Source organism: Megascapheus bottae, chromosome 16 (genome assembly GCF_031878675.1).
Source record: "Megascapheus bottae isolate mThoBot1 chromosome 16, mThoBot2.hap1, whole genome shotgun sequence".
Lineage (NCBI taxonomy): Eukaryota > Metazoa > Chordata > Mammalia > Rodentia > Geomyidae > Megascapheus > Megascapheus bottae.
The window spans coordinates 27,248,364-27,825,079 of NC_143524.1; the positions used below are offsets into that span (position 1 = coordinate 27,248,364).

Genomic DNA, 576,716 nt, shown 5'->3' on the forward strand with positions numbered 1-576,716 from the left:
CTGTCGCTCTCTCAGTTTTTGCCTCAAACTAACTCAAGTTGTATAGTTAATTTTCAAAATAGTGTCTAGTGAGCACCACTTCTGCATTTGTTCGGTCTTTGTCCTTCCACTTCTTTGCTTCTCCCTTACTCTTCCAAAGACAAGTAAATGAACAAACAAGACAAAAGAAAATTTTTTAAAAAGCAACATAGAACTAAATTCTAAGCTTGGCACCGGTGGGTGATACCTGCAATCCTTAATACTGGGAGGGATGAATTCTGAAAATTGCAATTCAAAGCCAGTCCAGGCAGAAAATTGGAAGTGGTGCTGTGGATCAAAGTAGTAGAGTGCTACCCTTAAACCAAAAAGCTCAGGAGCAGCACCCAGGCTCTGAGTTCAAGCCCGATGACTGACCAAAACAAAATGAAAGAAAACAAAAACATTTATCTGCTACCTCAAGGAGACATCCAATCCGCTTAATTGCATTTATTTACTGTTTTAAGATTTATTTATTTTTATTTATTTATTTATTTGCTGGATCATATTGGGTACTCACCTCTTGAGCCATGCCACCAGCTCTGATTTTTACTGTTTAATTGGAGATGGAATCTCCAGGAACTTTTTCTGCTCAGACTGAACCATAGTCCACCAGAATTATCTCCTGAATAGTTAGAATTACAAGCCATGGACATTTTAACAATAGGTTTCCAATACATTTGAAAAATTATTCAAATGTTTTATATTTGACTTGTAGCAAAATGTTAGGTAAGCTACTCAGATTCATTTATTAAATAAAGTTTCCTTTATTACACTCTCCTCTCAGTGTATTATAAACATCACTTTCTTGTTTGTTCATGGTTTTGCCAAGTACCATAAAAAATATTGCTGCTGGATGAGAGGAATGAAACATGCATTGAGGACAATTATTCTAACTCTCCATAGTGTTACATTTCTTTAAGAATAAGAAACATAAATTTATTTCCAACATCCCACAGTATATATGTCGGATCTATTGTTCAGTTTCATAAAAGTTAAGTGTAGCAATTTTTCATCTTGCATTCTGTTACCTAAAATAATTCTTTTGTGCCTTTCTATAGGTTTTTTCCTTTGGTATAATTACTAGGGCAACATTCTGAAAGCAGAATCTTTTGCTTATACCAATTGTGACTACTGGATTGAGTATTGCTTTGTATTTTATTACATTTTCTAATTCCTTTACTATTTTCCTTGGATGACTTGCCATTTAATCTTTGAGTAATATGCTAAAATCTATCAATGGAATAGGAACTATTCTGAGAATACATGAAAGTGATATTTGAAAAACTAAGAGCCTAGGAAATCATTGAAGTTCTAATATGACACACAGACTCACTGCACTAAAGAGTCTAAGTACAGCAACCTGAGTTTCAGAAAAGGACCAAGTACTCTAACATTATCATGATTTCATTCCCTGTCAGTGTTTTGTGCAATTACTCTCTTTTCTATGAAAAATATTTAAGGGAGGAGTCTTGCGTGTCCAAAGTTCAAGAGCATTCTTAAAAGGATAGTTGGATTTTATTATTTAAAGGAAAAATAATTATGTAAATTGAAATCACAGTCCACCCAAGTATCACATATGAAACTAGGAGCCCATGTGCTTTTTTTTTTTTTTTTTTTTTTTTTTTTTGCCAGTCCTGGGCTTGAGCTCAGGGCCTGAGCACTGTCCTTGGACTTTCTCAAGGCTAGAGCTCTACCACTTGAGCCTCAGCACCAGTTCCGGCTTTTTTCTATGTATGTGGTACCGAGGAATCGAACCCGGATCTTCGTGCATGCTAGGCAAGCACTTTAACCACTAGGCCAAACTCCCGGCCCCCCCATGTGCTTTTTAAAAATAGTTATTGAAGGCAAGATCTGCATCCATTTTTATGAAAATTCAAAGTAAGAACAATTAGTTCTGAACTTAGTTGTGGAAAGTTTTTGTTCTATTTCAAATGTCTTACATCTAAAAAAACTTAAAACTACAACCATATTTTACACAGGTAATTTTTTTTTCATTTGGTTTGTTGATTTTTAGTAGTAATAATTGAAGTTTGTTGGATATTTGTTATTAAGTATATATTCATAAAAGACATATGTAAGAATATGTGGAGGTGTATGTGCCATATAAATTAAGTAGGAAATAAAGAGTTCCTATGCTCTGTAACCAACTCAACAATAACCTCCCCCCCAAATCAGCATCTGCATTACAGTGTCTGAGCCTCTGTTCCCACATTACTCCAAATCTGTAGCAGATGTTAAGGTTCAGTCTTGAAGGTTGGGTTTCAGGAGATTTTGACAAATGCAACCTGGCATAGAATCCTACTAAATCCATAGAATCCACTGTTACAGAATCCTACTGAATATTTTTATCAGCCTGTAATTCACAGCATGCCATCTATTTTTTAATACTTTTTGCTCATCATTCACTACCACTAAAATTTGTCTATGGCTTTGTTTCAGAAAAAAATCCCGTGTAGAACACTTGAGACTATTTTAGGAATTATCTATTCACGGCATAGTCTTAGCTATACAATTTTTATTATTTTCTCTTTATTTTAATGTCTAAAATAATGTTCTCATTCTAGGGAAACAAAATCCACAGTCTATGTTTCTAGCCAATTACTAATTCTTATCTACAGAAATAGAAGTTGGATGAGCTCAAGTCTTCCTTTAACATTATAAAAATCACAATATGAGGCGGAAAAGTCTTCAGGACTATCTTCATTCCTTGTAAAATTTCTTTTCTGAAAGTTCAGGATGAAGGACAAAGAGGCCTCAGAATTTTATACTGGAAATCCTGGCCCCTTTCAAATCACTAAAATTTCCCTTTTTTGTGTGTCATATTGATTTGGTGTTTCAGATTCTAATTGAAAATAGATGCTATGACAAGGAAAAATTATTGAAGAGAAAAGTAATATTATATTTTCCTTTTAGGACACATTGTTAATTATTATTATTATTATTATTATTATTATTAATTATTGGGTTATGGAGCTCAAACTCAGTGTGGGTGCTTTCCCTGAGCTTTACAGCTCAAGGCTACTGACCTACCCTCGAACCAAGCCCCACTTCCAGTTTTCTAGAGGTTAATTGGAGATAAGAGTCTCAGGTCCTTTTGTTCCTGGGCTGGCTTTGAACCTTGATCCTCAGATCTCAGCCTCCTGAGTAGCTAAGATTATAGGTGTGAGAAACTTGGCCTGGCTAATAGATTATTATTGAAAGACAAGAGACAAACAACTAGTCATTGAGTATGCAACTCCTGCCCTCTAGTTCAGAGTGCAATCTCTAGCATTTCTACTATTATTTTACCATTGTTTCTCCTTTTTTTTTTGTTCTACCTTTACATCATTTATTGAAAGTTCATATTGCTTTATCACTTAAAAACTTAAACATTTATGGTGAATTTTACCATTTTTTTCCATATGACTATTAAATAGTATTTTTCTATTCTAGACAGTGGACAGAGTTCAGAAGGTTTTAATGTGTTCAAACAATATACAAGTAATTATCAATAACAAAAGTTAGGAAAAGCAGCAATGAAATATCTATATCCAATATTAATGCAAACATAAAGCTATTTTTTTTCTTGGTTTTGGGCTTGAACTAAGGGTTTGAACACTGTTTCTGAGCTCTTCTGTTCAAAGTAGTACTCTATTAGTTTGAACTATAACTCTGCATTTGATTTTCTGGGACTTAATTTGGGATAAGAGTCTTGTGGACTTTTCTGCCCAGGATGGGCTTTGAACTGTAATCCTTAACTCTCAGCCTCTTGAGTAGCTAGAACTACAGGAATGAGCTACCAGCACCCAATTGAGTTTTTGGTTTTGACCTAGACAAAAGAGGTATCCATATTATCTTGGAGACTATGGCTTTTGATATTTTCCTAAAAACAAGGCTCTAGCAAGTTATTCAAATCACAAAAAGGAGCAGATATACCAAATGCTCCAAAAGCTAAAGTACATTTACAGAAAAGGAATAAAGTTAAGGAATAAACAACAAAGCAGGCAGACAAAAGTGTTTTTACAGACTAAAAATGCAAAGCAAGCCACTCTTAAGATTTGTCAGCTGACATTTTGCAAGGCTTGTCAGAAATAACACTTCTGAGCATGAAAACTATTAGATGTAGAAAAAGTAACACCTTTTAGAAACTGTACTCTAAAGTGGTTAGAAAAACAGTGCTTGGTAGGTTGCAGCTAAAGTCAGTTTAATAAACATAAATATATATGTATATATATACTATAAATTATTAGTATTTCTAAGTCTAGGTGAAAGTTGACCTGAGTGTTTTCTGTTGGATTATTTAACTCCTCTGTGTGTGTTTTCTGTGTACCAAACTGGGATCAAAACAATCAACCCAATGCCTTCAGAAGTTTCACAGAAGTTCTGAAATGGATTTCAGAAGTCTTATTTCCAGTTCAGCTTCTGGTACTGCTTAGTTATTCATGAATTGGAGGCAGTAAATATTATGTAAAAGGCATATTATTGAACCCCTGTTCCCTGAACAGAGTCATGATAAAAATGCAATTTGTTTTTTATATTATTTAGGAAACATTTTCAGTTATATGTTGTTCATATAAAAATACCTTCAATTATTATGGTGGTGTTTCTAATACCTGACTGTAACAAGAAATTATTCAGCTGAAATTATTATTTTTTCTGTGTTTCAATAAAACTATATTTTTTGAATAAAGCCAGATTTTTCCATGGGCTGGAGTTTTCTGATTTTTTTTGCATCTTTCATGTTTGTTTTTATTTGCATACTAATAAATGTAATTATATTGCCAAATATATACTTTTATAATACAAGAAACTTTCCCAAACATGTATACAATGTACTCCAATACCTCCCTCTTTTTTGTGTACCTGTACAGGGTATATGCTCTCAGTTAACTTTCTTGCTTGTAGCTAGGGCTCTACCCTTGAGCTATTTTGCTGTTTTCTTAGAGAGGAAGCCTCACAAACCTTTCTGCCCAGGCTGGATTGCACCATGATCCTCCAGATCTCAGCCTCCTGATTATCAGCTGAAATTATTTAAAAACATGAATGTGTGGAAATACCATAATAATTCTATCTATACTATGAATTAATATACAATAACAAAACTGTTAAAAAAACAAAAAGAAATAAAATATTAAGAATTTTTCCCTGACATTTACACCCTTATAGGTTCTGAAATAAGAACAAATACTACGAAAGAAAATAGATTGTAATTTGATAATCAATGTTATGTAACATGATTATAGTTGTGTATACAAGGGGAAATAATTGATTGCTTTCTAAACAAAGTATGCCATACGTTTAATATGATGGGTCATTTTTAATTTTTATCTTCAAGGCAAAGTCAAATTTGGCTTACCAAACTGGAGTTAACATTTATTTGAGAAAAAACAAAATCTTTCACTCAGAATAATTATTTTAAGCTCAAATATTTTAATAATTTTGAAGACATAAATAATAAGGACTAATTTTATATCAGGAAGCCTGAAGACTGTGGCAGGAACAATTGGTTTTGTAACCAAAAATTATACATATAAGTACAAAAACAAGATAAAGAAGGAAAATTATTAATTAATACAAAATTTTACCAAAACATAATGGACACCAGGAACCTTCTTATGATTAGTTTATATAAATTAAACTCTAAAATCTCATCTGTACTAGAATCATATTGATGTGCTACAGAGTGAACAATCAGAACATGGCAATAAGCTGTATGGAGAGAAGTTGTAATTACTGAAGCTGAGACAAGATACTCAAAGGACTAATGAAGAGAATAACAATAAATGATTCAGGGCAAAAAGAGAATATAAAGCAAAAAACTGTTTAGGCCTTAGCATGGGAGACAACCTTACTGGCTCCAAATTACAAGAATAATTGTTACATTTTTCTGAGGGAAGAAAATTGAAAGTTTTCTGTTTCCATTCTGTGGGCAAGAGCAGTTAAATCCCAAGGAGAATATGTGTGTATGCAATTTCACTCTCTATATAGATAGGCTGTAAGCATACAGATCTATACTTTGTACCCTTTGTATACATATATAGCTATGATTTTTACACCTCTACTATAATACTTCTCTTTAACTGCAGAGTTCTATTGGCTTGTTTTTTAATTAAAGAATTTATTAACATTGATTTTTACATCATATTTCAAATGACACGTTAAACAAATAAGTGTTCAAAAAGGGAATCTCTATATACAATCACTGGCACTTAGTTTTTAGAACTTAATCAAAATTAGGCCAAGGGTTTGTATATCATAGATACATATTAATTTATGAAATAAAACATTATGTCTATAGAGTCATAGGTTTTTTTCTATATAGTTATGTTTATATTTCGATTACCATGTCCATAGCATTGGGTATGCAAATATTGAGTCCTTGCTCTTGTACTGTTTGGATCTAAGAGCCACATATTAAAGATACCATGCGCCTTTTGTTCCTTTGATCTTGACTTGTCTCACTTAACATGATTCCCTCTAGATTCATCCACTTCCCTGCAAATGCCATTATTTTATCTTGTCTGTTGGCTACGTAGAATTCCATTGTGTAATATATATATATATATATATCTCACATTTTCTGTATCGATTCATCTGCAGTAGGGCATCTGGATTGTTTCTATCACATGGCTATTGTGAATAGTGCAGAGATGAACATAGCTGAGCAGGTGTCCTTATCATATCTTGGGTTATGATGTTCAGGGTAGATGCCCAGAAGTGGTATGGCAGGATCCTAGGGAAGGTCAATTTTCAGTTCTTTAAGAAATATCCACACTGCTTTCCAGAGTGACTGAACTAGTTTACAAACCCACCAGCAGTGTAGTAGGTTTCCTTTTTCTCCACAACCTTGTCAGCAACTGTCATGGTCTGAGTTCAAAATCCTGGCCATTCTTACTGGGGTAAGGTGGTAAGGGGTTGTTTTTATTTGCATTTCCTTTATGACCATAGATGATGAACATTTTCTCATATGCTTTTCTGCCATTTTAATCTCTTCTTCTGATAATTCTCTCTTTAGTTCCATTTCCCATTTAGTGAATGGTTTGTTGCGTTTGTCGGGGGGACTAGTTTCTTGAGTTCCCTGTAGATACTGGATATTAAGAATTAGTCAGATGAATTATTGGTAAATATCCTTTCCCAGTTGGTTGGCTGTCTCTCTACTTTTGTGACTATGCATTTATCCATACAGACACTTTTTTATTAGGTAGTCCCATTTATCGAGTCCCTCTCCAATCTGTTGTGACCCTGGGATTCTGTTCAGGAAACTTCTGCCTGTGCCTCTGAGTTCCAGTGTCTCTCCTACTTTATCATGTAGCAGTTTCACGGTTTCAGGTCTGACATTGAGGTCTTTGATCCACTTTGAGTTAATGCTTGTGCATGGGGAAAGGCTAGGGTCAATTTGTAGTTTTCTGCATGTGGCTGTTCAGTTTTGCCAGCACCAATAATTAAATAGACTGTGTTTGTTCCACTGTATATCTTTGGCTCCTTTGTCAAATACAAGTTAACTATAGGTATGTGGTTCTATTTCTGGGTATTCTGTTCTGTTCCACCAATCGTTTTTTTTATTTTTTATTTATTTATTTATTTTTTTTGGGGGGGCTCTATAGTAGAGTTTGAAGTCTGGTATTGTAATACCACTTGCATTGCTCTTTTTGCCTCAGATTGTTTTGGCTATTCTACGTCTTTTCTTGTTCCATATGAACCTTTGGATTATATCTTCTATTTTAGTAAAGAATGTCTTTGGGATTTTGATGGGGATTGCATTGAATTTGCATATCAATTTTGGCATTATAGACATTTTCACTATGTTGGTTCTCCCTAGACATGAGCATGGGATGCCTTTTCATTTCCTAGTGTCTTCTTTAATTACTTTCATTAGGCTTTTATTTTTTTTCATTAAAAATTCCTTTATATCTTTAGTTAAGTTAATTCCTAAGTATTTTATTCTTTTGGGGGCTATTTGCGAATGCGATCATTTTCTTGATTTGGCCTTCTGTTTGTGTATTGTTGGTGTACAAGAAGGCTACTGACTTCTGAAAGTTCATTTTGTATCCTGCCACTTTGCTAAAGTAGTTTATTAATTCTAGGATTTTGGGAGTGGAGTTTGTTGGGTCCACTCAAGTAGAGGATCATGTTATCTGTGAATAGGGATAGTTTAATTTCTTCTTTCCCAATGTGGATCCATCTGATGTCCTTTTCTTGCCTTATTGCTCTGGCTAAGGGTTCCAGCAGTGTACTGAAGAGAAGTGGAGAGAGTGGGCATCCCTGTCTAGTTCCTGATTTTAAGGTGAATGGTTCCAGTCTTTCACCATTTAGTAGAATACTGGTTGTAGTTTTTCATATATGGCTTTAACTATTTTGAGGAATGTACCTCTTATTCCTATTTTGTCTAGTGCTTTCAACATGAATGGAAGTTGTATTTTGTCAAATGCCTTCTCCACATCCAGAGAAATTATCATATGATTCTTATCCTTCGTTCTATTGATATGATGTATTAAATTGATTGATTTGCGAATGTTAAACTAGACTTGCATCTGTGGGATGGATGAAGCCTACTTGATTGTAGTGTATAATTTTTTAAATTTGTTTCTGGATTCTGTTGGCTCATATTATATTGAGGAGTTTTGCATCTGTGTTCATGAGGGAGATAGGTCCGTAGTTTTCTTTTTTTGTTGGGTTTTTCCCTGGTTTGGGGATGAGAGTATTATTTGCTTCATAAAATGAGTTTGGTATTGCTCCTTCTGTTTCTATTTCTCGGAAGAGTTTCAAGATTATAGGTGGTACTTCATGTTTAAACTTCTTATAGAATTCCACAATGAAACCATCTGGACCTGGGCTCTTTTTGGTTGGCATTTTCCTGACTGCCTCCACAATTTCATTGTAAGAGATTGGTTTGTTCGATTTGTTTACATCTTCATTGTTCAGTGTGGGTAGCCTATATTTATCCATTTCTACTAGATTTTCTTATTTCTTTGTAGATAGGCCCTGGTAGTACTTATTCATTATGGACTGAATTTCTTGGATATCAGTTGTGATTGTCCCCGTGGAGTCCCTAATCTTGTTTATTTGAGTTTCCCCTCTCCTTCTTTTGATTAATCTTGTCCGGGTTCTGTCTATTTTGGTGACTCTTTCAAAGAACCAACTTTTTGTTTTATTAATTTTGTGTATAGTAGATCTTATTTCAGTCTCTGATGTTTCTGATTTTATTTTTGTTCTTTCTGTCGTTCTAGTTGTTTTAGAATTAACTTTTTCTTGCTCCTCTAGGTGTTTCATTTTTTTTTAGGTTATTTACATGCTCTTCTTTTGTCTTTCCATTGTTCTCTCCTAGTTCGATAAATTTGCCTCTTAAAACTGCCTTTGCTGTGTTCCATAAGTTCCTTTGCGATGTCTCTTGATTGTCATTACATTCAAGGAAGCTTTTAGTTTCTTTTTTGATTTGATCTGTAACCGAGAAGTTATTCAGAAGTGTGTTGTTCAGCTTCCAAGTGTTTGAATATTTTTTGACTTTGACTGCATTGTTCAGAATTAGTCTGACTCCACTGTCGTCAGATAGAATGCATGGGATTGTATCAGTCCTCTTGTATCTGCTTAATTTTTCTGTATGAACTATTATATGATAAATTTTGGAGTATGTTCCATGTGCTGCTGAGAAAAATGTAAAAAGTGTCACCTTTAGGGGAACACTCTGTTTATATCGGTTAAGCCCAGCTGAACTATGGTGTTGTTTAAGTCAATGGTGTCTTTACTTAACTGTTGAGTTGCCATTTGTTGAGAGTGGTGTATTGAGGTCTCCCACTATGATTTTGTTTAAGTCTTTCTTGTTCTGTAATTCTAAGAGAGTTTTTTGACGAATTTGGGTGCTCCTGTGTTGGGGCAGTAAATGTAACTGTCATATAGTGGGTATGGATTGTACCATTTACAAATATGTAATGACTGTCTCTATCTGTATATACTGGCTTTACTGAGAAGTTAATTTTGTTGAAGATTAGGATTGCTACTCCTGCTTTTTTGCATGGTGCATTGGAATGGAAAATTTGTTTTCTTCCTTTCACTTGGAATTTTTTCTGTCTTTGGCAGTGAGGTTTTATTGGCTATTTTGCTATAAGCTGATACACCTCTTGATTCTTTTAGAATATTTCTTTTTTATTTTCCCTAAAAATACACGTACTCTACATTTCTTCTCAATACATAATTAAAACTTATTCTAGTTTTATTGTGGATTGTGCTCTGTAATATCTGAGACTATGTTTAAAATTGTAAACCAAAAGTCCTAAATTTATGTGTACTATACAAACCTTGAGACAATTAATTAGAATGACCCAGATAAAGAGTTTAAGTGATGTATAATAAGAATGTGTCTGAAAACAATCCCTTAGCAAATATCTTGGTAACTGGGCTTCCTTCTTAAAATAAAAAATAAAAATAAAGCCACGCACCAGTGGCTCATGCCTATGGTGCTAGCTACTCAGAAGGATGAGATCTGGGCATCAGAGTTCAAAGCCAGCCTAGTCAGAAAAGTCCTTGAGACTCTTATTTCCAATTAAATATCAGAAAATTGGAAGTGGCCTTGTGGTTCAAAGTAGTAGAGCACTTAGATGAAGAGCTCAGGGACATCACCTAGGTCCAGAGTTCAAGTCTCATGACGGAGTAAATAAATAAAGTTAAATAAATAAACTATTGGGATACATGTGTTTTAGAAACATGTTGCAAAATTTTTCAGAAATACATATCCTTGAATATAAGTAAGAAATGTATCAGTAGTTTATGTGCAACTGTTAATAGAGGAAATATTGAAAACATTTAATGGAATATTAAAGTACGCATTGCAGAACAATATTGTAGACTCCAAAATAAATTGCTGATACTAGACTTCAATCATTACAAATACTAGTAAAGTACTTTCAGGAACTATGTTATGTAACATTTTTTTCAGGTGACACATTGAGGTGATTTGCAAATTTCATAGCTTTCTCAGCTGTGCTTTAGAATAGTCTATTTTTCATCTGTGCTGACATGGCATGATGAATGGACATATTTAAGCCCTGGCATTTTAACATAGGCTCAGTGATTCTGTTTATTGAATCCTATTGATAATTTTATTTTCATGAATTGGTAACATCTTTTACATTGCTATCACATAATATGTATTCACAAATACAATTGACAGTATTAATTCAGGCACTATAACAAAATATTTTTCTTAACAAATTTGGATTAAAGAAGAGAAAGAACACTGACAAACCAGGTATGCCTTTATCGTACCCTCCAAAGGCTAAGGCAGGAGAATGACTTCTGCTCAGGAATTCTGACTCGTCTTTATAACATAGAGAGATAGTTCACCAGAAATGAAGGAGGAGGAGGACAAGGAAGAGGAAAAAAGAAGTACATTATTTAGAGATTTTTTTCTGACTTTTCATGCCTTTATGGATAGAGTACCACAGACCAAATGTATTCTGCTACAAAATACATAGCAAGACAACTAGATGGCTTGTGGGGAGGGAAAACGGGGAGAAAACATGGGAAGGGGTAACTAACACAATACCTGGTGAATATAGCTGAAACCTCTCTGTACATCACCCCAACAACACAATAAAAAAGAAAGAAAAGGAAAGAAAAGAAAACTAGGTGGTTTCTAGATAGTATGGTTGTCAGTGGGCACATGTTCCAAAGTTTCAATATTCTTACCTGTATGCAATTTCCTTTCTTCTTTTTTCTCTTTTCCTTGGCAGCAAAAAGAGTCTTAATGATGAACCATGTCAAATATCTTTAGCCCAGATTGTAATGCTGGGGTGGATGAAGATATAATCAGAGCATCAAATATACCACACTGGTTATATCTGTAAAAAAATCTGGAAATGTAATTATTTAAATTACTTTTAAAACATAAAAAATGAAAGAACAAGGAAGATTCCTAAAATTAAACAAATCTTTTTATTTATTTTCATAGACAGAAAACTTAAGCTCAGGGATTTTATGCAAATTTATCAAGAATGTGTATTAAATGATTAAAAAATCAGAAATTTTAGAACTTGGAATTCAGTCATTGAGGAACTAAATTATATACATGTTCATATAATCACTAACCCAAATGTATGTGTTCTTTTTATGTTTAGTATGATATAGTCCCAAGAATTCATTCTCTGTAACATTTTAGAAATTTTGAACACATCTTCTATAAAAAGAATTGCCTCTGCTTTAGGGATGACTATTTATGTCTGAAAGAAATCTCCAAGATGTGAAATCTATGCAACTTAACTTTTCTGATGATGAGTAAATCTCAAGTATTTTTTAAAGCAAAGGAGAGAATTATGGAATATGTTCTTCTAACTCTTGTTTTATACCAGTCAGACTATAAGATGCAGTTAAGCTCTATTGCAAATCTCTGCTAAGAGAGCCCAAGGTTTCAACTGATTATGACAAATGAGGGAAACCATTGAGCCTATGTTCGCTGAGTCTGGCTTACTTCACTTAATATAATTTTATCTAAGTCTTTCCATTTCCTAAAAATTGGGCGATGTTATTCTTTCTGACAGCCGCATAGAATTCCATTGTGTACAAATACCACATCTTGTTGATCCACTCATCTACTGAGGGACACCTGGGTTGGTTCTTTGCTATGGTAAATAGTGCTGCAATGAACATCATTGTGCTAGTGGCTATGGTATGTCCTCGTTTCTGGATAATTGGGTAAAGGTCAAGTAGTGGAATTGCTGGGTCATAGGGGAGTTCTATGTTTAGTCTTTTGAGGAACTGCCATACTGCTTTCCATAGAGGTTGAAGGAGTTTACACTCCCACCAACGTTGTAGTAGTGATTCCTCCTGGCCATATCCCCTCCAGCATCTGTTGTTACTAGTTTTCTTGATCCTGGCCATTCTAATAGGAGTGAGGTGGAATCTTAAAGTTGTTTTGATTTATATTTCTTTTATGGCCAGAGCAAAACCTAGGTACATAAGGCCATACTGTATGACACCAAATGAAAGGACCTTTAGGATATAGAAACAAAAGCCATATGAGTGATTGTTGTCCTTAATGTACTATGTCATCTCTCATCTCTTTTGCTATCCCTTGGTTATCTTATATTGTTACAGTATCTCACTTTGTTATCTGATATATTGGTTATATTTGTATTTGGTTATTTGAAATTGGATAGGGAAGGGGGGAAATCAAGATGAGGGGTGGGTGGAGGGGGGAGGGAAATGGGGACCAAGACATGAGAAAGGGTATCAATGTATGTGAATTAATGCACCTTCTATCTGGTGAATATAATGTAATCCTTCTATTAATTACAATAAAAATATATAAAAAAAGATGCAGTTAAGCATATTTTGGCCTTTTTAGAAGTCAGTTGTTAAAAAAGAAAAACTCAGCATTATGTAAGACAATTTTTTTCTCTTTCTTAAAAATACTGCAAGATTGTTATTCAGAATGTTGACTGCAGTGACCCCCCCCTTTATGAAATATCCTTGCCTCAGCCGAAGATTCCATTCTTTAAGGATGCCAATGCAGCTATGCACAGCTATTTTGGGAAGTAGCCTGCTAATAGACACAATGAAACTCTGCTCTCCACCAAACAATTTTATGAAGAATGCATTAGACAGAGCTGAACACTTTTATTTATTAAAAAGATGTTTAGAAAAAGCCATATAATGAGTGATTATTGTCCTTAATGTACTATATTATCTCTCATTTCTTTTGCTGTCTCTTGGTTATCTCATATTGTTACAGTATTTCACCTGGTTATCTGATACATTGTATACATGCATATTTGCTTATTTGAAGTCAGATAGCAAAGAGAGGAAAACAAAATGAGTGTTGGGAGTGGGGGGAGGGAAATGGGGCCCAAGACATGAGAAAGGGTATCAATGTGTGTGAAGTAATGCACCTTCTATCCGGTGAATACAATGTAACCCTTCTATTAACTACAATTAAAAATACATGAAAAAATAAAATAAATGAAAAATAAAGAATTAAAAAATAAAAAGAGGTTTAGAATTGATATGTACATAACTTTATTAACAGTGGTACCTGCATTTATTGAAAATAAAAAAAATGTACCCAGTCTTATGGAAATGTAAAATTTGGAAAAAACATAGCAATTGAAGTAAACCAGACCCAAAGAAATGGATTCCATGGTTTCCCTCATTCGTAGTAAATAGTATATATCTAGGAATATCCTAGCAGAGGATCACAATAGCTCAATAGCTATGTACATATTACCAGATGAAATGACGCTAATCAAAATATTTACTGTAGCAAATACATGGAACCAACCCAGATTCACTCCACTGATGATAGGATCAACAAGAAGTAGTATTTATACACAATGAAATTCTGTGGTGCCATCAGAAAGAACCATATTGCCCCATTTGTTAGAAAATGGAAAGACTTGGAAAAAATCATATTGAGTGAAGTAAGCCAGATTCTAAGGAACACAGGTTCAATGGTTTCCCTCATTTGTATTAATTACTACAAACCTTGGACTCTCCTAGCTAGAATTATAATAGCTCAAAACAAAGATACAAAAAACCATATAGGATGAGACTAAATGAAAGAACCTCCAGGTTATGGAAACAAGAGCTATATAAGGTGTGATTGTTTTTCTTAATGTACAGTGTTATTTCTAATCTATTTGTTGTCCCTTAGTTATTCTCATATTGTTACAGTATCTTAACTTTTTATCTGGTATTTTTATATAGGTTTGTTTGTTTATTTCAAATAGGAAAGGGAAGGGGGAAACCAAGATGAATGGGAGGGGTGGGGGAGGAAAATGGGGACAAAAACATAAGAAGGGCATCAATTATGTGAAGTAATGCACCTTCTATCTGGTGAATATAACTGTAACCCTTCTATTAATTACAATAAAAATGACTAACCGAAATGAACTCCAAGACATGAAAAAAGAGTTTTTCTTTGTAGTTGTTATTTTTAATGTACTATGTGAAATTACTTCTTTTTTCTTTTGGTTTCCCGCATATATTTTATTCCCATTGTCACTGCATTTGATTTTGGTACCCTATGTATTTCATATACATTTATCTGAATTAGGGAAGGGAAGAAGAACACAAAATGGTGAGACAAGGGAAAAAGAGCAAAACTTACTCACCAGACAGTATATTTGAAATGAACTCTACAACTTTGTCGGGGAAGGGATTGGATGAGAGAGAAAGTGAGAAAAACAAAGGAGAGGGTAATAATATAAGACAAGAAATGTACTCACTACCTTATGTATGTAACCATAATGTATTTGTACACCACCTTGACAATGAGAGTTAGAAAATACTGATCACACTGTAGAAAATGAATATGGTGAGCAGTGATATAAATTCTGCCTTGTGTGGATTACAGTACTTTTAATCCTTAGGCAAATTACTAAACATAACAAGCCTCCGTTTTCTCTGTATAAAGTATGAATAGGTCACTTACAATGTTTTGTCTACTTGTTTTACAACAATTGAAATTCAAATTGACTTAAAATGAAAATGTTGCACTCCATAAAACTATAAAGTAATATGCTAATTTTTACAAGGGTAGGTAACTGAATGAACTCAAATAATATGCTTAAAATATTATCTCTGTTTCTTGTCTCTGCACCCATTCTTGTGGGCTTTATTCTGATAAATCCATATGTCAAAGTAATTATGTTTGACCCTGTTATCACTAAGTTTTACATTGAGCAAAAGAAATGAATTTAATCTGGACAACATTAAGTCTAATATTTTTGCTAAAATATGAGGATGAAAGCTTAGCGATTAGGAATACACTAAAATAATATAATAGATTTTAACTTATCTTGAAATATTAGTTACCAGAAAGTAATGATGTCTGTTTTCTTTTCTCTAAATTATTCCTCTGGAATAATAGAAATCAACCACGGGATAACTAAAAGAGGATAAAATTGATAATTGTGTTTCAATAACTAAAAACAATTCAGACAAATTACTGTTTCTGCCTTCTGGGTTGATTGATATTAATGGGCTTTGAGATTAGTAAGTACAACTCAATATTTCTATGAGCCAAATAGTTTAAGGAAAGAAGTCTCATATTGTTGATGGAACCCACATAACCCAGAAGAATGTAGAATGTCAAATGAAGACAACCCAAATGCAAATACATGTTCCTTACAAATTATGAATAAAATATCCCTCATTCTCAACTATAATGACTTATTTAATTTCAGTAAATTATTGTAAAATAATCACCATAACTGCATTGTAAGAAAGCTTATCATTATCTATTATTGTGTTGGTAAAGTAAATTCTGACATTTTTTCTTCATTTAACATTTACCTAGGAAAATATTTATTTGTAATTATTAAGGGCACTACAAACGACTCACAGTCAGTTTGGAGAACACACACTCAAAAAAACCCACACAAATTGTGTTCTTAACTATTTACTATGTTCAGAACAAGTATTATGATTTAATTTTATCAAATCTCAATTGCATATTCTATAAAATTATGGTAATCCCTATACAATTTCAGAATTGTTTTAAATGTGAAACAGAAAGAGTATATTTGTTTTTTTTAATATTTTTATTGTAATTTAAAGAGTATATTTGTAAGTAGTGAACACTGAAGAGCTAGAGAATCATTTAATTTGATGCTAAAAACAAAGTCTACATACTTTCTAATATTAACAAAAGCATACATCTCAACTTTTCTTTATGAAGACTGGTGTTTGGATTAAGATGTCTGCTGACTTCAAAGCCAGCTGCCTAACATCAAGTCTGTTAGCATCATTCATAAGCTGTGATGGAACACAGGCTTCAGTGCCATACATGAAGGTGATGAATCATAACACAGCACGTCAGTGTGTAGCATACATCCAATGAAATACATGTGCACACTATTTTAAAAAAATGACTGATACACAATAAGGCTGGGAAAAGATGATACTTTTAAGCTTGTTTTTATTCTAAATTCTGTGATAATCGTACTTTGGTAGTTTTAAAATATGCTCACTAATGGTTGTATATCTATATCAATGCACAAAAAATGCTTAGAACTTCCTTCCTTCCTTCCTTCTCTTTTTCTTTCTGTCTTTCTTTCTTTCTCTCATTCTTTCTTTCCAATCCTGGACCTCGAACTCAGGGCCTGAGCACTGTCCTTGGGCATTTTCAAGGCTAGAGCTCTGCCACTTGAACCATAGCACCACTTCCAGGTCTTTCCGATGTATGTGGTACTGAGGAACTAAACCCAGATCTTATAGTTGGCTAGGCAAGCACTCTACCACTAGGCCAAAATCGCGGTCTAGAACTCTGCTAACTTTAACGTTTGCATCCTACTATCACCATCAGAGTATACAAACTAGTCTCTTTTACGTAACTATAAAGGCAAACCACAACCTTTTAATTATAATTAAAATTCAGTACATTCTGTATGTTAATGTGCAATATGCCATTACTAAACTGATGGATTATGTATTTGTCAAATGCCTGTCTCATCTTTGTTTCATAAACCCTATGCAGTAGATATAGGAAGTACTATTAAAATTATACCCTTATAACTCATATTGTTACAGTATCTCATTTTGTTATCTGATATTTTGAATTTATTTGTATTTGGTTATTTGAAATTTGATAGGGAAGGGGGGAAAACCAAGACGGGAGGGGGGGGTAATGGGTACCAAGACATGTGAAAGGGTATCAATGTATGTGAATTAATGCACCTTCTATCTGGCAAATATCATGTAACCCTTTTATTAATTACAATAAAAAATTAAAAAAAATTATACCCTTAATATATTTTTTGAATATCTAAACCGTATTTATCATCCTTACTTCTTCTACTGAGAATGCCCTGGAATATTTTCTTCAGGAGGTAAAAAAAAAAAAGATTGACAGGCAGTTGATTTTTGAGGGTTAATTTTTATATGCTGCTACTTTGCCAAAGTTTTCAATCAGATCAAGCAGCGTGGCAGTGGAGTCTATAGGGTTCTATAAATACATAATCATGTCATCTGCAAAGAGGGAAAGTTTCACTTCCTCTTTCCCTATTTGGATCCCCTTTATGCTTGCTTCTTGCATTTTTGCTCTGGCTAGGAATTCTAATACTATGTAAAAGAGAAGTGGAGAGAATGGACATCTTGTCTCATTCCTGATTTTAGAGAAAATGGCTTTAGATTTTCACCTTTAAGAGTAATGCTAGCTGTGGGTTTGTCATATACAGTCTTTATTATACTGAGGAATGTTCCATGGATTTCTAGTTTCTCCAGAGCTTTTAACATAAAGGGGTGTTGGATCTTGTCAAATGCCTTTTCTGCATCTATTGAGACAATCATGTAATTTTTGTCCTTGCTCCTGTTGATGTGTTGAATTATATTAATTGATTTGCACAGGTTGAACCACATCCCTGAATGCCTCCCTGTGATGAATCCTGTTTGATCATAGTGTACATTTTTTTGATGTGTTGCTGAAGACTGTTGGCCAGTATTTTGTTGAGGAATTTTGCATCAATATTCATCAAAGAAATGGGTATATAGTTCTCTTTCTTTGATGAATCTCTGTCTGGTTTTGGGATGAGGGTTATAGTGGCTTCGTAGAATGAGTTTAGCAAAGAGCCTTCATTTTCAATTTTGTTGAAGAGGTTGAAGAATATTGCTGTGAGCTTTGCTTTTAAGACTTTATAGAATTCAGCTGTGAATTCATCTGGCCCTGGGCTTTTCTTGGATGGAAGGTTCCTTATAGCCATTTCTATTTCAGTGCTTGAAATAGGTCTGTTTATTTGGATTAGGTCTTCTCTGTTCAGTGGGGGTATGTTAATATAGGCTAGAAATGTATCCCTTTCTTCTACATTATCAAATTTGTTGGCATAAAGATTTGAAAGGTATCTCCCATGATGCTCTGGATCTTCATAATTTCTGTCATGATATTACCATTCTCATTTGTGATTTTATTTATTTGGGTACTCTCCCTTCTTTTTTGGTAAGATTTCCTAAGGGTCTGTCAAATTAGTTAATTTTTTAAAGAATCAACTCTGTGTTTTGCTGATTTTTCTATAGTTTTTTGGGCACTCCAATTCATTTAATTCTGCTTTGGTTTTAATAATTTGCTTCCTTCTACCAGGTTTAGGATTGGTTTTTGCTCTTTTTTCCAAGAGCTTAAGGTAGGACATTAAATTGTTGGTTTGCAATTTTTCCAATTTTTTAATGTAAGCACTCAGAGATATAAATTTTCCTCTGAGTACTGTCCTTGCTATGAAGGAGCTGGTATTTTGTGTGCTCCTTTTTGTTAAATTTCATAAACTGTTGAATTTCTGTTCTAATCTCCTCGATGGCCCATTGGTGATTCAATAATGTGTTATTCAATCTCCTTGAGTTACAGGGTTTTCATTGGTGGACACTGATGTTCAGTTCCAATTTGATGCCCTTGTGGTCTGAGAGAATTAAGGGAATAATTTCAGTGTTTCTGAATCTGTACAGGTTGGTTTTATGCCCTAATATATGGTCTATTTTGGAAAATGGTCCATGTGCTGCTGAAAAAATTGTATATTGTGATGTTGCTGGGTGGAATAATTGGCAGATGTCTGTTAGATTTAGTTGGTCTATACAGTTGTTCAATTCTGAGGTTTCTCTGTTGAGTTATTACCTGGTTGAGAGTGATATGTTAAAGTCACCAATAATCACTGTGCTTCAATCTATGTGTGGTGAAAGTAAAGTTTGCTTGATGAAGTTTGGGGCTCCGGGATTAGGTGTGTAGATATTTAGGATGGCTATGTCCTCCTGGAGGAGGGATCCCTGTATTAGTATGTAATAACCTTCTTTGTCTTTTCTCACTAATTTTAGTTTGAAGTCTATTTTAACTGATATGAGAGGAATGAGGCAACAATCAGGAAAGCAACTCCTTTTGAAATAACCTCAACGAAAATAAAGTACCTAGAAATTAACTTAACTAAAAATGTAGATGACAGTTTTGGTGAAAACTTTAAAACTCTGAAAAAGGAAATCAAAGTAGAAAAGAGGAAATGGAAAATCCTCCTATGTTCCTGGATTGGAAGTATTAACATCGTGAAAATGGCAGTCTTGCCAAGGGCTATCTACACATTCAACGCAATACCCATCAATACCCCAATGTCATTCTTTAAAGAAATATCAGAGGCAATTTAAAGTTACATATATAATAATAAAAAGACACCGTATAGCAAAAACAATTCTTAGCAGAAAAAACAGCACAGGAGGAATTTAATACCAAACTTCAGACGCTATTACAGAGCTATTCTACCAAAACAGCTTGGTACTTGAATAAGAACAGGCCAGAAGACCAATGGAATAGAACTGAGGACCCAGATATAAACCCACAGACCTATGGCCACCTAATCTTTGATAAGCAAGCCAAAAAAATAGAATGGAAGAAAGACAACTAAAGTTGGATCCTTCTTTGTTACCCTGCACCATGATTAACACCAAATGGATCAAAGACCTCGGGATAAAAGCTGATACACTGAAAACGTTACAAGAAAGAATAAGAGACACACTATTCTCCTTGGCACAGGTCAAAACTTTCTTAATAAGGACCAAGAAACACAACAAATCATAGAAAGGCTGGATAAGTGGGGCTGCATTAAACTACAGAGCTTCTGTATGGCAAAGGGTATAGTTAGCAAATTAACAAGAAAGCCTACAGAGTGGGAGAAGTTCTTCACTAACCATACAATGGACAAAGGCCTCATATCTAAAATGTATCAACAGCTCAAAAAATCAAATCACTCCCAAAGTAATCTCCAAAGAAACAACCATCCCATTAAAAGATGGGCCAAAGACTTAAAGAGAGTCTTCTCTGAAGAAGAAATAAAAATGGCCTATAGACCCATGAAGAAATGTTCGGTATCTCTGGTCATAAAATAAATGCAAAAAAAACCAACTGAAACATTCCACCTCACTCCAATTAGAATGGCCATGATCAAGAAATCTAATAACAACAGATGCTGGAGGGGATATGGCCAGGAGGAATTACTACTACAATGTTGGTGAAAGTGTAAACTCCTTCAACTACTATGGAAAGCAGTATGGCTGTTCCTCAAAAGACTAAACATAGAACTCCCCTATGACCCAGCAATTCCACTACTTGGCCTTTACCCAATCATCCAGAAACAAGGAAATACCATATCCACTAGCACAATGATGTTCATTGCAGCAATTTTTAACATGGCAAAGATACGGAACCAACCCAGATGTCCCTCATTTGATGAGTGGATCAACAAGATGTGGTATTTATATACAATGGAATTCTATGCTGCTATCAGGAAGAATGACATAGTACCATTTGTAAGGTAATGGAAAGACTTAGAAAAAATCATATTAATTGAAGTAATCCAGAGTCAAAGGAACATAGGCTCAATGGTTTCCCTCATTTTCATAATCAGTAGAAACCTTGGGCTCTCCTATTAGAGATTTACAATAGATCAAAACGTAGATACATAAGGTTGAATAGTATGACTCAAAAATAAAAGACCTCTAGGATATAGAAACAAAAGCCATATATCGAGTGATTGTCCTTAATGTACTGTGTTATCTCTCATCTTTTTTGCTGTCCCTTGGTTATCTCATGTTGTTGCAGTATTTCACCGGGTTACCTGATACATTGTATATATTCATATTTGCTTATTTTTAATCGGATAGGAAAGGGGGGAAAACAAGAAGGGGGTGGAGTTGGGGGGAGGGAAATGGGGACCAAGACATGATAAAGGTTATCAATGTACGTGAAGTAATGCACCCTCTATCTGGTGAATAAAATATAACCCTTCTATTAATTATGATAAAAATATATGGAAGAAAAAAAGAAAAATATATTGAAAATAATGAATAGAACCTCAGGTATTTAGAAGAGTGTCAATACTTCTAGTACTTGTACCTGGAATGCAAAATAAATAAGATTGAAAATGAGAATACTATGCAATAAATCATTTTAATTCCTATTTTCTCCAATCTGTAAAAGATCATATATTTAAATATTTCTACTTTAGAAGAGATGAAGAAAGTTGTGTTTAGCTATGTCATATTCATACTGTGGAAAGTAAAGTGTAATTGAGTAATTTGAAATCAAGACAATAAAATATTTTTTTTCTGGAAAAAATATTGCAAGACAACACATAGAACTCACTCTAGTAATTCTGTCCACACAGGGTACTGTGATCTAAGGATTACAGTTGGAAGCCACCTTAAGGAGAAAAGGCAAGAAGATTCTTATCTCCAACTACCCAGAAAAAGTTGGAAGTGACAATGTGGCTCAAGCTAGTCTTGAGAAGAAAACAGGTCAAGACAAAGTGTCCAGGGCCTAAATTGAAGCCCCAGGGAGTTGGTAGTGGAGAGGAGAATCTAAATGTACTTTTCATTAGGAAATACAGACATTAAGATTCTTGATGGATAACAGTTAAACAAACTAAGAAGCAAACTAATCTAAGAATTTTCTACCACGTGAAAATACTTGGTTATCAGTGATAGATTTTTTTTACATTTTTTACATGTAGAAGGGTTACATTATATTCAGAAGATAGATGTTGCATAACTTCACAAACATTAATACCCTTTTTTATGACATGGTGCACATTTCCCTCCCACACTTCCCCCGCTTATCTTGATTTTCCCCTTCCCTATCCAATTTCAAATAACCAATTAAGCACATATAAAATATATCAGATAACAATGTGAAATATTGTAACAATATGAGATAACCAAAGGATGGCAAAAGAGGTGAGAGATAACATAGTACATTAAGAACAATAGTCATTCATTACATGGCTTTTCTTTCCTTATCCTGGAGGTCCTTACATTTAGTTTCATACTATTTGGCCTTATGTCTTTAGATTTTGTTCTATTGTAAATTTCTGCTAGGAGAGCACAAGGTTTCTCCTGATTATGACAAATGAGGGAAACCATCGAGCCTATGTTCCTTCGAGTCTGGATTACTTCACTTAATATGATTTGTTCTAAGTCTTTCCATTACCTTACAAATGGGGTGATGTCGTTCTCCCTGACAGCAGCATAGAATTCCATTGTGTATAAATACCACATCTTGTTGATCAACTGAGGGGCATCTGGGTTGGTTCCATATCTTTCCTATGGTAAATAGTGCTGCAATGAACATCACTGTGCTAGTGGATTTAGTATGCCCTTGTTTCTGAATGTATGGGTAAATGCCAACTAGCTGAATTGCTGGGTCATAGGGGAGCTCTATGTTTAGTCTTTTGAGGAATTGCCATACTGCTTTCCAGAGGTTGAACTAGTTTGCACTCCCACCAACAGTGTAGTAGTGATCCCTCCTGGCCACATCCCCTCCAGCATGTTACAATAACCGACCTGAAGACCAATGGAATAGAACTGAGGACCCAGATATTAAACCACAGACCTATGGCCACCTAATCTTTAATAAGGGATCCAAAAAAATAGAATGGAAGAAAGACATCCTCTTCAACAAGTGGTGCTGGCAGAACTGGTTAAGCACCTGAAGAAAACTAAAGTTGGATCCTTCTTTGTCACCCTGCACTAGAATTAACTCCAAATGGATAAAAGATCTCGAGGTTAAAGCTGACACACTCAAAACTTTACAAGAAGCAATAGGAAATACACTAGGCCTCCTTGGCACAGATCGAAACTTTCTCAGTAAGGACCAAGAAACCGAACAAATCAGAGAAAGGCTGGATAAGTGGGACTGCATTAAATTGCAGAGCTTCTGTAAGGCAAAGGACATAGCTAGTAAATTAATTAGGAAGCCTACAGAGTGGGAGAAGTTCTTCACTAACCATACAATGGACAAAGGCCACATATCTAAAATATATCAACAGCTCAAAAAATTGAATCACTCCAAAACTAATCTCCAAAGTAACAGCCATCCCATGAAAATATGGGCCAAACACTTAAAGAGAGTCTTCTCTGAAGAAGAAATAGAAATGGCCTATAGACGTGCTCAACATCTCTGGTCATAAAAGAAATGCAAATCAAAACAACTCTAAGATTCCACCTCACTCCAGTTAGAATGGCCAGGATCAAGAAAACTAATAACAACAGTGATAGATTTAATAGGTGCAATTTCTACTATTTGCAATGTATGTGTATATATATATATGTAAATATTTACTATAGAAATTCATATGTATTTTCTTCTTTCTTTCTTTCTTTCTTTCTTTCTTTCTTTCTTTCTTTCTTTCTTTCTTTCTTTCTTTCTTTTCTTATCCTGGGTATTGAACTCTGGACATGGGACTGTCCCTGAGCTTCTTTGCTTAATTTGAGCACTCTACCACTTCCGCCATGTCTCTACTTCTAGCTCTTCTTGGGTAGTTTGTTGAAGATATGAAACACAGTTTCCTGTCTCACTGGATTGAATCATGATCCTCAGATTTCAGCCTCCTGAGTAGTTTAGGATTACAGGTGTGAGTTACCTGTGTCCAGCTTAGGATATAAAAATTTATATATGTCAATTCTATACTCCTAAGAGAAGTGTATGATTTTTTTTTGTCTGTTGTGGGGCTTGAACTGTGGGCCTGGGTGCTGTCTCTGAGGTTTTCCGCTCAAGGCTACTGGCCTACTCAAGGGCCTGTGCTTTTTCCTAGTCATCCTTTGAGCCATCCTTTGAGCCTGGGTTTCTGGTGGCAAATTGGAGATGAGTCTCAAGGTCTTTAGTGCCTGCGCTGGTTTTGAAATGAGATCATTTGATCAGCCATGTGAGTAGCTAGGCATACAGGCTTGGGCAGCCACTCATGGCAAAACATATTTTTTGTAGGACCGTCTTTCTACTTTAATTCAGATACCATTCAATTGCCTGATGCAAATTAAAGATGGTATAAATTTTAATAGAAAGACATTATATTTGTTTCTGGTAAATTTTTCACATGAGTTCCTGACAAAGAATTGATAATAATAAAGCAGAAGTCTAGGGCTTCCTCAGCGATAAAGTGGAAGAAAGTAGTCCTGGGTTTCATATCTGGTTTCTAGTTAATCTTTTTGTTATCGTGTTTTAATTGTATATAATTTTATTTATGGCAGAACTTCTCTGATGTCGTTCCCTAACAAACTAGTAGAAATATCTAAGGAAATGATCTGATTTATCATTTTGATATTTATAAACTTAAATTAAAATTTTGTTTTCCAAGTTTTACAAAATCTATGGTCCAAGTACAGTTACCACAAAGATTTCTATTGAATATATACTGTATATTCTTTGTCAGTTTCTTAGTGAGGATTTTAGTAATTAGCTCTCTCTTGAAAATCTTAAAAGTTTCATAGTTTGCCCTCCTGGGCCAAAGGAAGAGGGCAGTTACCCACAAAACAGATATTAATTTGTTTACTAAACAAAAATTGCACATTTGCTTGATTTGAAATTACAAATACCATATTTTTCATTATTCTTTGCCTTTGTTTCTTTTTGTGTGTGTCTCTGTCTCTATGTATCTCTCTCTCTCTCTCTCTCTCTCTCTCTCTCTCTCATACACACACACACATATACACCCCACACAATATTTAATATGGTTTCAGTATCTTTTGTATAATATCAAGGTATTAAGGCTTCCTTATTATAAATTACTTGCACATTATCACAGGAAGGCAAATATTTTTATTACTAACTATAAATTGTTATTCTGGGGATTAAAATAGTTTTGCAGTTAAAAATAATAGGAATCCATTTTTTATAATTGACATTAGCTGTGAATTTTCATTTACTGAGAACCGCAATAATTCCTGACTGAATTTAGATTGCTTCAATTTACAGAGGAAAGCATGAAGTCCCTTAGGCATCAGGAATCAGAACATAGTAGTTTAGCTAAAAAGTTTATTAGAGGAAAGTGGTTTTATTATTCATTATTTTAAAGTTACATTATCAATACTTAACTGCACATTTACTCTGTGGAAAGACTATACATGGTCCCCACTTAAGGGAAACAGAGGAGAAATTCATCCTAACTTTGGTGAGATGACATTGATTTTCTACTTACTGAAATTAATTTTTGCAGCATAGGCAACAACATCAGAAAATGTACAAGGAACAAAACAACTGTGAGAGACAATATATAATTGATGTTCTGTGTACATAAGATGATTATAGCATGTTAGAATTGAAAGGAAAGCCTTAGCTACATGACCATTAAAATCATCCATGAAGTAGAGTAACTTGGTAGGCAATTCATGTCCCATGTACATGCGCACCTGCGGGGTACTTGGCTTGTCACTTGTTTCATTTTTCTCATTTTGTACCAATCGGTAAGGCTTTAGTATCTGTTTATATGGGTGATACATTGAATTTCATGTGTTTGGTTGCTGAGGAATGAAAAATCTAAATCTAATAGAGCCCAATGCTTCCTGACTATCTCATTACCATTGTAGAACTGGTATTTCTATCCATGTCTGCTATAATAAAACAGTATTAACCATAAGCAATGCAGCACAGTCATTTTATCCAAGGGGGAAAACATGAAATTTAATTTATATTTGAGGCAACATAGTCAATCTTATCTATATGAAGTTCTGGATACAGTCCTTTCCATTCATTCTCATTATTCAAAACTATAGAATTTAAGAAGAGAATCCTGTAACTCATTACTTAAACAAGACAGCTTTTCAGCCAAGTGCTAGTGGCTCAAAACTGTAACCCAAGCTTATTTAGGAGGCTGAGATCTGAAGACTGTAGTTCAAAGCCAGGCCAGGTAGGGAAATCCATTTGAATCTTAGCTAGGAAAAAAAAAAGGTGAAAGTAGGACTGTGACTATCCTTGAGAAAAGAAGAGGAAGAGGAGGAGGAGGAGGGGAGGGGGGGAGGAGGAGAGGAAGAGGAGGAAGAGAAGGAAGAGGAGGAGGAAGAGAAGGAAGACTTTGCATTATACAGGATAAGGTAACTTGCTTTCACATAAAACCTTGATATATTACTTAGGTTTCAATGTTCAACTCTGATCTTTGGAGAATGTCAGTAAAATGGAAAACTGAGACCAAAAGGAAAACAACATAAAAATCCCCATTAATATGGGTGTTATGACAGAACTGTCCCTACTCCAGTATCATATTAAACAATAAATAGTATTAAGCTTTTTATTTAGATAAGGGGTTTTACATTAAAGAAACATAAAATAATATGGGCAGGCTCCTATGTGAAGATTGATGGCTATATAAAAACTAGTCTTATATATCCTCCAAAAACATACTTAGTAAGGAAATGCCTGGGCATACAGAGTGAAAATGGTCGGCAGTTGATGCTCAATCACAGAGCACTTAGCAAGAATCCTCCATGGCAGACATGGTATAAGATATGTAGCACCCAAACTTAGAGAAAAATCTGCAGTTTGAACCACCAAAAATCTTACTTTATCGTGGCAGCCTGAGCTGACCAATACAATGGAACAGTGTTTTGTGAGAATTAAATAAGGTTGTCTAATTCTTAGGATATGGACATTTTAGTATCTACTAAATTCCTAAAAGCTAAGTTATCAACTATACCTACATGACATGCTTAGTTCATTATTTCTTTCCAGAGGGAAGCCAGATTTAAAGACCATTTTTTCATACAGTGGAACAGTTGTTTAAATATACAACATACTTTTCTCATGATCGATAAATGCTTTGTCAATATTTAATATGCTATTTTTCAGTTATGCAGATATTATTTTTATTGTAATGTATAGAAGCATTACAGTTATATTTGCATTACAGTTATCACACATTGATACTCCCTTCTCATGTTTTTGTCCCCATTTCCTTTCACCACCCCCTCCCAATCATCTTGTTTTCCCCACTTCTTTTTCCTATTTCAAATAAACGTATATACAATATACCAGATAACAAAGTCAGATACTGAAACAATATGAGGTTAACCAAAGGGCAACCAAAAAGAGAAATAACATAATACACTAAGAACAACAATCACATGAGAAAAAGCTATTGTTTCCATATCCTGGAGGTCCTTTCATTTAGCCGCATCCTATATGGCCTATATATCTAGGTTTTGCGTTATTGTAATCCTCTGCTAGCAGAGTCCTAGGTGTGTACTAATTATTAAAAATGAGAGAAACCATTGAGCCTATGTTCCTTTGGGTCTGGCTTATTTCACTTAATATGTTTTTTTTCAAAGTCTTTCCATTTCCTCACTAATGAGACAATGTCTTTCTCTCTGATGGCAGCATAGAATTTCAATGTGTATAAATACCATATCTTGTTGATCCACTCATCAACTGAGGGGCATCTAGGTTGGTTTCATATCTTTGCTATGGAAGTACTGCAATGACCATTGTTATGCTAGTGGCAAACAAGAAGAAATACGAATGGCCTATAGACACATGAGAAATGCTCGACATCTCTGGCCATAAAAGAAATGTAAATCAAAACAATTTTGAGATTCCACCTCACTCCAGTTAGAATGACCATGATCAAGAAATCCAATAGCAGATGCTGGAGGGGTTGTGGCCAGGAGGGATCATTACTATACTGTTGTTGGAAGTGCAAACTCGTTCAACCACTATGGAAAGCAGTAGGCTGGTCTTTCAAATGACTAAACATAGAGCTCCCCTAGGAACCAGCATTTCCACTCCTTGGCATTTACCTAAATGTCCAGAAACAACATCCTATTTTTTGATAAAGTGAGAGATAAATACTACAATACTAATAGTTTTTAAAATAAAGAATATGGCATGTAATCTTTGAAAATTATTTTTGCCCGTAGATTTGTCCAGCATCATTATGTAATTCAGATTAATGCTCTGGATTTCAGCTGAAAATATAATGCTACATTTCAATGGCCAACAGTCATTTGATACATGAAAAACAATGCATTTATGACTGTGAGGGAATTAAATTTGTCATTTAACATAGCAGATAACACAGTCAAGCATTAGACAAGATATTATAAATCTCTGTGGAGAAGATGTTGTTTATAGCAACTTCAATAGAAATTTAATGAATATTGGAACAAATACTTAAAAATCTAGCAGAAAATCTTGTACTGAAAAAATATATTCAGAGAAGTAAAAATGTGACAAAAGGCATAAGTAAAAGTATAGATCCAACTGAAGAAAGAACAAGTAAGCTCAATGTTCAGATTTTTAAAATACACTATTGATGGGGGAAAAGACAAATAGAAATATGTTTGTGGTAACATTGGAATCAATTTTACAAAGGAAACATTTCGGATATTGGGATCAAAGAGTTTGGGACATTCTTCAACTTTCAATATATTCTACTAAAAGAAACTCTTTTTTTCTTTTTTAACTTTTTCATATATTTTTACTGTAATTAATAGAAGGGTTACATGATATTTGCCAGATAGATGGTGCATTAATTCCCATACTTTGATACCCTTTCACATGTCTTGGTCAGATCATATAAATCTTTTGCCTTTTACTAAAAGAAAATCTTGATATACCTTTTATGGTAAAATATTTAAATATACATTAAATATAATTGCAAGTGCTTTCATAACATGAATGTATTCTTTTTCTTAACATATTTCCTTCAACATTGTACAAATGATTCATCTCTATTTATGACTTGAAAAGTTTTATAAAATTATAAAATTGCTGGCATTCTTGTTCAATTCTTTTTCTGGCCAGAAAATGTATTCATTCAAATACGAAGAAGATTCTCAAAATACTGTACTGCTCTCCTGTGTCTAAACACTTTAAATTCTGATAATGGATTTTCAAATATGAATCACACATACTACTACTGCTCTTTAAAATTTAATCTTTCCAGCTCCTTCTTTGATATATAAAAGATTACATTTCAAAAAACAGGCTTCTAAGATTGTTCAATGTTTGAAAGTTACTACATGTTCACAGAGAAGGTTTTGGATATTGAAAGTATTTTATATTTGGTAAAAAATCACTGTTATTGAACACTATGCAACTAAATTAAAATGCCTTTCTTGAAAAATGATATGAATAGTATTTTTAGGAATGCACTTGTCAGAAAGAATTTTATAAAGTTTAAGGTTTTCTTACTAAGAACAGAATCTAAAACAAATAGTATTTTGGTTTGATATTAATGACTTGAAGATAAATTTTTGACAAACTGTGTTTACATATCTTGATACAGGGTCATGATATAAATTAATGGCTTGCCACAAAAATAAAAATATTATTAATCTGAATTACAGTTAATAAATTTTAGAAAGGTAGTGAAGAATGATGGAAGTGAACATTACAGAATGACTAACATTTGGATTTATGTTAGTAATTGCAGAAAAGTACTAGGTCCCTCCCTGGAATTGTTTTGCTGTTTATAAGTCTGTGTTTTAATAAGCAAATTGGGAAGAATAATACCTCCTTTTGGGAACAATTTGAAGGGCAAATGAGATTATATATTTAAAATACCAGTCTTAATGTCTCTCTATGACCAACCATACATGATTTATATGTAATGTGTAATAGTATTTGTATATCAGTTGATAGAACCAAACTCAAAAAATATTCAAAAGAAAAGTTAGACATTTAGACATTTTCTTGGCATCAATGATTTTTTCTTGTCACAATTCCTTAAGCAATACAATACCACCATATTTAGAATAGTATTTATATTGTAATGAGAACCAGGAAATAATTTAAAACAAACACATGGTGGCAAGATGTGCATAGATTATATGCAAATAATCTCCCAATTGTATTCTAGCTTGAACCACTTTAGAGTTTGATATCTGCCTAGACTTGTGCACATAAATCCTGGAAGCTATCGGGCTTGACTATGGTATATATGTGTGTGTGTGTGTGTGTGTGTGTGTGTGTGTGTGTGTGTGTGTGTGTGTGTATATATATATATATATATATATATATAGAGAGAGAGAGAGAGAGAGAGAGAGAGAGAGAGAGAGAGAGAGGAGAGTCTAAAAAGCAAACTTTTTTTTTTTAGTTTTGGCCAATCTTTGGGTTTGAATTCTGGACATGGGCGCTATCGCTGAACTATTTTTGCTCAAGCTAATCACGCTACCACTCTACCACTTGAGATACAATTCCACTAACAGTGTTTTCTATGATTAATTGGAGGTAAGTCTCATGGACTTTTCCTGCCCTGACTAGCTTCAACCTATGATCCTCAGATCTCAGAGTTTTGTATATTTAGAATTAGAAGTGTGAGCCTTTGATGCCTGGTTCCAAAGCTAACTTTCTAGCTCAAAAGGGTATGTTTCTTGGTAGTGAAAATAAACAACAGTAATGGTTAACCCTTTTAAATAAGAATAAAGTGGCAAAAATGTCATTGAAAAGGCAAAGAAAGACAACACATTGGACTTCCTGAGTAACAACTAATTAGTAATGAAGATGTAAGAACTATGTGTGGGAAAATTCTAACAAAAATCTGTACAGAAAGATTGTTTTGGAAATAATTGAGGTTCAGAGACTCTGGAAAGGAATCAGAGGACTAATATTGATCTATTCCACATGAATATTCTAGAGTTTTGCATAGATTCCTTATGAAGGGAATCAATTTGAGTAGGAAAATAACATGACAGGACTTACGTATTGAGCTGCCATGGTGACTGTTGTGCGGAAAATAGGCTTGTCAGAGCAGTAGCTGGGAGATTAATTGGACACCTAATTCAATGGTCCAGTTGAGAAATAACCATGGTTGTCATATGGTGTTTATATTAAATATGATGAGATCTGTCCATTGTGAGAGGTATTTGAAACTGTAGTTCACAAAGGTGCTAATGGGATTTTAATGTGCTGTGAAAAAATGAAAAGTGTCAAGGGTGACTTTAGAATAACAGCAGATATCACATTTGAATCTTTGCTAGATGCTAATATCTTATTCTAAGTGGTAGATGTAATTATTGTTGCTGCATGTGTTGCAAAGTTAAATTGCATGAACTCATAAACTTTAATACTTGGGTTGAGTTCCTTCAAACAAAACCAGCAATATTAGTTAGAAATCATTACTGTAAAATGTAAGATTAAAAATGATGAAACATTCTGATATGATCTGACATTTAAATGTGACAACTTCAAAGTTTAGGAATGCCATAATTATTTTTAAAGTTTTTATTATCAGATATTATAAGATACTGAGTACATAATTTCTTGAACATTTGCTACCCTTTCTCATTTTTTTCCAAATTCCCCACATCCAATGCCCTCTCAAGTTGTAAATTTCATTTTCAACTTGTGAATTTTGCTGTTACACTGGTTCATCTTTTGGCCTTTGTCTCATCATCTTTTTTCTTTCCCATTCCCTGATTTGAACAAACAAATAAATGTATATACAATGTTCCAGTTCCATCCAGGTAAATTCAGGTACAGTTTTATAATGATCAATTGGTTCTCTGCTGACAATCACAGCTGCACCTCAGTTTATAGAATTTATTCACTATGAATATAATTATAACCATTTTTTCTCATTAAAAAGTTCAGGCTTAGTTTAAGTTGAATACTTTCAATGACTACTGTTCATTTCATAGTGCAGAAGTAAATGCAAGTTATTAATTTATTTAGTTTTAGTAGTTATTTTATTGTTTAGTAGCACATGACTTCAAAGTAGTGATTAGATATATACTTTTTGTGTTTTCATTTTGATAGTTCTTTTTTTCTTTTTTTCATATATTTTTATTGTAATTAATAGAAGGGTTACATTATATTCACCAGATAGAGGGTGCATTAAGATATATACTTTTGTAAATACTATGTGATGAACTTACCAAAAGTATTAAGTAGACATACATAAAATTATACTTTACCACGTATTTTGCTTTGCTTTCAATAATTCAATTAATTGTTTGTGAAAGTGTACTGTTTTTTTAACTTTTTCAAGCATTTACCAATTCAATAAAATTAATACGTAGTAAATACTTTCAAGAAATGTTTCTATAGTGCTTTAACTTAAATCTTTGCCCTAGGTTATGCTGAGATTTATTCATAAGTTGATCTCTTAGTATTGCTTTTGAAAGATCACCCTAAAATTTTTTGATTAAGTAAAATTTATTTATTTCTCTCTTCTTTTTATATTTCCTCTCCAAAATGTGGGGTGAGTTACAAATGAGGGTGAAATAAATACACTGAAGAAAATTCTTACCTATTATTATAATAGGAAAGATGTTCCAGGTAAAAGCTTAATATACTTAAATAAACTAAATATTAGCCGTTCAATATATCAGTATCACCGAAGCATTAGAGCCCATGTTAAATCAGCTATGTGATTCACAGGCTATATTTAAGTCAAATCTTGAGTGGTATTTTGCTTTTGGTCAAGAAAGCTTGCCTTAATTACAAACAGCATGCTATTAATAAACAACCCATCATTGATTATAACATTGTTTTGGACAGAAACAAAAGTATAATTGGAGTATATTACATCTGCCTAAATAATGTTTGACTTAGAAAATTTCAGATAACTTGAATATTAAATATAATTAAGAAATAAATTATTTTGGTTAACAATAACCAAAAGATAACTTTTTATTGGCATGTATTCAGGGATTCTTTGTGAAATGGCACTATTGTTATTGTTATTAAAATTGATTTTTGAAATTCCTGATTGATAGGCAAGGTCTACCATTTATATCATGCTTCAATCTTTATCTGCTCCACAAGCAGTGTTACTATAGTCAGATATAATATCCAGCTAACATTTTCATACTATATATATATATGTATATATAGAGAGAATATAATAGGATCATATCACAAAGGTGATATACTGAGACTTTAGAGTTGTATAATAAAGAGAATGAGTACAAGTTCTTAAACAGTATTACCCCCCTCCTTCATTTTCACCCAAATTTCCCTCCCCTAATCCTTTCCACCCAAGTCATAAACTTCATTTCCTACACAGTGTTTAGTGAGAGTCACTGTTGTATCGGTCCATTCTTTGTCTCATCATTTCTATGAACCCCCTTTCCTTTTCCAAATCAGATAAATTTATATATAAGACAAAGGGCACAGAAATAAAAAACCGTGACAACACAAACAAGACCACACTAAAGCTACCAGCACAGCCATGTTCATTAAAGAACTAACCTAGATGTCCCGCAGGAGATGAATAAATCAAGAAGATGTGGCATATATATTCAATGGAAAGAAATATAGGCTCCATGGTTTCCCTCATTTGTAATAATTAGCATATGTCTAGGATATATCTAGTCCTAGCAGGGATCACAATAACACAATAGCCATGTACATATGACCTCATAGCGTGACACCAATCAAAATGTACTCCATGATATAGAAACAGCATTTGTTGTGGCTGCTGTTTCTTTTTGTTTTTGTTTTAATGTGTGAAATTATTTCTTTTTTCCTTCATTTTCCCCATTTGGTTTATCCCCTGTTGTGAGTGTTTTTGATTTTTATCTGATGTGGCGAAGGGAAGGGGAATAACAAAATGGAGAGACAAAGGAAAAAGGGTAGACCAATCTTTCATGTTCACAATACACTGTGTTTGAACTGAACTTCATAACTTGGAGGAGGAAAGGAATAGGGGGTGGGTGGGAATTTGGGAGAAAAAGAGGAATGGGTAACAATGTTCAACAAATGTACTCATTACCTTATTTATGCAACTGTACATAAACTACATTACCCTTAAAATAAAAAAAACAAAAATCACATACACAACAAACAGTGACCACAGGGAATAAACCGAAGGAGAAAAATAAAGAAGAATGAACTTAAAAAAAACCTACCTTGTTTTTATGCATTTCTTTTTCTTTCTTTTTTTTAGGCATCCTTAATGGCTAAAAAGTAGAGTCATTTCAATCAAAGCTTTGTTTCTCACTTCATCATTGATGAGGATAGAGAGAAGAGCTGTAAGGCAACCAAAGAGCATAATTAGACTTGATTTTGTTTTCTTTTTTACTCAATGAATTTCTTTCTTTTATCCTCTTCTCCTTCTCTCTGATCTGCTTCCATTTTTGAAAACAATTACCCTTTTTGTCTTTTCATTTTTAATCAAAAGTACAGAATATTATTTTTTTATAAAACAGAATCTATGTACTAATTATAAATGTGAATCATGGCACATAGATTTGATAGAGGAATATAGAGGAGCTATTCATATGCTGTCACAATAATCATAGAGCTAGGGTGGCATTTTTGTTTCTCATGAATTTATGTGATAAATAATATTCCTAACAAAAAGAGAATATAAACTGATTAAATTTTTTCATGCCTCAAATGTCAGAATCCTTTTTTCTTTATTTTTTTGTCATCCCTGGGAGCTAGCATATTATAATGTACTACCTAGGATAGTAATATGTACTACCTATTGAAAATTTAATGAAGATCAGAAGTTATTTGTAAAGAGTATTTGTGGCACTTTATAATCCAAGCAACTTGCTTTCATAGATGTGAATTTATTTTCCCCTGCTTCCTCTTAAGGGATAGAAATGTGGATAAGTGGTAGAGTGCTTGCCTACTATCCATAAGGCCCTGTGTTTAATTCCTTGGTACCACATAAACAAAATACATAAATAAAATTAATTTAAAAAAGAGAAAGAATAAGTGAAGTTTGAGTTTTACCACTGAGGTTCTCTGCTGATATGAGCAATATAGTAAATCACACAGAAACTTACCATAGACAGCATATTCCTGAGGAATTATAAAAATGTCATTACTTAATCATACCAGGATAATTCTAAGCATCACATTTTTTTTCCTTTCTAGAAAGCTGAACTCTATTCATTATCTGCTCCTACACTATGACCTCCACTTTAACACCTGTGTAATTGAAAGATCAAAACAACTTATTAAAATGTTAAGTTTTAATATTTACAATGACACACTTGAAATCCATAGAGAATTTGTAACTTTAATGATCAACCAACCTACTGTTTACAGAAATACAATTACACCACTCTGACACAGATCAACACCCATCTCTTGCAACTTACTATTTCTTCTTAAAAAGGGTCACATTTTTGTTTCACGTGAATTTGTATAATAAATAATATTCCTAACAAAAAAAGAATAAAACTGATTAAAAATTTTCCATGCCTCCTAAGTCAGAATCCTTTTTAATTTTTTTGCTAGTCCTGGGGTTTGAACTCAGGGCCAGAGAGTATCCTTGAGCTTTCTCAAGGCTAGAGCTCTACCACTTGAGCCATAGCACCATTTCCAGCTTTTTTCCATGTATGCGGTATCCAGGAATTGAACCTGGGACTTCATGCACTCTATAAATAGGCCAAACTCCCAGCCCAGAATCCTTTATTTTTGCAGCTTCTGTTCAAAGCTGCATAAACAAACAACCTAGATATAATTCACAGCCATTATTATATCCTAGGAATGAAGATGCAACATATTCCTTTAATAGTCTATCAAAATTAATGTTCACAGGAAGGAGTCATCTTGTGAAACTGCCATTTTATAGCCAAAGCTCTCTGCACTATAGGTTCTGATAAATGATTGTGTTCCTTTCTCCCACACAGTATTGTAAGTCACAGGTAACTGGCAGAGAATCAAAACAATGTGTCTGCATTTGGCTGTTTATAATATATAAATAAAACATTGGCGATTTACTTGAAATTGTTACTTAAATATGTAATTTTACACCATTACCTTGATAGCTTCAAATTCCTTAACATTTAGCAACATCTCAATAGTGATTATTGTTCATCTACATATCACAGACATACACACAGACTGTATAGAAAATCCAATTCTGTACAATTTGGAAAAGATGGACGTATCACAATTGTTCCTAGGATCTAAATGAATTGATTCCTGAAGCTAGATCCATAAAACTATAAAAAGTTCATTTCTCAGAAAGAACTGAATAAACTGAATTCTCATTTATACTGATGTTTTATGACTTCTGAAAGTATATGCATAACTGTCAGCATTTTATAAATTTGTTGTTAATGTATCCTTCGAGGGAAAGCAGCTGACTGGATAATTCTCATATGTCTTTATTTCAGCTAGTAAATTCTAGCAGCAAAAGTTGCATCCTAGAATAAATGTCTTTCACTTGCCTTTTCAGATGAACTTCCTATCATTTTCTGTATTGCCTGGTGGCTAGGATAGAATCACTAATAAATCACAGACTTTGGCACTATTTTCTTTGACTAATGGAAAGAAATCACCTTAGATGAAATGAAAAGAAAAAATGAAGTTTTTTTTCAATTCCCATACCTTCTTTCCCCTGCAGGATTTTCCTAGAAAGATATGTATTTACAAAATAGCTGAATGTCCATGCAATTAACTCCTTTCCTTACCCATTCTTTATGGTTTATTTGTACCCTTTACAAACTGTAGATCTTGTTGGAGGGAGCAATCATGACTTTGAAAACTGGCAGATTTCACTATGACAATGTTTTCTGCCATGATTATGAAGGTTGTAGCCCATTTCCATCCAGTTATTATTTATTTGCACCAATATTCACTATATTGTCTTTTCTTTCTAGTCTTAGATCACTGCACAACCTTTACTTTCTGTACAGTGGTGATCACTTGTTCTTTCATACATATTTTACCATTCAGAATCTTATTGTTAGCTGTCTATATGATGTATGTGGGCCAGCATGACTCCTCTTGCAAATATAATTCCCTAATTATGTTGACAAATCTTACATCAGATTAAACTGCAAATTGTCCTGAAAATACTCCCAAAAGTCAAATAACCACTGTACTTCCTTAGACCTGTATTCTTCTTGTCTATTTTACTTTAATTACCTTGTGTTGTACTTTATGTAGCATTTTTTCAAATCAGTTAGACAGCTACTTACAGACAGGGTATTGTTTTATTCAGTTTTCTATGCCACAAAATTTGAGCAGGACTTCATCTAGATAAAATGCTAAATACATGTTTGTTAATCTGATTATTATATCCTATTGACAAATTAGTGTTCAGTGTTTGCACATATCGAAAGCAATCTAGATATATTGATTAATTTTCCTGTGAGGTGTACTTTCATGTTTTTCTAATTCTCACCCATACCCAGCCAGGAAGAGGAATAGTTACTAGAAGTCAAATGGTAATCAAGAATATAAAATTATACATGTATTAAAATATGTACATATTATTACTTATTTTTAAGAGGAAAATCTTTTGTATATAAAAATGACCTTCAATTTTTAAAATTATGTTTAGGTAGTTGTACAAGGAAATTTCGGTTCCACATGGCAGTTTGGGTACAATGCATTTGAACTAATGTCATCCCTTTCATAGTTATCCCCAATCAACCTTTACCTGAACAATTCTCTCAATTTCCTTAGTCCATTTTCACATATGTACCTTAAATACGATGATTGTTTGCTGTCTTTCTTTCCTTCATTTATCTATACAACATCCTTTGACTTTACTTCTCCCTTTCCACACACACCACACATGATCCAGTACTCATTTTACTAAACTGAAAGTCAAAGGAGTTAGACCATTGGAATCCACCCCTTGATATTATATACTTTCATTAATATACTCTATATTACTTTGCAGAAAGGATCTGCCTTCTATTCCAACATGGCACAATGAGCTTTATTCAGCAATTGACTGCTTTTGTTGTGGTTTCAACATCTAATCAATTCATTTATCATTTTTAATACTCAAATCTAATTTAAACTGATAGATTTACTGAGAACATTTTATGTATTATTTCATTTATATCCACTAATCTGAGATCAACATAGCCTTATAAATATGTCTAATAAGCAATTAAAGGGGACAAATTCTGCTGTGTACCTGAAACTATTTGAAAGGTATTCAGCAAGGTATCCAATGCATAGTATATGAAGTAACTGAGATAACTGATTCATGAGACATATTTTCAGAAGCTCCAACAATTTGTTACATCTCTGCAGACTTTTAACAGTAATATAATGAGGAAATAGTGAGTTAGTGGAGAAAATAATAGAGGTTGAGAGAATAGCATAGGATTGGAACAAAATTGCCAGATAAGAGAGTATGTTGTGAAAATATATTTGCAAAATGCCAATTAAGACTAAATCATACATATGTATGATGAAGTATTTGCCATCACAATTTGACTTACTTTTCAGTTTAATTGCTCAGCGGTGGAAAACTCAGTAAATAAAAGTAGATGCGGGAGTTTAGCCTAGTGGTAGAGTGCTTGCCTAGCATGCACGAAGACCTGGGTTTGATTCCTCAGTACAAGATACATAGAAAAAAGCCAGAATTGGTGCTTTGGCTCAAGTGGTAGAGTTCTAGCCTTGAGAAAGTCCAAGGACAGTGCTCAGGCCTTGAGTTCTAGGCCCAGGAGTGGCAAAACAAATGTAATCTGTATTATATATTTGGGGCATTTGAAACAGATTGACCACTACATAAATAGTTAACTAAACCAATTTAGGTCATAACAGAAAATCTTAGCATATCATCTTGTATAGGAAGTAGTCTGAAATAGATAACACTGAGACAAACAGTAAGGAAAGAACTCAACTTTCATATTAGATGAAGAATCCAACATATTCCTGATGGTGTTTCCGTTGTCTCTGATACACACCAGAAGATAGACTATATTTTTATATTGACTGTATTATTATGAAATATAACCCTTGATTATTGTAAGTATATTCTTAATTTAATAAATGCTAGGCAATTATTTTCCTTAGAATCAACACTTTTGAGAATGCACTTGTAAGGAAAACCATGATGTAACTTACATGGCTGTGAATATAGAATTCAGAGAAAAGACAAAACTAAATAGTATTTCCAAGTAAAATACTGTTCTATAATTCTGGTATATTTTTAGGTAAAAATTGGACAAATTTATCTACATGACACAAAATTTCTATTAAGGTTGTTTTATAGTTAAAAGTAGAAATGATAGTTAGAGCCAGGGCTTACAGCTATAATCTTAGCGCTCAGGATGCTGAGATCTGAGAATTACAGTTCAAAGCCAGCCCTGAAAGTCCATGAAGTCTTATTTTCCAAATACCAAAAAGCCAGAAGTGGCTCAATTGGTAATGCAATATTCTCGAGAAAAAAATACTTAGGGACAGAGCCCAGGCCCTGAGTTCAAGGCCCAGCACACGCACACACACACACACACACACACACACACACACACACACACACACGCACACACACACACACACACACACACACACACACTCCAAGCTCATGATATGGTTCTCTAAGTTTAGAGAAAACAAAAGGCACCGAGAAATAATTTTCACAAGGTTGTAGCTATTTGTAGTACAAGCTTTTTCAACATATATATATATATATTTTAATTTTTGTACTTTAGTATTTTTTGATGGCACGAATTACCACAATTTGGCTCATCATCTAGAGTTTAAAAAATGAAGTACTAAAAAATGTAGTACTATAGTTTGGTGTTAATGTTTGTTAAAGGGCTCTAACCAACGAAAGAAACACCTCCAGCATTATTTTTTACTGGTCATTTTTGGGATAAGGTCTTCTTTTCTGCACGTGCTGGAGTGTGATTCTTCAATCTTAGAGCTATCTGTAGCCAGACCATGAGATCCTTCTCTTCTTTACCTAAGGGCCTAATGAACCATTATGCTTGGGCTGGCCTGGGTTCCAGACTTTAGCAATCTCAGCCTTCCAAATATTTAGGATTATAAACATGAAATACTGTTGTTCTAATTCTTGTTCACTTTCCTACTTTCATTGCCTCAATTTGTCATATAGTCATTAATTTACATATAACTATGAAGTGAATGAATCTTTGGAGAGTTGTTTACCAAGCATTATCTGAGGAACTTTAGAATTATAGTAAGTGCTCAATAGACTGAGAGAGGGAACTAAGTGTGATAAATTTTTATCTCTATAGCTCATGTCTCATCTATATGGCACACACACACAGACATATATGTATCCACATATATACATATATATACATATATATGTATATTGTGCATGCAAGTATAACTACACATTATATATATGTGTGTGTGTATATATATATATATGTCTAAATATTTTCCCCTGTACATTCCAGTTATCCATAGAGTAAATTTTTGACCTAAACAAATCTAGACATTATTCCTCAAACTGCAGAATTTAGTGTCTTTCTAGAAATATTCACAAAAATATCATGTTCCGTTCTTCTGATTTTCAAGTAATTTGGCTTTATATTTCTCAAGTAGAACTCAGCACACTGCATTTTAGGACATTCAAGTTTGGCTTGTTTCAGGTTTAATTTGGGGAAAGTGTTGATATTTTAAATTTAAGATGGTATTTCCTCCCCCTTCTGTTTCCTGTATTTCAAATCTATTATTGAGGTATGTTCTCAGCATCAGAAAGGCAACCAAATCTAGTGTTATGTGACTTAGAGTTGCTTTATTTTTATTTTTTTTACAGACATGCCCCCTGAATTCAGAGTTTAAAACAGTGCCAATTTTTGAAGTAACCTTAAATTTCTTGGTTATTCAAAAGAATTGATTACTGATCAAAGTGAGTGTTTGGAAATAATGAACATTGCAAATATCAATCACTACCTCAGTCTGTCAAAATATGTATTTTTTTTTTTGCCAGTCCTGGGCTTGAGCTCAGGGCTTGAGCACTGTCCTTGGACTTTCTCAAGGCTAGAGCTCTACCACTTGAGCCTCAGCACCACTTCCGGCTTTTTGCTATGTATGTGGTACCAAGGAATCGAACCCGGGTCTTCATGCATGCTAGGCAAGCACTTTAACCACTAGGCCAAACTCCCGGCCCAAAATATGTATTTTTGTAATATTCTTCCAACACACCTTCAAGCCTTTATTTATGGAGATCAGCCAAGAAAACACAGCCATTCTAAGATTCTTAATATCCAGAGAGACTGAAGTACATTTGCATCCCATTTTATTAACATTAAATATATCTGCATTATGCATCCTAGGGATGCCATCTGTCAGAGTGAGGAGAAATGTGTGTAGGGCAAGAAAAGTAAGTCATCAAATGATAGTTAAAATAGTACTCAAAAATGTATAATTAGTTTTTCCTATATTCCACCTATTCTCACATTGATTGAACAAATGAGAAAGGCTGTTAGAAGTTATTCCCTTGGTACACTAATTTACCCAACCACAACTCTGAGCTCATTGGAGATTATGGCTTATGGGTCTCCTTTCACTTATTCTTCATCAAGATTTCCTTCTCTAATTTTACTCAACAGCAATAAAAAGTTACTATTTTAACCATGGATTAAAAAGAATCTCACCTATATATTACTGTAATATTTTAATTAAATACTTCTGTTCCTTCTCATCATTTTTTCTGTCATTTAACAAATTTAGTGAGTTAAGTTATATTATTTTGTACTTACAGCAATGATTCTAATATTATTTGAACTATAATATATGCATGTATATTCAATAATATATTAATTTAAATTGACAATATATTAATATCTAAACTTTATGACAATTTAATAATTTATTAAATGTTATTTGAAACTCATATGAATAATAAATATACATATATGTACATACATTCATGTGCATGTATATATACATATGTGTATACATTTATCTATATACACATATCCTTAATATATGTGCATGTATTTATGCATATTTTCATCTTTTATATCTAGACTTTTCATATGAGAGACAAAAATATGACCTTTGTCTTTCTGAATCTGACAATGGACTTCACATGGTAATCTTTGTGAGGGATAGGTGAGAATTCGAAAGGGATGATACTGATAGAGATACATTGCATTTTTAAGCTGCTATTTTGAATGTCAACTCCTTAAATATAATAAAATTTATGTTTTAATAATGATTTTGAGTTCCAAACATTTTCCTTTTAAATAGCATTATTCTTCCCTGTGGCTAATTAGTGAATTTATTTCACTATATATACATATATTTATAAATTTCTTAGTCATAGAAAAAGATATGGTAAAACTCTTGGTACAATTAGTATAAACTAGAAAGAGATAACAAGAATGTAAATCAAATTTTGTCAAGCATTATCAGAATCAAGGAGAACAGCTTTGAAAGAGAGTACATTCTGTGCTATCAGTAACATGAATATAAAATTTGTTTTTTGAGTCAGAAAAGTTATGGCAAGTAGTGACAGAGGGTATGAGTTTGATCAGAGTATGTTTTATTTTATGCATGCATGGAAATATAATGAAGCACTCTTTTGAACTAATATGTCTATTAAAACAAATCTTTTTGAGATAAACCACTGTATTTTCCCTTTTGCTTTTTAACATACTTCTCCAGGATATATCTGTGTTGATCTATCTACCTATTTGTCTATGTCTCTTTCTTATCTATCTATACCATCTGCCATCAGCATCTATCATCTATTATCTACTATTATCCAACTATTTATTAACAATTTATCTATCATCTATGTAGAATTTTTCTATTACCTACGCATTATTCATTACCACAACTCAAGAAACAAACGTGCCAGACAATGAATTCTACATATTCCAATTCAATTTGTTTCTATAGCCTCTTTCCTGAGAATTGCCTTCCCTTTATACATTCTGTGCTTTTGTTTTTGTTTTTGCTTTTACTTTTCTGCTTCTGAAAGCTCTCTTTTTTACTTATTACCAAAATATATCGAGATTATGACTGTTGAGATTCCATGACCTCCACTTCTTTTACCCTGTTCAAGCTGTGATATTATTTGTCCCTGTAGTTCTCACTGTGCCTTCAATGACTTTTTATAACTACCCTTGACACAACAGGGCAAGTTAGCCAGATAATGAATAAATAGAACAATGTCAGTCTTGATTAAGGAAGATGGTCCTGTATCCAAAATTGTCCATAGTTTACCGATTTATTCAACATAAAACACAATGTATGTACTTCAATACATATATATGTACTTTAATGAGAAAAGTTTCTGTAAGAGGAATGATTGATATTGAGAAAGAACTGATTGTATAAAATCTATCAAGTCATTAATAGATATATCGTCCTCTTACTATTTGTAAATTTTCTGTTTCACAGATTGAACACTGAAAGTAAACTTTAAAAGTGAAGTTTTTTAAACCAGCCTCATACATTTTCACAGTCAATCTGATATTATTCCTCTGTGAACCATATGAAATTGCAAAACTTATGAAACCTGAGCTGTGAACATTATTGAAATGTGCATTACAAGATAAATTAACAAATTTGTATGAAAACATGTAAGCTCAAAATCACTGAACCTGAAGAAAATAATGTTTAGTTTGAGCCCAGGGAGGTACTTACTGCTTTGCATGTTTCAAGTTAAACCTAATTATCTCATAAATAACTAAGCATAACACAATCAATGATCATCTTAGGCCAAAATTAGAATCGTTGAAACTAATTAAATGGGAATAGAATGCCATAAGCATGGGCTTGCTTGGCAAAGTTGTAACTTTCTATTATTATTTTAATAAGTAAGTTTTTCATTCTGTGCAAAATTTATTACACCCATCAATGCTGCTGAATACTTTATATGTATCTTTGGGACATTTTAGAAAAAGTGGTGTTGAGAAGACTACTGTAGAGATTGCTTCTTTTAACCTAAGAAAATAAATACTCTTTTCTTCCAGATTGGGATTTACTTGGGTTACAGTAGGTAGTAGAAACTAGCACAAACAGTATCACCCTGTTAACATTGGTAATTCTTTTTGGTAGTATTTGGGACTGGACTCAAGGTCTTGCCCATGTTTTTTGAGTACATTATGAATTCAGCTATATCAAATTTGCTTGTTTTATGCTTAATTTAAGATTTAGTTCTTTCAACTTTATAAAATTCAGATTCACACTCTCATCCTCCCAAGAAGTTGTAAAAATAGGTATATGTCTCCACTTCCAGTAAGTGCTAAGATTTCAGAAATAAAATAAGTGTTATCATGTTAACAAATGCTTATTTATATATTTTGAAATTTAATTGTGCTGTGGGCAAATATATGAAGAAGGCTTCACAAGTGGTCAATTTTTTCAGTAAGTTAATTGAAACATTGAAGAATCATATTTTTTTAGTTATATCAAGATAAGAAATAAAATTGTCTTGAAAAGAAAGAAAAGAGTATCAGGAAGCTTCCTATTCATGCGGGCTTTAAAAAAATGTTCAGGAATTTGACAAAAATGGAACTCATGATAAAAGTAAAATTATTTCAGAAACAAATGAGAGAGATTCTTTAAAGAAATAACTCAACTTCTTGTGCCACCTGCTTTTCCAGGTCAAGATGTGATAAATTAAAAGTGTGGTTTATACTCCAGCCTTTATCATTTAAATTTCCCAAGTAACTCTCAGCCATAGTATATCCAAAGAAAAAAAAATGAAGAATTTGATTTTTGCCACGAAACTCCTAATCCAAAATGAAAGAAAAATGAAATATATAATTCTCCTCTGCGTGGTTTTTTTTATATCATTTTCATACTGTTGACTTGCACTGGGACTGGTGTGAATCATTGTAAATAATCTTGTAAGTGACATTTATGTAGTTCTTTACTCATTGCTATGATATAGTTAACAATGAAGAAAGAGAAAACATGATATTGCCTCTCTTTTGTTATCCAGATTACAAAATTCTGATCACATTTTTACAGTGTTTGCCTAGAACTGGCCCAACAAAATGATATGAGAAACAAACTAGTTAATTTTGCAACAAGTAGATCGGGACTTGAGTAGTACAAGCAATGTTTTTGTTCATTATTTGTGTGTTTTTGTTGAAAGCATTTATGTAAGTCTGGATTTACATTGGTAAATTTGTTAATAAAGACTGTCCTGCCTAATGTAAAGAGCATAATCAGATAAAAAAAATAGGACTCTCTATACTATAAAATAGAATTATTTCTGCCTTACTACCTGCAAAAAAAATGTTTTCCCTTGTTTATGAATTCAGATATACATACTGATTCTTCAAATATTTATTGAATGCTGACTATAGCTCTGGTTCAATTATTAGAGTATTAGAATTGAACTGTGTGTTACAGTATGGTTTATCAGCAAGTGTAAGAGCTCTGGGTAGAGGCTGGGGGAGGGTGGAGGGTTGCTGGAGAAGAACTCTATAAAATGGATGGTGTGCCCAGCATACAAGAAGCAAGGAGGAAAGTGGAAGTGAGAAAGGAGTCCTTAAAATCATTTTTACTTCTCTATAATTCTTCTTGTTTCCTGACTACGGTGTTTAAGTAAACATTTAAGAGTCTCATATATATGTGTATATATATATATCATATGTTCCTATTTACAACAAATAAAATCATTCTTAAAAAGTTAAATGTAAACATTGGTGAGTGGTTGATTCCAGAATGAATGAAGATAGTTTTATTACATAGATTAATATGTATCTATGCAATACAAACCCTCAGCCTAATTTTAATTATGTTCTAAAACCTAAGTGCCAGTGATTGTATATAGAAACTCCCTTCTTGAATACTTGTTTGTTAAACATGTCAGTTGAAACATGACATAAAAATCAATGTTAATCTTTAAAAAAAAGAAACATGAAAGTGGGAAGAATTTTAATACAGTTTTTTAAATGCAGAAGTCCACTTTGCTGAGACATGTAGTTATCTGAGCAAACAGATGGGAAATAGCAAAAAAAATACATAGTGGCCACAGCCTCTTAGATAAAATGGTACAGTAATTATACATAACCTATACATATCTTCCCAGGTACTTTGAATACTTTCTTGATTACAATCAAGTCCTAATGCAGCATATTTTGACAATAATTGTACTACTAAAATATTAACAAGCAATGAAAAGAAGCTTATACATGTTCAGTAAATATTCTTTTTAAATAAAATAAGAACATAACTTTTTATTTGAGGCAAGGCGAATATAGGGTTGTGTACTCTCTGGATTTGGTGAGATGAACATGATCATAGTAGCATTTCTAAATTCTGTTTATAAAGCTTATCTGTGTTTTCCAGAAAGCAAACTCCAACCAATATAATTTTGAGTTTTAGTCTTCTTTTTTTTTTTGCCAGTCCTGGGCTTGGGCTCAGGGCCTGCGCACTGTCCCTGGACTTTCTCAAGGCTTAGCACTCTACCACTTGAGCCTCAGCACCACTTCCAGCTTTTTTCAATGTATGTGGTTCCGAGGAATCGAACCCGGGTCTTTGTGCATGCTAGGCAAGCACTCTACCACTAGGCCAAACTCCCAGTTTTGTTTCCATTTTGACTTATTTTGTCTATTGGGTCACTATTTTCCTGACCTCCTACAGTTCCAGTTAAGAAATTGTAAATTGGGTCAAATCCCTTGATCCTATATGTTCTCAGACTGACTATAAAGGAAGCCACACCATTGATGTTCTACTCATTTTTGGAGACAGTTAACACTGGACATCCCTTTCACTTCTGAAATACATATAATTTTCTTGCTTTTATAAATAACTGAAAGATGCCTGAGTTTATGAAAACCAACTAAAACATCTCTGTTTCTACAAGTCCTGCCATAATAGAATAGTTGGAGCCAGTATTTTCTAAATAATTTTCTGCACAGTATGGTGCTTATCTCCCATGACTTTGGTGCATTCTAATGTTTGATGTTGTAGAATATTTTCTCTTATGATTTTACACTTATTTTTCCTTATGGTTTTGGTTTGAGAATTTATCACTTTCCCCCACACACATAAGTTCAGTGAGGCTTTTTGTTCTTTCATCATTAATTAGTTGCATTCTCTTTTTGCCATATCCAGCAGAATATTTGGAGTTTATGGAACATTTAAAATAGTCAGTAACAAATGTCTACAGGAAGAAATATTTGAATTTGAAACAACTCATAAGATTGTTAATTTTAAACAGTTTTTGTTAATTCCTAGATTTATTTTAAACGTTATGCTTACTAGCTACATATTTTACTTGTTTCTAATGCTTCTAGATAATTCATATTCAACTAGCTAATGAATATAATTAGATGGCACAATAGACAAAGCTACATTCTAATATATAATGTTTATGAAGTCAAACTTCCTGCTCTTTCAAAAATATCACTAATGGAATAGTTGTTCCTTGAGATAATCACAAAGATTTTATACTCCGTTTTATTTTCTGCCCCCAACTTAAGGTGTTTTGAATAGCTAGGTCTAAAGGCAACACACACGAAGCTTACAGTAAAATTTAAAACACAAATTTGTATGTACCATACAATATACCTTGCTCTTTCTTCCCCATTGTGCTTTATATGGTGCCTTTGTGTCCTAGTTTCTTAAAGGAATCTATAAAATCTGTATAAAGAAGAGTGACCGAATGTATGCTTATCTCTAATTGGAATAAGCATTGCATCATTTTCTGTCAGAAAACCTATTATTACCTGTAGTATAGTTTAGAAACATACCACTGGATTTATGTTTGGGATACATAAAGCACTGCCATCACTGGGGAACTAGTATACAAGCACTTTACATGTTTCACTGCAGTTCTAATGTATCACTATCTGCATTATACTGAGTTCTGAATTATTTCACTGAGTTAAATAATCAATTTATTGTCCAGCTTCCTAAATACCAGTGATCTTTGACCACTGTTTATGTTAATCTTGTTTCTCCTTGCCAAGACTCACAATATGTTATAAGATATTCTGTAATATCTTTTATAAATGGTTGCAACCTTTTAATTGTATCACTTTAGGAACTTGCTTAACAAAGGTAGAAATTTATACTCAGAACTTGTGTATTTTGCATTTATAAAGGGGAAAGGAAATATTGGTTCTAAGGTGCTTGTGTTCCCAAAATTTCTTTACACATCTAAATAACATTCTCATCGGTCTGAATATTTTCCATTAATTGATATTAAATTAAATTCTTAATTAATATTAAATTTCACATTCCTCCATCTCTTATTTATCTTTCTTAATGGAAAAACAGAAGAAAAAATTATAATTTATGTTTTTGATGCTGAATGAATTGAAGGTACTGATTTTTATGACCAGAGTGTCATGTGGTTTTAAGTATGTTTAACCTTAAGGAACCAAAGGTGACCTTTGATGTCACTTTTATTAGACATTTCTAGAATGTAAACAATGTATTTAAAACTCTTCCAGAAAGCATTAATTTACTTTCTATACACTAAAAGCTTCTTTGTTGTACTACTGTGAGCAATTTCCTTTGCAAGCAAGATACCCAAGAGATTCAGAAACCAACATTTTTCCCCTTAGATTTTGAAAGGTACTTTTGGTTTTTAAGTGAGTTGTATAATAGTTTCTATGTATTAAAACTTTATTAGATCGTTTTAGTCAAACAGTAGTAACTGATTAACAAATACTGGATTGGATGGTATCATTATTGCCAGATTAGGAACTGTCTGGCACAGTTTCTTTTTAACTACTGTCTGTCAACCGCAGTACTGTGGTGTGGAACGTCTTACTCTCTTTATCTCCTTTGAACACACTTGAAAAGGGAAAATGCTTTTTGGAAAACATAAGTTAACTGAAAGAAAGGCTATTTCACTTGGCTATCTTGAAATCATATTCTGTGTAGGTCAGCAGGAAGAATTGTATCTTTCTCTTTGTATGTAGTATATTTTTCCAAGGCAGCTTTCATTGCATCCAAAAAATATGTAAGAGATGATCCATACATGGCAAACTACAATTTGGTTTGGAGGTTCCCAGAGAACCAGATTCAGTATTGTCATTCTTAGAGCAATGAATGAACAGAACATCTTAAATGCCTTGTCAAAAACAATGAAGGAGAAGCTTGAATAGTTAGCCAACAAGGTCCTTCTCCTGAATCAGTAGTCACTAGACAGAGAAAATAACAGTTTCTTACCTCAGACATTCAAGAGCTCAACCTTTCTGATGACAACTAAAAGGATATGATTCTATGTCAGATAGCTAATGAATCCTGGTATTATCAAACCACTGATGGGTTAATAGATTGGAGGCTTGGATTAATATTTGTGTAGACACCCTTCCATGACTAGCATCGAGTGAGCAGATGTACAACTCATGTGAGGGAATAAAAACAGATGTTCATTTTGAAAGGAATCATGGTATAACCAGAATGACAAAATAAAAGTGGCTGTCTAAAGGGCATATTATGGTAGATTTGAACTGCTGAATGTGAAAAAAATAAATAAAATCCTGAAAGGAACTGTCAGTTACATTATACACAGAAAAACTTCTCTGTAAAAAATGTGAATGACTGTTGTTCTTAATGTGCTATGTTATCTCTCATCTCTTTTGCCATCCCTTGTTTATCTCATATTGTTACAATATTTCACATTGTTATCTGATATATTTTATATGTTCTTAATTGGTTATTTGAAATTGGATAGGGAAGGGGGAAATCAAGATAAGCAGGGAGGATGGGAGGGAAATGGGGACCATGTCATAAGAAAGGGTATCAATGTTTGTGAAGTTATGCACCTTCTATCTGGTGAATATAGTGTAACCCTTATATTAATCACAATAAAAATGTGAATGTAAGTTTTTTTCAAACTAATGTTACTAGAAATAACTGCACATCCATGCAGACAAATACAAGTTGAAAGGCATTACTTTGAGCCCAATGTAATAACTTACAGATATTATATGCAAACACACACCCACTCATACACAAACATTTACACAAAAGGCAAGGGAAGACAGGTTATAACCATGAGGTTTTTAGCCAGTTGCTTGAGATTTAGTGTGTTGTTTTAGCATTTTGAGTGAAATTAACATGTTACCTCACTGAGAAGAAACCTACTAGATAGAAAGCTGGAATGATTTTGAACTTTCTATAGTATACATTGGGAGAAAACACCATGCAACATTATACATAGTTTATATATGTGGACAAGATAGTGTATGGTCTATCACAGTGTTATATGATATACATGTAAAGAAATAAAGATATAGAAAAGGTCACTGTCACTATTTACCTAATGACTTATTTATGACATTTTGCTTTTTGTTCTAACCAGTATGAGCAATATGATCCTGGAAGACCTAATATCATACTATATATCATAATATATACTTCCACCAGAAAAGATTAAAGAAAACAGTGAGGTATTACTCTACATTTATACCACTAATCCAGGATTCAAAAGGAGCAATAATTCAACTCTCCTGTGTAATTTGTCTGACCTGCAAAACAGAAAATAAAATCCTATAAGCCTAAAGGGACATATTTTTCTTTTTAATAGCAGATTTGCAGCAAGCTTTTTTCATAGCTGCTTCCTAGAATTTATGGCTTACTATCATCCTAAATTCCAAAGAATATGATGCTTTTGTGTTTCAGAAAAAAGTGCACAAATGATTCTGCAATGCACTTCACAAGTGATTAAATCTAGACATAGTTACTTAAAATCTCTGAACTTTGTGACAATATTTCTTTAAAAAAAGAACATGTACAACATAACCAGAAAAATGACATAAAAATACACATCTTTCCTGTACCTCTTGCAGCAATAACTCATACTGATGAATCTAAACATATAATGTTCTTTATTGTCTCCTCTCTTGCACTTTTTTGCACTAGTGTGGTTTGAATTTGGGGCTCTGCACTTACAAAGATGAACATTGTACCTCAAGCAAGGCCTCCAGTGTTCCACAGATTCAGAAGTTCTGATGCGCCCACTTTTATGATATAGTCAAATCTAGTCATTTCTTTTGTCTAGTTTTCCAGTCTTTCCACCCACTGCTAGCTGCGTCTGTTCTTCCGAGTAGATAGAGAAGAGTTCTACAACAGCTATCAACCTATCTTGGCAAATACTTACCAATTTTATCTGAGATTCCCACCAGACCAGATGTGATCAGTGACCTCCCTAAGGGATAGGTATGACTTGTTTCTTCATAGCAGTCAGGTAGTGTTCAAACTTTACTCGGCTACATGTGACTACACTATGTAATCAGGACGTTTTTTGTTATATACCTTTCCTGGTTTGTTGCTTTCATTATTACATAGATCCCTTATTCTCAGATTTTATTTATTTTATTTGTTTTCTTCTTTATCAGCTTCCCAACTATATTTTAATTACTATAAAACTAATAAATTTATCTGATTTACCTCTCCATTTCCAGTAGCCACACTTATTTTATCCTATTGTTTTCTTTTCTTTCAGTACTGAGATTTGAACTTAGGTCCACATGAACTTAGTTTAGCTTTTTCAAATTGTTTGGCAATCTGGCCAGGTGTGTGGCGCAAAGATAGAGTGGTTTGCCTGGCAGGAATGAATCCCTGGTGCTGTGGCTCAAGTGATGAAGCATTAGCCTTAAAAAACTCAAAGACCGGCCGGGAGTTTGGCCTAGTGGTTAAAGTGCTTGCCTAGCATGCATGAAGACTCGGGTTCGATTCCTCGGTACCACATACATAGAAAAAAGCCGGAAGTGGTGCTGAGGCTCAAGTGGTAGAGCTCTAGCCTTGAGAAAGTCCAAGGACAGTGCTCAGGCCCTGAGCTCAAGCCCACGACTGGCAAAAAACAAAACAAAAAAAACCCTCAAAGACCGTGCCCAGGCCCTGATTTCAAACCCCAGGACCGACAAAAAAAAGTTTAGCCATCTACCACATGATCCATACCTCTGTTCACAGTTCTAGCTATTCTATGTAGGAAATATTGCTATCTTAGAAGACCTAATGTGTTTGTTTCCTAGGAATTTAGATACAGAAGGCTTTTCTTAATCATATATTCCTTCAATCAAAACAGCAAAGCAGGGACCGGGAGTTTGGCTTAGTGGTTAAAGTGCTTGCCTAGGATGCATGAAGACGCTGGTTCGATTCCTCGGTACCACATACATAGAAAAAAGCCGGAAGTGGTGCTGAGGCTCAAGTGGTAGAGCTCTAGCCTAGAGAAAGTCCAAGGACAGTGCTCAGGCCCTGAGCTCAAGCCCAGGACTGACAAAAAAAAAAAAAAAAAAAAAAAAAAAAACAGCAAAGCATTCCTGAATTCTACCCTCTTGTGAAAATGGAGAAAATGTAATTATTTATCACCACTTGTATAAATAACGTCTTCACTGCCTATTTTTAAGGTCCATAATGCTGCCTGTATGTAACAAGTAATGCATGATTTGTACAGCTATAAATAATTTATCTATTTAACTTATGAAGCACAATGATTTTTAATATATTTTATTGTAATAGAAGGGTTAGTTTATATTCGCCAGATAGAAGGTGCATTACTTCACAAACTTTGCAACCCTTTCTCATGTTTTTGCTGCCATTTCCCTCCCTCTGCCCTTCCCCTCATCCTGTTTTCCCCACTTCCCTATTCTATTTCAGATAAACAAATAAACATATATACAATATATCACATAACAAGGTAAGATACAGTAACAATATGAAATAACCAAGGGACAACAAATAGATGAAAAATAATATAGCACATTAGGAACAACAATCACACATTATATGGCTCTTGTTTTCATATCCTCGAGGTCCTTTCATTTAGCCACATCCTATATGGGTTATGTATCTAGGTTTTTACCTATTATAAACCTCTGCTAGGAGAGTTCAAGGTTTATACTAATTATTACAAATAAGGGAAACCATAAGCACAGTGATTTTTTTTTACCATAGCACCAAACAACTATGTTATTAAGTGCTACTGTAATACAAACTAAATCACTGTAATAATTTGAGATAATGTTGTTGAAAATAGAATTACATTTCTTGGGCATCTCAAAGGAAAACATGTATTCTTTACTTAATCTCTTGAAATATATGAGGAAACATATTTTGCATAGTGAATACTTGATATTTCATTGTTATTGGATGATTTGATGAATCAGAAATTACTGGTGAGTGCCAGGGCTAGGATACCTGCAGGTTTAATCACTGCAAAGGATAATTTATTATTGATTTTGGTAACTTACTTGACAACTGAATATCTAGTAATTGGAATTAGCAAGGGCATGCTTAAGCATTAATATTTTTTATGATATATTCAATTTATCATCACTGAAAAATAAAATGATAACCAATTACAACTAAGACATCTTGCATGAAGTAAAAACAAACTCTGGTTAAGATTGTAGAGCTAGCTTTCTTATGCATCATGATTTTATTGTGTAGCTGGAGATGATCATATCAGACAATTTACCAAGGGGCCCTAGAATGGAATTTGTCAAAGTATATAGTAATTGCCATTTTTATTATTGAAATTGAATCTAGTAAGAAATGTGACTTTCCTTAAGTGGAAAGATATTTCTTAGATAATTTGTCATGTCTGATGATCCGTATTCCAAGAATCTGTATATTATATGCTGTTTCTATCCTCATATTCATTATAGAAATTCTTTATATTCCTCTTGATATCAGGAAAAGACAAATGCATGAAAGTAAAAAGGCAAATAGAATATTTTATATTAGCCTTCTTTTTCCACTCATGGGATTTGAACCAGCTATATACATAATTGTGCATCCTTAGGTATAATATTTTATTTTTAATTAAAAATTGTTTACAGAATAATTTGTGATTTTTATTAACTACATGAACTATTACCTATATATTCCTTATGATCCTAAAGAAAATTATTAAAATCACTGTGATTGTTACTAACATTTCAACTTGAGTGAGTCAAGCAGTACTTCAATATTTTGCTAAGGGTTATTCTGGGAATATTTGTGTGTAATATTAAAATGTAAATACATTGATTGAACAGAACTACTTGGCTTGCCTAGTTTGGGCTGCAGCCAATCATTTGAAAGCCAATTTAAATCATAAATATAAGAGTCCTCTACAAGTCAAAGAGTCTTTGAATGAGGAAATCTTTTTATTCTTGCCTTTAGATAGCAGGCGATTCATTAACTCTTTCTGGTTCTTCACCTACAATTCTTTATATTGGAAGGACACAATCAGCTCTCATTTCTCAGATATTCAGATTCAGGTTGAAATGAAACGTTCAAATCTTGAATCATGACAGCCTCTGTAATTATATCATTTTCATAAACTAAATAATTTTGCATATTCTGTACACATATCCTAGACTGATAAGTAATTTCTACATTTACCATTTAGACTAAATTGTATTAAGAATAAATCTAAAACAGTTGCATTTACCTATTTTGTGTTTTGTATAGGGACTGATTTATAAGCCCATGATAAAAATTTTTGCATAGATGAATACATGAATGAATGCATGCACTCATTTTTCTTTAATAGTTTTGGATCCCACTTTTTCAGAATACTACTGTAAATTCATTGCTAGCATTGGTTTTGTGCAGCTTCTTTTAGTAATTCACAGCATTTTGTTTTTTTTATTGTAATTAGTAAAAGGGTTACATGATATTTGCCAGATAGAAGGTGCATTAATTCACATACATTGATACACTTTCACATGTCTTGGTACCCGTTTCCCTCCCCCCCACACTCCCCCCACCCGTCTTGGTTTTCCCCCCTTCCCTATCAAATTTCAAATATCCAAATACAAATAAGTTCAATATATCAGATAACAAAGTGAGATACTATACCAATATGAGATAACCAAGGGACAGCGAAGGAGATGAGAGACAACATAGTACATTAAGGACAACAATCATTCATTATATGGCTTTTGTTTCACTATCCTGGAGGTCCTTTCAATTAGCTTCACATTATATGTCCTTATGTATCAAGATTTTGCTCTATTGCAAATCTCTGCTAGTAGAGCCCAAGGTTTCTACTGATTATGACGAATGAGGGAAACCATTGAGCCTAAGTTCCTTTGAGTCTGGCTTACTTCACTTAATATGATTTTTTCTAAGTCTTTCCATTTCCTAACAAATGGGGCGATGTCATTCTTTCTGACAGCAGCATAGAATTCCATTGTGTACAAATACCACAACTTGTTGATCCACTCATCAACTGAGGGACATCTAGGTTGGTTCCATATCTTTGCTATGGTGAATAGTGCTGCAATGAACATTGTTGTGCTAGTGGGTTTAGTATGTCCTTGTTTCTGGGTGGTTGGGTAAATGCCAAGTAGTGGAATTGCTGGGTCATAGGGGAGTTCTATGTTTAGCCTTTTGAGGCACTGCCATACTGCTTTCCATAGTGGTTGAAGGAGTTCGCACTCCCACCAACAGTGTAGTAGTGATCCCTACTGGCCACATCCCCTCCAGCATCTGTTGTTATTAGTTTTCTTGATCCTGGCCATTCTAACTGGAGTGAGGTGGAATCTTAGAGTTGCATTTCTTTTATGACCAGAGATGTTGAGCATTTCTTCATGTGTCTATAGGCCATTTTTGTTTCTTCTTCAGAGAAGACTCTCTTTAAGTCTTTGGCCCATTTTTTAATGGGATGGTTGTTACTTTGGAGGTTAGTTTTGGAGTGATTCAATTTTTTGAGTTGTTGATATATTTTAGATATGAGGCCTTTGTCCGTTGTTTGGTTGGTGAAGATCTTCTCCCACTCTGTAGGCTTCCTGATTAGTTTACTAGCTATGTCCTTTGCCATACAAAAGCTCTGCAGTTTAATGCAGTCCCACTTATCCAGCCTTTCTCTGATTTGTTGTGATTCTTGGTCTTTATTAAGAAAGTTTCGACCTGTGCCAAGGAGGCCTAGTGTATCTCCTATTCCTTCCTGTAGAGTTTTCAGTGTGTCAGCTTTTACCTCCAGGTCTTTGATCCATTTGGAGTTAATTCTAGAATTCACAGCATTTTGAAAAACCGTTTACATAGCACCCTGACATTCACTTCTGCTTCCCTTGTATTAAATTTTTATTTTTGTGATATCTTGGATCATCTTTTATTTATTCTCAAATATTCCTAAACAATGTGGAAGGAATGTAAATTAAATACTGGGAACACAGAATAATCTAGAATGCATTATATGCACACAATATTTCAGGAAAGGCTTATGTGTTTTCTTTAGGGAAGTATGTTATTATCAGGGAAATTTCCTTTTTTTCCTTTTTTTTAAACATTTTTTTATTGTTGGGATAATGTATAGAAGGGTTGCAGTTACATTCATCAGGTGGTAGGTGCGTTGCTTGTCACACAATGATACCCCTTCTCATATTTTTGTCCCTGATTCCCTCTCCTCACCCCGCCAAATAATTTTTCTATATGATAAATGTTGATGAAGGTGAAAGCTCAATAAATGAACTTTGAATCCCAATCATTCTTATCCACTACTACAATTACATTCAATTAAAGTCAGAAGTATTAAGCACTGTTATAAGTACAGTGTATATCTGATTCTGTCATTGAGAGGAAAGGTAAAATGAATAGCTAGTCTCTGTGTTGAACCCAAATGAATTCTTCATTGTCAGTTGAAAACAAAGGGCACAGATGTTTTAACTGCACAGACAGAATGAGATTCCAGAGCATAAAAGCCAGAGGGACTGGTGTAATCATTCAAAAGAACAATGGTCCCAGATAAAATCTAAGTTTTAGAGCAGGTTTGCTGACTAGAGCGAGTGAGAGTAACCGTTTCCTTCTCAGGTTTTCTTTTTTGTACTAAAAACTTAGTCTTCAAGACCTGGTAAATTATTACCTCTCCAGTGAATGTTGTCACAAGTATCCATGTTATGGAATCCACATTGCATACTGAATAATTTGTTAACTTGATGTAATACACATATCAGTTACTGAATACTATAGCAATGTAATCCATATTGCCTATACTGTATAATGTCATAATATGATGTAACCCACATTCTACATAGAAGGATCTGAAGTGTATTGTCTCAATCATTTCTGACCTGGATTATAAGAAAAATATGGTTAGATCCATGCATAATTTTAAAAACATTCTGGCTTTAAATCTAAAAAATACAACAACTAAGGGAACTGTAAGTAAATAACTTTCAATTATTTTAGTGATTAAATAAAATGATTAAAATGATAAATGCAGTACTACTTTTCAGGGCAATTTAATCTTTCTTTACCTATTATTCTTACTTCTGCTCAAAAGAGAACAAAAGATAAACTTAATATATATATATATGTATATGTTTTAGAAATCAAATTAGTAACTGACTGAAAGCAAATGCTTGCTGAAATGCAAATGCACTTGTAAATATATGTTTATATCTTAAAACATATAATATAACATTGGCTGTCCTGGGAAATGACCACTCTTTAATATTGCCATACCAGAATATCATAACACATTGAATTATTCTTGGATATAAAAGCCATCTACTTATATGCTGCTCTTCTAGTTGTTTCCATTGTATACAGTAAGTCTTCAGATTTGTAAGCTACTTTATATGCACAAATGTGCTAATAGACCTTTTATATAAAACAGGAAAGAGCACATCAAATAAATTTATCAGCTAGAAGAAATACTCACTTATAGTAATGACATTGTATGAAAAATATGTTTTATAAAATAATTCCATTTAAGTAGAAGCTTAGTATTGAGAATTCCAATTTCTAATATGGGAATCTAACTTCTGTACCAATAAGTGACTTTCCCGCATGATACTGGGAGGCTAAAGTGAACGTTTAACCTATTGTGTCCAGTTGAAAAGCATTACACTGATCTAACATATATTATGTATTTAACATAGCAAGTGTATTTGCACTTACTATTAACCAAAAATGCTATTCTAGGCCTGGAAGTACAGAAATGAATGAAGCTGGTCAAGATCTTCTGTGTTGAATCTCTATGGTAATTGTGCGATAAATGGCAACCTAATGACTAATGCTCAGAAATAACATCAGAATAATAAAGAAATATTTGCAAATATACTGTGTGAAACATATGTGAGCGTTCATGAAGGGTCTGTGAATTCAAAATTTTAAAAAATATAGACTATTTTGAAGAGAAAAAGTTCTGAGTGCAAAGAGTAATCATTCCTGTTGAAATCAAAGTGAGGAGATTTTTCAGGGAACATTTTGTATTTTGATCTAATACCTATTTCTCCTACCACACTACTCATATATATGCCCCTGCAAGATAGGGAGAGGTTTATCTGCTGGAATTAGGTCTTGCTATCTGTTATTAGGCATGCTATTTAAACCACAGTTATCCTAATCACTCCCTGGCAACTAACTGGGATAACAGAAATGAACCTGCTATGTTTTATTCATGTATAACACTCACTATCTATATGTGCACATGAAGAGAATGTTTACTATGACAATTTAGTAATTTTTAACAATTTAATAATTTTCTTACTACCTTAAAGTTCATCACATTTTCAAATGATAATATAGACTTTGTTCTTCTGCTCAAGGCTAGTGCTCTATCCCTTGAGTCACAATGTCACTTCCAGCTTTTTCTGAGTTGTTTGTTGGAAATAAGAGTCTCATAGACTTTTTTGCCTTGGGTGGGTTTGAACTTGAATCCTCAGAACTCAACCACCTGAGTAGCTAGGATTACAGGCAAGAGCTACTGGCACCTGGCTAGATTTCATTTTTAATGTATTCAGTGGAAAATCCAATCTAATAGAAACAGGCACTAAACTAACATGATTAAGAGGCAAAGAATAAAACCATAAGTAAGGGGTAAAGCATAAAGGACTAAAGAAAACTAAATTATTATACATTTACTGATTTATTTTATATTTATTTGCCTAGTTTACAAAAATTCCAAAGTTGATTTCATGATTTTTGAAATAAAGCTAAAATTTTTTCATATTGTGGGTAAGAACATTCAAAATTCACTTTTAGTAATTTTGATATGTACAGTTGGTTAATAACTACAGTCACCCTGTCTGAGTATAGAATTCCAGAATTCATCCTTCCTGGGACTTTGTATCTATTGATGAAGCTTTCCTCCAACCCCTCCATCTTTTTGTCCTGTTTCTAGAGAAAATGAGATCATATATTACAAATTACATGTATATGTAAAATTACTGAAAATTTGAAATCATAAAATTACCTAAAACATCTGCATAAAAGTAAAAAGTTTTCCTAATTTAATGCATTTTTTAAAAATTTTATTGTCAGGATGATGTATAGAGGGGTAACAGATATATTCATGAGGTAGTGAGTATGTTACTTTTTGAACATTGTTACCTCTTCCCATGTTTTTCTCCCACTTTCCCTGCTTCCACCCCTCCCAAGTTGTAAAGTTCATTTCCAACATATTGTCCTGTGAATACAGCGGTTGCACCAGTTCAACTTTTCCTTTGTCACCTCATCTTGTTTTCCCCCTTCTCTTCTCAGATTTGAATAATCAAATAGATGTATATATGGTATACCAGACACCCAAGTCAGATACAACAACAACAGAGGATAACCCATAAGGAAAAGAAAACAAAAACAAAAACAAGTAAGGAAATAACTTCACATAGTACGTTGAAAACAACTACAAAGATAAATCTTTTGTTTCTTTATCCTAGAATTCATTTCATATGGGCTTATCCCATATGGCCATATGCACATAGGTTTTGAGCTATTTAAAGGAAAGGGAGAACATATTTTAGTCATACAGATAACTTCTAATTTGTAAATAATATCAATATTACAACATGATAACTAGTAAGAACACACAGAGTCTTAGGTCCTTTTGTGCCTGGGCTGGCTTTGAACCTTGATCCTCTGATCTCAGCCTCCTGAGTAGCTAGAATTACAGGCATGTGCCACTGCTCCTGGCTCAGACTGTACTTTTAATGTTCCCAATTTAGGCCTAAATTCTCATTCCCATATTTATAGAATTTACCTTTCTGTGTGAGATCTATAAAAGAAAAGAATACCATGGATTCAATAAAGAGCAGGTAGGAAATGTCACCCATGGAGAGAATAGCAGAATGCCATTATACAAGTCATAAATCGATACCTAAAGGGAAAAAAATCAAGATAAGAATGTCACGTTGGTGCAAAATAAGCACAATAGCCTTGAAGAAGAAAATGCCTTGATATTTTGAGAAATCAAATATGGATTAAGATCTCTGGAGAAGAATAGCGTGTGATTTAGAATAAGTTTAGAAGTAGAAATAAGACAGCTCTTCATGGATCTTGTTTTAATTAATCCATTGTATTTGCAAAGTAATTACAAAGAACTCAGATATTCAAACAGAAATTTAAAATATTATATGCCTTGCATAAATATCTACTGCATTTTAAGTATGATTCCTTGTTTTCACAAGTTTATCATAAAGAACAATTTTTCATTGAACAGATTGGATCTTCACCTATATTTGTAATATAAAAGCAAGTTAAATTCAGGTTATTAAATATATAATTCATATATAATATTATTTTACTTATATGTATTTTAGTGTGCCATGTAACAGAAGAGAGGCCTGCTGCTAAGATTATTTCTAAAATTTGCTAGCATCATTAACTAGCTTGCCAAATGTAGTTGCATATTCATAGTCAAAATATAGTGGACATTTATGAAACTATCCAGAAAACATGGACAAATAACAAGTACCAATGTAATACACTAGTCAGTAAGTATTTCCAGCTAAGCAATCTTGGTAAGCAGCAGTTTTGAACTTATGGAAAAATATGACATTTTAACATGCAAACATTAGAAATTGAGAATGGTGAACTTGATATCACTGTAATGTTATATTTATTTTATCTTGGTGATGCTTTTCCTCTGCCTGTCCTGCAATTCCTTTACCTAAATGGTGAGAGGATATATCTGTCTTTTTCCTGACTTAAAACACAATGGACTTCACCTTAAGGAGATTCCTTTTGGACCCTTGAGACAAGTAGTATTAAATACAAGGAGCTACTTTTCTCACAGATTTCAGAATTCATTTTTTGTCAAGTCTTTCAAGGAAAACTCATGTATATGCTTGGAGTAACATTATATAATACTGTATCTGAATTTCACATTTGAGAAAAATTAGACCCAGAAATATTAAGTCAGTGGTTAAGTATTCATATTCACTGAAGTGGTAGAGTTGAAATTTGAACTTGGTTCCACGTGATTGTGGCACAACTCATGTGTAGCTCTTCTGGAAAGTACAGTCAGTTCTCATACAATGCCATTTCTGTTCCACCTCATAAGTCCTCTATTAAAACATTGCAGGAAACACATAGAAGTGAATTTTCCCAGCCTGATAAAGAATTCACTACAGGCAAAAACTTCTCAGGCATGGTGACAGGAAAGTACAATTACCTATATCAAATAGATGGCAAGAACACCTTGTGCAGGTAAAAATGGTCTCAAAGAATTACGTACTTGGAGCCAGCTTCAATGCAGGAATGACATTTTTAGAGGGAACACTTTATGAGCTAAAGTGAGAAGAAAATATGCAAACAGCACTATTCCTATTATGAAGTATTCCTACAGCATTTACTCATTGCCAAGAGAAAGCGGCTGTTTAATTACAGATGAATACAAATTAAACTGTAGACGAGTCAGCCCAGGATTGTTTCCAGTGCAAGTTTACCATTCATCACTTCCCAAACTAGTGTTAATCACTACTCTATCATTATCTAGAAGTACAACTGAAAATGGAAATGAATGCTGCGTAACTCCCTTAAACACACAGGTTCCCTCCATCATTCTTAGCCATAATTCCATATTCTGTCATTTTCTATATGTCCCATCCTTGTTTTGTCTCCTGATTTATCTTTCCCTGTAAACAGTGCAATCAATTATACTTTAAAACTAAATTCTGTGTTGTTTATACGGTCTTGTTTGGGAGAATTATAGCCTTTGTAAAAGTAGGGTTTTGAGGGAAGTGTTGCCCCTATATATCCTTGACATTTTCTTCTAAGTACTCATGTATCATCCTGATTTGTTTTTGTTTTTGTTTTGTTGTTTGCTTTCATTTTATCTTGCCTGCTAGCCATTTCAGATTTAGTCAATAAAGCAGCTTTAGAAAAAAGAGATTCTGGCATCATTAGGATGCTAAACATTATTTAAAGAGCTTTGTTCTCTTAACTGTCCCAGTCATCTATCAAGTCTCAGTCTTTATGACATGATGTGTCCATCATACTGATAGATGAGACATTGTAGCAGGAGGAAATGTCAAATGAATTTTACCTTCTCTTTCAGGCTTGTATAAAATGCATGCTTGTCTAAATGCAGCTTCCTGTGTGTGGTTCTTTTAGAACTATGATAAATACAATGAGATAACATATACACAGAGAAGAATAGACATACATGTGGAGAATTGTTTATCATGAGAACAATGAAGTACATGTTCACTAAAACAAACTTGAGGTATGATTTTGAAACTGTCAATATTTTAGGGAAAAAATGTCAAACTAACATTGAACATCATTTCAGTAAAACTGAATTCTACAAATTCAACCACATTACAAATTGGCATAAACTTTTAAAAAGGCAGCAGAATAAAAACACTGTCTATACAAAGGAATATATATATGTATTCATGTGGATATATGCATACATACACATATATATAAATATATGTCTTATAAATGTGTTTATACACAAACATGTATTTAACGATATATAGATTATGTCTCTGCTTAACTTAGTCTGCAACATTACAATGCAGGCTGAAAATGAAGGAGAACAATGTGCTCACAGGAACCATACTGCATCTCATTCACAGTTCTAATATCTCCTTTTTCATTTTATATAGAAATACATTATGTCACCAGTATTACCAGATGGTTGTATTATAAATGTCCACCAAGTTGGACTATCTGGTATATTATATATATATGTTTATTTGTTTATTTGAAATAGGAAGGGAAGGGGGGAAAGCAAGATGATTGGGAAGAGGTGAGGGGAGGGCAATGTGAAGTAATGCACCTACTATCTGACCAATATACCTGTAACCCTCTATTAATTACAATAAAATATATGAAAAAACTGAAAATATATAAATTGTTTTAATAATGCAGAGAAGAGAAACATTATACCTGACTGCATAATATATGAGTGAAGACCATTGTATTACTTACCTACTTATGTACAATTTGATATGCTAACCTACATTATATTTGTATTGGGTGGTTATAGTAGGATTTGGTACTTGCAGGTAAGATTGAAAGAGGCAATTGTTTAGCTGTAGTGAATGCTCAGAATTGCCAATAAATTCCCACTTGGTCAGTTATAATTATTGTTTTACTGGAAAAATAGCACATTTTGAAAAATACGCAATTACATCTATTTGACAAATTGAGAAGAAAACACAGACAACACACAAAAAATCACCGTGCTCAACCTGCACACACTCTCACATAATGGACAGGAAGGATACGGAAGATATGCAGAACTGAGAAACATGGGGATTATTTACAAATCTGACTGTGATGATTATCCAAAGCAATGACTGCTACTAATTTTTTCTCAGTACATCAATGATTGCGTTTTTTTTTCTTTTCAGGTCTTAATCTGGAAAACAAAGCAGCACTCTAAATAAGGTCAACAAACTCAGTCATTTTTTTGTTTGATTACTTTTATTGTGAATTCACTTCGGAAATGGTGTTCCTGTAAGGAATATCTTATTTGTGTAACAGCTGAGGAAACTGGAAAGGGAAATCTTTTTGAGAGGAATGTGTGAATAATTACACTCTGAATTCCAATATGCCAAGGGAGCTGTTTCCAAGAGCTCTTTTTCAAACATGATAAGGCACAGTTTTATTTCCCAGGAAGAACTTGCAAGGAAGTGACAGAAATCCTTAAGAAGATTGTCTTTAAGTGTTTCTAACATTTTAAATGAAATGCAACTCAAAATTTTCAGACGTCCTGGTAATATTCGCAAGTGCCTCTCAACTTTTTTGCTCACTTCAGTCTATATCCCATCAGGCACAGTGGTTTTATCAAACTAAGTCTTGAAATTTTAGGTTTAGCTTTTTATGTTCTTTTTTCCATTTAATTATAATTTTAATATGATTGTTTTGAGTTTAAAGAATTGCTATTATAGAGATGATGTAGATGTTGCAGTTACATAAGTAAGGTAAAGAATATTTTCCTTTCTGGAAAATGTCACTGGTTCCTTGCTCTCTTCCAAATTTCCCCTCCCATTCCTACCCACAAGTTGTATAGTTCATTTTCAACATAGTGTCTAATGAGTATCATTGCATTTCAAGGAAGCAAAAAAACAAGAAACAAATCTTGTATCCATTTTTACTTTTTCTTTTCCATGCATTCCCTCACAATGCTACATCACTAAAAATGGATCTAGTAATCTTCACATGATAATTAAGTCATGCATGTTCGAAAATTATGAATGTTTCCATGGAGAAAATAATACATAGGATAGGTATCCTAATGCTTCTAATAATTCAAATTCTTATATAAAATATATTGATGGTAATTTTATTTTACATGAAAACTTGGAACGAATTTGCTTAAAACTGAAATGCAAATAATTAATTTAGCTATGTGATTGTGACCCAGGAAAAGCTGGAATATGGAGAGCTGACTAAGTACTGAGTCCAGGGGCCTACAGGCCACTCACATGACTCTCAGACTCTCCAATATTCAACAATATGATGTTTAAAATTTACATATTATTTATGTAAATAATACATAATATTACTCTTTTTTATTTTCAGCATGTGGGCCAAATTGAATTATGGCATGATAAGCAATAAGGGTTTCAAAACTATCTTTATGGTTATAGCAAGAAAGGATCATTTTCTTTATGTTTTAAGAAAAGAGTTTATACAACATACCAGGTAACAAGGTCAGATTCAATAACAATATGAGATTAACCATACGGGCCAAAAAGAGAAGAGAAATAACATAGTACATTGTCAATAACAATCATACAAGATAAAACTCTTGTTTCAATATTCTAGAGTTCTTTTCATCTCATCCTATATGATCTTATGTATCTAGATTTTGAACTATGGTATATTATAAGAATAATTTTTTTTGTTTTTTTGGTTGTTTTCATTTATCACAGAGCAATATAATTAAAGGAGAAAATCACTGATTTTGAAAGGAAAGCATGAGCAAATATTATATCTGAAGTTGTAGATCTTAAGTCTGTAGACTTTTTCTAGATGTACTAATCCTCTAAGGCAGAGCTGACTGACCTCTTTCTTTCCTCTTCTAATCAGTAAATGAAGAACAAAAAGAAGATATTAAAGGATGAATTTCAATAAAAATAAGAAAATAACATAAACACAACAAGTATTTTTTCATAAATGTATATAAAACTATAAATATTTTGTAAGTACTTTCCATCACACATAAAAATGAGCAAAAAGAAAACAGGTTTTGTTATGAACTTCAGTGAAATCATCTGACACAAAGTTGATGGAAAAAAGTAGAAAATACCAAACTCAAAGGAACATAGGCTCATGCAAGTGAAGATTAAAAATTATCACATGTATTGTGATAAATTATGTAGCTGCTGATTTCCTTAAATGTTTCTTACACTAATGTATTTTACTGCTTTTAATTATATAATCCATTTTTAATAAATACAAAGACTCTTCAATTATATAGCTAATTGATAATAGCTGATTTAAAAATTATCTGAAGAAACATGAATGAAGATTTTATTTTCATTAAACATGGAAAGTTTTGAATATTAATTGTTTTGGCCAAAATTAAGTTACTCAGTTTTCTAAAGAAAGTTAGGGTTTGTTTTTCATCTACATGATGGATATCAGTTGTTTATTTTAATTTATATAATCAATATAAAAGAATAATAATTTAGTCTTTTGAAATAGGTTTGAATAGGTACTTTAGATTAGCAATAGTCCTTAGTTATTGGAAGCTTTGGGTTGTACAAAGGAACATTTATTGATTTTAAAGTCAGTTGTAACAGATTTTATTAACTTGAAAGAGATCAAATTTGTACAATTATATCTAGGAACCTAAATGATAAAATTGAATACTGTAAGGAAAATTGAAAATAGGACAGAAGCTTCCATGATCTCTTCATTAATAAGAATAAAAGTTGAAATGCCATTGTTTCCCATTGATTATATATAAATCCTCATCAACTGATGCAAAGAACTAAGTTTCAGGCATTATCCTCTGGTTTATAAAAACCTTTTGGATTTGGCTTTGGAAAATGTGTGTGATGCACTTGCTTCATCCTGTTGGAGAAAAAAAATAAACATAATTTCTGGCTTAAGATTTTTGTGTGTGTGTGTGGGTCATGGGAATTTAACGTGGCCTGGGCACTGTCCTTGAGATCTTCAGCTCAAGGCTATCACCCTACCCTTGAGCCAAACGCCACTTCCTGTTTTCTAGAGGTTAATTGGAGATAGGGTCTCAGGTCCTTTTGTGCTCCAGCTGGCTTTGAACCTTGATCCTCAGCTCTCAGCCCCTGGGGAGGTAAGATTACAGGCGTGAGCCATCTCTGCTTGGCTTCTGGCTTAAAATTTTAATGAATGAAATCTCTTCAAAGAAATCCTATTGGTTTAAAGATATTTTTAAAACATAAACTGTTTAGCTACCTGCCTGTAGATGCAGCTACAAATGCATACCAGAGGACACTAAGGCCTATCAGGATTATCTACCGTGCTCAATGTTAGCAATCAGAAATCCTTCTATGGCACAGTTCTTGTGAGCATCTATTTATATGTTGTTTGTAATGATACTGGCCCCAATTATACGTTGAAGACATATATAAAAAGGTATTTGGAAGGTTTCATATTTTTATAAAATACAGAATGATAATGATTTTATATCAGTATTTCCTATTAGATAATTATTCTTCTCTTCAAAGTTATGCAGCTGATTTTTTTTGCAGCTCCACATGTAAGGATTTTGGAAATTGCCAACCCATCCTTGTAGTAAGTGAAAAAGGAACAAAATGAAAAATCAATATATCTTGTTAGATCCACATGGGAATGAAGTCTGAGGGCAAACTTCTGACTCCTTGACTGCAGAAACTGACAGGTAGATACAGAGAATTACAACATACCAGAAATGATACCTGCAAAGAAATCAGTGCAAAAAGCAATATCTAACCTGGACTCTAACTTACCAATTACTGAAGGCTAGGTGTCAACGGGTCACAGAGTTCAAAACCATAGGAGGTTTCTGTTAAATCTTCTCCACATGCTTCTGGGAGTGTTACCTCCAGGAGCTTGATAGGCATCTCAAAATAAATGCGAAAGAAAAATCTGCTCCTGCTTTTGGAGATGAAGGGGGAAGGGAAAACTTTTAGATGCAGCAAAACACTTATTTTTCATAACGGAGAAATTAGTTACCCAGAGTTTAACTGGCTATGCATTATCACACACTGACAGATATGGAAGAGGTCAATACTGAATTCCAGCCAGGTAGAGACATCTTGTTCCATCTAAATTGAGATGAAATAACTTGTATTTTTTCAAGTTTGCAATTCAGTGGCATAGATGTTCTGTAATACTAAAATCTTGCCATGGAACTAAGTTTGATCTTCCCTTCTGTACATCTGCAAATATCAGTTTTAATAACCTGTTTACAGCAGTTATATTTCTCAAGTTCAGAATGTAAAGTGATCAAGAAGATAATATGATAATCTAGGAAAAAGGTATAAATATTATGAATGATTATGTTGGGAATAAATAACGTTATATACCTTTCTAGCAGGATCTCCTAATCATCTCATTACAGGAGCTAGAGACACTCACCTTCTCAGATGTCCAGGAAAAGTCTAACTTTTCCATCTAAAATGTAATTAAGGAAGGAAAGTGGTAACTTTTCTTAAGATTATCCCAGTATTATTCCAAGCAGAGCTCTTTTCACAATTCTTTCTTTTAAAAAATTCATTATCACAGATCACTTAATAATTGTAAGGATCCCGCTTTCCCTGAGATCCAATATCTTGAACTGTGGTTCAGGAGCAACAGAACTTCAGTGACAGAAAAAATATTTTTAAATCAAGAATACAAAAGGCATTTTGTAAGCTTTCTTTGTAGACTTTCTCCAGTGAGATTTATTATGTATCAGAAGGATTTTGAGACAGAAAAGGAAAATTAACCAGAATTATCTAAAGTGCTGAGCATGAACTTTAAAACTAAGCAGTGTTTGCTAAAGCATCAACTTTGAACTAACAGCAATTCTTGAAAGTAAATGCAGTATTGTGGCCCAACAGCTGGTGTGCAATGTTAGAAGTTACTTGAATGACTGTGTAGATTTAATCCTGGTGCACAATCGAGGTTAATGAGATCTCAAATCAAGTCAATATTTACTGTGAGAATTATTACATGTCTATTTGGAATAAAAATAGGAAGAACTCAGCCACTTGTTACCTCACTGGCAAAGTGGTTATGATGGTATAAAAGTACATACAGAAGCTTCCCTTATTATCTTTATCAAAAGAATGAAGAAAAACTAGTGATGTCTTCTGAGAAAGGCTAAGAGACTAGGTCTACCAAGAAATTGTATTATTTAGAGTTATTGACTACATTCATGTTCCATTTCCACATAATTATTTTCCTGTATGGAAACCCAGTGGATCTTGAAGACAGTGATTTAGTATTTGATATAATTTCATTTGTTGCTCTAGGTATTATTATTTTGTGCTTTCTTTCAAGTGTTGAACTCATGAGTGTTATTTTTCCTTCTGCCTGCTACCAATGAAAAAATAATGCACACCAGTAACTGCATCCAACCAGTCGATTTGTTAATGAGCTTAATCTTTTACCTTAGGCCTGTTCTGATAAGATATGGGTCCCATCTCCCTTTTTCACATTATATATGCTCATTAAATGTCTGACCTTATGGAAATTATTGCTGATAAGCTTACATTAATAATTAGGTTACATATCTTCATAGGTTTTAGGTGTGCTGATTGTTGGGAAAGTACTCAAGAGTAATTGACAGACATTATACAATGGTAAAATTTCTAAAGCAATATAAGGTGTAAAGCATACACATCAAGTCATACCCCTTAAATTGAAGGAGAGCACAATACTTTGACTGTTTTGGTTGTGAAGTAACATTTTTGCACATATTGTGCTAAATTATTTACTAAGTTTCCCAGAAGGTGTACCATCTGAGTGAGGATCAAAGCAAAAGTATCCCAGTAATGGGTACTAGCTGTTGCTAGGGCAGTTCTGGTATGGGACTTCCCAGATGAAGGAGACAATGATGAATACTAAGATATATTTGATCCATGTGCTTGTGGAAGTGTATCTGATGAATTATGACTTATGTAAAGCTATACAGAATTCTTGGCAATCTCAAAACAACAAGATAGAATGTTGGAATTACTGTGTATAGTTGCCTCTCATTCTGTATAGTTATTTGGTCTATGATTTAGCAGTCTCTAATTTGTTTAACCTTTAGGAAAGTGCAAATTTTTAGGTGGTCCATCAAGTTATCATGTGCCTTGAGCTGTCAAACAAAATAACATCTATCCTACCAAAGACATCATTGGGTATAGCCTACAGATCATCTTTTGGTAGGATTGGCATGCATGAGATTATATTAAACATATCCAACATGAATTAGAAACTTGTTTATTTGCCTTCTATATCTCTTCCTCGTTTTCATATGTGGCTACCTAGTTGTCCTAAATGGTCAACTCCATCTGATAAAGGCTGTAAAAGATACTTGAACAAAGTCTGTAATAGAAGCAATAGAATTACAAATAAAGCACAAGGAATATAACTCATATTCAGAGGTAAAACTGTCTAATTGGGCCTACATATACTTATAGAGGACAAATGTTTCTAAAACTTCCACAGACTGAACTACCATATTTCTCTATCTCTATCTCTATATCTATAAATATATGTATATATCTACATATATATAGATATATAGTTGATAATAGCTATGACTAATGTTTTATACCAAGTTGGTTTTCATTTGTACATGTGGTAGAGTCACATATATCTTGTTTTGATACTTTGATACAGTTCTCTGTTTGATTTTTCAAAAGAGAAACGTTAAAATACAACATAAACCTTCCACCTCTTAAAATCACTTCTCATTTATATCATGGAGAGAGAACATTTACTTTATCACAGTATAGATACAGTGTTTGGAAAATTCAATTACTTTCAAGAGCAAATCCTTTTCTACTTTCTATGGCTGTTTTAAATGTGGCCATTACATAAACAAATTTTAATAAGTAGTCTCAAAGTGAACTCATCTTTCTATTAATATTCAAAATAATGTTTATACAGATATCAAGAGAAAAGTAAGCAAAGCTTTATCAAGTCTTTGCAATTTCCCACATTTCAAAACACAAATATATGTAATATATACGTATATATATATATATGTATATGAAACTTTTAAACTTAGAGAACAAAGTGTGTAATAGCAGACTCAGACAATCATAAGAATATCATTGCTTGTACTATATTCACAGATAAGGACACTGAAGCAAAGAAATGTTGAATGCATTACCCAAGGTCTCACTGATAGTTTATAAGAGGCAAAATGTGAATAGCAATCTCTAAAATAAATGTAACACACTATTTCCTTTCTAAAAACTTAGAAACTATGAAAGAAATCCTCTTTGACATAAAGAAATATAACAATAGAAAAAGAGCTGCCATGAAATACACTCAACACAGTTGCTAAGCATACAGTGAGTGTTCATCACAACTTAAAAACATTTCTAGTGGGCAAGTATCCCTGCAGTGTCCATGAAGGCTGCAGCATAGCACATTTTAATTTAAATAAACATCACATGGTCATGCTCTGTATCAATATCAAAAAACAATGATAATGTAGTTATTTCTTACAATTAAAGCAATTCCTCTCATACTCAAAGATGCTTTTTTTTTTTTTCCAGTCCTGGGCTTGAAGCTCAGGGCCTGAGCACTGTCCTTGGACTTTCTCAAGGCTAGAGCTCTTTTGCTTGAGCCTCAGCACCACTTCTGGCTGTTTTCTATGTATGTGGTACCAAAGAATCAAACCAGCGTTTTCATGCATGCTAGGCAAGCACTTTAACCACTAGGCCAAACTCCCAGCCCCTCAAAGATGCTTTCTAACTAAAGAGTTGAAGAGGGAGGGAGGGATAGAAAGAAAGAGACAGTGTGGGGAGGAGAGGGAGATAGACTGGGAGGAAGATGGGGGGAGAAAGACAGGAGAGGCGGAGAAAGACAGATTATAATTTTTTCTTACTCTAAATCCCAACGAAATCAAGTGTGGTGGCTCACGCCTGTAATCCTTGCTATTCAGAAGGCTGAGATCTGAGGATTAAGGTTGAAAGCCAGCCCGGGCACAAAAGGACTGAGACTCATATCCAATTAACCTCTAGAAAACGGGAAGTGGGGCTTGGCTCAATGGTATGGTGGTAGCCTTGGGATGAAGAGCTCAGGGATAGCAACCAGGCCAAATGCAAAGGAAATGGGGTGTAAAAACTGAGAAGGGGTATAAATTTGTGAGAAGTAATGCATCTCCTATCTGGCGAATATAACTGCAACCCCTCTATACATTACAATAAAATTTATAAAAAATATCCAAAGAAACATTTTTCAGGCTTTACTAGATTCCTTGATGCCTTCACTTTCCATTGTTATTTGCCATTTTAAGAAATGAGATGTTTTTTTGTTTTTGTTTCTGTACAACAGAGACTTAAAAGAGTTACATCTTCTGTGGTGAACTCTTCTCATTTCCAACACCAGATAGTTCTTGAGGGCTGAGTCCATATCATTCTAGTCTCTCTACAGTTTCTCAATTAGCAAAATGACTACAATTTAATAACCACAAATATCCTTTTTAACTGAAAATTATTTTATATAGGCATACTACATGCTGTCAATAGGTCATTTTCTACTAAAAGTCAAAGGATTTTCATTCTTACTTTAGTATTTGGTGATATCATTGGTAACTTCTTTGACATTTTATGTTTTATAATAGTTGTTCCTGAATAGCATCTCTAGTAACAGCTAATCAAGATGCAGGGTAGAAGCTTACTTTTTTTTTGTCAGCTTAGATAATCTAGTCCAAATTTCTAACTTAAGGATATTATTCTTGATGGGAGCTGGTGGTTCGTGTCTGCCTTAACTATCCAAGATCTCAAGATCCCAGTTCAAAGCCAGCCAGGGCAGGCAAGTATGTGAGATGTAACAGCAATTAAGTAAAAGAAAGCCAAAGTGAAGCTGTGGCTCAACTTGTAGAGTGCCAGATTCCAAGATGTAATTACATTCAAGACACACACACACACACACACACACACACACACACACACACACACACACGAAGTAAATTATCATTCATTCTAGAAAACAAACAAAAACACTGTAAAATTAAATTAAAGTAATAGATGTGTATCTAGATATATTAGTATATGATTATATACATGGGAATGTAGATTTACAAATGTGTAATACATAATTTATACTTACATAAAATGACAAATATGTCAAGAACAAATATACATATTTCTTTAACAGCAAAAATGTCTATGGATATATACATTATCTAAAATAGAGATCAAAAACCACAGGAAAGAAATCATATTCTCAAGAGCTAAAGTTAATTTTAGATAGATATACTTTATAGAAGAGTTCATTAATACTTTTTCTTACAATTTATTTATTTATTTTGCCAGTGGTGGGGCTTGAACTTAGGCTCATTGTAGGGCCTGAGCATTGTCCTTGGACTTTTCTCAAGGCTAGAGCTCTACCACTTGAGCCAGAGCACCACTTCCAGCTTTTTTCTATGCATGTGGTACCAAGAAATGGAACTGGGTCTTCCTGGTGCCAGGTAAGCACTCAACCATTAGGCCAAACTCCTGGCACCTCATTAATACTTTTAGGCAAACCATTTTGGTCTGATTTTAGAAATAATTATAAATCATACAACAATTTATCTGCTGTTCCTATAAGATTAGAATCAATGCTATTATGAACAGGAAAAGTGGAAAGCTGCTAAAGATAAACATAAGTCAATGCAAATAAGGAATGAAGAGCAACTAGAAGGAAGAAGAGGAAGAAACATAAAGAAAAAAATATGTCACATATTTGCTGTAGCCAATTAGAATAAACATTAAAGCACTTGTGGCCATGGAGAAAATGACTACTCGTGATGCACAGCTCTCTGGTTCCTATGACACTGGATATTTCTTGTGAAAATTATATTTAAATTATGACAGTACACTGGGAGTAACCACAAAAAAATGATTCCAGTAATGTGAATTATAGTTCAGGAATACTTCGTTACAACCGAAGAATAATTTTGCACAATCAAGGTAGTACAATAGTTGAGCAATGAAAAGAGGCATGATGAAAATCTTGTCTAGTTTTATTTCAATTGTTATATACAAAATCAATAGCCTGCAATTTATTTAGTTTTAAGTGTTCATTTCATATCATCATTAAGTTGTAATATACTGTATGGAATATCAAAAATACAACTATAAAAGTGGAATTTGATATATTACATTATGAGTTCTTATAATAACAAGATAGTATATAAAATTAAAATATCATAAACATATTTATAATTCTGATTTACTTGCAACCTCTGTAAGCCATCTGAAATTACTACTATGGATTTTTGTAAGAATATAGTCTCTCTTAACCCAAGAAATAAATTCAAAATCACATTATTGCAAATTTCTATTTATTTATTTATTTATTTTTAAAATATATTTTATTGTAATAAATAGAAGGTTACATTGTATTTGCCAGATAGAAGGTGCATTACTTAACAGACATTGCTACCCCTTCTCATGTTTCTATCCCCATTTCCCTCCCACACCCCCACCCCTCATCTTATTTTTCCCCTTTCCCTATCCCATTTCAAATAAATAAATAAAGATATATACAATATATCAGATAACAAGGTAAGATACTGTAACAATGAGAAACCAAGGACAACAAAAGAGATGAGAAATAACAAAGTACCTTAAGAACAGCAATCACACATTATATGGCTCTTGTTTCTATATCCTGGAGGTTCTTTCATTTAGCAACATTCTATATGGCCTTAAGTATCTAGGTTTTGTTCTATTGTAAATCTCTGCTAGAATCAACAAGATGTGGTATTTGTACACAGTGGAATTCTATGCTGCTGTCAGAAAGAAGACATTGCCCCATTTGTTAGGAAATGGAAAGACTTAGAAAAGTTCATATTAAGTGAAGTAAGCCAGACTCAAAGGAACTTAGGCTCAATGGTTTCCCTCATTTGTCATAATCAGTAGAAACCTTGGGCTCTCCTAGCAGAGATTTGCAATTTCTATTTATTTTTATTGAAATACATTATTCACATCGATATGATTGTCTGAATTTTTTTTAATTTTCTTTTTGTCAGTTATGGGACTTGAGGTGAGTGCCTGAGCTTTTTTACTCAAGGCTAGAGGTCTAACACTTAAAGCCATAGCTCCATTTTCAAAGGCTTTTGTTGGAGAGAAGAGTCTAATATGTAATTGCTTTCTGCCTGACTTTAAACCATGATCCTCAGATTTCAGCATCTGGAGCAGCTAGGATTATAGGCTTGAATCACCAGTGACCAGTACCTGATAATTTCCCTTGAGATTTTATATGTCCTGTTCGTACCTAGGTTCTAGAGTTCCTAATGATGATTATATCACTCATATCATTGCCTCCCACAAAACTTCATTCAACCATATTATTCTTAGTAAAGACAGCAACCGTGAAGAAATGTTCCAAGATGGATACTCTTCTCTTTATAGAATAGATGCCCATCAAACAAATTTCTTCTCTTTCTCTATCTTGTCCCTCCATCTCTTTCTCTCCCTCTCCTCTCCCTATTATCTTTCTCTGTCTCCCCTCCTTCCTTCTCTTTTCCTTTTAGACGTGTTTACGGGATAAGCATGACTCTCTGAACTGCAGTAGGGTTACATCAGAGATATTCCATTATTTAAACATCTTTGAACTCATCCACTCTTGCTTATTCAGTAGCTGGACCTAGTTTTACATTATTCTTATAGCCTGTGGTTCTGATCTTGAAAATGTGAAGATGTTAGTATTTCTCTAGTTAATTATGCTTTTAATCTCTCTGAAGTATAATTAAGATAGTAAATTAAATAGCCATAACTGATGCTAGAAATTGCTGTTTTTCAGCAAGAACCAAACACATCAGGAAAAAACTAGTGAGAAAAAAGAACTACTACATGCTGCCTTAGCATCACAAGAACCATAAAGTGGCACAAGTTCTTCAGTGAAATGATTCTTTACTTCATAATCAGGGGTATTCCCTGCATTGTTGAAAAAGGCCAGCGGCTTCCTCTACTAAAACGATTCTCCATTTTTTTTAAGTCTCATGCTCAATTCTCTACTTGGTCACAAGGTTTATAATTCTTTGTGAATGAAATTTACTCGGAACCATTGGTTTCAAAATCTGTTTTTCAATCTCAAACTCAAAATGAAGCAGAGTGAATTACAATGACATACCTGACAAGGATAGAGGAAGAATTACCATGGATGATAAAGCAATTACAGAAACTCTGGTTTCTCAGCATGTATGACTTTAAGATAGAAGCCTGTAGAGCGAATCTAATCCAGAGAAAGAATTCACACATAAGCAGTGGTACTGAAAAGCAGGCAACAAAAATCTTCCAAGAACAGTAACAATTTTCTTAATAGTGCTTGAATTATTTCACAAAGGATAATTACATTTTTTGAGTGATGTTGCTGTTTAAATTGCTTGCTGTTCATTGTCATAATTTCTTCTTCTCCCTGTACTCAGAGTTCCTATGTCTAATAAGTAAATAATTAAAATACCCAAATGTAAAGCATTTTTATTTAAAAAAATAAAGATTTCATCCATGTAATGATTATTAATAATTATCTTGTGGAATTGGTGAGTTTTGCAAGGTGTATTTGCCTTTCTTCATACTTTTCATGTTTCTGTATTAAGATTTATGCAAATGTGATTGAGTAATTGGAAATTTTAATACCCTATAGCATAGACTTTTCTAAAAAAAGTTTTTAAATTGTTATTATAAAGGTAATGTACAGAATAGTTACAGTTACATAAGTCAGGTAATGAGCATATTTTTTTTTTGCCAGTCCTGGGCTTGAGCTCAGGGCCTGAGCACTGTCCTTGGACTTTCTCAAGGCTAGAGCTCTACCACTTGAGCCTCAGCACCACTTCTGGCTTTTTTCTATGTATGTGGTACCAAGGAATTGAACCCGGGTCTTCATGCATGCTAGGCAAGCACTTTAACCACTAGGCCAAACTCCCAGCCCCTGAGCATATTTCTTTTATGGACACTGTCATACCTTTCCCTTGCTCTCTTCCAGTTGTTGCCCTCCTATCCCCACTCACTAATTGTATAGTTCCCTTTCAACAGTGTCTAGTGAACACCACTGCTGCATTTGTTCACCCTTTGTCCCTCCATCTCCTCTGTTCCTCTACCTTCTTCTGTGTTTTCAATAGTCTTTATGTGATTGGAATGTCTATCTTCATTTCAACAGGTTTCCATCAGAACCCTCAAATGTACTTCATCACTGAAATTAAGGAACTGATTGATCTCTAAGAGGCCTTCTCTACTATATTTAGCTGTGGAGTTAATTATGTTTGAAAAAAATCACAGTTGTTGGAGGGTCTGGGAACACTCTGATTTATTTAGAAAATTGTTCGTACAATGACTGATAATTAGTAGTGCTTCCTCATGTTTCACAAAGATCTAATATCTGGAACGTCTCTGGTGTAAAAATTTGTGTGTCTATTTGAAATAGGAAAGCAAAAGTGGGGGGGTAAACAAGATGATTGGGAGGGGTTGGGGTAGGGCAGTGGAGACAAAAACATGAGAAGGGATATCAGTATATGAGAAGTTATGTACCAACTACCTGACGAATGGAAGTGTAACCCCTCTATATATGACCCCAACAATAAAAAATAAATAAATAAGTAAATTTGTGCTCCATCACATTTAAATAATGAGATCATCTGAAAACCTTAAATGATACATAAGAAAATAGAAAAAATGCAAATATATGTTCATGTGTTTGACATTGGAAGAAGGCTAGTGGCCCATGATAGGCTGTTTCCTAAAGAATTTTATAGTAGGGAGTAGGGATTTTTTTTTTTTTTTTGCCAGTCCTGGGCTTGGGCTCAGGGCCTGATCACTATCCTTGGACTTTCTCATGGCTAGAGCAATACTGCTTGATCCACAACACCACTCCTGGCTTTTTTCTGTGTATGTGATACTGAGGAATCGAGCCTGGGTCTTTGTGCATGCTAGGCAAGCACTCTACCACTAGGCCAAACACCTGGTCTATATTAAGAATTTTTAATAATTGTCATTATGATCAGTGAGTTTTTTACCATTATTGATAGAGATTTTTTTCTTGACTTTTACATTGAATATGCATTGTTCATGCTTGTTCTTTTTTTTGTTGTTGTTGCCAATCCTGGGACTTGAACTCGGCCTGGGCACTGTCCTTGAGCTTTCTCAAGGCTAGCATTTCTGGCCTTTTCTGTGTATGTGGCTTCATGTTCAAGGCCATACTCCCTGCACTATTTGTTCTTATGTTTACAGAATCATATATTCTAAAAGATACAGCTTCTATGATGCTCAGGATTCTGGCTGCAACTGATATGTAAAGTATTAGATATAATATCTTCTTGTGTTACTCAGAACTCATATTATGAAGTAAAATGTATAGATACAATATATGTCTATAAATTTTTTTAGCTTGTTGTTTGAGGTTTTCAGTCCATGTTTTTTAGTTTCAATGTGCCTTAGTCTATAGTGAGACAGAATGCTATGTAATTATGAATTTGTGGCTAAAGCTACTCACATCTCCACAGTCAAATAGATGAGCTAGGAAGTGACTTGGAAGCAGGTAAAATCTTGAAGGAATATACCTATTAACCTATTTCCTTCAGCTATTTCCTAAATCTTTCTGTCTCCCCAAATATACCATGACTTGATAACCAAGCATTGAGCACATGTTCTTGTAGAAGCAGTATTTCATCTTTAAACCAATATACAAAGATTTTTAGAGATCAGAGGATGGGTAAAGCTTTGGATCTCATGACAGTAAGTTGTAAAGCTACCCTGATATCCATCAATGATGAGAACCATGAACAAATCCTATATGTTGGAAAATTTTTCCAATAGTTTATAAAGTATGTGTGTGCATGCATGCACATGTGCGCATGCACTCATGTGTGCTATGAAATAGCTTACTAACCCAGGGTGGAAAATGAAAGCAATGAAATAAACAACTATAACCGCTGATTTTATAATGGAACCCTTTATTGTGATGTTCTTGGATATACCCTGTTTGCTTCAGGTTGTTCAATTTAGGATGCACTGTTACTTTTTAATAGCTTAACAAGTGAAGTTTGAAATTACTTGGAAGGATGTTCTTTTAAAGGTATAATTCTTTGGAATAGTATTCATTTGAAAACTTTCATTTAAAAATTGATATGCTATTGTAAAATGTATAGCCATTTCTCAGCTGAATTTCCAAGAGAAAAGGTTCCAGAAAACTACTTACAGAATCCTTAATTTATAACAAAAATTTGAGTCACTACATGTCTTTTCATTAAATCATATATAGAATGAAACTTAAACCATTTCTCACCAATTAGGGCTTCAGTTTCTGGGTCAATTTTTGGTCATCATTGTGATTAAATACTGTTTTCCTGAAATGATGCTGAATCACAACATAGCCCCAATACAAATAAATTTTCAAGCAGAATTTATTATTGTATAAAATATTGGAGATAATATTATCACATACCTTCCTGCCTGGGCTGGCTTGTCTTTAAATCTCAGCCACCTGAGTGGCTACCATTAGAGGTGTGAGCCACTGGGCAACAAGCTGAAATGGCTATAACTATCTAAACATTGTACTCATTAAAGGCAATCCTTGTCAATATTCAATGACATTCTTAACAGAAATAGAAAAGAAATCAATCCTAAAATTCACATGGAAGTTCAAAAGTTCCTAAAGAGCCAAAGCAATCCCGAGCAAAAAAAAAAAAAAACAATCTATGTTAGAGCTATCCCAATACCAGACTTCAAATTATACTTTTAGAAACAGACTCTATTCTAGAAATAACTAGTGATAAACAGGGCTAGAAGCATGAATGCAGTGGGAGAATAACAGCTTAGCCAGCATGAAACCATTAAATTGAACCTCAAGATGTTTTTTCCTTGCAAAATATAGAATAGTTTATATTCCTGTGATGTAAATGTACTTTCCACTTTTGCAGAATTATTTAATATCTTAACTACATTTGGTCAAATATGCATGTATGAATATATATATAATATTCTCTGAACAATTTTTTCAGATCATCTTCTTTTAAATGCCTTGGGAATTAGCCTGATTATTGGCTACTAATCAGTGGTATCTGTTCTATTTGTCTTTTTCTGTAAATTAAATAAGACATATGTAAATTAAACAGAGGCAATGATTAATATTTTTCAGTAGGAGGTTTTTTGTTCATTCGATTAGTTTTCAACAATATCTCAAAAGTGACTTTTAATGTCAGCTTTAGATCATGGAAGCATCAATTCTCTCTTCAACAGCCAGTTGATCTTAGGATATTACTCTTGAAGGGATACAATAAAATGCACATGTGGCAGGAGCAGGGGCAACTCTCTCAGGCAAATTACTTGAACCTTCTGAGCCCATTCAAGTAGTGTTCCTTCATAAATACCAATACAAGTCATAAATATATACATAGAGTGGTGCCAGGTATGCACAACTTTTGGGCTTACTTTGTTGAAGGTATATTGGTGGCCTACAGTTAATTGTTCAGTCCTTGACAATTCAGAGGAGACAAAACCAGTCTTCAAAAGTGATCTAATTATTCACAAAAGAAAAAAATGCCTATACATTTCTACAAACTTTCAAAGATGAATTTTGATTTTATGTATAGGGTTCTGCCAAAGGCATCAAACATCACCTCAATATTCTGTTGGCACTCCAAGTCCCTTTTACATCAGCAACTCATGTGAGTGATAAAATACTGAAGAACCCTCTTTACTTCTGATATTCAATCAAAATTAGTAGCTTCACGGTTCTTCTAATTAATGTGACATAATTAACACATTTAAGTGATAAAAGATATTCATAAAATCCGAATAAATTGATAAAGAGTGATGATTGTTGGTGACTTTAAGGGAGCCATTGTAACAAGTTACTCTTTACTTTAGAAAGGGTATGATAACATGCCTTAAAAATTCCTTCAGGATGCCGTTATTTGATCTTATCTGTTGGCTATGTAGAAATCCATTGTGTATACACATATATCTCACACTTTTTGTATCCATTCATCTCTTGGGTATTGTGAATAGTGCAGAGATGAACATTGCTGAGCAGGTGTCCTTATCATAATGATGTTTAGGATAGATGCCTAGGAGTGGTATGGTGGGATTGTAGGGAAAGTCTATTTTCAGTTTTTTAAAAAACCTCCAAACTGCCTTACAGAGTGGCTGATCTAGTTTACAAAGTCAACAGACTATGTGGGTGAAGTTAGAGCGAATCATGTTGAGTGAGACAAGTCAAAAGGAACCAAAAGGCTCATGGTATACTTAATATGTGGATATTAGATACAAACAGTACAACAGAGATGACTAAATATTTGGGTACCCAAGGTTATGAACATGGTCTTGGAGATATAAACCTAAATACATAAAAATCTATGATGAGGTATATACTTTATAGACATAATATTTCATTACATATATTAATATATGTCTATGATATACAAACCCTCAGCTTAATTTTAATTATGTTCTAACATCTATGTGCAGGTGATTGCATATAGAGATTCCTTTTTGAATACTTGTTTGTTTAAGCATGACATTTGATATATGATGTAAAAAAACTCCTAAAGGACTGGGAATGTATCTTAGTGTTAGAATGTTTGACTGGTATGCATGAAGCCCTAGGTTCGATTCCTTACTACCACATAAACTGAAAAAGCCAGAGGTGGTGCTGTGTCTCAACTGGTAGAGTACTAGCAGGGATTTCAAGCCCTATGACTGGCAAAAAGAAAAATAAATCATACTAATTTTATTGAAGTGAAAAGCCCCAGAATATTTGTTGGATTTGTCTTATTTTATGCATGTGGTTTTCTTATTAGAGTATCTGGAATAATTAGTTTTCTTGTTGTCTAGGAACAATAAACAATATTAACTGTGTAATATAGTAGTGTGACGTGCTGTGGAAAGAAAGGTAATAAAATTCCATATGCACTAAATTATGAATCAGGAAGGGAATTTTATGCTTCTGAGGTACAGTAATAAATGATGTCAGTCTTATCACATGAAAACTATTTCTAGCAAGGTTTACCAGAAATTATTGACAAAAGAATGTGCTAGTTCAATTATTACCTTGCACCTAAAAGAGAATGAGTCATATTATTTGTGTATTTGGATCTGTTTGTGTCTCAGACAATATACATTAGGATTATGATATATTTACCCATTTTGCTAATTATGGCTTTTGATGTATTTAACCATTTACTTTTATGGGATTTATTTATGAAATAAGATTTATGATTATACATTTCTAATTGTTGAGAGATGTCCCTTTATAAACCTTTTCTTGAGAGTTATTGACAATATTCAAATTATTTCTCCAGTCTCTTCTGTTATGATCTTGAAGGAACATTTCTAAACAAAGTCATTTCTCTGTGATCCCCACTTTCCTGAACATTGCTAAAGTTTTGTTCCTATATAAAACATAGTCAGAGTTTTCCCCAGCATGTAATATCCATTGCTGAGCCCCAAAGGTCTTTTTTTGTGTGTGAAAGGGGAAATAAAATCCTTTCTTCAAAGTAATTTACAATGACATAGGCATAATGAAACCAGTAGCTTCCTAAAGGGACTGTTGCTATGGAGATCTTATTACAGTCATCTTGCATGGAAGACAATTAGATAATTGCTATTAGAAAAAAAATAGGGAATTTATCAGCCATTAGTTACCATGCTCAGTTCTTTAATACATCCAAGGGATAAAGATGAGGCTATTTCCTTTTCAACTCGTAGATGTAGCATACCATTTGACTTGCTACATGGTAACCAGGAAGGGGAAAATTTTTATTTCACTATTGACTGAAAAAATGCAGTAGAAAAATCTTGAGGAAGCTGCTATTGTACTATGAGGAAACAATTCTCAGCTAGCAACATTTATATAACTAGATAGATGTCATGAAAATTGTGGGAATTGAACGAGAGTAATTATACATATAGTATGTCCTTGTTTGAGAGTGGAAGTGAAGTATATTCCACAGGTTCATATGTTGAATGCTTGGCTTCAGATAGTGGAGGGATTTTTAGAAATGGTAGATATTTGGGGAGTTGAGACAAAACTGAAAGGTGCAGGTCACTAAGAGTGTGCTTGTAGAGGTTACAATGACTTCTGTTCTCTTTATTTTTCTCTGTCTCTTCTTGACTGCCTGTTACATCTGCAGACACCCAGATCTAATTTTGTCTCACAATATACCCAGAAACAATACACTCAATAAAGTTTGGACTAATCACTCTGAAATTGTGAACTAAATAATCTCTCCTACCTTCGACCCATTGACTGGTTTATGTCAGGAATTTTGCCACAGTATCAGTAGACCTAACTAGTAGCTAGTTGGTAATGATTTTTAACTCGGCTTATAATGATTTATAATTCAGCTTTATAATTCACTCAGGTGAATCATAATTCACCTTAATGCAAAATACAAAACAACCCTGTGCAATCCAGTTCAAGAAAACTCATTCCAATGATTGTTGAATGTGGTCTAGGGGTTTGTTGTGTCATGATCCCTCCAAATTTCTGATTCTGAGGGTACATTAAGCATTAGGTCAAATAAGACAAGGCTGGCTTCCAAATTTGTATTAAAATTCTGGTTTATGTGCCTGTAGAAAACTGCTTAAAGAACTTGTATTCTGGTAAATTGATTTAGTATTTAAAACAACCTTTTAGTGTGCCTTAAGCTTCATTTTTCTATTTTTTCATCATTATGATTATGAAAGGTAGTATCAGCTTTTCCATATTAGACCAAGAAAAAAACTATGTTTATTTTATCTAGTCTTTTAGTAATTTCATAGAAATGATGAAGTGGCCAGAACTCATAATTTCATAACACATGAATGCCCAAGCATCCATCTCCTTTTGAATAACTTACTCCAAGTCACTAGATTAATTTTCCCTAAGCAGAGAAGAGGAACCTGGCTTCAAGATGCTCTCCAGAGTGTTTCCTGCTTGACTGCCATGATAATCATTAAAGTCATTTTTAAAAAGGGGTTATTCTTTATGGGGGTATTTTTTTATATAATTTTATTGTAATTAATAGAAGGGTTACATTATATGCACCAGACAGAAGGTGCATTACTTCACAAACATTGATACCTTTTCTCATGTTTTGGTCCCCATTTAAAGGGTTATTCATTTAAATATTCATCTAATGTCTATAGCTATATTTATCACCCATCCAATTATTCCAGACACTTAAAAATACAAGCCCCTCAAAAAAAATACAAGGCCGAACTCTACAGATGACTTTTCAAAACAAAGATATATATATGTATATATATGCACATATATACACACATATATGTAAATCTTATACACATATATATATGTGTAAATTATACAATATATGTATAAGTATGATATCAATACTGTATTTTATACGTAGAAAACAGAAAAGAATAGAGCGTGATAGAAGCAGGGTCATAGGGGACATTAGTACCATTTTATGTAGAATGGTAAACAACAGTATTTTTATTTTCAGTGGATAATAGAAAAGAACACCCTGATAGTGAATAAATGTATAGGAGACCAGCAAGTAGGTACACCATCGATAGGAGCTTCTCAGTAAATTAATATCAGGGAGGCCAATAATAGATGAAGCTGAAGATTCATACACAGAACAGCAGGAAATTTGGCCAAGACAAGTTGTCCCAGATCAGTAGAGCATTGTAAACAATGATGATGACTTTATTCTCTAAAACAGAGTAGAAGAAAATTGCTGGATAATTTTTAAAGAGAAAATAGTATTGATATATTTTTATGTGTTTAAAGATTCATTTTAAGAATTAGATTGGACATTGGTGAATGGACTGCGATGATAAAGGTGGTTAGATTGACAATTAAAGAACCAGAAGAATATTTCAAAGTATATACTTTGTGTTTAAAGAGTATGTCGGTAATGTGAAGTCTAAGCTTTTCAAGGGCTTTCAATTCCAGAGACTATATCGCTTACTCTTTGAGATTAAATCTCAGCATAAGTCAGGATGGAATCTATTCACATTCTTTCCTGTAATAGGATGCTGTGGAAAAGAGAGAGTATATAAAGAAGGTTTGAGGCTTTGAATTGGGGTTGAAAAAGACTGAAAAGGAAAGTTAATGTTCCTTTTCCTGAACCATTTTTTAAAATGTAATTTCCAAAACCAATGAATATTTATAGAATATGCATGGTGATCTTTTTCACCAGTACTTAGTGATGTTTATAGGTTACTGTGGAGCTAGTACTTGGGTCAATAATATTTTAATTCAAATTAAAAAATTTAAAAAGTCAAAAATAAGGACAAAGAAACACACAAATCAGAGAAAGTCTGGATAAGTGGGACTGCATTAAACTGCAGAGCTTCTGTATGGCAAAGGGCATAACTAGCAAATTAAGTTGAAAGCCTACAGAGTGGGAGAAGATCTTAACTAACCATACAACAGACAAAGGCCTCATATCTAAAATATATCAACAGCTCAAAAAACTGAATCATTCCAAAACTAATCTCCAAAGAAACAACCATCCCATTAAAAGATGGGCCAGATACTAAGAGTCTTCTCTGAAGAAGAAATAAGAATGACCTATAGACACTCAAAGAAATGCTTGACATCTCTGGCCATAAAAGAAAACAAAACAACTCTAAGATTCCACCTCACTCCAGTTAGAATGGCCAGGATCAAGAAATCTAATAACAACAGATGCTGGTGGGGATATGGCCAGGAGGGATCACTACTACACTGTTGGTGGGAGTGCAAACTTGTTCAACCACTATGGAAAACTGTGTGGCAGTTCCTCAAAAGACTAAACATAGAATTCCCCTATGACCCAGCAATTCCACTACTAGGCATTTACCCAATCATCCAGAAACAAGGACATAAAATCCATTAGCACAATGATGTTCATTGCAGCACTATTTACCATAGCAAAGATATGGAACCAACCTAGATGTCCCGCAGTTGATGAGTGGTTCAACAAAATGTGGTATTTATACACAATGGAATTCTATGTTGCTATCAGAAAGAATGACATCACCCCATTTGGAAGGAAATGGAAAGACACAGAAAAAAATCATATTAAGTGAAGTAAGCCAGACTCAAAGGAACATAGGTTCAATGGTTTCCCTCACTTGCCGTAATCAGTAGAAACCTTGGGCTCTCCTAGCAGAGATTTACAATAGAACAAAACCTAGATACATAAGGCCATAGTGTATGACGCTAAATGTAAGGACATCCAGGATATAGAAACAGAAGCCATATAATGAGTGATTGTTTTCCTTAATGTACTGTTACCTCTCATGTCTTTTGCTGTCCTTTGGTTATCTCATATTTTTACAATATTTCACCTGTTTATCTGATACACTATGTATATGCATATTTGGTTATTTGAAGTTAGATAGGGAAGGGAGGAGAAAAAGATGAGTGGTGGTTCGGGGGGAGGGAAAAGAGGACCAAGATATGAGAAAGGGTATCAATGTATTTATCTGGTGAATATAATGTAACCCTTCTATTAATTACAGTAAAAAATATGAAAAAAAACCAAGGTCAGGAGTTTGGCCTAGTGGTAAGACTGCTTGCCTAGCATGCATGAAGACCCAGGTTTGATTCCTTGGTCCAGTATACATAGAAAAAGCAGGAAGTGGTGCTGGTTGTTCAAGTGCTAGAGCTCTAGCCATGAGAAGGCCCAAGGGCAGTCAGTACTCAGGCTCTGTGTTCAAGCCCTAGAACTGGCACAAAGGAAAAAAAATGTAAGCAAAGACAACCTGGAAACATATACGACTTCTATAAAGCATTATGATATATCTACATATCTATATATTTATTGAAATTTAGAAAACCACAGTTTCAGTTGATTTCTATGACTGACAACATCGGATAGAAATTAGATTTTTTTTGTAAAACATATTCTCTGATAATGCTGAGTGAATGAATGCAGAGCTGCTTGATGCCACTCTTTAAGGCTTTGAGTATGAGATCATTTTTTATCTTTGTATTTTCTTTAAATAATAAAAATTGAATAGTTTATTTGGAAATAAGTTAAATGTATCTGCTGATTATAAAATATAGATATAAGCCCCTCTTATTCACACACAGGAATGGAAAGAGAAGTGAGGGGAGAGAAAGGGAAAAGATATAGAAGAGAGAATGTGTCTAATTACAATCAATGGTAATTTTCTTATTAGACATTTCAATGCAATTATAAGTCTATTACATATAGGTACTTTTAAAATAGACATCATAGCCTTTTCTTATTGGAAATTTCTGATGCATGGAAAGACTTATAGTTGCCTTTAAAACAATTTACTTTCATTAAGGCTTTATATGCCTTGTTACATCACTTAGTATTTAAATGAAGTAGCCAAAATTTACTCAATATATATTATTTTATTAACTCTAAGCAATTGACAAAATCATTAGAAGACATAGAGATAATCATCTCTCAGGTGTCACTCAGACACCTCCAAAATTATACCGAATCTATTCCTTCAAAGTCAAATATTAATGGTAATTTAAGGTGAGAATTTGGGAAGATTGGTATGATTAAAAGAATTTATGGCTTCCTCACAATTACCCAATGAATTAATAAATATGTAAGCTTTTTTTAAATCTGTCACATAGTCCCTTTTTGTCAGCAGAAAGTATTTACCAGATAAGAATTCTCAAAGTAGATTTCATAGAATCCAGAAACTTTAAGTGTATAAAGTCTCCCAATCAGTAGTGTTAAGTTGTAGCAACAAGAAATGGGCTGGATGCAGTTTAAATAGATGGACAAATAAACCAGAGGAAACCGGGAAAACCAGAGGTTTTCCTGCAAAGTATTTCCTTATAGATATATGTTAGCAATTCTGGTTCACTTGTATGCATATTGTGTGTATAATCATTTTAGATGTGTAGATGTGTGTGTGTGTGTGTGTGTGTGTGTAAGAAAGAGAGAGAGAGATTCAGAAGATGGAGCCGAGACAATAGGGATGCTGCCTAGCTCTCTCTCACAAAAAGAGAGAACCAGGGAGTCCCACGAGCCAGTTATCTTAAGAAATCCACAACAACAAACTCAAGAAGCAACGGAGAAGGACTCGAACCGGAAAAGAAATCCAGATAAAGCTCACATCCAACTTTCTCAAAGAATTCGAATGCGAAGACCCCTCCCCCACCTCTCTCCAAGCCCCAAAGCCTCCAAAAGCCAAGACAAGCGGCGGCGGGCGGAGAGCACCCGGCCCGACAGCCAGGCTGCTGCAGAAACCAGTGCCAGCGAGCACTGGAAGCAGTGGAACCCAGACATGGAACCAGAACAGCAAGCAGCAGAACCCAGACGCAGAACACAGGCAGCCGTGGAGACCCGAGGGGAGTGAAAGACTCCCCACCACCATGGATCACCCGCAGATGGAACACAGAGGCATGAGTAATACAGCGCATCCCCAAACACATAGGGAAAGCAGAGTGGTGCCAAGCAACAGAACTTAACACAGAACCCAACACCCTGTCTGAGAAAGACTGGCGGGAGCAGGGGGGCAAGGAATTTAGAATCCTGTCCCTTCCCTCAACAGCTCCCCCCCTCAGGCCATTGACTGGAGATTGACAGGCGGACTACCTAAGACCCAGCACCCCACCAAGGGAGGCAGAGCTATCCCAACTCCCACCCAACCAACAGGCTCAACTCCCAGCCCTCTGACTGGAGACTGACAAGCGGGCGGACCCTAAGATTTGGCACGCCACCAGAGGAGGCGGAGCTGTCACAGCTCCCACCCGCCTACCAGGCTCCTCTCCCAGGCCACTGGACCTGGAGAGAGGAGGGCGCTGGGACGCTGCCTTACAATAGCAGGTAGGGTGTGCGGGGAAAATAGGAGCTAGCATGTGCCCCCCCTCAATTATTGAGCAGGGGCATCCTCCAGCTGGGAATCCTGAGCAAGACAGCACCGAGGGGCCCCCCACAGTCACAGACTCTCTGACAAAGCAGTGGAAACACAGCAGGGTTCTGAAGGGCCTACCAGCAGCCAAGCTTGCCTTCTGAGAATCAAAAAGGCGAGGCTCTGCACTTGGAGCCCACATCCTTAGCTGGGCCCCGCCCCTGGGAACAGAGCTGTCTCCTGCTAGTCCTGCTGAGAGCCCCTGGAAACTCTCAATCCCCAGACCCTTGGCTGGGGGCTGCCCCTGGAAGCAGCACAGGAAAACATCTGCCCAGCGCTCTCAGACTGAAGCTCGCAAATCCATCCCATTGTCCACTGTGAGGCCACTGGTTGGGCTAAGAGCTAGTCATGCAGCAACACATAAGTTTTATTCTAATACTTTCCAAACTTTGTACTCAAATACGCTACCTACTTACCAACTTAGGTCAGATATTCTTACACTATACATTTTCTTCATTACTACAATATTCTTACACTCCTCCGTTAATCCTCTTGTCCCTCCCCTGACCTCTCTCATTCTATTTTTCTATCTCTGGACTTCTGTTTGTCTTTCAACCCTTATACTGCATGGATCTACACTTGATGGCTGTTGAGCAATACTGTATATCTAGGTGTTTAATTATTCTTTAAGCTCAGAGGGACTTAAAGACAATAGAAATTGGATTGAGAGGCTTTTTGTTTTGGGTATAAATTGCTTATCATTGGTTGTATTAGACTGGTTTATAAGTGCACAAAAAGAAAGAGGGATAACACCAATCAAAACTGTGAACATCTAGTATCTGCCAGCTACAGAGGTCTAGGTTGGTTATATCTGAAAAACTATTATTGTGTTTAGTATTAATCTTGCTCCCATTTTCAAATGGGCAGAACAAGAAACTCAAGAAAAATGTCAAATCAAGAAACAACATCCCCCACCCAATGTAAACAGACAATGGAACAGTCACTGGCAAATCTAGAGGAGAGTCTTCCAAGTGCTACACAAATGCAATTGATAAACATCATTAATGAAAAATGTGAAAATATAAAGAAAGAGATAATGGAGGAAGCCATAGCTAAACAAGAGGAAACCATTAACAAAGTGATAAGTGAAAAAGAAGAAGCCATAAAGGAGGCCATAATAAAGGTTTTTCAAAGAAAGATGGATGAATTCATAGAATCCACAAACAAAAAAGTGACCGAACTCCAGCAAATGTGCAAAGAAAATAAAGCTACTGAGCTAACCACTGAAATGGAAATCAAGGAGATAAAGAAATCCATACATGATCTAAAACCAGAGATGCAAGGCATCAAAAATGAGCAATTAGAAGCAAGGGAGATGAAAAATAAAGTAGATAGCTTTGATAGCAGGTTAGACAATGCAGAGGAGAGAATGTCTGGGGCTGAAGATAATTTAGTTATTACAGAGAAAGAACAGAAAATGAGTCAATCCAAATCTAGGAAATATGAGAGAGCGCTTCAGGAGGTCCAAGATACAATTAGGAAGCCTAATTTAAGGATAATTGGTATTGAGGAGGGCGTGGAGAAAGAGGTCAATGGTATTGGAAATATACTTCAGGGAATCATATCAGAGAATTTCCCAAATATCCAGAGGGCAGGCCCACCCAGATACAAGAAGCTTTTAGAACCCCAAACAGACCTGACCAGAAAAGAACATCCCACCGCCACATCGTAATCCGAACTGGATCAATAGAAAGCAAAGAAAAGATCCTAAAGGCAGACAGGGAAAAGGGATCAGTAACCTATAAAGGCAAACCAATCAGAATAACCCCAGATTTCTCAGCAGAGACCATGCAAGCAAGAAGTGACTGGAAGCATATATGTCATGCCCTTAAGTCAAATAACTACCAACCAAGAATACTGTACCCAGCTAAGCTCTCATTCATAACTGTGGGAACAATAAAAACATTCCATTCCACGGAAAATCTGCAACAATATGTCGCAACAAAACCAATACTACAGAGAATTCTCAAAGATGTTCTATGCATGGAAAACCAAAATAAATGCAATATAGGGAAAGAAATGGCACCTAAACAGCATACCATCTAAGGACCACAAGAACTGTCAAGACACAGGCCCTAATAAAAGCTTTTAAAAATGGTAGGAACTAATAAATATCTCTCAATCCTAACTCTCAATATCAATGGACTTAACTCTCCAAGTAAACGGCATAGGCTGTCTAGTTGGATCAAAAAGCTAGAGCCATAGTTCTGCTGTCTTCAAGAGACACATCTTACCCCCAAAAAACAAACGTTTTTTGAAAGTGGGAGGTGGAAATAAACTCTATCAAGCTAATGGTCCCATAAACAGGCTGGAATTGCCATCCTCATATCAGGTAAAATAGAATTCAAACTAAAATTAGTAAGAAAATACAAAGAAGGTTACTACATACTACTAAAGGGATCTTTCCTCCAGGAAGACATAACGATCCTAAATATTTACACACTCAATCCCGGAGCTCCGAACTTCATCAAGCAAACTTTACTTACACTGAAACCATACATAGATCGAAATACAATGATTGTCGATAACTTTAACACACCACTCTCAACTATGGACAGATCAACAAGGCAAAAACTCAACAGAGAAACCTTAGAACTGAACAACTATATAGACCAACAGATGTAACAGGCATCTGCAGAATATTCCACCCAGCAACAACACAATATACGTTTTTCTCAGCAGCACATGGAACATTTTCCAAAATGGACCACATCTTAGGCCATAAAACAAACCTGGACAGATTCAGAAACACTGAAATTATTACATGCACACACTCTGACCACAAAGGCATCAAATTGGAACTGAACACACATCTCCACCAGCGAAAACCCTGTAATTCATGGAGACTGAACAACACATTGTTGAATCACCAATGGGTCATCGAAGAGATAAGAACAGAAATCCAACAGTTTATGAAATTTAACAATAAGGAGCACACAAAATTGCAACTCCTTTGGGACACGGCAAAGGCAGTACTCAGAGGAAAATTTATAGCTCTGAGTGCCTACAAAAACAAATTGGAAAAATCGCAAAGCAACAATTTAATGTCTCACCTTAAGCTCCTGGAAAAAGAGCAACAAACCAACCCTAATCCCAGTAGAAGAAAGCAAATTATTAAAATCAAAGCAGAATTAAATGATTTGGAATCCAAAAAAACTATAGGAAGAATCAACAAAACTAGGAGTTGGTTCTTTGAAAGAATTAACAAAATTGACAAACCCTTAGCAAATCTTACCAAAAAAAGAAGAGAGCGTATCAAAATACACAAAATCACAGACGAAAATGGTAATATCATGACAGAAATTACCAAGATCCAGAATATCATGAGGGAATACTTCTCAAACCTTTATGCCAATAAATTTGAGAATCTAGAAGAAATGGATGAATTCCTAGCCAATATTAACATACCCACACTGAACCAAGAAGAGCTAACCCAACTCAACAGGCCTATTTCAAGCTCTGAAATAGAAATGGCAATTAGAGAACTTCCACCTAAAAAAAGCCCAGGGCCAGATGGATTCACAGCTGAATTCTATAAGGTCTTTAAAGCAGAGCTCACACCAATACTCCTCAAGCTCTTCAACAAAATTGAAAATGATGGTTCTTTACCAAACTCATTCCATGAAGCCAGTATAACCCTCATCCCCAAACCAGACAGAGATTCATAAAAGAAAGAGAACTACAGACCTATTTCTGTGATGAACATCGATGCAAAACTTCTCAACAAAATACTGGCCAACCGTCTACAACAACTCATCAAAAAAATTATACACTATGATCAAACTGGTTTCATCACAGGGAGGCAAAGCTGGTTCAACATACGCAAATCAATTAATATAATTCAACACATCAACAGGAGCAAGGACAAAAATCCCATGATTGTCTCAATAGATGCGGAAAAGGCATTTGACAAGATCCAACACCCCTTTATGTTAAAAGCTCTGGAGAAACTAGGAATCCATGGAACATTCCTCAATGTAATAAAGGCTGTGTATGAGAAACCCACCGCTAGTATTACACTTAATGGTGAAAATCTAAAGCCATTCCCTCTAAAATCAGGAACGAGACAAGGATGCCCACTCTCTCCACTCCTCTTTAACATAGTACTAGAATTCCTAGCCAGTGCAATAAGACAAGAAGCAAGCATAAAGGGGATCCTAGTACGGAAAGAGGAAATAAAACTTTCCCTCTTTGCAGATGACATGATTCTGTATTTAAAGAATCCTATAGACTCTACTCCCAAGGTCCTTGAGCTGATTAAAAACTTTGGAAGGGTAGCAGGCTATAAAATTAACCCTCAAAAATCAACTGCCTTCCTTTACGCCAACAGTGAGAGGAACGAGGCAATAATCAGGAAAGCAACTCCTTTCACAATAGCCTCAAAGAAAATAAAGTACCTAGGAATTAGCTTAACTAAGAATGTAAAGGACCTTTTTGATGAAAACTTTAAAACCCTAAAAAAGGAAATTAAAGCAGAACTAAGGAAATGGAAAATCCTCCCATGCTCCTGGGTTGGAAGAATCAACATTGTGAAAATGACAATCATGCCAAGAGCTATCTACAAATTCAATGCAATACCCATCAATATCCTAATGTCATTCTTTAAAGAAATAGAAGAGGCAATCCAAAATTTCATATGGAATAATAAAAGACCCCGTATAGCACAAACACTTCTTAGCAGAAAGAACAGCGCTGGAGGAATTTCAATTCCAAACTTTAGACTCTATTACAGAGCTATAATTCTCAAAACAGCTTGGTACTGGCACAGGAACAGGCCTGAAGACCAATGGAATAGAACTGAGGACCCAGATATTAAACCACAGACCTATGGCCACCTAATCTTTGACAAGGGAGCCAAAAAAATAGAATGGAAGAAAGACAGCCTCTTCAACAAGTTGTGCTGGCAGAACTGGTTAAGCACCTGCAGAAAACTAAAGTTGGATCCTTCTTTGTCACCCTGCACTAGAATTAACTCCAAGTGGATCAAAGTCCAGGAGGTAAAAGCTGACACACTGAAAACTTTACAAGAAGGAATAGGAGATATACTAGGTCTCCTTGGCACAGGTCGAAACTTCCTTAATAAGAACCAAGAATCACAACAAATCAGAGAAAGGCTGGATAAGTGGGACTGCATTAAACTGCAGAGCTTTTGTATGGCAAAGGACATAGCTAGTAAATTAATTAGGAAGCTACAGAGTGGGAGAAGATCTTCACCAACCAAACAACAGACAAAGGCCTCATATCTAAAACATATCAACAACTCAAAAAATTGAATCACTCCAAAACTAATCTTCAAAGTAACAACCATCCCATTAAAAAATGGGCCAAAGACTTAAAGAGAGTCTTCTCTGAAGAAGAAACAAAAATGGCCTATAGACACATGAAGAAATGCTCAACATCTCTGGTCATAAAAGAAATGCAAATCAAAACAACTCTAAGATTCTACCTCACTCCAGTTAGAATGGCCAGGATCAGGAAAATGAATAATAGCAGATGCTGGAGGGGATATGGCCAGGAGGGATCACTACTACACTATTGGTGGGAGTGCAAACTCATTCAACCACTATGGAAAGCAGTATGGCAGTGCCTCAAAAGGCTAAACATAGAACTCCCCTACGACCCAGCAGTTCCACTACTTGGCATTTACCCAACCATCCAGAATCTAGGGCATATTAAATCCACTAGCACAACAATGTTCATTGCAGCACTATTCACCATAGCAAAGATATGGAACCAACCTAGATGTCCCTCAGTTGATGAGTGGATCAACAAGTTGTGGTATTTGTACACAATGGAATTCTATGCTGCTGTCAGAAAGAATGACATTGCCCCATTTGTTAGGAAATGGAAAGACTTAGAAAAAATCATATTAAGTGAAGTAAGCTAGACTCAAAGGAACTTAGGCTCAATGGTTTCCCTCATTCGTCATAATCAGTAGAAACCTTGGGCTCTACTAGCAGAGATCTGCAATAGAGCAAAACCTTGATACATAAGGCCATATAGAATGAAGCTAGTTGAAAGGACCTCCAGGATATTGAAACAAAAGCCATATAACGAATGATTGTTGTCCTTAATATGTAATATGTTATCCCTCATCTCCTTTGCTGTCCCTTGGGTATCTCATATTGTTACAGTATCTCACTTTGTTATCTGATATATTGAATTCTTTGTATTTGGTTATCTGAAACTTGATAGGGAAGGGGGGAAAACCATTATGGGGAGTGGGTGGTGGGTGGACGGAGGGTAATGGGTACCAAGACATGTGAAAGGGTATCAATGTATGAGAATTAATGCACCTTCTATCTGGCAAATATTATGTAACCCTTTTACTAATTACAATAAAATATATTTTAAAAAAAGAAAAGAAAGAGAGAGAGAGAATGTATATAGTAGAAAGTGTCTTTTGGAGAACCAGACCTGGAAATAGAGTATTTAACAATTCTTTGTTGACACATAGCTCAAGGTGTTTGAGAATCTCTTCCCCCCCAAAAAAAAATATGCTGTGATCACAATTCTCCATCTACTCTTTTTTTCTAAACAAGGTACATAAGTCACATATCAGATAAGATAATCAATATCCTTTCATTGTTTAATCTCATGCCAAGGAATATTAGGAGTTATACTTATATTATGTATTAAAGAGTAATAATTACCCATCAGCTTGCCTGTGAAGAGGAAATTCATAACACCTGTGAATTATGTCTATCAGACAAATGTATCTTCAGATTATCTGGGAAAAGATACTATATTCATAGTGGATCTTCAGTAAAAAGCCCATTAACAATCTATGGCAATATGGAATGCTTTCCATTTCATTCCGTATATATCTGGATACATTTGATGTTATTTATTCTAAATTCTGAATTAAGTGGACTGGGTAGAACATAACGGTTCATTGTGTTGAAAGGGGGATATAACAGCACAATATTGGCTTACACAGAGAAAATATTTTTATAAATATATTAATATCAGGATAGTTCTTCCCTGGTAATGTCTGAACAAATTATGATCATGAAACAATGTACTATTTCATTGTGAAGCATGAATTTCCTGCTCATATTTTCCAGGACAGTCACCATGGATATAAACAAGAGTCCTTACCTCATTTCCCCCAAATAACATATATTTTAGTTATGACTCAGATAATTTATGAAATCCCTCTGAGGCTTCATGCAAGCACAATCAAGTGCAAGACATTCTCTGCTTGAGAAAATCTAGGAGAGAGCTGCAAATGTGACTCTTAAAGCCACAGCTATCTTTGGAAAGGGATATGGTTATTTCTAGGATATGGCTTATTTGGGATGCAAATTTCATGTGTCTAAAACCTGAATTAGCATAGTGTGCTGCAGTTTGAGCAAATGGAACATTTACATAGTCTTCCACAGCAATCTTAAACATTATGAAAAATGGAAAGAAAATGGTAATGGCCTGAGAAGCGATTTCAAATAGCATATATGTATTTTACTGAAGTGATATCCATAAACACATGCATAATCTAGCACTTCCAGGCACGGACCAGTAAATTTATAAGGCATAATTGTGGCACAATCTGGCACAAGGTGCCATTATTCTCAACAATATTTCCTATGATAGCCATACAGACACAAGTACAAATGCACACAGGACATGCACATGTGTGTATTCTTGGAATCTCATTAAGTACTTCCAAATACATGTAGTACTTGGAAATTCATTAAATTTCACTAATAGATGTTACATCAATAGATAATGAATGCTTCAGACAAACATAGTAAAATGAAATTTAGTTGGTTTACCCAATTTCAAAGACAACTTTGTGTTTTTGCCATTTATGTTTTGCTTTGTTTTCATTTGGGATTTATGAATTTTTGTTGTTATTGTTGTTTTTGTTTTAAGGACAGAGCTTTACAAAAAGCATCCCAATTGCTTGGCTGAAATTGTATAATAGGAATTCCACCTGCTGATATTTTTTTTAAAAATGTCAGTAAAAAAGCCATATCTTTAAATATGATATATACAGGGGTTGAGAGATTACGTTCATGAAGTAGTGAGTATACTACTTGTTGAACACTGTTATCCCTTCCATGTTTATCTCCCACTTTTCCTACCCACTCCTCCCAAACTGTAAAGTTGATTTCCAACATACTGTCCTATGAATATTGCTGTTACACTCGTTCACCCTCTGTCCTTTGCCACATCATATTGATTTCTCCTTCCCTTCCCTGATTCTAATCAACAGATAGATGTATATAGAGTACACCAGGAACCAATGTCAGATACAACAACAACAGGGAATAAACCATTAGGGGAAAACAGCCACAACAACAGAAAAACAAAACGAAAAACAAAACAAGTAAGGAAATAGCAACACATAATACATTGAAAACAACAATCATAGGATTGAACATAGAATCTCAGGGAATTTTTGCCATGGCTAGCTTCAAACTGTGATATACCAGAACTAATTGAGTTTACTGGTCTAAATGTCTATGTCAAATGTAGTAAATATGTTAGAAGAAATGACAGGCAACTGAGATTACCCAAGTTTACTACAGCACTGAAAAACTGTTTCATCAATTGTCATTAAGATATCAGTCTATGTTGGGTGCAGTGGCTCATGCCTGCAATTCTAGTTACTCAGGAGGCTGAGATATGGGGATCTCAGTTCAAAGCCAGCCCAGATACTAAAGTCTGTGGCACTCTTATCTCCAATTAATCACTAGAAAGCTGGAAGCCGTGCTGTGGCTCAAGGGGTAGGGCAGTAACCTTGAGCTGAAGAGCTCAGGGACAACGCCCAGGCCTAGAATTCAGGTGACCAACTGGAAAAAAAAATCTATGTTTTATATTATGGGAAGAATGAATATATAACTCTAATAATTAATACTTTCTCACATAACATCCACATTTGTGTCCCCTTATCCATGTTAACCGAAAACACACAAGAAAACGGTTTTGTGTGTGTCCAGGAGAATAAATGTAGATTTTTTTTGTTGCTACTACTAGAGTTAATTCAAGTTAATGACAACCTACTTCACTTCTTTTGACCATTCCGAGCTCTTCCTCAGCTCTGCTTATGTGGAGAATATTCATTAGGTCTTTCTAAATTCCTTAGGTCTTTTAAGCTTGAACAAATTCCTTGGCTTAATAAGCAAAACAATCTATATAATTCATGTGTAACAAATAGCTAGATAAGCATCTTATCCAAAGAATTAATTCATATTTAGGTGACATCTCTTTCAGTAGTATTTGTTTAAGGAATTAAAGTAGTGAATTAAAAATATTTTCTATGTTACCTGTTCCTCAAAATAACCTGGAATAAACCATTCAACAACTATTTGCATTTTTTGGGCTTTTTGATGATAGTTAGGATTGAACTAAGGGCCCAGTGATTCCCACTGTGCTATTACAGCAGCTACATGCCAGTATTTAAAAAACATTCCAGTGACTTGAGAGATAGGGCCATCCCCTGGATTAGTAGTTAATATGAGATCCCCAATATGTTCACGAGCAGATGAAGTCATTGCACACTCTATACCTCTATTATAAACATATTGTACAATTCAATAATCATATAACTTACTTTTTCAAATAGGAGTTATAATTAAAGTTTAATAATAGACAAGGTCATTACTGTCATGTATGTTATTTACTTATTTACTTTTTTGTCAGTTGAGAGGCTTGAACTCTATGGGGTGCTGTTCCTAAGCCTCTTTTGCTCAAGGCTAGTGCACTACCACCTGAATAGCAGATCCATTTCTGGTGTTTGAGTGGTTAATTGGAGATAAAAGTTTCATGAGGAGTCTTTTGTGTCTTGTTTGGCTTCAGTCCACAATTTTCAGATCTCAGCCTTCTGCATACTAGGATTGCAGGTGGGAACCACTAGCATCCAACTATGCATGATATTTTAAAATAAATTAATGAGCATTAAATAAAATGTAAATTTTCTTTTTTGCTACCAGAAAATTTCTAAAATAACATTTAAATAAAACTGTCTCTGGTTCACAGAAACACACACTAATTTTACTGCTCACATATTTGTTTCTTGTGACCACTTTGCATGGATAACAAACGATACAGCATTGCTAACAGACTTTTATTGAACAATTTTTTTATTCATCACACTTGACCATCAACAGTATACAACACAATCCTGATGGGTACAGTAGCTGGGAAAGATAAGATGTTGTACACACAAGTTAGAAAATATCCCCTATGTAAACGATATACCTTTCCATTATTATCCAGGTCTGACTAGCTCACCTTAATGTATAGTATCAATATTTATTTCAGCCTCTGCTTCAGTTAATGCTAATTACAGTACCTGAGCTATAAAAATAAAAGATTTCATTATAGCAAAGTTCACAAATTTTTTCAGTCAGTCCAACTACACACATTATCCACCTAAAAGAGCAAATAAGTCCTCCAAATACATTTATGAAACAGAATTGTGACTGAAATAGCATTGTGAGGCTAAGAAGAAACGAAAAGAAGAGTGAGCAACCTAGTATTTTTCAATATGCAAATATTTGACTGGGTGTAGAAAGCTATACATCCCTACCACAAACTGAAAACAATCACTTTTTTATCTGAGCATTTTGGTACTAAGGAGATTACAGTCAGCGTTCATTAGGCCACATACATTTTAGATAGTAACATATTTAATGAACTTTGAAGGAAACAAATTTCCAAATTTCTAACTTAGGAGTGAATACATAATATATGATTAGCATTCTGAACTTCAATTAAGCAATTTTTAAAAACCTAGTGATAATAGTAAGCCTCTTAGTTCTGGTAGTACTTATATTAAGCAAGTTACATAATCGAGAAGTGTGGGAATTTCTACTCAATTGGAATCAGTTGTACTCAGAAACAGGTTAAACAGTCTTGCATTCTTATCATAGTGATCAAAATAGAACCACACCACCTATTGTCAGCATTTGAGTTTATGAGTTTCTTTTCTTTTGTATAGAAAGATAGCTAAGGCTTGAATATTAATTCCTCAAAAGTGGCATCTATTTATAAAACTGATTATTTAGGAAATAATTAGTCTGTGCACTGAGTGGCTAATAACTGTAATTTTAGCTTCTCAAGAGATTGAGATCTGAGGATCAGAGTTCCAAGTCAGCACAAGCAGGTAAATCTAGGGGACTCTTATCTACAATTAATCACACACACACACACACACACACACACACACACACACACACACACACACACATCATCATCATCATCATCATCATAGCCAAAATAGAGCTATACCTCAAATGGTAGAGAGCTAGCCACCAGTAAAACAACTTGGGAACAGTGTCCAGACACTGAATTCAATCTCCAGAATCTACACACACATACACACACACACACACACACACACACACACACTCGCTAAAATAACTAAAGAATCAGAAATGGTACTTGTCTTGTATAAAAACATTTAACTTTTAATTTCTTGGGCAGAGAGCATGACCTAGTGATAGATGGTTTGCCTAGCATTCACAAAGCCCTGGGTTTGATTCCTCAGTAACAGATACACAGAAAAGGCCAGAAGTGGTGCTGTGGCTCAAGTGATAGAGCACTCATCATGAGAAAGCCCTAAAAGAGTATTCAGCCCCTGAGTTCAGGCCTAAGGATTGGCAAAAAAAAAAAAAAAAAAAGCATAACAACAACAACAAACTTTCAGTTCCTGCTCTAAAGCAACTAAAGTATCAAGAGACAAGTGCATTCATTAAGGAAGACCATAAATTATAGCGGAAAATAATTCATTGGATAATTACAAGTAAAGATCCCATTATGATTTAAAAACCTAGACACCCTTTGTCATAAGGTTCATTTTTTTTAGTAAGGAAAACATAAAAAGTATGTGATATGTAATTCACAATAAACACTGCACAGTACAATAAGGTTGCCTGTGAATTAAGGGAAAAAATATGATGATTCAAAGTCCAGATGATCTTGCCAAGAATTTAAAAAAACGGAAATTGTTTATATTGTCATCTACTAGAATAGGATGTCAGATCCCAGACAAAATAAAGAAAATGAAGCTATTCAATCAGGATTAATATTAAGCCAAATTATCCTGTTTTCAAAATTATCACACAAAATAATTCCAGGTATCTCTAAACATGCTATATTAGCTGAAATGGTGATAGCCTTCCAGTAGAATACATAAAGACTCAAAAAGAAGCTACCATCCAAAGTGAAAGTGGTAAAATAAATTACCTGCTTTCCTTTGAAAGTATAAATAGATGAGAAAGTATACCTCCATATAGTGGTAAAATTATAAGGCTCAGGACTTGGGAAATAAGTAATATTTGACTTTGCAGAATTGAATGAATGTGAAATTTAATCAGCAGGAAGTTTGGAACTACAGCATGTATTTTATCCTGGTCTATTTTATCTGGAAATTGTATGTATTCTCGATAAACTACTTTATTTTCCTTCCAAGCCAGCTCATTATATAAAAAAATATAATGCAGAACCATGAATTACTTTGCAAATAGAATTCCCACATCAGCTGCTGTTTATACTTTACAATAATTAAATTACTACATATCCTGGAAAATGTCATAGGCTCCAAACTATGCCAGTTTTTCACAGAAATTAACTTCTTTTAGTTTATATATTTTTATTAAATCATTTTTGAGATATCTGGTCTAGATATAGTCTTGGTAGATTCAGTCTTTAAAATAAATGGGTTATTTTTTGCTTCAGCTTGTGCAAAATGTGTTTAAAAGCAGATGTGAATTCACTTGGTGCCAGCAAACTGTCTGTGATTTCTAACACTTCAGCTCTGTGAGCCTAACATCCTTTTGATTCTGTCAGATTATTATTGAATTGTCAATTCCTTCTGATCATGATCTAAGTTCAGATAATTTATGAATACTATTCTTTGATTAATGAGGTTCCTGTATAGATACTTATTTCACAGATTAAAAATAGCCATTGAGATTTTAATAATACATTGGCTTTGAACAACCATGAGTCTGGATATATTGGTTTCAAATACTTAGTTCACTTTCATCAAATATGCTTTTTCATATGTACATTTTTATTTCATACCCTCATTTTTGTTGATATTCCAATTTCACATCAAAAACCATGCTGGACTTTTGGAACTTGATTCCTAACTTAGAATAATTCTAGTAAATGTAAATAAAGGAAGTGTCGATAGAACATTATTTAAAAAAATCAGTTTTGTCAAAAGTCAAGGCATTCAATCAAAGCACTGGAAAAATTGAATTGTTATAATTTAGGCAAAATAATTATCATTACTTCTAAATAATGAGAATACCAAAAAATAAAGTGAGATGAAGGACATATTTAGTTAATCAAAGTTACAGCTTGAGAAATTGACTCCAAATGCCTACTATTGACCAAGAGCTATATGCCAAAGTCATAGCAAAGATTTAATGTTAACTCATCGTCCAGCAAATTTAAATGACTAGACCCTTGAAATGCTTAGGTACCCCCCCAAAATAATAAATGTTATGTAACATTCAGTTCAAACCAGATCCATTTATTTGTTTGTTTGTTTGTTTATGTGAGTCATGAGGCTAGAACTCTGGTCCTGGGCATGGTCCCTGAGCTCTTAAGCTCAAGGCTCGAACTCAACCATTTGAGTCACAACACCACTTCCTGCTTTCTGGTATCTTATTGGAGATAAGATTCTCCCAGACGTTTGTGCCTGGGCTACCTTTGAACTGTGATCCTCAGATTTCATCCTCCTGAGTAACTAGGATTACAGACCTGAACCACTGATTCCCAGCAAACCAGACCAATTTATACTGAGCAATTTACTGATGCCAGTGAAGCACTAAAGAATACAGAAATTAATTTTCAAATAGGTTATTGCTTGTGGGTCATAGTTGGCCTGGAAATTTTGAAAATTTTGTGGAATAGAAAGTTACATAAAGTTATGAAAAATTTTACATGCTTAGAAACTTAGTATCTCCATCAAGCCTGTTGTCTAAAAATGTATGAAGACAGTAGCAAATGGATATTTTAGATTCGGCTTCTTGGTAGTTTACAGTATTTTTTCTTCCCTAGCTGGAATCCCTTCCAAGTTGGTTATCTGTTTTTCAGGTGCTTTTTTCACATCACATTTAGAACAAGGAGGCACTTGCAATTTCTGTCAAAAAACACAAAATAGAAAATTAGAAGAATAAAAACAAATATATTTTTTAGAGCACAACAGTTTCAGACATTTCAGCAAAGACTCATTGAAAGCTACACATAAACAAATGTAACACAAGTCTTTCAATAAGGCTTCTTCATAAACATATTTTATCTATAAAAGGCAAAATTCCTCTCAGCAATTATTCTGAGAAATTTTTTACTCATAAAACATTGATTAATCTATTCCTAATTACCCTTAAAGTTATTATGTAATATTGTTCATCAATTAGCAAACAGTAAAAGACAATTCAAATTTAAGGTCTAGAGTTGTGTTTATTGTCTGTTTTGTGATGTCTATGTATTTTATTCGACCTTCTCTACTTTGCCAATGCTTCTTTAATCTCTATTCCATAAAAAAAATGCATGCTTTTTCTTCTGTTCAATTTTGTTTCCTTTTGTTTTGAATGGAAAGTTAGAAGTAAAAAGGAACCCCCACATTATCAGACTACTAGATCTAATGGAAGGCAGATCAGCCATTCTAAAGTCAGTTGAGTTGACTCATTTAAAACAACTTTCTTCCTGCAGTCACTACAAATCCTGCTCTATCAAGAGCAAGATGGAAAAAATGCATTAAATCTAATGGATCAGAGAAGTGCTTTCTAGATAATCCAAATAAAAGGAACCAACATAAAATACCTGTGGGGCAGACTCTGACTCTGTGATGGAGATTTTTGGTGGGTTGTCTTTGTGCTTCATGGAGCAGGACTTGCCCTCCTAGAGCAGCAGGGATTGAAAAGAGGGCAATTGATTAAATTAGACATAGGCAATAGAAACATCATGAAGACTCTCTCTCAGTAAGATGTTTTCACCACTTTTATGTACACTGAGAAGCAAGGCAGAGATTGGGTGGGAACACAAGGACAAATCAGTCAGTTTTTCATGGTCAATCTAGAGTCTCTGTTGTACACAGAATGAGCCACGATAAGAACAGATGGGGGAGAATGGTGAAAGTGTGGACAAGGATCAAGATTTATTGCACTCACAGACTGATATGTTGAAACTCCTTTGTACAACTACTTAAAATTATTCCTATTTTAAAAGCATACAAAGTTACAGAATAAAACCTTAACTTTGCTGGGCTCAGTGGCTCACTCCTGTAATCATAGCTCAGGAGGCTGACATCTGAGGATCACAATTCATAGCCAGCCTGGGTACAAGAGTCTGAGAGACTCTATCTCCAATTAACCACCAGAAAACTGGAATGGCACTGTGGATAAAGTGGTAGAGCAGTAGTAGCCTTGAGCTGAAGAGATCAGGGACAGTGCCCAGGCTGAGAACTCAAGCCCCACAACCAACAACAAAAAAATTAAATTGATAACATTTACTGTAAAAAATATGGCTTCATTACAGTGGAAATTTATTTCTTGGCAAAAAGTTACAAAGCCAAAGATTAAAGAAATACTGTGTCTGTTATCCATCTAGTCCCCAAATTTCAACATGCCCATGATCTATCTGTCTATAAGAGCATCAATATTGCAAGCTAGGGAGCTATTTAAATAATATGATCATAAATCTGTCTAAGAAAATGCCATCCATATCTTTAAAATGATCATAATTCTATAACCAATATTCCATATTTTACTAACAAGGAAATGTCATCTGACTTATGGGCTTTATTAGTTATGAGGAAGACAAAGAGCAGGCATTGAAAGAAGTATTTAATTTGACCTTTTTCTTAATTTTAATCAAACTTAAGATATAGTACTCATTTCCATCTGTCTTTCTTCCTACCTCACACTTTTAAAAGTAAGTTTGACATATTTTAGGATTTTAATTTATACTTTTATGTGTGCATGTGATTTGTCATTTGCACTGCCCTGGAAATTACCAGGAAATATCAAAGCAATTATATAAATAATGTATATTATATATTTATATATATATATATATAAATTCTCCAGAATAAAACTTGGCTCCTTTGATGCAATTAAGTTTTAATACTCAAATTCTGCAGGTGAATTATCAAAGCTTTCTCACATAAGAGAGATATCAAAACAAAATCATATTTAACATATAATTGACACTACTAAAAATGGAAAGGTGAAAACTAAAAATAAAACTAAAATATATCTTATAATTTGATTATTTCTGTGATGTTTTAATGTTTAACTTGTCCATTAGAAAGCCTGGATATTCTGATCAAATATTCAACAACTTCCACACAGGGCAGAATAAAAAAGGTGTATAGGTTTTTTTGTTTTTTGTTTTTTGGTCTTGGGACTTGAACTCTGGACCTGGGTGCTGTCCCTGAGCTATTCAGATCAAGGCTACCACCCTACCAGTTGAGCTACAGCACAATTTCTGGTTTTCTAATGGTTAATTAGAGATAAGTCTCATGGACTTTAATGCCTTAGCTGACTTTGAACCATGTTCCTCATATGTTATTCTCCTGAATATTTAGGATTACAGGCATGAGCCTAGTTAGATTTACAGTTTCAAACAGTACTACTTCGTGGCTTCATTTGCTATGTAAAAATGCAGTATTCCAAAATTTACAAGATATTTTGAAGATTATCTAATTTCAGCTTCAGAATATTAAACTTGTCCAGCAGTAATAACTGACGACTTTTTCTAAGGAAAAGCTGTGAACTATTTTTTTCTCTGTTATGTTGAACTGAGCTATTCCTCTCACTTTCACAAGCCATGGAGTATATTCCTTTATTTCCCTACAGGATTTTCAAATTAAACCAGCCAATCCTTTAGTCTTAACTTCAACAGTATACAATTAACTCCAGAAAATTTTCTGCAGTAGAATTTTTTAATCATGTACCTTGCTGCATAAAAAACTCATATCAAAACAAATAAGTAAAGCATCTTCAGTGCAAATAGGTGACAGCAAATTGCCTGCAGTTTATGCATTCACTTAGTCAAACACTACAGAATCTGTGAAAGGATGGCTATGTTTGCACTCACAACCCCATGTTAAATCTAACACACACACACATACAAACACACACACAAAACATTCTATCATTCTTCTTCAAATGTGACAGTCTTAATTTCTAATTTTTTTAACTTTATGCCTCAAAGCATCACATTTCTTACAAATACTTTAAACTTCCACATATTTTATCTTCACAATGCAAACTGTAAGTACCTGGCAAACATAAATCTTGTGTTGGAATGTTTTATATATAATTATTTTATTTTTCAGACTTTTATTTTATTGTCAGGCTGATGTACAGAGGGGTTGCAGGTTTACATTCATCAGTTAGTGGATACATTACTGCTTGAACATTGTTACTCCTTCCCAGGTTTTCTCCCACTGTACCTCTCTCATCCCCTCCCAATCACCTTGTTTTTTTCCTTCCTTTCCCTACTTCAAATAAGCATCTATACAATATGCCAGGTAGCAAAGTCAGATACAGTAACAACATGAGATAAAAAATAACAGGAAAATGAGAGAGAGAAAACAACTTTATGTAATACATTAAGAATAACAATCACACACACACAAAAAAAACTTTTGTTGACATATCCTGGAGTTCATTTCCCTTATCTCCATCCTATATGGCCATATGCACATAGTTGAGCTACTGTGATCCTCTGCTAGGAGAATCATAGATGTATACTACTTATTACAAATCAGGGAAACAATGGAGCCTATGTTTTCTGGCTTTTACTGTGATTTTTTCCAAGTCTTTCCATTTCCTTACTAATGAGACAATGTCTTTCTTTCTGATGGCAACATAGAATTCCATTTATAAATACACATCTTCTTGATCCACTCATCTACTGAAGGGCATCTGGGTTGGTTCCATATCATAGCTATGGTAAATAATGCTGCAATGAACATCATTCTGCTAGTAGCTTTAGTTTGTTCTTATTTATAGGCAATTGGGTAAATGCCCAAGAATGGCATTGCTGGGTCATAGGGGAGCTCTATGAATAATCTTTTGAGGAATCTTCATACTGCTTTCCAGAGTGCTTGAATGATTTTATACTCCCACAAGCAATGTAGTAGTGATCCCTTCTTCCTACATACCTACCAGGATCTGTTGTTATTAAAGATTTCGTGACGATGGTCTTTCTCATTAGAGTGAAGTGCAACTCAAAATTTTGATATACATGTATTTTATGGCCACAGATGTTGAGCATTTTCTGTCTATTGATCATTCTTATTTCCACTTCAGAGAAGTCCCTCTTTAAGTCGCTAGACCACCTTTTAATGGGATGATTTTTCCATTGAAGATTTGTTTCTGAGAGATTCAATTTTTTGAGCTGTAGGTATATTTTTGATAGGTCTGTTGTATGGTTAGTGAAGATCTTCTCCCACTCTGTGGGCTTTCTATTTAACTTGCTAGCTATGTCTTTTGTCATACGGAAGCTCTGCAGTTTAATGCAGTCCCATTTGTCAAACATTCTTTAATTTGTTGTGTTTCTAGGCCTTTATTAAGAAAGTTTAAGAAATGTAAATCAAAACAACTCTAAGATTCCACCTCACTCCAGTTAGAATGGCCAGGATCAGGAAAACGAGTAACAACAGATGCTGGAGGGGATGTGGCCAGAAGGGATCACTACTACACTGTTGGTGGGAGTGCAAACTCATTCAACCACTATGGAAAGCAGTATGGCAGTGCCTCAAAAGGCTAAACATAGAGCTCCCCTACGACCCAGCAGTTCCACTACTTGGCATTTACCCAACCATCCAGAATCTAGGGCATATTAAATCCACTAGCACAACAATGTTCATTGTAGCACTATTCACCATAGTAAAGATATGGAACCAACCTAGATGTCACTCAGTTGATGAATGGATCAACAAGACGTAGTATTTGTACACAATGGAATTCTATGCTGCTGTCAGAAAAAACAACATCGCCCCATTTGTTAGGAAATGGAAAGACTTAGAAAAAATCATATTAAGTGAAGTAAGCCAGTCTCAAAGGAACTTAGGCTCAATGATTTCCCTCATTTATCATAATCAGTAGAAACCTTGGGCTCCACTAGCAGAGATTTGCAATAGAGCAAAACCTTGAGACATAAGGCCATATAGTATGAAGCTAATTGAAAAGACCTCCAGGATATTGAAACAAAAGCCATATAATGAATGATTGTTGTCCTTAATGTGCTATGTTATCTCTCATCTCTTTTGCTGTCCCTTGGTTATCTCATTTTGTTACAGTATCTCACTTTGTTATCTGATATATTGGATATATTTGTATTTGGTTAGTTGAAATTGGATAGGGAAGGGGGAAAACCAAGATAGGGGGTGAGAGGGAGGGTAATGGAGACCAAGGCATGTGAAAGGGTACCAATGTATGTGAATTAATGCACCTTCTATCTGGCAAATATCATGTAAGCCTTTTATTAATTACAATAAAAATATTTTAAAAAAGAAGAAAGTTTTGACCTTTGCCGAGGAGCCCTAGTGTATCTCGAATTCTTTCCTGTAAAGTTTTGAGGGTATCTGCTTTGATCCATTTGGAGTTAATCCTGGTACATGGATAATGATCCAACTTTCATTTTCTACAGATTCTTAACCATTTCTGCCATCACCATTTGTTGAAGATGCTGTCTGTCTTCCATCCTATTTTTTTTTTTGCTCCCTTACCAAAGATTAGGTCTCTGTAGGTCTGTGCATTAATTTATTGGTCTTCAGTTCTATTCCAATAGCCTCCAGGCCTGTTCTTATCCAGTACCAAGATGTTTTTCATTACTATAGCACTGCAATAGAGTCTGAAGTTTGGTATTGGTATTCCTCTGGCACTGTTTCTTCTGCTAAGGGTTGTTTTTGCTATTCTTCATCTTTTATTTTTCCATATGAATTTTTGGATTGCTTCCTCTATTTCATTAAAGAATGACATTGGGATATTGATGGATATTGCAGTGAATTTGTAGGTAGCCCTTGTCAGGATTGCCATTTTCATGATGTTAATACTCCAAATCGAGGATCATGGGAACATTTTCCACTTCCTTAGTTTTGCTTTGATATCTGTGTTCAGGTTTTAAACTTCTTGTCATAAACTTCTTGTCATAGAAGTCTTTACTTGCTTGATTAAGTTAGTTCCTAAGTATTCTTTAAGGTTATTGCAAAAAGGAGTTGCTTTAGGACTGTTATTCAACTGCTTTTCAACTTGTGTCTTGTTTTCCATTTAATGGATAAGGAAAATAATATTCATGAAACTTTTCAGAGATGGAAAGAATTCAATAAACATGGAAAAAAAAGAACCTAATACATGTTATTTAATAATTCATATACCAAATCATGTCCACCTAGTCAAAGATGGTTTTGTGTCTATAATGATGCTGAGCTGACTATGAATTGGGATGAAAATTTATGTTAACATGTCCAGGTAAGTTTTCATTTGTGTGGACCTAAAACAATGGGGGAAAATGGTAAGAACTCAGGTGGGCATGGAGGCTCACACCTGTAATCCTAGCTACAGGAGGCTGAGATCTGAGGATCGCAGTTCAATGCCAGCCCAGGCACTAAAAATACTATGAGACTCTTATTTCCAGTTAACCAACAGGAAACCTAAAGTAGCCCCGTGGTTCAAGGGTTGGGTGGTATCCTTGAGTTGAAAAACTTACGGACAATGCCCAGCCCCAGAGTTCAAGTCCCATGACCAATAACAACAACAACAAAAAAACAAAACCTAAAAACAAAACAAAACAACAAAAAAGAAACCAAATAACTTACACTGCCAGTAATTTATAAATAATTATAATAATAATACCTTTTAGTTTAGAATGTAAAATGAATTCATTTCCATTATTGATGAAATATAATATGCTTATAATTCTCATATTATCTCTATTTTGTGCTCTTATAATTCTAGTATAAAATATATTCATGTAAGTATTTTGGTAAGTAATTGAACAATACAATTCTTTGAATTTTTTGGCAATGTATATTTCAATTGCTAATAGCATTTCCTCTGAAAAAATCAACAATTATGCTAATAATTTTTATTTATTATGTATTATTTGTATTTATATTTATTGTGTGGGTGGGTAAAACTTATAAAGACAAAAATGATTGTAAATGAGTGATTTTTTTAATCCATCATGAGGCTTGAACTCTGGGCTTGGCCTGTCCCTGAGCTCTTCAGCTCAAAGCTAACTTTCTACCACTTTGAATCACATCACCACTTTTGATTTTCTTATGGTTAATTGGAGATAAGTATATTTTGTATACTTACATCCTGAGTAGATAGGCTTATAGGCCTGAGTCACAGGTGCTTGGGTTTTTATAAGAAATAGATTACTAAACAATATTTTATTTTTTAATTAAACAATTTATTAACATTGAAGTTAAAATTCTTAAAATATATTGCTGCAACAGCAATAAGAAAGGCAGAATTGTCTGTTTTCCAGGTCCTCTTATTTTGTGCCTCTGGGCCAAGTCATAGTCCCTCTCTAATCCATACATTGCAAACAAAACTCTTCGGAAACAAACATGAGGAAGCCATATGTGTCTTACTCAAGACATGAAGTCAAAGAATTACAGATCCAATTCAATATTTTGTTTGTATGATATGGTGGTTTAGCCAAAACACATTAAAAACAATACTGTGTTATGTGGGCTATTTATTTACTTTACAGAAGAGATTATTCATTGCATGTATGCTTACTCTGTTGTTTCTGGAACTAAATCAAAGCTACTTTCACCTTTTTTTTGCCTGTTTTATTTAAAGTTTCATAAGAATCTAAATGTTGAAATTTCCTCCCAATATGAAAAACACATCCTCACTAAATGGAATTTTTACCTGGAATTATGTTTATTCTTTCTGGAAATACCATGGTGCATAACAAAAACTTCCAATTATATCAGTCTTTTCAGATAGTGGGATCCAGTGCAGCCCCAGAACGACAATGGGTATAACTTTCAGTCTAATTACACTAGGGTTTGCCTTACATCTCCTACTCTGAGAATCATATATAAGCCAAGAACTCAGCAAAGCCATCAAATGTCAAACACTGAATATTGCCTATCAAAGAAAACTAGAAAATTTTAACATCACAGTCACTATCATTTCAATACAACAAAAGTGTAATACTTTTCTACTTGAAGTTTTGAATTATTTTTTGCACATTTACTTCTACCATTTCCCAAAACAATAGTTTGCTCTTTTATAGGATGTCTTTGGTCAGGACTCATAAGCAAGGATAATGTGGGAGAGAGGTAAATTGTTCCCAGTGCCAAACATAAGCCATTGTTGCTTTTCATTTCCTCAGCACATTAAAAAAAATTGAATGCTTGCTACTTACAGGAGTCACAAATACTGCAAAGCTATTTGCATTAAACACTAAGTCTTAATCCCTAAGCAAAAATTAAAGTGAAAAGCTCAATGTGCTTGACTCTTGATATGCTATTAAACCATGTGAGACTCATTTGCAAGCTGTAGGAAAATGGGATGGAGTATGTATATCCTTTGCTTTCTCAATGTGATACAATATTAACATTCCAGCAAAAATTTTAAAGTCATTTAAATATACTACAAACTAATAGCCCAATATGGTGTTAAGCCTTTGGTAATCCATTTCAAATTTTTAAGTGTACAGAAGAACAAAACCAACCAAATCAAGGAATCCAAAGAACATTTTTCTAAATCACGCTGCCAACTTCACATAAAGGATGAGCAGGAAGTAAAATAAGTCTACAAATATAATTAAAACTGAGCCTAGTCTCTAATTCCAAGTTGGCATCTTTGTTTTAAATGAATAGCAGCAATTTGGTTTTTGAGGAGAAAATCATATGAACATCTATTTTGTGGTTCATCCTGGCATACTTGAAACTTACATAAAAAATAACATAATATCTTTAAGCAAGAAAGTTGCCGTAAGTGTTTACTATAAACTACTGATAGAAGAAAGTTATGTAAGTATCAATCATTCCTGAATAGTGGCCGAAACCTGCTGATGAATTACTATTTGGAAGAAGAACCTGACTGACCTGATGATTTTCAGCTATGTTGAAAATTGAAAACATTGGTTTATTTTATACCGATAAGGGATCTGAAAAATGAAGTGACTTCACAGAGAGGCAATATTAGGGAACAGCTAAGTCAGTATTTGAATTTATATTTTAGAAATATTTCTGGACTATATTATTTCTCTCTCAGTTATGAACAGAATTAAAACACAAAATGCTTCACTAAATATTTACTGACAGAATCGTTACACACAGTACCATCAAGCTAAGGATCTTAGATTCCTGAAAATAGTGATAATTCTTCTCTTACATCCTACCGATTCACTTCCCAGCCTCACTTCAAAAATGATAACTTTTGTTATTCTGTCATGTGCTATGCTATCTCCTGATGTTGAACTCGATTTCAGCTACTTTTCATCAAACACTCATGTTTATATTTAGTTGAAATATTCTTTGTATACAAATCTGTCCTGGATAGTGTCATCTGACTTGGCTTTTTCTTGATTTAAAATTTGTAAATTTTCTTATATAAAAAAGGAATTAATTCAAAAAAATTGGACAAAACAAGAAAATATTGATTGTATGAATTTAATTAAGCATACGAAACAGAACCAGTCTTCATGGATTAAAGCAAATATTATTAGGAATCTTGATCTATAGATTCCATCTCTATCAAAATTATAGCAGAGTGTTGTTTATTTAATTTTTATTTTTTGAGTGTTTGGCGCTGTAACATGGCTTGAACTTGGGGGTTTTTACTATGTCTCATATTTTTTATTCATGGAGGGATCTCTACTGATTGAATTGTTCCTCTAATTTAGCTTTCTTGCTGGATAAACGCAGATATAAGTTTCACAGAATTTTCTTCCCAGTCTCACATTGACCATGATTCTCAAATCTCAGACTTCTAAACAGCTTAAACACAGCAAGCAGGAACCATTGGCCAGACAGGAACCACTGGCTAGGCAGGATGGTGAATGAATATGTGTGTGTGTGTGTGTGTGTGTGTGTGTGATATGTATGTATGTATGTATGTATGTATGTATGTATGTATGTATGTATGAATGTACATATTGTTGGCCATGAGGCTTGAACTCTGGGCCTGGGAGCTGTCCCTAAGATCTTCAGCTCAAGGCTATTGATCTACAATTTGAGCCACAGCCCACTTTTGGGTTTCTGGCTTTTGGGCTTCTGGTAGTTAATTGTAGATAAGAGTCTTACAGGATCTTGGAGCTGGGATGGCACAAGAACTGTGATCCTCAGATCGCAGCTTCCTGAGTAATTAGGATTACTTATTAGGATGGCTTATTCAAATTAGCAAGCTGAAAATATCACTTGTTATAGAATGGCAATGTTCTCAAAATAACTCAATATTTAAAAGCAGTGCTGAATCACAACACTTTAGCTTCTCATTTTTCAAAACATTAACCTTGAAGATATAGAATTAAATAAAATATAAGATTAATATAGGTATAAGATTAAATACTTAAAAGATTAAATTAAAATACAGATCAACCAAACTAAAATGAAAGTTGAAAACAAGTTGATACCTTCTTGATAAAGGTTCTAAAACTGTTAAATACAGCAAAAATGGTTACAACAAATTATAACAAAACATTTATATAACAGATATCCTTCAAAAATGACTCACAATTGGCCATATACCTAAATATCTCCTGCTGCTACCAGGAACTGAACCCTCAGCAACAATTAAAAAATTCTGCATCATTCTATTTAGAATGTGAGAGATCTTATTCAAAATCTTAAAATTATAAAGCTCCCCAGATGCTTTGGGCATAAATCCCATCCATGGTTAGTAAAATTGACCTGAATAATAGATCATCTAAAAAATCAACAAATTAATATGTAAAGATCCTTGTCATCTGGTTGTTTAGTTCTGGAATATTTCCTATGCAACATTATCTTGTCAAAATTCTTTAGTCCATAATAACCTAAAAACCAAGTGAGAACTGCTTGAACTTGAATCCTGATGTTCTTACCAGTTCTACTAAATTCTACTGCTTATAAAATATTCACTTCATTTGTTCCTATTATTTTATGGCCACTGTGACAAACTTGTGCCCTGTGAACACAGAGTTCTTGTTGCACAATCACTGTAGCTTCGTGGAAAGTGACCTTCCAAAAACTAAAACTTTAAGATCAAATTAGATAAAAAGCTTTTATGATTGTTCTGACAGGGTTTTTGACAGACTCAAATCAGGACCAGTACCAAACTGATAGATTTCCTGAACTAGAGGAATTGTCACAGTTGGATGATACCAATACTAGAAGGAGTGAGGAACAAAAGAATGACATATCTGATTTTCATCTGTTCCAATTATTTTTAAAAAGTAGAGTAAAATTGTTTAAGGAACTTAGCTAACTACACAAAACTTTCCACTGGGAACCTTATTTTAAAATTTTAGAAAGAGATATTCTTAAAATTAGCACCATGCCTTTTCACGCATTTGGAAATAAAAAGTTGAAAACATTATGCGATCTGAATATGGTACCTGATATATTGTATATACGCTTATTTGTTTATTTAAAAAGCGGAAGGTAAGGAAAAACAAAAATGAGTGGGTAGAGGTGAAGGGAGGAAAAGTGGGAGAAAAACATGAGAAGGGATAACTGTTTCAGAAGTAATGTACCCACTACCTGATGAATATAAATATAATCCCTCTGTACATCTCCCCAACAATAAAACAAAAATATAAAAAACATAAAAGTAAACAAAAGAACTTGAGATGCTGCAAAAAATCTGCTTATATTCAAACCAAATTTCTTAGGGAAGAATACAGTCTCTCACCTTCCACTCCGCAATAAATATTTTAGATATATGTTCACTTGATCTGATGTCTAGCTATATTACTTTAATAATTTTCTGCTTCTAGGAAGTGGCTCATGAATCCAAGCCAGAGCAATAAGGCAAGAAGCAAGCATAAAGGGGAATCAAATAGGGAAAGGAGAAGTGAAATTTTCCCTCTTTGCAGATGATATGAGTCGGTATTTAAAGAATCCTATAGACTCCACTCTCAAGCTCCTTGAGCTGATAAAAAAAAACTTTGGAAAGGTATCAGGGTATAAAATTAACCCTCAAAAATCAACTGCCTTCCTCTATGCCAACAGTGAGAGGAATGAGGCAATAATCAGGAAAGCAACTCCTTTCGCAGTAGCCTCAAAGAAAATAAAGTACCTAGGAATTATCTTAACTAAGAATGTGAAGGACCTTTTTGATGAAAACTTTAAAACCCTGAAAAAGGAAATTAAAGCAGAACTGAGGAAAAGGAAAAAAACCTCCATGATACTGGACTGGAAGAATCAACATCGTGAAAATGACAATCTTGCCAAGGGCTATTTACAAACTCAATGCAATACCCATCAATATCCCACTGTCATTCTTTAAAGACATAGAAGAGATAATCCAAAAATTCATATGGAATAATAAAAGACCCCGTATAGCAAAAAACACATCTTAGCAGAAAGAACAGCGCAGGAGGAATTTCAATACCAAATTTAGACTCTATTACAGAGCTATAATTATCAAAACAGCTTGGTACTGGCACAAGAACAGGCCTGAAGACCTATGGAACACAACTGAGGGCCCAGATATTAAACCACAGATCTATGGCCACCTAATCTGTGACAAGGGAGCCAAAAAATAGAATGGAAGAAAGATAGCCTCTTCAACAAGTGGTGCTGGCAGAACTGCTTAAGCACCTGCAGAAAACTAAAGTTGGATACTTCTTTGTCATCCTGCACTAGAATTAACTCCAAAATGGATCAAAGACCTGGAGGTAAAAGTTCACACTGAAAACTTTACAAGAAGGAATAGGAAATACACTAGGCCTCCTTGGCACAGGTTGAAACTTTCTAATTAAGGACCAAGAATCACAACAAATCAGAGAAAGGCTGGATAAGTGGGACTGCATTAAACTGCAGAGTTTTTGTATGGCAAAGGACATAGCTAATAAATTAATTAGGAAGCCTACAGAGTGGGAGAAGATCTTCACCAACCACACAAAGGACAAAGGCCTCATATCTAAAATATAGCAACAGCTCAAGAAATTGAATCAATCCATAACTAATCTCCAAAGAAACAACCATCCCATTAAAAGATGGGCCAAAGACTTAAAGAGAGTCTTCTCTGAAGAAGAAGTAAGAATGGTATATAGACACATGAAGAAATGCTCAATATCTCTGGTCATAAAAGAAATGCAAATCAAAAAACTCTAAGATTCCACCTAACTCAAGTTAGAATGGCCAGGATCAAGAAATCTAATAACAACAGATGCTGGAGGGGATGTGGCCAGGAGGGATCACTACTACATTGTTAGTGGGAGTGAAAACTCATTCAACCACTATGGAAAGCAGTATGGCAGTTCCTCAAAAGATTAAACATAGAGCTCCCCTATTACCCACAAATTCCACTATTAGGCATTTACCCAATTGTCCAGAAATAAGGAAATGCTAATTCCACTAGCACAATCATGTTCATTGCAGCAGTATTTACCACAGCAAAAATATGGATCCAACCCAGATGTCCCTCAGTTGATGAGTGGATCAACAAGATGTGGTATTTGTACACAATGGAATTCTATGCTCTTGTCAGACAGAATGACATCGCCCCATTTGTTAGGAAATGAAAAGACTTAGAAAAAATCATATTAAGTGAAGTAAGCCAGACTCAAAGGAACCTAGGCTCAATGGTTTCCCTCATTTGTCATAATCAGTAAAAACTTTGGACTCTCATAGCGGAGATTTGCAATAGAGCAAAACCTATATACATAAGGCCATACAGTATGAAGCTAATTGAAAGGACCTCTAGGATATAGAAACAAAAGCCATTTGAGTGATTGTTGTCCTTAATGTACTATGTTATCTCTCATCTCTTTTGCAGTCCCTTGGTTATCTCATATTGTTACAGTATCTCACTTTGTTATCTGATAAATTTGATATATTTGTATTTGGTTATTTGAAATTGGATAGGGAAGGGGGAAAAACAAGATGAGGGGCAGGGATGGCGGGGAGGGAAATGCGGACCAAGACCTGAGAAAGGGTATCAACGTATGTGAAGTAATACGCCTTCTATTTGGCAAATATAATGTAACCCTTCTATTAATTACAATAAAAATATAGAAAAAAAGAATGTGTTCACACTATCAAAAGAACCTTTACACTAAGCTTTTCTGATTTTTTTTAAATTTTCTTTTGAAAATTTCTGAAGTTATTCTATGTGTTTCTGCCAGATTTTGCGTCTAAATTCCTATGATTTATATGCAGGTTTCTCTACATAATGATTGGAAGACATTTTCTGAGAAATTCATTCTTTCTAAAGTCCTTGGGAGAGAGTTGATTGGTTACCTTTTTTTCCTTCATGCATAAATAGTTTCTGCAGACAATCTACATTTTGAATCAGAGACAATCTTTAAATCTGCTCAGCATAATTGGATTGTTTGTTTCTTAAATCTGGTCACAATTGATGTATATGCCTTCTCCATAGTATAGAAATTAATATTTCAGAACACTATTATCAGTTTGTAAAACATAAATGTTCAAGTTAGTTTCATCTTTTTTTTCTTTACATTTCTCTTTTTGAAATCCAACAAAAAAGGATTCTTTTATATTGTCCTACCTTATTTTTTCTTTATAGTTCTAGGGATTGACTGCAAGAGTTTGGGCATCCATGCAAGTGTTGTTGCCCATATTTATTACTTATCTTCACTTGCAGGCTAAGAATCTCTCTTTAACATGATTTCTCTGTAATGCAAAGATTGTTCCATCGGCCAAATGACACTGTCAAACTTTATCTCTCTGTTTCTGTTAGCATGTTATTTAACATCATAACAACTTTCTGACTTGTGGTTGTAAGAATGCACATACTTTTTTTATTAACACTGATCTTTTACATCATATTTCAAATATCAAGTTTAACAAACAAGTATTTAAGAATGAATCCTCTATATGTAATCACTGGAACATAAATTTAAGAACAAAATTAAAATTAAGTTGAGATTTTGTATATTGTATCATCATAAAATATACCCCATTATAGATATATTTGTCTATATCTCCAAATTCATGTCAATTACTTTGAGTACCTGAGTACTCAGTCATGGCTCTTATACTGTTTGGATCTAATATCCACATATCAAGAAGACCATGGGCCTTTTGTTCCTTTGGTCTTGGCTTATTTCACTCAACATGATTTGCTCTAGTTCCATCCACTTCCCAGCGAATGCCAATATTTTAGCTTGTCTACATAGCTTGGCTATGTAGAATTCCATTGTATATATGTGGCACATTTTTTTGTATCGATTCACCTGTAATGGGGCATCTGGGTTGTTTCCATCATTTGGATATTGTGAATAGTGCAGAGATGAACATGGATGTGCAGGTGTCCTTATCATATCCTGGATTATGATGCTCAGGGTAGATTCCTAGGGGTGGTATGGCTGGGTCACAGGGAAAGTCTAGATTTAGTCTTTTCAGGAACCTCCAAACTGACTTCCAGAGTGGCTGCACTAGTTTACATTCTCACCTACAGTAAAGTTGGGTTCCTCTTTCTCCACATCCCTACCATGCCAGCTTTTGTTGTTCTCTGAGTTCAGAATATTGGCCATTCTAATTGAAGTAAGGGTGGTTTTTATTTGTATTTGTTTTATAACCATGGATGATGAGCAGTTTTTCATATGTTTCTTTGCTAGTTTTACCACTTCTTTTGATAAGTCTCTTTTTAGTTACCTTTCTCACTTAATAATTGGTTTGTTGGGTTTAGGGGGAATTAGTTTCTTGAGTTTCCTGTTGATTTTAGGTATTAAACATTTGTCTGTTGTATTATTGGTAAATATCTTTTCCCAGTTGGTTAGCTGTCTTTCTACTTTAGCAGCTATATCTGTGTCTGTGCTGAAACATTTAATTTTTAGGTTATCCTATTTGTCGAGTCCCTCTTCAATCTATTGTGACCCTGGTATTCTATTCAAGAAGTTTGTGTCTGTGCCTATGAATTCCAGAAAATTGCACATACTTTTGGACTAATGTTTACCTGTAGATGTTTGCAACATCAAAAGTGCATTACTCTCCCAATTCCTGTTGTACTTCTTAGTGTAGCATCTATATTTTAATCAAATTATTTCCTTTCTTACATTTAAAATGGCAATGCATAAATATTAGATACTATTTTCAAGCAGAAAAAATCAAGTTGGGAAGGAAGAACTAGAATTGCCAAAATGCTTATCCCTTGTTTCAAACTGTTCTAACATGGACTTACATGTTGAGAACCGCAGACAGTAGTGTTCTGAATTTCTTCCTTTCTTGACTCAACTGGAGAGGTGTCATTGTTTCCAGGGATGCTTTGTTGAGGCTTGAGAGAGAAGTAATTAGTAAGTTAGAAACACAGTTCCACAGAGTAATTATAAAAGTAATATGATGCCAGCACTACACTCAAATAAAATAAGAACGAAACACCAAATTCTAACAGAGAGCTTTTCTGATGCATCAAAAAAGTAAAATAATCATGGCTCAGTCTTTGCTGGTGATTTATAATGGAATGTTTTCCCCATTAAAAATATATGTGTCTTAAGTACTAAGATTTTATTTTGAGGATGATGGTTCCTGTAGGTCCCAAAATATTGTATTCACTTTTTATATAACCCCTAGTTTATCTCACACATATTAGTGTATGGCTCATTTTTTTCAATAAGTAAAGAAAGCATTTTGTAACTCCTCAGAAGTTTTTAGAGGAACATATTCTGCCCCCTTACCCACCACAAGGCAAGCCCTGCTTTACACATATGGAAGTCCTAAATAACATTCTAGAAATCTCTCCAGAAGCATTACTGTTTCTTTTTTAACTTTCCAGGTTCTAATGAAATAAGACTATTTTAAGACTTGCATATGGAATTACGATAGCCAGGTATAAAATTTTCCTTGGAAATTAGTATGCATCACTGGGGAAAAGCTGATTTAAGAATAGTATTACATTCATCCAACCATAAGGGGACTTTTATATTATAGGCAAAAAGTAAATTGACTGAATGCTGTTTCCTGAGTCTGACACTTTGATAACAGTAGATTGATGGCATTTTTAACCACTGGGGACCCAAGAAGACTAAGTTGAAAGATCTGACCACTGTATCCAAACTTCAGTTTTCAATTGTTTTACTTAACCAAATAGCACTTATCTCATTGCCTAAGCAGTGGTATGTTCTTTACAGAAAAGAAAATTACTAATAAAAATGTGGCACAACATTTTATAGATACTGAGAGAAAAAAGGAGAGAGAGAGAGAGAGAGAGAGAGAGAGAGAGAGAGAGAGAGAGAGAGAGAGAGAGAGAGAGAGAGAGGTGTTGCATATTTGGAAAACAAGGCAGAATTGTGGCTTAAGGAGTAAAGTGTTGTTTAGTTAGTACAGGAATCAGGGACCAGATTTCAAACCTCATTACTGGCAGAAAATAAAGAAAAGAACAGAAAATGATCAGGCAAATAATAACAAAGCTTGGGCTGAAGTATCAAACTATTTAAAAAGAGATTGGACATGGACCATACATAGAAAGCAAAGACAGAATTAATATTTGAAGCTCTGTAGGGTAAAGCAAGAAATTCAAGAGTGTAGCAAGGGAGATGACTGTAATTCTCAATACAGTGTCTAGTTATTTTTTTCATTTGCTTTTTGGATTTTACTCTTGGTGATGTACAGAGGGGTTACAGATACATAAATAAGGTTATTAGTATATCCCTTTTGAACAGTCATCCCCACTTTTCCTCCCACTCCCCAAGATGTAAAGTTGATTTCAGTTTTAAACACCTATATCTACTAAACAGATAGTATTCCATAGTGGTGTGAAAAAGAAAAATGTTAACAACACTCAAAATAGCTATTTATTCTTGGTGAAATCAAGTGAATATCTTCCACCTGTCTTCCCATTACCTGCTATTTACAGAAACTTTGAAGAATCGGGTTTGAAAGAAGCAAGGGAATAAATAAAAGGTAGTTCTGAAGGTGATTCTCCCCTGACAGTCATATCAAGGACCACATCTGCTCAAATATAAATGCATTAAATCACACCAACAAGAAGAAAAAGCAATTTTAGTGTTCCTTGTTTCTGTGGAACAATCAGATAACTGAATAAATAGTCCTAGTTTTGCCTTGCAAATCCCTTTACGGTGGCTCTGAAGAAATGGGAAGAGGTTATTGCTGTAGCAATAACTAAGTTTATTTCCATATATGTTCTTTCTGTTTGGCAGTATTTCCATGCAGTAATATTTTGCATAGTCACAATTATATCACTTGTTCTGTTTAAAAATCTAATATAAAATATTGATGTTAGTTTTGCTTTCTATATGTCATTTTCAGGTATAAATGTTACCGAATTTGGAAAATACCTGTTTCCTGTTTAATGAGTTATGCAGTTTAGAATTCTGGGCCATATAGATAATTTCTCAATAAACATTAATCTTCTTGACACTAAGAATACATGGGTTAATAATAGCCTAGGAGCTCCCAAAGGAAAGATAACTTTTCTTATTCATCCGTTGCATCTTTCAAAACTAGCCCATATATTTTTACTTGCTATTATTTTTGTTGGCTTACAATATATTTTAGTGTAAAATGAAAATAGGAATTTTAAGTAAATATTGGTAAAAAGGTATGGATATGTGCATAGCTGGAAAAATATTTCCAAAAGAGGAAATTTTCACTTGCTTTCAGCTACAATATCACTCAATAAATGCATAAATGCTGCAGTTGCATTATTTTAGAACTGAGAGCATCTATGTGCTCTTCAGGAATTATCATTTCCTTTAACTTCTTAATGAGTGCTGGTTTATTTCTGAAGGATGACTTTTCTGTCATGTAATGTACATCCTATGTATTTAAGCTTGAAATGATCATAGTATTCATGTTCACTTAGAGTTCCAGCCTTAGAATTGTCCTTTAATGGTGGAGGGATACAAGTGGCAAAGTTGAGTTCTACCAGCATTCCCTCTTAACCTCAATTTTTTGGATTTAATTATTTTAATAGGTTCCAGTGAGGTTTTATCCCCATCGCTGCACTGGAATTCAGGCTTCACATTTATGCCTTCCCCTTGACATTTTGATCTCTTACTGCAGTACCAAAGGACATCATTCATAATAATATAGCTATAAATTTATGCTTAATATCATTTTGTATATATATAAGTATACATATCCAGAAATTCCAGAAGAATGCAAGAAATCAATCTCATAAGTTATGTTTGATAACCAAAAGCCAGTGGGGGCATGGAAGGTGGTTATGAATAAGAACTAAAGGAGAACAAATCAGCTAATAATGTTCAATGTTATTATTTAATGATAGAAACTTTATCTTGGTTCAATATATTTCTAAAATGTAGCTAAATATATAATATGTGTATATAAGTAAAATATATCTATCTGATTTATACATATACATATATGCACATATATACATATATGCATATATATCTATATATTTTAGGTATATGTGTACATAGACATATATTAAGTATAAATTTAGCCCATTCCTTCCATGAAGTACTTACTTATCTCCAAAACTAGACTCGCATACAAGAAAAGATATAAATCAATCCATGCCATGTGGACAATTTTGTACATACAACGTGCCATAATAGAGACTCTATAATACAAACAGATAATCTAAAGTTATACAGAAGTGAAATCCATATGGAGACTGAGGTAGAGAGATAGAAGTGAAATAGTCATATGCCCAGGAGTAAAAAGACAGCATCAGAACCCAGGACTTACAGTTCTGTTGTATTCAGCTGCCAAGATCCACCTAAACAGGAGGCTCAGTGAAGTGAGAGAATTTTGTGAACCCGGAGGTTCAAAGTCAATCAGAGAACTAATGTACTTATTACATTACTGTAACTGTGCCCATAACCTCTCTATATATTATCATAGCAATAAAATAAAAATTTTAAAAAGTTAAATGAACAATCTTTCTCTTTGTTCTACTTTTATTTTTGTATCTTTCTTCATGCTTGCAATTTGGTGAAAAACTCTCTCTATATATACATATTTGTAATATATTTAAAGCTGAATTAAGGCTCCTTATTTTCTGTGTTCCTAATTTTACTAAAATTACTGTTTCTTGCTGTAAGGGAAGACAGAAAACATATGTACTTTGATGATGATTTTATAGCTGTTTATGTCAACAAGGAATATGGAGGAAACACATTTGTCTTTGGTTGCCCTATGGTTGCTCCTAGGAACTAAAGAATTCAAAGAAATTATGTATTATTTATTCCTGTACTCTTAGTCTCAATTTCTGCTTGTCAGAGTTAGATGATTGCAAAGGGGAAAAACAAGTATTCTTGTGGGATTCTGTATAACACAGTAATTTTCAAATGAGAGTAAACAAATCATCCCCTCAATGCTAAATTACTGACTTGATTATTAACAAAACTTAGTTTGGGATTTTACTCAAATTTCCCTTTGGTCTACTAGGTTCAGAAACTTTTGTTAATAGTATGATTAGAAAAAGTCCAGATGATCAAAACTGAATATATTTGATCTGAATATCTTACTTCAAATTCTGTGAATAATGTTTTTAAAGAACTCCACATTGTGTCATGTCTGCTTTTGTCCTTTTTGCTCCTCCTATCCTAGTTACACCCTTCCTAGACAATAATAAATTTTATTTATGGTTTAGGGATAACCTTAATCATCTTTTCTTTCATAAATGTATTGGTATGATTCTTAGGGAGGGAAAAGAGGAATTAATTATTTAATAATATTTCTGTAAGGACAAGGCATGAGAGTAAAATATGACTCAAGCTCATAATTTACCTTTGACAAAGAACACTAAAATATGAAGAAAAGAAAAAGGAAGCTTAGTTCATGATTAAATCATCTCTCCAAATGATGTTAAATATGAAATTCACTTTTTATTGCTAGTATAAAAAATCAGAACACTTTATTAAAAATAATTCAGAAACAGGATATAAACATAATCTTTTTTGTGAAAATGGTACAGTAGTGTGTAACACAATGTGTAAATTCTTCATGAGGACTTTTTGATTTGAGTTGTTAGGTGTATGTTTAGTGAACCAAGAGAATTTCTGTTATGGATTGTACTTTAAATGCCATCTGTAGAAGACTCAGTCTCAAGCTTTCTTGAAAGCTGTTAACTTAGAAAAGATTTGTTTTAGTTGTTATAAAAATAAAGATTTGAGGCCAAGAGTAGGGCATAGTGGTAGAGTGCTTGCCTAGCATGCACAAAGACCCAGGTTTGATTCCTTGGTACCATGGAAACAAGAGCTTAATTATGAATGATTGCTATTCTTTATGTATTATGTTTTTCTTTATTATGCTGCACTTTGGTTAATCTCATATTGTTACAGTATTTCATTTTGTTACCTGGTATATTATATAGACATTTACTTTTTTATTTGAAATAGAGGGGAAAAGTGAAGAGAGGAGTGAGGGGAGGGAAATGGGACAAAAACATATTGTGTGAGAAGTAATGCACCTTCTATCTGGCAAATATGCATTAAAATAAAAAATATTAAAAAAAGAAAAAAAAAACAGAAGTGGTACTGAGGCTCAACTGGTAGACTTCTAGCCTTGAAAAAGTCCAAGGACAGAGCTCAGGCCTTGAATACCAGGACTGGCAAAAAAAAAAAAAAAATAACTGAAAAAAAAATTGAGGCCCATTAAAAATAAGTAATGTTAACCCAAAGGGAAAGCAAATGATTTTATTATCCTATTTAGTAAGATTTTAGAATATTTTCATGCTTTTTGAAAATCCTTTCATACTTTTAAGAAGTTAATAAATTTCCAGAAAAATTATCAAATGTTTAAGGCTAATGCATGATTAATGAAAAAAATACTAGTTTTTGCAGAAAAGGAAGTGAAAGTAGAAACTAAAACTAGACCAGTCTAAAATGGCACACTGGAATTTTTGAGAGGAACAGGGAGGATTTAGACTTTTAGATAACATAAAATAGAGAGACAGAGGATTATGAACTCTAGGAAATTGATAGTAAAAAATGAAGACACTAATCTAATAGTAATGTGCTGGCTGAGAAGTATAGACTTTATTATCTAGACAATGGATAAAGTTGATGGTATCTTAATACTAATTAATATTGTCTCAATTGTTATTGATATAACTCCACCAACATAATTTTCAAAGCCTACAGAATGGGAGAAGACATTCAATAACCAATCAATGGGCAAAGGCCTTATATCTAAGATATATCAACAGCTCAAAAAATTAAATCACTCCAAAACTAATTTCCAAAGAAACAACAATCCCATTAAAAGATGGGCCAAAGACTTAAAGAGAATCTTCTCAGAAGAAGAAATAAGAATGGCCTAAAGACACATGAAGAAATTCTCACCATCTCTGGTCATAAAAGAAATGCAAATCAAAATGACTCTAAGATTCCATCTCACTCTAGTTAGAATGGCCAGGATCAAGTAATCTAATAACAGAAGATGCTGGAGGGGATGTGCCCAGGAGGGGTCACTACTACACTTGTGGTGGGAGTGCAAAATCATTCAACCACTATGGAAAGCAGTATGGCAGTTCCTCATAGAGCTCCCCTATGAGCCAGCAATTCCACTACTTGGCATTTACCCAATTGTCCAGAAACAAGGACATACTAAATCCACTAACACAATGATGTTCATTGCAGCACTGTTTACCATAGCAAAGATATGGAACCAACCCAGATGCACGTCAGCTGATGAGTGAATCAACAAGATATGGTATTTATGCACAATGGAATTCTATGCTGCTGTCAGAAACAACCACATTGTCCAATTTGTAAGTTAATGGAAAGACTTAGAAAAAATAATATTGAAAGAAGTAAGCCATAGTGGTTGAGCGAGTTTGCACTCCCACCAACAATGTAGTAGTGATCCCTCCTGGCCACATCCCCTCCAGCATCTGTTGTTATTAGTTTTCTTACTCCTGGCCATTCTATCTGGAGTGAGGTGGAATCTTAGAGTTTTTTGATTTGCATTTCTTTTATGACCAGAGATATTGAGCATTTCTTCATGTGTCTATAGGTCATTTTTGTTTCTTCTTCAGAGAAGACTCTCTTTAAATCTTTGGCCCATCTTTTAATGGGATGGTTGTTTCTTTGGAGATTAGTTATGGATTGATTCAATTCCTTGAGCTGTTGCTATATTTTAGATATGAGGCCTTTGTCCTTTGTGTGGTTGGTGAAGATCTTCTCCCACTCTGTAGGCTTCCTAATTAATTTATTAGCTATGTCCTTTGCCATACAAAAACTCTGCAGTTTAATGCAGTCCCACTTATCCAGCCTTTCTCTGATTTGTTGTGATTCTTGGTCCTTATTAAGGAAGTTTCAACCTGTGCCAAGGAGGCCTAGTGTATCTCCTATTCCTTCTTGTAAAGTTTTCAGTGTGTAGGCTTTTACCTCGAGGTCTTTGATCCATTTTGGAGTTAATTCTAGTGCAGGGTGACAAACAAGGATCCAACTTTAGTTTCCTGCAGGTGCCTAACCAGTTCTGACAGCACCACTTGTTGAAGAGGCTATCTTTCTTCCGTTCTATTTTTTGGCTCCCTTGTCAAAGTTAGGTGGGTCTTTGATCCATTTGGGGTTAATTCTAGTGCAGAGTAACAAAGAAGGATCCAACTTTAGTTTTCTGCACGTGCTTAACCAGTTCTTCCAGCACCACTTGTTGAAGAGGCTGTCTTTCTTCCATTCTATTTTTTTGGTTCACTTATCAAAGATTAGGTGGCCATAGATCTGTGGTTTAATATCTGGGTCCTCAGTTCTGTTCCATTGGTCTTCAGGCCTGTTCTTGTGCCAGTACCAAGATTTTTTGATAATTATAGCTCTGTAATAGAGTCTAAAGGCTGGATAAGTGGGACTACATTAAACTGCAGATCTTTTGTATGGCAAAGGACATAGCTAGTAAATTAATTGGGAAGCCTACAGAGTGGGAGAAGATCTTCACCAACCACACAAAGGACAAAGGCCTCATATCTAAAATATATCAACAGCTCAAAAAATTGAATCAATCCAAAACTAATCTTCAAAGAAACAACCATCCCATCAAAAGATGGGCCAAAGACTTAAAGAGAGTCTTCTCTGAAGAAGAAATAAGAATGGTATGTAGACACATGAAGAAATGCTCAACAACTCTGGTCATAAAAGAAAGGCAAATCAAAACAACTCTAAGATTCCATCTCACTCCAGTTAGAATGGCCAGGATCAAGAAATCTAATAACAACAGATGCTGGAGGGTTTGTGGCCAGGAGGGATCATTACTACACTGTTGGTGGGAGTGAAAACTCATTCACCCACTATGGAAAGCAGTATGGCAGTTCCTCAAAAGATCAAACATAGAGCTCACCTATTACCCACAAATTCCACTACTAGGCATTTACCCAATTGTCCAGAAACAAGGACATACTAATTCCACTATCACAACGATGTTCATTGCAGCACTATTTATCATAGCAAAAATATGGAACCAACGTAGATGGCCCTCAGTTGATGAGCGGATCAACAAGATGTGGTATTTGTACACAATGGAATTCTATGCTGCTGTCAGACAGAATGACATTGCCCCATTTGTTAGGACATGGAAAGACTTAGAAAAAAATCATATTAAGTGAAGTAAACCAGACTCAAAGGAACATAGGCTCAATGGTTTCCCTCATTTGTCATAATCAGTAGAAACCTTCAGCTCTCATAGCAGAGATTTGCAATAGAGCAAAACCTAGATACATGAGGCCATACAGTATGATGCTAAATGAAAGGATCTCAAGGATATAGAAACAAAAGCCATATGAGTGATTTGTTGTCCTTAATGTACTATGTTATCTCTCATCTCTTTTGCAGTCCCTTGGTTATCTCAGATTGTTACAGTATCTCACTTTGCTGTCTGATATATCGGATATATTTATATTTGGTTATTTGAAATTGGATAGGAAGGTGGAAAAATAAGATGATGGTTGGAGGGGAGGGAAATGAGGACCAAGACTTGAGAACTGGTATCAATGTATGTGAATTAATTCACCTTCTACCTGGCGAATATAATGTAACCCTTCTATTAATGACAATAAAAATATATGCAAAAAAGAATTCATGTGCAGATGTCAATGTAAGCATAAATTCTCAACTCACTTCAGTAAATAGTAGGAACACAATTGCTGGATCATACAATAAATTTGTGTTTACCTTTGTAAAATTAAAAACTAAAGTACTTAAGGTATCTAAGGTACTTTTTGCTCAAATACAGATGGCTGGTGGAAAAACAATAGAGATTTGGATAATGTGTATAAGACAGTGGAAGAATGATGCTAACTGGATCTTCCTACTGTGTTTCAAATAACACAAATAATTCACATACCTAGGATTTGTTATTGACTGTTTTAAATGTTAACATTTTATCTATTCTGCTTTCAGTTAATAGCTGTTTATTTCTTTGTAATTGAAAGACTAAGTAGCACAAATCTGTCAGAATTGATTTTTTTTCTCCAGTCTACATTACTACCATGCAATGTGTTCTGACCAGATGAGACAGGAAAGCCCAGCATAGGCTATGGGAAAGGGAACTACAGTGTTCAAGCAATTAAAACCAAGCTCTGATTCTTAAATTTGCCAGTTGGTTAATATCTAGCAAGAGTATAATTTTCCACCACTTCAGATTCTTTATTGGTTGTGGGAATACACAATTTTGTTAGTTGCAAAAAAGGCATATTTTCATAAAATAATTTCTCTGAAAGTTAAAATTTCAAACATGACATTTAGGGTAACTTATACACTTAAGTAGATTTCTGAGTAAAAGCAAATAAGCTAAATGCAAATGAGAAATATGTACATTTAATGAAAAACTGATAAAAATAGATATAAGAATTGGATAATATAGGTAGTAATAACACAGATGTATATAATTCAAATAGGTCTTCAAATTATTATTATGTTGCAAAATGCATTGTATTTCTGTTTGCATTTGAATATCTACAAACGTGTTGAATAATGTCCTATGGTATTCACTTTCATGTGTCCTTTTAAATTCTTCTTTTATTAATATAGTATTTAACAAACATTGCACCTTTTCCATAGTTCTTTCCTGTTCTGAATGGTATATATTAGCTCTGGAAGAGTGTAAATTTATTTGCAAAATATATGTCTGACAATCTTGAGAATATGCCTCTTATATATTAATACATAATATATTTATAAATGTTTGGATATAATATAATACAAATATATCACACATTATGGAGGAGCTATATATGAGCCATTAAAGGAAAAAAAGGAAATAATGACTACTTGTATTAGGAATTTTAGTTCAGAGTTTGTGACTCACACATCTCCAAAGAAACCATAAATCTATATTGCACTGGATTATATAAATCTAAAACTAATAATATTCAATTTACCTTACTAATACATTCCGAAAGTAGTATTATCACACTCATATTAGTGGTGAAAACTTGGTTCAAGTTCTCCATTTGGTGTTACAAAATAGAAATTCAGTCAAATCCAACATGTTGAATTTTAGAATTTTTAGAGCCAATCTAGACAATGTTTCAGGTATTATGCTATAAATATGGAAAAGATATGTTTTTTATTATTAGGCATAGTTTTATACAGTAAATTTCATTTCACAAAGAAATAATCAGAGTTTGTTGAAAAATTGCTCAAGGTCCCATGTGCATTGAATAGTTGGCACAAGATAGGATTTTCAATTGTTCCATTGAATTTCACAGTTGTACTCTCTCATATGATTCTTGGCCTTGGTTATCTGACCTTTAGCCATAGATTCCCCCACAGATCCAAATCAGTAGTATTAGAATGGAGTTGATATACTCAGGAAGCCATTTGATTTTATAATATTTAATTATTTATCTATTAATTTTCCCCAAGTAATTTTTACTGAATGTGCTCTGATTTTCCAGTCACATTGTTTATTTTAATATAAAAATCATTGCCCAAGGGACAATCTATTGACAATTATGTCCTGAATTTCCTTTATCATTAGGTTGCCCTTCTACTATTATACCTACTTTGAAAAATTACTTAATGCTCTTGTAAAGGTGTTTATACAGGTGAGTTATTGTTACATACATATTATAAAGTAGAGTATAGCTTTTTTCCTTCCTTCCTTCCTTCTTTTCTTCCTTCCTTTTTTCCTTCCTTCCTTCCTTTTTTTTCTTTCTTTTTTGCCTTTTCTTTTTTGGTACTGAGGATTGAACCCAGAATGTGGCACTTGCTAGGCAAGCCACTGCTTCATCCCAGGCCAAAACTACATTTTCTTTTTTGAACAATGTCATCCATTCCTTCAATTCTCCAGTTTCTTTCTCTCTCTCCTGCCCATGAGTTGTGTAGTTCATTTTCAGCATAGTGTCTCTTGCATTTGTCCACTCTTTATCCCATCATTTCTGTGCCTCTCTGTATCTTCCAAAAGATATAGATAAACATGACAAAAGGATATGAAAACAAAAATAGTAAGAAAGAATGAAAAACCCCTGCTTTTGTTTTCTGGAGTTCTTTTTCATGAATAATAGTTTATATAGTCACCTTCACAGAGCTATTGTATCTATGTGATCCTTTCCAAAAATATCCCTGAGAAAATATGACTAAAGATCTGAATAGTTTATCACATCCCAGTGTATGATTTTTCTTTTATTATATAGTTTGTTTAGTTGTAAATTTATAGCACATTCTGGTTACCAAAAATGGGGGAATTCATGCAATATATGTTTATTTGCTGTAAAAACAAACAAACAAACGAACTATCCACACTGGATAATGTACCTTGGAAATCTGGCAAGAAGAGCGCATCTGTTCCACCATTTGGTAAAATGATTTCAAGGCATGCAGGCCTGTAACCCTACTCAGCATGGAATTTGAGGACATGACTCAAATACTAGACCACTTGCTTTGCAATTACAAGAGTCAAGTTCATTTTCCAGTCCCAAAAATAACCACAGAAAACAAAAACAAAGCATAAACACAAAATAAATCAGCATCAGCCTACAGAAATCAAAAAAGGAAAAATGAAAAAAGAAACATATGTATGTATACTATTTAGGTAAAGGAGATTAAACCTATTTTTAGAGATAGTTTTGCTATACGACACACTGATGAATTCTCTGATGAAATAAATAATAGATATTATCTCAAGAAATAAGTGGAAGTGATGGTATCATGCCACAAATACTCCAATTTGTAGATTACATATAGTCATCCTCAAGCTGTTTCTCTTGTTTAATATGCTTCGCATCTCTTGTCATCTTCCCTCTGCACAATACCTTTAGGTAATTTCATGTATTTGCATATGCGTTGGAGGATGCTTCCTTCACAGCATTAGAACAAAATTAGTAAGTACCTACTTGATAGCTATCTATTCATTTGGTTTTGTGAAGCACATTAAAACAATAACAAGTTGAAAATGAGTTGATTTGACTTTGTCATAAAAATATAACTTTGCTGTAAATTCCCTTGTTGCCTTCCTTATGTTAGTGAGTAAATGCTAATGCGGAGTACTTCATTTCTCTCTCCCTGCATCTCATTTAAACTTGAGACCTTACCAGTTTTATGATGCTAAACTTTGTAATTCAATTTCCATTTTCTGTACCATAAATTCATTGTCCTAATTTGCTGATTTCTACTTTAATAAGGATCATTTTCTGCAAAATTCAAATATAATTTCCTGGTTAATAGGTTTGCACTTCATCATCGTTTACAAACACGTGATATCTAAACAAAAATATTGCAAATATCTAATTTATCCGTATGTATGTATCTATGTATGCATGTATGGTGTATGTTTGTGTTTACTTTACCTGCTATAATGTTAGGGGCTTGTTCTTATTATGCAGGTCCTCTAAATTTTTAGCCATTTCTCTTTCCCACTTTGTGCATTCAGAATTATTTTTCACTAATTCATTATCTGTAACCTAAATAGTTTGAAATATGGAATCCTAAATTTAAAATATATTTAAATATTAATAAAATGATGCAGTATTCTTCTGTTACAAACATCCCCTTGCAATTATTTTGTTTCCCTGGAATGATATGGTTGCACCCTGCAAAAGGACAGATCCTTACCATCCAACCTCATCAACATCAGAACTTATAACCATTGTGGTTTACAAACAAAGGAAAGATTGGTGGACTCTAAAACTTCTTTTATTTAGGGCCTCATGAATGCTAGGCAACAACTCTGCCACTAAGCCACATTCTCAGAGCAACTATTAAGCTTTAAATGAGAACTTAAAAACATGCATTTTCTGTCTTCTAAATAAAGAGTATAGTTGGAAGAGGAATACTCAGTAAATGTCAGTAATTCTCCAGAAGTATTGTCTGGGTACTGACAAATGTCAGGGTAGATCGATGAGGTAAGCACAGAGATGCACCTGAGAACTCACTACATTGAAATATCACATAAGCTCAAAAGTAGACAAGTGGCATCAACATTCAGCTGCCAAAGCACTGATTATTAAGAAAACTAGTTTTACTAATTGGAAAAGGAATAAAATCATTCACATCAGAAAAAAGCAGGCAATGATGGATAGAAATTTTAATAATTGAGATAAAGATAATTCACATGAAACTCATGCCATAATTCTATGCTGTAAGATTAAAAACCATATGTATAATGTAGGGGCTAAAATATACACAGTTTTTTTTATTTTTTCTAGTAAAGCATTATCATTTCTCCCTCCAACTGCAGTAAGCTTAAAAATAATTAAATCACATATACATAAGTGTATGCATAGAAGGTATATACATAAATATGTGTGCATTACCTATATATTAATACAAAGGAATAAAATGCACAGTAATAAAATATAAGATTACAAACTGATTTCTTAAGAGAAATAAAAATACCGCCATTGGAAACTGTGTTGTCATTTTTCATGTAGAAACCAAACACAGTTAATTTAGACACATTTTGCAAATTTTGGTTACAAATTCCATTGAAATAAGTATTTAAAGGGAAGTTTAACAGTCATAGAAATTGATGAGTGGTAGAGTGCTTGTCTAATAGGAAAGAGGTCTAAATTTCATACCACAGTATTACCCACAAACAGCAACAACAACAAAATGAATTGGACATTACAAAAAAATGAAAGTATGCAAGTTTGTACAAATATAAGGGAAAATGAAAAACAATTACAATTTTAAGTTCTCAGATCACAATAACCCTATGAGATCTGCACTATGAGGGATAATAGGATTTTCACACATTTCTGATTGGGGCACACCACTGCAGTCAGAATTAACCCTCTCTGAAGGACTACCAATTAAATGGCTGAATTTGGGAAGGTGTTGTAGCTCAGTGGTAGAGCAATTGCCTAACACATGCAAGGACTGTGCTTTGATATCACACTATTATACAACACAAAGACATGCTCTTTTTATTGTATATCCATATAGCATTATACTATTCAGGTTTAAAAAATATTATCTGTATATTTTCTCCACAGGTATTAAGCTCCAAACACACATAAAATTCAATTCCCACCACTATTAAAAGGTAAAGACTCTGGGAGAAAACATAAACAGGAGACAGATTATTAATGCTAATCTCTGAATTAGGGTTTTCTGTAGTACATTCACTTAGATTTACTGAACTTCATCTTAAACAATTGGATTTTTGTTATTGGTTTTTGAAAAATGCGTAAATTGCCAAATCCAGCTTGTTTCAATTCTCCTTGCCGCTTTCTATGATAAGTGAAGAACAACAATAAACATTCATTTATTTCAATGCCAGGATAAGGACTTTTATTCCTAGAAAATAAAAGCATGGTTCCAGTAATGGATTCAACAACCAATTATATTTTGGGTGGAAGGTAAATTTCACATGTACATAAAATGCAAATCTTATAAGAACCCTTAGTAAGGTCAAACTGGAATCTTAGCAGGTATATGACTTTTGGTAGCTGCATGGTTTACCAATTTTAAGAATTTTTTGTGAGAAATATGAAACAACACATATCTTCATAGTGTTCTTGCCTGAGTAACAAACTCAGAAAATATAGAATGCAGAGTTTTTAGGAAAGGGAGAGGAAAACCCTAAAGGAAAGTGCCAGATTTAATTGTTTTCCAATTTTGCAATTTGAAATCCTATGTAGGTGTTCTCTATGATCATATATAATAAATTTTGAGGATGGCACATAAGTTAATATTATATTTCAAAGCATGAATCAAAGGTACCTTGCTCTTTACCCTGGCGTCTGGAATCTTTGCAGCAATTGTCCTCTGTGGATGTAACATCTGAGAAGGATTTGATGTGATTAGACTCAAAGGGGGTGGTTGATCACGGAAAACAGATGACAGACAGAGTTGTACAGTTTCCTTCATAGCTTTCATTTGTGACTCCTAAAGAGAACAAGACACACAGAGAGAGGCATTAACATCTTTAAGTATGGATCTACTCATCATTCTCCATCTTTATTTCACTGATGTTTACTCCTCCCCACAAATAACAAAACAGTTTGGAATGCAATTGTTTTAGTCTGTAACTCTTATTTCAGCCTACTATTTAATTCATGACTAGGTAACCTCCAGAAACTAATATGTGTCATTTTGTACATTTATTTTTGCTTCATTTGTGTTCCAGATAGAATTTCCAATTGGTTGCCCATGATTTAACCTGTTCCTACTGTGTCACCCATATAACTGGTTTATAGGTATGGGCTAATTTGTGAAAACATCCTCAAATCATGAACCTCTTGATCTCTGCCTCCTGAATAGTGGGAATTACAGACATGAAATCACTGTGACTTGCCTTCAAGTGATATAATTTCAATCATGATAGTTTCCTGGGACATAAATATTCTACAGGTCACTAGAAAGTGAATGTTCTCTGAGACACATACTGTCTTTCTGTTGGCATGAACTTCCCTACTGAGCATGACTTCCATCTCAATGAAGTCCTTGTGTTTCTCAGTTAATACTACACTTCTTTTTTCCCCATGGAGTGGGACACAGAATCTTGTTTCTTGTAGAATGAATTACCTGTGGGAGCTGTTAGGTAATAATGGAAGTTAACGTATCGAGTGAATATCATTTTTTAAAATTATATAACATTTCTTTATCCATTTTGCATATTGAATAGCTAATCCGGGGCCAGGAGTTTGGCCTAGTGGTAGCGTGCTTGCCTAGCATGCACGAAGACCAGGGTTCGATTCCTCGGTACCAAATACATAGAAAAAAAAAAAGCCGAAAATGGTGCTGAGGCTCAAGTGGTAGGGCTCTAGCCTTGAGAAAGTCCAAGGACAGTGCTTAGGCCCTGAGCTTAAGCCCAGGACTGGCAATAAATAAATAAATAAATAAATAAATAAATAAATAAATAAATAACTAGCTAATCCATTTCAACATGTCTGAAACTGGTGTTGTTATGACTACCTTGTTCAAAAAATGAAGAGTCAAAATTTTAACAGAAAAATTTCTAATTTACACCCTCAAATCAACAGAAAGCCTAAGTAATCTTTCCCCCAGATTCTACTGGTAAAGGACCTTGAAATGATAAGTTCCCAAACCAAAGATTCATGCAACTTTGGGGAAAACTAATTCAATATTCTTATAGCTAAGAAAAACTGAGGCAGGAAGTGCTGAAATAACCTGAATTAGGAACATGCCCTGGGACCATGAGAGACAGGAGAGGAGATGGTACAGTAGTCTCCTCCCAGAAGCTTGTTGATCCTACAGGGAAATCCATAATTAATCAAACACGATGTTTAAAACTGAATTCCTCCAACTCCTTGGCAGCTATAACCATGATTCAAAATATTCTGAACCTATCACTTTGCATTTGTTTCCTTTAGACGACATGCTTACATTATGGCTTCTAGTATAATTTAGTACCTGTAAATTAAGAGCCTGTGGCTGCTTTTCCTAAGGTTTTGATGACAATTCCATGAGGAGGACTGGGACCACTATATGAAACTAAAATAGCATTACATTATAATTAATGGTGCTCAGGATAGTCAGTGTTTGAAGCTGCAGGCTAAATACTATTTATTTTGAGGCTTGCAAGAGCAAGATGTTCTTTGATAAATATGATGTAAACAATAGTACTCAACTTTGCTTTAGTTCCTAAATCAGCTCTCTCCTGAGGTAAGTCCTGTTTTTTGCTGTCATTTTCCCTCCTGACCAAAACAATTTACCAAAATTGTTTTACCATATGCTAAATGTGGTGAATGAAGGTACTTAACTAAAATGCTCATTGTCAGAGTGTGTAGACATGTGGTTAAATGGACATACATCTCTGCAAACAACCTGTGCTTTCTGCCTTATTGCATTCATGTGTAGCATTGAATAAACATGGAATATCCTTATCACACTTTTTCCTTCCAGAGCTGTTTTTTTTTCCAAGAGATTACAAACCAAGATACAGTAAAGCTACCAGCACAACCATATTCCCTGCAGCACTGTGCCCCCATAGCCAAGGAAATAAAATCAGAAACCCCTGAGTGGATGAATGGATCAATAAAATATCATATATATATACATATATGTACATATATATGTATATACATATGTATATATATATAGGTATCATCTCAGGTATGAAAAATATTTGCATGTGTACTATGTGCTATTTAAAGCTAATTATAAATGAACATACATAATTGGTGAGAAGGGGAAATTAGGAAAGTATCATTTTAAGTAGGCAACATTGGTACTTTTCTAAAAAAGAAATTACATATTAACATTTTTTGTCTTTTTTAGTATTGGGGATTGAATGTGGCACTTGTGAGGCAAGTCCTTTGCCACTGAGCTACATTCAGCTCAACATGTTAATTTCTAACAATAGTTATATACCTAGTAAAGTCTCCTAGGTTCATAATTTCTTTTATTTATGTAAATCAAAGTTCATCGTGTATCTCTGTTGCTCTTAATTCCTTTACACTTTCTCAGAAAGATCTGGATAAACATTAGATGTTGGCTATGGAAAGACTATGGGGATTTGAAAACTATTTTTCCCTAATTTTACTTTTGCCACAAACCAATTCTATGATCCCTGGAATCCCATTCAAAGTATTTGGATCCTTGTTCCAGTGGTCCCAGGTCTCTCATACACAGCATGAATAGTATTCACATTCCTTTATGGTCTTGTATTTGTTTCTTTATTCAAATCACAGAGTATTATACCCCTGCTACATGCCAGACATGGAGGCAAGGCTGTAAGTGCTCCTTGTATTATTGTTAAAACTTGCTTTGCCTAACTTGTATTTTCTGCAGTAATGTGTGATTTCCTGGGTGAAATTTTGAGAGGCACATCTTGCACAAACACATTTTATGTGATTATCTGGGAGATGTCCATGTTGTAAACACATTTGTTTATATTACACTTGCTGATTGTAGCTATAATTTATAAGATATTGCCCAATAAATAATATAGTGTTTGAAAACCCAGGGTTGTTGTTAGAGCTAGACATGCTTATAGTTTAACATAGAGTGGCACACTCAGGCCTCTTTCATTAAGCTAGTCAGTCCTGAAGACTAAGATGAAATGTGGGAATTTTCACATGGTGAATTTTAGGTTAATTTATGAAAAATAACCAAGACAAAATGTTTCTAGCATTTAGACACCTGCAAAGTTCAAATAAGGTTCACATAAAGATGATGTAAGTAGTGAAGCACAATTACATTAAACTCTATTTTTATCCATATTGAAAAGTGCACGGGGAGGGGACAGGAGGAGTGAAAATGAAAGAAAATATTAGAAGGGGTATCAATGTTCAAGAAGTAATGTACCCACTACCTAATGAATGCAACTGTTAATCCTCTGTACATTACCCTGACAATAAAAAGAAGAAAGAACAGGGCTGTATTTTATATTTGGTTTTACCATTGCAATTTATATTCCTCTTTTATGTCTTACAAATGATTTGCTGAGGTGAATCTCTAAATGCATCATATGTTCTTTTTTCATATATTTTATTGTACATGATATTTGCCAGATAGATGGTGCATTAATTCCCCTACATTGATAACCTTTTATATGTCTTGGTCCCCATTTCCCTCCCCCCCACCCCCACCCCTCATCTTGTTTTCCCCCGTTCCCTAGCCAATTTCAAATAACCAAATACAAATATATACAGATATATAAGGTAACAAAGTGAGATACTGTGACAATATGAGATAACCAAGGGACAGCAAAAGAGGTGAGAGATAACATAGTACCTTAACAACAGCAATCATTCATTATATGGCTTATGTTTTTGTATCCTAGAGATCCTTTCATTTAGCATCCTACTATGTGGCCTTTTGTATCAAGGTTTTGCTCTATTGCAAATCTCTGTTAGGAGAGCCCAAGGTTTCTACTGATTATGACAAGTGAGGGAAACCATTGAGCCTAAGTTCCTGAGTCTGGCTTACTTCACTTAATATGATCTTTTCTAAGTCTTTCCATTTCCTAACAAATGGGGCAATGTTCTTATAGTTCAGAGCACAAAAAGAAGTGGTGAAATTCTTTAGGCAAAGACAAAATATCTGCATATAAAAGCAGCAATACATATCACTAAATAAAAGTCATGCTGTGTGAGTTTACTGAGTGTTTCCATGTGCCTGGCATTACTCCTAGGACTTTAATTTTTTGATGCATATAATCTTCTCACCATCAACCTACCTGGAAGGTAGGTTGTATTATAGAGCAAGTAAAGCATAAAAAGCTTGAAGGATTTAAACACAGAGTAATGTAAGAGTTTTGATTTAAACACAAGAAATAGTGCTTCTGAGACAATCATTTTAACCACTACAACCCTTAGCCTTACAGCCTGAATCTAGGCAATGCTATGATGTTGATGTGATCAAATTATAACTCACCATTAATGTGTAGAATGTCTATATCATTAAATTTGAGCCTTATAATATACATATTCATTTTCTGTAACTCTATGGATTCATGCTTCAAGGTACAATTATTTCTTGGATATTTTTTTACAGGAAAGAATGACAATAAGAACATTTATTCACATGCTTTTTCTATGTCCCATATCACCACCTAAGAGAGTGTTAACAATAAAAATGCTTTTAAAAGAGTATCTCAAAGCCATTTAGCTATTGACTTAACAAAACAAATATGTGAAGTCAAATCAAGAAGTATTTCAATATAATGGTCAGAGATTAAGATGTCTGACTGTCATCAGCGTATCTTAAGAGCTCAACATCCCATTGCTACATAATGAAGTAAAAGGCAAAAGAATATTCTTAGGAGAGGCTCACTAAGTCTCAAGAGCTATGTGCAGATATACGATCATGTAAAATAATGTGCATTGAAATGAACTCAAAGGATGAAAGCAAGAGATTTTTTCTTTATTTTATTGTTTGTGGTTCTTTTTTTATTTTATACTTCATTCCTTTTTTGTTGTTCTTTCTATTTTCTATTTCTGTATCCTTTGTTTTGTATATAATATTATCTGATTTTGGGAGAATGATAGTGGGACAAAGGATGAACCAACTCACTAGACTGTTGGAAATGAATTATAGGACTTGAATGAAAATTGAGAGGGAAACCTGGGAGAGAATGAGCAAGGGGGTAACACTGTTCAAAAGGAAATGTACCCGTTAACTGACTTATGACAATGTAACCTCTCTGTAATGACCTTTATCATAAAAATTTAAATAGTTTAAAAACAGTAATGAATGTTTGAAGAGTAGTGGCAATTACATCAAAGAAATATTTTAGTAAACTATAAGATTGCCATTTTCTGATTATGATCACTTCTGAAAGAGTTAATGTAATACGTGGCATCACAAATTCAGATATAATCAGAATTTCATATGTATTCACATAAACTTCTTTATCAGCTATAAAATTAGTCTAGATAAAACAAAAGATGCCTGGCCTACTCTATTAAGGCAGTAGTCAAAATAATTAACACTTAACTATTAATGGTTTGAATAAATTAAAATATGGCAATCATAAAGGAATTACAATGTTAACATATCTAAGTATTATTATTTTTTTGTTGCATGTAAGGTTTGAAATCAGGGCCTAGGCACTATCCCTGATCTCTTTTTGCTCAAACCCTAGTACTCTACCATTTTGAGCCACATATCCATTTCCAATTTTTGAGTGGTTAATTGGAGAAAATATTAATGGGTACTTTTCTGCCTATGCGGGCTTTGAGATATGATCCTCAGATCTCAGCTACCTGAGTAGGTACAATGACAGACATCAGCCACCTATGCCCAGCAAAATTCTAGTTAAGAGCAAATGAGGAAAATTATACAGCCTGTGATTATATGGGTCTGTTTTACATCACATAAGGTAATTGTTTCTAAGTCTATATCTATTATATAGATATACATATAAATATATAGCTCTATATAGAGAAATATTTTGTACATATCACATTTTCTGATGCATTCATTAATTGAGAGGCATCTGTGCTGACTCCATATTTTGGCTGTGGTAAGCAATGCATATCTTTGAACTGGTAATTTTAGTGTACCCTTTTGTGGACTATCAGATATATTCCTGGAGTAGAACTGAAGGGGTATAAGGTAATTATAAGCTTAATCTTTCACATAACCTGAATAATGCTTTCTAGAGTAGTCAAACAAGTTAACATTCCCACTAACATTGTAGTAGTGTTCCCTTTTAGCTATTTCCCCACCAGAATCTGTTATTGCTATTTTTCTTGATAATGGCCATTCTAACTGTGGTGAGGTAGAATCTAAATGATGTTTTGATTTGCTTTTTTTTTTTTTTGGCCCCTTCCTTCCTTCCTTCCTTCCTTCCTTCCTTCCTTCCTTCCTTCCTTCCTTCCTTCTTTCTCTCTTTTTCTTTCTTTCTTTTCTTTCTCTCTCTTTCTTCCTTTCTTCCTTTCCTTCCTTCCTTCCTTCTTTATTTCTTTCCTTGTTTTGCCAGTCCTGTGGCTTTTAACTCAGGGCCTGGGCACAGCCCGAGTGCTCTACCACTTGAACCTCAGCACTACTACTTGTTTTTTCTTTTTATTTTTCTGTGTATGTGATACAAAGGATTTCACCCAGGTCTTTGTGCATGCTAGGGAAATACTCAGCACTATGCCAAACTACTGGCCCTGTTTTTATCTCTTCTTATGAGAAGTCTCTCTTTGAACTCTTAGCCAATTTATTAATTAGTTTGTTGTTTCTTTGAGGGTTTAACTTTGGAGGACTTAATTTTTTGAACTCTTGCATTTATTTTAAATATGAGGCCCTTGTCTGACACATATGTAGTAAAAATCTCCCATTCTGTGGGCTTTCCATTTATCTTTATTTATGTATGACATTGTCATTCAGGAACTCTGCACTTTGATGCCATCCCATTTAACCAATAACTCCTTCATTTTTATGTGAATTGATCTATTCCTAGAAACTCTAGAGTTTCTACTACCTTTTCTATAATATTTACATGATATCTGAGCTTACATTGAGGTATTTGATCCATTTAGTATTGATTTGGGTGCAGGTTGGTATGTAAGGATCTAGCTTCAATTTTCTGTATGTTTTTTTTTTCCAGAACCTTTTGTTGAAGAGGCATGGTAATTTTTTGGTTCCTGTATCAAATATTATGTGCTTATAGACCTGTGTGTAAATTGGGGGCCTTCTATTCTTTCCCTTGGTTATCGAGACTTTTTGTGCCAGTACCAGGGTGTTTTCATTACTAGAGAGTTTTTGAAGTTTGATGTTGAAATTCCTCCAACATTGTTCTTCTGGCTAGACTGATTTGCGATTTACCTATATTTATTATCCCATATGAACTTATGGATTTCTCTATATATAGAATAGAAGAATGTTGCTGGGCTATTACACTTGACAGGTATTACAAATACCTTTGGGTGGTATTGATCTTTTCATGATGTTAACATTTCCAATCTTGAAGAAAGGAAGGTTGTTCCATTTCCTTAAATCTGCAATAATTTCATTTTTTTCAGGTTTAAAGTTTTTCAAAATAGAGGTCCTTCACATCTTTGGTTAATTCCTAGATATTTTGGGGACTATTAAAAATGGAGTTGCTTACCTGATTTCAGTCTCAGTGTTCTCATTGTTGACTTACAGGAAGGTACTGAAGTTTTAGGGTTAATTTCTATTGGGGTTATTTTCAAAGGCACACACATTAGTAGCAATTCTCAAGTACACATTTAAAAGCTAGTTAGGGAATATGGCTATCAGTGACTGGTCCTATTGTCTCATAACTTATTCATTCATACTTAAAGTAAAAATCTACTTCGGTAGATTTTAAAATAAGTTTACTTGCGATATTGTGGTATAAATGTACCAGGAAGATAGGAATAAATCCATGATGTCACAGAAATGGAACCTTTAATTTACTGCGACACAAAAAAAGGAAAACACTAGTGTCTGTGGAGAATATCAAATATTCATGGATATCATAAAACTATATTTTATGTATTGTATGTAGTTTCATTAATAAATCAGAAGAAGCAGTGAGTATCTACCAGTAATTTTTTTGCTAAAAAAATGTCCATGAAGTTACTCAGGAGGCTGAGATCAGAGGATCTAGGTTCAAAGATAGCCTGGCACAAAAGGACCTGAGACTCTTATCCCCAACTAACCTCTAGAAAACAGCAGCTGGGGCTTGGCTCAAGGGTAGGATGTTAGTCTTGGGCTGAAGAGCTTGTGGACAATGCCTAGGCCCAGCGATAGTGCTGTAGCCTTGAGCTGAAGAGCTCAGGGATAGAGCCCAGGATGAGTTCAAGCCCCATGACCCCCAACCCCGCACCCCCCAAAAAAAGTCCATGGATTTACACTTACCCTGTCTAGTGCTGCTTTCTCCAATTCATTTTTGGCTACAGCTAATTTCTGTTCCAGATCAGTCAGTTGTTGAGCCTGCAAGATGGAAAAAAAAAGCACAATCTCCAGTAAATTCTACAACCTTGGACTGCAGTTTTATCTTTTTATTGCTATAGCATTGCTATTGTTTACTTATTTTATTACTTTATTTTGTTTATTTGTAAACATCTTAAATTGTGCTAGAATATCAAGAATAACAGTGGTATACTCACAGGAATTTGTTTCTACTAAGGAGCATAATGTTGTTGCTATTGAATATTCTTTTAAGATAACGCATACATGGATATCTAGATAGATATGTAGAGCCTGGTGCCGTGGCTCATGCCTGTAATCCTAGTTACTCAGGAGGCTGAGATCTGAGGATCAATATTCAAAGCCAGCCAGGGCACAAAAAGACCTGAGACTCTATCTCCAATTAACCTCAGAAAATTGAAAGTGCACCTTGAGCTGAAGAGCTCAGGGACAGATCCCAGGCTGAGTAAAAGCCTCAAGCCCCTCCCCAATAATACCCTTCTAATACACTAGCATATGACTAATTTGAAGTTTGAGTTTACATGATAGTCTATATTTTTATAATTTTTATTGATGAATAGTGGTCTTGGGGTTACATAGTTAATTAAATGAATACATTTGTTTTTGTTCATTGTTACCGCTTCCCTCATTTTCTCCCACTTACCCCTCCCTATTTCTCTCCACCCCCACCCCAAGCTGTGAGGTTCTTGTTCACTGAAGAGTCAAGTGCGAATCAAGTTGCATTGGTTCATCTTTTGTCTTGCTGTTTCTGTCTTTTTCCCTTCCATATACCAAATAATCTCATATTTATAAAAAACCTATTGTCATAATTGCTTCTAATTATTTTTTTGCTAGCTTTCCTTCTGAGTAAAAATACCCACCTGTTTTAATTTTCTTAAAGAATTTCTATGAGAATTATAGGACAGAAAACTATCCATGAACTTTTTATGAACTATTTATGGACTTTCTGTCTATGAAAGACATGCAGGAAGATGTGTTGTAAATAGGCCTGAAGTTAATATTTGTGGAGTAACAGCAGAAAGAAATCCTAAAAATTGTACCATAAACTTCTATTACTTTATCTTGACTGAACTGTAAAATGTGTCCTTGAAGTTAAACATGAAAATTAATATTGTTGGTTCTAAGGTCATTATTTTGAAAGAATATTACATGGCAGAGATAAAAAGATGCAGAAGTTTCCAAATTTTAGGTTTGTAAGTAAAATTTATTTTTTTATTATTTTAGGCAGAATGCCTGCTTAGTAGGCACTCTACCATGAGGCCACACACCTGGCCTGTGAATCAAAATTCTAACAAATGTTTTTAATCTGACATAGAAATATTTTAAGTATCAAAGAAAACAAAGGTTAAATCCATATTACTTCTTTTTTTTTTGCCAGTCCTGGGCTTGAGCTCAGGGCCTGAGCACTGTCCTTGGACTTTCTCAAGGCTAGAACTCTACCACTTGAGCCTCAGCACCACTTATGGCTTTTTTCTATATATGTGATACCGAGGAATCGAACCCGGGTCTTCATGCAGGCTAGGCAAGCACTTTAACCACTAGGCCAAACTCCCGGCCCCTCCATATTACTTCTTAAATCAAAGATAAAATCTACTACAACTTGTGTCTTGGACATGTGCAGTTTATAATCAAGACAAATGCAGACAAATAAGGTATGATAGATTTCAATCTCACCACAAACAAATACCAGATTACAGGAGACTAACTATAATATAATTAGATAATATATTACAACTCAAATAAGAGATGATAGTTTTCTGCCTGCACAGAATGGTAACTGTAATGTCACATAATAAAAGTTCTGTCTGTACCATAATATTTTTTTGTTTTGACCTGAGGTAAACAGATACAATTTAATTAACTATCTTGGTCAATATCACATATCTGGGAAACAGATTTAGAATGTAAATGTAAGCTGTCTAGATCCATATATAAGATTCAACCACCAAAGATTTCAGGGTATAAAATTTGTAATTAATTTACCTATTTTTAAAGATTTGCTAATATGTTATGTTATTCAAAACAGTTAAAGTCCAAAAATTGAAAAAATGTTTCACTAGTGTTCTTCACTCATTAATAATACCAAATCATAGAAATGTCTATTAGTAAGTTGAACTTACTTTGCTAGTTGATATATATTTATATAGATACATTGATGCCTATCAATAAATGAAAAAAATATATATATTTATGAACACACATATATGCGTGTGTAATTATGATATATAGAACCAGAATAGATCCAGACTGTTAATCTTCCTTTATACTTATGTGTATGAATCCATGTATGCCTTTGTGTTTCTGTGCATATGTGAGTGTGTGTGAATGTGAGTGTGTGTGTGTGTGTGTGTGTGTGTGTGTGTACTGTCATCTCAGAAGCACTGAACCAGAGTTTTGGATATTGTAACGGCTACCTGAAAAATATAACTGTCACCCTTCTATAAGTTTCCCCAAGAATAAAATAAAATTAAAAATATAAAATAAAATACAGTCACACAAAAGAAAAAAACTACATCATCACCATCATCTTTTTATCCCATTCACTATATAGTTAGTCACCTGTAAGTTAATAATAGTTTTATGCATACTAAATCCATATCAGTGATAGTAAAATTATGTGAATAATACATGGATTAACTTTAACCATCAGTTTCTTTTAAGTTCATTTTAACATTAATAACTGCTAACTAATTATCACAGATTTGATATTGAATGACTAATGCATGCATTAAAAACTAAATTTAGATTCCAAAACAAACAGAAATACCTTTAACATTGTGTCTATCAATAAGAGTTATTACTTTTTATTTTAAAAAATGGTAAGTTTTCATAAGCTTTTCTCTTGAGAAATACATATGGACACAGTTTTTTGAAATTTAATATTTTGTAAATGAAATTTCATTGTCCTCAAATTAACATGTCAATGTTTGGGACATAGACATGTTGGAAAATATTTCTAATCCATTTATATTAATTTGCTTGCTCCCATCGAATGGATAGTAGGACTCAATCCTAAAGCTGAGGATGCATTTTCTTAAAGGAATCACTTGATTTCAGTTCTCAGATCAAGTGGTTGTGATTGCACTTAGCTTCCACTAAAATTCAAGAAACTATGTTGATGTATAAAAGAAAAGGATCTGTCATTTTTACTTCGCCTAAGAGAAGAAAGATAATATATTTTCTTTTCATTGTAGCATAGTTGGAAGGCATTTAGGTATAAGGTTACATAAAGAAAACTGTGTGAAGTGTAAACTACCTTATAAATGAAAAAAATCATTTTGTATCATCCTTCATCAACTAAATGTAATAGTTCACCAAAACTTTCAGCTCCCATTCAATTTCTGATTTATCAGTCTGAATTTCTGGTTTCCAATTAAGTAGAAATTCTAATATTTTATTTCTTACAAATTTCTCTAATCATATTGAGGCTTCATTGAATTGAAGTCATCCCCTCTTCACTTGTTATTATTGTCATTGGATATTATCTTAGCTTCTTGTTGCTTCTATAAAAAAATCACTATAAATTTCGTGCCTGACATAAAATCAGTTTTATTTTATTTTTAATGCTAAGGTCAAAGATCCAAAATATGTCTCACTGGGCTAAGGTCAAAGTGTCAATGGCCTCATTGTTTCTGGAAGGTCTAAAGAAAGTTCTGTCTCAGCTCCCATAAACTGTCTATATCCTCCTGTTTGTCACTTGTTATTCAAACCTGCTTTCACTGAGATAATGTCATTTTTTGACTATGACTTTTCAACTATCACCTTTGTTTATAAGGAATTTTATAATTATTTTGCATCGCTTAGAATATCCAAAACAAACATCCCATTAAATATCTTTGAGTTCACACTTTTACAAATTATTTTTGAGATGTGATAACATTAAATATAATTTGACATTAGAATGGAAATGATGTTAAGATTCTATTAAAAGCATTTCCAGCAGAATTGTTACTGCCCCAGTTGACAGGAATCAGCAACTGTTGTTAGCTCATGTTTATTTGTTTCTCTCTGTCTCTCCTATCTCTGGTAGAAAGACTGAACAGTTTATTCTTGCACATATTGCCACATTCACAATAACATGTTCTGCCTGAATTCTCTATCTGCATGTCTGTGTCCCATGAAGTCATCCTCCCTACCATATTAATTTTCTTTTAAAAAAGTTAACTAATTTCTTCCTGAAAAAATATATTAATGAATACTACTAGTTTCATAATGGAAGAAAATATTAAATTTGATGCTTTGCTTGGTGGCTTTAATTTACAGACTCAGACGTCTGATTTTTATATCTCTGTGAATGTTTTGCTATGTAGGAGGTATATGATGGAATCTTTAAGAACCTGAAACTGGAAATCAAAGCAGAAATAAGGAAGTGGGAAAGCTCCCATGCTCCTGGATTGGAAGAATTGTCATCATGAAAATGGCAATCTTGCCATGGGTTATCTACAATTTCAATGCCATACCCATCAATATCCCAATGTCATTCTTTAATGAAATAGAAGGAGCAATCCAAAAATTCATATGGAATAATAAAAGACCCAGAATAGGAAAACCAATTCTTAGTACAAGAACAGTGCTAGAGGAATAGCAATATCAAAATTGAGACTCTATTATGGAACTATAGTAATCAATACAGCTTGGTACTGGCACAAAAACGGGCCTAAAGACAAATGGACTAGAACTGAGGACCCAGAAATCAAAGTCAGACCTATAGCCACCTAATTTTCAATAAGGGAACCAAGAAAATAACATGGAAGAAACACAGCCTCTCTAAAAATGGTGCTGACAGAATTGTTTAAGCAACTGTAGGAAACTAAAATAGGATATTTATATGTCACTGTGCACCAGAATTAATTTCAAATGGATCAAAAACCTTGGGGTAAAAGCATATGTCCTCAAAACTTTACAAGAATGAATAAAAGATACACTGGGACTCCTTAGCACGGGTCAAAAATTTCTTAATAAAGGTCCAAGAACACAACAAATTAAAGATAGTTTGGACAAATGGCTCTGATTAAACTGCAGAGCTTCTGTATGGCACAGGACATAGCTAGCCATTTAAATAGAAAGCCCATAGAGTAGGAGAAGATCTTCACTAGCCATACAACAGACAAGGGCCTCATACCTATAATATACCTACAGCTCAAAAAACTGAATCTCTTAAAAACAAATCTTCAAAGAAACAACCACCCCATTAAAAGGTGGGCTGAAGAATTAGAGACTTCTCTGAAGAGGAAATAAGAATGGCCTATAGATGCATGAGGAAATGCTTGACATCTCTGGCCATACAAAAATTGCAAATCAAATAACCTTGAGATTCAACCTAACTCTAGTTAGAATGGCCATGATCAAGAAATTGAATGACAACAGATGCTGGCAGATATGTGGGCAGGAAAGATTGCTACTATAATGTTGGTGGGAGTGCAAACTCATTCAACCACTATGGAAAGCAGTATAGAGATTCCTGAAATGACTAAACATAGAGCTCCTCTATGACCCAACAATTCCACTACTTAGCATTTACCCAATCACCCAGAAACAAGGACACACTAAATCCATTAGCACAAAGATGTTCATTGAAGCACTATTTACCATAGCAAAGATATGGAACCAACCCAGATGCCCCTCAGTGGATGAATGGGTCAAGAAGATGTGGTTCTTATGCATAATGGAATTCCATGCTTCCATCAGAAAGAATGACATTGCCCCATTTGTAAGGAAATGGAAAGACTTGGAAAAATCATATGAAGTGAAATAAGCCAGACCCAAAGGATCTGTAATAATTGGTACACATCTAGAATTCTCCTAGTAGAGAATCAAAAACCTTAAGAGCTATGTACATATTTACATATGGTCATACAAGATGAGACTAAACTAAATGATTTCTAAATTATGGAAACAAGAGGTTTATCTTTGTGGTTGTTGTTCTTAATATACTATTGAAATTATTACTTTTCTCTTTTTTCTACTTATGGTTAATCTCATGTGGTTACTGTATCTGACTGTGTTACCTGGTATGTTGTATATACACTTATTTGTTTATTTGAAAGAATGAATGGAAGGGGGAAAAAGATGATTGGAGGGCTGGGGGGAGGGAGAGGAGGACAAAAATGAGAAGTGATATCAAGTTTCATGAAGTAACATACTCATTACCTGATGAATATATTGTAACCCCTCTATACATTATTCCGACAATAAAATGCAATGTAAAAAATACATATAACAGTATCAGAACAAACTGGTTAACTTCTATCCAGAGTTACTACAAATGCCATTCTGATTTGTTTGTCAAGAATTTCATTTCTTTAATTCAACGGATGCTTATTGAGAGTTGGGACTTGAATCCTGATGTCACACATTTGACTAAGAAGACAAATTTCTACTTGCAGTACATTTACATGTTTAATCCCTGTTTAGATATTGAGCATTCTCTCTTCATGTCCTTAAACTTTCTGAAGAACCCAAGTTGTCTTTACAACACTCCAGAGCATTTTCATTTAGGAGCTTTTCAGTTCATTAGCTTCTCTTATTTCTCTAGCATCTAACTTGCATGGCACATAAAGTTTACTCTTTTCCCTCAAGGTCACAAGAATCGATGGTTTATTAATGCTAACTTTAATAGATATAGATATAATCCTGCCCACAATTTTGGAGAGATGGCTATTAAGTTGGTGATAATATTTATGACAGTGGTTTTTTTCTATAAGCATTTGGGCAAATACTTGTATCTTTAGAGGCTGCATTCCAGTAATTGTTTAATTTTTGTCACTGCCAAAGTACAGTACCTGCACTGAATGCTTTTCCTAATCATCCTTTCACTTTTTCAACTAAGTAAATTTCTGAAAGCATTGCACATAGATAGATACTTCAATATATAATGCTTGAGTGGAGCTAAGATGCTATGTGCCTAAGCTGAGTTACAAACATTCTGTAAAGAGTAACAGACAAGACCAATTCCAGAGAGCCCTTAAATCCTGCAAAGATCCTTTAACAAAGGACATGAGGTTTAATGATGAAATCTTCACTAGCAGTACTTTTGATCAAGCAAAATTTAAACAGTAAACTAGTCTAATCTGGGGACTACCCCTAAGATTCAATTAATAAATAAATTCATATTTATTCCCAATGGTCTGGGAGACTACATTTGTAAAGTTGTATTCCACTGAGCCAAGTATGGAAAATCAGATTCTGAAGTAGTCCCTGGATGCACATGAATCAAAAATTGTGAATCCCTTAAACTAAAAACACAATAGCCTAGCCAATCCCTGGGCCAATGTAAAAATTAAATATGTTACCAGATATGTGACTTTAAAGAACCTCAAACCAAAATATCATTTATGCAATTCTAGGAGAGACGGTCAGAATATTAATCTAAATGAATCAGCAGGGGTGTCTATGTAGGGAAATCTTTGGCTATGTAATGAGGCAAAGGAATAGACATCATATCTTTTGCTTAGCAAAATTACTAACCTAAGCATATGTATATATTAAAAAAATGACAAGAAGCCCAATAGCTGCCTTATACTGGAGAAATAAAATATTACTGAGCACATTAAAAGAAAGAGAAAAGAGACACATAGAAATTCATATATACAAATAATTATGTTACATATAAATCCAATCAAAAAGCAGACATTATCATCCTGGAGAAAGTAAGAAACAATTATTTGAGCTGTTGATGTATTTTAAGTATGAGGCATTTGTCCATTGTATAGTTAGTGAAGAACTTCTCCCACTCTGTAGGCTTTCAGTTAATTTGCTAGCTATGTCCTTTGCCATACAGAAGCTCTGCAGTTCAATGCAGTCCCACTTATCCAGACTTTCTCTTATTTGTTGTTTCTTGGTTCTTATTAAGAAATTTCCGACGTGTTCCAAGGAGACTTAGTGTATCTCTTCAATGAACATACAACAGAAAAAGGTCTCATATCTAAAATATATCAACAGCTCAAAAACTTGAATCACTCCAAAATGGATCTCCAAAGAAACAAACTTCGCATTAAAAGATGGGCCAAAGGCTTAAAGAGAGTCTTTCTGAAGAAGAAGTAAGAATGGCCTATAGACATATGAAGAAATGCTTGAAATCTCTTGCCAGAAAAGAAATGCAAATCAAAACAACTTTAAGATTGCACCTCACTCCAGTTAGAATGGCCAAGATCAAGAAATCTAATAACAGCAGATGCTGGCAGGGATGTGGCCAGGAGGGATCACTACTACACTGTTGGTGGGAGTGCAAACTTGTTCAACCACTATGGAAAGCAGTAAAACAGTTACTCAGAAGACATAGAGCTCCACTATAACCAACAATTCCACTATTTAGTATTTACCCAATCATCCAGAAACAAGGACATACTAAATCCATTAGCACAAAGATGTTCATTGAAGCACTATTTACCATAGCAAAGATATGGAACCAACCCAGATGCCCCTCAGTTGATGAGTGGATCAGCAAGATATGGTATTTATACACAATGGAATTCTATGCTGCTGTCAGAAAGAACACATTTCCCCATTTGAAGGAAATGGAAAGATTTAGAAAAAATCATATTAAGTGAAGTAAGCCAGACTCAAAGGAACATAGGCTCAATGGCTTCCCTCATTTGTCATAATCAGTAGAAACTTTGGGCTCTCCTAGCAGAGATTTACAATGGAACAAAAACTAGACACATAAGGCCATATAGAATGACGCTAAATGAAAGGACCTCCAGGATACAGAAACAAAAGCCATATAATGAGTAATTGTTGTCCTTAATATACTATGTTATCTCTCATCTTTTTTGCTGTCCCTTGGTTATCTCATCTTGTTACAGTATTTCACCTGGTTATCTGATATATTGTATATATGGGTATTTGCTTATTTGAAGTCAGGTAGGGAAGGGTGGAAAATAAGATGAGAGGCAGAGTGGGGGGAGGGAAATGGGGACCAAGACATGAGAAAAGGTATCAATGTATGTGAAGTAATAAACCTTCTATCTGGTGAATATAATCTAACTCTTCCATTAATTACAATAAAAATATATGGAAAAAGAGATTCAGAATTGGTAGCTGAAAAAAAAGAAAGTAAGAAAGAAGTGAATTTGTGCCTGAATTGTCTATAATCATTAAAGCTGAAATTAATTTGATGTCTATAAGTTATCAAAGAAAGAGCAAAATATTCATATTATGTAACAATCAAATGAAATGAACTATTAAAATTCTATAAAGTAAATATTGAATACCTTGTGCTAACTGACGATGTTCAGAAATAAAGTACTCAATACTGAATAATTCTCTTAATAAGAAATGTCAAAAGTATAAAAGAAATATCCAGACAAAATTATTCTGCATATTTCCTAAGGCTTAATAGAGGGAAAAAATCATTAATTACTCATAATGGACTTGCTTATCCTTTTGCACTAATGAAAAGGTGATAACACAGGATTTGAGTGATAGTTCTACAAATTTCAAAATATAGTAGAACCATTGATCTATGCACCTTTTGGTTGATACATTTCCTTAATATATTATATAGGTACATTACACATAAACTCTTGAAAATGTGTAACTAGTCACATAGAGTAGGAATACATGTTAAGAAAATGAAATATAACAGAAAATGTTGATCATAAATACAAAACTACAAGTAATACAATGTCCCTATATTCAGAGCTTAATTGTGATAAGTCTGGAGATATTGTTAGATTCAGGTCCTGGAAATTCCTTAGAAGTTAAGCCAAGGTTTTAATGAGAAATGTACAGATAACAATGCAAAAAGTGTTAGAGAAATGGGTAAATTTGAAACTGAAACACATAAAGCCTACTAAGAGTCTGCAAGACAGCTTAGAAGGAAAATGTGAGAACTCTCTCATTGCTTTTAAAAAGTAAAGATAATCTGAACTACAAAGAATCTAAAGATCTATGACAGTATTTCTGGAGAATACTGGAATTTTTCTGTGTGGATATAAATAAATGAGTGATCGTGGTGAAACACTGTAGATTTCTGAGTTCCATAATGAAGAGAATCATCTGCTTCATTCCTTTCTGCTTTCCCATTATGAAAACAGCAGGGAGAGGTAGGGAAGATGCAGGAAGGATGCAGTTTGACATCCAATTATATTTCTAATCTCTAGAACTGGCAAATAGCAGTCTATTCAGGGATATGTGCTTCTTGCCAAAGGCATCTGGCAATTAATGCTGAAATGTAGTTTCCAGCTTGCAGAGATTTTGGGATTTCATAGGGCAGAATTAAAGAGAACTGGCATTCATTTCTTCACTGATTCCCACCGCACTGTACTTAAAAACAAAATTATGTAAAAAGGTGGCTATAAACTTACAATGCCCCAAATTTTAACTTTCAATTAAATTCAGCAAAATTTTAATAATAAAATGTATACTCTAAAATGAAAAGCAATTCAATACTTGCATGTTGTAGAGATCTAACTCCAAGTCAGTCTGCCAAATTATGACTATCTTATTTATCTGAATGCCAAGTTGAATTTCCCCTTGTGCTCTCATGCCTTGGGTTGGAAGACCAAGCTGAGAATACCGAGTTCTTCCATCTGTACCAAAAGAACCTTCTTTACTTCTTCTTGTTTGTAGTTTACTCTTCTTCTCAAACTGAGTTTAACTGTCAACTCTAGCTAGATATTCACACAATGAGACCAGAGGAGGATATTCTTAGGAAAGTGTTGTAAAGGCTTGATGGCTATGTGCATAGGATCATAGAATATAATATTTAATAAAATGAATCCCAAGAAATAGAAATACAAGGTCTTTTTTCTTTGTCAGTTTTTTGTTTTCTATATCTTTTGTTATTCTTTTGCCTTGTATTTAAGTTTATCTGTTTGAGGAAGTATAAGGGGTGAGGGTACAGATAGGATGGGACAGAGGATGAGCAAATACAGCAGGGGAACTCATTAGATCCGATATTGAAAATGAGCTATACAACTTGTGGGTAAGGATGGGGGTAAAAACTTGTTTGTGAGAATAGGAGAGAGTAAGAGAAGAGGTAACACTGTTCATAAAGAACTGTGCTCATTTTCTGACTTATGTAACTGTAATCCTTTGGTACGTCAACTTTGCAAAAAAATAACATGTATATATAGTACATATGTGTATATATGGATATATATGTGTATGTGCACACACACAAACACACATATAGTGTGTAAGTATGTTAAGTCTGTATTTATAGCACCAAATCTGTAGCCAGCTCCAAGGTAAAGCTAATTTTCCTGATTGTCATGTACTGATCTTATTTCAAGTCTCTACTCATTGCTGTTCATATGTTGCTGATATAATACATGCATCTGAATATTTATTGTGTATTTCCACTGCATATGTGAATTAATATATGTATAATCAGATGTACATATTCATATTTTATTAATCATATCCATAATATAATGCATATGGTCAAATATTCTGATATATAACTGTCTAATTTGAAATTTGTACTTTTGATATTGTCACTAATATCAAAACTTGGTTCTCAGGATTGTCTACGTATTGAAAGTAACTTTGATGTTTCAAAACTACTTATGACTTTGTCACATCCATAAGAGTATTTTTAATTAATTCATGTTAGGTATTTCCTGGGTGAAATATGTTTGAAGTACTTCCAGATGATTCTAATGATCAGACAAGTTTGGAAACTTTGTTATTAACAAACATGTGTTAGTAACACAATGCTTTCCCATAGTAAATGCATCCAATAATAATTGCTATTACTTGAGAACTTTTTGAAATGCAGGAATCAGACCTCACTTAGTCCATGAGATGTATAATGCAGGGACAATGTTCTCAATGTTCTCAAAGTTTATTGATTAAGTTAGAATAGTCCGTATCATATTAACATACCACAAAGTGTTGTAGTCAGAATGTAGTGCCATGAAGAAAAAAATATGATAAAAACAAAGTAGAAATTTTATTATTTATTTATTTATTTATTTATTAACCAGTTTGGGGCTTGGACTCTGGGCCTGGAGCACTGACCTTGGGCTTTCACAAGGACAAGTACTATACCACTTGAGCCACAGCATCACTTTCAGGCTTTTCTGTGTACGTAGTACCAAGGAATCTAAGCCAGGGCTTCATGAATGTTAGGCAAGCACTTTACTAGGCCAAACTCCTAGCCTCATAATTTTATTAAATAGTTTTTTAAATATTTAATAGTGTGTCCAGAGTATGTTCCTGACATTATTGCAAACATAAGTTACTTGCATCAACTCATTACAGCCTCACAATAATTATATGATATAAAGGTGATTAATAGTGACATTTCATAGTTGAGAAAAAGGAAAGACAGCTCATTCAAGTGCATACTCTACTTGAAAAAGACACTTTTTTGCCAGTCTTGGGCTTTAGCTCAGGGCCTGAGCACTGTCCTTGGACTTTCTCAAGGTTAGAGCTCTTCCACTTGAGCCTCAGCACCACTTCCAGCTTTTTTCTATGCACGTGGTACCAAGGAATCGAACCCAGGTCTTTGTGCATGCTAGGCAAGCACTGTACCACTAGGCCAAACTCCCAGCCCTGAAAAAGACACTTTTAAACACAGCAAGACTGGATTTAGAATCCCTCCTTCCCACAGCTGCACAATTCCTCCTCTTCGGATTCATAATGAGGAGGATGGGTTCCATTGTGAGTAAAATAAAGGCTTAGTCAATGCTTAAAACAAGTCAGAAAAATTCAAGTGTTCCCATTTTCCCTCATTACCCGTAATAGTTAAGGTAATTTCACTTCTCACAGTCAAGTATTTAACTTCAGATGAGAAAATTTTCATACTCCATTAAGTAACAATATAGTTTCCATTTTCTCTAAATTTCTTATTAGGCAGAAATATGAAAATATTAGAGTATGTAATGTTTTAGTCAATTTTTTGAGTACACTGCTTTTGAAGCATCAGTTTCTTTCCCACTACTCTTTTTGACTGATGTTCCATGGAAAAATCACTAGTATACATACATATGTATATATATGCATATATATATATGTACCTCCAGTATTTTTATTTTCTCTGCTTGGGCAACACTCCAATTCTTCTCTTTTAGCTACTCTGTCATTTATATGACCATATATAAATATAATGGCCATCATGTGCTGGAGAAAAATTGCACATAATCACTCTTCAGAGTTGTATTTTGTATCCATTAACCAAACATGCACTGTCTTCCCCCTCCCTGCTTTTCCAGTCACCACTGATTGTAAGTTCACTCCATATGTCTGTGAGAGAAACAATTTAGTTTTAATGTATGGAGGAGATAATACAGAACTTGTCTTTTTGTGCAGGGATTTGTTATACTAAATATGGTTTATTCTGGGCTCATTGATGATACAAAACGATAGGATTCCATTCTTTCCATTGTGCATTTCACATCTATAAACAAATGGATTTTCTCCCTTTGTTATCTTGAGTTATTGTGCAATAACCTTAGAAATGAAGAGGTCTGAAGTCTGGTACCTATGTAGAAGTTGTGTGACTGGATGACATAATTGTTCTATATTCAGGTTTTTCAGAAACACCCACACTGCTTTTCATAATGTAGTGAGTTATATCAACACAAAGTTTGTTCCTGACATTAAAAAAATTCTACAGATCACCATCCTGAGATGGTGACATGATGTCCTTGATTGTATCAATGTTCAAGTTGAAATACACTACAATACACGAATAAATATGCTTAAAATGCCAATCAGAAACATGAATAATAAAAAGAATTATAACTAAATATAGTTTAATTTAGTAATAGCTATTGGAAAAAAGCCAGCCCTGTGGATCAGTCATTGAAGTGGCTGTGTAATTGGGCATGCAAACTGAAATACAAGCCGAGCTCTGCACCCATGAAACAGAACAGCAGGTCAAAGTGGGATTCTCATTTCAGTAGGAGGTGAGGTCTTTCTACGTAAGAAGAAGCCTTCTGTAGGAAATTAATTCACTTTCCTCTCTAAATTGTTAATATCAACCTTAGTGCCTTTCATGAGAGAAAGCCTATGATGAAATCTATGAGCAGCACACTTTTTAGAAAATTCCTATCATTTATTAGGAATATATGTCGAAAACACCTCAGTTTTGTTAGACTGTTTTCTCAGTAAAGAGAGTGGTTTTTACTGTTTGTTAATATCTCTTCTTTTTTTCTGACCCTAAATATTACTGTGCACATAAAATCTAATCCAACCTCATACTTCCATGAATCTAGTCTCAAAGTAGCAATAAATTCACTGATTTTTAAAAATCTTATCATCATTCCTTATCCAAAGAGTGGTGAGAAAAATGCTTACAAAATACTTGGCTATGTTTTAATATGCCATTGTAAATTCACCTACATAATTGGCTTTAAGGGTCGAACAAATTTTCTTCAAACATGTTTCTTTAGTATGCTAGTATGCCTACTGCAAAATAGCCACTGTATTGAGTGATGAGGGACACTAATAAATGCAAATTAAATCTGAAACTCTTGATCAACCCTTTGATTAATGATGAACCACCTATGGCAGTGGTGATTGGGACAAGATTTTGAATAAGTTATGAATTTCTTCTATTTTTTATCTGCTGTTATGTTTTTTGTCTGTCTTGGGGCTTGAACTCTGGGCCTGGTCACCGTCCCTGAGCTATTCAGAGCAATTCTACCGCCATCCCCGTTGAGCCACAGCACCACTTCCGGTTTTTTACTGGTTAATTGGAGATCAGAGTCTTCGGACTTAATGGCCCTGGCTGGCTTTGAACTGTGATCCTTGTATCTCAGCTTCCTGTGTAGCTAAGATTACAGGTGTGAGCACTGAGCCCGGCAAAAGTTGTGAGTTTATTATCAGGAAATAACATAGCTCTATGAACCAGGAAGCAATGTGTTATTTATGTGTTTAATATAATGGAGCTTAGTATATTGATAATTGCTACTAGAACATTTAGTATTCTCACAAACAGTTACTTAAAGGTAGATGAAGCAAAGAATATAACCTCTGAGATTTCTATTTTCAGACAACAGTCAACTTTATTTGTGTTAAGAAATTGCCCTTATTTCTTGTTATCTGTATATTTCTTTTCTTTACCACATTAATGTAAAGACTCTGTTAGAAAAAGTACACACTACATGCTAAGACTGTATTTCCAAGGAACGATTTTTTCTTTATTCCTTTGGTGTGCATGTGGGTGAGTGTGTGTGTGTGTGTGTGTGTGTGTGTGTGTGTGTGTGTGTGTGTGTGTGTGTTTCAGTTGTGGAACTTAAACTCTGGGCCTGGATTCTGTCCCAGAGCTCTTCAGCATAAGGCCACCACCACTTCCGGTTGTCTAGTAGTTAATTGGAGATAAGAGTCTTAGGGACTTTAATGCCTGAGTTGGCTTTCAGTGGAGACTCTCAGATCTCAGTGTCCTGAGTAGCAAGGATTACAAGTGTGAACCACTCTGCTTGGCTTTATTCCTTGATAATAGGTACTAGAAAGCAGAATGTTGTGCTCCCAGAATACTAGCAAGATATGTTGTCTCTCTGTGTGTGTATGCACAACATATTTCATGTGACCTATATCATAAACAGGTTCATTTGGTTTTGGTAAATGTCCTTGAAGTATGTATTTGGATTTCATCCATTTTACTGAAAAGGGAATGAATATACAAGTGACATTATAGAAGCTCTGTTTCAAGGCAAGTCAAAAATCCAATAAAAAAATTCCAGACATCTTTTAAACTGTTAAATTTTAATATTTCCATATCAAACTAAATACAGTAGGCATGAAAATCTGCAAATTATGTACATGAAATTAACTATTAGTAAGGACTGACATATATGGATTAGTAAAAGCTATAAAATAATTCCTTGAAATTACTTCTCTGTTTCTTGGATCATATTATGCTATCATAGTCCCTACCATAGCTAGTTTTGAATCACATCATATTTTTTATCTGCACTGAATCACTTACCCAAAACACAGGGTTCTCATATGTTGCATATAAAGTTCTGTATAATTACTTTAGCCCCAAGGAATTATATTATTATATTTTTCGTAGATGGAATAGCAATGTTGGTGGGGAGATAAGGTGATATCATGCTTGTTAGTTTAACCAAATTAGAGATAGTGCAATGAAATTTTTAAAAAATGTGTTGGTGACTACAAATTCTCCCTTTTGGTAAAGCAACTGGATCTCACAGCACTAAAATGACTTTTTTCTCATTGTATGTTCAAATTCCACACCAAACCTGGCTTTCCAAGTTTAGTTTACAATTCGCAGGGGAATTCAGTATTAGTCTGTGTTCAAGCACAAATGACTGAGAACAGTTACAATACGTTGTCAAATTATCCTTCCAAAAGAAGCCCAAGAAAATTATAGGGAAAGAAATGGCAAAGAGAAAGATTAAAGAAAAAGCCAAAACATTAGAAAAGAACATTGAATAGGCTAAAATCTGTTCTCTCTATAGGAATGAAGTAGGAATATAAAACATCTATGATTGAGACTGATAGATTCTCCAGCACTAAGTATCTTGTAAAATGTGATGAGGATGATGATAATGGGAGGAGGAGGAGGAGGAGGGGGAGGGGGAAAGAGGAAGAGGAAGAAGATGGAGGAGGAGGTTGGTGATAATAATAAGCTTGCCTTGGAATGTTGTGAACCTGAAACATGAATATTTACAGTCAGAGGCAAGGTTTTTGGTTAAAAAAAAAACAGCCTATAATGATATGGGATACTAGAATACTAGAAGACAAGATGCTTACAGGTTTCTGACAATGATAAGGTCATTTTATGAATTACATTTTTATGTAATTGAAAATGCAAGGGATATATTGATATGGGTGGCTTTTAACATTAAATTCCATGTATCCACACGACCATGGTAGGGACCCAGGTACTTGAAGTCCTTTGTTAAAAAGATATATCCAGACACCATGTAAAAGACTCATTTTTCTGTTCCATAGGGAGTCTATTTTGGATTCCTTAAGACTACATTCCTTTGCTTTTTATTTAAATAAACTATAAATTTATTGTAGTCTTTGTGTGCTTAATTGTTATACATTATACATTTTGCATCAGCACTCATACAATTACCTGTAGTAGTAATTGTCTTTTTCTTTTATTATACAGTGGATTACAAACATTCTTGTACTAAGTAACAGTGATGAAATGCAATAATGTATATCAAGTAAATTCACAACTATGCATTTGAAGTGCCTCTTGTCACAACAGAAAGAGAATGCCTAAATAGGTTAACAGAAGAGAAGTATTCTGAAGAGAAAAAATAACTAGCTTTTCTCTCCTTAAACTACTAGGCGTCATCATTTGGATGAAAAATACAGGAAAAAGCTACTTTTAAAACATCCATACAGAGTGAAATTTCTCAATGTTAATTGATTTTTTGCTCTTTCAATATTATGCTTGTAATAAAATATGTGTTTAAAATAGAAATATCCCTGTAATTGTTTTAAATTTTAGTTAGAGATGGAAGCTATTCTCAAATGTAGATTTTTTTTTCTGAATGTTACTTCCAGGAAGTTCCAATTCTATCCTTTGGGAAAAACAGACCATAATTTCATAATCCTAGGTGACCTTTGATCAGGAACACATGTTGACAAAGAAGATGAGGAAACTTCTTTGTTTTTTAAAGTTTGTTTTTTTAAAACACCAATTGGAAGTCTCTATGTCATGGAAGAAACAGGAACAGCATCAAGCAATTCCACAAAGCAAGGTATTTTCCCTAAAGATCTAGTGGTAATGACTGTTCTATGATTCAAGGAAGAAAAAATGCAAACACAATTAAATGTAGCTTTCTCTATGGCTTTGAAAAAATAAAAACACTATGACCCAATATAAAAATATAGAATCAGCAAGCAAGAGCCTGGACACACAGAAATATTTTAAATGTTTAACATTTTCCATATATTAAATTTCTGTTATGTCTTTGGTAGTTTTAAATAAAAATGACAACATTTACATGCATTATTTAAAATTATTACAAATTGCTTAAAATAGTACTGATGAGCAAGGAAGCTACAGAATATGTTGTGGTTTGCAACTAATAGAAAAGAATAATAATGAGAAAAGCAAACTTTGAACAAAAATTATTTATGCCTATTGACAGACACAGAATCTTCCTCTTAATGTTGCCAATATTGCATAGAATGGCAGAATGCAAATGTGATGATTGTAAAAGTTAGGATGCATAAAAGCCATTTAATAATTGATACATTTTATGAACTCTTTTCTTAGAAAAATGTGTCTATTACTATTATAAACAAATCCTAGAAGTCAAAATAATCTTTATCACTAAAGAATGAAAGTATTATGATCAAAAAGAGGACATTTCTTTAATGTATGATGCATATTGCATGTGAAAAAAATCTTTCATGCAAATAAATGAAATTGATATCAGAATATATATTAATATACATATTAATCATCTGTGTCTAGGTATATATAGCTATGTATGTGTACATATAGTCTATATATGTGTATAATTATCTAATTACAGATTAAATAATGATATATAAATATACAATTTTATGAATTACATCTACATGTAATTGTAGGTTAGTCACTTCAAATTTCTCTATCAATTTCCTTTAAAAGTCTTGTATTTAGGGCTAGAAGTTTGGCCTAGTGGTAGACTGCTTGCCTAGCATGCACAAAGACCTCAGTTCAATTCCTCCATCCCACATACATAGAAAAAAGCTGGAAGTGGTGCTGAGGCTCAAGTGGTAGAGCTCTAGCCTTGAGAAAGTCCAAGGACAGTGCTCAGGCCCTGAGCTTAAGCACAAGCCTGGCAAAAAAAAAAGTCTTATATTTAGAGAAGTTGAAGAATCCTCTTCACAGCATTTGAAGAAAAAATACATTAAATACTGATACATCATGATTTAAACTTGTATTATTTATTAAATTCTGAATTTATCTTTCACTTTGTATGAATAAGAAAAAAATAAATAAACTTTTGTTATTTTCATGTCTTAAGAATAAAAGCAGCAAGCTGACAATTCGATTTGGCAATAAAATCAGTGAACTTTCACTTGCTTAGAATCCATAGAATGTGCCTATATTTTCATGGTTTTCTAAAATTAGTCAAGTCGATCCTAAAAATTTTGAAAGTCTTAAGAAAGACATTCTTCTTCCAATTTATCAACTCTTAATTCATTATATTTTACAAAGAATAAATATTGGTATTTTTGAGGAAATTAATTCACTTTTGGGTACAAACTAAATGATCTTTCCTAAATTGAAACCCATTTTTATAAATGTTTGACTTTCACAACTTGGAGTGTGTTAGGAAATATTTTTAAACATGCAAATGACATTTAGATATAAAGCAGAAATATCATTAACGTATGTAAATTACAGGAATCAAAACACTTTATGAAATGATCTAACATTTATTGGCACTACATTTCAAGCAAGCATGTTAATTTCTCAGGATCTTGGTTTCACAATCCATGGAAAGGAAACTATTCTGTTCTACTAGTACATGAAGTTATTTTGTGGCACAAGTGAGTATTTTATATAAGAAAATGAAATCTGCATCTACTAAAACCTGTATGTAAATTGCCCATTTTTTGTGTCAAATATAACTAAATTGGAGATAAATTAACATGCTGATATGTGTCACTGAAAATCCATTTGCTGATTAAGACTTGGCTTAACATATGGATTAGATGAATGTAAACTAATGGAAGGCAGATGCACCAAAACGGAATTAAATTACACAAAGCTAGTTAATTACTAATGTTCCAAGCGTTACACAAAAATCCCTCATAAATATACTCAATGACTAGGAGATGACTGAACACTATCAGAATTCTGGTGTCAGGTTTTGGAAACAACTGACAATGCAAATACAAATTTAAACATATGTTGAAAATGATGACATATGATGAACCATGATGACAATAGCCATTTTCATATCTGAGTTTTAACATAAACCTCTTTTATATTTCTTATATTTTATAAGAAATAGATACCATAAGGTCAGGTGCCAAGGCTCACACCTGTAATCCTAGCTACTCAGGAGGCTGAGATATGAGGATTGCTGTTCAAAGCCAGCCCAGGCACTACAGACAGAGCGACTCTTATCTCCAATTAACCTTTAGAAAATGTGAATTAATGCACCTTCTGTCTGGCAAATATCATGTAACCCTTTTATTAATTACAATAAAAATATAAAAAAAAGAAAATGGAAAGTGGGGCTGTGGCTCAGGGGTAGGGTAGTAGCTTTGAGCTGAAGAGCTCAGGGACAATGTCCATGCTCAGGGGTGGGGTGGTAGCCTTGCACTGAAGAGATCAAGGAGAGCACCCCGATCCAGAGTTCAAGCCCCGTGACCCACACACACAAAAAAAATAGATACCATTATGATATAATTATTCAGAATCATTGTTATCAGCTTGCTACCATAGCCTGAACTCAGGTGAATATATTGATTTTAAAGAATTAGTATAAAATTCTGACAGATGTCCTTCACCAGTATAACCCAAGACATTATAGGGAATAAATGAAATCCCTGGTTACAGGCTTCCATTTTCTTACAGGTTTTCCAATAAATATTTTAGTGTTTGTGCATATGAAGAAGTATTGTCTTGCTTCATTCATCTTGTTGTGAACTGGATTTTATATCCTATCTCATAAAATGTGGTATGATGAGATATGATAATAGACACCAGAGTCTTTATAAAAAAAAAAAGTATAAATAAGATACATAGGGGAAATCAGTGGAAGATGGCAGCGGTTCAGTATGAGCCTTTAGGAGCTCTTGCCAAGATACCAGTTCTAGAATCGTAGGGGTAGGGGAAAGTTCATACCCAAAGATTGATCCTAAGTAAGCTTTAGCACCACAGAAATCTCAGTCAGATAGGAAAAAGGCAGGAAGCCAGCCCATGAAGACAGCATGGAGAGGTGCCAGCCTCTTGAAGACCCTTCTCGGCAGCTCAGACCTACAGGCTCCAGACAGAGCCAGACAGAGCCTGCGCAAGCCCAGAGCCATCACTTGGCCATGGCGCAGACCTGCACGCTTCACAGAACCAGAAAATCCAACAGTTTGTGAGTACCTCCATGGACATTTCCACTTCTGCTAGCAGAATGGCATTGGGAAGAAGTGCCCCCCCCAACCACTGAGAGCAGTGCCATCTTGACTGCTGGCAAAGACCATGCCAAACCAACTGGAGCCTGAGAAATGGTGCTGGCAGCGCCATCATTCAAAAGGGCAAGGGTTGGGGGGGAGGGAAATGGGGACCAAGACAGGTGGAAGGGTATCAATGTATGTGAATTAATGCACCTTCTATCTTGCAAATATGTAACCCTTCTATTAATTACAATAAAAAATATATGGGAAAAAAAGGGCAAAGGTTTTCCCAGAGGCAGCTTAGAAGGACTTCCACCTCCTCCCCCCAGCAGAAGTTCTCCCCCATGGGTGGGGCCACACTCCTGGTAAACAAAGCCGCTAGCAGCTCCACTGGTTTTCTTTCTTTTTTTCTTTCTTTCTTTCTTTTTTCTTTTTTTTTTCTGGTCCAATCAAGCAAACTGATTAGAAAAAATGCAAAGCCAAATCACAAGAGAAAAAGACTTTGAAGTGATTGGATCCCGAATTTAGAGGAGAAACAAGTTTCCTATCCCGTCCTCCCCTCCTCAAAAAAAAAAAAAAAAAAACCTCTGAAAAATACCTCATTTTTTTTTCTCTGCCTTTTTTATTTGCATTTTTATGTGTTGTTTTTTGCCACCTTTTTTAATGTCATATTTTTTTCTTTTTCTTTTTTTCTTTTTCCTGCTTTCCTTCTGTCATTGGGGTCGTTCCTAGAAATATAGTGACAGCACTGGGTACAGACTGGATACAAATGATATTGTTACTGATACAGTAACCAGATTTTTAATCTGTTAGTTCTTAACGCTAGTGTTCCTTGTCTAAGAACTCACAATTGTGTGGGATCTCCCCCCACCTTTATTCTTTTTTGTTGTTGTTTATTTTTACTTTTTAAAATTTTTATCATTGAACTCCCCTATATATACCTTCCTCTTTTCTTTATATATTCTTCTTGTTACTCTTCTTATTTTCATGACTTTTATTTCTTCTAAATTTTGTACTCAACTATTTTACCTTTCTATCACCTTAGATCAGTTATCCTTATGCTCTACCTTTTCTTCATTACTATATTAATCTTACACTCCTCTATTACTGTGTTCAATTATACTGTAGGTCCAGAGGGTATTAAATAAAATAGAGATTGGATTGAGGGTTTTTTTTTGTCATAAAACACTGACTGGTGGTGATATTTAGATTTGTCTCTAAGTGCACAAAAACAGAGAGAGAGTGATAATACCAATCTAAAATTGTGAACATCTATTGTCTGGCCAGCTAAAGACCTTTACGTTATATCTTAAAAATTGTAATCTTGTGTTGTATTCATCTCGCTCCCATTTTGCAATGGGCAGAACAAGAAACTCAAGAAAAATGGCAAATAAAGGAAGAGCATCTGCCACCCAATATAAACAGGCAATGGAGCAGTAAATAACAAAACTAGAGGAGAGTCCTCTAAAAGCAATACAAATGCACTTGATAATCATGATTAATGAAAAGTTTGAAAACACACAGAAAGAGATACATGAGGAAGCCATAGTTAAATGAGATGAAACCATAAAGAAGGAGATATGCAATTGAGAAGAGGCCATAATAAAGGATTTACAAAGAAAAACGGACGAATTCATAGAATCCACAAACAAAATCTGACCAAACTCCAACAAATGTCCAATGAGAGTAAAGCTGCTGAGGTAATCTCTAAAATGGAAAGCAAGGTGTTAAAGAAGTCCATACACAATCTAAAACAAGAGATGCAAGGCATCAAAATTAAGCAGTTGGAGTCAAATAAAACTATAGAAAGTATCAAAAAAAACTAGGAGAAGGTTCTTTGAAAAAATTAACAAAATTGACAGACCCTTAGCCACTCTTACCAAAAAAGAGAAGGGAGTACACCCAAATAAAAAAATCATAGATAAGAATGGTAATATCACAACAGAAATTACCAAGATCCAGAGCATGATGAGGAAATACTTTTCAAACTTTTATGCCACCAAATTTGAGAATCTAGAAGAAATGGATAAATTTCTAGCCAATACTAACATACCCACTCTGAAACAAGAAGACCTAATCCAACTAAACAGACCTATTTCAAGCACTGAAATAGAAATGGCAATAGAAGACCTTCCATCCAAGAAAAGCCCAGGGCCAGATGGATTCACAGCTGAATTCTATAAGGTCTTCAAAGCAGAGCTCACACAAATACTAATCAAGCTCTTCAATGAAATTGAAAATGAAGGCTCTTTACCAAACTCATTCTATGAAGCCACTGTAAGCCTCATCCCAAAAACAGACAGTGATTCCTCAAAGAAACAGAACTATAGACCCATTTCTTTGATGAATATTGGTACAAAACTTCTCAACAAAATACTGGCCAACCATCTTGAGCAACTCATCAAAAAATTATATACTATGATCAAACAGGATTTATCACAGGGATGTAAAGCTGTTTCAATATATGCATATCAATTAATATAATGAAACACATCAGCAGGAGCAAGGACAAGAATCACATGGTTGTCTCAATAGATACAGAAAAGTCATTTGACAAGATCCAACAACCCTTTATGCTAAAAGCTCTGGAGAAACTAGGAATACATGGAACATTCCTCAGAATAATAAAGGCTGTTTAAGACAAATACACAACTAGCATTATAATTAGTGGCAAAAAACTAAAGCCAATTCCTCCAAAGTCAGGAACGAGACAAGGATGCCCACTCTCTCCACTCCTCTTTAACATAGTATTAGAATTCCTTGCCAGAGCAATAAGGCAAAAAGCAAGCATAAAGGGGATCCAAATAGGGAAGAGGAAGTGAAACTTTCCCTCTTTGCAGATGACATGATTCTGTATTTAAAGAATCCTACAGACTCCACTCCCAAGCTCCTTGAGCTGATTCAAAACTTAGGCACGGTAGCAGGGTATAAAATTAGCCCTCAAAAATCAAGCGCCTTCATATATGCCAATGATGAGAGGAACAAGGCAACAATCAGGAAAGAAACTCCTGTTGCAATAGCCATAAAGAAAATAAAGTACCTAGGAATTAACATAACTAACAATGTAAAGGACCTTTTTGACGAAAACTTCTTTTTTGTTAAACTGTCTAATAGAATTAGTGACTATGGAACTTAGAATGTAGAATAGGTTTTAAATTTGGCTGTTACAAATGACAATGAGATACAATTTTCTCTATTTTATTACTAAGCTATTAACTTACTAAATTTAATAATTTCAGTACCATTTCATCTGAAATGCTAAGTGATACATACCATTCCCAAGTCATTCAATTCTATCATCACTGAACAGGTAATTTAATATATCAAAATTTGAATGAAAAAGTTTGGGTAGTTTGTTTTATAAATAAGTATATTGCATCCATATTTAAGATCTCTCCAAAATGGGAATATTCTGGGAGGAGGAAGTTTGAAAGAGGTACCAAAGACCTTTTCTTCTGAAACTTAAGGTGAGGATTTAGAAAAAGTATTCATAAGCACTTGACAAGAAAACAAGAATATTCAATATATTCTTTAGCTAGTACTTGATAGAATGATAGATATAAGAACATAAAACATAAGGAAATTGCATATTGTACAAGTGAAGAGTAAGGTAACATTTAGGGGAAATATTAATGTTGCTGACAGATATTTGAATCTTTCAAAGTACCTATGTCAAATCTTTAAAATTATATTTACATATATGCACATATACAGGTGCATTTATACATGTCATAAAGATGTAATATCTTATATACATCACGTAGTTCCAATGTCTTACATTTAGTTAAAATTGCCCTAAGGGGAATAAATGCCCTAAGGAGTAAATAAAATAATGCATATAAACCATAATATATGTTTAAAATGTCCATAAAGTAAATAGTGTTTAATATATTTTAACAATTAACATTGATTATCTAAAATACAAAAACTTATTATGTGTACAATATCATCAGCAATAAGTTAAGACAATAACCATAAAAAATGAGTCCAGAACATTTTTCACAACGTTTGCATGCTCCATTCGGCAGCATCTGATCTTTAATTTGTACAACATGAGATTTTGTTTTTATGAAAACCTAGTCAGAAAACTCCACCTCCTTTTGAATTCATCAACAGAGAAGAGGATACATTGAATGAGTGAATTGTTAATAGAAATAGTTGTAGAAATAGTTTTGAACTTACAAAATATGAAAACTAACTAAATTTAATTGATTCACATGCTAAACTACATGTTCAATCGTCCCAGTAGGTGTTCTTTATGGCAGGTCAATAACCTTTATTGTATAATCTTCCCAAACAGCATAATTTGTCCAATAAATTGTATTTATTGACTTTTGTAATTAGTATAATATGGCGACATTTTTGTTTGTGTTTCTTTAGAGTGCAACAATAATTAAACAAACTTGACTAGTGATGCAACTTATCATAATGTAATTCTGAGCATTATACTATTCTAAACTAGTCATTAGTGCAATTACTTCTAATAATGCTAGTGATCTACCAGTAGTTGATAAAAACTTTTTAATTACTTGATAATATATTATTTTAAATCATATTTTACAGAAACACATTCATACATATATAGGAAAACCATAAGTCATCTTCCTATTATTTCACAGAATATTCATATTTAATTTCATAGTAAAATTATCCCTCTCTTTCAAAATTACTTTAAAAATATGTTCATATAAATTTATCCTACAACAGATTTTACCCTGTACAAAATAACAAATTGGAAATGAGAAGTATGTCAAAATGTTGTTGATATCTGGTCTGATTTTAAGGACTTTCAGCTTCGTACATTTTGACAGTTTTAGAAATTTTGTACACTGAATGTCTTACATTCATGGAAATGAAATGCACTTTTGAAACTTATAAATATAGTAGCAAAATGAGGAGAATATCTGCTACAAATGGATTCACAAAGCATTTAAACTCAATTGTGTCCTGAGCAGCAACAGTCAGTGAAGCCAAACCCCATTCTTCTATGGACAGTGTTTACTGCTGCTGGCAGCCTTTTGAGTGCTAAAGCCAGTTCTCAAGCCTTAATAAGGGCATGGGGTTTATCATCATGCATTGCAATTGTCAGCAAAGCCATTATTTTTAGGAGACAATTTAAATGCATCAGCAGAAAGTGAATTGCCCTCAATGTCTATGCTTACTTAAAAAAAATAAACAAGTTTATTCAAAACTGACAGATTCAGATCCTAAGATGAATTTATTTGCAATAGAATAGGCTACCCCTCATTTTAGCACTGAAATATTTGCTTCCTTATTTGGAAATAAGCTTAGGTCCATTTTTATAGCATATACTCTTTCCTGTAATCTAGAAGTTTTCACATTTTTCTTACCTTATGTACTTACTTATCCATTTATTTCTTTTTAACACCTATTATTCAAGACAAAAGAAACTAGATACAGAATACTATAGTAAACAAATTGGGTAATTCTTTGCCATGAAGGTGGGTGAATAGTAGATCATAATAGAAGCTATTAGCAGGCTTTCTATTCATTCATTCATTTTCCTTTTCTGTGACAGAAATAGCAATTTAAAGTAGGCCTAGAAGACACTAAACCTGTACTTTCATGGGGATACATGATCTTACAATCAAAGACATCTTAAAATAATCTTCCCATTCTGAGCATAATAATCATGAGAGAGAGGCCTGTTGCTTTCTTCTTTGACTTTATGCACAGGCAGTGGTGGATACCACATGTGTATTTTTAGCAATCATCATGATTCAATGAAGAAATAAAATATAAGTCAATAAGTGGAGAATGGTAAGATGTACATAATTAGCATGTCTAAGTGGGAGGAGGATAAAACCAAATCTAAAGCTTGTCATTGTTGTAATATGGAATAATTGTTAAAATTGTCATAGCTGCAGTGTGACAAGGTTCTTTGCATTTTAGTTATTATACAAGAAGTCTAGGTATAGAGTATCTGCTTGCCCTCTTCTCTCACAACTTCTCATCCCCCTAACACATATACCTCCTAATTTTGTATATGTGTCCTTCTTTGAAGCACCTATTTCTTATTTTCTTAAGTCTTAAAAAATTAACAACTTTATATAATTGCTAAAAGTTGGTAAACTATGAATCAACACTTATCTAGAATAATATAAAAATGTAGATCATTGAAGTTACCTCAATCTTCTCATTCTCTTCCCCTCAACTTTTCTTTGAAAAATTCAATTTAATAAATAAAAAGAATTGAAAAACCCCATATGGTAGACTAGCATTGCGTAATTTTCACAGTGTAACAACTACAACTCATGGATGCAAATAAACTTGAATCCCTTTAAAACATACATAACCTTATTAAAATAAACTATATCATAAAGTACTAAGGGCTTGAACACACACCACATAAGTGTGTGTACACACACACAGAAACACAAGCACACACTTTTTTTTAAATCTGTCAATGCTAAGTTTAACTCTATTCTTGTTGACTTAAAAAGCTAAGGCCAAGCCAAATCATAGAAATGAGGCCTAAAATATTAGTGTGAAAAGTTTAAGATAGTCAATGACGTGGGTTTCAAACTTTGGTTCTGTTTGTCACATAAAATGAATAGGTATGCTGGGAGATGAGAGTTGGCAAGGAGGATTCTGGGGTATCTTGTAATAAATCAAGCCAATGGAAAGGCAGGAAGTATATTTATGGGTAAGTAAATGGCAAAAAAATCCTTGGGTATATTGACTTCCTAGAGTCAATGAGTAGTAAAAATTAGTAGCAAGGGCCAAATGTTAAGGTACGGAAGACCTGAAATAAGCTATTTCTTATTGCTCTCATTAGAGAAGTTGGCATACTTCTCAACATTAAGTAAGGCAGAGACTTATTCCCCTTCTATTCAAACCTCTTTGCTCTAATTGAGATCATTGTAATGAAGATATTTTAAAATTAAATAGGATATATAAAGTAATTTACATTCATATTAATAAAAGTATCATTCCTACTTATTAAAATGTACCACATTTGACAAGCAAATTATATAACAAAGAACCTAAAAACCAGGATTGTATCTGGCCTGGGCAGGAAGTGGAAATAAGATCTGTATTAATTTCTTCTGCTTCTATAGCAAAGTAGAATTTTCAAGAGGAGAATTCTTCTTTGAGCTTAATTTTTAAAATAATTTTTCACATGTGTGTACATCATGTAGCTTTTTTTTGTTTGATTTTATTTAAAAATGCAATTATAACCTTTTAACACCTCCAATATTCTGTCCTCATACATGAATACAATGCTCTTTGAGCTCATTCAATGTCTTTCCTCATTTATCGACAATTCCATATTGAAAAGAACTGTGGATAAATTATTGATGACCTTCACATTAAACTTACTCTTATAGTCTCAAGAACTTTAGCGGAATCATGTCTGCACAACCTTACAGCTCGTAAATTTTACAAATTAAGACGAGTTTCTTTGGAAGACAATAATGCAGTTTACTATATTCAGTTGTTATCTCATGATTCTACTTATGTTTAAGCTTTAATCACATAATCACAGCATAAATAGTCCAAGTCAATCAGTAATAATTAAACACAGTGACTCTTGATAATAAAGAGAAACCTTCCATAAATGTCTTGCCTATAATCCAGCAGCAAACAGTATGTCTGCAAAATTCCTAAATACATGTTCTACTTCATACAAATCTTTGAGAGATAATATTCTTCAATTCAGAGTTAATGCAATTAGAGCTAGAGTTACTTTAAACATAATAAACAATATTTGTCCTTTTGGAAAGAATATATGTAGGAAGTAATAATTACATTTACTTTCATTAGTCAGGCCAGAGAACAGAAGTATTTTCAGTGCAATGAAAGTTATTTTTTATTGTGGCTCCCACCTGTAATTCTAGCTTCTTAGGAGGCTGAGATATGAGAATCATGGTTTGAAGCCAGCCTGGGCAGAAAAGTCTGGGGAACTCTTATCTTAATAGAATACTTTGTGAAAGTTGGAAGTGAGTCTGAGGCTTAAGTGGTAGAATGCTAGCCTTGATCACAAAGAATCTCAGTGATAGAACTCAAGCCATTAGTTCAATCCACATGACAGCCCAGAAAATGTTTTAATTATTGACAAGAGTCTCAAAATTGGCTAAGGGGGGCTGGGAGTTTGGCCTAGTGGTCAAGTGCTTGTATGAAGACATGGGTTTGATTCCTTAGTACCACATACATGGAAAAAGTCTGAAATGTGCTGTGGCTGAGTTGATAGAGCTCTAGCCTTGAAAAAGCCCAAATACAGAGCTCATAGCTCAGGCCTGAGTTCAGTCCCTAGGACTGGCAAAAAAAAAAAAGGCCTTAGTTAAAATTAGTTTTGCTACTTTTATTATGTTAGAACTTTGAAAATGAAAGTGACAAAAATTCTCACCTTAAATAACAGATCCTTCTTCCCATATCGAAGTTCCTTCAGCTGAGCTTGGATTTTTTTTGACTGTTAAAACAGATACATGGATTAGTCCTCAAAGTAATTTATAATTTTCAACCATGAAGACTAAAATTTATTTATTTTCTGACTAGTAATAAAGTTTTTGTGAAACCAAACATAATCCCATGGTTTTGAAAAAAATAAAAAGCTAAAGTGCTTGTTGAAAAAAAAATGGTCAGTTCAATAAATTAGATTTTTACAAAGGTATTATTTCAAGTGATTTGCAAATTATTCTTTCTCCAGTCAGTGCCAAAGTACATACAATATCTGTCATTTAGGCATGGTCAATATTCTAAATTTGGGACGAAAGTTCAATATACAGTAAAATACACACACACACACACACACAAATTTATACTGTTAAGAAAACTATAAAGAGATTAATTTTGTGAAGAATTTGACAATCATTACAGAACATTTTTATCTAGGCTAACTTATTCCATTTAAGTGAGTATCTTTAAATTCAAGGTTCTTCATTCTACAATTTTATGTTCAACTTGCATTTCTATTCTGAAAGAGTAGTTTTGATGATGGTAGATGTTTATACTATTTACTCTTTTTAAAGTTCTAGCATGCATATTCAAATACCACTTATTCATGTATGAATATTAAAAGTTGAAGACCAATGACCTAAATTCCAAACTCTTTTTCTGTTCCGTCACCAACAGAAAACTGTTATTTTGCTTTTGATGCTGATGGTGAATAATCACATGTCTCACTCATCCAGAATATTAAACTCTAAATATGCTTCATGGAAAATTTAGGCAATTTATAATGTTGGGTAGATGAAGAAATCATAATGAACTCATTACTTTTCAAATATTCAGTAATGCCAATATTAAAAACCCAGCAATGCATGAATAGGAATGTGAAAATATATTTTCCGAGGCATTGAGATTCAGGAAACTATAAATCAGCTTGAACTGAGAACATAAAATGTAATTGTAGTGCCTACCAATTTCTTTCCCAAAAACTTCTTCTCCTTCCTCTTCCATGTACACAAGACTTTGGAAGACCCAGAAAATATGCTAAATATATTCAAATATAGCTCCAACCTACATATTTCTTATTGAAAACATCATTTCACTTGATCAGTCTTTTCAAAGCCTTCAGCTAGGCACTGGTGGCTTATACCTGTAATCCTAGCTACTCGGGATGCTGAGATCTGAGGATAGCTGTTCAAAGTCAGCCAGGGAACTAAAGTCCATGAGATGATCTCCAATTAATCACTAGACAACAGGAAGTGGTGCTATGGCTCAAGAGGTAGGATGGTAGCCTTGAGCTGACTAGCTCAAGGACAGTGCCCAGGCCCAGACTTCAAGTCCCATGACCAAATGAAAAAATAAAAAAGCCTTCACTCATCATATATGCCTATGTTTATAAAGACAGTGTGTCCAGACAGTGAAATCTTTATTTTTCCAGTCCTTGGCTTGAGGTCAGGGCCTGACCACTGTCCTTGACTTTGTCAAGGCTAGAGCTCTACCACTTGAGCCACAGCGCCACTTCCGGCTTTTTTCTATGTATGTGGTACCTAGGAACCTAAGCCGGGTCTTCGTGCATGCTAAGCAAGCACTCTACCACTAGGCCAAACTCCCAGCCCCTGTAAAGCTTTTTCAATCAATAGAAAAACAAGGTGAGATTAAACCCTGTACTGGACCTGATTTCCAAACCATTCAGTCTGATTTTCCTTCTTCTGGTCCATCAACATTGATTTTCAACATATTGACATTTTCATCTAATCTTGAATATAATGATATTGGAAAGATTTTATCGAAGGAATTAAATTGCATACTCAACTTGGATTGTAGTGTTTGTGATAATGTCTGTGTGTGTGTGTGTCTGTGTGTGTGTGTGTGTGTGTGTGTGTGGGTGTGCATGTTAGTTTTTGAGTGTATTGTCACATTTGGGCTGGTAACATGACCATTTTTTCTCAAAAATGTTTTTAAGTTCTTGTGAAATTCATGTGACTAGTTCAGACAAATATGGTACAATGGATCTGGAAATAGATGAGCCTGGTTTCCTAGTTGGAATTTGAAAGAGCTGTACTTGTTCTCTGCCAGAAAACATTATCTGTGTCTCAAAAAAAAAAAAAACAAAAAGACAGTAACAGCTAGTAAAAGTACTTAGGAACCAGAAATGATAGTTGTGGTTCTATATTTAGAAGACAATAGAGTTATTTAGAGTTGTTCATTTCTAGACGACTATAGAATGTGGGGTAAACTTTTTTTTTTTTTGCCAGTCCTGGGCTTGAGATCTGGGCCTGAGCACTGTCCTTGGACTTTCTCAAGGCTAGAACTCTATCATTTGAACCTCAGCACCTCTTCCGGCCTTTTCTTTGTATGTGGTACCGAAGAATTGATCCTGGGTCTTCGTGCATGCTAGGCAAGCACTCTACCACTAGGCCAAACTCATGGCCCTGGGGTAAACTTTTAACATGATTCATACACTGTTCTCAGTATAAACAAACCTCCTGCCTTCATTTTTCCTTTACACACACCAGGTATTCTCCATGATAGTGGGACAGAGTCAAAAAATATGATGAGGCCATAGTAGTTGCCCCAAAATGACACGCAAGATCAGAAGAGTGAGGTGATAAGGTGCCACTACTTGCCTAATCTTCTTCACTCTTCTATCACTCTTTCTATCACTATTACTTCAGAAAACCTCTAAATGTGTTATTATATTTTGGTCCCTGTGTGCAGAACTCTGGCTTGAAGAAATCTGTGCAGCACGAAACCAAGTATGACCTTAGCTAAAACAACCTGATAAATGGCTATCTTAGGTACAAATGGATTTTGTAAGGTTTTCTCCTTCCCAACCAACCCTTTCTAGGGAAACCCATAATATTCATAAAAGAAAATATCTCACTTATGGAAATCCTAGGACCTGAGTGCTCATTGTTCTTAAATACCCGGTTATGTTGCCACTCTCAGTTTCCTTTCAGAGTGTATTTTACTTGCTTCTCTACTTTAGCTTATCAAATAAACACAGATTCATTAAAATTCCTCTGCTCCTTCTAAACTGAATTCTGAATTATTTCTTTAGTAAGACCAAGAACCCATTAGTTCATCCTGTCTTACACAAAAATGGTGCCAGTATGAAGAGATTTTCCTACTTGTCCCCAATCATTCATAGGATTGTTTAAAAAAAAATAAGCTGCACATAAAATCATTTCTGTGAGTTTCTTGAAGCTTCCTACTAACACGTTAGTGTTTGTTCCTTGTTTTTGAGTTGAAAACACTTTGAATATTATCACTACTTTCCAATTCTCTAACTGTATTTCAACATGTGACACAGCATTATGAATATATAGAGAGTTTAACAATACAGGAAATTGATTATTGTAGTTAAACCTACAGAACGAGAATATTTTCCCTTAAGAGGAAACATTGAATTTGTTTCATTTAGTCTCATCTTGTATGATCATAGGTACATAGCTTTTAATCTATTGTGATCCTCTGCTAGAAGAATCCTAGATGTGTACTGATAAGGAAACAAGAGGTTTATCATTGTGATTATTCTTAATGTACTATGTGAACTTATTTCTTTTGTCTGTTTTCCCATTTATGATTAATCTCATGTGATTACTGTATCTGATTTTGTTACCTGGTATATTGTATACATGTTTATTTGTTTATTTGAAATATGGTAGGGAAGGGGGAAAACAAAGGGATTGGGAAGAGTTATAGGGAGGGAAAGGTGGACAAAAACATGAGAAGGGGTATCAAGGTTTGAGTAATTATGTACCCGTTACCTGAGGAATGTAATTTTAACCCTCTATAAATTACAAAGAGGAAATACTAAAATTACTTCCCAAGAAAAAAACAATCAACAGATATGCTCATTTTATGAATATAAGGTTAAATCTAGAATAGCCATTTTGAGTTACTCATCAATGGAAAAAATGAATTCATGACACAGGCAGAACGCAAAGCAGAAAATTTTAGTGGACTTCCAAATATTCACTATTAAGGAAATCCTGATCAATATCATTATGATAGGAATGTGGAACATCATCTTATAAAATGAGTGTTTTTTGTTCTTGAAATAGTTTCTTTTTTTAATATTTTATTGTCAGGGTGATGTATAGAGGCATTAAATTTACATAACATAGTGAACACATTACTTTTTTTTCCAGTCCTGGGCTTGAGCTCAGGGTCTGAGCACTATCCTTGGATTTTCTCAAGGCTAGAGCTCTACCACTTGAGCCTCAGCACCATTTCTGGCTTTTTTTTTTCTATGTATGTGGTACCGAGGAATCGAACCCGGGTCTTCATGCATGCTAGGCAAGCACTCTACTACTAGGCCAAACTCCCGGCCCTTGAAATAGTTTCTTTTCTTTCCTTCTTTCTTTCTTTCTTTCTTTCTTTCTTTCTTTCTTTCTTTCTTTCTTTCTTTCTTTCCTTCCTTCCTTCCTTCCTTCCTTCCTTCTTTCTTTCTTTCTTTCTTTCTTTCTTTCTTTCTTTCTTTCTTTCTTTCTTTCTTTCTTTCCTTCCTTCTTTCTTTTGTGGATTATGGGGCTTGAATTTGGCCTGGGTGATATCCCTGAGCTTTTCAGCTGAAGACTACCGCCCTACCCTTGAGCCAAGCCCCACTTCTCATTTTCTAGGTGTTAATTGGAGATAAGAAACTCAGGTTCTTTTGTACCCTGGCTGGCTTTGAACCTTGATCCTTAGATCTCAGCCTCCTGAATAGCTAGGATTCTGTACAGGCTTGAGCCACCTTGCCCAGAAAAATAGTTTCTCTTTACTATACAATAGTAAAACACCCAGGAATATCCCAACATTTATGATGGTTTTATTATCTTCTTGGAAATTTTATAATTGTGCTCAGGAAAAGAATTGCTAGTTTGTATCTGAGTTTAAACAAAAATCAGTTGAACCAGGAGGCTATGTTTAAGAGGGCACTGGTTTCAGGATAGCCCAGGTTAAAAGTTCACAAGACCAAATTCCATTGGAAAAGCTGAGTATGGTGAAATATGCCTGTCAACCAAGCTATGGTGGGATGAGACAACAAGAAACTTCGAGTTCTAGACCACAAATTATGAAATTCAAAAATAACCAATCAGTCCCCAAAAGACTGGAGACATGGCTCAACAGTTAGAGCATCTCCCAGGCAAGCATAATTATGTTCCAGAGTTCAAACATCATTATAAATTCAAAAAATAGAGAGGATGAGAGAGAAGGAGGGGAGAAAGAAAGAAAGAAAGAAAGAAAGAAAGAAAGAAAGAAAGAAAGAAAGAAAGAGAGAGAAAGAGAGAAAGAAAGAAAGAGAGAGAGAGAGAAAGGAGTGTGGGGGAAGAGAGGGAAAGAAAGAAAGAAAGAAAGAAAGAAAGAAAGAAAGAAAGAAAGAAAGAAAGAGAAGGAAGGAAGAAAGGAAGGAAGGAAGGAAGGAAAAGAACATGAACATTGCTTTAATCTAATTGAAATTTCAAAAAAATATGTATTACTCACCTCTTCTGCATGAATTCCACATAGCTTACTCCCAGACAAGAGTTTGTTTTTCAAGCTTTTATTCTGAGGAAAGAAATACAGTTTTATGCTAAGAAGTGAGAAACTGTAATTTTCTTAAATAAATCAGCAACATTACTCTGTGTTTAGCTCACAGATTAGCTCTTCATGATACAAAGTTTAATGAATTCATTAAAAACTGAATTAAATCTGCAATGTAAAATAGTGTTCCCTTTTTCCAACTGAAGTGACCATGTATTAGAATTAGCATATTTATTTTAAAGATACACCTTACTTAACGTTCTATTTAACTTATATTTATTATGCTTAAATGTGTGATTTTATAAAACAGTTTATGCAAATTAGTAATGGATGCTAGATTCTTATCAAACACTTCTAAACTGCAGCATTTATATTCATCTTTGCCTGCAGTTTGGGCATAATCTACTTTATTTCTGATATTCTCTAATGTTGTACTTATTAAGTACAGCCACAGGCACCTTAAAACATCTACATTCTTTTAGAAGATTAAACTTCTGTAATTAAATCTTTCATTTTTTTAATGGCATATATTATTTAGTCCTTGAAACGGTTTTGTTTTGATCATCCCATCCATACATACAAACTTCAATAATCAAATTTATATATTCTATTAAACTTTCTTCCTCCTCTTCCTTTTTAGCAAGTATTTCAGTGGCTTTCATTTTTTAATTTTCATACATGTATCCAAAACACTTTGATCAACCCCTTCACTATCAAATTTTATCCTTGCCTCTAATAATGGGTTTTGCCTGCAAATAATACTCAAGGCACAATTTTGTCATTATTTTTTTAAATTCTAGATTTCCCATGTGATAGAAACTTTTAGGTTTGTCTTTCTCTGTTTGACTTATTTCACTTAACAGACTAATTTCTTATTTCATCCATTTTTGTGCAAATGATATATTTTCATTTCTGTCCAAATAACCCTGCCTAGGGATTGTATACTAAATATACTTTTTTCGCTTTTTTTCTTTTCTTTATAATTCATGTTACTAGATGTTTATTTTTTCCTACAGGTAATGCTTTTTGATTTTTGATCAAGCTAATTTTAGGACTTGATCCTCCAGCTACTGGGCTTACACATCCATTATCTTTCCCACATTTATTTGAGACGATGTTTCAATACTATACCTGGGATCATATTCAACCACTAATTTCAATTTCTGGTTCTAAAATATGTTTAAAAATCTGATGTTGGTGGGAGTGCAAACTCGTTCAACCACTATGGAAAGCAGTGTGGCAGTTCCTCAAAAGACTAAACATAGAGCTCCCCTATGACCCAGCTTGACATTTACCCAATCATCCAGAAACAAAGACATACTAAATCCACCAGCACAACAATGTTCATTGCAGCACTGTTTACCATAGCAAAGATATGGAACCAACCTAGATGTCCCTCAGTTGATGAGTGGATCAACAAGATGTGGTATTTGTACACAATGGAATTCTATGCTGCCGTCAGAAAGAATGACATTGCCCCATTTGTTAGGAAATGGAAAGACTTAGAAAAGATCATATTAAGTGAAGTAAGCCAGACTCAAAGGAACTTAGGCTCAATGGTTTCCCTCACTTGTCATTATCAGTAGAAACCTTAGGCTCTCCTAGCAGAGATTTGCAATCGAGCAAAACCTTGATACAAAAGGCCATATAGTAGGATGCTAAATGAAAGGATCTCTAGGATATAGAATCATAAGTCATATAATGAATGATTGTTGTTCTTAAGGTACTATGTTATCTCTCATCTCTTTTGTTGTCCCTTGGTTATCTCATATTGTTACAGTATCTCACTTTGTTATCTGATATATCGGATATATTTGTATTTGGTTATTTGAAATTGGATAGGGAACGGGGGAAAACAAGATGAGGGGTCGGGGGGGAGGGTAATGGGGACCAAGACATGTGAAAAGGTATCAATGTATAGGAATAAATGCACCATCTATCTGGCAAATATCATGTAACCCTTCTATTAATTACAATAAAAATATATGAAAAAATCTGATTATTTTACTTAGTTTCCTTAAAAAAATTTAGATAATCTTATACTGTTCACTCAGGCACCCATTTGTTGTGTTGGTTGAAGTTCTTTCCATAAGCAGGGATGTCATGTATAATTCAGTTTATATAAAACACTCATTTCACAGTAAAGTTCCTGAAATATGTTCTGAATTATAACATGATTGTAGATCTCTCATATGCTATTTTGAAATACTGCTTCATATGGAAAAGTTAGATAGCAAAAGAGGAGAGAGAAAAAATGTACATACATTTGAGAATATGTACATGTTTAGGAAATGTTTAAAAATGCATATAGTATACTTAAATACTCATTTTATTTAAAAAAAATGCAAAGCCAGTGCTGATGGCTGAGGCCTGTAATCTTAGGTACTCAAGAGGCTGAGATCTGAGGATCAAGGTTTGAAGCAAATCTAGAATAGAAAAGTAAAAGTTGAGCTATGGTTCAATGTGGTAGAGTCCTGGCCTTGAGAAACAAAGCTCAAGGACTATTCCCAGGAATGAGTTTGAACAACCAACACAATCAAATGAAAAGCAGTCTAATAAAATGTATAAATCTTAAATGTGTGCATTTAAATTTAAAAGGAAATACTAGTATTTAAAACTATTTTCTGATTATCTGATATGATTATGTATTATGATTCTAAAGAATTTATGCTATTCTTTTTACAGAATTTAACTTTTTGCTTCCATATTTGCAACTAAATATTACTGAAGTAAAAGTGAATACCAATAAGCAACACATTTCAATAAGTGTTGTGCTAGGGTTACTGTGTTTTTTGGTGTGTGTGGGGAGGAAGGGAGAAAAGGATGGGGAGGGAGAGAGAGAGAAGGAGGAGAGAGAGAGAGAGCGACAGAGAGAGAGAGAGAGAAAATATTCCATTTTTCTCAGATATATCATGTTGACTTTCAAAGCATTTGTTTGATTTCATGTTTTCTCCTTGCTGTTGTTTGTTTTTCTCTTGAATTCCATTTTATTTTTTCTTCAGCTGCCTAGGAAACTTCATTTCCAACTGAGTTTTTATTCTATTTCCAATACCAGATACTTTACAAATTATAGCAGCTTTCTATGAATATGGAAAAAATACATTTGCAAATTTAGTGAATGTGTATCTGGCTAAAGACCTTGATTATTCAAGATTAAAATGGTAATCTGTGTAACATTGTTTTATTGTAGTTCTTCCTTTGATAATAGTTGTGCATTATAAATACACCCACCCACCCCCCCTTTATTTTTTGGCCAGTCCTGGGCTTGAGCTCATTGCCTGACCACTGTCCTTGGACTCTCTCAAGGCTAGAGCTCTACCACTTGAGCCTCAGCACCATTTTCGGCTTTTTTCTATGTATGTGGTACCAAGGAATCAAATCCTGGTCTTCGTGCATGCTAGGCAAGCACTCTACCACTAGGCCAAACTCCTGGTCCACCCACCCCTTTTAAACATAAACATTCTATTATCTAAGTGTACATGATGTTTCTCAGGAATCAAATAAGAAAATTACAGAAATATATGAAAAATTATGCAATATGTGTTTCTCTAATGACTTGAGACTTCTAAAAACATTGGCTTTATAAGGATTATTTTTTCAGTGTTTACCATATTATTTCAAGGTACATTATATTTCAATTTCTTCCTTTCCCCATATTTTGACATCACTTTCAAGTCAGAAATTTTTATTCTTCTATTGTTATATATAAAAGGCACATTGGATTAATATCACAAAATATGTGTTACAAATGTTAAATGAGTAAATGAATTCAGTAACTCCAACAAAAATGATGACCTCAATCTAAAATTTTCTTTCTATATAAAAAATGCAGCAGTTATTCAACAAATGAACTTGGAAATAAGCTTACAAGTCATAGTGATTCAAGATATTAGAATGTGGAAGAATTATTAAGAAGTTAATATATAAATATTTGGGAGGATGGAAATGGTAATATAGTTAGATATACCTATATTTTAGTATCTCACTTTGTTATCTGATATATTGAATTTATTTGTATTTGGATATTTGAAATTTGATAGGGAAGGGGGGAAAACCAAGATGGGTGGGGGGTGTGGGGGGGAGGGAAATGGGTACCAAGACATGTGAAAGGGTATCAATGTATGTGAATTAATGTACCTTCTATCTGGCAAATATCATGTAACCCTTTTACTAATTACAATAAAAAAATAGAAAAAAAAGAAGTTTACTTTACTGATAATCTTGTAATAAAGACTTTGGATCCTGGACACTGTCTCTCGGCTTCTTTTTCTCAAGACTAGCACTCTAACACTTGAGCCACTGCACCACTTTTGGAATTTTTTTCTGTTTATGTGGTACTGAGGGCTTGAGCCCAGGGCTTCATGCATGCTAGGCAAGCACTCTAACACAGAGTCACAACACAGAGTCACATTCTCAGCCCAAACAGGGATGTGGGATTTTTTTTTGTCCAACAGATCCATTTAACAAGGCCCATAAAGTGATGGTCCTTAAAATGCCTGAGCATTAGACATGTTCATATTGTAAGATGTTGAAGAAAGTGTGTTGCTACGCCCAGATCATTCACCAGCTGAACCTGTTCACCCATGGTCATCACATTTATTTATTTATGAAAAGCAAGTATTTAGGTTCAATGTTGTTTAGGCCTTTGTAACAAATAGTGAAGTTGTATTTCATTTTATAATCAGACACCTTCCATTTTTATCTACTTTCTGCATAGTGAAAGTTATTGTTTCAATATTATATGATTTTATTACAGCCCAAGAGTCAGGATGTCATTTAGGTCAGCTGAGACTTTTAAATTAAAGTTTCAAAAAACTCATCATAATATTAAATATCTGTCATGTCTTATGCCATCTTCTTGGAATTATGGTGACTTTTCTGATAAGAAATCTCCATTCTTTTCTTATGCTGCCTTGGGGCATTTACACAACTCTCATTATCAAAGGAAGTGTAAAAGCGACATCTACTCAATTATAGCCATGGTACAGATTGCAAGCATTGCAAATGATACTCAAAGTACAAATGTGTGTGTGTGTGTGTCTGTGTGTGTGTGTGAGTGTGTACAGTAACTGCCTTAATGATTTTGAAGGATATTACAAAGTCCATATTATCTGATAATTGTTCTTAAACAGAAGATATGAACATGGTTGGATAGGGAAAAGAGTCATTTTTTTTTGTTCCACTTTCTCATGGTAATACAAACCTTCCTTTGTGCTGACTTATCCCAGTTTTTAGTTACATAGGTCTGCCCACCCATCCTTGTTTGTGGATGTCATTCTAACACAGCTTTGATCTTCTGCATGATCTATAATGGCAAAAATTTACTAGTTTCTCATAATTTAGGAAAGTAGGAACATGTAGTAGAATAATGAACCTCATGCCCTCATGTAAATTATGACTATCCTTTTCCAGACTATTAAAAAATAACATAGCCAGTTACTATAAGTTCAGTTGATAGATCATAGGCCCAAATTTCTGCACAGCAGATACTTCAGTACTTTCTCTCAAATAGTTCTTATGCTGGTTATTTTAGGAACAAATATTACTTGTTGGGTATCAGGCTTTAATATATGTTAGCATTTCCTTATAACACCATCTAATATTTCACAATGTTTATTAGATGAAATTGATAGTGACAGACAAATCACACTTAATAAATCCTTTTCATCTAGATTTAATATTTGAGGGCTTACAATGTATTTTAGAACAGGATACATAGTAACACAATTCCAAAAAAAATCTTTAAAAACCTTCTGACCTACAAAGCTAAATGAATGATCATAATTCTAATGTACTATACATCTACATTCTTGATTATATATATATTTAAAAAGTAAACTTTTCGTAAAGCCACATTGAACATTTGAGGTTAAAAATAGAAAATAAAGTGTTCAAACCAAGTTACCATACTAAAAATAGCTATGTCTAGCAAATGTAAATTTATTTTAAGGAATACGTGTTCAATAAAAGTAGATCTTATGAAAAATAAACACAATATAGGAAGGAACACAATTGAAAGAGGCATTTCCAGTCTTGAGAAGATGCCAAGTGATTTTTGAACACAGCGCAGTGTCTGGGCTTGAGAGGTAACAGAATTCTATGGACTCACAAGTTTTCAAAGTTAAAGTCAGTTTCTGAAATCACTTCAAAAAATCAAATATGTTAAAGTACATAAACATGTTTTATCACATATTTTAGGCATAAATGCAATATTACCAGTGTGGCTAGGAAGCTAAAACCATGAATAAACATGAATTAATTACTTCATAGTGCAATTAGATTTAACCCAAGAGCAAAAGCACCTGCAGTGACAGCTAAAATAAAACCAGACTTTATTGTGTCTCACTGTGGAAATCAGTTTCTATTTTAGAACTTCCTAAATCTGACTGTGCAGAAACCACTTTAGATGACAGCTTGAGGTTTGTATTGCTTGCACTGTACATGTTTGGATTTTAAAAAAATAACTGGAAAGATAGGGTTTTGCCTTTTCAAATAGGTCATTTTGCAAATACAAATTATATATCCCATATTATGGTAAGTGATAGACAATAGAGTTGATTTTTTTCTCAGCTTTTCTTTTTTTCAGCTTTCTTTTCTTTCTTTCTTTCTTTTTTTTGGGGGGGCAGACTTGGGCTTAAACTCAGAGCCTGGGCACTGTCTTGGGTTTTTCTCAAAGCTAATGCTCTACCATTTCAGCCACAGCACCACTTCAGACTTTTTTCTACGTATGTGGTACCAAGGAATCAAAGCAGGGCTTCATAAATGTGTGTGTGTGTGTGTGTCCTCAGACTTGAACTTTTATGCTTAAGTCTAGGGCTTTATGACTTGGTCATAGCTCCTAACTCCACTTTTGGCTCTTTGGTGATTAATTGGAAATAAGAGTCTCATAGTTTTCTGTCTGGATTTTCTTTGATTTGCAACCTTCTGATTCTAGCCTCCTGAGTTTCTAGGATTACAGATGCATGGTTTACCATTTTCTTGTCACCATGAGCTTTAACCCCCTCCTCACTTTCTTCTTAAGGCATAGGTTGCTCAATCATAAATGAAATTTTTCCTGACAGTTTTAGCAAGTGTTCTACCAGAATCATTCTCAACTCTAAAACTTAATAACCTTGCTACAGAATTGTGTTCTGAGTGATTGGGCATGCTGTGAGAGCAATCGCAGCTAATAGCACAAAGACTTTCTCCTTTGACATTGGGATATATCAGTGTGAACTATTTGCATATCAATTAGTAATTTTTATCCTGGAACAAATATCTGTTTCCCATTCCAATTGCTGTGTAGGAGGCAGCTGCTCATATGATGTTGCAGTATATATGGAGAGGCTATTTCTCTACACTTCAAATTTGGCCTCTAGTTATGTCCAAAGACTCATCATTAACATAGAACCTGGATTTTAACTTTAACTTTCTAAGTGTTAACTCACTTATTCACTTGTTGGATATGGAAGAAACAGTGTTAAAATGCTGTTATATATAATGGCTATCAAAATATATTAATTTGTGCCATTGGACAATTTTGATGAAAGCAATGAGATAGTACTACATTCCTCTTAGAATAACCAAAATCAAATTCCTAATCTTGAAGTCTACAGAAAACAGACTAAACTATATGCACCATGTAAACCAAGTTTATTAAACTTCCACAGAAAAATGCATTGTTTGAGAAGTTACATTAATAGATTGGCAAAGTGATGCATATCACCATTAGGATTAACAAATATAACCATATTGCTAGGACTTTTATTTCCTTAAACTGAGCAACCTCAGTTTTCTTCAAGTTACAACTTAATAGTTAAGATCTTACAGACTGGAGGTTTAATGATAGTAGTGCATTTGCTAGAATATTCAAAGTCATGGATTCATTCCCACGCACTAGAAAATGTTTTTTTTAAATGTAGATTTTAAGACTTATTAAATATGCATATTTGGTTATTTGAAGATGGATAGAGAAGGGGGGAAAACAAGATGAGGGGCAGGGGTGGGGGGAGGGAAATGGGGACCAAGACATGAGAAAGGGTATCAATGTATGTGAGGTAATGCACCTTCTATCTAGTGAATATAATGTAACCCTTCTATTAATTACAATAAAAATATATGAAAAAAAGACTTTATTAAATAATTTATTATTACCAGATCACAAATTAAGTTACAAATATCAATCTTATTATATGTGAAACAAAAAAAAATAAACACTGGATAAAGAGAATAAAAATACTAGTAAAGCCTATTTGTGTGATTTCACAAATATGCATATTCAAGTAAGCTACACTTATGCAATTCTTATATTTTACTTCTCTAGCCTTTACAAACTCTTCATTAAATAGTTAATTCACAATTTTAATATGTTTACAAGATTATTTTTCACAGCCGTTTTGTGTTACTTATGTTTCTATAATTGTTAGCAAAACGTTTTCTGCTTAAATTTGTGAATCTATTGCCACTTTCAATTATTGCTTTTATTTCATGATTCAAAAGATTACTTTTACTTTTTTCATTGTGTCATAAAGCATGTGTATTCTGTGTAATTACATACAGGAATAGGGAGACATACTGCTGTGAGTATTTGAAGCATTTTCATATGAACAGCAAGCTAATTTTATAGTTTTAGATCATTCATCACATATTCTTAACATGAAAAGATTATTTTGCCATAAAATCTATGTGCAAAAGCACACACTTGTAGTCTCCTTCAGACATGACTGCCTATACTATCCAAGCCGCAGATATTAGGAAATGGTTACATAGTTCTTTATCTCTTTTCCATTGCCAAAATTCTCATTCTAAGATATTTACTTGACTTCACTGATTTTGCCTGTCAATATTTAGCCTTTCACTTTTATTTAAGTATCTTTATCAACAACACTTCTCACTTTCCTTAAATTTGAATCAAGAACCTCCTGTTGACTAAACTCTAATAAATAAGAAACTTACATGCCCTTAACTCATTAGAGATGCAAAATTCCCTCATATGATTCCTTCAAATGACTGAACTCAGCTGACATCCAAGTAAAACTCTTTATAATGACTAGGAATTCTGTTAAGTTTACATAATAATTAAATAACCAAACAAATGGAGCCAAGTTTCAATCACAGCTTGGACCAGCATTAAACTTCCTCTCTCCAAGGCCCACGCTCATGAAATCCATGTCTTTGGCTCCTAATGAAAAACACATCTGTGTGCATGGCACTTCATTTTAGTTGAGATTTTCTCCTAAGAAGCAATTACTACCAAGCTGTTGTCAGTTTACAAGGCCTTTATCACAAAATAGATACATTTGAAAGGATATATTACTGCTTAACAGTGAATCACAAAGAAGGAGAAAGAAGCAGAAGACTTAACCCTGAGTGAACCCTTTGCACCCAGGAATCTATGACCTTGCCTAGAAAATGGACTCAAGACCTTGCAGCACAAGCTGAGATTGGCTTATCTAACACAGAAGCTTCCTGTGAATAATACGATCTCAAAAGGTGCTCACTGGGCTATCATCATCATTCCACATCACCAATGTCCAACCTCAAACTACTGAATCAGAAACTGAGAATCAGGCTTAGGTTCTCCGTGGAACCTAAGAAGATGCTGCAATTCATTTTAGAAGCACTGACAGAAGCCATTGTAATAACTTGTCCTGGCTTTGGTACAGCTGGAGTCTCATGTCTCTTCCATGTCTGGTTTTGATCTCACAATTAGTAAATACTCTAATTTACAACATATTCAAATACTCCCATTTTTTTTGTCCTTACCATATCATCATGTATGAGTTCAAAGTGTAACATGAGCTGACTGTCCTCACATGCTGTCCCTATACCTTACTGAGTAGCTCACTGAAGTGTGGAGAATGTTCACACATAAATCTTCCCAGTCACAGTATTGCAATGGGTGATTCCTTGTGATGACTGAATTAAGACTCACAGTTAGAGTATCTTTCTTACCTGGCACATTGTATATACATTTATTTGTCTATCTGAAATAGGAAAGGGAAGGGAAGAAAACTAGATGAGGGAGGGGGTGGGGGGGGAAAATGGGAACACAAACATGAGAAGGGGTATCAGCGTGTGAGAAGTAATGCACCTACTACCTGGTGAATATAACTCTAACCCCTCTATACATTATAATAAAAAAAGCCTTTAACATAAAGTTTGCACTCTAAATTTTACACATGAATAATTAACTAGCCTTTGGATTCATCTTTCTAATATCCACTCAGAGACATTCCCTTGATGTTTTTTTAAAGCTTTAGAACTCAACATTGCCCCTGATGGTTTTTATTTCTTGCCCCTAGCAAACTAACCTAGGTTCTGATGTTAAATACAAACTGGGCTAAGGTTATCCTCTCAAGGTTTCTTCTTTGGAATTCCCTTAAAGAGCCTTACTTCAAGCCTTGAATTGGAGACAGATTGTTTTATTTATGTTGATCGTACTCTAGTTTAGGATAGTATTTTTACTAGAAAATCCAAAGTTTATAGTCATTAGTAGTAGTGCTAAAAAGTTTTCACTGATAAAAAATTAATTACAGAAGTGGTCATTTACAATATTTCAAACATGTCCTCAAATATCAGTCTCATATGTATTACTGCTTTTTTGCTTTGCCTCATGAGACTTGTTGGGTAGCCCAAACTGTAAATGAGATATCAAAGTTTCTGTATGTCACAATAGGCTAATGTAGCAGCATTTTTCCATTCTTTATTGTTTTTACTAGTAAAAATAAGTTTAACTCTCTTATATCACAAACTAGCAAAACTAAGCAGCAGATAGAAGATAGATTTTCCTTCTGACTTCTTAGAATAACAATCTGTCAGTATCATGACTGTCCTGCAAATGTGTTGACTCCTCGTGACGTGTCTGTGGCATTGCTCTTGCATACCTGGCTCACATGCTTCCCATCTCTGTGTCTGAATATAACCATCAGGGAAGGATAAAGTATAAGAAAAGAGTAAACCTGTTTTCACACTGTATGGGTTTCTTCTCTTCAAGTACTATACTTTAAATGTATGATAGTAGAAAACTCCAAAGATGTGTGGAAAGTATTTATTTTGAAAGAGTATTTGCATTGATAAAGAAGACAATGATTTTAGAAGTAGCTTTGGTGGGAGAACTGTCCATCTTTAATACAGTCCCTTACTCTTATCCTCATAGAGAAACTATATTTAATTCTGAAAGGAAGTGAAAAATCAGAGGTAACAAACATTTAGTACTAAAGCAGGTAATTTTAGTCCTTGTGATCTCCAAGAAGCTACAGCAATCACTTAATTATGACTCAGAAGTATTTATTTTCTGTCTTTTGTGAAACCTGCTGCAACATAGATAAAAGATTTCCTTGATATTTCTTACATATTTCCTCAGAATCTTCTATAGAACTTCAGAACAAGTCAAAATGTTTGTTCTATTCTAGATTACATGAATCAGAATCTCTGGTCAGGTGACTCAGGAATGTGTAGTTTAGCTTTGTTTTGAGCTGAATTTTGAGCACAGTATAGAGCTGGAGGATGAATTAGGTAGAAATTAATTTTATCAAAACTTTACTCTCTTAATTCCATTGTATCCCTGACAATGACATCACCATTTTCATTTTCAAAATTCTGGAATGCCTAGCACTTAGTCAACTCTGTGACCTCATTAGATTTTTTCCTGTGGCATCAAGCTGTGATTTGTGCTTTCAGATTATCACTGAGGTTCTGATGTGTTAGAGTCTGTGAGTGAGCTGTCATCACATCTGTGTTAATTGCATTTTCATCTGCTCATGCCATGTGCACCTGCACTTGGCTGATTGAACAGGAACAAGGGAGCATTTTTTTCTAATATCCTTCTTCCTTCAAGGTGTGCACATTTCTTTATATGTGATGCAGTATTATAGAGTAAAATATAGGGAATGGAAATCCAGATATATTCTAGCTTTGGGTCTACCGCTTACAAACTACCACCCTGGGTGCATCTGCCCTGTGATACTTCTACACCTAAGTGTCTCCAGCACTAACATCTATCTCATCACTTTGTGACTGTGACAATATATGTGCACATGCTTGATATGTAGTAAAGTAATAAAGTGCAACCCACTGTGTGCTTCACAGTCATGTCAATGTTCCTGAGGCGTTCTCCTAAAATGCAGGCAATATTTACATATATTTCCATTATGTCATATGCTCAACTTGTTCTGCTATGCTTTAACTGGGAGGATTAAAAAACATTTAGGAAGAAACGACTATTGAAGAACTGATAGATTCTTAACATTATATATATATATTATATGCTTTTTAATCTTCCAAAATGTTTTAATCCTCTTGAATGACTTATTTATACATTGGTAATCATTGATAAACATTGATAATCTGCTAGAATGAGAACAGAGAACAAAGGGCTTAGATACAGGAGTACAGCTGAGCCCACAGCAAACAGCAAGCAAATAGAGTGTGAAAATATTCCAGATGGACCCAAGTACTCATAATTAGTAAGCAAACATTTTGCCCAGTGCGTTAAAGAGAACTAAGTTCCTTCATAATACAACTGAATTAAATGAGCACTGGCGTTTAAGGTGAATTTTCTGTCTTCTATTTAAAGACAAAGGAAAGTATACAGATGATAACTACCCTAAAAAAATGTCAGCCCTGTGCAGAATGATGAGGGAAGGACACAAGACACAGAATTTGAAAATATGTGTAAGAAGAATGAGAGGTTTGAGCATTTGAAAAGGGAACTTGAACTGTGTGATAGGAAGGGGTAGTGTGGAAGCTAAAGTGGAAGAGACACAAGAAAGAGAAGAGACCATAGGAGGCTATGTTAATGAGCAACTATGGATCCCATGTGTTTCTTAGCTAACATGGAAGAGAAATGAGCAGAGTACATTTGCAGATGTTACTTACCGTGTGAGCTTATAGTTTGGGAAACTTATTTTTTTTCAAAGAACTGCATAGTGTATTGGACCAAAAATATGGGATCATCTTTTCAGAATGAATATGTGCATCGACTTCAGGGAACTTTGTGTCAGATGTTTTCTTCAGATGTCATAAAGATTTCTTTTTTTCATATATTATTGTAATTAATAGAAGAGTTACATTATACACACCAGATAGAAGGTGCATTACTTCATAAATATTGATACCCTTTCTCATGTTTTCGTCACCATTTCCCTCCTCCCACTCCTGCCCCCATCTTGTTTTCCCCCCTTCCCTATCCTATTTCAAATAACCAGATATACATATATACAATATATTAGATAACAAGGTGAAATACTGTAACAATATGAGATAACCAAGGGACAGCAAAAGAGATGAGAGATAACATAGTACATTAGGACAAGAATCACACATAACATGGCTTTTGTTTGTATATCCTGGAGGTCCTTTCATTTAGGGTCATCCTATATGGCCTTGTGTATCTAGGTTTTGCTCTATTGTAATCCTCTGCTAGGAGATCCCAAGGTTTCTGCTGATTATGACAAATGAGGGAAACCATTCTTAATGTAGGTTCTTAGAAATATAAGCTCCTTAGAACTGTAACAGGCATGAAACCACAAGCAAAATGGTTAAGAAATACATTGGAGAGACTTTGGTCTTAGCAAGATATATGTGAAGCCAACTGGGATAGAGTCTGACTGATGCTTAAAGGCAGACAAGAATTAGTATCCCTTTGAGTGACTGTTCTTTTCTTTGTACACTCTGACAATGAAGGTAAGACTGAGGTATCCAGAAGGGAATAATTTATAATGGAAAAAAAATTACAGAATAGGTGTTCTTTTTCTCTGAAACACGCATATGTGATATCTGAGTGACCATACAAAATTTGCAGGAAAGATTAGAAAATTTCAAGTACCTGAACATAAGAAATAAACAGTAAGAATACTGGTAGTCTAAGGCTTTTAATTGACCATTTTCAAAGGGAAAATTATGGTAGAGACAACCTCATACCAATGAATGATTTTAGTTTTGTAGGACCGCTTCCAAAATTAATTTCTTAGAAATTTCCTTAAATATGTAAGGATTTTTATTCCATGGTTAATTTGATCACTACTTAATAATGACCTATATAGTAAAGGAAAGAACCTTAGAAAATACGAGTTTCCATGTCTTTACATATAATATAATATTAAAAATGGGAACAAATTAGGTGCTTTCCAGAGAGTCTGAACCCACCAATAGTGTAGTAGGCATCCCTCCTGGCCACATCCCCACCAGTATCTGTTGTTATTAGATTTCTTGATAATGACCATTTTAACTGGAGTAAGGTGGAATCTCAAAATTGTTTTGAAATCTAGGTTATGGAAACAAGAGGTTTATCTTTGTGACTGTTGTTCTTAATGTACTATGTGAAGTTGTTTCTTTTATCTTTTTTTCTACTTACAGTTAATCTCATGTGGTTAGTGTATCTGACTTTGTACCTGGTATATTATATATACACTTATTTGTTTAGTTGAAACAGGAAAGGGAAGGGGAAAGCAAGATGATTGGGAAGGAGTGGCAGGAGGAGAAGCAGGACAAAAAACATGAGGATAGGTATCAAGGTTTGAGAAATAATGTACCCATTATCTGATAAATGTCACTGTAACCCCTCTATACATTATCCTGAAAATAAAATATAATTCAGAAAAGACAAAAATGCAAATATGTTATTTGCAAGAAAATATGTGAAACTAGAAATCATTATCTTAAGGAAGATAATCTAAGCTCAAAAGACAAATATATCCAAGACTATTGTGAAATAAAAACATTAAAAATCTATACAATAGCTCAAAATCTAGGTAAATAAGGTCATATAGGAGGAGACTAAATGAAAAGATCTCTAGGATATGGAAACAAGAGCTTTATCTTGTGTCATTGTTGTTCTTAATGTGCTATGTTATTTCTCTTTTTAAACCCTTATGGTTAATCTCATATTGTCACTATATCTTATTTTGTTACCAGGTATATTGTATATATGTTTATTTAAAATAGAAAAGGGAACGGGGTGGGGGAAACAAGATGATTGAGAGAGGCTGGGGGGAGGGAAGTGGGGACTAAAACATGAGGAGTATCAATGTGTTTGAAGTAATGCACCTACTACCTGGCAAGTGTAACTATAACATCTCTATACATCACCCTGACAATAAAAAATAACATTAAATTAAAAAACATTCAAAATCTAATAATTTGACATAACTGAAAGAAAGAAACTACTGGGCAGTGAAATGCAGAAAACAAAGAAAGTGATGGGGTGAGGGATTGAATCAGATACATGTATGCCAATAGCAATGAAGCTCACTAAAAAGTGAAAAATGAGTGAAAATGTGAAAATATTAATCAGTAATGGAGAGAAATCAAGTAAAAGACATGATATTCATATGTAGCATAGCAGAACAAACATGGTAAAAGACATATACAATAATTCTAAAGTGCCAAAAATAATGAATATGATGACCACAAAAATAAAAACCAGAAGAAATTTTATTTTCACAGCAGATATAAGAAATACTATTTTGTTTCAATTCCACTTTATATTTTATCTTCTTAAACAACATCAGCAGCTTTGCAGCCAATAAAATCTTAATTTACTAATGTATTTCAGGGAGAGTATTGCTAAGCTTGCATCTGCTCAAATCACTCAACCAACTCTCATAACCCCAAAGGAGATCTTGATCACTGAGCTGAAAACCTCTCCCACTCCTGAGGCTGGTAAATTCCAAAAATTCCTGAGGGAAGAGGGGAATCAAAAAACATATTGCCAATTCAATGATATTTATTACTTGAGAACATTTCTGGCTGACTGCCCTTACTATACTTCTATTTTTGATATTCTTCCATTCCCCTGGCTCCATGTAGGAAGAAGCTTTAATTAGTTAGTCATGAGTCTTAATGCCTGGTCATCTGCCAAGGATTGTGAATATGATGGTAGTGAATTCCCATCTAGCCAGAATTGATAGTGTGAAAGTAAAAACTGGACAGCAAGCAGTAAGAGAGCTATATATCCCTTGTGGGGAGGCTTCTAATTTATACTAAAGTAGATATTGTGGGACCAAATGTCCATTCTCCCTAAATCTCATATTTTCTATCCTGCTCCAAGCTAGATTATTTTGTTTTTAATGGTGACATTTTCAATGCCTGGAAGGAATTCAGTATGGCACACATTGTTCAATAGGTTTCTGGGAAAAAAATTAATGATGAGATCTCTGAAGAGCTTATTTGTGGACTGGATCAAGAGGTTTTAGTTTCTCTGTGTTTCTCAGACTGATATAAGGTATGAAACCATCACTTGAGGACATTATTTATTTCCAAATATGAAGGGATGCTTTGTAATATTAACAAAATACTCTCTGGAAAACAAAAATATGATATCACATACCTAAATCAAACATAGATAATTCATTAGAATCATAGTTTAAGAAATAGTGATATTCTTAATCAGAGAAAAAGATACTGTTTTTTCTTCCATATTGTCTGGTTGTGTTGATAAACCTTCTAAAAAAAGGAATTTCACAATCCCTGGCAACTATCATGAGAGTTAGAAGCAGTGAGAATGCATCTCAGAGGATGCATACATACAATGGTAGTTAAAATTATCCTGAGAGTTAATTTTGAAAATGAAGGAAAGGAACTTGCAACTATAGTCCTACAGTTATTTATTATAAAAATAATCTTAGCCTTGCTAAGCATTATGGTTTTGCTTTCTGGTGAAAAACACCAGAAGCAAAGGTAAGACAAGCATCAAAATTTGAAGGAGAGGAGAGACACAGAGAGACAGATAAAGAGACAAGTGCAAAAGGAGTGGGGAGGAGAGTGAGGAGAAATTATACACTGATGCCTTTTTGAGAGGCTAACTAAAGAAACTATATATCAAAAATCTATGAATAACTATAATCCATAACTAGTAGGCAAATGAAAATTATATCTAATCCTTCCCTGGGAGGCTCAAATCTAGGCCTTTAATCCCTGGAGTTGTGTGTTTCCAAAGCAGAACAATGCAAGTGAGAATTCCTGGCTCATCATGAAAATTGTTTTTCTTTCCTTTAGTTGAATTGCATTTCTTTATGCATTATTTTTCTTCTGAAGAAGAAGAAAGACTAAATTTCTGCCCTACCAATTAATTGATTGCAGACATAATTCTTTTAAAGTTTTTTGAACCTACTCACATCACTTATTTTTTTCAGCATCCTGTTTTGCTGGGAAACAAGTTTCAAGACTGGGGTTGGTATAATTAGCAACACCAGTGTGATAGGTCCCTCTCTAGATTTCTTCCCAGTGCACTTCTTTCACATGCTAATCTCACTTTCTAATCACTTTGCATATTTTTCCAGATCTTGTGATTATATCTATGTCTCTTCTTGTACATGTGTCTAATTCTAGTCTGTTTCTTGTTTCTATATGTGAAAATTCTACCAAATTATTATGATCATTCTAAATAAAATATTCATGGATTTCCATGGACAAAAATATATTTCTCAGTTTATCAAGTTATCCATTATGTTGGTTACACATTAGCATCTGTCTGCATTGATTCACACACATGCGTGAGCACCCACACTCACAACACCGTAAAATGGAAATTTATTTTTCTTTTCTTCTTATCAGCAGATAGTACTACACTTAGTATGTGTCTGCTCATATTTGTGTGACACAATTTGATAGGTATAGTCTACTTCATCTTTTAAGTGATTTTGCTATTTTACAGAACATTTTTACGTGAGTTAAAAAATAATCAATTTAGGACATGCCATTTGCTACTGGTAGAGTGTCTTGGTCAATTTCCTCTTAGAAGGTCTTGTTCCAGTTTGGTTACCATTGTCATACAAACTGCTGTGTGGTTTTCAATGAGAAAAAATTATTTACATCATTACTGTAATGATTGTATATCTAGAAAACTGTACTCAATGAGATCATTTTATTGACATTGTTATGAGCTCTTAAGTTACAATCTTAAGAGAACATCCAGGTAAGACGGTGATCAATGAATATTCATGACAATATTTTAAGGAAGTAAGTCATAATTAAGAAGTAATTGTCAGAAGTATGACAGGTGCATAATGCTTGAGACTAGAAAAGCTTTTGGTGTTTGGAGTTTTTGAATACATTCATAGACTTTGTTAGTTGATTGCACTAAGCCATATGTTTGTAAATACCACATTTGAATATTTGACACGGATTTTCAGATATACATTTTCATCTTATAGAAACATGGGTTATCTATATGCAGGTTTGCACACACATACATATCTCTATATATTTATATGCATATATAATGAAAAATTATTCTTGGAAAACTATTCTGAAGACCATTTTATGCATAAAGGGAACTTGTCAACGGTCTTCTAAGAGGAAGTCAATGGGTATCGGGTAATATAGAAAATGACTTTTGGTAATCTCAGAGATAGTGATTTAATTCATGTTTCCTGACAGCTTGTTATATGTGTAAACCAGTGATGTTTAATAAGATCATTATATAAAATGACAAATTAATTAAAATATCTATATAAATCATTACTTATTAAGTATTTTCTTCAGCAAATTTGATTAGGCCAAATGTTTGAATATCCATTCAGCATTTTGAAAATAATATGAAATCAGATATCACAGCATAAACAAAATGAGAACGCAGCACTGAATTAATGTTTCCAAAACACGTTTCAAATTGTGGAGGGGGGCATTTTATAATGCACAGAAAGAAGATATGGCACAGGTTTTATTAAGTCAACTTTGGATTTCCAATATCTTGACTTTAAATTCCACGATGCAAACTGACCTCCCTGTCACAATCTTGTTAGTACTAACCCTGAAAATCCTGAAATATTAAAGGCAGTACAAGTGAAAATGAAAACTTGTGGGTGAAACTTTGTTCTCAATTTTACTACCACCAATGTGTAAAAGTGGGGTTTTTGAATGTGCCAATCTGAATATACTATTGAAAGTAGGATACACAGTAGATTTAGTGGGAAGTGCACTATAGGGAAAGTCAGAAATATACAGAAAGGATCTAAGCATAAACATGATTACTGTAATATGATTTATAACAACAATCAATGTAGACCTAAACATGAATGTGTGGATTAATGGAAACATTGAATTAATGAAATGCTACCCACTGGTTATGAGTAAGCAAATGTATCATTTGTCACTAAAAAAAAATAGATCTCATGGTTGTTGTTTTTAATGTACTATGTGAAGTTATTTTGTGGTTGTTGTTTTTAATGTGAAGTTATTTCTTTACATTTTTCTTTTCCTTTTTGACTTTCCCTTAAGTTCTATCCACAGTAGTTGCTGTATCTTACTTTGGTAGATCGTGTATAGTACATTCATCTATTTATTTATTTGAACCAGGGACTGGAAGGGGAAAAACAGGATGATGAGACAATTGATGAACCAGTGTAACAGTGATATTCACGAGACAATATGTTGAAAATGTACTCTACAACTTGAGACAGGAAGTAATGTACTCACAATCTGATAAATGTAAATGTAACCACTCTATATATCACTCTGAAAATAAAATAATAAAATAGAAAATATAGATCTATGTTGATGAGGTTCCTTGGCAGTAGAGTACTTACAGATATTGTGTTTAGTGAAATCAGCAAGTCACACAACAAAAAAAATCTACAGTGCTATACCTACATGATCTTTCAAAAGTAGCCACACTCAAAGAAATAGAGGTGAAATGATGGTTGAAATGGAGAAATAGAGATGTTATTTAATTGGAGTAAGGTTTCCATAGAACAAAGAATGTCTAAAGATATACTGTATGGCAGTGTAAAGGAACTGTATGCTTAAAATGACCACAGAATCAAAAAATTTCTGACAAGTCTCAAGTTTAACATTGTGATGAAAAAAATCACAATGTTACATATTACATACTTTCTTGTTAAAATGAGGTGAATTTTGAATTATAACCACATATCTTCCCTGCTTGTATTTGCATCCTGGGAATAGAACATGCTAGAATATAAACTATAACACTCTCCTCAGAAGAGTGTTAGAAGAAAATTTATCCTCAGGTGAGCACCCAGAATTTTTTTCAGCATTTCATGTGCTCTCTTGGCCACAGGCACGCAAAATTCCACCCACAACTCCCCAAAGTCTTATATCTAAGGACATCATATCCAGAGAAAGAATCACCAAGTAGCAAGCCAAGTCTAAACAAGGAAATGCAGAAAGTACCAGTGAGTCACTAAAATCAATATCTAGATAAATCAAAGCCCCAATCTTGTTCAAAGTAAACTATCATAATCTCTAGTTACTCAAATTTAAGATTGTTTTAATATTATCAGGGTAAGAACACTATCAATAATTACCTAAGTATATAAAATTGTCCAGTTGCATATACCCCAACATAGTTACTGTACCTAAAAATTTATAAGGCATTTCTGAAGTATAGTATATTCAAGAAAACACTTAGGTAGTGTAATTCCTTAGAAAGTCAAAGTCAAATTTCAACACAATATACACTAGAAAAATAGGAGTAGCAAGGAATGGGATGGGGTCATAGGGAAGAGAGTAGATGAATGAAGAAGAGAAGTGGGGGAATGAAGCCACAAATTCAATATACATTTTTACAAAATTAAGAAATGTTAGGAATGTTGTAGGTTGGGGAAAAATGGCTGAGAAGTTTAAAGGAGTGACATTGATTCATATGCTTTTTTGTAAGTTTCTTGTTCCCTTTAGCAGAAAATTCAATAGCTTCTATGTCAGGAATTTTGAAACATTGGTCCTACATAGATAGCTATTAAATAAGAATAATTTGTATTGCAGATTATATTCTTGTCTTAATATCTGTGTCATGTACATCAGTTTGTGCTAAATGTCCAAAAGACCATGTATATAGTATAATATTCTGTTACCATCATTGTGGAACCCACAGTTGAAAATCACTGACTCAGAAATTATGAATGTCTCCACAAAACACTGTCTTTCAAAGCAGAGGTAAGAATGAATCTGCAAGAACTGGTGTTATTGAAAATTTTCTTTATATCTGCCTTATCTGCTATTAAATGTCTGTGTAATTTCTTCAGAAAAGGCAATCAGCACTCAAAAACTACATGATCCTGCTGTTCAAGGAGGCTTCTTTCCAAAAAAAGGATTACATTGTCCACAGTTGTAACATAATTTACAATATAAAGTTATACCAATATTGTCCAATTCTAAAAATATCATTCAATTCTTTGTAGTTGGCAAAAATTCTTTCATTTTCTCAGATCCCCTCCTGCTGAGACAACCTCAGGTAAAGATACAAAGAAAGGTGACATTATTTTTCAATTTATTTTCTTTGGATGAGATCTAGGAACTGCTTGGAAATTTTACCCATTTTGTGAAATGAAAACAACATTGTCCAAGTCACTTAGCTTCCTTGGAATATCATTATGCTGGTTGAAAAGCAATTGTTGTCTCTTTTAAGAAAGATATTATCTGTCAATATAATGGTAATAATCTTGGAAAACAGGAAAGTAATAATGCTTTCTATTGTTGCTGGGACCAAAGTTTAGATAGTACCAGTTTGTTAGAGGAAGACTGGGAAAAGGTTAGAGTCTTGAAATATGTTTCTCAATATTCTCTAAAGGAGAGAATTTCAGGGTATTTTGCAAGGCCCAAAGATATTAAAAGTTACCTAGGTGTGATGAAGTACACAGATTTAAAACAAAAATTTAAACACAATGGCAATGTACCCTGACACAAAAATGAGAGTATTTTACTGAATGAGTTACTTTAGTTCTATCTATCTATCTATCTATCTATCTATCTATCTATCTATCTATTTATCTCTCAATCCTGTATCCCAAATCCCTGAACTACAGCATAAATCAGTGGGGAAAAACATAAAAACAAAAAAGCATAAAACTACTGTGTCTAGCCACTGATTTAAAAAAATATTATTGAGGATATTTGGGGAATTTAAAATATTAAGACAATAAAGCTGTAAGAATCAGGTTTGAAGATTCCTGGAAATACGCTAAATGACATTTGAAAACTGAAAGCATGCTAAATGAGTTTACCACTTGAATGCAACACAAGAGGAAAACAATAATTTACTTTTATTAATTGTGCATATGTTGCCAGATACCATCCTAAGAGTACTGAATATATTAACACATATGTAGCATTCACAGAAATTCACAGGCCTGGTGAGTTACACATCGAATCCAAGCTACTTATGAGTTACAGATCAAAATGCATTGTTTCAAGGCAATAAGAATACAATAATCAGATGGCATCTCAGGAAGTACTTTGAGCATGGTAGTCTGCCATGGTAATATACTCTAAATCATGTACATTTATGTAAGAACATAGTATAATTTCTGTGTTACTGTCTACTTCCCAGAATATATAACCTGTGAATGCACATTAGAGAGAATGAGATAAGTGCTCGGTGAAGGGCCAACCACAGAATGAGCTATGCATTCTTTAGAAACCTCAAAGTCACAAATGACTGAGAAAATTAAAGAACTCATCAATAATCGGGACTAAAGTGGCATGAAAAATAATATTTTATGTGATTTTTGCATTAGTATCAATAAGAGAAAAGAGTCATTGCTGAAAAGTACATAATAAAACATGAATGATTTCTCTGCATCCGATGATGTCTTTCATACATTCAATAACGTTTTACTTTTTAGATGGTTTCATATTTTAAAGAAAGTCACGGTATTTAGATATGGAAAAAGGTATATCTTCAAATTGTTTACAAATAACTCTAAAATGATAATATTAAGAATTAGAATTATTTCTGTGTAAGCTTACATATTTATGTCTATAAGTACATATTTTATTATGTGCATGGACATGAAGATATATTGAAAGAAAGAGGAGCATATACAGAACTGTTTACTATATGAGGAAAAAGAAAGGAACAAAAAGACTTGTCAACCCCTGAAACTGAAACAAGTATTTACTCATATATGTGCTGATAGGCTTTATAGGTCCATAGTAACTAAAAAAGCATTTTGCTTTTTAACTAATTTCCTCATTCCCAGCTGTTTAGTTAGAAAGTACTTTCTACTTCTTGTGGTAAGATCAAAGGACTTGTAGTCTTCTGTTTGACCATATAGTGAATGTTATTACTACATTTTATATGCTTGATAGATATTATCTAACTTCTGTCATAGTTTTAAATGATTATAGTAATTAGTGAGAATATTTAAGGTTTCGTTCACCTTTTCACTGTTATCTTCACAATTTGTACAGAAAGATTCCAATTCAATTTCAATTCAACATTATGTACACAATGAATCTTGATCAATGTCCCTCTTTCCATCCTTCTCTCCCACTGAATAGGATTTTTTTAAAAAATTATTATGGTAAAGGAGATATACAGTACAGTTATATAAGTCAGGTACTGAGTACATTTCTTTTTGTACAGTGTCACCACTTCCCTTGCTTTCTCCTCGTTTTTTTTCCTCCTGATTTCCCTCCAAAAGTTGTATAGTTCCTATTCCACATAGTGTCTAGTGAATATACTGCTCCATTCTGCCACCCTTTTCTCATCATGTCTTTGCTCCCCTCATCCAAACGTATAACTTATACAAATACAAAAATGTACAGAAAGCAAAAACAGAGACTAAGGAATGAGGAAAAAAAATCCCTATTTTCCATTTCTTGGAGTTTGAAAACTGGTTTTATGTGATTGCATGAATATAGCTATTGAGTCTTTGTGATCTTCTCCTAAGAGAATCCTCAAATGGTGTCACTATGTGAATATATATAGTCTAGGATAATTTATCATGTCCAAGAACATTTTTGTCTTTTACTAAAAAGTGGGTTTGTTTGTAGATAGATGGGCACTTTATCGTTACAATCAATAAGGAAAACATGCAACCTATGTTTCATTGTGTCTGGTTTACTTCACTTCATATATTTTTTTCAAGTATTTCCATTTCCTTATAAATGGTACAAAGACCCCAGTTAAAGCAGATACTGTCAAAATATTACAGGAAGGGTATAGGAAGCATTAAGGCTCCTGGGCATGGGTCAAAACTTCTTGAACTTCAGAATCACAACAAATCAGTGAAAGGCTGGATAAATGGGACTGAAACAAATTCAAGAGTTTCTCCATGACAAGAGACATAGTTAGCAAGACAAAGAGAAAGCCCACAGAATGGGAAGTTTTTACTAGTTATACACCAGACAGAGACGTCTTATCTAAATATACTTATAAAAATAACCCTCTCGAAAGAAACAATAATCCCATTAATAAGTGGGCCAAAGGAAATAGCACTGGTATTTCCTTTAAGTGGAAAGTGGTAGAGTGATAGCCTTGAGCTGAAGAGCTCAGGGACAGTGCCAAGGCCCAGAGTTTGAACCTCATTCAAAGTGGTTATTAGCAAGAAAACACATAAGAGATATAACAGACAATAACAGATGCTGGAGGGGATTTGGCCAAAGAGAACTCTACTACCTTGTTTGTGAAAACAGAATTTATTTAATAACTCTGAAAAGCAATATGGAAGTTTCTTAAAAGACTAAGCACAGAATTGAATTTTAAAAATCCTTTTTACTATATTCCTAATGAGAGACACCTACGTGAGATAGTCTTATTTTTAACATTGTAATATTTGAAATAACAGTGGGTGAAAATTATTGGGAAAAATCATCCACTATCTACTTTCTAAATAACTAAATAATATACAAATAAGAATAATAAGTTCCAGAAAATTTGTCTAATAAGTTAAGGAATCCATTTTATGTTGGCTAGTAAGTTATCTAAAAAACATTTGTAAAATCACATTAGCATGATTTTTATTTTCCTTTTTTGGGCAGAAAAATGTAACTCCATTTTGTTAGTGTTTGGTCAACTTACAGTATATTTTACTTAATTTTGATAATTATATAAACTTCCAAATTTCTTCAAGTGAGAAAAATTTATTGCCATACATGTTATTGACAAATTTTCCATTTTTATATTTAATAGAGACTTTCATTTAGAGTTATATAACATTTCATTTATAATATCACTCATATTTTAAATCCAATAGCAAGTTTGAGCTAAGTAATCTATGGTAGTATGTTTAACAATTGTCTTTAAGTTCTATATAGCCTCATTTTTTCCCCCTTTTGGTCCAAGACTGAGACTCAAACTAGGAACTTGATATGTTTTTTTCACTGCCTCGTGCTATTGCAACTGAGTCATGCGTTCAACCTCTAAAAACTGTCATTAACCAAAAGAAATGTTAAGCCTTTTGGTTAGTACTGCACTAACTTTTGGCTAGAATATTTATATACGTTGGCAAATAGAATAATGTTGAGAATTTTCTATTTTAAAAGGACATAGAATGAACCATTCTCTGCAGATAGGCTTCTTCTACTCTTTGCTCATCACTTTAGGAGAATTAGAGAAATCCTTTAACCTGATATTCTTAGCCATGACTACCTGATTTATCATTTGGGGATTTTTAAAGTGTCTTCTTTGGTCCTATCATTTATTCTGATTGAAAATTTCATGGTCAAGAATCACAGATGAGAAACTGCCAGAGAGAACTTAGTGTGGATTTTTTTACACCATCTTTCAAACTTTATTGTGTTTGAAGCCTAAGCATGGGAGGTATAGACATGAATGGAAGCTGAGACAAATAAAAAGGAATAATATATAACTTTAAAAAATCATGAACCCTGTTAGATCATAGTGTATAATTTATTTGATGAGTTGTTGTAGATGGTTAGCCAGTATTTTGTTGAGAAGTTTTGCATCAATGATCATCAAAGAAATAGGTCTAGAGTTCTCTTTCTTTGATGAATCTCTGTCTGGTTTGGGGATGAGGGTTATACTGGCTTCATAGAATGAGTTTGGAAAAGAACCTTCATTTTCAATTTTGTTGAAGAGCTTAAGGAGTATTGGTGTGAGCTCTGCTTTGAAGACTTTATAGAATTCAGCTGTGAGTCCATCTAGCCCTGTACTTTTCTTAGGTGGAAGGTCTCTTATTGCCATTTCTATTTCAGTACTTGAAATAGGCCTGTTTAGTTGGGTTAGTTCTTCTTGGTTCAGTGTGGGTATGTTAATATTGGCTAGGAATTCATCCATTTCTTCTAGATTCTCAAATTTGTTGGCATAAAAAGGTTTAAGAAATATTTCCTCATGATGCTCTGGATCTTGGTAATTTCCATTGGTAAATTCCAAATGGCAACGGTATTGCCATTTTCGTCTGTGATTTTGTTTATTTCAGTATGCTCCCTTCCTTTTTTTGGTAAGAATGGCTAAGGGTTTGTCAATTTTGTTAATTCTTTCAAAGAACCAACTCCTTGTTTTGTTGATTCTTTCTATAGTTTTTTTTTTGGATTCCAAATCATTCAATTCTGCTTTGATTTTAATAATTTGCTTCTTTCTAGTGGGATTAGGGTTGGTTTGTTGCTCTTTTTCCAGGAGCTTAAGATGACAAATTAAATTGTTGGTTTGTGATTTATCCAATTTGTTACTGTAGGCACTCAGAGCTATAAATTTTCCTCTGAGTATTGCCTTTGCAGTGTCCCAAAGGAGCAGATATTTTGTGTGTTCCTTATTGTTAAATATCATAAACTGTTGGATTTCTGTTCTGATCTTGTTGATGACCCATTGGTGATTCAACAATGTGTTGTTCAATCTCCATGAGTTACAGGGTTTTCATTAGTGGAGATGTGTGTTCAGTTCCAATTTGATGCCCTTCTGGTCTGAGAGAGTGCAGGGAATAATTGCAGTGTTTCTGAATCTGTTCAGGTTTGTTTTATGACCTAAGATATAGTCTATTTTGGAAAATGTTCCATGTGCTGCTGAAAAAAAAGTATATTGTGTTGTTGCTGGGTGGAATATTCTGCAGCTGTTAGATCTAGTTGGTCTATACAATTGTTCAATTCTAGGGTTTCTCTGTTGAGTTTTTGCCTTGTTGATCTGTCCATAGGTGAAAGTGGTATGTTAAAGTCACCAATAATCACTGTGTTTCGATCTATGTATGGTTTCAATGAAATTAAAGTTTGCTTGATGAAGTTTGGCTTTCCGGAATTAGGTGTGTAGATATTTAGGATCATTATGTCCTCCTGGAGGAAAGATCCCTTTAGTAGTATGTAGTAACCTTCTTTGTCTTTGCTCACTAATTTTAGTTTGAGGTCTATATTATCTGATATGAGGATGGCAACTCCAGCCTGTTTATGGGGGCCGTTAGCTTGATAGAGTTTATTCCAACCTCTCACTTTCAAAAAATGTTTGTTTTGGGGGGTAAGATGTGTCTCTTGAAGACAGCAGAACGATGGCTCTTGCTTTTTGATCCAACTAGACAGTCTATGCCGCTTAATTGGAGAGTTAAGTCCTTTGATATTGAGAGTTAGGATTGAGAGATATTTATTAGTTCCTACCATTTTAAAAAGCTTTCATTAGGGCCCGTGTCTTGACAGTTCTTGTGGTACTTAGATGGTACACTACGATCAAACAGGATTCATCACAGGGAGGCAAAGCTGGTTCAACATACACAAATCAATTAATATAATTCAACACATCAACAGGAGCAAGGAAAAAAATCACATGATTGTCTCAATAGATGCAGAAAAGACATTAGACAAGATCCAACACCCCTTTATGTTAAAAGCTCTGGAGAAACTAGGAATCCATGGAACATTCCTCAATATAAAAAAGGCTGTGTATGACAAACCCACAGCTAGTATTATACTTAATGGCAAAAAGCTAAAGCCATTCCCTGTAAAATCAGGAACGAGACAAGGATGTCCACTCTCTCCACTCCTCTTTAACATAGTATTAGAATTCCTAGCCAGTTCAATAAGGCAAAAAGCAAGCATAAAGGGGATCCAAATAGGGAAAGAGGAAGTAAAACTTTCCCTCTTTGCAGATGACATGATTCTGTATTTAAAGAATCCTATAGACTCTACTCCCAAGCTCCTTGAGCTGACTCAAAACTTCTGAAGGGTAGCAGGGTAGCCTCTTCAACAAGTTGTGCTGGCAGGACTGGTTAAGCACCTGGAGAAAGCTAAAGATGGATCCTTCTTTGTCACTCTGCACTAGAATTAACTCCAAATGGATCAAAGACCTTGAGGTAAAAGCTGACACAGTGAAAACTTTACAAGAAGGAATAGGACATACACTAGGCCTCCTTGGCACAGGTAGAAACTTTCTTAATAAGGACCAAGAGTCACAACAAATAAGAGAAAGGCTGGATTAGTGGGACTTCATTAAACTGCAGAGCTTTTGTATGGCAAAGGACGTAGCTAGTAAATTAAATAGGAAGCCTACAGAGTGGGAGAAGATCTTCCCCAACCATACAAAGGACAAAGGCTTCATATCTAAAATATATCAACAACTCAAAAAATTGAATCACTCCAAAACTAATCTCCAAAGAAACAACCATCCCATTAAAAAATGGGCCAAAGACTTAAAGAGAGTCTTCTCTGAAGAAGAAACAAAAATGGCCTATAGACACATGAAGAAATGCTCAACATCTCTGGTCATAAAAGAAATGCAAATCAAAACAACGCTAAGATTCCATCTCACTCCAGTTAGAATGGCCAGGATCAGGAAAACTAATAACAACAGATGCTGGAGGGGATGTGGCCAAGAGTGATCACTAGTACACTGTTGGTGGGAGTGTAAACTCATTCAACCAATATGGAAAGCAGTATGGAAGTTCCTCGAAAGACTAAACATAGAGCTCCCCTATGACCCACCAATTCCACTACTTGGAATTTACCCAATCATCCAGAAACAAGGACATACTAAATCTACTTGTACCCTTCGTCTTGTACATAATTTTATCTAATTTGGGAAAAGACATGGGAAATCACAGAAACTGTGGGATAAAGGGTGACCCAATGTATTAGTGCACTGAGATATATTAATAGTGATATTAGCAATATATTTCCAATATGGTAATATTGGAAATAGACTTTAGGACTTGGAGATGAGGTAGGGAGAGGAAATTAGATGGAGAAAATGAGAGAAGGGGTAGCACTGTTTAAAAAGTTATGTTTTCATTGCCTCACCTCTGTGACTCTAACCCCTCTGTATGTCACCTTTACCATATAGTTTAAATTTTAAAAAAAATCAGTGAAGTGACTGGATCATGCAGAAGCTCTATGTTTAATTTTTTGTGCAATCCCATTTCATTTATTTTTTCATATATTTATATTGTAATTAATAGAATGGTTACATTATATTCGCCAGAGAATAGGTGCATTACTTCACAAAACTTGATATCCTTTCGCATGTCTTGGTACCCATTTCCCTCCCCCTTATCTTGTTTCCCCCCCCAACTTGTTTTTCCCTCTTCCCAATCCGATATCAAATAACCAAATAAACATATATACAATATATTAGATAACAAGGTAAAATACTGTAATAATGTTTATTTTGAGGAACTACTTTCCAGAGTTGTGGAACATGTTGATATTCCCAGCAACAGTATAGTAGTATTTCCTAATATTTACTAGGCATTTACCCAATTGTCCGGAAATAAAGGCATACTAAATCCACTAGCACAACGATGTTCATTGCAGCACTATTTACCATAGCAAAAATATGGATCCAACCCTAATGTCCCTCAGTTGATGAGTGGATCAACAAGATGTGGTATTTGTACACAATTGAATTCTATGCTGCTGTCAGACAGAATGACATCACCCCATTTGTTAGGATATGGAAAGACTTAGAAAAAATCATATTAAGTGAAGTAAGCCAGACTCAAAGGAACTTCGTCTCAATGGTTTCCCTCATTTGTCATAATCAGTAGAAACCTTGGGCTCTCCTAGCAGAGATTTGCAATAGAGCAAAACTTTGATACATAAGGGCATATAGTATGATGCTAATTGAAAGGACCTCTAGGATATAGAAACAAAAGCCATATAATGAATGCTTGTTGTCCTTCAGGTACTATGTTATCTCTCAGCTCTTTTGCTGTCCCTTGGTTATCTCATATTGTTACAGTATCTCACTTTGTTACCTGATATATCGCATATATTTGTATTTGGTTATTTGAAATTGGATAGGGAAGGGGCGAAAACAAGATGGGAGGGTTTGGGGGAAGGGTAATGGGGACTAACACAAGTGAAAGGGTATCAATGTATGTGAATTAATGCACCTTCTATCTGGCAAATATCATGTAACCTTTTTATTAATTACAATAAAAATATCAAAAATAAGAAAATAAGATTATATCAAACTAAAAAAAAAAACATGAAGTACACAGTCTCCAACCCTGGTCTATAGTCATAGAATGCAATCACTAGTCTCTCCTTCCAACACAAACCAAGGTGCCCTTACATAAAAATGAAGTTTTTTTTTCCTTGTAGTTTTCATTAACTCATCTACACTGAACTATTATCCTTCTTCGTTTGAAGCCAAATACAACAGAGGTAGCTGGCATGATAATTGAGGCAGAAATCAATATAGAAATATGAAAGCATGCATTAAGTCCACAGATGCTTTAATTATATTAGCCGTCTATATCATCAGTATTCACGGTGAGAAATAAAGCTTGTTTCCATTTATTGCTCACTGTCACTTTAATTCCTTCCTTTGGGGGGGAAGAACTGGACAAGAGTGAATTGAGGCAACTATAATTTAATCTTCACACAAAGAACTCTCTGGAGTCTTTTATGTGTTAAGTTCTTTGCCATTTCCATGGAAATCCATATTCTTAGAAAGAAATTCTTTTAACGGTAAGATGCCACAGAGCAGATAAGTCATTGGGTTTTCTATGGGAACATTTGCAATGATCATTTAGTGGTGAGAAAGAGTTCCATAAATATAAAAGCCTAGGGATTTTTCTTATCATCAACATCAAAATATATGATAGCACTAAACTCAGAAATATATGCAATTTAGAATATTAATGAGGTATGACAGGGTTTGATTGCATTTGGAGCAGTTTTTATAGTATCCAAACCTTCTCAGGCTAGAAAGTTTAGTGTCCAGAAAAATAAGAGGATTAAAAAAAGATAGAGAACAGAGGGTTTTTAACCCTAGATGTGAGCCTTGTCCTGGAAAACTGAACAAAAATCAATAAACCAGGATAATTATTGAAAGTACCTTTTTATTTTACAAATAAAAAAGAAAATCATTTTATGAGATATATTAAGATTTACTTATATTGAAATACAGGAAGTAAGATTATAACAGAACCAAAATTAAACCTGTTAAGGTCAACATTTTCAATGACTTCATTATAAGATGTTGTACAAAAATGTAAAATAAATACAGGTCATATTCATATGAGGTAATTTTGGGGAAAAATCTGATGAAGCCTAAATGATCTCATGTTTTAAATTAAAATTATAGTAGTAACTATCTCAAATGTCATTAATGAGGATGCTATTATTATCAAATATCAAATGTGTACAGCAATGTCTCATAAATGCTAACAATTGTAGCCATGAGACTAAGAGTAAGCAAGTTTTTTTTTTAACTCGGGAGACTTTAAAGTACGAAAGTCTTTTTAGCACATACATACATTCTTTCCCCAAAAAACCAGGTTGAAAATTTTCAGCAACTTTTAAATGTCACCAATCCCGAAAAACTACCAATTCCCTAATGTACTAACTAACTTGGGGAGCTGTTCCAATTTTGTCATCATTCCCAAGTTGTCATTATATCATTAATACCCCATCTACCATCACAGGATGCTATGTGAATGTAGTTGAAGTCGAAAATAAATGTACATTTAATTAACTCCACTTAGAGGAGCATGGAAAAATTTTTAGCTATAGTCCTGGGGATAGCACATATAGGAAATTAAGAACTGAGTCCTTGTCATGTAAAAAGTTTTTAGAATGCAGTGAAAGTATGCATACAGACATTTATACAATTGTTAAATGATGGTAAATTGGGTTTATTGCCATGACAATGAATGACATAAATTCATTTCTCCACTTTATAGTAAGCAAAGTGCAATAACTCTTTTACTTAAAGGTATTAGGTAGATGCAGTTTTCTCTTGCCTCTACTAAATGCCAGAAATATGGTACTATTAAAATTAAGCCCTCAAATTCTTTTATGTTTCAGTTGCATCCAATGCTAGGTAACAAAATTTTAGCATGTAACAAATTGCATTGTAAGAAATGTAGGGCTTAAGGAGTGTAGTCTAATGATAAAGTGCTTGTCTAATATTCATGAAGCCCAAGGTTTGATACCACATACACAGAAAAAGCCAGAAGTGGTGTTGTGGCTGTGCCAAGGCCCTAAGTTCTACCTGGGGATACATGTCACCTATTCCTAGCATGTGTTCTTGTACATGGCTATGATAAACATATTAAATTGCTAAGAATAGAACCTATTGTTATTTTTAGCCAAAGGCTAACAAACAAGTAGGCAATTACAACTGAATTCACAGGAAATGCGTGTGAATTAAACACAGAATCATTGATAAGCTTTAGATATATTGCTAACATGGGGACAGTGGTAGAAATTACCAAATATTGAGAACCCACAATTAACATATTATAAGACAACTCAACTCTCTAAGTCATTTAACAACGTAAGAGTATCATTTATCTTGTTTTTTTAAAATGTGAATTGAAGCGCCTTTAAAAATCTATAATTCCAATTTCTCTCAAGTTCCTCAGATTTAAAAGGAACTATTTTGTATATCCAGGTGATAGGTTTCCTTTGTGAGTCATTGTTTTGTCACTTACATTTGCATTTTATCCAGAGCATTATATTGGTCAACCAGAATGTAGGTCATAGAAAGGAGCCAGAGAGAGGGAAATGGGGACAAAAACATGAGAAGTGGTATCAATGCATGTGAAGTAATGCACCTTCTATCTGGTGAATATAATGTACCCGTTCTATTAATTACAATAAAAATACAGAAAAAGAGAAAGGAGCCAGAGATGCAACATGATAATGCTCTCATTCCAGATGTTTTATGTGCTCCTTTCTATGACTCACATACCAGCTGAGGAATATTATTCTGGAATGATGTAATTTTCTAGATTACATTGGTTTTTCTATGACACAGCACAAGAAGGAATCATTTCTTCAAGTAGCCTGTCTTCTTTATATTGCTTCTTAAAAAAATTAGGAATATTATGTGGTATAATACATTGGTTCATAGCCATTGACACATTGTCTATGTGAAGTGTATATGCATAAATTTATATTTGTACACATATAGGCTATACTTAAGAGGTATTTTATATACATGCATATTTTAACACATCTATTGTAATCATATTCTAATGACAGAGCTATTTCTCCTCTTCTCACTTTATAACCCACTCCTCAGAACACACTGAAAAAATTTATTCATCAGAATAATGCCCCTGTAGAATTTCTAGTGCAGATCTGCAGGAATATGCACATCCTTGCACACTGAAATTGTGCTCCTTCCTCTCACCTTCTCTAGCTCTCCTACCTCATTGGGTCTCTGAGCAGTTCCCTGTGGTCCCTAATATGAGGTTGAGTACTTCAATCAGATGACTTCAATCAAGTTTCCTATTATTTCTAATGTGCTAGTCATTTCATTGTAATTGTAATCCATGCAGTATGTGTTATAAACAAGCTTTGGTAACTTGATGGTGTTAAGCACAGTGAACTTCCTGTTCTATGGCAGTGTGATGACCCATTCACTACTACTATTAATTTGCTTATATCCCATACGATTCTTTGCATTGCTGTGATAATTTTACTTCACTGCTGCCCATACACTAATGTGAGGAAATTGCATGCTCAAAATTAAAGTTTCTTCAACTTACATTAGACTTCCAACACAAATAATTTTATTACCTTGGATTTACACAATCCTAAATTTATGATGAACCTTTTAAGTGTCAGGTGTCACTGCTATGAAACTAGTGATAAAATCAGTATTCATTCATGAACCATGTCAGTCTTTAGAAACTCAGCACATTTCAACTTGGGTAAGAAATTTAATAAACTATTTTCTTAAAAGAAAACAAGAGTTGGGGCCAGGAGTTTGGCCTAGTAGAGTGCTTGCCTCGCATGCATGAAGACCTGGGTTTGATTCCTTGGTACCACATACATAGAAAAAAAAAAGCCGGAAAAGGTGCTGAGGCTCAAGTGGTAGAGCTCTAGCCTTGAGAAAGTCCAAGGATAGTGCTCAGGCCCTGAGCTCAAGCCCAGGACTGGCAAAAAAAAAAAAAAAAAGAGTGATGAACTTTAATCTTAAGAACAAAACAGATCCCTTTGTGTACATACTTTTTCAATACACACATGCGCGCGCGTGCGAACGTGCGCGTATACACACACACACACACACACACACACACACACACACACTGAATTCCATCCATGAGAATGGTAATTCATCCACCTGCACATATTTGTTGAAAATTTTACTTGACAGCTAAATTTATTTTGCTAATCAGATAAATAAAAGAGCCAAATTGTTAAAAAATAAATAAATAAAACTAGGTTGTAAACCACTGAAGGTGCTCAGGGAATTTTCTAGCCTATTCACTAAGTATTATTTGACCATTATGTTGTCCACGTCTACCATTTTTCTACCACACAAAGTAAATAAGTGAATGTAATCTGTTAATAGGGACAAAAATCACTCTAGTAAATCTTATTTTCCATATATTTGAAAAAACATGAGTTGGAAAATTGGTTCATAGAATTGAAAATATGCAAATATTATACAAAGTAAGACTTGTAACCATAAAACAGAGGGAATGCAAGCAATTGTTTTCTGTTGACTTGCCAATTCCATTCCCTGAGTAATTTTGTTTTTTGCATTTCATTGAAGAATTGAACAAAGAAACAATTTCTTATCTTTGCTGAAAACAGATTTCTAAACTTCTTGCTACAGAGTTCTAAAACTATCAACATATACTTGGTAGCTTTCTTCATCAAACATATTTGAAAAATGGACTTTGTTCTTAAAAAGCTGATAATACTCATTCTTTGTAATTTAATTTAAAAGTATGTGGGCTTTGAATAGAATACGTTATTTGAAACTTGGTTTTCAGATACCGCCATTAAGTAGTTACATGAACTTTATTGGGTTAACTTCTCAAAGATGGGATTTTGTTAGTTGTTCCTATTATCTGTTTTCATATATATTAAGAAAGGAGAGATACAGTATGTCTTGAAATATCATTCAAGCATATTTTTAAGAATTGGAGTTTTGCATAACACTTCCTATCTCCTAGTCAAATATCTAAGTTACTATACTTTGACGCATGTTTTAAATGTTTACTGCTAAATGTGAAATGTATTTATTTGAACTAAGCCTAAAAACTTACATTCATTGTTCCCAACTTACATTCATTGTTCCCATTGAGATGAGACTATGAATCCATGTGAACAACCACAAAGATGATTATCTGTGATAATCCTATTCCCACAAACCTTTTAGAAATTTATTTAGGGTTTATGTCATAAATATATAACAAAATATTAAAAAAATTTGGTATTTTTTTACAAATCTGGGAACATGATTGTTATCAAACACATGCAAAGTCTTTTAAATATACTTTATTGTAATTAATAGAAGGGTTACATTATATTTGCCAGATAGAAGGTGCATTACCTCACAAACATTTATACCCCATCTCATATTTGTGTCCCCATTTCCCTCCCCCAACCTCTCCCCTCATCTTGTTTTCCCCCTTTCCCTATCCTCTTTCAAATAAACAAATAAACATTTATATAATATACCAGAAAACAAGGTCAGATACTGTAGCAATATAAGATAACCAAGGGACAACAAAAGAGATAAGAAATAACACAGTACATTAAGAACAACAATTCCACATTTTATGGCTCTTGTTTCCATATCTTGGAAGTACTTTCATTTTGCCTCATCCTATATGGCCTTATGTATCTAGGTTTTGTCCTATTGTAAACTTCTGCTAGGAGAGTACAAGGTTTATGGTTTCCCTCATTTGTCATAAGAAGTACACATGCAAGTTTGAAGAATAAAAACACTTGCAAAAAGGTAAACTTCAATATGGAACAGAGTCAGCAATCAGCAGTATACTACCTATAACTTGCAAAGTAGAAATCATGGTGCAATTTATTTTAGTGGTTGTCATAGAAAATAAGTGACAGTGACCTAATATTTGAAAAATCACTTATTCATTTAACATAATTACTGAAATACTGTCTTTAATATAGCACTATAGGGCCAGGCATGGTGGCTCACACCTGAAATCCTAGCTACTCAGGAGGCTGAGATCTGAGGATGACAGTTCAAAGCCAGCCCAGACACAAAAGGACCTGAGATTCTTATCTCCAATTAACCTTTAGAAAAATGGGAAGTGGGATTTGGCTCAAGGATAGGGCTTTAGCCTTGGGCTGAAGAGCTTAGGGACAGCACCCAGGCTGAGTTCAAGCCCTATGACTCCTCTCCCACCCCCAATAGCACAATACTAAAAAGATTTGACCAAACCAAATATTTAGTTGTTTTAAATGAATATAGATTTTAATATTGTTATCAGTATCAAATGAGATGGGAATATAAATGCTACAGAATTTTATTTGAAGTCTTATCAAGCATAAAACTGCTATATTTTTCACATATCTTTAATGATACTTTTGCTGTTTAAGAGTACGTATTCCTATGTGTTTCCACTTTGAAGTTATTAGCTTTAAAGTGTCACTAACATGGGTCTCCAGAGTGTTAAACTTGAAAGTGCCAGAGAGAGAGGCAATGAGAAAGTTTGGGAGAATAGAGAGAAGAGACACCTGAACAGAGATACAGACCACAGACATATAAACATGAAAAGACAGCAGTTTCATGTTAATATGATGCTGATTACATTTTACAAAGCAGTGAAATTCCCATAGAAGAAAATCGCTTGTTTGGCCCATGACCTTTCATATGAGATAAAAGATATGCTTATTTTAGTAAGTTTGTAAGATTATCTTTCACCTTCACACATGTTAAGAATGATATCCTACTTTTATAAGGAAATGAGAAGAGTGAAACAGTTACATGTATAATTAATAAATACACATCTCTAAATAAGACACCAAGATCCTAAAAGACATGAATTTGTTTGTTAGAGAAGATGAAAGAAGTATATGGGTACAAGCCAATTCACACTAGGAAATGGTGACATTACAAACTTCGTAGAAAATTCATTTCCGAATGCAAGGAAAAGGGATATTCACATACATCAGAAAAAATCATCATCTCCCACAAATTCTTTGAACACCATATGTGTATCAGGAGGATCCTGATACACTAGCCTCAGTGACATAGTGAGACCATAACTTAAAAACTAAAAGCATGCCAACCAGCAAACCTCCAAAAGAGGCATTCAACTTGCTGGTACAGAGGCTGAACTGTGCAATGGAATGGGCAGTTCAAAACAGAAATTCACGCTGATACTTTCTGAGATGTCACTCAACTATTAGTTTGTTTTCTCAGCAGATATACAAGGGGAAAGCTCTCCTATCCCATCTACATGTAAGACATGAGATTAACAAAATTGCCCAAGTTTATATGCATATATATATATATTATTTATTTATTTATTTACTTGGGCATGCATGATTTCCATTTGATCATAGAAATAATTTTAAACAATTTTAAAGTAATATAATAATACAGCTCATTTGGCATATATTTTTCTAAGAAATATTTCTCCTGCCATTAAAATCTGTGAAGCTATTTTTAAGAGGAAAAAGTACTCTCATAAGTGAAAATCATTCCTCTCATAACTCTAGCTGAACTGAGTGCTAGTGGCTCTTACAGGTAACCCTTGCTGTTCAGGAGATTGAATTGGTTTTGTTTGTCCATTAGATTCTTATCTCCAGTCACTTGAGATTTACTTCAGGTGGTAAAATCCCAGCATTGGGCATAAAAGCCCAGGGACAGTGTGTAATTCCTGATTCAAGAACCATGGTCAGCACCAACAAATAAATAAAATAAAGTCATCTGGCCCTTTAGCAGCTTATTCAAAAGACATTTTCACTTTCAGGGCTCTTTTCCTCTCCTTTGATTTTATTGGTAGACATTTTAATCCTAATCTGTTCCAATCTCATTACATTTTTTCTTCTGTGTAAACTTTCTATATGTTTAAACTGTGCCTGAATCACTAGACTGTGAGGCTGCACAAGAATCTCACAGATAGGGAAAATTATAACAAACAGAAATGTATGTGAATCATGATTCTGGAAACTGGGAATTTCATATATGAGGATGGTGCTCATGTCTGGTAAGGGATTTCATGCTCTGTCATTTTTTCATAGAGGACAAGACAAAGACTACTAGTGATAAGGCACAGACTAAATATTTCACAATTGCTTCTGAGCTGATTATCTTTAAGGTACAGTAGTCATGACATTAAATCCTCCCCAAATTCTAGCCTTTCAATAGTATGGTACTGGTGATTAAGTTTTCAGTGTATTTTTCAATAACTACATTCAAAATGTAACAAGGGGTGTGAAATACATGTTTTTCTTCTCTCATAAAAAATAAATAGTAAGATACACCCCTGTAAAATATTCTTTTAATGTGGATTATTCTGAGAAATTTTCTTGCAGAGATCTAACAATTCATCTAGAGAAACTAGTCTATAAGACATACAGTGACAGTTTATTGAACAATTAATGATCTTATATGCTAATATCACTTGACAAATAAGTATATAATACAGCATTTACTTTATACAAGAAGAGATTTCCTTAAAAAAAGAGATCTCCTGATAGTGTGAGTCATATGCAAACTGAAAACTCTTATTTTTTAAAGTAATTTTTAAAAATTTCATTGTTGGAATAATGTATAGAGAGTTTACAGTTACATTGGTCAAGTAGTAGGTGAATTATTTCTTTTTTCATATATTTCTTATTGTAATTAAAAGAAGGATTACATTATATGTGCCAGATAGGAGGTGCATTAATTCACATACATTGATACCCTTTCTCATGTCTTGGTCCCCATTTCCCGCCCACCACCCTATCCCTCATCTTGTTTTCCCCCCTTCCCTATCCAATTTCAAATAACCAAATACAAATATATCCAATTGAAAAATCTTATTTTTAAGGATGAAAGTGACTTGAGAATGTTAGGAATTTGATCTTAAACTTTATGTTGAGTGATTCCATTAAAAAAAAAAGGACAGAGGTCAATGTATCCAGAAAATGCAGTTTAATTTTACATTTGAATCAACCAAGTTTATTCTTGCACAATGGACTATTTTTAAATAGGAACTATATAAATCAAGGTATTAAGTTCTAACTTTTCCAACTAAGTCTTATTTCACAAGAGAATAAAACTTTTGAGGTTAGAAAGTTTCTTTCATTGCAGAGACTGGCGTAGAAAGAATTAAATTTTCTTAACCTCATTTTATCTGATAATATCTAGGGGAAAGGTTATTATAGTACTGGAATTTGCCAACCTTCAGAATTGAGTATACAGCAAATCCAGACAGTAGCTTAAATAAGTACAAGATAAGATGTCAGTGACCTTCAAGGAAACAGGTGCTGAACATTATTGGAATTTTTTCAGTATATTCTCTAAAATTTTATTTGATGTTGTTAGTCTTAAGGACACAGCAAGAATATAAATTGTCATAATTGCTTTAAATTCAACTTTTATATTGTTAACTTAAAAAATGAAAGTTTGCAGACTTACTTCAGTGTTACTTTTCTAGCATGATGATTGACACTGTCCACAAAATAAACTTTTATAACATCGGAAGTTATGGTTTCATTTATGATACAACTATTTCTAATGTAAACTTCCTTTTAATTGCCACTGCTATTGCTGCTGGTATCTGCAAAGAGAGAGAAATTCTAAATAGAAAATATTTATTATATACCTATATGCACTGTTAGTGGTAATGTATGCATCTATGCATATATTTTTATGTTTATGCATATGTATATATATATTTCTTACTGAAGTTCATCAAGTTAATTATTAACATTTTCTCATATTTTTTTCCTTCTTATAAATGTCCAAAAAAGTCCCTGGGTTCCAATTCCAGTACTGACTCAGGGTGAGGCATATATCAATATGTCTTGATTTCAAACTTGCCTACCTCTATGTATATATATATATATATATATAAAACATATGTAATAATTTATATAAAAATTGAAAGGACCTCTAGGATATAGAAACAAAAGCCATATAATGAATGATTGTTGTCCTTAAGTTACTATGTTATCTCTCAGCTCTTTTGCTGTCCCTTGGTTATCTCATATTGTTACAGTATCTCACTTTGTTATCTGATATATCGAATATATTTGTATTTGGTTATTTGAAATTGGATAGGGAAGGGGGGAAAACAAGATGGGGTAATGGGGACCAAGACATGTGAAAGGGTATCAATGTATGTGAATTAATGCACCTTCTATCTGGCAAATATCATGTAACCCTTTTATCAATTACAATAAAAATATTAAAAAATAAACTTACATTCTCACGAAATAATCCAGCCTATGCTATTCTATTTCAGTAATACAAGTAGACTAAGAAAATTGGATCTCTTGGTCCCCGGAGTTTGGCCTAGTGGTAGAGTGCTTGCCTAGCATGCTTCTACACACATAGAAAGAAGCCAGAAGTGATGCAATGGCTCAAGTGGTAGTGTTCAAACCCTGAGCTCAAAGCCCAGGACTGGCCAAAAAAAATAAAAGAAAAGAAAAGAGAATTGGATCTCACTCAAACCTGGGAGCCAGGAGCATACGGTAGCCAGAAGCACTGAGAAGAATATTTCCTTCGTGGAGGACTGGAACGTCTGCGATCGTACTGAGCAGTCAGACAACAGAGGAAGGCAAGTCTACTCCTAGTTCAGGAAACCAGTATCTCCTCACCAGCGAGGGTTTTAAAAACAGTGGCCCTGCTGAGAATATTTCCCAAAACCCTTTTATAAGCACCTCTTCTGTGTGCTGAGTTCTCCATTGACTTGACAGGAAGTGCATCCCTTTATGATGTGTAGATCATTAGAGGAAATTGTTTGATAGATAAAAGTCATTTCCACAGATTTACCTTTGCAAACTAAATACTACTAGAAATAAAACCAAAATCAGATTTCATGAGGCAACCTGAATTGAAATGAGTTGCCAAGTTTAATCTACTTTGCCTTTTTGCTATAAATCATTTTAGGTCTAGTGGCAAATGCAAATAGAATTCACAATAGCATTCAGTTACACAGTTGACACTGAAATATGCATAAAAGAGGTTTTAGGAAAGAAAAACATGTCAGCTACAAAGTTTGAAGAGAAACTCTAGAGAAAACAGGTTTGAAGAAAATAATCTTTTATTTTTATCTTTGGTATTTAATTACTTCTCTCATAGGCTTTCACATAACATTTTTTCTTAAACTTTTCCAAAATAAAGTTTTAAGAACCAGTTCTGCCCAGTGCTGCTCAGTTTCCCAATAGAAACAAGGAACTGGAGAGTAATGTGGACATGAAAAACACAGCCTTAGCTTTTTCCAGGAATGATGTTGAGTTTAAAGTAGGTATGTAAATATGACAAGGAAGGTTGACCTGAAACCAAGACATCTGTGAATGTGCTTGATTTAGAAATTCCATTAGCCCATCCAGGTGGTTGCCCAGCATCTCATTCATTCAGCAATTCTTTAATTTTTTCAAAAATTAAGCTAACATACTTATTAGTAGCAATGACACATAACCAGGTAGTTTTATTGACTTTCAGTTGCAAGTTTGTGCTAAATGACATTGAAGTACAATTCCATGTGAATATCAATCAAGGGTGACTGGGAGAGAAGAACAGCTAAATGTTTGCCAACAATTCCATAGCAAGACAGCTTTCAGTGGTATTCTCTCCAGGTCTAAATCTATGTGCATTCAGCAGGGCTAGAAGTAACTCAACTGTTCTCTCTTTCCTATAATGAAGCTCTAAAGCATTAAGGAGTGGATGGAGAGGAATTTTTAGGAAGCTAACATGAATGGGATTACAGAAGTCAAGCCTGAACCTCTGTCTGGCTTTATTTGCCATGATGTCTGGAATTTACTAATTCATTAGCAAAATTAATGAAGCTGTATTGTTAATGTTCTTGTTTAGTGTAGCAATCAAATAATAAAAAAAATACTTCCCTGTCTTTTAATGCCACTTGGATATGCATAATAACAATTATAGGCAATACAGAGTGGCTTGTAATGGTCATGTACACCGGAGAAGAATACAAGATCATTTATTCTAAGGAAGTCTACTGATACCATGTAGGGTCTCTCAGTAAAATGTGCAGTGTGTGTTTTGATCTGTATTAACTACAGAGCAAAAAGACGCTTAGGGGCTTCTTACCTGTTAGAGTAAACACTTCTTGCAAGTCCTTCCGACGTAAATGCCATAAAGTTTAATCTTCCCTGGCTTTAAAGAACTAAATTTCAGTTTTTATATGCAATAAATAAAAATCCTGGGGTGTTATTTACTTCCACTTAGCCAAATATGAATAACAAAGAAGAAAATAAAATCAAAACCATTTTTTGCCATTGTCAGGTAAAAAGTTAGTGAAGTAGTCTCATAACTGGGAAGATGAGATTAGGAGAATCACAATGGAAAACACTAGTCATAACTCAAACTCAATTCAACAGTCAAGTATGGTGGATTACATATATGATCCTTATTATATGAGAGGAGGGAAATTGAAGGATTATAATCTGAGGTTGAATCACACAAAAGGTGAAAACCTAGTGAAAAATAGACAATACAAAAATAGATTTTGCAGCTCAAATTTTAAAGTATAGGCTGAGTTGAAACCCTTGCATTGCAAATAAGTGTAAGTAGATAAGTTTGTTGGTATCATCTTAATCAATATCACCAACTGTTCTTTTCATAATTTTTAATGTCTTGCATAATAAAATGTACTAACTAATTCAGACACAAATCACATTATACTGTAAGTATCACATTTGTCATTCATCATAAGAAGAAATGTCCACTTGTGTCTCTTCTACGAGATGGAGACAAGTAAAAAGTCATTATGTGATTGAGGATCTAATATCTACATGCCATTCTCTCTTCCGTTTAAATAAATGTACAACCTAAATTAAAAAATGACACAACTGTCTCACAGACGTAAAACCCAGAAAAGAAACTGTGTTGTAAATTTAAATTAGGTTATGATTCACCAAATATTTAGAAACCAAGTTTCCCTTCTACCAGGCAAAAATCACTTTGCCCTGTTTATATTTGTAGCATCCCATTATGGAATGCCTTTATGGGAATAAAAGGAATGTCTCTAAAAGATAACAGCCTGTAAAAGCTATTAGAATACTAGGGAAAAGGATTAGAGAATGTTAATAGATAACCCAACCATGCTGTTTTTAAGTGTGTTATTTGGATGTAAAACTGTGAACTTTTGATTTTGTTTATAAATCAAATCAAATATACAAAAATAAGTATCATAGATACTTAAATGTCATTGTAAATCCAAATAAAAATTCAGTTGCTTTCATTGATTCATACTATAAAGAGATCATCGTTATTTTAGGTTCTCACTAAAGATAGAATACTATGTTAGATGCCTTAATTAATTCAGTTCATTTCACATCTGTCTCTGAGTTTATTACTATTACTTTCTCCATTTTATTCTTGATAAAAATGAGAGTAGCTGAGTTAGAACTATTTGGCAGTCAAGCAGCAAATAAAGCTGGAGTTAGAAATATAATGTTTTGACTTCTGATTTAAAAGTTTGAACCTCTTACACTGTGTTCCATCGTGGTTGTCTTCAGACATAAATCTACTTCTTTCATCTCACATCATGGCAGTTTGTTATGCATAATGAAACACAAATACTTGTATAGTTTGCACTACACTTGAGTTTGATTTGCTTTATTTACCTGTGTATGTGCATAATCCATTCAACTAAGCTTTTCAATTTAAAAATCTAACTCATGCCAAGTATGAAGCAGTATTCTACATTGCAAGTCATTAGAGATACATATCGTGTAAACATGTGCAATTTGACTACATAAATATCAATCCATTGAAGCTTTCCCATGCCTAGATCACAAGCTTTTATGATACCTATTGCATGGCGGCTAGACTGTCTCGTGTAACTCTTATTTATGTTGTTTAGTCTACTTTTCTGCCTTTTGTACTTTCATACACACACACACACGCACACACACACACACATGCACAGCACACTTACACATACATAACTTTTAGAAAATAATAGTTATAATTGATATGACCTTTTTATAACCGACTTGAATCAATGGAGTAATAAAATTATGAATAGATTTCATTTCATAATATGATACTATAATATAATACCCTTCACCAATTTTTTAAAATGAGACTAGAAAAGTGACAGGGAAAAATGTAAAATATGTTCAACATAGAAACTACTAATCCAGTTGTTTTAAAAGTCTAATCTTTAAAAAATTTGAAGGACCACAACTGGTCTTCTACGCATCAACTGCTACTTAAGTCCTTGAAAGTACTATCTCACATTTTCCTCCAAAACATACTGCTATTATTTTATCACGCTGTGAATACCAAGGAATTCTGTCTGCATTCAAAACTCAGATCAGAGATAGAGAGGGGGAGAGAGAGAGGAAGAGAGAAGGGGGTAGGGAGGGAGGGAAGGAAAGAGATTTGCTATATAGGAGAAAGCTCAAAATTCAGAATAAGAAGAAAGAAGAAGGGGAGAAGGAGAAGGAGGAGAAGTTGCAGGAGGAGGATAAGAGCAACAACTTAGTACCTGAAAGTAAGACCATGGTTCTTAGAGGATTGGAAAACCTTGGGAAGCTCTGGGATAACACAGTTATGGCTCCAGCCCATATGGTCTGGCCTTCACTACAAGTTGATTCTGTGGTAGCTGGGCTCAGCACAGCTCAGTCAGAAGATGTATCACAGAGTGGAATGTTGGGAGATGGGGAACTGAGGCAATCCTTTGTTTCCTATCATATTTTGTCATTGTTATAAAACCAGTGGTGGCCTTGAACTCAGGATGCTTATGGTTCTGACTTCATAAAGTAGAAATTACAGGATGTGTCCTACTAGACTCAGGTGAGAATCACATAATCTTTATATAACTTAGTGCTGGATGGTTTTCTGTGATGCTCTTTGTTAATCTTGAGGTTCTAAGTCTAAGTTACATAAGAACACTTAAACTACTGATGTGCAGAACAAGTGCACTGCTAGTGAAGTATTGGAGAGTCAACAGGGCTGAACAGTCTGAAGATTTCAAGAGCCTGAAGTTCTACTTTAGTTTTGAGATTGGTAATAATTAGAGCCTCTGTCTTTTATTCAGTGAAATGAAGCTAGAAAATTCAATTTCACACGGATATTAGCAGATTTATACATAATGAACATGTTAAAACGTTCTGCAAGATGCATTCTCTTCACAGCTGTTAATTGATCTTGCTACTGTTGCTATATTCATGAATTTCTATCATTTAGTGCTGTATTAGATACAGTTAGAGAACAATTGGCTGAATTTTCCACATACAAAAATAAATATCACATGACTATTATGTCACTTTTTCTAAAGTGAAGATAATAAATGCATAGCATTTGGGAAGCAAATACAAATGGATAATTTCTGTTGATCACAATCATTTTCACATAATAGGAATCATATCAGACAGTGCATAAAATTTATAAATTTTCTGTACCATTTTATATTAAATTATTCTTATTATTTGTATGATTCATATACTAGTGGTCAACAACAAAAAATTAACCATGAGCTAATTTAATAAACTAAAATGAGTTTGTAGAGTTTGTGTTAGAATGGAAGTTTAAGCAATTAAATATGCACTCTATATTTTATGTGACTTTAAAAAATTCATGATGTTCCACTCACTTCAAAAAAATAACAAGGTTATTTATGGCCACATTATTTAAAAAATCATTCATGTTCTAAAAGCCTTCATTTCACTAGTTTTCTCCTTGAGACAAGGCTTACCTCAAACTTGTAATCCTTCTACGTCAACCTACTGAGTACTAGGTTATGTTTTGTTTTTCCCAGTGTGCCTGGTAACCTCCTATAATTCTTGAAATAAATTTCATTATCTAGAGTATTATAAATGGCATATGTACTTCTCTATTTTTGATCATATAGCTTTGTGTACATTTTATCTCCAAGTGTATCTTCTATATCATATTTTAGTTAATTTTGAAAGAATCTTGGTTAAACTGAGAATATTACCAAACTTTGATACATGAGAAAATTAGAAAATATAGAGACTTTTAGTTTGAGCAAATTGGGCACTCTTTGAGTTCATAACTAATTTATATAGATTTATCTCTGGTTTCTTCTTAAGCAATAGATAACACCATGTGCGAAGGTGTTTAGCTCAATTCAATGATTCATGTCCTTAGAGTTATGTGAGTATGTAAATTTTAATTTTATCTTGATTCAATTTCAAGAGACTCTACACACTTTCTGAAAATATACATTGTTCTGCAGCATCAGGGTGACATGTAATACTTAATCTCCAAAACTGGTATCCAAATTAAAAAAATATTAATAAGATCTCTGTTTATGTACTTTAAAAGGAGTATGTCAAGTGGAAAATGCTTGAAATGCATGGATCATCACAGTGGAGAGCACAGTATAAAATCAAACTTTTGATTTTCTTCCTCTTCTGGGTCAGAGCTTAATCACATTTTTTCTAAAACTTTGCATGTTAATTAAACATGTTTAGTAAGATAAAAATATCAAGAACCTTCTACTTAGTGTCAGATGAGGATTTCATATTTTAATGGTATTATGAGCTTGCTTGAAATAAGAAAGTTAAGAAAGATACTTTCTTCTAAGATAATGTTAGAATAATTGTTTTTCTGATTCTCCTGTCATAAACGAATAATGGTAATAGAGACACAACAGATAAAAATATCTATAAGAATAAATCTTAGAAGCTCAATTTGAGAAAAATGCAAAAACCTTTCAAAACAGCAGATAGAGGCATTTGGATATGTTGAAAATGTTCATTTCTGGCCTTTTTTCCTTAGAGAATTTATTTTTGGGAGCTAAAGTTGCAATTCTTTCTCTGCCTTTTTTGTGTTACAAATCCTTTTTTATGTCCAATTTTTATTTGAATTAATTGCTTAATATTGAGTTATTTTCTTACATACTTTGGATGTCAATATATAATTAAATGTTCAGTTCACAGACGGCTTCTCCCAGTGTGACAGTTGCTCCTCCACATAATTTTTTCCATTTTTGTTTCTGTATTCTCAATTTATAGCCTCATTTATGACCTATGCTTTGGGGTTAAAATGAAATACTCATTGATCAGAACAGGGTGGTGTAGTTTCTCCTTTATGTTTTCTTCTAATATGTTTGTTATTTATGGTGCTACATTATATCTTTAATTTAGTTTGAATTTTATTTTTGCAAGACCTGGGCTTGAGCTTAGGGCCTGAGCACTGTTTTTGGACTTTCTTAAAGCTTGAGCTCCACTGCTTGAGCCACAGCACCATTCCTGGCTTTTTTCTATGTATGTGGTACTGAGGAATCAAACCTGGGTTTTCATACATGCTAAGCAAGCACTCTACCACCAGGCCAAACTCCCAGCCCTTGAAATGGTTTTTATATCTGCTGATCCGGTCGCATTATTTTGTGTGTGGATATTCAGTTTTCCTAGTATCATTTTCTAAATATCATCCTTTACCATTGTGTATTCTTGACACCTTTGTTGAAAATCAGTTACTAGAAATATGTATATATATATATATATGTATGGGAATTAATTTCTATGTTCTCTATTCCATTGATTAATAGTCTACTTTTATGCCAGTGCAACTCTTTTAGGTACTAAGGCTTTTTAATAGAAGTTAAAATCAGGTAGGAATACAAGAGACAAGGGCCTCATATCTAAAATATATCTACAGTTCAAAAACTCAAATCTCTAAAAAACAAATTCTCAAAGAAGCAACCATCCCGTCAAAAGGTGGGCTAAAGACTTAAAGAGAGACTTCTCTGAAGAGGAAATAAGAATGGCCTATAGACACATGAAGAAATGCTCAACATCTCTGGCCATAAAAGAAATGCAAATCAAAACAACTCTAAGATTCCACCTCACTCCAGTTAGAATGGCCAGGATCAAGAAATCTAATAACAGATGCTGATGGGGATGTGGCCAGGAGGGATCACTACTACACTGTAATTGGGAGTGTAAACTGGTTCAACCACTTTGGAAAGCAGTATGGCAGTCCCTAAAAAAAACTAAACATAGACCTCCAATATATATGACCCATCAATCCCACTCCTTGGCATACACCCAAGTGTCCAGAAAAAAGGCCATATTAAAGTCACTAGCACAAACAATGTTCATTGCAGCATTATTTACCACAGCAAAGTTATGGAACCAACCAGATGCCCCTCCTTAGATGAATGGATCAAGAAGATATGGTATTTACACACAATGGAATTCTTTGCTGCTATCTTAAAGAATGATATTGCCCTATTCATAAAGAATTGAAAGGACTTGGAAAAAATAACATTAAGTGGAGTGCTCTATGACTTTCCTCATTTGTCTTAATTAGTACACATCTAGCATTCACTTAGGTATTCACAATACCTCAAAACCTATGTACATTTGGTCATACAGGTTGAAACTAAACAAAATGACTTTAAGTTATGGAAACAAGAGATTTGTCTTTGTGATTGTTGTTCTTAATGTACTATGTGAAGTTATTTTTTTCTCTTTGATTCTATTTATGGTTAATCTCATGTGATTACTGTATCTGACTTTGTTGTTCTGTATATAAAATTATTTGTTTGTTTGAAATAGTGAATTGAAGGGATAAAACAAGATGATTGCCGGTGAGGGGAAGGAGGACAAAATCATGAGAAGGGGTATTCAGGGTTCAAGAAGTAATATCCACACTACCTGACAAATGTAATTGTAACCTCTCTATATAGTCTCCCAACAATAAAACACAATAAAAAACTATTTGAGAACCCAAGGCAATTATGAGCAAATCTGGAAGCACAAATCTGTTCTTTAAACCTTCTGCCACATTTCTAATTGAAAAAATATATGCATATATATATGTATATATTCTTAACATGCCTGGGACCTATCTCTTAGAAATGGAGTCAAAAATAAGATGCCCTATCTACCAGTTTATTAGGCCAGTAAGGAACTGAACATCTGTAAGAAGTAATCATTAACCATGTGTGGCCTTTCCAGAGAACAAAGCATTTACACCTTCAAAAAATAACTCAGTCAGTAGGACAAATCACACCAATCAATCCTTCTTTAAACCATATGTTCATGCTCATTCCAATAATAAGAACTTACCGGCCTTGTTTCAGCCGAGTTGAGCTCAGATTATATTCTAGCAAAAATTTTCCATGACACTAACATCAGTGAATAAAAGATTACCTTGTCTGTTTAATTTTGTCTGGTGCAATATTTCTTTGGCATGATTTAGTGGAGATTTACAGCCGTGAGTCAGACCTATAAAAATCTTTTCACTGAACTCCATCTGTGAGTAGACTACATGCACAAATATTTGCAGGTACCGATTTTAAACAGAGCCTATTTTAAGGAAAAGAAAGGCCCTCCAATTACAGTTTTAGGAACCAGGATTCGGCAGAAATATTTATAAATAATTTACAAGGGAAAATCTTTGTTTTAAAGGTTTAACATGAATGTATATTAGTATAACAAAAGTAAGGAGTTGAGGGGGGGGGGGAGAAAGAAACATTTCCTGTTCCCTGTATTGAAATTGGAGTAAAGAACTGTGCAATAGAAATCTGAAGCAGTGATATATCCATGAAGCTGAGCACTCCTATACTAGAAACTCAGACTTTGAATTGAGAAAAGATTAAAAGAGCAATAAATAGCATATTGGTAATGCCAATTAACAATGTAATAAACTCATTTAGTGTGAGGATATGCTCTAAATGGGACATTGAGCAACCAATAAAAGTACTAAGAAAATATTAACTCATAAAATTTGAGCAGTTAAGGTAATGGACAGTATTTAAATAAAAAAACTAGATCAGCCTACCAGGAAGCAAGAAACAACAATCTTTTGGAAACAAAGAGGAGAGGAATGCAAGATCTAAGTCATGGAAACCACTTTAAAGGATGACTTCTATATTCATTTACATACTTTGTTAGCTGAACCAGGAACCCATCCCAAAATTATTCATGAGCTCACAGCAGTAGAAACAGAATGTGGATAGAAAAAGAATAATAATTGCTACTTACGCTTGAGGAAAGTGGGAAAATATGACCATAAGGAAAATATACAAGTGGAGTCTGTTAATACTGCATTTAGATTTTTCAGCCAGATATATTTTGATTTTACAATATTTTTACATGCTTGGGGTTAAATTTGACATCCACATTTCACTATCACTTTGTTACACTTTTCACCCCATAAGGGATTTTAGTGTTTTCTATTTTAAAAAAGGTATAGGGGCCGGGAGTTTGGCTTAGTGGTTAAAGTGCTTGCCTAGCATGCCTGAAGACCCAGGTTCGATTCCTCAGTACCACATATAGAAAAAAAGCCAGAAGTGGTGCTGAGGCTCAAGTGGTAGAGCTCTAGCCTTGAGAAAGTCCAAGGACAGTGCTCAGGCCCTGAGCTCAAGCCCAGGACTGGCAATAAATAAATAAATAAATAAATAAATAAATAAATAAATAAGGTATAACGTAGACCTGACAGATTTTCAATAATTGTATCAATCATTTTTTGTCCTATCATCTTATCATTAGCCTTACTTAAAATTTCACATCTTTGGAAGATAAATCGCAAAAGCTATATGTACGTTTCAACATGTGAAAGAAATAGATAGCATTAGAATAAATATTCATTTCAAATCTCTCAGAGATTAGTCAAAACAGGAAAGAAGCTGCTTTCTATTTACAATGAACAAAAGCATACATTCTGGAAAAGATTTAAATGGTGAAATCCCATGAATAGCTTACACGGTATTCATGAAATAACAGAAAGTTGGAATGTGTGTGATCAGGGGAGGAATCTTAAAGCTAGGGAGATTTGAAGAGTGGGCCAAAAAGATCACAATACTCAATGTACATAATATGAAAATGGAACCCAATAGCTTGAGTGGATGGATGGACTTTTGAGAAATGGGAGACTATAACAGGAGGGGTGAGCTTGATCATAATTCATTTCATTCATAATGTGACCTGCTTTGTACAACTATTTAATGATATTTCAAGAGAAGACAATACCTTGTCACAGCTCTAACCTGTAGTTCTAGATACTCAGGACTGAGATCTAAAGAGATCTGTTCAAATCTTGCCTGGACAAGAAAGTCCATGCTAACACCACTTGAAAATAAAGGTTGCTTCCACATAACCATTTTTCAGTAGTCAAATATGCAGCATTTACTGTGTAAGAAAATGTACCCCTTTTTTCAAAATTGCAAAGTAACTCGAATTTCATACTAGGGGATTGTTGTTTATGGATGACTATTTTTGCTATATATTTAAATCTTAGTTGGATACACGCAGCAATTGATAGCTTCATCATTTATCATGTATACTTAGATAAGCTTAAATTCTGAGAATAATAATACATTTGCATGTCTCATTTTGAAAATGCAATATTAATTCAATCCTAGAGAAGTAATGCGATACTATGTCAACAATGACTAAAGTTCTAATTAAGAGGTATATGGGATGCAACCTTCAACACAACTGAATTGCTTTATGAAAAAGGCAGAGAAAAAATACTTGTCTGGCACCACCACCAAGAACCAAGAACTTAGACAATGGATACTCATATGTACAATTCAAAAGAGTTTAAATGACACTTCCTTAGTTGTTAGTGTCTCATTTATTTTCAAGAGTATAGTTACATGAGTGGGAGAAGAGCAAACATAGAAGAACACCTGAAAAGGAGAGGAACAATTGATGCCTACTTCCTTAACTATTCTCTTCTAGCTGGGACAATAACTTGAAGAGTCTAGAATTGATCTCTATTTCTAATTCCATTTTCCTTGCTCTCCAGAACATGGCTGTGTAAAGATAAAGACATAAAAAGTTTGGCCACAGGAAGTGGACTTAGTTGTAAGTACAATGCTAGCCTTTGGGGTATCAGTGGCAATCAGAGCAGTTTTTAATTGTCACCATCCTTAGCAGCAGTCCTCATTTCTCTGGATCCACATGTCACTTCTTAGTTTTTGACATTTTTGTTATCTTCACTCTAGTTGTGGTTAGATGATAATCTCATCACAAGTACAGTTCAGGAGATGTAATTAGATATTTCTTTTTTATTGTAATTAATAGAGGGGTCACCATTATATTTGCCCGATAGTAGGTGCATTACTTCTCACACATTGATACCCCTTCTCATGTTTTTGTTCACATTTCCCCCCTCATCTTGTTTCCCCCTTCCTTTCCCATCCCTTCCTTATTTCAAATAAACAAATAAAGGTATATGTAATATATCAGTTAACAAAGTTCTATACTGTAACAATATGAATTAACCAAAGGGCAACAAAAGAGATGAGAAATAACATAGTATATTAAGAACAATTACACAGATAAAGCTCTTGTTTCCATATCCTAGACATCCTTTCATTGAGCCCCATCCTATATGAACTTATGTACTTAGGTGTTGAGCTATTGTAATCCTCTGCTAGGAGAGTCCTAGATGTGTACTAATTATTACACACAAGGGAAACCATTGAGCCTATGTTCCTTTGGATAGGCCTTACTTCACTTAATATGATTTTTCCCAAGTCTTTCCATTTCCTTACAAACGGGATGATTTCATTTTTTCTGATTACGCATTTTTTACTAGTAACCCTGCCATTTTCTTTTATGCATGCTTGAACTTTTTTTTTGCCAGTCCCGTGGCTTGAACTCAGGACTTGGACACTGTCCTGCCACTTGAGCCACAGCACCACTTCCGGCTTTTTCTGTGTATGTGGTTCCAGGGAATTGAACCCAGGGCTTTGTGCATGCTGGGAGAGCATATTACCACAAGGCCAAACTCCCAGCTCATGTTTGATCTCTTGTATCATGTCACCATTTTGGCAAAAGAGAAAGATTGTTGATAATGTTGTATATTATAGAGCTACTTTTTTCATATATTTTCATTGTAAAAGAAGGGTTACATTATATTTACCAGATACAAGTTGCATTACTTCACAAACATTGATAACCTTTCTCATGTTTTGGTCCCCATTTCCCTCCTTCCCCCACCCCTCATATTGTTTACCCCTTTCCCTATCTGATTTCCAATAACCAAATAAGCATATATACAATATATCAGATAACAAGGTAAATTATTGTAACAATATGAGATAACCAAGGGACAGCAAAAGATGAGAGATAACATAGTACATTAAGGATCACAATCACTCATTATATGGCTTTTGTTTCTATATCCTGGAGGTTCTTTCATTTAGTGTCATACTATATGGCCTATGTATCTAGGTTTTGCTCTATTGTAAATATAGAGCTACTTTTACATTTATATTTCTGTGTGTTTCATTTTGGCTTTATCAGTCAGATCAGCTTCTTGGCCCCGTTTTACAACAGGTTTGTATAGGGGACTTACAAACATATTCTTAGAAATAAATTGGCTTGAGATTGCACTCAGCCACAACAACAAAAAAAAACAAAATTAACTTCATTCCTCACATCAATAAAAAACAATTTCTTCTTCCAGCCAGGGCAGTAAAGTCTGTGAGATTCTTATCTCCAATGAGCCACCAGAAAATGAGAAATGGCACTATGTTTGGTTCAAAAAGGTAGACTGCTACCTTGAGCAAAAGAGCTCAGAGACAGTGCCAGGCCCTGAGTTCTGAGTTCAAGCCTCATGATTGACAAACAACAACAACAAAACAAAAAAACACTCTTCACCTAAAGGCAATATTTGAACAATTAATGTTTTATATATGTGTTTACTTCCCTGGCTGTGTATGAATAGTCATAAATTTTAATCTTTTCAACAGGGACCTGAGACATGAAGCCTTCCATGCCTAATACACCTGAATAGGTTGTTGTCCTTATTGACTTCTTTGTGACGTGATATTCTAAGAAGATTATTGTCACCCCTGCTGTATGACACTTACTCTGTGTCATTTTGTAATTATTTCATATTGCATATGGCAAAAATCTCATTTAATATTTAATGTTGATTGCAATTTATTATCAGAGACTTTTGTATGATTCATATTTAGAAGCATGTGTGTCTCTAGAATTTAGTGCAATGCTGACAACTTGTGAGTCAAACAATATGTACATTGTACAAATGGATAAATAATTCATTAATTTGCTTCTAAGTAAGCTGCCATGTAACGCCTTCATGACAAACATATCCAATTTTCCTTTTCCCATTAAAAACAGCCAAAGTCTACATTTTCTTTTGGTGGAACATACAAAATGCCGCAGATGAAAGAATGGATGAAAGATCATCCCCTCAAATTCATGTCTAGCTGGATCCTACAATTGCAAATTCCATATATAAAGTACATATCGAATCTTGTGCATGTGGTCAATTTAAATGCAGACCATAATTGCATTGATGGACAAATGTTCTCTATTTAAGGAGTGGAACCATATGAAGACAGAAATCATAGGACACTACTGCAAACCAGTGATTGATATGGCAGAGAGCCAAGAAGAAATAAATAAGAATGTTTTTCAACTCTGTGGCAAAAACGACTCTTGAGAGTGGTTTCAGGCCTCTAGCCTGCAGAAGTATAGGAGAGCAGCATTCTTAAATACTGAGCCACTCTGCCTTTGCTACTTTTAAAAATAGCCTTAAAACCTTGTCTGGACTGGCGTCAAGTGGTAGAATGCTAGTCTTGTACACAAAAATAAAATACTTAGAGACAGTAGCCAGGCCCAAGTTCAAGGTTCTGGATTGGCATGTTGCATGTACCCACAGACATATGCATGCACACACACACACACACACACACACACACACACACACACACACTATACTACATTTTTCTCCATTTCAGTGATTACTGACTTACTTTTATTTTGATTTAGTATTGGACTTCCTTAAAATATCTAGACCTTCATTATTTATTGGAAGGAACATATATGCAAATGAACACACACATACAGATACACAGATAATACATTGTGCTTCTGCTATCACTTTAGGATTGTCAGAAAAAATTATTATCATTTATTGTATCTTATTGTATTTCTCAACAACACTATCAGAGAAACAATAAAAAAGTAATTGAACTTTGACCTCCAAATCTGGAAGTAGGATTCATATATCTTCAATACAGTTAATTCATTGAATTAAGAACAGATTTAAATATAGGCCTAATGTAGTTTCAGCACACACAAACTCCTACCAGTGGATTGTTTTGTGGAAATGGTGTATTATGACTTAGTGTAGAAGGGAAGTTTCTCATTCAAGAGTCTGCATCTAGTTGAAGAAACTGGTAAGACAAACAGCTAAAATCACAACAGGAAAAATGGATAAGATTCCATGTCCACCTGTGGTATTGTGACACAAAATATTGAGTTCTGGATTGGTCTCTCACTCTCCCTCAGTAATTACCTACTGGAAACTAAAACTATTATCCATGCACTACTTTGTTAATAAAAGCCTCCTTTAAGCTGTGTCTAAGCAACTTCTGGTTCCGCAACTGAAAAGTACTCTTGAAGTCTGCACTTCCAGTAAGAAAACTGAAGGGAGGCAAAGATCACAGAAATAAATCAAAAATTTATTGCAGGTGTAGGCTACACAATGACCTTCTGCCAGCTAAGTAGGCATGATCCTTGCAATGTGAAGTTACAGGCACATATTAGATGGAAAACGAAGCTACCTTCTGTGTCAATGTAGTTGTATTGATTGAGGGTGCTGCAGAGGTGGGGATGACATACAGGCTTCCACCTTCTGGATTCTGGCAGAGGTCATGCTTCCTTCAGAAGTCAGAAGTGTGCTAATAGAGTTATTGCTATGAATTCCCAGTTCTCCTAGTGATTGCCTGAGGTCTCTACACAGTCTAGTAACACTTTCTGATCAATATATTTTTCCATAATCGAAAACAATAGTTCCTACAATTACTCTAAAATTCCATGTTTTACTAGTCTTCCTATCCCTGTGTATCAATCAATAGATGTCTAAAACCTACATGTTTGCCAGTGACTTCATTTCTGACACCATTTTCCTCACAACAATTTCTTTATATGGCAATCAAACAATGAAAAGGAAAGATTACATAACTTGATAACTAGAGATTGAAGAGACAGATTAGTAGAATTAGGATGAATGGTGTGATTCACATGCAAAAGAAGTAGGCAGGAGAATGGGATTAATTACAGAGGATTTAGTATAAAGTAGTGTTGGTTTAACTAACTGCATCAAATATGGTTAAAAGGGAGCAAAGAGAAAGGAAATACAATATTTAAAGGAAAGAATATTGTTACAGTCAGGAATAAGTGGCTTCTGCCTATAATGCTAATGTAGGAGGCTGAGAATGAAAGATAACAGCTCAAGGACAGTCGGGACAGAAAACTTTGCCAGTCACTGTTTAACCCATAGGAAACAGCACCTACCTGTCATCTTAAATTATATGGAAGTTGATATTAGGAGGCTCTACTTCCCAGCTGGCTCAGGCAATAAAATCTATGAGATTAATTGTTATCACCGGTAAGCTAGATGTCATATCCACTCTGTCATCTCAGCAATGGTGAGATGCATGAAATAGGTGTGTCAAGATCTAGGACCAAACCTTCAAAGAAAGTGAAGGGTTTCTATCTCAAAAATAATGAGTTTAAAATGAGCCTGGAGGAATTGCTCAGGGGTAGAGTGTCTGTGGAGCAAGTGAAGTCTCTGAGAAAGCTCATAATAGGTTCCATCCATGTTCATGGTTTCTTACCAAGAAAGGGATTATGGCTTGATTATGCCCTAAGTACATTTTACAGTATAGATTGTACCTTTACTGCATGTGGACAATTTCAACTAGTTTTTTTTTTCCTTTGGTTAGGACCAGTGAGGATATATATCCAAGAAAATTATAAATACAGGAAGAAAAGAATGGGAGATGATAAGGTTATCACAAACATGTTAACATATACATGTGTATTATGTGCATTTGTGTGTGGGCGTGTGTGTGTGTTTGCAGTCCTCAGCCTTTACTTCCTCTCCATTAGTCTGTAATCAGATGTCAAGTTAGCTTGTGATTAGCATTCCAATCATATGGAGAATTTGTGTGTAATTGTGTGCATTCTTTGTATCTCCTGAGGTCTTACCTCATTCTGGAGGTCTCGGATCATTTTACTTTTCCTTTCCACTTCAGTCTTTAAAAAATTAATCTGAAAATAAATAGAATGTTATGTAAATACATTCTAAACTTATTTCTATGCCATTTATATATTTTTAATTGTATAGTCTTAGCTACTCATGTGTCTGAGATCTGAAGTTTGCTGTTCAAGGGCCTGATACTTAAAAGACAATATGTTAGAAATGGTCATGATAACTGGGCATGGAATGGGGATAGGGAAAGTTGGAGAAAAATGAGAGAAGGGGAAACAATTTTTGCACGAAATATACTCATTACCTTACATATGTAACTGTAACCACTTTGTATATCACCTTAACAATAAAGTTAAATTAAAAAAAAAAAACATCCTGGGAAGGAAAGTCCTTAAGACTATTATCTCCAATTGACCACCAAAGTAAGATAGTAGAGTTGTAACTTAATTGGTAGAATACCAGCATAAAAGCCCAGGGAAAGTATCTAGATCCTGAATTTCGAGCCCTAGGACTTGATTTAAATATTACTAACATAGTAATATCTATTCCTAAAATGCTATCAAGTAAGTTTAACAGATTGCCAATACTGACAATAACCATATTTTCCCTAAAATACACAACAGTTTAAACATTAATCTAAACAAATCCCAACATTTTCCCTTGATTATTGAATTTTTCTGTTTCAGTAATTATTATTCCAACCATGTGTATGTGTGTGCATTCATGTGCATATTTGTGTGTATAGATGAGTGGAGAGTGCAGACATACTTGTTGTTCTGAGACTTTTTTTTCCTTTTTTTTTTTTTTCCTGGTCCTGGGGCTTAAACTCAGATCTTGTGTGCTGTCCTTTGTGTACAAGGCTAGCAGCTGATCATTTTAGTCACAGTACCACTTCTGGCTTTTTCAGAGTATTTTATTGGAGATAAGAGTCGTAAAGACTTTACTGCCTGTGCTGACTTTGAACTATGATCATCAGAACTCAACCTCCTGAACAGCTAGGATCACAGGCATGAGACACGGGTTCCTGGCTTCATATTTTCTCCATGTGTTGCTTATAGACTGATGATTTTATATATTGTACTATGAAGTGTACAATTCTTTAAATGTTAAATACAGACACAAAAAGTGTTGCATAAGACTTAATATTCAGGACCTAAAGTATACTCAGAATGTGTAAAAATACTATGATTTGGGGAATACTGATTTAGAATTACAGCAGAATTTAACATCCCTGAAAAACTAAACATTCCTAGCAGTTAGTCATGGAATAATTCTCCTAGACAGAAAATAGCATGTTATTTATTAACAAATAAAGAATGGAAGAACAGTGATACTTTTTGTTCTTAATGTGAATATAAAGCTTTAGGGTTCAGTCTTGCTTTGACTTTTTTTTCATCTCACTTAGCATAAATTAATCCATAAAATTAGAGTAGTGAAATGCATCCACTGGTCATTATTATTCTTAATTATTTTGTGAGACCTGAAAGTCCATTTTTCTTTTCTGTGCTCTAGGATTTCACATGAATAATGCTGCACTGAAAGATTTTCCCCTCCATTACTAGCTTAGAAATAAAAGGAAGTGTTCATGTCTCTTGTGATGCTTGTTTAAACAAAATTATATCAAGAAATGTTTGCTGCTATTATAATTTATTAAAAAATGTATCCTCTTTCAATTTTCATGTTTTAATAGGCAAAATTACCAATGTACTTCACAGAATTTGCAAAGTTTTTTTTTTTACAAAATTGTACCTCTTTTGATTTTTATGGAAAAGTCATAAAAATCCAAAGCTTAATCACAAGCTTTCTTGGGAAATGGGAACAAAAATATGAGAAGGGGTATCAATGTGTGAGAAGTAATGCACCTACTATCTGGTGAATATAACTGTAACCCCTCTATACATAACAATAAAAAATAAATAAAAAAGTAAAATTGAACAAAATACTTGTGGAACCGAAGAAAAATATTTCTCTTTTTAGAGAAAAATGTTATAGTTTAGCTACACTCCTTTATTTCCCCTAAATTCAATTATCCTTACAGTATTTTAAGAAGACAATCATCATTGCTGGTTAATAAATCATGGCTAAGTATATATAGTTACTCAATGCTAAATTAACTTAAATTTTTCATCTTGGAAGAAAAATCAGAGCTTCCTACATGCCAATTTCCCAAAATTTGCAAGAGATTATTTCAACAATAAGAAATTTGTATTCCTAACGATGCTACTTGCTGCAAATAAAACAGGAAGTAAACATATTTTATATATTCATTTTAGATGTCATATACACATAAATACATAAGTATTAATATTTAAATTACTATACATTTATACAACAGTTCTATCAATTTTTGTCTTAGCTCTGAAAATTACCAGGTAACACTGATTTCACTGGCCTTTAGATCTATTCAGAAGTGAATAGATTTTAAAATAGATTTCTATTGTGGTAACAGATATAAGGACCAATCACTAAAAATTGTGCCAAAGCTGGAACTAAAAAATTACAGCAGAAATATATGGATAGAATTGCCGCAGGAGCCCCTCATTTCTGCTTTGGGTGAATATTGAAGGAGTTGAAACAGAAGAGGAAAGAGAACATCATTTTGAGAAAGATCTGCATAATGGCAGATGGCAAAGTCAGTAGAAAATACTCAATAGTAAAGTTGCCATATCCCTACGCTTAAAATATTACTAATCAATAGATATTAGAGTATCTTAGGAAACTGAAAAAGTTAATTTATTTCAAATTCAGAGAAATTTAGTTACACTACCCAAAAGCCAAGTTGAGAGGAAGCAATACTCTTTGTTAACCACATATTGAGAACAAAATAACTCCTGACAATCAAATGTGACATTCATCTTGAATACTGAATAACCAAATAAGTATTAGACTGATTGCCATACCTGATACTTCTTCTATTGTACTTTCTTTACATGGATACAATTTTTCATAGTAACTGAAAAAAGGATTTTCACTCCAAAATAATTGCGCAAAGAAAGCAATGCACTTACAGTAGCCTGGTTTTTCTCAGCTTTCTCTGATGTTTCTTTAAGTTGACTTTGCAGTGCCTCCTGGAGAGACTTCATTTCTTCTCTAGTAAAAAACAGACAGCAAAAGGAAGGTACAGTTATTTCATATATAGAGATATACAGATATATATTATACTGGGAAATTTGCTTCCTACCTACATTTCAGAAACAGGTGACTGAGCTAAACTTACACAGACAGGATATGGGCTCTCTCATCCATGAAAATATTAAAATCCAGTTGTACTTAAAGGAAATTGTATTGCTATTATATTTTTTAAGAACTCCATTGTGCGAGTCACTTACGAGCAACATAATGTTTTAAATCATCAAATCAATACATTAATTCAATTTTAAAAGTTATTTCACTGACAGTATGCTAGGACTTGAGTGAGCATGCTATTAGAAAAAGTCAGCATAGCCTTGCTGATAGAACAAAATAATTTTTCCTTCTGGTGCCCCTAATTGATTAATTCTATACTATTGTGCTTTAGACATCCTTTACAATTCCTGAGACACTTAGAAAATTTAAAAGGAAAAACTAGCATTTCTAACTTAAGGGTTGCCTTGTTAAATGGCTTTTCTATAGGAAACACATGATAATGCATACATAGACAATGTATGTCAATCTCATTAGCATATGAACAATGAAATAGAAATATTTTCATACATGTGCATTCTTTTTAGGAATGTAAAATTTCCTCACATAACAATAATAAATATATATTCTATTCACTGATTTTATTACATATACTCTTCAGAAATATTGCATTTAGAATAAATATAGAATACAAACACTCTAGTAATACTTAATATACAATAGGGAATGTATAATAAAGACTATGTGTGTGTGTGTGTGATGTATGTGTGAGAACATAATACTTTGGTAACAGAAATTGTCTTAAAGTAATAGCATTACTACAGGTTGAAACTTTCCTAATAAAGACCCAGATACCCAGTAAATTAAAGAAAGTGTGGACAAATGGGACTGCATTAAACTGCAGAGTTTCTGTATGACAAAGGACATAACTAGCAAGTTAAATAGAAAGCCGACCTAATGGGAGAAGATCTTCACTAACCAGCCAACAAAGGCCTCACATCTAAAATATATCTACAGTTAAAGAATCGAATCTCTAAAAAACAAATTTTCAAAGAAACAACCATCCAATTAAAAGATGGGCCAAAAATTTAAAGAGACACTTCTGTGAAGAGGAAATAAGAATGGCCTATAGACACATGAAGAAATGCTTCACATCTCTGGCCATTGTATATATGTTTATTTGTTTATTTGAAAAAGGATAGGGAAGGGGGGGAAACAAGATGAGGGGAAGGAGTGGGGAGAAGGAGATGGGGACAAAAAAATGAGAAAGGGTAGCAATGTTTGTAATATATCTTCTATCTGGTGAATATAAGGTAACCCTTCTAATAATGACAACAAAATATTTTTTAAAAAAAGAAATACAAATCAAAACAACTTTGAGATTCCACCTCACTCCAGTTAGAATGGCCATGATCAAGAAATCTAATAACAGATGCTGGTGGGGATGTGACCAGGAGGGATCCCTACTACACTGTAGGTAAGAGTGTAAACTGGTTCAGCCACTATGGAAAGCAGTATGGAGGCTCCTCAGAAGACTAAACATAGAGCCCCCAATGACCCAGCAATCCCACTCCTCGATCTCAGCCTCCTGAGTAGGTAGGATTGCAGGCGTGAGCCACCGTGCCAGGCTCACATTGGTTCTTAGAGGAGTCATGCCTGCTTGAGTAATGGATTTTACTGTGGTTTGACTTAAAGTGGATGTTAAGTTACAGCTTTATAGATTCATTTTCATTTCATTAATCAGCTTGGATTCCTGTTCGAACGCTTATATCTCAGAATATACTATTAATTTCAATACTTTTCAAAAAGTACATTTGAGTAATTATCATGTAATATAAATGAATATAATATACAATAGTATATATTAAATATATTAGACTCTAAGACTTACATTTTATATGTATATATTTTATATGTATGTGTGTATTTATATATATGCATATATATATAAAACTTATAATATTCACATCAAGACACCACTACACAATATTGTAGTAGATTTACATCCTTATTTTGTCTGCTCAAAATCCACAAGGTCATATAATAACTCTTCTGAGAGACAAAAGAAGAAAGAGGGAGGGAAACAGAAAGGAAGGAAGGAAGAAAGGAAGGGAGGAAGGAAGGAAGGAAAGAAGGAGGAAGGTGAAGAAGGAAGAAAGGAAGGAACTTTCTATAATCACTGACTTAATTACAATAAAATCTTATAATATGTTACAGTGTATATTTTTCTGATTTAAAATTTTATAATTAAATGTCTCACTAAAATTGAATATAGTATTAATATTAATTATTATATTATTAAATAATAAGTATTTTAAATTAACATAAAAGTAACAGAATGAAATTGTGTATTTTTGTTTTAATCACTCATAGTAATACCTAGTGACAATGCAAGAGACAAGCCAGAAAATAAAAAGCAAAATCTGTTGGTAAAAATGAGAAAATAAGCCAGGTGCCAGTGGCTCACACCTTTAATCCTGAGGAGACTAAAATCTGAGGATCAAAGCTTGAAATCAGCCCAAACATGAAAGTCAATGAGATTCCAATCTTCACTTAACAGCTAAAAATCTGGAAAATCAAATGATGGGACACTAGCCTTGAACAAAACATGCTCAGGAACAGGACCCAGGAGGGGAGAGAGAGGGGGGGGAGGGGAGGGGAGGGGAGGAGAGGAGAGGTGAGGGAGGGACAGTGAAAGAGAGAGAGAGAGAGACAGAGACAGAGACAGAGAGAGACAGAGAGAGAGAGACAGAGAGAGAGAGACAGAGAGAGAGAGAGAGAGAGAGACAGAGACAGAGACAGAGACAGAGACAGAGACAGAGAGAGAGAGAAACAAAACAAAAAAAGACAGAAAGTACAGATTGTTTTTTCACATTGTCATGCAAAGGAAAGCTATCAAGTTGACAGGAACTATGGCTCTTACACTGTGTAAATATCTCCATCCCCTATAGACTTGATTTTTGTTTGTTTGTTTACCTGTTCAGTGGTCTAGATCTTTAGGAAACCCCATCTTCCCATCTTATAGACTTACAACTTATAACTGCATAGAAGATAACCCCAAGTTTCTTTTGGCACCAAACTGTGTCTGATCAATATAGATCCCTTCCTGGGATTGAACTTAATTTCCAGTGCTAAATAACTGATGACCCTCTGTCACCTATAAGTTTCATTATATATTGATTAATTTATAGCCAAGGTTTTCATGTTATCTAACTCTTAAAGACCATCAAATTCATACCACTGTCAACTCAAATTGTAAACATAAACATATCTGCAAAAACCAGCATTAAGAAAGCATCTGAACTGGGTGTGGTGGCTCACGCCTGTAATTCTAGCTACTCAGAAGGCTGGAATCTGAGGAAAAATCCATATGACAAAGACCTGAGGATAAAGAATGTGAGGAAAATGTAATTCTTAAGAGCTAATATATATCTACAAGATAGCCACAGCACATTGTAATTTTTCATCCTTATGGAAGATACCTAAATTTTGAAAAAAATACTATTTGTTATGAAGGTATAATATCAGATCATTTTATAAATGATTATTTTGTAGAATTTATTTTTTCCTTATTTAGTAATATATCTTAATAATCCCCTTCAAAGTCATATAATTATTATTTTCTTTACATTTCCTTTTTTTTTCTTGCTTTTATCTGTCATTATTTCTGGGACTTGGAATCAGGTACTGGGCTTTGTCCCTGAGCATTTTTACCTTAGGCTGTCTATGACTTGAACCTCAATTCTGTACCTGGCTCTTTAGAGTTTAATTGGAGATAATCTCTAATATTTTCTAAGGCTTTCTTGTGCATTCCTCAGATTGCAGCATCTTGACTAGCTAAGATGAGAGCTGTAAGTCACCACCATCTGGCTCTATTTCCATTCTTAATTAGTTAGCAAGAAAAAAAAATTACACAAAATATCTTTAATCTATTTGAAAACTTATCTTTTATGTGAATTTATTGAAATTTCTATTCTGATTTTGTGTGCACAAAATTACATTTGCTTTAAACTATATTTATTTATTTATTTATTTTTATTATTTTTTTTTAACCAGTCGTGGGCTTAAGCCCAGGGCCAGAGGACTGTCCTTGGATTTTTCTCAAGGCTAGAACTCTACCAGTTGAGCCTCAGCACCACTTCTGGCTTTTTCTAAGTATGTGGTACCAAGGAATGGAACCCGGGTCTTCGTGCATGCTAGGCAAGCACTCTACCACTAGGCCAAACTCCCGGCCCCAAAACTGTATTTATAATTTGAGATTCAGGTTTGAAATTTCAATACCAAACTAATTTGTTTTATTTCTTTCACTAAAAGACTTCATTATCTGATAACTGGTTCGTGGCGCTAAGCATATATATATACATATATATACATATATGTATATATATGTATATATATGTATATATATATATATATCGTATGATGACATAAACATTCTCAATAAAGTTAATAAAAATTTTCCTGGTTTTCAAGGTGTTTTATGTCATGAGAACAGACACAGATAATTGCAGAAAATATTTGTAAGCTGATTCCATAGGTTTTTCCCTAACAATATACATTAACTGCTTCCCTCCCTCCTGTGATACAGAAAGCTGAATTTATTGAAAAATAAAATTATAGTACAATTCTAATCTTTGTATAATGATCTTGGTTGAGAGCTCTTCTTATTCTAAAGTAAACATCTTCCCATTCCATATATGTCTATCTTCTTCCCTTCCCCTCAAAATTGGCAGCATAACTCTCTAAAAATAGAGACTGAATTGTATGATTTCCCATGGAGTCACCTACATGAATATCCTATTATTTGTCACTACAGAGGTGTATTCTCTTACTTGCTTCAATTTACATTGTTATTCAAACCCTACAACATTCCCCTGCATGAATATTATGTAGAGGTTGATTATGGTATATAAGTAATGTAATGAGTATCACACTTGTAGAAACATGTTACTTCCTCCCTTGTTTTCTTCTGCTTTCCCTTCTTTCTAACCCCTCTCCAGCTCCCCAAGGTGTAAACTTCATTTCCATCATACTGTCTTTCAAGTATTGCTGTTGTATTGATTCACATTTGTCCTTTGTCTCACCATTTCTGTGATTTCCCCCTTCCTTCTCCAAATCAGATAAACTTATACACAAATCACAGGGTATCAAAATATAAAGCAGTGACAGCAGGGGGTAAACCATAGGGGAAAAATGAAAAAGAAATAACTGTGACTAGTACAATAAAAACAACAAAAATTTTTAAAATCTTGTTTGTTTCTTGTTCGCATATCTTAGATGTCAATTTGATTAGCATCATTTTATGTGGTCATGTGTACATAGCTACTGAGATTTTGTGATCCTCTACGAGAACTATCCTAGACAAATTCTAATTATAACAAATGGGTGAAATCATGGAACCTCTGGCTTACTTCACTTAATATAACTTTTCTAACTAATTTTTGGTTATTTTCCTTTCCATATGTGAAACGATCTACATAAACATCTTTTTCAAGTCTCTAATATCTTTTTTAAAATTTAATTCTTTCTTTTTCTTTTTTAGCTCTGTATTGGTGGTTTTAACTCAGTTTGCCTGGTGTTATTTTTAACAGCTGGAACTTAAACACTTTGGCCATACTTCCTATCCACCAATTCATTAGCTAATTAAAAATGAAATCATATGAACTTTTTCCCGAGCTAGTTTGGCCCTGTTAAACACCCAGGACTACTTATTATCAGGTTCTTAGTTTTTTTTAAGCAATGATATTTTTCCCCTTCACTGAAAGTTTGTTTCATATATTTATTAAGCTGTTTTTGCATACTAGATATTCCATACCTTTTCTTTTATTAAGCTAAAGACTTGTACTTTTTACCAAATTCTTCCATTCGCTCCCCCTCTTTATCATCCCAGCGTTGGTAATAACTATTACATTTCTCTTCTATGAATTGTCATATTTACTTACCATATGTAAGGCAGATCAGGAAAATATATTTGTGTCTGAATTATTCACATGACACAAAGTCTTCCAGATTAATACTCACAAATGACTGGAATTCTTTCTTTTTTGGATGAATAGTGTTCAATTATTTACATTCAAAATGTTATTATTAATTCTCCATCATTGACTCAATGAGTGACAAAACATGCATATATTGTATCATGGTGTCGAGTGTATTACATATCAATTACATTTTTACTATTTCTCCACCTGACATTGGTATTAGCCTAATAAAAACAGATTTTTTCCCTTTTGGATAATAAGCTGAAATAAAGTCTGTGGTAATTGAGAAAGACAGTAGGGTTAAAATGCAAATCCTAATTGACTTTTAGCAATTCATTTAATTAACTTGAGCAATAATTTATTATCTGTAAAATGGGTATAATAATATTAACTGACAAGATATTTGCAAGAAAAGAATAAGGAAAAATATATAATGGATTTAGCAAAGTTTCTAATAAATTATTAGCAAGCATTAGCTTGCTTCTAGCTTAATACAACTTGAGCTATCCATTTGAAAAAAAACAATTTCAAAAATATATGGCATTAATACATAAAAATAACCATTTTAATAATGGATAACCATTCTAGTTGAATTATTAATGGCATTTTCCATTTCTTTACCACTTGTTATTCCTTATCATAAAAATCAGTTTTGACCCTTTTTAATAAATTCCATTTATAGCTATGACATCTGACCTGAGTGTCAGTGGAGAGACTTGCAACTTATTTAGCTAAATGTTACAGGTTTTTAACACTATCTATAATGTCTTTGTAAAGATCATCAACCAAGGAGTTGTTTGGAAATGTGGGCTCTCAAAGACCAAAGCAGATCTAGAGTATACGAATTTGCATTTAAGCAAGATCCCCAGGTAGAGCTCCTGGACATGCAAGTGTAAGAACAAAAATGAATAATATCATACATTTCATATAAACAAATTTTTAATAAATTTTCAAGATCTATTTACATACCGTTGCAAGAAAATCTGAGATAAAAATGAAAGACAGCCTTACCTTTGTTTCTGGCCTAATTCTAGAAGCTTCTGAACATCAGTTTTAGCAGACTGTTCACCATTTTTTAAAGACTGACAAAAGAAGAGGAAAAGGAAGTGTTATTTGGGTTAAAACATTGTGGCTCACTTTCATCTTAGCTGTCTAATATAGAGGTGACTGCATTTGTGTCCCGGATCAAAAGTATGATAGTGAGGCCTTGTGAGTCTCAGGATCAGGAAATTTGGTTGTACTCTGTTGCACATTCTACAAAGTGAGTGGCACAGTCTGAGTTGGATCTTGCTTTTGGAGTTTTGATGGGGAAGAAACATTCTCCAAATATGTTGGAGTATTTATAAATGAATATAAAGTATATTTTCTCCATTTCCTTTGAAGTTTTTCTATATTCTCTGCAGGCATGTTGAACTAGCTCTAGCTTACTTTCAACAAATATGAGAAGAAATAAAATGTCTCTTTGTGTAAGTCAGGAAATAACACAATTAAAGATGAAAGCAGTCAAAAGGCACATGCCTGTTAGGACTTGTCTATTTCTTATTTATGATTAATGCATTAAGACATAAGTAAACAAAGGGCTGTGGAAATTTCGGAATGGTTTCTATGGATAGGGTATTAAGAACAGAGTGTTTACATACTCTCAGGATTCAACTAAAGTAAAAACAACCCATGAGCTTTCTCAGTAAAATTATCTGTCATATTAAATCTTCTTTAATCATTTGCTCATCCATATGGAATCCATTATTTCATTGAATAACTTGTCACTCTTGACATCCCCTAAAGGTTAAAAAGGCTAAGTAATAGCATTGTTATGACAGGATAAAACAACAAGAAGCTGTGACAAGATAAAACAACAAGAGAAAAAGAAAAGGAAAACAGTAAATGCCATGTTTAGTTATTTATTTATTCATATTATAAATTCTGCAAAAGATCTGTTTACCACAGCATGATGCCTACCTCCACAGGTATTTCAATCTCACACTAAAAGAGGCAATTTAAACATAATATGATAAGTATCACTATGGAGATGTGGTTCCCTACAGTACAGGCTGCATTTCTCACCAGGAAGCAGGCAGTAAGCAGTTTTTGTTTGTTTATAAAGAAAAACTTCATGGCCAGAGTTTAGCCTAGTGGTAGAGTGCTTTCCAAGCATGCACGAAGACCTGGGTTTGATTCCTCAGTACCATATACATAGAAAAGCTGGAAGTGAAGCTGTGGCTCAAGTGATAAAGTGCTAGCCTTGAGCAAAGCCCAAAGACAATGTTCAGGCCCTGAGTTCAGTTCCCAAGACTGGGAATACATAAAATACAAACACATAAAATACAAACAAAGATGGGAAATTTAAGGTAAGGGCATACAAGTTACAAGGAAGAGTGTATTATGATCGCAGAAACTGAGGCAGGTTTTGGACTCAGCCCTTTGAATTCTTTAACTGCAAAAGATAGAAAAAACACAAAGTTTCTTTCCGTCACTGCTTTGGTGACAACTCAATGGAGATGACAGATATGTAAAACCACTAGAGAAAATGTGTGGTGCAAAGTTTACTCATTTAATAACCATCTTCTATAAGGTGGATAATTTTGAATAAACAAAATTAAAATGAGACTGACTAAAGAAATGTTATGTACCTTTAAACCCACTGTATATCACCTTTATGATAATAAAAATGCATGAAAAACAGTCATAAAGCTGAAGGTGTAGCTAAGAGATAGAAGGCATACATGGGGAGGGTGCATGAGTGAGGGTTTCTAGGTTTATTCTCCATGACCCCCACACATATGTTCATAATGTACATAGACACGTACACCTCTGCACACACAACTACATGTGCAAATAGCCACACAAGCACATTGCATCAATATGTGCATGCACATTTACACAAATTCATGTACACAAATATGCTCAGGTGCATTTGTGTGGACAAATGCACATACTATGTTTAGAAATGCATACAGAGACATACATGTACACACACATATACAAATACATACATATACCTCTGAGGGACAAAATTAGGTGAGAGAATGTAAGGAATAAATCTGTGCAGATCAGATGGGTAAGAGCTAGTATATTCTTGGCTGTCATTTCCTAAGCAATGTTCAGAGAAACCACTATAATCCTCTGTAAATAATCTTGGTTTATTTAACAGAATCCAAAGTTTATAACACAATCTAATTATCTAATCTGTTAGTTTTGATCCCTTTTAGGTCATAGGATTATAAGAATGAACAAGAATTGGAACTTGAAATTGAATGTTTAATTCTCTCTTTTATTCAACTTCCACTTAAAAAATCAAATTGTTTTTCTAGCCAGTCACTATAAATGTGAAACCTGAGCTTGCCATTCACTATGTGCTTGAGTCTAGGTACTACTTTTGATCTTCACATTTTTCTTCCTTTTTTATGATGAGTGAAATATTTTCTTTTTTGCTTTTAGTCTGCTGTGGAAAATTTAATGAGGAAAAGGCAAAACCTCTCATAAAAGATCTTATACTAAATAAACAAGCATTTTTCAAACTACATTTATTTTTAAGATGGAAATGTTACCTTTGCAAACATTATGACTCCATGAAATGATGTATAGTGTAAAGCCATTTGCTGGCTGAGAATCTGTTTTCTTGACTCAGATAATTGGTGAAGAGACTGAGTGTCCAGAGTATATCTTGAAAATTTACAGTTCCTGGGCACTTCCTTGTATGCTTGCAATGTTATTGAATAGCCAGGTGTTTATATTTCTGAGAGTTACCTACATGGCTTGAATATTCTTCCCAGTTTTATTCACCTGATGGATGTCCATTTCATAGGATACACCTCATGCATTTAGATATGTCACAATTTGTTCCTCCACTAATGGTGGACATTGTTTGCATACTGCTGGCTGCACACTTCCAAAATCTCTGCTTTTCCACTTATCACTGATTGCAGGCTGAGGAGGATTGTTTTCCTCTCATTTCTACCTTTTGTAGGTGTCACACAACTTCAGAAATGAGCATTGATTCCAAATGCCAGCTCTGTCACTATATTATTTGTGGGCTCTTACTTTCTAAGCGATTCTGTAACTATACTTTTTCTGACACCTAAAATGCGTCTAAAAACTAAAGTATAGTTTTCCTCAGAAAAATAAAAACATTATAGAAAGATTTTGACCAAATTAAACAAGTCTTTAAAGGTTTGCTGACACATGATTGTCCTCATCCTCATCCTATTCCTCTCATGGCAATAAGAAGTGTCAGCAGGGCCAGGAGTTTGGCCTAGTGGTTAAAGTGCTTGCCTAGCATGCACGAAGACCCGGGTTTGATTCCTTGGTACCACATACATAGAAAAAAGTCAGAAGTGGTGGTGAGGCTCAAGTGGTAGAGCTCTAACCTTGAGAAAATCCAAGGACTGTGCTCAGGCCCTGAGCTCAAGCCCAGGACTGGCAAAAAAAAAAAAAAGAAGAAGAAGTGTCAGCAACGTTTCTCATCTGAAATAAATTATGATGTGAGGTTTTTGACTGAGATTTCACTATATGAATATGTGTTTACAAAAGCCCTTCTTCTTTCTGAAGCATTTATCTATCATAGTAATGAAGTTTATTGTCAAATCTTCAAAGCTACTCTGCAAGGGATTTAAAAATTCTCTTCTGAGGGGCCAGGAGTTTGGCCTAGTGGTAGAGTGCTTGCCTAGCATGTACAAAGACCCAGGTTTGATTCCTTGGTACCACATAGAAAAAGCCGGAAGTGGTGCTAAGGCTCAAGTGGTAGAGCTCTAGCCTTGAGTAAAATCCAAGGACAGTGCTCAGGCCCTGAGCTTAAGCCCAAGACTGGCAAAAAAAAAATTCTCTTCTGAATGCCATACTTATATTCATTCAACTCTTGGCCTAATAACGTTTTATCATTTTTCAATACGAAAACACAAGGGTCAAGTGGATGTCAGAAGTCTGAGGTATTGATAGCCTTACCAAACACCTAGTTGGCTCCTTTACATATTTATAAAGACAGATCCTTAGAGTGGATTTCAAATAACATATCATTTCAATACTCACATAATCATCAATAATAACTAGTCTGGTCAAGCCCAGAAAGCTCTCAAAGCTATTTAAAATGCATAATTATTTGCTGAGGGATATCAGATTAATGAATGCTCATTCGTTCTCCCTTGAATATTAAGTTTTTATCTCACCTGAAGGTTCACTTTAATTCCATCAAGTTCCCTTGATGTCTTTGTTAACTGACGAAGGATGGAGCTTCTCTCCTTAAAGACTTCCTTTAGTTGCTTTTCAAGTTCTTCATAGTCCTGTCTAACACAGAAAGAAAAGGCATGAGAGTCCCCAAAGGTTTCTACCTGACCTAAGTCAAAATCAGTAATATTCAAGTTTTCAGTAACATGTAGACTGAATCTATCATTGATAGGATGTTTTGAATTTCTTTTCATTATAGAAGAGGAAAGATGAAAACCCAGAGAAATTAAAGCATTTTGATTTTCCATGAGAACTATACAAAAAAGAGGTAACAAGACAGTATTACACAACTGCTATACAATTAAGCAATAACAGAATCAGACAACATATTTTCTTAGAAAGACAAAGTCATAGTCCAACAAAATAAGCACCAGAAGACGGGTACTAACAAGAGGGAATGTGAGGCCAAGGGAAGCAGGGTAGATAAATGACTGAAGAGGAGGAAGGGAGGATGCAAAAAGAAAATTAAGAAAAGAAAGGGAAGGGTTGTGTCAGAGGAGGTGACAATGTTGGAAGGCAGTGGCAATTGATCAAGATACATTGTACTCATAAACTGCTTTGTTAAATGGAAATTCCATTTTACAAATTTTTAAAGATAATGAATAATAAATAAAAACAAATACCTAAGAAAAGGAGACTATTGAAAATATTTACCATTGTGCTGGTTCAAGAAAAAAAAAAAGATTGTGATGCCCTAACTAGGACACAAGGAGTAATAACAAGGCCTTTTCTTTATTGCTTTCACCAAATCTTAAAAATAAATCAATGCTGCCCATAATATTACAGTTATAAACATCTACTCCCGCAACATGGGAGCACCCAAATTCGTCAAACAAACTCTTGTAGAACTACAGAACAAGATAGACTCAAAGACAATCATTGTTGGTGACCTCAACACTCCACTCTCAACAAATGACAGGTCAACTCAACAAAACTTAAGCAAAGACACCATCGACTTAAATGACACCATAGCCCAGCTGGGCTTAACAGATATACACAGAGTCTTCCACCCAATGGCAAAACTTTTTACATTTTTCTCAGCAGCACATGGAACACACTCCAAAATAGATCATATAATAGTTCATACAGAAAACTTAAGCAGATACAAGGGGTCTGATATAATACCATGCATCCTATCAGACCACAGTGGAGTCAGACTAATTCTGAACAATGCACTCAAAGTAAAAAAGCATTCAATCACATGGAAACTGAACAACACACTTCTGAATAACCCCTAGGTAACAGGTCAGATCAGAAATGAAATTAAAAACTTCCTTGAATGTAATGACAATCAAGAAACATCACAAAGGAACTTATGGGACACAGCAAAGGCAGTTCTAAGAGGTAAATTTATCGCACTACGAGCGCATATTAAAAAGACAGAATAAGAGCACGTAAATAACCTTAAAAAAAATGGAAACACCTAGAGGAGCAAGAAAAAGTTAATTCTAAAATAGCTAGAAGGACAGAAATAACAAAAAAATTCAGAAATTTCAGAGATTGAAATAAGATCTATTATACAAAAATTGATAAATCAAAAAGTTGGTTCTTTGAAAGAGTAAACAAAATTGACAGACCCTTGGCAAGATTAATCAAAAAAAAGGAAAGGGGAGACTCAAATAAACAAGATTAGAGACCCCACGGGAACAATCACAACTGATTCCCAAGAAATCCAGTCCATAATGAATAGGTACTACCAGGGCCTATATTCAAAAAAACAAGAAAATCTAGTAGAAATGGATGATTTCTTAAATAAATATAGGCTACCCACACTGAACAACGATGAGGTAAACAAATTGAACAGACCAATTTCTTACAATGAAATTGTGGAAGCAATCAGGGAAATCCCAACCAAAAAAAGCCCAGGTCCAGATGGTTTCACTGCAGAATTCTACAAGACATTTAAAGATGAAATAACACCTGTACTCTTGAAACTCTTCCGAGAAATAGAAACAGAAGGAGCAATACCAAACTCATTTTATGAAGCTAATATTACTCTCATCCCCAAACCAGGGAAAGACCCAACAAAAAAAGAAAACTACAGACCTATCTCTCTAATGAACACAAATGCAAAACTCCTCAATAAAATATTAGCCAACAGAATCCAGAAACAAATTTTAAAAAAATCATACACTATGATCAAGTGGGCTTCATTCCACAAATGCAAGGCTGGTTTAACATTCGCAAATCAATCAATGTAATACATCATATCAATAGAGCTAAGGATAAGAATCCTATGATAATTTCTCTGGACGCGGAGAAGGCATTTGACAAAATACAACATCCATTCATGTTGAAAGCACTAGAAAAAATAGGAATAAAAGGTACATTCCTCAAAATAGTGAAAGCCATATATGAAAAACCTACAGCCGGTATTATACTAAACGGTGAAAGACTGGAACCATTCACCTTAAAATCAGGAACTAGACAGGGATGCCCACTCTCTCCACTTCTTTTCAATATAGTGCTGGAACCCTTAGCCAGAGCAATAAGACAAGAAAAGGACATCAAAGGGATCCACATAGGGAAAGAAGAAATTAAACTATCCCTATTCAACTAATTGAAAGGACCTCCAGGATAGTGAAACAAAAACCATATGATGAATGATTGTTGTCCTTAATGTACTATGTTGTCTCTCATCTCCTTTGCTGTCCCCTGGTTATCTCATATTGGTATAGTATCTCACTTTGTTATCTGATATATTGAATTTATTTGTATTTGGATATTTGAAATTTGATAGGGAAGGGGGAAAACCAAGACGGGTGGGGGGTGTCGGGGGAGGGAAACGGGTACCAAGACATGTGAAAGGGTATCAATATATGTGAATTAATGCACCTTCTATCTGGCAAATATCATATAACCCCTTTACTAATTACAATAAAAAAATAAAAAATTAAAAATAATAAAAAAATAATAAAATAAAATTAAAAAATAAACTATCCCTATTCGCAGACGACATGATCCTCTATTTGAGTGACCCAACAAACTCCACTCCCAAACTACTGGAATAAATAAACCACTTTAGCAACGTGGCAGGATACAAAATCAACCTTCAGAAGTCAGTAGCCTTCTTCTACACCAACAATACACAAACAGAAGGCCAAATCAAGAAAATGATCCCATTCACAATAGCCCCCAAAAGAATAAAATACTTAGGAATATACTTAACCAAAGAAGTAAAGGAATTATTCAATGAAAATTATAAAAGCCTAATGAAAGGAATTAAAGAGGACACTAGGAAATGGAAAGACATCCCATGCTCATGGCTAGGGAGAATCAACATAGTGAAAATGACTATACTGCCAAAATTGATATACAAATTCAATGCAATCCCCATCAAAATTTCAAAGACATTCTTTATGGAAACTGAGACATAATCCAAAGATTCATATGGAACAAGAAAAGACCTAGAGTAGCCAAAACAATTCTAGGCAATAAGAGCAATGCTGCTGATATTACAATACCAGACTTCAAATTCTACTATAGAGCCATAGTAACAAAAACTGCTTGGTACTGGCAGAAAAACAGACCAGAAGATCAGTGGAACAGAATAGAAGACCCAGAAATAGAACCACATACCTATAGGCAACTTGTATTTGACAAAGGAGCCAAAGATATACAATGGAACAAACACAGTCTATTCAATTATTGGTGCTGGCAAAACTGGGCAGCTACATGCAGAAAACTGAAAATTGATCCTAGCCTTTCGCCATGCACAAGCATTAACTCAAAGTGGATCAAAGACCTCAACGTCAGACTGGAAACCATGAAATTGTGACATGATAAAGTAGGAGAGACACTGGAACTCATAGGCACAGGCAACAGATTCCTGTACAGAATCCCAGGGTCACAACAGATTGGAGAGAGACTCGATAAATGGGACTACCTAAAAATAAAGTTTCTGTACAGATAAAAAAAACATAGCTGCAAAAGTAGAGAGACAGCCAACCAACTGGGAAAAGATATTCACCAACAATATATCTGACAAATGCTTGATATCCAGTATCTACAGGGAACTCAAGAAACTAATCCCCCGAAAACCCAATAAACCATTCACTAAATGGGCAAGGGAACTAAAGAGAGACCAATCAGAAGAAGAGATGAAAATGGCAGAAAAACATATGAGAAAATGTTCATCATCTATGGTCATAAAGGAAATGCTAATAAAAACAACCCTAAGATACCACCTTACCCCAACAAGAATGGCCAAGATTTTGAACTCAGACAATGACAGTTGCTGGCGGGGTTGTGGAGAAAAAGGAACCCTACTGCACTGCTGGTGGGATTGTAAACTAGTTCAGCCACTCTGGAAAGCAGTGTGGAGGTTCCTTAAAGAACTGAAAATAGACCTTCCCTATGATCCCGCCATACCATTTCTGGGCATCTATCCTGAACAGCATGACCCAGGATATTATAAAGACACCTGCTCAGCTATGTTCATCTCTGCACTATTCACAATAGCCAGGTGATGGAAACAATCCAGATGCCTTACTGCAGATGAATGGATACAGAAAATGTGGTATATATACACAATGGAATTCTACATAGCCAACAGACAAGATAAAATAATGGCATTCGCAGGGAAGTGGATGAATCTAAAGTGAATCATGTTGAGTGAGACAAGTCAAGACCTAAGGAACAAAAGGCGCATGGTATCCTTAATATGCGGTTATTAAACCCAAAGTGTACAAGAGCGAGGACTCAATAACTGCATACCCAAAGCTATGGACATGGTAATGGAAATACAAACATAACTATACAGACAAAAAACCTATTACTCTATAATCATAATGTTTTATTTCATAAATTGATATGTTTCTATGACATACAAACCGTTAGCCTAATTTTGATTAAGTTCTAAATAATAATTCCCTGAAAATGTAATTAGAGATTCCCTCCTTGAACAATTGTTTGTTAAACTTGTCATTTAAAATATGATGTAAACATAAGCCATATAATTAATGATTGTTGTTCTTAAGGTACTATGTTATCTCTCATCACTTCTACTGTCCCTTGGTTATCTCATATTGTTACACTATCTCACTTTGTTACCTGATATATCGGATATATTTGTATTTGGTTATCTGAAATTGGATAGGGAACGGGGGAAAACAAGATGAGGGGTGGGGGAGGGAGGAAGGGAAATGGGGACCAAGACATGTGAAAGGGTATCAATGTATGGGAATTAATGCACCATTTATCTGGCAAATATCATGTAACCCTTCTATTAATTACAATAAAAATATATTTTAAAAAACTTAAACATCATAAAACTTTGTTTCTGTATGATCAAAGTCATCAGCTTAAAATATCCTCATGAGATACCAAAATGGCTAAATAGAATCACTCAGCACTCATCTATTTCTCCATAGAGAAAAATCAAAGTAACAAATACACAGCTGCATATTGAATCAATTGAAAATAAAAAACACTGGAAGTCAACAGGAAGAAAATGAAAATCTTGCAAGATCTAAAAACACAGTAAAAATAAAATAGCATTACATCTGAAACTCTAGTTTCATACATTGAAGCACAATAGTATTCCCTCTGCAAAAATTCAGTCCAGTTTCTTGTGATCCTTAGCTACTGGAATGTTGCACAATCCATATAGGCTACCATCTTAATTAAACAATTATATTATTATCTCATAAAAAATAAAAAAATAAATCAATTTGATACCTTTTAAGATAATTCCTTTTTTTCATCTCTTTTAAAAATGTGGTAAGTAGCTAGCTAATAATAGCAGAGTATGACATAGACAAGCAATAGACAGCTCCTTTCAATGAGCTACGAGTCCTAAGAAGATGAGTGTTTTGGTAGAAGAGGAATTAAATTCAATTTTAAACCTTAGGAAGATGGCTCAAACTCACTGAGCTTTACCTCATTTAGGTGTAAAATATAGGGCTGACTTCATCATCTTTTTATGTGTGAAATAGAGAAACTTGCATAAAACTTTGAATCTGCCATGAATTGTGAATTACTGAGATACTTAGTGAATTTTAGAGTCATTCTGAAGAATTTTAATCTAACTGGTTTCACCAGAACCCTTAGCAAAAATGAATATGCGTGTCCCATATAAAACAAACTTCTATTACAATCTTCACTACTTATTTGCTAGGTATCTCTGTCAATCTTCACATTCTTTTGATTTCATGGAAAGTGGAAGAATCTATGGCTGCTGTCACCAAACATAATTAAAATAAAACAGCCAGGTCCCTGTGCTCACACCTGTAATCCTTGCTGCTTAGCAATCTGAGATCTGACATTCATGGTTTGAAGCCAGCTCAGGCATGACATTCTATGAGATTCTTCTCTCCAGACAAGGCGGAAATAGAGCTGTTGCTTAAGTTACAGAATGTTGATCTTGAGAAACGAATGCTCAAGGACAGCAACCAGGTCCTGAATTCATGCCTCAGGATCAGGACCCCCCCCCCAGCCCAAATAAGTTATTAGTGTTCAGGATATTAGACATACCTTCATTTAATTTCAATGTTATTTCAAGTAAATATTTTTCTCATACAGATCATCTCTAAATTATCTTAAATGACAATAATTAATCAAATTGGTAGGTATGCTTTGAGGACATGTTTATTTTATTATAAATAAGAACTCATTTAATCTTCAGAACAACTCCATCAGGTAAGCACTAGTAGTAATTGTTTTCTCTAGTATGAAAAATAGAGTCAAAGGACAGTAAATGATTCCCCTCCAATACCTCAGGTCTCTAGAAATTAATTTATCTCATCAGCCTCCAGAGCTCATAATCTTTGTTTCTGCTGTGTAAGAAAACAGGTGAGATTATCATGTCCAGTGCTCACAGCTCCTTTCATGAAAGTTATTTTCTATTCCTTCTTTTTTCTTCATTATATCCAGATTTTACTAATATTGCAAATATTGTATTTCTTTGTCATTTGTGAGGCCACTACATCAACATACGGAGTGTCATTTTCCTGATATAATGTTTTATGGCAGTCAGTCAGAATGTCAGTCATCAAACAAGCAAACAATAAAATATGCTGACGTGGATGAACATGACAGGGGGAGGTGTTTACGAAAATGCAATGTCCTTGAAAATATAGATGTTGCAGGTGCCATTGAAATTAGTATGGAGTTTCCACAAAACTTTAGACATAGAAATAAAATAGCTTCTTGCTATACCATGTTTGAGTATATATCTGGAAGAATGTAAATCAACATATGAGAAACATCCACAGTTACAGCAGTAGCATTTAAACCACTGAAGTGGGTGTCTTATATCCAATGAGTAGATAAAGAAAATGAAATATATTTATGATAGAATAGTACTCATTCATAAAGATGAATAAAATTAAGTAATGTGTTGGAAAGTGACTGGAACTGAAGGTCATCATATTAATTGAGATGAGCATATTTCAGAAATATAAATATTGAATGTTTTCACTCATGTGAAATTTAGAATAGAATAATAATATGACATAATTGTAAAAAGAGACATCTTGAGGGACGTCTTGTGGGAGCCAGGAGAACTGAGTGGATGACATATATATATATATATATATATATATATATATATATATATACTGAGTGGATGACATATATATATATACTGAGTGGATGCATATATATATAAATATGTATGCATGTACAAATACACATATAATGTGTGTAGTATATAATGACTGAGCTCGTTTTATCTCATTTTATACTACCTAATTGTGAAACATCTTTTTTGTGTGTGTGTGGCTCATGGAGCTTGAACTCAGCCTGGGCACTGTCCCTGAGCTCTTCAGCTCAAGGCAACAGTTCTTTTTTTTTCATATATTTATTATTGTAATTAATAGAAGGGTTACATGATATTTGCCAGATAGATAGTGCATTAATTCCCATACATTGATACCCTTTCACATGTCTTGGGGAAATGGGGATCAAGGCTACAGTTCTATCCTTGAGCCAAGCCCCACTTCCCATTTTCTGGAGGTTAACGGGAGATAAGAGTCTCAGGTCCTTTTTATGCCTGGGCTGGTTTTGAACTTTTATCCTCAGATCTCAGCCTCCTGAGTAGCTAGGATTACAGGGATGAGCCACCGCGCCTGGATTAGTTCTCCTATTTTTTATTATAGTTTTATTGACAAAGTGTAGGTTTTCTTTCTTCTCCATGAATTTTTGAATCATAATATCAGTTTCCTAAGAACATTTTCAGGGAATTTAATTAAAATTGTACTCACATAATACTTACATTTAATGAAATAGATAACAATTACAATCCTTCCCATTTAGAGACAGATATTGTTTCATATAGTATTCATTATGTTTTATTACTCACCAATGCATTACAGTTACTACATAGTTATTCTTCATTTGTTGTTAAACTCACTGCTCTTGTTTCAAATAGATTTAATTGCCTATTTTATATTGCTAAGTTTAAAGCTGTTATGTCTATATGCTTATCTTTATGAACCTTATTAGTTGTCACAGTTATTTAGCTAATTTTTTGCCTTTGTTAACTGGAAAACAATATTTCTTTGAAACTGAAAAAAGATATTATTAGCCTGAACATGGTGACTCACATCTAATTTAGAGACAGAAGCAGGGGAATCATTGCTTAAAACCTGGGGGAAGAATCAGCCTGATGCTATTTGAAAAATAAGGCAGGGATGGTGGTACACAACCATCATTTCAATTATTTGGGAGGGAGAAGCAGAGATTTGAAGTGTGTTTGTGATTGATGCCTAACGAGGGCCAAAGAAGTAAGAATAGGAATAGTTGGATTGATTCACTGACGCTTAAAAATAAAATCAGTAAATACCATTCAAGAGAATTCCATTGCTCATCTCTATTATGAGAAGTACGTGTGGGAAGCAGCTAGTTAATAATAGCGGGATATGACATGTAGAACTAATGAGCAGCTACCTTCATTGAGATACAAAGGATGTAAATTTCATTTCCACAGATATATTGGTAGGTAATTTTTGCAATAGTACATTCCCTCGAACCCATTGTTAATAGAAAAGAAAAACTCTTGTGAATTTTTTCCAGTTTTCAACTTGTGTAGACAGTATTTTAGTAACTGTTACGTATAACCTAACGGCTAATAAGCATTCTCTCTATATGTCACTCTCTCTCTCACTTTTTCTCTCTCTCACATACACAGACATTTACAAACACACATACGACAGGTAAATTTAAGAGGGGAATTAATGCATGGTAGATTTTTATGTTCACGTATGTGTGTAGTAAATTTGGTATAGGGCCAACTGAACAAGCATGCTATGTGGGAGTCTCTGACCTAAAATTTGGATATGAGGGGAAAAAATGAAAAGAAAAAAGAAATCCATAAAAGTTGGATAGGTAACTAATTAAAAACAAACAAAAAAAGAATTTTAAATAAATTCAGAAGGCCTTATTATGGCATTGGAACATGACATGAGATAATTAATTACAGAAGAAAAGTAATCTTGTCAATACACAATCAATAAGTAATGATTTTTATTAACTGCACATATCTATAGAGAAACACATTTTGCTAGTAGCTGAACATGCGGTTTTGCATTCTATTTGATGCATGAAATCTATCTTCTGCTGAGCAACTGGCAGAAGTTATACTGATTTAATAAACCTGTGATACTTAGCAGTTTCAGACTTTACCCTTGTGAAAATTACATCCCATCAGAAAGAAGGTTCTAAAACAAAGGGGGTAATAAGTTACAAGACCTTCATGACATCTGATTCCACAGGGATACAACTCCAAAAGCATCTTTAGAATAACAATAGCACCACCTTTCATTTATATTAATCCTTTCCTTTCAATGTTTTCTAGTGATTCAAAAATTTTATTCCGTTGAAGCTCATTTTTACCTCCTAAAAGACTGACAGGGGCCTACTCACATGTTAAGTGGGTCTAGTTCCAGCAAATGATAATCATATTTAAGTGGAGGGCACACTTTATCAGAAGAGCGCATTTTTTTAACTTCCCAAAGGAGGGACTTGTAATAAGATGATTGAATCCTGGTTCATGTTTACTTAAACTTTTATGGTCTGAGGATCTGATAAACCAGCAGCAGAAAGAAGCAAACAAAACCAGATTTGTAAGCAGTAAATTTCCCTCCCTTGATGGATTCCTGATATGCAGGAAGAATTATAGGACTAAATTCTTTATACAGTTCTTAGTTACTTCCTCAGAATGCATTTGAGGCTCACAAAGAATAAGCGTGGTGACATCAGCAAAAAATAAACAAGTAAAGGAAAAAAAGTAGAAAGATGTATGCACATCTATATATTTTTCAGCAAAGATCGGAACAATAAAATATATGTATCATTCATAGTAAAGAATATTTTTACCTAGAAACAATTCTTTGAATGATTCCTCAAAAAACATGAAATAAAATATTTGAATTGTAATATAAGTTGAAGCGTAATTCATAACAATGTGCTAAATATGATTATGTAAATAATCACTAAAATGTAGATGCAATGACCAAAATGAATGCCAGTCTCTCACTCTACCTTTGCTGGAGAAATCTTTTTCATATATTCAGTTTTCCTAAGAATTAGTGGATTCATGAAGTCATAGGATAAATAAACTCAATAGGATACTGAATAAACCCAATAAACTCATAGGATACTGAAAGCATTCTGAGTTCAAAATAAGGTTCATACATCCCATTTCAAGAATATCATAATTTAGCAGCTCGATAGTTAAGGAGTATTGGTTGTTTATCCACAATTCAATGGTCTACCTGGGGGATTTCTCCACAGTTACCATAACAAGGGAGTAAAAGAAATAGGATATAAAAGTTGAGCTATAGTGTCCTTCAATTGAATTTGGTTTTTGCACCACCGTAAAAATCAGACAAATCAGAACACAAAACACAAACTGGGAACAATCAATATTCCAATCAAAATAACTTCTCTCCAATTCCAATTCAATACTTCTAAACAATTCTACAATTTACTCTCTTCTCTCCATGAGAAAGATGGGTACACCCAGTCTACTCATCTTTCCAGAACATATCTTTTAAATTGCTTAGCAATTAGCCAGTTCCTTCTCTTTTCTAATAGACATGCCCACAGTGTCACAAACGTGAGATACTCAAATGAGATATGAAATGCCACAAATCCAGATGAAAAGAGATATTAAGGTATTTCCCAAGTCTTTATAAATCTTTTTTGTTTTTCACTAGATATTAGGAATATATACAATATGTAATATATATTATATGTTTGCAGATATACCCTTAGTTCTTTCTCTCTGTAGGGATGTGATAATTATCTTGCAATGATGACACATTAATCCTTAAGATTGATGAAAAGTCAGCCTACAGTGATCGGTAAGTATGAAAACAGTATTGTTACTTAATGACACATCTGTTCTGCTCAACCAGACTTAAAATCCTGACATACTGACTTTTATTATGAAGTGCTATTAAATGATTTTACTTTTACTTTTTTGTTAAACTTTCTGGTAATTACATCTGAACTCATTGTAATTACTCCAAAATGTCTGGTGCCATGTCATTCATCATGTTCTGTGAATTCCAGCAGATTCATCATTTACTAAGAACTGAGTAGAAATGCAAATTCTTGAACCTCATTTAGTACTATTAAATCAGAATTACTTGTGGCAAGCAGGAACTCAAAAACTCCAGGTAATTATTTTTATTTTATTGTTGAAATAATATATAGAGGAGTTACAGTTACATTTGTCACGTAATAGCTGCATTACTTCTCTCACATTGATACACTTCTTATATTTTTATTCCCATTTTCTTCCCTTTACCCCCTCCAAATCATCTTGTTTTCCAACCTTCCCTTCCCTATTTCAAATAAATAAAGGTATATACAATACACCAGGTAACAAAGTCAGATACAGAAACAACATGAAATTAACCCTAAGGGCAAAAAAATAAGAGAAATAATATAGTAGATTAAGAACAACAATCACACAAGATAAACCTGTTGTTTAATTTAGGTCATTTAATTTAGTCTCATCCTATATCATCTTATGTACATAGATTTTGAGCTATTGTAATTCTCTGCTAGGAGAGGCTCAGATTTGTACTAATTTTTATAAATGAGGGAAACCATTGATTCTATGTTTCTTTGTATCTGGCTTACTTCATGTATTATGATTTTTTCCAAGTCATTCCATTTCCTTATGAATGGGGCAATGTCATTTTTCTGTTGGCAGCGTAGAATTCTATGTGTATATGTACCACATCTTCTTGATCCAATCATCTACTGAGGGGCATCTGGTTCCATATCTTAGCTATGGGAAATAATGCTGCAATGAACATCACTGTGCTACTGGCTTTAGTATGTCCTTAAAAATCTCCAGGCAATTTTTGTATCTATAGAAAATGGGTCTATATGAGTGTGGTAAATTTTCACTATATTCCCTTAAGAATCTACCAACAGAAACTGAAACCACACTAACCTGCCTACTTTGCAAGATTACATTAACCAATGGTATAGGCAAAATATATTTCTGTACATAGAAAAGAAGATTAGAGGAAATGTGATAACTAAGATACATAATAAATTTAGAAAATACACATAAATTCTAAAAACCCTATGTGATAAGTAAATTTTTTTGCCAGTTCTGGGCATGAGGTCAGGGCCTGAGCACTGTCCTTGGACTTTCTCAAGGCTAGAGTTCTACCACTTGAGCCTCAGCACCACTTCTGGCTTTTTTCTATGTATGTGGTCCCGAGGAATCAAACCCAGGTCTTCATGCATACTAGGCAAGCACTATGCCACTAGGCCAAACTCCAGGCCCCAGGTAATTTTTTGTATTGACTTGATTAAAGGATGTACAAACCAGTATTGAGAAATTTTATTATTGTTATTATTGAGTGCATCTGAGAACATGTTTCCAGAGAGATTAGAATTCAAATCAATAGGTAAATAAAGCAAACACATCAGCATTGGCATCATTCAGTCTGTGGAGGACCTCAAAAGAACAGAGTGGGAGAGAAAAGATTCTACTCCCTCCTTTTGAGCTGATCCTTCAAATTTGGATACATTTCCAGTCCTTTTTGATATTTTACCTTAAACTGAATTATATCAATAGCTTTTCTGGGCATCTGTTTTGAGCATGACTCATCATGAACCCTGAATCACAGGAAAAAAATGGGCATTTTACATGTTTATATATTGTTGGTTTTTGTTTTCTTTCTTTAGGAAACACCAATGTACTCTCAAAAAAGGGTTTATCATTTGACAGAATTGACAATCATTATTCTCTCTTAAATATGCCATTTGATTTCATCAAAACTGATAGTCCTGTATGATATGTTTGGCTTTGTCCTAAGACATTACATAAAAGTATAAACTCCTTCCCTTAATATGCATAAGTTCTGACAGCTCTGGTTTCATCGAATGTAGACTCTGCCACTTATAAGCTCTGTGACTTAGGCTGCATAATTAACATCACAACTTCATTTCATGGTGCAAAAAATGGAGATACTATCACAGTCCTGTAAGGATTATTATGAGTGTCTTTTATAATAGTGTGTAAGAGGAATATCAAGTCAGTTTCGGGGTTTCTTTACTGCTTCTTTCTATCTCAGTCTCTGTCCCTCTTTTTCTCCTCTTTTTTATCCATTTTTTAGCAAAATGATTCATTTAACTAATTTGATATACAGACACAAGTTTGAGAAGACAGAATTAAAACATAAATAGCCTTACTTATGCATGACCTCTAGAGAAAGAAGAGTGACATAAACAGATAGTAATCAAGGTTCTGAGAGGAGAAAAGGGAGAAGAGATAGGAAAGACAAAACAGAGAAGGACCAGGAATTAAGTAAATGTAACTTCATACATGAAAAACACCAATTAGAAATCTTAAATAGATTTTTAAAATATAAGCCTAGTTGACAAAATGCTTAATTTTGCTAAGAGATTCAAAATTGTACAAGGTATTTACCCTCATTATTTATAATTCCCAGGAGCCTAGCTTATTAGTTTTACATTGGGAGCATAAAAATAATATCCTCTTAAATCGGGGTGAGGGGAGTACAGAGAAGATATTGGAGGCTTGGTTCATAAGCACACACAGGAAATAGAGACAGACAGCATGCACTATTTGGTGAAAGTAAGGAACCTTCCTGTCTTGGGAAGAGAGAGAGAGAGAGACCTCAGAGAAATCTTTAAAATGACTAAGTAAAGCAGAGAGTTACTGAATATTCCTCTTCTCAGGGATGAGGAGGTTTGAAATGTGTTTTAAAATTCATGTGAAAGAGATGATCATTTTTTTCGACTCCCACCTGCTAACATTGCTACGATAACAAGATAATTAGTAGGTTCCTGGCATTAAATAAATGTTAAATCTACCTTTTTCCACTACCACAATCTGGCCAACCATATCTTCCTCCACTACTTAGTTATAAAAGTAGACAATAAAATAGCCACCGTGTTCCTGTTAACTTTCTGTGTAATAGAATAGAACTATTCTATTATCTGAGAAAACAGTGTAAATTCACCACCTAGCCAGTAATAAAAATGTTTCCTCTGACATTATATTTGCTCTTATCCACAAAGCGATAACCTTATAAGGGACATTAACACTCTGCTTTAGGTTGTCACTCAGCACTTTTGAAATAGATGTCCAGTTGTTCTAGGAAACATTTATCATTTTTGTTTAACTTTCAGCATCATGGTTACATATTTATCATTTCTGGAAATTTGAATAGTCATTTTTTGATATAACATTTTCTTTTGAAATATGTGGATGTCTGTTACAGAGTATGAATCTAAGTAGATTTGCACAGATTAATCATCCATCTTGAAAATGTCACCTTTCTAAACATGAGAAGGGGTATCAGTGTATGAGAAAAAATGCATCTACCTGGCAAATATAACTGTAACCCCTCTACAGTTCAATAAAAAATAAATTAGCAACAAAAAATGTTACCTTGCAATTACCTAGGCAGGTACCACAGAGGATTCATTTTAAATAAAACTAATGGTAGTAGTAGGGTAGTGGCAGTAAGCTATAATTCATCTGGTAGAAGGCATGTGATACAATCTAATATACATCTGTACTTCTGCCTTGAGAGCTGACACAGTTCTTACCTGTGTCATTCACGTTAATTTCTCATATCATTGTAAACCACCATAGTTATAATTATTATTGTTATTAATGTGATTATTACTAACATCAATGTCCCAGTAAAGAAACAAAAGAAAGACTAGTATCAGAAGATATTAAAACAAAGACCACAGATCTCATATTTACTTAGAACATTATAGACAGTGCTGTGATTATGGTAAAATACTTTTCTGTTACTAATTCTGGGAATTTCATACCTGTTTCTCTTTTATTTGATACAAAATAATGATCAAAATCAAAACAATATAAGAAATAATTAAATGTAGGTACGATTACAGGCATGAGCCACAGAGCCCGGTGACAATTTTCCCTCTTACCCTCACTTTTTCTGGAGGAGTCTAGATTCCCTGAAGTTCAAAATGCTTACTTTAAACAAACAGAAAAATATTATTTTTTCCCAGTGGCAAATGTATGAAATTCACAGTTCATTTAGGGGGAAAAAGGTTTCAATTGTGAAATATCTGTTATGCAATTTTATTTTCCTTATGAGTTCATCTGGCTAATATTATCTTAGAGTAGAATCTATTATGAATTTTTTAAGAGAACAACACTTTGTTTTTGTCACTTCTTGGCATTGTTAACAACTTTCTGACATTTTGTATGACAGCACCCATTTTTCCAGGATAAACTGTATTATATGCTACAGAGCTTTATCTGGAGCATTAGGCTGCTGAGAACAGGTGGCTAACACATATGGTTGTATTTGAAGCTTCTTGTGCAGCTACACATTTTTTACTTCAATATACAGAGAAATTGAAATAAGTTCTACTTCCTGACATTTCCAACAAAAATGGATGATATATATGTGATTTTGAGAGCTGCACATTTTGGACACAAGAAAGCAACTCTGTGTTCATTAAGAACTGATTGTAAACTAGGCAGTGATCGTTGGCTTATAATTTATTGTTTGCATTGAGGAAATTTCTATAGACCATATTTCCTAGCTGCAGATTTCAAACCTGTTTCTCTTTTCACAGTTTTTTGGCCTTTTAGCATGTGGAATGGATTCAATTTCTGATTAGACTTAGTTTGTAATAGTAGGTATTGACATCTGTAGCGCTAGAGTAATTGGTGATGAGAGAGGACTGCTCTTATTATGCCTCTGATGGTATGTCAAAACTTGATAGGCTCCATGCACTCACTCACTTCCTATGAAACTCATATGACATTAAACCACAGTTGAACTCCCACATAGGCTTTGACACATGGAAGAAAAATAGCGGAATTATGGCGAGGAAAAATATTGAAATCTTAAGCAAATAATTTTAAATATTATAAATTTATTTTTTCATTATTTAGAAAATACTTTATTACTGTCTGAAATCAAACCCACATAGACAAGACCTTCCACATTTAATACAGTGTGTATACCCCTACTAAAATGAAAAAAATTAAGTTTAACGTTTCTAGACCAATATGGCTATTAATTTCGATACAGTGCCAACTCAATATGGTAAACTGGGATACCTTTCCAAAGTTGACAGCACAGATAAAGTTTACAAAAATTCAAATTCTATATATGTATATATATTTATGTTTATATTAAAATATCAATAATAGCAGTATATTATGCATCGATAGCAGCAAGAGCATTCCCAGGCTCTGCAGTCATCTGAACAAAATTAGGTAATACTTCAGGATTACAAGACCTTGTGATAACCTGGGTCTTTTTCACAACCTTAAAAGTGTTTGCATAATGGAAAATCTTCAAAACTTAAACGTTTTTAAAAAAGATTTTTTTGTTAATTTTATATTTTATAAAATATAAAATTATATATTTATATGTTACAGATAGATGATAATGGATAGGTGAATAGATAACTAGATAATCAATGCAATATAAGAATAAAACACATTTGAAATGAACTTATTGAATTTAGTGAAACTACAAAGAAGCTAGTGTTGCGATTTTCTGTCTGGGAGATGGAAGGCAAATGCCAGAGTCAGAATTAATCATATTTTATGGATGGCCAACAAACAGAATAGTACCCAGGCGGAGTGAAGTCATAGAAGGGATGAAATCCCAGTAATATGGATCTTTTATCTGCTATAGATGTGCTAGTAAATAAACACAGCAAAAAGGCAGATTCCAAATAGTGGCAGTGCTTTTTACCTAAAATAAGTTAAAGGAAGGCAAAATTTGTATGACTGCAAAAAATCTAGTTTCTACCTTGGGAAAAAGACTTTAAGAAGTCCATCAAAAAATATAAAGACAGAAAAAAATATATATGGACAGAATAAAAGAACCTAAATGAAAGGACCCCAGGATATAGAAACAAAAGCCATATGAGTACTTGTTGTCTTTAATGTACTATGTTATGTCTCATCTTTTTGCTGTCCCTTGTTTATCTCATATGGTTACAATATTTTACCTTGTTATCTGATATATGTCTATTTGGTTATTTGAAATAGGGAAGGGGGAAAACAAGATGAGGCGAGGTGGTGGGGGGAGGGAAATGGGGACCAAGACATGAGAAAGGGTATCAATGTTTGTGAAGTAATGCACCTTCTATCTGGTGGATATAATGTAACACTTCTATTAATTACAATAAAAATATTTGAAAAAAGATAGTCTCAGACAAGGTCTACACAGTCGACGGTTATCTCTGTGTTAAAAATACAAAAGCAGTAAGAATTCAGGTTTTTCTTCAAGTTACAATGCTATCCTAACAGTATTGGAAGATATTAAAATATAGGTACTGGGTTATCTTTGAGATTTCTTGTTTATTTATCACATTTGTATGTTATTGCTTTTTTTTCTTTTTGATTTTTTAACATCTCATACATATATATATATTTATAATTGTCAGGGTAATGTGGAGAGGAGTTACATTCACATTCATCAGTAAGTGAGTGCATTACTTTTCAAATATTGATATCATTTCTCATATTTTTGGCCCCGTTACCCTCCCCACATCCCTTCCAATCGTCTTGCTAGCCCCCTTCCCTTCCCAATTCAAACAAACGAACATATATACGATATACCAGGTAACTAAGTCATTCAAAGTAATCACTGGAGATTAATCATAAGGGGAAAAAGGAGAAAAGAAATAATCGCACATAATATATTGAGAATAACAATCACAAAGACAAACCACTTGTTTCTGTATCATAAAGTTCATTTTGTTTAGTCTCATCCTAAATTCAGTTCTTAAAATACTTTGAAAGTATAGACAAATGTTCAACTGTCCTGTTATTAACTTCAGAGCTTTTAAGCAGCAGAGAATAGCAGGAATTCAGTTTCCAGGTTCATACATTAGTCTTTGTCTATAAAATTTTCTTTATAAATAATATAGAAATCACAAAGATAACTGTTAAATAGTAGTATTAATGAGAAAATTCACACTTTTAAAAATCCAATGGATAGTAAAAGACAATTGCACTTGGAGATAATTAAACAGCACTCTAAGATTCACACAGTGAGAACAAGGGAGGATATTCATTGGAGAGGATCACAAAGGTTCCATATCTATGTGCATGTGACCATATAAAATGGTTCTTATCAAAATAAACTCCAGGAACAGAAGCCTGAAGTTTTTGTTTTTGTTTTTGCGTTTTGTTCTACTATTTGAAGTTATGTATTCTTTTCTGCCACCCCTTTGGATTATTGCCTGCTGTCACTGTTCTTATATTTCTGTACAATTTGTCTTTTTTCATTTATTTTTATTGTAATTAATAGAAGGGTTACAAGATATTTGCCAGATAGAAGGTGCATTAATTCACATATATTGATACACTTTCACATGTCTTGGTCCCCATTTTCCTGCCCTCCAACCCCCACCCCTCATCTTGTTTCCCCCCATTCCCTATCCAATTTCAAATAACCAAATATAAATATAGGCGATATATCAGGTAACAAAGTGAGATACTGTAACAATATGAAATAACCAAGGGACAGCAAAAGAGATGAGAGATAACATAGTACATTAAGGACAACAATCATTCATTATATGGCTTTTATTTCTATATCCTAGAGGTCCTTTCATTTAGTGTCATACTATATGGCCTTATGTATCAAGGTTTTGCTCTATTGCAAATCTCTGCTAGGAGAGCCCAAGGTTTCTACAGATTATTACTAATGAGGGAAACCACTGAGCCTAAGTTCCTTTGAGTCTGGCTTACTTCACTTAATATGAGCTTTTCTAAGTCTTTCCATTTCCTAACAAATGAGGCAATGTCATTCTTTCTGACAGCAGCATAGAATTCCATTGTGTACAAATACCACATCTTGTTGATCCACTCATCAACTGATGGACATCTAGGTTGGTTCCATATCTTTGCTATGGTAAATAGTGCTGCAATGAACATTGTTGTGCTAGTGGATTTAGTATGTCTTTGTTTCTGGATGATTGGGTAAATGCCAAGTAGTGGAATTGGTGGGTCATAGGGAGCTCTATGTTTAGTCTTTTGAGGAACTACCATACTGCTTTCCATAGTGGTTGAAGGAGTTTGCACTCCCACTAACAGTGTAGTAGTAATCCCTCCTGGCCACATCCCCTCCAGCATCTGTTGTTATTAGTTTTCTTGATCCTGGCCATTCTAACTGGAGTGAGGTGGAATCTTAGAGTTGTTTTGATTTGCATTTCTTCTATGACCAGAGATGTTGAGCATTTCTTCATATGTCTATAGGCCATTTTTGTTTCTTCTTCAGAGAAGACTCTCCATTTTTATGGCCATTCTTATTCCTTCTTCTGAGAAGTCTCTCTTTAAGTTTTTAGCTCATTACTATTGAGTTCTTGATTCTTTGAATTTATTTTGGGGTTTGAAGAACTTTATAGGTCTCTAGGCATTTACACAGTGTGAAATATATGTAGGATATTCTTAGGATACGATCAAAAGGCACAATAGCTATGTTCCTCTGAGCATATAAAAATTTTTATTAAATTTAAGTCCAGAAAATTGAAACATGATTTTTAAAAATTTGGTTTTGGTTTTGTTTGCCTTCCTTTTGCCTTGTTTGTTTGTTTATCTGTCTTTGGGAGGGTACGAGGGAGGAAGAAAAGTAGTAAGACAAAGGGTGAAAAAAAGACAGCAATGATACTAGATATTACATTGAAAGTGAATTGTGCAACTTGTGTGTCGGGAGAGAAGAGAAAAACTGGGAGTCTGGGTAAAGAAGGAAACAATTGGGAGTTAGGGAAAAGATATTGTTCAAAAAGCAATGTACTCTTAACCTGACTATGTAACTGTAACGCCCTCGTGTTCATCTTTACAAAAATAATTTAAGAGATTTTAATAATGATCTGATGTGTTAGTATTTTTGCTGCCTTTTTCATTACTACCAAAAATGCTGGCAAAAGAAAAGAGAGAAGGGAGAGAAACACAGGCAGACTAACAGAGAGGGAGAGGGGAAGGAAGAATAGAGGGAAGGAGGAGGAGAAAAAAAAGGAAAATGAAAGGGAGAGGAGGAAAGGAAAGGAAAGCAAGGGAAGAGAAGAAAGAAATGAATTTGTGTGTGTCTAATACACAGATAACCCACAGAAAATGAATGACATGGGGAGAAGAGATTTATTTTGCAGTGTAAACAGCATTTTTCAAAGGAAAGGAAGAGATATAATGTTGAAACTGAAAGTGTAGATGTAGAGGAGCAATTTTGGTAAAGACTTTTGATGAAAATTGTTGAATCCTGCCTGTAATTTAATTATTTCCCTCCTAAATTCAGACCTAATTGATTCAAATACATTTAACCCTCGGGCAAGCTCTGGGGAAAGGCAATCAGATTTCATTGAGTCTTGGAGAGGATTTGGGACTTGCATGTAAATGAAAATTGTACCTGTGCATAAGAAGAGACAGCTTGTCAAGCCATGAATTAGACAAGAGAAAATAAGGTAGTTTTTTTTCCTTGCATAATGGCCCCAAGTAAGGATGCAAAAGGTACAAAGAAGTTTTCTTTTTGGCTGTAGTTCAACTTATTAGTAATAGCATCACCAGAGCAAAGTTATAACAGATCCAAAACTATTTTTGCCTCTTAGAAGTTTTGTAACTAACAGAAAACTAAACCAACTACAAGATCAATTAAAGGTATTTGTGCCCCAAACATTCTCTGAGAATTCATTAAGACAGTACACATTAAGGATTCAACATAGTAAATGATAAATACATATATGTATGTATGCATATAGAAATAATTTAAGTTGAATGAAATAATGGTATAATTTTTGCCTTGATGCCTCTTTAAAAATATTTAGATGGTTAAGACTGAAGGATTATATGTACTCAATCATCAAGCATTTATTGTTATTCACTATTCATCTTATGATCTTCAGCCATGATTTTCATAGAGCTGATAAAACGTTTATGAAAAAGCCATATGTGTATATATATACATATATGTTTGTGTGTGTGTATGTTGTCTATCACCCCAGTGATATCATGTTTTTTTGGCCAAAGTAAGGATGTCATAATCAAGAATACAAACCATAACAGGTAATGGTAGTGATGGAGGGGGGAAAGGAATTCTATTACAATACTGTTTGGACTGTAAACTGGTAGAATCAGTGTGGATATCTATTTAGTGATTCCTCAAAAACTATACATAGAACTAACTCATGATCCAGCAATGATACTCTTGAACATCTATCCTGAACAGTACACGTCAGTATACATTTTATACTATACAGAAACTTGCACAAATTCTTAGTTGCTTTACACTTCATCATCGACAAGTTTTGCTTCAATATGTGAATGGATCAGGAAAAATGTGTATATGTGTATGTGTATATGTTTATATATATATATGTGTGTATATATGCACATATATGTATCAATACGCACATGTTCATATACATAAAGATAATAGTTAATACACATATACATACATGTTTATATATATACACTAGGTATGTATAGGTATATATGCTTAACTAGGATTATATATACATATATATAATATGGGTACTTAATTTCCAACATTTTAGAAACATAAGGTTAATGAATATAGAATTTGTCCTCTATAAAGCACAGTCTCATATCAGTGAAATTTAGCTACAAAGGACTTCTACATATGATATTTTTATTTCTTTTTTTTTACTGTTATCTCAGATCCATTAAAAATTTACCATAGACCAATTCATTTGACAAAACTCTCCTGTTCTCATAGGTATCCCAAGTAATTGGTATATTGATATAGGGAATTTTAATTCCAAATTTTTCATGTGAAATTAATAGAGATATCTGAGAACAGACACACAATAGACATATAATAGAGGAGTTATTAAAGTTTGGGAATCTCCATGCTCATAAGCACTATATTTTCCTTAACTTGAGAAAATGTGGAAGCCAACATATGAAAGTTCCAAAGCATACTTTGTATTCTATAGACTTCAGATATGAGCTCATTTAAGTGCATTACTTAAAACAGATGGATATATAGATGTATATGGAAAAGTCATTGCTATATAGTACTAAATTTGTAAAGGTATCATTCATTAAATGTTTGTCTTATATCATTTATATAGCTATATTAGTTTTCATACATGTTAAAAATAAAATGAAAGGATGACTAATAAAATATAATAAAATTTATTAGTAAAATGGAATTTTGACCAAAACATTTAGTAGGATAATAATAGGCATGGTCTTTTTTATAATAAAGTTTCTTGCAATTAATAATTTAAAAACTGAAAATAAAGGACATTATTATAAGCTAGAATCTAGATTACCTTTTGGGATATGGGTTTAGGTATTTAGTATGAGAACAGAGTGAACAATGATTCAGGTAAACAGATTTGCTGTGGTGTCAAATGGTGCAACTTCAATGGATGTCTCTGGAGAATAAAACAAAGATCCCTCCTGGGATATAGTCTCTGAAAGAAGCTTTGAGTTGTTTATGTTTTAGCAATGCCTTTTGAACAAAGGGCTCAATACTAAATGTCAGCACCATTATACCAAAAACATGATTTCGAGAACTGAATAGCAGATGCAACAAACAAGAAATAACAAAGTGTAACTCACTTCTACAGCATTCAGTATTTCTGAATTCTATGAAAATAATAGTTTTGTAAGATATCTTCTGGTGCTTCTGGATTGCATAATGAAAAGAGTTGTTGGAAATGAACTTCCATGACTTCCATAATTACCAATATGTTTTGTTTGCTGAATTGCTCAATGAGGTACAAAAGAACTACTAATTTTTAGGAGATAGTTAAATGCATCACTAAAGAGATAATAAAATGAGATCTTCCTTAAACCTAATGTAAATGAATGTTGAATGGTATAATGTTTGCTTTGATGCCACTTCAAAAATATTTAAGTGGTTGACATTATAGGATAGTATGTACTCATTCATCAAGCATTTATTGTTATTCACTCTACATGTCATCAAGATTTTGGTAGAGCTGATAAAGCATTCATGAAAAAGCCATAATAAATATCCTGAAAGATCATGTAGTCTATGATATTCTGTGGGAGAAAAGGTAAAATAATCATAAGCAGTGTACCAAATGAAGGGTGACCAGAATGGAATAGTGTGCAAGAACACATTGCTGCTTGGTCCCTGACAGAGGACTCTAGATGGAAAAGACATTTAGTATCAGTAACAGTATTAAAAATAAAAATAAGAAATGAAAAACAATGCCATATTGAAAGGGTCTAACAAATACAAACATACAAAGGTACACTTTTTTGTCAGTCCTGGGGCTTGAACTCAGAGACGAAGCACTGTCCTTGAGCATTTTCCTCCAGGCTAGTACTCTACCACTTGAACCACAGCATCACTTCTGGCTTTTCTATGTATGTGGCTCCAAGAAATGGAATCCCAGATCTTCGTGCATGCTAGTCAAGTACTCTACCATTAGACCACTAGGCCAAACTCCTTGCCCAAATGGTACATTCTCAACAACCAAAATTAAGTATTTTTCTTTCTTTCTTTAGTAAAATTTTCAGTACAACTTTTGTAAAATTAATATGTACTTTCAAGAACCTGATAACATTTTACTGTTTTGTGGTACTGTGTTTTGAATTTGTACCCTCCAAAACTTATAAGAAACATCTTGGGAATTGAGTCATTTAAGGGGACATTAGGGCTGCTTTCTCAGCTTGCCTCATCTGTAGATAGGACATAGAAGTTTATGCGAAGTAACAGGAAGGAGATCACTGTAAGGTGTATATTGAATATTTTTTCCCATGTGTTTGGAAACTCCTTGCTTGACTCCTATGTTTTATCTATGTTTTAATGTATTTTGTGTCATATATTTTTAAAATATGATGAGAAATTTTAATTTTCTTAATAGAAGCTTTTTCAAAAGTTAAGCTTAGGACAATCATATGTGAAGTTTAGAATGAAATCTAAAAATTCAAGCAAGGGGACAGAAAAAAAGGAAAAGAAGGGGAGAGAAAAAAAGAAAGAAAGAAAGAAAGAAAGAAAGAAAGAAAGAAAGAAAGAAAGAAAGGAAGAAAGGAAGAAAGAGGGAAAGGAAGAAAGAAAGAAAGAAAGAACCAAGAAAGGGAAGAAAGAAAAAAAGTACAAAGAAAGAAAGAAAGAAAGAAAGAAAGAAAGAAAGAAAGAAAGAAAGAAAGAAAGAAAAAGAAAGAAGGAAAGAAGGAAAGAAAGAAAGAGATGGAGTGAGAGAGAAAGGAAAGGAAAAAAGGAAAGAGAAGGTCAATATTATCAGGAAATACACACACACACACACACACACACACACACACACACACACACACACTCCCAAATACAAATTCATTCTTTAAAGGAGCACACAGTTACATTATTAGAAAATGGCCTCCTAGCTTGTAGAATTAGAGTCACATGGAAGCAACTTTTTCTTGTTGCTTTTTAAATTATATTGTATTATCTTTAAGCTATTGTATGAATGAATTGTCATTTAAAAATCAGTTTATGCATACAACATATTTATTTGAAGAATGATTATTACCAACCCTCCTAATCTGACACAGAATCTGTTTTCACATAGTTTAAGTGTCAACCAAAATGAAGCCCCAGTTTGGGAGTTGGGAATTGAGATGGAAAAACACTACAATTGAGTTCAGGAATAGATTGATATTACAAGAAACTAGGGAGCTATGCAGATAAAACCCTCTGTGAAACAGAAAACAACCCATCTCACATTTCCAGTCCTCTTGTAATGCCTGTACCTTATTGGCTGAGAACTATTCCTTGGCATAAAGGAATCATAAGTGCACAAGGCTCAAAAAAAGAGAACTGGAGAGAGAAATCTGTAAAACACAGGATATATAAAAGAAAATGCCTCAGGCAGTAAATTATAGAAATAACTAGGGACAATATGAAAATTATTTGGGAATTCTAAAGGAGTTGAAAGGAAGTCAGAATAAAAAAGAGCTTTGAAAATCCTACCTTAGAGGTCTAGGCCAAATGTTTCATTATCATCCTATAGGTAACCAGGGGCAGCAAAAGGTTTTATCAGTACAATGATACTCTTCAGAAATATCAGGTTGGTGATCATAAAGGAATTTAATTATTCCTTTATTAAAAGGATAAGAAAAAGGGAAGTGAATTGGGAAAGGTTTGTATAGCATCTTAGAGGTTTTAAGAATCTGATCTGAGAAAGAGGCAACAAATATTGAAAAGACTGGAGGAAAGAGAAATGTGAAAGGGACAAATTCTAAGAATTCCCAGATGTTTTAAGGTAGAGCATGCAGTAGATGATTGCTACGTGGGACTGTCCAAAAGATGGAAAAAAAAATCTCTGCTGGGATGACAGTAAGGCCATGGTTGTTTGTATTTTGGTCTTTGCTGTTTGCAAGGGTGGTTGGACCTACAGCTAATGACACAGTGTGAAATAAGATGGATCATATTAGAACTATAATCATATGAGCCACAGCATCACATTCAGCCTATTAAAAGAAGTCAGGTTGCAGCACCTGTAAACAGTGGTAAATTCAAAAGCACTGCTAATGTATACATGATGTGTGAGTTTGTCATTGGGAGGAAATGTTTGTATATGAAAACAGATAAACACCATATCCCTAGTTAAGGGCAAGGCTCAAATAAATTGGTGTGGGGGATGAGACTCTAATCCTTGAATGCATTTGTCTCCTATGAGGAGTTGCTGGCAGAAGATTGAAAAGGGAAATTAACACTTCCTTTTCTGTGCATTTATTTTTGGTACAGAGTGGCACCATGAGTATTTGCAAACTGTAGATAATCAGTTCATAATTTTTGACTGGTAGAGAAATTAAAAATAAATAAGTAAAATAAAAATTACAGAAAAAAATAAGAACAAGCAAAAGGAAAAGAGTAACTGGAAACAGTAAGAGAAAATAAAAGGTAAGAAGAATGTGGCCTAGATTTCTTGCTTGGGGCATGCAACAGGAATGGTACAGATTTGCTAATGCCCTTTTGGCAGAAAAGGAGCAGGGCTCATTATTTCTACACTTTTCCAGACCTGCTCCCAACATCCCCGTGCTGCTTCTGTAGTCACACTACAACTCACAGCACTAGCTTAAATGGCAAACATGTCAGAACGTTTTTAAGTCTTTTTAAATAGTCACCTTAGGGCTGCTGCTTCACAAAGAAGGATTACCCATACCCTGAATGGACTTCCTCAGGGGGGGATGCAGCTCAAGGCAGATATCTAGGAACACCAGCTATACCTTAGCACTTCCTTTCTCACAAAGAGGCAGGGATACAGTGGAAGGTCTGAGGGTAGGTTGTCTCTAGATCACAGGAGTGTGATGGTAGAAGGGTCTGCCATCTCTATTTTCAGTCTTCTGTTCTGTTGAGATGTAATTATTAACTGTTCTGTATGCTCATTATTGGGAACATTTCTGTTGTTGGGGTCTCTGATAATAGAACTGTGCTGAACAGCAATCATATTGACTAGGCAAAATACAGATAGATAGGCAGACAGAGTGATAGAGTGATCAAGATGGTTACAATACATGCCATAGATAGTTATCAGTCTGTCTAGCTACCTATTTATCTATCTATCTCCAAATACTAGTCATAAAGAAAAATATATCATTGTGTCCATTTCTCAGATAGGGCCACCAAGGCTCAGAACAAATGCAATGTACTTCCCCAAAGTCAGAGCAGTAGACTAGTATGATTAGTGTGAACCCAGAATTACTGTACTCTATACTCTAACACCTATGAATGTTTCTTGATCTTTGTACAGTTGCCCAGAAGAGACTAGTTATTTTTTCCAATAACAACATGAATGTAAAGTTAAGGGGGGTAACTTGATGAGGACATACAGTTCGTGATTTTCTTATCATTCCAAAAGGTCACACTTTTAAGACTATAAGATTTTGGAAATTCAATACATTACTTAAAATATCCTAGGCTATGTGACTCACTTAGAAAGGATAAAGACTTAGGAAGTTAATACGTGTGCAAACTGAGAAGCATTAGATGTATTTATTTTCAGTTTCTCAATCTTTTTTAGAATTTATTAACATTGATTTTTACATCATATTCCAAATAACATGTTTAACAAACGAATGTTCAAGAAGGGAATCTCTATATACAATCACTGGCACTTAGTTTTTAGAACATAATCAAAATTAGGCTAAGGGTTTGTATATAATTGATACATATTAATTTATGAAATAAAACCTTATGACTATAGACTCATAGGTTTTTTGTCTATGTAGTTATGTTTATATTTCCAATACCATGTCCATAGCATTGGGTATGTAAATATTGAGTCCTCTATCTTGTACTGTTTGGATCTAATAGCCACATATTAAGGATACCATGCACCTTTTGTTCCTTAGGTCTTGACTTGTCTCACTCAACATGATTCACTCTAGATTCATCCACTTCCCTGCAAATGCCATTATTTTATCTTGTCTGTTGGCTATGTAGAATCCAATTGTGTATATATATATATATATAACATTTTCTGCATATATATCACATTCATCTGCAGTAGAGCATCTGGATTATTTCCATCTCCTGGCTATTGTGAATAGTGCAGAGATAAATATAGCTGAGCAGGTGTCCTTATCATATCTTGGGATATGATGTTCAGGATAGATGCCCAGAAGTGGTATGGCGGGATCATAGGGATGGTCAATTTTCAGTTCTTTAAGAAACCTCCACTGTGCTTTCCAGAGTGGCTGAACTAGTTTTCAATCCCACCAGCAGTGTTGTAGGGTTACTTTTTCTCCACAACCCTGCAGCAACTGTCATTGTCTGAGTTCAAAATATTGGCCATTCTTGTTGGGGTAAGGTGGTGTCTTAGGGTTGTTTTTATTAGCATTTCCTTTATGACCATGGATGATGAACATTTTCTCATATACTTTTTTGCCATTTTAATCTTTAAGGAATCCTCACCTCTGCTATTTTCTGCATTTTTTTCATAATGCATCCCTACTCTTATTTTTTCATACTTCTATGGTACAGGAAAAATAAATATTGGAAATGTAAGGACCTCTAGGATAAGGAAAAAAACCATTTAATGAATGACTGTTGTTCTTAATGTACTGTTATCTCTCATCTCTTTTGCTATCCCTTGGTTATCTCATATTGTTACAATATTTCACAGTGTTATCTGATACATTTTATATGTGCTTAAGTGGTTATTTGAAATTGGATAGGGAAGGGGGGAAATCATGATAAGCTGGGGGAGGGTGGGAGGGAAATGGGACCATGTCATATGAAAGGGTATCAATGTTTGTGAAGTTATGCACCTTCTATCTGGTGAATATAATGTAACCCTTCTATTAATCACAATAAAAAATAACAACAAGAAAAAAAAGAACAATTATTTTTTTTGAAGGTACATATTGGAACTTACTTCATTGAGGTACAAACCCACACTATTAAAGAGATGGCTTGTATTAGCACTGATGTGTTAGATCCAGCTCCATACCCCTCCCTCTCTAAATTCAAGAGTACTGTATATATGAGTTTAAAGTCGGGGCCTCATACATGTTCAAAAGCTGATTTACTCCTTCATCCATGTCTCCAGCCCATTTTTGCCTTAATTGCTTCCCATCTCATGTCTAACACAATTTGTCTGAGGCCAATGTGATCGTCCATCATATGTCCTTTCATGAGAATGGAACCATAGATGTAAAACCATAAAGTCCAGTTTGTGTGTTGAAATCTCAATAGCTGATCTACAACTGTGACCCTTATAGAACCCACCTCACGAATAATTCAGATTGAAGGAATGAGCCACTTCACCATACCCTATTTTACCAGGATATTTCCCCTTAATTCCTATTGTATAATGGTATCCATTCTTAAGTCTTTAATATTCTAAATTGTAAGGAATTTAATAATAATAATACATTTTAAAATAAGCACATGTATTTACTTCTATTCAGAAGTGACTTTGCCTTTTCTTTTCATCCAGCCAAGTATATTCACCTGCATAATATCCTTAATACCCTTACTAAAGAACAGGAATATTAATTCCTATTCCTGTTTTGAGAACATAAGTGTCATATATTTCTCACTTGAATAAAAATACTTGAGTATTTAGAAAAACAAATAAATGAATATTGGACTCACACTGTGTCTTATTGTTAAATTATCTGTCCAATCTAACCAACTGTAGATGTAAATGTGTTCGCTGATATCATTTACCCATCAGAGACAGAATTAGTTTTGTTTTTAATACATCTAAAATTAATTGACTGGATATATTTCTTGCTTACCTGAATGCAAAGTATTTTAACCTGCAATCTTCATTCCCCAAAATGTATATGCTTATTTTAATTTATTTTTCCCTATGCATTACATAAATTAGTTCTCAAAGCATCACAAAGCTAATTTAATGGGAGTATATATTTTATTCTACATGTAAATGGCATAATTTTTCCAAATAAGAAACGATCACCCCAAGCTAACAGGAACTTTGGTTAAAATTCAAACATCTAAATACATGTAGAATGTTCATGTAGTACCACAAATTACTGCCATTTATTTTTCATGTCCACATTATCTTTGTCCATATATTTTATTGTAATTAATAGAAGGGTTACATTATATTCACCAGATAAAAGGTGTATTACTTCACAAACATTGATATCCTTTCTCATGACATGGTTCCCATTTCCCTCCCCCTCACCCCGCACATCTTGATTTCCCCCCTTCTCTATCCAATTTCAAATAACCAATTAAGCATATTAAAATATATCAAGTAACAACGTGAAAGATTGTAACAATATGAGATAACCAAGGGACATCAAAAGAGATGAGAGATAACATAGTACATAGGACAACAATCACTTATTATATGGGTTTTGTTTCTATATCCTGCAGGTTCTTACATTTAGCATCATACTATATGGCCTTGTGTATCTAGATTTTGTTCTATTGTAAATCTCTGTAAGGAGAGCCCAAAGTTTCTGCTGTTTATGACAAATGAGCTAAACCATTGAGCCTATTTTCCTTTGAGTCTGGCTTACTTCACTTAATATGATTTTTCCTAAGTCTTTCCATTTCCTTATAAAGGGGGTGGTGTCGTTCTTTCTGTCATGTCCACTCATTTTTTAAAGAGGTTGTTTTTTGGGATAACTCAAAGAGGGCTCAAGCAAAGGACTATAGGCCACAGTTCTAACATATTTTACTCACCAGTTTTCAATATAAATGCAATGTAGACTGCATGAATAATACATTATATGTTAAAAGATGACAAAAATACAAATTCAGTGAGATTCAGACTACATTTAGATCTTTTTTATTCAAATTAAGGAAAGTACATGGTGACTATGAAAGGCAGCAATTACAGAAAAGTCAAGTTCATGTTCTAAACTTTCAAGAAATGATAAATTGGATGTTCTTCTGCTTTTAAGCATTTCACTTCTGATTTTATACCAGCATTACAGAATTGTTTTTATGTGTTGGAAGACAGGCTGCCAGGGGTGATAAAGGATGTGTTGATTGTGCTGCTTCATTTGGCTACGTTTTCCACTCAGACTTCTAAACTTCATGTGCACAGACTAAATGAAGGATAGTGAAGACTTAAAGGATAATTTTGGAGTAGAATTAATCACATTATCCATGTCACGCATCAGTAGGTAGACAGAAGGTATGACTTACTGACTTAGGAGGCTTGTGTATTTGAGAATCTTCATTACCTAAAAGCTCCTGGATATTCTGATGATTTAATGAAAACATGTCAAACTAATTGTCTTTTATATTGTAATATTTTTGGCTTCTCAATTTCAGTTGAAGTAATTTTCAAATGTCACTTAGGTCGATCCTTGAAATTTTGTGAGGTTTACTTTTCTTTTTAGTAGAATTTAACAAAATTAGATGATAAATCCCAGATGGTATCAAGTGTAGGATATATAATCCTTATAAGCAGGGCCTAGAGTGAGGACAGGTGGTAGAACTCTTGCCTAGCATGCACCAGACCCTGTTTTGATTCTTCTCCACCACATATACAGAAAAAGCTGGAACTGGTGCTGTGGCTCAAGTGATAGAATGCTAGCCTTGGGAACACTCAAGAAAGCTCTGAAGACCTGAGTTCAAGGACCCACATACAACAATATTAAGAAAACAACAATATTAAGAAAAGTTCTGTAGACCTGAGTTTAAGTCACAGTACTCACAAACAACAATATTAACAACAGCAACAATAAGAAATGACTTACCCACCAATATATGAATTTAACAGATACCTAACAGGCATACAATTATCTATATTCATATGAATGTGTGCCATAGCCTTTTAAAATAGAAGGCTGTACACTAATATGGTACATATATTATAGGCTAATAATGGAAGTGACCAGACTGAGTATCATAATCCCAATGTTAAATGTAGCAGGAACTACTTTCACACCAGGAAGATACAAGAGAAAGTTCTGGGTTCCTTGCCATCTCTGCTACATCTCATGCATCTCTTTAATGCCAGGAACAGATGCTAACTATTGTACCCCATGAAAAGGGATGAGAAATATATGTCTTGGAAACTGTAATATTAATCCCACTCTGTCTTTTTAAAATGAAGGCTCTATGAAAAAAAATGATTATTTAAAATGGGAACAATAGAAAGCAAAGTGTTACTTGAAAAGAGAAGACAGACCTTCATTTATTTGACAATATGACAATTCAAAGTTTTCCTCTTGTCACAGAGTAGGGTTGAATTCATACTTTTGCCACAAGGTTGAACAAAATTGGTTAGAAAATATAATGTATGTTACTTTTTGTGTGTCTTCATTACTTGAAGGTTTGTGAGAAAGTCACACAAATGTTAGAAGGAAATATCCTATAGTAGTAATGCTGACCTGATTCAAAGTAATCATGAGTGACTAAGGATGTCACTAAACATTTAGCACTGATAGAAAGATATACTGTTATATATAGGTGAACAAGGACAGACTAAACTCTCATGTCCAATATTATGAGAAGCTATTGTCTTCACATGACCAAAAGTTCCTTCAGCTAACTGAATAACTACATTTTTGTCCCTATATTTTGTTTTATAACCAAAAGAAAATCAACTGGCTCTGATATGGCTGTCTCCCTCTGAGCTTACTAATATGCTACTTGGATTAGAAGTTTGAAATGAAAAAAGTACCTCACACAACTCATTTTCCAGATAGAGGAAATGAGTTTAAACAGTTTAAATGCTACAGGTTGTTTCTTTTCTGATCAAACTTGGATGCCAGGATGCAGCACTATGTCTTATTTTGCCGAAAACAACCTTTCAGGAAAGAATAAACACTTTCCAGTGACAACATGAACTCTCTTACAAATGAACTCATCTTTCATTTGTCAAGCATAAGTTGACATTGAGAGATATTCTGAGTAGTAGGATTCATAGTTATGTCTTTGTCTCCACCTTCATTTACCCTTATGTACTACAAAATTTAATATAGGTAATGCACATGTATTAAAACAATAATATACCTAAGCACCTGCATATCTGTTAGATTCTTGTCTTATTTTTTTCTCAAAAAATCTAAGACTTTTAGCTAGCTAGTGAGTAGCACAGAAGTACTTGGGGACATAAAATGTATGGTACAATCGCAGTGTTGGATAAAACATATTTTAAGATAATTACAACAAACAAACTGGGAGTAAGAGCAGAATCCAAGCAAGATGTATGCATGGGAAAGAACATTTTGCTGTTGCTACAGATATAGTCTAACAGAGTAGAAATGTCTTTCATTGAAACTGTCAAGATGCGGTTTGCGGCCATATTGTCATATCAGATGCCCACTATTTTATCAAGTTCTCATCCAGTCTTATTTTATACTATGAAGAAAATTAAATGAATTGAATCATGTAACCTTGATTATACTAGGCACTGCACACATTTCATTGAATAAGACTTACACAGTACTTGACTCTATGGGGTTAAATTTGTCAGAGGAAACCAGTCAAGGGCTGGGTGTAATGTCTAATGCCTGGAATCCTATCCACTTAGGAATTGGAGATCAGGAAGATCTCAATTCTAAGATATACATTCAAGTAGGTATTTCTAAGCCACTCTGGGCAGAAACTACTCTGAATCTTTTATCTCTCATTAATCTCCCAAACAAAGCCAGAAGTGTATCTGTGGTTGAAGTGGTAGTCTTGAGCAAAAAGCTCAGGGACGGTGCTCAGATCCTGAGTTCAAACTCCAGGACTAACACATAAGTCTAACAATAGCTCCATTGCCATATTATAGTCACTATATACATGTAAATAAAGCTGGGATATAACTACTACTAACAAAACAGAAATACAGAATTTTTCTTTATTTGTTGAATTTCATACTGAAGTGTGGATAAATACAAATTTTCCATTTTCACTCATGTTAGTCCTACTCTGAAAAATCCTCTATGCTACACCAACTTTCTTTTGAGCAGTTCTGTATTGACAGTATACTATATATAATATAGACATTGTATAACATAACAAATGAACAAGAATTCCACCCTATGACAATTATCTCATTATTTGTAGCAACAACTTCAAATTATCTAAGGTCCTAACCCTCACCCATAAAAGTTCTCAAAGAAAATTGAAACACTGTCTGTCTGCATGCTCAATATCTAAGTCTGCTTCACAGTACAAAGTTCCAAAATGTGAAATACATCCATTCTCCAGGTCTGTTAGAGAAAATGGGGTAGATTTTTCACCTAGACATTGCTCCATGGCAGAAAAATTAGTGTTCAGATAACCCTACTCTACTTTAAAGAGTTTATTGATTTATGCTGTACCTGAACCACAGCCTCATTTTCTCAAAGCGATCACAGTGACAGAAACCAACATCAAAGCAAGGTCATATCTACTGTAAGCTCCAGGTGATCAGAATTTCTATCCTTTAAAGTAGCCATTTCCAAAGGTTCACTAAGTTTCTACAAACCAGCTTAAAAATGTATTAAGGAATGAATATATGTGAAACATGAACTATAGTTGTAGGTAAAAAGTTGAGTTAAATATTCAAACACAATAGTCCCAGTGTCAGATGAAGGAGGAAAGATTGCTGTAAAAAATTTTAATGCCTCTTGCCAAATGTTGACTGTGTGCCCTGATAGGAAAAACCCATGGGATCTTGCATTGTAGTTGATGCTTGATACTATTCGTGTGTGTGTGTGTGTGTGTGTGTGTGTGTGTGTGTGTGTGTGTGACAGAGAAAGAGGGAGAGAGCATGTATGTGTGCATGTCTAAACTATCCTTTTCAATCACATATCAGACAAGCCCTAAAACTAATGATTGACTGTCTGAAAATACAATATCAATACCAATACCAATATTCTAATTACTGAGGATGAAAGCCTTAAGTTAAAATAATAATATACTAAGGTACATTATAAATGAGCAAATTAATTAAATTAAAAAAATTAGTTATACGGGAGAGATACTATCAACCTAAAGGATCAAGATGAATAAGGAAGAAAAATCTGAAGAACAGAGTAAAAATCACAGCCATGGGCCATGTAAGCTAAACCTGATATAGAAATTGGACAAGGGATAATCTATGCTCTCACAGAGTTTCAGGAAGTCAACAAAACAGGAATATTCCCCTATATAATATTCTAGAAGAGTTAAATGCTAGAATTTCTATCAGGGGGCCTCTGGTGGACTTTTTAACATGTCCTTTTCTGTCCTTTAATGACCTTTTCTTCAAGAAGTAAGATTCATAAATATGCAATTCAACTATGACTCTAAACGTCAATGGATTAATTAAAGAGAACATTTGATAGATTAATAATAAAAACAGATGATAATGAAACTGCATAGTTCTGTAATATGAGCTTTCAGTGCAGTGTTTGGTAAATCTCCACAATTTGAATATTGTGATACCGTGATAGCAAACGAATTGATAAAATCGGAAGTTTGGAAGGGAAAAAGATTGAGAATCAGCATAGTTTAATTATAGGCTATATAAATATTTAGCCAGTCATTTCATCCTGAATGGGCTTTATCTCACATGTCTCTTGTGAGCTGTTGAAGTTAAACAATTAAATAAAGCAAAGTAGATGAAATTCCATCTGAACATATGTACTGATTTTATAATTAAATATACATCCTTCCCAAAAGATAAAAAGGAACTCATGGTAACTTCCCCAAAACAATAGCAAAGAAATCAGATAATCAAAATTACAATTTTAATTTCCTTTTTTTAATTTCAATGCTCTATTTTGAGACTACTAGTAAACTTCCAAATATTTCCAAAGGCACTAAAGGCTTCAGTGGAGGATTTGCTTTACAAAGCCCGAAGTTATGTTCCCTCCACAGTTCACAACATGTAATAATACAATATCTTCCTAGCAGTGTGTACACAGGCTTAATCTGTATAGAGAATCAGACTGAACCAAATATAATACATCACATGTTAAAGAGATATCAATGGATTACACTGCCTCTGTTGTATACAGTATCTTCCATGATTGTTATGGGAAGCCACTCACTCCATTGGTTTGTCAGTCTGTTTATAAGCTCTTTGATACTGGGAATTTGAAGTGCTCAAAATAAGTAAAAAAAAAGAAATTATAGGAAATGAAATATATCAGTGGTCTTCCTAGAATTTTCTATTTATCTTTGCTTCCTGGCTGTAACGATGTAAAGAACATTCATTCTCTGCAGTCACATCATTCTGTCTCACTTAAGCCCCAGAGCAATGAAGTCCACTTATCATGAGAAACTTATCATACTGAGCTCACTGATCAGTACTGAGAAACTGTGAGGTAAAAAGAGTTTTCTATTTTTCCTCACTCCAGTGTTTTGTCCTAGCAACAAGAAAGCCCCAGAACACATAAATCCAACGTTTCTTTTTAAACACTGTATTTTGAACTACTAAACTGAAATTACCGGTCTCCATCAGGCAGGTTATCTATGCAACATTTACCTTGACTATATTTTCTCTTTCAATTTATTGTGTATATGAATATATTTATCCAGTGCTATCTATTGATAATACTGGGCTATAGTAGCATACAGTTAGTTGTAAGTAAATATCTCAGAATGCAGAGGCAGTTGGGTAAAAAACACATTTGTGGTTGTGTTGGTGTGCTTAGTACCATACTAGCACATAGTTAAGGTGGAAGGTTCATGGCCAGTGGTAGGTAAAAGAGATTCGATGTGCAAATAAAGTTATTAATGCTATTTGTCCTCTTCACTTCAGGTTAAGATTCATTTTAGTTCAGACTTTCTTATTTTTAAGACATCAACACGTAGTACCAATCTCTGGAAAAAGACAATGGTAACTTATTTCAAGAGATTCCATAATAACAGACATTTCCATAAAGACTATTCAGTGTTAGACCAAATTTACTTGGATATAGTAAAGAAGTCAGGTAGATGGGTTAATGACCAGGTCAGTGTGGTTCTCTCTCCAGGAGTTATTATTAATACATTCCTCAGCCCTTTCACCTTCTGCAGTGCCAACTCATTTGAAGTCTAGAATGAAAGTAGGTGTATATTGTATCCAACACTAACAAAACACAGGGTCTCAAATATGGGTCATGAACACTGTATCTATAAAATCAATGGGGTGTAGCTGTAAGCAGTAACTGCAAAATGCATAGAGATGGGGGCAGCAGGAGGGGGGCAAAGGAAAAGTGTAATTGCAGTTTCCTGGATGTAAAAAATGTTATTAATTTTTAAAAAATATTTTAAAATAAAAATTATTGAAATTGCCAAAAATTAGTTATATGAAAACATATAGCAAATTTACAACCAAACTATAATCACAAAAAAACAGCATGAAGAATGTCCAAACCAAAAATTAAATGTGTTTTTCTAAAGAAAGGATTTAAAAGAAAACCTGCGTGATAAGAAAATATTTGAGTTAAACTGAAAGCAAACAGTAACATAACTATTAAATAATTTAGAGGAGCAATGCAATTGATTCATAGGTGAGCAAACTACTAATACTACTTTTGTATAAATCTGGATATACACATTTTATATTTGCTAATCAGATTTCCACAGTTGATTGATAAGTCAACAAAAGTGAGGACGTTTCACCCAATCTGAAAGGTAGTTTATTGATAGTGATAGGTTATGAACTCACTTCTGAATTCCTTCTCTAGTGATGCATCTTGGTATGTTTGCCAAAAGAAGATTCTAGTTCAACTTTACATTTCTGGCTAAAGGAAAGAGAGGGGAAAAAAACAGTAATAATGAAAGACTTTAAAAGATATTCCAGTTAAAGTGTTTGAATAGATTTTCTGAGGAGCACTTTATAACCTGTACTGGATAATACTTAAATATTTAAAGACTCAAGGAAATACACTGCTTGTTCAAGCTCTACTTACGCAAGCCATAGTTTAATCATTGTTTGCACTTTTTTTCTCATCTAGTATTTAGGCTAAAAGATGACAATTAATATACTAATACAGGCAGAAATTAACCTTGTAATCCTTCATTTATGATCTAGTTTTTGTTTGTTCACTTCGTTACTCATGAGCAAAGTTGACAATCATAGCTAAATTAATTTAGAAGGAGTTAAGAGTGCATAGTTAAGAATTTGACTATCCCAACACCCTGTCCCTGTTTGCTTCTCTGATAAAAGCATGTGACTCTATCTATAGAAGTTATGCTTGCATGTCTCCATCACTCAGAATTGGGAGATTCCATATCTTTGGCTACACTTCAGTAAGTGGACAAAGGCCTAGTTTGTTCAGAAAGCATTACAATATATTAAAAAAATGGAACCCAAAGGGGCTGTGAGTGGTAAAGTGCTTGCCTAGCATGCACTAAGATCCAGGTTTGATTCCTTGGTACCACATACATAGAAAAAGCTGGAAGTGGTACTGTGACTCAAGAGATAGAGCTCTAGCCTTGAGAAAAGACCAAGGATAGTGCTCTGGCCCTGAGCTCAAGTCCCACGACTAGCAAAAAAAAATTTCTGTTTTTCTTAAGAGTTATTAACTTGTTTTCCATTTTGATTTCTGGTAAGTCATTTGTTTCAACATAGAGTGTAAACTGAGAACACAGCTGTAAGAGAGAAGAGAGGAATCCACATACATGTAAATCACAGGAACTGCCTGTTCATTTTGTACCCAATCATGAAGGACCCAAATATGTTGTTCTGTATCCTTTATTAGGAGTAAGTGAGAGAGCATTGTGTATGTTAGTTAGTCAGCAAAATATTTGTGCTGAATACCAGCAATTAGAATTTAGTCAATAATTAAATCATACAAGAAATCAGTGATTAACAAACGAAATCCAAAGTTCTTCTAATTCAGTAATCAAATTCTCAGTGTAAACTCATGACACAAGGAAACATTATTTTAAATCACTATGGCCTTTTTTAATTGAATTTCTCCTTTGAGCTTTTGTATAGAAGTTAATGGTTATGAATTGAGAAATCATGAATTATAGGGTACTTGAATGGCAGAAGTATTAATTTTGCTTATCCCAACGATCCATAAAATTTTGCCTGTGAACAGGACATAGTTTATGTATGTTTTTTGGCATAAGTATATTTAATAAATATATTTTAAATAAATCCTTCTTTGGGAAGAAAGTGACAGTCTTTTTATTGTAATGTTTAGTGGGGTTGCAGTTATACTCGCAAGATAGTAGGTGCATTACTTCTCAAACACCCATACCCCTTCTCATGGATTTGTCCCATTTTCCTTCCCAAACCCCTCCCAGTCATCTTGCTTTCCCCCCTTCCCTTTCCTATTTCAAATAAACAAACACATATACAATATGCTGGGTAACAAAGTCAGATACAGTAACAATATGAGATTAACCAAATGGCAATTAAGATAAGAAAAATTACATAGTGCATTAAGAACAGTTACACAAAATAAAGCTTTTGTTCCCATATCCTGGAGATCCTTTCGTTTATCCTCTTCCTATATGACCTTATGTATCTAGGTTTTGAACTATTCTAATCCTCTACTAGGAAAGTCCTAGTTCTAATTATTACAAATGAGGGAAATCATTGAGCCTATGTTTCTTTGGGTGTGTCTATCTTCACTTAATATGATTTTTTCCAAGTTTTTCCATTTCCTTACAAATGACACTATGTTATTTGTTCTGAAGGCAGCAGAGAATTGTATGTTTTGTTTCTAAGCCTGTTTCCCCGAGGTGCTTGGAAACCTGAGAAGTAAATGTTAGAAATATGAGCAGCAAATCATAAAGTAGAGGAATTAAAATTAGATTTGCAATGTACCATTTACATCTTCCCAACTCTTCCACAACATGCATAATGTTCAATTATTTCAACATGGAATGCTTTCCAAATGCAGGTTCACATTTACTCATATTTTTAGACTGTGCAAATGAATGTTGACTTAGAACTTCTTGATGAGTAATAGTGACCATGCCATCTAGCCTGTAACGGATTAGGGGAAAATCTGTATTTTAATCATCTTACTTTCACAAAATATTTCGTGTGAAATATTTTCATGATGGGGAGGTGAAAAGAGAAATAAACATGTATGAAGCAATGGAAAAATGTCATGAGACCAAAAATACAGTATGAGCCATGCATTCTTGTCATGTGTTATGAGCTCATGCATTTCCTTGACCATGTGCCAAATTTTTCTGCAGGGCATTGATTTGTTTAGTGATACTTTGGCTTTTTGGTGAAATACTCCTTCATAACCTACTTTGTGATAATACACAGAAAATATATTCTTGACTTCCAAAGTTTGGGGCCAAAAACTTGTTTAATAATTCAACTTGCATCCTTCTAAATATTAGAATCTGAATGTCTCTGAAAGAACTATCTCTTTGAGGACATAGAAAAGATTAAATTACATAATCACTTTTTTAATTTCACAGCTGGAACATAAAATTCTGAGGAACTGAATCATTCCAGAATAGCACTTGTATTTGTTTTAAGGTCAACTATGATGTTCAGATACGGTTGGTTTTCAAAGGAGCCCTCAAAGTTCTTCCTTTCTATTGTCAAAAATATTTCTTTCGAGAATTTCATCTTCCTGATACAAAAAATTTGCTATTATTTCCTCTGCAATCTAAGCCTGCCTTATCAGATATGTTTAACGATATTCTTCTTTATAAAATGAATGACTTGAAGTAGGTAAAGGCTTACTTGAAGGCACCATTACATTGCTTCATTGTGCTGCCACTGCTAAGAAATAATTTATTCCTATGATTTCTAATCGCATCTGTAGATCAAAACTAGTACCAATGACTATTGATTTATTCTTGACTTAATGCATTGCATTCCTGAATCCAAATTCAGCCTCGTTTTCTAAACAACTTCCATTGTACTCAGGGTTTCATGCTTGCTATTCAAGTTCTTTACCCTAACCTGGGACCTTTCATTTTAGTGATTTTTTTTCTGGAACGCATATGGAGGATATTTTATTTTTCTCTTACGCTAGTTCTGGTCTCTGTTCTCTCACATCCTCCTCAGAGTAGCTGGAATTAGTAGTGTGTACTAAGATTTCTGGCTTGGGCTTTAACAACAGAAGTATTCATCTGATATAGAAAAATATATTTACATTTAGGGGAAAGTTTACACTTGAGAAATTCATCTGGAGAATAATTTTTCAAGTTTTAAAAATGTTTGGGGAAAGATGAATCTGCATAAATCTGTAACCTCACACATAGACATCAATCAAAAATTAAATCTAAAATGCAGAAATTTCCATTTATTTACCATTTATTTAAACTTGTAATTGGATCTTATGATTGTATTTTGAGTTAGGTATACTATTTTACATATTTTTTGCTTTCTATTATGAATGCACCATTGTTTTTGTGAAGTTGCCTATCGTTGCAATGGAGAGTTTAATCTGGTACTTTTCTTAGATCATTATATAATTGTTTTATATTTTTCTGAGTATTATCTAAAGTTGAATATTGCTATTCTTCATCTTAGTAGCATATAAATTCTCACATATGAAGATGTGGATCATTCATCTTCATTGGAATATTTTTACATTAACCATTTTATCTATTTTGATAACAAGTGTTCATATTTAAAAATCTCTTGCTGTTGCCACTTAAAAATCTCTATGAATACATTATTCCTATACCACACATAATTGTTCACAGTTGTAATATCTGCTACTTTGGAGGCAGAAATAGGAAAAGAGCAGTTTGAGGCCAGTCTAGGCAAATACTAGTGAGACTCTAACTCATAAAACAAACTGGACATGCTATTTCAAATCTATAATCTCAACTTCAAGAGGCATAGAGAAGAGGTTGAGAATCCAAATGTTGACCAAAGGCTTGAGAACCTACTGAAAAATCAAACTACAAACCAAAGAACAATAGTTGTGATTTAAGTGATGAAATGCTTTCTTAGAAGAAAGCCTACATCTTGTGTTCAATCTCTGAATTATAAATATTATTTGCTCTTTGTAGAGGATTTGTTAGAAAGAATCTGGGAATCAATTTTATAAATTGGCATTCAAGTTGAATGACTTTAGCCTTCTAGAAATTTCTAACAATTTCTGTAATAATCACTTTTAAACAGAAGTATTTAAATTTGAAACCCTTAAATAGATCCATAAATACTCAGAACTGTCCATGATCGACAGCAGTTGATTCTTTATTTTGTAAAAGTAATTTATTCATGAACACAATGGCTTAGAACTCTAAAGCTATACATTCCCTTTTAATGTGGCCTGGGCATTTAGGTGCTTGTGTATTTAATTTAGTATTTATCATCTATTATTCTAATTTTTTCTATAATTTCCTACTTACTTTTTGTTAAAATTTTCATATTTAAATAGTTTTGTTTTATTATATTAGGTAGTAGTAAGGGTACTGGAAAATTCTAACCACAGAAATTTAGTATGATATATTCTGTTCTGTCTCTCTTTGTGGTATTTATGTTTTACAGTTATGGAGGCCATGAACTTTAAGAATATGTATCTTCCTTTTGATTAAACAGAGTAAAAAGGATTATGGATCTAATCAATCTAAAAACATCTCTCTCTCTTTGTCACATAATATACAATAACTACAGGAATGAAATTCATTTAATTCAAGAAGTTCTTCTCATTATAGAAGGAAAGATCAGAGATAGGGATATCTCTGATATTTTAAACTAATTCCTTCCATATTAAATATGGCAAAACAAAAATATTAGAGTGTTACAATTTTAACAATATTTTGGTAAGATCATAGTTTTTTTTCTGTTTTCAACCTACACATTTTACTATGCATATTTAAAAAATGTTCTAAGAAGAGTTTTACTGAATTTACTAGGCTGACAAAATAATGAATCAGAAAAAGTTAGAAAATTTTAGTTCAGTAAATTTTAATAAAGCACTTCACTAATGAATTACAAAGTCCAAAACTATGAACTCATTTTTCTCTAATTTACTAATCTGCTATATTTAACATAGCAGTTTATCTTGTTAATTTTTCTTTCAAAATTATGTCTCAAATCCAATATCTACTATCTCTTCTAAATAATCTCTCCAGTATCTTTTGACTTGATTTGCAATGGCTTCCTAAGTATCTTTCTACCCTTTATTCTTCTTTTTTCCCACTCTTCTAGAAAGAATTCTCTATGGAATGTATATGAAACCAAATCTCACATCTAAAGACTTCACTGGTTTACAATCTGATTATGGAAAGAAATGTGCCACGTAACTGATGAAATCTTAAAAAACAAGCCTTTGGCATAATAATGTCCCCACCCTTCCCTCTTCTCTGAATTTCTCTAAGTCAAAGAATCAGTAGTGATACTGCCATCAGAATGAAGACATTAAGGTACAGATTTTGTTTTCATTGTCCATGAGTGCACAATCTAACAACAGGAGTCCTTAAAATCAGAAAAGGTCAGTGGTTCCAACATGGGTGAGATGGCTCAGGAAAACAGAAAGAGAAGATGGGACAGTCTTAAGTCTTAAGTCTTGATATGGCTCATGGTTATTTTGGTATTGGTTGAAGGAAAAAATGTCTTATACCAGAGAGCAGGATCTATACAACAATTGGCAAGCAGACATAATTCAACAGTCCTGAAATAATATGAATTGAATGATGTTAAAATACCTCTGGGAGAATGTTTACTTAGATAATCCAGGACCATAAAAAGCCAGTCCAAAATGTTAGTTTTAATATTATAACATATGAACTAAATTTCTGCCCCTCTAAATTTTGAACCAATAAAAATTGTATTCACTATGCTTACAATAAATTTGAAATTATAGGTAACCTATACAATATCTCAAATGATATTAGGAACACAGTCCTTTCTAAACTGATTATTAGCTCATTTATCCCTCACTCTGCTGAAGAGCCTGAGACTCTTACCTACTTCATTAAATACATTTGTACTTATTTGTTACTTAGCAATACAAAATCAGCACCATGTGTATATTTGATTTATTTAGTCACTAAGAAGGGGTTAACAAATGTGTCTGTCTTAGAAAAGTTAAAATACGTTCATCAATATTGGGAGCCTGATATTAATATGTTTAACTTTTTATTTTTAATTTTACCATTTCAACTTGAAGAATAACATAAATATTTAAACCATTTCTTCAAGCTCATGATTATTTGCTATCATTACTTGCAGAAAGTAGAAATAGCCTTAGGAGTTAACAAAATTCAATTAAATCTCATTAATTTTGTGAAAATGAGTAGATCACCCATGATTGTAAAGTGTCAGTGCCCTCAATTGGAAACCAAGGAAAATTCTCCAGAAAACAGTTACAGAAATAGAGTTATTATAAAACTAACCATAGCACAAAACCAAATATATAAAAAGCACTCAAAACCATGCTAGCCTTTTCACATTGTTCCAAAGTATGGTAAGCAACACAGTTTAGGCTTTACAAAAGTCTCAGGGGAAAATATCACTAAAATATGACTTAAGGTAAAGAAAAGTCCACTGGAGAAGCTGGGTAGGCTGCTCAGTTCTAAACATAAACATTTCACTGGAACACTCCACACTAAATATTTCTATACCTGTGAGATATCTTTTTTTAAATATTTTTATTGTAATTAATAAAAGGGTTACATGATATTTGCCAGATAGAAGGTGCATTAATTCACATACATTGATACACTTTCACATGTCTTGGTCCCCATTACCCTCCCACCCCACCCCTCATCTTGTTTTCCCCCCTTCCCTATCCAATTTCAAATAATCAAATACAAATATATCCAATATATCAGATAACAAAGTGAGATACTGTAACAATATGAAATAACCAAGGGACAGCAAAAGAGATGAGAGATAACATAGTATATTAAGGACAACAATCATTCATTGTATGGCTTTTGTTTCAATATCCTGGAGGTCCTTTCAATTAGGTTCATACTATATGGCCTTATATATCAAGGTTTTGCTCTATTGCAAATCTCTGCTAGGAGAGCCCAGGGTTTCTACAGATTATGACAAATGAGAGAAACCATTGAGCCTAAGTTCCTTTGAGTCTGGCTTACTTCACTTAATATGATTTTTTCTAAGTCTTTCCATATCCTAACAAATGGGTCGATGTCATTATTTCTGACAGCAGCATAGAATTCCATTGTGTACAAATACCACATCTTGTTGATCCACTCAACAACTGAGGGACATCTAGGTTGGTTCCATATCTTTGCTATGGTAAATAGTGCTGCAATGAACATTGTTGTGCTAGTGGATTTAGTATGCCCTAGTTTCTGGATGGTTGGGTAAATGCCAAGTGTAGGAATTGCTGGGTCATAGGGGAGCTCTATGTTATGCCTTTTGAGGCACTGACATACTGCTTTCCACAGTGGTTGAATGAGTTTGCACTCCCACCAATACTGTAGTAGTGATCCCTCCTGGCCACATCCCCTCTAGCACATGTTGTTATTAGTTTTCCTGATCCTGGCCATTCTAACTGGAGTGAGGTGGAATCTTAGAGTTGTTTTGATTTGCATTTCTTTTATGATCAGAGATGTTGAGCATTTCTTCATGTGTCTTTAGGCCATTTTTGTCTTCTTCAGAAAAGACTCTCTTTAAGTCTTTGGCACATCTTTAAATGGGATAGTTGTTACTTTGGAAATTAGTTTTGGAGTGATTCAATTTTTTGAGCTGTTGATATATTTTAGATATGAGGCCTTTGTCTGTTGTATGGTTGGTGAAGATCTTTTCCCACTCTGATTTGCGTATGTTGAACCAGGTTTGCCTCCCTGTGATGAATCCTGTTTGATCATAGTGTATAATTTTTTTGATGGGTTGTTGTTGTTGGCCAGTATTTTGTTAAGAAGGTTTGCATCGATGTTCATCAAAGAAATAGGTCTATAGTTCTCTTTCTTTGATGAATCTCTGTCTGGTTTGGGGATGAGGGTTATACTGACTTCATAGAATGAGTTTGGTAAAGAACCTTCATTTTCAATTTTGTTGAAGAGCTTAAGGAGTATTGGTGTGAGCTCTGCTTTGAAGACCTTATACAATTCAGCTGTGAATCCATCTGGCCCTGGGCTTTTTTTAGGTGGAAGGTCTCTTATTGCCATTTCTATTTCAGTGCTTGAAATAGGCCTGTTTAGTTGGGTTAGTTCTTCTTGGTTCAGTGTGGGTATGTTAATATTGGCTAGGAATTCATCCATTTCTTCTCAAATTTGTTGGCGTAAAGGTTTGAGAAGTATTCCCTCATGATACTCTGGATCTTGGTAATTTCTGTCGTGATATTACCATTTTCATCTGTGATTTTGTTTATTCTTGTATGCTCCCTTCTTTTTTTGATAATATTTGCTAAGGGTTTGTCAATTTTGTTAATTCTTTCAAAGAACCAACTCTTTGTTTTGTTGATTCTTTCTATAGTTTTTTTGGATTCCAATTCATTTAATTCTGCTTTGATTTTAATAATTTGCTTTCTTCTAGTGGGACTAGGGTTGGTTTGTTGCTCTTTTTCCAGGAGCTTAAGGTGACACATTAACTTGTGGTTTGCGATTTTTTCCAACTTGTTTTTATAGGCACTCAGAGCTATAAATTTTCCTCTGAGTACTGCCTTTGCCGTGTCCCAAATAAGCTGGTATTTTGTGTCCTCCTTTTTGTTAAATTTCATAAAATGTTGGATTTCTGTTCTGATCTTGTTGATGACCCATTGGTGATTCAACAATGTGTTGTTCGATCTCCATGAGTTACAGGTGGAGATGTGTATTCAGTTCCAATTTGATGCCCTTGTGGTCTGAGAGAGTGCAGGGAATAATTTCAGTGTTTCTGAATCTGTCCAGGTTTGTTTTATGGCCTAAGATGTGGTCTATTTTGGAAAATGTTCCATGTGCTGCTGAGAAAAACGTATATTGTGTTGTTGCTGGGTGGAATAATCTGCAGATGTCTGTTAGATCTAGTTGGTCTATATAGTTGTTCAATTCTAAGGTTTTTCTGTTGAGTTTTTGCCTTGTTGATTTGTCCATAGGGGAGAGTGGTGTGTTAAAGTTACCGTCAATCACTGTGTTTCGATCTATGTATGTTTTCAGTGAAAGTAAAGTTTGCTTGATGAAGTTCGAAGCTCCGGGATTGGGTGTGTAGATATTTAGGATTGTTATGTCTTCCTGGAGGAAAGATCCCTTTAGTAGTATGTAGTAACCTTGTTTGTCTTTTCTTACTAATTTTAGTTTGAGGTCTATATTATCTGATATGAGGATGGCAACTCCAGCCTGTTTATGGGGACCCTTAGCTTGATAGAGTTTATTTCAACCTCTCACTTTCAAAAAATGTTTGTTTTTTGGGGGTAAGATGTGTCTCTTGAAGACAGCAGAACAATGGATCTTGCTTTTCGATCCAACTAGACAGTCTATGCCATTTAATTGTAAAGTTAAGTCCATTGATATTGAGAGTTAGGATTGAGAGATATTTATTAGTTCCTACCATATTTAAAAGCTTTCATTAGGGCCTGTGTCTTGACAGTTCTTGTGGAACTTAGATGGTATGATGTTTAGGTGCCAATTCTTTCTCTGTATTGCATTTATGTTGGTTTTCTTTGTGTAGAACATCTTTTAGTATTTTTTGTAATGTTGGTTTGGTTGCTACATAATGTTGCAGCTTTCCCTGGAATGGAATGTTTTTATTGTTCCCTCAGTTATGAATGAGAGCTTAGCTGGGTACAGTATTCTTGGTTGGTAGTTATTTGACTTAAGCATATATGTCATATATGCTTCCAGTCACTTCTTGCTTGCATGGTCTCTGCTGAGAAATCTGGGGTTATTCTGATTGGTTTGCCTTCATAGGTGATTGATCCCTTCTCCCCGGCTGTCTTTAGGATCTTTCTTTGGTCTCTATTGATCCAGTTCGGATTATAATGTGGAGGTGGGATGTTCTTTTCTGGTCAGGTCTGTTTGGAGTTCTAAAAGCTTCTTGTATCTGGATGGGCCTGCCTTTCTGGATATTTGGGAAATTCTCTGAGATGATTCCCTGAAATATATATCCAATATCATTGACCTTTTCTCCAAACCCTTCTCAATACCAATTATCCTTAAATTAGGCTTCCTAATTGTATCTTGGACCTCCTGAAGCTCTCTCTCATATTTCCTAGGTTTGGATTGACTCATTTTCTGTTCTTTCTCTATAACAGCTAAATTATCTTCAGCCCCAAAAATTCTCTCTTCTGTATTGTCTAACCTGCTATCAAAGCTATCTACTTTATTCTTCATCTCCCTTGCTTCTAGTTGCTCATTTTTGATGCCTTGCATCTCTTCTTTTAGATCATGTTTGGATTTCTTTAGCTCCTTGATTTCCATTTGAGTGGTTAGCTCAGTAACTTTATTTTCTTTGGTCATTTGCTGGAGTTCAGTCACATTTTTGTTTGTGGATTCTATGAATTCATCCATCTTTCTTTGAAAAAACTTTATTATGGCATCCTTTATAGCTTCTCCTTTGTCACTTATCACTTTGTTTATGGTTTCCTATTGTTTAACTGTGGCTTCCTCCCTTATCTCTTTCTTTATATTTTCACATTTTTCATTAATGTTGTTTATCAATTGCATTTGTATAGCTCTTGGAAGACTCTCCTCTAGGTTTGCCAGTGACTGTTCCATTGTCTATTTATATTGGGTGGGGTTGTTATTCCTTGATTTGACATTTTTCTTGAGTTTCTTGTTCTTCCCATTTGAAAATGGGAGCAAGATTAATACTAAACATGATTATAGTTTTTCATATATAACCAACCTAGACTACTCTTTAGCTGGCAGATACTAGATGTTCACAGTTTTTGATTGGTATTATCACTCTTTCTTTTTGTGCACTTACAGACCAGTCTAATACCACCACTGATAACTGATTTATGACCAAAACAATTAGCCTCTCAATCCAATCTCTATTGTATTTAAGTCCCTCTGGACCTAGAGTATAATTGAACCCCTAGATATACAGTATTGCTTAACAGTCATCAAGTGTAGATCCATGCATTTTAAGGGTTGAAAGATGTACAGAAGACCAGAGATAGAAAAATAGTATGAGAGAGAACAGGGGAGGTATAAGAGGAATAACGTAGAAGTATAAGATTATTATAGTAATGAAGAAAAGCTATAGCATAAGGATAACTGACCTAAGTTGGTAAGCAGGTAGCGTATTTGAGTACAAAGTTTGGAAAGTATTAGATAAAACTTATGTGTTGCTGCACGACTAGCTCTCAGCCCAACCAGTGGCCTCACAGTAGGCTGTGGGATGGATCTGCAAGCTTCAGTCTGTGCGTGCTGGGCAGATGGTTGTTTTCCTGTGCTGCTTCCAGGGGCAGGCCCCCTGCCAAGAGTCTGGGGTTTGGGAGTTTCCAGGGGCTCTCAGCAGGACCAGCAGGTGTCCGCTCTGTTCCCAGGGGCAGGGCCCAGCAGAGGACTTGGGCTCCAAGTGTGGAGCTGCGCCTTTCTGATTCTCAGAAGGGGAGCCTGGCTGCTGGTTGGCCCTTCAGTTCCCTGCTGTGTTTCTACTGCTTTGGCCAGGAGTCTGTGACTGTGGGGGGCCCCTCAGTTCTGTCTTGCTCAGGATTCCCAGGTGGAGGATGCCTGGCTCAAGATTTGAGGGGGACAGATGCACCACATAAACACAAAAATATATCACTAAATGTGCTTTTTTTTTTTTTTACCGCCAGTCTTGGGGCTTGGACTCAGGGCCTGAGCACTCTCCTTCTGCTTTCTCAAGGCTACTGCTCTACTCTTTTAACCACAGCATCATTTCTACACTGCTGGCATTTTCTGCATATGTAGCACTGAGGAATTGAACCCAAGTTTTCATGCAAGCTAGGCAAGCACTCTACCACTTGGTCACACTCCCAGCCCCCATGCTTGCGCCCTCTCTCTCTCTCTCTCTCTCTCTCTGTCTCTCTCTCTCTCTCTCTCTCTCTGTCTCTCTCTCTCTCTCTCTCTCTCTGTCTCTGTCTCTCTCTCTCTCTCTCTCTCTCTCTCTCTCTCTCTCTCTCTCTCTTATTATTTACAATTTCAAGCCTATATTATGTACCTTCTAATTTACCAGGTTACTACTTTTTATAATATCCTCTCTTATAATGACCATCTAATGGGGTTATAACTTCAAACTACTTAGTGATAGCTATCACCCCATAATCTCATTTACTCCTCAAGCCCTAGATCCCAAGGAATGTATCATTTGCCTCTGTGACACTGATGTCCCTGGGTCAGGGACATCTATTTCCAAAGTTCCTTTGTGGTTTTTCAGATGCAAAAATGATAACAATCATAACTAATTAGGATTCTAAACAATTATTTACTAATATAACAGAAGATTAAAAGGATAAGCTTTGTCTTATCCTCTGACAAAAATCTCTGACAGCATAAAGTAACAAAAGATCTTAATTATAGCTATTAAATTGAAAATATCCTTTTTGGTTAATTGCTACTTTACAATGGAAGCACTGAGATTCACATGAATGGGAAACCTTGCTGTTCTGTGACACATTATTCAACAAAACAAAATAATACTATGGCTTTTTTCTAAACATATATTGCTTGGTTCACTATAAGTAAATTAGTGTAAAAATTTACTCACGGGAAGTGGAGCTGTGACTCAGAAGTAGGGCAGGAGCCTTGAGCTGAAGAGCTGAGACAGCACCCAAGCCCAGAATTGAAGACTCATGCCCAACCAAAAAAAAAATTTCTCAAAAAGGAAAGAAAAGGAACTGACATACTGCTTTAAGTGAAGTAAGCCAGGCTCTAAGGAACATAGGCTCAATGGTTTCCCTCATTTGTCATAATTATTTTAAATCTTGGACTTTCCAAGCAAAGGTTTACAACAAGGCAAAACCTAGATACATAAGGCCATATAGGATGAGGTTAAATGAAAGGACCTCCAGGATATGGAAATAAGAGCCATATAATGTGATTTTTGTCCTTAATGTACTATGCTATTTCTCATCTCTTTTGTTGTCCCTTGGTTATCTCATATTGTTGTTACAGTATCATACCTTGTTATCTGGTATTTTGTATATATGTTTATTTTTTTATTTGAAATAGGATAGGAAAGGGGTGAATACAAGATGAGGGAATAGGGTGGGGGAGGGAAATGTGGGAAAAAACATGAGAAGGGGTTTGTGAAGTAATGTACCTTCTATCTGGTGAATATAATATAACTCTTCTATTAATTACAATAAAAAATTTTAAAAGATTAGACAACAAATGCTGGTACACAAAGGAATTGTCTCAAAAAAGGAAAATCAATTAAAGTTTGAGTCTGTTCTCAATTTTCTTGGGGATAATTTTATTCTAAATTCTTAATTCATCTGCAATTAAAGGTTTTAAAATTTATTTATTTATTTATTTATTATTGTCAGGTAACATATAGAGGGGTTACAGTTACATTTGCCAGGTAGTAAGTACATTACTTCTCACACATTGATACCCCTTTTCATGGTTTTCATCCCCATTTCCCTCCCCTCACCCCTCCCAATCATCTTATTTTCCCTCTTCCCTTTCCTATTTCAAATACACTAATAAACATATATACAATATACCAGGTAACAAATTCCGATACAGTAACAACATGAGATTAACCAAAGGGAAATAAAAAGGAATGTAATGCCGATGTCTCAGGATGACCACCAAGGAGACCACCAAGAGCCAGACATTCCGAAATGCAAAAGCAAGGTTTTATTCAGGCGGGCTGCAGCTTGGGCCTTGTCCTAAGCACCCTTACAGCGGGAGTTCAGGAGGAGGCCCTGAGCTGAATTTTTACAGGGCGTTTAAAGGCAAAAACCACAGATTTACATCAACACAGCAATCAGCTATTTGAGTGAGATGAGGTGGGTGTTAGGGACATTTCAGGGCAATGGAAGCTAAGGATAGGTTCCCATGCCAGTAGAGTCCTAATTAGCTGTCTGAGGGTACTTTTATGGCTTAGAAAACAAATGCCATCCCTTGAATTTACGCGAGTTCTGATTAATTTTAACACAGACAGGTCAGTTCCTGGGATTTAATGACACCACAATTCTGCTTCTTTAATTTATGTGCAGTTTTGGGTCACTCACAGTTTGTATTAACAACAAGATAGTTGCTGCTTCAGAATGGGGGCACCTTTTAGCTCCTCAGGAAGAAAAATATAAGAACAACAATTACACAAGATAACTTGTTTCCATATCCTAGAGACCCTTTCATTTAGTCTCATCCTTTATGACCTTATAAATCTAGGTTTCAAGCTACTGTAATCCTCTGCTAGGAGAGTCCTAGGTGTGTACTTTTTATCACAAATGAGGGAAGTTCAGACAGAACTTCGAAAATCTACTCAGAAAATGATGGAATTGTTTTTGTGGCTCAAGTGGTAGTGTGCTAGTCTTGAGCAAAAGAAACTTGGTGAAAGAGACTCAGTGTCCAGGCTGGCAAAAAAATGTTTTAAGAAAAATATATTGTTTTCAAGTTATACCACTATCCCTAGGAAACTACTGAGGAAGAAGACTGTTTTAAGCTGTATTGAAAAGAACCTTTGTAAGTAGTTTGAAGTATGAAATTAGATAAATAAGGCACATATTACTGATTTTGATTTCCTCTGATTTGCTCAAATATGAGGAAGTCCTCATATTTGACTGAGGAAGCCCTCATATTTGATTGTCAATTAGTTCCTACATTTAATTATTGCTTCCCTGTCTGGTGCTCTGTATAAACCCTCGGTGTCCTGTTTCAGGCCAAGTTCTTTACAGTGTTTCTCTTCCTCTTGACTCTCAGTGATATTTAACTACACATAAGCAAAGTTAAAAGTTACCTGATCCCTATGGGATCGATTAGAAAATGCACATCAATAATTTTGGAGATACTCCTTTGTCACTAAAGGATCTGGACTCTACACTGAAGGTGCTGATTTAGTTTTGTAGCATAGAAAATCTTCCTTCAATTAGTGCTATTATGTCTTCTCAGAACACTTTAAAATGGTAATGAGAGGCTTGACCTCTTTATCTGGCTTATCTTTGTGTACTTTCTATTTGTGGTCACAAGAAATAAGAAAGCAGCCATACAACATCTGCATATTCACAGAAAAGATGTGTGTGTGTGTGTGTGTGTGTGTGTGTGTGTGTGTGTGTGTGTGTGATGAGCCTGTACCTAATAATTCTTTCATCCCCAGCTTGGAAATGGCACCTACAATTTGCAATAGTAAATGGATCCAGGAACTGAGGAAGATTTTGGGGTTTTGGAAGTGATTCCATTTTCCATTCAGTGTTCATTACCTCCTGCAAAGGTGAGCTCCCCAAAATGAAACACTTGGCTTAGGAGAAAACACTTGAGTGTGTTTTTGAAAGTGCAATAGCCACTACAAAGAGACTGAAACTACCTAAGGTCAAAATATGATGGTAATTTTTGAATAGTTAAAGAGGCCAGAAATCAAAGTCATAGATGGTCCTAGGCAGTTCTTCAATGAAGAGAAATGTAGGAATGAAAATTGGAAATTTATACTTATAACCCTCATCAGCTCCTCAAACCTCACTGTCTCACTAACAATTTAAGGAAACTATTCAGAACTAAGTTATGTTCCATGTAAGGTGGGATGGAATCCACACAAGACATCCTGCAAGAGAAAAATAGTCTCTCAAAGCTGGCAGGCATGAAAGGGCAGACATCCAGATCATTCCTCTAGGTCAGCTTTCCTGGAAAGCCATTATTCAAGCTGGAACTTCTGTATTCCTGACATTGACTCTTCTCTGACACCAGCAAAACTATTTCTTCATAGGCAGGTTTCAAAAATGAATACATGTTTTCTTTTCTGTAAAGAGAGCTTTATACTGTAATTTTTTATATATGTTTTTTCACATACCTTGCCTTTGGCATTGGTTTTATTTATAGTGGAGAGCATTGATTGCATGGCAATGCACTTGTGCAAGAATAATTGGGGGGGGAGGAAATCTTCAATGATGACTGAAAATCCATTCCATGGTGACTTATTAAGAAGCAATACATTGCTTCCATTTCTCAAAACTATCTCCTATCTCAGACTGACTCATGATCAGATAATAATGATAAAAAGAACTATGGTGTTAAACAGTTCTTATAAAAGTTAGGCAAAGTGTTCACATACGTTATCTGATGTAATATGATCGGGCACACCAGATTAGCTGAATAGATGGATTTTAAATTAATTTTCTAAAGGTATAATTATCCAAAAGAACAGGGAAATGTAGTGGAGGTAGCTGTGAGTGATGGTGTGTATGTGTGTGTGTGTGTGTGTGTGTGTGTGTGCATGTATATGTGTGTATGTGTGTGTGTGTGTGTATGTGTATGTATGAGGAGAGAGAGACAGACAGATATTGAGTGAAAGAGAGTTAGAGAGTGAGACACAGAGATTCAGAACTAGGAGCCCAAGCAATGTTGATGAATTTGTGAGGAAACTGGATAAAAAGTGACGTTGAAAGAACTATGTGGTTCCTTAAGTAAATAATTATCTGGATTTTGTAAATATACCACAGACAGAGATTGGAAACCTTGGAATTGTCTAGGTTTTTAAAACATAAGGCAATAATGGTTTGGAAATGCTGAATTAAAGAAATATTTCTGCACAATGATGGACATAAACTTAACATTGAGAAGAAATCAGAAATGTGTTATAGAGTTCAAAATATCCTTGCAAGCAAGCATGCTGAGACATCCCTGAAATCCTAGCACTGGAAAGGCATAAGCAGGAATGTGAGTTTTAGTGGTGAGCCTAAAATACCATCTTCTGAATATGTCCCAAGAAAACAGTGACTGGGATTGTTCCTCAGTGGAAGAGACTTGCAAAAATGTTCAAGGCTCTGGATTTGATCCCCAGGATGGTATAAACAAACACAACACCATCATTACCAACAACAAATTCTACTAGGGAGTGGAAGCGAAGCCACAGAGCTTGGGTAGAAGGAAGCCAACACAGGTAAGAATAAATGCATGCTCAAATTGGACAGCTACAGTAGAAAATGTTTACAAATAACAGTAAAAATTAAGGCATATTTTGGAAATACCTTGATGAGGAAAGAAATTACTTTATATAGCTTGTGACAGAGAATTCAAAAAACTGATAGCTGATACAATATCAATATGACATTTCGGCTAACAAATAAAGAAGGAAAACATATTTTGGTTGTTAAGGATAAATGAGAATGAAAAAAAGCCCAGAAAAATTATCTTAGGAATGCAGACAACCTGGAGTATTATTAGCCCTGATATAAATAAAACCAAAAGGAGATAAATAGCTTAATTTGAGGGAGGTGATTTAGACCATAAGCCATACACCCAAAGTGATGCTGATTTTGTTTCATTCCTTTTAAAATCACTTGTGAGTGATTTTCAATCAATAAAATGTTTAGTATATGTTTATACTTCACTTTATTATATTCTCCTGAGAGAAATTATGGTACTATGGGATTGTCATGTATTATTTACACTCATTTTTTTAAAAAAAGCCATGTGAATATCTTAATGACTTTGTTCAGCGGAAATATTCTCTTTTAGTGTTCTTCATTTATTCATTAGCAACTTGTTAGTCATTTCTTTCCCTAGAGCTTTGCTCAATGTATACAAATAAAAACCTGTAGTGATTGAAAATAGAAAAAAGAAAGTTATAATAAGTAGCTGTTATTTGATTAAATATATTGGTTATAGGAGAAAAATATCTCAGAGTGAAGCAGTAATTGCAGGTGTCATGAGATAAGAATGAACTTGTCATATTCCAGAAAGAGAAAAAATAATCTGTGAAGTATGGAATGAAAAGAGTAATTTCTGAAGTAGTGCTTGGTCACCCATGCTACTTTCTTTTGGAGGTTAAAAAAGAAATGCACAAAGAAAAATGTATTTTTAAAAAACTTCAGCGGGACATTGTATCTCACACCTGTAATCCTAGCTGCTCTGAGGATCCGTGATTCAAAGCCAACATGGGCACTAAAGTCCGGGAGACTTTTATCTCCAGTTGAGCACCAGAAACCCAGAAGTGGCACTGTGGCTCAAGGGCGAGGACAGTAGCCTTGAGCTGAAGAGCCAGAGTTCAAGTCCGACAACCAACAAAAAACAAACAAAAACTTCAGGATAAATAAGTAATCCCTTCTTACTAGAAGTAAATTTAAATTTCAAAGGCCCAAAGCATAAAAAAGCAATAGTGCTTTTTTCCTTAATCATAATTCAATATAAAAACAACAAGCATTAAATTAAAACAAGAACATGTACCCATGATAGCATGTCTGGCAGGAAGTAACCTTTCCTCATCTGATATCTGTCCCATTTCCTGTCTGCAACTGCAGCCTTAATTTATAATTGTGAGGAACACGGTCTCTAAGAAGCTAAACACTGGGTTTCCAGCTACCCTGCAGCTGGACAGACATTCAGTCAGAGACATCTGCAAGGACAGAAATCTCTTGCTTTCCTGATTAAAGCCATGCTAAAGTCACTGGCAACTGAAGTTCATCTTTCAGTCATATAAATACGGTGGTTTCTACAGCATCTGGCATTGTGCAACCAGAAAACTACAAAAACCAGAATATAAAGGGTAAATACTAATAAGGTAAACCATTAAGATACAAAAAATAATTCTGAGTTTCTGATGATGTTGTCGCTTAGGCTATCATGTAAGTTCTTACATAATAAAGTCACAAATGTAATTTTAATAGTCGTTGTTTGAAAAATCCATTCACTTTTTGGATTCATATTATAAAGCTACACAATAAGATTGTTTTCAATGTATTATTCTAAGCTCAAGAAGCTTAAATTCAGAAGGTGACAACCATTAGGTTCTTATGATGAACCAGGAAAATCTTGGCATATCAGTCTACATTTTTCTTTTTTTATTAAAGAATTTATTAACATTGATTTTTACAATGTATTTCAAATGATGTGTTTAATAAACAAGTATTCAAGAAGGGAATATCTATATACAATCACTGGAACTTAGATTATAGAACATAATTAAAATTAAGCTGAGGGTTTGTATGTCTTATTATAAAGGTGATATACAGAGATTTACAGTTATACCAGTCAGGAAATGAGTATAATTCCTGTGGAACATTATTTTCCCCTCCCTCATTTTCTTCCATATTTTAAAGACAAAGAACCAGAGGTCTAGGAAGGGAGCAAAGCCAAAGCCACAAATTTGGTTCATGGTAGAGTTAGCTTTGAACTGCTGTTAGAATCACTTTGATAAACTGTGCAGTACAACATTCACCTTATAAAATGAACAAAGAATTTAATTATAATGGCTTAGTGTAACAATTCAATGACCTTAAAAATACTACAGTTAACTAGTTATACAAAGAAGATGACATAGAATTGAGCAGTCTTAGATCAGTATCACTTGCTTCAAACTTATGTTTCCTTTCAACCACCCCTTCTCTTACTTTTCTTAATTTTGTGGTACAAACAATGATTTTTTCCAGCATTCTCTTCCTACTTTCTCGCTTTATTTTTTTCCCCTCTCCTTTTCTACTCCCACTTGAATGAACCCAATTGTTGGTGTTGATTTTGTTGGACTTTTTATGATCATTTTACAACATGAAAAAATGGAAATTTTTTATGATTGTCTTTCATACCCAGCCTTAGTGTATATGTCCTGTTAATTATCTTTTCCTATTTTTTGTGCTTCACTCCCTAATTGCTACTTCAAACTTCCTTATATGTAAGATCATGCCAACTTGCCAAATATCATCCCCATTGAAATTTACAAATAAGTAATATACGTGTTTACTTTTATTTTGATGAAAGCTCTCTTAAGGGGGAGAAAAACACTGGCAGATTTCTTATGGACTGAAGTAGCAGTTACTGTGCTAATTAGGTAAATTGGACACAGTATGCATATATTTGCTTTGGAACCTGACATTTGTGGAAACAAACACAAGGATGGCAGCTGTCAAATTCTCTTCTAGAGTCAGAACTTCCACACTTGCTAAGGGCACTTTTCCAGTACCCTGGGTACCTGAGGAGGCTTTTCAATCTGTGTTTTAAAGGAACTGAAGGACTATAGGATGACATTCAATTGTGCAAAACATTAACATAATTGAAATAGGTACATTAAACAAGATAAATGTGTTACAATAAATTCAAACTCTTCCCCTCTCTTAAGTAGGACTGTGGACATTTATGTCTGTGTGCGTGTGTGCATTTCTGTTTGTATGATTATGTGCCTATCACCAATAAAAGAGAGGTGATCAAGATATGACTTATCATTCTCCGAGATTTTTGATTAAAGCATTTCTTTTCCAGTTTTGCTATAAGCAGAAATCATCTGTTAATAAACAAACTCATAGTCATTATTAGGCAGAATGCTGACAATCTATAGGATAATTATTTAACAAGACTGAGGTTTAAGAAAACCTAAAACCTCAGTAAATTACTTTTGGACAAAAAGCACAAATGAGGAAAAATACCAAAAAAAAGGGAATCTGAGAAATTCAGTCTATGGATAGATTTGTACTAAATAGTTATTCTGCTTGTGTAAATAAAATAATGCATTGCATTTCTTATTTTCTAAATTGTGTTTGGTTTGGTTTTGGTATGTATCTGGAATGTTTATACAGAAATTATGACTATTACATTCATAATTTTCTTTAAATGTGTCTAGCATGAGTGTAAAGAAATAAGAGACAAAGTAAGGGACCCCAAAAAAATCAATGGAAAATCAGGGAGCTTCTCTGCTGTTACAGAAAAGGGTCCTCCTGTCTTCCCTTCGGTCTGCATCCTGAGAGCAAGTTAGCACCTGCTGGCTTTCCTGCTTAAATACTGGCATCAGCAATGATGCACATCCGTTCTTGCTTCAGCTTTTCATCTGTGTTGGTATCTACACGTACATAAAAGGCACATTAAAAATAATAAACCCTGCAGCATGGTAGATTCGAGGGAAGACTCAAATAGTGATTACACTATTTGCCTTAGAAAGGTAAAGCCAATGTTCCACAAAATGAAGGCCAAGAAATGAGTTTTTGAATGGGGTAAGGTGGGGAGAGGTAAAGACAAATGGAGAAGATAAACAGGGAAAATACAACCAAGAATTCAATGTATAACCTACGAAATTAAGAAATGTGAGGGAAGGGGGTGGTGGAGGAAGGATGGGTAAGAATTCCCGGTGTATTCATAACCTACTTTGTTAAATAGTACCTCCTTTGCCCTCTACCTACAGATAAGAGTCATCATCACCATCACCATCCTCATCATCATCATCATCATCATCATCATCATCATCACCATAATCATAACAGTCATCTGCAAATAAATTAGCTATCATGTCTCTACTCATTCTGTATTCCACAGGATTTGAGTAGATGTACAAAAAGACTGAGGAACTGGTGAGGGGGTATACAGAATTCTGCTTGATGCAACATGAGCAGAAGGAGCTGAACAGATGAAGATTTACCCTTCATCGCACAGTTGTAAACAGCATCTGAGTGGGCTGAACTGAAGCTCCAAGGGAAAGCAGACTGTGAAGGACTCCTCCTCATGCTGCTCGTACATCTCTCATCTGAAAGTTCCAACAGGGTAGTGTACAAGCAGGCTCAGCTGTTGGCAATCGACATTACAGAAACACATAGCCTGAGCCAAGAAGCCCTTCATCCAAACAATGCAATGAAAGTGTCTGGAAATCATGGCTAGCTTAGGAATATTGAAAACTAACAGCGGGACTTCCAAAGGGAAAGAGGAGGAAGGAGAAAAAGTTCCCAGATGACTCAGGGGATGGAAATGAATAAACCTGGAGAGGTAATTAGTAGTTCTGAGGATTGAATGGGAAAACTGACTGCATAGGCACCAAGTGAATGAATAAAAGACAAACATAGTACAGAGATAGGAAAGATGTGATTAATTAGTATTATATTAGAATGAACTATATAAATATATAATCATATGAATCAGAATTTTCTAACACTGAAAATATTTAGGTAGAATCTGTACAAAACACTGACCTGGATATCATATGTTAAGTGTAGCTTTTTTTTTAAATGAGCAGCACAGAAGTCTTTTATTGTGGTTGGAAGCCAACCTGGGGAAGGAGTGAAATTTGTGATATTCCATCTTAACTGGCACAATGGTGCTTGCCCTGTATCTTTTAACAGGAGTGACTATTTTGTACATTATGTGTAACTTAAGGATATCACAACTGACTTATCTTCCAGTTTCCTTGCCAAGCAAACAAGCTAGGGTTGTTCAGGATCACTGACCAGTCTTGCTACAGCGAAGTCATTGGAAACCAGTATCAGTCGACTTTACCCACATAATTGTCATAGGTAGGACGAATTTTAAGTGGGAACTAAAATCTTCACTATTCATCAGCAAGGAAGTACCTCCTTTACAGTAGTGGCAGAGGGCAGGTAGCCTCATTACGTGGTCTAAAGAAAGACTTGTTTCCTAGTTCTAACAATAATCCATAAACTATATTTCACTTGTTTTCCTTCTCCACAGCTTAGCCAATTCTAAACATGCCCTCTTCTGAGTCATCTCATATATTCTACTAGTAATTTAGGCCATCATGATTTTTTTGTCAAAATTTTCTTTCTCAAACGTTTTATCAGACTTCTAAGCTCAGTTCTTTTCTCTTTTTACTCTATCCCTCTGTGCTTCTGTTTGTCTGTCTCTCTGTCTTTGTCAATAGGTTCTGAGTTCAAGACTTCCCTTATGAATTGGGGACTCAGTGACAGAGGACTTGCCTAGAAAGTTGAATTTGGTGCTCAGGACAGGATGGAGTGGAGCTAAGGGGGGATTTTCCTCAGGAGAAAGAATGCTACTCAGGCTGGCAAAAGTCCTTCACCTCCTATTTCTGGTCTCCTGGTTTCTAAATTCTTTAAGTGTTTTTACTCATGTTATCATGTCTTCTATCATGCAACTTTCTATTTGGCTAAAAATAACTGTTTTTCTTGTTGTTAAAGTTAAGCTCAATATGTCCCCTTTCTGTAATCATCTTACTGAAGTAAATCCTGAACTTAAGCATTCCTTGCTATTCCTTACATAATACAAAAAGCTCATTTTCACTCCTATCCAAATCAAATGAGGTCTTTAAATTTCTGTTCATTTAACTATTTACATAAAATTATTAAATGATTTTTTATTTCCACAAAATAATGACTTTCAATATTTTCTAGATCTAGACATAAATTCAAATTAGAGGTGAGTTAGGGAGAATTGTTGAAGACTGAGCAGGCAGACACAGGCATTTTTCTAAACACCATGTTACTTGGGTTGCTGGCCTGACACTCCTGGTAGCCACGACTAGAAAAGCTTGGATTTCAAACTACAGTCACTGCCTCTGGCTGTAGACAACGATTTTATAAACAAATGAAAATAGTATAAATTCTTAGCATCCAAATAGATCTTATGCATATATCAATATTCAAAAATGACCACCAGAGATGATTCAAAACACAACCTCAACTCCATTGAAGTAATTCTTTATATAAATAAAAACTGCATATACAAGCCAATAATCCATTTACTTCTCATACTATAGTATGTGATATATTTATTTTCTTATGTCCTTATTAATAAACATAATAGGTAACCTCCTCAGCTGGAGTAAACCTGAGATAGGATTCTTTTTAACTTGTTTTATTTAGAACATTTGTTTTAGAAGATATCCAATTCCAATTTCATTCTCTACCTCTTTGAAATTGAAATTCACAGCACAGAAATGTCCTTCTCAAAGACTGGTAGTCATCCTTTTGAAATGTAATTATTGAAAGAGATAGCTGTCTTAGTCTTCAGTCTCTGTGAGAGGGAGTTAAGAATGTCACTTCAATAAGGAACAATACGCAATCCCCACAGATACTATTTCCACAAGACATTTAATATTACCATAGGTAAAAGTAGACAGATTCTCTCAAATGAAGGTTACACAGAGCTGTGAAAGGATTCTTCCTCTGCCTGGTTGTATCCAAGTACAGTGCCAAGGATACCCAGAGGAAAGAGAAGAGAAGTAGTCACAGAGATAGGTTAGAAGCATGGTTGTAATAAATTGATGGTGAAAATTTTGCATATTACACTGAGGAAAATATATGATATGGGAAGGATTACTAGTATTCTATAAAATAAAATTAGAAAATAACCTTACATGGAGTAGGAAAATGCTAATAACATGTAAATAAATAAAAATAAGCAATAAGAATACCATTAAAAAATTTAAATTGGAAAAAGTGATTCGTTTTTTGAACTTTATCCTCTGTTTCTCCTTTCCAAACAGTACTCACTCTCCAGACAGGACATGTTTTATTTTGCTAAAAATCACTTTGTTCATTTATACAATAAATGTTGAAGAATTTCATCATTTACCTATATATTTACATACTGTATTCAATAAAATTATCATATACACAGGTACATTTGATCTTCTATGTATTTATTAATGCCTATCTTTTAGATATGTCAATCACAATGAAAGGGTCTAGAAAGTAAGCTGGAGAAATAAAGTATTTTGTTGTTTTGATGTGAACTGTCTTTTGAATTCCTTTTTCTTTCTGAAAAACTGATTTTATATTTTTGATATTTTAGTGGTTATTGGGCAGCAATGTTTATTCATTCACAAAGGAAAATAGTGAAAACTACAAAACATTCTTTTTCCAAGAAATTGATATTTTATTCATAGTCTAAACATATAACATAGTGTATGACAAAACAAGAAGCACATTCGTTTTAACTTATTTTGAATTGTGTGCATCATTTTAATCTACAGATGTGTCACCTATGCAATATTTATTTATTATTTTTTTCCAAATCTTGGGCTTGAACTCAGGGTCTGGGCACTGTCCTTGAGCTTCCTCAAGCTAGCGCTCTACTACTTGAGCCACAGCACCACTCCTAGTTTTTTCTGTGTATGTGGTACTGAGGAATAAAACTCAGGGCTTCATGCATGCCAGGTAAGAACTCTACCACTACACCATGCTCCCAGCATCTATTACTATTTTTGAATACCTGTAATTGTATAATTGAGTTGTCTTTCTCCAAAGCAGATTATGAATATATTGTATCTTGATCAATGTAATCCCTGTGAACGTTCCCATCCTCCCTTCCCAACACATCTCTTCCCTCACTTATCTTCATTTTAAGTTACATGTTCATTATTTTTTGGCATTTTAACAAAGCCACATATGTTCTCAGTGCATCCTGATCTGTATCATCTCCTCGACATCTTCATCCCCAACAACACACTGCTTCCTCAGCTCTGTGGTAAATACAATTAATTTTTGCCTGGATTCTCCCTACTTCTCCACTTTATTCTTCTAACCCTTTCTCCTTGGCCAAATCCTATCCTCTTGAAATTATCCATTTGCTTGTACGTATTTTGGAGAACCCGTCAATGGACAAATAGATCAATAAAATGTGGTATATATACACAATGGAATTGCTTATCCTTTAGAAAGTATGATACCACCCAAACCTAAATATATTATAGATGACTTTTGATGACATTTTTTATTTAAATAATTTATTGACATTGATTTTCACATCATATTTCAAATGACATGTTTAACAAACAAGTATTCAAGAAGGGAATCCCTACATACAATCACTGGCACTTAGATTTCAGAACATAATTAAAATTAGGCTGAGGGTTTGTATGTCATAGATACATACAAATTATTACATAATGTTGTATTTTGTATAGAATCATAGATTCTATCTATAGAATCTATAAATTTTTATGTCTATGTAGTTGTGTTTACAACATTTTTATGTTCTGAGAAAAGCATATGAAATTTAATGATTTCAAAATTCACAGAATAATTTTCCAAAATGCTTTGCTTTGTACAGGTTGGTTTCTTCTACTTGAGCTATAACATCAGCATCATTTTGCTCATTTTTTAAATATGATCATTACAGGTATTAGTCCCTATCCCTGACTTGTCAAAAGTTTTATGTTAAACAAGATGATTTATGTATAATACAAATATATGGAATATTTGGTTTATTTAGATATAAAGCATTGCTTTCTCTCTGAAAATGAATTATCACAAAATATTTACTAATATTTATGAGAGCACATATGAAAAAATCATTTTTGTCACTCAGAATAACCATTTACTTTTTTAAACAAGAGAGGTGAAAATTAAGAGCATCATCACAAGGCCCATCATTTTGATAACTTCCAAATTTTGGAAAAGAGATCATAGTATATTTATTTTTATCTGGTAAAAGCATTATTGGAATGTGAAAAATTAAGGTCATAAAGGATGGAGCTAAATGATAGGACCTCCAGGATATGGAAACAAGAGCTATATAATATGTGACTGTTGTTCTTACTGTACTATGCTATTTCTCTTCTCTTTTGTTGCCATTTGGTTAATCTCATATGTTACCTGGCATATTGTATATACATTTATTTGGTTATTTGAAATAGGAAAGGGAAGTAGGAAAAACAAGATGATTGGGAAGGGGTGTGGAGAGGGAAATGGGGACCAAAACATGAAAAGGGGTATCAATGTGGAAGAAGTAATGCACCTTCTATCTGGAGAATCTAACTGTAACCTCTCTATACATTATAATAAAATATAATAAAAATAAAACTATATATTTGTGTCTGGCAGACACTATATATTTGCCAGTCTTCTGGCTTGAAGCCAAGGCCTGGACACTCCACTCTCCTTGAGCTTTCTCAAAGCCAGTGCTCTACTACTTTTGCCACAACACAACTTCTGGCTTTTTATTTGTATGTGATACCAAGGAATCAAACCCAGGGCTTTGTGCATGCCAGGCAAGCACTTTACCTCTAGACCACATTCTTGGCCCCAATTCATACCATTTTTAACATAAAATATTATTGGAAAAATTTACAAGAGTCATTTCTCGAACTATTTTGATTGAGTTCAAATTTCATTGTTTCAAATTCAAACATCAATCTGCTCATTTGCAGTCTTTGTGACATCCTGTATTTCCACATATGTCCGAGGATTTTCTGTGATTAAGGATAATCGATTGTTATCAATTCTTGGCAACATAATGCTAGTTAGGAACCCTGAGAATTTGGAGCATTCCTGATTGTGATGGAGAGGTTTTATTTGTTGGAGATGCTATTAGGATTGTGATGATAAGCATATATTTTTCAAGTGATGATATTTGAACATTAGGGATTTACCAAGGAAAAATATGTGTGATTCCCATATGAAATTTCTGAGAAATATGTTCACCTAACATGCTGAATATTTCCACTAAGATAATATTACTTCTTATTTAATATCTTGTAAGGGAGGTTAGTTTAAACATGAATTATCACTGTACCTGTACAAAAGCACTATGGAATATTTCTGGTATTCTGAAATCTTCACATTTGGTGAAGATTTATTTTAAATTATCCATGTGTAAGTTTTATCAGATGCAAAAATTGTACTCTTTTTTATTATAAAAGAATTTAATAACATTGACTTTTACATCATATATCAAATGACATAATTAACAAACAAATATTCAAGAAGAGAATCTCTATATACAATCACTGGCACTTAGATTTTAGAACATAATTAAAATTATGCTGGGAGTTTGTATGTCATAGATATATGTCAATCTATGTAATAAAACATTATGTCTATAGAGTCACAAATTTTTATGTCTATGTAGGTGTATTTACATTTCCAATATCATGTCCATAGCATTGGTATGCAAATATTGAGTCCCTGCTCTTGTACTGTTTGGATCTACTAGCCACATATTAAGGATACCATGCGCCTTTTGTTCCTTTGGTCTTGACTTGTCTCACTCAACATGATTCGCTCTAGATTCATCCACTTCCCTGCGAATGCCATTATTTTACCTTGTTTGTAGGCTAGGTAGAATTCCATTGTATATATATATATATATATACACCACATTTTTTGTATCCATTTTTCTGGGACATCTGGGTTGTTTCCATTGCCTGGTTATCGTGAATAGTGCAGAGATGAACATAACTGAGCAGGTGTTCCTTATCATATCTTGGATTATGATGTTCAGGATAGATGCCCAGTAGTGGTATGGTGGGATCATAGGGAAGGTCTATTTTCAGTTCAAGTAACCTTCACACTGCTTACCAGAGTGCCTGAACTAGTTTACAGTCCCACCAGCAGTACAGTAGAGTTTCTTTCTCTCCACATGCCCTCCAGCATCTGTCATTGTCTGAGTTCAAAATCTTGACCATTCTTCTAGGGTATCTTAAGGTTGTTTTTATTTTCATTTCCTTTCTGACCATGGATGATGAGCATTTTCTCATATGCTTTTCTTCCACTTAACCTCTTCTTTTGATAAGTCTCTCTTTAGTTCCCTTCCCCATTTAGTGATTGGTTTGTTGGGTTGGGAGGGGGAGGAGATTAGTTTATTGAGTTCCCTGTAGATACTGGATATTAAGGAGAAAATTGTATTCATTTAAGGTAACTCAAAATACCTAATAATTCCTGAGATACTCATCACGTCAACATATAAGAAAAATTCTTTCAGTTTATTTTTACTTAGTAGTCATCTGATGTTTGCAAAAATTCCTCTCAATTTCTCTAATAATGCTATTACAAAGTGCTGGCCTTATAAGTTCTTCCTGAGTTGTTTTTATTAAAATGTCCTCAAATGTCAGCTGTAGTCAATTATTCTGGTATTAACATGAAGTACTAGTTATCTACAGATGCCCAACTTTACAGTTGTCAATAGAGGTGTATATAATATTTTCATTGTGGACTATTTCCAATGTCAAAAATAGGTACCTGCAACAGCCTGTATGCCATTTGGGTCAGCTTCAGTGACTGTCACATTGCAATCACCTTCCTTCTCAACTAAGAACTTGAGTTGTCAGAGAAAACTTCGCATTCTCAGCAGAATTTGGCACATGTTATTCAAATATACCAAGCATCACTATGTATTTGGTGTTAAATCTCTTTAATTATGAATGAGTGAATATGTAAGTACATATTCACTTATGCAAATTTTGCATCTTTATCTGTTTGTATGCTTTTATAATTAGTGAATCAAGTTTGAGTCACATCTACCTTGAGTAAAAGAGAAGTACCAGGAAGACTTACAAATTATGATCACAGTCCACATCTTAAATGTGCTATTGGGCCTCCACAAATGTCAGAGAAGCAGCCATAAAATTCCATGGCGTATCATAAATTTTCTAGAATGCTTTGATAAACATAGCAAAGCATAACTGACCAAAAATCAGCATATTTCCTAAGAATAAGCATTAGATATGTGTTGATGACGCTTGTTTCCCACGAGTGTTTTTGTTGTATGTGTATGTGTGATGTGTGCATGTTATTGAATGTGTTTGAGAAATAAATGCAATGCTATAAGAAATATCTTTACTCAGCAGTCAACTTTATAAGTGTGTTATACAATTCTTCTACAAAATTATAATTCAGTTTGTATCTTCATAATCATAGCTGAATTGTATCTTTAACAGATACTAAACACTGATTGTATTCCCCCACAGAGTAAAGAGTTTTAAATAATGCAGGGTCAAAATTGTTTGACTAGCTTCGATCATGATTAATATATATATATATAATATGTTGTAATTCATGAAGTTTCATCAAGTATGATCATAAACATGGAAGAGAACACAGTATTCTCTTGTCTTGAATTAAAGTAAGTTGAACTGTACATTATGTTCTGATTCCTAGTAAGACACACTAGCTATCATCCAAGAGATTTGCAAGAATCATTAGACTACATGACTAACCTCTGTTTGGGATTAACTGTAAACTCTCTGAAGTCATGATTGCCTGTACTTTCAGGGGATTCTATTTTTATTTTGTGGAGAAAATACACATTCATAAATATGTGTATTTGCAACCATAATCTATTACTATCAGAAAGTATCTGATATCATTTAAGTCAAATTACCATCACTGTTCTGGATAACCCCGGGAGAAGAACAAAGATAATTAGCTCTGATAGTAAAAAATATTTAATCATATTTTTAAAAATCAGTTTCAAATTCATTTTTCTTAAAACAACATTCTTCTTTCTCAGGAGATACAAACTGGAAATAAATGAATAGTTCTTCTGGGTCATTCTTTCTCAATGAAAAATGTCTACTGACATCAGTGATCTCTCTATCCAAGGCTAAGAATGTCCACATTCTGTTGACTTACTTTTTTTTAATATTTAGTTATGTGATGATCAAAGAGTGCTGAGCACTCACTAATCAAAACATGAGACTTTCAGAAGCAATCATGTTTCAGGAAATTTTTTTACTACCATTACTACCACTACTAATAGTAATAATAATAATGATGTTAATGTGGGTGTATATATTAACTGAAAGGTAGTGTTTTCATTTTCTCACAAAATGAAACATTGGGTATGAATAAAATCTTTGATATGCCTGGACTGTAGAGTAAATAGTGTCTGTTTGTAATATTTACACAACAACATAATGTATCATCAGCAAGAAGATGAGGAAATTTTTTCCACAGAAATAAAGTAGTAAAATTATCATAAGTTAATCTCTCTGAATACAGACTTACTATTTAGGCCATTAGTTGAAAAACTTTAAGAAGTAAAAGTAAAGTTCAAACAATAAATATTTTAGGCATGTAGAAATTTGACACAAAAGTTCAATATTGTTAAAAAGATTAAACAGAGATAAGATGTAAACAAATGAGCATTGCTAGATTGTAGTAAAACTATTTGCAGAATATCAGCAACCTGTAATTTGCCAAATATCCTGGAAATGTAATTCCACATGTCATATTGAGGAACATGATTTTTTCTGTAGTTCTCAGTCACCTGTCATCCAAAGACTTATTTTTGTAGCCGCCATGAGATGGGGAAACATTTAATTTCAAGACCTCTACAACTCATTTTAATATTGATGAGAACTCTGAAAAATGTTATCATCATCTGGTTATTGATTTTACTAGCCCCCACCATTTTATTAACCCCATCGAACGCATTCTAAATGCTTTCTTTACAAATAATTTGTTCAAATAATAGCAGTTAAGTAGAAATGATCAAATTGGCTGGGTCTCTTCCAACCGTCATCTGATTTTCATTGGTTACTAGTTTCCTAACGTCTCTTAACAAATGATTATCATGTTATTGATAGACATATACTGGAGACATGAAAATTGGAAGAACTGATGGGATATCTAAAGGAGAAACTCGTGCAATTTAATTCATTGTGAAATCGCACTTAAAATTAATTTCAAGACATCACAGACAAGAGATCATTTAATTTACTTTCTCCTTACTGTAAACAGGTGTTTTTAAAGCTTGCTGATTACTGAGACTGCTGTTATGGCATTTTCTGAATTTCTTTAGAGGTGACTTGAAGGAAAAAACTGAGAGACTGTAACCTCTTCCTGGTGCTTTTCCTTAGCAGAAATTTACTTCTATCCCCAAGCCAACTTTCTCCTTGGCTCTTCTCAGAAAATGATGACAATGGCTCCTACTTGCTGAGAAATCACTGGAGTCCCCTTCTGTGGTCAGCATTCCATGGACATTGGCTCATTTATCAAGACAAAAACTTTATAAGGTTTGCACTTTATAATGGAAGAAGCATAGACTCAAAAAACCTTAAATAAATTATTCAAGGTGAAAAGGCAGGATGTGTCAGCCTATAAATTACAAAACTTTAGCTCTAATCTAATCATCTCTCTTTCTTTTTCCTTCCCTCTCCCCTTATCTGGCTCTCTTCCTTCCAAACTCAATGTATATGTGAGTACATATGAATATATATACATAAACATATACATACATACATACATACATACATACATACATACATACATATATTCTCCTGTAAACCCAGATATTGGGGGTTAGTAACAGAAAAATCAGTATTCATTGCCAGCCCAGTGGTAAAAACATGTTAACAAGGCTCTATTTTTTTCATATATTTTTATTGTAATTAATAGAAGGGTTACACGATATTTGCCAGATAGATGGTGCATTAATTCCCACACATTGATAAAAGACAAGTATTACAGCTGCTGCCTTGGTTCACATTTTATCCTTTGTCATACCACTTTGTTATTTCTCTTCCCCTCCCCAAATCAGATAAATATATATACCAAACACAGGGTACCAAAATCATAAACAGTGACAAAAGGAGATAAACAAGAGGAAAAAAGAAAGGGAAAAAAAACCTCACAGAATATATTAAGAACAAAAAATAAACAAACAAACAAATCTCTGGTCCATATCTTGGAGTTCATTCGAATTAGCATCATTTTATATGACCATACATACATAGCTATTGAGTTTTTGTGATCCTCTGCTAGGATTATCCTGCACAGATACTAATTATTACAAATGATGGAAAATATGGAGCCTACGTGACTTTCTGATGGAAACACAGATTTTCATTTTGTATATATTTGTACATTTCTTTGATCAGTTCATCTGTGGATACTATGCTGGGAATGAACTTTACAACTTTCAGTGGGGTGGGGGAAAGAGTGAGAAGGGAGGAAGAACTTTACAACTTTCAGTGGGTGGGGCAAATAGAAGGGAGGGAAAGTGGTAAGAAAAATGAAGGAGGATAACAGTGTTCAAAAAGAAATGTACTCATTGCCTTACCTATGTAACTGTAATATCATCACTTTGTACATCATCACTATTATAAAATTAAACTACCTTTAAAAATAAGACGAAGACGTAATGATGCATACATGTAATACCAGTTTTGTAGGAGTTATAAGAAGTAGGAATGTGATATTCTGGCCTAAGGATGGCTCATGGGTAAAATTATAGCGCACAATCTGAATAAATCGACAGCAAAAAGTTCTGAATTATGGATCAAGTGTTTAAATATTTGCCCAATTATGCAGGACCCTGAATTTAAACCAGCAATCTCCCCCACCAAAAAAATATCTAAAACTTTAACAGCTTTCATACTATACTTTTGTTTGGCCCAACTAGGGTGACAATCATAGCAGGAAGGAAAGATCAAGTAAAATATTAATAGGTTAGATTTCTATTGGAAAAGGTGAAACCTACATATAACTGTGGGAAACTGAAAACATAATTATAAGGGGAAATTTTCTATCTTTAAGAGAAAAATACCATGAAATATTCCTCATAATTATTTTGCAAAAATTGGATTTGAATACAAGGAAAATGCATGTGGTGATACAAGGTATGATTATATATAATTGGATTGTTTGTTATCTACAGACATCACATTAATCAAATATTTGCATATTTATAGATAGCTTGCTAGCCAGCAATTCTTTTGTCAAATGTGTAAAGGAAGTTGAAATCTAAATCCAAATTATTCCTCAGAAAACAAAACATTAATATACTAATTACCTTAAATTATCTAAGATTGTAATAGAAACTAAAGGGTAGGTCACAGTTAATGGATACATTTAGTGGTATTTTGCTTTGGGAGTTTTTTACACTAGGGCCTTGTACTTACTAGGACAGTACTCTGCCACCTGAGACATGCCCTGAAGTATGATGAAAAATGAGCCAATATATAGCCAAATATAGGCAACACATGATGATTGGTGGTGGTAGTGGTGGTTATGGTGGTGGTGGTGGTGGTGGTGGTGGTGATGACGGGTCATGATGAAGAAAAAAATATGTTTATCTTTTTATATATGTCATTTTTTAAAATTTCTATGTCAGCCTCCTTTATCAACATAGTTCCCACTTTCAAAGGTAAACTCCATTTTCCTGTCGCTCAAGCTAGCAACGTTTTCCTTATCATTGCCTCTCATATTATAGCATCTGACTTGCTGCAGCATAAATGTTTATACGTCTATTGAAGCATAAAATATATACTTATTATATATCAATAAATATTTATGTAATGTAATTAAATACATATTTATGTAATATAATTAAATCGATACATATTTATGTGATAGAATTAAAATAATAAGGTTCTCAAATATTTCATGAATTCATGTATTGTCTAAACTGAAATCATAATGCATCTTTAAAAATTAGGTAATTTTTGAATTAATAAATTATCCATCAGAAAGTAAAATATATGCAGAGACTACATAAACATACATACAGATATAATCTAATGCCTTAATCTGAATTGAATAAATTCTGTCTTCAAAGTCCTAAAATTTAGTAGAACAAACAAGCCATGCAACTTCTAAATCTTGCTATTTTTTTTAATGTTAGAGTGTGTTGCCACATGTTTGAAATTTGAGCTACTGGAGAGGTAGAACTATGAGAATCAAATACACTATACCCAAAATAAAGAGAAACTAAAAGCAAAATTATTGAGAAGTTAGTAAATGCTAACTACCAAACAATGCAAACACACATGCACACACACGTGCACACACACACACACACACACACACACACACACACACAGGACATAAATATTCTGAGAACCACAATATATACTACAGTTTAAAAGGCCAAAGAACAATTTCAGCATCTAACTTTCTCATTTATTTAATCCAAAGCTGTATTAAATAAATGTTTAATTACACAATATTTACATATATATTTTTTCTGCATAGTAAACTCCTTGTGAAGAATGCCTATTGACCCTTACCTTAAACTATTAAGTCGATATTAGAGAAATTATGTAGCATTGACCTGTGACTATTAAAACAATTTTAAAAACAAATGACAAAGCTTGATGTGAATTGAGATCCATTGATTACAAACTAAAGCCTTCTTTTTTCCCCAATTGTTGAAATGAAAGAAAACAAAAGGGGCAGGGAATTTGGCCAGCAGAGTGCATGCCTACAATGCACGAAGACCGGGGTTCGATTCCTCAGTACTACATACACAGAAAAGCTAGAAGTGGTTCTGTGGCTCCTGTGGTAGAGCTCCAGCCTTGAGAAAGCCCAAGGACAGTGCTCAGGCCCTGAGCTAACAGCCCAGGACTGGCAAAAAAAAAAAAAAAGTCTGCAGAAAACACGTAACAAAATTTGAATAAATTAAGCAATACTCTTCTCCATTTTATATAAAAATAGTTTGTAAATCAGATCACATCCTCACTTATTAAAATTATTTTACCAAGAAAAACACTTAATATTAACACATTGGGTCAAAATTACTTCTGTACATACCTATGCATATCTAAACCCCTGAATTGTTTCTTTAAAAATATCACATTAGAAGACAACATTTACTGTATCTTTCTGAACTCACAAGAGAATGCTTATTCTACACTTCTGAGCCCACGGACTTTCCTTTGAACTATGGTTCCTAGTTTCAATGTCACTTTTCTGGCTCTTACTTGGATGGTATTCAAATATTCCAAAAATATGAACATCTGAATGGAAAAGATAAAGATTCCTTCAACATGGATGTTAATGAGTTATACCTCATCCTCTTTAGAAAGTAAGAATCAAGCTAAGCTTTTCTGGGTCACTCAGAAATAACTTTTGGAACCACACAAAAAGCCCAGATGCATTGCAAGTGTGTGAACATTTCATCATATGACAGTTGGACAGGCTTTCCATTTCATCTTGGGATTTCATATCAGAAAACTCAGCCAGGACACTTTCCTAAAATAGCACACCTGGTCCACCATTTCCAAAAAGCCTAGACTGCTTTCTATAGATTATTTGGACATGAATGTGCTGTAGCCATATACAAGTGGCATAGAATAGATGATAAGTACTTTTACTTTAGAAAGTTGAAAAATACAGGGATATATAATCATGACATCAGGGATTTTGCTTGTATGATACTTTCTAAATGAATATATATATATATATGGATATAGATCATACTCCTCTTGGTTATTCTTCTACAATAAATTTACGATTTTTATTCTTTGCAGTAGAAAAATGGAAAAACTCTATTAGCTATTAATCTTTCATTATCTTTCCTGTCAATGAAAGAAGAACATACTGGCCAAGGAGCAGTCTTCATGTGAGTGAGGGGCTGTAGTCGACGAGGAAACGTAACAGAACCCAAGTATGCCCATATTATATATTTTAGCTTACTGCTTGCAATAATTAAGTTTACGTTTTCATTTTTGTTTCAATTTTTATTAGAGTCAGGTCAGGAGGAATGGGAGTAATTATTGTTTTCGAAAGTCATCCTTTAAAAGTTGCAAGACAGAGGTTGGGGTTCTGGCAAACTGGTAGAATGCTTGGCTAGCATGTCCTGAGGCCCAGGTTCAATTCCTTGGTGCCACATACATAGAAAAAGCCACAAGTGGTGCTGTGGCTCAAGTGGTAGGTGCTAGTCTTGAGAAAATCCCAAGGACAGTGTTCAGGCCCTGAGTTCAAGCCTCAGGACTGGAAAAAAAGTTGCAAAACAGAATTGAAGAAGCAAAAATCTTTGTGAATCCTGAATCTGAATCTTTGTTTCATATATTTTTATTGTATTTAATAAAGGGTTACATTATATTTGCCAGATAGAAGGTGCATTAATTCACATACATTGGTCCCCAATTCCCTCCCCCCCACCCCCACCCCTCATCTTGTTTTCCCCCCTTCCCTATCCAATTTCAAATAACTGGAAACATTTTGAACCAATATTCCAATTTATCTAAATTTATGTTGTTTTAACATAATGAAGACTCAGTTAAACAACAATGCTTTTGTTTATGTTCCCAATTCTGCAGACTTATGTATTTTCTCTATGTTTATTTGTAAATATGCATGCATCCATGGATTTGTATTGTTACCGTAGTCAAGAATCTACATATTGGTCTAAATTGTGTTGCTTTTTCAAGAGATCCCAAGTACTGTTATGGTCATCGGTATTTATCAGTAATAAAAGTAATGATTTTTTGTTTTAGTCAGAGCATTAATAAAATATAATTAACATTTCAAATTACCTAATTTTTAGCAGAGACTTGTGCAGACTATCTGATAAACAAGTATCATAAAAATGGATTAAAATTATCATGCAGATTGCTAAACTAAATAGTAACAAAATTAAGAACTCAGACTCTGGTCATTTCCTTTAATGTCATGGTTCTATGTAGGTTTCTATTAATAGTTAGCAGATTGTCACTATTTTAGTGGCTTAAAATAAATGTTATTATATTTACTTTTAAAAATTAGAAATTGAATATGATATAAAACTAGAATTTCTGCAGAAGATTTAGCAAGACAAACTTTAATATTTAGAATAGTTTTCAAAATTATTTTATTTACAGAATAATTAGTTTCTTGAGTTCATGGGAAAGAACTCTCTTTGCTAAAACCTCTCCACATTTAAGCAATTATCTGTTACTGTCTTCTTCTTTCAACCTTTTATTTTTCTGTCTTCATTTAGGAAAAAAGAAAATTCTGGACTCAAAACATCAAATAATTGAGGATACATTCTTTGGGTATCAATGTATGTGAATTAATGCACCTTCTATCTGGCAAATATCATGTAACCCTTCTATTAATTACAATAAAAATATATAAAAAAAGAAAAAAGAAAAGTTTTCTATTTCATAATCCTGTGTGTGTGTGTGTGTGTGTAAGAGGGAGAGCAGAGAGAAAGAGAGGGAGAGAGAGAAGGAAAGGGACAGAGAGAAAGAGAAGGGGAAAGGGACAGAGAGAAAGAGAGTGCCATACTTGTGGGTTGTCCATGAGCTTTTTATTTTTTTTTTAATTTTCCTTTAGGCTAGCTCTTGACCACTTGAACTTCAGCTCCAGTTCCATCTTTTTGGTGACTAAGAGTGCATAAGTACTCATAGACTTTTCTTACCAGGCTGACTTTGAACCATGAGCTCCAATCTCAGGCTCTATGTAGCTAAGATTACAGGCATCTGCTACTGGTTCCCTGGGGATTTATTATCATTATTCTACTCCTGTTTGAAAGATCATTTGGCCATCCTAGCTGATATTTATACGAATAACAAGAGTTGTAATTTAGAGAGTGAAAAATGGTCCACCATTGTAGAATCTTAGGTTCATATTTTACCTTTCTTTGTTTCTGTAATTCTTACTTTTAGATAAGCAGAGTGGATGCAGCCTATTCCTCTCCTAGCTTCTTGACATACTGATACTCATTCCTAGCTGGAGTAAATGACTTTTCATACAATAATTTCTCATAATTTTAAAATAGTCATTAGGATTTGATTATCTTCATACAAGGGATTTGAGCAGTGATACAGAGTAGAAGTTTGCTAGATTCGTGAGAAGTAGACATGTTCCACATGAGTTATGAACCTAGTGTTGTGGCAAGCTTTCACCCACCTTTATCACTTCTAGTGTTTCAACAACAAAGTACCACTGACTGCTTCTCCTAATACACTGCACTTTTATTTTTCTTTTGTAATGCTGGAGGCCAGAAACACGATAACATGATATTGGTCTGTCAACCGGACCATTTTCTTTCTTAGCTCTTGGTGATTGTCTGCAACTGAATCACTCACAGGTCTGCGTCAGTGCTCACTTTCTTCTCCGTCCTGTGAGTCTAGTCATTGCATGGTGTAGTCTAAATCATCTTTAGCTGTCTCTCTTTCTTTTTATTAGGACCCGTCTCAATCCAGAATGATCTCAGTTGATTTTATATCAAGACCTTATTTTCAAATGAGGTCATGCTCAAAAGTACTGGGGATTATAGCTGAGATGCATCTTTGGTCAGAACACATATCACCTCATATTATGTGCTTACAATTTTATTTCAAGATAAAGAAAATCTAATTAATTTGTGTTTCATCTCACAAACACATTATAGCCTGCTTTTTCATGACAAACTAAATAACAAAGAACAACAAACTTTATACTAAAAATACAAGTGAGAGAATTCTTTGTCTTCTCATATATTTTCCAAATGTAGTCATTTTACTAAAATGCTAAAAACATAGTTAGAAACATTTCAGTATATTTTAGCTTGGATGATAACTGCAAATAAATGTGCATTGTAATAGACATTTAAAAAAGAAATATAAACTATACTGCATGAACTAGTTTGAAAAAATTCAAGCAAAGAAAGAAATAAACATAGAGTAGAACAGTGTTGCGATAGTCACTATTTTGATTAGCTTGAAGGCTCACCACTTCTGGTTTCTGTACTTGACTAGCTGAAGATATATAAGGATGCTTGATACAGAGCAAAAAGGTAGACTCCAGAGGTGCCAATTACAGAAAAAATGAGGAAAGGTTTTCTGAAATTTTAATTGTCTCAGATATGAATTGTTAGTATTAAACTATAAAGTAAGCCTCAGAAACCAGCAAATATTTTCCTGGCAGGTATACTGAGGTACGAATTAAGCACCAAATAATTTTGGAGTTTTGATAATATACTCCCCACATCTGAGAATCCAGAGGGTAAGCAATCTAGAAAAAACAAATACATATATATGTATATATATATATATATATGCATGCTTTGCAAGCACTCTACCACTAAGCCAAATACCCAGCCCAGCAGTTTCCCTTTAAAGTAAGATGTAATCTGGGCATAGTAATATGGGTCTGTAATCCTAGCAATTCAGGAATCAGAGACAGAAATAGTTTGATGGCAGTTGAGCCAAAATATTTATGAGACTCCATTTCTGTGCACAAATGAAACATGATGGTCTATGTTTGTAATTCCAGCTACACAGTAGTCATGGGCAGGAGAATCATAGTCTGAATCCAGCCATAATAAAAATACTGACAATCTATCCAAACAACAAACTAGAAGAATAAAATGCTGGAGTCCTGGTTCAAGTGGCAATTACCCTGACTAGCAAGAGCAAACCCAATGAGTTTAATCCACAATACTGAAAATCCACTAATTTGCCAGTTTTTGTGTTGGTATCTTTTCTAAAACTCATGTAACCCTCCACTCCTAAGTTATGAGCCTTTTACATCCTCATCACATTGTTGATGGAGGAAGCATTCCCTTACTCAGTGGGAGCTTTAACATTTGACAGCTAAACACAAAGTAGATAATCCAATTAGAATAAACCAAAGAAACTTTGCCATCTGTCTTACACCTCGGCTACTGACATAGAAAGTGAATGATGTCTACATATACCAAATGGCCTACAATATAAAAGCAAATGTGGTCACTGGAACAGACCACTGAGGTTTCACTATATGAGGTTTCACTACAACATACTTCCATTTGTCCCTGACTTCCTGGTGTTAGCAGACTTGCAGCTTTGGCAACAAGCCTATCTGTGGAATTGCTTCTTTGAAGGAGAAGATATCCTATTGTGCTGTCAACAGCTGCAGTCTTTCCTTGTACCTTAGGATTAGCTTTAGATAGACAAAATAGCAAGTAAAACAAAATGGAAAAAAAGACTGATTCTACACCATTGATTGCACACTTCTGTGTTTGAAAATAGCCTGATTGTCTGATGGGAGCCATTTTCCCCCTAGCAATATCATTTTTTCCCTCCTGACGGTGATTATCTTATTTTCAGGATCAAGGTGAAAAGATCATTTTTGCTTTCTCCGAATACAGTGATCGACATATTACAGGACACTAGTCTCTTTGAAGGAAACTTCTATCCAATTTGCCAGCACACATACTTTTTAACAGCCATCTAATTTTGCTTAAAGATATAAGTCATACTGTGACCTTGGTAAAAAAAAAAATCTACTGCCATGTTTCTTTTTTTATTCCCATGTTTATGAACCTCTCCCACATTTAGAAAATTTCAAGAAAAATAAAAGTCATCATTGTGTTTTCTTGTTTGTAATACAGAGTCTTATATGCTTGATACAGCAAAGGCTTATATTTCTCTAATACCTACTATTTGAATACTTATTTTGATGGAATAAAGTTTATTTTTCCTTTCTATATTCTCTACGTCTTGTCCATTTCAATGTTTGATTAGTAAAAGTTTGTTAGATCACTGGAAATATTACTTTACTGATTTCTAATGCAATCTATATAAGATGGGCAGAGGAAAGGAGGAGAATTATAGCTGAAAGAACTGTGTAATGATAATGCAGCTATACTACTTGAACTTCAAGTCATGAAATCTAGGGATAGCCCTAAAATATACCAAAAGCCCACTGCTAAGTATGCTCAAAGAAGCAATAACTAGTTTTTGTAACTATGTCATGTCTCATATTCAGTTAAAATATTTCCTTTATTTTTTTTTAGTTGTACAAAGGAGTTGTCAATCAACAATCAGTTTGTAGATAAAGTGCATCTTGGTCAATGTCATTCCTTTCAACATTCTCACCCATTCCTCTCAACCAAATCCTTCCCTCTCTTTTGTTAATTTTTAGGACAGGTAGTCAATCTCTTGCCATTTAACATAGCAATTCATGTATATATGCATATAGATCTGTCCAGAGATGTTCGTGTGTTTACCAGCTATAAAGGAAACATAAAGCAATGCTGAGATTCCACCTCACCTCAGATACAATGACCATTTTCAAGAAAACTAACAATAAAAATTTGTGGGAAGGCTGTGGCCAAAACTGAACTCTTTCATATTGTTAAAAGGAATGCTATTAGATCCAAACAATACAAGAGCGGTGACTCAATATTTGCATACCCAATGCTATGGGCATATTATTGAAAATATAAACACAACTACATAGACATAAAATTTATGACTCTGTAGACATAATATTTTATTACATAGATTAATATGTATCTGTGATATACAAACCCTCAGCCCAATTTTAATTATGTTCTAAAATCTAAGTGCCTGTGATTGTATTCCCTCCTTGGATACTTGTTTGTTAAACACATCATTTGAAATATGATGTAAAAATCAATGTTAATAAATTCTTTAGTAAATAAGGAATGCAAATTTGTTCAAACACTTGTTTCTCAAAAAAACTAAACCCAGAGCTACAGTACCATCCTGCAATTCTACTAGGTGTTTGTCCAACAAACATGACTACACTAAAAATACCAGCACAACCATGTTCACTGCAGAATTGTTTACTATAACCAAATTATGTAATCACTCCAAATGTTCTTAAATCGAACAATGGATCAAGGAAATGTCATATTATACACGATGAAATTTTTCTCATATATCGGAAAAATGATATTGTACCATTTATTAGGAAATGGAAAGATTGGATAATACTGTCACATATGTTATACTTGCAGAAAGGAGTCATAAAATCATAGCATTCAACATACTAGAGGGAGGACAGAACTCATATATTTGTTTGCTAAACACAGATTTAGATTTTTTTAATTCAACTAAATCTTTTTCACTTATGGAGTTATTTTCAAGTTAGATTTGCTGTTATAATCATATACATTGGAAAAGAAGTAATTCTCAATTGAACTGAGAAACAACCCAAGACAAATTCACATGAGAAAAATTGCATATAGAATTTAGAAACTTAAGAGCAAACTTTTTGTAATATAAATATACATATATATATATGTGTGTGTATATACATATAACTTTATGTGTGATCTTAATGACTCCTTAATTACACATGTGTATTTCTTGGAACTCTACAATTTCCTTTTTCTAATTGTACACATACTGACAAATCTTTAATGCAATTAGTACTGCATTTAAAAAATGGATTATAAAGCTCAACTCTAAACTCATGCAATATCTTATTCATACAATTCCAGCTATTTAGCAGAAGAAGGCCAACCTGTGAAAACATAGCAAGATTCTATTTCACAAACAAAATAGGCATAAAGAGACTTAAATATGAATTAATTTGTGAAATGCTTGTTTAGAAAGTGGGTCGGTGGTTTTAACTGCCAATATCAAAAGTTGGTGTTCCCATTGCCCTTTAAAATACAATCTGTTGTAATCTACTGAACAAATCCTGCTCTGTTGACATTACGGCTGAAAAAGATTGTAAAATGTTCAAAGTTCTATTTCTTAGGTGTTAGGATATTTGGACTCTTGAAAGGGTGTTGTAACAATAGCAGTTCATTCCTGGTGTCACTCATTTTTGGCTACTATTGTGTCTAATAAAGTTCTGGTCTCAGAAACTTTATAGAGCCCTAACTAAATACACAGTAATATGTTTTTAGTGCTCTGTACTAAGGCACAGAGATACACTGGCCATCCCCTTAACAATTTTCAATAAATTGCAATAAATTTTATGTTTGCATGCACATAGCACTGTTTTCTGTTACCACTGACTACTGTGCTAGTGTTTCATAAACTGAACGTATGCACATGGTCTCTGTTACTGATAACAAACCCTACCCATCTGACACAAACAGTTCAAATGCAGTACTCTACATAGGATCTTACATAGTAACTTAGTAACAATAAATTTTCCTCTCTTAATGTAGCTTGCATGATTATTGGTCAGAACAGACAGGATGGTTTTAAAAGTAATATCTTGTTTTAAGAGAGAAAGAGAAACTTAAAAGGAAAAGTAGAGTTTAAGAGACTGACTTGAATGAAGTCTCAAGAAAACTCATATGTTGAATTGGGATTGTCTTCCATTCTGCTGAGGCATATGTATATTTAGCGAATAAAAGAGAAATGTTCAGTTATCCTGTGAAATTCTACTACCATGATATATTTCTGCCTTTGTTCTCTGTTCTATTGATGTTTTTAGTGAGACTAAGTCACACTATGTGGCTTAAGCTGGCCTTGAACTTGTGATTCTCCTGCCTCAGCCTCATGAGTCATAGAACTTCTAGCCCATAACTGTGCCCAGATAATGTAGTTTTCTTTTTAATTCTCTCAAAAAGAAGACAAGTCATACAACATTTGTCAGAAGAGGTTCTGTGATAACAGTATGGTTAAATTATAACATGTATGTGCTTTCTAATTTCTTTAAAAAATTAAAAAAAATTTGCTGAAGATTCTCAATCTTAACCAAAATTCTTAAGCTGACTCCATGTTACAATGTGCAAAATAATCAGAAAGACAGTCTTATGCTGACTATGAGCTTCTCCAAAGCAAAGATAACCATTATTGATTCACTTAAATTCATTGTCAGCCACAGTTATCACTATTCATTGAAATGAAAAAGGCAATAAACTCTTTCATAGCCTCTTTCTCATTGCAGAAGTCCCTGGAATGTTCTGATCAAGTCATGCCTGCTTATATAAAGCAATGGCCTTGTCTTCCTAATGGGCTTTTGTGAAGTATGGATCATTTCCTAAAACGGAACATTAGGATAGCCAAGTTAAATATCTCAAAGGTAAATAACCTCTAATGTCAATAAAGTTGACAAGTAGAGTTTAGTTTTTGAAGTACACACAATATTCATCAGAAACTGCACTCCATGTGGGCCTTTTTCATAAAGGTCTTTGCCATTGAAAAGGATGAATTTGAGCTATGACTGACCTGAGCCTAATGTAAGCTGGTGACCTAGAAAAGCTTCATGTCCCAATACCAATTAATTCTTTACCGCCTGTGCTTCTCTGATGGGGCTTGGAGCACCTGACATTTTAAAGCAATTAGAGGGCATCCGAATCTGTAAAATGCACTCTATGTCAATATTCAACAGAGCTGAACTTCTGTGCTTCAGCCCATGTAATAAAAGCCATCAGAACTGCTCACAAACTGTGACCAACACTTGAGAACCTAATAGAGTTGGCTTTATGTATTGACAAAGATTAAAATGGCCTCTGTGCTAGCATTTGAACAGTGATGCATTTCACTAGCCCAAAAGGAATGTTCTAAGGACTTACAACCTTCTTATTTGGGGCAATCTATGTCAAGTTATCTGTGTTAACTTATCGAGGTTAATATTTAGGTACAAATTATTTTCCTAGGTGGGATTATCACAAGATTTTTCTCATTTATGAGAGATTCATATGCTTTTGTTGATAGAATTTAGCTTTGGATCCATATAGCTGAAACGAGATGATGGATCAAATTAGTTTCTGTTAAAATCTGATAGGAAAGATTGAGGCTGTTTATCTTCAGGTTTCATATGGTCTATTGAGAAAAAGAAACTACAAATCCTTTGAGAGTATGAGTTACTCAAGACACCAAAAGTACCAAGTTAAATGCTACAGAAGAAATTGTACTTCCTTGTTTGTATAATTTTTATTACTTATTTCTACAATGGTAGCTACAAGTAGACACAAAAAATAAACCACAAGTTACTCAGTACTATTAAATCAAAATACTCACCAGGATCTGGAGTAATTTAGAGAATTGACAATGCTTGGAATTAATTAATCTCAGACTTTCTTTTAGATAAGGTCTTTGCCTTTTCTTAGTCTTAATTCAAATGTGTCAAATTTAATCAGATAACACAGAAAAAACAAGAATCAAATCAAATAATGTAAGTTTTTATTCATGAAAGAATAATTATAAAATTTGGCTAAAGAAAAATCTGTACTTCCAAGCACTAATCAAGAATACACAACATGCCCAGGGCAAACAAATTGAATTTCATCATTTGAGTTGGCAAGTTATACCTGACACATTCCAAATGTCATTCCACATTCTCTCTAGTAATGCAACCTCAATATGGAGTTTAATTCTCTTTCAATTAAAATGAAGAGAGCATTGCTTGGCTAGAATAAAGAAGCCATGTCTTGTATTGTAAACATTGAGAACTGACACACACTAAATGAAGACCTTTCTAAGAAACACAGACTTGAGGCAATAAAAATCCTAAGCTTCATAGAGAGAATAACAAACTCACTTATCCCCAAACAGTTGGAGATCTCTGGATCTGGAGTTTTGAGTGATTAGCTGGTCACCCTAAAGTACAAAAGAGTTTCAGTACTTTGAAAATAATATAATCTTTGTTCCCAACTGCTTTGCTAGTGAGCTAAAACTGATTCACTGCCCTCATGAGATGGACTCCCCCTAAGAGTTCTTAAAGAAGAACTTTCTATCCACTTGAATCTAGGCAACAAAAATCAATACTTACTCTATTACAAAGCTATAGTGACCAAAACAGCTTGGTACTGGAGCAAGAACAGGCCTGAAGACCAATGGAATAGAACTGAGGATGCAGATATTTACTCACAGACGTATGGCCACCTAATTTTTGATAAGGGATCAAAAAAATAGAATGGAAAAAAGACAGCCTCTTTAACAAGTGGTGCTGGCAAAACTGGTTAAGCACCTGCAGAAAACTAAAGTTGGATCCTTCTTTGTCACCCTGCACCGGGATTAACTCCAAATGGATCAAAGACCTCCAGGTAAAAGTAGTTACATTGAAAACGTTACAAAAGGAATAGGAGATACACTAGGTCTCCTTGGCACAGCTCAAAACTCTCTTAATAAGGACCAAGAAATACAACAAATCAGAGAAAGGCTGGATAAGTGGGACTGCATTAAACTGCAGAGCTTCTGTATAGCAAAGGACATAGCTAGCAAATTAACTAGAAAGCTTATAGAGTGGGAGATCTCCACTAACCATACAACAGACAAAGGCTTCATATCTAAAATATATCAACAGCTCCAAAAATTGAATCACTCCAAAACTAATCTCTAAAGAAACAACCATCCCATTAAAAAATGGGCCAAAGACTTCTCTGAAGAAGAAATAAGAATGGCCTACAGACACATGAAGAAATGCTCAACATCTCTGGTCATAGAAGAAATGCAAATCAAAACAACGCTAAGATTCCACCTCACTCCAGTTAGAATGGCCAGGATCAGGAAAACTAATAACAACAGGTGCTGGAGGGGATGTGGCCAGGAGGGATCACTACTACACTGTTGGTGGGAGTGCAAACTCGTTCAATCACTATGGAAAGCAGTATGGCAGTGCCTCAAAAGGCTAAACATAGAGCTCCCCTATGACCCAGCAATTCCACTACTTGGCATTTACCCAATTGTCCAGAAACAAGGACATACTAAATCCACTAGCACACCGATGTTCATTGCAGCACTATTTATCATAGCAAAGATAATGAACCAACCCAGATGCCTCTCAGTTGATCGACATGAGGTGGTATTTATACAGAATGGAATTCTATGCTGTTGTCAGAAAGAATGAGATTGCCCCATTTGTAAGGAAATGGAAAGGCTTAGAAAAAATCACAGTAAGTGAAGTAAACCAGACACAAAGGAACATAGGCTCAAATGGTTTCCCTCATTTGTCATAATCAGTAGAAACCTTGAGCTCTCCTAGCAGAGAATTACCATAGAGCAAAACCTAGATACATAAGGCCATACAGGATGATACTAAATGAAAGGACCTCCAGGATATAGAAACAAAAACCATACAATGAGTGATTGTTGTGTTTAATGTACTATGTTATCTCTCATCTCTTTTGCTGTCCCTTGGCTATCTCATATTGTCACAATATTTCACCTGGTTTTCTGATATATTGTATATATGTGTATTTGGTTATTTGAAGTCAGTTAGGGAAGAGAGGAAAATAAGATGAGGGGTGGGTATGGGGGGAGGTAAATGGGAACCAAGACATGAGAAAGGGTATCAATGTATGTGAAGTAATGCACATTCTATCTGGTGAATATAAAGTAACACTTCTATTTACTACAATAAAAATATATAAAAAATCCAGTACTTAGATTTGAGAACTGTATTACTTAGCTAATGATAACAGGAACATGTGGTTAAATGCTAACAATGTTGAATTGAAAATTATGTTTATAATGTAGTTATCAATGAAGATAAGGTATTAAAAATATTATATGGATGATTTCAACATAGTATTGAGGAAGTCATAAATGGGAAAAAGGTTAACTTGCATGTAAAGGCTAAAACTGGATGGTCTAAAAGTCTGCAAGAAATAATTCTTACATAAATAAGACAACTCCTTCAAATAAGTACTGTCCACTTAACAAATGATACTCAGAAGTTGAAACATATTTCATCTAGGGAGGGTTGGTACCAAGACATGTGAAAGGGTATCAATGTATGTGAATTAATGCACCTTCTATCTGGCAAATATCATGTAACCCTTTTACTAATTACAATTTAAAAAAAAGACGATAGTAGGCATATGAAGGGAAAGAAAATGATGGGTTAATGTAGTCATTATGCTCAATGACATCTGTGAAAAATTAACCTGGGAAACATGAGGAATTAGTGGGGTTGTGGTTGTAAAGAATGAGAATGATGACCAAGATTCACTATATTTGTAGATTGATAAATTGAACTGAAGCCACTTTGTATAACTAATTAAAGATCATTTTCAAAGTATCAGTCAATCAATACAATGTATGGAAACAGAAAGGAAAATAATGTTAGGAATTTCAGGAACAGTTTACAGTGGTAGTACAAAACTGTATCAATAAACAAGCCTCACGTTACGTAGAGTACTATAGTGAAATGAGCCTATCACTAATTTGATAATCATGTAATGGGAGACCTGGATTAGAACTGTTAGAATGGATGGTGAGAGGTTCATTGGAATGGGATTATATAGTTTGGATGAGGGAGGTATTATGGGTCCTCATGGTAAACCCTTCTATCCTCCCCTGGCACTTACTGAATGCATGCTCTTCTTCAACATTGAACAGACCAAGTATTCCACTCAGGATTTCCATTTATACTTTTTTAGCCTTTCTATTACATATCAAGCTAGAAAAACCTAACCTATAAAAGGAAAGTTTCACATTCCAAACAGTTTATTTCTTAAAAGGAAAAGAAAAGCCTCAAAGTCCATTTGAGGTAGCAGGACACTGAAGAATGAGTATTGTGTATAACTGAAGATATCTGCAATGGATTCTATTCTGAAAGGTGAAAAGTGTTCTATTGAATGCGTTGTCTCTTTTTCTCTGTAACTTGGTTTCTTTTTCCTATCTTTGTTAGCATATGGCTATTAATTTAAAAAGCAATGTTTCAGTGCACTTTCCCACAATAGGTAAGACTTTCTTTGTGAACTTGTTCTGAAGGTTGTTTTTATTGTGTTCTCTTTTTAGTCAATTCTGACACCTAGACAGTATTATCTGTGAGCAACTCTGTTCCTAAAGGAAGATTTCACAGGCTGTGCTACAGATGTTTCTCCTCATGGCATTCAGCACTCAGAATGCCATTCACAGTAATAATTAAAGACACAAAAATTGTCCAAATATATTTTAGCTTATGTGTCATGTCAACAACCACACTGAAACAATGAGAATTGAGGAATGTTATGACTTCAAAACCATCCTCAAATGAGAAGCTTCTTTTCATGAGTATTCCACACACTCATTTTTACATTGTATTGATTCCTTCTTAAATAAACAATTGCATTTATAAAATATGCTAGGGCTTACAGTACTCCTGCTAGGAGGTTATTGAAAAATCAAATCCTTAAATTAACTGTGAAATAGTCCTCAGATTCTGATCACTAAGATTTGTAGAAAGACTGGATCTAATTTTTTTAAAAAGGAGAATTCTCATATGGTATATTAAAAAGACCTGTTTTAAGAAAATTTTAATTCTGTAGATGCTTATATGCTATCTCAATTAAGGTACTAAATGTTCGCTTAGAATAAAAGCAACAATCTTTTTCAATGACTGAAATAAACTCTAATGAAAACTAGCAGGGAATTTTGGTTTGGTGGCACATGCATATAATTCTGGCATTCACAAGGCTAAGGCAGAAGGATCCTGACTTTGAGTCCAGCTTGCACAATGAAGTGAGACCGTATCACACAAAAAAAATGAAAGAAAAGCAACATTTTCTTTTAAGTAAAGAAAAATAGGCACCAAAGAATAATGGTTTTGATATTTTAGATTTTTTGTTTTTTTTTATTTTTTATTGTAATTAATAAAAGGGTTACATGATATTTGCCAGATAGAAGGTGCATTAATTCACATACATTGATACCTTTTCACATGTCTTGGTACCCATTACCCTCCCCCTCACCCCCCCACCCGTCTTGGTTTTCCCCCTTTCCCTATCAAATTTCAAATAACCAAATACAAATAAATTCAATATATCAGATAACAAAGTGAGATACTGTAACAATAAAATCTTTTAAAATTATTGATGACATTTTATTTTATGGAATGCTCTCCTTCTCCAGATTGCATTCTGCCTTTGTGATGCTTAGAATGATATCTCAGAATGACACTCAAAAATTACCTTTTATTGTAATTTGTCAGAAGTCAAAATCAATGCGGAGGAATTACATGTGTATTACACAAATTTGGAAATTTAATCTGATTTTCCCGTGCTGCTCTAAGTTTGAGAGATTCTCAAAAGCCATATAATGAATGATTGTTGTCCTTAATGTACTATGTTATCTCTCATCTCTTTTGCTGTCCCTTGGTTATATCATATTGTTACAGTATCTCACTTTGTTATCTGATATATTGGATATATTTGTATTTGGTTATTTGAAATTGGATAGGGAAGGGGGGAAAAACCAAGATGAGAGTGGGGGGGAGGGTAATGGGGACCAAGATGTGTCAAAGGGTATCAATGTATGTCAATTAATGCACCTTCTATCTGGCAAATATCATGTAACCCTTTTATTAATTACAATAAAAATATTTTAAAAAAGAAAGTTTTATGAAGAAAAAAGAAAAAGTCAGAATTTGAGAAAAATGACTTAAAAACCTATTTATATTGCAATTTATTATTCACAATTCCATGTCTTTTTATACTAACAAGTGCTAGACAAACAGCAATTGTAACTAAGCTTCTTAACATAGTATATTAGAAAAAGAAACCAAAGGTAATGGAATCCATCAATGTCTAAGATTACCATTGTGAAACACACAGAATCAAAAAGCCCTCACTGGTAAGATTTGTAAAATTTGAGTTTTTGCCTTGGGCTAAAACTTGATGTGCTTACAACACTTTCACTTATTCCTACATGAAATATTGTAGTGCTACCTGCTTTTCTTTTTTAACAATTAACAGATTATAAATCTGTCATGGCATCTATATTATAGCTGCTCATAAATGGTTAATTTTTCTTACAATTCAGATCTGTACATACAAAGAAGAAAGAATATTGTGACAAAATCAGATGTGCTATAACCAATACTGAAAACTGTGCTAGGAAGTATCTGAGATGTTGGTGAAAAAAACTTGGTATTGATATTAGGCTGCAGTATGAAAATGGATAATAAATATCTGGTTCTCGGTAAATTATTATTTTAAATACTCAATCAGTCCTTTAGCAATTAGGTGAAACATCTTTTATTAATACTGTATAAATGTTTTGAATGAAACTTTATAAAGAAGAGAGCTAGTTTTTATATATTTGTACAAATGTATTCATCTCTATGATTTATCTCTATAATAAAGATGCTCTTAAAATTTAATTAAACAATGAATAAAAATAAATGTGCTTTTCCCAAATTACCAAAGATAATAAACCATTTTCACCTAATATAAAGTACAGATATGTGTGTAGGAAGTCACTAATTCTACTAAGTATTACAACACACAAACTTACAAAGTTTGATATTCTGTCAAAGTTGTAGTCATGTTAGAACTGATGTGAAGGTGCATAATGATGGCTTTCCTGTTATTCTATTCGAAAGAATTCACATATCTACTTTGAAACTGAACCAATTGCAGCTAGGAATGAAAAATTTATACTTGTGAATCAAAAGAGACAATAAGGCAATCTTAAATGCATACAAATCAAACTACCTTAGTCCACTAGAGGATATTCCATCTATATTACTGAATTATTAGAGAAGGCATTCACGCATCATTTCGAGCTCGAATCAGTTCCATTGTGAAGACAGTCACTCACATTTCAGAGCCAAGATTTGGTGTTTGTACTAAAAACATTCAGTTTTGGGGAGTGCTAGCCTTGAGCAAATAGCAGTTTATGGACAGTGCTCAAGCACAGAGTTCAAACCCCAGGACTGGCAAAAGTAAATAATTAAATTACAATCCAATATAGAAACAAAAGCCATATAATGAGTGATTGTTGTCCTTAATGTACTGTTATCTCTCATCTCTTTTGCTGTCCCTTGGTTATCTCATATTGTTACAGTATTTTACCTTGTTATCTGACATATTGTATATATATTTGTATGTATATTTGGTTCTTTGAAATTGGATAGGGAAGGGGGGAAAACAAGATGAGGGGAAGGGGTGGGGGGATAGAAATTGGGACCAAGACATGAAATAGGGTATCAATATTTGTGTAGTAATGCACCTTCTATCTGGTGCATATTTTCGGAAGCTTTTACAATGTGTGATATAATCAAAGGGAGCAACAGGCCAAAAGATTTCAGTTCTGGTATCAGAAAATATCTTACACATAAATACCAGGTTAATAAATCAATGAAAATAAAATCATTGAGTTATAGGAAATGTGTGAACATTGGCCAACATAGACAAATATGTCTCCATGTTACTGCTCATTTCATTAATCTAGGAAGAATTCCAAAGGTTCTTGCCAAATTCTTCTCTAAAAAAAGTGAAGGGGTGGATGGGATTGGAATATATGTGGGTGAATGATGAAATGATTGGCATTGTTTCACAAACCGATATACTGAATTGAAATTCTTTTGTAAAACTACTTAAGAATAATAAAAAACGAATGAAATCATAAAATCTTAGTAAAAAGTGTTTTTAATATTATTAGTAAAAAGAGAAACTGCACAAGAGATATTTTTAAAGTGCAAGTATAGAGATGGAAATGGAGTGGGAGAAAAAAGGCTAAGCTGTAAAAAAATTCTGTTGAAATAAGCAATGCACTGAGACATAAAATGATGACTCAAGAAACTAACAGCAATAAAATTCAATTTGGGCCTGACACTGGCTATTGATTCACTAGCAAGACTCAGTTCTGAATTCTGGCTGATGAGGCTGGATAATGCTCGTTACACACAATTTCATTGGATGTATTGAATAGAATTTTTCTTTATAAACAGCAGTCGTGAGGTATCCTTATTTTTTTTCTTTTTATTCAAAAGAATAAATACAGGGAGGGGAGGGTAATGGGGACCAAGATATGTGAAAGGGTATAAATATATGTGAATTAATGCACCTTCTATCTGGCAAATATCATGTAACCCTTTTACTAATTACAATAAAAATAAATAAAAATTAAAAAAAGAATAAATACAGAAAACAGTATATGTTAGGTGAATAGTCTTCTGTATTTCCTTTTTTTGCCAGTCTGAGCTTGAGCTCAGGGCATGAACATTGTCCTTGGACTTTCTCAAGGCTATAGTTCTGCCATTTGAGCCTCAGCACCACTTCTGGCTTTTCTCTATGTACTTGGTACCCAGGAATCGAACCTGGGTCTTCGTGCATGGTAGGCAAGCACTGTACCATTAGGCCAAACCCAGACCCCATGTATTTCCCTTTTTAAATTAAATTTATCCATGTTTATGCCTTTTTGTAATGCCTTATTATGCCTTCTTTTCAGTACTAAGGCCACACAAAGTACACTTCATATAGACAAGAGCCAAATATAGCAGGATTAATTAGCCTTAAAAGTCAGGTTCAAATACTTACTGCTGGGTCTGACTTTGGGAAAATTTGTCCTTACAAATTAGTACAAACTTCAGCATCTTTGTCACAGATTTGTCTGAAGGGTCAGTCAGGATTTTTTGTGGGACATACATGTACATGCTTAGGCCGTATCAGTTTTCTGGAAACAGCCATTTTTTTTCTTGTCTAGAGCTATCAATTTAGTTAGGAGATTGTCAATCAGACAGGATCTAGTGTTTATGTCTTGGTCTTCTCAATTGTATTTTCAATGTATATATATATTTATTTCTAGGCTATTTTCAATTCTGTGAACTGTAGTGTTAGGAGAGTTTCTACCATACTATATTTATAGACAGTATCATCAGGCCCCCGAAACACACACATACACACACACTAACACTGCTCAATCACTAAAATGGTGAATTTAATAACTTCACTTAGGAGAGCTAAATAATTGTGAAAAGGGCAATTAGCACAGGAAGCACCATAGTGGACCCTCTGATTGTGAGACATTAAGTCATTTAACTATACATAACTACTAAGGAAGCAGTACATCAGATGTATAATTACAGAATGGAAAGTGTCCAGCTGTGCTCTTCTTCAGTGAAGTAAAATAAGTGACTGTCAATTGCAGCACAAGAATTGGTAGGTAATAAGAGAAAGAACAACTTTCAAACATCATAAACATTGGAGGACAATATGCTAGTGAGTGACTACATTGGAAAGAGTTGAGATAGAAACTAAGGTTGTAGAGGATATGAGGATTATGGATAAGGGTCAGGATTGATAGAAAGAAGGTGAAAACTGTAGTCAATTCCTTATGTTGGTATCTATGTTAGTAAGCATTCTAGTAGGTGAAATGATTGGATTTGCTTCTGAGTTTTGAAAGTTCCAATGCAAAGCCATGCAGCTCCATCACTGTGGGCCACTGACTGGGTTGTCATATGTCAATAGAAACCACTGCAGGAGAAGCTGAACCAGTTACAAAAGTTAGGAAAGGAAAAGATGTGGTGGAGATAAAGAGCTAAGTGGCTTAGAACGTACAGGAGCAGCATGACCAGTACCTGGCTCAGCTGCAAGAGCTCAGAGCCACCTGTAAACAGAGAATGGCTTCTCATCAGCAGCTGACCTCAGATAAGGAGGTCTTGCAGCAGCATCTGCTGAGTAGGGGACCCAGCTGCTAGAACAGCTGAAGCATGAGCAGATACAGAGCAAATTGGGGAGCCAGAGGGAAAAGTCACAAGGCACTCTAAAATGCCTGAAGGAGGCAACACGATATGACAATGAGCTCAGCTACAGTCCAACAGTGCTTCCTATCTTTCCCTAGGGAAGGTGATGGAATGAGCAAAGAAGAGAAGGGTGAGGAGGTGACTCCCCCTGTGATGAATATATCTGTAGATGTAAACAGCCCATAGCTCACTGTGGGTGCCCGTGTAAGTAACCTGGCAGCCCAGTACCCAAGAAAGTTAGAGTGCCCAAGCCCTCTTCATGAACAGCTGGATCTTGGACCTGCTGAAGAAAAGGAAACAGGATACATAGGTGCCCAAAAGGAAGCTGAAAATGTGCTTCAACAAAGACCTCCCTGACATGGTAGATTACCTGAGTAAACTGGATGACCTCCAACACCAATTCAGCAAACTGTCAGAACATAGGACTCCCATTGAAGAGAACATTGTTTCTGAAGGAAGTTCTCGGTAATCTGCATCAAGAGAAAGACCCCCATGCCAGCTGGCTATTCCATGCGAAGAAGAAGGAGCTGCTGATGCATCTTGTGGGTAAGGACACAGAGAGCCAGGATAAGATATTGACTGCTGCCCAGAGTCATGCTGCCATGGACACCTCAGACCATCCTGGCCTCACACACTGAAAAAGAAGTTATGGAGAAACAGCAAGGATTTGAAGGCAGGTGACTTGAAAAACACGTGAAGCCTGCTCATGGAGTGTTGGGGGGCATGTGTGCCCCTTGAGAACCCCACCACAGAGTCTATGGTACAACCACTGCTTAGAGTCTGGAGGATTTGGTGAAAAGCCACACCTAACTTTCTTCTGCAAGACTAATGGAAATGATGAGTTTGGCATACTAATATCTAAAGACTGGGGCTACTAGCCTCTAAAATGTACATTGGATTGGGGCATGTGTGCTTAATTATAATGAGATGGCAGGAAAAAAGGGGGTAATTACACACCAGACAGATCAGAAGCTGCTGAGAAGTGGTCCAGACTCTAGGGACACCTAAGTGCCCATTGATTGCCAGGGCAGGGGCGCAGGTGAGTTTTATTACATGTAGTAAATACTTTACAAATTAAGATGGGCAGCAGCGCCATCATTTTCTATTACTGTTTTTAGTAGTTATAATGGGATATTGGGATTTAGGATGAGACTAAATGAAAGGATCTCTAGGATGTGGAAACCAGAGCTTTATTTTTATGTGATTGTTGTTCTTAATGTACTATGTAATTTTTCTTCTCTTTCTTTGCCCTTTGTTTAATCTCATACTGTTACTGTATCTGACTTTGTTTCCTGGTATATTGTATATAAGTTTAATTGTTTATTTGAAATGGGAAAGGGAAGGGGGGAAAACGAGATGATCGGGAGGGGGTGGGGGAAGGAAAATAGGAACAAAAATATGAGAAGGGGTATCAGGGTGTGAGAAGAAATGCACCTACTACCTGGCGAATGTAACTGTAACCCCTCTATACATTACCCTGACAATAAAAAATAAAATAAAATAAATCTGTAGAAAGCAAGTAAAGGTTCTTAATTCTCATCTATAAACCATAGTTTGATCTGTTCTCTTCCTCTACTTCACTTGCAGACTTCACCTGTTCCATGTAAATACCTTGTTCAGGCTTATAGTCAGTTGCTGAAGTTCTTTGGCAAGTCTGACCACAGCTGCAAGACTATTAGGATAACATCCTCCTCTTCTCTAAACTATAGTTCATCCTGTTCCTCATCCTCTACTTCACTTGCAGACTTTGTGTCTTCCACATTAACAATCTGTTCAGGCTTATATTCCCCATCCTCAATGATGGATTTCAGCATATTGTTTACATACTCCTTGGTTCCAGCTTTATCCACACAGTCTGTTTCTCCATGCAGAGGAACTCAAGAGGTTTTTTGGTTTTGTTGTTGTCGTTGTTTTGGGGGGGGGGTTTTGAAAATTTTCAGACCAGCCCTTACTGGTACTGAATGGGGTTGGTCTGGTGGGAGAAACACTCCATGGTCCTGCCTCTAAGTCATAATCCTTATCTTCATCCTTTTCACTGACATGAATGTCCATGCTTTCTGCAGAACTATCATAAAATTTTTTTGGCCTTTGGATCTTATTGGTCTCCAGGAAGCTATCTTCCCTGCATTCCTTTATCCACAGGAACAATGCCAACTCCATCCTCAAAATGGCCTTATTGTGGGAAGTAAATACCTTCTTTGCAGTCTTGTTAGAGTCATTATTTCCACAGACCTAATATTCTTCTCCTCTTTACCGACTGAATAATAGATTTGTTGATCCTGTAAAGATGTCCTTTAACTGTATAGCTTTTACCTTCCTTTAACATGTTGAGAAGTTCCATCTTTTTTTTCAGTTTTTGGGCTTGAACTCTGGGTCTGGGCATTATCCCTGAGCTCTTCAGCTCAAGGCTACTGCCCCACCCCTGAGCCACAGCCCCATTTTCCATTTTCTGATGATTAATTGGAGATAAGAGGCTCATGTTCTTTAATGCCTGGGTTATCTTTAAACCATCCTCAGATCAGCCTCCTGAGTATCTAGGATTACAGGCTTGACCCACCCTATTCAGATTCTTCTTCTTTTTCTTCCTTTGAGAGTAAGCATCTTTCTCCTGTCATTCACTGCCAAGAACCTCAGAAGGTGTAGAACACACGGGTGGTATCATAGTGCTTGCAATAATTTCAGAGTTTTATGAAAATTTCACAAAATCACTGTAGAGCAACAATACACACACGGATTAGACATCAATGTGAAGTGGTCAAGGAGAGATGCTGAAGGTCTGGGCACAATGAGGGGGAACAAACAGATTGGTACTGTGGTCACTGAGCCAATCAGCACCCAGGATACAGAACACAGTGTTGTGGTTGGTCATCTTCTATTTCAGCATCCAATAGTGTGCTATGTACAATCTCACACTGGGAAACATGTCATACATGCATTACCATTGTGTACAGCATGCTATTTATCCACTGATGAAGTAAATACTATGCTTTATTCTGATTTAATATTCTTTTTATATTTTTGAATTCACATTCTATATGGTTTTATATTTTCAGACAAAAATAATTAAAATCTTAAATCTTAAATTAGATACCTATACACCACAGAAATCTTCCAATATAGTGAAAACTCTGTAATATGCCATTAAATATGTGTGTATGTATATGTATATATTTATATATTCTAAACTATGATACAGTGAAGCCTCAATAAGTGACCTGTGAAACAGCAAGAGATGATTGTAATGGGATTCTATGTGATAATCCTATACAAGATATGTTATCTAGTACAAATCATTGTAAGAAAAGAAGATTTATCACTTACATTCTGCTGACAATCTATAGGACTACAAAGTGCAGAATGATTAAAAAACCATTATCACTAGCAATAATATTGGTTGTGATACTAAACAAAATTCCTTGAACATTTTTCCTTAAAAAAACCCAAAACTTTCCTTTTAACAACATGGAGTACAATGGTGAATATATTTTGCTAATGAATACTTTTCAATTCATAAACATGGAATAAAATTTATAATTTTACATGAAAGTCAAATTAGAGAAGCTCATTAAGACTGCCAACCCAACACTATATGCTGAATAATTCATACGCTGTTTAACACATTTGCAAAAATGCAAAGCACTGTTCTTTAAAAGCTCATTTTAATTTTATTTGTTTTGTGAAAGGATTATATTTTTCAATGTGAGATTCACAAAGTTTAATTGCAAAGTGATTAACATGGAGCTTTAGCTAATTAAATCAGCAGAAGAAGATTTAGGGTGACAGTGTGCTAGGTGCTCAAATTGAAGAACTGTCTCAGTGCAATAATAGGATGCATTTATCACAGATAAATTCTCAGCCCATTTGTATGATATGATGGCAATAGAGAAGGAAAAGGAATCTTTCCAGTATTGCATATGGTAGATATACAACTGTATTACTTCTTAATGCCTGAGATACAACTTTCAAATGTATTAGAAATAGGCTATTCTATACTTCCTTTAAGAAGGACATGCAGGGCTGAGATGTAGCTCAGTGGCAAAGCACTTGCTGAGCAACTGCAACATCCTGGTTTGATCCCCAGTACCACAAGAAAAGACAAAAAAAAGTTTTAAAAAACAACAAAAAAGGACATGTAAACCAGGTTTATTTTTAACCCAATTTTATTTAAAAGAATTTAATAATTTTTACATATCTTGTCCTTTTATTTTATACTGCTCACCCAGTTGAATGTTATGAGCAAACTTTTTAGAATATAAATATGGTTGTGCTATACATTTAAGCAATTACCCATAGATAATATGATTGAGGACAAAAATAAAATCACTGCTTGATATCAAACACTAGCTCAATTAGAATTTTTGACATGCATAACTGACATGTTCCATGCCTATTATACAAATGCTGAACTTAGAGCTTTGGGCTTATGAGAATATTAGAAATTATAGAAAAAAATTCAGTGTGGATTTACTTATTATGTTCTGGATTGCCATCAATGAATGATATAGGAAATGTTGAGAGTTAAATACAGAGAAGTACAACTTGATTCTAATTTCACACTAAATATAAATCTACCATACTATACAAAAAATTAAACACAATCACAAAAATGTAACTACTAGATAAAGATATCTGCATATTAAAACATTATTTTAAACTTCTGCCTAACACTTCAAGCCACCTAAAAAATAGAGGAAAATTAAATGGTTATAAACTGAACTGCCTCCCCACAAAGAAAGGAAACAAAAATTGCTGAGAAAAATTATCAATTGGAAGCAAACATAGAAGGGATTCAAACAGGGAAAGAAGAAGTAAAACTGTCTATCTTTGCAGATGACATGATTTTGTATGTAAAGAAACCTATAGACTCCACTCCCAAGTTACTCAAACAAATATAAAATTTTGGTAAAGTAGCAGGGTGTAAAATTAATGTTTAAATGTTAATGGCTTTCTTGTCTGCCAACAACAAGGGCTCAGGAACACAACAAATCAAAGAAAGTTTGGACAGATGGGACTGCATTAAACTGCAGAGCTTCTGTATGGCAGAGGACATAGCTATCAATTTAAATAGCCCACAGAGTGGGAGAACTTCACCAGCCATACAACAGACAAAGGCCTCATATCTAAAACATACCATCAGCTTAAAATTACTGAATTTCTTAAAAACAAATCCACAAAGAAAGAACCATCCTATTAAAAAGTGGGCTAAAGATATAGAGATTTCACTGAAGAGGAAATACGAATGTCCAATAGACATACAAAGAAATGTTCAACATCTCTGGCCATAAAAGAAATGCACATCAAAAGGACTTTGAGATTTCACCTCACTCCAGTTAGAATGGCCATGATTGAGAAATGTAGTAATGACAGATGCTCGTGGGGATGTAGCCAGAGAAATCCCTACTTCACTGTTGGTGGGAGTGTAAACTTGTTCAACCATTCTGGAAAACAGTATGGAGGTTCCTCAAAAGAGATGAGAAAAGGTATCAACATTTGTGAAGTTATGCATCTTCAATCTGGTGAATATAATGTAACTCTTCTATTAATTACAATAAAATATATATTTTAAAAAAAGAAGAAACATTTACCCAAATGTCCAGACACAAGAGCATACTAAACTTACCAGCACAACCGTGTTCATTGCAGCATTATTCACCATAGCTAAGATATAGATGCAGCCCAGAGGCCCCTCAATTGATGAATGGATCATGAAGATGTGGTATATTTACACCAAGGAATTCTATGCTGCCATCAGAAAGAATGACATTTCCCCATTCATAAGAAAATGGAAAGACTTGGAAAAAAATCATATTAAGTAAAGCAATCCATACCCAAAGAAACACAGATTCCATGGATTTCCTCATTTTTAACCATTATATGTCTAGGATTCTCATAACAGAGGATCATAAAAGATCAAAATCTATGTATATATGGCCTTGTAGGATGAGGTTAAGTGAAATGAACTCCAGGATATGGAAATAAGAAGTTTATCTTTGTTATTATTATTCTTAATGTATTATGTGAAGCGATTTTTTTTCTTTCCCTTTTATGATTTATCTCATGTTGTTACTGAATCAGAATGTGGTACCTGATATGTTGTGTATACATACTTCTTTTGTTTATTTGAAAAAGGGAAGGTGAAGTAAAACAAGATGAGTGAGAGCGGTGATGAAAGGGAAAGTGAGAGAAAAACATGAAAAGTGCTAACAATGTTCATAAAGTAATGTATCCACCACCTGATGAATATAACTGTAACTCCTCTGTATATCACCTGGACAATAAAATTTTAAAAAAGAAAAAATACACGTTGAAACAATGTATTTGCAAAATAGTCTGAGTTTAAGACATTCAATAAAGAGTAAGGAAAAATAAATAAATAAATAAATAAATGTATGTGACTGAGGGATCTAAAATAGACATTAGTTTTCAAAAATGTAGCACAAAAATTTTCAACAGATATATGAGAAAAAATTCTCAATAATGCTAAGTTTTCTCTAGACAAGAAAACTCAATGATGCTTTCAAATTTGCTTTCAGATAAACCTACCAAACCCCCTAAAAAACACCACTTAAAGATACATATTTAGTAAATTTTACATATTTAATAAATCACAAACTTCTAGAAGAGGCAGGCTTTTCAGACATACTTCATCCATCCTTTGATTAGCTGCATCTCATCCTTCAATATCAACAGAGACTCTGTGATTTCAGATTTCTTCTCAGTATTTCTAATGTAGGAAAATGTACTGCTCCTTAGAGGCTGACCTTTAGATAACTTAAATTGAATAGAGCTGTCTTCTATATTTTCCACCCACTGATATAACTGTTTTTCTAAGGAACTCCAGAGATCATTTCTGCTCCTTCCACATATAAAAGACTTTTTTCCCATATATGAATACTGAGTTTGTTGAGAGCTATTGCTTGGGTTTCAAGTCAGGGCATCTTTTATGACATAGGTCCTCTACCACATGATCCAAATCCCCGAATACCTTTTTTAAATTTAATTATTTTCCCCCCCAGGGTGGACTTTTGACCTTGATCCTCCCAATTTCCCACCTTCTATGTAGCTTTTTTACAAGCATGTTCAGCATTGTAACTTGACAGAAATATCTGATTTTACATTTCATGTTACTTTTTTATCCTTTCTCAAGTTGCACAATGCCAGATAGATTGATTTTTGTATCTGGCTTTACCTAAATTTCTTAATATTTGAAAGGAGAAGTTTTACAATATTAAGAAATGAATGCTGTATATGTGAATATTAAGTAGCATGTCGAGACTCAGCTTCCTCACTGAATATCTGAGAAACACTTAAATAAAGACCTCTGCGATGAACTTCACAGAGATGAAGAAATGGAAGGCATTTGGATAAAGAATTTTCTCCTAAGTCTAAATTCATCTACAAAAATTTAAAGAAAGCTATCTACAGTATATTAGTGAACATGATCTTAGCACTAGTCTGTTTCTGTTTCTGTCTGTGTCTGTCCCTCTGTCTCTTTCTGTCTCTGTTTCTCTGTCATCTCTGTCTCTGGCTCTGTCTCTGTCTCTCTCTGTCTCTCTGTCTCTCTCTGTCTCTCTCTCTGTCTCTCTCTCTGTCTCTCTCTCTGTGTCTCTCTCTCTGTGTCTCTCTCTCTGTCTCTCTCTCTCTCTCTCTCTCTCTCTCTCTCTCTCTCTCTCTCTCTCTCTCTCTCTCTCTCTCTCTCTCTCTCTCTCTCTCTCTCTCTCTCTCCCTCTCTGTCTCTCTTCTGGATATACCCTAATTTATTAAAATGGAAGCATAGACTTCAATTTACTTCCTACCCAAATTAGAAAACAGTGCACAAGCTATGTCAGTCTCTTAGCAAGACTTTTTGTTGTACTTCCTACTCTAAGAAATTCCCACATGTAGATATTAATAAAATGCCTAAAAATTAGGTTTTAGACATAAGTAAAAATCTATGGTTGTATGTTATTGATATTATTGATACTTTTTCAAAGAAGGTACTTTTTCTATAGTCTCTGAAAACTATCATAAAACATTGAAACATTTTAATTAAGTTCTTCCAAGTTACTGAAAAATTATATACCATCTTTTTGTTCTGGTCAGTATAACTTCAAGTGTAAGGTATAGGTAGAGATCTGAGATCTATATTAGTACCCTGCTCATATCTTTCAAAATATCACAAGTACAATTTGGATGAACTATTCATATTCTATACATTTTTGAGTACTGAAGTTATCTTAGGCTAGAGGTCTAATCAAGTTTTCAGGGGTCTTCTTTACTTTTTTGTTTTGTGTTTTTTGCCAGTCCTGAGGCTTGAACTCAGAGTGTAAGCATTTTCTTTGAGCTTTCTCAAGGCTAGAACTCTACCACTTGAGCCACTCCACCTTTTCTGGCTTTTTTATATATGGGTATCTAGGTATCAAACCTAGTTCTTCATGCATGCTAAGCAAGCACTCTTCCACTAGGCCAAATTCCTGATACAGGTTTCAGTGTTTTTTCTTGTTTGCTTTTTGTACCAGACCTGGAGATTAAATTCACTGTTTTTTTGTACCAGGCCTGGGGGTTGAATTCAGAGCTTGGGTACTCTCTTTAAGTTTTTGTGTTTAAAGTTGAAGACTAGCACTCTATAACTAGGAGGAGATGAGTCTCACAGACTTTCTTGCCTGGCTGACTTCTAACCATGATCCTCAGATTTCATTCTTCTGAGTAGGTAGGAGCCACCTGCACCTGAGTAAACTTTCAGGTGTGTGTGTGTGTGTGTGTGTGTGTGTGTGTGTGTGTGTAAAATCTTTTAGTTGTTCAAAGGAATTGCCATTCAACAAAGCAGTTTGTGAATACACTGCCTCTTGATATATGTCACAATTTCAACATTCTCATCCAGTCCTCCCAATATTCCTTCCCTTAATTTTTCTTTATTTTTTTGTGGGATATATATTAATTTTGGCAATTAAAAACATTTTTCTATACAATCTATCTTAATCTGTGTCACTCTCTTCCAAATTTTCACCCCTCTCCAATCCAACCCTTTCATTATTTTTTTCCTCAATTGTGTAGGATATACAAGGCCTCTCCAAACACATCTTTCCTCCTTTGTTTCTTTATTCCTCCCTCATCCTCCCATTTTCAAGTACCAATTTCCTGATATTTATTTTCGAGGGATTTGGCTTAATATTTCTAAAAAATATGCAGTTAAAGTTCCCTATAGTCTCAAGAATTATACTATTAAAGCTCTCTAGAGTCTATTATACTTTAATTAACTCATTTATAAAGTTTTGGTTTTGATCACTTTATTTACTACGTTGCTAGATTTTAATGATAGAGCAAAATTCTGAGAATTTGTGTGAAAAATTATAGAAAATATCACATGTAGGTATGCATAGACATTTATTACTCTATAGAAAATCATTACGGCTGCAAATTTCAATCTGAAAAAAAATCACATTTCTTTATGCCAACTCCCTAGACTAAATGAGTTGTCTGTTTTTTAGAAGAATAATTATATCAGAACCTTAGTTGCTCATTCATCTATTTATTTTATTAAATGCATTCTAATGTTTTATTTAATATATCCATTCACATTTTACATATCTGGATAATAATGAAGGAAAAAAGTATAATTTATCAGAGGCAAGATAGTGTGTGCCTATATAATTTTAATTTTCTGCAGTTTTGCATTTTGTCTTAAACTTCCTTTTTTTCCCCAAACAGTTCTGGGCTTCACTCAGGTCTTGCGCACTGTCTATGGGCTTTCTCAAGGCACGCACTGAACCATAGTACCACTTTGGGTTTTCCTGTATATTTGGTACCAAGGAATCAAACACATGCTGACCTGCATATATGGCCAGCACTCTACTAGGCCACGATCCTGGCTCTGTCACATCTTAATCGCTCAAAAACTTTGACTAGATACAGGAGCTGAATTTTAGACAATCAACAATTTAACATCACATTACAAAGACAATTAAACATCAAAGTCCCAGTCTTCTGTGAATTACAGAGTAACTGTACCAGAAAGATCAGCTTAATATTCCTAATCCATACAAAGGCACCTTCCTCTGAAACAGGGGAGAAACATATTTTAATGAGATTTTCTGCCCATTTATACATACTCACCTTTCTCTCTGTTTCTGTCTCTGTCTCTCTCTTATTCCACCTCTTTTCCATTTCCTTCATCCCCTATATGCAGACATCTAATACATCTATGCACAAAACTTACAAACGAAGTAGCTACAAATAAGCTATTTTTTTCAAAGGACATGGAATATCAAAGATAGATTTCCAAATAAAAATGTAAAAGTAAGCTAAAATGAAACTTCAAAAGTATTCTTGAATGTATGTCTTAGCTTTGGGTTTTAATAAATAAATATAGACAGGCTCTACTTAAAAATATTTCTAGCACCCTGTCATTTAGCTCAATTAGTATCACAAGAATGAGAACGTATGAGTCATTGTGCTAAGACTGACATGATAATCTATATAAGAATGAAGCATATTCATAAATGTTCCCAAACCTAATCTCCTTTAAGGACTCAACATAATAATAGGGATATTTCAAAGAATAGTCCCTCAGGGCCCAGTTAGAGAATCCATTCACTTATCTCCAGTGCTGGAATATGTTTATGCAGAATATTGAAATTTATCCTTGCCTTCTTCTTTTTCTAGGTGAGTACTAATAATTATCAAACAATATATTATGGCATATTCTATTTTCTTTAGGAGCCAAAAAATAAATTTGGAATAGTGCACAGAATAGGACTATTTTTTTTATCCAGAGAAATGGTCAGAGAGACACAATCACATCAAATCACATTTTTATAAATGACAAGATCTTTTTGCAATAGATTTATGATTGTTATGTCATTCTCATAGGAGTTTCAGAAGATTGTTAACATAATTAGCAAGGTCCAAAATAGAGTATTTATAAATGGATTCTTTAATTAGTATTTAGTTCCTCCTATAGGATATATAAATTTCAACTTTCTAGTATTAATATCTTTTAAATACATTCCTTATACATAAAGTTAGAATTAAAATAATGATTAAAAAAAGATGGTGACTTCCTAATCTGAAGACATTTTTCCAGTGTCCTAAATTCTGTTTATCAGTAAAATGGAAATCTTAACTGTCAAAAACAAACACTAAATTATGACAGATATATGATAGTCTGGCTGAAAATCTGTAAGGAATACAGTTGTTCAAATTTAAGATTTGTGTGGCCATCTTTTAAAAAGTTATGCAGTTATTAAATGATATTCTGCTTGTTTTGTTTAACTGTGCACATTTTATTCTGTCTCTGGAGTCTGTAATTCCAAGATCAAGGTGCTAGTGAGTACATTTTCTAAGGGAAGCCCTTTTCCCCCATTGGATGAATGTCTTGCTTTTGTTTTGTTTTGCTTTCTGATGTGTGTGTGTGTGTGTGTGTGTGTGTGTGTGTGTGTGTGTATTTTGTCCCAAAAGGCAAGGAATGAAGAAGTCACATTCTGAATTGTTTCTCAGAAGAACATTGATTCTGTTTTAAGGGGAATTCTGAGATCTCATCTATCTTTTCAAAACCTCATCTTTTTTTTTTTTTTTTTTGGGCCAGTCCTGGGCTTGAGCTCAGGGTCTGAGCACTGTCCTTGGACTTTCTCAAGGCTAGAGCTCTACCACTTGAGCCTCAGCACCACTTCCAGCTTTTTTCTATGTATGTGGTACCGCGGAATCGAACCCGGGTCTTCGTGCATGCTAGGCAAGCACTTTAACCACTAGGCCAAACTCCTGGCCGTCAAAACCTCATCTTAAAGTTAAATTTTTTTAAAAGTCAACTTATTTTCCCAAACTTATTCATACTAAACATTGTGTATAAATATCACATCTTCCTGATCCAATCATCTACTGTGGGGCATCTATTTTGCTTCCAAAATTAATGCAAAGCTACAAGATAAAATGATCATTAATTCATTATTATTATTAGTCTGTACTACCCCAAAATAAAAGAATTTTTTATTTGAAAATGTTTATATGTACTTACAGATAAGCTAATATAATGCAGGCATTTTCATGCAAAGAAAATTTGGGGATAAATTCATCATACAACTTCATAGTTGCTTAGAAAATCATTACCAGTAATGAACCTAGAAGCTAGACCTTAACAAGTAATAAAATTTTATAAATGTTAAATTAAATGGAGATTAGAAAAATCAACCATTGTTTCACTTTAGAAAATAAAAAACTTTTTTCAATAGCATATCTTTTAAGTCTTTAATCCTTTCACATGATACTATTTAGTAGGTTGATATAGAACAATGAATTTAATTGCTTTAAGGTTAGTTCAAGTTAAAAAGGCAAGTTTTATCTTCCTATGTTGATAGTGGAAATTTTTTAACTGAACTTTGAGAAATTCAACTGTTAGCACAGTTGTTCAGGTCTCTGGCACAGGCCTGAGCCTAGGAGAGGGTGGGTTTCTTTTCCTTTATGTATGTTGTATTCACAAATGTATCTTTGCGGGGGGTGGAAGGAAAGGTATAGAACTTTAGGGGGGAAGACATGTGAAAGGGTATCAATGTATGTGAATTAATGCACCTTCTATCTGGCAAATATCATGTAACCCTTTTATTAATTACAATAAAATATATTAAAAAAAGAACTTTAGGGGGGAAAAGAAAAAGAAATTACAAGGATAAAGAGACATATTCAGCAAACAAAAAAAAATTTATGAGAGAGAATGATTTATCGGTTGTGGCCACCTAGATAATTTGTTTAGATTCAGTGAAGGGTTATTTTCTATATTTTACAATGATAAGTGCCTGTTTTTCATGGATATTAGGAAGTGATTATGGTCTTTAAAGAGTTCTGAGGAAAAGCTCAGAATGCAAATTGGGAAGGTAGAGAAGAAAGGCATAAAATATTGCAAACCTGTGTATTATACTACTGTTATAGCAAATAATCTTAATATTCAGCAAAGTAGCTATCATTACGTCGAGTTCTATGTTTGCATATAGCAAAATGAGAAAAATGATTTAAATAAATTGCCACAAATAGCTGATAAGTGATAACTTTGAGACTCTTACAGCAAATGGCTGTTATTTTTGAAACTATTAACAGAGACTGTTGCAAGAGGTGTTTAGAGAATAAAACGAAGAACAGCTAAATGGGATAGATAACAGAAATCAGTAAGAATAAATTCTCTGTTTGCATACTTTCTATCAAGAGACTGAAATGTTTAAAATTCAAGGCCTATATGTTTCAAAGTGCATCAAAAAAGCAATTTCAGAAAACAATCTGAAAGGCAAATAAAATAATTCAGGACACAGGAGATTTCAGTTTAAATGATAAAGATATGAAAACTAAGTAAACATTGGAAAAACAACAAGTACAAAAATAACTGTTTCAAAGCAACACAAAAGGAGATGAGTATCAAGTTACTATTAGTACAAAGAAAGATATATAAACTTTCAGAAATTTATGATTAATGTAAAATATGTTATTGTACCAAAAATAAACATATCTTTAAATATTATAATACTTTTAACAAATGACTATGATATATAAACTAACATAAAATTGACTTATATGTGCAAGAATGATGTACAATTTACTAGAGGGTAAGTAATAACTATTGTTTCATTAAAACAGACAGAATAAGATAAAGTCCATGGCTTTGTTATATAATAGTGAATCTTCATCTTTAGCCTTGTTTGAGAGATGCTAATCAAAGAATTACGCTAAAATTGATATAGGAAAATAATAAGGAATAAATATTCCTATTTACATTAAAGTTATTTGTAATTAATTAGTAACTGACAGTCTTTCTTCTTTTTTCTTGTCATTCACCATTTTATACCCTAATAAAATAAAGAATTAAAGTGAAAAATCAGTGGCTACTAAAACCATTGTATTAAAGGTTAGTGGGAAAGTATAGTAATACTCCTCTTAGAATTGCCTTATAGGTTAATTTCTACTGAGATTTCTGGCATCAGAAATAATAATAATAATAATAATAATAATAGATAGTAGCTGGCAAAATAGAAACAACTGACAATCTTGGAAAAACTCCAAAGATATACATAAGATAATGAGAGAACTCACATAGAAGTAGGTGGAAGTAGAAAAGAGAAATAAGAGTAAGAACTATTACATCTTTTAAAAACACTCCATTGCTTGACATAAAAGAAGGCACAAGCTACAAAACAAGAGAAAGATCAAAAACAGAGCATACCTTGGGGGCTTGCCTCAAACAGCAGAGTAGTAAATCTGAGAGAAAATAAAAAACAAAATAAAACAAAACAAAACAAAAAACAAACTAGAGTATCAAGTCTTGAGATCAAAATAGTGCTTGTTTTAAGATATAACAGCATATTATTTACACATACACACATCTGTATTGGTAACCATCTGCATATATTATGCCTTTGTATATGGTTTCTGTGTAGATTGGGTAGATTGTGCTAGTGGTAATTTAGTAAAAAATAAAATGCAGAAGTATGTAACAGCTGTGACAAATATCAGACCAATTACACTGATTCAGAAGTTATTGAGTAAGTCTTGAATTCTTAGATATGAATGATATATATGTGCAGATATATACAACCATATATTATTTTATTTTATGTTGATGTTGATACTTGAACAAAGGCTTGGGTGTTGTCTCTGAATTTTTCCTCAAGGCTTAAGTGTTTTCCACTCTGAACCACTGTTCCATTTCCGGTTTTCTGGTAGTTAATTGGAGATGAGAGTCTTCCTTCCCTTCTTGCATGCATTGACTTCAAACCTCGATCCTCAGATTTAATCCTCCTACATAGCTAGCATTATAAGCAGGAGTCTGCAGCACCAGCCCAGGAAATGAATAAATTTTCTTGGCACAGTATACATTGTAATTAAAACTTTTGAATGCCTTGAAAGTTCAACACACTTTTTATTAATTAAAGAAAGGTATTTGTGTTAAAATACACAACCCACAAAAATAGAAAGGAAAAACAAATTTGAATAAAATGCATTTAATATTTCATATGAAAATTTCTTTAGCACACACAAAAAATTCTATGCTAACAAGAAACTACATTTTCTTTCCTTTTTAGAAAATAATCTGTTCAAGTTTGGTTTCTGTGTCTAGAGAAATACAGAATCATTAACCAATAAGGATATTGAAATATCAAGATATTCAAATACAGCCTATCACAAACTTTTAGAATATGAAATCACCAAATTTTGTGATGCTTTAAAGACTTTATTTACATAGATTTTGGCTTCATATTGGATGACTGACATGTTAGCTGGATTTATAACACACATATTCTCTCTTAAATTAGAGAAAATTCTATGGTTTGGGGGAAACTATTAAGATACTACAGTGATCTTTGAGCAAAATAATGTTTTTATGTTTTTATATCCAATGTACTTGCAATACTTTATTTCCCTATACACTGATCCCAACCAAATATATATATATATATATTATATGTATTTAGTGAAGGACACGTATTGGTAGAAAATGTCAAGTGTTTCTACCTGATGATGAAAATTAATTATGTTTACAACGCAACCCAATCGCTTCTGAGAAACTACCATGCACAGATTTTTTCCTGCCTGGCATTCATTTCAGATCTATTGTATACAACTTCAGGTGGGCTATGATTAGCAAACATGGATTAACACTTGGATGTTTTTTCCCTTGGAAGACAAATACATAATGGACTTATTGCTGCATGATTAAGTTCAATAATTTGATCTCATGAACTGTGCTACCCAGATGAAGATGAAGCCAAAATACATGCATTTATTTGCTACTTCAGATTATTAGATAGTAACAAGATACCTGTTTCTATGCCAGCTTTTGTGTATCAAGAGCTAATAATAAAGACATAAACCTTGGAAAGAGGACACAATTCTAAAATGTATATCAACAAGCACATCAGATTGGCATCTGGAATGAGCTCCATGATTTTGAGCAGAAACCTAGGAGGAAGTTACATAAGAGGTTCCTGATGTAGACCACAGTGGAATAGACACCCTTGAGGCAAAGATCTGAGAACAGATCAGTTTTATGTTGAACCTAGAGTGTTTAAGACACATTAACTTTGACTTAACCCAATACTATACTGATTTATTACCGATGATATATATCACAGTTTTAGTGATTTTTTTCTGTTATGACAAATAAGTGAAGCCATCATCTTTTAAACTGAAAAGGTTAGATTTAACCCAGAATTTCAGTGCTTTTTGACATTGGATTCTTTGATCTTGTTGATTTTTAGTGTGGGACAAGGCAGGACATTATGGAAGTGAACACAAAGCAAATTGAATCCACTTCCTCATAGCAGGGAAGCTAAAAGCCAGGAAACAGGGGCTAAGATCCACCTATAATCTTCTGTGTTTAAAAGACCCAGCTCTAGGTTCTACCTACTGCCAATATTGTCACAGTGAAGGCACAGCCTCTAATTCATGGATATTTAAGATTAAATAAATTCAATTGAAAAGAAAAAAAAAAACAACCTCAGTCAGGTGCAATGGTTCATGCCTGCAATTCTAGCTACTCAGGAGGCAGAGATCTGAGGATCAATGTTCAAAGCCAGGCCAGGCACAAAAGGACCTGGGACTCTTATCCCCAATTAACCTCTAGAAAACGGGCTTGGCTCAAGGTCAGTGAACAGGCCATTCAAGCTCCATGACCCACAAAAAAAGAAAAACACCCTCATTTGGTAGCAGAAAAATTCCGCCAATACTTGGTATTTATGAAAATTGAGAATTATTGAATGTTTGTAATCAGCTAGAAAGGATGTCTAGAAAAGCCTTTTAAGGTAGTAGGTAAGCTATTTGAAAGTTTGGATCTCTAGATGATAATTCCAACACCTTTTAGGTTATCTTTCTAGAAAGCAGATTTTAACACTTTGCCTGTGTTTAGTTACTTTATCGGAAAGATTTGGTGGTGTGGATAAATGAAACATTTTATTGAAGACTTACTGTGTGCTTATCATCAAACAAGTAACCCCCTATATCTATAAATAAAGATGGATTTTCTAATTGAAATCACCCTTTTAAAAGGGTGACTTCTGACAGCATTTTCTCAACCTTGTTTCCAAAAAACTTTAGCATCCATGAGGTATTCTTTGAGAGCAAAATTGATGTATTACTGCTTGTATATTTAGCCATTCCTCAGAAATATTGGTGTATTCAAAGATTATGGAAACTCTTGCAGTAAGAAAATTTGCCTAATTTTCTTGAAGCCTTTGCTCCTCCCTGAAAATAATTTTGTTCATTTAATGCATTTTAATATCCTCTGAAACCCCTCAAAATACGCTGGAACTACCCAGAGTTACTTGCTTCTTTTGGCCTGGGCAATTAGGCTTCCGGTTTTATGAAAAGAAACTCATTGTCAACAAAATGCCTGTATCTATTGAGAACAGAAGTCTAATCTGTAGTTTAAGAGTATTCACTATGAAAGATCTGGGCAAAAGACATTGAACCAACAGCAGAAGTCCAGCCCTGTGAATTTGCAATTTCCTGCTTCGTAATATGGTACCCTTTAAAGTCCCAAACTGAAATCCTGCAGCACTACCAATTATAAATTGCCCTCTATTCAGCTCAATTTGTGCTCTGAGAGTTTGAGTTTGAAAGATTTTTAGGGCTCTGCTCTGGGAAAATTTCACAACTTTAAAGACGAGTGAAGCATTTGCAAAGATAATGAGGCGATGACCCAAAAGCAGTTGGTGGAGTGACCCAGTTTATAAGAAAAGAAGGACACGCTCAGTGTAAGATTTTCTCAAGGCTGGATGAAGTGGCCTGCGTGGGATTTTATGTGTAGGAAGAAGATGACAACTGAAAGACGGAAAACAAAGTCTCATGAGAGGGCAATCCAAAAGGCACATTATGTGAGGCGAGGAGACAGACCAGCAGGCAAACAGGATAACAGTGGGAAAGAATGAGACCTAAGAGAGACTTAGACTGTAGTTAGCATTAGCCTACAATTGGCTGAAATACCATAAAAATATGTCTAAGAGCTATTTACCTTATAAACCAGAAAATAAAAATATTTTAACAGATAAAAGTAACCTATTTAATGTACAACTAATCAAAAATGGTGCCTTTTTCCTTCCATTTAGAAAACTTGTTAAAAATCTGTGTTCTTTTGGAGACACAAAAGGTTCTTTTTCATCACTGTGCCTCTTTTCTAAAAGATAAGTCATTTGAAAGAAGAAATAATGTAATAATACTTTTAGGATACAATTATTATCAGATTCACTTTAAATGGCAGCCTACTAATGTCTTTGATTTATTTCTCCTAAAAACAAAGCAATTTGTCTACCAGAATCCCAAATTATGATTTGACAAAGATACATTTAAACATCAAAATAATATTGTCCATGGAGTTTTGTTGTTGGGAAAAAATATTTAGGATCAATTCAGTATATATATTCCAGGTTAAGAAAAATGAAGGAGCAGCTGGATTCGGAGGAATGGTGAGAATGTTGAAAGGATGGCATTCATCTAAGTGCAATTTATTCATAAACTTATTGTTTAAATGGATTCTTTGTACAGCCATTTAAAAATAATAAAACTACTGTTTTCCCTTTTTTATTGTTGGGATAATGTATAGAGAGGTTACAGTTACATTCGTCAGGTAGTAGGTGCACTTCTTCTCACACATTGATACCCCTTCTCATGTTTTTGTCTCCATTCCCATCTCACCACCCCCTCCCAATCATCTTGTTTTCCTCCTTCCCTTTCCTATTTCAAATAAACAAATGAATGTATATACAATATACCAGGTTAAAACTACTTTTTTTGTCTCCTGTTTCTTCACCCACCTTGTCCAAGTAGACTAGAGTAGTGCCTGTGTAACATTGCTCTGAACAACACAGATTCTCATCACAAGTCAAGTAGTCATATACTCCAAGTGTTGTCTCTAGATGGAGGCAGTGTGGCATAGGAACTGTTGAGACAGGGCCCTTTGTCTTGAAACATCTGTCCTGATACCTCTGTCTCAATATCAAACTACACTATCTCACAGAGATAGAAATGGTCATTTAACTTCTACAGGTTTCAAATATAAATAAAATCTGCTAATAAATCTAGGATAAGATTTGAATTCATTATAAGAACTAACTAGCACAAATTAAAATAACATTTCCTCTATGCTCTTTAAAACATAAAAATGTTCTAACAGAATTACGGAAAATAGACAAGTAAGAAAATACACTTTGTGATCCTAAATCAGGAAGAACAAATGCATGTTGAAGAATTATAACTTTTCTTGACTTTTAATATTTATTTTTCATCAAAAAAGGGTAAGGGATTTAAAATCACAAATCCAAACTGACACCTCTTACTTGAGCAATTAATTATGCTAAAATGTAGCATTTGATTTGGTGAATCACATCTCAATGAAACTTAAACGTATTAGACTTTCATATAAAAATGTTCTGCATCAGAAGTAATATGCACTTGTAAACTCTTTCCTAGGTGTCATAAGTTATATAAATGATTAATTGGTGTTAATTAATTTATTTAACTTTAGCATCCTACAGGAAATAAAGCAGTCTGAGAAAAGGAATTGCTTTACAAAATACAAAGAGAAACATGTCAACTCAAATTAATATCTGATACCTTATAAAAGTATTCACCTTCTGTAAACAAGAAGGGACAGGAAGAGGAGAAGCAGAAGAAAAAAAAACAGAAAAATAGAAGGGGGAAATATTGTTCTCTAGTTTCACTAGTGTTAATCTAAAATCTCAGTATTTCTGTATTGCATTATTTGACCTTTAATCTGATTACATCTATGACAATGTTCATAACACCTATGTTACCATTACTTGACACCAAACCTGCTGTTAAAATAGAAATGTCAAAAAATTCTAGTGTGACTGCTGGGATTATGGAATGATAGTCACTGTTTTAACTCTCAGAAAATAAAAACAACATCATTACAATAAATTCCTTTTTTCAAAGCATTTCTTTCTTCCCACATATATTGTTATTGTAATTAATAGTAGGGTTATATTATATTCACCAGATAGAATGTGCATTATTTAAAAGTAAGCAAATAACAGGGGAAATATATGAAGGAAGACATGTCTTGGAGCCAGAACAGAAAAAAGCAGGCAATGATAATAAACTAAGAAAAATATTCAATTTTGATTGATTGCGTTAAATTTTGCTATTAGCAATCCAAGATAACACAATAAGAGGAAGGCACTTAAACAATAGTGATTGTTTGTTTGCTTGTTTATGTCTGTCAATCCTGGTGCTTGAACTCAGGACCAGAGCTCTGTCCTTGAACTCTATGCTCATGGCTAGTGCTCTCCCACTTGAGCCACTGTGACATTTTGTCTTTTCTGAGTAGTTTATTGGACATGAGAGTCTCATGGACTTTCCTGCCCAGACTGGATTCAAACTGCAGTCCTCAGATCTCAGCATCCTGAATAGCTAGGATTATAGGTGTGGGCTATAACTGCCCAGCTAATGGTGATTCTTTTGAAACAAGAACTTAACATGGTCTAGGACTCATGATTTCCTTATTCTACCTCTTACCTGAGTGCTGCAAGTATATGTGTACAACACTATATCTAGATATTCTATTCATATTTTGCTATGTAAAATAAAGTCTGAACTAGAATTTTATATTATTATCTGGGAATTTATGTAAGATATTCTTTCATTCTCCCTGATGGGCAAGAGTTTACTTGACTGAATGAATAAATTTTCTTAAAATATTCAGAAATTTTGAATTACATGACTTTCAGCACAATTTTGAGTATGTGTTTATACTACAAACTAAATATTCAGAGATAATATCTGCCCATCTTTTAGCAAGACTCCTGAGCACATGTTGTATTTTTAAACAATATTTTTCATATTTTAATTCTTATTTTCTTGTTTATGTATTCAGTACTCTAACATTACTCTGTTGCACTTAATTCTCATGATTTAATTTTAAATATAAATTTAGCTTCTTTGTTTTATTAGCCAATAGTTTCTCCTATATATTATCATCACTGTTACTTTTTGCACATATTTGTGTGTGCATCTCTCCTTACAGCATCTGAAGTCAAAACAAATATAAATCCAAATTAATAAAGTTACTTAACTACTCTGAATAAAGGAACATGTGGCTAAGGACTAAAGATATTCATTTATATATATGCTTCCTTCATGACCTACATTCACATATTTCTGAAGTGACATCACCATGTCAAACCCAATCACAGGATTTCAGTAGGTTCTCTGTAGCAGAAGATTTTCGTTTGTGAAAGATGCTCTGGGGTTCAGAAAACGTAGCATTCCATATATTACAGAAATGTCAAGGAAAAGGTTAATTATATTTTTTTTAATTTTCTATTGAAGTAGATTGAGATCTGAATTAGAAATCAGAAAAAAATAAAACATTTTATTTTTCACTAGAAGGTTCAGAAGTCAACAGGATGGACTCTTTCTAATGAAGAGCTCTTGACTCCACAAGAAGGCCCCAGCAGCTGGCATGTCTCACCAAGCTTCAGTTCCCACGAGGACATGTCATATCTGTTAAGTGGGTCCTGAGTTATTACATTAACCACATTATACCACCTTGAGTGGCCAGTACAAGAGACTCCCAGTAATCATGCTTAGATTAAAAACTCTTACATTTAAAATCCTTTACTGTGAAAATGTAACACTTTGGATCGTTATCGTTGGATAAAATAGTGATTGAGTTGGCCAGTTCAATTGAGAAAACACTTGCAGTATCCAAGAATATTAATTTGGGAACTTGTGTCTTATTCCATACCAGAATCTGTCCAATATTCTTCTTTAAGGTAAATTAAATCTGAATCAACACATGAGGGAAATGAATAGAAGTAACATCTTAGCCTTTCTCTGCTAGCATGTTTCATCTGACCTCAGGACTTAAAAAAAAAATTTCCTCAGAGAGCCAGAATTTGTGTTTGAACTATGGAGAATACCCAGAAGCTTGCTTGCAAAGGATACTCTGACTAGATCACAAATGCGACCATTGTTCCCCCATGCAATGCTCTTCTCTTCATATCTATGCCAGCCCAGGCACTAAAGTCTGTGACACTCTTATCTCCATTTAACCACCAGAACACTGAAAGTAGCACTGTGGCTTAAGGGGTAGGGCCTTGAGCTGAAGAGCACAGGGACAGCACCCAGGCCCAGAGGTCAAGCCCCATGACTGACAAAAAAATTACTTGTTAGAGGGCCGGAATTTGGCCTAGTGGTTAAAGTGCTTGGCTAGCATGCATGAAGACCCGGGTTCGATTCCTTGGTACCACATACATAGAAAAAAGCCGGAAGTGGTGCTGAGGCTCAAGTGGTAGAGCTCTAGCCTTGAGAAAGTCCAAGGACAGTGCTCAGGCCCTGAGCTCAAGCCCAGCACTGGAAAAAAAAATTACTTGTTAGAGTCAGAGTTAACAGAGTATACATTACAAAGTAATGATGCAGGTCTGTAATAAAAGCCATGACCACTGAATTTTCACCTATTCAGAGAGATTGAAGTCTGACCTCAGTTAAAGTAATGATGTTGCAGCTCATTTACCTTTGAGTACTGGTTACCAGTTTCTTTATTTATAACTAAGCAGTAATCTGAACATGTGACTGGACAAGATGAGACCCATTACCAATGTTTACCATGTACCATATTTTTGAAGTAAGGTTTTTTCATACCCATTTTTAATGATTGATATAAATGGATTAGCATGAATCAACTTATTATTTAGCCCCATTTAAACCCATTCCACATCATGTCTGGTATATGAAATATCATACACATTTTTAAAGTTATAGCATTTGATAATTGCTTTGAACTTTCTTAAATGTTCTACATTGTCTTCAGTGATATGAAAATGATATTTTTTGAAAATTAAGTTTGCTTTAGATAAAACGCCACTAAACTGAGCTCCAAGCTTCAGACAGACATGGAATATAAAACATAATTTCATGGAGTAAAGGATATGAAAGCTGCAGTTCTTAAACTCAAGAGCAACTGCAGGGGAAAAATATCACAAAAAAATGCTTTTCAGTTAGATTCTCACTGCATACCAGAGCTGATATCAGGCAGGAAGGTTTATCAAGGGATAACATGTTAGGGATAATATTTTAGGAACTATGAGATGAAATGGCTTCTGAAATACCAAATCTGAATGAGTAGAGAGTGATTTGAGAAGGAAAAAGAATCATAATAGTGTATGTTAATCAAAGGATGCCTTTTTGGCATAGAAATTGGGAAATGAAAGATTAAGTTCACATTTTTATTTGCTCCTTTGAATCATAAATATAAATGTCTTTAACATATAAATCTTGTTGTAAGCTATCATATGAATCATTCACATTAAGATCAAAAATCCAATTATGAGCCCAAGGAACTTCTTTTTGTCAAAAAGGATTGAGTGTACATTTAATCTCCGACCTTTCTTTTTGTTGACTATATAAAATCCAATGCCAAGTATTTTAGGATTGGCAATAAGTCTTAAAGGTCACTTCAAAGGCAGCCACTCTGAAAATTTATCAAACCACATTCATATTCAGCACTTTGGACCAGGATTTCAGTATGAACTACACAGAACACTAACAAGCCCAACTTGGAGTCTGCCCTCTAAGGACATGTAGAACTTCCAATATGCAAGCCCATCCAAATTTTTCAAGCTCCAGGGTACACATATCTTGACATTGTATAATTATATATATGAAATAGATTTTTTTGTCTTATGGGAAATCAGAAACAACAGCTCAGCAATCTAAGAGAACTGAGAAGGGGGTGACTTTCCTAATTAGTCTCATAAAATTACTTGAATACATATGCAAGGTTCCCTGTCTTCAGACACAAAGGACTTTACTGTTGATGTTAAGCCATACATAAACCAAACTATGAAAGTACTAAGGACAAGTTGTTGTTATGGCATCCTGTCAGGATGTTTGTTTAAGGTTTCTCTTCAACTACTTTGTTCTTTCTTTTTTTATTTTTAAAATTGTATTTTATTGTTGGGGTATACAGAAAGGTTACAGTTACATTAAATCTGCCACTTTTACTTACTAGTGGAATTTCTGGGAAGTTATGGTAAACATTAAACTACTCAAAACATGTGCCACTCCAGAGTTGAATTCCTTACTTGTATTTTTTTGAAGAAAAAGATCTTATAGACACATGAAGAAATGCTCAACATCTCTGGTCATAGAAGAAATGCAAAACAAAACAACTCTAAGATTCCTCCTCACTCCAGGTAGAATGGCCAGGATCAAGAAAACTAATAACAACAGATGCTGGAGGGGATGTGACCAGTAGGGATCACTACTACACTGTTGGTGGGAGTGCAAACTCCTTCAACCACTATGGAAAGCAGTATGGCAGTGCCTGAAAAGGCTAAAAATAGAGCTCCCCTATGACCCAGCAATTCCACTACTTGACATTTACCCAATCATCCAGAAACAAGGTCATACTAAATCCACTAGCACAACAATGTTCATTGCAGCACTATTTACCATAGCAAAGATATGGAACCAACCTAGATGTCCCTCAGTTGATGAGTGGATCAACAAGATGTGGTATTTGTACACAATGGAATTCTATGCTGCTGTCAGAAAGAATGACATTGCCCCATTTGTTAGGAAATGGAAAGACTTAGAAAAAATCATATTAAGTGAAGTAAGCCAGACTCAAAGGAACTTAGGTTCAATGGTTTCCTCATATGTCATAGTCAGTAGAAACCTTGGGCTCTCCTAGCAGAGATTTGCAATAGAGCAAAACCTTGATACAAAAGGCCATATAGTAGGATGCTAAATGAAAGGATTTCTAGGATATAGAAACATAAGCCATATAATGAATGATTGTTGTTCTTAAGGTACTATGTTATCTCTCATCTCTTTTGCTGTCCCTTGGCTATCTCATATTGTTACAGTATCTCACTTTATTACCTGATATATCGGATATATTTGTATTTGGTTATTTGAAATTGGATAGGGAAGTGGGGAAAACAAGATGAGGGGTGGGGTAGGGGGGAGGGAAATGGGGACCAAGACATGTGAAAGGGTATCAGTGTATGTGAATTAATGCACCATCTATCTGGCAAATATTATGTAACCCTTCTATTAATTATAATAAAAAATATATAAAAAAAGAAAAAGATCTCTATGGTTTGGTTACAAATCAATGGCCAAAGAAAGCAGACAAACAAACTGTGACACATTTCCAGTAGGCCTCTCCATAAACATGCTTCCTGATTGAATTCTTGAAGTCAGACCTTTTCTTGTATTCAGTGGATGTGCCATTTCAAAAAGGGAAACCTAAGTGGAAAAGAAAGGCACCATCTGCTTTGACTTGCAGAGCAGCTGCTCTCTCATTGTGATCTGCTTCACTGGAACCAGAGTTATTAAACATGTAATTCCAAATATATTTCCTCTTAATTAAACCAAGTGTGGCAACTTCTATCCGAATTGTCTCATTACTTCATGAAAAGTAACAAGGACAATGATGAATTGATTCATAATGTAGGTGTACCGTGTATCGTCACCATTCAAGTCCATGTTTCCCTCCCTTAATCTTGAAATAGGATCTTTTTGCTTTCCTTCAGAAGAAATACTGCCCTAGAAACTCTAACCCTACATTCTGTTTAATATTCTGACATCTTGACCTACAACATTCAGTTGTTTACAGTGGCAGAGTAGTCTGTTTTCTTAAACATTTACACCAAGTTCCAATGCCCAGTCACTGATATGATAAGGTATAAAAACATATAATCAAATAATTAAAATGGTACTGGATATTTTCAAATACCAATACTCCAGAGATAACCCATGGGATAGGACCACCACTACATTATTGAGTTGTCTGAAACCCTGAAAAAGTTTGATACAGAAATGTTGTAAGCTCCAGCAGAACTTAAGGTTGATCACCTCAAACTCCTCATGTCTCTGAGAACAATAAATCAATAATGTACCAAAATATTATGAGCATATGTTGGATAAATAGCTCAATAGGACAGTATCAGAACTTGAAACAATAGTCTTCAATTTATTATGCCAAATTTAAGATGCACTCTTTTTTATCTCTACAACACCTGAAATGTATATTTTATCAGATCTTCTAGTCTTTATTATTTATTAGGAGTGTGTGTGTGAGTGCTAGTGTGTGTATCCCCTTTGGATTTATACATTGCTAGAATGCAGTGCCTTACTTCATTCATTTATGAACTAAAGACATAAATAACAAAATACATCTTAGTCTCTCAACAAAAAATGTTTAATAACTTGTTTTTCTCCAAAACTTCATAGAAAATAATTAGTACATCCAACAAGTTCAAGAGAAAAGTAGGAACAAGGAATGTATTTCATAGGGCTGGGAATTTGGCTAAGTGGTAAGAGTGTTTTCTTAGCATAAAATGACCAGGGTTCAATTCCTTGGTACCACATCCATAGAAAAAGCATGAGGTGGTGCTGTGGCTCAAGTGGTAGAGTGCTAGCCTTGAGAAAACACAAGGACAGTGCTTGGGCCCTGAGGTCAAGCTCCAGAACTAGAAAAAAAAGAAAAGAGAAAAAGAAAGTATTTTATAAAGTGATGCCTATTAAATATCTTTTCCCTGAAAATTTAAAGTGCATCAAGTCTATGAAACACATATAATAGTAATTCAAGATCATAATCTACATCCTGTAGTGACATATTTGTGAATTTTCTATACATTCTCATATTAGTTATTTTTTAGTTTTTAGTCACATCTGCTATTGAAGCTTAAGATATTGTTATTGTTATGTCAGAGAGCGCGTTGTGTCCTAGAGTAAGAACAGCATGTATTTATGCCTAGGATTTACAAAACTTCCATTCTGACAAGAACTTCACTTTTTAGAGGACAATTAAGAAATTTTAACTTCATTAGTCATTATTAGCAGAGGTGATATTTATGTGTTAGTCAACTCTACTGGTCTAAAAAAGGCCCACATAGCTGATAAAACACTATTTATTGGTATGTATGTAAACTTGTGTCTAGAAGAGAATGGTAAAATGAATAATGCATCTATAGGCCATTCTTATTTCTTTTTCAGAGAAGCCTCTCTTTAAGTATTTGGCCCATGTTTTAATGGGATGGTTGGCTTACAGATACATGAAGAAATGCTCTGGCCATAAAACAAATGCAAATCAAAACAACTCTAAGATAACATAGTACATTAAGGACAACAATCATTCATTATATGGCTTTTGTTTCAATATCCTGGAGGTCTTTTCAATTAGCTTCATACTATACGGCCTTATGTATCAAGATTTTGCTCTGTTGCAAATCTCTGCTAGTAGAGCCCAAGGTTTCTACTGATTATGACAAATGAGGGAAACCATTGAGCCTAAGTTCCTTTGAGTCTGGTTTACTTCACTTAATATGACTTTTTTGTAAGACTTTCCATTTCCTAACAAATGGGGAGATTTTGTTTTTTCTGACAGCAGCATAGAATTCCATTGTGTACAAATACCACAACTTGTTGATCCACTCATCAACTGACAGACATCTAGGTTGGTTCCATATCTTTGCTATGGTGAATAATGCTTCAATGAACATTGCTGTGCTAGTGGATTTAGTATGCCCTGGTTTCTGGATGATTGGGTAAATGCCAAGTAGTGGAATTGCTGGGTCATAGGGGAGCTCTATGTTTAGCCTTTTCAGGCACTGCCATACTGCTTTCCATAGTGATTGAAGGAGTTTGCACTCCCACCAACAGTGTAGTAGTGATCCCTACTGGCCACATCCCTTCCAGCATCTGTTGTTATTAGTTTTCTTGATCCTGGCCATTCTAACTGGAGTGAGGTGGAATCTTAGAGTTGCATTTCTTTTATGATCAGAGATGTTGAACATTTCTTCATGTGTCTATAGGCCATTTTTGTTTCTTCTTCAGAGAAGACTCTCTTTAAGTCTTTGGCCCATTTTTTAATGGGATCGTTGTTACTTTGGAGATTAGTTTTGGAGTGATTCAATTTTTGAGCTGTTGATATATTTTAGATATGAGGCCTTTGTCCATTGTTTGGTTGGTAAAGATCTTCTCCCACTCTGTAGGCTTCCTAATTAATTTACTAGCTATATCCTTTGCCATACAAAAGCTCTGCAGTTTAATGCAGTCCCACTTATCCAGCCTTTCTCTGATTTGCTGTGATTCTTGGTCCCTATTAAGAAAGTTTTGACCTGTGCCAAGGAGGCCTAGTGTATCTCCTATTCCTTCTTGTAAAGTTTTCAGTGTGTCAGCCTTTACCTCGAGGTCTTTGATCCATTTGGAGTTAATTCTAGTGCAGGGTGACAAAGAAGGATCCAACTTTAGTTTTCTGCAGGTGCTTAACCAGTTCTGCCAGCACAACTTGTTGAAGAGGCTCTCTTTCTTCCAGTCTATTTTTTTTTGGCTCCCTTGTCAAAGATTAGGTGGCCATAGGTCTGTGGTTTAATATCTGGATCCTCAGTTCTATTCCACTGGTCTTCAGGCCTGTTCTTGTGCCAGTACCAAGCTGTTTTGGTAATTATAGCTCTGTCATAGAGTCTAAAGTTTGGAATTGAAATACCTCCGGTGCTGTTCTTTCTGCTAAGAAGTGTTTTTGCTATACGGGGTCTTTTATTATTCCATATGAAATTTTGGATTGCCTCTTCTATTTCTTTAAAGAATCTCTTTTGCTGTCCCTTGGTTATCTCATATTGTTTCAGTATCTCAGTTTGTTATCTGATATATTGGATTTATTTGTATTTGGTTATTTGAAATTGGATAGGGAAGGGGGGGAAACCAAGCAGGGGGGGCGGAGGGGAGGGTAATGGGGACCAAGACATGTGAAAGGGTATCAATATATGTAAATTAATGCACCTTCTATCTGGCAAATATCATGTAACCCTTTTATTAACTACAATATATATATATATATATATATATATATATACAACTCTAAGATTCCACCTCACCCCTGTTAGAATGGCCAGAATCAAGAAATCTAATAACAATAGATGCTGGCAGGGATGTGGCCAGGATGGATCACTACTACACTGTTGGTGGGAGTGAAAACTCATAATAGTTGACCACTATGGAAAGCAGTATGGCAGTTCCTCAAAAGACTAATCAGAGAGTTCCCCTATGATCTAGCAATTCCACTACTTGGCATTTACCCAATCATCCAGAAACAAGGACATACTAAATCCACTAGCACAATGATGTTCATTGCAGCACTATTTACCATAACAAAGATATGGAACCAACCCAGATGCCCATCAGTTGATGAATGGATCAACAAGATGTGGTATTTATAAAAAATATAATTCTGTGCTGCCATCAGAAAGAATGACATTGCTCCATTTGTAAGGAAATGGAAAGACTTAGAAAAAAATCATATTAAGTGAAGTAAGCCAGACTCAAAGGAACTTAGACTCAATTGTTTCCCAATTTTGTAATAATTAGTACACATTCAGGACTCTCCTAGAAGAAGATTATAAGAGCCAAAAACCTAGATACATAAGGTCATATAGGATGTGGCTAAATGAAAGGACCTCCAGGATATGCAAACAAGAGCTTTATCTTGTGTTATTGTTTTTCTTAATGTACTGTGTTATTTCTCTTCTCTTTTGTTGCCCTTTGGTTAATCTCATATTGTTACTGTATCTGACTTTGTTAGCTGGTATATTGAGTATATGTTTATTTGTTTTCTTGAGATAGGAAAGGGAAGGGGGAAACAAGATGATTGGGAGGTGGTGGGGGAGGGAAATGGGGACAAATCATGAGAAGGGGTATTAATGTGTGAGAAGTAATGTACCTACTATCTGGTGACTATAACTGTAAGCCCTCTATATATTACAATAAAAATGAATAATGTATTTGGCTGTCCTCAACATGTACTAAAATAAAATCGAAAGTTCGGAAATGGGGAATACAACTGAAGTGGTAGATATATCACATGTAGTAATGACTGGAATCCAAATCTGAAAGTAAAAAGAAAAAAGAGCTAACACTTGGCTAGCACTGATCATTGCTCTCCTCTGCTAACTCACACAGTACCTAGTGTAAGTACAGGTGCCTGGTCTTCCTATAAATGCATTGATTTTAGTATTCAATTCTTCTGTTTCATATTCTTCCCTAATTTGTGAGCCAGCTTCTGAAGCTATACAATTTTGTGAGTTTAAGTGATCCTAACAATAAAGTATCTAATACTTAAGAAACTCCGGGCCTGGGGTTGCATCAAAGGGTTTTCAAGATAGGTAGAGAATTGCTAGCAGGGAAAATCTGATGTGATGACAGCTGACAGGATGCACTGGAATTATTATCAGCACAATTACCTGAAGCACCCCTTAAAAATGCTACAATCAACTCCAAAACTTTCTAGCATATGAACAGAAAGAAATGCTGGAGAATGAAACTGTTATCTACAAGAAGGGAAGGCAGAACCCAAAATGATTCATACAAATATGTATGTCTATGACTGAATTGAACATTTTGAAGATTTTCCTGTCAGGTGTGATTTCTGAGTTTCTATTGAGAAGCCCATACATTTAACACACACACACACACACACACACACACACACACACACGTATATATCTTTTATACTTTCACAGAAAATGTTTATAAATCTAAATTTCAACAACTTGCAGAATAAAGATAAAATAGACTTGTCTCAGTGGACAAAAATTGTACACTGTGGTGCTGTTCCTCTGTCACATTTCCTTATTAGTGTGTTCCTCATACATTTTGGAGAAAAGAAAGAGAAATAAAATTAACCACAGACTAACATAAATTCTACTAGTATAAAAATTGAACTTGTGGAGTGACAGTTTTAAGAAACATGAATAGTGCCATTAAATAGATAATGATCATATTCACAAGTACCAGAAACTTATTTTTGTGATTACAAGACAGGTTGATTATTTATCACTTGTAAGAAGGGAATTTTAAATATCATGTGATTGAAAACATCATTTTAATATGTATTTTAGTACTGCAGTTCTCAAAATTATCGTAAGAAGATAGTACCGATAATCTTGAATACCTCTGATTCTGAATAATGAGGAAAAGGCTGGGCTGGGGAAGGCTCATATTTTAAAAAGTTATCTCAGGTAGAAAAGTCCACAATACTCTCCTATTAATTAATGCATAAAAGAAATGGGGGTAGAAGAGCATCAGACATGTGCAAGTGAGATCTTGAATCAAAGAGCCAGTTTAAAAAATGCTCAACAAATATGCCTTCCATAATTTTCTTCAGTTTCTTAAATTTGTTTCAGAGGGAAAAGAATCATTTCTCATGAATAAAAAGAGCATCTTGGGCCAGGAGTGTCGCCTAGTGGTAGAGTGCTTGTTTAGCATGCATAAAGCCCTGGGTTTGATTTCTGGGTACCATATCCATAGAAAAAGCTGAAAGTGATGCTGTGGTTCAAGTGGTAGAACTGTAGTCTTGAGAAAGCCCAAGGACAGGGCTCATATCATATTTCTAAGTATTTTGTAATTGCTTGATTTCTAACTATAGACTAATACATAGAATATAGGAATGTCAGAATTTCCTTCAAAATAATTGAAGGTCTTTAACAATTGAAGCTAAAGTGATGAATAATCTAGATATTAGGATCAAAATGTTCTGAATATAAATTCTGATTTAACTATTAACTAGTTAACTAGCTAGAGCAGCCTATAAACTCAACTAAGCCTTAAGTGGTTTAGATTATCTACATACTAATTATTCAAAGCAAAATCTAAATCAAAAATATTGTTAATTTTATTAGATTTTTTATTTATTAAGAATAATCTGGGGGGGGCGAGAGTTTAGCCTATTGGTAGAGTGCTTGCCTAGCATGGACTAAGATCCAAGTTCAATTCCTTGGTACCACATACATTAAAAAAAAAAGGCCAGAAATCGTGCTGTGGCTCAAATAATAGAGCTCTAACATTGAGAAAGCCCAAGGACAGAGCCCAAGCCCTAAGATCAAAGCCCAGGACTGGCAAATAAATAAATAAATAAAAATTCAAAAAAAAGAATAATCCAGGGCCAAGTGCCAATAGCTCATGTCCTGTAAACTTAACTCCTTAGTATTCTGAGAACTGGAGGATGTGAGTTTAAGCCAGCCAGGCAGAAATAATTAGAAGGAGGTTCAAACAATAAAGTTGAAGGTGAGTAAGCATGAAGTATTGAGTTCATACACAATACTGGAAAGGAAAGCAGGAAGGAGGGAAGGAAGGAAGGGAGGAAGGAAGGGAGGGAGGGAGGGAGGGAGGGAGGGAGGGAGGGAGGGAGGGGGAGGGAGGGAGGGGAAAGGGAGAAAAAGTAAAAGAGAGAAAATGAAGAAAAGAAAGATGAGAGAGAAAGAAAGTATAATGAAAAGGAAGCATGAAAGAAAGAGAAAGAGAGTGAGGAAGGAAACAAAGAAGAAAAGAAGGAAGGAAAAAAAGAAGGAAGGAAGGAAGAAAGGAAGGAAGGAAGGAAGGAAGGAAGGAAGGAAGGAAGGAAGAAAGGAAAGGAGGGAGAGAGAAGGGAAGGGAGAAAGAAAATTCTGGAGCATATTGCAAAAATCAAATGAAACAATATTTTATGGAATTGAAATTGTTTTCTCAAGGTAAAGATGCAGAACATTAATAAAATTAAAATTTTACCCACATGCACATCACACATTATTTTTAGATACAACATGAAAATAAACTTGGATAATAACCATTTTTCATTATGTCATAGTCTCATTTATTACCATAATTCATCTGATAACATCCTGAAATGAATTATGAAAAAATATGGATACCATTTCAAATAAATTAAAATAAATCAGTAATGCAAGTAATACCTGAATTGAAATGGTTCAGGTTTTTCAAATTGTTTTGAAGTCTGAGAAAAAGTTTGTATGAAGTTGAATGATGATTACATAGATTAGAGATTCCTCAATAATGATTTCTGAAGATGATGACTTTTAATTTTTTTGCCAGTCGTGGGCTTGAGCTCAGGGCCTGAGTACTGTCCTTTTACTTTCTCAAGGGTAGAGCTCTACCTCTTCTACCAGTTGAGCCTCAGCACCACTTCCACCTTTTTTTCCCTATATGTGGTACTGAAGACCTGGGTCTTCATGAACGCTAGGCAAGCACTTTACCACTAGGCCAAACTCCCTGGCCTAGATGATAGCTTTTTAAAACAAGACATCATAAATGCCTTTTTAGTAGACCATTCAAGATCTCATAAAGATTAACATGAAACACTGGGATTCAAAAGCAGATAAATTCATCTCTGGCTTGAGTAAGCTTTCCTAGATAAAAGTAGCCTTTTAGAAATTGTATTTCCCAGGGCCTGGAATTTGGCCTAGTGGTAGAGTGCTTGCCTAGCATGCATGAAACCTGGGTTCGATTTCTTGGTACCACATACATAGAAGAAGGTGGAAGTGGTGCTGTGGCTCAAGTGGTAGAGCTCTAGCCTTGAGAAAAGCCAAGGACAGTGCTCAGGCCCTGAGTTCAAGCCCCAGGACTAACAAAAAAGAAAAGAAAAGAAATGAAATGAAATTGTATTTCCCTGTGATGAATGGCTGCTTTCACTTCATAAAAAGCTAAGTGGACAAGGAAGGTGAGCATGGCAGTAGGTCCCTGAAGAAAATAACTTTACCCAGGTAATGTGGAGCTCGGCAGCTCTATTTTCAGGGAAGAGGTAAATCTATCCTGAAATCACCCTGAGGCAGAGTCTGCTGTACCAGCTACATTCATTATTAATATTAATATTCATTCCCTCGATGCCTTGATACATTGATATCCAATTACATGAATTTATTCTCCAAGAAAAAAATTTGACTGAACCCTCATGCTTGGGTCACTCATAAAATTTAGTTGATTATTTCTGTGACAACTTCCAGCATTCTCTTTTTTTCTATTCTTGGAGTTGACAAATTTTCACTTGTCTGTGAACTATTTACCCATCTTATTCTATAAAATATTCATTTATTAGGCAATTGGGATTCTGAGCAATTTACATTATTTCCAGGAATATTTTCTGACCTGTATTACATTCTTTGTAAATGTATTAATATTCTTCTTCTTGTAGCCACAGTGTCATTCAGAGTTACTGGTCTTTGGGCTGAGGGTTTTCATTGTATTTACTAGAGAATATGTTTAGATAATATGTCCTCCCAGCAAGGCTACCTCCCTCCCTTTTGAGCACTATGTTTGAATCCATAATCTGTTGCAAAGGAAAAAGAACTCTAAGTAGACATTAAACTCCTGCAGTGGAGGCTCTAGATTAGTTTCCCAGAATCCTTCACAGAAAATCTAGGAAACAATAAATAATTGAACTCCCAGCATCTTTCAATTGCAATCACTTACTGAGAGCTCAAGACACCAGAAATGTTTTAACCACAGCCATTGTTCAACCTTGCTTTGATCTTGCTAATAACAGGTCACAAACCTCCTATTTGGAAAACCCGATAGAGGTTATAAGAAAATAGCTGCTCTAGAGATTTGGCCTCTTTCCCTCAGTGCTGGAATGTAGGCATTTGGCTTTCCTAGAGCCTGACTATTCTCACAGAGCTCTCCTCATTTGAAGTGCTAATTCCAAGCACATTGCATTCTCCATTGTCAGCAGAGAAAACTCTTTCCAGTTTTAAATTTCCTGTGCTACATATATGCTACCTGCACTCACATTGAAAGAATACATTACAATACGTAATTGTGTGAATGATTTTCCTTGGATGTGGTGCAGAAGCTCCCATGTGCAACCCCAATTATTCAAGGAGGTAGAAAAGACATGGTGGCTATGGGTTCAAGGCTATCCTACACTAAATGTCAGCAGAGGCCTTCTCAACAATAAACCAAGGATAGTGGTGTCTGTAGATGATATCAGCTAAATAGTTAGCTTTCCCAGCTATGCAGGAGAATAATTGTCTGGGGTTCACAATAAACAGACTACAAGGTATTTCCTGACATAGATTGCTAAAGTAAAAATGAGTTGGATATCTCACTCAAGATATGGAGTACTTCATTAGTAAACATGAAGGCTTGAGTTCAAACCTTAGCAGTATAAAATAATCATTTTCTTTAAACATTCAACAGGCATTCACTTGTTTCTGTGTGAAGACAACACCCGAGCATTCTCGAAACATGAAATAGATAATCATCATATTGTTCCTTACACCAGTTCATGGTCTTCATATCTGACTACCTGTAATAGAATAGCACAACTCTCACACTGCTGTGGTACCATAGAGTGACCCTCCTTTTCAGCTCCCTCATGATGTTAATAGAGTTTACTGTCTCACATTCATTCAGCTATGAAGAAACGTACTCTGAGTCAATTTGCGAAGGTTTTAATAGAGTTTGAGTGTATCTCCCAAACCTTTCTTGTGTTGAAGGCTCTGTCCTCATTTGGGCTGTGTAGAACTGGTGTGGAACTGTGAGAAGGGAAGGTTAGTAAGACAGACCCTGCCTTACGAAGAGATTAAGGAAATGCCTCTCCTCACCTTTGGTTAGTTCTTGCAAAATATGAATACAGTAATAATTAGAATGAGTGAGACTCACCCTTCCTCTCCAGTCTAGCCTCCTGCTTGCTAATCTCACTTTTGCTCCCATTCCGGCCGAGATGCTATACACAGTTGGACCTCATCAGAAACTGAAAGTGTAGCCACCCAATCATAACTTTTCAGTCTCAAAAACTGTGAATGAAGTAAATTGTTCTTTTTTTTCCCTTTTGCAAAATGACTTACCAGAAGATGTTGCAGTATAATACCAAGGACCCACATAATACACAATTTTTTGATCTGCCACACTGTTGGTTTCACTATGGATAAGGATTCAGGGAAGCAGCCATTCTCTCTGCATCTGTCCTCTCTCTCTCTCTCTCTCTCTCTCTCTCTCTCTCTCTCTCTCTCTCTCTCTCTCTCTCTCTCTCTCTCTCTCTCTCTCTCTGTCTCTCTCTCTCTCTGTGTGCTTTTCTCTCCTTCCTTTTTCCCTCTGTCCTGTTCCTTCTGCTAATTTCTCTTGCATGATAAAGAAAAAGAACAAGATGCAATAATTAACCAGCATTTAGTGGAGTCGTTTTCTGCCACAATGCAGGCGCAGTTCACCATCTATGATGCACTGCCTATGTGAACTGATGGGGCCTGGGTACCCTGCTCACCATTGGTCTTTAAAAAGCCCTATATTCCATAGGTCTGCTATTCCTCAGTCACATGCACTGGTTGTCATAAACCTAGCCAGGGATCCCTGACAACGTTGCAGAATGCACCACAGTCGCAGACATCCAAACACTAGGTGAACTGCCTTCTCACTTCCCCCACTTTGCATTCTGTTAGACATTTCTGATTTTCCGGCCTATCACCTTTTCATTCTTTCTTTGGGATAAACACTGTTTACATTCCACCTCTGAAAGGTCACAGGGAAACGAAAGCTGATGCTTCCCTGAAAAGACCAATTCACCTATTTCTGAAAAGGCAATTCGTTTATTTCTGCCCAGACTTTAGCGTTTGTGTGGTACAAATAGAAGTCATTGACTGATTTTCCCATGACAGAATCTGGGCTTTAGAATCCGATTCAAGAGCTCAGATCACCGTCTATATGAGGGAAGAAAAGAGACCTGGGGTCCTGTGTGTATAAATGCTAAGCATATACAAAATAACAGTTATTCCTCTTCAATTGAACCAAAAATAGTCAAAACAGAAACAGAATTTAAAATGGTTTACTAAATATCTATTTCCCCAAAACAAAAAAATGTTCTAAGATGTAGTTGTTGATCCAGAACAAATCTCATCCTTTATTTTCTTTTTTTCTATCTTTTTCTTTTTTTCTGTTGATGGTGGGGCTTGAACTCATTCTTTATCTTTTACTTGCTACATTGTTTATGAAAATATGATGGACAAGCTACACAAGTGAATGCAACTAGAAAGACTAAACATGTAATGACTATATATTGTATTTTTATAGAGAGTCTTCTAGTTGAAATATGATGAACTCTTGTGAGTAGTAAAGCAGAGAAAGATCATTTAATTCTTCCTTTCTATAATGCCAGGAATCACAATTCCAGTATTTTTATCTTTAAAGGAAGCTTATATATAAATTAGCTAGTCTCCACATTCCTCAGTAACCAGTTGGACAAATCTAGTCAGTTAAATTTTACTTTGTTTCCAGTCCACAAATACTTCAGATTTCTTTTAGGTTGATATATGCATGCAATAATATTATATTTATCTGTATACCAACATTTCCTTAAGCAAGGCAATGTTTATGTGCACATATACACACATATGCACTTTTGTATAACAGATGTATGAATATATTGTATATTATACATTCTATTCTCTATGTAACATTTAGCTATCTCTTTAACTATACCCATAGAGGCACAGACATGATGGTGGTCTGTCCTGATAAAACAATTTTAAGCTGAAAATACTGCAAACAAAAAGTAAATTTAATGTGAAGTCCTACTTGAAATCCTAATGTAGCTGATGATCAGTTGAAAAAATCATATTATACAAATTTTAATTATAAGACGGTATACTGAAATCTCGAGTATTCCATACAGTAGGAAAAGTGAAAAATCAGGTGGTTGCATAGCTAATCATTATTTATATTAATGTAACTTGAACATTACCTTTGGCACCATTATAGTCGTAGAATATCCTAAGTGTCCCTCCCCATTATCTACATGTGTCCCATAAGGAACCATGTACATGGAAATACCTATTTGATAGAAAGTGTGATGATTTGTTTTCTTACTTGAACACCAAAGAGAAGCAATGAGCCTTAATTCCTACTACATGCTTTGACTGAGAGAAATACATTTACATTTTGATTAAAGCACTGTAATTGGAGATTTGTTAAACTATACTAGGGGAAAAGTACTTGAATCTAAACCAGGTTTACAAGCAGGTGCTACTAAAATTAACTTATGAAATTAATTTCAAAAAAAACAAATGGAGGAACAGAGCCATATTTCATGAAACTTGTCAAGTACTGCATGGCACCTCATCTGACCATGGTATGCTTGTGATTCATGTTTCAAATATGAAAATTGAAATCACCGCATTTTATTTCCAGATTGCTCTTCACACCACATTCTACTCTTCACTTCTTCTTTTAGTACAGAAACCAGTTGTCAGGCCAACTCAGGCTCCTTTTTGCTCCACCTCTTTTTGACCCAAAGTAAATATATCCCAACATGTTTTACACATCTGCACATATGTGTATTTATCTCTCTGAATGTGTCCCTCATTGTCAGGAGTTTTGACTTGCATAACAGGACTGCCAAAAAGGTATAACTCAAAGCCTTAGGTTTGGACAACAAAACTGGCATTACTCACAGTCTCTGTATTCATAAATGAGGGTATTACTAATTGCCTCACAGATGTTATAAATATGGATGGCATGTATAGGAGCTTAAGTGGAATCCTTATGAAACACTAGTGACTCCCTTTCACACAACGAGATGCCCAACACTAATTCAAGGCTATATTTCACAATTCTTTTAATACAATGCCAACATATATCTATACATAGATTGTGTGCACTAAAACATACATATACATGCATATATATATGTATATATATATATATATATACACATTCAGGTCACTAATTTTAGTGTGAAATCCAGTTTCTCTTAGGTCCATTTGAATGATGTGTCAGTTTGTAAATGGGTTCAATTTGGCCAGCAACATGACTGTAGTATTTTGTTTTATATTTTTGTCAACCATGGGTCTTGAACTCTGAGCCTGGATACTGTCCCTGAACTCTTCAGCTCAAGGCTAGAGCTCTAGCACTTGAGGCACAATCACAAGTGACTGTAGTGCTTTTTTTTTTTTTTTTTTGCCAGTCCTGGACTTGAGCTCATGGCCTGAGCTCTGTCTTCGGACTTTCTCTAGTCTAGAGCTCTACCACTTGAGCCTCAGCACCACTTCTGGATTTTTTTCTGTGTATGTGGTACTGAGGAATCAAACCCTGGTCTTCGTGCATGCTAGGCAAGCACTCTACCACTAGGCCAAACTCCCAGCCCAACTGTAGTGTTTTTGATAGTAACATCTCCTGACTAACAACAGAAGGGCAATTCTGGCTAGACAGATTTTCTAAGGCAAAGCTGCCTTCCATTGTTATTACTTATTGGTAAGTGTTTTAAGTTCTCATCATATATGTTAAAATGGTGAGGTGCTTTTCACATCTGCAAAACAAAATTTGACACTACTTACACATACACAAACACACACAAAAATTGACACTACTTGGCCTAGGGCCAAGATGTATACAAGATGTATGAACTGCCTTCAGGACACCCTAACTGACTGACCAGTTTACACACTCCTGAGAGTATATGATACAAACAACTCCCTCCTGACTCTAGATTCTTTATATTTCTTAGCTACCTCCTGAAATCTTGACACCACAAATCTTAGTGCTAAAAAATCACTGTGTCAGGATTCCAACCTTGAAGCTTATGCCTACTAAATCATGGGTTCAAATTCCATCTCTATCCTCCTTGAATTCTGTAACCTTAAATTTATTAACTTCTCTAATCCTTAACATCTTCATCTATAAAGTAAGAACCTTTATGAGATACTGAAACGCATTAAACCAAGTAACCACAGAGAGATTCCTGTACAATCATAATACAGAGAAAGAATAAACACAGTATCTTTCAGCTACTGCTATAAATTATTTCTGAAATTAAAATTTGACTCCTAGCCATTGAAACATGTTTGCAAAATTGCAAAGGCAGAAGGTGCTGAGCTGCAGTGTGAACAAAGGTCACTGATTCTGCACAGTGTTCTAGATCTCATGACTAATAGGAAGACATCTGGAACCAAGAAATAAAACACAATCCATTGAAGTTTTCATGCAAAACAACCCCAAAACAAAGATATTTTCCCACATGAAAATAATATATTTTTAATTTTTTCACAATTAATGATAAATATTTTGTTGACACTTTGAGAAGTTAAAATTTAAGGAATACTTTCTGTTATCTGATATCTGTGAAGATATCTAAAAGTTAAAATTTGTCTTCTTTACACCCATATCTATAGTTCTTCAGGCTACTGATTTATTTATTTGAAAAATAATGTGCATATAAAATCAGAACTGCCAAATAAGGTCAACATAAATTTAAATCAGTGTAATGCTAATTTCCTAGCGTGCACACTAGGAAATGCTGTAGTACATTAAAAGTATGGGTGGCAGTCTCACAAGGGGTTAAATTTATGTATGGACAGACTTCAGGCAAGTAATTTCAGCCTTCAGAGTCTAGTTTTTATGTCTAAAAGTGATGGCAACAACTTCACAAGTTTATGATGGGAAATTAACCTGGTTGAATTGCTATTATTTATTGTAACTTTATCAATTATTTAGTCCTTCATGAGAAATAACTCACACAGTAGAGAGGAAGTTAAGTAGAGGAACATGGAAACCAGAGTTGCCTTCTCTAGTTAGTCTAAAAAAATGCTGTTTTATATACATGCATATACATATATTTATATATTCTACATCAAGAAAAATCTAGGTGGTAACAAGTGAGAAGTAGACTATCAGAACTTAGTTTTACCTATGTCAATAGTACACCTACTTAGTCTATAAATTCTGATTTTCCTACTTCAAGTAGAAATAAACTGCCATTTCTATGGCACGCTACACAGGTATTGGCTTTTATTTCCTTTTGTAAAGTTGGAGTAATAAAAACTAGGAATAAGGTAGAATTAGGATTCCACTCTTTTCAGTATACCTAAAGGATTTCACTTCACTGTCATATATTCTCTAAGCACAGTTTTCTCTTGATGAATTCACCTAAAATAATTTGAATCACTTAATTTAGCTAAACATTTCCTCTGTCATTTGCAGCAAAGAACTTGATACCTAAAGCAATTTTCACATAACTTGAGTGAAAAACACACCATGATACAATATCAGACACTTGCCTAATATCTGCAATTTCAAGATCTGAAAATAGATGAGGATTTTGCCAAAATATCACCAAATTGCCTTCACTTAACTTCAGGAGCGATTAACTACTGAATGAGTCAATGTCAAAGGGGTGAGCTTGCCTCAAATGCTGTAGCTCCCAAATTCTGAGTCAGTAGTTTTCATATATCTATAGAAAGTACCACATTCCAGTTTAAGAGAAAATTTCATAGCCTTTTCCTCAGAGAAACTAGCCAAACTAATACAAGAACAAGAATCTATCTTTAAGAAGCACCCAGAATGTTCTCATCCCATTAAAATGAGGAATTTTGAGAAACACCTATCTTAGGGTATTTCCATTTTCCAGAGAGGAAAAATAAGATTGCATAGAAAAAATGGATTTTTAATAATAGCTCCAATGTGGCAAGTCATCAAATGAAAGGTTAGTCTTTTATGGCCAATTTAATAATACTTTCTAATATTATAGATCTTGCCCCCATGAAACCAAGTAAATTTTGCCAACATGGTTTAGTTTCAACGTACTGATTTATGGGTACACTGTATTTTAGGAGTGATTTTGCACAGGGACCTGATTTTTTAAGCAGTACTCAATTTTCATTCATGAAGCCATTCTTAGAATGGTGGCCTTAAGGGCTGGGAGTTTGGCCTAGTGGTTAAAGTGCTTGCCTAGCACGCAGGAAGACCCGGGTTCGATTCCTTGGTACCACATACATAGAAAAAAGCTGGAAGTGGTGCTGAGGCACAAGTGGTAGAGCTCTAGCCTTGAGAAAGTCCAAGGACAGTGCTCAGGCCCTGAGCTCAAGCCCAAGACTGGCAAAAAAAAAAAAAAAGAATGGTGGCCTTAAATTGAATTTTTATCTCTTTTTGTTTCCTTTTTTGTCTTCATTTTATGGCAAAGCAAGTTTAAGAAAGAGGAAAGTTAAATCATTAAGGAAGACATTGGGCCCCAGCTAGGTCAACCAAAATTGCTAATCACTTTCTAGCTGGGAAGAATGAGTTACCCATTTAATATGCTTGAAACTCAGGTTTCCCTGGTGATAAAAAACAAATCTTAAAATAGTGTGCTGTTAAGATGCAAGGATTAAGTGACAGAAGGAATGCAGCTATCATATTTACAGAAACATATTTAGTCCACAAAAATATGTACTAAATCTGTAAGTTAAAATCACCAACTGAAATAAAGATATATACAGCAAACGCAGAAAGGATTTGATATGTTCCAATGTCTTTCTAAAATATAAAAAAGAAAAATGGGGAGGGCAAATGCCTTCCCCATTTTTATGTGAACTTTATCCTTGAATGAGCTCACATTTCTCTCTGTGGCATCTGAAAGGAAATGTTAAATACACTCAACAACACAGAGCTTCTTCAACTCTGTCTGCTTTTTGCCAAAATGTCACTTTAATTTTTCATGCATTTTCTGATGTCTTTCAGAATGTAGACATTTCCCGCCCTCTTTCCTGTCCAATCTTAAGGACTTAAGTTAACTGCAAAGATAAGCAATGAATGAAAAAGGCAAGCAAGAGGAAAAGGGGTGATTTTGTTGTTGTTCTGTTAGGGGGGAGGGAAGCTTTTCCTGCACAATATCCAAAGATCTCTACAGGGCAAGGTTCCTCATTCTCCTCTACCACTCTAGCTCCACTCCTGAACCACTTAGTAGAATTCATGGCCAAGCCCACTCCCTTTTGAAAGTACTTAATAGGAACAAATTCAGTCAGTTCAACTACTGGTCAATGCTTAAGCCATTCTAGATGTAACCTTTTTTTATTTTGAGATTTTTTTTAAGTAAACATAAACAATGTACCTCTATAAAAGCATTACTGAGACAGAATGAGAATAAAACTTTGATAACTATATTTTTTAAATTTTAGACCATGTGACCAACACAATTTGGAGTTTCAGACCAGGTAACATTATTCCCCACCCCTTTTTTGCTTCTTGAGGATATTACAAGCATTTAAATTAGTGTTCCGAAGTAGGATAGGCTTGGTTGGTAGAAAACTGATCTCCAGTTACAGTCACGAGAAGATAAAATTCAGTTTCCAGTTTGTTGTGTTTTTTTGTTGTTGTGTTTTGGACCCTATTCAGTAGGAGAAGGTAAAGAGGAGCTCAAAATATTTGACTTGTTGTTCTATGTTAATGTGACATAAGAGGCATTCGGGATCATTGTGAAATGCAAGTACATTTTAGCAGGTAAAACATCTAATATTTTTAATCAAATGATAAGAAAGGCAGACTATTGAGTTAACATTATCTGAACTGGACATTATTCTTTATATTACTTAATTATATTAAGCTTCTGGACAAACTTAGAAGAGAAACCCTGCTACCATTTTTTCACAGATCATTAAAATGTGACTATTAATACTTCTAAGTTCATATAATTCTAAATTTGAGCTTGGTTCCATAATTTTATAATTTAAGCACATGTAAATGGGTAAACATCTCAAGGAACCATCATTCTCCTCCTCCATCCTCGACACAATCAACCTACAGCTCTGCATCAGAATCTGAAAGGCAGGAAAGGAGAAATTGTCATAAGCTTCGTGATAGAGGAGAGCCACAGGAAGTTGTGCCCTTGATGGGAGAAATACAACATATTTATATTAACCCTTACTAATTCCTATTTTGGTTCATGTGCAGCAGGCCACTGAACTTTTTCAGTTCCATTGCTTTTTTAAATAAAAAAGGTAAAAAGACAAAGAACAAGAAAATGATGGAGTAAATGTCCACAACCTTTACATGCTTATCAACAAGGTTAGAATTTGTCTTATCCTATTTTTCTCCTTAGGGTCTCTCTAAAATTTTTTCTGTCACACAAATTGGTCAGGATTTATGGCATCAGAGAGGATATTCAGTACTCTTTTCTACTCCACGGAATAGTAAAATTAATTAAATCATAATTTTATAATTCTGGCTATACTAGTCTAGATTATGTTGTTGACAATATTGGAATCTGAACTCTTCAGAGCATTGTGCTTGCTCAAAATAAGTTCTACCCTTTGTACCGTTCTACCAATCTTGATCTCTTAAATATAGTTTAAGAAACTTATTAATCATGCTCTTTAATTTAAATTACGTCTTTCTTTGTGGTATTCAATACATAGCCACTAATTTTTAATCTACGTAGAGTAATAGAAAAAAACATCTTATCATTTAGTTAGGCACCACATCATACAATTTTGTGTGACCTATTATCATATCATTTAAGTATATTTTCCCCATGCTCATCATTCTCAGCATCAGACATGATCACTTTTCCAAATTCCAGATGAGAAATTTAAATCAGCATGGTTTAAAAAGCATAACATATAAAGACAAACATATTAGGATATATAAAGGTAGGATGTGACAAACATCACTAGACACCCTCCCCAATGTTACAAAAGTACACACAATGTATATCCTATGATGAAAGTGTAAAAAACTGTGAGCCAAGCAATATTAATGTTGATAGTCACCATGTGATATGGCATCACCACATCATTTCACACTGATTTCACACAAGACTATAGGACCAAGCATCTAGGAGCTACATACAAGTGAAATGATTGTAATGGATACATCTCAGTGGCACCAAAGGTGTCAGATCACAGGAGACCTGAAAGGTGCACAGGAACTTAATTAGGATTGTGTGTTGAGAAATGAAGGGAGTCCCATTTTGATATAACAACAAGATCCTTTATTCAATATTAAAAATGACCTAGAATATTTTAGATTAACCCACTCTTCAAATGGAACAGAGTGAAAAATAGCATTTATTGCTGTATTTCCCTTTGCTGATAGCTTCCTAGTCTATCATCATGATTGCATGTGAATACACATTTTGTTTTAAAATAAATTTGTACTTGTTTTTACTGATACTATGAAAGAGGGCATAAAAAGCCATCATATCAAAGATGAAGAACTCTGGGTTTTAGTTTTGCTTTTCCTCTGTGGCCCCAGATAAGTCTCAAGCACTATGGGGCCTCAATTAACTCACTTCTAAAATGCAGGTCTGTGGCCTAGAACACACCATGTTTTACAGCAGGTTTTCCAATAGTTGACCCTTTAAAGTACACTTGAAGGAAGTAAAGCACTAAAAAGCTAACTGCAAACAAGTCAGACATAATTGCAAAGCAATCACCCCTATGGTCTAATGACATCTCCCAGTGTTTACTAAGGCATTCTCAGTGAACAGTGATTGCTTGATTGACCTTCAAATTGTGAATAAGTGGGATGGTTCACAATTAATATTCTGTTATTATGTTCATGAACAAAGTTCCTACAAGTTTAGGAAGCATGCTGTTTTTCTCTGATACATATTCAACATGATTAGTAAGTTTTATTTTCTCTTGACACCATCCACATACTGTTCAAATGGTCATTAATAGGCAGTCACATACCAGAAACCTACAGTGAACAAAATATACATTTTTCAAATAGTAGTCGGCATTTTAAAGTATAACTGAAGAGTTTTATATACTGAAGACTTTGACAATGTGCAAACTAATTGAAACTAGATCACTTCTGAAGCTATTTGAAAATTGTCTTAGCATGAGTTCCCTTTCATAGGACAATTTGAAAAGAATACAGTTTAACATTTTCTATGTGAATGAATCTCATTCTTTCCTATACCAGAGAAAATTCTCAATCTTATATTTTCTTCCTTTAATTTTCCTAAAGGTTTCTACCTTTAGAGATTGGTAATGGATAATGAAGCCAACGGAACAGAGAACAAACTTTAAAAAACTTATAAGCCTACTCTACTTAAATAGCTAGAAAACATTTTTTATTTATTCACTAATGCTTGTGTTCATAGCTTTGATTAGATATTATGATTTCTACAGTATAAATGCAATCACACTTTAAAAAGGAACACAAGTAACTAAATTTACACTTTTATGTTAAATCACAGTTTATGTGATTAAGCAAAATGTCTCTAATTTTCATGCTGTCATCAACCCATCTCAGCAGTACAGAAGTGAACACTACTAAAAAGTAACTGGGGGCCAGGAATGTGGCCTAGTGGTAGAGTGCTTGCCTAACATACATTGAACCAGGGTTCAATTCCTCAGTACTACATTCACAGAAAAAGCCAGATGTGGTGCTGTGGCTTAAGTGGTAGAGTTCTAGTATTGAGAAAGCCCAAGGCCAATATCCAGGCTGAGTTCATGACCCAGACTAAGAGAGAGAAAAAAATAAGAAATAGCTGAGCTACTCACGAATTATCACTGAAACTCCTGCTTCTACTGTTTTCTGATTTTTTTAAAGATAAGTGTTTCTTGTGCAATTTGATTGATTTATATTCAAGCTTTTCTTTATTCTTCTTTGTCAAAATCAATTACTTAAAAATGGTAATAGCAGCAGAGTAACAGCTGCACAGGTTAACTCCCTGCTGAGTCCTTTCTGTTTCCTCTGGAGATTGTAACTAAACAGTCTACATAAATTAACTCATTCAGTCATCTTATCATGTTTTGCAGGTAACTTCTCTGAACAGTACTATTTCCAATTTGAAGAATCTAGGCAGAGTTTCTTAGTACTGTTGATGGCAAAATTCATCTGGTTTATTGATTTGGAATGTAGAAGTTACTTCTGAAGCTTCTTACTTGGCATTATTTATTCTTTCTGGATTCAAGCTTGGAACTTCTAATAAATCTATTGTAGGTATTCAACTTTGTCTTATACAGTTATTAGTTTGCTGGTTCTGGGGTGATATAATTACAAGTTTTCTATTTTATTGTCTTGATGTCTCACACAACTGACAGACACTCATAATGGACTAAAAACAACACAGTTATACCTACATATACATGTACATATACACATGTGTGTATATATATATACATAGACATAGATATATGTATAAACGTGTATGCTAAAATAGCATCTACCTGTACATTTCCCAGTTTAGGAAAAAATCTTAAACATTATCTGTTGAATCAGAATAATTCATTTAGCCTTATTCCAAAGTGATTTTAATGAATACACAAGAAATCATTCAAAATAGATGCTTATGCACAATGATACAAAACTCAGACGGAAAGCAATATATACCATTTCATCCTCTTTATTGGTTTCCGAAACTCTGGCTGTCTGATTTAATGATCAAGTTTTTACTTCCAATTACAGGGAATTTGGTTTAAGATAATTACACAGTTAATATGTATTGTCTATGAGTATTTATTATTATCCTTACAAAAATTTAGCCCACGAAGTTAATACTCAAATAATTCATTTTATTTATTTATTCATTTATTTTATTGGAAATAGGCACATATGTCCAGAATTGCAGATTTACAAGTAAATGAAATTTATTTATCATATTTTCTTGTGAAATGTGTTTATCTTAGTAATTCACACAGAATACTATAATTTTTATCATAAATAATGTGATAGATGGTATTCAACTACAGCTTCTATGTTTCAGACTGGAAATTCCTTATTTCCAGAAGTATTTCAGAAAAGTCAGGTCAGACTGATTTTCTCTTGAATTTTTTCAAATCTCTTAAATTGGCCAAATCTCTTTTAAAACATGTTGTGTGTGTCCTGACATGATATTTGCTGTTTCTGGTCATTTACTTTATCCTACGTATCAGTGATATGATGCCAGAAGTTAGAAGAAAAGGCACACGACAAATAGCCTGGGGCATCATTAATTCACAGTGTCATCTAAAAATACATCCTAAAATAAACATGTGGTATGACTGCTGATCAGAGGACCCAAGAGAAACCTCTCAGGTGCAGCCTCTTGAGAGGACTATAACCTACCATCTGCTCAAAGTGCTTGCTTGACAGATAACTACCAGAAGTTGGTAGACCTCTTCTCCCCCAATATGTCTTTCTCCCAATTAAGTCATTTAAAATTTAGCAATCCAAAGGCATCAGAAATCTAACCACAGCTCAAAGGAACAGAGGTTCAGCAGACTAAAGCACAAGCCTTCTCCAGCACTCCGTGAATCTCTGTTCACCCAGAACTTCTAAAGAATCTTTCACCCTACCATGCCTTTCAAAACCGACACTGTTCTCTGAATTGAAATACTGGCTGGTTTGGAAGAGCAATTTAATACTTCTGCAGAATAAGGCTATTTAAAAAGTACAGTTATTCTGTTCAGAAGCTATTCAATCAACATATATGTTTGCTTTCTTTTACCACATTTATTTGTTCACAGGGGTAAATGCGTCTTTATATTAGCTACATCATTCAAATCATTAACTTGATTTTGTTGGATGTTTGTATACTTTCTAAATAAGAGAAAATATGCTAAGAAACTAAACAGTTCTTTGTGACACTATGGGGCTTACAAGAAAATAATGAAAAATGCTTGGCTATTGTTGAATGTGAACATTTAGCTTTCTTTCAGGACAAATCAAATGACTCTGATGGTGGGAGGCAATGGTACATTTACTCTGAATGAGTTATGGAATTGTGGGAGGTGAGGTGCATGCTTCTGACTCAAAAGTTCTGCAGATAAAGTAAAGAGGAAGAGGAGCATACTGAAACAGAAAACTGTTAATAAATTCCTACTTGAAGACAGGATTATTTTGGTATTGACATTCCTGTTGCAAGACTATAAATACAAAGTGACCACCTTTCTCCTTAGAAGTGCCATCTATTTCCTTAGAACAACATTAGACCCAGTAGGAAGCAAATATCAAAGTATTTAGAAGCTGTATTTATAGAAAGAGATAATAATGGAACAAATACTTTTTTGCATCAGGGGTCCATCTTTTTGAAGAAGTTGTCAACAGAAAACAAGTGACATCATCCAAAAATTATAGGAAAAGCAGGCAAGCATCACTCTCTATGAATGCCCTCAATGTTGCCTTAGGAATATGAAGTGTTGTGTCCACATAAGGGCCCACTTAGTAGGAAACAAAGTTAACAGAAGTTGTTGGCTAGAAAAGTGCCCTGTCACACAGGTGGCCATGGAAAAGCTACACAGTTTTTATCAGCAGGACCACAGACTCATTCTTACTAAGGCAACTGTTCTCACAAAGCTGTTCAGTTTTGGTTCTAACCTGCACATTCAACATATGCTTGTAGGAATTGTAATGTATTGCCAAGAAAATGGCCTGTTGCTATAGTTCTTCAGAGCATATTCTCTTCTTATGAAGTGGCATCTTGATAGCATCACATTCGTTTTTCAAATTGGTTCTTACAAATGACCACCTTGTCCTACACAAGGTAATCTGGATATCCAGTGAAAGAAATTTGCAAAGAATAGTAATCCTAATAATGTGTCTGTATAAAATGCTCACTTTCTAAACCCAGCATGTTCTTTCTCCACAAGCTAAATTCATGTCTCTGTTTTCACATGCAATTGATTTAGCAGAAGTTTTATATCTCAATAAACCTAGAGATGAATATTTTTAATTTTCAAAATGATGTGTTGATGTTTTTATTAAAGACTTTCATCTTCACAGAAATTAACACTCTCACAAAAGAGAAAGCTAATAGTCATTTACTCCTATGTTACATAATAAACATCCAAACTCTGAAGACAGAGACTATCGAGGTTCTCGGCCCTTTGAGTTATAACATTTTTAAAAAGCAAGTATACTTTCAGAACTCTGTAGAAATTGACTATTTTAAAAATGACTTTCCTGGGCTTCCACTGCTCAAATATTTATTATTTTAACCACAGGTTGACAGACTTCTACTTCAGTACAAAAACTTTGGCGATTTTTCTATAAGCAGCAAACTGTGCATATGTATATATATATATATATATATATATATATATATATGAAGAACATACAGGTGCTGGTGGTAGTCACAAGAATATTAAGGTATATGAATTTTTCTTAGTCTACTTAGAGCTAACCAAGAAGATTAAAACAAGCTCTGTATTTGAAGTGAGTTAGGATAACTGAAAAGCAAAGTGGTTTTCTTTATACATATAAAGAACAGTTTATGAACTGGAATAAAGAGCATACCTTAGATGAAGTAAAACTCAAAATTTGATTTGATTCTGTGCTAATCTGGGCTTTGTGTGCCAGAAAAAGAAAAAAAAACCTAAAATTCAAAATTGTTGGGCTAGATAAAATAGTCTCTGTACCAAAAGGAAAGTTATGTTACACAGGCCTAAAAAGAATATAGACTAGAAATAGAAGCAATAATTTGGTTCTCTTGATTTTCAACAGATAACATTCCATTTCAGAACTAGTTGCAATTCTCTGCCCCTTCTTTCCTTTCTACCCAAATGCACAATCAGATAGTGTTTCTATTCATGTAGATTTGAAAGAATCCTCACACTGTGTGGCTTATTTTTCACCACAGTAGCCAAGGCAAAGAGGCTCCTGCCAATATAATACTAGGGGCTTGCACAATAAAGCTTCCATCTCCGGCAATGAAACAGGCCACCCTTGTGCTGTGCTAGTGAAAGAAAAAAAAAAAAAAAGCCAACCCATCACCAACTTTGGGACTCAATCAAGAGTAAAGAGTCACAAAACCACTCTCAGTCATTGCATTTTAAAGCTCCACTAAAAATAGCTTCTCTGTGCTAGGGCTGAAAGTCTCATCTGTCGCCAATGATGAAATACAGTACTTAATTGTTCTTGACGAGGATATCCACATGAGCTTTCTGAGAATGTCTTCAAACTTTTTATCACATCCCATCTCATTCTTCAATTAGACTTGTTTACAAGAAAACAACTGTCATGAAGCCTATCCCCAAAATGTCAAAACAGACTAATTCAAAAGGACAGGAACTTTTGTGCAAGTCTTAGTATCTTCCAGCCTCCTCTGCGGTCTCTGTTACTGGAACATTAAAATGAGACCCACTGAGGCAGCTCTCCAACTATTAAAACGAACAATGTCGTGACAGTTCCTGGAGATGATTCTTTATCTCTCCCTCTGCCCTTTCTTTATCTTATTCTATGTGATCTGACCGTGTTTAGCTCGGCAGAGGAATGTTTTTGCAAATGACTTGTTTTTCCTAGGTTGGGAAGCTCCCGCCCAGGGGCTCCCTCCTGGATGCCACACTGAGACTTTCTCCAAGGGGCTGGGATGGCTAGAAAAGGGACCCATTTTCCCATCAGGATCTCTGAGCCCATGCATACCCGCTAATGCCTTACTTGGGCTGAGCGGAAGATGCAAAGAGCTCTGTCTTTGGTTCTCCTCAGTGACCCCCAGTAGGACACACGTCGCATTGGTTGTGCCCCTCGGCTCAGGTCACACTCACTCACGCTCCTGAACTCACCTGGTGCTGAGGACAAGCGCTGGCAGAAGAGGCAGCAAGTAGTGCGCTGGGCTGAATTTCATGCTGTCGCCTGCCGGGGTCCTCCTTCCCTCGCTGCCTTGCTCTCTTGCTTTCTAGGGGTCCCGTTGCTCTTCGGTACCCGGTTGTGTCACCAACAAGGGATAAGTCCTCAACCGTGGCCCACCGACGGATCCACGGAGACCTACGAAGGGATGGAGGCTTCAGGAAGGCTGGAACTAAGTAGGAGTCGGGAGTATCTTGGAGAGTGATGTCACCGGCGAGGCGAGCCCTGCCCCGGGATTGTTCAGTGCTGGCTCCCAGGCGCGCAGAGGGCGCCTAGTCACCCGCTCTGGAGGCGCTGCGCAGAGGGAGGGCTGTCCAAAGGTCGCCTGGCGCGCTCTGGTCACCGCGTTGCGCTCCCGGTCACTCCGCTTCGCCCCAACCGGCCAGGAACAGATCCTGACACTCACCTCTTACCAAGGATGGGGAGAAGCGGGGCGGGGGCCACAGGGCATCCTATCTACCCACACCCAAAGGGTTGACTCTGCAGGAGTAAGACATCAGACTCCTCCAAGCAGCTTAGGCAGGTGTCTCTCGCCTGGATGAAGCCTTGTTTGGAAGAACGTCTCCCGGGAGAATGTCTTTAAAATATTGTTCTAATTAGAAATGCTCAGTGCTTTGCCTGCTGCGGATGGAAGCAGGGCAGCGCTCTAGCAGCGTTTCCGAATTGGACCCTGGGCGCATAACGCCATGGCAAGCTTTGTAAGCGATAAATGCGGACCACAGAGAAAAACGAGAGGGAGAGAGGGAGAGAGGGAGAGAGGGAGAGAGGGAGAGAGAGAGAGAGGGAGAGAGAGAGAGAGAGAGAGAGAGAGAGAGAGAGAGAGAGAGAGAGAGAGAGAGAGAGAGAGAGAGAGAGAGAGAGAGAGAGAGAGAGAGAGAACCATTCAGAAATCTGCTGCTTCTGGGTTTTAGAGATTTGCAGTTCTTCCTCTAATACCAAGCGATCTGCTCCTACTAGCTGTTTGGCTTGGGCTGGAGCTGGTGGCTTTGGGGCTGGAGCTGGTGGTTCAAGTTCATTCACCTACAGGAGTTATTTTCCTGATATGACAGTCATCAGAATCCATCCAAGCACTCCCAAAAATCTTAACAGGAATCAATTCAGAACGGTGCTATTAGGAAGCAGAGAATTATATGTGTCTCAGTGTTTTCTGTATTTTCCAAATATTTTATAACAGGCACCAGATAGCAAGTGTGGCTTAGAATATTCAGTTTGAGAAATGGTAGAGCACAACTCTGAATGCAAAATACCTAGAACACGGACTGCTTTATTCATACAGATATCCAAGCGCTAGGACTTTTGCAATGTGTGTGTGTGTGTGTGTGTGTGTGTGTGTGTGTGTGTGTGTGTGCAGGTGAGCACTCACTTTCTGATATAATTTTCATGATAAATAATTTTATATTACCTGTCGAATCTTCCATAGCTTATTCATATATTCCCTCATAGCATTGATTTGGGGGTTGACAAAATCGAATTGAATTTTCTTACTCAAACTAACTTTCCTAAGTTCTAAGAAAGCCTCATTATTGCCTTGAATATCACACCTGGATCACTTACCTGTCCGAGTTTGACAGAAAATTGGTTTATTGTAAAGGGAGAGATGTATCAAAGACCAAGAGAGGAAAAGCCAGCAGCTGTTCAGAAATTTCGACTCAGAAAAACCAGTACATAATCCACTTTTCCCCAAGGAGCAAGCCCCTTAGAGTTTACATAAAATGTCCCCTTTGGCCCCATTTCCACAGTTATGACTGGGAGGGAAATAATGCATTTGTTATTAAGCTTGATTTTAAAAGGAAGAAAATGCACAGAATTTTCTGAGTACACTTTTATTTTATTTTTGTACTTAATGTGGTTAAAGTTAAGGCCTTCTTACAAAAAAAAAATGCTTTAAAAATCCCGGTGAGGGGGCCGGGAGTTTGGCCTAGTGGTGGAGTGCTTGCCTAGCATGCACGAAGACCCGGGTTCGATTCTTTGGTACCACATATACAGGAAAAAGCCGAAAGTGGTGCTGAGGCTCAAGTGGTAGAGCTCTAGCCTTGAGAAAGTCCAAGGACAGTGCTCAGGCCCTGAGCTCAAGCCCAGGACTGGCAAAAAAATAAAAATAAAAAAATAAAAAAAATCCCGGTGAATTAAAAGCAATTGCTAATAATGTCAGCAGTGAATGAATGTCAGACCTTTAGGCAAGAGTGAGGTACACAACAGACATAATTAGATATATACAAATCAACTCACTTGTAGAGGACATGCCATTTACAAAGAAAAATGACGCCATACTAGCCCAGAACTGTGACTTCAAGGAAAAACAAAACAAAACAGTACTTTGGTTTATAACTGCCAGAATTTTCTAACACCTAATTACCTACTAATTTTCAAAGGTGGTGATTTGAGCTGTATTTTCAATGAAGAAATGCAACTGCTTGGTTATAAAATGAAATGAAATAAAATAAGTAAGGTGTATATTATGAAAAACAGTTTTATTTCAGAATACATTTCTGTTTACATAACAATTTTTACTTTTAATATTTTTAGTTCAGAAACATGAAAACCTATATTGGCAGTTATTTTTACTATTTTCTTCTTTTCAGTTACACTTTCCACATCACTCCATAATTTACAGGGTAGAGATTCCATTCAGATTATACCTCCATTACTTTCAAATATATGCTTTCTTAAGATAAAATATTTTTATAAGAAAAAAAATGAACACAGTGGATTGCTGAGCTTTGTAAATTTACCTCAAGCAAACCATAAAAAAAAAAAAAAGAAACAGGACATGAGAGCACCAGGGAAACATCTCTTGGAAGTTGATCTTAAGTGAGACTAGAGACTCCTGCAGATGCACCTATTGGCAGAGCTCTTTTTCTTCTTGGGAACTGTAGGATTGTGTCTCCATGATTCCATGATTCATGGCAACTTTGGGGCTATCCTAGAACTTAGCAAACTTAGTGATTGGTTGAGAAAATCCAATTCCATTTTGGCAATGCTTGCCTTTCCTCACTTGTATAGTATGATAAGACTGACATCCATGTTGGTTTCAAGGATTTTTTGAGGAACATATGGAGAAGTGATAGATAATTATGTATCCTGGAGCAGATACATTACATCTAAATTTGATTGTCTAGCTTCAGAGGACAGTAAAGAGGCAATAGTTCATAAAGCACATGAACTTAGAGGAGAGCCTTTGTCTTTTGCTGTGTCTCAACATTAGACTCTTCAAATGTTTGCATTTTCTACACACAGGGCTGAGAAAAACATCTGGAAAGTATAGGCAGCTACAAAATCTCCATTAATATCCAGGCTGAAAGAAACAGAAGCAGCTTTGCCAGGTACAGAGGCTCACACCTGTAATCTTAGCTACTCAGGAGGCTGAGATTTGAGGAAAAAGGTTCAAAGCCAACCTGGGCACAAAAGGACCTGAGACTCTTATCTCCAATTAACCTCTAGAAAACGGGAAGTGGGGTTTGGCTCAAGGGTAGGGCAGTAGCCTTGAGCTGAAAAGCTCAGGGATAATGCCCAGGCTAAGTTCAAGTCCCATGACCCACAAAAGAAAGAAAGAAAGAAAGAAAGAAAGAAAGAAAGAAAGAAAGAAAGAAAGAGAGAGAGAGAGAGAAATACAGCTTTTGCTGAATGGATTTAGTGAGATGTATTTGAAGTACCATACATCATCATTTTCAAGTAAATAATGCATTTTAAAGTATTCTCCCAAAGGTACAAAATTACCATTATACATTTATGAAAGATATTTTATCACACCCTCAAATTAATGCTGCATCCTTTACTTTTCACCTGCCACTCCTCTTTCTATCCTATTTTTTCTTTAGCTTTTTGTGTTTTTTTTCCTGTCACTTTGTCTCACTTACCACAGAAAAATATTTATGTCTAAAATGCTCTTAAATTCTAGCTCTTAAAGATAAGTCTAGTCTGATATGGTAATACATGCCTGTAATGCCATTTATTTAGGAAATGGAAACAAGTATTTCAAGCTATAGGCAAGCCTTGAAACAAAAACATTTGGTTTCAAAATAAAACTTAAAACTAGATAGGATATCTATTGTATCTCAGTGAAAGAACAGTTAATAGTGTTAGTGAGACTGGGGTCAATCCTTCCAGTCTATTCAGTCAACTTTTGTATGTTTAGGAGTGAAGAGATTCAGTTTCATTACATCATTAGGGTATCAACTTGTCCAATTGTTATTTTCTGAAAAGTTCATTGCTTCTCCAACATAATTGCCCTGGTATTTATTCTTTACTCAAGAGATTTCTTTTCCTTCTCATTTCTGAATGCAATTTCTATTTTCATTTACTAAAATCCAGGTTGTTCCTAGAGGTTTTACATCCTAAATTTAGTTCATCATTCTTCTGCCCCATCCCACCCTCCCATCTCAGATCCTGGGAATTGAACTCAATACCTGGATGCTGTTCCTGAGCTTTTGTTCTCAAGGTTAGTGCTCTATCATTTGAACCACAGATCTACTTGCAACTTTTCGCTAGTTAATTGGAGATGAGTCTCACATACTTTTCAACCCAGGCTTGCATTTAAACCTTGATCCTCAGACTTCAGCCTCCTGAATATCTAAGTTTACAGGTATGAGACACCAGCACCTGGTCATTTTCTGGGTTTTTTGTTGTTGTTGTTGTTGTCTATTTGTTTTTGGTTTCTATGTAACATATTGTTTGACACTCTAAACTTATGTCCAGGTTCTTCACTGATACCTTAAGATAATTACTCCAAGTCCAATTCAACCACCCCAGACCATTCTGTTTCCCCTCTGTCTAGACCTCCTCCTTTTCTTATATCAGTCTCAGTCTAATCCTGCATATTGTCCCGTCTTTATAGAGTCCCGTGTACTGGGCTAGCCACCATAGCTCTCTACCAGATAAATTATGGATAAATATACATTTAAATTGTGTATATATTCATATATGTATATATGTCTATGTAATACATAAATTCAGCATCCTTTGATTTCTGAGTGTGTTTCTATTTTCAAGTGGACTTTCCTAACATCTATTTCATTGTCATGATGTTCCTAGATGCAAATATATTTATGGACAGAAATATCTTGTTAATGCTCTCAGACATCAGAAGTATATATTCTTTTTTTATTCATCATTTGATTTCACTCATCTTAGGTAGTTGAATAACTACCTAAATCATTTAAGTCCTACTAAAAGCTACCACCTCTTTGTAGTAGGTCATTTACTACTACAAACTAGGTAAGATGTTGTTCTGGTTATTTTATGTATGATATTGTACATTATATTTTTCTGTGCCTTACCTCACTGTGAATATGTAAAGAATAGGAGAAGGAAGACATTTTTCATTTATTTTAAAGTGGTAAGTAAGGTGATAACAGAACATAAAATTATGAATCATGTAAGTACTTTCTAAGCCAATTACTGGTTTTCAAAAGAGATGTATAAACCAGGGAACTGAAGAATAAAAGAAATGAAAAATAAATTACATAGCTCATTGAAAATTTGCTTTTATTCTCATTGTTTTATTACTCCTAATTAAAATTATTAATAAGGAGATGAGGCCAATTATCTACTTAAAAAAAAGAACAAATTCTTCCTTAAGAAGCCAAGAGAACTATAAAGATAAAACAGATTTCAGTTCTTTGTACAAAAAAAATTTTTTAAAGCGACAATAAGAATAAAAGCAAAACTTTGTAAAATACTTTGTCCTGTAGAATTCCTCATATTCTTGAAATGTAATTTGTAGTTCATATGAATAATATTTCTGCAACTGAGTTTTGCAGTGAGGAGAAGACACTAGAGGACCTTTCTCATCTTATACATTTTTTTTTCTCAGAACAACCTTGTATCCTCATTTTCACCAGCAATACCATGTATCCGTTACTCTGGGACATTGTTTTCTCATTTGAAGAAAGAATTTGTATAATATTTTGCTACCCTATCAGCAAACTCAGGGAATATACTGTAGAGCTCAGTCTTCTCCAGGAGAACAATTGTACTGAGCATGCATGAAAGAACTGAATATTCACTGAGTCCATTAATAACTTGATCAAATTTTATGAATGAACAAGGAAATGGCAAAATATACCTTAGGCCTTTCTACGTAGTTCTGCTACTTTTGTATTTTCCAGAATATGTGTGAGTATGTATATGCATGTGTGTTAGTAAAAAAAAAAAAAAAACAAAAAAAAACACCCTCTGCAATATTCACCAGAGTGAATGCATGCTAAAGAATCTCTGCAGAATGTCTAGTCAATATTAGGCACACAGTAAGATTATTAGACACACAAGAGAGCATGAAATGCAGTCATATTAGAAAAGGGCAGTTAATATCAACAAAATAGAGAATGTGAGATGAGTATACAAGAACTTCTGAGAAACTAAATACTACCAAAAAGATGTGAATGCAACTTTGGAAATGAGAAACACAATATGAAATTTTAAATGTAGCTTAAATATAAAATAGTTACTAAATTTGGGATTCTTTAAAGACAGGCCTCAATGAAATAAAAAGGAAACAAGTAGGTATGCAGACAGTAATTTAATGAACTCATGCATCATAACATTTGAGTAGCAAACCAAGTTTGATATTCTCGGAACAAAGAAAAATTAGGGTATACAATTATATATTTTAAAAATTGACAGAATACCAGAGATATTTGCAAAAATATAAGCTTAATCTTAGAATATTTCTACAAAACTTAAAGCAGGATTAATCCAAATAGTTTTTTTTAATACTGTAAATATGGTTTTCCAAGAGAGGACATCCCCAGGACTCATGACAGTAGCATTATTTAAAAATATTGTAATGCTGAAGAAAACAAAACATCTTTAAAATGGAAATTTGGTAATCAAAATATCCTCCAAAAATAAGGCAAAATAAAGTCATTTCCCAGTGAATGAATCCTGAAATAACTAATTAAGAGCAAATATCCTCTAGGATATGATAGCTAATGTTTTATGCTGAAAGTAAATAATACAATTTAAAATGTATTAAACAGAATGAAGAGCATCCAACACTTATGTGTGTGTTCTATTTAAAGGATACCTTATTTTCTTTAAAAGGAAAATGATATGCACTGACATTTTTATTATATGATTAGAATAGGTGCAACTAGTATACAGCAGTCAGGTAAATTGGAAACCAAATAATATAGTCTTGGAAATCTATTCTCAATTATATATAGACAGATAAACAGATATATATATATATATATATATATATATATACACAAAAACCAAAGTTAAAAAGAAAACCTTGCTCTCATACAGTGGAAAATAAAACAAACATTTATAGATAAAGATTCCAATGAATTATTCTAACAGAAAATAAAGCATACAGTATAATTTAGGATAGAGAATATTCTAAGTAGATGATCAGTTAACTACACCTAGTTAAGATGTAATATATACCTTACATCAAATCCAGAAAATACATTTTTTTTAATGTTTTGTGGACCTCAAAGCTTGAAGTCAGGGCTTCATTCTGTGCTCTCACTCTGCTGGTACTGTGCCACTTGAATCATGCCTTTTGCCAAGGTTTCAGGTTTTTGTTTTGTTTTTGCTTTTCTGAAAACTGAACACATAGTGTTAAATCTTCTCTTCTTTCACTGGATTTGAACCTACATTGCTCAGGATTCATCCTCATGAGAAGCTAGGATGATAAGTGTGAGTGAACAGTGCCCAGGTAATTGAACATTTTTTTGAATGTATATCCAGCATGAGCCATGATAGATAAAGTATAGTTTATTATTACCATTATAAATGTATGCATTTTAAGATATAGTAACTGAAGATTACATTCTCTGACCTCAAAAAAATTAAATTAAAAATTAAAAAAATTAAAAAACATCAGTTTCCACATATATTAAATTACAAATTAAATTAAATTAAAAATAAATTAAACATTTATTTTTTAAAAAAAAAATCACTGTTTCTGTTTAAATTAACTAACCAGGGGAGCAAAAAGGAAATTACAGAGAAATCAAAAGTACCTTATTAGATAATACAAAATGTCAATAAATGTGTGACAATGTTTGCAATAAAAAATGAAATAAATCTTTATGCACATTTCTATAAAAGAAGAAAATAAAATAGAATGAAATCTTGCAAACAATATCAAAATTGATTATATAAAAATAATGGAAAACAAATAAAATGAATGGGGCCAAAATTTACACTTTAAAAAATTAATGATATTGTTATAATTCTAGCAATTTTTGATAGCACTGGGGTTTGAATAATCTTTGACAATTTTAAGTATAAGACAACTGAATTACATTCTACTAATAATATGAACAAAAATAGAAATAGAATCAATATATCTGAAGATATTAAGTGATAACAAAGGCATATTACTCGAATTTAATAAGTAATATAGAAAATAGTAATAACATATAGAACATAGCAATAAAAACATAATGGTAAAATATAGAAAATGGTAAAATAGAAAATCAAAAGACACCAAAGAAAAATTAGAAAATACAAATAATTCCAAATTTAATTAATTATCTGAAGAGAAAAATTCTGGATAATTGTACTGATGAAGTATACCAAACATTAAATGTTACAAATATGTTATGAAAAATATTGAAAACATTATCATGTGACATTGGAACTTAATAGTAATATACTTCCATAAAACTGGAAGAACGTTCATTCTGTTTGGCCACATTTTATAATTGTCTTATTATGGTAATAGAGAAAAACACAATTGCAAGATTTAAGTAAATTTATTGGCTGTTTGGTATTACAGCATAAAATGAAAAATTCTCATGAAAGTGTTACAAAATTTAATACATTATCTCCAAGTGGGAGTTTTTTGCAATAATTTTGTGTTTGTATTTTAGTCGAAAATTTGTCAATATTTTATGTCTATCACAAAATATCAAGAAAATTAAATGCAATTTATAAAGCACATTTAAGTAATAAAAATTTTTAGTTCTAAAGGTGAATATGTGAGTATGGTATTATGTGTGTGGGAAGTAAGCAATGACATACACAAAGACATAAAAGAAGCAAGCATATGGCAAAAAAAATTCTGGGACTTAATAAGTCCCAGTATAATAAGGCAAGTATTCCTTAGAGAGGGCATTAAAGTTTAACATAAGAAAAAGGCACTAATGACTATCAATAATGTAACTTTTATTTTTGAAGAAGCCATTGAGAATATAAGACTATATCAAACATATTGGGGAAAAGTAGTTTCAACCTTGTTTTCATAACCGACACCTGACTAGGTAATGAACATCAAAAGACAATTAAAGAAAAGCTTGGCATAAAACCTAAAAATGCACTTTCCAAAAATGACAATAGAATATCTACAGAAGATACGTAAATTATCAACTAGCCATCTGAGAAATGAAAAATAAGCCAATTATGAGAGACACTGCCAGGAGAGGAAATGTACAGAAAGGGCTAAAATAAATGTCTACCAGCACTCAATATGGCTGGAAATGTTGTACAGCTTGTATTCATACATGTTTCATAAAAATTAAGATTTCTGTAAAATTATGTATACCACTTTTCAAAAACATGCATAAGAAGCCAAGAAAATGTCTCAAGTCTCAAAGGTCCTTGGGAAATGATGATTGGCGTTGATCATTCTTCAAGAACAGCCAAAGGAATAAATTTTTGCGGGATACCAGTTCAATGAATGACTGGGCATGATGAGATACAGGGAAAGCACAATCGCTGGATATATAAATGCTTGTCTGACAATGTGAAAAATCTCAGGAAGGAGGATTGCAGCCAAGGCTGGCCCAGACATAAAGTGGGACTACCAATCTCAAACATCATCAGTGGACAAAACGGGTTGAAAGCATGGCTCAATGTAAACAGTGCCTACATTGCAAGTTTGAGACTGAGCATTCTATCCCTACGACTGCCAAAAGAAAACAAAATAGAGTTAAAAATAATAAATAAGACTGGCTGTGATCTAGTTATTTACTCAAAGGTTATAATTGTATTTCACAGAATGATTTGTGTGAAAAAATGTATAGAGACTGTTCATACAAGCCCCCAAATCGCTATAAAGTCAAGCATCTGCCAGGCTGATAATCATACAAATTTTCAGTATTTTCTCCTAGAATAAAAAAAAATCACAATTAGATGAAAGTGCTTCAAACTTCAAAGCAAATATTAAACACAAAAAATGTTGGACATAAAAATTATGTGCCATTTATCCATTTTTCATGAAGTTCAGTAAAAGGCAAAGCTATTCTGTGGTAATAAAAATCAGAATGGTGGTTGCTAATGGAGAATGTTTATTGAATGGAATTGAGTAGAAGAGAATTTGGGGGGAGCTGATGAAATTGATCTATATCCTATTTAGTGTGTTGATTACTAACAAATTAAACATGACAAGAAGTCATCTACTCTTTTAAAATTACTAGTTCTATTGCTTTATTGAGGCATATATCATAATGTTTCCAGTTATATATAACCTCTTAGATAAATTTAATTCATAAAAATTGAAAAATTATTTCTAAACAAATATTGCGTAGAATGACTAATACATTAGTCTATTAATCCAGCTATTAATTTATTAATTTGGCTAATAATGAATGAAAAGCTCTTCGTTCATTGTACCTACCAATCATGAATCACACAAGGTTTCAGATGGGAATGCAACTGATGCAACTGTGACAATATAAAATAAGTTCATAAATGCTATGAAAAGCAAATGGCTTAGGACTCCATTACTAGCTATTCATGAGGCTGAGGATCACTGAAGCCAGTGCAAGCAGACAAATATGGCACACTCTTATACCCAATTACCCAGCTAAAAGAAGGAGGTGAGGAGTTGTGGCCCAAATTGCAAAGTGTTGGTTTGTCATGAGTGAGGCACACACACACACACACACACACACACACACACACACTCACAGAAATGAATATTTCTGTGCATTGAAATTTTAAAAGTTTTTCTTGTGATAATCAGTGTTGCATCTCTTCACCCTCTGTACTTCCCCTCATCCTCCCAAATTCAGATAAGGTAACAGACAAGATAATAGGTAAATAAAAAAATAGCAACAAGAAACCCTCTTGATTCCATACCTTGGAGTTCATTTCAATAAATATTACTAATATGATCAATACAAATAGCTATTGAGCCTTTGTAATACTCTCTGAAGAATAACTTCCTTCGATCTCACTGTGTAAATGTCTAAAGACAATGTGTTTACTTGTAGACATATTTACTTGTTATTTACTAACTTGTTTGTAATGTATTTACTTGTAGATTTATAAGCACTTTCTAGTTATCACAAATGACAGATCCCATGAAAACCTGTAATTCTTAAGATGTAGATTGCTTTCTTCAGATAAATTTTTTCCAGATCTTTCCATTTCCTTATGAATGGAAAAACATCATTCTTCTTGATGGAGGAGTAGAATTCCATTTTGTGTATAGATCACAGATTCTTGATCCATTCATTCACTGAGGGGCATCTGTTTCCACATCTTGGCTATGGTAAATAATGCTGGAACGAACATAGTTGCGCTAGTACCGCTAGTGTGTTTTGTTTGTTTGTTTGTTTGTTTGTTTTGTGGTCTATTGGAAAATGCTTAGGATTGGAATTGCTGGATCATAGAGAAGCTCTATGTTTATTCTTTTTTCATATATTTTTATTGTAATTAATAGAAGGGTTTGCCAGATAGAAGGTGTACTAATTCACATACATTGATACCCTTTCACATGTCTTGGTCCCCATTTACCTCCCCCCCACCCCCACCCCTCATCTTGTTTTCCCCACTTCCCTATCCAATTTCAAATAACCAAATACAAATATATGTGATATATCAGGTAACAAAGTGAGATACTGTAACAATATGAGATAACCAAGGAACAGCAAAAGAGATGAGAGATAACATAGTACATTAAAGACAACAATCACTCATTATATGGCTTTTGTTTCTATATTCTAGAGGTCCTTTCATTTAGCATCATACTGTATGGCCTTATGTATCAAGGTTTTGCTCTATTGCAAATCTCTGCTAGGAGAGCCCAAGTTTTCTACTGATTATGACAATGAGGGAAACCATTGAGCCTAAGTTCCTTTGAGTGTGGCTTACTTCACTTAATATGAGTTTTTCTAAGTCTTTCCATGTCCTAACAAATGGGGCGATGTGGTTCTTTCTGACAGCAGCATAGAATTCCATTGTGTATAAATACCACATCTTGTTGATCCATTCATCAACTGAGGGACATCTAGGTTGGTTCCATATCTTTGCTATGGTAAATAGTGCTGCAATGAACATTGTTGTGCTAGTGGATTTAATATGTCCTTTTTTCTGGATGATTGGGTAAATGCCAAGTAGTGGAACTGCTTAAAGAGAGTCTTCTCTGAAGAAGAAACAAAAATGGCCTATAGACACATGAAGAAATGCTCAACATCTCTGGTCATAAAAGAAATGCAAATCAAAACAGCTCTAAGATTTCACCTCACTGCAGTTAGAATGGCCAGGACCAAGAAAACTAATAACAACAGATGCTGGAGGGGATGTGGCCAGGAGAGATCACTACTACACTGTTGGTGGGAGTGCAAACTCATTCAACCACTATGAGAATAGTATGGCAGTTCCTCAAAAGTCTATGATTATTGTTTTGAGAAACCTTCATATTGCTTTCCATAGTGGTTGAACAAGTTTACAGTCCTACCAACAGACCTTTTGGCCACATCTTGCCTGCATCTGTTATTGGTAGTTTTCTTGATAATGGCCATTCTAATTAGGGTAAGGTATAATAATCTCAGTGTTGTTTTGATTTACATTTTCTTTTATAGTCAGAGATATTGAACATTTCTTCATGTGTCCATTAGCCATTCTTACTTCTATATAGAGCATTTCAAAAGAGTGAAAATTGAGAATTATTTGCTAATAATTTTCCCAGGACAAATGAGTCATTATCTAAGTAAAATTCAACATTTTAATATGATTTAGGGCTTTTCAAAGCAGACAGTTATTTAGTATTTTTGACTATTTTTTGGAACCTGATATTTGCCTTCAGTGCATAAACATAAAATAAGAGCTCAGGAAATTTGCACGACTTTCTCACAGTCAAAAAGATTAAGGGATGGGAGTGTGGCCTAGTGGCAGAGTGCTGGCCTAGCATTCATGAAGTCTGAGTTTGATTCTGATTGCCATATACACACAAAAAAAGCTGGAGTGGTGTTGTGGCTCAAAGGTGCTCAAAGGGTAGTTTTCAGGCCTTGAGAAAGTCCAAGGACAGTGCCCGGCCCTGAGTTCAAGTGCGAGGACTGGCAAATTTTTTTATTTAAAAAATGAATAAATAAATAAAAATATACAAGCATATATTTGGTATTAGTATACCTATAATAATTTAGAGACCAGAATATTGAGAATATATAATTATCCCCAAATCAATAGTTAACAAAAGTCACAAGTTGAGCTCATGTTTTCTCACTTGCAATATAGTCAATTTCTCTTCTTGCTTAATTTTCCTTAACTTAAATATTTTTCTTCAATATGAACATTTGATTGAAAATGCAGCATTATGTATGCACAATAAATGCATTAAGTCCAAGATTTATTTTTAGAATATTTTAAATTGCATTAATGCTACCTAAACACATTAATTCTCAGAAATTATAACTTAATATTAGTTCTTACCTACTTATAGTGATAAATACCATCTATGTTGTGGTGTTTCTAGTAAAAAAATGTTCACTCAATGTTCTATAGTGACTTTTTCATCTATTTCTCTCTGTTATTATAAGGTGCAGTTCAGTATTTCTTTTGGGAAAATATGAACTAATTTTTAAGAATTTTCAAGTACTCTATTGGCTATGCCTTCTATTTTTTGTCTCACTATTGCAATAAGCTTTAAGTTTTGCTTTGCTTTGAATAAACACCTGTTTTCACTCACCTATGCTATTAATAGGGCTCGTGTTTATGTTACTTGGAAAAGGTTTGTGCCTTGAACTTGACCTTGAACCTAATCCTCAAGGAAGCTGAAGAGGAAGATTTGTCCTTCAAGACTGGTGAACTAGTATTTCTTGTACTTTGGTCACAAAAATGAGTTTAAGTTTGGGCTATTTTAAATACAGTGTTAGCATACATAAAAATAAATAAGAAACCGGCCCATATCTAAAACCCATATCTATCAGTTATCAAATTCTCCAGGCCATATTAAGATCTAGTGTTTCTTAACAGATGTAGCTTCTGAGATGGCTAATGCCGATTTCATATAGTTTTCCCTCTATTAGCAACCAGTCAGGACATGTCTATGGAAAGATCTTATTTATATTCATATTCAATAGTGCTTAAAATATATTTCTCATTCCACTTCCCCAAATCTCCATTTATTTTTTTCTTGACTCTTTGTTTGAAGGCTGGAAATGCAAAATTTTCTGTGATATTTATTCATTGCTTTCTTGGAATTATCTGAGGTGTGTTTTTCCTTTATTGTATTTTAGCCCTTCATCTCTAAAATGTGACAGCACATAACATTTCAATCTTTATATAGTATTTCATACTTTAGCCCATATCCACTACACTCTGTTTGCATAGTGTCTGTGTGAATCAGGCTGTACACTATGCAACTACATAGATTTACGCTGAGATCTTAATCATTTACTAAAAAAACACAATTGGAAACAGAGAATGTAAGTACCTCTTTGAAAGAAAATGATCGCACAAGTTTTTTTGTTACAATTGCATAAAAATGTAATTGGGTAATAAAGTTCAGTCATTACAGCACTCTCAGACTCCCCAAATAAATAGCAAATAAAACCAAATAGTTCTATAAAAACAAGCATAAAAACAGCCGGGGCACATAAGTGACATCCAAGGTCACCCTGGACCCTAATAAACAACCTGAGATTTTGGTGCAGAATAAAGATGACCAGTTTCATTTTCTGATAAACAGCACTATTCACCAACTGGTTTCATTCTGAGCCAGCGAGGCTAGAATATTTGTTACGCAGTATGATGGATGCAAAGATGATTAATACACATCATGTCACTGAATATCTGTTTTTTGTTTTGTTTTGTTTTTCCCATTTTTAACGTGAGTTCAGCACCACATGCAAAGTTAAATTTGCCTAAATAGTCAACAATTCTGTTTTTATTCTTTATTTCAATTTCAACAATACTATGCTATCTCGATCTATGTGTTTCTCAAGGTAACAACAAAAGCTCTTGAAAATGATGAGGTAGCTAACAGGTCATGTTTAGGTTCATCACAGATAAATGTTAGTATTGTACTCTGAGTGACGGTAAAGAAAGATACTCTTTTCTACCTGTGAATTACCTTCTTCAATTATATCTTGGGTATGAGATCACACTACAGTTGTACACAACAACAAGTATTTACAAAAATATTCATTAATTTATTCATTAGAATATTCTATAAATTTCGCTTTTTTAAATTGTGACACATGGGATCAAAACTAAAGCCTCAGAGATTCTAAGCACCTGGTCTAAAACTGAACTACATTCCCAGCCATGTTGCAGTGTATTTTTGTTTTGTTTTGTTTTTAAGTTGATTGGAGGGCAATTGATCTTAAACATCCATTGTATTGATATGAGAATTCACTTGGTATCATTTAGATGGAGGAGTTACATTCTGAAGAGGCAAAACAGAAATCAATTTTTTCTGTGTAACAAAAATATATTCCATTTGATGAATACATTCTCTGTGCAGATAGCATGTAATTTTCTCGATTAATTCTATCTGACTATTCTACTAGACAACTTGGTGCTCATGATGCATCTTGTAGAGAAAGTAAGACTTCTCTCAAACTCATTCAGGGTAGAAACTTAAGTCTTAAGATATAGTAGCAGATGATGATTCCGTTCATAAATTGGTATTTGTGTAGTCTTGACAAATACTCTCAAGTTGATTGACTGTAAATGAGGAATAGAAATAACTTCCACCTCTTAAAATTCTCCAGAGCAATGAGGCACCAGTGGCTTATGCCTATAATACTAACTATTCAGGACAAACTACAATTCGAAATCAGCCTGGGTAAGAAAGTTTGAAAACTCTTATTCTCCAATTAACCATAACAACAACAATAACACCCAGAAGAGGATCTGAGGCTCAAGTGAAAGAGCACTATGCTTGAGGGGGGGAAGTATGAAAAGGCACTGGGTCAGTTCTTAGTCCCTGAGTTTAAGCCCCCCCTCCACACACACAGAGTGCCTTAGTGAGATGGTATATAAAAATAGGTTAGGATATCTGTTGTAGGATGCATGCCTGATAAATGTTACTAATTATAGTGGATACTTACTTTGCTCAGAACTCCTCCTCAAGGCCCACTTGTTCCCTGATGAAAATATCAGTTGAAAATGACTCATAAATATTTCCTTCAAAGGGAGTTGTTTTGCACTGCAGAGAACTGCTTTGCTCAAAAATACTTCCCATATGAGAGGGTATATTTACTCAGTGAAAGGTTCAGGTGTGGATTCAAAGACTTAAAATCACTGCTCAATTTTGGTAAGCTCTTCAGGCTATCTCTCACTAGCAAAGCTTCCAAAGGACCAGTTGAATCTTTAGCTCCAGTAGCTTTCAGTTTATCTTCTGTCCTACTCATTGTATTGTACTTTGCTTGCTTGCTTTGTTATCTTTTCAGAAAAGTATTTCCTATTAACATGCATGCAATCATTTCTCTTTTTTGATAGCAATCTTATGTCCTTAGAAAACCCAGCCTACGACAAATTGCTAATTATAACATTGTGTGCATATGTGGTAAGTGTGATAGACAGACAGACAAATAAACAGACAGACAGACAAAGACCAAGTAAGAAATAGGATATTTATAATCTGCCTTAGGCTGTACAGATGGGATTAAATAAACAGTACTCAAAAACCACCCTGTTAACAATCAAAGCACACTACAAATTTATGTCACCATTTCTTCCTCTTTAGAAGAGAAATAATATTATTTCCAAAAATATGAAAGATTTTGGAATGTTTTCAGAATACTAAAAAATATACAACTTTTAAAATACTCTGCTTACAGTCAACAAAAGCAGCAATCATTATGCTTAGCCTCAATGTTTTTACTCAAATAATGAGACAATTATACTCCTAAGACTTGTGGAAGTTCAATGATTCAATGAAAGTGACCAACCTCTCGCCAACCACCACACAGACAAAAACCAATTTTTCCCCCCTGGATCTGTGTGTAAAAAAGAAAAGTGCCAAACCAGAAACTCACTTTTTCGTTTGGGTTCTGTCAAATGAAGGTGTAATTCTCGGTACAGGTTGATAATTGTATAAAGGATCTCAGCCACATACAGTAAAGTGGAAAATAAATGAAAATAAATGTGCCCCTTTTGCTCACAATGAATAGCACCCTTGGTCTTAGATGAGTCATCAAATACTTCTGAGTCCATTATTTGCCATCTGTTTCAGCCACAAGTTATAAGATGAGACTGTTATTTGAGATGACATTATAAAGCTTTTAGAATTTCTTAAATAAGAATGTTACATGAATAAAATAAGGGCCAGGAGTTGGACTTAGTGGTAGAATGCTTGCCTCGCATGCACAAAGACCTAAGTTAAATTCCTTGGTACACTTACATAGAAAAAAGCTGGAAGTGGTGCTGTGCTCCAGTGGTAGAGCTCTAACCTTGAGAAAAGTCCAAGGACAGTGTTCAAGCCCTGAGTTCCAACCCTATGACTGGCCAAATAAAGAATGTTACATGAACAAAATTGATTACTTTATTTGTCATTACTTATATAAAGTGTGCTTAAAACAGCTTCTCAGTCAAAGCAACTTAATGATAAAGTAAGAAATCTAAGTATTTTATTATTGGTGTTGAAGAACAAAATTCCATACCTTTCCTACAAGATTCAAGGGTGAGTTGTTTAAGAACATATGTAAGAGAAATTCAAATAGTAAAGATAGCTTTTTGTGAACTACTTTGTGATTTACTATTAATGGATAGCTGTAGATAAAGGCCCAAAATTTGATTCAAATCTTCATTTCTACAATACATTAGTTACACAATTATGAACCTTCAAACTGCCCTCTTCTCTATCTTATCAGTAAATGAGGAAAACAATCCTCTAAAATCAGTAGATTTGTGATGATTAAATTGCATGCTACAGCTATGTCACTTGATTGGGCATTTTTATTACAGTTAACCTATTAAACTCTTGAAAGTATAAAGGTCAAGCAGTCTTGGATAAGTAGCACAAGATTTTTCAGAGTGGCGTTCACACAGTCACACAGTATTGTAAAAAGACTGAGGTTCAGAACGGTGAAAGTCATTACCAGCTTCTCTGTGGTGATATTACCAAAGATGAGTTCTGGGATCCCACAGTGTCAATGGACATAGTTCGATGACTAGGTGTAGATTGCAAAGATTTTCTGTACTCAGGAGCAGTGTGCAATGGATGTCACGTATTCATGTGACTTCCACTTATAGATAATTTAAATATCCCACTGACTTTTTAACAATATAAAGTTTGTCAAGGCAAGAATGGGAATCTCTCCCATATATGACAGCTGTTGTCTTTCAGGGAAAAGACATCAATTACAAACAGGAATTGTATTAGAACATTGGGGCAATGCCAGCAGCAAATGGTAACTACTCCCTAAATCCTTCCATGAATTAAGTTTTGTTTCTAGAAAAAGTGATAGCAATAAGCCATTATCTTCTAATGCCTAAGCATTAAGTTACTCACATACAAATCTGATATAAAATAAATTACATTAACATTAGACCATACTTACATAAACAAAGAAATTTAGATGGTATGGTTTTTTCACGTTGAATTTCCTACAGGCCCTAAATAGAATAACATGGGTTCATTTTACCCAAGTGTGTGTGAGAGGCATTTGTAGAGATGACTTAGATTATTGAAACTATTATGTAAACCATGAGTCCCTATTCTATGGGATAATGTTATTGATCCAAAAGGTCAGTCTAAATGACTGGTGGCAATGTATCAATAATTTCTTTATTCAGTGTTCCCTGGAATGGTTCCACACTATTTTTCAGAACCCATGCTTCTTACTTAGATATTATGATTTAGATGAACCACATGTTAAACTACTATTGAAAATGACTATTCATACTGAAAGATGGAAATGAACATGTGAAAATTTTAGATAAAGACTGAATCTTGGATAAGAATGATAGCACAGGCCTGTTATCACACCTAATTTTGAGATGAATATGAATAAGAGTTTTAGTCTAGCTCAGGTAAAAAAGTTAGAGTGACCCCCCATCTTTATTAATAAACAAAGCACAGTAGTTCAAGTATTAAATCTTAGGAGTGGGAAATATAGATAGGATACTTGCTCTCTGAAGTCATCTCCAGACAAAATAAGCGTGACATTGTAACTGAAAAAAATATCTGGAAAAGCATATTAAGGTCAAGGGATTGGCTCAAGTAGTAGAATACCTACCTAGAAAAGTGTGAGGCCTTCAGCTTCAGTTCCAACTCTAGGACTGTTGAAAAAATTCAGAATACATTCAGAACTAATGAAAGAAAGATGTGGAGGTGTCATTCTTCTTAAGAAGAACTGGAGATGTTATGTGGTTGTTGTTTTCATTTTTTCCCAATCAGTTGTGGGGCTTAGACTCTGGACCTGGGTGCTGTCCCTGAGCTTTTTAGCTCAAGTCTAGTGCTCCACCACTTTAGCCACAGTGCCAATGATGTCATGCTCTTTAGGGGACCTGTGGGAAGTTCTGAAACAATGTGAGATGACACAGCTTTCTGGAGCTTTTTTTCTTTCTTTCTTTCTTTTTATTTATTTTTTTAATTGTTGGGTTAAGAAGGACCAGTATTGTTCACTCCACATCATGGCTATTACATGCAAGACACTTCAGAAAGAGAACTTGATCTAGGGCATAATAGGAAACCAGAGATAATTCCCAAGGGCAGGCTATCAGCCATGATCCCTTTTAGAAAACAGAATAAAATACCTATGTCCTGCTTAACTGTCATGAACAAGACACAAACTGAAACCAATATTTCAATGAGCAAATGCAGATTTAGAATTGACTTTTTCTCAGACCTGGCCACTGGTGCTGAAAATATATCTATGAACAAGATATATTTTCATTCCTATTAACCACGCAGATGAAAAACAAATCAACAAGTAGATATTTCATACAAAATTTCCTTTATGGTGGCATTGGTTTGGAACTTAGGGCCTTGCATTTCCAAAGTAAATAATCTATCACTTGAGCAATGCCCTTGGAGTTTTTTAGCTTTAATTATTTTTCAGGTAGGGTGCCCTGCTTTTTGTCTGCACCAGTATGGGACCACAATCTCTTATCTCTGTGTTTTCTATGTTCTACAGACTTATGACATCATGCTTATCTCCATATTGATTTTTTCCATATATTTTTATTGTAATTATTAGAAGGGTTACATTATATTCACCAGATAGAAGGTGCATTACTTCACATCATTGATACCTTTTCTCTCTCTTTTTTTTTTTTGCCAGTCCTGGGCTTGAGCTCAGGGCCTGAGCACTGTCCTTGGACTTTTCTGAAGGCTAGAGCTCTACCACTTGAGCCTCAGCACCACTTCCAGCTTTTTTCTATGTATGTGGTACCAAGGAATTGAGCCCGGGTCTTCGTGCATGCTAGGCAAGCACTCTACCACTAGGCCAAACTCCTGGCCCTGATACCCTTTCTCATGTCTTGATCCTCATTTCCCTCCCCCACCCTCACTCCTCATCTTGTTTTCCCCCTTCCCTATCCTATTTCAAATAACCAAATACACATATATACAATTTTAAATGATTTTTAAATGTAATAACAAAAACAGGGAAACATGGTATGAAACATTGGAATGTTATGGTGTGGGAAAATCTTGAGAGAAACTACACTAGCCAAATCTAAGTAGTAATTAATCATATGTGCAAGACTCTAATGATAAATTATCATATGCACACACCCTTAACACACAAGCACACACTACACAAAATGTTAGGAATTGAATTTGTTAACCAAGAGCCTACCACTTGAACCACTGGAAAGATATCCTACTCCTTTTCTGCACTCAATTTTTCTATATGAGGTCTATGACTTTTGGGGCGAACTGTCCTTGAACTTCAACCTTTCTATCTCTACTTCTCATATAGTAGGATTACACATCTAGCACATCTAGGATTACCACATCTAGCACATACACACAGAAATACAAACATACACATATTTAAACATCATAGTTTTATTTAAATTATCTTTAAGTAGTTGTCCAAAGGACACATCCATTCAACATATGAATTTGAGTTATACATATGTGAAAATGAACTCGGTAACTTGAAGAAATTGTTGGGTTTATAACAGGTGAGGGAAGAATGGCATTTATTAAGATGCATTGTACTTATAAATTGAGATTGTGAATTTTTCTCTAATAAGATTTTGTCGATCACAAGTGATAAGAGAATATAAACATTTTTTGAAAGAGTTTCACAAAAATAGATTTATGTAGAAACCGCAAAACACAGCAAAAGGTACCTTTACATATACAATTGCATTTTCACAGGAATGTTCAGCAATTTTCCTCTTCCCTGAAAGAAGAACCGAGGCCTTTGATAGCATCAGTCAGTTTACATCCATAATGTAGGTAGAGATCGAAAAGATGCTAATGTTTTCCATATCAAAAAATGTACAGATAGAAAAATCCGCTCTTGTAACATGGTTCTCAGCTTCTGTAGACAACAGGAAAAAAAAAGAAAAAAAAAACTGCCAATGAATCTTTAAAAAAGTCAGAAACAGATCTTAATTTCCATTTTTTGAACATGGTCCTAAGAAAAATTAATGAGTATTTTGAATTCATTCTTGGAAATACTTGTTTTCAAATCAGTTTCCTCAACTTAAAAAATAAGACATAAATTTAGACATAGAGAACACGGAATATAACAGATGCTCAAGAGTTGTAGTAGTTATATGAACACTAACTGCAAAGCCTTACCACCATCTAGATCTGCCTGCAACTGTTTTGCATTCATAAAGCATTCAATATATTTGAAAAATGTATTATTACTATCAGCGAAGGAAGGCACAATTCCAAACCTTCTTATTTTGTAAATTAATAATGAATGTCACACAAGGGTCCCATGCCACTGGATTTTAGATGGAAAGACATAAGTATTTTACCCAGCTCAACATGGAGAAGATAAGTGGGTGTCTGAGTGGATATTCAATCTGCTCAAGGCCATAGGGCAATTCAATGCCAAGATTTAACATGAAGTAGTGCCTTTAATGGATAGCTCAGACCTTTTCACTATCTCTAGCATCATACATATGTAGTGCAAATGTTAAGCACCTATTGAATTATAAATTCTGCAAAGCTTGACAAACAGAATGTAATCTAAAAGAAGTGAATAAATACATCTCACACTTTGTTTTCATTTATCCACACCTCCTTCCTTTTGTCCATAGCCTAAGAAAGGTCATGGTTACATAATAGAATACCTTGTTCATCTTTAAATCTTCCCTTTTATTGCTGACTACCATGAAGAAACCCCACACATAAACACATTTTCAATACTGGTAATTCCAGAGTTACCAAAGAAGAAAGACTGTTCTGTGATAAGAATGAGAAGGAGTGCTCAGGTTTAGCACCTTACATTTGGCACTCAACCAGAAAGATAAATGTAGTAGAGTTTTTAACTAGGCAGCCATGTTTGAGGGTACTCAATAGTGATCAGGCAGGAAATCCATAAGGTACAGTGGACAGAACATTAAAAAAGGCCTATTACTCCAGGTACTGGTGATTCATATCTGTAATCTTAGCTACTTAGGAGTCTGAGATTTGAGCCATTGTGGTTAAAAGTCAGTCTGGACAGGAAAGTCTATGACACTATTCCCAAATAATAACCAAAAATTAAAAACAAGCTCAAGTGGTAGAACACTAGACTTGAGAAAAAGCTCATGGACAGTGTCACCCTCCTTTTCTTCCTCCTCCTTCTCCTTATCTTCATCATAAAAGTTCTATCATAAATATAAAATATATTACAGGCAATAGCTGCAAAAAGATCAAACTTCTCAAATACTCTAAAGACATTGGGTCACAGAATAATTCTGAATACATTCAAAATTAAAATCATTGAATGCACCTTATATAAAAAATACATATGATCTATTGTAAATCTCTGCTAGGAGATCCCAAGGTTTCTACTGATTGTGACAAAGAGGGAAACCATTGAGCCTGCATTCCTTTGAGTCTGGCTTACTTCACTCAATATGATTTTTTTTCTAAGTCTTTCAATTTCCTTACAAATGGGGCAATGTCATTCTTTCTGACAGCAGCATAGAATTCCACTGTGTATAAATACCATATCTTGTTGATCCACTCATCAACTGAGGGACATCTGGGTTGGTTCCATATCTTTGCTATGATAAATAGTGCTGCGATGAGCATCATTGTGCTAGTGGCTTCAGTATGTCCTTGTTTCTGGATGATTGGGTAAATGCCACATAGTGGAATTGCTGGGTCATAAGGGAGCTCTATGTATAGTCTTTTGAGGAACTGCCATTCTGCTTTCCATAGTGGTCAACCACTATGAGTTTTCACTCCCAACAACAGTGTGGTAGTGATTCCTCCTGGCCATCTCCCCTACAGCATCTGTTGTTATTAGATTTCTTGATCATGGCCATTCTAACAGGAGTGAGGTGGAATCTTAGAGTTGTTTTGATTTGCATTTTTTTTATGGCCAGAGATGTTGAGCTTTTCTTCATGTATCTATAGGCCATTATTTTTTAATATTTTTATTGTGATTAATAGAAGGGTTACATTATATTCACCAGCTGGAAGGTGCATGACTTCACAAACATTGATATTCTTTCTCATGATATGATCCCCATTTCCAGCTTATCTTGATTTCCCCCCTTCCATATCATATTTCAGATAACCAATTAAGTACATATAAAATATATCAGATAACACAGTGAAATATTGTAACAATATGAGATAACCAAAGGATGGCAAAAGAGATGAGAGATAGCATAGTACATTAAAGACAGCAGTCACTCATTATATGGCTTCTGTTTCCTTATTCTGAAGATCCTTACATTTAGTGACATGCTATTTGGCCTTATGTCTCTAGATTTCATTCTATTGTAAATCTCTGCTAGGAGAGCACAAGGTTTCTACTGATTATGACAAATGAAGGAGACTATTTGGCCAGGATCAAGAAAACTAATAACAACAGATGCTGGAGGGATCCCTACTACACTGTTGGTGGGAGTGTAAACTTGTTCAACCACTATGGAAAGCAGTATGGCAGTTCCTCAAAAGACTAAACATAGAGCTCCCCTGTAACCCAGAAATTCCACTACTTGGCATTTATCTAATCATCCAGAAACAAGGGCATACTAAATCCACTAGCACAATGATTTTCCTTGCAGCACTATTTACCATAGCAAAGATATGGAACCAACCCAGATGTCCCTCAGTTGATGAGTGGATCAACAAGATGTGGTATTTATACACAATGGAATTCTATGCTGTTGTCAGAAAGAACCACATTGCCCCATTTGTAAGGAAATGGAAAGACTTAAAAAAAATCATATTAAGTAAGCCAGACTCAAAGGAACATAGTCTCAATGATTTCCCTCATTTGTCATAGTCAGTAGAAACCTTGGGCTCTCCTAGCAAAGATTTACAATAGAACAAAACCTAGATATATAAAGCCATTCAGTATGAAGCTAAATGAAAGGACCTTCAGGATATAGAAACAAAAGCCATATGAGTGACTGTTGTCCTTCATGTACTATGTTATCTCTAATCTCCTTTGCTGTCCCTTGGTTATTTCATATTGTTGTAGTATTTCACCTTGTTATCTGATATATTGTATATGCTTATTTGGTTGTTTGAAATAGGATAGGGAAGGAGGGAAAACAAGATGAGGGGCAGGAGTGCGGGGTGGGAAATGGGGACCAAGACATGAAAAAGGTTATCAATGTTTGTGAAGTAGTGCACCTTCTATCTGGTGAATATAATGTAACCCTTCTATTAATCACAATAAAAATGTATGGAAAAATAATGCTTCTAAAAATTGGTTCTAAGGCAATGAATACCTCTAGTAAGCAAAAAGAAAGATCTCAAAATAACGTAATTTGATACCTCAAAGAACTAGAAAAAAAGAGCAAACTTATCTCACCATTTGCAGGAGGGGTGCGTTAATAAAATTAGATAAACAAGTGAAACAAAATCTAGATTGACAATTGAAAAGAATTAAAATTAACTTTCAAAAATAATGTAAATGAGCCACACAGAAACACTAAAACAAATACAAAGTTTTCAAATAAATAAATTCACAAAAGAAAGAGACATTGCAATGCATACACTCAATCCTGTAATCCTAGCTACTCAGGAGACCTCAGATTTGGTTTAAAGTCAGTCCCAGCAGGAAAGTCCATAAAACTCTTATCTCCAATGCCAGAAGTGGCCAAAAAGCCAGAAGTGGCATTGTGGCTCAAGTGATATAATGCTGGTCTTGACCATAAAGAGGCTCAGGGACAGTGCCCAAGGCCAGAGTTCAAGCCTCAGGAGTGGCAAAAAGGAAAATCATAAATGAAATCTGTTCTGGATAAATATAGATAATTATAACCCAACAAATTGGATAATATGCAAGGAATGGGTAAAGTCATAAGAATACATAACTTATTAACACTTAATAATAAAGAATTAGAAAATCTAAGTCTACAAAAGTGAGCAAAATGATTGAATTATTAATTAAGCCCTTTTCAGAATGAAACTCAAAGGATTAAATGATTGCACTCTGAGTGCTAACAAATCACTAACAACCCTTCCTAAGGTTCTCTAAACAGTAAACATAAACCCAGAGGGAATAATCCCAACTCATTTTTATAAATCCATCTTACTCCCCCAGAAACACCACAGCCTACTAAGAACACAAGAAGCATCTAAGGTATATTTGTTCTTTTGCCAGTCCTGGGCTTGAGCTCAGGGTCTGAGCACTTGCCCTTGGGCTTTCTCAAGGCTATCTCTATCACTTGATCTACATCACCACTTTCAGCTTTTTCTCTGTATGTGTAACCGAGGAACCCGAGTCTTCATGTATGCTAGGCAAGCACTCTACCACTAGGCCAAACGCCTGGCCAAAGTGAAGTAGATTTCTTAATCATCTTTCCTCGTTTTTCAGTTGTGGGTTCTTTCTTCACATCTTACAGGAACTATTATCATTCTCTAATAGCATTTTAAATTATCCTAACAAAATAACTAGCTATACTTTGTCAGGTGCCCTAGGCCTCTGAAAGATATCTATATAACTATTCCAATCATGTTATTGGTATCAGTGACCTATCATTTTTTCCAAGTGTACCTCATTTAATCTTACCAATATACTTGTTTATACTCTTGCTCTGTTTCCCCACCCTTGGCTTATTTCTCTAAATCTAATACTTGACAGCGTATTACTATTTCAATTGTACACTCTCATCTTTGCTGACACTTATTATTTAGGTTATTGTCTAATAATTTACTTTGCCTGTCTTTTATTTATGTCTATACTTCTAAGATCCTGAGTTAAATTTCTGTTTAATTCCTCATGTCATTTTGTATTATATCTTTCATAAAACATATAACCAATAACAATTTGATAATTCAAAATTGTCTAATTTGTGAATTTAAGATAAATACTAATAAGTAAACTTGGGGTTGAGTTCATGAATTTTTGCTATTTTTTTCCAGAGATTTTTAAGTTTTGAATTTAAGAACGTTCACTTGTTGGGATACCACCTGAGACAAACCTCCAAACCCTGCTTCTGTCTGGTTATTTTGAAGATGGATTCTTGAGGAGTTTAATGCTTGTGTTGTGTTCAAATTATCTTTTTTGGGTATCAGCTTTCTTTGAGTCTCAGCTCCCTGTATAGCTATGATAATGGCGTGAGCCATTGGCATGTATCATTCTTGGCACAATTATCCAACAGTTTAAGAAGCTTCATGTCACCTCAAATTGTTACTGACTTTCAGTAGATGCTTAACTAAGAGTTTTAAAATAAAGGAAGGAACAGTTATGCAAAAGATCGATTTTCCTTGAAATAGTTCTGATTTCTCACCCCTAAACCTTATTTATTCTATATCCCTTTCCTGGGTAACAGCAGCAACAGTAGGGAAAAAAAAAGCAACAAAACCTAAATCATTCAACATTGACAATGGAATGGTTAACAGTATCAGGAAGAAATAAACATAGGAGCAAGCGAAATTAAAAGACGGCAACACATTATTGAATGTAAAAGATAAGAATTCGGATTAACTGACAATTAGGACAAGGTCATACCAGGCTGAGATGTTCACTTAATTACTGTATGCCAAGTGTGTGCACAGAGGGGTCATTATTTTTAATAATCATTGGAGCACTCCATCTGTTAAGAGCAGTTTGTTTAGGAAGGATAGTTAGTAGTTAGAAGGTACAAATCAGTGTGAGTAATTAGCTGTATCACTGCATATGTGTAATCCTCCAAAAATTGTAACATTTATATATAAAGATAAAAATTTGAATCTGTGAAGCTTTCTCCCTAGTACTCTTAAGCTTTTCGGGTGCAGCCTTTGATGTAACTCAGTGACTGGAGATGAGATTGCTAGATTTGATAGAATCCTAGAGAATTTTTCACCTCCCAGCTCTAGATTGACTTTCTCATTGACCTCTGACAGAAACTCCGTGATAAGAAAGAGCAAGTGATTTCTGAATTGTCATCGCGGAAACTCACTCTGCCTGCTCACTTATGTGAGAGCAGAAAAGAGTTGTGGCCTTGACCTGTCATGTTATTTGTGAAGCAGGAGTGTGCATTGGAAACCAGCACTGTTAAAACCTTCATGCAAAGTATGATCTGCTGTTCGCAAGTAAATGTGAGGTTCTCATTAAGCCTGACTTCAGGGGCCAGAGTGCAGGAAAAGCCTACAGCTAGAATAAAAGTGAGAGCAGTTCTGTGCCTGCCCACACTATACCAGTCCATCTGTCCCCTTTGGGAACTAGCCTACGATTGCAAGATTCCAAATGGCTATTATAATATTTATTATAGCCTACTTTGCAGTAATTTTATTTGGCCTGCAGAAACATAGTTATGGGCACTCATACCTTCCATCAGTAAAAACTTAATGGGGATAAAATTGATCTCATCAATTCCCTGCCACAACTCAGCATACTATACTCAAAATCTGCTGCTGATGTAACTTTCCTGTCCTGCTAAAGACAATCACAATGGCTGTTTGTCCTTGTTTGTAGTTTTTGAGGAGAATTGATGGATAACAACCACTAGTAAGTGAGTAGAATATGACATGGTCTGGAGCAGTGGTGACCTAATGTGAAATGTTGTTAAAATATTGGGCCAGAGATGATTGCTAACTTTCTTCTTTATAAGCAAATTTCTGTTTTTCACTGTGACCTTTGTTATTCCACTAGATTATCATATTTGTTTTATAACCTGAGCATCACACCCAGGTGCTAGCCTATAAGAAGGGGGAAAAGAGACATGCAACTTACACTTATTTCCATACATGTGTAAATGTTTTCAAAGCAATAATACTACTAACATTTACAGTAATATGAATATAAGCATGATCTAGAAAGAGCATAAAAATTGACTGAGAAAAAATGGCAGAGACAATTTTTAATACAGGATTTGAAATTACCTCTGAACAATTGACATTGTAGATTCACATTAATGGGCATTCCAATCTTACCTAGGACATCCGGATCTTGTTATCTATTATTTCCCCAAATCTTACACCCAATGAGAAAATTTCCCTCAGATTTTGAACAGTAATGCTTATGGAACAAATGACCATTCTTGCCAATACCAGCATGTACTTGTAGTACCTTATCTCTGAATGATTATGAAGATAAATTCTAAATCTCTGAAGGTCTTTCAAAACACACTTGGTGCATACTGCTACTTAAAATGAGTCAGAGACCTTCATCTGTAAATATTTCATAGCTAAAAGTAGCTGCAAGCATTTAAAGTGAGTGTACTATGCTTATACTACAATTAACTCCCTTTTTTTTCTAACTGTGCTTCCTAGTTATAGATACTCTGTGATGTATTGCTATCTAGCTGTCAATCACAGATGTGGATCCAATTTAATAAGTACTACATTGGAGTTATTTTTTTTGTTTGTTTTTGTCTCAGTCTTGGAGTTGGAACTCAGGACCTGAACACTATCTTCAACCTTTTGTGCTTAAGGTATCACTCTGCCACTTCAGCCATAGCTCTACTTGCAGCTTTGTTGTTGTTGTTACTTGCCAGTCCTGGGACTTGGACTCCAGGCCTGAATGCTGTCCTTGGGTTGTTCTCAAGGCTAGTGCTCTAACAGTTGAGCCACAGCACCCATTCTGGCTTTCTCTGTATATGTGGTATCAGGGAATCGAATCCAGGGCTTCATGCATACCAGGCAAGCACACTAAAACTAGGCCATACTTTCAGCCCTTAGTTTTCTTTTGTTTTAATTGGAGATAAAAGTCTCATGAGCTTTCCTGCTTGAGCTGGCTTCAAACCACAATCCTCAGATGTCAGTCTCCTGAGTAACTGGATTACAGGCATGAACCATCATCTACCCTCTAGATCTTTGTTGGTATTTTATGAGATCCTTGAAGGAAGAAATGTGAAAGGAAAGATACTAAAATATATTTCCTCAGTTATTGCTCAATCTACAGCTCTGCCTGCCATCTATTGTGAATGTAAAGCAGGAGACAAGAGAATGACAAACAAAGAAAACCAAACTAATGTGTAGATGGGAAATGCTATGAAATATATTTCCACAGGGTTAAAAAATGTTCAAGGGGGCTGGGAGTTTGGTCTAGTGGTAGAGCACTTGCCTAGCATGCACAAAGACCCGGGTTCAATTCCTCCATACCACAAAAGCCAGAAATGGTGCTGTGGTTCAAGTAGTAGAATTTCAGAAAGCCCAAGGACAGTGCTCAGGCCCTGAGTTCAAGGCCCAGGACTGTCAAAAAAATGTGCTAGGCATATAGCTGCATGCCTGTCATACTAGTCTTTGGGAGATGGCAACAAGAAAATCAGGAATTTGCAGCCAGCCATTGCAGCCAGCCAGGTCCACATAGCAAGAAACTACCTGAAACAAACAAACAGCAAGAAGAAACAGCCAAAGTGTACTCAGTGTATGCTGATTATATTTTTTTAATTATTTGTTGATGAAAGAAAGGACAAATATATTTAAGGTAGAAGATGGATGAAAAGAGGAGTGGGACAAGTGAAGCAGAAACTGCACTCACTATAGAATGCATTCAAGACAAGCCTCTGTTGTCCAAATCTGTCACTCAGCTTTCCCTTTCATTTGCTAAGTTCTCATACTTTCCTCTGGGTACCCTCACACAACATAGAAGAATACAGTTACACTCATATTATGGTTTTGCTTTGATGCAAACAGATGCATGCTATTTCTCCACACTGACCAGTCAGTATATGTAAACCTTTGATTTTGTTCTCTTTACATTCTCTAAGCCTGGCCTTGCTGGCTGAATGTTTCTGCTAGGACTAATGCTCTACCACTTAGACACACAACAGCACTGCTAGTTTTGTTTGTTTTTGCTGTTGTTGTTTCTGTTTCACCAGAGATAAGAGTTTCTTGGAGTTTCTTGCCTGGTTTCAAACCACAATCATCTGAATTCAGCTTCCTGATTAGCCACAAACACACAAGCACATACCCATCATTTTGCTTAAATCTCTCAGAGATTGAATTAAATGTTCTAGTTTGGATCTCAAGTCTTTTTTATCATTTCTATAATCCTGTTTGGTAAAAATTGTGTGACTACAAGGGACTGTCTTTACCAACAGTCCCCAAGGTGCAAGGCGAGATGATGGAAACCGATAGACATCCGGTCAGCTGTATAGTTGTCAGGCTCTCTGGAATAAGCACCTGCTCCGACAGTGAATCCTAAGATCCACTTGCAATGATGTCCACAGCTATCATTTGAAACATCATTCAAGGACACTGGAAGACAAATAAGTTATTTATTTCATTTATTTCTAGTAAGTATGACTAAAATGCTTATGTGTTACATATAAAAGAAATATATAAAGTATTCTGAGCTGGGGACTAGTAGCTCAAGCCTGTACTCCTATCTACTCAGGAGTCTGAAATCTGAGTATCATTGGTCAAAATCTGCCTGGGTAGGGAAGTCCTGAGACTCATATCTTCATTAATCACCAGAAAACCAGAAGTGGAGTTGTGCCTCAAAGTGGTAGAGTGTGAGCCTTTAAGCTCAGGGACTGTAATCAGGCTTTGATTTCAAGCCTCACAACACACACAAAAAAATGTATATCTATGTATAAGATAAAGAACATTGAGTAGTTTGGAGTTTTTATTACTTTTTATCCCTATGCTAAACTGCCTGAGGAAAGCATTTTAAAGACTTAAAAATCTGTCTTATTAATCCCTGTCTGAATATCAAATATAGCCTTTAGCATATTATCATTTGTGGTTGTGTTCTACCATCAATGACTATTTTCATCAGGAAGGAATGAGCAACACTTTTATATTGAGTGTTCCATATGGGGGGCACTGAAAGAGGGGGAGGCTTAGTGGCCATATTGGGATGAAAATCACAAATTTACAGATAAGGCAGCACATGATATGAACTGGGAATTTTTTTTTTTTACAGACAGAGCAGAAGGTTTATTGATCAAAAATTTCTCCTAGGTTATAGGTGAACGCAATCTTAGGATCTTGTAGTCTTGGGGCTATTTTTCTTTCTCTTCAGCTTCATAAAACAAAGTTTGTCAGGCTTAAAAATGGATGAAGGGGGGGCTGGGAGTTTGGCCTAGTGGTAGAGTGCATGAAGACCCAGGTTCAATTCCTCGGTACCACATACATAGAAAAAAACCTGGAAATGGTGCTTAGGTTCAAGTGGTAGGGCTCTATAGCTTTGAGAAAGCCAAAGGACAGTGCTCAGACCCTGAGGTCAAGCCCAGGACTGGCAAAAAAAAAATGGATAAAGATGAGCATTTTTGAAAAATCTACCACAATTACAATTAACACTGGAACTAAATTCTTATCTAAATTTATCAAAGCCAAATCTGAGAAAATCATTCATGTGTATCTTCTGCACTAAAAAGAAAGAGAAAAGCAAACTTTGTGTGTGTGTGTGTGTGTGTGTGTGTGTGTGTGTGTGTGTGAGAGAGAGAGAGAGAGAGAGAGAGAGAGAGAGAGAGAGAGAGAGAGAGAGAGAGGGGGGGGGGGGAGCAGGAGAGGGAAATGGAGAGAAAATGAGGAAGAGGGAGAGAGACTCACAGGTCAAATCAAAATATTTTCACTATCTACTCTAGGAACTGTGATTAGAATTTACATGTTTAAATTGCAAAATGATATTGGCTGTATGCATTGATGAATTTTACTCAGCTCTAACTGTAAACAAAAGTAAAGTAACCTAATCTGATGTCTTCTGAATATTTGTTATATATAATGCATTTCTGTGTCTGTGTGTGCATATTTTTATAGCTATATTGTTTTGTTTCCTGTCAAAATGCTCTGTTCCTCATAAGATAGTATCTATACCCCAGTCAAAATCCTTTTTTAGTATATTTTCAATTACATATACATATATGAATTCTTATTGCAATGGCAGAAAAGAAGTCATTCTTCTTAGTCATTCATCTAAAATGTCTGAAAACACAGATAGACACTCTCTTAAATCATGAGGAATGGTATATGATAGAAACACACAAACCAACAAACAGCACCCTGAGAAAACTCCTTTAGAAGAAGCATATTTGGTTTCAAAACCTTCTATTTCCAAACATCTATTCAAGCCCTACATAGATTTAATGTGGTTAGACTAATTTTCTCATGTCAATCAATGTAGTGTTTCTTGCATTTCTATTTTTGTGTAATGTCATATTATCTTGGTTGTTTTATTTTAAGATTCCTTTAGCAACTGAACCTCCCATTTATTGCTTCATTTGATCTTGAAATTAAATGTAAGATATTCTATCATTCTTTCTTAATGTTTTAGAATATACTTCAATAGGGCTTATACCTAAATTGATAAATGTGGATATTAACATTGGATACAAACTCAAAAAATTACAGATCAAATTTTAAAGTTTTAATGGTAAATGACAACGACCAGTGAATGTGGATGAAACAAAATTGTAAGAATAAACTCTATTAAAATTAAGTACTAAGCAAATAGCTTTATCTGGGAAGTAAAAAAAAAGTGTTATGAGAAACTTTAAAACAGTGAAAGTCTTTTTTCAATACAGTGACATAAACAATAATAAAGTTCATCAATATACATTTCTACATAAAATGAAAAGCAGACAAGGAACAACCATGAGTTCAGACAAATACAAAACTCTTCATTTCAAAGCCTCAGAGACTCTCTAAATTACTAAGCTGAAATCAAAACAACTAAGGTTCAAGAGAAGGATGTACCCACAGAAATCAGATGACTTTCTAAGAGTGCTTTTCCAGAGGCATAATTGTTGATTTAGGTTGAAATGCAGGCTGAGAATCCAGGAATTATCTGTGAAGGAGAAAACTAATACAGCTGTCTTTTGTTTTCAAGACAGGAAAACCAACTGGCTTTTCACATGCCTAGATATGAAATATAATCATTTTTACACGTCTCTTTTTTTGCCCATTCTTACACTTCTTAAGGTAAAAGCATACAGTATTAAGCTGTGAGTGTCTCAGAAACACAGATTGTGGCTACGTGAAGAAAAGCTATAAGAATTATAAATGTATTGAAAACAAGATCAATGTAGAAAATAAAATTCATTGCATGTTTGAGCAACAAAGAGAGATTATGAACGTGAAGAAGACTATGGTATAGTTGTTAATGTGGTGCTATTAAAATAATCAAACACCTGTTAATTACTGTTAATTACTGTACACCCATGGTAGGCAGAAAACTGAATTTCATTGAAGCCATATCCCATTACTATTAGTCAGACTAATGTACTATAAGAATTCAACTGATCTTTGTTAGTTTTGAAGATAGAAGGGTAATGAATGAAGACACACTTTAGGTGCTAGGAAAGAAAAGAAGACAGATTCTCCCTTAGTTGATAACAGTTTATAATCTAGGCCTGCTGATAAATTCATGAGTCTCATAATGCCAGTCAAGTTTTAAGTTACTAAGTTAGTAAGTTTGTATTGTTACTAAATTACTGGTTGTTACAACAGTCACAGAAAATTAATACAATTTTGTAATAAAAACCAGTAGACAAACGATAACTACAAATCTCAATCCCAGAGATGGATTACATTTCAATACAAGAGAGAATATCTTTATTTTGATGTAGATAAAAATGTTACAAGGATTTAAAAGGCTACTAGCAGAAGAATAAATATAGCAAACAGGATTATATAAACATTTCTTTCAGTTTCTAAAATGCCACTTAAAAATAAAAGAAATTTGAACATGATTCTCATCTGTAATCCCAGAATTTGGGAAACTGAAGCAAGGGGATTCTGAGATGAACCAGAGGCCAAACTGTGATACACAGTGAGATTATCTATACAATAAATAAATTAAATAAAGAAAGGCAAATCACAGGCCAGTTGATTGCATTTTGTAGCAAAGTTGTTCATCAAAGGATTTTACATAAAATGTTATAATTAATAAAAAGCAAATTATGATTATGATATTTTAACAGACTCTTTACAAATAATTATGAGAAATTTGCCAGTGGGAATCACAGAAATACAAATTGAAATCACAGTGCACATAATAGACACATAACAATAATCAATAATGATAATCTATCATAGCTAGATAGTAACTTTTGAAAAGTTAAAACATATTCATATTTGGCTGACAATACAAAGTACAACCACTTTGGAAACTATTTAGTAGTGTCCATTGTAGTTGAACATGTGAATATTTTATAAGTATGTGTGTAATTATATGTAAAATCACAGCACTAGGATTCATTAGAAACAGGAAAATCTTGAAGAAATATCAAGGAATATTGCAAATAATATTGTACCAGTAAGTATACACACTCAGAAATTACTACAATACTTAGAGAAATCCACCTATCTATATAGTACATATTATTTTTTCCATATATTTTTATTGTAATTGATAGAAGAATTACATTATATTCACCAGATAGCATTACTTCACATACATTGATACCCTTTCTCATGTCTTGGTCCCCATTTCCCTCCCCCACCACCACCCCTCATCTGGTTTTTCCCCCTTCCCTATCCAATTTCAAATAACCAAATACGCATATATACAATATTTCAGATAACAAAGTGAAATATTGTAACAATATGAGATAGCTAAGGGACAACAAAAGAGATGAGAGATAACATTGTACATTAAGGACAATAATTACTCATTATATGGCTTTTGTTTCTATATCCTGGAGATTCTTTCATTTAGCATCATACTATATGGCCTTCTGTATCAAGGTTTTATTCTATTGTAAATCTCTGCTAGGAAAGCCCAAGGTTTCTACTGATTATGATAAATGAGGGAAACCGTTGAGCCTACTGAAGGGGATCCCTTTCTTGACTTCCCCAAATCCATCGACTCTAGGCATTTCCCATCTTTATGACAAAGGACTTGACCTGAGGCAGGGGCTGCAGAATCTCTGATAACAGCTCAGATTACAAGAGCAGCTAAACCAGGTGGAGTTACCACAATTCCTCCCTACCCCACCCCCCTTGGCCTGCCAGGGAATTCCCTCCCCTTCCTTTGTCATCAGAGCAGTGTGCCTGAAGCCCACCGAGATGATAGGTCAGTTCAAACAGAAAAGGTGTCAGTGGTTGCCCCAGCCATCAATCAACCATGCTGAATTCCATTGGCCACCTGTATATGGCCAGCCCAACCACATGGCTGGGGCCTATAAAAGTATCCTGTAAGATCAGGCGGGGTCGCTCTCTCATTCACATCTTAGAGGCGGCCCTGACCGGTCAGTATGATTCTCGATGCTAGGCGCGGAATAAAACTCTGTTTAACTTAACTTCCAAATTCTGCTTTTGTGTCAGACTCGTTCCTTTGATCACGGACCCTAACACCTACATTCCTTTGAGTCTGGTTTACTTCACTTAATATGATTTTTAATTCTAAGTTTTGTGTTTGATGACTATGGCTACATGAAGTTTGTAACTCAGTTGACTTCAGTCTCTCTTTTTGCATAGGCATAGATGGAGTCTATCTTGATTATTTAACTTGTATAGTGAACATTTCTTCTCTCCCTCTTCTCTCCCTCACTCTCCTCTTCCAGTTCTTCCTTTCTTACTTGCTTTTCTTTAGAATTGAAAAGCAAAATGTTTTAGGAAATCATGTATATATAAAATATATCATTTTAGTCTGAGAGAATTGATGTTCTTCTTTTAATTGTTTTTGTATCAATATGTATGTCATGTGGCAGAAGTCTAAAATTCTATATTTAGTTGAGACAGGGAACCAATTATAGCAGAGATGCAAATACAAAGTTATCCAAACATATATATTTATTGCTCCACATTTCAATCAGTAAGTTCATGAGACACAAATAGAGGAGATTAACAATAAGCAAAGTAGTTTTCTTTTCTGCAAGATAGGAAAAAAAAAGAGTTAAGGGCAAGTATACAAAAGCCCAAATCAAAGTCATTCCACTGTAGGCCATGAGTGGATACAATGAATTCTAGGGATATAGTATGAACCAGAATCCTGTCCTGTTAGAATTAAAGGAAGGTAAGATGAGTTTCCTCTAAAAGGACATGTGAACAACTCTGGATTATGAAGCACTGATGGAAAGAACTGGGTGAGCTTAAAGGATACTCAGCTGTATGTCAGAGTCTCAGAAGGAATGACAATACCTTCAGGTTAGGGGACGGAATCAGCAGACTTTGGCAGGATTGTAGGGCCTTCCCTGCTTTACATTGGGCAAATCTCTTTCTATTTCTCTCTCTCTTTTTTTTTTAATTTCTATAAGGCAAACAGCTTGAACACAATGATGATGAAAATCTACATATAGATATACATATACATATATACTTACATCTCTCTATTCATAGTTATGAAATATTCATGTTCAATTAAGCTAGAATATATAGACCAGTGTTTGCATAAGCATTCACTTACTTAGACACCCAAATAATTTACAACATATACTCATCAAATGAACAAAATTTTAAGAAGTGTGACACCAAAGAAAAGCTTGGTTTTGTGTTTGGCTTTAAAAGCAGCATGGCTCCACATTTAACTTCTTGGCTCAGTAGGTGCGAATACCCAACACCCTATGACACTCTAATTCATTTTCCTCCAGCCAATTCTGCTCAGTAGAATCCCTAGATACTGGATTTGGATCCAGAGTGTTCCTTTTAGTAGTGACCTCTGTAAAAGAAAAGCTCTGTGCTAATGGAAATGCTAGGAAGAAAGGACTACCCTAAGCCACACTCATTAAAATAACAATACTGTCATTTCTATTGCCTGAGGTCTTTACAGAAAGTGAAAAGAAAATCTTTTCACTGATGTTTTCTTGTTTGGGTAGCTAATATAATTTACTTCCTGGATATAATGGGTGCAATTATCCAGTTTGGGTCTTAAGTACAAGTTCCCTAAGGTGAGCCTGCCAAAAAAAAAAAAAAAATCAACAACAAAACAACCTAGAAATGTGCCACACATTTGAAAGGAATTGCAGAAAGAAAACTCTCCTCATGTAGGGAACCTTTCATCTCCAAACTTTTGACGTTTAGCTTGTAAAATCAAGCCAAACCAGTGAGTTTGTCACAAGTCAAACAGTATTTGACTTTTCTTTTGTCAGAAATGTGCACAAAAAATTCCATTCATTAATGGCCTCTGTCTTGCCACACAATTAACTTACTGATTAGCCACATTTTAAGTACAGTTAAAAGCTAAAGGAGGACCAGTGCTTTCTTTCTTATAGTTTACTGACTTCATATTGCTTGGAGAAAATAATATCACCATCAAAAAATAAACAATGACACATCACATTAGATATGAATTCATGTCTGTTGACTTTCTGGAAATGTACTGTCATGCTCAAGAATGAATCTTGATATAGATCTTAATCATTTCTGATGTGTTCCACTATTCTTCAAGCAGGACTTCGTGTACAAACACAGGGAACAGACAAGACAGAATTCTTAGGATGTAGAAGCACGTTCCCGGTGTATGCTTGCTGCTCAAGGCAGTTAGGCTCACTAATGGCAAAGCTAATGCAGTGTACTGAATATAAACTCTTGACACAGGAAGCCAAGGAAAGCACTATTGGATGAGCACTTCTATAAGCTTCCTAGGCTTGTCACATCTTGCAATTGAAAAAAAAAAACAGAAATGTAACAATAAATTTCAAGAAGTCAGGTGTCTTCCTTGGCTCATGCCTATAATCCCAGCTACTGGGGAGGAGATTGATAGGATTGAGTTTGGTAGGATTGAGACCAGCCTGGGCATAGAGTTAATGAAGTAAGTCAAGTGGGATGATGATATGTATCTGTAAATCCAGCTAGGTGGTATATATAGGTAAGAAACTTACGTGAAAATGCTGGCTGTTAGAGCTGCACAGGAAAAAGTGGCTTTTTCCCCATTTTTCTCCTTCAGTGCACAAGTGGCCCTTTCTGGAAGCCCCTGTCCAGAACTCTTAACTCTGGTAACTGTCACACACAGGGACAAGGGAGGGTCCCCTGGATCTGGGAGCCCTTGTCATCAGGCCCTGGCCATGCTCCCTTTCAACAGTGAGCCTTTCCCTATGTTCTTAGGTCACTTCCCCATCTCATCTCCTCCCTGCCACCTCTCTCTCTCAATATCCTTTCTGTGCTCCATAAGTCCTTCTCTGCATACCTTCATCTTGTGCTGGCTAGTGATTTAGTTCTCCTAATAAACTCTCTCCTGCTGAACAACTTTTATGGAGGTCTCCTTTCTCCAAACCGTACACCAGCTCCAGCAGCCGCGTCAAAAGAAGGGGTCAGAAAAAGGGGAGTGTGATGTAGGAGGCACAGCCTTTGCCTAGCAAGAATAAGGTAAGCGTTCAAACAACTTAAGAAATAAATAAAGTTAATAAATAAAATCTTAGAAAATCTTGTATTTTACTATTTCTAGTAGACATTAAAGTACAACAACAGAAATTTAAATAAGTCATTATTGTTGCTGAACATAGTGGCTTATGGCTTTAATCTGAGCTACCTATAAGGTGGAAGTCAGCAAAAAGTATAAGAACTCATTAAAAGTAAATAAATAAATAACTGTGAAAAAGGCACTGAAGCTATGCTGCTGAAATGGGGACTACTTAACAAAAAGATTTAAATCTCTGGGTTAATCCCATTGTCATATATATGTATAGGGTATAATATCATATATGTGATACACGTAAGCTATACATGATATATATTGTATATGTCACCAATATAACATCTCCTATATCATATATGACCTATAATATGATATATACCATATGTATAATCTCTCTGAGAGGCCGTTGAGTGAACAGAATGGAAAATACATGAATGAGAACTCTAAGTAAACATGCTTAGATGTTGAAGATGAGTATCACTAGTAAATCATTTAATGGCAATATGCATAGACATATATATATATGTTTATTATATATGCATATATATATCCTAGGGCTTGAATTTAGGGCCTGAGCACTGTCCTTGTGCCTTTTTAAGGCTAGTGCTCTACCACCTGAGCCACAGAGCCACTTCTGGCTTTTTCTATGTATGTGGTACAGAGGAATTAAACCCAGGGCTGCTAGGCAGGCACTCTACCACTCAGACAACCTCTTGGTCCATACATTTTTTTCTTTCTGTGCCTTGGGGATTAGCAGAATAAAAGATTCCAGCATATCATTTCTATAAGTGAAATTAATGGTCTCTAGATAATTCTAAAGTTTTACTTTCATCTTCATTGAAACACTAAATTTAACCTCACCCTTAAAAAAGTCATAATTAATCCATGATACTTTCCTCTCTTATTAAAGAAAACTTCAAAGCAATTTGTAAGACAGTTGTACCACATATTCAAGAAACAGCTGGCACTTGTAGCTCATGCCTGTAATCTAAGCCACTCAGGAGGTTTAGATCTGAAGACTGCAGTCCAAACCAGGGAAATCTGTGAGATTGTTCTTAGACTCTCATGTACTTTCTGCCAGCACTGGTTTCAAACTTTGATTCTCAGATCTCAGCATCCTGATCAGTCAGGATTACAGGCATGAGCCTCCATCTCTGACCTCATTCTTATTTTCTTTTCTTCCAGTGTGCTAACATGTAGGCCCTTGCAGCCATTGGAAAGAATTTCTCTATCAAGGATAGCCAGTTCATTCTTGAGATAGCAAATGACTTGTGTGACTAGCACAACTCACATGAAAAGCAGCCAATCCTCAGCCATAACATGACCATTCATTTTATTAGGCTCTTAACACTAGCCCTACTATTATCATACTTACAAAAATATCAGACACTAGAAAACTAGTAACATCTCAGGCCTAAAATTCCTTGAAAGTATTCAGTCTAGCAATACTTGATCCTTTCTCTGAAAAACAGAATAAAGGATCTGCTCCATGCTTCACCACCTTTTTGCTGTAGCCTAAAGAATGCTTAACATTTTTTCCCCCCTCAGGCTAGTGCTCTGTCACTTAAGCCATTTCTCCAGTTCTAGCTTTTTGTTGGTTAACTAAGGGTATTTATATCCGGTTTTATCCTAATGGATTTGTCTGGATAGTCTGGCTCTGAACTGAAATCCTTAGATCTTAATATAATGAGTAGCTAAGATTGTCTTCCCATTAGCATCTAAGTAGGCCCTAACTTAAATGTACCCCCACAAAAGCCATATGTTAAACATGTCTTAGTTCCCAGTTTGGCACTCCTGCAAAAGGTGAAAGCGTTAAGAGGTTGGGCCTTAGTGGAAGATCTTGAATCAGTAAGGGAGAGCTCTTACTTGACCTCCTTTGAACTTGAAAGAAATGGTTTTGTTCCACACATTTCTGGATATGATTGCTGTATTTTCCAAGGCCCAAAGGCCCAAACATATCCTCCAAAACTATTATCTGAATGCATTTTTTACACAGTTGATCATCTTAAGTATTTTTTCATATTATTGAAAGCCATATGACACTGTCTCTGCTTCTCTAATTGCTGTGATGTTTTTCCATGTAGTACTTATGGTATGAACCTTGTTCTTGAGAAAATCTAGAAAAATAAAGAATAAAAAATGACAAGTTTAGAGGCCGGAAGTTTGGCCTACTGGTAAAGTGCTTGCATAGCATGCATGAAGACCCAGGTTCAATTACTTGGTACCACATACATAGAAAAAAGCTGGAAGTGGTGCTGAGACTCAAGTGGTAGAGCTCTAGCCTTGAGAAAGTCCAAGGACAGTGCTCAGGCCCTGAGCTCATGCCTCACAACTGGCTCAATATGACAAGTTCAATATTAGATTCTCTAGTCTGTGGGCTTATAACAAATAATAATAATAATTTATATTATTATAGAATTATAGAATTCCAGAGAAATATTTTTTTCATGCCCTTTACTTTTATTAATGTTTCTCCATTTGTAAATGATAGGTACTTGAAATAAATACTGTATAAAATCAGATCTGTCAGGATACAATTTCAATACTGTCTATTTATAGTAAGCCAAAAATCTTTAAATAAGAACTGATAATGTCACTAAAATATGGAGGATTTAATATGTCTTGATATTATTCACAATAAAGTGTAAAATTCTGTGCTGACTTACCAGAAGCAAGTGTGTTTTCCAACATAAAAACAAAGTTCTTTCAAGGGAAAAAAAAGCTACAAATATGAGAAGAAATGTAAGTTTTGAATAAGCACAATATTATAATGGTCCCATAAGTGATTTCTTATCACACAAGGAAACTAATTTTCTTCAGGTCATCAATAATTCAATATAATACCAATTATTATTTTTAACCTGGTAGCTTCTAGAATTCATAAAGTTTAAGGGGCTATGAATAGTCAAGCCAGTTTCTAAGAAAGCTAAAAAAAGAAAAGAAAAAGAATTAGTGTTCATTACTGAGAATTATTATAATGCCAGAGTAGTTAAAATGGTGTAGAGAGACACAAGCATAGATTAATTAAATGATGAAACTGAAGAAAGAACTCAGAAAATGGCTGAAAGTACCAGGAAATTTTCAGTAGATAGCATCATCAGTCAGAAGAAAGAAAGGCACTCTAGTCTAGTGCTTACCCAATGACAGCAGAAAGAAATCTCTACATTTCAGGAATTTTTCAGTGGGCTTATTTAAGTTTGAAATATAAATGGAACTTTTAGAATCCAGTGATAAAGAGATAAATATTACAATGTTGATATTGAGGTGGTTTAAACAAATAGGAGACTGACTGGGCACATTGGTCCATGTGTACAATTCCAGCTACTTCAGAAGCAACAATGGGAGGATCGAAGTTAGAGGCCAGATTAGGTTAAAGCTAGAGGGCTCTCTTCAAGAAATGCACTGGGCATGTGTACCTAGACTTTCTGTGAGGAGGGAAGGTGTACATAAAGGTGCTTGCAGCCTGTGTTTCAGTCCTGTGCCAAAAGCATGAGAGGCTCTTTGAAAAATAACTAAAGCACACAAGGACTCAGTCATGGCATACTAGATATAATCTTCATCCACATCCTATTCCAAGTATTATGAAGACTTGTAGGACTAGAGAACAAAATCATTTAAGCACATATCCTTGGTTACCGGCAAGACTCATATAATTTGCACATACACCAAGAGGAAAGAAAATAGCATAATACCCTAGTTTTCACATGTGTTTTAGTGAATGGGCTTCAGAAAAATGACTGAACCGTTCCACTATTCCATAACATTATGCTGTGGACCTCTCGAATACATGTAACATAATTTATAATTTTTTTGCAAAAGGAAATTAGTATTATATCTTCAATCCAAAACCTGGCTGCAAATAAATGGAAAAAACCTCATAGTTCAATAAAAAATTCTTCCAAATATAATTCATCTTGAAGTTTTTTTGATTATTATATAGCACTGTTATTATTGTCTTTGGGACTTTTTGATGTTTTTTTTTTAAAAAAACAATGAAGTTACTTGAAAAAAATCAAGTTGTGCTTTAGTAGATTTGAAATGAAACACGAATATTGAAAACTTCACTAAGCATTGAAAAAATTCAAATAAATATCTCAAATAAATAAAATGGTGTTCAAATCATCCTTAGACACTCATCATTTTATTGGTAAGAGATGCTTCTTCACACAGACAATCTTCACACACCACTCTAATTTATGATAATGTAAGTAGGACTTGGATGGTTCCTGGCTTCAGTGAAGCTGCAAATTATCTTCTCTGTGTCAGTATCTTTCCTCTTTTTACAAAAGAAAGGCAGTCAAAGGTAACACTAAAGTATCAAAAGGCTTCAGCTCTTAACAATGGCTTCAAAGAACTCTCCATCCTTTTTATTGATTTTCCTTGTGGATAAGACAGGCAGATTTTAGTCCAGGAGTGACTTCATCACAAATTACTTTCAGCAAGGAAGTCAATGTTGTGCAAAGCATTTTTGTACCAGAACAGAATCACTGTGACTTTAGCCAAACCCCCAAGAACAGTGAATCGAAATATTTTTGCTAAGTGTTCTCATTTATAAATTAGACCACGTTTCTCTATGGAGGAGTTTTTCAAGCTGCTCAAAGCTCCCATAACTGCTTACAGTGCTCATAAATAATAGAACAGAAAAAAATAAAATATTTATTTATATTAAAGGATAATAGAGCAAAAATACAACAGCTCTTTGGTTGTATGCTTTTCTTCCAAAAATTGTTTAGCCCAAGCACACACTGTTGTTTCCATTCTTGAAATATGACACTACATCGTTAAGACTGCCAGTGTAGGAACCTGTGCTATTCTTATGCCTGAATTACAAGATTGTTTATGTAGTACATAGAATTTCAATGAAAATCTTATGATACAGGTTTTATTGTTTTACATTTGAAGAAAGTAAACATAATAGGTTGAAAATGAATGTTCCTAATTCACACAGTAAGACTGAAGACTAGGATTCAGCCTTATTCTTTATGACTTAATGACAACAATTATGTCAATGGAAGTATTCACTATAAAGTATGTACTTTTTATTATATCTCTGATATACTAAAGCATTGAATGTGAAGTAGACAAAAAGACTGGTTTACATGTGTGAGTTCCTGTGTATTCAGCATCTTAGCGTTCTTGCATTATTGTCTTGGAGTGTAAGATGTTTTTTCTATTGTATTGTAGGGATGCCACCAGCCACCAGTCCTCATCATGGTCTCTGCCTACTCAAGTTCCTTAATTCCTCTGAGAGATGCCTGTTTGCATCAAGTTAATGCTCAGTGGCATTGGTAATTGGCGTTGCACTGATATTAAATACATGATGGATTGTGAGAGACAGAAGTGAGCATTCTTCTTCATTTTGCCTATTCAGTTCACCTTTAGTTGGTGGTTGTGTTTTCAGGAAACCCTACCTGGGAAAATAAGATAAAAACTGTTTTTATCCCTGAAATTTTGATGTTTCTATATTATACAACTTTGTTGCTATACATTTGTTTTTTTTTTTTTATCTTGTCAGTAAAGAGGATTGAACTCAGAATGTCTTCCTTGAAAGTCAGTCACTATACTGTTGGAATCAGACTTCTAGCTCTAAAACTGATCCTTGAAAAGAAAGTAAATTCCTCATTCATTCTTACAATAGTCAACCCTTAAAACAGGTTAATAGAAGAAAAGTAAACAGAATTATATATAAAATATATCTACTATATATAATATATTTTTGTAGACATCAGACTCCTGAAGAATAAGAAATTATATACACACAAACATATATGTACATAATTATACAAATATTATATATATATATGTGTGTATGAACATATATGCATTCACACATGCACTGGAGATACCATACACATACACCTATATTGAAGATACCAAGGAATAAGAAATTATCAAATAAGTAACATTTCTAAGTTAACTGTGCATCTGAAAAAGAAAATTAAATTTTCAAGTGATCTTCAAAGGATCCCTGAATTTCTGAGAGGAATTTTTGGTAAGACAAATAAATGGCAGATAAAGGCTGCTTAGTGAAGCTTATTAGTACTGATTGCTACAGTCCAGTTTAACCTCCAGAGCAAGATGGCTTTAAAGCTGTCTTCAGTGATTATCCTTTGTTCTCCCCAGTGACAGGGGATGTAGAATCACTGTTCTTTCTTAGTCTATTTCCAATTTTCAGAAAAAGTGTGGAGAACAAGGAGGTTTCCTTTCTCTCACACTTTCTTCCCACTTAAGCTGTCCCTGTCCCCAGTTCTGAAGGAGTAGATTAGATAATATACATAATTATAAAATGCCATGTTACAGGGCTATTTACTTACTAATGATGAAATAATCTCTACACATCTATATTCTATGCCCTTCATGTACAAAATTGAAACATACATGCATAGCAAATACAGACAAATCATGCAAATATTAACACCATGTTTTATATAACATCTATGAATTTGCATTTAAGACATGTACACATATTTCCTTATAATTGCATCAAACTGACATGCTTACAGAGATAGATGAAGAGATCTCATTTACTGGGGATTGTACGAATCTTTTTTAAGGATTATTTAAGCTTTGAACCATCATGACTATTGTAAAAATTATCATCCAACTTCTGAGATAAACATTTATTTGTAAGGATTTATTTTTTTTTTCTTTTTGTGACTTTTACTTGTAATCTGGAATTTAGAAATTAGGGTAAACAGAAAGACCAAAGGAAGAGGTAAGAAAATTCAGAAACAAAATGGACTCATTTCAGGCAAGTTTCTGTAATTTTTCTAAAAGTTAAAAAGAAGTTTTGTAAAATAAGGAATATTTCTGATATGAAAGGTTAGCCAGGCAGATATAATTCTTTGAATTCTAGAACTCCCATTGAGATATTTAGGGAAAAAATATTCCTCTTACAATAGAATCTATTGATTGTGTTTTATTGCCTTTCATTTCTAATTTCAAGTTCTGTCATTGAATCATTTGAAAAGAATTGTTTTAATTATTAAAAATATGAAGTATGCCTGGGCACTGTGGCTCACACCTGTAATCCTAGCTACTCAGGAGTCTGTGATCTAAGGGACGAGGTTCAAAGCCAGCCCAGGTAATACAAAGCCAAGAAACTCTTATCTCCAGTTAATCACTAAAACACTGGAAGTGGGGCTGTGGCTCAAGGGTAGGGTGGTAGCCTTGAGCTGAAGAGCTCAAGGACAGAACCCAGGCCAGAGTTCAAGACCCATGACAGGAAAAAAAAATGATGTATGGTATATGTTACAAATAATTTTACAAAAATTATATCTGTGTACTTAAGCAATATTTTAAGAATTATTATTCTACTGTATTACCACCATAGGTATATATGGGCCCTTTTCTTAAGCTCCTCATCAGCATTTGATAGTGCCTGTATGTTTGCTGATTATCATTATGATTGATTTGGGATTTCCATAGTGTTCCTACAGTTCAGAGACATATACCATGATATATCACGATACATAGATAAAGATATATCAAGATACATAGATAAAAGAATGTAAATCATCATACAGTAGAAATGCTTACACCTTCATGTTTACTACAATACTATTTACAATAGCCTATCAATTGAAACAATCAAGATGTCCTACAATAGTTTACTGGATTGAAAAAATATGGTGTATGCAGATGCATTATTCAGTCATAAAAAATTATGTCATCTGTAGGGAAATGAAGTGAGCCAAGTTCAGAAGGGCAAATATCTGATTTTTCTTCATATGCAAATATGAGACCTAAAACAAAAACATATATGTACTCACATACAGGATTGTATGTATATATGTGTATATGTATAGAAACATATATGCACACACATATATGCATGTATATATATATGAGTATCTGTGTATAGATTACTGGATTTCTCTATGACATTTCCATCTAATCACACATACACACACACACACACACACACACACACACACACACACACACACATATATGTCCTGGGGCTTGAACTCAATTTTGGGTACTGTCCCTGAGAATATGTCTTGGGGCTTGCACTCAAGTAGTTTTAGGCACTGTCCCTGAGCTTCTTTTGCTCTAGGGGCTAACACTCTACCATTTGAACCCCCAAAACCCACTCTTCAAGCTTTGTCTGTTTGTGTGGTACTAAGGGATTGAACCCAGGGCTTCCTGCATGCTGGGCAAGTACTGTACCACTAAGCCACATTCCCAGTCCTAAATTGTTCTTGTTGGAATCCTTTCTTCCTCACGCAATATCTGGCCATCCAGATTCCCTTCATGTCTAGTATCCTTTAAAATTGGGTAGTAGAAAGGTAATGAGTTTTCTATAATGCTACTCACTGAGCAATCAAGGCAGTTTATTGATTGATTGACTGTTATGGTAGAGGTGGTATGCACAGGGGTTACAGTTACATGAATCAGGTAAATGAGCTCAGTTCTTTTTAAATTATGTCTCCTCTTCCCTCACTTTCTCCCAGATTCTCCCTCCAGTCCCCACCCACAAGACATACAGTTCATTTACTTTCCACATAGTGTCTGCTGAGCACTACGGCTGATTTGTTCACTCTTGTTCCACCTTTTCTGTTGCCCTTCTAACCCCTCAAGTAACAGCCATTTGGCTACAATCCTGTCCCCAATCTTTCTCATTTTTTTTTTATCACAATCTCTCCCTTTATTTCTCTTTCTCCTCTTTCTTTTCCCTCTTTCCTTCCTTCCTTCCTTTCTTCTTTCTTTCTTTCTTTTTTCTTTCTTTCTTCCCTTCCTAGGGTTTTAATTCAAGGCCTCATGAGTACTTGGCTGGCACCCTATCACTAGAACCATAGCTCCAACTTGGAACACAGAAAGCTATTGAGAAGTCTGTTCTTGTCAAATACATGCACATCTGAAATACCTTTCAGGAAATATTTGGTACAATTAAACCTTAGTATCATATATGCAAAAATTAAAACAAAATGCAGAAATGAAAAATAAGCTTAGTTTGTGATTCAGTGAGTATCACTGAATGATAAAGGTGAATAAAGATTAATAAAGTCCAAATAGCTTACTTGCATATATGTATATAGAATAATTAATTCTTTTAAAATGTTTTTAAATAAAGCTTTGGGAAAAATGAAGGGAATGAAATACAGGGGATGAATTTGTTCTGAACACATTGTATGCATCATCAAAATGAAAATCCTTGTATAACTAATGCACAACTTCTATATGTCATTAAAATTATATAAAAACATATATCATTTTTATGAAGGGAAGGAGGAATGTGAATATGGTGAAGGGAAGAATTTGTTCACTGTACACCTGTGTGCATCTATGGAAATATTAGATTAATACTCTTTATTTGACAAATGTCTATTATCCTCAAAGTAACATAATAATTGATTAAAAGAAAAATGATCTGAGATACATAAATTTAAACAATGGCATACACTCCTCTTCTGTCACACATGAGGAGTCCAGTCAGAGATAATGAGAGAAGCTACATTGTCAGTGTGAACACAGAAGAAAAGAATGGGCCAAGGTACGAGGAATAATGCAACTTCTAGAAACTTCAAAATGTAAAGAAATATTCTCTTGAAAGAAATGCAGCCCTGTTTACTACCTGAGCTTTAGCCCATTGAGAATTATTTTGACTTCTCATGTAAAAAACTATAACATAACAGATTTGCCTAGCTATGGCACTGTCAAATTGTCAACTGGAAAGCAAAATTTATAGCATCAAGCTGATGTAAATCTATGGAGTTGTTCTTACTGAATTTCTTCCTTATTTCACTCTGTTTAATACCTTCCATTTCTTCTATTAATGCCTTCGTTTTCTTCCTGCACTTTAAAGACCAATCACTCAAATATTCTTTATTCAAGGAGTAAAATGTGTTAATAATGATATAATATAAAGACTCATCTAGTAATAGTTAAATCAATGTACTGAGTGAATTAACTGGTAGCCTAAAATATGATTGTTTTTTCATATATTTTTATTGTAATTAATACAAGGGTTACATTATATTTGTCAGATAGAAAGTGCATTAATTCACATACATTGATATCCTTTCTCATGTCTTGGTCCCCATTTCCCTCCCCCCAACCCCCACCCCTCATCTTGTTTTCCCCCCTAATATGATTATTTTTTAAATATTATTTTTGGTCAGTTCTTATTTTCTACTGCTATTATTTTCAAAACAATGTCTCACTATGTAACCTAGGGTTGGCATCAGATTGAAAATGCTGTCACAACCTTCCAAGTACTGGGATTACAGGCATGTGTCACCATGCCAAATTCATTGTGTCAATTGTTTTATTATGGGATGGATCTTTCCTCGACTAAGGCCTCTGAGATTAATTGGCTAATAGAGTATGATACAGTTTATTCTAGATATAGTTTGTGGGCCAAGATTCCAGGAAGTGGTAATTTCTACTTCTCTTGTTTAGGGCAGTCTGTCTTGGAACTTGCCCAATATTTTACAAAATGCCAATCCAGAGAGAGAAAAACCAATGGAAAGAAATCAACAGGCCACACCAGCTTGCCAGACCATGAATGAATCCACTTGGAAGTAGAATTGACTATTAGAAGCCAGTTGGACAGTCAAAAATTAAGCAAATTGGAATGCAGATGCACAGTCACCATGAAGCACAGGCCAATTCCAGATTCAAGAACCAATTTGATTGATGTTCCATTAGATTATTTCATTGGAGGTGGATTTTTAACCTACCAATAGACCACTGGAAGAAGTCATAAACATTCTCTCCTATAAGGGAATAGGAGGAGTCATAATAATTTGGCTTTAAATAAAAAATAAAGGGTGATGTTTAAAATGGACACAAGAGAGATCTCAGAAAAATGCCATTACTACTTGTACTAATACCATTACTACTTGTACTAATCATAAAAAAAAATCTCTTGAGCATTTGAGAGTATCTAGAGACAGTATGTGGAAGATTTTATGAGTCATGGGTGAAAGTCCCTGCTAGTCTGCTCTTCTGAGGGAAAGTGCAACTTGGGAATAAATATGCAGGTCCATCTGGCACATAGTGTCATACATATGAAAGCAAGCATGTCCTCTGAGCCACTGTAGTAAAATATATTGCAGTAATATTTTTAGGATTAAATGAAAAATGAATCATTCTGTACAGTTCTTAGTCTTTGCTTGCGAGTTGTCTCCAAAAAGTAAACCTTTAGACATAATATTTGATAAGATGTAGAGGCACTGACAAGGAATAATGCAACTTCTAGAAACTTCAAATTGTAAAGACATATTCTCTTGAAAGAAATGCAGTCCTGCTTCGTACCCATACTTTAGCACATTGAGATTGATTTTGACTTCTCATGTAAAAAAAAATTAAACAGGGGCCGGGAGTTTGGCCTAGTGGTTAAAGTGCTTGCCTAGCATGCACGAAGACCCGGGTTCAATTCCTTGGTACCACATACATAGAAAAAAGCCAGAAGTGGTGCTGAGGCTCAAGTGGTAGAGCTCTAACCTTGAGAAAATCCAAGGACAGTGCTCAGGCCCTGAGCTCAAGCCCAGGACTGGCAAAAAAAAAAAAAAAAATTAAACAAAACATTGGTTTCTTTTCCTCCTGACCAACAATACCTGATGGATTCATGCCACTTACATAATGAAGGAAAACTTCCTCTGCACTGATGGTTTAGAGTTCAGGGTCCTCTCCTCCAGTCACTGCGGGAAAATTAAAAACTGCCAAGAGATGGCTCATAAGATTCCTGTTGAAATGGTATTTTGAATTGAATGAGGGCTGTACATCATATATAAATTTCAAGAGATCCAGTGTTAATGGTAGCTTTTGTTAAAATACTAACTATGCATATAAATATGACTATTATAGGATATGGCTATCTCAATAATAATTTGTGTTTTACTCATTTATTTTCTTTATTTTTGTATTGACATCCATGAATCAGACAATGGTGTTCGTTTTCATAAGTCCATTGTGTACAATGCTTCTTGGGCCTAATCACCCCTCCCCCATTCACTGTTCTCTGTCCCATTTTCCACACAAGTCTCATCATATTTGACGAGAATAAGGCAATATCCTTGTTCTTTTATACCTAGATGTAGACTATTTTGTCTAATTTTGTCCTTCCTCCCTAGTCGTGTGTTTCCCTCCCACTAGTGCTTACACTAGATTTACTGTTCATTTCTGTTGGGGGCCGAGTAACTCCATGTCTAATAACTTTCTTCTGAGGCTTGTAGTAGGGATAAAACACGTGGATCCATCTTGTATACTGATAGGCTCCCTCACCCAATATAAGGAGGAGGGATTTAGGGAAGCGAGAGAGAGAGAGAGAGAGAGAGAGAGAGAGAGAGAGAGAGAGAGAGAGAGAGAGAGAGGGAGAGGGAGAGGGAGAGGGAGAGGGAGAGGGAGAGGGAGAGGGAGAGGGAGAGGGAGAGGGAGAGGGAGAGGGAGAGGGAGAGGGAGAGGGAGAGGGAGAGGGAGAGGGAGAGAGAGAGAGAGAGAGAGAGAGAGAGAGAGAGAGAGAGAGAGAGAGAGAGAGAGAGAGAGAGAGAGAGAGAGATCTTCCTTGATGAAGCTGCGTGGTGTCTCTGTTCGTGCTCCGGGGTAAGAAGGCTGGGTGCAGGAGGACATTGGGCCCCTTCCTCTGGAGGCTTGGCCTGGTCGGGGTGTGTTTTTTCCCCATCCCCCTACTATTAGAGAGGGACCAGGGACAAAGGACCCTGACACATTTGTGTTCAATACAATAGTAAACCTCTCTGCAAAATACCTGCTGACCTTTTTCCATTGCTCATGAATACATTCTATATATCCTATAAGTTCAATATTTCAAAAACATTGGTCTTAGACATTTTTCATTCATTCTGAAGGAGATAAAAAAACAACAAATTTCAAATTACGTTATTCACAGGTAGAAAAGAAAAGTTCTTGAAATTTACATGAGAATACAGAAGACTCTGCATACCCAAACAGAAAGAGTAAGCTGGGGGGTTCCCAATACCTGACTTTAGCTGTAGAACCATAATAAAAGAAACAGTATAATATTGATACAAAATGACAGATAGACTAATAGAATAAAATTAAGACCTAAGAAATAAGCCCATGAGTCTACAGTCAATAATATAAAGGTAACAAAGCCCTTATTGAAACAAACAAACAAAAAAAAAACAAACAAGCAAAACAATTAAATCTCAGCCATTCATCAAGTGCTGCTGGGAAGCTGAATAGCTCACATTGAGGACTGAAAGTAGATCCCAGTCTCCCATAGAATGCACAAATCAACTCAGTGTGGATCAACAACTTTAATATAAGACCTGGAATTTTGAATGCACTGCCTGAAAACAAAGAAAACACCTTCAGGTGAAGGCGTAGGCAGAACTTTTTGAACAGAACTCCAAGAATATGAAGAGTAATAGGACTTGGTGAGTGGAATTGCATCCAATTAAAAAGCTTCTGCTTTCTTTTGCATGGCAAAGAAAGGACAGTATGAGAGGACAGCCTAAACAAGGGAGAAAAATATTTTCTAGTTATTCATCTGTCAAATCAGTGATAAACAGGATACATAAAGAGCTCAACAACTTAAACACGAAAAGACAATATCCAACAATAAGTGGCAAATGAAGTGAATACTTTTCTAATGTATCATTAAAAGTATCTAGTAATTGCATTAAATAGTATTGAGATTCTATCTCATATGATTCAGAATGTCAATCAAGTAATCCAAGCACATTGTGCTTATGAACTAATTTATCGAATGGCAATCCTTTCATACAACTACTCGAAGGTAATAAACATTCTTAAAAATAGAAAATGTTGGTAGGGAAGTGGAAAGAGGAAATTCTCATTAGTGATACTAGAAAGATTAAGTAATGGAGATATTGTGGAAATCCATGTGAAAGTTCCTCATAAAGTTAAAATCAGATCTAATGTACAGTGTATCTACTCAAAAATTCAGTCTTCTCAAATGCTTATTGCTGCACTATGTACAGTAACCAAGCTATGGATTCAGCCTAGATGTTCATCAGAGGTAAGTTTATAGAGAATTATGGTGTATATACACAATTGTTTTCAGCCATAAAGAAGAAGGAACTTGTATCATTTGCAAGAAGGTAGATAGTCCTGGAGATCAACATGCTAAGTGAAAATATCCAGTTTCACAAAGGAAAACATCACTAAACTCTCTCACATGTGGATTTTAGGATAAAACAAAAGGAGTACCATTAGAATTTGAAAGCAGAAACAAGAGAGAGAGAGAGAGAGAGAGAGAGAGAGAGAGAGAGAGAGAGAGAGAGAGAGAGAGAAATGTGAATTTAATCAAATTGCTTATGATCTAAAAATAAAACCTATTAGTTTGGACAATTAGTATACACAAGTAAATAAGAAAGAAAACATTGCTTTTTATTTTTAAATTTAAATTTTATTGTAAATGTGATGTTCAGAGGAGTTACGGTTACATAAGCCAGGTAATGAATGCATTTCTTTTTGAACAGTGTTATTCCATGCCTCATTTTTTTCCACTTCTTCCCCTCCTGGCCCCCCCAGTTGTAAAAATTCATTTCTAACACTGACGAACAGTCACTAGTGAGTATCACTGTTGAATTAGTTCACTCTTTGCCCCACTATTTCTGTGATTCACCTTCCCTTCTCACGTCAGATAAACATAAAGAAGCAAAATAAAACAAAGGGAAATAAAGGAAAAAGAAATAACTGGAAACAGTACAATAGAAAACCCTCTTTTATCTATTTCTTGGAGTTCATTTTGATGTGTCATTTTATATAGCCAGATGCACATAGTTCCTAGATATATTCCAGTTGTTGAAATGAAAAAAAAAACATGTAGCCTGTGTGGCTTTGGTCAGGCTTGCTTAGCTTAACATGAAGTATTGCTTTTGAAAGATACTTTCAAAGTGATTTCAACATTGTTTGTTGTAAAAAAACAGATCGAATAATCTACCAATCACATGATGCTGAAAAATAAGATGGCAAATATAATTTTGTGGGGTTTTTTTGCTTTTTACAAATATAATTTTCTGTCAGGAAAGGGAGCTTAACTATTATATTTCTTAAGTACCTAGAGTAAAACTCCAAGGAACCCCCCCCTACAAAACTCCCCAGCATCATTTGCTGACCTTACACAAAAAATCTTCTAAGGCAAAAGAGCCTGGGATATAAGGCTTTAAAACCTTCCTGCTTTTACACAGTGGGCTGCACTCTGAGATGCCAACCATGGGGTGTAGTCCTGGCTCCTCGGCTCTTTTCCTGCTCCAAAAACTTTCAACCTCCGGATTGTCTTCTGAGTGATATCATAGCCTTGTCGACCTCCGGACCCCACTACATCCCCTGCCACTAATTCCTGACATTTGTCTACATATTGGAGTTTTATTTCAGGGATAAGGAGGAACACGTATGGCTTAGAGGTTGCAATGTGAAATTGATGTGAGAAAGAACAAAATCTAAACTAACTTTTACTGGCATCCAGGTTTCTTCCTATTCTCCTTTATCTTTAGAATCCTGGATATGGTGACCTACTTTTGGAAACAGAATGGGGTGTGATTCTGTATCCACAGAGTACAATACAGAATATGGACACATAACTGATGTGTCTGTTGACATCGTTGCTCTTTCTAAACTCTGCACATAGTTGCCATAGGAAATTTCTCTAGGACTTCCTTAGAACACTCTTGTCTAAGTTATCCAAATGGGTGTGTGTACACCAAGCCTTGACTTTGATCAATAATGACTGAAAAATTAGGCCGAAAGGAGACTTCAGGCAGAAAAGACTTTATTAGAGGTACTGGAACTGCTGGACCACATGAGATGTAGCTGTGTAGAAGCCAAGGCATGTAGAGACTGGGGTGAATGTAGGGAGAGGGCGGGGAAAGGAAGAATGGCCAGAAGGATGCTGACATAATCTTAGAGCCTGGGAATTTCCCAGCTCAGAGCTGTCTAGTATGTGACCTCAGAGGTAGAGAAAGTGACTTCCTAGACTAGGGGAATCTCCCACTGCTCCAAGCAGTGCCAGTCACCTGGCTTATGCAGTTGCTGGGCTGCAACTTCTAGGGAAGAACAGATGGGATTCCACATGGAAAACAAAGGAAGCTGGGAATCTACGTGCAACTTCACTAGGAGAGAAGGAGTCATTGTCCTGGGTGGATTTAACAATCGTGGACAAGGAGGACCATTTGCAATCAATATTTATGACAGAGTCAATTTTTGGAACCTCAAATACATCTATAGAAAATGTTTAAATTATGAAAAAATAGTTATAAATAATATAAATTTATATGTAAATGTATTTTCCAGCTGGTTGAAATACAGATTGATAAAATGTTCCTTTCTAGAAAACAAATCACTGTGCTTTTTCTTTTTTGATAATGTTACAGCAGCCAATGGCTAGACTGATAGCCCTAGCAAAGGACAAGCAGTACTAATGGGAAGTGTGATACATTTTTCACTCTTTTACTTACATTGCTACAAAAACCATTGCTAAGAAAAGGAAAGTTAATAAATGTGTAACAATAATTTAAATTGTTCGTTTGTTCATTCTAAGGACTTGTTTGATATCCTTTGTAAAAATTGTTCTGGTATTGGCTGTATCTATTATATTTTTACAAATGCAATTCAATTTGTCAGTGTACTCCCATAAACAGATTTCAAACTTTCCATCAGTGATGGTTTCAGAGGCATAGGAAATACGGGATAAACTGTGATGACATTAAAATATGTAATGCCAGCTTCCCAGTATTTATATTCTAGCTGTTAAAAACAATGCTGTCTCCTAAGCACATGCCAAAGTAATAGTCATCTCTCAAGAATGTAATGTTAATATTATTTTCAAGCTTAGGAGATAAAGGAGGAATATGCATGATTTGTCTTTTAACATGGTGATGTTCAGAGCTTTTATGTTTAGAAAGGAGGTTCCCAGATCCAAGTCCTCTTTTCCAGCTCCAACTAAATACTTATACAGTCCTTAATCAAACTCATCCGGACATCACAGCTTCCTTCTGGATGTGATTTGATTTACAGTTCCCCTTTTATGAAGATCTAGCAATAATGCAATATGTTTCAGAGAGTATTAATGATTCCCAATGCAGGTGGACACAGAAAACTGCCCGGCTGACATTGCAAACAGTTATAGGACAGGGTCTATGTGTGGGCACACCACCGTCTAAGTATTCTCAGCTTTGTAGCAAGACTTTTACCCCTTCCTATTCTAATTATGTGTTACCTCCCTCAGATGCCTGGTGGGCCTGCATCACTGGACTTACTCCATATCTTTCCTTAGAGGTATTACGGAAAAATAACAAGACATTCTGTGTCTTAGTGCAATTGCTACCCAGACTTGTGTATCATACTGAGGAGAAGGTCAGGGCAAGGCTGAACCCCCACCCAAATGAGATAGTTAAGAGGGAGCTAATTACAGCTGTCACTGTAGGGGGTCTAATTGGGCTAGCTGGGCTAGGGATCAGTGTAGCCTCTTTAGTCACCCAGCAATCCTCTTATAATATGCTACATGCAGCCATAGATGAAGACATAAAGGAACTAGAAAATTCCATCTCTTTCCTCCAAAAGTCACACAAATCATTAGCTGAGGTAGTGTTGCAGAACAGAAGAGGACTTGACTTAGTATTCCTGCAGCAAGGAGGGTATGTGCAGCCATAGGGGAGGAATGTTGTTTTTACACAGACCATTCTGGAGTAGTTAAAGAATCCCTAGCTAAAGTCCGTAAGGGCTTGGCTAAAAGAAAGAACGAGAACAACAGGAAGGTTGGTTCGAATTGTGGTTCAATTATTCTCCATGGCTTACTACCCTCATATCTACTCTATTGGGACCCTTGGTAATTATTATTCTGTTGCTAACATTTGGACCTTGCATTCTAAATAGATTGGTACAATTCATGAAAGACAGATTGAATGCTATACAGCTAATGGTAGAGCGAAGTAGGTACACATCTCTTCCGGACAGGGAGCAGTTGGAATTTAGTTTGGGGGCTGAACCACAGGATTGTGCTTCAGGTCCATAAGTCAAAGGGGAAAATGAAGAGCTAAAGTACCTCCATTTTGAGGCAGTAGCCATCTTATTGTTTATATTAAACTATGTGACTGAGAGCACACATAAATTCCAGGGACTGACCTGTCTATGTTGAAATTAACCAGAGATCGCATAAATTCTAGGAACAGAACTGTTTACTAAGCAATAAACTACCCCCACTTCGCAGCTAGCTAATCAGGACCCAACCGGGGTGGGAACTTCCCATTAGCTCCAACCGCCCTGGAATGTCCCTATCCCCTACCATATCTTGCTCAAACACCTGGTTGCTGTAATTCTGTGGTCTTTGCCTTTATAAGCCCTGTAAAATTTCAGCTCAGGCCCCCCTTCTAAGCTCTGCTGTGTCGGTGTATAAGACGAAGCCCCCGAGCTGCAGCCCACCTGAATAAAGCTTTGCTTTTAAAAAAAAAAAAAAAAGGAAAAAGAAAAGAAAAGAAAAAGGAGTTTCCACCAAAAGGCAACACTCTGTTTGTTTGTTTGTTTGTTTGTTTGTTTTCTCTTGCAATGCTAAGCAAATGGGGAAATTGACAGGAAATATCAGTGTTAGAAAAAACACAACCTTTACCCCAGGGTGTAGTATTTTTACATATCTCTGGCACACATCTGAAATGAATAACTATATCCAGAAAGTAGGTTAATACAGCAAAAATGAAAATTAAGTGTTGCAGGACCATAAAAATTAGTTTTCATCTTTTAAGTAAAACTCTACATTTATAAAATAATCATTTCTTACATAGAAAGAAATGCAATGAACACAAACAAGGGACTATTATTCATGCATTCATTAAAATTTCCACATGAATTTTTCTCTGATTCTTTTGATTATTGGCTTACACAGAATTTATTTTTTTCTTTTTTTCTTTTTTTCCAGTCCTGGGGCTTGAACTCAGGGCCCAAGGACTGTCCTTGGGCTTTCTCAAGGCTAGAGCTCTACCACTTGAGCCACAGCACCACTTCCGGCTTTTTCTATGTGTGTGGTACCAAGGAACCAAACCAAGGTGTTAATGCATGTAGAGAAGCATTCTTACCACTAGGCCAAACACAGAATTTCATAAAGAGAACACTTTCTTAGGCTTTGTCTTGGCTTTATCTACGTGGTTTAGGAGCATACATCTTCTTGCCTTTGTTCTGTTAACAACATTGGTTTTATACTCTTTGACTTTCCCAATCACTTCTTAGTAGACTAAATGGAAGCCTTTTGTTCATCATTCAGGCTCTTAAGTCTAGGATACTGATGAACCTGCACTAAGTGTCCAATAAATATGATATACCAAGCCTGGCACGGTGGCTCATGCCTGTAATCCTACCTACTCAGGAGGCTGAGATCTGAGGATCAAAGTTCAAAACCAGTCCGGGTACTAAAAGACCTGAGACTCTTATCTCCATTTAACCTCTAGAAAATAGGAAGTGGGGCTTGACTCAGGATAGGGTGGTAGGCTTGAGCTGAAGAGCTCAGGGACAATGCTCAGGCCCAGGCCCAGGAGAAGGGCAGTAGCCTTGAGCTGAAGCGCCCAGGGACAGTGCCAAGGCCGAGTTCAAGCTCCATGACCCACAAAAAAAATATGATATGCCAATAATGAGTGATATTTTAAAATAAATCCATTAGGAAATTCTCCCTGAGGGATTCATGGACAGGAAGACATATGTTAATAAAAAAGAACTTGGAGCATGCTGAGGTGATTCTTTCTCTATGTTCCTTAATCAATTCTATAGAAAATTCTTTATATTACTGGAGCAAATAGCCTTAAGTGGAAAATTAAAAAAACTTTGAAAGCATATTTATGCCATTAGTCTTAAGTTATATTTTATGACTAAATGAAAAGTATCCAAACTTGTAAGTAAATTAGTGTGAGAGAAAATTTGTGTGTCAAAATCAAGTGATATATTGCCTTAAGTATCATCAATATGTGTATTTTATAGTGGATCACATCTATAATCCAAGCTACTTGACAGTGATTATGAAGATAGGGCTAATAAATTAAACTAAGTAAAAAAAAAATAGAAAAAAAATGTTAGTAAAATTCCCTGCTACTAACAATGGAGCATTGTGGTTCCAAGCAAAGTTCAGCTATGTAGATACCTAGATAGAAGGACTTCGTTTGAAACAATTTCCAGCCAAACATGTAAGACTCCACTTGAGAAATAACTAAAACAAAATAATAGTGGAGAAGGGTATGAAAAATTCATAGAACATCTGCCTAGTTAAGTGGAAACTTATTATGAGTTCAACTCCTAGTACTTAAGAAAGAGAAGAAAGAAGCAGAGAGGAGAGGAGAGAAACAGAGAGCCTAGAAGAAGGGAGGGGAAAAGGGGAGGGGAGGGGAGAAGGGGAGGGGAGGAGAGAAGGGGAAGGGAAGGGAATGAGAGGAAAGAGGATAATTGCCAATCATAATGTTAATCTAAACTGGTCATTGCATTGCTAGATGGGATGGAAGCAAAAATACTTCTTTCTTTATTAGTATATCTCTACTTGTGGAATTCTGTTTGGATGGCATACAATTTGCAGCCAGAAAAATGCATAGTATTTTCTGAATAAATATTTCTAGGCAAAAATACTGAATGACTGAATTTAAACCATGCAGATATTTTCTGCAAATAGCACTAAATTTTGAGCATTCTGAAGTCCAGAATTGGGATTTCTTTCAATAAAATTGACAATTATGTTAGCTAAGTTCAAAAACACATGACCAGTTAGTATTAAGCTTAAAATGAATGAGAGTATCACAGGTCATTTTAAAGTTCCTGCTTAAATCCAGTCACTAGTTGGTCACTTCTCTAATCCTACCTAGTGGGCTGAAATTGGAGGATTGTTGTTTGAAGTAAGCCTGGACAAAAAAGTCTGTTTATTTATCTCCAATTAACTAAACAGCAAAAAGTCAGAAGCAGAGCTGTGGCTCAAGTAATAGAATACTAGCCTTAAGGAAAAATGGTCAGGTACAGTGCCCAAGCACTAAATTAAAGCCCCAAGACTGGCTCACACACACATATATATATACAAATTTAATTTCAGAATATTAAAGAATGCATATAACAAAAATAAGATAAATAAAAAACTTGTACCTTACACAAAAACCACATATTCCAATTGTCTACATTTTTTCGCAAATCAACATTTATTTTTTTCTAGATGGTAAACTGTGATGTTTATTAATAATTAATGAAAAGAAAATTGGGCTTAGAGATGAAAGACTTAAACCTTTAGCGCGGAAAATAGGTTTCAGTGGGGAAAAAATAAAGCTAAGATTTTCTATTATTTTCCTGTATTTGTAAGTAGAAGTTGGATGCTAAAACAACAAAAAAAGCACAAAGTTGGATATTTATTCTCTCCCTCCCCTTCATTCATATGTGGCATCCTAAGTAACCTTTATCAAAATCTGAGTTCTGCTTACCAAAATGCACTATCTATCACTGCAGAGGTTCAGAGTGCAGACAGCTTTCCATGCCTTTGTCATATTGATACAAGCAAGTCCCTTAGCTGCAGAAGTCCACAGTGAGAAGTGGCTAGAGCAAAGGTCACAACAAAATTCATGTCTGTACTTGTTCTGTTCACCTACTCAGCCTGAGGGTTCCCATAACAAATTTTTACTTGTATTTTAAATAGAACTATTGTCTGTGCAAAGCAGAGTATTCCTGGGATATATTTCATTGCCTTCTGAATAATATAAGCTTTGTGTGCAAGTCATCTGTGTAGGAATATTTACCAAAATTTTATAATATAGAAATGTTTATCATATTTTATCCTCTGGGTGTGTGTGTGTGTGTGTGTGTGTGTGTGTGTGTGTGTGTTTCTGTTATAAGAACCAAAGATACAGCTGAGAAGAAGACATGTGCTAATTTGTGTTGAATTGCCTATTTGCACACTCAATAAAAAAATAAACAAGAATGCAAAAGATAGTGGCAGGCTTAACAATGTAAGGTAGTTAGCTATTTTCTTTGTGTTCTAAGTAATATATCAGTGACCACCTTTAATCTCTGGATTGAACATATGTCCTATTTGCTAGCAAATAGCACTCTATCACTTGAGCTATGCTCTAGCCCCTTTGTTAGTTTGCTTTCTGTTTATTTGTTGTTTTCAAGGTAGGATCTCACTAACTTTAACTAGGATGACATTGAGTTTTGATCCTGCTGATTTTCTTTCCAAAATCTTTGGGATTACTAGGAGACAACAACATCTGGCTTAACACATTTAACCTGTACATTGATGCTAAATTCTAACTCATATAACTAACAAGGAAAAAATTTAGGATTTTGAATGTAAATAGATTGATTTTTAATTTGTGATTCTTGGACTTGGAACCTGGGTGCTGTCCTTGTAAACAGATTTTAAAAATAGAATTTTAATAAATGTTTTATTACGGATATCACACCACCGAGCTAAAATGTAAATCCTATTGGCCCTAAGAAGAAGGAATTGGTTTAATTTACTGTGCAAATATTTTGTCTAATATCTGTATAGGTTGTTGGTTATTAAAAATTAATAAAAATATATCCTTGGAGGAACAATTTTCATTGAGATTATTTTCTTAAATTAGTAAAGTTTTTATTGTCTCTTCCTCTAACATGCATTCACTGTATTTTCAACAAGCTGTGAATTATTGATTTGAAAATTTGACTACCATTCCTATTTGTTTGGTGTATTGTCCTCACCTTCAAAGACTTAAAAAGTTAAAGGTGATTTGAAGTGAAATTAATTAATGTGATAAGAACAGTAGCATTGATATTAGAGATAGTAAAGAAAAGGAGATGCAATTTTTATATGTATATTCTTTTTTACTGCTTCCATCACTGGACTTGTAAACCCTTAAGACACAGTCTATGTAATTTTTATTTTGGCTTGACAGACTGCAGTTTATATCATAGATTTAGTATGAAAAGAAATGAGAATCCAATAGCCTTGGTGTGTGTGTGTGTGTGTGTGTGTGTGTGTGTGTGTGTGTGTGTGGTGTGTGTTTAAATGACTGACTTGTGGCAGAATTACATTATTCTACATAAAGATTAGTATTCACATTAGGGAGTTTACCAGTTGTAAATTATAATGGCAGAAAAAAGTGATCATTTTTTCTTTCAGTGTCTCTTCTTTCAGATTCTCTTGCTCTTGGAAGTATTTCTCTGATGTCATATCTCTGCTATGATTCTTAATTTTACGTGTAAACTTCACTAGGCAAGGGTACACCGCAATTGACAGACACCTGTTACATTTTAGAGTGAGTTAAATATTAATATTTAATTCAGTAGGTTTTCATGCAGAGAATCTCCCCTAATAAGAAGACGTTTAGTGAATAAGCGAAGGTCATGGAGTATAAAGAAACTTTGTTACCTCTAGACTGTTTCTGACATCAATTGTAATATTAACTCCAGGGTTTGTTTGACTGCATTATGAGCTCCAGAATTTAAATCTCTCTCCCTCCCTCTTCCTTCTTCTCTCCCCCACCCCTCTCTCCCTCTCTTCTCTTTCTCTCTCATCTCTCTTATCTCTCTCTCCCTCCCTCTCTCTCTCTCTCCCTCTCTCTCGATGTTACTTTCTTTCATTTTCCTCCTTTGTCTCTTTCTCCACCCTTTTCCCTTCCCTCCCTCTCCCTAGATATATTACAAAGGTTGTATTTTTTTTTCTCTGAAAAGCTCTAGTGCACCTGTGTTTAGTCAGGTTTCATGATTCTAACAGGCTGTGTCCAGTCCTTTTCTATTCTTCATTTGAAACAGAAGCAGGTTCAATTCTTTGTATTCTCCCCAGTAGCTCATTTGCCTAAAATATTGAGATAAAATAAAATTTTCTGTTACTGTATGCAAGTACAATGGTATTGTAGGATACACTATTTTTTTCTACAATACTCTATTAGAAAAAAAATAGACCCAGCATGTAGACTTCAGAATGATAGAAAGGATAACAATGTCCAGAAAGTAATGTATTCTTTGTCTGATGGATAAAACTATAACCCCTCTGTGCATCACCTTTATAATAACAATTTAAATAATTTACAAATAAATTTTAAAACACAAAACAAAAAACAACTCAAATGCACACAAAAGTTGTTTTGCTATAAATCTAAAGGGAGTATACAAAATTGATCGAGGTTGGGAGAGTTGAACCAGAGGGAGAAGGAAACGAAACAGGAGAGGTTTACAGAGGATGAATATATTGAAGAAATATATATGTATATATGTACATATATATAAATGAAATAATGAAACAGGCTATAAAAGAGAGATGCAAAGGGAAAAAGGTCAAGGAAGAGCAATACAGATGGGTTTAATTTGATTAAAATATCTTGCATGCATGCTGTAAACTATTTATACAATTAATATATGCTGACACACTATGAAATATTTTAAAATGAAAAAGGATAGGATTAGAATTCCAGCTCCAGCTTTTGTTAACTGTCTATCATTGAATACCTAAACTTTAGTTTGGTTATTTCTAGAGAGGGTTTCACCATCATTAAAGATAATTCATGTGAGCTAAGGTCCTTAACACAAGGTTAAAAAGAAATGATCAATATTTTTATTAGCCATTTTACCAAGTCAGGAGAATGAAATGTCAATAAAAGATTTCCTTATGTTTTATTAGTACTGCTACAGTTATACTCTCTAAATATTGATTGCTGCTAACATTTCTGGGTCATTTCACATCGATATTTCTCAAATGTACTTATTCAAGATGTTTGAAGGTGCAAACCCAAGATTCTTTTCTGGAGGAGATAATGTGAGGAAATTGAACAAACAAAGAATTTCTTCCTATATGGAAATTATGAACTGTTTCTGTTTGATTGTACCTATTTGCACCGGTAATTAATTACAAATTAATATATGAGTCGGATTTTAGTTGAGGCTTCCTATGCTTTGATTAACACCTTTCAGATAGCTATGAAAAAGCCTTCTATTATTTATTCTGTTATTTCTGGTGTAAATCCTACACAATTAAGAAGAATAAGAGAAGGGTTTGGTAGGAGAAGGATGGGTGAGAATACTGAAAGTGGTGACATTGATCAAGATATATTGCATTCATAAACTGCTTTGTTAAATGACAACTCCTTTCTATAGCTACCTACAGCTTTTTTAAGCCTTCTCTTTTAGCAGATAATTCACAAGTCAGTGACATTATTTTTTTTTTTATGGTGCAGTCAGAATAGTTTTCAGTTGGATCCCTCTTTCTATTTCTTTAACATTTATCACCCTAGGCTATGTCTCCACAGGGCCAGAGTGCTGTAGCTCACACAAAGCAAGGTTTACATCTGCCTTTGGCTCATCTACCTCCACCTGCAGTGCTCAGTCCTTCACCTGCCGTGATCGAAGAACTTGCAAAAGAATTAAATGCCCTGATGTGATTTGTCTTCTTCATGTGGACCTCTCAGCTCCACTGCTGCTTCTGTCACCACTGCCTTATACTATTGCCCGAATCAGATGAAACAAAGCAGGAACAAAGATATTTCTCTCAGGCACTAAAGGAATCCACCCTCAGGAAGGGACTGAACTCTGCAAATTCTGTCATGAGCCACAATGAATATAACTTGCTTCTTGAAATTTGAATTATGTTCCTGGACTTTTCATTTTATAGCTGTAGTTTTATAACTTTTTCAAAGAGAAATTCAGTTCTTCCTGCTTTGTTGAAAGGCATGCTTCCTATTTAGAAATCTGGAAGAAAATTAGCACTTTAATTCTTGTTAAAGAAATAATAGGTTTTGTTTAGGTGATACGCTATCAGTGGTCCAGATCAATTGTGTTTCTGTTTCTGGGAAAGGTGGACACACAGTGTATTGAAATGTCATCCAAAGGGATTTTGAGGAATATAGTCCATGCTAGTAAAAATGTAGAGTCATACAAAGAGTTGGCCATTTAATTACAGTCCTCTCTTTTTTTTTTTTTTTTTTTTTTTTTTTTTTGCCAGTCCTGGGCTTTGAGCTCAGGGCCTGAGCACTGTCCTTGGATTTTCTCAAGGTTAGAGCTCTACCACTCGAGCCTCAGCACCACTCTGGCTTTTTTCTATGTATGTGGTACTGAGGAATCGAACCAGGGCCTTCATGCATGCTAGGCAAGCATTCTACCACTAGGCCAAACTCCCGGCCCCCTCTTTTTTTCTTGGTATGTGATGTTATAATAACTGGAGACAATGGAAATATCAAGATTCTGAGGAGATATATGCTAGCCTTCACTTATCTTTCGTGGAAAGATATCATATGTCTAGGTTATTATGTGATGCTATTAAGTTGCTATGTCCATTTAAAATTTTTTCAATAGTAAAATTTCTTATCAATGACAGTGTCTAATTTTCAGACTCTTTGTTAACTACTTTTGTTCCTGAAAGTAAAGATTTTTGATAAGTAAGGAATAAAGCTCTCTCATTTTGTTCTTTCTTTTATCATTTTTTTCCTTTTTTTTCCTTCTTTTTCTCCTTGGAAAGAGATGTGATGTTGACTAGTGGACAGATACCAAGAAACCTCTGTGGAGACAGAGCTGAGGTGTGACTTTGATCAAGATGCATTGTATTCATGAAGTGCTTTGTTAAATGGCAACAACTATTTAAGGATCAATACACTAAGCAACAATAATAAAGAAAATGAAAATGTGAAGCATAAAATGAAACAAAAGGAAAACATGCCTAGACGATAAGTGTCTCTAGACTAGAGGAGTCTTGGAGATTTAAGTCAATGAAAAACAGAGTCTTTTATAAAGTCCAAGGGTTACACTTAATACTAAGTGGAGGTAGCAAATGAAACCTCTCAAAAGAAGATTCAGGAAGTGGCACTGTGGCTCAAGGGATAGGATGGTAACCTTGTGCTGAAAAGCTCAGGAACAGCGCCTAGGCCCAGAGTTCAAGTCCCACAACTGACAAAAATAAATATTCTACCAAAAGAGGATTCAATGCCAGAGCCAGGGTCAGAGAGAGATTAAAATTCTCCATAATGAAGCTGTAGACCTCAAAGAATGATTTTTTTTATTGTAAATATACCATTGGACCACAGATTAACAGGGATGGTTACCCTCTGCTTTCTGAATCTCCTGAACCCTTTCAGTCCTTATTCACCCAAGTTCTATGTGACTCATACTGTCTCCTGTTAGGTAAAGGGCTGATAAGCACCTGGCAGATCCAAATATACATTTGTATGATGCCTTTATTAAAATCCTAAGCTGGACAAGTGTTCTTTTGTCAAAAATTGATATGCCGAGAATATACAGAAATACATTTCCATTTTAATCCATATTGATTCAAGCTTCTGTATTGGGACAAACCACGTGGAAGTAGAGATCTTTTTGGAGGTAAAAAAAGGCAGAGTCTAAGATATCACTGTCCAAATAAAAAAAGTCAAGCCTTTCTGTTCTTCTGTCAGATGGAATCTCTAAGAAGATGCCACTATGGTAAACAGGCTCACTACAGACCAAAATGCTTTGTGCCTTTATCTTTCACTCTTCTGGCAATAAACTTATGCTGCTTACACATTACTCATTGCAAGCTATTGGAATGTGACAACTAGGAAGAATGACTGTATGACATACAGCTAAGTCAAAAAGGATTTCCTGGAGCATAGATTCATAAGAAAGGAAGAATATTAATGGTTCTGCTCTAAAGGTGCAGGTAAATAGGACTCTAGATAGGACTAGATCAGGGAAAATCTTAGCAAGTTGTCATTTCAATGAGCACACTGGATAAGGTGGTACATGTCTGCAATCCTCACCTCCACCAATGGCAGAGGGAGGAGGAAGCCACTATAGGAAACTATTGTAATGCCTTACTGGAATAATAACGAAAGCAAAAATGGCTGGGCAGGGGGTTTACATGCTAGAAAGGAAGGATACGAGTTCAAATTTTATTACTGAAAATCAGCCTAGGAGCTTTTGGTGGAGTCTTATATGAAACTACTCTGGATTTCTTGCTGTCTATCAGGAATTACAATTACATAATATTTTTAAAAATATAATCTACACATATTAACAGAAAAGGACAGTCTTTCCCTTAAGCCAACTTACCCCTGTAAAGGTGATTTTTGCACATTTATATTCAGTAGTTATTTCTCTAGCACAATATGAAATAAACATTCATCATTTCACCTCCAGGGTAAAGTTGTATAGGTTTGGTTAGCTTTTCCAAAGAAGAGTGTAGAAATAATGCCTCAGAAATGAATTATTATTTATCTCTACATCATTTGTCAAGACCTCCTGGAATTTTGAAAGTATATATCAACCACTGCATCAATAGGGGTTATTAGTTCAGGCAGCAGAAAACAACTCCAGTGAATAGGTAGAACATTTATTCAAAGGTGATGTGTCAGACCTCAGAATCTCTGGGAGGGAGGAAGAATCTAGTCAGAGACCTATGCAGTTTGAGCATCTCTGAGCAATGTTTCAGATTAAAGAGTAACACTGAGCTGGCACAAGCTGCACACTTGGCCATCGTACATGGGTACTTACTCCATCACATCCCCTAGGGTAGATGGCTTTGAAGTGGACACAGCTTTAGCAAGCATCTGCTTGCCTCCATAGCTGGGCTAGCCAATGCCAGCCTCAGAAATAGTAATTCAGCATAGCCCTCTACCCTGATTATAAATAGCATATTATTAAAAATTTGGGGTGAATTCAGGCACAGTGGCTTACACCTGTAATCCTAGATACTCAGGAGGCTGAGATCTGAGGATCAAGGTTCAAAGCCAGCCTGGGCACCAAAAGACCTGAGACTTTTATCTCCAATTATCCCCTAGAAAACAGGAAGTGAGGCTTGGCTCAAGGACATGATTGTAGCCTTGAGCTGAATTCCTCAGGGACAACGCCCAGGCCTAGGGTTAGGGTGGTAGCCTTGAGTTAAAGAGCTCAGGAACAGTGTCCAGGCTGAGTTCAAGCCCATGACCCACAAAAAACATTGGGGTGAATATGGGAGATGGAAAGACAGGGAGTTGTATCAATCAACCTTTACCATAAGATAAAATAGTTAAGAGAGTATCTAATGTGTTATGATTTAACTGTAATGTAGGGGGTGATTTTGTTTCCTAAAGACAAAAAATGTTTAATCAGTATTAATGAAGAAGTATATTCAGGGGATAATTAATGTATACAGCGAGTGGTAGAATCTTAACTCTAACCAAAGGATGATTTAAAGACTAATATTGCTCCCATAATTACCTTCTATGACCAAAGTTGGTCATTTAAGCTATTTGCTTAAAGTGATTTTTTTTCCCAAGCCTAGATGCAGTATACACAAATAGGCAATGAATCTGTGTCCTGATTGTGTCTACCACTCCCAGATGCTGAACAATTGAAGTGGATCATGGAAACAGATGTGCCTCCTCTGAATGGCTTCTGGCCTACTTTTAGTAAATCCCTAACCAGACCTGCAGATGCAACTGCCAATCCTAAATTGGGTGGAAAGAATAGTCTACTGTTGCAAGGTCATCCCTCTTTCTTTCTTCAGATCTGGGACATGAGCAGCAAGGATTCACAAAAGGATGTCCCTATAATAAGATAGGGAAGCCCATGAACCTGATAGATACTGGTGACATTCTACAGGAGGCCAAGAGCCTATGTCTGACAGCAGCCTGAGACTTTCTTAGCCAGGGAGAAATGAGAGTGGCTTTCTGTGAATGTCACAGCATTTCTTTTCCATTCCTTTAGATTTGTATTAATTTTGTCATGAGTGAGGTACATCAACTGATATATCATAGCCCAGGAAGCATGCAAATACAGGACGACAGATTTGTAAGACAGGAAAAATATTAAAATGTAAATTTGGGACTGGGAATGTGGGTTAGTGGTAGAGTGTATGCCTAGCATGCATGAAGTCCTGGGTTTGATTCCTCAGTACCACATAACAGAAAAGGCAAGAAGTGGCACTGTGGTTCCAGTCATAGAATATTAGCCTTAGTAGAAGAAGCTAAGGCCAATGTCCAGACCCTGTGTTCAAGACAGAGAATAGGCAGAAGAATGTGAAATTTTTCTCTTGACTTAATACTTCTCCCAATTTAACTTTTTATTACCATTTTCTTAATTGTATTTTATGGCTGGGATGATCTATAGATGGGTTACAGTTATATTCATCAGGTGATAGACACATTACTTTTTGGACATTGATACCACTTAAATGTTTTGCTCCCACTTTCCCTCCATCCACCCCCTCCCAATTATTTTGCTTTCCCCTTCCCTTCCCTATTTCAAATAAATAAACATATATACAATATATACCAGGTAGCAAACTCAGGTATAGTAACAACATGAGATAAACCATAAGGGGGAAAAAAAAGAGAAAAAAAAACTCCATATCTTCTTGTTTCCATATCCTGAAATACATTTTGCTTAGCCTCGTCCTATATGGCCAGATGTACGTAGCTTTTGAGCTATCTATTGTGATCCTCTGCTCAGAGAGTCCTAGGTATATTCTAGTTACTACAAACGAGGAAAATCATGGAGCCTATATTTCTTTGGGTCTAGAATGCTTCATTTAATAAGACTTTTTCCAAGTCTTTCCATTTCCTTACAAATAGGGTGATGCCATTCTTTATGATGGCAACATAGAATTCCATTTTACAAAAATACCATATCTTCTTGATCCATTCATCTATGGAGGGACAACTGTATTGGCTCCATATCTTAGCTAGGGTAAATAATACTGCAATGAACATTGTTGTGTGAGTCACTTTAGTATGTTCTTATTTCTGGACATTTGGGTAAATACCCAGGAGTGGGATTGCTGTGTCATTGGGGAACTCTATGTTAAGTCTTTTGATGAATCACTCTATGGCTTTCCAGAGTAGCTGAACAAGTTTACACTCCTACCAACAGTGTAGTAGCCAACCCTCCTGGCCACATCCCGGCCAGCATCTGTTGTTATTAGATTTCTTGATTATGGCCATTCTAACTGGAGTGAGGTAAAATCACAAAGTTTAGATTAGCATTTCTTTCATGGCCAGAGATGTCAAGCATTTCTTCATGTGTCTATTGGCGATTCTTATTTCCTCTTCAGCGAAGTCTTTATGTCTTTAGCCCACCTTTTAACAGGATGGTTGTTTCTTTTAGGATTGTTTTTGAGTGATTCAATATTTCTAAAATATATGAGGCCCTTGTCTGTTGTATGGCTAGTGAATATCTTCTCCTACTCTATGGACTTTCTATTTAACTAGCTAGCTATACCCTTTGTTATACAGAAGCTCTGCAGTTTAATGCAGTCCCATTTGTCCAAACTTTATTTCTTGTGCATCTGGCCTTTATTGAGTAAGTTTTGGCCTGTGCCAAGGATCACTAGTGTATCTCCTATTCCTTCCTGTAAAGTTTTCAGGGTATCTGCTTTACCTCAAGGCCTTTGATACATTTGGAATTAATTCTGGTGCACAATGACATATAAGGATACAACTTTCATTTTATACAAGTGTTTAACCAATTCTACCGGCACCATTTGTTGAAATGCTGTCTTTCTTCCATTCTATTTTTTGGCTCCTTATTGAAGATTAGGTGGTCATAGGTATGCAGGTTGATTTCTGGGTCTTTAGTTCTATTCCATTGGTCTTCAGGTCTGTTCTTGTTCCAGTACCAAGCTGTTTTTATTACAATAACTCTGTAATTGAGTCTGAAGCTTGGTATTGCTATTCCTCCAGAGCTGTCTTTTCTGCTAAGGTTTGCTTTTGCTATATTGGTTCTTTTTATTATTCCATATGATCTTTTGATTGCTTCCTCTATTTCATTAAGGAATGTTGTTGGGATCTTGATGGGTATTGAACTGAATTTATAGATAGCCTTTGATAGGATTGCCATTTTCATGAGCTTAATTCTTCCAATCTAGAAGCATGGGAGGTTTTTTCCACTTCCTTAGTTCTGCTTTAATTTTCTCTTTCAGGTTTTAAAGTTCTCATCATAGAGGCTTTATATTTCCTTCATTAAGTTAATTCTTAAGTATTTTTTGAGGGTATTACAAAGGGAGTTGCTTTCTTGATTTCAGCCTCTCTCTTTTCATTGTTGACATACAAGAAAGCCATTGACTTTTGAGGGTTAATTTTATACCCTACTACTTTTTCAAAGTTTTATATTATCTTGAGTAACTTCACTTTTGCTTTTAATCACTTCTTAGTCATATGTAAAGTAAGACATAATGATAATGCTTTTACTGAATTATTTCACTTACCTTTGCATTCTATGAGGCAAATTTTAAATGCTTTAAAATGATGTCAAATAATTTAGTTATTAAAATGTTTGTGATAGTTCTAAACAAAAATATTTAACTTGTATACAAATCATTGAAATGATATGCTGTATATTTACACCTTCTGCATACATGCACTTCCCATAATGGCAGATTGGCATCTTCTTGAGTTGGTGATATATTTTGCCAATGGATTACTATAAACCTTACCAATATTCCTCCCATTCAGATTAAGGATTAGTCAGTATGTACTGAAGGACAAGTTAACTATGTTTGTTCAATCAATTCCCCTTTTCTTTCTGTATCACTGTTTCTTCATCAGCACATAGCTAATGTAGGAAACCAAAATTAATGAAAAAGAATGTCAGTTTTCCAATATCTTTCTTGTTTCTTGTAACAGCACTGATTTTTGAATATGTGACTTATTTCCAGAAAGTATTTATAGAATGTGTACCTCTTACTGTATTTGTATGTGAATGAGAAAGCCTTGATATTATTTTGGGGGCACATAACAGGTTGTATAAGTACTTTGCCTACTAAATCCTTCCAATAATCTATGTGGTGGATATTATTATCACCATTATAAATAAGAAAAATAAGTAAGGATAAGATGATTGAGTGATTTCCTAAATCCAAATCACTAATCATGTCACCATTTTCTTCCCTATTTCTCTTTTATGACATCCATACCGGAATATACTGATGGTAAATAGGTCTGTTTTATTTTGTTTCTGACTATCTCTATGGAAGCAGAGACTGGGAGAACAAAAAACTATATATCATTAATAATCAGTTTTAGTATCACATTGATGTTTCACTAAATGAGACAGAAATAAAAACGATGTGATAAAGAAAAAATGTTTCTACGAATGAACTTTTATTTTCTCCCCATGAAGGGTAATCACATATTTTCCAAGTGTGCAAATCAATGGTGAGAACTGATTTTATGGAATCATTGTGCCTCATCTGCCAGTGGATATCCAAAACTACCAGAGAAGAATTCCGTTTGACTAAGTCCTGAGGGCTGCCTCATGAACACACATCCATAGACAAAATATTGCTCATGGAAGACAGTGTTTCCCAGGCAGCAATATTCCTCCTGCTCCAGCATGGCCTAGGCAAATGTAGACTTTGCTGGAAAGCCGAGCTGTTCTTCTCTAAATACTTGATATGGAAGTTTTACTTGGCAAATTAGTTGTGCAAGGACAGTTTCATGTTGACATTTTACACAGCACACAAAATTTTCTCATCAAACTCGGCCCTCTATCATTCTCACTCCCTAATATTTTAAACAATTGCAACAGATTTTATGTTTTTATTTCCATGAATGTATACTATAGTAATATACACCCTTTCTTACAAAGTCTGTATGCTCTCACTCTCTTGCTAGTACCGGTAACTGAGCAGATTCTGCAGTTCTTTCTTGATAGTCACTTGTCAATCTTGTCAATGTTTGGTGTTAATGAATTATACAAAGGGAGCTCTCTGTGAACATTACATATGCATTTTGGTTGTTGTTATTGGTCCTGGGGCTTGAACTTCTGGCCTGGGTGCTGTCACTAAGCTCTTCAGCTTGAAGAAGAGTCACAGCTCCACTCCCAGTTATCTGGTGTTTAATTGGAGATAAGAGTCTCATGCACTATAATTCTGGGCTGGCTTTGAAGTGTGATCCTCAGATCAGAGCTGCCAGAGTAGCTAGAATTATAGGTATAAGCCACTGGCACCCAGATACATACTCATGTTATAGTAGAGTCTTATTAACTCTCCTTTCCAACATTAATCCCTTTCTCTGCCTCCACTTGCTGTTGTTTAACAGCTTGCTTTTAGGTTCCTTTATTCCAGTGTTATTTTTCCTTTCAATTATATTCAAATATACATTCTATTTTCATTTAAAGTTTTCATTAAAAAGTTCAGGGTTAAGTATATAACAGTGTACCTCAGTGGCATTTAGCTTTTGGTATAAAAAGAAACATTGTATATGAAGAGGATAGAGGCAGGTTTTGTATACTTCATCTATCAGGATAGAATTTATGAGTATTTGGATTCAGTTCAAAAGAATTAAAATATTTTATCTTTATTAATATGGCTTTGGGAGTAGGTTCGTGCGAACTCTTCAAGAATTTGAGATTCATAACTATGAGTAGAGATAGCAATGAGAGTGTCAGGATGACATGGGTGGTTGTGAATGGATAGGATGGATGTGTGCATGTAAATGCATGTATGAATGTGTGCGTAATTGGAAATTAATTACTGTACTTTAAATGGTTAATCTTATTATTGTCTACATTAAGCAAAGTGAGCCAGATCCAAAGAAACATAGGTTGCATGGTTTTCCTCAGTTGTAACAAGATTATGGATATAAATCTATAAGCAGATGCAAAAAGTAAAAAGACAAATTACATTTGGCCATGATCAGTTATTCAGGACTCTATAGACATTCACACAAGGAGACTGAAGGAGGATATTCACAAGGAAAGATCACCAAGAGTCAATAGCTATGTACAGAGATGAACACACAATATTATGTTTATCGGAATGAATGCCAAGAAATGGAAGTGAGATGTTTTTCTTTTCTTTTCTTTTTCCTCCTTTGTCTCTGTTTTTGATTTTTGCATCTTTTGTCTTCTTTGTAAGTTTATCCAATTTGGTGATGGTAACAGTGAACACAGAAATGGTAGGAGAAAAATTGAACAAATGCAGCAGGATACTCAATAGATACAATGTTGAAAATGAACTATACAACTTGTGGGGGAGGAGGGTCACACAAGAAAAATTGGGAGAAAAGGAAGGAAAAGTTGATACTGATCAAAAAGATGTGTACTCAATATCTGAATTCAACATCTGGCTTAGGTAACTGTAACCTCTGTACATCACCTTTACAAAAACAATAAAAAATTTAAAAGTTAGAAATTGTCTTCCAATATATATATATAACCAGAAAATATCTCTCTAGATTCTTACATAATCCATCAGATTATATTATAACCAATTTCTGCCTTTCTTGTTTTAATTTTGAAATGTCACATATTAAAAATGCAGAACAGATCTATAAACAGAACTTACTTTCAAAGAATAAGCATCTTCATCACATTAGAAATGTCATCCCAATTTTAGAAATGTCCAAGTGAGGAAAAGTTAATTTTTTCAAATAAAAGAAATTCAATATTTATTTATCTCCCACATTACACAGGGAGGACTTTGTGGGAAGAAACTAATGAGTTGAATTTCCTTTCATTATTTTTTCCCGTAGTCCGAAAATGGTCAAATCCTCCTGGAAGATATGTATCCTGATTTTGTTTTTAAAATAACATGATGTATTTTTGGTTTGGTTTTGAATGTATATATTTTAGTGTCCTTTTGCCTTCATTTTTGCAAAATAATTATGTGGATATGTGAGATTTTTTTTGAAGGCTGACAATTGACTGAGCAATTCTAAAGTGTTTCCCCCTGCCCCATTGGCTCTGGGCTGTCTTAGCTTGCTGTTGTACATCTGTGGTCAAGCACATCTCTGACTGAGTTGCAAATGTTCATATCTGGAATTTCAAAGGACCCCTGCAACCTGAGGCAGGTACCTGTATATTTGACAGTGAGAAGTCTCAAAGTTCAGCTCTTTGTTCTAACTACATAGCTCAGAGACACCTGCAGCAGTAAGAATGAAATAGCTTCAGGTATCTTCATGTTGGATGTGTCAATCTTTGCGTTTGTCATTAGCCAGGTCCATGTAGCAGAATAGCTTGTTGTGGAGCAGCCAACTTAAGTGCCAGGAGAAAGATGTGGAATCTTGCAGAAGTAATAGGCGCATTTGGTTTCTGAATCTAGTTTTGTCTTTTGTCTTGAATAAAGGAGAAGGGCTTAGATTGACTAATATTGTAAGTGTATGAGTAGGTTGAAAACATTCAAAAGAAATGCTATTTCACATGCTCAATTATAAGATAAGGTAGAGTGAATAATGTAGGCTTTGGATGTTCATATGCATTAAAGTACTTTAATTACACTATATTTCCTTGTTGTCCTTTGTATGTGTGCCATTGCTGGACACTTTAACTCAAGTCTCTCTGTCTCTCTCTCTCTGTCTCTGTCTCTCTCTCTGTCTCTCTCTTTCTGTCTCTGTCTCTCTCTGTCTCTGTCTCTCTCTGTGTCTGTCTCTCTCTCTGTCTCTCTCTGTTTCTCTTTCTCTTTCTGTCTCTCTCCCTCTCTCTGTCCTTTGTTCACAACCAGCTCTCTATCATTTGATCTGCACCTCTAGTCTAGCTTTTTTTTCCCCCTATTTAATTGGAGAGAGGTATTCCTTCCTTGAGCTGGTAATCTTCAGTTATTAGCCTCCTGATTGTTTAGGATTGTATTTGTGAAGAGCCATGGCAATTACACAGCTTTTTTAAATTATCCTTTACAGATAAGCATCAAATTGGAAAGGTCATTTATCCAACATTTCTAACCTTATACACTAACCTGGACCTTTGAACTCAGGCTTATCTGCCTCTGTGTTCTGGCTTTTACACACTATGCCTTTTAACAATCTAATGGTTGCTCTCCATCCTACCAGAGTGGAGTGGAAACCTTCAAAGTATGTGTTTACGTGGTGCTTCTATCGCTGGCAAGTTGGATGCAGTCTTCCATATTTTTTACTTTTTATTTCCACAAGGGGGCATCCTGAGAATTCCCAGGGAAAGAGAGAATACAATTAACACTAGATGGAAACTCAAGGATTTCCCCATAAACTCGGTATAACAAAAATATTTGCAGTGAAAAAAACTGTTTAAGCATCACCTGAGATGTTGAAAATGTAAATACTGGAGTTTTCCATAAAATCCCATCAGGCTCTAGTGATAGAGACTGATGATTTTTGTTTTCATGGGCCTTCTAGATGTTTCTGGAATACTTACGGAGATGAATGCTTTTGAACCAGAATACTATCAGTATTCTTATGTTCTCTTTCATCAAAGAACATTAGTGTTTACAATTAAATTTTCAACATTTTGATAGTCATAGACCTAGAATAGATTACAATTTCCAAAATGAAGGTAATTATTGGCCATCATATCATATAATATATAATAGCAGGTCATATAATGTAGTAAAAGCTGATCTATATTATAGACCTATACAAAAAGTATGGAAGAAAATGTCAAAGTATATTATACCTTAAGAGACAAACAGATTCTTCGTGGAAACCAGTCCTTAGTTGGCTAACAATGTGAAGTGGGGATGGTTAAAAGGACACTAAATGCTTTATAAGATAGGTTGAGATTCATGTTCAGCAGCAACCAGCATTACTTTGGTGCTAGCTGAGGGATGAGATGAATATAAAGAATGTAATATAAAATGTTAGCTAGTGAAGTAGATTTCTGAGATATAGTTTCTCATGGACTCCTGTATTTCTTGAGAGAATGAGACACAGTAAAGCAAAATGGACAAAACCCCTGTTCATTCTGCAGTCTATACAGTAGCTCTTTTGCACTCTAGAAAGAGATCAATGGTACTTTGACTTTAGGGAAAGAAAGTATTTCCTATTACTATTTGAGAATATACAAATTATTTTTCTGAAGAAAATTCTTCTTACCTTAATATCTTCCTTATGATTAGCTTTATACTGGGTCTATGCTTCACTGTCAAGAAGGAATCATTCTCATACAAGAAACAATAAATGGAGATTTCTTTTGTAATCTATGTTGGGGTCAGGACAAAAGTACTACCAGAAGAAATGGGCATGTAGAGAATGGGAACACAATCTCTTGGCAAAAGAAGCTAACTTAGGTTTAACTTGCTCTTACACAACAGAGATTATGCTCTTTAAGGAGAGTTTTTACACTCCTAGGCTCATTTGATGACTCTTAGCTCGCAATATCCATGAGCTAAATGTAAGACCTGAAATATGGCACAAGATTAGACATGCATTTCAAGAAAAGTTTGACAGGATCAGTAGGAAATTATTTTCATGCAGGCATATAGTTCAATAAAGATCACAAGAAAATAGAGATGGAAAAAATATATTCCTGCTTCCTTTAAAAAGAAAACTTAAGGGCCGGGAGTTTGGCCTAGTGGGTAAAGTGTTTGCCTAGCATGCATGAAGATCCGGGTTCGATTCCTCGGTACCACATACATAGAAAAAAGCCGGAAGTGGTGCTGAGGCTCAAGTGGTAGAGCTCTAGCCTTGAGAAAGTCCAAGGCCAGTGTTCAGGTCCTGAGCTCAAGCCCAGGACTGGCAAAAAAAAAAAGAAAACTTAAAAAATATTTATCATTGTTATACCAGCCCAATATAAAATGCTTTAGAGTCCAACATTAAGAAATAGAAGAACATTGTATACCATCAATATACATAATAAATAAAACTCCTAGAAAATTACCAAAACAAAATAGTGAATATGTCAAAAAAGGAAATATCAACTAATTGTATGACAAAACAACAAATCACAAAATATCACAACATGGCAACTAATAAATAAATAATAAATAATTTATGAGATTGGCAGGGGAAAATTTTTATTTACCAAAAAATAACTTTGAATGAAAATAGTTTAAATTCACCAATAAAAAGTTTCAATAATTAGATAAATATGCAAGAGAGTATACGAAGATAGTTCCCTGGTAGCAAACACAATGAAAATGAAGGATGGAAAACAATATAATATTAATTGGGGGAAAAGAAAACGGCCCTAGGTATATTTATAACGTGAAGGAGTTTTGAAGTATAAAAGTAATATTGGGATCAAATTTTAAAATATTAAATTACAATTCTTACTGCTAAACTAATTAATATCAGAGCTTCCATTTTTGTAAAAAAAGTTACTAAATCTTAGGAGAAGTATTTAGGGATTTCAAAATTCTACTTTCATCAATGGACAACATATTAATAGAGAAGCACTGAAGTTTAATATTTTTGTAATTAAGATGGACCTGAGAAATATTTATAAACATTTTTCAGTAGCTTATGAATACAAATTTTTCTCATCAGCTCATGGTATGTTCTCTAATGTAGATTATATTTTGGCCAAAGAAAGGGGAAATCATGAGAGGGTGACATTCATCAAGAGTCATACATTGGCATGTTGAAGTGAATCCCTTTCATATAACTATTTTAAATAGTAAAAATAGAATGAATTGTCACCTATTATTTGTCACATCTATAGTTATTATGGTGTTCCTGTATAGTTGTCTGAGATGAGTGAATTTAATGTAAATGAAGAAATAAGAGATATGTTAAGCATGTTGATGACCTAATGCTTACAGTAAATCCTCCTCTTACTCAGATGGCACACATGTGATGTTTATTTCACAGTCATTTATACAACATGAATGATTCTGATGATAGCTATTTCACTGTATAATCCTAGAAAGCTTGTTGAATAAGAAAATAGCTGACTTTTTTTTAGCATACTAGAGTTTTAAGTGACACATTATGAGTACTGTGTGATTTTATCTTCACATAAACATTTTAATATAGAAGTAATTATTTCATGTCATGGAAGAAGAAACTGACAATTACAGAGGTTATGAAATGTATCTGATGGTTTCAAAATGAATAGGACTTAAGAAGACTCCAGTCATCTTTTTCCCCCTGACATGTCCCTGACACTGCCTGTTGTCAAGATTCCAATAACTTATAAACGGCTGAAACGAAGCTTTCATTCTCATCTTGACATTTCCTAGCAGTTTAAACACATGTTGACTTCTCCTGTCTGTGTTCTAACCATCTCCAGGCATCAATAGTCACTTGTTTATGTCATCAAACTGCATTTTCTACTTGTTTGTTTTGTGGTTATTTCCTCGTTATTTTCCTGATTTTCAAAAGTAGCAATGGGATGGGGCTCAGGGTTTGTACCTCTTTTCTCTCTTCACTTATTCCATTTGAAAAAGAAAACACGCAAGATACATTTTCAACCTTTTCTTGGCTTTAAAAGGAATTCAATGTAGCTACCCACTCTCAATCCTATAGTCTATCTCTCTGAAAAGAGATGGATGTTAGATAATGGACAATTTCACAGTCATATGAACATCTCATTTGACACTTATCACACCTCCTTTAAGTATGTGTTTCCTGTTTCAATAAATGACATTAACTTCATTTGCATGTCTGACTCTTGGGGTTATTCTTGTGTTTGATCTTTCCCTGAACACCTAACAACCAATTTATTGTATATCAATATGATACTCCCTTTTAAACATCAGAGGCTATCTACAGATCATTTCTATTATCTCTGTTGTCTAGGCTACAATTGTTTCTTGAGTTAGCTATGGATATTATCTGTAAATATTTCTTCCCTGTATTTGTGCTATTATTCTCTGTACTTATTTCCTGTGTGTGTTGATAAGTCTGATAAGTTTGATCATACTTTTCTGGGTCTAAGTTGCAACCGTGACATTAAAGGCCATATTCTCTTATTGGAGTTTTGACCATTTCTCTTGCATTTTCTGCCTCGTAAAGACCACCTGGGCTGATTGTCTGTAGCCCTGCTCTATCTTCAAAGAACAACCCATGCACATCGTAATGACCTGCATATTGATTGAGATTTTGTCTTACTAATTCCTCCACAGACACTGAATTAGCACTGAATTTCACTTGCCCTAACATCTGCCTCACGAATAGCTGAGATGACAGCCATGAGCCACCATTCTTGGCTCCTGTTTTACATAAGAAATGGCAATTTGTTATCTGGTGACTATAATGTAACCCTTCTATTAATTACATTAAAATATATGAGAAAAATAAAATCACCAAAAAATGACAATTTGTGTGATGCTTATTCTACTTCCCACCTTGGCATTATTTATAAAGTTTCTCCTTCTTTTTGGCAAGACCCTGACTCACTTTGAGTGTTTACCTTGTTGTTTTTAAGTTCTTAAATACAGGTCACATGTAAGTAAAGTTGCAAGGACGTGCATTTTTGTGTGGGCATTTTTTTCATTATGGCTATTGTTTGGATATGGAAGAGGAATATTCGCGTATAGAAAGCATAGACTACACTGTGGAAATATGGGAGCTGAGGGATCTTTAAGAATAAGGGGTTAAGCTGGGAACCAGATTATGTCTATAAAGTCTAGCTATTCAGGAAGCTGACACCTGGAACATACTGGATCAAAACCAGCACAGGTAGAAAAATTCACAATTCTCTCTCCAATTAACCAGAAAAATAATCAATCATGACTCAAGTGGTAGAGCGCCAACTTCAACACAAGCTGAGCAAGATTGTGAAGGTTTGAATTTAAACTCCTACTATTAGCTTCTTCCCTAAAATAGGTGGAAGCTTGTGAAAAGGCTTTAGTTCTTATGGGGTCTGTCTTTTGCTGGTATTCTATTGACTTTCATGTGTGTTTCTGGGGTTGTATGAGAGTGAGTTCTTGTAAGAATTATCCAAACCTTGAATTATTTTGTACTTTAAAAAATTTAAGATGTGATTTCTCCTTTGCACATGTGTTTCCAAGGTTGTGATTTCATTTAACATTCAGACTTAACTAGAGATACAGTAAATGAGATTGTTTAGTCTTGAAACTTCAATATGCAAAACTATGAGCCCTTTAACAAGAGCCTACCTCATACAATTGCTTATAGTAGTGAAAACAAAACAACTTATGAAACTACTACATCTCCCAATATCAATATGATTGAAATATAATGTATAGTCCAAACTTCATATTTTAATAAACATCTTTTTAAATAAAAAAACTTATACATTTTCCATTTCATATTCTGTTTTCTTTAGTTCACTTGAGGTGTGTTTAAATGAAGATTCTTGTGCCTTCCACAGTATAATGGATTTGTAAATACTAGGGATGGAATTTAGGAATCCACATTTTATATGTATTTGAAGTGATTTTTTATACATGCAGGAAGCATGGGAATACTACATTTCTGAAGTGATGTACGGAATTATTCAGGTCTCAACTGAAATTTTCAGGAAAAGGTTAATACATTGCCCTAATTTTCTCACTCTTTGTGTTCTAATTTATCAAAAGGGCTGGCAGATAAAGAACTAGAGTTTATTTTCTTATTTTCCCTTTATTATTGGATATTTTCACAGAGATCTCAATCCTTGAAGAGATATCAAGTTTTTTTTTACCAGTGAAAGACACATTAAAACACATTTTAAGATTTACAGAAAACATAAAATGGTTTTCTATATTCTATTCTGAATGTTTTTCTTTTTCCCCTTTTATAGTATAAAAAGTCAGTGAGCCACTAGTGGCTTGTTATACTAGATACTCAAAAGCTAAAGTGTGATGAACACAGTTCAAATCCAGCCTGACTCGGAACAATTGTGAGACCTGGAAGTGGATATGTGGCTCATTTGGTAGCGAACTAACCTTGAGCAAGAATAGTAACCGGATACTAAATTCAAGCCCTAGGAATGACATGACAGTCTTAAAAAGTATACATTAAAAAATCTTATCTAGTGGAGAAGTACAGTTACAAAACAGTCATAAGACAAGTTGAGTTCTCCCCATTTGTTTTGGTAAATTGATCCCTCATTAAGTACCACCCTTGCCCAGCTTGGACTTGAGATTTCTGTGGATCACTTTTTTGTAGTTGTTGTTGTTGATCTTTAGCATTTCCCTCATTGTCTGGTTTAACGCTGAAAAAGTAAGTGGCTTCAAAACTGAAGTGGGGGAATAACCTATATGTATTTTACTTGTTTTGCTTATGTGCTATAAATCTGGCATAAAATCCTCAGAAAGGGCTAATGAAGTTGAACATGTTCTTAATGAGATGTCACAGTCAGTGTTCTTGACAGTCAATCACAGTGAAAAAAAAATCAATCATTGTTAGAAAAGGCCAAATTTGCACTTTTCCCAACTTCCATCTATACCTTGGCATCTTTCTACCACACATAGCATTAAAAGTGTATTTCACAATGAACCTTTTGTGCTTGTGCTTATTTACTTCTTACTTTTTGGTAGCAACACTGACAAAATAAGAAAGAATGAGAGAGAGAGAGAGAGAGAGAGAGAGAGAGAGAGAGAGAGAGAGAGAGAGAGAGAGAGAGAGAGAGAGAGAGAGAGAGAGAGAGAGAATTATTGTAGAAGTTGGGTTGCATTTGCCACAGTAGGAAGAGAAAATTTATTTAATTCTAACAGATCCCTCTGTGGTGAGAGTTCATTCCATTTTTGCTTCCTAATCATGCTAGGATGTCTCATATATGACAGCGTAAACAGTTTTGAGATTGGTTTATTTCTATCTGTGGCCTAATATCTGATAACATTCTAGAATATTTTACTTTACATTAACACAATGAATACTGGGAGTATAAGTATGTAAAATATGTTAGCTAAAGCCAAGAGAATAGATTGTCATTTCCTTCAAGAACAGCAAGGACAATAGGCAAGAGAGTAGATACCGATTAGAATTAGATACAGGAGTTTAAATTTCACAAAGTTCTTAATGTTTTACTTTATGGGTTTGTATGGAAATTCACATTCATTTTTCTCTTCTAAGGATTCATCCCTGCCTAATTAAGAGCTAATCTCTGATCCTCATTTTCCACTTCTGTCTTCATAAATGCTTCTTCACAGAGTTTTGTTACAGGATGATAGCTCTTCTGTCAACTCTTCTGTCTTCATAGAATGTAGCAATGTAGTTCAATTAAAAGCACCTGCATCTCTTTGGATATATGAAATTTTATGCACTAATTTGTTGTTTTGTAAAATATAGTATTGGTTACATATCATATAAAATACATATTGTTTGATTGCTCTTATAAATATTACATGATGCTGGTATTTTATTTTTTTTAAAGCTCTTAGCCTTTGCACGAATTCCTTGTTAGGGCTCTATATTAAGAGGTTATTCAATAATAAACTTATTTGTTAATAGTGCCTAGGTTGGATATTTTTCCTAATCTATCTTTCTTTCTCTCTTTCTTTCTCTCTCTCTCTCTCTTTTTCTTTCTTCCTTCCTTCCTTCCCTCCCTTTCTCCCTCCCTCCCTCTGTCCCTCCCTCCTTCCTTCCTTCCTTCCTTCCTTCCTTCCTTCCTTCCTTCCTTCCTTCCTTCCTTCCTGGTCAATCCTGGGATGTAACTCAAGTGCAGAGCCGCGTCCCTGAGCTTTTTTGCCACGTTCAGGTTTACAGGGATGGACCATTGGCACCTGACTCTATATTGTTTTCAGTGGCTTAAATTGTGATATTTATTGTACATAAAATGTACATAGTATTTAGCCATTGTGTAGTAGCATTCCTACTTTTCAGATCACTTGTTCTTTCCTATATTTTTGGTTCTTTATTATAATTATGAATGATTACAATTTACTTTATTTTGCCAGTCCTGGGCATTACCTCAGGGCCTGAGCACTATCCTTGGGCTTTCCTCAAGGCTAGTATTCTAGCTTGAGCCACTGCACCACTTCTGGCTTTTTCTATGTATGTGGTACCAAGGAATCGAACCTGGGTTTTCGTGCATGCTAGGCAGGCACTCTACCACTAGGCCAAACTCCCGGCCCTACAATTTACTTTTAACTAGTGAAAATGGATGTACATTTGCTGTGTTTCTTATTTATATTTATGGTTAGCTACCTATTTAGAGTTTTTATATTGGAAATGACTTATAATGAAATTTGATCACACAGGCATATAGAAAGTATTGACTTATTAGTCCAGTAAGAACCTGTGCTCATATGGCTGTTATTGCACATATTCCATATTTTAATAAAGAAATTGTGTTAATGTAAACATTGACTTGTACAAAAGGTGTTCAGAAGATACAAATACAATGCTAGGATGATTACTGACTTTTTAGATGACTGCAAACTTCAGGTCTTTGCACGCATTTTTTAAACTTTATTGTATTTAGCTCTTGGTTACTCTACTAAATTATAAACTGAAGAAAAGGAGGTCTTCTCTTTGGGGGCCATTCCCCCATCATATTCATTCAAATTCAGATAGGAAATATTCAATAAACAGATTTTGAATAAAGAAATGAATTAATAAATGAAATAAGGAGTTACTGATAGATCCAAAACAAAAGATACTACATACAAAATGAAAAATGGGGATATTACCTTCCTTATATATAAATGATAAATCTATTTATGTTTAGTTATATATTTTACCATATGTTGTTTATATTTATATATATTACATGTAAAGTGAAAAATGGAGATAATGCAACCTTGTTCATTTATAAATATACAATATGTATGTGATGGGGAGGAAGTATTGGTGCTTAAACTCAGAGCCTTGATAGCTCAAATAATGATGATATGCCATTACTTGAACCACCACACCATTCCTAAGGTTTGCTGGTAATTGGAAATAAGTGTCTAATCAGCAGTTCAGGCTGGCTTCAAATCATAGTCTTCAGATCTTAGCCTACTAACTAGGATTACAAGTTTAAGACATTAGTGGGTTCTGGAGTGGGGCTTAGTGGTAGAGTGCTTGCCTAGCATGCACGAACCTGTGAGTTCAATTCCTTCGTACCACATGCACTGAAAAAAATAGAAGTGTTGCTGTCACTCAAGTAGTAGAGCACTAGCTTGAGAAAGCCTAAGGACAGTGCCCAGGCTCTGACTTAAAAAAAAAAAAAAGACATTAGTGGCTGATTTCTTGTATTTTGGAACTTAATCTATATAAAAACAAATAATTTAAAACATGTAAAATTCTACAATAAAAGCTTCATACTAGATAAATGTTTTGGTAATTATTACGAAATATGTCATGAGGTATTACAGATGAAGAATTAGTCCAGGAAACACATATTAAATTTGAAGATTACAAGCAAATAAGAACAGGATATTAGTTAAATTTAGAAATATGAAGTTATAACTATGAAGTTTACTTTATGTTCCTTAATATTGAGGCAACCTCTACCTCAAAGCTGTTGTTAATTGTTAGTTGTTGTGCCGATTTGAGAAATTTTGGAAAAATTTAGTTCACATTACCAAATGTGAATATGTAAAATTTTAAAGTAGTCAATTAAATCCAGAGATGAGCTTCTAGCCTATTATCTAAAGTTTGCTTGCCCAACAAAGACCACATTTTCTGCGTATGTGGGCCATTTGGAAAGTGTTAGTTGTCATGTCTTGGAAAGAGAAAAATTGTCTACTATTCACTGTCTAGACTCAAGGGCAATCACAGAGCATATTTCCTAATACAAAAATAAGTAAAATATTATTAAAGGTATAATATTCAATGTTAATTTTCTTCTAATTAAATGGTACCGAGGAATCGAACCCCAGTCTTCTTGAATGCTGGGCGAGCACTCTACCACTAGGCCAAACTCCCGGCCTTCACTATTAATTATATGAATGACCAAAAGAGAATATATAGCCATAGCAAAGTAAAGATTGGTGAACTCTCTTATTCTTTGAATATCTATTTCCATGATAATGGTTTTATTCCCTATGAATACTTTTTTCCTTGCATTTCCTTCTTAGGTCATTTCCCTTAGATGGCTATTATTTAAGCCGAGTACTGGTGGCTCATGCCTGTAATCCTTACTACTCAGGAGGCTGAGATCTGAGGATCACCAGGAACAAAACGTCTTTTATATCGAATTAACCACCAGTAAACAGGATGTGGTGCTGTAGCTCAAGTAGTAGAGTGCTAGCATTGACCTGAAGAGCTCAGGAAGAGCACTCAGGTCTAGAATTCAAAACCCACAAAAAAACCCAAACAACAACAACAAACAACAACAAAACCAACAAAACCCAAACAACAACAACAAAATCCAAACAATAACAACAAAACCAAAACCACAAGAGTAACATTTAGCAGATCAATAGTAAAAGTTTTATGGGAAGATTAAAAACAATACTAGAAGTTTATTGTTTCAAAATTAGAAGAAAAGTATGACATTGTTATTCCTCTGTTTACTCATCAAAGATTTACAGAGTTCACCAAAATGTTACCACAAATATGAATATTTAACAATAGAAGAAAAAGTATTTTAACCACATTTCCAAAAATGAGCCATCATTTACCTAAATTATATCCATTTCTAATTTATTAATGAAACTATCGTATTTCCCAACTCCTTTATTCAGTAAGCAATGATGAAAAATGAGAAATGAGCCAACTTGTTAGATTCAACAAAGCAAACATTTCAGAAAGCTTTTACTTTTCTAATTTCTGGCATTGTGTGATCACGGCCTAAAACATGATATAATACAAATATGGATGTTTTCAGAAATGCATACTCAAATTCTACAGCCATCTGTTTTCCTAAACATTTCTTTGAAAACAGAATCTAGTTTTCTAGTAGACTATATGTGTACATTTTTGTTACTTTGTCGGTATTTTAAAAATATAAAACAAAACAGATTATCTGCCATTTAGCATCTCTTTTCTGAGAACTTAGGGTCTTCAAGAATGAATTTCTTTCCTTGTTTCTCTACAGAAGGTTGTTGTGTAACTAGTTCTGTTGATGACCTACTTATATACTTTCAGTACAAAATGACATGAGCATATTGTTAATACTAAAAGTTGTGAATTTTTCTGAGAAGATACACTATGAATTAAATGTATTCTTTTAGCATAAAGGGATAATTTGTAAAGAGTACAGTTTAGGGAAACAGGTATTCTTTGTCAATAAAACTGTGTCTAACTATTCATTTGTACTGGAACTTGCAATAACAGCTTGTCAAAAAAGTAGGCTTTGTGGGAATAAAAGTTGTAATTCTATTTAAAAAATCCAATTTGCCTTTTCCCAATAGGATTGACATATTTTAGACAGCTAGCTAAATGTGAGTGAGGACAGCCATTTTTTATTCTTACCGCTCTGGACATCTAATGAACAAAATATTAAAATTATTATATAACAGTATTTTAATGGGTTGCAAGTTATTTCTGACGTTTCTGTTCTCCTAAATATACAATGCAATTCTATTGATTGGTATAGTGTTTCTATTATTATTATTAGCACTAGTAGCAGTACTGGTAGTAGTGGTATCTTTTTTATTAAATAATTTCTTTATTGTGATTAATAGAAGGGTTACATTATATTCACCAGATAGAAGGTGCATAACTTCACAAACATTGATACCCTTTCTCAGGACATGGTCCCCATTTCCCTCCCACCCTTCCCCCGCTTACCTTGATTCCCCCCCTTCACTATCCAATTTCAAAAAACCAATTAAGCACATATAAAATATATCAGATAACAAGGCGAAAAATAGTAACAATAAGAGATAACCAAGGGATAGCAAAAGAGATGAGCTAGTAGTGGTATTTTTACTTGCACAAATTAATTGCCAGTTAACAGCAGTTTATAAATACAATGGACCTTATTAATGTCACTTCTTTCAACATCCTTATCAGTTTTTTGCAACTCACTCCTTCCATCACTTTTCTTAATTTTGTAGAATGTACATTGAGTTCTTGACTCCAATTACATTTTCTTCTCCTTTCCTTTTGTCTGCTCATCTGCTTTGACTGCCCCCTACTCCTTTCAAGAATGTTCATTTCTTGGTGTTTATTTTGTTGAATTTTGACTTTGTCTTTCTAAAGAATTACACTATTTTAGTTCTCTCTCAACTCTATCAAAGTTACTTTTAATCACTTTGCAAGTGTTTAAAATATGTGCCCCACAAAACATAAACCACATATACATATACACACCTACTCACACATACCTATTAGTACATGGTTTGAGGAATAAATAGGAGAACTTATAAGGAAACAGAATGATGGAAGATGAGTAGTACCAATAGTTACACTATGGAAAATCACTGGGGATCAAAGTGCTCAAATAATTTCTTATACATAGCAAGTTTTATACATATTTGATTATGAGTGTAAGAAATAGCATATGAATATAATCATGTAATACATATGACATATTAAAGCTCATTCAATAATTATGCATGTAATTGATTTCACGAAGTGTAGCAGTTTGTAGTGTAATTTAAATAAAAGCATATATTGCTATAAATATTCTCTGACATAAAATCTTAATTCCTTTAAAAATGATTTTTATTTTGTGATTTGCTTAAACAATTTTTCTTTTTCCCATTATCAGTCAATGATGTTCATTTTACAATATTCTACATGGTAAGTTATAAGTTGTAATATTTCCCTTGCATTTGACTTTCTCTGCCTTTTAAAGGCATTATTCAGCTTATCTAGTTACAGTGGGAGCTTGTGTTGTATGAAAAACCATGGAGAAGTGGGAGAGATGTTAAGTCAAATAAATAAACTGGATTTTATTTCTTTTTAAATATTGCTGCAAAAACTCTCCTCTACTTGAGGTACACCTCAATCCATGAAGCTTCCCAGAATTAGTTTTTTCTTTACCAGAGGATACATGTATAATAAAGCAATTTTCTTATCACAAAGTAAGTGGATATAATGATTAAATAATATAATATAATATATATGATCTAGAAGTAATTTTAAACGAGACCTTCGAACAAATAAATTTTTAGTCAATGATTTTTTTTTTGCCAGTCCTGGGCTTGAACTCAGGGTCTGAGCACTGTCCTTGGACTTTCTCAAGGCTAGAGCTCTACCACTTGAGTCTTATATCCCTATTTAAAAGCTATTTCTTTAGATAGATATAACAATAAAAGCAATTTATACATACAAATAATGAGAATATTAAAGGATTCATCACTCTATTTTCTTCCTAAAGTGGTTTTGAATTATATATTATGTAAACATGTACATACAAATGTTGTTTCTGAGTGTTTACAGAAAGTGGTAAGATTGCCTTCCTTGATTATAAAATGTAGAAAGTTTTTTCTAATAAATTCTAATGTTAGTTGAAGGTTAGTAGACAAAGAGTAAAGAGACAGCATACAGATTTGTTTTTAAAGATATATGGAGAAGCAAATAAAAGACTGAAACAAAGGTACGTTTCTTACAAACATGAACTATTTCAAACTTAATGTATTGCTTCATGAAAAGTTAATTTCAAACAAATTCATAGCACACTTCAAGTAATAATTTGGTTCACATGTTGGTCACCTTGAGACTTAAAACAGCTCTTCAATATCTGACTTCATAATATTCCTGAATATAATTTCCTGAATGAAACATTTGTGACGATACTAATAATCACTAGCAAAGTCTAGGAATCACAGTCTCAGTCGTCTTGCCAAGTATCCCCCCCAAAATGACATATAATAATTTGAAACACCCAATGAATGAAGAAGCATTTGGTATAAAACACTATTTCTTAGGATGGGGGGAGGGAAATGGGGACAAATACATGAGAAGGCATATCACTCTTTGTGAATTAATGCACCTTCTATGTGGCAAATATAACTGTAACCCTTCTATTAATGACAATAATAAAGGAAAACACTATTTCTTCTTTGTCTGTCCTGTTTCCTAATTCATGTAAAAAGGAACTTTCTCAAAATATAATATTGTCTTCCTTTATGGCTGAAATTGTTGTTACATTGTGTGTACAAGTATATATGTATATATGTAAAATTCATATACTATTGAGAGTATATGTTTGTTTTATAAGTTTTATAAACTATAATGTAAATTACATAAGAGACTTACATGTATACACACATATGAAACAAGCTTTTGAATGAGTACATAGCCAGAAATCTAAAATTCCTGAAACTTTATATTCTTTTAAATTCTGATCATGGATGCTTTCTAAAAAAATTTCATACCATCAGAGAAATAGCGACCTAGGTATTGTATCTCCTCTAGTTGAACATGTCACCATATTTAATTGGTCTATTTTTGTAGTGCTGGACTGTGACAAATCAATGACTTTAAAAGGAGTTTCAAAACTTGAATCAAAATGAACAAGTACTTAACCTGAGGCCCCAAACTGTGAAATTACAATAGGAAAACATAAGGGAAATATTTGAACATAAATGTATACCGAAAAACATTCTGAATAGTACTCCATTTCTTCAGGAAATGGGAGAAAATATTGATAAATGGAATTTCCTCAAATAAAAAATTAGAATGGGAGTATATCTTTGAAAGCCATTCATTAAATAAAGCAAGTTTAATTCCAACTCTATACATAGAGCTACAAAAATAAAACAGCTAGTTCTTCAAAAGACTAAACATAGAGCTCCCCTATGACCCAGCAATTCCACTACTTGGCATTTACCCAATTTTCCAGAAACAAGGGCATAGTAAATCCACTAACATAACGATGTTCATTGCAGCACTATTTACCATAGCAAAGATATGGAACCAACCCAGATGTCCCTCAGTTGATGAGTGGATCAACAAGATGTGGTATTTGTACACAATGGAATTCTATGCTGCTGTCAGAAAGAATGACATCGCCCATTTGTTAGGAAATGGAAAGACTTAGAAAAAATCATATTAAGTGAAGTAAGCCAGACTCAAAGGAACATAGGCTTAATGGTTTCCCTCATTTGTCCTAATCAGTAGAAACTTTGGGCTCTCATAGCAGACATTTGCAATAGAGCAAAACCTAGATACATAAGGCCATATAGTGTGATGCTAAATGAAAGGACCTCTAGGATATAGAAATGAGTGATTGTTGTCCCTAATGTACTATGTTATCTCTCATCTCTTTTGTTGTGCTTTGGTTATCTCATATTGTTACACTATCTCACTTTGTTATCTGATATATTGGATATATTTATATTTGATTATTTGAAATTGGATAGGGAAGGGGGGGGGGAAAACCAGATGAGGGGTGGTGGAAAGGAGGGAAATGGGGACCAAGACATGAGAAAGTGTATCAATGTATGTGAATTAATGCACCTCCTATCTGGCAAATATCATGTAACCCTTCTATTAATTATAATAAAAATACATGAAAAAATAAAAAATAAAACAGCTAGAAAACAAATAATTTAATAAATGAGTGAATGAATCAACCAGATTCTCAAAAAAATAAAAATGAAAACCAAATACATAGGTACAATTTCAAAATCCTTAGATGTAAGTGAATGAACACCTTACACAGAATTACCATCCCCAAGAAAATATACAACAAATGTGCATGTGGATGCAAGAAAAAAGGAACCCTTAAACATTTTTATTGGGAATGTAAAATAGTGCATCCAATATGAAAACGAATATGGAAACTTCTTAAATAAATAGATACATAAACAGAATCAGTACATCACTCTGCCAAATTTCTGTTGTTGATGTATTTGAGGGACACATATCCATATAAAAATAAGATATATGCGGTATCAATGTTTGTGAAGTAATGCACCTTCTTCTATCTGGTGAATATAATGCAACTTCTATTAATTACAATAAAAAGAATACTTAAAAATATATCTGCACATGTATGTTAATGTTGCACTATTAACAATATCCAAGCTAGAAATTAGCTTTCATGCTCAATAACTGATAAGTGCATTTATTTGCTCATCTTCACAAAGGAAGGCCTTTTCAAAGTTTGTCTACATATACTGTCTCTTTCTGTCATTTCCCATTCAGTTCACTGAATTCAAAGACTCATATCTGGTCCACTAAAATATATGTGACTGTCAGCATACATTATACAGAATACATTTATCTGATTTGGGGAACAAAAGGTAAACAACAAAGTAATGAGAAAAGGGGCAAAAGGTGAACCAGTGCAACAATGATACCCACAAGACACCATGTTGGAAAGGAATTTTATCACTGGTGACTTAAAAAGATTATGTCAAGTAGAATAGACATCTCACGATACATAGGGTTGGCTGTTCCAATAATGAAAGATTACTCAGATCTTTGTTCAAGAGGTTTTATATTAATATCATATTTGTGGTAGAATTTTATGAGTCAAGTTTTGCTTAATGTAGAAAAATATTGTGATTACTTAAATTCATAATTTTGAAGACTATGTATGTAAATTTAGCTTAAAAGTACTGCTTATATTTCCATATAGAGCAAAGAAAAATGCATTCAATATGATTATTTGTAAAAAGTATTTGAGAAGAAAATGATAAGAAATATGCACCTCATCTATGTTTCATCAAATATCATATGTTTGAGTTGTGTGTGCAGCCTCTTTTTTACAATGATGCATAATTGATGCAAGTATCATAGCTAGTGTAAGTCAATCATGTTTCTCAGACATGAGACTATTGTGTAGAAGCTGGTCAATAACACATATAGTTGATTATTTTGTTGAATTTTTATATAGAACACATTTGGGGACAACAAAAATGTGCTTAGACAGCAATAGAAATTTTCTTAAAATCTTGCTCTTATTGATTTCAACAGCTAAATCTTCAATGACAGATGTTACTATTTCTCTGTAATTTCCTTTTCCATTAGCCAGCACATTTTCATCTGCAAGCATATGCTCACTAGAAAGAATAGATATTTGTACACAAAATTACCAATTCTGAATGCATGGATGGATTCATAGATTTTATATGTAGACTTTGATAATGTATTTAGTTTTACTCAAATGCATTTTCTGAAATTCCTCATTTTATGTCTGTGAAATAAACAGGAAAAAGTGTTTGCATAGGCTCTTGATTGGTTTATACTTATGGCTTATTTGAAAAGTGTTGAAACTTATGAAAATTGTGGATGCATATACTTCATGCTTCAAAAATACCTTTTTCCCTCTTATGTAGTTAAAAAGAGCAAAATCACAGTGGAAAATAAATAATATCCGCCTTTCTGATAGAGTCTAGTACTTTGATTGGAGAGATGATAGAGCCAATAAACTGGAAATCTTCATTAAATTTTCCATAGCTACTCTCCCTATTGGAATTTTCATAGAAACAGTCCAATTACTTTAGAATATACTTTGACATGCATTTAATCATAGGTTTTGATGTTGATAGCAATCTTAATTTCACCAATATTTTAATTTTTAAATAAAATACAGCTATATGACAATATTTAAGAAGATGATTGGGAGAAGAATTTAGTCTACTAAATTTTTGGAAATATACCCCTACACATGCATTTAAGTATCATATAACTAAAGCAGGCTGTCAGTTGTGGGGCACTCAGGGTCGGGCTGAAGTCCCTGAGATGTTTGTTTGCTTGTTTTTGTGTTTTCTTTCCTCAAAGCCAGTGCTCTACGACTTTGAACCATAGTACAACTTCTGGTTTTCTGATGGTTAATTGGAGGTAAGACTCATAAACTTTTCTGCCTGTGTGGTTTCCAACTGTGATCCTTAGATCTCAGCCTCCTGAGTAGCTAGGATTATAGGCATTGGTCACTGGAGCCTGGATGATAGAATACTTTATGTGAAAATATTTATTCAAAGTTAACATAATAATCAATCATAAAGGGGTTATAAAGAAGCTTGGAATGTTTCTACACTCAATCTTAATTATTTTAGAATTACTTTTGGCACTGACTTGACATTCTTTACTCATTTAGCTTGTAAGGGTTGTTTTCTATCACATATGCCTTAGAAGTGGGCTATGTTTCATCTTTCAAGAGGGAAAATAAACAATTGATTTTTTGGTTTGTCATTATTGTAATTAATTCTGTAACATCAATAATTGCAAGCCTGTTACTTGTCAATGACCTATTTCTATAGCTTCTAGGTTCTTAATCAATATAGAGCATTGGTAATATTTTGTCTTGACTGAAAACCATGTCTTCTCAACTGCCAATTGAAAACTCCTGTAGCAAAGTTAGCCAGAATAATATGAGCACAAAATTCATCTCACTACTTTAAAAACCATCAAATAGAAACATTGCTATCACTTTACAGAAATGTTAACTTTATTAAAACACTTAAATGTAAGAACACTGACTAAGGATGATAAATGAAAGAATCAGTCCAAAAGATGTTTCAGTATATGGTATAATGTTTTTATTAAATTACTTTAATCTTCTCCTACCCAAGTGGCATGCACAATGATGAATGGTCATTGTTCCACGGACTACTTTCTAGTAAGAAAACATTTTTAGTCAAACATAAAATAGTGTACCAAACCAAGAATGTGAAATGTTTCTATTATTTTTATAGTTTTTTTCATAGCAAAGAAAGAAAACATTGAAAAGGTTTCCTTTGTTAAGTAAAGATATGCAAATTAGTTGTAAAATGACTTTAATGTATAATAATCTTTTCTGTACAATTATTTGGCGGGAAAGGTAAATTTGCAATAAAGCCTTAATAAGACAATGTAGGCTTGAGCTACAACTTGGGAGTTCAATATTCATTTGTTTTCTAAAATAGATTATGGAATTACCAATTAAAGTATATATCTTAAATTTTTTTAGCTTTATTAGAGTACTTACCTTGTATCTTGTAAAATTATACCTTAAAAATCAGTCATAATTACTATATATTATAGCAGGCAAAAGATAAGGAAGCAAAATGAGAAGTGATAAAAATGATAATAGGTGCATAGATTTTTATGAGAAAAAATAATGTTTAAAAGTAATGGCTGAGGAAGATGGCGCCAAGACAATAGGGATGCTGCCTAGCTCTCTCTCACACAAAGAGAGAACCAGGAAGTCCCACCAGTCAATTACCTTAAGAAATCCACAACAACAAACTCAGGAAGCAACGAAGGACTCACACCAGAAAAGAAATCCAGATAAAGCTTACGTCTAACTTTCTCAAAGAATTCGGAATGCGAGGACCCCCTCCCCAACCCCTCGCCGCCGGTTCTGAGCTGGGAAAAGTGGTGGCGGAGGGCGCCGGGCCGGCCAGCCCTGACCGCTGCAGAAACCAGCATAGGACCGGGCCAGCAAGCCTCAGAAGCAGCGGAATCCAGACGTGGAACCAGAACAGCAAGCAGCGGACCCAGACGTGGACCACAGGTGGTGGCAGAGATCCGAGGGGAGTGAAAGACTCCCCAACACCGTGGAGCACCCACAGAGGAATGAGAGGCCTGAGTAGCACAGTGGGTCCCCAAACCCATCGGGAAAGCAGGGCTGGTGCCAAGCAATAGAACTGAACTCAGACCCCTCCACCCCGAGAAAGACTTGCAGGAGCAGGGAGGAAAGGAATTTAGAATCCTGTCCTTTCCCTCAACAGCCCCCTCCCTCAGGCCATTGACTGGAGACTGACAGGTGGGCTACGCTAAGACCCAGCACCCCACCAAGGGAGGCGGAGGTGTCCCAGCCCCCACCCGCCCACCAGGTTCCTCTCCCAGCCCTTTGACTGGAGACTGAAAGGCGGGCTATGCCAAGACCCAGCACCCCACCTGGGGAGGCAGAGGTGTCCCAGCTCCCACCCGCCCACCAGGTTCGTCTCCCAGGCCACTGGGTCTGGAGAGGGGGGCGTTGAGACCCTGCCTTACAACAGCAGGTGGGGTGTGCGGGAAAATAGGAGCCAGCATCTGTCTCCCTCAAATCTTGAGCCGGGCATCCTCCAGCTGGAAATCCTGAGCAAGACAGCACTGAGGGGCCCCCACAGTCACAGACTCTCTGACAAAGCAGCAGGGAACTGAAGGGCCAACCAGCAGCCAGACTCGCCTTCTGAGAATCAGAAAGGCGCGGCTCCACCTTTGGAGCCCACTTCTCAGCTGGGCCCTGCCCTTGGGAACAAGCAGACAGCTGCTGGTCCTGCTGAGAGTCCCTGGAAACTCTCAAATCCCAGACCCTTGGCCGGGGGCCCGCCCCTAGAAACCGCACAGGAAAACCAACTATCCGCCCAGCATACTGAGACTGAAGCTGGCAGATCCATCCCAAGGCCCACTGTGAGGCCACTGGTTGGGCTGAGAGCTAGTCGTGCAACAGCACACAGCCTCTGGGAACCGACCAAACACCTGCAAAAACTGCAAACTCTGACCTAGTCAGCAGAGGAATCAATTTGGCCGAGAACCACAGGTATTCACATATTCCCAGAACCACCGGTCCCAATCCAAGTAAAGACTGCTACCTACTGACCACAGAGCGAACTACAACAACAGTTCTCAATGCCGAGGAGAGCTCAAAGAAGAATTATGACATACATAAATAATCAAAGTCCCACAAAGCCCAAAAGGTAACAAGAGCGAAGGGACGAGAGAGATGTCACCATCCCAAGAAATGACACCTGAAGAGACACGAAACATGACCCTATTCAAGGAGATGATTGTGAACATGACTAAAGAGATTAAAACAGAACTCCAAAACCAATTCCAGGAACATAAACATGAAATCTCAAAAGAGCTCCTCGAAATCAAAAAAGAAAGGGAAGAAAATAATACCCTTAGAGCAGACATGATCAGCTCAGTGTCCACACTTCAAGCAAAAATGGAGGCATTAAGCAGCAGATTGACGGAGATGGAGAATAGAACATCAGAAACGGAAGATAAAACACAAGAGCTGGAACAGAGAATCGCCACCTTGGAAAAATAAGTCAGAATCTACCAGAGAGAGCTCCAAGAACTGGCAAATGCAGCAAAGAATTCTAATCTTCATATAATAGAGATTGATGAGGGCACCGAATTCCAGGACAAAGGTATGCAACCTTTATTCACCAAAATCATAGCAGAGAACTTCCCCAACTTCAAAAGGGAAAATACTCACATTATTGAAGGTTTCCGGACACCAAACAGGCAAGATCCTAGAAGGAACTCATCTAGACATATCATAGTAAAGACACTAGACCTGAATACCAAGGAATTGATCTTAAATGCTGCAAAAACAAAGAAGGAACTATATTATAATGGAAAGAACATTCGAATTACAGCAGATCTCTTCACGCAAACCCTAAATGCAATAAAAGCTAGGAAAAACATCATAGATGTCCTGAAGACCAACAACTGCCAACCCAGACTGATATATACAGCAAAACTAGCATTTACATTTGAGGGAGAAACAAGAATATTTCACTCCAAAGAGAAGCTTTATGAATACGTGCACACTAAACCAGCGTTACAAAGAATACTAATTAATCGAGAACAAATTGTAGAACATTAAGAACCCCCATCAAGAAGCAAACATCTATAATTCACTAAACACAAAAGGGGAAAAAGAGAGAGAAAGAAATCTAGAAGTAAAAATAAATAACGACAATGGACACTGACCACTTCTCCATAATCTTCCTAAATATGAATGGGTTGAACAATCCAATCAAAAGGCACAGAGCAGCAGACTGGATGAAGAAACACCACCCATGCATATTTTGCCTCCAAGAGACCCACCTCACTGCCAAAGACAGAAACAAATTCCAAGTGAAAGGATGGAAATGAATTTTCCATTCCAATGCACCATGCAAAAAAGCAGGGGTAGCAATCTTAATCTCCGATAAAATTAACTTCTCAGTAAAATCAGTACATAAAGATAGAGATAGCCATTATATATTAGTAAAGGGTACAATCCATGCCCATAATATTACAGTTATAAACATCTACTCCCCCAACTCGGGAGCACCCAAATTCATCAAACAAACTCTTTTAGAATTACAGAACAAGATACACTCAAACACAATCATTGTGGGATACCTCAATACACCACTCCCAATAAATGACAGGTCAACTCAACAAAAGTTAAGCAAAGATACCATCGACTTAAATGACACCATAGCCCAGCTGGGCTTAACAGATATACACAGTCCTCCACCCAACGGCGAAACTTTTTACATTTTTCTCAGCAGCACATGGAACACACTCCAAAATAGATCATATAATAGTTCATACAGAAAACTTAAGCAGATACAAGAGATGTGGTATAATCCCATGCATCCTATCAGACCACAGTGGAGTCAGACTAATTCTGAACAATGCAGTCAAAGTCAAAAAACATTCAATCACATGGAAACTGAACAACACACTTCTGAATAACTTCTGGGTAACAGATCAGATCAGAAATGAAATTAAAAACTTCCTTGAATGTAATGACAATCAAGAAACATCACAAAGGAACTTATGGGACACAGCAAAGGCAGTTCTAAGGGTCAAATTTATCACACTAAGAGTGCATATTAAAAAGACAGAAGAAGAGCATGTAAATAACCTAAAAAAAAACCTGAAACACCTACAGGAGCAAGAAAAAGTTAATTCTAAAACAACTAGAAGGACAGAAATAACAAAAATAAAATCAGAAATTTCAGAGATTGAAATAAGTTCTACTATACACAAAACTGATAAATCAAAAAGTTGGTTCTTTGAAAGAGTTAACAAAATAGACAGATTTTGGCAAGATTAATCAAAAAAAAAGGAAAGGGAGACTCAAATAAACAAGATTAGAGACCCCATGGAAACAATCACAACTGATTCCCAAGAAATCCAGTCCCTAATGAATAGGTACTACTAGGGCCTATATTCAAAGAAACAAGAAAATCTAGTAGAAATGGATGATTTCTTAAATAAATATAAGCTACCCACACTGAACAACGATGAGGTAAACAAATTGAACAGACCAATTTCTTACAATGAAGTTGTGGAAGCAATCAGGGAAATGCCAACCAAAAAAAAACCCAGATCCAGATGGATTCACTGCGGAATTCTACAAGACGTTTAAAGATGAAATAACACCTATACTCTTGAAACTCTTCCGAGAAATAGAAACAGAAGGAGCAATACCAAACTCATTTTATGAAGCTAATATTACTCTTATCCCCAAACCAGGGAAAGACCCAACAAAAAAAGAAAACTACAGACCTATCTCTCTAATGAACACAGATGCAAAACTCCTCAATAAAATATTAGCCAACAGAATCCACTAACAAATTTAAAAAATCATACACTATGATCAAGTGGGCTTCATCCCACAAATGCAAGGCTGGTTTAACATTCGCAAATCAATCAATGTAGTATATCATATCAATAGAGTTAAGGATAAGAATCATATGATAATTTCTCTGGATGCGGAGAAGGCATTTGACAAAATACAACATCCATTCATGTTGAAAGCACTAGAAAAAATAGGAATAAGAGGTACATTCCTCAAAATAGTGAAAGCCATATATGAAAAACCTACAGGCAGTATTATACTAAATGGTGAAAGACTGGAACCATTCACCTTAAAATCAGGAACTAGACAGCGATGTCCACTCTCTCCACTTCTTTTCAATGTAGTGCTGGAACCCTTAGCCAGAGCAATAAGGCAAGAAAAGGACATCAAAGGGATCCACATAGGGAAAGAAGAAATTAAACTATCCTTATTCACAGACAACATGATCCTCTACTTGAATGACCCAACAAACTCCACTCCCAAACTAATAGAATTAATAAACCACTTTAGCAACGTGGCAGGATACAAAATCAATCTTCAGAAGTCAGTAGCCTTCTTGTACACCAACAATACACAAACAGAAGGCCAAATCAAGAAAATGATCCCATTCCCAATAGCCCCCAAAAGAATAAAATACTTAGGAATATACTTAACCAAAGATGTAAAGGAATTATTCAATGAAAACTATAAAAACCTAATGAAAGAAATTAAAGAGGACACTAGGAAATGGAAAGAAATCCCATGCTCATGGCTAGGCAGAATCAACATAGTGAAAATGGCTATTCTGCCAAAATTGATATACAAATTCAATGAAATCCCCATCAAAATCCCAAAGACATTGTTTACGGAAATTGAAGATATAATCCAAAGATTCATATGGAACAAGAAAAGACCAAGAATAGCCAAAACAATTCTAGACAATAAGAGCAATGCTGGTGGTATTACAATATCAGACTTCAAAATCTACTATAGAGCCATAATAACAAAAACTACTTGGTAGTGGCACAAAAACAGACCAGAAGATCAGTGGAACCGAATAGAAGATCCAGAAACAGAACCACATACCTATAGGCAACTTGTATTTGACAAAGGAGCCAAAGATATACAATGGAATAAACACAGTCTATTCAATTATTGGTGCTGGCAAAACTGGGCAGCCACATGCAGAAAACTGAAAATTGACCCTAGCCTTTCGCCATGTACAAGCATTAACCCAAAGTGGATCAAAGACCTCAACATCAGACCGGAAACCGTGAAATTGCTACATGATAAAGTAGGAGAGACACTGGAACTCATAGGCACAGGCAACAGATTCCTGAACAGAATGCCAGGGTCACAACAGATTGGAGAGAGACTCAATAATTGGGACTACTTAAAAATAAAAAGTTTCTGTACAGATAAAAACATAGTTGCAAAAGTAGAGAGACAGCCAACCAACTGGGTAAAGATATTCACCAACAATATATCTGACAAATGCTTAATATCTAGTATCTACAGGGAACTCAAGAAACAATCCCCCGAAAACCCAATAAACCATTCACTAAATGGGCAAGGGAACTAAAGAGAGACCTATCAGAAGAAGAGATTAAAATGGCAGAAAAACATGTGAGAAAATGTTCATCATCTATGGTCATAAAGGAAATGCAAATAAAAACAACCCTATGATACCACCTTACCCCAATAAGAATGGCCAAGATTTTGAACTCAGACAATGACAGTTGCTGGTGGGGTTGTGGAGAAAAAGGAACCCTACTGCACTGATGGTGGGATTGTAAACTAGTTCAGCCACTCTGGAAAGCAGTGTGGAGGTTCCTTAAAGAACTGAAAATAGACCTTCCCTATGATCCTGCCATACCACCATACCACTCCTGGGCATCTATCCTGAACATCATAACCTAGGATATGATAAGGACACCTGCTCAGCTATGTTCATCTCTGCACTAATCACAATAGCCAAGAGATGGAAACAATCCAGATCCCCTACTGCAGATGAATGGATACAAAAATATGGTATATACACACAATGGAATTCTACATAGCCAACAGACAAGATAAAATAATGGCATTCGCAGGGAAGTGGATGAATCTAGAGTGAATCATGTTGAGTGAGACAAGTCAAGACCTAAGGAACAAAGGTGCATGGTATCCTTAATATGCGGTTATTAAATCCAAAGAGTACAAGAGCGAGGACTCAATAACTGCATACCCAAAGCTATGGACATGGTAATGGAAATACAAACATAACTATATAGACATAAAAACCTATGACTCTATAGACATAATGTTTTATTTCATAAATTGATATGTTTCTATGACATACAAACCCTTAGCCTAATTTTGATTAAGTTCTAAATACTAAGTCCCAGAGATTGTAATTAGAGATTCCCTCCTTGAACAATTGTTTGTTAAACTTGTCATTTAAAATATGATGTAAACATAAGCCATATAATGAATGATTGTTGTTCTTAAGGTACTATGTTATCTCTCATCACTTTTGCTGTCCCTTGGTAATCTCATATTGTTTCACTATCTCACTTTGTTACCTGATATATCGGATACATTTGTATTTGGTTATCTGAAATTGGATAGGGAACAGGGGAAAACAAGAAGAGGGGTGGGGGTGTTGGGGAGGGAAATGGTGACCAAGACATGTGAAAAGGTATCAATGTATGGGAATTAATGCACCATCTATCTGGCAAATATCATGTAACCCTTCTATTAATTACAATAAAAATATATGGAAAGTAATTGGTAAGGAAGCAAGACAAAATAAAGTGAAATAACTAAAAATGCATTAGGGATATTGTAAAAATAATTTCAATCTTGAATACCTGAATCAAATTTGCAACTCTATAAATCCACAAAAGTAAATGCATAAATAAAGACTTTCAGAATTATAAAGTTTACACAAAAATAAATAGTGGTGAATAAGATAATCCTAAAAGATAGGTTAATTAGAGTTACAAATGCAAAGGCTTCCAATAACAGAAAAGTTTTTCAAGGATGTAGAGAAACTGAATGGCTAATATCTAATGGAAAATGGTATCAGCAGTAGTTTTTTTCTCCTCTTTGAGAGTTTGCATTTAATTTTCTGTATAATTCAAATTTCTTTTTTAATATTCAGGTGGTTTTATTAACAAGTATATAATACATATATTGCATACTGTATATAGTATATGAGGACTGTACAGTACAAATTTATGTTCACAGTTTGACATGACAAAATGTCATTACTGACTTCCCATTGGACTATGGAATAGATTACATTAAACATTCACATCTTTAGTAAGAAAGGTTACCAAAATGTTTCAGTATTTGAAAGTATACTAATGCATGCTAAAAACCTTTACCTATTCAGTCTTATTAGTTTATAAAATATATTACACTTTATTAAAAATTTCTGCTTAGTTTATACAAGTATTAAAGTACTATAAATGTAATAAACTCTGCTATATTAGCAGGTATCGTTTTAAGAAATTTCTATAAAATTCATTAAATTTAGTCCACAAATGAGACATTTATCACAATACGTGTACAGCATTGAATGTTATGAAGATAATTCCAAGTAAGAAAAGATATCTTTAAACATTAGGGGTTAGAAGAGGGTGTACATATGAAGAAACACTACATGTGATGTCATGGATCAAGCATCCCTTTTGGATCAGTTAAGGGTGTGAAAGTGGAAGTACAAGGATACTAGCAAAGTGGGCACTGAAGAGATGTCTTATATGCGATATTCAGGGGGAAAAGTCATATAAATGCAAATGCATTATTAAAGGTATAGGATAAGAATAAGGACATGAAGAGAATAATACTGGTTGAATATGATCAAAATATGTTACATGAGTGTGAAAATGTCAGAGTGAAACCAATTGTCCAATAAATGTATGTCAAAATGAAGAGCTGATATTTTAGCTCTCTTAGAAGTTAAGTGGCTTTTACAACAAGGGAGTTTGGAATTCATGGGCACAATATAAATGAAGAAAAGCACTTAGAAATTGAATTACTGAGGCAAATATTAAGGTACAGTAGTTGAGGGACTGAGGCAGTGAGATTGACTAAGTTTGAGGCCAATCTAGAATATACCCAGTGAGACCTGGTCACCAAAGACCAAATCAAACCAAAAGGCACCCAAACAAGGCAAATCAGACATAACCAAATATTAAAGCACAAAGTTATGAGACCATGTCATAATTCATGTTTCTGAGTGCTTTACAATGGGAGCAAATGGGGATGAAGCAAAAGCTCATTTGTTGAGTCAGGAAAATTACTTGTCGAGTCTTAGCCAGGCACATCATCTATGGATGTCACATATTATAAGTTTAAAGTTTTCTAAGTTATAAGATAACACAGTGGTTATATGAAATATACCTTTTAAGTTGTTCTGGCAGAACAGGAACCAATTTATAACCCTTTTAATTTATTTGCTTATTGCTTTGTCACTAGAATAACAGTTAACACTGGGTCATACTTGTACTATGAAAGCCCACTTTCGTATGCCTAGAGGTACTGTAGACCCTGAGCTCAACCAACCTTCTCTGGACATATGCCCTTTAGATATTTATACCTATGTGTTTCTGCCTACCGTTAAGGATGTGGCAAGAAGGTACTCAGAATGACAGAGACCTATCCAGGTATAGTTAAAATAACTTGGAAATATTCTTCCAAAATTATGTGAGTAATTAAAGAAGAGGATGTTTTATATTATATATTACTTTGAATATAGAATAAATTAGATGTAAATACAAATAGGATTTTTTGCAAGGGAAGCAATACAACACTTTCATGTTAACATTTCCCAAATATTTTATTTATAAACATACTTCCCAATAGACATATTTAGACTTGGCAAATAGCTAAACAAAGTGAATATAACCATTTGCCATGTTTAATGCTCCATTTATTTCAAGTACACAAAACAAGGCTGTTGAAGTGGGATTTTAATCCTGCTAATGAGACACCGAAGGACTGGGAAAAATAGAATTGTTTTAAGTGAGATTTGCATATCATTGTGCTAAGCCTCATATACCACTGTGTCCAAAATATTCTCTGAATTGACATAAAAAGAGCAGGTGGAAGGAAATGGGAGAAAGAAGGACTTAACTGGTGAAGAACAGGAGATAGAATATGGCAAACCCTGTCTACTACCCACCTCTCTTGTCTCTTTTTCATCTATTCCTGAAGAATGTAGGCTGGAACAGCAGGATTCTTTTCCCCTAAAAACCAGTTCACCTCCAAGGGTTCATATCCTGGATAGTCATGTGAATGATGGTAATGCTAATGAGTTCATTTTTATATTCTACTTTCTGTTTAAGCCTATGGCAATGGTAGGGATCAACTCAAGAGTTTTACACCTTCTGGGCAAGTTGCTTTATCACTGAACTATGTATCTCTCTCTTGTATCCTAATTAAATACATATCAACCACATTATATTTGTTACATGGTAAAACTGTCATACCTATATATGTGAGGTGTGAGTCACAAGGAGCAATTGTCCACCCCCGCTTTTTCATTAACATAGCATCCATTATATTTCTTGACAAGAAAACAATGATTATCACAAGGTTGACAGACTACCCTCAACACTTACTCCTAATTCAATGGTCTTCCTAACACGGATTACTGGTGCTGCAGTTGCTTCTTTAGTCAGGACTTGAGGTGAGAATTATTAGCCTAGGGGCTCTCCCTGAGATTACAGCATGTTCATTTTTATCACAAGGACTCTGTAAAACATGTACTGTGCAGCCAGCTAAAATGTAGAAGTTACACTCAGGCATCATCTGTGGCTTTTAATGAATCATCAGGGGTTCTCTTTTTCCTACACGACTTAAAAAAATACTCCTCTATGTTTTGTAGCTTTCAGGATGGTGATGATGAAAATCAGTTTGTCACTGATCCTTTGAAAATGAGACAAAAGCCAAGACATTTTAATTTAGATAGGTAGACATGTGACATTTTCACCCAATTTCAGTGCAGACGTGCAATTGTCAACTCAGTGCATAAGGCCTCCTATGTGTTCTGTGTTTCCTTCCTGCTGGTATCAGGCATTAGTAAATACTTTTTGAGTAAGTACTAGTTTTTCCTTGGAACAGTCTGTGATTCTTTATTTCAAAAGTGTTAGTTTGAGACAAGGTGCGTGGCCTACCAGGCAAGAAGCCCTCGGTTTGATTTCTCAGAACCACATACAACAAAAAAGCTGGAAGTGGTGCTGTGGCTCAAGGGGCAGAGTTCTAGACTTGACCAAGAAGTGTCCAAGGCAGAAGAGTGCCCATGCAAGTTCAAGTTCAAGTTCAGAGCCCCATAGATAGTCTTTTTTTTTTTTTTTGGCCAGTCCTAGGGCTTGAACTCAGGGCTTGAGCACTGTCCTTGGGCTTTCTCAAGGCTAAAGCTTTACCACTTGAGCCATAACAACACTTCTGTTTTTTTTTTCTACGTATGTGGTACCAAGGAATCAAAGCCAGGTCTTCATTTAAACTAGGCAAGCACTCTACCATTAAGCCAAACTCCCGGCCCTGATAGATACTCTTACAATAGTATATAGCCAACTCTGTTCTTGAAACAAGAACAATGTCAGATAATTAAAACTTTGTGCCTGGCACTGTGGCTCACGCCTGTAATCCTAATCACTCAAAAGGCTGAGTTCTGAGGATGCCAATTCAAAGCCAGCCCAAGCACTAACGAATGTGAGACTCTTATCTCCAATTAACCACCAGAAAACTGGAAATGGGGCTGCTGCTCAAGGGAATGGCAGTAACCTTGAGGTGAAGAGTTCAGGAACAACGCCCAAGCCCAGGGGTAGGGCAGTAGCCTTGAGCTGAATTACTCAGGGGCAGCACCCAGGCTGTTTGTTAATTTATTTCATAAATTAAGTGTAAATCAACATCTAGCAATTGTGGTTCATATGCTAATTAAGTAAAAAGCATGTGCAAAATATTTGACTTATTATATTCAATGAAATTATTTTAAGAAGAATGCTTATTATGCAAATAGGTTTCCATATTTGTAGACAAGTGTGTGCTTCACAAAAAAGTTTTAAATCTAAAATTAAGCCTAATAATTTGAACATCACATAATTTAAAAGCTTTTTTTATACAAATGTCATTTTCTTTTATCAGCCCTCCTTTCTCTAAATCCTAACACTTGTATTGGGAATAGAGGAGAATGAAAAAGTGCAATTGACTCATGTACTCTATGCTGAGAAGCACCTTTATATCCTTTGGAGGGAAAATTTGGGACACTTAATCTGACCCAATGCAATTTATTTTCCTATGAGATATATCACTTTGCCTAATGAAGAATTCATGGGCTTAAACAGGAAAGAATTAGATTTGCTAAAGAATCATCAATATGGGCCAGGAGTTTGGCCTAGTGGTAGAGTGCCTGCCTAGCATGCACGAAGACCCAGGTTCGATTCCTCGGTACCACATACATAGAAAAAGGCTGGAAGTGGTGCTGTGGCTTAAGTGGCAGAGTGCTAGTCTTGAGAAAAGCCCAAGAACAGTGCTCAGGCCCTGAGCTCAAGCCCAGGACTGGCAAAAAAAAAAAAAAAAGAATCATCAATATGATAGAACTTGAATCCTTACCAGACAGAGCTCATGCAAGCACACATTTAGCTTTATTCAGCAAAGTAATAACTGCTATTAATATTTGTGGTTTTTTTCTGCTTGAAAATGATGTTTGGAGAACCTTATCACTATGGATTTCAACAGCTAGCTATTATTTCTGCTTCAGTACCATTGCACAAAATGTGCCAGTCGTTATCATCCAGTTTACTATTTGTGAACAGCTTGAAATTGAAGATAACAGAGCTAATGCAGCTCCAGGTTTTTATTTTGTAATCTAGCAAGGCGTCTGGAAGGCAAAACTTATTTTTTTTTCCTATTTCATTATCACTGTGAGTCTCAAAGGAATATATTGTCTCTATTCTTCAGGATGTTCTGGGTAACCAAGGCTGCAAATTTTCTCCACTACAAAAATGCAATAACTCACTGCCAACAGAGCCTGGGTAGATTTATTAGAAAGAAGCTTAACTCTCTGCCCAATTCTTCTGGCATTGTACATTAATGTGTCTGTAGAATAGCTCACTAGAAGGGAGGAGTCATTCTCTTTGTGTTTTTAGTTGTCTTGAAGATAAAAGTTCAACAGGTTCAATTTCATGTACAAGAGTTGCCCAAGAGGGGCTGAGAGTTTGGCCTAGTGGTTAAAGTGCTTGCCTAGCATGCATGAAGACCCGGGTTCCATTCCTTGGTACCACATACATAGAAAAAAGCCAGAAGTGGTGCTGAGGCTCAAGCGGTAGAGCTCTAGCCTTGAGAAAGTCCAAGGACATTGCTCAGGCCCTGAGCTCAAGCCCAGGACTGGCAAAAAAAAAAAAAAAAAAAAAGTTTAAAAAAAAAAAAAAAGAGTTGCCCAAGAGATTATAGTCTCAACCATTTCCGCATTGGCCACATCAAACAGCCTATTGTTTTGGCTTCTTACAATAGAAATATTTTGTTTTCTAGATTCCAACAATTACTCATGTATTTCTTGAACTATGTTTTCACTCTACATGGTTGTAATTTCTCTGTTGTCTAAGACATTAACTCTTCTCTTTTTCTTAAAGTCTCCTATGATTTTCCAATGCAGAATGATGGCTTGCTGATTTCCCTATAGCATCACTCTCTATAATCACATAAAATATCTTACATTAAAAATATATGACTACTTGTCTCAATAATTTTGCATTTGGTGATTATCTGTTCAAGTGTATCTATTTGATTCTCCCAATTTGTGAATAGAATTTGTCACTTACTTTCATGCAAGTAGTCCCTACACTTTTTGGCTTCAGTTTCCATTCCACAGCCTTTATTTTGTCTGGGGTAGGGATTTCCAAACCTTCATGCTCCAATCATAATCTGAACTAGAGGATAACAAAATTTGTTTCATTGGCTTGCTCATGAAGTATTGTCTTAAAATTATAATAAAACAACACTGGAATCAAACCATTATGTACAGAATTGCTTTCCCTCATTTTATCATCCTGTGTGAGGTGCAAAAGCAAATATCTATTTAGAATTCATTAAAAAAAAGTGACACTAAGTTTAAAGATTTGGCATTTATCAAATTACTGTACAATATTTCAATGCATTTAATGTGCAGCATTTGTTTATTAAAGACACTTTTGTTATGTTACTTGTAAACAACACAGTTGCAAAGTTTTACTTGTAAATGTTTACTTCATTGCACACCTTTTCATTGTATTTATTTATTGTAAAGGTGATATAGAGAGGGTTTACAGCTGCATAGTACAGAACTAAGTACAATTCATTTCAAATATTCTTCCCCCTCCTTTCCTCACTCTTTTCTCCCCCTTACTTCCTTCCCTCCAAAGTTATAAATTCATTTTCAGCACGTTGACTTGTGTGTATCACTGTTACATTTGTTCACTCTTTTTCCTTTGTCTCACCATTTCTGTGATTCCCATTCCCATCTCCAAGTCAAATGGTTCCTAAATCAAAAACATTAATAAAAGGTAGTAACCTAAAAGTGGGGGGTGAAAAACAAAATAAAAATGAAATAACTACATATAGTACACTAAAAAAACACATACACACAGAAAATTTAAAAAGTCACTTGCTTCTATATCTTGTAGTTCATTTCAACTAGCATTATTTTATAAGGTCATATGTACATACCCACTGAGATATTGCGATCCTCTGCTACAACTATTCTAGACATATTCTAGTTATTACAAATGAGGGAGCATATGGATCTTTGAGTCTGAATTACTTCTCTTAATACAATTTTTCAAGTCTTTCTTATGAATGAGGTGATGTCATTCTTTCTGATGGAAGCATAAAATTCCATTTAGTATATATGCCACATTTTCTCTTACATACCTATCCTAGGAGGACTTGAACAAATCTCGTCTTAGTTAAATGTTTGCTTTTTAGCTTTTGTAACTACATGTACCTTCCGTTAGAGAACTCATCTCCATTTGTTTTATTTTCATTAGTGTTGTGCGTTCTCAAGGACAAAGATTAATAGGTCATGATAGACTCATTTAACATAAAACTTGAATTATGGTTGGCATTATAAATACGTAATGCATGTATTTAATCTTTTTTCTAGCACTAATAAAAGATTAGTATTTAATTTATAGATGCAATGATTCAGATAGTCACTGAATAAATGAAGATTAAATATATGAGATCTTGTTAAGTATATTAGATGAAGAATTATACACCTAAGACCAAAATACAGGAATCACTTCAATGAAATGAAAATAATAGCAGATCTCCTTTCATTCCTCTATTAATAGTTTCTTTTGCAATTCTTTTGCTATAAACATGTACATGAATACCTCACAGTTATGAATAAACTTTTTGTTGGGTAAAATATTTTAAAATGAGGAAACAAGCAGTCAATAGAAAGTAAATCTGTCCAACATTTATAGTCAGAAAATCTGACTCCAAACTCCGTAGTATTAACTATCAAAATATTGATTAGACTATTTGAGGGTAACTTCTGTGTGCCACTATTTTGGTTGCTAGAAAATAAAGAATATAATTGACAGTATTGTAAGACAAAGTGGCATGAAAGGATATAGAAGGTAATCAGTAAAGGCAGAGGAAGACTTCTTTTGCTTTATATTTTTCTTTTTAGAGATATTAAGGTTTGAACTTAAGAGTCTCATATTTACTTAGATATGTAACATGTCTCCAGAAAGAGAGGAATATGAATAGAAGACGGTAAAATTGGTCAAGATAAATTTTACAAATGTATATATATATACATACACATATATATCACAATGAAGCTTTTTATAAATATATTAAACTATACTTTAAAGTAATTATTTACTTCCACGATCATTATTTTTAAGGGGTTTATACCAATCTGTTTGGAGCAGAAAGTATTGTAGTGTTTTAAATTTGATATATTTTTCATAAAATAATATGCTTTTATTTATTTATTTATGATTTATTTATTTATTTTGCCAGTCCTGGGCTTGAGCTCAGGGCCTGAGCACTGTCCTTGGACTTTCTCAAGGCTAGAGCTCTACCACTTGAGCCTCAGCACCACTTCCGGCTTTTTTGTATGTATGTGGTACCAAGGAATAGAACCTGGGTCTTTGTGCATGCTAGGCAAGCACTTTAACCACTAGGCCAAACTCCCAGCCCCATAATATGCTTTTTATACAAAAATGTAATTTAGTCTATTATTTTCTCTTTTTAAGGCTATTCTGATTTAATATAGTAGCATTTTGTACCTTTTCCCTTCACCTTCAAGGGTCAAAATGGGTCTGGAAATTGAAAAATTCATACATCTAATTATGTCTCTATACTTCAAAGGAACAAGTCACTTTGCTATTAAGGTAGCTGGTAAAAGTTGTTCCACAGAATGAAATAAGCTTCAACAGTTAATGGAACTAATTTACAAGTGAGCAGGCAAGGGGAATGAATTGTTTCATGAGTATAAGAGCTCTGAAACATTGATATCATAGAAGTGAACATGTATAATTATTTTCATGTTACATGATAATTTCTAAAATATCAGTCATTATTTTTCAACTTAAAACAATCTCTTCTCAGTAAGAAGAACCCAGACTTGGATAATCTGTTTGATACAATTCAACACCAACACAAGTAGGACTAGCTCAGTCACCCACATTGAGAAGAGAATTACATCCACAGGGTAAGGAAAAAGATTTGGAAGTGTTTGATGACCATACTACTGTCTTCACCAAGTGTCTATTTATTCATTTTATATTATTTTTATATATTTTAAGTAGTTGTGCAAAGGAAGCCATTCAACAAAGTGCTATTGGAGTGCAAAGTATCTAGACCAGTCCTCCTTTCATCCTCAAATGTTTTTGTCAACGGAGTATAAAATGATAGTGTAGTAAGGCATAAGCTACATAATTGATATAGAAATGTTTGAAGAAGGTGTAAGTTGACTTGCAATCCCATTTCTTTCCCTTCATTTCTACACTATGATCAAATTTGATAATGAAAATTATGTAGATAATTCTAAGAAACATATTGTGCAATTATTTGGGGAAAGTACACTTTAAGTAGTATTCAGGTTTGGATACTAGCAGAAAGAACAATCATTCTTCTAATTACAGATGAGAAAATTCATTAAAGGAATCTTAGGACAAAATTAAGGATTAAGTGAGACAATTAATTTCTTAGACCCCTTAATATTTCTTAATAGGATGATTTGCTCTATTTAGCCAGAAGCTTTCCAAAGTTTCCTAAATAGGCCTAATTTATCTGAAGATAATTATATCAGATTCCTCATGATGATGCTATAAGTTAAGAAAATTTGCTGCTTAATTGATTTATAAAAAGAATACTTTTAAAAGTAAAATAAACGCCTTTCAAAAATTTAAATATTTAAATAAATTTTCATTATATTCACTCCTAAGGTACACCTTTTTACTTAAATGTGTACAGATTAAATATCCAAAATTTTCTCCTAAGTCATGATAACATTGACATTTAAAGACCTCTTAAAAATCTCCCAAAGAGGGTTCAGTAACAGGCCTTCTATTGTGTTCCATTTGAGTTCAGTCAGTATTTACCTGAAGTCCATACACCCAACACTCATCGCACATTTGTCTCCCACCCTTAGAGGTTCAGATAAACTTATTTTCTCCATAAACTAGATTTACTCAAGACCTGATTACTCTAAGTAGTTCATAGGCACCAGAATTATATTTTCAATATCATTCATAGAAAAAGGGGGAAAAGGACACAGATAGGAAATTAGACTAAGATATCTGTAAGGGTGATATTTGGTCTAATTTCCTTACATGATGCAGCCTTAATGCAGTACTCTGTGCCTTGACACAGTACTCTATCTCCTTCCATATAAAGCATCTGTAAATATAATTTCTAGGCTCTATATAGTTAAGCATAATAGATAGGACACATGATTTATTTATTTATTTTATTTTATTTGACAAGTAAGAGTATGCCAACATTCAAAGAGATGAAAAATGGGTTGTACTGCATGTCAAATGACTTTATTTAATTTCTTGCAAGCCAGAAATGAGGATGTGGTAATTTTGTCTCACAAAAATTCCCTCTATAGGTTAGGAAATTCCAAAATATTACTTGAACCCATTTGTTATGAATGATTCATTTGAAAATGAATTTATGATGTACAAATGAATGTTAATTAATTTTTTAATAAAAAATAAAAATAAATTTAACCTCTTGTGTGTGTTAACATACATATATGAAGGTTTTCAATGTTTTCCACTTAATAATTTGTTAAAAACAAAGAGCCAATATCAGCTTTGTTTTGTCTTTTGTTTTATTCCGTTTTTTCTTTTAAATAGAAATTGAATCGATAATATTGGGAAGAGGTCTTTTGTTTCATTAATATTTTTTTTCACATTTGCACTGGGAGTCTTTCATTGATACAAGTAGACTTTGATTCACATACAAAATGTCAATTAATTGGCAAAGCTATTTGAAGCTTGTAGGGGGCTTGGAGGAGCTTGTGAAGCCAAGTCGTTTGTCAGCAGGACTGTAAGGGTACTTGAGCCAGCTTTGTGTGAATAAAAGAGAACAAGGAAATGTGGAATATATGCATGACAACACTGCTTGATTTATCTTTTATGCAAATTGTTAACCTTCACATCTTGTTGCCATGGCGGGAGACCCTTCTGTTGATTAGGATTAATGTGTCACTCATCTTTTAGTACCACTCACTTGGTGCTAAGTCCAAATGTACACCCCAATAATTGCTGAAAATATACACTCCAAAACTTGATGGACAGGAATACATGTGACTAAGGAATCATGTAACAATAAGCCTTTTGTTCTTGCGTAAGATAAAAGTTAGGTTTTTTGATTGACTGTCCCCCAAATACCTTCCTAACTACTCCGGTATCCACTAGAAAATAACAGTCAGCTTAAAGAAATCTAAATAGAGTATAAAAAAAATTGATAATGTTTCAAGGCCCATTAAATCAACACATTCTTCAGAGGTAGACATACTTACTCTACTGTTTTAATTAATTCAATTGAAATGATTACTACATAAACATAATAAGGGAAATGCAGAATAAATTTCATTTGACTTCAAATAATACTGTTGGAGCATTTACAAATCAAAGAAACATTTAATGAATGTCACTAAAGTCTAAGCAACTTAGCTATCTTGCTCAATTGGCCTTAGAACTTGCATTTTATTTTTTTCTTTTTTTAAATATAGTTTTTATTGTAATTAATAGAAGGGTTGCATTATATTAGCCATATAGAAGGTGCATTACGTAACAGACATTGCTAACCCTTCTGATATTTTTGTCCCCATTTCCCTCCCATCACCCTTTCCCCTCATCTTGTTTATCCCCCTTCCCTATCTTATTTCAAATAAACAAATAAGCACATATACAAAATATCAGATAAGGTAAGGTACTGTAACAATATGAGATAACCAAGGGTCAACAAAAGAGATGATAAATAACATAGTACAGTAAGAGCAGCAACCACACATTATATGGCCCTTGATTCTATATCCTGGGGATGCTATCATTTATTCTCATCTTATATGGCCTTATGTATGTAGGTTTTGCCCTACTGTAAACTTCTGCTAGGAGAGTCCAAGATTTATACTTATTATGATAAATGAGGGAGACCATTAAGCCTATGTTCCCTTGAGTCTGGCTTACTTCACTTAATATGATTTTTTCTAAGTCATTCCATTTCCTTACAAATGGGGCAATGTAAAGTTCTTTCTGATAGCATCACAGAATTCCATTGTGTATAAATATCATATCTTGTTGATCCAATCATCAACTAAGTGGCATTTGGCTTGTTTCTATATCTTCACTATGGTAAATAGTGCTGCAATGAACATTGTTGTGCTAGTGGATTTAGTATGTCCTTGTTATTTTTGTGAGTTGTGGGACTTGAACTCTAGCAATAGGTACTAACCCTGAGTTTTCAGCTCAAACCTATCACTTTACCACTTGAGCCACAGTGCCATTTCCTCTCTTTCTTTCTTGTAGTACTGGCATTTGAGCTCAGGGCCTTGTGTTTGGCAGACAGATGCTTACTACTTAAACTATACTCCCGACCTTTCTTTCTTTCTTTCTTTCTTTCTTTCTTTCTTTCTTTCTTTCTTTCTTTCCTTCCTTCCTTCCTTCCTTCTTTCTCTCTCTCTCTCTTCTCTCTCTTTCTTTCTTTCTTTCTTTCTTTCTTTCTTTCTTTCTTTCTTTCTTCCTTTCTTTCATGTTTTGCCTGAAGCGGCCTTGGACATGATTCTACCTATACCTCTAATGCTTGCAGTACCACACTAGACAGCCTTCAGCCTCAGCTGATTCCATGTGATGCTTCTAGCTGCGTGGTGCCTGCTTCCAGTTCCCTACTTAAAACTCCCCATCAGAAGTCCTGCCCTCCACTCCAGGCCTCAGCCCTGCTTGCCTTGCGTGCCCACAGCCAAGGCCAGACAGAAGAAATATGAATGGCCTATAGACACATGAAGAAATGCTCAACATCTCTGGTCATAAAAGAAATGCAAATAAAAAAAAAACCTCTAAGATTCCACCTCATTCCATTTAGAACAGCCAGGATCAAGAAAACTAATAACAAGAGACTCTGGAGGGGATGTGGCCAGAAGGGATCACTACTACATTGCTGGTGGGAGTGGAAACTCGATCAACCACTATGGAAAGCAGTATGGCAGTTCCTCAAAAGACTAGACATACAGCTCCCCTATGACTCAGCAATTCCACTTCTTGGCATTTACCCACTTATCTCTTTTTCTATTCAAAGGTAAGGATCTACTATGAACAAAAAAGCTAACAGTCATTTGACAAGTGACTCACAACAGTAATACTTGAGGACATCCTTGCTATAACTCATCCTTCTCTTCCATACACACCCATCTAACTAATCACTGAGTCACCATTATCTGCTGTGTATTGATCTAACATTTCTGTGCATATTTCTAACATATTTTATCAATCTATTGTCACATAATAAATAATCTGTGATGATTCCCTTCTCAGACTCTAGTTCTTTCAATTCATATTCCCAGTGAGTGTGATGATCCCTTTAAATCCAAGTTTATTCTATAGTTGTCTTGCTAAAGTGCATAGAAATCATTTCAAGGACTGACTTCAGCCATCTGGTCTCAGCCTTCTAACGAGCCTTGTCTTTTCAGCTCTTGGATCTGAGCTTCAACCACTTTATATCAAAGACAGTGTTCAATACATTAAGGCTGTGAAACATAAATAAATAAAAGTTGAAAGAATACATAATACTAATTTACTATTCGTACTACATAAAGTTATTTCTTTTTTCCCCTTATGGTTTATCTCATGTTGTTACTGTATCTGACTTTGTTACCTAGTATATTGTATATCCAGTTATTTGAAGTAGGGAAGAAATTGGATAAACAAGATAAGTAGAAGGTTGGGGAGAGGAAAAGTGGGAGAAAAGCATGAAAAGAGGCATCAATGTTCAAGAAGTAATCTGTAACCTCTCTTTACATTACCACAACAATCTAATACAATTTTTAAAAAGTTTAGCAAAGGTTAAAAATATTGATGCAAAATAGCCCAGAAAGAATTTCTTAAGAAATTTTGCCTCACTGAATCTCAGCTATTTTCTCACTTAACTTTTCTAGTTCTTTGCGGAGAGATGTGATTGTATGACTACAATATTGCCTTTAAGATAAGATCGATAAAAAAATCTCAACCCACAATGTCCTGAGGTGGTAAAATCAACATAAAATCTTGGTCCTCATAACATGTTCTACCATTGCCCATAAGATGGGGACTAAATTACAAGAGAGCAGTAAAAAGAAAGATGTGAGAACAAAGAGAGTAGTAAGTAAGAATAAAATAAAAAGTAGAACACATGTCTGTAAGCATTATTCTGCAATGTAAGTTAGATTTTTGGGATACCGTCTCTGCTTTACCTTTGAAATATTTCTTTTTCAATGTTCCGGTGTTTTTCTTTGCCAACTTTATGCAACTAACTACAAACTTCTAACACACCAAGAGACAAAGTAGAAGGTTTCTAACTTTCAAAAACTCCACCTTGAAGTAACTTTTGGCAAATCAGATTAAGATTGACAACGTCTTGGCAGTTTTTCATTTTTACTCTCAATTCTAACACCTTAAAACCTACTAAAACCAGAGATGGAAAATATAATTGCTTGTATTGGTTTTACAATCTACTAATGTTTCACAGATCTACTAATGTTTCACAGATGTATTTTTTTCAATAAGAATCAATTATTTTGATGCTTAAGGTGATTAATAATCAAGATGGATTATATTAGCTTGAGAATAAAGTAACTTCTGAAGAGAGTAGAATTCTGGTTTCCTTTCCATCCCTCAGAAATATCATTTATAGCTGGGAGCTGTGGCTCACACCTGTAATCCTAGCTACTCAAGTGGCTGAGATCTGAGGATCAAGGTTCGAAGACAGACAGGCAGAAAAGGACCTGAGACTTTTATCTCCAATTAACCTCTAGAAAACTGGATGTGGAGTTTGGCCCAAGGGTAGGGCGGTAGCCTTGAGCTGAAGTAAGGGACAGCACCCAGGCCCAGGGTTAGGGCAGTAGCCTTGAGCTGAAAAGCTCAGGGACAGTGTCCAGGACAAGTTCAAGCCCCAACTCACAAAATAAGAAATAAAAGAAAGAAAGGAAGGAAGGAAGGAAGGAAGGAAGGAAGAAAGAAAGAAGAAAGAGAGAAAGAGAGAGAGAAAGAGAAAGAAAGAAAGAAAGAAAGAAAGAAAGAAAGAAAGAAAGAAAGAGAAATATAATTTAAAAGATTAGAAGATTAGTTTGCAGAATTTAGACTTGAAGATTTAAAACATTAATTTAAGAAACATGTTGGAAATGAACTCTACAATTTGGGGGATGAAAGAAACTAGGAGAAAAAGAGAGGGGGGGGTGACACTGTTAGAAAAGAAATGTACTCAATACCTTACTTATGTAACTGTAACCACTCTGTATATCACCTTTCAATAAAATAACATGAAATTAAACAACAACAATATAATACAGCCTAATTTGTGTAAATACCTTGAAATGAGATTACAGGATCATAGGGGAGCTCTATGCAATTACCCAAATTACTACCCTCAAGATCACACTAAACCTATCAAGACAACCGTGTTCATTGCTGCATTATTTACTATAGCTAAAATATGGAACCAACCAAGATTCCTCTCAGTAGATGAATGGATTAAGAAAATGTGATATATATATATAATGTGTATATACACACATACATATATACATATGTACATAAATATAAATATATATAGAACTCTGCTTCCATTAGAAAGAATGACATTGACCCATTCATAAGGAAATGGACTTGTAAAAAATTATATTAAGCAAAGTAAGCCAGACCATAGGTTGCATGGTTTTCCTCACTTTCAATAGTTAATATTTACCCATATGTCTACAAATATATCCAGTGGATAGTAAAAGACAAAACATTACACTTGGACATGATTAATTCAACAGGAATCTAAACATACACACAATGAGACCAAAGGAGGATACTCTTAGGAGAGAAGTATAATAGTTGAAAATTTTTCTTAAAACATTCATTACTGAGAAAGCTGAAAAAAATGGAGAGACAACAAGTAAAAGTGAGAAATTGAGGTCAAATTCAGTCTTGTCAAAATAAATTTCAAAAGAGTTAAGAATGCATTACTATTCATATATTTAAGATACATAACTTTATTAAAATTTCTGAATGATATAATGTTGAACTGACAAACAAGTCAATTAAATTTTACTTGTTGTATTTGTAACAGTTTAATGTCTATCATCTTTCCCAATACTGAAAGTGAACAAAATCCCCAATCCATTTCCGCTTATTGTTGACAAATCTCCAAACAAGGAGATATTTCTCATTCATTTATTGGTGCCTTCTCCATCACTCTCATCTTATCCCAAATTTAGTGCATATTCTTCTTAAATCCTCCTGCATATATTCAATCTCTTTGTAAGATGGTAGATAAAATTATTTTCAAGAATCAGTGACTCACAATATGACCCCTATGGACAAACATTCTCTCATTGACCAAACCTCATAGTATTTAGGGCATGAGTATATTATATTTTGCTCAGAATGAACTTCTCTATTTCTTTCTCTTCACCTAGTCTTCTAGCCACTTCTTAATCAACAGCATTATAAATAATGTACCATGCTGATGGGCATGTGGCCAGGAGGGATCACTACTACATTGTTAATGAGAATGTCACTTGTTCAACTACTATAGAAAGCAATATGGTGGTTCCTCAAAAGACTAAACATAGAACTCCCCTATAATCCAGCAATTCCACTACTTGGCATTTACCCAATCGTCCAGAAACAGGGACATACCAAAGCCACTAACACAATGATGTTCATTGCAGCACTATTTATTATAGCAAAGATATGGAACCAACCCAGATGCCCCCTGTGTAGATGATTGGATCACAAAGATGTAGTATTTATACACAATGGAATTCTATGCTGCCATCAGAAAGAATGACATCACCCCATTTGTAAGACTTGGAAAAGTCTTACAAAAGTCACCCCATTGGAAAGACTTGGAAAAAAAAAAACAACATATTAAGTGAAGTAAGCCAGACCCAAAGGAACATAGGCTCAATGTTTTCCCTCATTTGTAATAACTAGTTCAAACCCAGGACTCTCCTAGCAGAGGACTACAATAGCTCAAAACTTAGATATATAAGGCCATATAGGATTAGGCTAAATGAGAGAATTTCAGGATGTGGAAACAAGAGCTTTGTATTGTGTAATATTTTTCTTAATGTACTATGTTATTTCTCTTCTCTTTTGTTGCCCTTTGGTTAATCTCATATTGTTATAGTATTTTACCTGTTATCTGATATATTGTATTTACATGTATTTGTTTATTTGAAATAGGAAATGGAAGGGGAAAAACAAGTTGAGGAGAGGCGGTGGGTGAAGGGAAATGGGGACAAAAACATGAGAAGGGGTATCAATGTGTGAGAAGTGATGTACCCTCTGTCTGGTGAATGTAACTTTGACCCCTCTACACATTACAATTTAAAAAAGTTATTTAAAAAAGTATTGCTAAATATAAATAAGTAAATAAATAATGTACCACTCCCTGACAACACAAATTAAAATATAGTGCACTAAATCTCCTTACTCATTTTAAATGTGATGTGTTCAAATAGGTTTGAATTTGTATGTTGTCATTTTCAACTGCATTGTCCAGTTTCAGTGAAGATCTAGATATTTTTACTCAGAATTTACTCTCATACCTGAGATTTCTGTTCCCACTCTGATCCTTGATGTTAACTTCTTCTTGTCAGTGTGGACAGGGCATTATATCCATAAGATGAATAAGGCTGACACTTTGCTCTATTGTCATTGTACTGGAAAAATATGGTATTGTTTTCATTTCTGTTTCTTTAATATTGTGTAAAATTTTTTCCACTTTCAGTGATCTTAGAAATTAGACAGCATTCTTTATCAGTACCTATAAGTAATCTGTCTTTATCTAATTTTCTGATGGTGTCCAACTGTCTATTCAGTGCATTGTGGTGGCTTTGCAACTATGATGAGCAACAATAATTGTTATTGTCTTGTCTTGAGGTGAAATGAGTATCATTAGTGCATTGCTCTATTCACCCTAATTCTAGTTCTCAGATCACCATACTGGACCTCATAATTAAGTAGACTAGTATTTCAGAGGATGGGATTCTGGCTTGATACCACATTGTTTTCAGTTTAATAGTAGGGCAGGCACCACTTTTAAAACTATTTTTAAATTTATTTTAAATTAAATTATTTTATATCATCATTGTAATGTATAGAGGGGTTACACTTACATTTGTATGGTAGTAGGTACATTACTTCTTTTTTAGTTTTTTTTCATATATTTTTATTGTAATTAATAGAAGGGTTACATGATATTTGCCAGATAGATGGTGCATTAATTCCCATACATTGATACCCTTTCACATGTCTTAGTCCACATTACTTCTTAAACATTGTTACCCATGCCATGTTTTCTCCCACTTACCTCCCAAGTTGGAGAGTTTTCCAACATATTGTCTTGTGCATGTCACTGTTACACTGATTAATCCGTTGTTCTTTGACTCATCATCTTGTTTTTCCCCTTCCCTTCCCTGATTCAAATAAGTAAATAAAGGTATATGCAATGTGCCAGGTATCAAAGTCAGATACAGCACAACAGAGGATAAGTCATAAATGAAAGAAAAAAGGGAAAAAAAGTAAATACCCACATAGAACATTAAAAACAACAAGCACAAGGATAAATCTCTTGATTCCTTATCCTGGAGTTCATTTTACTTAGCCTCTGCCTACATGGCCACATGAAAAATCCTAGACTCAAACTAATTATTACAAATGATACTATGGAGCCTATGTTGCTTTGGGACTGGTTTACTTCGTTTAACATGAATTCTTTCAAGTGTTTTCATTTCCTTACAAATAGGGAAATGCCATTCTTTTTGATAGCAGCATAGAATTCCATTGTGCACATACACCACATATTTTTGATCCATTTATTTACTGAGAGGTATCTGGGTTGGTTCCATATCAGAGATATTTTTAAGTGACAAAGAAAATGAATATGGTCTTCCTGGTAGGTTTAGGATGGCCTTATTTCTGGACATTTGGGTAAACAGCCAGGAGTGGGATTGCTGGATCATAGGGGAGCTCTATGCTTAGTCTTTTGAGGAACCATCACACTGCTTTCCAAAGTGGTTGAACAAGTTTACTCTCCCACCAACAGTGTAGAATCAATCCCTCCTGGCACCATCTCTGCCAGCATCTGTTGTTATTGGATTTCTTCATAATGGCCATTCTAACTGGAGTGAAGTGGAATCTCAAAGTTGTTTTGATTTGCATTTCTCTTATGGCTAGAGATGCTGAGTATTTATTTGTATATTAACCATTCTTATTTCCTCTTCAGAGAAATTTCTTTATATTTTTTCATATATTTTTATTGTAATTAATAGAAGGGTTACATTATATTCACCAGATAGAATGTGCATTACTTCACAAACATTGATACTCTTTCTCATGTCTTGGTCCAAATTTCCCTCCCCCACCCACACCCCTCATATTGTTTTTCCCCCTTCCCTATCCTATTTCAAATAACCAAATATGCATAGATATAATATATCAGATAACAAGGTAAAATACTTTAACAATATGAGATAACCAAGGGACAGCAAAAGAGATGAGAAATAACATAGTACCTTAACAACAGCAATCATTCATTATATGGCTTTGGTTTTTGTATCCTGGAGGTCCTTTCATTTAGCGTCATACTATACAGCCTTATGTATCTAGGTTTTGTTCTAATGTAAATCTCTGCTAGGAGAGCCCAAAGTTTTTACTGATTATGACAAATGAGGGAAACCATTGAGCCTATGTTCCTTTGAGTCTGGCTTACTTCACTTAATATGATTTTTTCTGAGTCTTTCCATTTCCTTACAAATGGGGATCACCACTACAGTATTGGTGGGAGTGCAAACTTGTTCAACCAGTATGGAAAGCAGTTTGACAGTTCCTCAAAAGACTAAACATAGAGTTCCCCTATGACCCAGCAATTCCACTACTTGGCATTTATCCAATCGTCCAGAAACAAGGACATACTAAATCCACTAGCACAATGATGTTCATTGCAGCACTATTTACCATAGCAAAGATTTGGAACCAACCCAGATGTCACTCAGTTGATGAGTGGATCAACAAGACGTGGTGTTTGTACACAATGGAATTCTATGCTGCTGTCAGAAAGAATGACCTCTCTTTAAGTTTTTAGCCCACCTTCTAGTCTTTGTGGATTTGTTTTTGAGGGGTTTAAATTTTTGAACTGTAGGTATGTTTTAGATCTAAGACACTTCCCTGTTGTATGGCAAGTAAAGATATTCTTCCTCTGTGTGGAATTTCTATTTAACTTGCTATGTCCTTTGCCATACAGAAGTTCTGCAGCTTAATGCAGTCCCATTTTCCAAACTTTCTTGGATATGTTGTGTTTCTGAGCCTTTATTAAGACATTTTGTTCTGTGCCGAGGAACGTAAATGTGGCTCCTATTTCTGCCTGCAAAATTTTCAGTGTATCTGCTTTTACCTTCAGGTCTTTGATCCATTTGGAATTAATTCTGGTGCATAGTAACAAGTTAGGATCCAACTTTAGCTATCTACAGATGTTTAGTTCTGCCAGCACCATTTTTTGAAGAGGCTGGTTTTCTTCCAGCCAGTATTTCTGGCTCCCTTATCAAAGATTAAGTGGCCATAGGTCTGTGGGTTCATTTCTGGGTCTTCAGTTCTATTCCATTGGTCCTCAGGTCTTGTTCTTGTGCCATTACCAGGCTGTTTATATTACTATAGTTTGTAGTAGAGTTTGATTTTGTATTGAAATTCCTCCAATGCTATTCTTCATGCTAAGGATTGTTTTTGCTATTTGGAGTCTTTCATGATTACATATGAATTTTTGGAATGCTTCCTCTATTTTGTTAAAGAATGTTGCTGAGCTATTGATGGGTTTGCACTCAATTTGTTAATAGCCTTTGGCAGGATGGCCATTTCCACAATTAACATTCCAATCCAGGAGCATGGGTGGTTATTCCATTTCCTTAGATCTGCCTTAATTTCCTTCAGGTTTTTAAAGTTTTCATCATAGAGGTCCTTTACTTCCCAGGTTAATTCCTAAGTATATTATTTTCTTTAAGGCTATTGCACAAGAGTTGCTTTCCTGATTTCAACTTCTCTCTTTTTGTTGCTGGCATACAGGAAAGACACTGATTTTTGAGGCTTAACTTTATACCCTGCTATTTTGCCAAACTTTTGTATTAGCTTGAATAACTTGGGATGGAGTCCATGGGGTTCTTTACATACAGAATCATGCCATCTGCAAAAAGGGAAAGTTTTATCCCCTTCCTCTATTTGGATTCCCTTTATGTGTGCTTATTACCTTATTGCTCTGGGTAGGAATTCTAATACTATGTTGAAGAGAAGTGGAGAAACTAAACATCCTTGTCTTTTTCCTGATTTTAGTTAGGAAAGGTTTTAATTTTTTGCCAGTAAGTATAATGCTAACTGTAGGTGTGTCATACATAGCCTTTATTATGCTGAGAAATATTCCATGGATTCCTAGTTTCTACAGAACTTTTATCATAAAGAGGTGTTGGATTTTATCAAATGCTTTTTCTGCATTGATTGAGATGACCATGAGGTTCTTGTCCTCATTCCTGTTGATGTGATTAATTACATTGACTTTTGTGTGTTAAACCACCTTTGCATCCCTGTGATGAATCCTGTTTGATCATAGTGTGCATGATTTTTTTTTGATAACTCATTCAAGTCTATTGGCCAGGACTTTGTTGAGAAGTAATATAGCAATATTCATCAAAGAAATGGGCCTATAGTTCTCATTCTTTGATGAGTCAGTATGGTTTGGGGGATGAGGGTTGAGACCCCAGTTTTAAATGACTATATTGGGAGCCTTGGCTACATCACACGTAAAAGATTTCCCATTTGAATTTGCTTTCTATTCTTACCCCAGAAGCTAGTTGCAATTTTGCTTGCCTCTGTGATGTCAAGAAAACTTTTTCTTATTTCTAGCCAATTTTGTTATTTCTTGAGAAAAGAGCTCATATCCAAATTACTCCTGATAGTATTAACCAAAACCAGGATTTGGGGGTAATATTTTGATTTCTGATATTTCTTGCCTGACCTTCACGCAAAAGCACTTTAGAAGTATTTGAGTGCTTGTTAGGTAAAGAAAACTTTGTGTTGGTTTTTAGCCTTTTGCTACTGATACAACATATGAGGAGTTATGTCGACATCATTAGCAGATTTTATGAATTAAATGCATCATTTTTCACCACCCATATTCTTGACCTATAAGCTTAATATTTATTATAAATTTTCAATGTGTTGTTTCAATATACAGACTATTAACTATTAAAATGTAATGAAGAAACGTTAGATTTTCTTTTCTGAGGTAGTAACACAAAGCAACAAAAAGACCCTCGAGGGCTTTCTCATGCCAGTAAACTGCTTTCAGACAAATTTTAGGCCATTTTTGTATTATTATAAAATAACCTTCACCCTCCTGGAACCATTAAACATATTACTAAGATGATATCCTGTAAATTCTTTTAATATCGAGAATAAATTTTAGCACACTTTAGGCCTCATTCCAAATTGAAAATAAACATTTTTTTTGGTTTCTCTAGACATGAATTTTTACAATGTTATTCTTTAATCAGTGGCTATAAATAGTCTGAGTCTTGAACAAATCCCTTCCCCTGAAAGGCCATTGTTTAGAATGCTTCCTGCCAGGGACATGTTACTGGGAACTATTCTCTCCTTTTTTCTTTCTTCCCTCCCTCCCTCCCTCCCTCCCTCCCTCCCTGCCTCCCTCCCACCCTCCTCCCTCCCTTCCTTTCTTCCTTCCTTCTTTTTCTCCCTCCCCACCCCTTCCAGCTCTGTGTATATGTGAATGTGTCTGTCTATTTCTCTTTGGAATATTGAGGTTTGAGTCCAGGGCTGTTACCCCTATTAGATAAGAATTATACTGTTCAAGTTATGCCTCCAATGCTTTTAGCTCTGATTACTTTTGAGATAGGTCTGGCATCTTACCACGTATTTACAAAACAGTCCTCGTCTTTACACTTTAATCTGTAGGTGGGATAGCAGATGCCCATCACTCTACCAAGTTTTCTGTTAGGTTGGGATCTCATGAACTTTTTTTTTTTTTTTGCAATGGTGGTCTTAAAGCTGTGATTATCACAATTGCACATTTCCATGTAGATGAGAATGACAAACACAAATACTAGCCAGTTATTGGTTAAGTTGGAATGTAATAAGTTTTGCCCAGACTGTCTTCAAACCAAGACTTTCCTAATCTGTCTTTATTTCACTTCTAGAAAATGGCCTTAGTCTTGTTGACACTATTTTTTCTCATCAATGCAATAAAATGATTTTACATTTTTTAAAAATGTTGTGCTATTGCCAAGTACTTGAATTTATAACAAAATCCGAAAAGCAGGAAATAAAATTTAAAAAAAAACAGGTGATGAAGGATGCAAAATTTTTATCATTATCATTGTTATTATCATTATTCACACAATAACCACAAACCATAATATTCCTGTTGCTTGGTGTACTTTGGATTGGAAGATCACCTGACCCTAAATCTTGCTTTTCTTCTAAGAGCTTGTCTGTAGATTTTTCTTCCAATGCAGAGAATTTCCCCTTTATTTCTTTCACTCAGTTTCAGAATGTTTGCTTCCTTAGTCTTTGTATTATATCCTCTTAATTTATATTCCTTGACAATATGTACATTTCAGTGACTTATTAAGGGCTAGGCAATGGTTTAAGAAAGCTATGTGCCTTTTTCTTCATTTAATCCTTTCTATTCAGTGAAGTATGTTATTATCAGTGTTTTACAGATGAAGAAATCAAGGTTTAGAGAACCTTGAGGCGATGAAGTAGGGAAGCTTGGTGTTAAAACCAGACAAATTGACTACAATGCAGTACTCTGAATCAGTCTACTATAATAATTATAAAAGAAACAAGTTTCTGAAGAGAGTTTTATTTGCTTATTTTTAAAGTCAGAGAATAGATAAAACTTGCATGATTATGCCAAAAAATAGTTCAAGAAGAGAAAAACTCTGGTCTACATTTAAATACATCATTAAATTAGTGCCAACATGCTTCTAAAATAACTAATATAGAATGCCTTTAAAGTTAGGAATGAATTCATAAATGGAAATATTTTACAGCCATTTTGACATTAATAATTAATAGACAATACTTCATATGGTGTGCTAAAAGGTTTTATATTTCTATTGGTATGTGAAAAATATGAAAACAAATGATGACTTTGAAAATCCAATCTTTTTAGAATTACTGAACACTTGGGCAATGAACAAAGCATCTGTCAGTTCACTGCTAATTCAGCTGTGAAATTTGAAATATTTTGCTTTCTGGAAGCAATGAAAAACTGTACATTTGTTTGAAATTAGAGAAATGAAGTTTATTGGATTATTGTGTTGATATAAAATAATTCATATTAAGCGTGTATGTATATATTATAGATTTATTTCTAAATAATGAAAACATTTCCATAACAATGAAATAAAACATCTCTATTTCTTTTCTTTTTTTGCTGACAGCTTGATGTATAGAGGTGTTTGTCTGGTACATTTCTTCTTGAACATTGATAACCCTTCTCATTTTTTCTTCCACTTTCCCTCCCCCTACACCCTCCCAATCATCTTGTTTTTTCCCTTCCCTTCCCTATTACAAATAAACAAATGAATGTATATACAATATATCACGTATCAAAATCAGATACAGTAAAAACATGAGATAAATTAATAAAGGGGGAAATGGCCTTATTTAATAGGAACTTGCTCTTCACTCTTCCTATGAGGTTCAGTTCTTATACTTCAAAGTGAAAGCTTCCAACCCGGCCCAGTGGCTCACACCTGTAATCCTACCTGTAATTCCAGCTACTCAGGAGGCTGAGATCTGAGGATGATGGTTCAAATCGGCCTGGGAAATTAAAGAATGTGAGACTCTTATCTTTAATTTATCACTAGAAAAGGGGAAGTAGGGTGAGGATCAAGGGATAGGAAGGTAGCCTTGAGCTGAGGAGTGCAGGAACAGTGCGTAGGCTGAAAGTTCAAGCACCATGACCGACAAAAAAAAAATGATAGCTTCCATATTTATATAGCAAATAGGAAACAAGAGAATGAAGATGACTTCAGATAAACAGTGTTAGAAGACTTCAGCCTTTGGGCCACAAATAAAGGTTCAAGTGGTTATGAATTAAAGCAATGTAATGTATCTTAGAAGAATGTCCTTTGAAATCAGATAACTTTGCCTTATCATTTAGGTGTTTCATATATTTGCTATTTGATATTAAGACTACACAAGTTTTCTGATTATATTTTCTCATATAAAGTTGGAAAATATTAACTTCGTTTTTTGTTTGTTTATTTTGGTATGTTCTGGGGCATGAACTCTGGGCCAGGGCTTTGTCCCTGAGCTCTTTACCTCAAAGTTAGCACTCTACCATTTAAGCTATCAAACCATTTCCTTAATACTGTTTTTGAAAAAAACAAAACAAAAACAAAAACAAAACAACTACGAATCTTTCATGAGTCACCGCACAGAATGCACACATTTTATCTATAAAAAAATTAGTAAATGGTACATTTTATGCCTTAAGATCCCATCATTTATCAACTTGAGATAATTTACCAGTTAATTTATTTAAAACAGGGAAGATATTTTCTTCCATAAAGCATCCCCTCCATACATAGGCTCAGTGGTTTCCCTCATTTGTAATAATTAGTACATATTGAGGACTCTCCTATCAGAGGGTTATAATAGCTCAAAACATATGTACATAAGGTCATATAGGATGAGATTAAATGGGATGAACTGTAGGATATGGAAACTAGAGTTTTATCTTGTGTGATTGCTGTTCTTAATGTACTATGTTATTTCTCTTCTCTTTATTTGCCCTTAGGGTTAATCTCATGTTGTTACTATATCTGACTTTGTTACCTGGTATTTTATATATATGTTTATTTGTTTATTTGAAATAGGGAAGGGAAGGGGGAAACAAGATAATGGAGAGAGGGAAACGAGGAGAAAAACATGAGAAAGGGTATCAATGTGTGAGAAATAATGCACCTACTACCTGACAAATGTAATTGTAACCCCTCTATACATTGTCCCTACAACAAAATTAAAAATAAAAATAAAAATTGTCTCCAGGAGCTGATGCATGCCTTCTCTTCCCTTGATCATCAGAACATTTTCCACTTACCATATGGATTATGACCTTGTGGCAACAATTGGTAAGCAAAGTATGACAAATTGTATCAGGCTATTACAATGGAAAATGTTTAAAAAAATCTTTGAATTTTTCTGCCAAATTTTTACTTTAAAAATGAGATTTACCCTGAATATCTCTGATTATTAGCTCTAACGATATTTTAGAAAAAAATTATAAAAAGCCATAAATTGGATAAATTGACTATTTAATTGACTAAATAGGTCCTCTTTTTTATATAAGTATCAATTAGCCAAACCTGTGTTATTGAAATTAAAAACAATTTTATAACACTGATATCCTTTTCTGTTTGGAATTTGGCTTTGGAATTAGAGATTTAATTTATGGTTTCTGCTTCTATCTATCATCTATCTATCTATCTATCTATCTATCTATCTATCTATCTATCTATCTATCTATCTATCTATCTTGCCTTGGTTTGAATTCAGGGCCTAACCACTGTTGGGGCCTAGCCTCCATCCCTGAAGCCTGATTCTGGCTCAGCTGCAATTAAAGGGCTTTGACCAGGCATTCGGTCCTTTGCATACCTCTCTTAAGGCATCTCTGTGTACGTGACTAGATTGAACCCCCTGCAGTTTCGCGGGTCTCGCAGCAGCTCAAGTCTCGCGCGCTTTCCTACACCTGTCCTGCCCACTACCTGAAAGCCCACCCAGACCCTTAGTGGTAACACAGAGGCCCTCTTCCTATTGGCTAGCTTCCCAGGGCCCACCTTCTCCTACCCTAACAGTATATAACTAATTGTCTGATGCAATAAAAGGGGAGAGCATCAGAGAGCATAGGAGAGCATCAGAGAGAAAGAGAGAACAAGAGATCAGCAGAGAGATCTGATGCACTTTCATGGTTAACACTGCTTCTGACTCAGCGTGGTTTTTTCTTCCCCGGTGATTGGGGGAGGGCTGGGTCTTCGACACTTACCATCTCGCTCGGCTCCCGGGGGACTACAGGCTGGCCCTGTGTGTCCCTCCCCGTTCCTGTGTTGCTGCCCCGGAGAGGAGGGGAGCAACAAACCACTGTCATTGAGTTTTCTCATGGCTTGCACAGAGCCATTTCTGGCTTTTTCTGTGTATGTGGAAAGGAGAAATTGAGTCCAGGGCTTCATGCATGCTAGGCAAGCTCTTTAGTACTAGGCCATACTCCTGGCATTGGTCTCTGCTTTCTAGATGAAAAAGTACTATATACTATATGAGGGAGACTTTTAGCCTGTCTGTCTTTGATTTTGATTTTGATTTTTTTATTAACACTTGCTGGGGTGCTTCAAAGTCATGATCTTCCTGTCTCCTGCTTTTGCGTAGCAAAGATTCCAAGTTATCACTTGGAAATAGAAAAAAAAAAACTTGAAAAATCCAAAAGATCTCTTTTATAAGAAACAAAACCAAATATAAACAAAAAACCCACTCAAATACTTCTTTTTTACCTCAAGATTTGCTTAAATGCAATGTAGTTCTTGATTTTAGCTTAAGAATTTTGAAAATGATGAAGTTTTATCTGTTAAAGTTCTTATACATAAGTACTTTGGCAAGAAAACTATAACAAAATATCTTATGCTAGCTTATTCATGTAATATCTGAATCCTATTCGATCAGCTATTTTAATAAATGCTTCCATTGTGGTCTTCATTCTCTGTCTTTATAATCTATCTAGAAACCAATTGTTCTTATCACTGATACTTTCTTTTTTTCTGGAGAAGCTGTTACAAAAGCCACTGCTTACTATTTATGTCTTTTATCCTCCCTATTCAAGCAGTACTAAAGGTACTTAAAATGGCAATGTTTTGTTTTCAGACTTTTGGAGACTTCCTTTGAAAGTTCCTTTCCTGATATATTCTTTTAGTTGGTACTGTCATTAAAACCTACGTCTTTGGGCTGAATACAGTGTTGTTTTATCACTTGACCCATGCCTCCATATTTTTGAATGTGGTCTCAACACTTGCCTCCACTGACCAGAACCATGATTCTCTTACATACACATGCTTTCCAAGTAGCTGGAGTAATAGTCATATACACTGTGGTCTTATTTGTTCTCACTTACTCTGACTTCTGAGCAGCCAGGAATTCATAGCTGAGCTATGGCACCTGGCTTCCTCTGGAAATATTTAAACAAAGCTGGCTTTTATTAAAATATTAACATATTTATTTCTTCTATTAAGTGCCTTTTTCTGATCATTCTCTTATCAACATATAATCCCTGAAATTGTGATTCTCCTTCTTCAGTATCCTAAATGTTGTTATGAATGTCAAGCTACTCAATTTTGACATATCAATTAGAAAAAGACTATCTAAATTCATCCACACCATGCATTCAAGATATTTAGATTAGGTAAATTATTACTTTATTCATAAGTAACAATTCTAAAAGTATTATTGATAATGAACTTTCCACTTTAAAACGTACAAGGTATTACCAATATGCACCTACTTTGAATCGAAGGCTAGAGTTTGCTATGACATTTAAATATTTTAGTTCTAAATTAGATGTTATCCATTTTTCTTTATTAAACAGTATTTCCTTTTCAATTCATGCCAACAGGCAGAAAGTTATCTCCCCATACTTAAATATCTGGTTATCTGCAATTATTCTTCATGTAATAAGATCACTAGGCTATTTGAAATATTTAATACATATCAGAATTGTCAAAATTAATGTGATTATCACACTTGTTTAGATACACTTGTTAGGATTATTGTTGAAAACAAGATGTGGTATTTATACACAGTGGGATTCTGTGCTACTGTCAGAAAGAACTACATCGCCCCATTTGTAAGGAAATGGAAAGACTTAGAAAAAAAAACATATTAAGTGAAGTAAGCCAGACTCAAAGGAACATAGGCTCAATGGTTTCCCTCATTTGTCATAATCAGTAGAAACCTTGGGATCTCCTAGCAGAGATTTACAATAGAGCAAAACCTAGATATATAAGGCCATATAGTATGATGCTAAATGAAAGGACCTCCAGGATATAGAAACAAAAGTCATATAATAAGTGATTATGGTCATTAATGTACTATGTTATCTCTCATCTTTTTTGCTGTCCCCTGGTTATCTCATATTGTTACAGTATTTTACCTGATATTTGATATATTGTATATATGTTAATTTGGTTATTTGAAATAGGATAGGGAAGGGGGGAAAAGAAGATGAGGGGTGGGGGTTGAGGGAGGAAAATGGGGACCAAGACATGAGAAAGGGTCTCAATGTATGTGAAGTATAATGGTGAATATAATGAAACCCTTCTAATAATTACAATAAAATATATGAAAAGAGTAAGGATTTAAAGAAAACAAGCTAAAAGTAAATGTGACTAAGTATAGCTTTCTTAGACAGACAGAGCTCAATTTGAGTAGGATATACTTCCAGTATTCTTGCTTTTCTGAATTATATTTACACTTTCCAGATTCCTGAAATGGGTACTTGAGGATTCAAAAATGCTAGTGTATTTTGAAAAAAAATATGACCATCACACAATGCAAAAACTTGTCATATTCTGAGCCTCTTTCACTGTCACTGGAACTTGTGCTCTTTAGACATTTCCAGTCGAGGATGTGTGCTCTGCTATATGAAGAATAGTTTGGCCTCCTGCCCAGTGTGGAGAGGATGATGGTTTATTGGCTTTACTGGGATAATTTCCACCATTACTGTCAGTCATCACAGAGTACCTTACATATTGAATAAGACTCAAATGTCTTCAAAATTAATTCCTGGAAACCCAAGAATTAGTTCCTGTGATAATTATTTGCCAATCATCTGAAATTCATACTTGGAAGTATTTTTTCTTTTTTTATTCATGACATATTAATATTTCATCAGGCCCACCTCAGAAGCATTCTTTTGGAACTTTCTCAGCTTTTGTTCCCTTAGGTTTGTTTGGACTCATGACAGGATGTTTATTAGCCACGTGTCTAAGGATTGTCAACTTCCTTATCCCTACACCAACAGTGCGGTAGCTAATTCCTCTCATATCTCTACATTTTTCCTCAGAGGACTTTGAATGACTTTCTGATTATTAAACTACTCTGTAGACAAAGTTGGAGTTGATGAAAGGCACTTACTCTTTTTTAGCATGTTGTAAAATAAAATAATTATTTGTTTATTGTATGCTTTCATTTTTATCCCAAATGGACTTCGATATACACCATCACAAATAATAGCATACATTTACTTAGGACAAATGTGATTATAAATAACTAGCTTCTAATTTTTTTAATTTAATTTTATTGTCAAGGTGATGTACAAAGGAATTGCAATTGTATAGTAAGATAATTCATACATTTCTTTTTGAACATTGTTATCCCACACATCTATAACCACCTAATAATTGATAAAGCCACCAGGAATATGGGATGGAGAAAGGCAGCCTTTTGATAATTTCTTACCCTTTCTTTATTGTCACTAGTACTGGGTCTTTATCTCACAACCTTTATCACTTACTAACCAGCTCTCATCAACAACTGTATTATTTGAGCAACATCTCTACTTTCAGGTTTTGGTGATCATAAAGATCAGAGTCTAACAGATTTACTTGCTTCATGGTTCTGTGCTCTGATCTCAGCCTCCTGAATAGCTAGGCTTATAAGCATTAGCCACCTGCTCCTTATTTCTCTTTTATTTCAAGGAATTGCTCTTGTAGGTACAGGGCACTCCTTAGCTGCAAATTGGCTTTATTTTCTTTTTTAAATGTACATCTGCTCTTCTGTTGGAGTGATTTGCATATATCCATTTGGGGCTGAGAAAAGGTCTAGTAAAACATGATATGAGTTTTGAGGATTATTGTCTCAGGAATAAGCAAACCTTTTTTCCCTTACAAGTGTTCTAAGTTTTACAGTGAAGTTAACTGAAAAATTTCTTCTTTAGAGAGGTGTTTTATAGAGAGCACATTTAGATCTTATAAAGGAATGTGAGTTCAAAACACAATTCACACAAGTGACTGTGACTGTGTTTCAGAGATTATTCCTTATTTATCTTCAGGGATCCTGGAAGTATGAAATATGAATTAAAAAGGAAATGAAATAATTGTAAACATATATCTGTCATGTGTTAGCTCTTTCACTTCTACTCAATAGTTTAAAATGTTCCCAAATTATTTGTGTGTAGTACGCATGTATATTTCTCAATAATACAATAAAAGCAAGGTCTCTGGTTACAGTATCTATAACCAAAGTTTCATCACCCTTGTTTTTGTCTTACTTGCTAGAATCCTTATGCTGTTGAATAAGAGAGGTTAGAGAGATCAATAGTGTACAATTCTGTTTCTCTGTGTGTAGTGATGCTTTTTAATCCCTCTCTTTGCTCCTTTATCTATGAGAGAGTTCGATAACAGCATCTATGTTAAGTTTTGAGAATGAATATTGCATATGCCAGAAAGCTCTTCTAAATATGGGATATGTAATAAGCTCTCTGCCTGGCATAAAAACATGGCCTCACATGATTGCAGAAGAGTATTAAAGTATCTGATTGGTGCCTTTTCATGTGCTCCGCACTACAGTGTTACATGGCAGGATATAAATAAGCTGTAATTAATATTTTGATTTATGCTGTGGTAACCTTACTTCCTGGTTCTCTCATGACCCTTGGCTCATTCCTCTCTGCCTGGTAAAACTATGAATAATATATTCCATTTTCACCTTCCATTTATTTGTAAACTGAGGTACAGTTAAATTGCTTGTTCTTGTGTTTGGAATCTCAATTTAATTTTCAGTATATTTGGATCTATATGATATGAAACCTTTCCGGCTGATTATGCACATACTTTCCATAAAGATTTCAACTGGTAGGGTTCCTCTTTACTTTTGTACTTTGTCTTCCTAATGACATATACCACATTTTATGAGACTTTACATCACTAAATTGACAGGTTTTCAGACGAGCTAATCGATCTGATGTCCCATGTGTTATTTCTATCACCACATAACTGAAGAACACTGTGCACTGATTCTGTTCACACTGTTGCTCCAACAATTATTGATATTTGCATGGGAGACTTAACTGGAATAAATTTCCTTTCTTCTTGTAAGAAGTCTGCTGATAGAATTCATTAAACATTCTTCAACTCATGCAGTCACAAGGAAAAATATATTATTAAGTGGTGGGATGTTGAATTTACATAAAACATCTAAATAAAACATCAAATTTAAAGATAAAACTGGAGTAGGCATCTGTGAACAAAATTTGAAATCAGATTTCATTGTTAAATTTTGTATAAAAATATTTTTTTTGCCAGTCTTGGAGCTTGAACTCAGGACCTGGGTACTGTCCTTGGATATTTTTTGCTCAAGGGTAGTGCTCTGCCACTTGAGCCACAACATCACTTCTGGCTTTTTCCTGAGAATGTGATACCAAGAAATTGAACCCCAGACTTCGTGAAGGCTAGGCGAGCACTAGGCTATGCAACAGGCCCAAAAAATAATTATATTTAAATCAGTGTAATATTTTCTTTTCAATTACCATCAGTGGTAAACTGAACAGTGATAAACTGAATATCAGCCATTGTAAAGAGAATCTTTCTTATAATTAATGTAATCATTCTTAATTATTCCTCTTTGAATCTTATCAAGATATATCTAGTATTTCCTTACAAATGGGGCAATATTGTTCTTTCTGATGGCAGCAAAGAATTTCATTCTGTATATATACCAAATCTTCTTAATCTATTCATCTACTAAAGGGAATCTGGGTTGGTTCCATATCTTAGCCATGGTAAATAATGCTGCAATGAATACTTTTGTGCTAGTAGCTTTAGTATGTCCTTGTTTCTGGCCATTTGGGTAAATGCCAGGAGTGGGAGTGTGGGGTCTCTATGCTTAGTCTTTTGAAGAACCTCCAAACTGCTTTCCAGACTGGTTGAATAAGTTTACACCCCCACCAACAGTGTAGTAGTGACCCCTTTTGGACACATCCCCATCAGTATTTGTTGTTTTTAGATTTCTTGATAATGGCCATTCTAACTGGGGTAAGGTGAATTCTCAAGATTGTTTTGACCTGCATTGCTTTTATGGCCAGAGATAATGAGAATTTTTTCATGTGTCTTCTGGCCATTCTTTTTTTTCTCTGCAGAAAAGTCTCTTTTTAAGTTTTTAGCCCACCTTTTAATGAGGTGGTCATTTCTTTGAGGGGAGACTTGCCTTACTTTTCTCTAGTGTATTCCTTGTTTCTGGAGCAATGGTTCTGACAGTGCATCAACAGGAATTTGCCTGTGAACTTGCATGACATCTTCCAGCAAAGAAGCAATAGTTTTGATCATACTTCAGTCTTCTTGTCTTATAGTACATTATTTGCAGTTCCTCTAGTTGACTACTTAGGAATTGCAGAACAAAAGCTTACCTCATTGCCTAATACAAAGGGTAGTGTTGAGAAAAAGTCAAATGTATAGTTTTTTACTTTTAAGATACATTAATCAAGGCAATTCACAGATCTACAAAGTTTTAGTTGGAGATCCAAAATTTAATAGCTAACTGTGCTAAATTTCAAAAGCAATATAATAAATCCTATGAAATGATCAGGACACCATAAGAAAAAGATGTTATTCAATTATCTAGGTAAGTAAAAAAAATCAGGGGTTCTGTAAGTTAACCCCTTTAGAAGAAGAGCATAGAAAAAAATAATCATAAAATCCAAAGGCTGATGGAATACAATGGTCAAGGAAAAACAACGATTCCTGATTAGGGGAAGAATAAATTGAACTTGGCTCTGTAAGTACATGAATTTGCCTACTCAGAAAGAGAAAGGCATTTTATTGGGAACTAGTTAGGTTAGTGTCATTCTTTCTTAAATTCATTGGGCCTTGGGCATATTTTCCTCTTCCCAGTTACTCAAATGAGCCACCTGCTTTTACTTACCTGAGGGATTTTGGCAATATTTGTTGGAATATTCTTTGCTTTCTTCATTCACACTAATTTCCTTTCAGTTCTCGGGTGAAATTGTGTTCCTTTATAAAAACCAACAAAACAAAAACACACCCAAACAAACAAAATCCCTTCCCTTTGTCTCTGCTTTCACACAGAACTCTAGAAAACACTTGGCTTTTTTATTAAGAGGCCAGCTTCTCCTATACCACAAGTTTATCATACCTACAGAACTCAGTGGGAGAGAAACTCACACCATGAGCATAATAAAATAAAACAACTGGTTTTAATGGATTGTTCATGGTCTGAATTATTTTAATACTGGATTGTTCCTTCCTGCCTGAATGGATGTTTTAATCAACCAAATCAGCAACTATAACAATAATTTTGAACGAAAGGACAATCATCAAATTCTGATTAAATTATTTAATAAGCATAAGCTTCTTACTTGTCTGAAGATGTTAGTATCCTGTAGATGCAATTGCTCTGGGCCCCATCATGACTGAAAGAGCTGAGCCTTCTGTAGATAGGGAATGACTATCACAATTTTGAAAATCAGAGAGGCCAGATAAGTATCCTCATAAAGCTTATGAACATGCATATTATTGTATCTAGTTCAGAAAGTACTTTAACAAATATAATAGCATTCATGCTGAATGCAGGGGAAATTTTCCTTTCTGCTGAATTATCAAGATTATTATTCCTGCCCAGTCCTGAACATAATTAAACCTCTAGGAGAGATGGACTATGGCTCACCTCTGTCATACATGGTTGCCAAGAAAATCCTTCTCTTCCTAGCAAAATCGACTATGTGTTGGATGGCAACACTTTTGATTTAACTGTTATAATCCTCCTCACATTCTTTTTCACAGTACTATTTTAATCTACCTTCTTGCCATAATACTATTGGTACCTGATTTCCTCAAAGGCAAACGCATTTTTCTGGAGTGTGAAAGTGTCTTTAAGTTTCTCTTCAATAAAATCAATTTATCTCCAATAACCAGAGATACAGGGACTTGTGCATGAGCCACACCCTACTCTTGAACTGTAGTAACATTTCATGAGCTGGTCAAAGACATGTAGGAACTAAATACTATTTATAAAAAATAATGAAGAATACAAAGGTTTGATTTCAAAAAGACCGAAATATTGGTAGGAATAATTCTCTAGACAATGTTTTAAAAAATTCAACTGATACCAAGGCAAAAAAAAATACTAGATTTCAGAGTTCTTATTCAAATTTTTTTTCAAATTCCATGTGTTAAACTGTCTTCAGGCTATTATTAGTGATGTTCCATAACATAATAATTGAAATGTTTCTGTTTGTAAAAGTGAGAGTTGTATTCTGAAATTAACATTTTGAAAAATGAGTATAAAAAGAGATAGGGAATATAAATCAGTTTTATTTGTCCTACTTAAAAATATGTATGTATTATTGTTGTTACTATAGAAGTGAGCTGCACAGGGGTTACAGTAATTTAAGTCAATGAAACAGTGATTTCTTTTTAGAGCACGCCATCCCTTCCCTTGTTCACTCAGTTTTTCCTTCCTATCTCAACCTCAAGTTTTATATTTCTTTTTCTACATAGTGTCTAGTGAGTACCGCTGCTGTAATTATTGCTCCTTTGTTCCACCTTTTCTGTGTTCCCTTTGCCCTTCCAAAGAAAAATAATCTAACAAGACAAATGGAAAAGGCAACAAAACAGCAGCAACAACAACAATCTCATGTCCATTTCTGGAAATTCATTTCATAAACTATTATTTTATATTATCCTATACACTATTGAACTTTTCTTTCTTTTTTTTTTTTTGCCAGTCCTGGGCTTGAGCTCAGGGCCTGAGCACTGTCCTTGAACTTTCTCAAGGCTAGAGCTCTACCACTTGAGCCTCAGCACCACTTCTGGCTTTTTTTCTATGTATGTGGTACCAAGGAATCGAACCCGGGTCTTCATGCATGCTAGGCAAGCACTTTAACCACTAGGCCAAACTCCCGGCCCAACTATTGAACTTTTCTGATCCACTCCTATGAATAGCCTTCTTTGGTCGGACTGCATGATTGTCTAGAGAGTTATATTTTTCATGTCTTCATTTTTAACATGACTCAGTATGTTTATTTGTAAATTAATAGGCAGATTCTATTTACCACAAATGAGTTAAGCCGTACAACATTTCTTTGTGTCTGGCTTCATTTAATGTAATTGTTATAAGACTTTCTATTTCCTTACAATATCATTCTTTCTGATAGGATAGCCAAGTTCCATTGTGTACATGTATCACATTTTCTTGATCCAATCATCCACTGAAGGTCAAGATTTCAGTTTTATTTTTCAAACGTCATATAACCAATTTCACTGAACTCTCTATGACTTGGCTTTGTGGACAATGAATCATCTTGGTCATAAAAGATTTGAAGGTGTAGGAAGAGAAGAACTTGATTTAAAATGCTTCAGTGAGAGAAAATGATGATAACATCTTTGAAGAAGATCCATCATAAGTGAATCAGGACAAATGCAGTAAAATGAGAGATTCAGAACTTCAGAAAAGGCTATAGTGTCTTAAATTTCATTTATTTCAATCAACATGATAGTGATAAGAACTTTGAACAAATGTATCTAGACATAAAATAAGACAGACTATTGCAATTTTTAACTACTGACATTTTAGGTTATTCAGTTGCTTTTTAGTATAGGAAAATGATGAAGAAATTGGTAAAAATTATAACAAAATATAGAAGGGAGCTAATAATTACGTAGGGGAGATGAGAAGAGGTGCTTGTATCAATTCACCTTTCTATCATTCTGTCAGACATCAATTCTCATACATCTCAGAGTCCAGACCAGGTGTTGATGAAGATTTCTGTGTTAATGAAAACATTCTATTTAATAGCACATTTAATAGATCTTAATTGCCTGCCTTTCCTTCGCAATTCAAGGTGCCTGATGATTAAGTAGAAAAAGACTTATTACTACCTTAATTAATAAAGATATTTTGCTTTGCTCAAGAGCATCATTATAATAATATTTAAAAAATTGGATATTTTATTGTATATATTAATTTTACAAAGGATTATCTTGTGATATTTCCATACATACAATATATTGTCATCAAATTTACAATCTCTATTACTTTTCTAGTCCCTTATTCCTTTTCTACTTTTTATATTTTACAATATTAAAGATTTCACTGTGCAGTTTTTTTCATATATTTTTTATTGTAATTAATAGAAGGGTTACATGATATTTGCCAGATAGATGGTGCATTAATTCACATACATTGATACCCTTTCACATGTCTTGGTCCCCATTTCCTTCCCCCCCACCCCACCCCTCATCTTGTTTTCCCCTGTTTCCTATCCAATTTCAAATAACCAAATACAAATGTATCTGATATATCAGGTAACAAAGTGAGATACTGTAACAATATGAGATAACCAAGGGACAGCAAAAGAGATGAGAGATAACATAGTACCTTAAGGACAACAATCATTCATCATATGGCTTATGTTTCTATATCCTAGAGATACATAGAAGATGTTCTTATTTTTTCGCCTGTTGGTTGTGTGGCTTGAACTCTGGGCCTGTGCGTTGCCCCTGAACTCCTCAGCTCAAGGCTACTGTCCTATCCCTGGAGCCCCAATGCACTTCTAGTTTTCTAGTGATGGATTGGAAATAAGAATCTCATGGACTTTAGTGCCTAGGCTGGCTTTGAACCGTGATGCTCAGATCTCAGCCTCCCGAGTAGCTAGGATTACAGGCGCCTGGCTTCAAATGTGCTTTCATACTATTCACTCTACTTTTCCCTTCCTCTCTCATACTGGTATTGATCCAGGCTCCTTTGTAAAGAGGGTCAATTATTATGTTTATTAATATCATTATTAATATTGTTAAACTCAGGCTTATATTTCATCTATTTTATCTAGAAATCATGTAGTATTTGTCTTATTGAAGATGGGTCTATCTTTCTCAAATTGATTATATTCAATTCCAATATTTCTAAAAATAATATAAGTTGATTCTTCTTTATGGTTGACTAATGATCCATTGAATATATGTGCCACATTTTTATTAATTTATTTTTTGGGGGCACTTTGGCTGGTTTTGTGACTTTATTATTATCACTAATATTGCACTAAACATAACTGTATATTGCATGGTGGCTTGACATTTCAGTGGACATGAACCCAACAAATGGAGAACAGAAGCATGCTACAATTCTATTATTAGTCTTTTGATGAGTGTTAAAGCAGTTTACTGTAGTGTCTCCATTAGTTTACATTTCCACATTCTAGAATTGTCCTTTTCTCTTACATCTTTGACAATTATTTTTGTTTGTTTTATTGATGACTAGCATTCTGATTGGTTAGGAGATGGCATTTCAGTGTAATCTGGATTTATATTTTCAATATGGATAAATATATTGTCATGTTTTGTTTCCTCTTTTGAACATTTTGATCATTATCTATTTGCTAATTGGATTGATTTCTCTGTTGTCATTTCTATGAATAATATTTTTGTATTGAGAGAATAATTTTTTGATATGGACCATGAAATTTAACACACCTTAATATTACTTTATATATAAACACACTAAAAAGTACATATTAATACAGTAATATTTAGAAACAATATAGAAATATAGTTATGGAATGTTCTCAAATTTGAAATTTATGGAAGAAATTTTTATTGCTTTTACTAAAAGGAGACAAGGGGCCAGGAAATGGGCCTATGGGAGAGTGTTTGCCTAGCATGCATTTAAGATTTTTTTAATAAATGCTTTTTTGCAATCACAAAATAAAATAAGATTTTTCAAATAAATAAATTCAGAGTTGTTTTGATTTGCATTTCTTTTATGACCAGAGATGTTGAGCATTTCTTCATGTGTCTATAGGCCATTTTTGTTTTTTCTTCAGAGAAGACTCTCTTTAAGTCTTTGGCCCATTTTTTAATGGGATGGTTGTTATCTAAGATTCCAGCTCACTCCAGTTAGAATGGACAGGATCAAGAAAGCTAATAACAACAGATGCTGGAGGGGATGTGGCCAGGAGGGATCACTACTACCCTGTTGGTGGGAGTGCAAACTCGTTCAACCACTATGGAAAGCAGTATGGCAGTTCCTCAAAAGACTAAACATAGAGCTCCCCTATGACCCAGCAATTCCACTACTTGGCATTTACCCAATCATCCAGAAACAAAGACATACTAAACCCACCAGCACAACAATGTTCATTGCAGCACTATTTACCATAGCAAAGATATGGAACCAACCCAGATGTCCCTCAGTTGATGAGTGCTTCAACAAGATGTGGTATTTGTACACAATGAAATTCTATGCTGCTGTCAGAAAGAATGACATCGCCCCATCTGTTAGGAAATGGAAAGACTTAGAAAAAATCATATTAAGTGAAGTAAGCCAGACTCAAAGGAAATTAGGCTCAATGGTTTCCCTCACTTGTTATAATCAGTAGGATCCTTGGGCTCTCCTAGCAGAGATTTGCAATAGAGCAAAATCTTGATACAAAAGGCCATATAGTAGGACGCTAAATGAAAGGATCTTAGGATATAGAAACATTAGCCATATAATGAATGATTGCTGTTGTTAAGGTACTATGTTATCTCTCATCTCTTTTGCTGTCCCTTGGTTATCTCATATTGTTACAGTATCTCACTTTGTTACCTTATATATCTGTATATATTTGTATTTGGTTATTTGAAATTGGATAGGGAACGGGGAAAGCAAGATGAGGGATGGGGGTGGGGGGAGAAATGGGGACCAAGACATGTGAAAGGGTATCAATGTATGTGAATTAATGCACCATCTATCTGGCAAATATTATGTAACCCTTCTATTAATTACAATAAAAAATATATAAAAAATAAATAAATAAATAAATAAATTCAGAGGACTGAATTCTGAAGACTCTTTTGAGATTTTTCCTTTATGATCTCAGGGAGAATTTAAGAAATGATTCTGCAGCATATGAAAGAATAATGAACACATATGAGCTATTTAAATCCACATATTTAAATCTACTATATAAATCTGAACATTTATTTTTATGTTCAGATTCTGTTTATATATGAACCTATATGCACATATATGTGTGTGTATATATATATATGACAGCAGCAAATAAAATTTATTTAAAGTCATGGGATGAAAATAGAAAAAAGACATGAGAAGAGGTTTCAGTGTGTGAGAAGTAATGCACCTTCTATCTAGCGAATATAAGTGTAACCTCTCTATACATTACAATAAAAATAATAAAAAGTAAAAGAAAATAGAAAAAAGTTAAAGCATATTAAATTTTTCCAAAGTAACAACAATAAAAAGAAAAAGACACAGTAAATAGTAGTAGCTTATTTATTTTTTCCTTTACTTTCCTTTGTAGGAAAGTAGTTTTTCTAATTAGCAGCATGTATATGATGACCTGGGGAATTTGCAGAAAGGAAATCATAATCTTTATTGGTAGTTTCAGTGTCAAAACCACAAGCCAGCAAATGCACTGTTGAAAAGGGCTTCTAGTTTTCCCACAGACACTAAAGAATGCATGAATACATATATATGGTTGAATTCTAATCTAAGAGAACAGAAAAGCAAGAAAATTAATATTGATTCTGCAAGTTCTCTTGCGTTGTTTTAGTCTTCTCTGATGCATGTGATGGATCAACACAAACAAGTTACCACACAATTACTACAGCACATAGACATTTTGGTGCCTATTTTGCTGGTCGAGTATATTTGTAATTCAGTGTATGGTCAGTAATGAGTACTTTATATTGCATGTTGAGCTAATGCTGGGGATTGCTTTCCCATCCTGAGACTTCTAGTTCGCTAGACTGACAGTTATCAACATCTCACTTTTAGTTGTGAAAATTTTACAAATGTTCTTTTTCAATTGTGTCCCTTTGATGAAGTCTCTTTCTTACTGATTTGTAAGTACAGGGGAATACATATAACTTTTTCATTTTCTATTGAAATTGATCACACACTTATTCACATTCAAACGAGCTGGGCTAGAGTTAAATGAGTGGGGACAGAATTTCAGATTGCAGTTTGATTAAAAAACAAACATACACACAACATTTAAAGAAAAAATATAACTCTCTTCAAAGAAGCAAAAGAAAATTATACGGAGCAATAGACACCACAGCATCTGTGACAACTAGAAATCAAGGAGGAATAAAAAAATGATGCACAAAAATGCAATCTTGTACCCCCAGAGTGCAAAAGCTTCCTAATAGAAAGAATATACTTGTTTGCTTATGCATTATTCATCCAATGGAGTCATTGTGGGACTATCCATAGAGTCTCTGCTTAAGGTTAAGACAGAATTAGCAGATCTATCTTTACCTAACAAGATTAACACAAACTTTAAAAGCTTTAAACTATTCATTCCATTCCCTCAACAATGTCCTAGAAAATGTGCAAAATGTAATTTATTTTTTAAAGATACATAGAATAAAATTAAAATCCTGTGAAAATTTTCAATCAATGTAGAACAAACCAAAAATGGACAGAGGCAATAAGAAATAGCATAAGAGTTATAAAAACTATGAATGTTACTGGGCCTTTAGTTCTTTGGAAGTACATGCTCAAGGCCTGTATTTCAGACCCTAACATAGCCAAAGCCAAAAAATAAGTAACAAAATATTACGAGTATGTGAGAGGGAGCAAGGAAGAGAACAGTAAAAGAAAAACAACACAGAGTGATAATAAGAGAGAACATGAAATTTGTAGCGTTCAATCAGAGTTGGTAAAGTAATTGAACTATTAATTTCAGTATACATTTTAAAGGTTTGTTCAAAATGTTAAGTATAGAGGAGATATCAAATGTAATGTTTTACTATGTAATTCAATTTAATTACTAATTTATCCAAATTGAGTTCTTCAAATGACTTCCTGAAAGGCTTCAATTTTGATAATTACTAAAATTATAATTAAAATTAAATCCATAAAGGCAGTTTAGAAGGCAGGTTATCAAACTAATTTGAAGGAACATTATCAAGGAGAAATATGGAGTATTAGGAAAAATAATGATTTGGGAATTAATACAAAAATTTTATGTAGTCTACTTTGACTATTATCCAATTATGAGATTATTGATATTGCTGTCAATATCAATTTATTTTTTTTTTGTGGGTCGTGGAACTTGAACTCTGGTCCTGGGTGCTGTCCCTGAGCTCTTCAGCTTAAAGCTATCACCCTAACCCTAGAGCCACTGTGCCTCTTCTGGTTTTCTGGTGATTAACTGGAGATAAGAGTCTCATGAACTTTTTAGTACCCGGGCTGGCTTTGAACCACAATCCTCACATCTCAGGCTCTTGATTATCTACAATTACAGGCAACCTTTTCTGGCTTTAATTTTGTTGTTGTTGTTTTTACTTAGAGCTTTATATGACCTTTAATAATGAAGTTGGTTTGTTATTTTAGATCATATGTTTCCTATCAAATAACAGAATGTTTCCATAATTGCTTTAAGTTCTACACTTAAATAACCTCTACTGTTCTTATTTTTAAGTTTTAGAAATATCTAAAACATTGACATTATTTTCCAAATTGAATAATGTCTGAATAAGTTCATTTATACCCACAAATATCATTTTCCCTTTTTTTAGTACTTAAAAAATTGTCCTCAAGTATTGTTTTAATTATGTTCTTTCTTCAATGACTAGCTATAGTAAGTCAAGAGACTGCTGAAATCCTCAGTCTAAGTAATAATGGATGGCTTCATGGTGGGTTTTCAGGCTCAATGTGAACAAAGTCCATCACCAGGCAGAGATGATGGATGGCTTTGAATAACAATGTGTAGAATTTAAAGCTGTGTATTTCTGTAAGGAGTACTTCTCATTCAAAAATATCCATGGAAATTAATCTCCTGGTAAAATATATTATGCATAATGAAATAAGTATGTCTGAATACTAACAAGGTTTCCTTAGAGCCTCATTTCACCTTTGCCCTTGGACTTGGACTTGTGCGGGTATTAATCACAAAGGAACCCAAGAGCCCTGAGCAAATGTACAGACAGCATGTTAATAGTCCAGGCCACAGACTTAACTCTATACTTTCCAACTTTAAACAATAATAAAAGACTTTAAACACAAAGTCAATTTATTTCAAAATGAAGAATGAACAATAGAAAGTTTTTAATGGGACATCATGTTTCTTTCTGATCTTTCTTAATAGGCTTTATGTCAGGAAATTTGAACTTGAGAGTTAAAGCCAAGATTTCCTGCACATATAGGTTCAATCAAGGCATGAATCTTTCTCTTGTGACACCTATACTAATTATCACAACTAAAAGGATTATGTTGACGTGAGGCCTTGTTCCAGCTACCATGTTTAACTTTCCATTGTTCTTTGTAAGTCATTCTGTTAAGGTATTTCTTGTTTCTACATCCTATCTTAACACCAAGTTTCCCTAAGATCTGCAGTAACACCAATACAGATAACATGGCTACTAAAGGATCCATATGGATGAAAGAGAACATGGATACTGGGACACATGGTACCTTCCAGACACATACATCAATGCAACAAGCCAGTTCCTGCCGATGCCTGTGATCATACACACATTCATGCACACACAAGAAAAAGGATCTAGGCTAATGATTGAGACATTTCAAATATGTACCAAGAACAGATACAATGCCAAGAGAGTAGATAGGGTACTGCTGCATGATGGAGATCTGACTCTACCAAGCAGTTAATGCTGAAACCTGAGAGCCAGAGAGCTACCTGATAACTTGTATATGGACTTCAATTTGCTGAACTGGAAAATATAAGCAGTAGACTGAGTACTCAGTAGAACCCAGGAACACTGAAAAAGTTACATTTATCTCAGTCAACTTGCAACTTTTCATTGTAAGTTCAGGACAGTCTGGGAAAATCTGGGGCCTGAAAACATTGCTGGGATCTCTGTATGGAATATCTGACTATGTTTTCTCAGCATATCTGTCTGTATTTTCAGGACAGGCTGAACTCTCTTCTCCAATAAATATGATTTAGGATTATCTACTACATGATATTGCCTATAATTCACCCCTACAAAGTTGTAGGTCGCTCCTTCAACTGATGCCAAATTCTCCTTTTCTGAATTAAGGTTGTTAACCTTGATTAAGTTCCTATAGAGACTGGCCAGTGGCCTTTTTGGAATAATTGGTGAGGAAAGGTAATATACAATAAAGAAGTAGAATGAATTGATTTCAAAGTTTGTGAAGAATCAGAGAAGTCTACAGGGTTAGATTTTTAAGAGGTCAAAAAATACCTGTAATTTATTGACTTTTTCCAGGACACAAGATTTATACATGCTGGCAAAATCAACATAATAGAACAAATTCATTCCTTGGATTAGACATAAGAGCCTGAAGAATGTACAGTAATAAAGGAAGTAATATTTGAAATTGTTTTGGCAGAATGTGCAACAAGCAACAAAGTGCTTGAATTGGTCCTGCTTGATTAAGTCCACCAAAGCTTCTATCTTCCATGGAAAGGCCCAAATAACATAGTATTTGCAGTGACCACTGGGGATATATTGATACATGGAGAATAACATCATTAGAAAAGTGTGCAAGCATCTTCCAGTTGAGGTTATTCCTGACATTGAGAGAGGTGGCACAGGGCTTAGTTCTTTAATTTTATTTGACGGGATTCATGAAATAAAGTCACATGTAATGAAAAAGAACAGAACCTAAAAGCCACTATTATCAGCAGTTTAAAAAGGTAGTGAAGGGGGGGGTGGTTTAGAGGGAGACTTGGAATAAAAAATCCAGGGCATCTCCTACAGAGGCCAGATAAAGCACCCAATAGGAGTCATAGTTAATATAAACACCTATAGAAGAGGGAAGAATCATAAACAGGGGACTCTCATGAGTCTTTTGCCAATTTTCAGATGTACAATCCATTGACTGAAAGTGAAGAGTCTCATTGACTACCTAAAATCAACTGCAGTGACAGGGATTATTTGCCACATTACACTCTTTCTTTTCCATCAGATAAAGAAGCTACTCATTAGACTTCCCCTAGAAGGTGATCTAACTTGGTTCCTGGGGTGAGATGGGGTGGTCATAAAAATACAATGTTCAGACGCAAAGGAACATAGGCTCAATGGTTTCTCTCATTTGTAATCATTAGTATACATCTGGGACTCTCCTAGCAAAGGATTACAATGTCACAGAAGCTATGCATGTCATATAGGATGAGACTAAATGAAATGAACTCTAGGATATGGAAACAAGAGGTTCATCTTGTGAGATGGTTCTTAATACGCTTTGTTATTTTTTTTTCTCTTTTTTTCCCTAATGGTTAATCCCATGTGGTTATTGTATCTGACTTTGTTGTCTGGTATAATGTATATATGTTTATTTATTAGAATAGAGAAGGAAAGGGGGGAAAAAGATGAATAGGAGGGGGTGTAGGAGGGAAACAAGACAAAAACATGAGAAGGGGAATCAAATAATGCGCCCACTACCTGACAAATGTAATGGTAACCCCTGTATACATTACCTTGACATTAAAACATAATTTAAAAAAATACACTGTTTAGATGTACTCTGAGTTGCATTGATTCCAGGTGTTGACTTGTGAATCCTGAATGGCATTACATAGGAGTCACCTGTTTAATGGCTGCTCTTGAAGATCAGAACATGGTGATGTTAACACTGGATGATTCCCAAAGGACATGTGATTTTTCTTTTAAAAAATATTGTAAAAGTGATGCATAGATGGATTATAATTACATTAGTCAGGTCCTGAGTAAATTTCTTTCAGAACTATGTGAACCCCTCCTTCATTTTCTATCATTGCCCCCTTAACTCCCCTTCCCTGAAAGTTGTAAAATTCATTTTCAACTTATTCTAATGAATATCACTGTTTCATTGATTCACTCTTTGTCCCAGTGTTTCTATGATTTCCCCTACCCTTCCCCAAATCAGGTAACTTATATACAGGACTAAGTGTACAGTAATAAAAAAAAAAAGTGACAATGAGGAATAAACCAAAGGTGTGGGGGAGGGGTAGTAGAAATAAAGAAAAAGGGAATAGCTGCAAACAGTACATTAGAAAAATCTCTTGCTTTTCATTTCTTGGAGTTCATTTCAATAGGCATCATTTTATATAATCATATGAACATAGATATTCAGCTATTGTGATCCTCTGGTAAGAATAGCCTAGACATGGCCTACTCATTTCTAATGAGGGAGACCATGGAGCCTATGCTTCTATGGACCTGGCATATTCCACTTAATCTAATGCAATTTTTTCTGAGAAGTAATTAATTTAAGAGCTCTCTACACTTTCTTCGAGTGACTCAACAGGCAGTGACTTGCTAATTCATTTTGCTTATTTCTCCCACTTTTTTGAAATGATCAAAACCATACAAGGATCTGAAGGTTCTTTGTGTATTTTAATGCATTTCCTGCCCCCACCCTGTTTTCTCCCTCAAAATACTTTTCCTTGATTACTTTCTTATGTATATAATTCTGAATCACTTTCTCTCTGTCTGTGTATCTATCTTAAATATACCTAATGTTTTATGTCTTTACATTGAACTGAATGCAAAGTGATAGGATTTATAATTGCATATAAAATCATGGATATAATTTAAAAGTCTGTGAAATATTCATAGCTTGGGAATCATTCCCATTTTAGCCACTATTAAAGACAGAAAGTTAAAGCATTACAAGAGACTAACAAATGATACAAATCATCTATCTATTGATTCCTGTTACTTTGATTTTATAAAATCAGGAAAAATGTCAGAATATTTTCAATGGTAATGTGCTATATTAAAGTAGAATAACAAAGCCAATTATTTTCTTTCTTATATGAAAGATGTGTTTTTTTTTCTTTTTTTTTTTTTGTCTTGGTTCTGGTCCTAGGGCTTGAACTGAGGGCCTGGGCGCTGTCCCTGAGCTTCTTTGGCACAATGCTAGTGCACTACTACTTGAGCCAAGTGCTATTGCTGCTTTTTCGGAGTAGTCAGAGTCTCACAGACATTCCTGCCTGGGCTGGCGTCAACCCAGCTTTGTGGAGTAGCTAGGATTACAGGCATTAGCCACCAGCACCTGACTGAAGAAATTGTTTTAAGTTTGATTTGAAAGCAACATAGGGCATATACTTCTAGCTATTATCATGGAGCCTGAGCATCTGGAAAGTTCCTTAACTGTGGTTCTTAGACAATCAGTGTCTCATTGAATATTTTACAAAGAAAGAGAATATCAATTAGGGCTGACACATTTAATAACATAATATATAGTGCTGTGAAAGTTGCTTTTCATCAAATTACTGTCAAGAGATATGAAAATTTGCCTTTGGGAATTAGGAAATATTTATTGACTTTGATAACCTCAGTAACCATAATTTTGTCAAAGATAACAATTAAAAATGAAAGAACTGTAATTGTGTCATTTTGGTCCAATACTGTGCATTTACTTATACTCTTTTTTTTTCTGTAAGGCTACTGTTGAGAAAGGTGTTGGGTAAACTTTGTTTGCTTTTGTACATTTATGATGCACTAGAGCTGAGTATTACTCTTTCTTACTTTTACAAGAACATTAGCTAAATTACTTCACCCGGCATATTTTGTAATTCCAAAGAAAATATTTCTTTTTTTAATTTTTTAATTGTAATTAGTAAAAGGGTTACATGATATTTGCCAGATAGAAGGTGCATTAATTCGCATACATTGATACCCTTTCACATGTCTTGGTACCCATTTCCCCCCCCAAGAAAATATTTCACAAAACCTTGTTGTTAGAAGAATAACTTGGATGGATTAAAGATAACAATACTGTTAACTGAAAAAATTTAAGTACTTTACTTATGGGTAATACATTGCATATATTTTGACCAAAATTATCACAATTGTGCATATACTTATCACCCTACCACTACGAAAGAAGAATCAGGGCAAAGGATCTTCCAGAGATGATTCTTCACTACATTTCTTTCCCATCCCCAGCCTCAAGCAACCACTGAATCAAGAAATAACCTATTTTCAATAGCTACAAAAATAAATATATTGCTCAGGAATAAAAGTGACCAATATATTGAAGAATTCTACAGCCATATCTCTGAACCACTGGAGAAAGAAATTACAGAGGACACACTCACACAGAAATGGAAAGACCTCAAGGAAAGGGGAGAAAACAAGATGATTGAGAGGAGTGGGGGAAGGGCATGGGGACAAAGCATGAGAAGGGGTATCAATATGTGAGAAGTAATGCACTGCTATTTGGCATATATAACTGTAACCCCTCTATACATTATAATAAAAAATAAAAAAGAACTCTCAAACCAAAGAAGTGTCTAAAAAAAGAATGGAATGGAAAGACCTCTCATGTATTTCCAAAATTGTCTTTATTTCCCACATTAACTTTGTAAGTTCTTATGTGGAAAAAATGATTATATGAACTTTACAACTTACAAGAGGAGTCAGGGGATAGAGGAGGAAAAGTTGGAGAAAACAAGGGAGGGGTAACAAAGTTCAGCAAGAATTGTATTCATGTCCTTATGTAATTGTAAGCCCTCTGTACATTACCTTTATAATAAAAGATAAATAAATAAATAAATACTGCTCACATCTTATCCCAATAAAACTTTAGCATCATCTATAAAATATGTCTATGGTTTCTTTACTTAGATGAATGAAATCTGTAGAACAAATTGAGTATTATCATCTAACAATGTTGTAACTTTTTTCCTCAGTCCTGGGGCTTAAACCCAGGGCCAGAGTAATGTTCTTGAGCTTTCTCTACTACTTGAAATACACCACTGCTTCTGACTTTTTCTCTGCGTGTGGTACCATGGAATCAAACCTAGGGCTTCATGCATGCTAGGCAAGCAACTTACCACTAGGCCACACTCCTATCTCACAATGTTATATATACCTTTGCTATCTTTTAAAAAGGGTCTACAGTTTCAGTGCAATGATCATATATACTGTTTGCTAAATTATTCTTTTTTATATATATATATATATATATATTTTTTATTGTAATTAGTAAAAGGGTTACATGATATTTGCCAGATAGAAGGTGCATTAATTCACATACATTGATACCCTTTCACAAGTCTTGGTACCCGTTTCCCTCCCCCCCCACACCCCCCACCGTCTTGGTTTTCCCCCCTTCCCTATCAAATTTCAAATATCCAAATACAAATAAATTCAATATATCAGATAACAAAGTGAGATACTATACCAAAATTATTCTTAAGCATTTTATGCCTTTGTTTTCCTTGAGAATATAATTTATAAAGTTTTATTTTATAATGGTCTGTTGCTAATATGTTTTAATTGATTTTAATATTGATTATGCATTTGTAAAGCTTTCTAAATTTACTTATTAGCCATGAAAATAATTTTCATATATTTACTTACATTTTATATTAAATTTATAGTATAAAATAGACTTTAATATATATTTGATATATCAATATTTTATAGATATATTGGTATATATTGAGAGAAAGAGAGATTTCTGATCTTTCTACCGGGTTTAAATTTTTTTTTCTAGATGATAATTGATTAAACAATTAAATACTGTATTTGGGGCCTTGTTACAAACCGTAGGCAGCCATCATTCAATATTTTAAGTTCTGTTATTAATTGAAAAGAAAAATATTTTACAGGTAAGTGGATTATCAGGTTCAGACTTTCAGAGAAAATAAAGAGCATAGTCAACCAGGAAACTTTAAAATAATTTAATGAAAACAACCCTAAGATACAACCTTACCCCAACTAGAATTGCCAAGATTCTGAATTCAGACAATGATAGATGCTAGCGGGGTTGTGGAGAAAAAGGAGCCCTACTGCACTGCTGGTGGGATTGTAAACTACTTCAGCCACTCTGGAAAGCAGTGTGGAGGTTTCTTAAAGAACTGAAAATAGATCTTCCCTACGATCCCACCACACCACTTCTGGGCATCTATCCTGAACATCATGACCCAAGATATGATAAGGACACCTGCTCAGCTATGTTCATCTCTGCACTAATCACAATAGCCAAGAGATGAAAACAATCCAGATGCCCTACTGCAGATGAATGGATACAAAAAATGTGGTATAAATAAACAATGGAATTCTACATAGCAAACAGACAAGATAAAATAATGGCATTAACAGGAAAGTGGATGAATCTAGAGCGAATCATGTTGAGTGAGACAAGTCACAATCAAAGGAACAAAAGGTGCATGATATCCTTAATATGTGGCTATTAAATATAAACACTACAAGAGCGAGGACTCAATATTTGTGTACCCAATGATATGGATATGGTATTGGAAATATAAAAACCACTACATAGATATAAAAATTTGTGACTCTATGGACATAATGTTTTATTATATCGATTATTATGTATCTATGACATACAAACCCTCAGCCTAATTTTAATTATATTCTAAAATCTATGTGCCAGTAATTGTATATAGAGATCCCCTTCTTGAATACTTGTTTGTTAAACACATCATTTGAAATATGATGTAAAAATCAATGTTAATAAATTCTTTAAATACAAATGAAAAGATAAATAATAATAATAATTTAATGAAGTTAGAGGAGAGAATGTGAGGAAAAGTCTAGAGCAAAGGCCCAGGTACGTTCTGTGACTACAGCAGCTTCTGTTTTCCAAATATTCTGTATACCTTATTACATTCATTGTCTTTATCTGTAGTTTGTTTAAACTATATAACCTAGTTATGTTCAATTACTGAAATCTTAGTTCAATCAGTCCTATATCTCTTTTTAATAAGCTTAGGACCTTTATCTTATCATAATTTAGTCCTAAAAACAGGTCTGGCTTCGCCACACAATTATTTCTAACTTCTGAGTGAAGAAGTAACTATTTCCTATGTGTTCCAAAAATGTAGCTGAAACCTATGTGGGGAGACTGGGAGAAAAATACATAAAATAGAGGTGAAGAATAGTTTGTGTCAAGCCAATTCCAGGTTCTGCACTTGTTCTTTCAGGTGTAGTTTTTTTCTGCACTGTTAAAGAGGCATTCACCACCACATTTTAAAATGAGACTCCATAATGCAGATAGGGTCAGAGGAAATAATCAACCCACAATAGCCTGTAATCAGTCCTGAAGTGAAGACCATTTACTTCCACAACTGGATAGAATCACAGCTACATACAGAATTTCATAGCATTGAAGATGAATTGAGCTTTCTCTGCAACCAATCAATCTCTCTCTTCTTTGTCTGTCTGCTCATACTGTGGTTGAACTCAGAGCCTTCTACTGCTAGGCATGGACTTTATCAATCGATGCACTTCAGCAGCCATCATACCTGCTCTACCTTATATGAGAAGTGAAATTAATACAGAATGCCTATACTTTATAAAGCTTCCTTGAGGATTGAAAAGGCCATTGCTTTAAGTGTTTTCATAAAGGAAGATGCTGGTGACCCATAAATCTTTCTCAGCACTGCTACTGTTTAGGTCAGTGCCACCAGCCATTCTGTCTCATTGATGGAAGATTTTGGTTACCATAGCCTAATTTATCTATAGCTATGGTTGGTTAGAGTTGAAGACTCACTTTTCCAATTATATTTTAGCAAATAATGAATGAAAATCATTTGATGAATTTCAGTGCCATTTATACTAGAGTGAAATGAGTCTGAGTCTAAGACATATAAAATATTTATCAAATTAGCATCCCTTACTATTTTATTCAAGAAATAATTGAAAATACTTACACACATGTGTGCATATTAAATTAATACCTTAGGTAATTGTAAGCATAACTCATTGGCACTATTTAAGGAACAGATGTCTCTATATAGGTATTTATATACTCATAGACACATGCATATATACCATATATACATACACACATATCATATGTCCTACAGTCTTTAGTTTTCACTGTAATTAGATTTCTATTTTTTTCCAAGAGAGATAACCATATTTATTTCAATCTGGTAATTAAAAGTTTGAGAGAATCTGTTACCAAGAAACACTGATTTAACTAATCTCAGAGGACAGGCAAGTACCTGAACATTTATAATTTTGTATTTCAGTGCAATTACAATTAAAATGCATAGATACAATTATGCTTAAGAAAAATCTGCTGTTTAACAGAAGAATATTTAAGCTTTGTAACCCAAATATTTCAAAATACGCACAAATATATACATAGCAACTATGTTATAACTTTCTGTCTCTGTGAACTCCTCTAATTGCTTAGCATTGACAGCATACTTGGCAGGCGTAACACGTGGAAGCACAAAACTGAAATTTTTGGCAAGTGCTCCCTTTCTCCTTCCCATGCTATGCAAATGACCACTACAATCTGTCTGAGAGACAGTTCCAAGAAGGAGGCTATGATTTGAATGGATCCCTGACCTCCTTGAAAGACTTTCAGGGTGAATTCATCAGGATCATATCCATCCTAACTCACGTGGCTACAGTCAGTGCTCATCACTTATGTTTCATCCACCTACATGAAACATTCTTTCTATCTCACTCATTGTCGAACCATTCCGCCTGTGACCTTTGGCACTACTAGACTGGCTCCTACAAACTATTGCTGTTTTAATGTCTTCTCTGACTCCTGGCTTCCCTTGCTCATCATAGTAAAACTCCAGTTTAAATATGAAATTTGCACATTAACCTCCCCCTGGAAGATGAGTGTCATCTTGCTCTCTTTTTTGTATTTATCTACCACTAATTTTCTCTTTTCCCTAAAAATTTCCTTCACAGTTCATTCACTGCCTGCTACTAGCCTTGTTTCTGAACATCCCTTGGCATCCTTTTATTTTCTAAGAATTCCCTTTATCTTCAATTCTCTGGCTTCTCAACTTTTTTTGACTACTCTCCTGTGACTGATATTCTTCACAATTAACAATGCCATTGCTTCACCATTTTCATTTCCAGAGATTGTTCTGCCTACCAAAATATTCATGGATATCACTAGCCAACTTATTTCTTTTCAGTTTTATGTAGTTCAGTAAAGTTAATATAATTTTAGCCTATTTCAGTGAGAAACACATATTTTTTTCATACAATTTTAGTCCAAGAAATACAAGATCAAGGTATAACAAGGCAGGTGTATGAGAAAGGCCATTTTTTTTTCATTCATGGACAACTGATTGTCTTGTTTACCTCAAATGTCAGAAGAAGATAACAGGCTTTTTGATAAAATTCATGAACTCTCTGCTAAGATATGTTACACCTCCCATAGGTACTCATTCTTACCAATGTCTAATTTAAGGGTGGTGCCAAACTTCAGTCCAGAGCACTTGCTTTAACAAGATAAGCCTCTATCCTCTCCCACTTAAAAAAATTTTTCTTGATTGACACTTTATGTACCCTACATATTTACTTTCTACTGTCAATTGTCATTTTCATATTTTCCTAAAATTCCCTGCCTGTTTTAGATTCAAGATCCCCAATAAGCTGAGTTATTTGCTTGTACTCTAACCTCCATTGACTCTTAGAACTTCCATAACACACTTCCAACCCGAGCTCATTACTGATAGCCTTGTCGGCTTCCTCCATGTGTTCAGAAAATGCATAAACTTTCTAATTGGTTCCAATTTAAATTTATGACCATACGGGCCCATAATGGAGCTCGTAAATTCTACTATATTTAATTGGGTAAATTTATTCTCCTAGATTTTCATTTTCACACATCCTTCCTCCTCAATTTTCCAACATCTTAGGAGAACAAAGAACTATAAGCAAAATTTCCACATATTTTCAATGTAACAATACGCCTTTGCTGATGTCCTTCATTTGAAATTTTCTTGAATGTTAATGGATATAATGGCCCTCATGTAAGTCATGAATGAAACTTAAATTTTCTCATGAATTTATTGGAAAGGATGAAAAAGAACCGAGGGGAATCCATGCTACCATCACACTTAATATTACCTAGCACATTCAAAATGCTATCAATTTGAAATATACTAAACATAAAATTAATTGTGGCATATTTTATATTGTACACATGACAAAATATGCCTAGTTTACAAAATATAATTCATCACTTAAGACAACAGATTGTGGAAATAGAACTACATGTATTTAAATATTCTCTTACTCTTTAGTGGCTAGTATTTTCTTAAATCTGCAATTTAAATCTTGGCAACTGAATGTTATGTCTCTTTCTATATAGTTGTGTGATTTAGATAAGTATCCCCTGAAGGTTTACATAGCTAAGGTGAAGTGAGAGGATATTGAGTTATTGAGGAAATGCAGTTGGAAAGGTTTTAGAGATGTTGGACATTCTTTCTGTCACTTTCTTTGCTTCCTGACTGCCAAGAGAGTAAGCAACTTCTTTCAACATGTGTGAATACTATAATATATTATTTTAGTACTGGCTCTAATGCAATCAGACTATGAATGACTATGGATTTGAGCCTATACCAGGTCCAAAATAAACTTTTCCATTTTTATTTTTACTTAGTTGTTTTTTTTTTTACACTAGTCCTGAAGTATGACTCAGAGCTGTGTCCAGACTTTAGTTTGCTCAAGCTTGTTGTGATTACCACTTGAGCCACAGCTCTACTTCCCCCTTTTTTTTCTTTCTTTGAAAGATTTTATTAACACTGATTTTTACATCATATTTCAAATGTAATGTTTAATGTCATGTCAGCTCTACATCCACTTTATATTTAAAGATTAATTGGAGAGGAGAGTCTAACAGACATTTCCTGTATGGGATGGCTTTGATCTATGATGATCAGGTATTAGCTTCCTGAGGAGCTAGGATTATAGGTGTGATCTGATGGCAACCAGCAAATTTTATTCTTTTTAAAGTATATTTTGTTTTCATCATTTCTGACCATGAAAGACATGCAAATCCATACAATAGTGAAATATGACCTCACCTCAGTTGAGTGGCCATTATCAAGGAAAGGAAAAATAACTGATGCTGGAAGGGATATGGTCAAAAAGAGAATGTTACTACACTGTTGGTGGGAATGTAAACTTGTTTAGCTACTCTGGAAGGCAGTGTAGAAGTTCCTCAAAAGACTAAATACAGATCTTCCCTATGATCCAGCAATTGCACCCCTGGGCATTTATCCAATAGACTACAAACAAGGCCACACTGAAGCTACCAGCACAACCATGTTCATTGCAGAATTGTTTACCATAGCCAAGATATAGACTCAATCCAGATGCCCCTCAATGGAAGAATGAATCAAAAAAATGCTTATATACACAATGGAATTCCATGCTTACATCAGAATGAATAATATTTCACCATCTGCAAGGAAATGAAAAGACTTGCAAGCTGTTAATTTAATAAGAAAGTCCTCTATAAGTAGTATTTTCATCTACCCAGTTTACTTTGTAAAAAGAAAATGAAAAAGGTATGAAACTGTTTAGAAAGAATGCATATTTTTCAAAGAAAAAATGTGGAGAGGCGTTAGTACTAAACAACTTACTAAATAATCCACCATTTTTAGTTACTTCAGAAGATAAAATTATTAATTCCACAAGTATGTTCATTGCTTAGCAACAGATTGCACTTGCTAGCCTGTGAGCACTGAGCTGGGTTACCTCACTTCCAGCACTCTTTTTATGTCTTTTATGCATTATACTAACAACTATATTATTTTTACATCCAATTTCATCCTCATTGTCAATTTTTTGGTATAATTTTGGGGATGTTAATCTCTTCCCACTGAGCTACATTTCTAGTGAACAACTTCAGTAACCTGTAATATACATTCTATGTATAGATTAATATATGTATGCATACTGTTTAGTGGTATTTCACTTTGAATTCAGAGATGTTTTTCATATTACATTTTTACTAATATTAACTAGCACAAAATATTAATATTGTGCTAATATTAATTAGCACAAAATGTAGTATTAATTAATTGGAAATTATATATAATCATGAAGATAAGATGCACACTTCAGATCTCTTTTCCCCCAGTATTGTTGTTTTTTTCCCTCCTCTTACTATTATATATTCCAATTTTATATTAATGTGATATTATGAATTGTTTTCACCATCATCATCACATCATTATCAACCATCCTCATATTATCATTAGGATCACTTCAAAGAAAATTTATACTGCACAAATGAATAATAGGTGGCATTATTTGGCTAATATGGTAATCCCATCTATTACCTTGAAAATTACATTGTCTAAATTTCTTCCATGCATGTGTACCATTCCATAATGTATTTGTTCCATGTTTTCTTTATCCATTCACTGGTTGTTGAGTACCTGGCTGATTTAATCACTTGGCTATTGCAAACAGAGCCAAAGTGAATATGAATATGCAGGGCTTGAATCTGTATAATAATTGAGAGTTTTTGGATATATACTAAAGAGTGGTGTGGTAGTGTTGTAAGTTTAGGTTGATTTTGTCTTTAAGGTTGTTCCATAATGATTTGCAAATTTTGCATCCATTTGCATTTCCAGAACAGTGTGTAAGGATTTCTTTTATTCCACATGGTCACCAGCACTATTCATTTTTGTTTCCTTTATGAGTGCCCATTTTCAATAAAAATAGAATAAATCTTAAATTACAGTTCATCTCAGATTGATTTTGTGAAGTTACATTAATTATCTAAAATAGTCACTATAGATAAAATAACAAAAATAAGAATGTAACCCCAGTTTTATAATTCCATTATTATTTTTTTATGGGTCATGGGGCTTGAACTCAGCCTGGTGCTGCCCCTGAGGTCTTCATCTTAACGCTACAGTCCTACCCCTGGGCCTGGGCATTGTCCCTGAGCATTTCAGCTCAAGGCTACTGCCCTACCCTTGAGCTAAGCCACATTTCCCATTTTCTAGAGGTTAATTGGAGATAATAGTCTCAGATCCTTTTGTGCCTGGGCTGGCTTCAAATCTCAGCTTCCTGAGTAGCTAGGATTACAGGTGTGAGCCACTGTGCTGGCTTCCATTATTTTAACACTAATACTCTATGTAGTTATATTAGTATTTTATGTATTTTTATGTATACACATTCATATAGTAGATGTTTGTATTCTATGTGAGTATGTACTAGCTACATCAGAAACTTTATTTTGGGCCACGAGCGGTAGCTTATGCCTGTAATCCTAGCTACTCAGGAGGCTGAGATCTGAGGATCAAGGTTCAAAGCCAGCCCAGGCACAAAAGGACCTGAGACTCTTATCACCAATTAACCCATAAAAAATGGGAAGTGGGGCTTGGCTCAAGGGTAGGATGGTAGCCTTGTGCTGAATAATTCAAGGACAGTGTCCAGGCCCAGGGGTAGGGCTGTAGCTTTGAGCTGATGAGGTAAGAGACAGTGCCCAGGCAGAGTTGAAGCCCCATGACCCACCAAGAAAACAAAAGCGAATTAATTTTAGAAAAAGTCCTTTGACATATATATATATATATATATGAGGTGTAGGTGTGTGTGTGTGTGTGTGTGTGTGTGTGTGTGTGTGTAATATGAAGACTTAAATGCTTGATATCCTCCATTGAGCTACACCCTATGCTGCAAAAGTGAAAGTAGAGATTTTTAAATTTTCAAATATTTTTGCTTCCTATTAGTTTGGTAATAAATATCATTAACTGCTTAATCTGAAATAATGTAATAGGAAAGAAAACAAAGACAAGCAATATCAATGTCAGAAATTAAATGGTGTTTATCAGAAAAAATATAACACAAGACTCCGTAATAAAGACATTTTCACTACTTGAAAAATCTTTAGGAAAGAATCATTGTTAATGTATAACTACATTCATGACATTTCTGCAAACCCAGATTATATATATTGCCAGTACTTAATTCTTGTTTCTGGCTCTACAAATTTATCTTTTAAAAATAAGGTCATTTTAAGGATAACATATGAAATTCTCTAAATCTGAGCTGTAACTATCTTCTTGATTCTCCAAATTGAAGATCCTAATAGATGGGGGCAGTTTTTTTTTCAAATTTTCAATGCTTTTCATTACCTTTAATTAGTTACAAAGGGGTGGCCATTTAACAGAAGTATATTATGAATGCAATGTATTGTAAAAAAATATCACCCCTTTTAAATTATCACCTATCTGATCTCTATTCCTTTTTTGAATCTCGCTTTTTTTACTTTTTTATTTTTTGCCAGTCCTGGGGCTTGAACTCAGAGCCTGAGCGTTGTCCTTGGACTCTCCTCAAGGCTAGCACTCTACCACTTGAGTCACAGCACCACATCCTGCTTTTCTATGTTCTGAGGAATCTAACCCCCATCTTCATGCATTCTAAGCAAGCACTATACCACTAGGCCAAACTCCCGGTCTGCATTTCTCTTTTTAATTTAAATTATATATACTTACACAACTGTTCATATACAAAGAAATAATTATGAATGTTAACTCAAGGAGAGAACAATGACATGGATAGCCTGTATTTACATCTATCTATCTATCTATCTATCTATCTATCTATCTATCTATCTATCTATCTATACACACACACATATATATTTATTATAATTAATAAAAGGGTTACATGATATTCACCAGAAACAAAGTGCATTACTTAACATAAATTGATACCCTTTCTCATGTCTTGGTCCCCGTCTCCCTCCCCCCACCCCTCCCCCTCATGTTGTTTTCCTCCCTTCCCTATCCAACTTCAAATAACCAAATACCCATATATACAATATATCAGATAACCAGATAACCTGTATTTCTTATCTATCATTGCATTTCTCATCTATCATTTGACAGGAAAAGCCTTGCTATTTCATTCTCAAATTGACTAGACAATAATTTAGGAACAATTATTAATTCTGTGAGCTATTATTATTATTATTCATTCTACTAAAGAGTCCTTTACTTAATTTTCTTTTCACCTAATTCAAACTGTGCCACATTAAAATTAATAAACATGGGCAAACTATGAAAAGCAAAAGGAGTTAAAGTCTATTTAAGATTTTCAAATTAAAGCTCTACATGTAATGAGTTTTTAAAGTATATGCTGCTATCTTGATACTGTTGCTTAGTCCTATATGTGTGTATTCCATAGAGAGCAGTAAAATCTGGAAATAGTCTTTTCTTTAATTTTAATTATGCTTGGGATATAGGTTAATCATTGTGTATTTGACCATCATGTATGAAGTCCTAGTTTCATACACTGACAGTGTTTTACAGATAGATTGGTTAAGTAGATAGATAGAAAGATAGGCATACAGATACATGTTTATGTATAAGGAGTTCATTGCTAAGAAATATTAGGTGACCCAAAATAAAAGTGTAAAAAGTATCCAGCCTAAAATACAATCCTCCAACATTACTTACCTAAAAACATGTGTATTTTAATATGACAAATATAAGACTTTGAAAGCACCTCACACCCCAAAATATTGAATTGTCCTTAGTAAAAATAAACATATATTTGTTTCACATAAATGTCAGCTGAACTAAAATAAAAGTGCCAGCAGTAATGTGTATTCAAGGTGAGTTAAGCAGACAAATGAAAGAGAACAAGAAAATAGATGTGCGCTCACACAGATATGAGTATTACTTTCTGGCAACGAAAAGACAGAGTGCTCCCTATGTTCTATTCTACATAACATTTGATATCACATAGTTTACAAACCTAAGTGTGAAGGCTAAACAATAATGCTTTAAAACATAGCACAGGACAATATGTTAGTAGCTATGGATAAGGGGAAAAAAAGGCCTAAGTCCAAATAAGTACTTACCTACAGTAGGAGGGATTCTGTAAAATCAACTAATGTCAAAAAGAACTGCTATTTATCAGGAGTTTCTGGTACAAGAGATAATAAGCATAAAGTTAAGAGACATTTAAGAATAACACTTAAAAGTTCTGCCAGAAATAAGTAATTTTCAATTGTAAGTAGATATAAAATTTAATAAACACTTCACAAAGTGATTACTCAAGTGCCAAGAAACAAATATAAAAATGTGAATTAGCCTCATTCTTTATCATCAAATGTAAATGAAACTAAAAAAAAATAGCCTCTAAGAATGTTAATAATGCCCTTCACATATGGAAAGGACTCAAGGAAGCTGTAAATCTGAAACATTGCTGCTCAAATAGTGAATTGCTATCTAGCACTAGGGAAAAATTCTTGTATGCAATAAAGGTGTACATATAGAGCCATGTTGCCATCAGACCTGTAATGGGTACCTATGTCTAGACAAAATATTTATGGATTTTTTTTGTATAGGCTAAACTATCACAAATATCCATCAGCAAGAAAAAATATGCAAAAATTTTGACAATAGAGACCAAAGGAAATAAATAAAAAGTGTAAAAACATACATGGATTTTATGGTCTACCGAAAGGAAACTCCACGCAGTTCAGGAGAAGAGGGTTTATTGCATGAGGAAAGAGCAGACTCCTGCTGCCCAAGATGGAGTCGGGAGTGATCAAGAGAGCTTATGGCGGTAAGTGAGAGATTATATAGGGGTTGGGGTATAGCCACAGTGGAAGTGGATGTGATCTCAGAAGTCAGGGAAATACCTGAGACTGGGGGACCTCCCACTGTCCCCAGGCATGCCAGGTGCCAAGGTTACAGGTGCTGGGCGGGGATTTCCAGGGTACAGGGTGAGAGAGACAAAGGAAGAAGTCATTTCTTTCAGGCGGACGTAACATGGATCTTTCAGAGGGAGTTGGACAAAGAATACTCATATATATGTATATATATATATATATGTATATATGCAAAGATATACAAAACATACTTATATATGTATGTATATATATTGTGTGTGTATGTTACTATAGAAAGTGCAAAATCAGGCAAAATGAATTAATAAAGTGATTAGCTTTGGCTTTTGCAAGGAAAAGATGAGAATGAAAGTGTTACTTCAGCAGCAAAAGCCTGTGTCACTCAAAGTCTGAGTATTTCCAAAAAAGCTGTTTTTTCAGTATTGGCCCTGAGCTAGCTCCTGGCTTCTGATATATAAACTCTGAGCTTTCAGAATATTCTGTCTGATGAGAGTTCGTCTGTATGCTGGAGGTATTAAGCAGGCTGCATTTATAGTAAATACCCAGTTTTGTGCTCTGAAATATTTGGGCTTGTGGTGTATCAGGTTCACCTGGTAAGTTTATCTGCACAGTGAAGTTTACATTGAATATCATCCATTTTTGCTAAGGTGATTTGTCTGAGGGGATGGTCCATTTAAATAGTTAAACTGGGCAACAGTGTATGCCTACATATGGCCCCCAACAAAATCCAATATACTAATGCTCTGGTGGGCTTTCCTGATTGACAGCCCTTAGAACCTAGGAATCCTTGGTCTGGATTCCTAGGTGTTTGTGCTCTGTTTCCCAATGAGTCAGTTCACTTGCCCCATTTGAATCTGAACAGTCTTGCTGTAATAAATTGCAATTTAACCACAGCTTTGTGACATATAAGATCTTCTAGAGAATCATGGTCTGGAGAAAATGGTCTTGGGGGCTCTGTACACAAGATACACACAGAAAATTTTAGTTTCTAGTCATTTTCTTTCACTACAATATGTAAAATTTATTAAATCCATAGGAATAAATAGAACTGGTTGTTGAAATAAGAAATGAACAGCTTTTGTTCCCCATTTCATATTGAGACTTTTAATAAAGCATAAATTGAAAGCAGTACTAGTACGCATCTTGAAATAGACTGTGTCTCTTTAAACTATATTGACCTTTCAAATGTGTTGCTTAAGAAATGTATTCTTGGGGCCGGGAGTTTGGCCTAGTGGTTAAAGTGCTTGTCTAGCATGCACGAAGACCCGGGTTCGATTCCTTGGTACCACATACATAGGAAAAAGCCAGAAGTGGTGCTGAGGCTCAAGTGGTAGAGCTCTAGCCTTGAGAAAGTCCAAGGACAGTGCTCAGGCCCTGAGCTCAAGCCCAGGACTGGCAAAAAAAAAAAAAGAAATGTATTCTTTTAGAGTGTTTATATTACAAGGCATTAAATACACCAGTATAAAAAATAGACCATCTTGATCTAATTACCTTTCTGTGTTCAATGAGATAGTCATTTTAAGGCTAACGGAGTGATGGTGCCTAAGGCTGAATCCCTAGCTACTCAGGAGGCTGAGATCTGAAGATATTTGTTTGAAGCCAGCCTGAAGGGAAAGATCCCAAGAGACTTTTATCTCTTATTAACTACCCCACATCTGGAAGTGGGACTGTGGCTCAAAGTGGCAGAGCACTAAGCCTGAGCAAAAGATCTCAAGGACAGCACCCAGGTCCTGAGTTCAAGCCCCACAACTGATAAAACAAAACAAAATTTTAAAAATACATAAAAAAATACTAAAAGGCCTGGTTTATATTGTCATTTTTAAGACAACAGCAAAGAATAATGTTTGGAGATTTGCATGGATGTAATCAATTATATATATATTGCTTGTTTTGAAGAATATGTTGACTTTTTCCTCATAAAATAATTCATAGACTATTTACTCAATATTATATATTTTGTATGATATCAAATTAGTGGGGAAAATGTTAGATGCATATAGAAAATACACACTGAGCTGACATTAGCAATATTACATCTTCCCCAGTATTTGCAAATGAAAGCCTTTATTTTGGGGGTCAACTTTTGAGCTAATGTTCTTTGTATATGTTAGGAAGTTAATAATAGCTGGTTCATACCTATAATCTGGCTACTTTTGAGCCTCAGATCTGATAACCATGGCTCTGAGCCAGTGCAGACAATTACAAATATAACAGACTCTTACCAATTAACCAGGTACAAAGCCTGATAGAGATGTGGCTTAAATGCTGTCAGCCATGAGTAAAAAATAAAAAAATAAAAGGCAAAGAGAGCACAAGACTAGACTTTCAGGCCTTGTAATAGCTTTGGAAAAGAAAAAGAAAAGAAAATGGAATTATATAGGCATGTTGGTATGTTCTTGAAATCTCACATGCTTGGAAGATAGAGGTAGGAATAATGAGGTTAAAGGTAGCTGGGGCTAACTTGTGAGTCCTTACCTAAGATAAGAAACAAAACCCAAATTGACTCTGTATGCAGCTAAAATATAGCTGTAGAGCACTTACCTAGTAAGCCCAAATTGTTAATCTAATTCCCACAACTATACCCCAAATGTCATTTTGATAGGTTATATTTCAATAATTTTCTTCCAAACACTTATTGAAAGATCAATGAGAAGAAAGTTTGAAATGTTGTGAAGTTAAGTCAGTCACAAATAAGCAGAATTCCTCTTATTTGCTCCACAATGGTTTACGAGTGGGTGATAGGTCATGTTTAGAATGAATTTAGGAGGTAGTTGAGAAAATTGAACGTAATTGTTAATTTTGAGCTAAAATTGCTGAATAAAAGCAGCATAATTTCTGTCCCTGCTTAGTGTCTCAATAAATCTGTGTTTTCAATGTCTTTCAAAAACAATAAACCCCAAAGGATTGTATTATTTCAGAATGTTGGATTCCAGAGCTACACTTTTGAAAATTTACAGTTCAAATATCTACTTTGAATTTGATGTTCCACCATGCACTGTCCAACTGTTGCTTGCCCTAGACAATTTGAAATAAGCATTCTTACAATACAATGTACAGGCTTGATGAATGACTATAATTTTTAGAAGAGTCTTCTTTACAATTTCCCTATGGCCTTCACCAATTGGTTTAATTTCTGTCCTCTAGACAACACAAAGCAAAACTCATTCTTTTTCCATAGAACAAATACTCCAGTGTAACAAACAAGATCATTTCTCCTCTATAAATATTTCCTGATGGCAAACCATTCCAATTTGCTGTAGGCTTTCTTCATAACATAGTACTATGGTTTGGATATGGCTTATTTCCCCCAAAAATCAGTTCGAAATTTGATTGCCCTATTGGTGATATTATCCCTCTCTTACCCACAAGCTTTTCTGCTCTTGGCCCTTCAAGTATACTATGATGTTCTTGCTCCATGTCTTTGTTATGCCCTTGGATGTCTCAGTCTTGGGATCAGAGAACTAAATTGCCCAGGCTATCCTCTTCTTTTATAGCAAAGGAAAATTGACTGAAACATATCACAGAAATTTTGTTGAATGTAAATGCACTCAAAATTCAGCTACTTTTACTTAAAGAAAGATATCAGAGTTAAACAATTCAATTGAGCGTAAAAGTTTGGATAGCAGGATCTGATAATGTTCTGATGTGGATTTTTTTCCACTATTTAAATTAAGGTGGATTTTTTTCTGCTATTTAAATTAAGGTGCATTGTTGAATTACAATTTTGGACTGTTTTTGTTTGTTTGGACTATTTCTTTTTTAGAGACTTGGTTTAAGGCAGCTACATATATTGTCTTACTTTTTACAATACTAAAGAAATCTGTCACTCTCTGCTCGACAGCACTATCTGCCTTAACCATAACTGTGAAATCTTCATCACATTATTGGAAACACTCCCACTGGTATCTTTTGGGGGCTGAATTCTAACACTGCCATGCTCCCCACCAAGAATATTATACTGAGTTACCATCACTTAACATGAATCTGTTTGGATCTGGCAGCTTCAAAGAGGTAATTAGGCATAAATGTGATCACAATGGATGAGGCCCTGACTCACAACATTGTATTTATTTCAAAAAGAAAGAACAACTTCACCCCATTTGTAAGTAAATGGAAAGACTTGGAAAAAATCATAAGTGACATAAGCCAGACCCAAAGGAACATAGGCTCAATGGTTTTCCTCATTTATAATAATTAGCACACACCTAGGACTCTCCTAGCAGAGGATTACAATAGCTCAAAACTTAGGTACATAAGGTCGTGTAGGATGAGGCTAAATGAAAGGACTTCCAGGATATGGTAATATGAGCCATATTATGTGTGATTGTTGTTCTTAATATTTTGTTATTTCTCATATCTTTTGTTGTCCCTTGGTTATTCTCATATTATTACAGTGTCTGACCTTGTTATCTGGTATATTGTATATATGTCTGTTTGTTTATTTGAAATAGGAAAGGGAAGGAGAAAACAAGATGAGGAGAGGAGCTGGGGGGAGGGAAATGAGAACAAAAACATAAGAAGGGGTATCATTGTGTGTGACGTAATGCACCTACTATCTGGTGAATATAACTGTAACCCCTCTATTAATTAAAATAAATTTAAAAAAGAAGCTTAAAAAATAGAAAAAGAAAAAGCCAGAGTGCTGCTTGGCTCAAGTGGTATTGCTCTCGCCTTGAGAAAGCCCAAGAACAGTGTTCAGGCCCAGAGTTCAAGCCCCAGAACTAGCAAAAAAAGTTAAGAAACAAATGTATTTGAAATTATACCCTTATATAATAGTTTGATTTGAATATAAATGGGATATTCTTCTAAATATTCAAATAAATTTTTAGCAGTCCAGGGAATAATTTTCAATAGTAAGTCATAAATTGGTAATATAAAATATGAAAATTCTCAAACTCCAAAATTATTGGTGTCTAAATACACTATAATATTCTAGCATATTTTAATTCTGCAAATGAAAATTTATTCTGTTAAATGATGTTGAAAATTTGTTCATTCCAATGATAATAAAATGGATGGACTATGAAATCTAAATATCTAAATAAGAGAAGAAAAGGATTTTTTATTTAATCAAAATGTCTTGCTTAATTGAACTGAACAAATAGAAATTTAATTTAAAGACATTTGAAAATAAACAACATGTTACCAGTATGAACTACCGTGTTTCAGAACTGCTGTTCCTCCCTTTGTGTTTATTATAATGTTTCAGTAATGAGTTTTCACAGCATAATTCTAATCTCTAAGAAGGCATCTATGAATAATAGATTTTTGGTCTTTTTATTTGTGTCTTCAAAATCTAATCAGGCAGAAGGTCTTGATTGATTGGTGTGATTCCAAGGACTCTGAAATGTAGTTTCATGATGTGAAGAAACAAAAATAGCTGAGTACTGTGAGAGATCCCAGTGACCTCTTAAGCTCTCGCTTATAAAAATGTAAATATTTATTGACTTCTTATCTTCCAATAGAGTTGGAATGCACTAGACGAAAACGTTTTCAGCCAGATGCTGCTGGCTCATAATCCTAGATACTCAGGAGGCTGAGTAGCTAAGATTCCACCATTCAAAGCTAACTCTTGCAGGAAAGTCTGTGAAACTCTTTTATCCAATTAACCACCAGAAACTTGGAATGGGGCTGTGGCTTGAAGTGGTGGAGCAATCAACCTTGAAGAAAATATCTCAGGGACAGTGCCAGGCCCCAAGTTCAAACCCTATGACCAACCAAAAGAAGAAAGAAAAAAAGTTTTCAAATGTTAAATTTGAATCATCTTAAAAGTAGAGCCTCATGTTGCTATAATGATAAAGAAAACTTTAATTTGAATAAAGTGGCCCTGTGGTTAATTAAATCTCTATAAAATTATACTACAGATTCACTTTTGAAAATATTTTGGTATATTATGAATTTCATTATAGTGTTGAAGTGCTTTTGTAAATTCTAAACCATTTGCTTCACCTTTATGTAAGCAAGAGATTCCCAAAAAGGAATGTTTAACTTAACACAAATAAATAATTCAACTTATTTATTCAATGAGTAAGCATCGTTATAATTCAATATTTATATGACTTAATTGAATTAAAATAATTATACTGTATAAAGGTATCTAAAGTTATTCATTGATTATGCCCTCTGATTCACTTATTAAGTTTAATATAAGTGGGAAATCTCCACTAAAAGGAGTCTTTTCTACAGATTCCATTGAAAGTAGTTTATCTGCTTAAAAAAATCTGAACTGTGAAAACAGAAACAACAGCTCCTCCTGGAAACACATATATACTTATCTTTAGAATAATAAATGCAGTCCTTGCAGTTCTCTTGAGCATGAAATAACATTCAAAGTTCCCTATGTGATAGCTCTAAAAGATAAGCAACCTGAGCAATACAAAGTGACATGAACAAATTCCATTTCTTCATTGCTGTGCCACTGCTTTATTAAAATGAGACATTTCATCATTTTGTAAAAAAACTTAGTGAAATGAAATCACACCTACAATGTTTGACTTCATCTGCAAATTTAAAATCAGTGGTCTAATTTAAAATCATTTCATGTGGCATTCATTCATTGAGCAAAACTGACTTCACTGCAGTCGCTAATAAAATTCACACAGAATATGTTGTAACACATACAAATATATACACACACATTACAAATGAAAATGGCACAATTTGTTGCCACATTGGAATCATTTAAAACAATGAAAACCATTGTACATTTGAAAATATAGAAATAGCTTAGACTCCTTCCTTTAAAGGTAATGCATTTTACCTTTGAAAAGGGCTAAAAACTTAAAGGTAAAATTGTTCCTCTAAAAAAAAAGAACCGGGCATGGTGGCTCTCGCCTATAAGCCTAGCTGCTCAGGAAACTGAGATCTGAGGATCAAGGTTCAAAGCCAGCCTGGGCACAAATGAATCTAAGACTATCTCCACTTAACTTCTAGAAAATCAGAAATGGGGCTTGACTCCAGGGAAGGGCAGTAGCGTTAAGCTGAAGGGCTCAGGGAGAGTGCCTAGCCTCAGTTCAAGCCCCATGACCCACAGAAAAAAATGGTTTAAATGTGAAGTAAAGCCTAATTAGTTTGATTTCACAAGCACATATTGTTTACAATATGTCAGAACAAATTACATATTGTGATTACAAATTTTGTCAATGATTAATGAAAATGAAATTAAGAACTATGTATTATAAAATATATTTTGAAGTGGTTTTTGAAATAGCCACTTTTTACTTTCTCTAATGAATGAATTGAATATATAAATGAAGATATATCAAAGAAAATTCCTTAAATAATCCAATATTCAAAAGATACAGCAAAGTTGAGCATTGGTGGGTGACAATTGGTGGGTGACTCATGCCCACAGTCCTAGCTACTCTGGAGGCTGAGATCTGAGTATCATGGTTCAAAGCTAGCATGGGTAGGAAAGCCCATGATACCACATACATAGAAAAAAAAGCTGCAAGTGGTGCTGAGGCTCAAATGGTAGAGCTCTAGCCTTGAGAAAGTCCAAGGACAGGGGCCGGGAGTTTGGCCTAGTGGTAGAGTGCTTGTCTTGTTTAAGCCCAGGACTGGCAAAAAAAAAAAAAAAAAAAAAAGATCGAGAAAGTCCAAGGACAGTTCTCAAGCCCTGAGCTCAAGCCCAGGACTGGCAAAAAAAATGAATTCCTGGAACATTCTGAAAATAGCCTGTAGTGGGAAATCTAAGAAGCTCACCACACCATCTACATGTAAATGCATATGAGATGCTACATACTTGAAACTGAATCACCAAAACATCCCTATAATACAAAAGGAGAAACCTTTGCAACAATCTTAGATACACAGTCTTTTCCTCCCTCAATATAAAAAGCAAAATCACCAAAGAAAATAATGACAAATTAGACATATATGTATATACATATAAATGAAAAATGTTTGACAAAAATTTGAGACTAATGACAAATAGACAACTTTATCTTTCATTTTGCAGTTTGTCTCTTCACTCATTGCTGTGCAGAAGCATTCTTTCTTTCCTTTCATTGTACTCTCAAGGATTGACTGAGAATTTATTGTGCAAATCACAGCAGATCAGGACAAATTAAGGAGTAAAGAAGGAATAAAAAATAGGAAGAAAGGGAGAGATTATAGCATTCTGGTCTATAATATAAATATATACCTACTTTATTATTTTTTCAATTGTATTCTATTGTTGGGGTTATGTAATTTTATTACTCAGTTTGCTTTTTTTCCCTGTTCTTTTGGGATCCTTCCCAAAAATACCTTTCCTATTCCAGTATCTGGAAACATTTTCCTTATTGTTTCTTCTAGTTTTTTGGGAGGTCGGGAGAGGAGGTATTACAATTTCTTGTTTCAAATCATATTTGACTATAATCCACCTTGATTTTTATAACATGGGACATAGTGGTCTAGTTTTAGTTTTAGTATATGGGCATCCAAGTTTTTAGGTATTGGCAAAGATAATAACTCTTACAACTGAACATTAAAAAGATAAATAAATAAAATTTAATTGAGAGAAGTTTAAATCAATACCCCACAAAGGAAGGCCCATTGCCTACATTCCCTCCTTATTTCCTTAATTCCATCCTTCCTTCTTTCCTCCCTCCTTCCAGTCTTCTCTTCCTCTCTCTCACTTCATCTCTCCATCTGTCAAAAATGTGAAAGGAAAACAATTATTGTGACTATTTTTATTAGTTTTTTTGTTTGAAATATGGAAATAAAAATAGTATTTTCTCCAATTTCAATGCTGAGATAAAGACTTTAAGGTAAGCCTAAGACTAGACAAAGTTTAAGAACATGCCTATATGAATTATTCTACTATTTTCCATTATCAACTACAGACAGACATAGAAAACTGAAGTATAGTGAGAATGTTCTGTTGTAGCAAGTTTGACAATGAGAGAGTTTTTTGCTTCAATGTCATAGATGTTTGAAAAAGAAGCAGATAATTAAAATGCAAAACATAAACTCAATCAGATTTCTCAATAAAATTATTAATAATTTATTAGATATTTGCCAAGATTCTAACCCTTCACTCACATAAGATCATGCTATCATTTAATTTAAAAAAGTTTTTCTGTTTAGAAGTGTTATATATTTTAATATATTCACTTAGATGAATATATACTCAAATATAATTCTATTTAGCATGACACAAATGCCACATTAGTTCTTGTGTAAATCTGTTTCAAGATCTCAATCTCAATCAATAGTAGAAACAGTAGCAATTTAAGTAGAAGAAGGAAAGGATATTTTGGACACAGACACACACAGACACACAGACACACACACACACACACACAGACACACACACACACACACACACACACACACACACACACACACACACACACACACTTCTTTTCCCAGTCCTCAGGCTTGAACTCAGGGTTAGTTCTCTGTCTCTGAGACACTTCGTGTTCAAGGCTAGCACTCTACCACTTGAACCACAGTGCCATCTCCTGTCAGGTTTTTAGTCCTCAGTCCCTCCCAACCTGCAGAAGGGATGGAGAGAACACTCCCCGACCAGGACGAGCCAAGAAAGGAGAGGGCCTTCTGACCACCTGCACCCAGCCCTCCCTTACTGGAGGACAATCAGAGGCATCAAGGAGACCTGTCAAGGCAGTAACTCCTTTATTGAGGAAGTACATTCAGCTAATATAGGGTGCAGGAGCCTATCAGCACAAAGGTGGGCAGGGCGGGAGAGGTTCACGTGTTTACTCTCACTATAGGTCTCAGCAGAAAGATTTGGAAGGAGAAAAAATACACTTGTTGCTGTTTATTCCTACTGTAAAAATTTCCCATAATAAAATGATGATAATTATTATACTAATAATTATATTATTTATTTTGAAATTAAAGCAAAATAAGCAAGACACAGAATATCACAACCACCAGCAAGCTTATAAACTTTAGTTCTGTTTTCTTGTTCACGTATCTCCATATGAAAGTTTTATGTGCCTTTCCTATATCATTTTTTTAAATAAAGGACTTCCTTGTAACACATTTTTTGACCTTTCACTTTCTATTCAATTATTACCTGACAATTTCAGAAAATAAAAGGAAAATATCCAAAGCTCTGCTATGTTTAAATAAGTCAGTGAGCATTAGCTTTGATCTTGAATCTAAAAGATCTGGTCATTTCAGTGAATCCTATAGAGTGCCTTGTATTAGTGCAAGGTAGTCATCTCTTCCTCAGAACACTACTTTCCCTTTAATCAGTCATCTTTAAAGGATGAAATTGCGCACACAATCATAGGCACACAAATATTCTCTAATTCAAAAAAAAAAACCCAAAACCAAAGTTGGTGCAAATAGACAAGTCAGATAGCATCCTAAGATCTCCTTTAGATGCTTCTTATGCTGAAAGACAGAACTCTATAATGCTTTCCTTTGCTGTGTCAAATTTTTAAAAATCAGAGCTCTTGTGTAGATTAGATTGTAAAGGGATTTTGAAGGTCTATTTAAAATACACAGTGTTGATGGACAAGAGTTGAAAAGTGTAAGCACAACAACATTCAAAATAAACAACAAGTTTTGTGGTTTAATTAACATATTAGGAAAACTTGCAACTTATATGCTGCTATGTCTGATCACAGAGAAGAAAATAAATAAATAAATAAGTACTTGCAAACTCTCATTTCAAAAACTCATCTCAGCTGAATCAAAAGCACATACACTGACATACTGGAAAATAATATAGCATGCATGATAAAATTAGTGTAGATCAAGACTTTGAATGGGCAAGAAGGAACAATTAATTGTAGAAGATTAAAAAATCTTATTTAAGATTAATTCATAGGTGTTATGAGCAATTAAATCTACACTGAGAATAAAATCAATAGTTAATTGAAGTTACATAAATGCTACTTGATAGCTATCTGAGGTTGTACTGTTATATAACCTGCAATTACATGAAATACATGAGACACTATTATTATAATTTGATATTTCCAGGTGAAATTTAGAATTATTTCCTCTCCTTCTTCCTTATTTCCTTCCTTCCTTCCTTCCTTCCTTCCTTCCTTCCTTCCTTCCTTCCTTCCTTCCATTTTTCCCTCTTTCCTTCACCAATGTGGATACTGTAAATACAACATATTTTTCTTTTTTTATTATTTTTATTTATTTATTTTTATTGTAATTAGTAAAAGGGTTACATGATATTTGCCAGATAGAAGGTGCATTAATTCACATACATTGATACCCTTTCACATGTCTTGGTCCCCATTACCCTCCCCCCATCTCCCATAGCACTGAGGACCCAGATATTAAACCACAGACCTATGGCCACCTAATCTTTGACAAGGGAGCCAAAAATATAGAATGGAAGAAAGACAGCCTCTTCAACAAGTTGTGCTGGCAGAACTGGTTAAGCACCTGCAGAAAACTAAAGTGGGACTGCATTAAACTGCAGAGCTTTTGTATGGTAAAGGACATAGCTAGTAAACTAATCAGGAAGCCTACAGAATGGGAGAAGATCTTCACCAACCAAACAACGGACAAAGGCCTCATATCTAAAATATATCAACAACTCAAAAAATTGAATCACTCCAAAACTAACCTCCAAAGTAACAACCATCCCATTAAAAAATGGGCCAAAGACTTAAAGAGAGTCTTCTCTGAAGAAGAAACAAAAATGGCCTATAGACACATGAAGAAATGCTCAACATCTGTGGTCATAAAAGAAATGCAAATCAAAACAACTCTAAGTTTCCACCTCACTCCAGTTAGAATGGCCAGGATCAGGAAAACGAATATCAACAGATGCTGGAGGGGATGTGGCCAGGAGGGATCACTACTACACTGTTGGTGGGAGTGCAAACTCATTCAACCACTATGGAAAGCAGTGTGGCAGTGCCTCAAAAGGCTAAACATAGAACTCCCCTATGACCCATCAATTCCACTACTTGGCATTTACCCAATCATCCAGAATCAAAGACATACTAAATCCACTAGCACAACAATGTTCATTGCAGCACTATTCACCATAGCAAAGATATGGAACCAACCTAGATGTCCGTCAGTTGATGAGTGGATCAACAAGTTGTGGTATTTGTACACAATGGAATTCTATGCTGCTGTCAGAAAGAATGACATCGCCCCATTTGTTAGGAAATGGAAAGACTTAGAAAAAATCATATTAAGTGAAGTAAGCCAGACTCAAAGGAACTTAGGCTCAATGGTTTCCCTCATTTGTCAAAAGCTCTGCAGTTTAATGCAGTCCCCGTTATCCAGCCTTTCTCTGATTTGTTGTGATTCTTGGTCCTTATTAAGAAAGTTTCGACCTGTGCCAAGGAGGCCTAGTGTATCTCCTATTCCTTTCTGTAAAGTTTTCAGTGTGTCAGCTTTCACCTCCAGGTCTTTGATCCATTTGGAGTTAATTCTAGTGCAAGGTGACAAAGAAGGATACAACTTTAGTTTTCTGCAGGTGCTTAACCAGTTCTGCCAGCACAACTTGTTGAAGAGGCTGTCTTTCTTCCATTCTATATTTTTGGCTCCCTTGTCAAAGATTAGGTGGCCATAGGTCTGTGGTTTAATATCTGGGTCCTCAGTGCTATTCCATTGGTCTTCAGGCCTGTTCCTGTGCCAGTACCAAGCTGTTTTGAGGATTATAGCTCTGTAATAGAGTCTAAAGTTTGGAATTGAAATTCCTCCAGCGCTGTCTTTCTTCTAAGAAGTGTTTTTGCTATATGGGCTCTTTTATTATTCCATATGAAATTTTGGATTGCCTCTGCTATTTCTTTAAAGAATGACATTGGGATATTGATGGGTATTGCATTGAATTTGTAGATAGCTCTTGGCAGGATTGTCATTTTCACAATGTTGATTCTTCCAATCCAGGAGCATGGGAGGTTTTTCCATTTCCTTAGTTCTGCTTTAATTTCCTTTTTTAGGGTTTTAAAGTTTTCGTCAAAAAGGTCCTTTACATTCTTAGTTAAGCTAATTCCTAGGTACTTTATTTTCTTTGAGGCTACTGTGAAAGGAGTTTCTTTCCTGATTATTGCCTCGTTCCTCTCACTGTTGGTGTGAAGGAAGGCAGTTGATTTTTGAGGGTTGATTTTATAGCCTGCTACGCTTCCAAAGTTTTGAATAAGCTCAAGGAGCTTGGGAGTAGAGTCTATAGGATTCTTTAAATACAGAATCATGTCATCTGCAAAGAGGGATAGTTTTATTTCCTCTTTCCCTACTTGAATCCCCTTTATGATTGCTTCTTGCCTTATTGCACTGGCTAGGAATTCTAGTACTATGTTAAAGAGGAGTGGAGAGAGTGGGCATCCTTGTCTCGTTCCTGATTTTGGAGGGAATGGCTTTAGATTTTCACCATTAAGTGTAATACTAGCAGTTGGTTTCTCATACACAGCCTTTATTACATTGAGGAATGTTCCATGGATTCCTAGTTTCTCCAGAGCTTTTAACATAAAGGGGTGTTGGAAATTGTCAAATGCCTTTTCCGCGTCTATTGGGACAATCATGTGATTTTTGTCCTTGCTCCTGTTGATGTGTTGAATTATATTAATTGATTTGCGTATGTTGAACCAGCTTTGCCTCCCCGTGATGAATCCAGTTTGATCATAGTATAATTTTTTTGATGAGTTGTTGTAGACGGTTGGCCAGTATTTTGTTGAGAAGTTTTGCATCGATATTCATCAAAGATATAGGTCTATAGTTCTCTTTCTTTGATGAATCTCTGTCTGGTTTGGGGATGAGGGTTATACTGGCTTCATAGAATGAGTTTGGTAAGGAACCTTCATTTTCAATTTCGTTGAAGAGCTTGAGGAGTATTGGTGTGAGCTCTGCTTTGAAGACCTTATAGAATTCAGCTGTGAATCCATCTGGCCCTGGACTTTTCTTAGGTGGAAGTTCTTTAATTGCCATTTCTATTTCAGAGCTTGAAATAGGCCTGTTGAGTTGGCTTAGTTCTTCTTGGTTCAGTGTGGGTATGTTAATATTGGCTAGGAATTCATCCATTTCATCTAGATTCTCAAATTTGTTGGCATAAAGGTTTGAGAAGTATTCCCTCATGATATTCTGGATCTTGGTAATTTCTGTCGTGATATTACCATTTTCATCTGCTATTTTGTTTATTTCGATATGCTCTCTTCTTTTTTTGGCAAGATTTGCTAAGGGCTTGTCAATTTTGTTAATTCTTTCAAAGAACCAACTCCTTGTTTTGTTGATTCTTTCTATAGTTTTTTTGGATTCCAATTCATTTAATTCTGCTTTGATTTTAATAGTTTGCTTTCTTCTACTGGGATTAGGGTTGGTTTGTTGCTCTTTTTCCAGGAGCTTAAGGTGAGACATTAACTTGTTGGTTTGCAATTTTTCCAACTTGTTGTTGTAGGCACTCAGCGCTATAAATTTTCCTCTGAGTACTGCCTTTGCTGTGTCCCAAAGGAGTTCGTAGTTTGTGTGCTCCTTACTGTTAAATTTCATAAACTGTTGGATTTCTGTTCTGATCTCTTCGATGACCCATTGGTGATTCAACAATGTGTTGTTCAGTCTCCATGAGTTACAGGGTTTTCGTTGGTGGAGATGTGTGTTCAGTTCCAGTTTGATGCCTTTGTGGTCTGAGAGTGTGCATGGAATAATTTCAGTGTTTCTGAATCTGTCCAGGTTTGTTTTATGGCCTAAGATGTGATCTATTTTGGAAAATGTTCCATGTGCTGCTGAGAAAAACGTATATTGTGTTGTTGCTGGGTGGAATATTCTGCAGATGTCTGTTAGATCTAGTTGGTCTATATAGTTGTTCAGTTCTAAGGTTTCTCTGTTGAGTTTTTGCCTTGTTGATCTGTCCATAGGTGAGAGTGGTGTGTTAAAGTCACCGTCAATCACTGTATTTTGATCTATGTATGGTTTCAGTGTAAGTAAAGTTTGCTTGATGAAGTTTGGAGCTCTGGGATTGGGTGTGTAAATATTTAGGATCGTTAGGATCGTTATGTCTTCCTGGAGGAAAGATCCCTTTAGTAGTATGTAGTAACCTTCTTTGTCTTTTCTTACTAATTTTAGTTTGAAGTCTATTTTATCTGATATGAGGATGGCAACTCCAGCCTGTTTATGGGGGCCATTAGCTTGATAGAGTTTATTCCAACCTCTCACTTTCAAAAGATGATTGTTTTTTTGGGTAAGATGTTTCTCTTGAAGACAGCAGAACGATGGCTCTTGCTTTTTGATCCAACTAGACAGCCTATGCCGTTTAATTGGAGAGTTAAGTCCATTGATACTGAGAGTTAGGATTGAGAGATATTTATTAGGTCCTACTATTTTTAAAAGCTTTTATTTGGGCCTGTGTCTTGACAGTTCTTGTGGTCCTTAGATGGTATGCTGTTTATGGGCCATTTCTTTCCCTATATTGCATTTATTTTGGTTTTCTATGTATAGAACATCTTTGAGAATTCTCTGTAGTGTTGGTTTTGTTGCGACATATTGTTGCAGCTTTTCCCTGGAATGGAATGTTTTTATTGTTCCCTCAGTTATGAATGAGAACTTAGCTGGGTACAGTATTCTTGGTTGGTAGTTATTTGACTTAAGGGCATGACATATATGCTTCCAGTCACTTCTTGCTTGCATGATCTCTGCTGAGAAATCTGTGGTTATTCTGATTGGTTTTCCGCCTGTGTTCTGCTGCTTGCTGTTCTGGTTCTGCGTCTGGGTTCCGCTGCTTCTGCCGTTTGCTGGCCCGGTTCTGTGCTGGTTTCTGCAGCCGTTGGGCTCCCAGCCTGGCGCTCTCCACTGCTGCCGCTTTTCGTGGATTAGAGCCTGTGCCAGCCGCCGCCTTCCCAGCGTGGAGCCGGCACCCTGTCAAGCCGCTTTTCGCGGCTTGATCCAGTGCCAGCTGCAGCTTTTAGCAGCTTTCTGTGGCTTTTGCGGCTTGGATCTGGCGGGGAGAGGTGGGGGAAGGGTGTTCGCGTTCTGAATTCTTTGAGAATTCAAAGAATTGAATGTGAGCTTTTTCTGGATTTCTTTTCTGGTTTGATTCCTTCTACGTTGCTTTTTGAGTTTGTTGTTGTGGATTTATTTAGGTAGTGGGCTCGTGGGACTCCCTGGTTCTCTCTTTTTGTCAGAGCGAGCTAGGCTGCGTCCCTATTGTGTCCGCGCCATCTTACTTCCCCAACATATTTTTCTTAAATAATTACAGTAAATCTTGCTGAAATAAAGAAATAAATCAAAATAGTATTATAAATTAGTTTGTTCATATGAAAGATTGTAATTCTGGATGGAAGACTGACATCAGTTTGATAATATTGACAAGAGACAGAGAATAGTTTAGATAAGGACAAAAATGTAAGAACAGAACATGGCTGGGTATGTTTTGAAATATTAAGATATAGAATAGACCTTGAATAACTAAAGACACAGATAAAAGCCTTGAAATTTTAATATAAACCTACTCTATGAAATATGTTAGTTACATAGATATATTTCTGCATGATATCATAAACAGATGGGGAAGTAAAATATAGGCTATTAAATACCATACCTTTGACTAAATCTAGCAAATATATTTGCATGTTCCCTCAATTCCATATTCAAACAAGGAGCTTTTTCTAAATCAGCACTATAAAAACCAGAAAATAATTTAAACATAAAGAATGTTGACTAAACAAATGGATTCTGTACTCGATTTCACAACAGATAAAGGAGAAAACATTGTAATTTAGGTGTTCACTTTTCTGTTGCACTTCTCTGCAGTCATCAAATAATTTTCATTGGTTCCTCTCATTTATTTTTCTTCCAGTCATGGTAAAACTGCCCTTTATACAGTCCTAATTTTTTCAAGTGACTGATTACAAACTGTGCTATGCTAAAGGCCCATTTTTCCTGTACAAGTTTTGGTAATCTTTGTTGATACCTACCAGATGTTCCTTTATTTGAACCCATGATTTACAAAATTCCTTCATTCAAACTGAATGTGCCAGAGATATTGTTTGCTGAATGGAATGCTGAAATATTATATATCATGTGTCTGTGATGAACCTTTGTGGAAAATAAGTGCAAAACACAAGATGCGAATTCAGACCTTATATGTTCTTGTTTTAAAATCATAAATAAGGATAAATTATTTACTGTAGTGCAATATTAAGTTGTTCTAAGATAAACTAGAAAAAAGAAGAAAACATTCTGATAGTGAATAATGCAATGTAAGCACTATAAAATGGTACTTTAAAGTTGAATTTCACAGTCATTCCTAAATATGTACATTCTACTAATGCTATGCATAGATGAGGTTTAGCACAGCAGGATGTGTGGAGCCAATAGGCCATGTTAAACAACAATGACATTTCATAAAATGCAAGATAAAATCTAGGCTTCCAGGCTATTGGCAAAGAATGATGTCACTTATTACTCATGAAATGCTATGGACGGTAATACTGTATTATTTTACATGTAAAGTTGCAAAGATGAATCTCACCCTGGTTTTTATTTCACCCTTATCTCTCCTTTTCATATGTCTTTATGACAAAAGAAATCTTGTATCATACATATAAGTCCACCTATCAACAAGCAGTTAGAGTTGTGTTCCTCAGTCAGCATTGGGTCTCTCACTGCACAGGAGGATTCATCCATTGCAATATAGGAAAATCAGAGATTTCAGCCACCAGTAGTGTGATTTCTCAAATGATTTTAGTTTGGTTCCTGACTTCATGTAATTCATTATTAAATTCCTGGTGTCTTGGTTTCTTAATATACAAAGTAAATGTTATTATTATTGGCCAATTTCTATTTCAGTCAATATTGTGAATCCTGAGCTTCTGTTACTCATTGGATATCAGTTGATCAGACGACATCCACAAGAACAATACTGACCTTTATGCTATCACAGTTCTACAGGACCCTCTTATTTTCTCTTTGTAAGCACTCCTGGCCCATAGTGTGAAGAACTGCTAATTTCTGTCAGTCTGAAGAAGTGCTTTTTCCTTGCTTGTTGTTTGACTTCCTAAACTCTTTTCAACTTAAATGTCCAAGATTTTAGATTTTACAAATTTGTATTGCTTTGATTTCCTTTAAGTAGTTGTACAAAAGGGCTTCAGTTCGACCTTTCATTTTATGAGTGCAATAGTTCAATACATCTTGATCATTTTCCCTCCTCTATCATATTCGTGCAGCCTCTGTTCCAACTCTTTCAAGTTATCTGGTTCCATTTTAACATATGTAAGTTAAATATTATGGCCCTCTCTATTTGTCTGCATCAATGCTTTTGACCACTTTTTCCTCAGATATAATATGTTATATATGGCATTCAATTATGAAAACTAAATCCTGGATTCTTTTCTAAATGCAAGTAAAAATTTTAGGAAATAAAGACTATTAGATATATCTTATAAGGAAAGCAAACATATTGATGTTTTTTGTTTATTGCTGTGACAAGTTATCACAAAGTGAGTAGGTTAAACAAAACAGATTATCTTCCTACTTCATAGGTCAGAAACCCAGTATATTCCTTAATGGGCAAAAATCAAGCTATTGCATGCGATGTATTTCTGTTTGTAGACTGTAGGCATGATTCCATTTTCTTCTTTTTTTTCTCATTTAAGCTTGTAAAACCCCACTTCTTTTACCTTCTTTTTGTCCTTACAATCATGCTATATTTTTCTTTACCTTGCTTCCATACTGACATTGTGTTCTGACACTCTAATTTCTTACTTTCTTTCTTTCTTTCTTTCTTTCTTTCTTTCTTTCTTTCTTTCTTTCTTTCTTCCTTCCTTCCTTCCTTCCTTCCTTCCTTCCTTCTCCCCCCCTTTCTCTCTCTCTCTCTCTCTCTCTCTCTCTCTCTCTCTCTCTCTCTCTCTCTCTCTCTCTCTCTTTCTTTTATCTTGTGGGTCATTGGTCTTGAAATCAACTTAGGCGCTGTCCCTGCGCTCTTCAGCTCAAAGCGACTGGCCTACCCCTGGGCCTGAATGTTGTCCATGAGCTCTTCAGCTCAAGGCTACTTCTCTACCCTTGAGCCAAGCCTCACTTCCTGTTTTCTAGGGATTATTTGGAGATAACAGTCTCAGGTTCTTTTGTTCCTGGGCTGGCTTTGAACCTTGATCCTTAGATCTCAGTCTCCTGAATAGGTAGGATTACAGACATGAGCCACTGAGCCAGCTACTCTGACTTTTTCTTGCACTTCATCTTCTTTGTGATTATATATGGCTCCCCCTAAATAATCTAGAGTAATCTCTCCTTATTGGCTGATTAGAAAACTCAAGTTATTCTGCAGCCTAAATTTCCCTTTGCAATGGGGTATAATGTGTTTCTCAATATTTGCTTTAGAATGTGAACATCTTTGGAGAGGCATCTGTCTACTCCACTCCACCTTTAAGATAATATGGGCCTTTGTATCCTTGGCATTTTTTGTTGTTGTTGTTGGTCATGGGGTTTGAACTCAGCATGGGCCTTGTTCCTGAACCCTTCAGCTCAAGTCTACCACCCTATCCTTGAGCCAAGCCCCACTTCCTGTTTTCTAGAGGTTAATTTGAGATAAGAGTCTCTGGTCCTTTTGTGCCAGGGCTGGATTTAAATCTTGATCCTCAGATCTCAGCCTCCTGTGTAGCTAGGATTACAGGTGTGCACCACCTCGCCCAGCTCCTGGGCAAATTTTCAAAATTAAGAAGGCTCAGTGTTGTCATTTGGTAGATTATTGAATAAATAAAGCTAGCATTTGTGGGAATTTGAGGACATTATTTATTCAATTTAACAGTAATGCCTTCAAATGTCCTTTCAAGATGGTGTCATCTGCTTCAAAAAGTTTCCTATAGTGTATACACAGCCATTTCAGAGCTCATTGCCTTGGAATATGTACAAATAAATCAGATGAAGTTTCAACAAGAGACTTGAATTTTGTCGATCTCTTACTATCTAGATTGAAGCAATCTCTCTGGCAATGGATATTCTGTTGTCAATTAGGAAGGCAGAAAGATAAATGCTAGTTATGACTGTTGCTAAGTGTGCAGTACTGATGACTGCTCCCACACACATTCCGTTTCAGAAAAGCAGAACCAGGTAAGCAAAGCTTTTATAGACATTTAGGGAAGCTGCATGTTACAATTCACATGCAAAGAGAATCAGAATTTCTTGACAAGAATTATATCTAGGACACATAATAAAGACACTGTGCATTTAAGTATTTTAAAAGGAATCATAGTGAGCACATGATAACACATTGTGAATGGGCTCACTTGTGCAAGACATGTATACCCGCTCCCAAGTGCTGCTTAATAATTATTGCTTTTCTCTGAAAACTAGTAGCAAATGTGACATTGAAATATTGGTCCCCATTTGAAGTCAGATTTATAATTTGTTGGTTTAAATAAGATTTCAACACTAGCTTGGATCTCACACCCTTGTACACACACTGATGCACTTGTTTCCTCTTATCTCTGAAGCACATTGACCAAAGAAGACTGCTAAAGAGAAGCCCAGCAGAAAGCTTTTTATCTATAGGACCTTCTACCCTTGAAAGCAAAACAGAGACACTTGTACCATCAGGAAGCCACAAGAGACTCAAAATGGCTGTTTCATCTGTGACCTCCTCTGAGTTTTCAAGCATTGGAGCAGACTGCCTGCAATAAGCTGTGTAGACTCTTTTCCTTGGAGATACTGTTAATGTTGCCGGTTCTTTGCTTTTGCTGGCTGACCTTTCTGCCCCAGTTTGAAAGTCCTTTTAAAACTTCAGTTGTTATTAAGACATTGTCTGAAACTACTGATGGTAGGACAATAACACTGCTCCCAGTGAAATGAGTCGAGCTGGGAAAATTGGAAGACCACTGTAGAAAAACATTAATGAAATTCTCCCTATGTAGTTCAAATTATTTGAATAAAAATTTATGTATTATACACAGCTAACATTTACTGAATGATGTTTAAGTGGAGACAGATGTCATTCTCAGTCACATAACATAAAAAGGAAGTCTCATGTTCATAATCCTAACTGATCTGGAGTGTGAGATCTGAAGAACTCTGTTTAAAGCCTGCCCAGGCAAGAAAGTGGGGATTGAGGGGTGGGAAGGGGAATTTTATCTCTGACTAATCAGAAATAAGCCAGAAGTGGATCTGTAGCTCAAGTGAGTAGAGAACTAGCATTAGAGCAAAAATGCTCAGGGGCAGGCTCTGGCCTTGAGATCAAGGTCAAATACTGGCACATAGAAGAAAAATTTCAGGTGGATTATAATAAATCATTGTGTAAATGTGGAACATTTCAATTTCTGAGGCTCATTTCTTTGCCCTAATTAAGAATGTCTCAATTTCATGTCTATAGGTTTAATACTGAGAAAACGAATCACCCTAGTTGTGTCTTAAAAAATGGTAAGACAGAGGTTGCTGAGAAATGTGAGAGATGAAATAAGCCATTCTCACCTCTCCTGTGTCCTCATTCCTTAAATCAAGACTTTGCATCTGAATACAGAGAGAAGTGAAAGAAGAGACTGAAAATCCTAATTGCCATCTCTTTGTTAGAGCCAAGAGTAGCATCTAGGCTTTAAGATAGTTGAGCTGACACTCAGTAAGTGTAAACACAGTAAGCTTCATACAGTCTCATAGGTATTGCCACATTGCTCTTATGTGGGTAGCAAATTATAATCAAAGCGAGCCTTGCTGACAGTACATGTTGTGTTAGGATTTCTTTTTGCCTGCTGACTGCTTTCTTCTGTTGATTGAATGACTCCTGGGATAGAGAAGGATGCTATCAAGTACCCAAAGAAGGTTTTAGTCTTTCCACACAGCATTAGTGACAGCACTTTTACCATGAGGGAGGATGTTGATTTTTTTTTTTTTTTGCCAGTTGGAGCTTGGACTCAGGGCTGAGCACTGTCCTTGGGCTTTCTGAAGGCTAGAGCTCTACCACTTGAGCCTCAGCACCACTTCTGGCATTTTTTCTATGTATATGGTACCGAGGAATTGAACCTGGGTCTTCGTGCATGCTAGGCAAGCACTCTACCACTAGGCCAAACTCCCGGCCAGGATGTTGATTTTATGCGCATTCATAAAATATATTAAAAAGAAAGTCAAGCTCTAAATATTGGCAATGGATTTGAAAAGGCACTTCACAAAAGAGGTTATCAAATGAAGGATATACAAAGATGTTCAAATTTATTAATTACCAGGGAAATGGAAACTAAATCAAAATGTCCTACCAGAGCAGCCTAGTATGACTAAAACAGTGATTGGATACATGACTAAGTAGGTGAAACCCTAGCGAACCTAACAGTTGAACATAGGAACTGCCAGAATTTTCATACACAGCTACTGGGTTTAAATTAATATAACAAATTTGTAAAAGAGATCCATAGTATCATCTAAAGTTCTATTGGATTAGCTTGAATAAAAGCTAGTCATATTTCATTTAAAAATAAAGACAAGGACAGTTATGTGCAATTGTCATTCTACTTGTGAAAGAGGATATAAATAGAAGATCACAGTCTCGATTGGTGTGAAGTCCTGACTTCAAATCCAATCCCAACAAAGAGAGAAAGAAAAGAAAGAAGAAAAGGAGGGAGGGAAGGAGGGAGGGAAGAAAGGAAGGAAGGAAGGAAGGAAGGAAGGAAGGAAGGAAGGAAGGAAGGAAGGAAGGAAGGAGAAACAAAAGGGAGAAGGTAGGAAGGAAGGACAACAAAGACCAAAAGTGTTTAGAGGTGACATAAAGAAACCTGTTTTTCTGAGTACAAACCGTTATCTTCACCCAGGATTCTGATTATGTCAACTAACAGAAAAATCAGTCTCCAGCACATCTATTTAATGATGGCTGCTTTGTTAGTCATATACCTATATCTATATTGGGCAAAATAGTACACATATATGTGCTATTGTATACAAACAAGTTTAAATGAATGTATGTAAATTTTTAAAGTATATGTGATATTCTGCCTCATAATTTATCCGTTGGAATAATCCATCTCAAAAACTAAAGGTTGAATTTTTAGAAACTAAAGTAGTTATAAAAATTTGATTATTCCTTGCTATGATGAGCATGACATGCACATTGCTTCTTGTGGGAACAAGCAGCTACCTGTGCTTAGATCCTGAGACCCTTCAACACACTGAGAATGGACAGTCCCTTTTTGTTGCAGCTCATGCATCTAACAACTACATTAGTAGAAAAAGACAGGGTAGACTCATCTATGGTCCTAATACGTAAATGTTTTCTCCAAGTAAGAAGGCAAATCTTCAATTTGCTCATTTCTTACAGGTTATATGCATAGTTTCTCTCCTATCATATTTGTACTGGAGAATTAGATTTATGCTTGCACATCTCCGCCAGGGATGAGTGATCCCCTAAAAACTTTCTTCTCTGTGTACCTGTAGTGATACAGAGTGCTTGATAAAAAATAAATTTATTCATTCTTAATCTGGCATGCTTATATTCTATTTGCACTATTTTAGATATATTTACAGCTAGTTTTTAGGAATAATCACTCTTTTTAAATCATTTTCACTGAGATCCCTGATATATGTTGAATTCAAATGCTGACAATGTTTCTAAGTAAGACAATGCCATAAAAATTGAAGAAGGTTCACACATTCAATTTATATTCTTCATGGACATATGTGGTATTTTCCTATAATTTTAGAACATGTTAATAAGTCTAACATCTGGATATAATGTGTGTG

The 576,716-nt window shown here is 34.5% G+C and overlaps 1 protein-coding gene across 1 annotated transcript; it reads right to left on the minus strand.

Moving 5' to 3' along the window:
- Window positions 1-101,957: 101,957 nt before the first annotated feature.
- Luzp2 (leucine zipper protein 2) lies at window positions 101,958-391,614 on the minus strand. The gene is made up of 12 exons (XM_090347985.1): window positions 391,468-391,614; window positions 248,430-248,547; window positions 244,279-244,349; window positions 237,172-237,253; window positions 234,160-234,222; window positions 177,148-177,210; window positions 171,638-171,700; window positions 142,198-142,272; window positions 133,660-133,824; window positions 118,752-118,844; window positions 103,240-103,317; window positions 101,958-102,556 (listed from the first exon to the last, which is right to left on the minus strand). Exons 1-12 carry the CDS (start codon window positions 391,527-391,529, stop codon window positions 102,452-102,454), a joined length of 1,038 nt encoding a protein of 345 aa, XP_090204111.1. The 5' UTR covers window positions 391,530-391,614; the 3' UTR covers window positions 101,958-102,451.
- Window positions 391,615-576,716: the final 185,102 nt, after the last annotated feature.

What these genes read in the sequence shown, in the direction of transcription:
- Luzp2 (XM_090347985.1), bottom strand. Translation starts at nt 391,529, where the DNA reads ATGAAATTCAGCCCAGCGCACTACTTGCTGCCTCTTCTGCCAGCGCTT. An exon ending in AGAAAGCAGCACTAGACAGG is followed by an intron (nt 133,825 to 142,197) that starts GTAAGTGTAAAT and finishes TGTTCTCTTTAG; the next exon opens with GAGTCACAAATGAAAGCTAT. An exon ending in CTGTCTGCGGTTCTCAACAT is followed by an intron (nt 103,318 to 118,751) that starts GTAAGTCCATGT and finishes CTGCTGCTCTAG; the next exon opens with GAGGGCAAGTCCTGCTCCAT.